Source organism: Zonotrichia leucophrys, chromosome 1 (genome assembly GCF_028769735.1).
Source record: "Zonotrichia leucophrys gambelii isolate GWCS_2022_RI chromosome 1, RI_Zleu_2.0, whole genome shotgun sequence".
In the NCBI taxonomy this organism is placed as follows: domain Eukaryota; kingdom Metazoa; phylum Chordata; class Aves; order Passeriformes; family Passerellidae; genus Zonotrichia; species Zonotrichia leucophrys.
The window spans coordinates 93,499,215-94,049,208 of NC_088169.1; the positions used below are offsets into that span (position 1 = coordinate 93,499,215).

At 42.1% G+C, this 549,994-nt stretch overlaps 14 protein-coding genes and 1 long non-coding RNA gene across 31 annotated transcripts; 6 read left to right on the forward strand and 9 right to left on the reverse strand.

Annotated features, from left to right (window-relative positions):
• Positions 1-33,114: 33,114 nt before the first annotated feature.
• On the forward strand, positions 33,115-218,359 carry STXBP5L (syntaxin binding protein 5L). Of its 10 annotated transcripts, XM_064722666.1 has the most exons (28): positions 33,115-34,372; positions 50,223-50,320; positions 101,238-101,319; positions 103,264-103,364; positions 123,347-123,481; positions 133,754-133,817; positions 140,700-140,783; positions 145,524-145,647; positions 147,175-147,253; positions 147,439-147,593; positions 149,186-149,258; positions 150,496-150,643; positions 152,192-152,259; positions 153,432-153,472; positions 156,742-156,959; positions 160,190-160,362; positions 164,712-164,837; positions 168,654-168,805; positions 170,491-170,562; positions 177,194-177,259; positions 184,756-184,806; positions 196,126-196,296; positions 207,705-207,944; positions 208,841-209,201; positions 210,134-210,299; positions 212,091-212,202; positions 212,582-212,802; positions 213,815-218,359. In XM_064722666.1, exons 1-28 carry the CDS (start codon positions 34,184-34,186, stop codon positions 213,854-213,856), a joined length of 3,612 nt encoding a protein of 1,203 aa, XP_064578736.1. In that variant the 5' UTR covers positions 33,115-34,183; the 3' UTR covers positions 213,857-218,359. The 10 variants fall into 10 exon arrangements, with proteins under 10 accessions (XP_064578736.1, XP_064578746.1, XP_064578764.1 ...); XM_064722676.1 differs by lacking the exon at positions 184,756-184,806 and having other exon boundaries at positions 177,194-177,265; XM_064722694.1 differs by lacking the exon at positions 177,194-177,259.
• A 3,395-nt stretch (positions 218,360-221,754) lies between these two features.
• POLQ (DNA polymerase theta) lies at positions 221,755-274,767 on the reverse strand. Its single transcript, XM_064722751.1, has 30 exons — positions 274,569-274,767; positions 270,854-271,036; positions 269,993-270,123; positions 268,437-268,593; positions 264,407-264,515; positions 261,538-261,757; positions 259,548-259,692; positions 259,300-259,446; positions 257,328-257,540; positions 253,405-253,547; positions 251,959-252,163; positions 251,266-251,408; positions 248,711-248,904; positions 248,266-248,390; positions 246,523-246,766; positions 242,686-245,738; positions 241,578-241,721; positions 240,777-240,973; positions 239,099-239,339; positions 237,803-237,996; positions 235,952-236,089; positions 234,459-234,633; positions 233,890-234,025; positions 231,466-231,581; positions 230,696-230,880; positions 230,241-230,352; positions 228,577-228,701; positions 226,953-227,106; positions 225,078-225,193; positions 221,755-222,287 (listed from the first exon to the last, which is right to left on the reverse strand). Exons 1-30 carry the CDS (start codon positions 274,765-274,767, stop codon positions 222,174-222,176), a joined length of 7,758 nt encoding a protein of 2,585 aa, XP_064578821.1. The 3' UTR covers positions 221,755-222,173.
• A 995-nt stretch (positions 274,768-275,762) lies between these two features.
• Positions 275,763-285,866, reverse strand: METTL16 (methyltransferase 16, RNA N6-adenosine). Its single transcript, XM_064722765.1, has 9 exons — positions 285,651-285,866; positions 285,323-285,522; positions 282,314-282,454; positions 281,169-281,284; positions 280,250-280,392; positions 279,001-279,070; positions 278,100-278,189; positions 277,025-277,198; positions 275,763-276,934 (listed from the first exon to the last, which is right to left on the reverse strand). Exons 1-9 carry the CDS (start codon positions 285,776-285,778, stop codon positions 276,317-276,319), a joined length of 1,680 nt encoding a protein of 559 aa, XP_064578835.1. The 5' UTR covers positions 285,779-285,866; the 3' UTR covers positions 275,763-276,316.
• A 3,343-nt stretch (positions 285,867-289,209) lies between these two features.
• Positions 289,210-308,129, reverse strand: TNFRSF1A (TNF receptor superfamily member 1A). Of its 3 annotated transcripts, none has more exons than XM_064722786.1 (11): positions 307,896-308,129; positions 307,059-307,292; positions 296,162-296,363; positions 295,707-295,835; positions 295,271-295,417; positions 293,306-293,387; positions 292,927-292,994; positions 292,594-292,713; positions 292,222-292,259; positions 291,305-291,452; positions 289,210-290,740 (listed from the first exon to the last, which is right to left on the reverse strand). In XM_064722786.1, exons 1-11 carry the CDS (start codon positions 307,899-307,901, stop codon positions 290,439-290,441), a joined length of 1,476 nt encoding a protein of 491 aa, XP_064578856.1. In that variant the 5' UTR covers positions 307,902-308,129; the 3' UTR covers positions 289,210-290,438. The 3 variants fall into 3 exon arrangements, with proteins under 3 accessions (XP_064578856.1, XP_064578846.1, XP_064578866.1); XM_064722776.1 differs by having other exon boundaries at positions 307,702-308,129; XM_064722796.1 differs by lacking the exons at positions 307,059-307,292; positions 307,896-308,129 and adding an exon at positions 305,463-305,740.
• A 191-nt stretch (positions 308,130-308,320) lies between these two features.
• CTC1 (CST telomere replication complex component 1) lies at positions 308,321-324,893 on the forward strand. 2 transcript variants are annotated; one of them, XM_064722809.1, is made up of 24 exons: positions 308,321-308,345; positions 308,430-308,569; positions 310,614-310,860; positions 312,283-312,479; positions 314,097-314,241; positions 314,617-314,919; positions 315,093-315,221; positions 315,538-315,764; positions 317,231-317,402; positions 317,488-317,688; positions 317,923-318,049; positions 318,250-318,364; positions 318,706-319,168; positions 319,476-319,568; positions 319,851-319,997; positions 320,283-320,353; positions 321,129-321,229; positions 321,561-321,726; positions 321,946-322,026; positions 322,111-322,270; positions 322,739-322,803; positions 323,040-323,202; positions 323,344-323,470; positions 324,408-324,893. In XM_064722809.1, exons 1-24 carry the CDS (start codon positions 308,325-308,327, stop codon positions 324,566-324,568), a joined length of 3,822 nt encoding a protein of 1,273 aa, XP_064578879.1. In that variant the 5' UTR covers positions 308,321-308,324; the 3' UTR covers positions 324,569-324,893. The 2 variants fall into 2 exon arrangements, with proteins under 2 accessions (XP_064578879.1, XP_064578890.1); XM_064722820.1 differs by having other exon boundaries at positions 319,479-319,568.
• A 456-nt stretch (positions 324,894-325,349) lies between these two features.
• VTCN1 (V-set domain containing T cell activation inhibitor 1) lies at positions 325,350-331,072 on the reverse strand. The gene is made up of 5 exons (XM_064702763.1): positions 330,949-331,072; positions 329,663-330,010; positions 327,849-328,127; positions 327,011-327,172; positions 325,350-325,402 (listed from the first exon to the last, which is right to left on the reverse strand). Exons 1-4 carry the CDS (start codon positions 331,070-331,072, stop codon positions 327,051-327,053), a joined length of 873 nt encoding a protein of 290 aa, XP_064558833.1. The 3' UTR covers positions 325,350-325,402; positions 327,011-327,050.
• Positions 331,073-340,496: 9,424 nt separating this feature from the next.
• Positions 340,497-348,091, reverse strand: TRIM45 (tripartite motif containing 45). Its single transcript, XM_064722832.1, has 6 exons — positions 347,766-348,091; positions 344,901-345,634; positions 343,814-343,943; positions 341,919-342,033; positions 341,585-341,711; positions 340,497-340,820 (listed from the first exon to the last, which is right to left on the reverse strand). The coding sequence occupies exons 1-6, from the start codon at positions 348,089-348,091 to the stop codon at positions 340,669-340,671; spliced, it is 1,584 nt and encodes a 527-aa protein (XP_064578902.1). The 3' UTR covers positions 340,497-340,668.
• Positions 348,092-354,703: 6,612 nt separating this feature from the next.
• SPICE1 (spindle and centriole associated protein 1) lies at positions 354,704-377,169 on the reverse strand. Its single transcript, XM_064722839.1, is given in 18 exon segments — positions 354,704-354,832; positions 355,626-355,704; positions 356,034-356,136; positions 357,514-357,685; positions 358,997-359,379; positions 361,344-361,568; positions 362,992-363,139; positions 363,730-363,861; positions 366,964-367,229; positions 367,987-368,067; positions 368,070-368,126; positions 368,359-368,501; positions 368,797-368,885; positions 370,418-370,539; positions 371,271-371,373; positions 375,221-375,367; positions 376,500-376,547; positions 376,979-377,169. Coding segments are annotated over 18 exon segments (2,436 nt in total). The 5' UTR covers positions 377,063-377,169; the 3' UTR covers positions 354,704-354,778.
• A 4,901-nt stretch (positions 377,170-382,070) lies between these two features.
• On the forward strand, positions 382,071-421,999 carry SIDT1 (SID1 transmembrane family member 1). 2 transcript variants are annotated; one of them, XM_064722848.1, is made up of 26 exons: positions 382,071-382,523; positions 395,932-396,053; positions 397,046-397,216; positions 397,417-397,462; positions 399,898-399,999; positions 400,748-400,831; positions 400,962-401,055; positions 402,261-402,332; positions 402,697-402,790; positions 403,917-403,960; positions 407,720-407,791; positions 409,496-409,644; positions 410,232-410,305; positions 410,815-410,881; positions 411,514-411,587; positions 412,137-412,260; positions 413,274-413,391; positions 413,770-413,906; positions 415,549-415,657; positions 415,954-415,968; positions 416,744-416,820; positions 417,918-417,964; positions 418,722-418,827; positions 419,139-419,249; positions 419,991-420,104; positions 420,505-421,999. In XM_064722848.1, the coding sequence occupies exons 1-26, from the start codon at positions 382,329-382,331 to the stop codon at positions 420,565-420,567; spliced, it is 2,481 nt and encodes an 826-aa protein (XP_064578918.1). In that variant the 5' UTR covers positions 382,071-382,328; the 3' UTR covers positions 420,568-421,999. The 2 variants fall into 2 exon arrangements, with proteins under 2 accessions (XP_064578918.1, XP_064578928.1); XM_064722858.1 differs by lacking the exon at positions 415,954-415,968 and having other exon boundaries at positions 382,072-382,523.
• Positions 422,000-424,230: 2,231 nt separating this feature from the next.
• Positions 424,231-459,252, reverse strand: USF3 (upstream transcription factor family member 3). Its single transcript, XM_064722870.1, has 6 exons — positions 459,178-459,252; positions 444,642-444,706; positions 442,636-442,664; positions 440,227-440,309; positions 439,095-439,191; positions 424,231-438,011 (listed from the first exon to the last, which is right to left on the reverse strand). The coding sequence occupies exons 1-6, from the start codon at positions 459,220-459,222 to the stop codon at positions 431,548-431,550; spliced, it is 6,783 nt and encodes a 2,260-aa protein (XP_064578940.1). The 5' UTR covers positions 459,223-459,252; the 3' UTR covers positions 424,231-431,547.
• A 3,664-nt stretch (positions 459,253-462,916) lies between these two features.
• Positions 462,917-483,734, reverse strand: NAA50 (N-alpha-acetyltransferase 50, NatE catalytic subunit). 3 transcript variants are annotated; one of them, XM_064722901.1, is made up of 5 exons: positions 483,524-483,734; positions 471,078-471,211; positions 470,480-470,599; positions 469,466-469,532; positions 462,917-466,912 (listed from the first exon to the last, which is right to left on the reverse strand). In XM_064722901.1, the coding sequence occupies exons 1-5, from the start codon at positions 483,529-483,531 to the stop codon at positions 466,732-466,734; spliced, it is 510 nt and encodes a 169-aa protein (XP_064578971.1). In that variant the 5' UTR covers positions 483,532-483,734; the 3' UTR covers positions 462,917-466,731. The 3 variants fall into 3 exon arrangements, with proteins under 3 accessions (XP_064578971.1, XP_064578963.1, XP_064578953.1); XM_064722893.1 differs by having other exon boundaries at positions 471,078-471,214; XM_064722883.1 differs by lacking the exon at positions 483,524-483,734 and having other exon boundaries at positions 471,078-471,441.
• A 249-nt stretch (positions 483,735-483,983) lies between these two features.
• On the forward strand, positions 483,984-515,884 carry ATP6V1A (ATPase H+ transporting V1 subunit A). Of its 2 annotated transcripts, none has more exons than XM_064722914.1 (15): positions 483,984-484,123; positions 496,413-496,507; positions 497,990-498,118; positions 499,566-499,780; positions 500,463-500,600; positions 501,101-501,252; positions 502,069-502,231; positions 503,421-503,529; positions 505,018-505,140; positions 505,229-505,343; positions 507,004-507,067; positions 507,790-507,993; positions 510,329-510,423; positions 511,573-511,744; positions 513,622-515,884. In XM_064722914.1, the coding sequence occupies exons 2-15, from the start codon at positions 496,426-496,428 to the stop codon at positions 513,712-513,714; spliced, it is 1,854 nt and encodes a 617-aa protein (XP_064578984.1). In that variant the 5' UTR covers positions 483,984-484,123; positions 496,413-496,425; the 3' UTR covers positions 513,715-515,884. The 2 variants fall into 2 exon arrangements, with proteins under 2 accessions (XP_064578984.1, XP_064578993.1); XM_064722923.1 differs by lacking the exon at positions 483,984-484,123 and adding an exon at positions 492,894-493,079.
• Positions 515,885-516,345: 461 nt separating this feature from the next.
• DUSP12 (dual specificity phosphatase 12) lies at positions 516,346-519,474 on the reverse strand. Its single transcript, XM_064722934.1, has 6 exons — positions 519,189-519,474; positions 519,002-519,115; positions 518,801-518,919; positions 517,777-517,873; positions 517,199-517,385; positions 516,346-516,725 (listed from the first exon to the last, which is right to left on the reverse strand). Exons 1-6 carry the CDS (start codon positions 519,455-519,457, stop codon positions 516,564-516,566), a joined length of 948 nt encoding a protein of 315 aa, XP_064579004.1. The 5' UTR covers positions 519,458-519,474; the 3' UTR covers positions 516,346-516,563.
• An 8,275-nt stretch (positions 519,475-527,749) lies between these two features.
• Positions 527,750-536,867, forward strand: TENT5C (terminal nucleotidyltransferase 5C). The gene is made up of 2 exons (XM_064722948.1): positions 527,750-527,794; positions 530,032-536,867. The coding sequence occupies exon 2, from the start codon at positions 530,058-530,060 to the stop codon at positions 531,231-531,233; it is 1,176 nt and encodes a 391-aa protein (XP_064579018.1). The 5' UTR covers positions 527,750-527,794; positions 530,032-530,057; the 3' UTR covers positions 531,234-536,867.
• A 2,549-nt stretch (positions 536,868-539,416) lies between these two features.
• Positions 539,417-544,690, forward strand: LOC135442687 (uncharacterized). The gene is made up of 3 exons (XR_010438706.1): positions 539,417-539,922; positions 541,745-541,818; positions 544,019-544,690. It is a non-coding gene; the product is annotated as an uncharacterized LOC135442687 (long non-coding RNA).
• Positions 544,691-549,994: the final 5,304 nt, after the last annotated feature.

Genomic DNA, 549,994 nt, shown 5'->3' on the forward strand with positions numbered 1-549,994 from the left:
TTCTGTGTCACTGAGCTCTTTTCCCCAGGCAAGATGGTAACACATGATTTGGTAACGCAGATTATGGTTCAATTTTTCCATCAGGACTTGCTGGGATGCCTGCTTTCCTAGGCAGGGTGCTAGCAGGGAGATGGACAGCTCCTCTGCTCTGGCTGAGGCAGTGACGTGTTGGCCATCTCGTCTTTTCTTGGGCTTGTCCTTGGGGACAGTGTTGGCTCTTTTCTTCATCTTAACTTCTTATCATTCCACTAAAACTTTCACCAGTTTCTACTATTTCAGGGAACAGTCTCTAGCTATTAGGAAGCTGCATTAAAGTGATGTTTTACTGGGGATCTGAGAGTTGATACAGTGGGAAAGCTCAAGAAAGGTGTTGAGCCGGAGTCAAGGGGCACTGGGGCTTTGCTCTGAGATGAATTTATTTCCAGAGACTCCGATACTCTGACATGTGAGCTCATGTATGATGGAAAGATCAGCAGCAGGTGCCTCCTGCATGGAGGTGGAGGACCCTGCACATCTTTCCTTGCCCAAATGGCAGGAAAAAAACGGGGAAGGAGAGTGGGGCAACCTTGGGCCTCTTCACAGGAGCTGAGACTCTTCATTGCTGCCATTACCAGATGTGCCACCAAAAGGGGTCTGCTGTTAATTAGAGGTAACCTGAAGCAGTCACCTGTGCAATGTGCAGCACCAGTGGAACCTCTCAGCCCTTCAGCTGCTGCTGGACGCCAGAGACCATCAGCTGCTTCAGGTGGTAGCTGCAGTTACAAGCACTTACATTTTCATGGTTTGGGTTCTTCTGCCTTTCTGCCCTGAAATTCCCAAGCTGGTCTTCAGTTCCTCCCCTCCATCAAAACCAAAAGGACTTGCTGGTAAAATATTCCTTTTTCCATACTTTAAAATGTCTGGTGTAGAAATTGCACAGGCTTCTGACTTGCCCTCCAGGTGTCTTGAGATTTAATTAATCCCAAGTCACATTTGAATATCTTCTGAGAGAGAGGCAAAACACGAATCCACTTGCATAGGAAAAGGCCTGCAGATAATTGCTTCTGTGTCTCTTAGTATGGGGAGGATGTCTGTCAGATGGAGAGTCACTTCCTCACATATTTCTGATGAATTATTTTTTCATTTAAATCCTATAAAAAAAATTATGTAAGTTGGTGTGTTCTTTAGAATGCTGGCCCCAGAGTTATTGCTGGATCAGAGTTATTGCTGAACAGTGTTCAGCCTTCTGCAGGCTACCTGTCTCTGCAGCTGAAAGAGGCCAGGTTTTGATCAGATATTAGGAAGAGATTCTTCACTGTCATGGTGGTGAGGCACTGGCACAGGTTGCCCAGAGAAGCTCTGGATGCCCCATCCCTGGAAGTGTTCAAGACCAGGCTGGATGGGGCTTGGAGCAGCCTGCTCTAGTGGAAGGTGTTCCTGTCCATGGCAGGGGGGTCGGAACCAGATGACCCAAACCATTTTGTTAACATCGGGTGAGATGGACTGGTAAAGATCTCCCATGTGAAGAATGGTGCTCACCTGCCTGGATTTGGCTGTTCTTCTGACCAAAAGTGATAGGAAATGCTTTGCTGGACACAGCCATTCTGAAATCCACAATCAGATAAGGAGCAAGGATGTGCCAGGTTCATCGAGTGACTTCACCTGCTCTGAGACTGAGCCCAGGTTCCCTGTGACTTCTCCATAGCTGTGTGCCCATGGCCACCACTTCCCTGGCTCCTCACCAGACCTTCCAGAGTAACTTTTTCTCATTTGGAGTTGAATGTCCACCTGCCAGGCAGCTCTCACAGGTTAAACCCAAACCTGTGTCTAAATCAGATTCCAGGTTCAAACACAGTCATCACCAAGGACACAGCTGCTGAACAGGCAGAGTAAGAAAGAGAGGCAAACCAGAAGGGTAGGCAAATGCACTCAGACATTGACACCTGAGATGTTTATAACCCAGACTATTTTCAGTGAGATGTCAAACATAATTTGAAGATTAACAAGTAGTCTTGCAATGAAACAAGCAGGAGAAAAAACAGCAGCAAACCCAGGTGTGAGATGCCTCTGAGCCGGTTCACCTGAAGGATGGTTTAGAAAGGATGACACATGGAACTGCAACATCAGACAAACTAAAAATACAGTTTGGTTTCTGGTGCCTGTAAGATTAAATCCATTGGTCTGCCCCATTTTAAATCCATTTGGCTTGCAGGATATCTCAGTCTGCCACAGCTTCTGTTTTTCTTGTAAGTAAACCATGTAGAGAACTTGCCACACAGGAGTCCCTGCTGGGAAATGCAAGATATTGACAGCAAGCACAACCTTGAAAGCTTAATGAGTAACTCTTTCTGTATATCCTACACAAAGAGGATACCTTTGAGTAGGCCAAATTGAAAATACCATATCTCATTTTGTTTGAGCTCACAGCACTATTCTGTAGTGCTGTGTGAATGACAAATCCCTGGAAAAACACTCTCAAGGTGAGGATGTAATACATGGGCCTGTGTTTGCATGAACACACACATTTATTTAGAGAAACTATTGAAGTACCGGAAAGAAATATACGATTTCTCTAAGATGTTCTCCTCTGCACAAGAGGTGAGGTGTGGAACCCTAAGGTGAGGTTGTCTTTTCTCATGTATTTGTGTACAATTAAGTTAACTCAAGGCTTACCTGATTTTAGACCTGGCACCAAGCTGTTGGGCCCAGTGTTCCAGCCTTGTGCCTGTAACTTGATGGCACTGGAATCTGTGTGACATCTTGAGTCTAAGTGATTTTACTGGGATTTGGTGATAAAGTGCATGGGGTTTCTAGTACTTGCTGGCCAAAGGGGTTCACTTATTCTGCATAGAAATATACACATTTTAATTTCTTGTCCTCATTGCTTGATGAATAGGCATCCTCAGAAGGCAGTCAGAGCATCTCTGTGTCACTCCTGGCCTGCAAAGTGTGGAGTTGGAGTAGGGAGCAGAAGTGAGCCTGTGATCATGCTCTTGGCAATATAGCACAGACTCACTGCCCAGGTACCAGAGCAGCAGCAGGAAACAAGTGTGTCCAATTTCTGTACAGGATGTGATTTCCATGCTCATCAGATAGTGGAAACTGGAATAAATAGAATTAATGAATCTCTTGGGACCATTGCAGACAGTGTGAGTGGAAGTTCTTTGGCAGAGAGCTGCACTTCCCCACTCTAAGTGCCCTGAAATGCCCTCACCAGACACACAAAGAAGGAAAATCCTGCTGTTATCTCACACTTTCTCCAACCATCTTCCACATCAAATGCTCACAAATGAATGAAGGATGAGACTGGAAGCAAAGGTGGGAAGAAAAGTTCAGCACTCCCACTGGAGAGAGAATGCTCCAGAGGAATCACTGCTGAGCCTGGTGCTGCTCCTGAAGACTGATCAATATTCAGAGTGGAAAAGAGTCCAGAAATCTGCCAATTACTTAGAGAGGAGCAAGGTGCACGGCAGGACCCTGTAATAGCTTGATATGCCCAAATCTTGGAATAGGTGCTGCTGTGTTCCAAGTTACAGCATCCTTGAAGGGATATATTAGCACTATAGGGTGACAAACTCCAAAAGTCCTGTCACTTCAGTGTCCTGTTTCCCTGATTGTCCATTCACAGTCTCCAAACTCAGGGCAGTCTGGGCAGTGGTGTGTGCTGAGGTCACCCCTCTCCCTTGCTGAGGAGCAGGGATGGAGCTGGGAGGGCTCAGACCTGGGAGCCCAGCAGCACTGCCAGGTCCTGGAATTAGGGAGATGGGGAACAGTCCCTCTAGGAGGACAGACTTAATACATGAAGGCTCGGTCCTTTCCAGTCTTGCCTTCCTGGGAGCTGGGCAGATCCTTCAAGAGGTAGCTTTGAGTGCTGCAGTGCTCCTGGATCATGACTGGTCTGGTTTTCTCTGCTGATTGCAGAGCCTTTGTAATTCTGACACCACCATGCCCCTCTCCTCAAGATCCCACATGTGTATCTCCTCAACAAATTCCAGCCCTGATTTTGAAAGGACCCACTACTGAGGTGGCAGCTACTTATTAAAGGTCCAGTCGTCACAGTAGAAAAGGAACTGGAAAAGAAATGAAAATTTTAATTAATGCTACTGATGGTTTATAGAAGAAAAGCAGTAAGAAACACCTTTGGTGTGAGACTGATATTAAACTATTTTTAAATTACTTTTCCTCCTTTGAAAGCAAAAAATAATTAACTGTGAAGTGCTGGCAATGTAATACCAGCTCTGAATGGTGGTGCATATATTCAGTACTTTAGTTGTCCAGTTCTGAGAGATCCCAGGGGACAGAGTTTATAACAAGTATATTATCTTCTCATCAAAGAGGAATTTTTTTCATTTTAGAGGAAAAGCATAGCTCAATAAATGATGTTCACCAAATCCCAAACTAATTGAAGTCAGGAAGGTGCTCCAGAGGCCATCCAGCCAAAGGCCCCACTACAGCAGGCCCAATTAAAGTAGGTTATTTATGGCTTTGTCCAGCAGAGTCATGAATAGCTCCAAGATTTCCTAATTTTTCTGGACTCTATTTCAATCTTTGAAAACCCTCATAAGGATAAAGGAGCTTTTCCCATACCACAATTTCCCACATTGCTGCCATCCCTCCTCACGCCTGTTGTCTCTGCTACAGTGCATGTCCAATGAGATTCTGGCTCTATCTTCTCTGTGCCTTCCCATTGCAGACAGCAATGAGATCTCCCCATACCTTCTCTTCCATCTCAACAAACCCAGTTCACCCAGCTTCTCCCCTTATATCACACATTGCCCTTCCCTAACCATCTTGGAGACCTGCTGCTGAACTCTACTTTAACCTGTTTCCTCACTGGGGAACCCCAAAATGGAGAAGAATCTCCAGCTACATTGTTAGGTTGGGTGAAACAAATTGATTCTGCAGCTGGAAGTCCCAAATTTAATATTAGCAATAGGCCCCTGGCCTCAGGATAAGAAGTTTCCATCTCTTCTGTTGGCAATACATGCCCATAACCAGACTGGGGATTTTGCAGTGTGGCAGAAGTGCTTTAAGAAAAAAAAAAACAAAAAAAATAGGGTCTCAGCAGATAATGAAAAATAAAAAATAGGTGTAGGTGTCAGATCAGCCATGAGTCCAAACTGTCAGAGATCCAAGCTCTAAATATCCTTTGAAATGCACAGCCCAGCAAAGGAGGCAGCTGGACACACAGTTTGGGTGCATCCTGATGGGAGCACAGCCCACTCCCGTTCTGCAGGGTGAGCAAGGCAGCAGCAGGTCAGGGACCCTGCACTGCACTCAGAGCCGGAGGGGATGTCGAGGTAAAGCTGCTGTGGAAGTCACATCAGCAAGAGCTGCAGGTGCACAGCCCCTGGAGCTGCACACCTCGTGCAGGTAGAGGAGAAAGCCATGGGGATGGATGCACCCAGGCTGCTGGGGATCCTTCTCCAGGCTGGTGTTTTTCTCAGCAATGATGAGAGTTCAGCAGATCCTTCTCTGGCACCGAGTGTGGGTGACAGGGAGGCAATAATGGAGCCAACACAGGGATTTTAAAGAGCATCTGGGCACATGGACTTGGATGTAGGAAGAAGTGCCAAAGGAAAATGAGGGATAGTGGAGTGCTCCCTCCCTGCCACCATGCTGTTGTGTTGCTGCTGCTGCTGGCTGGCAGCAGGGTTAAGTCTTTGTGTGGCTTGAAACAGCTTGTAAAATATTGTTAAATGGCTTGAAATTTTCAAGGTGATTTGGATCAAAGTGCAGACTTCCAGTACTTTTATTATTTATATTTCTGAGCTGATGGGTTTTTCCCCCTCATTTAATCAGTCTGTGACTGCCCATGTATTTCTGTGATAAATCACTCCGTTTAATTATTGTGTCATTTAGAAATAATCAAAGGGTTGGCAGCAAGAGAAGATTTTGCTATATTATGCATGTATATATACATATTCCATTTTATTCAATGGACTGTTCCTGGTATGTGAAAGACCCAGGACACTGAGAGGCAGATGCCAACATAGAGAATGCGTTTTTACAGCAAAACCTGTTGTTAAAACCACGTTGCCATGTTCAGAAGACTAAATTATCAGGAGCAATTTCCATCCCATTGCTCACGACGTGCATGGAGGATGCTTCTCTTCATAGCCATCTCTCATCCTCCAGTATTCACTCACTCAGAGTTATAGCTCTGCCATTTTACAACATCAGAAATCCTCCTGAGAAGCCATTTGCAATGCATATGAGTGGTTTTTAATTTACCATTTGTTTTCAGGAGCAAATAGGCAATTGCCTCGAAAGAGGAGAGCTAACAAACCCCACAAAACTCACATTGGCCTCACATAACTCATCAATGGGAGAAGACGCCCCGCATGGTGCTGACAACATTGTTAAAATGTCACCTGTTATTTATGCCGCTGCAGCCAAACGTGACATTGACGGCTGTAAATGAGCAGCAGGTTTAACAAACAAGTGCAGGGGCTGAGTGCCCCGTGCCTGTCGCTGCCCTTGGGCTGCACTGCCGGCACAGCCGGGCCCAGGGTCACCGGCACCTTCCCCGCTGCTGCTGCCGCAGTCTCACGTCTCATAAAGTTCGTGGCTGATTGAAAAGTGCTTACTCCTCTTCCACTCCAGCCCTTAGTGCTGCCTCTGTGGTTTTTTGGAGGGAGGAGCAGCCAACGACCCCGCTGCTAATGAAGTGTTGAAGCTGGAACATAAAGAGGCAATTCACGGTAGGTCATGTATGGAAAATGCCTCTGCCTGCCCGGAGCTGTTGTGTTTCTTCAGCGCACAGAGTTTTTTTCTGGCACTCCTGAAGCTAAGCTGCCAGCAAGGTGTAAACTGAAAGGGATTCAATTACAGCCTGTCTGTATTCATCATGGGCGCCCAGGTTTCCTTGCCCTCCCAAACAGGCCTGTGCTGCTCTGCACAGAACTGCTGACATCCCTGGGTGCTGTCCCCGGTGAGGAATGACCCATCTGCGTGCCCTGCCTCACCTCCCAGCCCTTCCCTGGACACTCCAGACTTGGAAGTGGCTGTTGGGTCCCCACTCCTCAGGACTGCCAGACCTGGCAGCCCACCCTGGTGGCTGGGACTTGGCAAAACACCGAAGTCCCAGCAAAGGAGTTGGATCCTACAGGTTTGGAGCCAGCACTGTGGAAACAATCTTATACTTACAGGGAATAATGGATACATTTTCTTTCAGGGTGGGTAAAAACAAGTCCCTCAGAGAGCTGGTTCCCTCTGTGGAAGCACCTGGCAAACTCCTCTGGGTGCAGACAGACCACTTCTGAGCCTGCAGGAGTCACTGGGTTCTTCCCAAGGACAATTTCTAGAGGTCAGCTGCAGTCAAACAATTGTTGCAAGGAAAAATTTTAGCATAGAAAGAAGAACATTGTGTTGGAAAAATGCAACTAGATTCCTCCCAAACCCACAACCTGCGATTTTGTGAGAGGTTTTCTGATCTCAAATCCATCTTAGTAAAGACAAGCAGTGAAAGTGACCAGCAACAGTGATTATTGCAAGCCTTATTGTATGTAACGGATGAGAATCACAGAGAGTCTGGTGGCTGTGCAAACAAGTCACCAGCTAGGAAAGAGACAGCTGATGGGAGAAGATAAAACATTAATGAAAAAATCCTGGGTTTAAAGATTAAGGGCAAGAAGGCATTATTTAAGTATACTAAGACCTAACAAAATCCTTGCAATCATACAGGAGGATAGGATTCACAGGGACCTCTTGGACCATCAAATCCTCATGCTATCTGTATCGCCATTTCAAACAATCTTCTGCATGGAAATAGCAATATTAAAGTAGTTCTTTTTGTCCCCAGATCCCAAGGGATGGAGGAGAGTGTGGAAAGCATTTTAGAACCTGGTATTTTGATTGGTTATAACCTCCTTGTGATTTCATACTTCAACGCTTTTGTCGGCATTTCACACCCATTCTCTCTCTGAAAAAATGCCACTCACCAGGTTCAGTAACATCTCTTCCCTTTGTTAGCCTCTGTAGCTACAATGTTAAAGGTGGCAGAATTGCCGATTGTGATCATACAAAAAGAAGAAATTTGCATTGAATATTTATGTTGTGTATTTGGAAAGAAATGGGATGTGCTTATTTCACAGGAAAGAAGAAGTACTTTCTATCTCATCAGTAACAATGGAGGTTGTAAGCAGCCATCACAGCAATGCACAGAAGTGTTACCAGAAAATTGTGACCAAGAATATTGAAAGAAATGTCTGAGGAGCTTCCTGAAACACTGAGAGTATTTATAGAACATACTGAAAGAAAGAGAAGCTACAAAGAGCCAGAGAAGTGACTGCTGATTAAACAGCAGGACCCAGGGTTGTCCCCAGAAATGGGGGGGACATACTGGGCACTGCTCCCCTGCATGTGCACAAGATTTGGCTGCAAACCTGTCTGGTGCCCCTGTAGGCAGCCTGGGCACCTGTGCAGTGGCACTGCATGCCTGGTGTCATGCTGATCATGTGCCAGCCAGCAGCACGCCAGCCCCATCAGACTGTGAGTCCATACCTGGATTTTCCAAGTCCAATCAGTCTGTCACCAGTCCCAGGCAAAATTATTGCTAAGCACACATGGGAGGTGAATAAAGCATTAATGAATGGGAGCATACTCAATGCCAGCAAATGTTGAAACCTATTTTCTTAAAAGCAATCAATGAAACCTCTTATAAAAATGAGATTTTTTTATTTATCTGATTAAAGTTATCTTTATAGATTGCTGGAAGTAAGAGACATCTATTTGACAGTTGCATGTGTCCTTCTCATTAAAAAAAAGACAATTAAAAAATCAGTGTAGCCAGTACTGCATTGGTGAAATTAAAGACTGGCTCATAGATGTCCAAGTAATTGTCAAAAAAAAAGAGCTCAGTCAGTATTTTTCATGACAACTTCAAGTTTGTTCTGGCCAAAGAACTGACTTTGGTTGTGATCTATAAATACTCACAAGGGCAGCATTTTCTGGCAGTCAGTAGATAGATCTGTCATCATCTAGCTAAGCTAGATTTGTAAAATAGTGCAGCTAAGAACAATCATACACAAGTTCCAGGTAGGAAGAAGAAAAGATTTGAACAGGGAACAGTTATTAGCCCAGCTCATTAGGCAAGTAGTGGATTTATTCCTGTTTGAAACTTTGTATTTGCCCAGACAAACTGTGCAGGCAGCCCTGGTGAGTGCTGGTGGCCACCAGGTCTCATTCAGGGCAGCTCCCTGTCCCTTGCCATGTGGGATGGCAGTGTCTGAGAGTGCCTGCACTGCATCAAGCTTTGTCTCTCTCTCTTCCTGGGGGTGTGCAGGGCAGCACCAAACCCAGAGCTGAGAGAGCAGCAGCCATGGGTGGCACCTCTTGCCAGAGCAGCCATCTCTTCACCTCCCATATGTGCTTAGCAATAATTTTGCCTGGGACTAGTGACAGACTGATTGGACTTGGAAAATGCAGATGATTGCTGCCCGTGTGTGCTGTTCCCAAACAGCCTCCTGGGCTGCTTCAGGCAGCTGCTCGCACACACTGCAGACAGACACTTGAATTTCATTATCCTGTGTTGCACAGGAATCACTCAGCTGGATATCTGAGGTCATATCACATTACTCCTGGCACTGCAATGGCTGGGAAGTTACCTTGGGAAGGGAAGATGCTGCATAATCACCTCCCTAAGCATCAGATCTTAGTAAAAAAAAACACTACTGGGGCAACTTGAAAAGCACAAAAGGATGGGTCAGGGATTAATTAACTAAGACAGACTTGGCTGGCCAGTAATGCCCACAGGACTCCCAAATGAGAACAAATGCTTTCCTGGTAGGAAGATCATCTTTGCCCTGGCAGAGGAGTCAATGCCATGTGGGACCTTGCTGTGCCTCATGGTTGCTGCTCAGTGCATAAACAGATCTCTGCTGTTAAAACAGAAAGGTGAACAAAGGGCTAACTAACTTGGAGTAGTTGAGGTAATGGTATCTCAGGCATTTTCATAAGCAAGAGGTGAAGGTGCATCGGAGCAGACCTGTGCAGTGAAACCATTTGGGGTGTGGGGCTGGTTCAGACCAGCTCTGGTTTGGACCTGTGGACTGAATCACCATTAGCAGCTTCAAAGCCAAAGCAGGAGATGGGGCATAACCAGGAAAATCTCATCAAAAGCACTCAGGTAATCCAAATTAAAATGCTGAGTCTGAGATACCAGGTGCTCACAGTGCAGTCTGCAGAGGAATAATGGAGATGGATATTGGCACATCTTTTACTTACAAAGAACTTGCTTAACAGGGAAAGCTTTTTTTTCCCTTCAAGCCATCACAGAGAGTCATCCACCTCTGTGAGGGTGCCAGACTCTCATGTCTGCTGTTCAAGTAATGGCACTTCTGTTCCTAATCACACCGTGGCTCATAATGACATAGAAAGGACAATTTTGGCTATTCTCTTTTTTCCCCTCCTTTAACCACATACCATGAACAAAATGCATATTTGTACCACACAGCATCTGCATGTCATTGGAAGGAAATCTAAATGCCAGGAGTATCTTTCTTGTATAGTTGACCCTCTCTGAAAATGAGGAATCTCAGCATATAGAACTGATAGCTTAATGCAAAATCAGTGTTGATCATATTCTGCAGAATCTGATCCAAAGAAAGCCTAAGGAAGTCTATGGAACCTTTTTTTTATCTATGACAGGGCTCTGAACAGACTCACAGAGCAGTTTCCCACAATGTCAAGCAGACTGGCTTGGATGTACCATGATTGTAGGTTCCTCTACAATGTCCATGGAGCGACACACAGCATGTAGGGGAGATCTGCCTCTTGTCCTAAAGATCTCAGCAAAACAAATCAAAACATCTGTGTGTCAAAACACACAAGATTGAGTCTACAGAGCTCTAAGCACTCTTTGAGGTGGTGCTCTTGCCTCTCATTGAGCCTCTGGTGAACCAAGAAAGTATCAAATCTCAAGGTTTAGTGAGGCAGGAAGTCTTTTTCTCTACTTTTTTCCTCTGGACATCACTGGCTTTGTTGTGCTTCCCCCTAGTCTCCCTTCCTGAGTAGGCAGGGAGGGCAAATGACCAAAGAATGCATGCCCAGACATTTTCAGTTGGTTTATGACACGTCATGAATTTGCTGTAATGGCAGGAGTTTGTATTCATCATCAGAGTTTTGTTTCAATTCTTGTTCTTTCTCTGCCTGTCTTTCGTGATACTCACAAGATACAAGGAAATGACATTGCCATAGCCAATTATATTTTAGGTTGGGGATAGATACTGATGATCAAAGGCTGACACACTTCACATGTATGGAAAAAACATTTTAGTTATTCAGAAGCAGCACTGAAGTATCTACATCCCAATTAATGTGTAAACTGCATTTGCAAGTTATAGAGAAATGGTTGCAAGTCCCCTTGGTGGAGACTGCTTGAGAAATTGCAGGAATGGGCATTGTAAAAGCAAAAGAGAGAGAAAAAAATCACAAATAGGAATGGAATGGGACTGAGTGATACCTCTCCACCCATCTGTGTGCATTTGTCTGTGGCTGTAGGGGTGACAGCGGTAAAACCCTCCTAGATTTTTGCTGCCTGTGAGCAGGGATTGCTGCTAACCACGCAGTGCTAGTGGTGTAGGCAGCCCAGGAAGCGTGACCATGGCCCCTTGCTGTAGCTAGCTCCCCACATGCTGGGGGGTACAAGGAAACGATCCCTTCTTGTCCAGTGGTGAGTCCCTAGTGCTCATCTGCCCCTCCATCTTTTTCTAATATCAGCTGAAAACATCAGTGGTGTTCCTTTCCTGCAGTCTCTCAACATCCTTCATTTGTACACTGCTATTTATTATTTAAAGCACTGCCTGTGTTATTTAACTCACTGAGAATTCTGGGATATGGTTTCCATGAAAGAGGCTGTGCAGCACCCCTGTTGAACTGTGAAACAGCAACATCCTTCTCTGTTGGAACAAACACCACCCATAGTGGTGGCTCAGGTGGCTTTGAAGTCCACAAACATACACAAACATGCATAGCATGCACATTTGTGTTGTGCACATACTTCCATGTGTCTGTGGTATGTGTCAGAAGAATGTGATAACCTGCCAGATAGTCTGGAAAGCCTTTGCTCAGCTGCAGCTTTCTGCACTCTGTGCTGTTTATCCTCCATCTTTGGCTACTCCACCACCACACCAGACTGCTTTCCAAAGAGCTTTTGTTTGTGGTGCTGTGTCTCAGATCCCAGCCATGGATTTTATCCCCTCTGCATCCAAACTGGCCACTTCCTCCTAAGCTGCAGGTTTTTGATAGCAAACATGCCCAAAGGATGAAACAAACTGGCCATCCAATTCACAAACACTGTGTCTCTTCTTCTTCAGCCCCAAGGACATTTGGTTTTCATTGTATTATTTTTATATACAAAAATACCAATACTTCTACTTTGGGCTAAGACTGAGTCTGTTTTTTGCCTACTATTCTTTCTGCTGATCCACCCCAAGACACATTCCAGCTGAATCTTCAGTCTCAGGGATCATGGGCTGCTGTGTGGTTTATTTATTTTTTTGGCTGTGATTTGTCAGTCTCTCTCTGACTTCTCCCCACGCCACTCCTCTTCCTCTCATTCAGCCACAGGCTTGCAGAGCCCTGGGCTGTGCATGCTGTGTGGATCTGTTTTAGTTCCCTGTCAATTATCCCTCCCTGTTTACGGTAACAGCTCAGATCACATTTTATTACTGTGGCTCATGTGCCTTTCACATCATTGCTTTTGAAACACTGAATTTATTCTGAAATGTGTCTGGTTTTCAGTCTAGCTCCTCACTGTTTCCTAATCCCAGGAGGATTTTGTTGTTGGTTTGGCATCTTTTTTGCCAGCTGCAGCTGCATCCATGTTCCAGGATTATTGCTCAGGTTGCTGTGAGAAACATGGAAATATTTTTCCTTCTCTTCTCTGACCTTCCAAGCCCTTCAGCTACTTCTGCCCCAATCTGCTCTCCTTTCTGAGCCTTAAGTGCTGTGCTCCCTTCCCGGCCATTGTGTCGGACACAAAGATGAAATGGCCGGGGCGTGTGAAAGCGCTTGACAACGCTTCAATATTATCTTCTCCTGCAGGATATCACAGTTAACCCTGGGTCTCCACTTCTCTTTACAACTGCCTTATTTTCATTTTGAGGGAACTCAGGCTCGCAGCAGCACGGAATTAATATCTCAGCTGCTGCCATGCTCGGGCAGAGAGCCAGCTCCCTCTCCCAGCGCGTCGCCCAAGTGTCTCGCACTTGAGCACCTGCATCCCTGCGTGAGTAAGGGCAGCCCGGAGCTGATTATCCCTCTTGCTGTTCCCCCACGTCACTGTGCCCTCCTGCCAGGGCCTCATTCCACCTGTGAAGCTGAATTTTCTAGAGGGCAAACACGATCACTTTAGAGAAGATCCTGCTACCCCCGAAGGAGGGGAGCTGATGTTTCTGATGGGCACTTTTCAAAAACCTGTATAGCTGATCTGGAGTGGGAAATGGGAGCAATGTACTCTGTTTATAATGTAAACAGGTCTTAAAACTTCCCCAGACACTTGTACTTTTGCCAGCTCCAAATGATGAAAAAGCACACGTCAGGTCTCAAAACACAAGATTGTCTTTAAAATTCATTACATTTAAGAATATGAGAATATAACTTTTAAATGTTTATTCACTCTTCCCCCTCTGGGCCTGGAATTGTATTTGATAGAACCTTCCTTCTTTGAGAAAGGAAGCTTTTACCTCAGATACTGGAGCATAGAAAATGGGAAATGCACAGAGAGGTTATAGCTCAGGAACAGCTCAATGCTTCAGTGACTTTGGCAAAACTTAATTTTACTACTCTAGGGTTTAGGGTTTTGGGAAAAGGAGAGGGAAAAAAAGATAGGCCTGGGGGGAAGAAGTAGGAGAAACCCCTGGAGAGAGTGATGCTGAGAAAAGAGGTTAGCTACTTCTACCCCCAAGACTTGCTGTCCCCATCAATTCCAAAAACTCAGGCTTCCTCTTTCATTAGCACAATGGAACTTGTCTTGCCACAGCTTGGGCAAAGTAGGCTGAAAAAGTATGGCCTTTCTACCCCAAGAGCCTAATGTCCTGGTTGATAAGACCTTCCCTACCTCTAGAACCCCCTCCTCCTTATATCCTGGCAGAAGTCTCTCTAGGAGAGGGTTTTAGAGTGATCAGGATACAAGCTGCATCCAGCAGGTGGGGGACCAGACCCACATGTTTTTCCCTGTGGGTGGCGAAAACAACCAGGAGAAATTTGGGGAGCATTTCACCCAAAGTGTGTATCTGGCTATTGCAGGAGGAGAGAGCATGCAGGGAAGCGAGATCAGTCTTCCCCAATCTTACAGAGCTGAGGAAGCTGGTTCTGAGCAGCTTTTGTACTGCACTTGCTGCAGGGTAGCTATTTCAGGCAGGCATTAGAGATTTCAATCACAGCTTGTGGCTCTCAATGAACTTGGAGCAATTCACACTTTTTCTGAACCCCAGTTTGCCTTTTCTAAGAGATAGCAAGAGTGAAATCCTTCTACTACAGAGGAGCCATTGAGAATATATAAGTTCATGTTAATAAAGCAGGTGGATATCAATCAGTTGCTACAGAAAAGACATGCAGAACATTTTGGTTTATTGTGGTTGCATGAAGACTGAAACTCTTGCCTATTTTCTACCAAAAAGCATAACACCTTAGTCAGCCTTTCCTGATAGCAGGAAGGAAGCAACAAGCCAAATCACAAAAAAAAAAAAATCTATGCAGTTCAACGTGAAGACACAGAAAACTTAAATACAGGCTATTACTCAGTGTAGCACCACTAAATGTAGACTGGGTAAGCAGCTGAATAATCACAACTGCTGATGATTACTTATGAGCACTCTTGAGAGCAAAGTGTGACCCTAAATGTTATCTGCTGGGAAAGAATATAAGCCAACTTTTCCTCCCAAGAAATGAGATAGCTTCCAATCTGTATATGTGATGGAAGACAGGGAGCTAGAACACAAAGAACACTACATCAATTGCTAAAAAATAGGTAAGGAATTAATAACATAGTTGTTGTGTGAGCAGCTACAGCAAAATAAGGTGATAAATAGCAGACAACTGGGGCTTATAGTGCATCTGAGAAGCCAATTTAATTATATTCTTTGACAGGATAACAAGCCTAGTGGACAAAAAATACTCCACAGTAGCTATGTCTATTGTTCCCTGAGATGAGCTTGTATGTGGATTACAGAAATCTGAGTGGTATTTCTCAAAGCCCAGCTCTTCCAGCGTGTGCCATATGCAGGAAGTGTGCCCCACCACGCAGTGTCTTGCAGCCAACACATCCATTTTAAACTCCATGGCCGTTCTAAGCATGTTTTCTCACCCTGCACATCTATGAAAGCCACTGAATGAAAAGTGGATTCCATCACATTCTTTTTATACAAAGGATCTAAATCCTCAACTTCAATCTACTAGAGGGGCTCAGGAGCAGAGCTATGCAGATGTTTTGCTGTCAGAGCAAGCAGTAGTGGCAATGCACACAATTTTGGTTTATTTTGCCATCAGATGGTAGTCAGCAGTTTGTTGGAGGTGGAAAAATCATTGGAGCTGTGAACAAACACCCTCATCCAAATACATCCTGAAGGCTGCCAAAGGGGCATTCTTCCCTCCTCTCTGCCGCCCACTCGCCTGCCTGGTCTCCCATGGTGGGAGGTGGCATTGTTCAAGCATCCTGACTTGGTTCAGCCAGCATGGGAGGAGCTCATCCTTGGCTCTCTGTCAGGCAACTAGAAAGGGCTCCAGGAGAGGGATAGAAGGGTGTCAATTTAAGAGAGATGCTCTCTGAAGAGGAGCTCCCTTTGGAACACCAGCCATTGTCAGTGTATTGGCATTACTGCAATGAAAGGTTCCCTGTGTCCTGGGTTTGGACCTAGAGATACCATGGGCTCCAGTGGTTAAAAATAGCATAGTTAGCACAAGGACTTTGTTAGTATCAATGCTAGGAGCCTAAAACATGATCCAAGTGTGGAATTAGAAAATTCCCAAACCTCACTGTGGTCTTGCTGCTGGAGGAAGACAGAAGTCCTTCTTCTTGGGAGAGGTCACACAATAACACAGTTTGGTCCATTTCTCCTGAAGTCTGGAGCAAGTATTTTACTTCCCTATCCCCTCCTGGGTTTTGCTGTCAGTTGCATTCTACATGACTTTGTGCTCTGTCAGCCAGGTGGGTGGCACCTGGGCTCTGGTGGGGGAGCTGGAACTAGATGACCTTCAAGGTCCCTTCCAACCAAAACCATTCTGTGATTCTATGATGAGTCCTCTCTTATCTCTATGTTGAATGACAAGGAAACAAGAGAAGCTATTTCTTTGCAGAATTGCAAGCAAGTCTCTGCTGCAGGAGTGTCAACTGATGATACCTCTGCCTTGTACAAAAAACCCCGATGAAGAACAGGCAAACAGCCAGGATAAGTGTTAGTGGTGGGGAGTTAATCAAGGAGGTCTCCTATCATGCCCAAGCAACCCCTCTCAGCTTGAGAGCCTGCTCATACCTGCAGAATAGAAAGAAGGAAGCATGTACAAAGCTCTGGAAGGTGAGAATAGACAAAGTGCAAGCTAGAAGAATGAGCTGAAATCAATTAATTGAAGTTCAAGCCCAACAAATAAAGGAAAGGATGAATAAACATGAGTACAGAGAAATGAAGAGATCACAGAAAAGAGTCCTGGGGTTAATGAGAACATAGTCAAGGGGGAATTGCTAGATGAGGCTGGCACAAATGCACAAAATGTATTATCAGATGGATATTGGGATTAATAGGTGTCATGACTTTAAACAAGTAATGTAGCTGGAGAGTATTGAAGCATGTTTTGATCAGCACAATTCAAAACAAACATAAGCCAAATGGATAGAAATGAGATGAAAGAATGAAAGAATCAGCAACTCTGGGCCTATTTTGTTTGTTTAAAAAACCCTAAGACTCAGTGTAAAGCTTTCTTAATGTTGCTATAAGTCTCCTGACTATAGAACTTAGAAGAACAGGACTTTGGTTCTCCCCTTCATGAGGGAAAATGGAATTGGCCATTTCTAATTAGCCACATTTTCAGGAATTAGAGTTTTGTTTACTCATGCTGAGGTTTCACGTGCTGTGTTTTTCTGCTCTATTCCCAAGCAGAACAACTCCTAACTAATGACATTACTGCTGTGGCTGTGCCCATTGCAGGGCACAGGGAACACACGCTGGCTTTAGAAGGCTGAAGCACAGCTATGCAGAAACTTTTTATACTGGGGACAGGGATGCAAAAGTTTTTAAAAAAGGCAGAGAGCTCTGCTTACCAGCCTCTAAATATTGTCAGGAAGCCCCCAATGTCCAGACTCAGACCAGGCCCTGGATGATCCCTGTGCCTCCCAGGGCTGGCCTGGTGCCTGTAAGGTGACTTCACAGCAAAGAGCAAGTCAGATCCTTTGCAAAGGGGCACAGGTGATGTGTGATACCTGACTGAAGCAGCACCAGTGATGCCAGATTTTAGTCAGGTGTTGCCAAACTCAGAAGGAGGACAAAGCCAAAACTGATGAGCCACACCAGAAGGCACAGATTTAATTGAATTGGAGAAGTAGAGAAAATTCTGTGTCCCCCTGATACCTGTAAGTGGCAACAGCTGTCTGTTCTTCCACTTACAAAGCAGCAGCTGCTACACAATGTCAAGATGCCCACTACAGTTTCAGTTTAGGATGGGGGTGAGCATGGACTACCACCCTGCAAAGGAACAGAGTGCAATGGAAGAGGGAAAAAAACCCCCAAGGAACAAGTAACTTAAATAAATTTAAAGATAAAACACAACCAGGATATCTTACAGGTCAGGACAGACATTGTAAACATCACTGAAAATTTTTCATCTTTATTTTAAAATTAGCTTGTTACATTTGTCACTGCAGAAAAACTGAACACAAACCACTGACTTCTTGTTCTCAATGAAATACAACAGCAACAGGCCAAAGCAAACTTAGCTGTGGAAACAAATTACTGCTGGGCTTTGGTACCTCCGCTCCTGGGAACTTGTTAACTCTTTCATTGATGGTGCTTAGTGTAGAAATATCCAGTTACCACAGCTGCACCTACACTGCTAAAGGCCATCCACCCTAAGAGATGCTTACTCTCTTTTCCAAGCCAAGTCTTGTGGTGGAGCAGTGCCCTGGTTGGTGCTAGGTCCCCCTAGAGAATGTCTTCATGCTCACCCTGGGCATCCTCTCAACTCCCCATGGAGCTCCCAGGGCCTAGGGACAAAACCCTTTCCTTCTTTCCTTTTCTTTCCTTCTTTCTCAGTTCAGTGTGTGTTAAAACAAAAGCCCTGTGCTGCAGGCCCAGCTGTTTTTAAGTTGCCACATGCCATGAAGGCTGGTGGAGGCATTAAATTCTCCAGTCCCAGCTCTGTTTGCCTAGACAGTGACTCACCTCACATGTTTCAGATCAGCTCCTTTTGAGGAGAGGAGGTGTGATACAGGTCCCACAGCCGTGCAGAAGATGAGGCTCTGTTATGCTTCAAGACAGGTCTTAATTACAAAGTGAAAATTGTTATTTCATGTTGAAGTGGTGGGAGAAGATGTATGAAAGCAGAGGAAATATTCAGTAACTGCTGAAAAGGACACACAATACCCAGACACAAGGAGATGTCTCATTAATTACTTGCTTTAGTCCCCTTTGGGCTCAGAACACAGCAGCAATAGAATTACTTCGGTTAGCAGCTGTGGGCTTTGTTTTGACTAAGATATGTGTTTTCTATTTATACATTAATGGTTTTTGACATGTTTCCTTTTGGTGTGGGAATTAATTACCTACAATTTATCTAGAGACTGTACTTAATCCACATGTCAATCATTCATGTTTCGAGGTGTTTCACAGACAGCAGAAATAAGGACTACTGAGAATGGAGCTATCCTGCCAGCATATGTGGAGTCATTCAGGGCTACAGCTGTTAATTACCAGCCCAAGTAGGTTTGTGATATTCAACAACTGAATTTCACACCAAAAAGAAAGCACAATGAAGCAGTAGCTGTCACGGACTGAATTCCAGAGAAAACCTCTCCTCCTAGAGACCAGCTTTGTCATTCCATTTCACTTGTCCAGTATTTTCTACTGCAAGTCTTGAAGAAATCTCAGAGAAAAATAATAGGAGTTAGTGAGGGACTAAGTTACTAAGATGTTGTAAACTGGTGTATTTCCCTCAGATAAAGCATAGCTCACAGCATAACTTCAGATTGGCAAGAGGCCTTAAGCTGTGGTGTCACCTCCTAATCCCAGTCAAGATGTATAAGCAGAGCTGTCAAGTGCGGCCTTATGAGCAGGAAAGCACTGAAGTTTGCACTGAGGTCCGAGTTTCCTGGAATTTGAAAGCGTCTGTGGTCCAAGGGACTTGTTTCAGAACTGCTCCTTGTTAAAAGGAGTTTGTCACTCTCCTGAAAACAGCTTAGTTTTTTAGATCCCTAAGAATCAGGGAGGGAGGGTCAGAAGGGAGCATCAGTAATTGCAGCTGCTCTGGAGCTAGAGCCCAGAATGCAAGTCTGCCTGTGTTATCCACTTGCTCCTTCCCACCTCATTCCCAAAAATAATGGAACACGAGACAGAGTAATTTGGTCACCTCTCCATCGTGCTCTGTCAGCGCTACCCATGATCTTGGCAGTTTATATTTATCCACGGAGAGAGGAGGCGAAACAAAAAAAACAAAGGAAAGATGGAGGAGTGGATGAGAAACTAACAATTTCTAAGACTGTAAAACCTGGCAGGCTTTGGTTTTATAGGATCATGGTGGATGGCTGCACAATGAAGAGCTGGCTTCTGTTGATAGCAACACTATCAGCAATTTCCCATCCAGCTGGGAAAGGGTTTTTTGTTAATACACATCATGATTTTAATAGCATGTGTGTAGGTGGTGAAGAATTGGATTTTTTTTTAAACTTTATAATCAAGGTGAGAGGAGGCAAGCACAGTATGTGAGAGAAAAACATGCAGTGTCAAAATACTCTTATCCATTATCCCCCAGGTCACAGGGTAGATCTGACCCACCTCCCACCTACTGACTGGTCTTACATTTGAGAAATGTACCCTGCTCAGAGCACTTGGACTTTTTAATTTATTTATTCTAAAAACTCAGCTAAAGATGGTGACAAAATACCACTGAGTGTATCTGTTCATCTCAGAGGTTAAACATGATTGCTCACGCTTTGTGTCCAAAAGAGCATCTACATGCAGACCTCAATGTAAAGTCTGCCTATGGAAAGGAATCAGAACAGTGTTTGTTTAGTACAAGATGAAGAGGAATGTGCAAAAAACCAAAACCCAGCAAGACAAGGCAATTAGTAGTTTTACTGTTAATACATATCAATGCAATAGAAAACTCGAGCTTTGCATTCTGGTGACTTGAGTTTAGAGCACAGCCTGCTTCATTTTCACAAGGACATTTTCTCTCTAGCCTAATGGCAGGGACAGCGGCTCCAGTGATGCTTTTTGGTGTGCCTTGCTGGCCCCAGCCATGCGACTCCCCTGCATTAGTTTTAAGCTGTAGAGGTTCTGCAACAGCAGGGTGGGCTGAGTGAACAAGCTGATCTGGCAGAAAACTGACATTGCCAAAGAGCAAATAGTTTCAGCACGTTGATCTGACTTAGACATGTGATCTCACAAGTTCTGGTACAAGGGATGGAGCACAAGACAAGGGAGAGATGGCTGGTGTAAGGGCAGAGGAAGTCAGGCCAAGACTGGCCTGTCACCACCAACACAGAGCCCACCTGAGTGGTCACCCATGACTGCTCTGACACAGAGCAGGAGTCTGGTTGTTTGGGGTTCTTTTCCTCTTTATAAAGAAAAGGGAAGATTGATTGAAAGGCTGTGTAGTTGGCCTGATGCCATTCCCATAAATAATGTCAAACCAGCCCTGTACTAAGCTTGCTGCCCCACAGATGTGCTAAGAACTCCTCTGCACTCACCACTGGGAAGGACAGAGAGCCTGATCCTGCTGACAATCCACTGTACACCTCCAAGAACATGTAAGCATGTGCTGTCTCCAAGGATGGCACAATATCCTGGTTTCTGTGCCACATTTGGCAGAATCGGCCACATTTGGTTAGGATGCCGTAAACTTTCCAACCCTTCAAAGTGGCTTTCATGTCTGACATGTTTTGTGGTGATTCCATATCCTTGGCCCTAAAACTCTTTTTCCCTCTGCACATTCCCTGAGGGTAATTTCATCCACACAGATTCAACAAGCATCTCGATCCTGACAAACACAGTAGTGACTGGTGTCACTCTCCTGTCCAAACTAACATCTCAGCTTTCATTTGACATAATTTTAGGGCTAAATAGTTGTCAACTTCAATTCAGTATGACCAAAACAGAAAGCTGATTTTGATTTTTCCCATTCTCTCCCACCTTATGTTTTTTCCCCTCCTTCTCTATTAGTCTCAACATTCCCCAAAATGTTGAAAACCTATGGCTTTGTCCTAACACCAGTATCTAGTCCGAATCAGCTTTTTCCCAAACCTCTCACCCTGTCTTTTTTTAAGCCTTGCTGCCTTGTGTTGCTTATTCTAAAATCCACCCTGTCCTTTTCATTGACTCAACTACATCTGTCAAATGCAATCAGTTTGTCAGCTCCTGTCTCTACTATGCCAGTGAGAACAGAGATTTTACTACATTATACCTTTCTACTTACAAGCCAGAGCAGGCTGTGTGGCAGAAGAAAATGTGGCCCAAACAAGACATTTCCAAAAACATCTGTGATGCAGTCAGAAAAAAAAGCACAAGAGCTTCTTGCTTAATGAATTCTGTATCTGTGAGGTTACACCAGGCAAAAACTGAGATTCAGTATGTTTTTATACTTGACATTGTCAAAGCTTACTTAAAATTAATGCAAATCTTCATCTCAGCATGATAGCAAGGGGTTGAAAATATGGTGTTTAGTGATTTTAAGGTAGCACCAGAAAGATGGTTTTGGAGGGCCTTCCCTATCTCCAGGTGTAGTTGTGTAATTCCTAGAAACTGGAAAAACTTCAAAATCAAGTTGAGGTCAGCTAAATTTGGCTACCTTTCCTGAGGTAAAAGAGCAACTAAATAAAATATAATGACCCCTTTCTTCCAGGAATGATTTTGTGGGGTAGGATTCTCCCAGAGCTCAAGGAAGAGCCTTTGGGGATTTCCTTGCTGGATGAGTCTAGTGTGGAGGCTGTGTGAGCAAATGCCTTAGAGGAAGTGAGAACAGAATAGCTGTTAAGAAGATTAATGAGTGGATTCCTTAAGCTACTTATGGGAAAGGTGATCTCTTATGTGTGAGCCAAAGACAATTAATTAAAATGGGTCAATTAGCCTGTCAAATACAACATGTATCCAGAGTTCAAGTTCTGTATTCACACCAGAACCAAAGTCAAGGGAAAGGGAAGACCTTCTGAAACTCTACAGGGCAGAAGACGAACATGAGCTGGTGAAGAGAGAGAATACTTCCCAGAGCTCACAGAAGCTCCACACTTGTGAGCAGGTAAATGCTGATGTGCTAAGTCCTGTCACTGGTGTACAGAACAGTGTTTGCCTGCATCTGCAGTGTCCTCCAGTGTAACAGAGCCAGAACAAACTACAGACATAGAAAAATGTGCAATTTAACACTGGATGCCAGTGCCCACGAAAGCTGCTCTTTCATTCCCCTCCCCACCTGGAGAGAGCAGGGGAGAGCAAATATAATGAAAGCTCATGAGTTAAGGATGGGTAGAAATCACTCACTGATTACTGTCGTGGGCAAAACAGGCTCAATTTGGAGAAAATAATTGAATTTATTATAAATCAAGCCAGAGCAGGATAATGAGAAGTAAAACAAATCTTAAAAACACTTTCTTCCCATCCCTTCCCCCTTCCCAGGCTTAACTTTATTCCCAAATCTTTACCTCCTTCCCCCCTAGCAGCACAGGGAGAAGGAAAAGGGTTATTTTTGCTGCTGCTTTCTCCTCAGGGAGAGGAGTCCTTCCCCTTCTCCAGCACTGGGCCCCTCCCACAGGAGATCTCCATAAATTTCTCCAGCAGGACTCCTTCCCATGAGTTACTGTTCTTCACAAACTGCTCCAGTGTGAGTCCCCTGCAGGGACACAAGTCCCACCAGCAAAGGAGTTGCAGTGTGGGCTCTTCTTCCCACAGGGCCACAAGTCCAACCAGGGCTCTGCCCCAGTGTGGGCTTCCTGTGGGGTCACAGCCTCCATCAGGCATCCACCTGCTTCAGTGTGAGGTTCTCCATGGGCTGCAGGTGCATCTCTGCTCCCCCATGGACCTGCATGGGCTGCAGGAGAGTGTCCTGCCTCACATGGTCTGTGCCACAGGCTGCAGGGAATCTGTGTTCTGGCACCTGGAGCACTCCTGCCCTTCCTCCTGCACTGACCTACCTTAGCATCTGCAGAATTGTTTCTCTCACATATCCTCATTCTCACTTGTCTCTTCTCTGGCCACAATTACTTCTGCCCAATAATTCTCTTCCCCTCTTAAATAAGTTATGTGGGCTCAGCCTTGGCCAATGGCAGGCCCATCTTGAAGCCAGCTGGCTTTGGCTCTGTCAGACATTGGGGATGTTTCTCATAGCTTCTCAAAGAAACTGCTCCTGTAGTTCCCACCCTGTTACCAAAATCCTGTCACACAAACCCCAATGCAACACTGAAACAAAACCATTTCTCACGTGGAGGAGTCAAATCCCAGCTATGTGAGCAAAGAGGATGTGAGGAACTATACCCTTTTTTAGTTTCTTTGTAAAAAACTAAAGCCTTTTTTTCTTTCTAAATAAACACAGTGGCATCAGTAGCATCAAAATAGAAAAACCTTAAAACATTGAGCATGCAGAACACATTGGATTTTAGCAGAAATCTTTGGAAAGACAAACCCACCTTGACAGAATGAGTTTTGGTGAGCCTAAACTAAATGCAGTGATCAAAATACTAAGTCAGTGATATATTTTAAAGAGTAGTCTGATGAGAAGTAGAAACATTCTTTGTTCCATCAGTCACTCGAAACACATTTCCTTCCAAATGTGTTTAGAATCTGTCCAAGCATCAGTGTATGCAAATTCAGAGATGAAAGCAGTAATTCATAGTGGTAGGAAAGCACAGGGCATTTCTAGTATGAATGCCAATCATCCTCCATGGGCTATGTTGCTGAGTGAGGAACAGGATGTGAACGTGCACCTGATCAAAACTGAGCATTTCAGAAGGCACACAATCCATAAAATGTCTGGGGATCTTAATACTCAAAATGAGTGAGAACTTTGGTTTTACAGCTTGTCTGTGAGCAAAGCAAGGCCTGGGATGTTGTGTTCATGTTAAGCAAGAATGGAAAGCTTAGACACTCCTCCTCCTGGTTTTTCACAAAATGCTGGGCTTGTAATGAAACAGAGTCTGTGCTGTCTGGAGGACAAGAGGCTTTGATGAATCACCCAAACTCCTACAGCCCAGGCACCACTAAGCAAACTTAAATACCAAATAAATTACTGTTTGTATCCGTTATACCTACTCACCTTCAAACCTGCCAACAGGTGAAACAAATGACTAAAATATGTGACAAATGAGTTAGAGGTACAATACTTCGTTTTGGCTGCATGTTATTTAATAACTGCCAGATTCCTGGTGTTATCCTTTAGACCAGGATTTATAGTCTTATTTATTTTACAGAGATGAGAAAATAATTCTCAAAAATACAGAAAACTGAATTCTATTAGGAAGAAACTATCAAAATGTTCCGTATGATTTATCACTCAGAACACTTCCCTAACGCTGGAGTCAAAGATTAAAAGTGATTTCCTTGTGGATAGAGATGAGCATGATGTGACGTACATGAGTGGGCTATGCAATTATTTGCTAATCACTGAGTAGAACAATAGAGAGAATGTTTTTTTTTAATTCTTTGCCCGGATTTGGGTAATAAAGCATGGCTTGATGGGATAAGCAAGCCCATCAGTCTGGTGCATTCCACCTGGGAGGTGGTGGGTCTGCCTGAGAGAGACCTGAATTTGGGGGTCCATGGTCTCTACCAAGTATTTCAGAAAATCCTCCTGCATTTTTTTGGGAAACTGCTTTGATTCAATGGTCATCACACAGAACTTGAGATGTAGGACAGCTGTGCCTAATTCTCCACTGACAAAAGCATCAAACCTCTACAAAAGATAGAAGTGGAAGTCAGTGACAGCTATTTTGGACTAGGTTGAGTCGATGGCAAGACTGAATGAGTATGTCAGGTTTAGAAGATTATTCTAGTAAAAATAAAAAGCAAGCATGCAAGCCACATTTGTTAAAAATAATTCTCATATTTTCAAAGCAGATATTTCCTTTTTAAATTTACATTTGGATATTTACTTCAATATATTTTAAATATATAAACATTATTTTGAGCTTCTGAATTGGAAAACAAGTAATTCCTGCCATTTTAAATACTGATTATACACTGAGGAATTAAACTCAGATCTGTCCTGAGGTGGATTCTCATTTCCTCCAGGGCTGCACACACACAGATTGCAGAGGGACAGACTTTGTGATCAGCACTGCACTAACTTAGGTGGAAAAGCACTCTGCAAGTACCCACTACCTAAAGGATGCAGATGGGACAGCAAGGATGCCAAGCCCCTGAGACAACTCAATCCAATCCATACAGGCACTACACACCAAATTCCTATTTGATATATCACACTGGCACAAAGAAAATCCCTGACTGGAAGAGAGAACAAGAGCTGAGGAATAATACAGCTGTCATTTCTGGCATGAAGAAGCATTTTTTTAACTTTTAGGACTGATTGGATTTTCACTGCTAACATTTCTGCCAGACTTCCTTTCAACAAAGTATCAGGACTAGGATGGAGTATTTCATAGAATACTTGCAGAGGAGATAGAATGGTCACATCTGCCTTCACTTTGCTCTTAAATTAGGATTAAAGGGGGGAAAAGGAAGGCATAAGAGCCATTTCAGTTATTAGATTCACCCATGGAATAGCTCAACATGACATTAATTCTTAGGCAGCTGATTAGGTGGTTTGCAGTCCTGGGCTGAAGGGCCTGGCTGTGGTCAGGATGTGGTCCAGGTTTGGGGGATGGTTTGGGAGGTGGGATGATTCTATAGAGTAGCAGGAAGGATTGTTTTAATAAACTTCAAAAGAACGCTGGAAGTCAGACTGCAAGTAGCATTTGTTCCCTGGAGTCTTCTGCTCAGGCTGTTTATTATGAAGAATTATTTAGTCAAAAAGAGAAAAGGGTATTGGTCTTGCAGGTCAACAGCAATTTGCAGAATATATCAATTGTTAAAAATGAAAGGTGCAGACATAAAACTGAGCGCTCTTAATAACAAAAGATTGAAATACTGGAATGTGTGGGCTCCATTTTACCTCTGTTTTTCTTTTCTCTCTCTACTTTGATCTTTCCAACTATTTTTTAAATGCAAATATCTACACTATTAATGACCATCCATATGAAATGCAGTCAATGGCTCTTGGAAGATTTTTCTATGAAGGTTTTTCACAAATAGACCAGAAATGTGATATTTGATGTTTTTTGAACTGACACATTATATTTTTGGTTCCTATGATTCATCAAACTAGTTTGAGTGAATGGACATTTTTACCCTACAATTTAAACTGAAGGATATTGAAAGGCAGCTGAAATTTTCCCCAGCTAATAAGAAGTTTCTTTTCTGTGAACACTGGAAGAAACCTGCCCAAAAATGCAAACTGTGCTGATGGCTTTTCTATAGAGCAAGTGCAGACTCATTAAACATATTTTTTTCCTTTCAAACTCCTTATGCTTTTAAATGAATTCAAAGATTATGTTTCAAACTTGCAAGACTGTGTGGGTTTGAAAGCAACCAAGACAAGTAGCCCAGTCCTAACTGAGACCTTTGTTAGGGCAGAATCTAGTAAAGTGAGCTAACAATTTGCAATACACTGGCTGTCACTTCAAATGTCAGTGATAATTTGCAAAACACTCAGAGCAATAATGGAAAAAGGCATAAAATGTCAAATTTGTAGCAAAGCTGACAACAAAAAGAATATTCACTGTGAATTACAGTCTTCCTGACTTGCTAAAGCTCTTACTGATTTTGCTTTAATAAAGGATATTCTCCTCTCTAGGGATTTAAATTCAGTAGATTATCTAACAGGCTTAACTGATGCTTGAAGTTCCCTATCTGAAAGCTTATCCTTGATGACTGGGAAATCTGTGATCTCTTGCAAACATGTTTGGGAGGGTGACTGGTCAGTTTGAAGGATCTGTTATCTAGATAGGTACACATTTGGTCAAGGGCCCCAACATTCCCTGGTATTGAAAAGCTAGTGGCTATTCCATTTTTGTAGATGTCTTTTTTTGGAAAGCTGTTCAGTGAACTATTAACAACTGACTTTGAAAAGGCATCAGCTCCTGCTGTTCTGCAGCTTCTAGAGAAGATGAAAATGTACAGAATGGAAAACATCCACCAAAAAACTCAGAAATGCATATTTTGATCAAAAGTCAGCATATGCTTGATGGAAATGAAAACTTCAGAGTACAAAAATAACAACTCTGCTTTCCAAAAACCTGTGCCAGTTACTAAAAATATTTTAATGAACCAGTACACCTTCAGATACATGGGAGGTGCACAGGCTGGATTGCAAGCCTGGGTCATTAGGAGTTCAAATAGCCTGGCTCACAGCAGGACCTGGAAAAGCCAGACCATTTTATCTAATCCTTACTGAAGGGGTAAGAGGGGAAACAGGGAACTGAACTACGTGACAGACAGGGATCTATAAGATGAAGTGTTAGGCAAAAGGATTAAGAGGAAGCACTAGAAAACTGTGCATGGAATACAATGCAAGTTGGATGCAGAGAGAATACCAAAAAAGTCAGTCTGAGAGCTACAATAAAGGTGGATAAGAAATCTCTGGCAACATGGTACATGGTATATATTAACTGCCCTAGAATTTATCAAGCCTCTCAGACCAGTTATGCCTCCCAGCCATGGCCTGACATTGTCTTGACTAGAACCCAAGTTATCTTAATTTGACATCCCAGATATTTGCAGAATTGCTATAGTAAAAAAGCAAGTTACTGCTGTGCAATCACCTTGGACCCCACAACCTGTTAGAAAAGGGCCCCTGCTCCAGAGCAACCAAATCTAGGTTGAGTCCCAGAGCCTTGGGAGAGCCCTCTGCAAAAAGCCCCATTGCCCTGACACAACAGGGCAGTCCCTTTGCCCCAGCTGCTGTTCAGGTGGCTCGGGACAGCTCTTCACTGAGATGTGCAGCCCTTGCTGAGCAGGGCAGGTATTTGGAATGCAGCTCAATAGGCCCCCCTCACAATGAATTTTTAGTGTACACCAGAGCTGAACCACATGTAACAAAAGTGGGGCTACCCTCATCTTTCTGTCCAGGTCTGCTTTCCTTCGCACTGGCTCTAGAGCTTGTCTGACTCTGTGCAGAGCTAATCCAGCTCATTAACCCAAAATAAAACTATTGACTTCCCTAGCAAATAAATGCATTGCTGAAGGGACAAAACCCTCCCAAGAGTTCAAATGAATGCAGGACCTTCCTTTTCAACAGCAATGAGAACAAATCACCTCAAGCTGAGGTGATTTATCCATGGGGAACTCTACCCATGGGCTAATTTACACCTGTTCTTTGCCTACTGCACAAAATGGAGTCCTTATTACAAAATTACATTCTCAGTTTTGTACAGACACTTTCCACAGCTTCTTCATTAAGAAATCTAGTTTCAGAGCATGCATAAAAGATCTCATTTTTATGGTAAATATTTCCATCCTGTTCTTGTGAAAAGAAAGAAAAATGGTAATGTATTAATATTACATGAGGATGATGAATTATCTTTCTATCCATTGACACCTCTGTAGGATGAGAATGGCACTGCTGTTTTTCAATCAGCAGTCTCTATGGCACCTGAGTATCCAAAGATCCTTAAAGAGTAGGAGACTTCCAGCCTTCTTATGTTAATTTTTAACAGCTCTCTTTACAGCTAATATTCAAAGAGCAAAAGGAAAGCTCATGTTATTCCAAGAGTCAAGCAGAATGACCAAGGTAATAACAGACCTGGCATCCTTGGTAATCCTAGACAAAACAGTGATGTTATGTGAATTAAAGCAGTCATGCTATGCGTGATTCAATCAATAAAGAGTTAAAGGTAGGAATGGAATGAAACAAGTCCACATGGCTTTATGGAAACAAGACTTGACAAGCAGGCCTGACTTCAATTTTTGATGCGATTACAGGTTTGTTTGATCAAGGTAACCACATGGATGTGATAGACTTGGACCTTCCTAATGAATCTGATTTAGTACTGCTTGACATTTTGATTAAAACATTAGCATTATATGGCTTTAATAAAACACATTAAATAGATTAAGATCTAGCTAATTGATAGAGTTCAGCAAGCTGTTCTAACCAGACATTCAGCACTGACTGGGGATATTTTTAGTGGAGCTCTGCAGGCAGAAACACTATGCTTGCTGCCATTCGATGTTCTGGAATTACACAGAAACATGGATAACACTGGCAAATGTCCCACAGTGCAATGAGGAATAGGTAGCTGTGCAAAGTCACAGTTTTGCCTGCACTGGCATAGATGCGCTTCTGGGATTTGATTCCATCTTTTTCCTTAGTTTCTCTAGAGGCACAGAAGTTCCTTGCCAGGGTGTAGTTGCAAGGTCCAGTCCGCTGCTGGTGGGCATACAGTGATTTCTCTCAAGGGTCATTGCTTTTAGCTGCTGACACATGAATTATCAAAGGGACTCACATGAATCACTTAAAAAGTGTCAACCATGAAATCATCACTTATTGCACACTTCTGCATGTATTTTTTTTTAAACTGCCAAAAATATAACCTGAGATTAAAATATGTTTGCAGCTTTAAAAAGTCAGGAAACTCTAGTCCACAGTCCAAAGCAGGATTTGCTATTAAAAAAAAAAATTAAACAAGAAAGCTAGAGAACTGGCCAGAACATTAATGGTCAAAACATATCCAATCTCTAATATTATCACTTTCTGCTCAGCTGATCTAGCACATCTTTCCTGATTCTTCATTTTCTTGGTCAGTTCTTGAATCAGATTGAAAGAACACTGAATTAATATCACTCTCTTTTGCCAGGTTTTATTCTGACTAATCTTTTTATATTACTGCACATAATCACAAGCTTCCTTAAGCAAAAATCAGAATGAAAGCTCATATGAATTTTGATGGTGTGGACTGTTAAAGATCCTCTTTCTCAGCAAATCTTTGTAGTGAACTGTTATCCTTTTAACATTTGGTTTCTGTTTGACCTTGCAGAACAAGATGACTACTAAATGTAAAAGATACTATGAAAAAAAAAAAAAAAACACTGAGGAGAATACCCTCTCATTACAATCTAAAATACAGATCCAGATACATATTTCCCACAATGAACTGGCATGTATTATTTAATTTCGTTTATGTATCAATTTAATGTGTAAAATATTTCCAAATTTTCCTAATTTTATCAACTTTTATTAAAACTGTGAGATTGTGGTGGCAATCTCACAAGTATCCTATGAAACACCAATATCATCTAAACCAATACAAGCCAGCAACAGAATGCCTCATGTCTACTGCTTGTTTCTCCACTGAAAAAAAAAAAAAAAAAGAAGCAATAGGTTTTTTACTGTGTCAAAACCAAATGGTTCTCTTTTTTGTTTTTGTTATACAACAAAACTTCTCAGCAATGTGGTCATTCAATGGGGCTTCTTTCTGTGCCTGTCAAAACTGAGTTTGCCTATGTCCTGCACTGTCCTCTCTCCCTCAGCACCTTCCCACAGCTCTCATTTCCATCACTCCCTCTCTGCTTCTGGATTTGTCCAGCTTAGAGGAAAACTTTCAAAAGGAACACACATGCCTTACATGCACCAGTAGTGAGACCAAGATTTTTTCTCTGTTGTTTATAAACAGGACTGATTGTATTTTATTGGTCAGTTTGTTTTTGTTTTGGTTTTTTTCCCTACAAGTCAGTTTTCCTAACAGCACACTGGCAGTGTAAGGATCCTTGCTTGCCTTTTTGGACACTCTGAGGGAGTATCTAATCATCAATACCCAGTTCTCCATAGTGATTCTCTGGAAGGGAAATGTTGTTGGTATTCAAAAAATGTCTGCACCTTATTCCAACTCCAAAGTTATCATTCATTCTTCTAATTTTCATCCTTTTCTTGACTTAAAACAAACTGTCTTATCTCTGTCCTCCCCAGAACTGTAAAACTATTGTGTTATCAGATTTTCTTCCTCTAGTACCCTCTGACTCCCAGACAGACTTTTTTGCAAGTCTCTCTGATATTTTCTTCATCTTAATTATTTTCATTTTTAACCTTATCTTTCCCTTCCCTATTTACAATTCATGTAGTTATCTTTCTTTTGGGTTTTGTTAGCCTTTCTTTTTTTTTAAAACTTGCATTGCCTCTGGTGAACATAGTATTAGTAGGACATGACATTCTTTAAATAGCTTCAACTGGGTTTTGACTTTTCCTCATTCTTCAAAACTCTGTACTTTTATCTTTACAGATTTGCTTACTCAGTTCCATTCCCTTTTTCATTTCTGTCTGCTTGTTATAGTCCTCATATATTTTGTTTCCCATACAAAGTTTTGTCCCTTTTTTCCTGGCTACAGAAACCTATCAACCTTCCCAGTTTCATCAGCAATTTACCCTTTATTTTTCATGAGGGCATTAAGTGAAGCTACGCTTATTCTTTGAACTTTACTGCAATCTTTTTATCATGCAGATGGGGAGTACCTGTGGACACAAAGGGATGAGCTAAAGCGTAAAAAAAAAAAAAAAGTATAAATCTCAGTGTAAGATGCTGAAATAAAAACTAGGATTCATAGAATCAAATTTGGGGTTAGAGTGGATATTAGAACTACACTAAGCACCCCTAAAACATGTGAAAAGTTAGGTGACCAGTGTGCACTCATTGGTCACCTCAAGTGTGAAGAAAGTACAACACTTTGGTGAGGTGTTAAAGATTAATTCCTATACAGGAGAGGTGCTATGTGCTTATTCCTTACACCACTTTATTCAGTTCTCGGCTTCCAACCACGTTGACAGCACTGTGCCATGAGTCACTTTTAATCGCTGCCTCATTTGTTCCTGACCTGAATAACCTTTTAATAGAAGCTTGTGTGCAGTGTAACACCTCCTGTGCCGGATCGCGCTTCAGAGGCCACAGAGCTGTCCCCAGCCATTTGCACGGCTTCGGAGCGAGCCTCCGAAGGGCAGCCCCGGGTCCTTTGTATTCCTCCCGGGAAGGAAAATGGGATTTGCCCCCGAGGAGGCAAGGTCAGTGTGAGGGCTGAGCACGGACCCGCACAGACCCCTCCGAGCAATGGGGGCTCCTCTCAGGGCCGCTCCTCACACCGCCGAGAGCGTCACGGCCCGTGGCATTTGCACAGAACCACAGAATATCCTGGGATGGCAGCGACCCGCAAGGATCGCAGAGTCCATCTTTTGTCCTTCTTGTCCTGCACAGGACCATGCCCAAGAGTCACACCATGTGCCTGAGGGAATTTCCAAACACTGCCTGAACTCTGTCAGGCTGGGTGCTATGATCACTTCCCTGGGGAGCCCGTTCCAGTGCCCCAACCACCCTCGGGGTGAAAGAACCTTTTCCTAATATCCAACCAAAGTCTCTCCTGACACAACTTTATGCCGAATTTTGGGTCTGTTCGACGTCCCGCACGCAGCTGAAGCTGCGACACCAACTTTCAGTTCCACCCACCGCCATAAACCCTGTTCTCTTCCAGCCCCGCTGCCCCGAGGCCGCTATACCTCAGCAGCTCCGCGGCCGCTGCCGCTCTCGCCGCAGTGGGGCGGGAGCTCCCCTGGCCCCGCCCATCCCGTCGGGCTGGGGGCGGGGCGTCGCGGAACTGCGCTTCTATTGGTGGGAGTGGGTGCCCATCCTCACAGCACTCCAATCAGAGACTGCGGATCGCGAGGGCCGTCAGACATCGCTTGTTCCCTGTCTGGAGCCGCCCCTTCTGCCCTGCCCGCCAGTCACGTTCCAGCGGCCAGCTCGCAGCAGGGTATAGGAAAGCGCGCGTGCCTGTCAATCACTAACGTCTCCCCGCCCTCTCCCCCGCCCACAGCCGAGCAGGCAGCGGGGGCGGGGCGCGGGCTGCGCGCTGCTGCGGCAGGCGGGGCCTGGCGGACGGGGGCGGGAGGCAGGGAAAGAGAGGAGGAGGAGGAAGGGCGAGGAGGAGGAGCTGCGGTTGACGCCGGCGGAGCTTTCAGTACCTCGGAGAACGGCTGCGAGCGCGCCGGGCGGGCGGGAGCCGCCACCGCCACCCTCCGCTGCCCGCTCACCTGCCCCGCTCCTCTCCGCTCCTCACCCGCCCCTCCCCGCCCCGCGTCCCCCCGGCGCCCGAGGGAGCCCGGTCCCGCCGGAGCGGTTCTGGGGGGAGAGCACGGCAGCGACACAGGCTCGGTGATCGGGACGGGCGGGGGTCCGTCAGCGCAGGGACGGGACGGGTGGTCAGCCCGGGACGGCCGGACCGGCTTAGGGGGTCGCTCGCTGCCGTCGCTCCTCACGGAGCGGCGGCCGGGGCGGCGAGGAGAGCGAGGGGGCTCGCTGCCCGCACCTCGCACCCTGCCGTGGAGCCCGAGGGGAGAGACAGGAGCGCCGAGTGCGGCAGCGGCTGCCGGCATTTGCTGGGCTGGGCAGGGAACCAGAGCAGGAGTCGCACCCGCGGCTGGGAGCGGGGAATCGCTCCGCGGAAACCTCGGGGGCAGAGATACCTCTGGCTCCAAGGGGTTCTGAGGGGAAGGGGCAATTGAATGTAGACGCATTTTAGTAGTTTGGCTGAAATAATCAAGTGCCGAAGGCAGATCTTAGGCAGATGAGGTAGAGGGATGGATCCCACTGTTTTGGATGCCAGCTTGAATTTTTTATTTACTTTTCTGTTTTGACCACTGCTAAATGTGGGTTTTGCGAGCGAACCCGATGGCGGTTGTTCCATTGTTCCTTGTTTGAATGTAAATCTTAGTCCTGCTGCTTGTGGATTTTTTATTTATTTATTTATTTATTTTTGGAAAGGACCATTCCAGGTAGCTTTTGCGTCTGGCAAAATGAAGCCTTTGTATTTTTCGATCAATTATACCTAATATTGACATTCTGTTTGGTACAAGAGACTTAAAGTGCTGCCTCACTCAGAGGACCATTAAAGACTTTCTCGGTCGCTACATGTAGCTGAATGTGTTACGACACATCCTTTCTCCCCCCTCAAATCCTCCTAAAGATTTTTCCAAAATGAAGAAATTTAATTTTCGCAAAGTTTTGGATGGTTTAACTGCCGCATCCCCTGTTGGAAGCAGTGGCGGTGGCAGTGGAAGTGGGGCTGGTGGCTCCGTGCACCCAGGAGGGACTGCGGGAGCTGCAGGGACACCCAGAGAGGAGATCCAGGAGACGCTCACTTCAGATTATTTTCAGATCTGTAAGGTAAAGGCTGTATTTTTATTTTCTATGGAAATAATAAAATCTACTCTGGATGGGGGGGTGTGTGTGGGGGGGGGGGGTAGTAATATGATACCAATAAGCGTTTTACTTGAGAACTGCAGTGGTTGTATAAGGACTTTGGAATGAAAAGACAGAGATCCAGTGCATGCTTTTTTCTTCCTGCTGCAGAGTTGGGGTGCTCAGTAAATTAATAGAAATCTTGATTTCAGCACTCAGGGCTGAATTCCAAGTTCACACTTGGACCCCAAACGGCTGACAGGATTGCGGACAGGAAAGCAAATCAAGTGGTGCTCGTACCGATAACATTTACAAGTCATTAGAAATTGAAGATTGTACGCATCTACTTCCCCTCCTCTCTCTTCCCATCCTCCCTGCTTTTCCTTCTCTGTTTTAAGAAAAAGGCAGAAGTTAGAAATACAAAACAGTGCAGTGACTACTGAGCCCAGGACTTCAGTTATTTGTGAGGAGCTGGATGTAGATTCATGGTGGCTGTTTACCATTAGTACTGAAGTTTCTGATTGCATGATAGCAAACTTAGTGGGACAGCATAAATACCAAAAGTTGACAAATCTCTTCTGGTTTTTAATGTGTTGATCACTTCCCTAAGTGGGAATTTTCTGTAAGTAGAAAGTATAAGATATCCCTGTAGGTATTTTGGTTTGTATGCTTTCTGCAACAAAGCTTTTAGTGGTGGTTTTAAATACTTGCACCTGTAAAAAAGAACAAACTGTTTGGTACTTCTGATGAATTTTCTGGAATATGAAAATCATACTTTTGTAATGAAGACAAAATACAAAAGGAGATTATGGTCTTTTACCTGTCAGTTTCATGCGAATTCTGGTGGCTTTACTAGAAATTTTGTTTGCTTATTTGTTTTGATTCGAAGCTTCAAAACTAGAATTTTTAATTAGTGCAATTTGCATTACTAGGAGTAAATGGACTTCACCCATTAAAGTATACTTTGCTTTTATTAATCAGATACAAATCGATCTGAAATTTAGATGACAGTCTACTCCAGCACATCATTATTTCTTTTTTGTGTTTGGAAAGAAAAAAGAAATATAAATAACCAAGATAAACCTATGAGACATTTTGTGTGCAGACCTGGTCCTTGTGAAACACAGAGCTTCCCTGATCTCAGATACCATGTTTCCAATTCTGTTTGGCTTGCAGCTACAGCTGGTGTCAAAACTCTTGCAGAGTTCAAGGGGGAAAGAACGAGCCCCTATGGCTTAAAGACTCAGAGACCTTTAGATAGGTTCTACAAAATACTATTTCTTTTTTTCTTATAGTTCTTTGTCATTCTGAACCACAACAGGTTCCAGCCTTTTGACTCAAATGATTCTGTAGTTTAATAGAGTGTCAGTGATGAGTGCATTAGATTCATACCTGCTTGCCAGGCTTGGATTTGACTACTTTTGCTTAGGTACACAGTAATTTAGCATTTTATGAAACTCCAGGTATTCAGTACAGTGATTTCCGTTTTTTGTCACGTCAGTAAAAAGATAACACGAACAATCAAGGTACATAATTCAGAGATTTCTAGGTAAGGCTAAAAATCAACATGGTTTTTCATGTTTAAGTCATGTGATAAGGACAAAGATCTGTATTTAGTGATATATATATTCTTATTTTGTATGGCATATTTGTGAAAGTAAGCAACATAAGGTGAAATGAATTTTCTTTTCCTCATCTCCATTATTTCCCTTGTTTACTTTGATATTACTTGAAGACAGTTAGTGTTATGTCCTGATAGATGTGTAAAGGACTATGTCATTTGAAGAAGATTTCAGTAGCTAATATTTGCCTGTCTTAGCTCTCAGGTTAAAATGCTCTCAACAAAGTAAATATTTGTGTAGGAAACCTTTTGGTTGCTTGCAGCAGCCCTTGCTTCTGAATGTATGTCACTGCAGAGGTCTGTGGTACACAAAACACCGGATCCCTTTTTCCAAGATACAAAGGTATGCCGAGAGCAAACTTGCAAACCTCCGGGTGCTCGTGTGCTCCCGACGCTCCGCAGTGTTTATGGCACGGGCTGCACCTCAGGAGCTCCGGGAGCTGGCTGAAGGAAGCCCCAGGAGCTGCGAGGGTCCTGGGCTGCTGCAAGGGAGCAGCGGGGCCTGAGGCGGGCACAGCTTCCCCCTGCCTGCTCCAGGGGCCACAGCCCTGCCAGAATTTGTACCTCGGTCCGTCTGCGTCGGATGAAGAGTACACCGCACACACATAACCCAAATTCTGCCCTCCCCGAGCTTCTGCTGTGCAGCACCTCTGGAATTTCAGCTGGGTATTTGCATGTTCAGTTACATAAGTTACACGGGCTGCATATTCCAGGATCTGTGATCCTGCTGCACGCAGAGCTGTGTAAAGCTAATGGCAGTTTTGGTTTGTTACCCTGCAGGGTCGAGGCCTCTGGGCTAACAGCCTAAGTAGCACCTCAGAGTGGTTTTCCTTTCTTTGCTGGTTATAAAAATCCTTATTTAGAAGGGAAGCATAAAAGCTGAATCATACTTAAGCATTAAAGGGCCTTTCCCTGCAGTTTTTTATGTAAATAAGTTGCCTTTCTGAAGTTAGTGGGAGGTCTGCTTGACTGAAAACACAGATGCAGTCCTCTAGCAGAACACTGTTTTGAACAGCAACGCTCCTGATTTCATTTGTAACACACCTGAAAGCCAGCTCTCCATTTTGTGGCATTTTTAGATTGGTTATGACCACAGTGTCTTTTTGAGATACAGATTAGAGTTTAACAGAAGTAAACTGAATATTTTACACTGAGATGCTCTCAATGAGTTACTTTTGGCCTTTATATTTAAATCATTAATGTCATCTTCCATATTGAAATAATGAAATATTCTTGAAGCTATTACGTGTGAAATAGCTACGTCCTGTTTTAAGCATGATAAATTTATGTGTTGGTAACTGTAGTAATGAATCAGTGGCACCAATTTCAAAGTATTCAAGCAGTGTGAAATATTGTCTTACCTATTTTGTGACAGCAGGAAGCTGTACAGTTTAAGCTGCATCTAGGGGCTGCTCTTGGGATTAGGTGTCCAAGTGGAAATCATGAAAATATTGATTATAGTTCACATTAGTTGAATTGAATATGTGAGATGGCAGCATCATCCTAAAACTAGGCATGATCCAGTAGAATAAGCTACTAAAGTCTATGTTAATGTTAATTGGGATAGACCTAATTTCCTTGGGTTTGCTTCTTTGTATTTTCCCTCTGTATTTGTGCTGTTTCTTTTTCTCTGGCAAGCATTTTTAGGCTCACCTGGGTTTGTTCAGACCATCCAGAAACTAAAATATGGCACTGGGGAAAGATCTGCTATTAATAAAGGAAGTGAGAAGCTCACAGTTAGGGTGTTTTAAATCTTTTAGGTAGAACTTTGAGCAGATGGAACATAAAAGGAGAAAACAGTGATTTTATTACTTTTTCAGAAGGTTGCTTGTTAGGGGATGACACATTTGGGAAGAACTGAATAAGAATGAAGATGTACATTTTTTTGGTACGTGAAGTACTTGTTCCTCGTGAAAATAGGTCCCCCATGTAGAACCACTCAAGGTTTTCTTGGAGAACAATCATGGGGTTGAATTGAATTTGCAGAGCATGAGGTTAATAACTTTGAAATCAAGACCTCAGTTAAGAGCACAGTAACAGTTGTACTTTACCAGGTATATAATTAATCTACTCTATCAGAGTTTCTTTTGCTGTGGGCAGCAACTGAGTACCCTTGAAAAGGTCCAGGAACTGGCAATTTAATCTTCTCAAAGAATTGCTTCCCAAATGGTTATGGACTACCTTTAAACCCCAAAGCATGAGATTTCTGTTCTTTTCCAAACTGGTCTTCAGTGTTATTACTGGGTAGCAGTGCAACACAATAAACCTCCTTTAACTCTTGCTGTATTATTTATATTGACAGTATAGTCATAGTTTCAGTATGTTCATTACCCAGGCTTTATGCAAAACCCATGGAGGCCAGAACAGTTTTAGGCTAACAAAAACTGATATGGAATCCCATGGCCAATTGCAATTGTGCTTTCCTAATCCTGCTTATGTTTGGCAAAAACAGGCCTTCCAGATACAGTCAATGAGTTAAATCCCTTAACTATCTGGATTTCCTATCAGGTGGTCTTAAATTTAAATTCTGAGAGTTTATAGATTATAATACTTTATTTTGTCAAGTTATGAAGATAAACATGTAATCCTTCTGACAACAGCCTAGTAGGTATTTTATTTATCATGCAAATGCTACATGACACTGTAGTTCAGTGATGACAGAGAGAAGATGGATTTTGGAATGGCAATTTAAGCACAGTGCTGCAGGAGCACATTTTTGATTATGAAGTATTAAAAACGAAAAGAACCTTGTTATAAGCTATCCACAGTGTTTTAGTCAGTTTGAGCTGTTTGGTTAATCTGTCTTGTTTTCTTGCTGAGGTCATACAGAGAGAGCAAAAAATAAAATGTTTGCAAAGTGGTACATTTTAGTGAAATCCAATTTTAAAATTAGTATGAGCTTTTACTTGAAAGTTCTCAGAGTTCATTTAATATTTAAGTGGTAAATAAAATAATGTGGGGAATTATTTTTTTTCCCTCTATACCAGAGTTTGGATCTAAAGTTAGGTGCCGAACCCTATTCTGTTTAAAACTACAGAGTCATAAATGACACCTCTAAATTAGATTATAGTAATTTCATTAAATTTGTGATGAGCATAATCTATTCTTCTTTTTTAAGTGTTTATATTAATTAGAAATAGGACTTACCCATGGGAAAGAGCATAGCACATAAAAAGCTTCTTTTGAAAGAATTTTGAAGATTTTAAGGTACCTGAAGTAGTATAACTGGATTCACTTGTTTGGGTTTTTTTGTGCAAATGTCTGTATTTTTCTATTTTTAATCCTAAATGAAGTAATGCACACCCTTCATGGCCAGCACATGCAATTACATCTTCAAGATTATTTCCAGACCTTTAAGGTCATTGAATAAAGCACTCAAAAAGTTCCACATTTCTTAAATACCTTTGTTTGCACAGACAACTTTTAATTACATGATCCCATATTTCTTCTATAGGTTTAATTTAGCAGAACAAATAGTATTTGCTCATAGGAAAGTACTTCAATATTTCTTTGCATACTTAAAACTCAGAGCATGCCCGAATATTAAGTTCCCCATGGACTTTTCCAACAGAAGTGCTCACCACTGTAGTTCTGAAAGCTTTATAAACATTAATGAATTGACCTTCATAATATTTCTGTGAGATGGAAATGATATTATCCCTGCAGTATAGATGCCACAGAAAAGCCAAAATGTTCAGGGTCCCCTGTTTTGAGTTTCCAGCTTGACCTGCTTTGCATCTGTTTTTCTTTTTAGCATATTTAACTTAGCCCACATCTTCCCATTGGGCCTCCCATTGTGTTCACATTCTGTTGCACATATTCTGCACAATTGCAGAGTCATCTTAAGGTTAGTTGTTCTTTTTATATGCCCACCTTAGATAGCCAGAATGACTCTGAATTTCCTTTCTGTCTCAAATGACTGCAGATGGATTTCTGGCTCCACTGTACAATGGCAGAAGAAGATAATTAATTCCTACAAGAGGAGAACAAATTCATACGGCATAGATTAACTTATTTCGTGTATTTTTTATTTGTTTTGCTTTTTATGGTTGACCTTGCATTTTTAATAATATAAGAATGAAAGAATTGCAAGTTGAGTAGCAAGGGATCCTTGAGGATCACTGAGTTCCACTCTTGATTTCACAAAGGGAAACCTAAAGGTTAAGATATTTGCTCTAATTTTGTGTCCCATTTCATGTGGGTGTTTTTTTTTTTTTTTTTTTGGTCATTGGTTTGGTAGTTTTTTGGAGTTTTTTTCTTAATCCATGGGATCATAGATGTTGGAAGATCATCTGTCCCAACCCCACTCCATGGGCACAGACACTTTGCACCAACCAGGCTGCTCAAGGCTCCATCCAGCCTGGCCTTGAACACTGTTATGAATGGGGTATTCACAATTTCTCTGGGCAACCTGGGCCACTGCCTCACCACCCTCACAGTAAAGGATTTTTTCCCAATATCTAATCTGAATCTACTCTCCTTTAGGACAATGGGACACAAATTGAAGTTGTTTCCCCTGGTAAAAAGTCCCTCTCCAGCTTTATTTTAGCCCCTTTTAGATACTGGCAGGTGCTCTGAAGTGTCCCTGTACTCTTCTCCAGGCTGAACAACTCCAACTCTAGTGGGAACACTGGCTATATTATTTCTCACCTGAGGGTCACCAGGTAGTTAATGAGAATTTTTCTCACTATTGCAGTGGGAAAAGCAATTTTTAATCTCTTGTAGGAGGGATGGAAGAGATTCAGACTCCTTGACTCACAGTGTTCTGATTGAGGAGCTGTCACATAAAAAGTTGGTTGCATAAGCCACTTTCCCCCCAGCTTACTTCTGGAAGAAAAATACTTACACTTAATTTTTTAAATAAATTACCAAGAAATTACTTAGAGGTTTTTGGCTAAAAATATAAAGATTATATTTTTTCCAGATAGAAATGCATATTCTGTGTAAAACATGCAGCTGTCCTCAGTGGAGCTGGACTAAATCCAAGACAGACCCCATTCTCACTTTGTTTAGATGAATATGCACTCGTGTCTGCTTCCTATTCTGAGACATCTGATACTCCCTGGTGTATGAGTTATGCCCAAAACACTTTTTGAAGTCTCTGTGAAAATGCTATGAAAAGTTAGTGTATTCACTTTATAAACTGAGGAAAGGAAGCAGTAGAGGGTGAACTAAAACACCCCTAAACTACATGAATATAGCAGTCTGTTGGCTATTCTCAGAAAAAGTGCTTATGAAAGTAGCTTGTGGAGTATATTAATTTGTCACAATGTGTGTTAGAGTCATTACAGGGGAAAATTAGAGGACTGTAGGATTAGAAATACAAGTAATGTGCATCTGTGGAGAGCAGAGAAAGCAATATTATTAGGTACAGATGGCTGGCAAGTGTGCTCAAATGTAATAAGATGTTATCTTTGTGCAGTGCTGTGTCCATTCCTAGCAGATCACCAGCAAAGACTATGAATAATAAAAAGTACTAGGCACAATCTGTCACCTGTAGCTAGGGTCAAAGTCTGAGGAGGTGCACTCTTTATGGTTCCTTTGAAGTGAAGTTGCCTGTAGTACTGAAAAAACCCCAACCTCAGTATTCAAGGCTTTGAGTTGATGAATGCATGGAGCCAGAAGGGGCCTTACTGAATTCTGTGGTGTGTATAAGTAGGTGCATGTGTGTATGGTAGCACGTCTTTTTTGCAGGATTCGAATCCAACAAATTAAAAATAACGCTTCTATTTCATTTAAATGTCTGTTATGTAAGAATGCTGTGAGGTCAAACACTCAGAAGTCAGGTCCCTTATTCAGCCAGTACCCAATTATGTCTAGATGTGAGGCAAATCTATTTTTATTTTCTTCAAGTGTTTGCTAATATTTTGTTCCTGTCCTCCCTCACATTTGTTTTGAACATTATACAACATGTGAGGAGGATGAATGCTATTCTGTGTTCTTTGCAACAGTTCTTGTGAGAAGATCTCTGTGTTATCCACTGGACATCACAAAAATAGTAAATAATAATAAATTCATGAATGCTCATCTCTGCTTCATTCATCCTGTTCCATCTATTGTATCCCTTCAGGGTGGAGATGTGCTCTCAGTTACAGCTGCCCATCATCACTTGTGTTACAGATACATTCCATGGAGCTGTGGATGAAACTTGATTTTACTGAGTCCACAGATCCCTGCTTTATTCGTGTTTGTCCCTACATCTATTTTGAAATGCTCCCTGAATGAGGCAAGGGTGGGAGAATTGGCCTGTGGTTATGTAAACAGAGATCTGGTTCTTGGGATCCTTCCTTGGTGCCTGAGCTGTGTCCTTGGTAGCTCCATAGGCAGTGCACAGGGGGACAGTGATGTGCAGGATCTGCTGGATTTCACTGCTGTGAGAGGGTAAAAACCTGCCACAAAATACCTGCATTTCATTTGGAATATACCTTCACCCTGTGTGAGGTGAGATGCTGGCTGTCATTTTCAGATTAAGTTCTCAATTCAACATCCGAAAAAAAAATTCAAATTGAATACAGCATGTACACAGAAAGAAGGTGGGAGAAGATTAATTATGAATTAGTATTAAATAGTGAACAACATTGTAAATGCTAGCAAGGAAATCTGGTAATAGCATTTGTATACAAGAATGGCAAATTACATTGCAAAACAGATTTTCACAGGAATAAACCAATAACACAGATTATCTTTGTATCAAAGTGGTTTTAACACTCTGTTTCTCTAGCTTCCTCCCCTGCCATTCCCCAGACCAAACCCCCCACCCTTCAAGAACTTTATCACAGCAATAACGTTTTTTCAATCCCCCAGTATGGCTGGGGTTTTTTTTTAAACAAAAATATTTTGAAAGCAGCAACCGAAGCATTTGTTTCAGAGCAGAAACCACAATCAGCCATAACAGAACACAATTAGTCTAAAGTAGTGAAGTTTCAGAAAATCCAAAAATGGGAAGTCATGCAAAATTAATTAGTGTTATTGTTATGTTGATCTGATGTAAACTTAATAAAAACAGATTTCTTTTTGTTTAATTTCTTATAAAGTTACAGAATTATCTTATTCCCTATATCCACAGTCACAGTGAAGACAAAATATTTTCCTTTCAGGGCCATCAGATAAGTTGAATGATTTTGCAATTCTTTTGCATGGCCCTGAAGCAGATCTCCATCAGGCAGATGATGTTCTGAAGCAGCCTGTCTCAGGTTCTAGAGTGAGACAGTTAAATGATGCAATGACAAAATCAATGGAGCTGCTGTTGGAATCGCTTTGATTATAAAGGTTTGCCATTTGGTGGACTAAAGTCTTGCTTAAGTAGGTAGGCCAAAATGAACTTTGCAATCAGTAGTTTAGGGTTGGGATTTTTTTATAATTCTCCATTAAAGACAAGGGTAGATATAGTTTTATGAACAATCAAGACATTTCTCCATATGCTGATGCCCTGTTTCTTCTTGCCAGTTTACATGGCAATAGGGGGAAGTATATGATACCATATTTACTTCCCTTTTTGTATATTTGCCTGGGATTTGTTGTGGTGTTTTTATTTTGTTTGTTTGTTTTTGATTGTTTGGGGTTTTTTTGACTTGGGAGAGTTCTTTTAGAGAGAATAGGAAGGAAAGAGGTGCAAGAATTTTGCCTACATCATTCTCCCTTGGACTTGGGATTTCTCCAAAGGGCATAATGCCTCTCTTGGGATGGTTATATTCATGTATTACCCTGTAACTTATTATGCTGTAACTCATTAAGCTGCCAAGCAGTTGCTTGGCCATAGCTGCACTGATTTAAATAAATCCAGAAAGTGATATTAAAATTCAACCCCTTTAGCTTTGGCAGGAGGGGCTGGACCAGACAGTCTACAGAGTTCCCTTCCAACCTCACCTGAGCTGGGGATAACGAAGCTTATGGATCAGTGTAATTTTCTTTATTTGTGGATTTTCCTGTTTAAATGATATTAATTTCGTATTTTTGATGCGCTCCAGTGTATTTCAAAGGACAAGCATGAAGAGAATGCTTTTTGAAATTCAGAAGGCCTTATTTTTCCCCTGTGGTTTGCTTAGCTTGGCTGTTTGTATCTATATGAATCACATCTAAATAGGACCATCCTTATTTAATAGCCTAACATCTAGCTTGCAGAACTGAAAATGACAGTGGAAAAACACATCTCTGAAGTATCTGCAGAGATCTTTGTTACAGAAAAAAAATTTTGTATGTTCATTGTACAAAAATGTATAATAGTGAAGTCAGGTAATTTCATATAGTCTAAAACCTCTCTTATTTTTCATATAATTATCAGTGTGTAATATTTGTGAAACAAAACTTTTAAAATTCAGGCTGTATTTGAAGTCTATTATATCCAGGACAGCTGCTTTCTCAGAATTCTACCATAGCTAATTAAGTGACATTTTATAACAAAGTAAGTTCCATATTATGAAAATTAAACACCAAACCAAATTTGCCTATTACTACAAGTATTATTCTTCTATGCCAGAAGTTTTTGTAGAGGAATATTATGAAATTGTGCTTGTTTCTTAAACATATCTTTTCTTCCTGCCCCAATATTCCTATTTCAGTAACACTTCTCTTTTGTGCCCGCATTTTCCATGTATTTTCTTTACTGTATTTTTCTCCACCAATCCTGATCTCCTTTTTCTTCCTCTCTGTTTCATTGCTGCTGGTGAGGATAATAAGCTCATAAGAAATGGCCTGCTGAGACAAACCCATGGTCCATATCTCCCAGCAGTCAGTCTCTGACAGTGGCAGCAGAATTGTCACTTGGGGAGGGTAATAAATTCCATCACTTTGTGCAGTCCATTCCCTTTCCAATTTCCCATCATTCACCATCACTGGATTTGATAGTCAGAGGGAGTATCTTTAGCTGGTCCTTTTAAAATCCATTTATCAATCATGTCAATGAATTTGTCCCATTTTTTCCCCCCATTTTAAACTAATCTTTAATTTGTTTTGAATTCCTCCATGGCTTTGCCAAATATGTTTAGCTTGCCCACTCACTTGTTTATGAAAGTCTTAGTACAAACACAAACAGCTCTCAAGCAATGGGCTCACACAGGTTTTCTACAGCAGCAGAATGATGCCCTCTGTGTTATTCCTTATGCTCTTCCTCATGATGTCCAATATTACTTGGCTTTTTGAGGTTGCTGTTGAACATTAAACCAAATATTTCAGAGGAATGACAACCGTGCCCAGAAATCACTTTGCTGAGTTATAAATGCTAGTTCCAATTTCAGCATTGTGCAGTTCTAGTTAAGATTTTTTTTGTTCTTCTAGATATCTTACATCTATTCACACTGAAGCTCATTTATCAACTTCTTGCCCAGTTAAGTCACTCTAATGAAGTCTTTCAGGAGCTGGTCACTGGTAGTTCTGAAATTCACTATCCAAAGGAGCATAGTATTAGCTCTGAGATAGAGACTTCAGGGTTCATTACCTTTTATAGGTCATTAAAGACAATGAATAGAATTGGTCCAAGCATGGAGAACTCTACTTGTGAATTTTCTTCATGGTAAGAATCCATAAAACTCTGTCCTTTGTTTTCTGTGATCTAACCAGCTTTCAGTCCACAAAGAAATTTCTTTAGTCCCATGACACTTCTGTTTCTCTAATAACATTGCAGTGGAATATTATTGGAAGGCTTTTGGAAAACTTATGTATATTCATATTCCCTTTATTTACTTGCATGCTGACAGCTTCACAGAATTAGAGAGAACTAGTCAGACATGATTTCCCATTGAAGGAACTCTGCTGACTTCTGCAACAATCTTTATCTGTGTGCTCTGTTAGTCTTTATTTTATCATCTTGTCAGGGACAGCAATCAGCTTTCCCAGTCTACAGGTCCAGAGTCCTTTTTGTAAATGGCTTTTTCCAGATGACTGTTTCCAGCTTTACACCAAGGAAAAGAGCTATCTGTAGGTATATTTATGTAAGAAAAAAAAAACAAACTGAAGTTTTTTAGAAAATTCTGTGAATATGCTCAGAAGCCGTGGTTCCTATTAGAGGTTGGAGAACTAGATGGAATCAATAACTTGGGTTGGAAAATTGCAGCTAAGCTGTGAATTTTTACAAAAAGTATTACTTCAAAAAATGAAAACTTAACTAATAAAAAATTTATCTCTCCTGTGTTGTTTACTTTGGTTGGAAGCCTGCTGATACCTTGTCCTCTTTCCATTTTTAATGAGAAGGGATAAGTCTTACCAATCAGAGATTACAGATACAGTGATCCATAAATGGGGGATGTCATGGTCTTGTAGTGATATAATACATGGCAACTCATTTGTATAAGCACTCATTTTAATCACTACAGTCTTGGAGCACCACAGTACTAAAAATAGTATTGAAGTGGGAAAAATGCTGTAATCATTGTCATTTTTTAATTTCCGACATGGAGACTGGAGAGGTTTCAGTCAACACTTCATCCTCTGTTCTGTAAACCAATCAATTATTCTTCAATGACATTTTTGCATGTGGCATGTTGGTGACAATTTGGAAGTAGACTCTCTATACTGAGCCACATGTTTAGACTATGTAGTTAAATTTTAGCAAATGAACATATTCTCAAAAATTATTTACCTAAGTAGATCACTTTTGCTGTCAGATGTTAAATGAAACAAAGTGTCCATAAAATATTAGTAGAAAAGTTACAAATTTTAAGTTTATGCAAGTTTTCAGAAACATTTTTTGGCTAAAAACTCTATTAGTTGATACAGTTGAAAATTTTATCTGGTTCTGTTTTTTTCTGGAGCGAGAGAATGTTATAATTACTTTTATTAAAAAGGTGTTTTTGAAATCTGATATAAACTACCACAGAAGAAACGTTAAGAAAACTCTTTTGCTGAAGAATTGCATTATGCACCCTGTGAACAATTATACTGGATATTGCATATTAGTGCTAGTGCAATTTTTTTTTCAGCTAATGAAATCTATCATGGTAGTTTAGACTGAAAAAGACCATTATGTTCTGTACAGGATATTAAAATGTTCATTGGTAGATTACTAGGAAGCCCAAATAATCAATTTCCCATATTAATTTAAGTAAATTGTTTGTGTAAAGATTATTTTAATGATATATACATGCAATTCACTGCTTAAAATGATTTAGAAGAGAATTTAGGAGAAAATAACTAAGCTGAACAGAGATTTATGCTGAAATTGTATCTGCATTTGTAATTGTTCTGTTTCAAGTAAATTGTTTTGCATATTGCACAGAAACTGTATGTCCTAGGGAGCAGAGCCTGCCTCTAGAGACAGCGTGCCCAAAAAGGAGACATTAAAGGAAGCTGGGTAATGTGGAGAAAAGCAGTCCTGGCTCCATCTGCTGTCTGGTTTTTCTCTCTCCCTTTTATTTTTTGGCAGCTTCTTTCTTGGGGTATTTGGGACAGGTAGGCCCCTGTATATTTCTTTGATCACAGGCTGATTTTTAGCCATACTTCTACTTTTGCCTGATATTGACCCCAACTACTTTGTTTTGCATTTCTGAGCACCACTGATACTTTTGTTCTCTGTTTTTCCTACTGGACATAACTCAGATAAAGTAGGAATGTACTTTGTTTTTTTTTTTTTTTGTCACCCTAGGATCAAGTTAATTTTGTAGCCTTCTTTTCTTTTTCATATGTATTAGTAAATGCTGTAAGGAAGCCCAGCCACAGTTCTGGAACTCTTACTCATCCTTACACTCAGGTTCACTCGATCTGTATCAAAGCAAAGCTGAAAAGTCTACTCCAAGCACTGGCTTTTCATGTCAATCTTTCTCACAGTCCTTTGAAAAAGAAAGGACCAAAAAGCTTTTGTTGGACCAAAGCTGAGGATAAGAACCTGGGAGTTTGGAGTGTTAAAGATTTTCCATGTTCTTTTGTTTAATTTTCAGAATAATTTCTGAGGCTGCACGAATTTGGGCCAAACCCTCAGTTATAGAGACATCATTTTCTGCCCTAACTCTGTACTGTACTACTTGGCTTTCCTTCCAAAATGGTTTTGTTCTTTTGGAATCTTAATAAATATAAACATTGTACTTGGAAGGTGTAATTTACTTGGATGTTCAATGGATTTCAACAAATTTTAAAAAATATTTTTCAAATGGCAGAATTTTGCAGTCACAGAAACCTCCTAATTTGGATTAGTCTAAATACTCAAATTTGGAAAATGGCTGCAAAATAGAAAGAGCCCTTTTGAGTCAATACTAGAGTTCAAAAATTGTACTGAGCTGTGATCCTGAAAAGATGTACATCACTGTTCTTTTAAAACAGAGTTCTATGTCAAATAAAGGACCCAATTAAAATTTCCAAATGGGAAATCTGACTCTAGATTGCAGAAATACTGAAAATACAATGCAGATCCTAAATATGTAGGCAAGGATGCAAATAGCTCTTTAAAAATATTTATCTTTGCATTCTTAGGTCTTAAAAATAGTACTGAAAACTTCAGTCATGGCTAAACATCAGAGAAGCTTACTGTGACTGGAACTGATAGGAATTCAAACTTTATTATAGACAACGTTTCTAAAATCAATAACTGAAAAAGGATAATTGGTGAAAATAAAGATTTTTCACATAAGGAAGAACATTTATTCACCAGAATACAGAAATTTCAAATATAACAGCAGATTAGTAATGCTACATGTTCAACACACTAGAAAATACTACAATCCATGATTGCTTCTATTTTTGTGACATGAGAGGTAAAACCACTTCTAGGGGTGTAAGTCTGGTCCCAGCTTAGATATCAAAATAAAAAAAACCTTTATATTTGACTAATCCTGATACTTAAGAAAGTTAAAAAACTCCAAAACACAAAGCAAACCAAACCAGATACAGAATTGAGGTCTTTGATAAATGCCTACATTAACATAAAACGTGAGTTACTTTTCTAGAGCTTACTGAAGTAGCATATGCTTCTGGGTTTTTTTCAGCCTAGAAACTAATAATTAGACATTCATTAAACAAGTTCCCTTATCAGCAGTAATTAATATATGAGACAAGTAAGATCTCTTTTAAGGAAGGGGTTATTTGCTGAAAAACATACATTTGGTTGTTCCCAAACTGCTTGTGAATATCATTTCAAGTGTTTCCAGCTGTAACGGAGGAGCTGGAGCGATACAGCTGTGGAATCATCAGCTGCCTTTTACCCAACAGGTCTGCAGTTAAGGAGTCCCTTTTGTTGCCATTGTTCCATAGGGACTGCTGAATGCTTCAGCAGACAGAGTTCTTGAGCTAGATAATTTCAAGGAAGAGGAAGACAGCTTAAAAAGTTAAAATTCATTCAGTTCAAAGTACTTCCTCTCCAATCCCAACCAATTACTAAAAAAAGAGTCAGTCCTAGAGTTCAAGGTTTTATTTTGTTAGATCATATAAACCATTATTAATATTATACTAAAAAACAGCATTTTGTGCCCATTTTTAGGAAAGCAGCCCCACAGAAAAATTTAATTACTGTTCATTTTTATGTGTATTTTTTTATGTGTCTTGGGTTTTTTATGTGTCTTGTTATTTTCACTTTTGTTCTTATGTTAGTGTTCTTCCTCATAAGAATTGGGCAAGTCATGTTGGTCACAATCTCCAGGTTGAGATAACTTGAAGTATTGAGACAGTCTTCAAGGATGTGTTGTATCATGCTCAGTTTATTTATTCCCCAAAGTATCTCTGCAGAAATTAGAATTAAAAGCACAGTATTGTAAATAAAGATTAAGAAAGGGTGAGTGGTTCAGCTGCTCGTTTTGAGAACATCTTCTCTGGCGTCTTTGTTTTTTAAATTGATATTAAGGTTTTTACCTCATAGACTCGATTCAGTTTATTGGTTTATTGGATCTTTTCCCCTGGACATATTCCATTTCTTTCTGCTGGAGCTGTTCTGTTGAGGCTGAGTGTTTTGAAAGCATATTATGTGTCTTTTTTTTCAGTTTACAGTTCAGCTGCCCTGCATATTAAGGTTATCTTTCAGTATACCACTTCAGCAATATATACCAGTTGTATAATAGCATACACTTTGCAATCTACTTTGTTGCAATAAAACTATTTAAAATATTACTCAGTGAAAAGCATAACTAGAAATTCATATGAACCAAATTCACCTCTGTATTTGAAATACTGTGTCTTTTGAAATACTTGTCTAGAAATGTATTGAAAGTGCTAGAACATCCAGAAGAAGATAAGCATGAAGCATCCATGCTGCTCTCAGTGGTTGCAGGTCAGTCACTTTGCTCCTTTGCTCTGTTGCAGACGGTTCGCCATGGCTTTCCTTACCTACCCACTGCCTTAGCGTTTGACCCCGTGCAGAAAATCCTGGCCATCGGAACAAGAACAGGAGCCATACGAATGTATCCTTTCTCACTCACAGTTTGCAGCATTTCTGTGTCTTTGTAATACTGGGATGGGAATTACCTTCCTCCAGCGCTCAGGTAAGGCTACACTTGTTATGTTCTACTTCATTTTGCTCTATGAGACAGACTGGAAAAAGATGTGCTGTTGAGGAATCAACCAGATCCCTAAGGGGTTCAAAGAACAATTTCTGATTGCATTTTTCGCATAGGGTTTTGGCATATATTGGTTAAGATAAAACAGAATTGATCTTTTTCAGCATCCCAAGTTAAAGTGGACAGCAAAGTGGTAATGAGCAAATTGTGAATGTTGTGCTAGCAATAAATAAATTCATTGCTGCAATGCAGTTAGCCAGTGTTAGATTGCAGTTAGATGGCTGTGTATGAAATTATTTAGGTACTTTCAAGTGAATGGTGGGAAATAAGTGATTTTAGGACAGAATTCATCTCTTCCCAGAGGAGAAGGGGAAGCACTATAAAAGTGCCTATTTCTTTTCGGTAATTATAAAGGTACTTCAGTGCCAGCAATTTATGTGCTGTTTTTAATACAGTAGGATTTGGAAGTTAGAAGTCTATTCAAAATAAATTTAATTACAAGGTAATTAAAATTTGAAGACTTAAATTAAAGAAAAAATTAAGAATATGTAAATGTGATGTGTTTCAAAATGTTTCTCTACATAATTTTCTTAGTTTGGCAAGGTTCCAATGTTTTCCACTTCAGTGAAAATACATATAAAACAAGGAAAAAAGGAGAAAGACAGAAAGGTTTAAAAGTTACAGAGTATAGAACTAATAAACCAATTTTTTTTTTCAGACTTTTTGTAGCTAAATAAATTATGGGTTTAAAGTAGGGGACAATGCTGTATGAAACAGCAATATAATATTTTCTGGTTCTTTTGCTATCCCTGTTCCCAAGGTAACTGTAAATGCAATGAACCCAAGGCAGGTTACAAAGTAAAGAAAAATCTCCTTGTGGAAAACAAGCCTGTGTCTCATGTAATATTACTAAAACTTTGGTTCTTCCATTTTTGGGTACTCTTGGTCTGAACAGTTGCATTTTCCTAAGCTTCAATTTCTGTCTGACCCAGAATTTCTCAAAAGACTCAACTAAACCTCAAGTTATATCACAAAGTCTGCTTTGATAGTTCTACTCTTTATTTCTTACCTGTGTGAAGTGGACTGAATGTATTATGTTCAAATGCAAAGAAGAAAATGTCCATGAATTTGTGTACCTTTGAGAAGTACAAGTCTAGTAGTCATGGTTTCTTCTTCTTTTTAGAGGTATGCAAGGTTAAAAATCTGGGGCTTTGTCCTTGGAATCTTCACTGATATCTTCAGATGAGGGTATTGGGAATTTCATGATAGAAGTAGGAGGAAGACCTTGCAGAAGATTGACTCCTGTGCCCACCTCTTCTTTCTATCTCAGCAATGTGGCTTTTCTAGGAGCAGTGCTGTCACTGGCTAGGCATCCTTTATCTCTACAAATCTCTCCTTTGAGGAAAATTCAGCTACAGAGCCTGAATTAAACCAGGTTCATGTAGAATTAATTTAAACCTGCATATCTCCTGACACAGGAAATGGAACATGAATTGGAAAAATTGCTATATCCCTAAGCTTATATAAAATTCTCTATATGTTTTCTATAAAAATAGATTATAAAGAGTTAGCAGAAGGGAAAAGAATGTTTTTCAAAGTGTCCTTCCTTTTAACATTTCTTCTCCTGGTTGCTAGCAAACTCCTGCCTCATTCATGGAAAAATTTCTACCAGTGCTAGTATCTTAATCAAGCAAGAGCAGCAGGATTACCAGGGAATTTGATTTTTTTTTTTGTTTTTTGGAAGATATGTCATAACATAATTGCTTCTCAGCTTAGTCACAGAGAGCCTGGTTTGCTTAATTGAGCCCTGAGTTAATGGAAACTGTGCTTTGAAGACAGAGGGTACCATAAAAAGAATTGCTTATTTATTCATTTTAACTGAGGTTTCTCCACTTGGCTGTAAGTTTTGCAGAACATATTACATAAAAAACCTACTTGTGGACTTATAAATTTGCAGTGAAAGAGGCCCTAAGTCTACCCCCAGAACACCACTCATTTAAGTCAGTCTTGTTGCAGATGTTTGTAGTTGTTGAAATCAGGCAATAAAATTCAAGTAATGATGTAACAGATTAAGTATTACATCTGAAAGTACAATTCGTAATGTGGGTTTTTTTTAGCAAACTAAGGAAAATATAGGTTTTAGTGGCTCTGAGTTTTGCACAGTATCCTGTAAAAATACTTTTTAACAGAACTGCACAATTTCATTCAGCTATGAGTAGGTCATATAAGAAAAAGGGAACTCCTTCTATACATACATTGTGTTTGACTGGTGTTTGTAAACAGTACTGTGGATGGAGTGGAAGGACAGACTACTTGGCTGCCACCAAAGAAATTTACCCCCTTATTTATTTGTTTGTTTACTGGTGGTGCCAAAGGCACCTGGTTTGGATCTAACTATCTTCTTTAGGGAACACAAAAGGATGGGAATACTGAATTTATGTTTAATATTCATGCCATGATGTAGAACAAGTTTTGCTGTGATGAGTCCAAGACACATGATTATATTATTGCCTCCTTGACTTTCTGAAGGATTCACAAGGTATTGGTATTTCTGCTGGTCACAAGTTAACAGGTCTCAATATTAATGTCTAACATCAGGCCTTCAGGTGATCATTTTGAGTGATCCAGCAGCAGTACTGAAGCTGACCATGTTAAATTGTCCTGAAGTAGAGCATATTCATAAGCTGCCATTAGAGTGCAGAGATGGAAGTTCATTTTGGTATGGCAGTCATTTTTTTTTCTCCTAGATTTCTTTTCAAGGTGCTTAGATGCAACTGCTCTCTCTAGCTTCTGTAGCCCTGGGAATTGTTGTTGCTATGCTCTACTGATCCTCACAGTCTCTGTGGGTTTCCCAAGGAAGTTCAAACAACTGCAGGCTACCTCCAGCACTGCAAACCATTGATGGTAGTGTCCCTACTATCAATACAAAGTCTGCAAATAAAGGGTTAAAACCCTGCTCCTGAAACAGTTGCTCTGGTATCTGGTCATTCTTTACCTTTGTCCTAAAGACAGCAAATTTCATTTTTCCTTTGGGGTCTTTTCTTCCTGTTGGAAGCCTGTTCCCAGCTCCCATACTTGTCATCATTGTTCAGATCATTGCTTGACATCACTCTAAGTGGAATATCCTTGCTTCAGGAAAATACATTCAATGAAGAGGGGCTATGAAATGGAATTCCTTTTCTTATTGTCTCCACATCCATCTTCTCTAGTCCCAGTGTGAAGAACCTTCCGACACAATAAAACCAACTGTGCAGTCTCTGCTGCTGTCAGAGAAAGTTCTGTATCACCGTATAAGGAGGTGAGAAATTAAGACACTTGGTCAGACTGAAGTCTCTTCTTGATTTCAGAGGAAAAGGAGAAGTCTGGGGATTTTTTGCATTCTCAGTCTGAATAAATAGATTAAAATCAGTATTGTTAACAGTGATTATTCCAGTAACAGATCTGAAGAAGCAGCATGCCGTGCTCAGATTTTAGGATGCATATTTCTATATTGTCAATTATTCAGCTGACAAATTCTTGTTAATATTCATTCTAAGTACTTCCTGGAGTCACTGAGTCCTTTCCTTTGGAGTTCTTTTATTGCATCAGAGCTGTGTTTAGCCATTGCAGCTCTCTGCTTCAAACATGCAGAATACAATATCTACTCTTTTTTAAATCAAACTGCTGATTATTTAGTGGTCAATTGCAGTGAGAAATTCTGAAAGACACTCTTCTCTAGCTATTACCATTTTTGCTTATCATGAAATGAGAGGAAGTTTGTCTTAAATCCAGTGCAAAGAAAACCTACTGGGTCCAGAATGGCCTCTAGAAAACTGAAAATTCACCATCAAACAGGTTTACATTAGTAATATGGTTTTGTATGTGTTTTAGTGTGGTCTGGTGCTGTTTTGGGTACATATTCTTTAGACTTTCAGGCTCCATATTGTCATGGATGCAGGTTGTGGGGCATGCAGATATTTCCTTTCACTGTTAGTTGCTTGAGCAATGCTGTAAGGCATTTGCAACCCATGCAGGGCTTTTCCAGTAGGCACAGTTGTTTCTTAGCCACATTATCAGAAAATACAGCGGCCATTTTATATCTAGGCAAACAAAACATTATTCTGACTAGCTGACACATGCCAGTGGAAGCATTGCTCTATCCCCACCTTTAGCTTAGCTGCCCAGTCCTGACCCTTCCTTTGCTCCAAATCTGCTGCTTGTCAGATTTATTTCTGTGAGCCATCCAATGCAGTAACCTGAAAAAATACCAGTTCTTCTGCTGTGCTACTTTTTTTGCCAGATTAACAAACTGATTTATCTGGTGCTTGCCTCCAATGTTAGTCAGAATGATGCATAAAGAAAGTGGAAGGAGTGCAGTTGGGACTGGATAGAGAAGGAAATGGGGGAGTAAGAAAATTTTGGCACTAAGGAGCAGGTCATTAAATTGACTTGTCTTAGTGGATGAAATTGCATCTGATAAATTCAAGGATGGCAGATTGCAGCTATCTATGAAATTTGCTACAAAATAGTCTTTCAATTTTGAGTGGTATAGAAGATACCATCTCTTTTACTTATGTTTAAAAAATCTACATGTAAAGCCATTTGCAAATCACAAGAATTCTACAGGTTCTGCTCAAGGGAGCTTCTGCTTTAGAATCGTATTTGGAATAACTTTTTCTGGCCTGTTTTCTGTACTTCTTCCAATGCTTTAATAGGAAGAGTGATTTTTGAATGTCAAATAAGGTGCAGCAACACTTATTTTAACAGGTGTGTTTTGTGAAGAAACAAACATGACTTCAAAAAGGCCAATGGCATCCTGGCCTGTGTCAGCAATAGTGTGGCCAGCAGGACCAGGGCACTGATTGTCCCCTGGTACTCAGCCCTGGTGAGGCCAGACCTCAAATCCTGTGTCCAGTTCTAGGCCCCTTTCTAAAAGAAAGATATTGAGGTGCTGGAATGTGTCCAGAGGAGGGAAACAGAGCTGGGGAAGGATCTGGAGCACAAGTCCTGCAAGGCAGGAGGGTGTTTAGCTCCTGAGGGAGCTGGGGGTGTTTAGCACTGTGAAAAGGAGGCTGTTGGGGGACTTTAACACTCTCTCAAGTACTTGAAAGGAAAAAAGAAAAATGGCCTTGGATTGTGCAGGGGAAGTTTAGATTGGATCTTAGGAAAAATTACTTTGCTGAAAGAGTTGTCCAACCCTGGAAACGGCTGCTCTGGGAAGTGGTGGAGTCACCAGCCCTGGAAGTGTTCAAAAGTCATGCAGAGGTGGCACTGAGGGACATGGTTTAGTGGTGGACTTTTTAGTGCTGGGTTAGTGGTTGGACTCGATGGTCTTGGAAGTCTTTTCCAAGCTAAGTGATTTTATAAGATCATCATCTTCTTTCTGTGAAACAGCCAGTAATCATATCTTCAATTCCAGAGTAACTGTGCCAAGTAAAGGGGAAGGTGAAATCTAAACCCAAGATAGCTCTGTTGAACGTCATGGGTCTTCAGCAGCTGATATACACAGAAAGACTGTATTCCTGGGAGGTAGAACTGAGGCTGTTTGTGCACTCTAAAAAAAAGAAAATCTGGCAAAGAAGATAAATAGCGCTAATTAAATCATTGCTGGCAGAGTTCTGAGTAGGCATGGAATTTTACAGTAGCTAAAGGAAATGTGGTAAAGAATGTTTGACATCAGGTTGGATGTACTTTAAAAGAAAAGAGGAGAATGTAACTTGGGGTTTTAGTCTGTGAGAAGGGTGGCATAAAAGCTAAATATAAATTGTGACAGATTTACTCTCCCTGGAACTGCTGCCTTTTAATCTAAACAAGGTTTCAGTAGTTCTTTATCCTTAAAATAAGCCAACTGTGTTCTCTGCTGTTTACTCTGTGTGATTTATTGGGCAGATGGAATGGGGGTAGCACAGACAAGATCATAAACCCAAAGTTCTATTGTTTGAAATGGAGGAATCATTGATACATTTCATCTTTTGTCTCATTGGACAATGTATTTGAGATTTTTGTAGAGAACTTGAGCTATTCAGGAATGCAAACTTCACTGAGAGTCAGTACTCCTAAGTTCTTTTAAAAATTCCCCTGGAAATCAACATACAAATGTCTATTTTTGTATGTATAGATAGCTAAATAGGTTATTACAGAATTGAATTTATTGTCAATCTACAAGAATAAAAAAATATTGTAAAAGATACCAAAATAATCAAATTTACCTTTATTACTAAATCCAACAGAACCAGAGTTTGGAGATTTTTTTAATGCTAAGACTATGCATCTGGTTATGTGTGCATTCACATATATATACACATAAACATATACAGATATATAAACATATAGGTATAGATATATATTAGGTTTCTGCACACATGCATAAATTTGGGTCCCGGGTTTGTTAGTTTCCCAAGCCTCTTCCATGCTTTTTAAGTAAGGAGACTGAATATGTTACAGTTAAATGTACTGGACTTCCCTCACTTTCAGTTGCTGTTTATCTAGGAGATAAAAATGGAATCTGACATCTGCAAACAAATCTACTGAGAAAATGTAGATTTTCATATATTTGGAGATGCATGTAAAACTGGCATACAGGTGGATGACTCTGGCAGCATTTCAAGTGGAGTTGATGACTGCATTTATGAACAATATCTGAAAAAATGCTTTCTGGATATCTGTTACAAGGGGGTTTTTGAGTATAATAAAAAACCCCTCAACTTACTCTCATAGTGAAATTATGACTACTGGTGATAGTCAACTATTTCAAATAAGTGATGCATCTTAATCAGACCTTGTGTCAGCTTTAGAGCTTTCCCTACCTTCTTTGTTCCAAACTTTGTCATCAACAGAAGTGTTGATGTGCATAGGAAACAAAGTACATCAATTTGCCCTCCTTTCCAGTCTGCTAATTATCTTTTTTAGACAAATATCCATGACCTAAATTTGGTAGACATCCTTAAACCACAGAAATTTGTAGTCATACTACACACTTAGTTATTTTGACACTTTTCTTCTTTTGCTTTTATCTGGCAGATACTTTTGATGGTAGAGGGAATTGCTACTTCTCCAAATAACTTAGGAAAGCTAATATCTAGTAAAAGACAAACCCAAAGTACACAGACACATACAGCGGGAGCATTTTAGTGTTGTGAAAGGAGACCTATTTTTTTTTATCTGCAGGCACTCATTCAATTTAAATTCTTGATGACTTCTTGAAGTTAGGTGCCTTTCTTGCACGTGTAATGGAGGGAGACCAGGGATGAAAGGGAGCTGTGGAGGATTGAATGGCCATTATGAGGTAGAAAGGCTGCAGTGACTCTGAATAATTGTTTCTGCATTGGGAATACCTAAGGGGAAGTTTCTGAAGCCAAAGAGTTTCCCCATGAGGATCTTGCACAGCAAGGAACATGAACCATGTCATGTGATGAGTGGTTCAGTAGGAAGTGGGACAGACACAATCACACACTATTTCAGCCTAGACCTCAAGGAAAGGTGTAGGATAAAAGCACAGTTTTTCCTGAGGTTCAAGAAATGGGGAGATGAGCAAAACAGAGACTATGATCTCATTCAGGAGAGGGGTGAGGGGGGGAAGGTTTTCTTGAAGAAGTTCTCTTCCCTCATTCATGGTCAGCCCTCTTTCCCTAACTGACCTAGTTTCACTCCAGTTCTTACAGTTCTTAGATTTCTATTCCTCACCCCTGACCTGTCTTTTCTTAGTGGCATTAAGCAAGCAATATTCTTTGAATCTCCATCTTGCACCTGATCTGTGCAAAGCAGTCTCTGAATTACATCTTTTTCTAAGGAGACTGTTCAAGTCAAGAACCAAGATGTTTCCCAGGTGCTTCAGATCCACATTCAAAGCCACACTTGAGTACAAAAAGAAGAATTAAAAAAGACTGTCATGGGAGAAGCCAAGTTTGTCCAAAAGAGATTGTGGATCAAGAGCTATCAGAAAATGAATAGCTGAAGTAGCCAAGTCTTAGAGGGCATTAAAGAATGTAAGTGTGGCATCAATCTCTTTGTCCAGAAAGAGCACAGGAAATTTTGTGAGTCTGCTCCTCTTTAGTGCTGTTATGGAGATATTCTGGTGTTTTATCACCACTGTTTTAGTCTTGTACTCAAAACACATCGCCCTGCAGGCCTCCATGAGGAAAATCAGCTCCATTTCACCCAGACACAGCACACTTCTCAAAGATTCGGCAGTACTATTTGTTTGAACTGTTGTTGTTTTCAGACAATGGTGAGTGGAAATTCAGTACTCTTAACATGCTTTAATTGTAAAACTGATAATTTGAGCAGAAAAAGGCTAGATCTCTCTAATTACTGGCAATAACTATTCTTTCCACTAATCAGTTTATGGATTTTTTTCATTTTATTGAATAAATAGTAGCATATATCTATATGGTATAAAATAGATATACCATATATAGTATATTTATATGTTGACATTCAACATTAACCCTAAAAAATGCTCACAGATAGCATAAGAAAAAAATATTGGGATATGGTTCTTTAGTACTATAGTTGATTTCTGGTTGGGTTTTTTGAGTGGCTGCTCCAAAAAGGCCCCAGTCACTGAATACACTACATTTTAAACAGCTACAAGAAGTGCATTTTAAATGCTGTGACTTTTAGAGGAGTTTGACTTTCTGTTTTGTTATTTAGCTGTATTTTCTGCAATGCAGAATTGATAGCTCTGTGACATATTTATGTATTTCAGTTGCTTCAGTAAATAAATAAGGATTGACTGAATTGTGTGGTCTGATCTGACACACACTGATTTCAAAAGCACCATGCTTTTATTATGAGATGAATCAATATGAGATGTGTGGTAGAAGAATACATTTGAGTACGTTCATGTAGTAGGCAAGTGGCTTTAGTCAATATTCTCCTGGAAACCTATGATCAGAACATACCAACTTAGGCTTTTAAAATATTTATCTTAGTATTTTTTCTCTAGTTACTTGCAATACATAAGTTCACATTTGCAAATAATTTCTCCATTTCAGGTGTGGATAGGTGTGTGCCCCAGTTCCCATTAGATTTTAACAACAGGGCTTTCATTTTCACAGCAATTTTATTAATCTTAATTTGTAGATTTTGAGACATTCCACTTTAACTTATATGCTTTGAATAAGGAGAGACTAATATAATGCATCAATACTTTATCTGTTGAAGAACTGGATTTAAAATTTCTGCAAACATCCTGCATTCTATTTAGTAGATTATTTGCATCGTTTTTATACCAATATATTTTATCTAACTGGCAAAATTCATGAGAGTGGCATCATTTTGAAATCCAAGAATACAGTCTCATATATAAAAATCAAGTAAAAAGTTAATATTGTCTTATGATAGAACACTAAAACGATTGATCAGTCTTCTCCAGCAGCCTCTGTTACAGGATTAGGATCTGGCAGACCATCTCAGAGCAAGTGTAGCAGATCAGACTGAATGTGAAATGAAGCAGTGGGTGCTGCTTCTGAGGGTTTGTGCTCATCCTCTGCCTTGTACTGTGGATGTACAGAGTTGAGATGTGGGACTGTCAGTTCAATTTTCATAGCAGAATGTTTAAACCTACACATCCCGTTGCACACAACATTTTTCCTACCAGACCATATATACCTGTGAGGTATTTTTCATCTTAAAGTGTTGCACTTTATAGGAAAAGCAAGTGCAACCCAGTGTTTATAGGATAATGATTTAGTCACATAATTTAAAGGGGGAATCTTGCATTCCAGTCTGTGCTCAAGGACAGATTATAAATTTTCCTTGGAACAGTGACCAGATGCAATAGTTATAACCTGTGAAGTCCTTCTCATTTTTGTAGATCATGTCATCTTAGCAATACAGATGGAATATCTATTTCATAATAGCTTCATGTGTTTGTTTCACAGAAGTTGTTCATAAAATATTAGTTTGTAGTGGAAGATCAAATGGTACCCAGTAGATTTGGTGATTTCAAAGTAACACTTAAATTCAGAGCTGCCTGTCTGAACCCATTGCTCTCATCTTTGGTAAATTCATTTATTTTATATAAGCAGATCATTGGATAGCATCCACAAGTTATAATAGGGCTGGAACTTAAGACCTCCCCATCCTAGGTGAAAACCTGCTAGCTGTGATTTCTTGTTCCATCTCTCTTAATTGAGTATTCCCTCCTGTCTCAAACTCCCACATCCTGCCCTCCTGAGCTGAGCAAGTCAAGAGTTGCTGTGGTTCCAAGTAGGGTGTGGTCAGGACACTGTGCTGCTTATAGCACTTTTATTTTAAGCAGAATAGGTATTCCTTTTTTCTTCCTTATTATTTTGAGACACAAAAAATGTTGCACTGTTAATGGGAAAGCTTTTTCATCCTTTGTCAGTACACCTTTTCATTCATACAATAAAGTGTCTGGTAGATAGAGACACCTGCAAATTTAGAACTGGTCACATGGATTTTTTTGAGATAAAAGTTCTAATCTTCAACAAGAGCCAAGGCTTGCCTTTTCAAGTCCTTTGGCCTTTAATAAAAAGAGCTTTTTACTTGATTCCTGCTGTTTGTGGCTGTAAAATACTGAAGTATCAACCAGTGTCAAGAAGTCATTACATTTAATAAATGTAATGCATGGTTTTAAAAGGCTTTTAAGATGAAAAATACCACGTTTATATTTTCCAGAACAACAGACAGAGAAAATCCATAAATACATTGACATCAGAGTGATGAGCTCTGTTAAAAGCATCTGTGAATTACCAGGTGTGCTTTAATTATGCCTCCACAGTGTGTGCTTGAATAATATGAATGAATAACCATTCTTATGTATTTCTCAACAAAAATAAAATTTTTCAATAAAATTGACCTTAAATTAAAGATAACTTACCTAAATTAACATCATCATCATCCAGACCATAAGCTTTTCAAGCTGCCAACTTCCTCAAGTAGGATGTCCCAGCTAATAAGAAAACAATATGAGAAATCCCAGTCTTTTCTGAAACAAGAGGAGAAGCAAATTCTCCTGTGAAAATCATCCCTAAGAATGTCTTCTCCTGTGCTCCTGAACTTTGTACCTTAGGATCTCTCTAGCATTGCAACTCTCAAATGAAAGGAAATACTAATTAAAAATTGGTTCATTTTATAGGTTCCCTCAGTTTTAATTGATAGATCACTGTTTTGGACTCAAGATTACAAGAATCACTTCATTAGGCTGGCAGTTTTGCTACAGCAAAGAAGCTTTCTGTTTGTAAAGCATAAATTAAATCACTGGGAGATCAATAAATGCAATAAGGAAACAGTGTTGTTTTCATGGCTTCTGAGCAACTTAAAGACAAGATATTTTCCAGTTGTTAAAAAAAAAGTTTAACTCTTTTAAAAGAATTTATATAATGCTACCTGCTACATTTTCCTAGAAGTAAGAGAGGGCAGAAGAACACTGAGTCCTTACTTGTTTCTTTAGAGGAATGGCTCTTTTCTGACTTGAAATTCCTTAATTAGTGTAATTCTGAGCAAGCAGGTAGAATGTTGTACCTTACTTGTCTATTTTAGCTAACCACTGCCAGGGCTTCCCTGTTCTAGCTAGCTATAACCCTTTTTAGGGCTTCACAGAAAGCTACTAAGAGAGATTAGTGAATTCTTTTACTTCTACATTGATACCCTAACCAAAGGAACTCAAACATAGAGTCCTTAGAAATATGCTACAATTAGGTCTGCATGTTCAGTTCATTTTTCATTAGTCCTTTATCAGTTCTGTCCTCGCACTTCTTCAGCTTTGCTACTGTCAGGATTCTTCACCAACCTTTTGCTTTGGGGCTGTGTCAGGGTCCTTGTCTGCTTTGCCATACTGTGAGTTGTAGAGAAAGGAAGAAACACAGACATTACATGTAGAGGAAATGTGTCTGATTTTCGGCTGTTTGAAGGGCCTGGAAAGGCCCGGGGTGGCCTTGGGGCAGCCCGCGTTTCAAAGGACCAGAAGAGGCTTCAGTTGTTTTCTCGGTCTCGGTGTTTATTAATTGTTTATCTAAAAGATTTTCTCTCGGCCCGACAGAGGTCTGCTCAGCAGCCAGCCATGAGCACACTCCTCTCCCCTCTGGGCGGTCACCTATCTTTATACTCAAAGTTACGTATACAATATTTATCATTTTTCCCCAATACCTTTTACCCTTATTAACCAGTGCACTTTTAGTAATAACCAATCCCAAAGTGCCACCATCACCACAGAAGATGGAGGAGAAGAAGAAGGACAGGACACGCCCCAATTCCTCCATCTTACTTCTCTAAACCCTCCTGTACAGAAATCCTAAACCCTGTGTTTCACTCTCTAATTAACTAATCCCTTCACCATTCACTCCGGTGAAACCCTCCTATCCTCATACAAGTGTCGTCTCCTGTGTAGGATCAAAGTCCAGCCACCAGACACTTCTGGCAACATTCCAGGACTCCTGAGCCCCCCAAGGGTGTTCTCGGTGACTCGGCACCTAGGTCCTGAGGTGCTGAGATCCCACAGAAATGAGGATGAAAGAATAAAATACTGCTTTTTTGAACTACTGCATTTCTCCGTTGTTGGTTTCCTGTCTCATCTCCTGTGAGACTGATGTTTTGTCATGAGGAGAAAACTGAGAAAATTTTGGTGGTTTCATGAAACAGTCTGGTTGGTTGACTGCTCCCAAAGTACAGCAATCAAAGTGTCTGATCTGGTTCCCCTGGCACGTTTCAAACTGGCTACAGGGACTGAAAGTTCTTCTGTTCTCCCAAGAGGGGCATCAGGTACAGCCGAATTTATTCATCTGGGCAAAAGCCACCAAAGCTGCTGCCACTGAATAGTTAAAAGATTTCTTCTACTTCCCTAGTTTAGAACAGGATCCTGAGTGTTGGCAACCTAAAAATCCAGCAATTTCTGCTAATGCAGTGCAATTTCTCACAAGACAGGTGGAACTTGTGAATGGTGGAGATGGTCAGGAAGAATGTTCACAATCTGTGTGCTCAGTGTTATCTTTGCTATCCAGAAACAAAAATTCCACTGTGGCCTGATGGTTGTCTGGCTGCTGGTTTGTCTCTTAGCACCACTAGATGAGGCTCCTGCTATCAACCTGTATAAATAGATCTCTGAGTTTGCAAAGATAAGGAACCAGTAGTTAAGTAGGGTTATCTGCCCTTGCATCTGATATTTCCCATATTTAGAACATCACCTGTGTGATCATCAGCTCCTGGTTTTACAAGGTCTGTGCATGGACAAAAAACAGGCAATGGCAGATTGTTACCTTTTATTTTGGGGCTTCATCTCAGGATAAATATGTTGCACTTCTGGACTCTGATATGATGTTGGCAGCAGGATTTTAATTAAGACAGAATGGAATACAAACCAAGGTTTCACATGCAACTTTAACCCTTCCAGGTGATCATATTTCTGAATTCTTGGCTTTAATTTACATTCTTTAGCATTCCTTTATCACTTCATTGTGATCATACAGTAAGCAATTCTTCAAGATTTGGGTCAGTTTTGCGCTAGTGTTGGAATCACAACTTCTTTTCTTGTGAATATATTGAAATGTATTTTAAAACATCAGTGCTAATACTGAGTTAATAATTACATAAATCAGTTGAATTTCAGAAAAAAGACCCCAGATTGTATTAACTATTTCAAAATCTGAATTAGAAATAGCCAAATATATTAAAACCATTGGTTTATTTGCCTTTTAATTAGCAGCTTTCTGTTCCTAATCAAAACTATCATCCTGCTTGCTAGACTTACCTTTAGAATCCAATTTCAATTCAGTATTTCTCATTTTTGCTTTCTCTTTTTCCTTAGTAGAGATTGAAAAGAAGTAATCCTGTCTATAGTTCCAGCAATGATTATAAGGGGAAGTCTGTCACTATTCTGTGAGGCTGTGAGTGGCTTTTATGAATGAAGTTAAGCCTTCAGAGACATAGAAGGTATCAGAGACATAGAAATCAAGTTAAACCTGCCTGTGTTGCTGCTTATGGCATGGTTGAGCACCTTGGATGAGAGCAAAAGAAGCTCCCCCAAACTAGATAGTTTGAGAATTTCATAGGAAGTATTTTCAAACTGCCTGAAAAACCAGCAGAAGCTTTTGGGAGGAGCAGACTCATGCAAGCATCTCTTTCATTAAAAAAAAAAAAAAACAAAAAAACAACAAAAAAAAACCAAAAACAAGGAAAACTAATTTCTCATCAACTTTCTTAAATGTATACTTAGCTTCTTGTTTATCAACCAACGACAAGACCAGTGACAAAATTAGCAAATGTTATTTAAGTGAGAATTTTATACTGTCCATGGAAACAGTGCTTTTTTTTTTTAGTTCTAGTCAGTTAATGGTTATGTAATCATAGTATGTCTGCCCTGGAGCCTTGTTGTCACTGCTCATTGCAGTCATTCTTTAGACATGATTCTGGAAATTTAGGAGGGTATTTTTATCAACAGAATCTTGTAAAGTTATCTTTTAAAGAGAAATTGAGCTGTGGATCTTCCATGTCAGCTTGAAGCTTGTAATCATATAGGATCTTCCATGGGGCTTTTTTTATTGCAACAATTCTATTCATCAACACTGCATATAGAGCTGCTTGTAGAGAATCACACATCCCTTCCTAGAATTCCTGCTGTAAGTTTAGATTCTCCTGATGTGCATAAGCAACTAAACTGATTTTTTTCTTCTAGTGCAAATTATACTGAATTTGTCAATTTTGCACAAAGCCATCATTTTGCTCTTTCATCAAGTTATTTTGGTCTGTTTAAAGATTCTTGCTAACCTTGCAAATCCCAATGGGTTTGTCACACGTTTAACTCTTTAGATCTTTAACAGATTAAGAAATATAGGAAAATTTATCACGTGTACTGTGATACTGTGAATTTATTAAAATGCCATTGTTTTTGGCAACTATCTTCAGAATGTCAAAATCACTACTAAAAGTGGACTGTGCTCCCTTATCTCCCATTCATTTTTTAAATGCTCTTCAATTACTGGAAGATCCTACTGGAAATTTTTGAAGCCCATTAGAATTCAGGTTTTTATTGGCAGTAAGTCATACCCTTGTTTTCTGCCATAACTGTTAATCAATGAAGGTATTTTCTCTTGTTTTGTGTCTTCAGTTAGTTTGTTTTCTGTTTAAGGAGACTTTCTGCAGCCTTTTGATACCAGAGAAAGTTTTTTTCCAATTTCATGACTTTTCAGAGGGCCAAGAAGTATCAAGAGATCAGTATCATATGCATATTTTGGGAGGAATTATTATTAGTTTTTAGAAAATAATGTTTAGACTAATTTTTTTTTTATATTCTTATTTTAATTTAAAGGTGCTTGCAAGATTCCAGTGTAAGATTTCCTGTCTTGTAATTTTCTGGATAATCTCAAGTCTCTTTTAGAAGTATTATCTATGCAGTTTGGGAGTGGGCATTGCTAGCATCCATTCTGCCTCATTCCTATGCTCCTTTCAGAGCATAACATAAATATTTTTAAGACTTACTAGTAGTTTATTTGGGGCTTCAGCTGCTGGTTTCTGAACCTACATTTCTGATACCTACATCTTTAATAATCTTACTTAACAGACACACAAACCCACACACAAATAAGGAGTCTGCAGCAGCATAAAGGAAGCTTTGCCAATATACTCTGTTAAAAGCTGAATCAAAGACATTATTAATTTTTTAAATATTCTTGTTTGATTTTTTAATATTCTTGTTTGATTGCTTCCTGTAGCCCAGGGAAACCAAAAAATTAATCAGATTTTGTTGTGGTTATTATTGCTTTTTAAGTTTCCCATTTGCAATGTGATCCAAACATATCACATTTGAGGGTTTTTTTACCTTTATCTCTCTTAATACTCTGTACAATAGTGTAAATCTAGAGCAACCCTTCTGAGCTGAATGTGGTTATTCCAGATGGATGTTGTACTTTCCACCTCCACATAGCCTGGCAGCACTTTCCCTCAGGTTTTATTCTCCTTATTAAAATAAAATAAAATAAAATGGATGAGCAAGAACATATATTTGCTGATTATGATAATGGGCAACCAGGAGTTGTACTAAAAACTGGTTTTACATAAAGAAGTTTAAACAGTTAGCCCAGCTACTGTTCTTACATTGTAAAATTTCCATTGTAAAAACTTTCTTCTACCTTTCTCAGGAAAAATTACATCAATTTTGGTTCCATTATATTTAATAAGTAACATAGCCTTTACTTGAAGTGCGTTTAGGCTTTGGGGTTTAGTTTCTTAGATTTTCAAGAAAATCCCTCTTATTAGCCAATGCCTATGGGTGTAAAACCAAGAAAACTGCAGGGAATGATATAGTTCTGATGGATCTCAATCAGTTTCTTTAAAAAGGAAGTTTAAACACTCTTGAGAAACATTTAATATGTGGGAAGACAGAATGCATTCAGTTTTAATACTTCCGTTTTACATTTGCATGTTTGAACTGATCTGCAAATAGAACAGTTCTAGATCAGTATTTTAAAAGCCATACCCATATGAATTAAAACTACAAAAAGCAACACTGCAGAATGGGGAAAAAGCAGTATTTTTTAGGGTGACCTTTAATCACCAAGTATCAAAATTATTAAAATGGATATTGTCAGAGCTATCCCAGTTTTTCTGATGTGAGGAAACTGAAGCACTAAAATTATTTAACCCAGTCTTTAATATGAGATGCTTGAAGAGCATAGGCCCTTTGATTTTCAGGCTGGCACTTCAACCACAAGTTGTTCAATTCAATGGCATTTAGCCTAAAAGTTTGTGTGCATGTTTTTGATGGTGCTCTTACTTGTTGTCTTCTAGGTCATAAGGAATTAGAATTTGATTCCCTTACCCTTTTGCATTGTAGTGCTGTAATAGCAACCAAATAATGGAATGTATTAAGAATAAGTTAACTACATCCTTTATCTTATTTTCCCCATTTACTTTACTGTTGCTGTGGCTTGATCAATAGGTTTTAGATTGCCTTTTACAATCATTGAATGGCATATATATCAAACATGGAAATTGTTCTCTCAGTCAGGTTTTGAGCACTGTGATGCATACACAGGCATCTGTTTAATGTATTGCCACATACAGAAATGCCACGTAGAATCATGGAATAAATAGATTCAGTGTGCACATTCCTCAAATGTAAAAAGAAGTAAAAATTTTGTCACCCAAATGTGTGTCTCTATGTGTTATTTTAGTCCCTATCTGAAGTGAGGAAAAATGAAACAGTATACACAAAAAAGAAGAGAAAATAAGATGCTTTTGGCAACTGTGTGCTTCCAGATTGCATTTGTATTTTATGGGGGGGAGCTGGGAAAATGCTGTGTAATGCGGCCACCTGTCAGGAAAATTACCACCTGTCTCTAATCTTGATTTTAGTCCTTCATGAAATTAACAGAACAGATAAATAGTGATACCCCCATAAGTGAAAACAGTTGATGGATTGATCTATTTAACAGGGTTACAAACTATTTATTACCCAGATAATAAAAGGCCAAATAAATTCTTTGTACCGTGTATCAGAATATCAAAGTCTCAGGCAGACAGAACTGGCTCTGGAAATCTGTGTGTATGTTAGGTTTTAGGTTCTGCAAGGCTGCATATTAAAAGCCTCTGTTTACATTTCTCTTCCATCTCACTAACACTGCTTTAATTTCAGTTACAGTGGCAAAATGATAATCAGTCTTGCTTAGGAATTCAAACAACCACCAACTATATCATCCATATATATATATGTGTTATATATGAATATAAATCCATATAGAATTCTATTTTTGGTTTCTCTTACCACCTTTCTCACAAAGAGGGGTTGGGAAACTTCCAGATCCTCCTTTGTCCCTTCTTCCTGGTCTTTTCTCTCTGAAGGATGAGGCAAGGTTAACTATTGAACTGAAACAATGAGTGCATACATGAAAATTTCACATCGCCTCTACTGCCATAGCCAGTCCTCAAGCTCCTTGGTGTGAGTCACATCTTAAAGGAAAAAAATTTAATAGGAAAGTACTATTCCATTTCCTTGTCTCCAACTGTGTTTTGTTACTAATTTCAATCACTTGGACAACATCCCTTGCCACTAAATTGTAAAGCTATGAGGTACTCTACATCTTGCACCAAGAAATACTTTTGTTCTGCTGCAATCCTGTGTTCTGGAAAACTTTGGGGAACCTGGTCTTCATATGTGTTTGTCATAGATCCTGAACTGGAAGCTTATGTGTCGTCATCTGACTATTTCACTAAGATCATAACAAGAGATGGTGAACAGGAGAGAGGGAAACTGAAATCATATCTCAGGGAGAGGACACAGTCTTTTCAAAATCTTCCGCTGTGGAATACTGTCCTGCTATTGCAGAAAACTCCAGTATTCAGTTCCAGCATCTTCAGACTACTTAGTCTTCATATACTGTGGTATTTCTGCTGTTTCAGAAATCTGCAGGCACCTTTCTGCATTCTCTCAGTATCAGCAGATGCCCACATTAAAGCTGCCTTAGCCAACCCAGGAGTCCTTCACTCCAGCCTGCCTAGCACTCCTCTGCACATTTCTCAGGTCTGGCATTTGCCTTTCCCTCTGCAGTGTCTCACAGCCTCTCAGCACACCCAGCACATCTTGCCCCTTTTGTTCATCTGTAAGAGCCTCCAGGTTTTGCAGAGCTCTGGTCTTCTGTTGCTATTGTTTGCTGCAGGATATATTGACCATATATACTAATATTTGTAACTGAACGGAAAGAACTTACGAGTTTCTTCTCCTGCTTGCAGTTGAAGTCTATTCTAGTGATAGCAATTGCTAAAAATGGAACATACAACAAACACCCTAAAACCCAAAAAAAATTTAAAAAAATTCAAAATACCAAACAAAGAAACAAAACCTAAAAACCAGTATGGTTTTTAACTTCTTTCAATGCAATTGGATCAGTTGAAAGGAAAGGGAGAATAAATATCATCTGACTTGAACAATTCTCTGAATTCATCAGCAAATCTGCAGAGATTGTTCAAATACTCTTGCATTTTGAAGAATATTTTTTTCCAGTCTTTGTTAAAGCTTAAAGCTTCTAGGGGTGTCGCATCACAGCAGGCTTTGCCAGCTGTGGGCAGGCCTAAGCTGAGTGACTGGATTACAGTTGTGGTAGGAAAGAAGTCAGGTGGTGAGCTCACATTGTGCCTGGGAATGTGCATAAATGCTGGGAGGTCAGCCCACAATGACCTTTTTGCTGCTGCACATTATTACAGTATTGGGGCTTTGTGAGCTCATTGGGAATTACCTTCCTGAACTGTAGTCACATCTTTGCTGGCTGTATGGTTGTCTTTTTGTAACTAGAGGCTGTACTCTTTTCATATTTTACAGTAACTCATAAATGTTTAAGACAGCTTTTGAGCAATTAGTGCTGTTTCTGCTCTAGAAGTTATGAATTTGTTATGTGCAATGATTTTCATAATGTGTCACCTTAATTTATTTCAGTCAGTTTGGCAAAGAAAAGCAGCAAAACTGAAAACATGTAAGATTGCAGTTTTCTAGTTGCATGAATAATGTGCAATATGAATTCCAATCTATTTTCATGGAAAAAATAACGAATGACTTATTCTACTCTATTCTTAGCCTGGAAATATGCTGACACATGTAAAGCATCATGAAAAGTACTTTACACGTGAGTTACCTTGGTTAGCGGCTCACTGGGTCCCCACACTAGTGCTTCCTATTTATGAAGAGACTTTACACTTGAATGCCATTTGTTTCGTAATGCTTAAAGACAAATTAGTCTTTACAGCTATAAAAATGTGGAAAAATCTGGTGGACTAAAAATCTGGTTTTTTACAAGCAGTTTAGGGGCTTTTCCTCCTCAGAGATGTCACCACTGTGTGTTTCTTTCTCTTCCTTTGTGCGTGACCTATCAGATTGAAGTGGTTTGAGGAGAGGAAAAGCATTCCCAAGATAAAATACTAGGAGCAACACTACAAGGATTTTGATGCAGTTTTATTTTTAGAAATCCACATCAGAAAGCCATTTAAGCAATGATTTTTTGACTTGTGACCATGGACAAATGTCACATTTTTTCACATCAAGTTGAAAAGTACATCTACATGTTTATCTGTAATCATTCCCCTCTCAGAATGGGATCATATGGGCTTGATATCCTTCCTAGAAATCTTGTGGGTTTGTGTCTTTATGAATTCTTGGGTTGCAGGTGAGGCTGATTGTTTGACCTTCCTTCAGGATGTCTCCTGCTCAGGCTAGGAACAACCTGGACATCTGGAAATGGTGGATTTGTGCTATGCCCTTGAACTGGTTAAGGAAGAGCAGTGCTGCAAGTCCTGGACCTTTTCACTGCCACTTTATCTCTTTAAATTTCTCTATTTGCTTATTCTTATCCTTTTTTTTACCCCTTTGCTTTGAGGGGAAGGTTAGGAACAATGTCTTTCTAGCAGCTCTACAGGGAAGGTCAGAAAAAAGTATAAAAATCATGAAATTGTTTCACTTTAGTAGGTTCCTAAGTAGGCAGATCCACTTCTTTTGTCCTGTAATTGGATTCCCCTTACCATGCCTATTTTGTAATCCAGGATCAAAATAATTTCAGCAATTTTGAAATGTAATCCAGCACATACTATGCTACAGATGGTTATTAAAATTCTAAACTGTTCTTCTAGATATCTACTTGATAAAACTGATACAAATTTGGAATTCCAGTTGTTTCTGTTTACTTAAATTGAAACTTGTGGAAGAAACCAAAACCTTGCAGCAAAAAATGTGTTCTCCTCTTTGCTACTTTAATGTGTTCAGAGCCAACTCTCATGTTAAATAAAATTGGGTTTGAACGGAACACTTCAAGATATGTTTTGCTTTTAAGGTTATTCACCCAATAAAACTCATACAAGTGGTTACAAATTTTCCTAGAGCTTCAGATTCTTCCTCATCTTCCATGAGCCCAGTGAAAGCTTTGCTTGAAGTTTTACTCTCTTGGTGGGGTGAATGACTGGAAGTCCTTTTGTTGAAACACCAAAAACTCTTTCTTTCTGTGCTGATGCAAACAATGCAATAAGAAAAAATAAAAGGCTATTTTCCCTGTCTGCATGTACTTCCTTTAGACAAGGTATTAATTTACAGTATTTTCTTTTGTAAAATGACACTAGAAATAGGAAGTAAAATTAAGATAGAATCATTTGCTGGTTGCTTTTGCTTGCTGACATTTTGGTTTTAGTATACGCTGAGATTTGCATGACAGTTTCACTTCCCATTGTCAGAAAGTAATTTAATCTTATGGTAGTTTCAAGAACTCCAGAAACAAAGTTAAATTAGAAACAAAACTGCCAAAGGGATGTTAAACATAGGAAAGAAAGTAGTGAGGAAAGCCACTGAAATATTGTAGACATTAGCAATGCTTTAGAGGCTGGATACCTTGTGTTTCTGGGTTTCTGATCTATTTAGGCACATAAGAATGGGTTGATATGTTTTTCTGAATTAACAAACTCAAGGTAATTTAACTTTTTTTTTTTTTTAATAATGAGCACCCAGAGAAAATTGCCGTTTTCTCTTTCTCTCTTTTTTCTTAAATCCATTCCTTTATTTGAGGAGTTAAGGACTAAAAATTGTAAAACGTTTGAATACTTATTTGAGGAAGATGAGACTGCTCGGCCAAAGGCAGCAGTGAGAAAGGCCAGAGATCACTTTGGTCAGTGCCATGGGCTTCAATTTGTTTAGACCAATCATGGAACCACACCCCAGCATTTCCCCCTTTGCTGTTTAACAGTTGATGCTATGGGTGATCTGAAGGTATTAACTAGATTGATTTTCAATTTGTCAGTCATCTTTGCAAACATCAAAAAGATGGATGAGGCAGAGCAGAAAGATCAGTTGAGCAAACTGGACTGAGTGAGGTCACAGAGCTCCAGGTACAATGACATGTTTCAAAAGTTATTGTAGAGTGCAATTACATGCATACAATTATACCAGGTTTTACCAACATGTCTGTTCATCACTGAAAACTGTAGAATGGCTATTTTTAATCAAAATTTCCACATATAGGGCTTTGTCTCAACAATTTTTTTTCTAGTTTCAGAAGGCTATCTGTACAAGTAGCACAGAATTCCAAATGGCTTTTTGCCATCATCTTCAAAAGGGTGATGTCTGCATGAGTTAATGAGTTGATTCATTTCAAATTATACTATAGTTGTAAGGTTTCACTTCCCCATTCACATGTTTTGGGAAAATGTGCATTTCCTATCTTTGAAAGTTATTTATATAAATACTTGCAATCACATTTTTGCTTTATAATACTGTCAGGTAATACAGGTAGTCCAAAAATTCCCAAGTAACTTTTAATCCATAATTTTAATATTTGCCTGATCTTCTGATTTTCATTCTTTACCTCTTCACCCCTTCATCTTCCAGTGCTTTGAGGAGTTGGTGTTGAATCATGAACATTTTGCAGTCTGCTACCAGAAGTGAAGTGCTGTTGACATCATTTCTGAATCCATTAAAAGCAGGTTCCCACAGGGCAAATATTGCATGTGTACAAATTGTTTACAGCTTCTGTGTGGTCAGTGATGATAATAATCATAGAAAAAATGGTCCTGGGAATTAAGCCATGCAGAGATTTGCTGTTTAATTTTGACAGTGCATTGGTTTTTGGCTGCTGCATGATCTTTATGCTCGCTAGAAATATAAAGGGTAGTTCTTCTAAAAAATGACCATGAGTGGCTGAGACAGATGCTCTTTAAAATGAAATATAATGATATATAGCATTCAAGCAAACTGGTTTTTTGCAGGTCAACCTTTTCCTTATTCTGTTTAGCTCATTTTGTCAGATCTTACTGTGTTACTGATAGCTTGTCATGGAAGAGCTCAGTGTTATGACTCTGACTTTGCTCTGTTTCCCTTTTCTTTCACTATACTCCATCTCTAAGTGAACTCTTTCCTTTTCTGAGTATGATGTTATAACTGTTGCTGAGTGGCTGAGTTTAAAAATGTTTTAGAATATGTCCTTTGACTGTGTGTTCCTTTCTTTTCCATGTTGCAGTCATTGTTGGTAATGGAAATATTTTACATATATGTATGTCTGTATTTCAATCAAAGTACTTTTTTGAATTTATATAAAAGCATGTTTGATCAATCAGACCTAATTTTAGTTTAACAAAGATTAGAAATAAATTTGCATCTAACAGCTGTATAATATTCAGGTACATTAAGCAAAACAATATACATGGGAAAATACACATGGAATGGAGCAAGTACTATGAGTCTTTTAACTTCAGAATTGGCCTAAATTCAAAAATGCTATATCTTGAAGCAATATTCAAGTTTTGTTTCATAAGCACTAAAAGGTTCCTGAACTCAAATAGTCAAAAGGGATTACATTACCTAAGTTATGCATATGTTTTATGCTTCAAGTGACAGTGCCAGGGAACTCACTGAGTACATGCCCTTGCGTCCTCAGAACGAGGGATGTGTGTAGCTAAGGGAGAACTTCTGTGTTGCACAAGCAGAAGGGACCTCAGCCCATTTGTTTGGTGTGTGTTGCCCTCTGGTCTGTAAAGATAAAAGAGATATATGGGGGTGAATCAGGACTTGTTCAGGATAGACATCTGTCATACTTCAGAATTTTCCTGGAGCCAGTGCAAATTTTGGCAGTCTATACTTCTATTTAAAACCTTGAGCAAACTCCATAGTTCCCCCACTAACCTTTTGCAGACAGAAGAGGATTCCACATCCTCAGGTTCTTAAACAATTCTTTTTAACATTCATAGAAGTAAATCATTCAGATTTTTTTCTAACCTCTAGAGGCAGAGCATTCTTATCTTGCCATTTTTTATAGTTCATCTTGCTTTTCATCATTCTACAGGATTTAAGTAAAGCAAAAATTTTAGTTAGCTGAACTAACTAAAACTCTAATTAAATTCTGGCTCAGGATTTTATGAACAAGATCGTATTTTGCACCTGATTATTTCTTGTCCTTTTTTTTCCCCCTGGTCACTCCTTATTACAGAGTCTCTTCACCTGTTTAAATTTTCTTTAACTAATTTTTTCACCTTTAGGTGTGAGTAGAGTAACTCAGAGGATGTATAGGCAAATGAAAATGGTGTCCATCTGAGGAAATGCTTGTTGAACTCCCAGGGATGGCATATCTTGCTTCAAAACTACTCATGTCTCTGTTTTCTGAGATCTCACCCAGCATAGCACATGATTGGAGTCCATTAAGGGACTCTGATCCTTTTCTTTCCTTTTCCTTTGTTGCTTCAAAACCTCTTAAATATGTAAGATCTGTGTCTCATCCCTACAGCACAGTATTTTTGTAACACATGACAAAGGATGTGTCTTTCAAGCTCCAATGTGTGATAGGAATGTATGCAGTGATATTTGAGGATAAAAAGCCTTTGGGGATAGAACTGGAAGACTGTATAGGGAAGAAGAACCCAAACCAGGCACAACATTTTCACATTGTATATGGAGAGTGCTGCATGGAATATTCCTCCTTCTGCACAACTCCCTGGCTAGGTCTCAGAGTGAGCTAAATGCATCTCTTCAAAGCAGTCTGGAAGCTGAGTAACAGTTCCATCACATGGATAATCATGGAATCTGCTCTGCTTTGCTCCTGGGGATTATTTTACTTAGCAAAGTAGATGCAGTAGTCTGCCTTCCAACTGCTCCTTACAGTCTGGACTAGTTCCACATTCATCTGTTGCATTTCTATTCCCTTGGATTTAAACACCAGACAGAAATGCATTTGATGACAGTTGTCAAATGAGGCAGTCTGGCTGCTTAAAGGTACCTACTGAATTAACCAGGAGCTGTGGCAACTGTGGCAAAGCCACTGAGGTCTTTTTCTGGAACCAGGCACCTTAGTCATAAACTGTGTTCATCGCTTGTTAGCCAGCTGCTGTTGTCCAGCATGAATTAAAGCATTAAATCACTAAAGACACCAATACAGTAACATGAAATATTATGCAAGATATCTGTTACGCATATATTTAATGATCTTTGATACTCTTCCTGTCTTCCCACATTGTCAGTGAAGTATCATAATAATAAATGAATATGTGATATTTATTAATTTCTTCTTACCTTGTAAGTAAGACATAAATCTTGATGTGAAGACATAAAGTGTACAATTCACCCTTTTTTACTTATTTCTTAAATCTGTAAAAAAAGTTGCTCCTTTTTTTGAGTTCAACTTTCAAGTATTGCCTATTATTATGGCTTTCTCAGATTACAAGAACTCTTTGATAGGCTTTTTTTGTTTGTTTGGGCTCTTTTTTGTTTGGCTTTGGTTTTGGTTTGGTTTTTGGGTTTTTTTGTTTGTTAGTTTGTTTGGTTTGGTTTGGTTTGGTTTGATTTTTTAAATTTTTATAGACAATAAGCAAATCATGCCCTCCATGTCAGTGTTTTGTGTGACCATGGAATTTTGGGGACTGGAATGAGGCAGTAGAAAGCCTCGTAGGAATGTTTTTCTCTGAACCAAGGAAGGGCATCCATCATCATGGTTACATCATCATGCAAGACTCTTGTGTGAATGTAGCATCAGAAGTGTTTTGTGGCTCAGTGCACGAAGGGAGGATGTACAGTCTGCACTGTTGAACAGTGCTTAGTGTTGACATCTTTAAAGCAGCATTCATCCCTTTCCAACAAATGCCTGTTGGAACAGAAACACAATAATGCAAGAACCACATAACAAAAACCTGTAACCTGTGTTATGTGAAAGATAAAATTATCCCCTTTTGCCTTAATAGCTTGATATGAATCAGTTTCATCTTAATGTAATCATTAACAAATCATCACACACAAAGTTAGGAAGGCCATTGCATTTTCCAGTAATTTGTTCATATGGCTTTTGAAGATGCTCCAGAGGTCCTACTAGCAAGTAATTTAATTAGGTGAAACTATTTCCTTTGCTGTTTCCGAGCAAGATATTATCAAATTTAATAGCACCAAAAATATGCTCCATAACTTGTTATATAAAAATTACCATGCTTTAAACTGAAGCTGGATTATTTTTGCTCCTGGTTTCAGAGTGTCTTTTTGAGATTCTGTTTAGACCTTTTGTTTTTCTGTAGCTCAGAGTTTAAAACTAGTATCATTCCTTGAGGTTCTTAGATTCTAAGAGTGAAAGCTATCACACAATTGCTGAGTGCAAACTTGTAGGCATGCTGCAATAAATCAGGGCATTGCTTAGAATTATCCTGACTCAAGGGAACATTTAAAGGTTCTCTCAATGAGTTTATGTACAATGAATTGACCATTGTTCATATACCTGTTACCTAATGGCCATATTATATCCAGTAAAGGATTTAAGTTAGAGAGACTGGCAGGATAGTTTTTATTCTTATAGGAAGAACAGAACATAATTCAGGAAGCAATGTATTTAAAATAAAACATTGTCATGCTTGTCTCTGCCACTGTAATTTTAACCCTTTTATTTGAAAATACTCTAGAGGTGGTCTTTAATTGCCTGAATGCACAGTATTTTTCTGCAGGATCCTTAATGCCATTAAACTTAGCTAATGGATTTGTTTGGGATAAGCTATCCATTCAGTGGTTCTACAAACATCATTTGTGTTCTTGCCTCTATCATAGTTACTGTCCTGTGCTCAGTTGTGAAGAATACACTCGTAGGGTTTTTTTTCACATTTCTTTTTAAACAGTTTGTTGCTGTCAGAACAAGCTTGCTGCTACTGTAGTGCTGCCAAATGGACTCCAAGGTATGGATCCAGCATCCATATTGTCCTGCAGCCCAAAATATCTTGGAGGAGTTACTGCTGTTTTCTGTTTGAATAGTCTTAACTAGCAATAGGTTCTGGATGAGTTTTGAACATATCAAAAGAGGAGATAAGAGGGGCATTGCTGATATCTGTTGAGAAATAAAGAGTGCAGCAATCAGCTGTGTTCAAACCAGCATGTTCTGGCCAGTAGCCTCCTACCCACCTAGGAGCAAGGGAAGCTGCTCACTTCACTTGCATACCATTCATGACCCAGTTTGATCTCCCAAGCAATTATACTCCATGGTGCCTGGAGAGAAAATGAGGAGAGGGTTTATGCAGGGAAGCACAGCAGCAGTAATTTAGACTAGTAGCCAAGCACAGCTATAAAAGAAACCCTGACCCAGACTTTTGGCAGAGTGGTAATCTTAATTACTCAGGTATCTCTGAGTTCTTATTCTGTTCTATTTGTCTTTTTTAATTCAATAGATTTTGTTTGCTTAAATATCTTTGATTGCCTCTTCACCACCCTGACGCCTCCAGTGAGTAGTGAATGTTGCTCCCATTCATAAGAAGTTTCTGGCCAGGACATTACACTGATGTTCTAATGTAAAAAGATAAAAGGAAAAAAAAAAGTTGATTACTGTGTATTTGTTTGAGGCATATTCTTAGAAGCCCTGGTAGCACAACTCCTTCCTCACTGCCTTGTCCAGGAGCTAAGAGGAAGGCACTATCAAGATTTGTACATAAATTAATATTCTTGACTCAAGCATCCTCAAAGATCAGCGTTTGTAAGGATATGATATGTGTCATCATGTGCTGTGTATCCTCCAATCTGTTCCATGCAGAAACACCATAAATTCAAACTTCTGCAATTTGAATTTCTAAGTGTACAGTTACATGTGCAAAAGGCACCCTGGTATAATATTGTGTAAGGGTGACATTAACATTTAGATACTTATTTATTGAAAGTGCTATCCTAAAAGAATGAGAAGGTAAAAAAATTTATTCAAGTGGAAAGAGTAGCAGAATAGAACTAGCAAAGCTATTTAGAAATATCTTCACATTGCTGGAATGTGAGGATAAATCATCATTTTGGAAAGGTATATGGATGAAATTTAAAGTGGATATTTACAGTTTTACAAATAATAGCATTTCATGTTTCCTTTTAAAGCAGGAAATTGTTATCCCCAATCTTTCTCCTCAAATAAGTGAAATAAGAAAGGACAATGATGGTTCCAAAGATAGGCAGGATGATTAAAACCCACTGACTTATGCTTTATATAAATGCAGAAATGGCAAATGGGCATTTTTGGACTGCAATAAACTGCCTGAATTATTAAATAGCTGAGGAATGAAAATGAGCAGTATTTTGGCAGGCGTCTTAAAAATCGCATGCAGAGTTTGCCTTTTCCTTAATTGCTGCTCTTTCTAAGGGAAAAATGCATAGATTGTAACAATTTGTTTCATCTTTTTAGGTTATCTCATTGTTATTATTAAAATGAGCTCTCAAAATGCAACATTCCAAGAATCCAAAAATCTGTGGATTGGTCTGCCCTTTTCTGCTTTCATAAATACACTAGAAAATCAAGAAGGCACAAATTCTCATTTCTCTTCTTCCTTTGATTTGTTATTACCATTTTCCTACACTCCACAGTCAATCCTAGGCTTGCTGTTCATATTTAATTACCCTCTCTCAAAGGTAGAATTATTGGGGCTTAAAATGTCCGCCCACAGTTGTGTTGGAATGTTGAATCCTTTTGCACACCAGCAACAGAGAAGGGTTTACAAATGATGTTTCACCTTTTGTTCACATCACCATGGTGAGTACACAGCAGGTACTCTCCCCAACACAAATGAGATTCTGCAGTGCCGTGGGACAGAACAGGTATTTGGTAGTGTTGGAGAAAAGCATGGAAAAGCAGCCTTGAAAGTCTAGAAAATTAAGATGCTACTTTTGAATAGTTTTATTTTTTTACTGCTTCAAAATGAGAGATAATGAAATGTGAACAAATCCTCTCTCCTACGTGCATGGCATATGCAATTAGACATTATAGATTTATTCTAGCATCAGTGTAGTCAGCTTTGTTCATGATATCTTTGCTTTCCAACTTAAAAAAAACCCAACAACATTCTGTTTGCTAACCTGTGGACATTTTACCTGAATAAGAATTTTATGCCCTTTTTCTGTGTACTTTTCCTGGTACAAAAATTACCAATAAGAAATATGGATTAGGATTAAATTCAGTGAACTTGGATTCCTCTTACCATACATGCTTTTTGCAAACTGACTTATATCAGTATGTCATTTAGAGGTATTTGGTGTATAAACCATTATCACTGCAAACACTGAGTTTACACTGTTTCTGACTACAGAAATTCTTGGATCAGTAGACAAAGGAAACTGAACTTGCTTAATTATAAAAAATCAGATTGCATTTTAAATTGTCTAGGAACATAACTTGAAGTGTACCATTTTAGGCTTATAATTTGAGAGTTGGGGCAATTCTTGCTTTTTCTGGTCTTAAAAAGGACAAAAAAGACATAAATGCTTCCACAAGGATTAGTTTGTGTTGATGCTATTGATCTGGTTCCTCTTGTGACCAAAGGTCATGCTGACTGCTAAAAAGAGAAAGTGGCTGAGCAAAAGACCACTGACTTAGAGGGAGGTTGTTAGTAGAGGTGGTTCAGTAAATATTGTCCTTTTAGCTGCAAGCTGAGCTGCCATTTCTGCAGAAATTGTTGTTTCTATTTTATTTCACTGAGTTCAAAAGGCTAATTCTGAGTGCTGAACCAAACAATGGGAATAATGTAAGGTTTAGGAGAAGTCCAGAATTCCAGTATAGAAGGGATATTCTGTCAATTGAAGGGATGCCATCCCAGCAGACCTGGGCAAGCTTGAGAAGTGGGCCCATGAGATCCCTGTGAAGTTCTAAAAGGTCCAAGTGCAATGTGCTCCACCTCAGTGAGGGCAAGCCTGGAGCTGAGCACAGACTGGGACGTGAACTCATTGAGAGCAGCACTGCTGAGAAGGACCTGGGGGTTCTGGTGGAGGTTAAAACGGGTCCAGAGGAAGTCACAAAGATGATCAGGTGACTGGAGTATCTCTCTCATCAGGAGAGGCTGAGATAGCTGGGGTTGTTCAACCTAGAAGAGAGAAGGCTCTGGAGCCTTCTTTATATCAACTTTCCAGTACGTAAAGGGGCTTATAAAATAGAGGCAGAGTGAGTTTGTACACAGACCGGCTGTGGTAGAATAAGGAAGAATAATTTTCAACTAAACCAGAAGAGATTCAGATTAGATACTAGGAAGAAGTCCTTTACTGTGAGGGTGGTGAGGCAATGGAACAGGTTGCCCAGAGATGTTGTGGATGCCCCATCCCTGGAAGTGTTCAAGGCTAGGTTGGGCATGGCTTTGAGCAACTTTTCTAGTGAAAGATGTCCCTGTCCATGACAGGGGTCTTGGAAGTAGATAACCTTTAAGGTCTCTTTCAACCCAAGGCATTTTTGAATTGACTCTGTGGTTTATATGCAAGTCTAAGTGCAAGTGTGGAGATATAGGTATATATATCTACATACACACACACACATATATATATATATATATGTATGTAATCCAAAGGCTGGCCTTTAATTCTAAGGGTTTGGCACCATTTGAAAAGGAATTAAGAAGGTATAAAGTGAGATAAGCTTCATTCAAACCTTGTGTTAGTTTATGGGGTGGGATCTGAAAACAAGAACAGGGACAATGAATCTGACATTGTCCGTTTTCTTGAGGGTGTCTACGCAGTTCAGTTTTTCATTATTTTCACATGTTACAAGGGGGAAAAAAAACCACTAGGCAACTCTTGCTATATTTTAATAAATAAACTACAATGTATTCTTGGATTTCTTAGAAGTCTTTTAACTTACTTTGTCCTCCTTTAGAATTTTCTGATGTCTTGTCTTTGTAATTTCATGTTATTTCCAAGGTCTCAAGCATGTAAATGGAAGAGTTTTCACTGTAAAATTCTTCTTTATGCTAGCAACATATATGTAAATATCAGTCTGACATAGGGAGTCAGTAGTTCAGAAACATAATTTCATAGACCAGATATTGTTTATTTCTTACTGGGTTTCTTTTCATTTTTGATCATCATTCTGGTTACTCTGCTTTTAGCTGGTTCAGGAGAACACACACACTGACTATATAGTTAGTTACTTTCATGTTACCCCCATCCTTTCAGATTTTTGGCTTGCCTTTTTTTAAAAAAAAGTTCATTGAATTTTTTTTCAGTATTTTCTAAGGTCCACCTTTTGCCAGAATTTGTATTATTGGTTTTCCCTCACGTTTATGAGATCTTTGTTCATTGTGGGTGAGAGGTGACCATATCAGCACTGTAGAGCCAGTTTAATAGTATCAGTTCTGGTAAAAGCTGAGTCTCCAGAGCTGTGAAAGTGGTCTCTGAAAAATCCAATGACTGCTGCATCTGCAGAGAAGCAGCACTGAAAACTTACTGCAGGGTGAGTCAGATGAAACACAATGAAAGAACATTTTAGCGATTTCTAGAGTTTTGCAGTTATTGAGAGTGACATTGACATTTTTCGGAGTAAACGTTGTGTCTCTGGAGATTGCCTATACAAGCATTATGCATTGTGCAGCCTCACTTAAGCTATCTGGAAGCTTTAAATGTTCCATGGTCTTCATTTGTCGTCTGTAAAAGAATAAATGTGACTGAGGCTGTTTCTTCACTCGCTGAGCAGACATTGACTATGTGCCAAATGTAGCAGTGAACAAGTTTGCTTACCTGGAGACTTTTTTCCAAGCTGTGTGGCATTTAATTTTATTTTCTAGAACTTATAAATAACATCTTCCTAACAGCAATCTGTAAGAAACCGAAATGGGGAGATGGAGGGTCTAGGATGCTCCTCCTGTTTTGGAGGAGCAAGTTCTGTGGGATCCCAACAGCTCTGCTTACACTTGGCTCCTAGAGAGAGTCACAGTGCGTGACTGACAAAGCAGGATGAGAAAGTGGGAGTGTGCAGGAAGGGCTCTGATTCTGGCAGAAGTGCATGGGCTTTTGGTTGAAGGATGGAGATGCAGGTGCTGAGGCTCATAAATTGGCCAGGAGAAAGGAAAGGCTGTCAGGATGGGGTATCTTTCACTGTTAAATGGGGAATTTTGGAATGCCTCATAAAGAATAAAAGTATTACATATTTATGTTATCAATGCAGCATTCTTCAGCTTGGAGGCAGATGTACAGACCCTAATGGACATGAATGGCCTTAAACAGTGTGAAGTGAAAGACATTTTTCATTAAAAGCTCAGATATATGTGTAGTTCGTTGATTTAAAATATATGAAAAAATCAGTTTATGTTTATATATATAGTACTGTTGTAACACTACTGAAAAGAGAACCCCCTTCACAAACATTAGTACATGACTTTTAGATCTGGGTTAGGTAAGGATCACAATCACCAATATTCCCTCAGACTTCAGCCTAGAGCTGCAGAAAAATACTACAGCTTGACATATGCGTAGTTAGTCAGGCTTATGTTTTTAGGAAGGCCAGGCCTAAAGTGAAACTAGAATATTTTCTGTAGCTTCTCAGAAAGAACACATAAGTATGTTACCTTGCTTTGCCCTATGAAGTGCAAATGTCTGAATATTCCTGTTTTCCAATTCTCTCTCCTACATTATTCCCACTTCCCTTTTAGGAATCCATGGAAGTTTTCACATAGTGTCAGAATAGCTTGTGTTTAATGATCTCTTTTTCATTCTGAAGAAATAAGCACAGTGAGGTATTTTACCAAAAGTGAAATAAAGAGAAACTGCATGTTGATAGTGAAAGATAAATTGCACCCTTTGCTATTTAAATAAGAAGTATTTATTCAGTTACAGAACCACATTAAGATTTTCTGATTATATAAATTACAAGATATTCCACATTTTAAAGTACAAATAGCAATAGTAGCAACCATTTAAAATTTGCAGCTAATTAACTTATAAATTATTACTGTAGACCAAACTATAAAAGATTACAGCTCTTATGCAGCAATAAACAACCACTGTATTTTCCTTTTATATATTTACATATCTTCTATTAAAATGGCCTTGAATTTTCATGATATTACTGGTTTTACTGCCTTATTGATGTAGCATATTGTGTATGCTATGTATATTGTAAATAATTTTCATATGTCAGACATTGTTCTTCTGATGTTGGTACCTTCCAGATAGCTCAAAGGGAATATGCCTTTCCTGGGAATCTGGCCACAAAACAATTGTCACTGAAAACTGGAGTTTCTAACATGCATGTTTGGTACATACACATTAGTATGTAATTGTATTTTGTTTATACATATGTATTGTATTTATATTTGTGTGTGTAGCTATATGTATATATAAAAGCTGTAATGACCAAGAGCATTCTACATATTGAGTAAGACAGATGGCTTGATAGATTGAAAGCTATATGTATATAAAGAAAATTCAAAATAAATAGTTATCTGTAGAATCTGATGAAATCTCTTGGTTTACCTCCAGATACATAATCTGTGAAGAATGGAAGATAATTTTCTGTAAAAAATTCAGCCAGTTGAAAAAAAAACCTCAAAACATGGAGGTCAGGAAAAAAATTCCTAGTTTTTACTAATATAAAATAAGTATCTGGGGTGCTCTTTGAGGACGAGTATATTTATTTAAACTAAGTCTTTCTGAGTCTAGGAAATAAAGATATCAAAATAGTATAGTGATTATGTATAGCATGCTTTAAAGTATATTTTTGCATGCCAGATATTGTAGTTTTATAATTATATCAAGCTGTCTGCAGAACTTTACTTCATCACTTTTTGTTAAAGCCAAGGAAAAGAATAAATCACTATATATCTGTATATTTTTAAAAACAGCTTATTAATCATGGGAATAACACCATAAAAATATCATGTGACAACAGAATAACTGTTGGAAAGATTTATTGCAAGACATAAGTGAAAATATAAAAAATATCCCATATGCTTCCCCAAGTCCTTTTCAGATGCCAAATCACAAAATCATGAATTATCTGGGTCAGTTGAAAGAGAGGTCTTCCATTTGCCTTATGGTGGCTCCATCTCCGCTCCTTGCTGGCTGGCTGGAGCTCTAGGGCAAAGCTGACATCCCTGCTTTGCTGTCAAATCCTCTCAGCCATGGGAAGTTTCCAGGTGTGGAGGAGGGAAGAGTAAGGAGTAGAAAACAACATTCCTGGGAGCTTAGTGTGCAGGCAGCTCTGGTGGAAGACAAAAATGAGACCTTTTGTAGGTGCCAAAGAGGAACCATCCAGGGGTGATGTGCCCCTTTGCAGGTGTGCGGCGTGGAGGTTTCTTGTAAACTTGGTTTTGAAGCAGCCTCACTCCCAACGTGTCCGAGGTTTTATCCTTCCCCGTGTTTTGGTTTGTGCCCTGGCAAGAGCTCATGTCAGTGATCCCGAGCCCTTGGGGAACTCTGGAGGTTGCCCACTTGGGGGAAAAGAAGGAGGTAGCTCTTCTGAAATGTGTGATCATGGCAGGGCCAAGGGGCAGTGTTTCTTCTGTGATCGGGATGGGAAATGTGCAGCAAGCTCGGGGGCAAGGCTGTGTTGTGTTCTCTCCCTCCTCTCTGGCGAAATGTCTGGAGCAGTGCTTTGTGCTTTCCACAAATGTGAGCCTCTCTTTACTGCTGTCTTAGAGTAGCTATGCATAATTCAATAGATCTTCTCTTCCCACTCAGTGGCCACCTCCTTTTGCTTCCTTATCTTCTTGCTTTAGGCAGATGTGGCCTGAAGGATTGGAAGAACTCCTGCTCTTCCTTATCTTTTATGATTACAAAATTCTCTGCAGGCTTGCCCTGAGTTCCCTACAGTTTCAGGCTTTTAAACAAATTAGTCTTAGTCTCCCAGTCTTTGTCACCAAGCAGTCTTCACAGATTGTGTCAATTTTTGCTTCAGTGACCTTTTTATTATGCACTTGTGGAGCAGATTCTGGATCAGACTCTGTATCAGACATCAGAACTTGGGAGACTAATTTAAGTATGAGATGACAAGCTTTCCTATCTGTGTCATTTCAAATGTACTTTTTCATAAGTTATTAAATAGACTAGTTATTGGGTTAAGAGTGTTTTAGTCTGAAAAAAGTGATTTTTCCTCATTACACAGTCTTTTCTGCATAAAAAACAAACACAACAGCCAGTGTTGTGGAATGTATGCTCTGAAAAATGTCTTTCAGTCTCTTCTAAGTATTTGTGCTGATCAACAGCCAAATGACATTAACCTGCAGAATACTAATATGCTTTCCTGCTATATGAGGTGATCATAATTCATATTACAAAAAAATACCAGGAAATCTTGCATGCTGTTGCCTACCTGACATGGTCTGTGTGGGGTTTTGCCCACCTGAATCTTCCTCCATTCTTCCTTTTTTTTTTTTTTTCCAATGCAGTTTATATAGTTAGATTTATAGTTTAAATATAGTTTGTTTATTTAGATTTTTATGTAGAGAATCAAAAGCATTTTGTCTAAAGCACAAGAAATTATTTCTCTTTTATTTTATAATTTATCTTAAATTGTTAGTGAAAGCCAGGGAATTAGCAGCACTATGTGAGAATTCCATATCTAATGAAAAATTGATTACAGTTGTTACTGGTAACTAATGCCTCACTTTTTTAAAAATTACACTATTGTGCTTGGGTGATGTTTTGGGTTCTTTTAGTGTATAGTCAAAATGTTTATTTTTAAAATTTCTAGCTGCTTTCTTTGAAACAAATAAATTAGGCAATTTTGTAATGATAAAATAATAGTTGTGTGTTTCATCGATTTATTTCCCAGTAATCAGGAAAAACAAGGGAATTACTAAACTCAAATCACATTCTTATTTCCATTCAGTTAAATCCTCCAAATAGGAGGTTCTATTAGAGTTGAGAAAAACATTCCTCAATGTCTTCTTAATGCTTTACTTTATAGTCAATGTTAAACATATTATTTTAGAAACCAGGGCTGGGGAGAGGTGGAGGAGACAGCAAAATAATGAACATTGAAAAATCCATTGCTTGGACAGGTTTTTGTCTCCAAAATCTCCTAAAAATGTATCTGTCAGTCTCTCTCTCCCTGCTGCAATAACAAAGACTTTGACCATACCAACTGGCTACAGATCGCTGTTGTTCTGGCAGCCTTCCTAGCTAGGAAGTGCACAAGTGTGGAGGTAGGTGGCAGCCCAAATAATCCCAAAGCTCCATTATTTCTGTGAGTAGCATCAGCTAGACTTCATTGCTGCCATACAACTCCATGGCTCAGACTAATCTTTACCAGAAAAGAAGGTGCAAGGAATATTTACTTTTTTATTTACTTTTTCCTATCTGAGGCACATCCCTGCCCCAGGACTTAATGATGTTAATATTTGGGAGACGGGGAAACTGCTTTGTCTTCAGAGGCAAAGTATCTTCTCATGAAGCAGGTAGCAATTTAGATAAAGAGAAAATTAATGAAATTATCTCCCATGAAGAATCAGAATGCATTTTACAGTCTCATTTTCTGGAGATGTGATTACATGTTATGCTTCTCTATTTTTGATTCTGTACCTTAATGTGAGAGTTATTAAGTGAAATTGGTTAATTGCCTTACAAACAGGAGTGTGTGTTAGTGGTACTGAAGTTTAACAGTTGACTGCTACATTACTAGTTTAATTCTGCACTGGTGGTTATTTTGTAGCAGAGATATAAATTCCCAGTGTGTGAAATTTAGATAAGGTCTGAATAACCAGAATGCAGTGCTTTTTTGGGAAGCTTTCACTTTTTTCTCTCTTTTTTGCTTGCCTTGTCTTTTTGTTTTTGTGAATGTAAAAGACAACTTTAAAAATCTTGATAGATTTACAGGAGAGAAACAAGAATTACTTGGCTGGAAGAAGTGTGTTATAATGAGAGACTTGAGGATCTCAGTCTGACTTAGTTTATGAAAAAGGAGAGGGAATGATGATTTAACTGCTTTCTACGTGCCCTTCCACAGGAATAAAGTAGCTATGGAAGAGATTTTCTAAAGTAACAGAGAAATATATTAGTGGCTTGAAATTAAAGTCTGACAAACTGCCTTAATATTTTTAGCAATATATGTTTTAGTCTTCGAAATGAATTACAAAGGAAAGTCATAGGGTCTTCTTTTCTTGAAATTTTAAACTTTACTGTCTTTCTGGAAGACAGGTTTTTATTAAAGAGCGTTCTGTTCCTTGAGGTAATACAAGAGGTTCGAGTAGACATTTTCATGCTCCAAAAACCAAGAAAATTTGCTTTCTTTCCATAAACTATCAGAGAATTCTAGTTCTAAAAATTTAATTTCAGACAGAAGAATCTTCTTTTATAGTATTTTGTCTACTGAGTTTTTTATTCTTATGATTTGTTTCAATGCTAATCCAGAAATTCTGGCATATTTGTAAAATTGGAGCTGGCAATAGAAGAGGACTAATTCTGAAAGGATGTTCTAGTAAGAGTTTTGGTTAGACCATCAATAATTGACTTCTTGTACATTGAAGATACCATGATAAGCAAGACAGGGATCTGAAATAGATTCAGCACCAGAAAAAATGAGAGTCTTGGAAAATTAAGAATGAATCTGGTTCAGGTTTCATAATCTGTCATGCAAAGATGTCAAAACATACTTAAATTAATGCAGGACGCTTTGATATGCAAAGTGCCTTAGTGCAGATCTTGGAATTTGTGGTATTTGACTCAAATAAGGCTTAAAACAAAGAAGGAGCTGCCCTGATTTAGGATTCTCCACCTGCTTTTCTATCAGGCCTTTGCTAAGTAAACAATTGCTGTCACTTTGCTCTTCACTATTTCCTTCATTTGAAGAATTTCCACTCTTCAGCAGAGCATTAAAACCAGGATCCATCTGTGGCATTTGCATTGTTCTCAAGGAACAGTATTCTTGGGGATATCACTGCAGAAGAAATATGGCCAGAATCTGAGTATTCTGTATCAGAAGATAATGTTTGTCACGGGAATCAGGGTTTTAAAAACATTGGAATAGAGTGCACTAAAGCTGTTATTGGTCTGGATTCTGTTAGGTAAAGCAAAATGCATAATGCATTGGTCATCCACAAGTATGAATGGCTTGAAGTTCAAAGAAATTTAGGGCATTACTTGTATTACTTAAAAACAATCTCCTCCCAAACTCACAAAATATGCCAACATCAAAAAAAACCCTCTTTTCCCAGAATATCTAAGTATCAAAGAAGTTATTTTGCTCTTTCAGCCAGAGACTATAGTAATAATGGGGCAGAGTAGCCAGAATAGAGGAAATATGAAATTTAGAATTTTAAATTAATTTCTTATCACATTTTATTTCTGGATTAACAAATATAGCAGGGAAATAATGTGTAATGTGCATATTCAGTGAACAAAAGAAGATCTTGTACTTTCCAGATGAAATAAAATCAGTGCAGTAGCTGGAGCAGCAGACAGATTGTCTCTACCCTTGTTGCAGAGATGTAACTTAGAAGAAATGAATGAAAATTACAAGTATTTACTGTCATGAGGTAGTAAAAGAAAAGAATATTTTCACGTGTAACCCTTGATTTTAAAATGTTGTGGGATCGTCAGTGCAAAAGTTAATCTTCCTTACACTGGGACACAACCTCTTTTATTGCCTTTAATGTATTGACTTAGATGTGTTACTGATTTTTAAAATAAAAATATATGAAATTTAAAGTATATAGTTGAGTTATTGGGTAGATAAAGAATTCTCATAGTTGAATTGCTTTTTGATAAATATTGTTGAATCTATTATTTTTTTAATGTCGGGGGACCACTTAAGTTTGGCACTATCACTATCATTTTATAGTACCATTAATAATAAATCTGACCAATGACTAGTGTGCAATGAATATGAATGCTAAATATTAGAATAGGCTGTGGGAAATATAAATGCCTGGGTGATCTGGATTAAAAATTGCTTAATTTTAAATAAGCCAACAAAAAAATTGTAGTTTTGTTATGGGATCATAGAAATCCTATTGAGCAACCAATGCCATCTTAGCAGTCAGGAAAATGCAGGTCTTAGTCCCTGAAAAATCTTTGGTGTGTTGAATTTGCAGTTCTCTTATTCCTGGTAAGATCAGTATGGAAAATGTTTGTTGATAAGGGAGCTAGAGCTCCCTCTCAAAAGTGATTGCTTGAAACTAGACAAAACTGAAAGTAAACCACAAGAAAAAGAAACACTAAATTGAATATCAAAAGTCAGTTTAGGAATCAACCTCTTGAGTATATAGAGCTGAACTTCTTGGCAAAGCCAAACCTGGCAAGAAAGCTTCACTGTGGGCTGCAACAGCAGAGGACTTCTAGTGAGATTTTCATGTTCTTGTGGAAAAATAACAAGATATTCAAGATCTTCTTCTACATAATGTTAGCTTAGGTTGCACACAAACAGCTGTGGTAGGTACCTATCAGTTTCAAGTTCTGATGTCTGTCTTTGGCAGAGAGGAGCTGGTACACTCAGCAAGAATAAATATTTGTCTCTAAACATGGCTAATTTGACATCATCCCTTTCACAGGCATTTCTTCTCTTTCCATTTACTTACTAATCAGTTCAGTTTTCAAGTTACAAATGAGTGCTAAGATGTAAAACATGTAAACTGTGTAACTGTACCCAAGCTACAGCCTTATATTTTTATCACATATTAGGATGCAAGTATATCTCATATTTAAGATAAATCCATCAGTAAATTTGGACAAGAAAGCCTCCAAGCATTGTCAGTAGCTGTGAGTATGTCTTGTCAATGCTTGTTCTAATAAATCAGTATTCTCAGAAGACCTTGTGCAGCTCCTGCTTTATCTGTACGGATACTGGCATTTCCTTGGGCAAACCTAAATTCTAAATCTGTTTACCTACTCTTTGAAAATCCTGAATCCTTCTAAAGTATTAAAATTACAACATCAGAAGTCTCTGTTGAAGAAAAATTGGGAGGTTGTTTAAGGTTTTTTGGTGTCCCCCTTCCCCCTCACTTTGTCTGGAGAATGTCAAAAAGTAAACTCTGTTTCTCTGCCATTCCTTATGACTTTCTGGTAAGAATGATCTCATTTTTCTGCCTTTTGCAAGCATTAATCAATTACATCCTTCTTGCCTTGTTATCTTCACATTTCCCCCCTTTTTTAGACATTTCTCTCCACCCCAGTATTTTTGTGTGTGTGCATGCATTTGTCTTTTCCAGTCTGATTTTTTTGGGCTTATTTAGCAAATAAATTGTGGTCACAAAAAGCATGCCTTAATAAATATATATTCATTTGGGGAGTTGATAGACTCTTGAGCCTTCAAGCTTGGAAAACTCCTGCTCGTTTTGGTAAATTAAGTCAAAAGGAAATCTGCAACAACAGAAAATAGGCCGTCTAGTTTTCAAATTCAGAATTACTCCACTGTTTTCCTAGACTGCCATCCCAAGAAATCTGATGTTTATGTGCACTGAAGTCATATGGAGATAACGCTCTTCTCCTGTTGATCCATATCAACCTTTTGAATTTATATTCTTTTATCTATCTTAAAATAATTCTGGGTGATAGTTTCTGTGCTGAACTTGGAAGAACACTGCTTGGAAAAGGGAAACTTTTTCCCCCATTTAGATTAGTAAATTTTCTTTAGTAAAAAGGCAAATCAGGAATATAGAAGTGCAGGAACAGTGGCCATGCAAAGGTGACCTTTATATATCAAGTCTTGCAGACAATATAGGATAACTGAAATGTGATTTTTGTCATTATTGTTTGTGGAATGAAAAGAATAGATAAAGCTTTTATGTTACTGAATAGTCAGTTATGTTTGTTAGGGATTCACAATATCAAAGCTAACTACATCTCCATGTTTAGCTTCCCAAATATTTCTGCTTTTACCTTCACATTAGTGAGAGTCAAAGGCTTTAACTAATTGGTGGTCTCCCTTTCTTATCCTACCTACAGTTTAAATACTTAAACTTCAATATGGCCATATGAGTAATGTCTCCAACCGCTGAAAATCAATGTGGGAGAAGCTCATGCAATTGATGTGTGTGTATACTGTGAATCTGGATTTCTCCCTGTTTTGCTCCAGGTTTCTCCTCTCTTTTGCTCATCCTACATGTATGATAGCTTGCTCTGCAAGAGCTGTCTGTCCCTAGATGAAGCCTATCTTAATAATTAAAATTATAATGGGGACTTCTCCAGGAGGCAGAATGGATTGCCTACCCTTATCTTGCTTCTCCTGCCCGGTTTGTTTCCCTGCAGGCTTCCTGCCTCACATCACACTGCAGAAACACAAATCAGATGGAGCTTAAGGCATTTTTCTCATTGTCTTGAGCATAGAGCAGGGCCCTGGTGGTGTGTCCTGTCTTGCTGGGCTGGATCTGCAGCTGTTGCTGCAGGCTTGCTTCCTGACGTGAGATAACAAACCCAGCAGATCTTGCCAAAGATCATGGCAGTGGGAAAACTGAGGTGAGAACCATCCAGCCTCTACTGTCTCTGCCAGATCTCCTCATTCTGTAGAGAGGGATTTGGGTTTTTTGGGAGCCAGCATCCCCAGCAGCACCACCATGCTGTCAGTTACCTGGGGGAGCCAGATCTGCTTCAGCTGCAGCAGTGCTTCAGTTCTCTCCAAATCTGCAAAGAATAATCCCTCCAAGGGAGGCAGAGATTTCAGTCTTTTTAATTAAAATTGCCAAGGAAATGTGGAAGTAGTTTTGATCCTTCTTGATTCTTGTCCAACAAGAATTGGGTTATTCTGAAATAATGCTGTATTAGTATGGTAAGTTCTGAAACAGTGTCCTGCTTCACTGAAACATGCAGATTTTCAGTAATTGGCATGAAAAAACTGGGATCCTGGGAGATTTGTGGTATGTCCTATTTTATTCCCAGCAGTAGTCAGTCTATTCTTAAAATGCAAATGCTCTTTGGAACTTATTCAGTATTCACTAACTATGATTTTAAACCTTTACTGATATTTTAACCCATATTGACTAATGTGATTATAAATTTTAATTCAAATAAAACATAAATGCTTTGTACAGCTATGTTCATCAAACATGAACATAGTTTGTATAACACAATCTGCAAGTGTCTGTTTAAAGTGGAAAAGCGGTAGTTCATACTCGTTTACACCAAAAAGACTTCCTGAAATACATTTTAGCCAGCTGCTGGTTATTTGTATCATGTATATTGAATGGAAGGGCTGATTAACTGTGGTCTATATTGTACTTTATTTCAATATCAGATGGAATAATTATGTGGCTCAGGAGGGTTATAAAAGTGATGAATGTAGATATTATTTAACCTGTATCTTGGACTAGAAAAAAGAGCACCTCTTCCATGTAGCTATTGCTGAAATATTTTCTTTAAAATGATATGAGTTTTATGATAGTAGAAAATAAAACTTTTTAAGGTTGACTGATACTTGAAATGCCTTTCAACACAGGCATATTTATAGTATCAGTTATATGGAACTAAACCTAAGAATAAAGCTTGCCAGATGATTCATTGAAATTTTGTCAAATGCTAAATTTACTTCAATTAAATTCTTACATTTTTCTAATTTTAGTAATTCAAATTTGAATAGCTTCATTGTCAGTTTTGGCTTTTATTGATAGCACGTGTTCCTGTGTGCTTTACATGACCATTCTTGCTTAACAAATGAAATTCTAGATTAACATCTTCCTTTATTAAGAGCCAAAATAAATATATTGAGTGGCAAAAGAGCTGAATATTAATATAGCCTAAATGAAATTTATAGCAATATCATTTTTCTGTTTTTCTGGGACAGGAATGAAATTATTGCCTAGTAACGTATTGAACTTCCTTTTAATAAGTTTTTGAATGTGAAGTACTTTTCTGTGTTGTACCAGAGACCTCCTGGAATCATTCAATACTAAACAGATGATAATAGAGCTGAAGCAGTGGATGAATTTAAGGAATTGCTCATCAGCTGACTAACAAGCTGTGAGCAGTTTCCTGTGGAGTAATGGAATTATTTAATATTTTAGGCAGCACTGCTCTGCCTAAAAAGAACACGGCGTATGACCTCAGCATCTGTATTATCTTGTGGTTGGATAAACACTGAAATAAAATTATTTCTATAGGCATATTGATGTTAAAGGGCACATTCCTTGGAACAGTGGAAATGTTCAAACACTCAGACAAATCTCTTTACCGCTTACCACTTCCAAAGCTTGAGTCAAGATCGGGTGCTGTCTTTCCCAATTGGTACATGTGTGTTGGTGCCCTTTTTTTTGACTGAAATTCCCTTGCATAATGTATCTCTCTAAGTATACTTAGATCTCTCAGTTTACAAAAGTGATCTGTGATGTTATGCATGGAAATTTGCTTACATATTACTGAATAAGACAAAAAAATGTATCCTCAAACCATGCACTTTTACTTTAGAACCTCAGAGTTATATTTGCACAGTATTCCTTACTCATATTCCAGCATAATCAGAAAATTTAACAGAATGCTTATTTAATTTTATTTGAAAAGTTGAGGTCAGACAAGAAATATGTCAATCAATATACAAGCTTTGCTCATCATCTATTATTGGACAATCAGGTCACTTTCATAACCCATTTACTGTCTTAATAGCTAGTAGTCTGGAGATTTTCAGGGAATAAATTTCCTAAAAGTAATTCTGGGATTATTTTGTTGTTACTTTAGCAGGTAATTGTAAATTTAACTTTGAAGAAAATAAGTTGCCTATAGAAAGCATTTATTTTGTACCGACTTTTTTGAATACCTTATAAAGATGCTTGTAATTTTTCAGTGAAGTATAGGATTCTCTCACCTTTCCAGTAGAAGCTTTTCACTATTTCACTTCAGTGTTGATTGGTTGATAAAAGCAGTTTTGGCAGGGTCTTGGCACCTGATAAGAGTAAACTGTCGGAGGTTCTTATTGCAGGACAGAGCAAAAATTTTCCCATGAAAACCAGTCATACATGTGCTCCTGATTGCTTCTGCTTTGCCTTAGGAGTAACACAACAGAGTGCAAGGCAGTGTTAGCCTTAAAATTCCTTAATTGCTCCTGAAGCACAGAACTAGAGTTGTGTGGGACTCATTGCTGTGATGTACCTGGCACAGAGAATTAGCCAGAAGTAATTGCAACAACTGTTAATTATTCCATCACCTTTGAACAATGGAGTTCTTCTTTCCCCTGTGTGTACCAGCCAAAACAGTGGAATAATTTCATGTAAGAGGGAACATTATCTCATCATTTGCTCCCATCTCCTGTAGACTGCATAATTTGCCATAGGACCTTCATCACCTTGTTCCTAGTCTGGTTGTTGGGGCTGGAAGTAGCATTTGGGAAAACAAGCAGTCTTGCTTTTAAGATTTCCAGTAATGGCTGAGTGCTGTCTCTGTTTAACAGAGAAAATACAGTGTGTATCTCTAACTCTGTCACTATATGGATGAAGACTTAATGTATTATTTTACTTGTCTAACTTTTCCATAGCAACTCTGGGAGGAATTAATATTTGGGAAAATATATTTTTATTTTTAGTTACATTTACTTTAACAGATCTTTTGACCTTTTTACAAAAGACTGGTTATGAGATCACTTTTCATTCTATCCTCTGTTGACACCAGTTGTTCTTCATAACTGGCAGCTATGAAGACAATCTGTGCCTTGTAATCACTGTTACTAATCACTAAAAATTCAACAAACATTAGAAAAAATCTGTTGAAGAACAATATGAGAAATACTAATTTTGACCTTATGCAGAGTTTATATAGTCTTTCATTTTTGCTTGAAGAGCACATAAAAAATTCCTTAACTTTCTCTAAATCTGTTTTCAGCAAATCCAGTGGCAGAGTGTACAAAACAAGGGAAAACAAATACTAACATAGCATTGGTGCTTAAGTTTTAAATTCAGCTGGGTTTAGTGTGAAACCATTGCAGATGGATGCATTTGTCATCAGTGACTGCACATGTGATAACCTGCATCTGTAATGTGTGTTCTGGCTGTGAGACCCACATGAAGCAAATACTGTGTTAAATATTAATGCCTGAAGGCTGAGAAGGAAAGCAAATCAAAATGGCTGAGTTACTGCTACCTGCTTGGTGTCTTTGGTAAGACAGAGTGTGTTAGACTACCATCTGTGCCCACTGCAAACAGATGGGCAGCAAATGGTATGATTTGCATAGTCCTCTTAAAAGGCAGTAAACTGAATCAAATACTGTGGTCTTATCAATTTTTTTTTTTTTTTTTTTTTTTTTTTTGGGGGGGGGATCTATATCTCTGCAGGTTGTTGCTCAGAATCTTGGTTATGTTCAAGTAACTTTCTGGCTTTGGAACACACAGCCCTCTCATTTATGTCTGTTTAGTTTTCCATAACCTCCAGTGTGCATTAGGGCAAGAGTATTATTCTGTCCCAGCTTATTCTCTCTGCAGCTTTTTACCAGATGGGTTTGTAAACAGATACATTCCTGCTATCCCCATATTTGTAATGCTTTTGACTGAACTGGTATCTGCACTGGCTCTGCAACACTGGCACCTGTGAATATAATTAATTATACTCTGCACTTACTTCCATGGATTCCAGCTTTCATTCAGTTTTGCCTTTATTGGTGTTATCTGTATGTGTCAGTTAACTTGCTGAGGTTTATAACTGCCTAGGAAAAAAGAGGAAGCCCACTGTGAATGCAACCTTTTAATTTTTTTTTTACTACTGCATGAATTACAGCCTCAAAATACAGATCCTTTAGTGTAGATGCCTGGCAATATGGAGCTTTTACAGATTAATAATTAAATTGCTTCTCTTTGGTGGTGAATTTAACACTAGGTAGTTAAACTGTGTTAATCATTGTGTGTGTGTGTGTGTATGCATAGGCAAAAGGACATTTAAAATTATTCATATTCCACAAATGAAATATAAAATTCTTCCCCTACATGTGAACTAGATAATCTTGAAGGTCCCTTCCAACCCAAGCCATGCTATGATTTTGTGTTATTTGTGAAATGTTGCTAGAGTCAGTACTTCTGAGTAAGTGCTTTTCACAATATACAGCTTCAGGTTTAGGGGATTGAGTTCAGTCCCATGTTGACTGTATTTGTATTCTGTTTCTGGAACAGATAATTCTCAGAATGACAAAGACTTTGAAAGGCAGTCTTATCCAGAAGAGATCAAAATATGTAGCCTTATGAGTTTTGCTAATTCTCATGGTGCCTGCATATACTTTGGGAAATAAAATGGCTTCTAGTGTATAGAGTTGCCATTAAATACAAGCTATCTATAAGCTTTAACATGGAAGAAATCAAAGGTTTGCCAAAAGCAAAATTTTCAGCCAGTAAAGATAATAATGAATATTTAGCTGTTCCTGAGATTAACTCTTACATAATTTGTATGCATGAACAGAGAAATCTATGTCAAGAAAAATAAACAAGATAAAGGTCATTGTAGACCAAAATCTCATGTTTATTGGTGCCAAAAAGTTTGCATTTATGAAAGATTGCACATGTAGCATCCTAAGATAGCAGCCAAGTGCAGCAGTATTTCACTTGTCATAGTGGAGAGGAAAAAAAGAGCTATTTATTTAACCAGCTGAATGAACTCCAGACATAATGAAGCTCATTGTAAAACTGAATCCTTCTGTGTTCAAAACAAAACCCAGAAAGATATTGTTTAATGAAGCACTCCCCAGTGAATTTACAGCCAATAGAAGGCCATAAAGGTAGGAAGGGGCTGTGTGTCTTTGTAAGGGATTCAGTGAGCTCAGCTACAGGCAGTTGACAGAATGGAACTTCTTCGGGACTGCTTATTTTTTGAAGAGCAATGGAAAAGTCTCAAAAACCAAAACCAATATGATTTCCCAATTTGTTATTGTAATAAATAGGTGGTACACAGATGCATTAAAAATTATATTGAAAATAAGAAATTACAAAATGCAGTCTATGTTTTCACATTGTATTAAAGAAACCATTACCAAGATGATGTGTGAGGCTTTGGTTTTGAGACTTGAAAGAAGTTGAGTGCACATTCTAGACTATGTATGAAAACAGACAAGAAGTATTCAAAGCTAAGAAAATTGCTGGTGACATGAAAGTAAAGGAGCTCAGAGTTTTTTCTTTTATTTATGAAGAAGATAGATAAGATACAGCTTTCAAAGCAGGAAATTCCTGCTAATATGAAGGTATTTAATTTAGCATAAAAAGATGTAATGATATGTAAAAGCTTGAAACTAAAGCTAAATGTATTGATTCCACGTATAGCATGACATTCTTAATAGTGAGAATAACAAAACACTGGAGCAATACACTTCAGAAATCAAAATATAGAATGTTTCATGTAAAGAGAGAAAAAATCAGTTTGAACCGCAGTTTTGTACTCAGGACTTAGGCATTTATTTAGGGCTTAGGAATGTGGCATTTATTTGTACCAGAATATGCACTGTCTTTAGTAGAAAATAATTGTGTATGAGACATGGAGAAACTTCATGAGGGAACTGTAAAAATATGTATTCCAAGAACTGCAAGTAGCTAATTTCAGAACTGCAAATCTAGGTGCTAAAGGTGCTGTTTCCATAATTATCTTTTTACAAGATCTACCCCCTGAAACAAATACAACTGAGAAACATTCTGGTTGGTTTAGATGGTCAGAGGTGTGGTTGAATTCTTTGATCATTCTTGTACTTGACTATTTAGATAAATCCATTGGTGCTTTTTAAACTGATAAATCGCTCAGTTCAGTGGCATAAGTCTTCTGCAAGAAAAAGGTGTCCTATATTCAAGTTACACCCCAAGTCAGTTCTGCAGTTGGTTTATGTAATGGAGTAACACCAGCCCACAAGCATCTGCTCTTAGGGTGCTGCATAGTCCTACTCAAACATGTACCAGTCAGTGCAGATCAGATGACAAGGACTCAGAGCAGCAATGCTACTTTTGCAGCACCCCACAATTCCCAAATGTTTTAAAAGAGGAGCTTTAAATGGATATTTCCCATTTCTGTATGCATCATTTTAATAAAATAGTAGATGTGAGATCATGGTTTCTGCTCTAATGTTCATTTCTGTACACAGATTGTTCTTAGTCATGGAAAAAGTTGGTTAAGTACCCAAAAAAAGTTAGAGGTGCTTATTTACATAGCTTGGTGTCATTTTCTTCTGTGGAAGAGTTTTGGTTTTGAAAAAGTTGCCGTATGTGATTTAGGAGTTTTTACTTGAGATATCCACTATCTGCCTTGGAAGGAGGTTCTTTATGACACCACATATTCACTTCCTTGCCCCTGCAAAGAGGAATGAATCACACTGCAGGCCTTGTTATTGCTAAAAGATTTCATCTCACACTACTGAAGAGTCACTGTCTTAATGAAGGAACACATGTCCTACCTCATCCCTTTCTGATCCTAAGAAGCTAAATACCTGTTGCAAGGGACACTGGCCTCAACTTTATGAGTCAGTTCTGAAGTATGTGCGCTTTTGGTTCTCAGTGAACACCAAGGACTTGCAAGTCCTTGTATTCCATTAGTACTAACCTCTGAGAAGAATGAGACACATCAGATCTGTGTGTATCACATAGTAAAAATGAGTCATGGAATAAAAAAGCTGTGGGGTACTGTGGAAAGTGGTCATAGATCATGCTATGAAAAGATTTGGTCATTGTTACCTCTCATCATGAATGTAATCATTCACTGACAACTTTAATTTCCAAGATGTGAGAGTGTAAATTCTTGGTTACTAATGTATTATGCTGTCATGGGAGTCTGCATCTTGGAAGATGAATCCAAGTATTTAAAATTAGTCATCTTAGCAACTGATTTTTTCCCAAGTAATTACAAGCTTTGGAATATCGGGATGTTGAAATACTCAGTGAAAAAGTGTTGCATACAAGTGAATGAAGAGCAAAAAATCCTGTTTCACTCTCACAGATATTAAAGCCAGGATTAAATATAGTTTTCAGAAAGAACACTTTTCTTTTAGAGTGTTATTGCTGTCACACTTTCACTGCTTGATGCGCATAATTCTAATTCTACTTGTTTCACTCTAGATCCCAAAAGACATCCAGACTTAGTTTTCATCTTTTTCCCTTTTATGTATAAATTAGGATAATCTGGCATGGCTTTGAAGGCCCCGGGGAGATCCAACATACTGATAAGAGAGAAGATAGTGACTAGCTTTTATTCTTGAAACCCATGGTGTCTACTTTGCAGTATTTAGATGTATTGGTCCCCCCTTTTAATATCCTCAGAGATACTCCATTCTCCCTGATAGCAGAGTCATCATTTAATGAAAAGGCAAAAGTAAAAAGAATAAAGTCAGTCCAGAGCCTGAACTATAGGTACTTCTGCTGTATGTCCTGTTGTAATACACTGCTATGAAAAGATTTGATGAGGTAAGGTTGTACTTGTCCATGCTTGGCAGCAAAACACAGAATTTGCAGAAGATGGGCTCAAGTGCCAAGAACATGTGCCAAGTCATCATATCTCTTCAGTTCCTTCTGCTGGAAGGACCTCACTGCAGCTCCCAGAATGTTTGAAAACCACCAGCAGTCAGTGCTAATGCTGCTATTTAAGCATCAGTTCTCACTTCAGGGCAACTGGCCAAAATGAAGCAGACAGCACAATTTCTCTCTTATTTTAGTAATTTGTGAGTACTTTAGTAATTTGTTTTTCAGGGTGAACACTGCTGCATATAAATGTGAATTTTTGGAGAGTGCTTTGTTTGTTTGGGATATGCTGGGTGAAATCTACTTTGTTAGGATGTTTCCTAGAAAACTGACTTAGCGTGATACTGAACTGATGCTGAAGGGTGACAGATGCTTAATCAGGGCAATGCAGCTGTAATTTTCATTAAAGACAATCATTAAGTAGTGCCATGTATCTGTACTGAGTATTAAACTCAGGTTAAAAGGAAAGCACTTATCTCTTAAAAACTGCAGTTAGCTTGAAATCCCAGGTGGGTTGGTGACTTGCTGGGTTGGTTTTGGTGCTTTCTCTCATGTTACAAGAAGTGGTTGTTAAATGTTAAAAAAGAGTGCCACAGAACAGTCATTCAGAATGGACCAGAAGATTACCATCAACAATTAGAAAGTGCCTTAGACTACAATACATGTTTATTGTCCATTTTGAATAGGTTGTTTAAAAGATGCAGGTTTTTATTATTTTATCAATTATGATTGTATCCATGACTACAGCTTGGGAGCAAGCAGCAGAGTTACTTCTTTTTCTCTGCCTTAGTGTTCTGTAATGTAGTTATGGTGTTTTATACACAACTTTTCATCTATAAACACCAGTTTTGTGAAACTCTATCTCTAGAGAAATGAAGGCTCAGGTAAGAAAAAATACTTCTTTCCCCCAGAGGTTATCCACTAGACCAGGTGACAAAATCAAGAGTAGATTTCAGGTCTCAAGGTAAGTGGCATCCATTAAGCTGCTTGTTTAAAAGTTGGAAGAGCAATTGCTTCATACATGGAGCATCTAAACCTCAAATTTGCTAATTAATGGATTGTACTTTCTGGAGGCCAATATTAGAATGGTTTACTGTACATCTTTCTCCTATGAAAAGGGAAGTAAAGATTCTGACATTTACCTTCAGCTAAAATAAGTGGACAGTTGGCTTTTTTTGGTCAGGGTTTTACAGTATGCTAATATGATTGTATATTACGAGTGGATCAAGCTCTGTGTTGCAAAATATTGTTTCTAATCATAACACTGGTATTTTTAAAATATGGCATTTCATATGTTTCACACAATATGGTTTCTAATAATATATTTCATATTTCTCCTTTGGCCTTACTTTTGATCTTCAGTCATTTTCAGGAACAGCAGTTTCTTGCTGAAGTCTCTGACTCAGATGAGAAAGGCATCATCCTCTAAGTTAGGGAGATGACAATTTAGCATGCACAGGAAAAGACCTGAAGAGAACAGATAAAATCCTACATTCATTATATGTCTAGTCTTGATAAGTACAAAAATATGATACATTCATGTGTTATGTAAACCAATAATGTATAAAAATAAATTTAAGATGCATCCTGCTGAATTTATCTGTTAATTCATGTACTTTGTCTCACAGGAAAAAAAAATAAGCTAGAACAGATCATTCACAATTGCACATTTTTCAGGCTGCTGATGTTGGTACTTTAATTAGAATAGTGGAATGTCAGCATGAATTCTTTTGTTTTACAGAAAGCAAGAAGAATTGAGGTTAATTAAAGGTTAATTAGAGTTTAATTGGTAGTTCTTTCTTTCCCTCTTTACTTCTGGTGATAACAGGAATGTTAGAATCCTTGACTTTGATGACAACAGATTGGGCAGGCCTGGTGTTGATTGCTACTGCCAACATGAAAGTGGTGCTGCAGTTCTGCAGCTCCAGTTCCTAATCAATGAGGTAAGGACATATTTACTCAGATTCTTCTGCATAAATTTAGTTTAATAAGTCAATTCATGTTATTGTAATTGAGTGATATAACTTCTCCCATTGACAAACTGTGCCAACAAATAAGTGGTGTACATCCAGAGAACATTCAACATACAGCCTGTTAGAAGAATATTTATGGAGCTGCACTCAGAGAAAAGTATTGCCTTCCTATACATCAGTTTAAAGTACTGAACAAAAGGCAGTCGATGCATGAATGTGTGTAAAATGATGTAAAATCCATTAAGTTTCTAAATATGCTGCACAGTTCTGGTTCAAATAGAAATTAATAAATGAGCTAAATTTTTCTATCAAAATATATTGATGTTTATTGGCTGAAAACTCAATAGTTGGAGATATGCTATTACGTGAAGCAATGAAAAGCAATTGCAGGGATCATCAATTAAACCATCATGCTTAGTCTTTGTAAATGGTTTGTCAAAATCAAATTTAGACAATATGAAGAAACAGTGCCGGATTATAGCTTGCTCTTTGCAGAAGGTTCTGAAGATAGGAATAGGCGAGAAGACTTTCTGGTGAATACAAATCAGAGGGTTTTTTCTGAGGACCTTAGAAGTTGGTCAAATCTTCAGTTTTGATTAATTTCCTCCCATGACATAAGGAAACACTTTTGGCAGGTGCAAGTCCTCTTTGTAAATGGGGAGATCTTAGAACTTCTCAGGGGAAGAGTTTTAGTTTTATGACTTTTTAAAACTTGAAAAATATTTAATTTTTTCTTACACTTATTTGGAGAAAGTAACTGAACCACAGATACTGAGGAGGTGAAACAGTCTAGTGAAATTCTTAAGAGTAATGCAGGGATGAGAACAGGAAGGACAAAGTTTGAATTAATATTCTTTCTTTTCAGTGGGTGACCAGCAAACCCCCTGATGAGAATTAAAGCATGGATTGCACTGTATTAGAGAAGTCTCACCTCCATATATTTTATTTGCATAGGTCAATGTTGAAAAGAACATTTACTAGGATAAGAGAAGTTTATTAGCCAGTCATAGATTGTAGGAATTAATCTTTCCAGTTACATGCTTGCCCTTCCTCAATATAAAGCATTGCCTTGGTTTTGGGCAATCTGTTCCCCTCTGTGATGGTAATACACAAGGGTAGATCTGTGTCTGGCCTGATCTGAGGTGTAAATGGAACAAACCAGTGCAGAGCAGTAGGGAGCTTCCCCAGTAGGTAAGTTGCACAAGTGATCAATATTCTGTGGTGACGAGAAAGGCAGTTAAAAGCAGGTAGAATAAGTTCACTCCACATTTCTCAGTCAGGTAGAGGCCTGGGCTTTGCAAGATGACCATTTTGGGACACCACAAGCAGAACCAGTCTTCATAGTATTTCTAATCTGTGATAAAGACCCTGTCCTTCTATCTGCATCTCTTAGTTCTTCCTGTGTCCTGTCCTCTTGCTACCTGTCCCCACTTTCTTATCTGCCTCCTCTTTCCATAGTTCCAGTTTTGAATTTTCATCTTACCTTGATATGACTCCTAAGCTGTGCTTGGCACTGTCATATGTGTGCCCATGCATGCACTAATTCCTTTATTCTTCAGTTACATTTTTCACACTCACCTTTTTAAGTATTGTCTCTTTCCATTTTGTTAGTCTTTCTGTGTATGTGGAAACAGTGGAGAGTTGGCTTGTGTAAGCTTGGTTACACAATTTGAGTGTTAAATTGATGGAGGTTTAGTTTTTTTGGCTGATCTTGTACTAATTTAAAATGTTTACATTTACCAGATCGATTCAATTGTGTATTATTTGTGGTAGATCATTTTTGTTGTAGAAGAAAGCAATGATTTTTCATAAACTATCAGTTTGACAGGTAGATCTTTAGCAGTGAGGATCATGTAAGAATAATACAAAGGCTGCAGAAAAATAATGTGTTGATGTATTTTGTGTCTTCTCTAGGGTGCTTTGGTCAGTGCATGTGCAGATGATGCGCTTCATTTGTGGAACCTCCGGCAGAAACGACCAGCTATTCTACATTCTCTGAAATTTAATAGAGAAAGGTAAGGCTATGTGACACAAAATAGAGATCTCGTTACAAAAACAACACTTTCTGGATTTCTTATAATGCATTTTGCCTTTCTACAGGTGGATATAGTTTTGCCTTGAATATTTTTCTTTCAGGTTTGTACCTATGGAACAAAAAGTTCACTTTCTCTTTCTGCAGCTTTCTCAGAACTAGAAAAACTTGGTCTTCTTTATGCCAAAATATTCTTCATTTTACTTCTATTTGTATGAACTGCTGTGAACAGTAATTCATTTTTTCTTGAGACTGGACACAAGCATTCACTTTTGGCTGAACTGTTGTTCAGTACTAGACAAAGAGTACTTCAACTGGCTATATGAGGGTAATAATTATTCTCTTTACCTTGATATAATTTTATTTTTGTAAAATACTGGAAGTTTAGTAGGAATATATTGTGAATTTGGAAAACTCTGGTAAGTGTAAAGTGAGTCAGTTTGTCTTAATTTTATTTTATCAGTACCTAATTGTAGGAAACCCTACTGAAAATAGATTAAATGAGTGGTTGTAATTTTCAAACTCAAACAGGAGCTGAGCGCTTCAATCTGTATTTAGTCACTCAAGTAAAACCTGATAAGATGTTAGGGAACTTCAGTGCTGCACATCTATTAAGAGTGAGAAAAAGTTCCAAGTTTCTCTTAAGGAATTAGGGCAGTAGTCAGGAGACCAAGATGCAGTACATAAATGCAGCAGTTGTTTTTAACTGGAAATTTAACTCATATTTTCATTTTCTTACCGTGTGCATTCAGTGTTTATTAAGGTGCAGCAACTTTTTTTGATATTTATATATTTGCTTGTGCAGTGGGAAAAGATCCCAGTACTTCACCAGAGCAACAGACTCATCAAATCTTTAGCTGCAGCTAGTCTGAAAATTATTATGGAAATACATTTTTCTTTGTTGTTTATTATCCAGATACAAATCATGTTTGCTCTAAAATGTCACTGAGGTGCATGATTTGTAGTGGGAAGTACTGTGTAATAATTTAGGAAATATATAGCCTGATTCCAATGAGTTTATAACCTATAGCAGACTTGTATCAAGGGGTTTGGGACTGCGTGAGAGAAGATGAAAATGAAAAATTAGGTGTGCATTTCTAGCTGCTTCTGGGCAGTAAGTATCCTTTTACTCATGGTGAAATGTTTGAATCTTGGTATTCTCATCAGGTAGGTGCATTATTCACAATTTGTCATTGATAAATCTAAATATCAGAGAAGTTATTCCAGTACATCTTGACTGAGCTCTCCCAGCCAGCAATCTGACACACAACATAACCAATCATTGCTTATAAGAATGCAGCCTCTGTTCATCTCTTTAGAGATATTAACCTGTTATCTTGGTCAATATTTTATCAGCATTTCTTGCTAAGAGAAACTCACACACACATTTGTGCTTTGCTAAGAGCAAAACACCTGTCATCACACTTGCCTAATTTTCTTTTTTGCCTGACGCCCTAAAACATTGAGCAAAATATTTGCAAGCAAGTTTTTTAGAATACTGGAAAATTTGCTTAAAACCAAATTTTCTTTAGTGACATTTCTAATTCAGGTGCAAGTAGGATCTGAGAATGTAAGTTATTTGTAACAAATGCATAGCTAACTGTACTGCCTTCTATCAAAATCTAGTAAGTTGTGAACAAAAAAATACTGTTAGTTCTTTTATGTATATTTTTTGTAACTGGTTCAATTGCTGCCATTTAAATAATTTTTATTAGGACATCAGAGTCTGTGAGGCAAATATCCTGCAATATAATATTGTCAAAGAAGTAAGTCCAGTCTTAAATTTAAAAAGAGTTTTCCATAAATATGAAGAAATAACATTGTAGGCAGTTCATTCCATCTCAGGGTTCTCTAGCACTGCTCTAAGTTTCTGGTTGGTTTTTTTTAAAATTATTATTCAAGCACTTAGCTTCAGAATGAAATCTCTTGATTTTTATTATATTTTCTTTTTACATCCATATAAATTTGTTTTAAATCATCTAACTTTCAATTTTCTAAGCTCAATTACACATTTAGTATGGAAAATTCAACATAATCCTCTGGGCAAGTAGCAAAAAAGTAAGGCTAAAGCTCTAATTAACCCTCTCAATTTGGAACATTTATATACCTAATAGAGCTAAGTCTAAAAGAGAACTTTCATTTTTTTCTGAATATATTTTTGGCGTTTGAGAGCAGAAGCTCTAAATTATGGAATGATCAGAGAAATAGTGAATAAAATAATGGTTGCTGTAGCTATGTGAAATCTATGACTAAATGCATGTAAGGGGAACTTGAGAAGCTGATAAAGTCATAAGATCAGAATTTATTTTCTTCAATAAATTCAAAGGTCTGGCTTTCAAAAAGTAATGTTTTCCTCACTGTAGGAACAGTTAAAAATACTTTATTTTTATCCTCCCCTCTCCTCTTGTGGGAGGGGGGTTAAGAGAAAGCAAGGTTCATATTTAATAGAGAGAGATTCGTTTGTCTTAAGTTTGTGAACCAGGGAACAAGCTGGGTTTTAACTGTTTCTTAAATGGGGAGAAATGCTTGTTGACAAAAAATACTTTTAAAATATTGATGCATGTCTTAAAAAAATAGTAAGGTATTGAAAGGTGCCAAAAAGGGAAGTGTTTAGAAAGTCAAAGACTAGTTTTGTAAGATTATTTATAATGTAATTTAATTTTAGATTTAGGGAGCTTTCACAGAACCAAACACATGATTGTTCAGGTGCATTTTATCAATGAAAATGGAACATGTGAATCCTTCAAATTTTTCTATTTGCATGTCTCTCTTCAGGATTTAAAAAAAAATTAGTTTTATTCATCCAGTATATTTGTCTCTTTGTTGCACTGTTTGGTTAGTTGTTTTTTTTTTAAAAAATGGCAGATTTACTTCATGAGATGATGCAGTATAATGCACTTAAAATTCTAATATTTTATCTGCTTGTGATGATGATGATTTTATTATTCCAAATGCTTGTTTTATTTGACATTGATTAATTAATTTCATGTAGAATCAGTTTATTCTGAGGTTTTATGGTCTTTGGTGCATGAACCATAGAGCTGGTAGTTTCTGTTAGACAGATGAATGTTACTTAAATCTTTGGCTATTACTCACAATGCATCAGTCATATGTAGTTGAATTGTTTAAATTGAAATTTGCTTCTGCTTCTTGACATTTAAGATTTCAGGATAATGGACTAAAAGCTGCTCTTTAACAGTGTTTGTGTATAGGTTTCTGTAATTACTTGAGTAAAATTTCCCCAAGTGCATATGTACATATATCCCCTCTCTCCCTCCCACAAAAGTGAAAATGTTTTTTTCTTTGGATGTTGGTAAAGATATCGTTGTAAAGAGCAAAGAACACTTAAAAGCAGTAGTCTTTGACTTAATGGTTTATGAATAATAATTCACTAACAAAGTGCACCTTTATAGCCGTTAAATCAGTTTGCAGCTTCTCCAGATTTAGTTTTTTCTTCTTCTGACTTACTGTTAAACTGATGATGATGCATTACTAGGCATAATAATTCATAATTCACTGTTCCTTTACTAAGTGTCTCTTTGGAGTAAGTGTAGAAGGAGCACTAAAGAGACTTAATGGCAAACAGATATTTTCTGTTTTATGGTGTAATGCTCTGGACTTTTTTGGACTTAAGAAAATTATACATTTTTGCCAAAAAGTATACATTTCTTTTCTATGAAGTAATCATCTTAGATTACCATTGCTATATTTGGAATGTAATACAATGCATTGAGAACTTTCAAGAAAATACAACTGTAAGCAAAGTGTCTCAGTGCTTGGCTCCATACCAAGAGCTGTAATGATAAGACAGTTACTCAAAGACATGTTTGACAGTAGCATATGGTTGGTAATACATGATTTATGGTTTCTTTTACAAATAGGGTAGACAGGTAAAACATTTTAAACTCTGTAAACATTTTATAAGAATTGCCTCCGTGTTTTTGAAGGTCAAAATTGTGGACACCTTCCATATGTTAGTACCTCTTTTTTCTTCCTTGATGTCATAGGAGATGCCAGATTGATCTTCAGTAGGCATTTTAGGCCAAGTAAATAACTCAGCTGATGCCTCTGGTTTTAGCTTTTATATTTTTTCAGATTCTATTCTGCTTTACTATGTAAGTTTAGGCTTCATCTTAGGGGATAGTAAGCTCTCTCCACAGAACAGGTAGACAAAACAATTCCTTCTCTAGCTGGGGACCCAAGGACAGGTGATCAAGATCTCAGGCCCAAGAGCATAAACAATGGTGGACCAAAGAGAGAAAACAAAGATGGGACTTCATGGGCTAAAGCTGCAATTGGACAATTAGCTCCAATATGCTAATGGCCCAAAACTTATAAAAATGGGAGACCCTGGGACCTGTCGTCCATTTTTTGGCCATTTTGGTTGTGCTGCCCAAGGTGGATCTATTGAAGCCTCTTAATAAATATCTACTTTATTCTTTAAGTCTGATCTCTGTTTTAGGTCAGCCTTCACAAGGTATCAGTTTTTGGCATCAAGCTACTGGAACTAGACACTGTCTCTATCTGCTGCAAAGAACATTAGGATTAAGCAAAACCACTGGAAACTATTATAGGTCTTCATTATTTTTAATATAATCAGAGCAGACTTCAGCAGGTACAGGTTTAAATATACAACAGCTTACAGATTCCCATTTAATATAAGTGCAGCTGGGGTAGGAAAACCAGCAAGGATTGCAGGGTGAAATCCAGGTCCTATAAGCTATCTCAGGTGCTTGTTTCACTTAGGAGCACAGTTCATCTCCTCTGAGCTGGTTCAGGTGTGTTGGCTGACACAGGAGACAGCCCTCCCCTCTTTCTTCTTTCAGCCATTGCTGACTGGTGTGTGACAAAAGAGCCAACAGTGCTGCAGCAGCTTAGCCAGTGACTTAGAGCAGCCCACATGAGCACAGTGTGACACGGATTGTTGCATCTTTAAATCCATCTGCTTTCACTCCATACCAAGGCCCTTCTGAGGGGAGACACAATCTCTATAACTGGCTTTATAGAGACTCTTAGCACGTTCTTCAGTGTTAAGGTATTCTGGCACAGAGCAAGAGGAGCCTCTTAAGTGGGTGACTTTTAGAGCAGTTCTGTTAACTGTAATTCACTATTAATTAGAAATTTAAGATCTCAACTCCCACATTTGAGATCTTGCAGTATTTGAACAAGATGATTGAGAGTATTACTCCAAATGCTTGGAACAGATAAAAACAAACCAAACCCAAAACAACAACCAAAAAAAGAGTGTTTTTAAATAAGGTAACTTCTTGAGTCTATATTCTTTCCTGACAGTAGGAATCTTATTTGCCTTACTGTATCTTTGCAGGGTTTTGTGTCCTGTGTTAAGAGCACTTTAGATACTTTCTCTCTCCTTTTCAGATAAACCTCATCAAAATGACAGCAAGAGGCTATTGAGTGAACACTGGTGACTGGCTGTGCAGTCACAGCAGTACCCGTGTCTGTTCATTTCTCTTAGGGAACTTGTGGGCTAGTTAAAGTAGATTCTCTATCTCACTGCCTGTTCAAGGAACTGGATTCCTGTGATAGCTTGCCTGCTCATAAATGAACCTCCTGGTTAAAAGTGTATAGCTGGAAACTCTATTTATGCAATTTCAAATGAGTCACAGGCTGTCATCAAGCAATGTTCTGTACAGTTGCATGGTCGTGCTATACAATACAGATTCTGATTACATGGTGTGGTCTAGCATTCAACTATTGCAAAGAACCATAGAACCCAAATATAAAGCAATATTTCACCATAAAGACATGCCAGTTTCTGGAAAGGACGTAAATTTTCTCAGATTGATGATGGAAAAAAATAAGGAAACCAAAAGAAGCCATGCGATTGGCATTCGCTTCCACATCTTGATGAAGATTTTACAAAACATACTTCTGGGGGTTTTTGTTTGGGTTCTTTTTGTTGTTGTGGTTGGTTTTGGCAGTGATTGGTTGGTTTTATATGTGTAGTGTGGTCTTGCATCAGCATTTGTCACTTTTGAAAGAGTAGTGCTCAAGGGTTTGAAACCCAATGTGTTCATGCAATTATTGAGCTTGAAAAGATTCCTGAAAGACAAAAGGCTTTAAAGATTCTTCAGTGAGACTGACCCTAATCTTGTTAATGTAATTATTTACCACATGCCTCTGTTCCTCTGTTAAAAAAAAACCAAGCAACCAAACAAAAAACCAAAACAAACAAAGCCCCAAACAAACAAACAAAACCCCCAAAAAAGAGAAAAAACCCCAACAATAACAACAAAAACCAATAAATCAAACAAAAAACCCCATTCTTTTTTCACATCTTATATCATGTTATAGAAAATTTCATAGTGCACTTGACCTGTAGAATCAATGCGAGCCATAAGCTCATCCTGGAAAATGTCATGCAGCCCAGCTGAAATGAAGACTGTCTTGGTTATAAAAAAAAATCAAGTAAAAACATTTTGGGGTTTTTTGTCTTCAACACAGGTTAGCTGAACAATCAGCAAAGAGCAAAAATGCAAAAATTAGATTTGCTTATTGATACCAAGAATCAAGAGGTTTGAGTTGATAGATTTTTGAGACTGTGCAATCTACTGAAATAGAATGAAAATTCAATTGATCCTTAAAATTTTCTTTTTGATAGATATGTGAGCCTTCTAATGGAATGAAGCTGAAGGGACCTCCTCAGTCTGGTTCCCTCAGTTGCATTCCAGAGAACTCAAATACCTTCCTTTCTTAAATGAGCAAGCTGATGATGTTTCACATTAAGGTTTGCTGATCCTTTATGATCCCAGGAAGAAAGGCACTCAAGGCCCTAGAAGTTAGCTATTCAAAATGCTATTTTTTAAAACTAGCACTACAAGGAATGGCAGAAGATCACAGGGAATCTTGCATCCCTGTAGATGCTGGGAGCCCTGAGCTGGGCATCATCACACAGGGCTTCAGTGAGCAGGTAACCCATTCGTAGAAAGTGGCACCCCATTTTTGTCATCCAAGTTATTGCAGGATTTTCTTGTAAGGAGACAGCTGTGTGCATTATTCCTACTATCAAACAGAAAGGACATAAACACTAAAACTTCCTTCTGCACTGTTGGTGCAACCACCACTTGGGAGCTGCCTGCAGGCTTCCCAGGGACAGCAAGCTGGCTGTGTCTGTGCAGCTTGGAGGGTGAGTGCAGCCCCACACAGGCTGGAGACCGCGCTGCTCGTGCGGCCCCTGGTGCCTGCCTGGGGTCACCTGTGTGTGGATCCCCAGCTCCTTCACATGCAGCAGTCCCCAGCCAGGGCCTTGCACTCTTATGTAACTACTCAAGCTGAAATCCACTGTTTGCTCTGCAGGAAAAATGTTCCATGTTGGTTTGGTTTTTGGGGTTTATTTTCACTACAAAAATCAAGATTCTGTGTTTTCCTTTATATTTTTTTTGTCTTCATTATCTTTTCTTTTCTTTGGGCCTTTTTCCTCATATCAGTTCTCTTTGAGCTGATGATTCATCAATTAAGCACATTCTAGATAGGGTCCCATCTGTGCTGTGGCCATTGACAGTACCATTTTCATTTGTAATCTCTGCAGGAATATGTTTACTGATGCATTCAAAAATGGCATCTTCCTTTCATGTGGCTTCATCTTACCAGTGTTTGTGGTCTTGCTGTGATTGACTAATACACCCATTACACTTCTTCCCTGATGTATATCTAGCTGGCAGGGAATGTGTTGCTTTTCAGTGCAATTCTTTAATAGTGGAAGCAAAGCAAGACAAGCAGAATTGAAATTATCTTTTTCCATCAATTCTGTATCATGAGCTCTAACCCTAAAGTGGAAGTTCTTTGAAGTTTGAGGCTGTGCCCTTTGCATTTTAAATTTAATTCAATTTCTTGTACTTTACTTATGCAGATTGTCATTAATATTAGTACCAAGATCACTTGTGAAATTACGACAGCTGTAAAACTAATTCTTACGAATCTCTCAAATATCCAATCAAAAAATTTCCTTTTGCAGTAAAACCAAGTGTAAATTAGACATTAAAAATAGAATTCTATAGTGATTTTTTTACAAGTGCTATATTGAAATTTTTCCTTTTGAAGGATAAACATTTTGAAGGACTTCAAACCTTGGTTAGTCTGTATTTTTAAGTATAGGTGAGCAAGTAGTAATAACATTACAGTCAGAACATCAGAGATAACATCATGGCTTAATTTCATCAGATTTAGTTTTTTGTGCTTACCATTTTGGGTGGGATTTGTAATGCAGCTGAGTCTCGGTGCCACTGCACAAAAAGTGCTGCAAGAGCTTAAGATGGCTATTCTAAAATCAGTTTGATTTCTTTATGCTTAAATTACGCAAGGGTAAATGAATGATCTACTCTAAATGAAGATCACTGAAGTCCTGGTCATATTTTTCATTCTAGAATATTAGAAAGATCTCTGTTTATATCCAGATCCAAACTTGAATTTAAGAATCTCTTTTCTTTCTAAATGGTGGCTTTTAAAATCTTTCCCCAAAGTAACTTTTAGTCCATCAGGATTCCACCAATATTATTATCATCAGTTTAATTTCAATTTAAAAAGTCCTTAAATGCATTATGCCACAGTATCTGCTTTTGTATGTGTTTGTTAAACAAATTCTCTGAGGGCAAAATGCCTAATATGCTATGTCTGAATAACTCTTAGAGCTAGCAGCTGTCTTAAATAGCAGAAGGGCAAAATACCCCTGAAAGATGACTTAAACCAATCACTTAACACATGCACACATGAAACCATCATGGCCCATAAAGCTGCTGGAGAAAAATGTGTAGCTGGCACAATTACCTGAGGACTTAACAGCACAGGCCCTCTGACCTGACAAACCCCACTTTTCCAATCTACATCTTTCTTTGGGTCTCTCTGGCTGTAGTTTCTTCTATTATTTCTCTTAGAAAAAACCAATCTCTTCAAAATTAATTTTAAAAAAATGAATTTAAAAAAAACATTCTTGTGAAGTTTTACTTTTCCTCCAATAAGGAAGAAAAACATGTCCTGGTTTATTTAAATTTTGTCACCTGCCTACATGTGATTGTTTGCCTGGGTTTCTTCCTTCTGGAAAAGGTTCCTTAGCAGGAGACATAATGTTGCTATATGCTGTCAAACCTTACATCATATACTGAGCAGTGTGCTAGTTGTTTCTAATGCTTTGTAAAAAATAAAGCATTTTTGTCAGTGGATTTATGCTTTTTTGAGAAAACACAGGGTAACATGTTCTGTTGTTTTCACATAGCAGCTATGTTGCCAAATTGCTCTGAGGCCAGGTTTGGATAGCAAAATTTAAAATACATGCTCTCAGCTATGCATTGAACAGCTGTTTCATGGTTTCAGTCATAACAAATGAGAGGCCCAATACTGTAATACAAAAATGCATCATATTAGACAACAGAAAAAAAAGTATTTTAAAATGTATGCAAGTTCAAGCAGCATAAACAGTCTACGCTGTCAATCGGAATTTTCTTGTTACACTTATAATGTAGATCTGGGAATTACATGGTTTTCTCTTTTGAAGTTTTCAAATTAGAGTTTTGAGACATCTTTCAGAGTTCTGTTCAGATCTTTCCTTTGACCTTTGTTAGATTAGATTTCCAGTCATTTCTTAGAGCAGTGAAGAGCAGTCACCCATTCAGTTGCAGTAAGTAATTTGGTTCTTGGAAATCTCACCACCTCTTTCCTGCCCAGACACATGTCAGCTTTGAGCAAGAACCCAATGCGATGATTTAGGATACTTTTCCTTCTGTCACAATAAACTCTGGCATTATTCCAGTAAATCAGAAATAGAGCTAGTAATGTCAGTGTTGAGATTATATCATTAAACAGTACATGAGCAGGAAGAGAAGAGAGACTGCAGATTGCAGAAAAACAAGGACCATTAATCACAGAGTCCCTGTCTACTGAAGCGCAACAAATGAGAACAGCTGGTCTCCAATAAGTCTACATGATTTTAATTGATGGAAGCTGTTAAGGAAAAAAGCATGCATACAAAGAAAAAGCATACACATGTAAAATTATTTTTTCTTTGAAGTCAATTTCAGTATCTCAGTCTTATCCTGATTTTAGCGTTCATTCAAAATAACTTGATTGATATTGATATAAAATTGAGTTTAAACTTATTTTAGTAAGAATGGATGATAAACACAGATTTGTGTATGCTGCAGCTAGCAGAGGGTGAAATACTAACATATCTTTGGTTTACTTTTCTAACAGCTCTGTGAAGTCAAGCTGTTAAACAAAAGACAAGTTTCAACCTTTCATCTTTAAGCTAGGTCACAGTTTACTTTTTTGTAACTATGAGATTAGAAACCAAAAACTGCATTTTTGATTTATGTATTCAGTGTTGGATGAAGGGATGAGAGAAACTCTACCCTTAGGTGTTTGGGGTTTTTTAATGCAGATACTACAAAATCAATGAAATAAATACATCAAAAACTTTCTCTTTTGAGAACATCATCCTCCTGTTCCAGCCTTTGTTATTTGGCTTTCTTTCATTTTGCTAAGTAACTTACTGTGGCTCTTACTGTGCTCTGTATTGCCCATCACTGTCACTGTGTTTGGTATTACCACCTCATTTTTACTTAACCTTCAAAGAAATTTATGAAGGACAAGTGAAGTATTACAAATATGAAATAGTGATTTCACAAGCCAGTAGACAAGAGAAAAATCATGTACGTTGTCTTTCCCCTGAAGATGAGAGCAAGAGTCTGTTTTTCAACCCTGTTTCATTAATTTGCTCACCTCACTGATTTTGTGGAACTTTTATTCTCATTTTTGTTGTGTAATGACCTTGAGTCAGCATCAGAAACAAATTAGAAGTCAGTGAAAAGTATGCTGGTTTCTTCCAGCCTCTTTTTCTATTTAAGGAAATGTGTTTCCATGTAATTTCCTTATCTCTTTCTTTTGGGACCAAGTGTTCATGTTACACCTGTTTGATCCACGGCATTACTGTTGTGTAATACTAAAGATCTAGGCGGGGAGGAAGTGTCACTGTCAGTGATCCGTCTCCTACAGGTAAGACCTCCAATGAATTTGCAGTCAAAACCATAAAAGGGAGTTGACAAAAGAGCACGTCTCTTGGCTGTGCATTTGCCCAAGAGGAAGGAAAGTAATTTTCTGTCATTCTGAAAATGAAACAAATTATCTGTAGCACAGGCTACCAAAGCTGTACATCCCATTGCGCACCAGGATTTCAAGAGTGACTTCTAAGTTGTTCTTGAGCTCCAATAATGCCCATAACTTGCTGCAGTGCTACTGCAGATGGCTTTGGAGTTATTGAGGGTGGGAATTTCAGTACCTGTATCTCATAGGAAGTTATAGTGCAGCTGTCTTTCTGTGTGTGTTATGGCATGTTGGACAGACCAGGGCGACCTTTTGTGGAGTTGTAAATAAAAGAAAGAAAGAAATGAAACTGGGGAAAACCAAAGGTCCTGTGGCATGCTGTAGACTTTGACTGTCCTTGTAAAGAGTTCATAATGACCTCATAAGATTTTATCTAAATACATAGATTAACTCTTCACTCAAGGGAAATCTCTGGGTTTACTAATTAATCAAATGCAATCTAATGTACTTCTGAACATGCTTTTTCTGATTTGTTCTAGGTTCTTTTAAGTTAACTGCTTGTAAATAATTTATGTTGACACCCATTGCAAATGTTCATATAGTTGCTACACTGATGTCCTTTGACATGAGCATTTCCTAAAACAAGTGTTTTTAAATGCTGTAAGCTATTAACTACAGTTGTGATTGCAAAGTCATTTTAAATACTAAGTGCACAAGTCAAGAATGGGCCTAAATTCAGGCTTTTAGGGTTATTTCCCCGGTCCAGAATGTTTACACAGAAAGTTCTGGCTTTTGCAGAAACAAAGGAACAGCCTACTTTTATTCTCAATTTTTTTAACAGAAAAGAAGGGGACAAAGAAACACAATGTACTATTAATAGTGCTTTACCTTGAATTTTGTATTTTCATTTTTAACACTTTAAAGGATCAGTCCCAATTTCTAAAAAACAGAATGCTTCAGAATGTGCCAATAGATCCAATGAAAAAAGGATACAAAACCAAAATATCTTGACAAAGAAATTGTATTCCAGCTGCATTTCTTAAAACTTTATAGGTGTTTCTTTGGGGTTTTTTTGTGCTTCTTGTATTCCTGTTTCTTGTTCCTGTTAGTTTCTTATGTGTACCATTTCAGGTAAGGAACACCATGAAAAATACTTGTATCTTAAACATTTTGAAAGGCAGCAGTGGACCACCAGCCAGATGACATATCTAAATAATTGGATGGAAAATAGCTGCATAAGCTTTTTTGTTTTGTCAAAATAAATGTGTTAGATATCTCAGCACTATTTAAGCCTATTGGCCTTAAATGAAACTCTAAAGTGAAAATGTTTTCTTAACATTTCTTCTACATAGAATTTGCAGAAATTGAAGTGGGGGTGGGGGAGAGGAGAGGAGGATGTCTTAATTATATGTAAGATGTTCACAAATAGCTAGAAGTATACTTTGCTTAGGATAATTTGTATTGAAATTACAGTTTAGAGGTGGAATCCTGATTTGTTGTACTCAGCATTTGTAGAGAATCTCCCATCACTGAAATTCTTTAAATCAAGAGATGTCTTACAGTAATTTGTTCTAGCTCACGTAGTAGTTAATTTGAAGAAATCAGATGAAATCAGTATTAAACAGAAGAGAGGAATCTTAGAGGTTCATTTCCTACATTCCAATCCACAAATTAAATTTTTGCTGTTGTACAAGCAGCAGTGACTGTGATGAATACTTGTATCTAAACCAGTATAAAACAAAGACAAATAAAATGCTCTCTGGACTGATTGGGTAAGATGAATAGTCTGAGATACCAAACTTAAAAGGAACATTGAGAAGCAGAAGCCTAGAAAGTAACTGCTACCACTGCCTTGACTCCATTTTTCATTCATGTTTCTTTTTAAGGAACATGTATTAGATTGCCTCATGTAAAGCGTTTTATTTTACTGTCTTACTTTAAAACATTGATCTCTACAGATAAGAGGTGATGTCTTCAGATGATCCCACTGTCTGCAGGTATTGGTTGTTCAGTCAGGAAATAGGCACAGTGGTATGTGAGCTAAATGATGACTTGTTTCACAGTTTTCAATTGTAAATAGTTTGTGACTTTCATTATTAAGTTAAAATTTATTGGTAAAGATGACTCATGGAGTATTTATAAACAGAATAGTCACATTCAGCTCTGAATTTGGTGGAAAAATGCAATTAAGTTTTAGTTCTTACCTTTCTCATTAGATAGATACTCTTCATCTACCCAGTCCTGTCATCACCTTTATTTGCAGTGGATGCACTATAACCTTAAAACCACAAATATTTGTGCAGTCTGTATAACACTCTGGAAAAGATCCGGAGACAGAATTGCTAGTGCAGTATTTTGAGAATATAATTTGGCTTAATATTCCTTTTATGTCCAGATATTCCTAAATAACAATGGGGTTTATCCCATGTTATGCTCTCACCAGGATGCAGTGCAGTTTGTGTTCAGGGTGTTTTTATCTCTACTTCACTTTCTTCTATGTAAGTAATTAAAACATAAAATAAGACAGATCAACTGATTTTAATTCAAATTAAAAGGTTGGCTGTTGCTAGCAGAAAATATATGTGAAAGAGATTTTTCTTATTTTAAATTTAAACTAAACCACATTATTTAAAAAACAGGTTGACCACATGTATCAATCTCAAAGGCATGTTTGGTTCATTCATTTTCCACTAGGATCTGTGTGTTCAGGACTGGTAGAAATTTTTGAAATTATCTTATATGGTATTTTGGGAATATAGTGTGAATAGGAGAAATACTCATGTTGTGATTAGTATCACCAAGACCGTGAAAGGAAGGAACTCTCCAGATATGTTGAACTGCTCTCTATTTCATTTGGCTCTTAGTCAGCCAGTTAGTAATTTAAAGTATTTCCTCTGCTCTTACATTGGCCCCACAGACTGCATACTCTGCAAGTAAGTTAAAATGAGAGTTGAAGTTAAACATTGGAACTCATAATAATGGAATTCATCATGGGTTTCTGCCTTCCTAGGGCTTCCTGGTATATAACAACACCCCCTGTAGCAGAGGAAATGTTGTTATTACTATGCACAGACCCAGTTCACATCTATCTGGGGAACTGCACAACCATCTGCTGAAAACACATCACATCATGTGGATGGCAGACTGCATGAATTGCTGCTGTTGTTTATTGTTACATGTCTTACAGTGCTGATGAGCTCCAAATTTATATATAGACCAGGAAGAAGATTAAATATCTCCAGAGGCCAAATAGCTCATCATTTACTTTCTTTGCTAGATCTGCTGGAAACTACTCCTTTCTTTCATTGTCAGTAGCTTTAACCTGTGCTTCTGTTTAGGCACTTCAGGTCAGCTACAAATTACTTTGCCTGAATATCTTGCCAAATCTTCCTGTGTCCATTTGGTGACTTAAAGCAATAATCTCAGTTTGACTATCCTCTACTAAACTGATGGAGAAGTAACCTTACACTTCCTGAGAGCAGTGGGTAGCCAGAAGCTACCTCAGTCCATTTTCAACCCCTGGAGCAGGTGTGCTTTGTTTTGTAGTAATTTTCAACAAAAAATTACCAAAATATTAAGGGAGTGTGAGGGAAGAAAATAAATCATGTGAAAATAATTTGTGCTTGTTGCTGGAGGGAGAAGAGGACTGATACAAAGTCATGAACCCCCCTCAGCAGCTGTAGTTTTTTTGTTGGAGTGAAAAAATCCTGCAGAAGTCAGGAAGGGAAGGGCTTATGCAATCATTTTCCCCTGTTGTGAATATTCACTGAAGGCTGCACAGGCCACAGAGATTCTTCCTCTCTAGAAGAATCCTTTCAAAGAGCTGCTTTCAAAGAGGACCTGACATAACATTGGCAAGTACCAGGGATGCTGCCCAGTCTATCAGGTGGCAGTGCCAAGAGAACAGCTCTTGGGAATGCCCAGCTGAAGGAAATAGCATGAATCAGTGGGCAGTACTGGAAGCACCTGAGGATGCTGCAGAAAATCCCTGGAGTCAGGAAAAAAACCATAATCACTGCAGTGAAAAGGTAGACTTCTGATAGCCGTAACCTTCTTCAGAATGTGATCAACTTTCTCAGCAGCTGAATTCATCCATGCTGGGGCAACTCACTGTAAATTGGGTGTAAGACAATGGCAGTCCCTTAGGAGTCCCTGAGAGCAGAAGGCTGGGCCAGGACCATGATTGACGTGTCCTGCGGCTACTGGGCTTGCTTCCTGTCGGCTACTCATGTTCCCAAGGTACTGCTCCTGCATGTTTTATCTCCCTCTTTTCCTGTAAATTTGTGAGATTTCCATGTTTCCTGAGAACCTGGACTCTGTAGATTATTTTGGTAGGATTCTGAAAGGGAGCTCAAGCTAATGTTTTTTTTCTGTAGGAACATACAGAACCAGAACTCTGAGAGTCAGTGCTGGGCTTAAGGAATACACAGTCTCTATGCTTGTTCATATTTAGGATTATCTGTATAAAGGGAAAAGCCATAGTGTAAATTTAATTGCATTTTTGATGTCTATGAATGCACGACTGAATAATTAAATTGGAATAACTGTTTCTCATTTTGACAAAAATGCAATTTACTTTCCACCCTTCAGCAGGTCTTCCCACTCACCACCAGCAATAGTGTTCCAGGAAACTTTTCATGCTAAAAATAGAAAAAACAAAAATAACATAGCAGAGGCAGAATGAAGTGCTCTCAAAATTATATTTTCTTTTTCCTAGAGGAATACAATTAACACAATAAAGATTATTTTAAGTAATCTGAGAGTTTTTACTAATACTTTAGAGGCTATAGCATTCTAAATTATTTTAACATTATAGTATTCTACTAATATGCAGTGAATTTTTGGCCATGGTTGTTAGACTTTAGAGTTCTTAAATTTTCTGAAAAACATACCTTTTCAAGATTTGCTAGTCAGAATATATTCCGTTCTAAAATAAAGTTCAGTGTTTTGACAATGCCTCTTTCTGTTATTCTATTATACCTCTTTTTTACTTATATAATTTATGTAAATAATATGGGGTTTTTTTTAGGACCGTAGCAAAATAGTTTTCCTTACTAAATTCCAATTTAAGCATTTTAGTTAGTACGTCTGATTTTTTAAAAATTACTATATCCTACAGAATATTCTATATCCTGGTTTTTCATTTGGAAAAAAATATGATGTTTCAGACTCTTCTGGCAGAGTAGAAACACCTTTTTTTGTATCAATTCATCAATTTTTCACTATTCCTTGTAATGATCCACAAGATTTATGTTGTCGTTTGCTGCTAAGAATGTACAATATCCACATTTCTGGCTGACTTTCTGTAAAGTGAGCAACAATGCGAAAATCCTCAAGTTTTCATTTAATTTTGTTGCATATTATCTGAATCAGATTGACAATCTGATTAAACTTTGTCAGAAGCACTTCATACTGACATAATTCAGTACAACCCCTAACTTCTTAAAAAGAAAAATAGCTTTCTTTCTTTCTGGCTTATTGACTCGTTTTTGTAATGGCATCAAAAGACATCTTAATTTGCTTGTGGGATATATGACTAATAGAGTCATATAATAGAATACCTTTCATCCCCAATGAAAACTGCAGTATGAGACTTCATTGTTTTCTCTTGAAGAAAACATTATGTAATTTCAGTACTTACTGAGATGGAAGATGTTCATTAAAAATCTGAGTCTTGCTTCAAAGCTTCCAAGCCTCAAGTCAAGTTAATATTTTCTGTAGAAGTGAAAAGACTATAATATATAAAGCAGTTTGAATTTCATTTACATAATGTAAAATAAAACTACTTTAGAGAAGTGCAGAGTTTTAGGAGAATATGAAAATCGTATGGGTTTGTTTGGCAAAGCCTAACAATATATTGTATTAAAATGCCTAGTAATCCCCGTGCTCTAATAGGTTTGTTACATACCTGGATTGCCTTTAAGGGAGTGCTATTTCCTTATAAGCTCACATATTCTAAAAGGTTTCATAATGACATTCATGCATTTCATAATGTTTAATAACAGTTTGGGTAAACAATAAAGATTCATAGGGTAGTTTTCATTGTGAAAGAAAGAGCATGCAGGATACTTTCTTACCTGGCTGTCCTATACATTTGGCAGAGCAAAATTATATCATTTAAGAGGAAATAGTTAGGCTTAAGAAAACAGACATGGCTGTGGTGCTTTACTTTCTATCCTTTAGCAATACCTAAATCTCTTTTGGTCCTTCATATTGTGCATCCAGGCTTAGTAGTGACTGGTGTCTGGGATTTCAGATAGGTCAGCAAGATATTAAGTCTAGTAACTTATGGCCTAACTACGTTTTGGTAGTTACTACATTAGTCTGATTTTTCTCTTGCTATAGGACCTTGTTTTTAAAGCATTATGCTCTTGAAATTTTAAACCTAAGGCAGGCAAACTGAGGACATGCAACATCTGGGAATGCAGACCCCCACTTTTTCTGTTGGTTGCTGTGGCAGTGGGTCCTAGAAATTATAACATGGAAGCAAATCTCAAAAAGGATGAAAAGCAGCCCAAAGCAGCCTCAAACAGTGTGTGAGGTGATGTTGAAACTTTATTCATAATCAAAATGTTGAATTCATTCTTGCACATGGGAGATCAAGTTTTCTGCAGTACCCTGTAGTGGCTTGTGCTTGGGTTTAACAGAGGACTGAAAAATTGCTTTGTCCTAGGTGGACTTGCACCTGCTTAGTCTGATGACACTACTGCAAGAATTTGGAGTAGTAGCATTCAAGTCAAGTCGGGCTCACTTTGGAATTTAGGATTCTTTTGTTAGTGACTAGACAGCTACATTTTCAACACTTTCAAGCCACGATTATCTCCTCTTCCTGTAATTTAACAGTTTACTGCAAACAAGTGTTGGGTGATCTTCAACATGAAGTGATTAAGAGGGTTTATTAGCCAGAGAAGTTTTTTATGGGACCTAGCAAAGCATCCATATGCTTTGCAGTACAAGAAAGGCGAGTAGAGGTAGCACAGAAATGCAAGAAATGAAACAACAGCAACCAAAAAAATGGACTAAACAAGAATTTAACCAGAAGTGAAGGAAATGGTGCACCGGAAGAGAAAGCAAAAGAAAGAGAGTTGTTTAAAGGAAAAGGATCAGGAAGGATCCTGGAAAAGGAACAAAAGTCCCATTTGAAACTCTAAAGTCAAAAGGGCAAATGGTTCCTGGCACCTGTTATGAGCAGAGGAATAAAGCTCATAGCTTGAGTTCCATCAAGAATTATGTAGGTGGCATATACCTACTGCAGTTGTTTCTGTTGGATCTTTGTTGGTCTGACTGTATCCACAATATCAGTATTATGTTGCTGCTTGAAGGCATATTCAGTTATGCCTTCTAAATTATAGCTCCCATTCGCAAAGCAATTCTCTTGAAAATGCTGGTGCTCTTTCCACTGAAAGCTCTGGAATTATTGCCAAAATTATACAACTGATGGCAAAATTTAGCCCTGTACAGCAAAGGCTATCTCATATTTAGGTCTCACTTTAATCAACAAAACAAGATTTCTGAGAAGGGTAAGCCTTATTCCATGATTCCACAATAATTTTCTCCATAAATAACAAATGTGATGACTCCATATTTTAACTGTATTCAATCCAGTGTGATTCATAAGTACAAAAAAAGTAATTTTCCTCACTTGAATGAATCTAGCATTAAATGTACTGACAGTTTTTAGATACTTGTAAAACTATGAACTATGCAAATACTGAGTATAATCTGTTTGGAACCTTTCTGTTTGCTGAGAGTACTTTACAGGGAATCGTTACATAAAGTATATTTAATTGGTATAATTATTGATCAATTCCTTAAAGAGTGGCAAATGCTCTACGCAGAGGACTTTACTTGACTGAGAGAGCCAAATTACTGAAAGATTGCCAACAACCCCTCACTCCTTAATAATAATAAACTCAAAAAATTACTATACTGTAAGAATTAATTTTTTATAATATGCATACTTTCAAATACTGTATGTACTTTTGTGGTGGTTGAAGGTGCTAAGGAAAAAAAAAATTGAGTTTGTATATAATAGCCAGAAATAGCCTGTTTGTGGAACTGAGTGATAAATATAATAATGTGTGACATACCAAGCAAAATACCTGTTTTTTTGTCAACATTTACAAGTGTGTACCGTAAGGTTGGATTAAGTTTCAGTCTCTGTAGGTAGCATGCATTCACTTACATTTTAGTAGCAAATGTTTTCTCATCTCATAGATTTAGTTTTGTTTTAGTGTGTGTAATATCTATATGATATAAAAGTAACCTGAACCTACTCATTTGTCATCTGTGGAAACTTTTATGTATTATCGTGAGAAATTGTCATGACATCTTTCCAAGCTAATGTAGCACTTTTTCATCACCTTGTAATGAGTGTAGGGTTCAATGTGTCCGTGGTAGTTCAGTTTTGATAAATGCTCTTATCTAAGGCCCTGCTCTTCCAGATGCCAAACAAATGAATGTTTTCTTGTGTGAATTATGGTATTATTCTTCTGTTGTGTAAAACATGAATTCCACTGATGTCCACAAAACTCTGTTTGACTGGATACTCTGCTTATTCTGAGAAAGGATATAAGAAAGCCTTCCTTCAGAGTCTTGAATACTATAAAGTACAATTTACATACTCATGGAGATAGATAGACTTAATTCAGTGCTCAGGTGATGCTTCTCTTTTGTCCTGGCCTTAATATCAGCAGGCAGGATGGCCCTGTTTTGTTTCATGTTCTCTTTTATCATTTTCCTGGAGGTGACTCCCAGAACCTGCACATTCCTCAGATTGCCTTCTGGGTACGTTTTTCTCAAGTTATAAAATGGAAAGAATAATTCTTTCAGCTGCAAAAGTGTTAGAAAATATTGTTAATGTGGTATTCAGTCACTTTTATTTTGTTGTTTTGTGGTTTTTTTCTTTTCTAGGATTACTTACTGCCATCTACCTTTCCAGAGTAAATGGCTTTATGTTGGAACAGAGAGAGGAAATACACACATTGTAAATATTGAGTCCTTCATTCTTTCTGGATATGTTATCATGTGGAACAAGGCAATAGAACTGTAAGTGCAGATTTATTTTTTTTTCATTTGTATGTGTGGTCACTTTCATAGCTGTCTTAAATTTAATTTTTAAGAATTATTTGGTTTTTCAAATATGACCGGATCTTTTGAAGCCTTTAATTTCAGTGAATGCATTTGTAGTATTAAGTGGTTCTTTTACAGGACATTAGGAATCAGATTTATGTTGGAGACCTTAAATTATATTTCATATAAAAGAAAAAAAAATAATGGTGTACTGTTTAACTATGAAGTTCCATGAAATACAGAAAGTCTTTAATCACTAAAATTCATATTTTGCTATTTTTATGAGGAAAGCTTGATCTCCATCTCCTCCATCCTGTGAAGAGAATAATGGAGGATATTTGCCCTAAGATTCTACTGGGAACTTTTCTTCGTTGAGCTGTGAAATCATTTAGATGAGAAGGGACAGGAGGAGGTCTCTAGACCAAGCCTCCTGCTCAACACAGTGAGAATTTGAAGGTTAATTCAAACAGATCAAAACCTGATTAAGTGATAGGAAATATAATGAGTGCCTATTAAATGATAGTTCTCTAACAAGCTAAGCAAGGTGCCTGTGTTTTGGGTATGAAATGGAAAGAGACATACAAAAATCTGGGATGCATTTATGCTTCCTGCAAGTAAAAGCCTTGACAGAAATGAAAAATTCTTTCTCTGCTGGTCCCTCTGTGAAGTTCCAGCAAGAGGAACTTCTGTGGGAAAGCTCAAAGTACTTCTTGGAGTTTCTGAGACATTTGCTTCAGTTGTGAGGGACCTGTAACCTCTGATAGTAAACTGAAATACACTGATCTCAGTGAACCAAGAGAACAGTCAGTAAGAACAGAGTTACAGGCCTGCAGTGTAACCCCAGTTCTCAAAAATTCCTTCCTTTCTTTTCTCTCTGTTATTATTATTATACTAATCACTCTGTCCCCCAGGTTGAGCTGATGCCTCATTTTCTTTCTCCCTCTCTGCCCTTACCAGACTTCATAGGCACAGTTGTAAAAATCTAAGTTTACCTTCAAAGGGCATAAAACCAAGGATTCAAATAGTAATCAGGATTCAGTCTGCTGGTAAATCTTTCATCCAGATCTCAATTTTGGAATGTTTGCGTGTTCTGCCCCTGTGGGACTGCTTGGCTCTGGTTAGTAGTTTTGGCTGCAAAAAAGTACTGCAGGAAAACATGGTTTCCACCAGAGTATGATAATTTTGATGAGTTATGCAGGTGGAAAGTATCCTATTTTTTTTCTATTTCTCACTTTGTTTTGGTGACATTGACATATTGGAGGGCTTTTTAAGTCCTCTATTTCAGAATGTCTGCATTTACTGCATTGAGTAGATAATGTCTTTAAGTTTTTGGGAACAAAATGTTTTCATTTTGTGTGCACTTGTAATTTTCTTTCCTCCAGAAATTATGATGTTTCAATTCTATAGGGAAATAGATCCAAAAGTTTTTTTATGGACTGGAAGCCTTCCACCAAGTTTCCCTTTCTAATTATTTTTAAATTCTTCTGGATAAATGTTTTAAAATTATTTTAGTGGCCACAACAAGCATTTTTCATGAAAGTAGAGTAGAATGATGCCCCCCTTTCTATGTAGAAAATAAGGGTTGCTTTCTTACAAGCTTCACAACTGATTTTTTTGACATAGGCTAGATGCTGTGCCATATGCTCCCTCTCTAGAACCTTCAAGGAAGCAAGCAACCCCTCCTAACTATCTTCTTTGTATTTTCTATGCAGGAAAATATCTAGAATTTCAAAATTTTCTCTTTCCATAAGTTGTAAGAGGTAATGACAACATAATAAACATAGACTTTGTTTAGTACTTGGAGGTGCTGCATGGTTACCAAAATGGGTTCTTCTTCTAAACAGCAAGTTTGCCATGTACTGTTTTGTTGAAAGGTGAACACAGAGGTATTGAATGAGGTATTCATTCATTACTGCTTCTAGTTCTGCCAGTCTTACAAGGATAAATTGATCCATGTAAGCCGTGTGCTTCTCTAAAGCTCCATCCTTTCCATCCAATCTTACCGTGTACTCCTTGATATGGAGTGGAAGAAGTTGTCCTTGTCAATCTTTTGCAGGTGGACAGGGGATCCCATGTGTCTCCAGATTAGTTTCTCTGTATTAGAGGAGGAGGCTGGTGGGAATAATTGTGATGTTTGCCACAGCAGCCACTTTTATAAATGCTACAGTCCCTCTGAAGTTGAAATTGGGTGACTCAGTAAAGTAATTTGAATGCTGTCTGGTAATAAATTCTGATGTCTCTTCCAGTACTGTTGCTTTCCTGCATGTAAAATGGAATGTAGATTAGCTTTTAGAGGAAATGTTATTACCTTTAAATGTACTTCATGGGGATGAACTTATGACTGTAGACTTTCCTTTAGAATAGTACTGAGAAAAATGTTTGAAAGAACACTTTTATTTTGGGCCGTGGGTTTGTTCTGATTTGATTATATTTTTAATCTCCACATTATTTTCATATAATTTTTGCATATTTTTCACATTTTAGTATTATAGAATCATAAAATAATGTGGCTTCTCTAGAATTTCCAAGACCAACTTCCTGCTTACAGTAAAATCAGGTTGTTCTGGGCTGTATGAGTTCACAGGGTCTGTTGGTGTTAGGTGCTTTCAAAGACAAAAGAAAACAGGAAAATATATGTATGTAAAATTCAGGAAAATCTTCAACCTTACCAAGAACAATGTAAAGGGCAATGATGCTCAGAACATTATGTTAAATTCTGAGTCAATGATAACATTTCAGAGTCTGAGGTTAGCTTGAAGATGTTACAATTCTCTATAAAGCTTGGAAGGAAAGGGATTACCTTTGGTGCAATCATATGTCTTTCAAGCTTATTGGCAAGGAAAGACCACAGTAAAAGCCATTCCTCTGCAGCTGTATTCAAGTCCTCAGCTTAGATTGAGGGTTTATAATTAAAATTTTAAGCGTGTCAAGCTTGTGTTTCATCTGCTCTAACAAGCCTTAAGGAGTTCATTCCTCTTCATGCAATTCTCATCCAGTTTCTAAAACTGAAGGTCTACCAACATAACTTCTCTTCCTTTTAATTACCCCCTCTTACTTTTCACTAATTTGTATGTACTTCTCATGAAGCCTCCATGTAACCCTCACCCTCAGAAACAACCAAATCGTTTGTCAGTGAGTCCTATCAAATGCCTGCAAGATTTTTTTTTTTTGTAACAATGATTCTGTTGCAGGGAAAGACTAAGGTGAAAAGGCTTGGTAGTTTGAAGACTTGAAAGGGAAACTGGTTTAGATGCAACATTTTTAGACTTTGCATATGATGCAAGAAATCTGATCATCTTGTCCTGCGCAGCTACTTTTACTTACAAAGTTGACATTTGGTGCAGAGGGCTTTTTTGTGATTTTCTTGTCTACTTTTGTATCTGAAAGATCTCTGGAGCACTATTTTTTTGAGTGATAGTGGTTTTATGCCATATTCAGAAGCATCTAGTGGAGATACATGTGAAAAAGATGATTGCAATATATTTCATCATAAGTGACTATCGCCTTCTCTTAGGAGAGAACATTCAGTGAGTTTAAACAGAACCTAGTGTTAGTTAGAAATTAAGGCCTGAACAGAAAATAACGCAAAGAAAAGAGATTTTTTTTCTTTTATTTTTTCATTCTTTTCTTTTTTAGATTGTTTTCAGAACTGGGTTGTAACCAATTCTGGAAGTTACAGGAGAAATTTCCTTCTTAAATTATCTGCACTGTCTGTGTCTCAGTGGACCTGTCCTTGAACAGAGCTAAGAAAAAACACAAGCGTATGGGTAGCAATTCTTGTCTCAGCCATTTCTATCATCTCATGCATCATCAATACTTCAGGCCACAATAAAGCAATCTTCTCAGCTAAGAATGAATAAATCAAAACTTTTTCACTTGTCATTTCTCTGTCATATGGCAGAGATAGTCCTTTGCCAGAGGGGTTTGAGGCTCATGATACTGTTTGGTTTTCTACTCTCTAATAAGCAAACAGTTTATCTCTTTTCCTTCCAAATGTTTGGAAACAGCTTTGGAAGAGAAAAATAGTCAATGAACCCAGCATGTCTCCATTTACTCCAACTACAATGAGATCAATTTTCACAGCATGATTATACATTTGGGAAAGTCATCTAGTGTTGGAAAGGAAAAGAAGATCTTTATATGTCTCCTCTGAACTCCAAAAATGAAAAATATGCATTATGAGCCCCCAGTAAGATTCCAGTGTTTTAACACCCCACTATCTAATGAATGAAACTTGCCAAAATTTACGGGATTTGAGAGGTCAAAGAATTGGGCAGACTGGAACCGAACTATGACAGAGCCATAACTTGGTATCTCCTTTCTTAGCCCTTTGTTTGCCCATCCCCATTTCCTAAAATGGAAACTCAGTAGATCCACAGCAGTGAGGGAAAGCAGTGGATGTTTTCTTTCTTTTCCCCCTCTCCTAACTGCTTCTATCACTTTATAACACCAGATTTTTATCCTTCTCAGAAATCATTACAGTACCCCAATTGTGCAGGCTATTTTTTCTTTCAAAAGGAAAATGGTTTTAATTTGATTCTATTTTGTCATAGCATACTTTTACCTGTTTTAAAGATTGTCTTGGTATTTGAAGTTCTTATGACAGTATTTAAGTCACTTAATTTCTTAGAGTGCATAAAACATTCCAGGATGATTGAGGAATACATCATCTGTGGGTTTTCACATTTTGCTGCGTTCAGATTCTACCATTGCTGAAGTCTTCTTTTTGAGCTTTCTAACTGTAGGATAAAATAATCAAATAAAAGCTTCCATCCTTACAAGTCTTTTGAAAACTGTTTTATGGTGACTGCTGTCTTAATTTCAGTGGTGTTCTGAGTAAGAGTCATGTCTAACATCATAACCACTCTTTCATTTCCCCAAATGAATACACACCAAGTAAATTAATACCTGCTGCTGTCAGGAACAACTTCTGATGAAGTGCAAAACAACTCAAAAGTATCAGTATCTTCTTAGCAAATGCCTAGTTTTAGTTCTGTACAGCTGTCATGGGAATCTTTGGTTCCATTTTTCAATTCTGCAGTCTGTTTATTTGTGCTTAAAGGTCAACGAAGACTATGAAACATTGAAAGTTTTGTATCATTAGCTCATACTTTTTTCTTGCTCTGTTGAAGTTAGCTTTCATTTCAGAAATTTTTTACTGCAAATCATTGCTGATAGTTTTCAGACTTGACCTTCTTTTTTTTCTTTTTTCTTTCTACTGAGTATTGACTTGGATTTGTGTTTTATCCTTTTTGTGCTTTTATTTTCTCAGTCATTCTCAGCTGTACCCTGACTGCTATTTGGAAATGAAAAATGCCCTGCTCAACTATTTCACTTATGCCTTATTTTCACCTGCTGATTCTTCTTTATTTTTCCCTTTCTCAAGGAATAGGATCTAGTTAGTTTTTATGCAGCTGCCCAAGGCCAGCTTGAAGGAATGCCTGTACACAAGTATCTGTCATCAACAGTAGAGTGCTTTATTCACAATAGCTTCAAATCTGGTTGGTTTTCCAGCACCTCTTCGTCCTTTCCAGGAGCTGTCAGATCTCTGCTTTTGCATTTAATATAATTCAATGGCAGGTTTTTTTTTTCTTTGTAAGCAGTTCCACAATGACAGTGTCCAACTCTCCAACCTTCTTGGCAACTTTACTGTAATAGCAGTGAGGGGAAACAGAACATTTTATGTACATGAAAACAACTTGAGGCAAAATGGAGTTTGTGTGCAGACATTTCCCCATGCAGTATAATTTACTGTATGAAAGCAGTAATTACTGTTATCTGTAGCTCTGATTGTTTTTCATGGGTTCTATAAAATAATGTTATTGATATAATATAGTTAACTAAATAATTGCTTTGTTTAATCCTGCATGTAGTGCAGTCATGATGTCTATCCTCAAGAGAAATTGACTGTATAGCCTAATGCCTTGCTCTCCTTTTACAAGCAGCACTTCCCCAGGGCTCCAAAAGATATTGTTGTTCTTTCTATTTATACATACCTTCCTTGAGGAGACAAGGAGATGCAAGAAGTGAGGCACTGATCTGCCTTTGGCAGATAGTTCCTGGTCTTAGTGTGGCACAAAGGACAAGGTTTGGGTTCCTTGCCACAGTCCTGTATCCAGAGGGAGATAACATCACTTCAGGAGAAGCAAACCAGAGAAGATTTACTGTGTCTCTCCTTCTGTATTGAGCCATCAGGCAGGCTCAGATCAATGAGAAAAAGGTCTTGCAGAACTGAGGAAGTTGCAATGCTTTCACACACAGCAATGCTTTCTTTCTTGCTTCACCTGCACTGGGATTATTTTGTTTGCTTTATCCTCCCTCAAACATCTCCCCCAAGATAGGACTGTGCATGTTCATCCAAAACCAAACTTTATGCTTGCTGCATCTTGTGAATATTTCTCGTTATGTAGTCCAAAGAGGAATCAGTTTTGATGCAAATACTTTACTTGCTGTGTATAGAAAAAAATCAATGTTTCTTGGAGCCCTGGAAAGGCAGTGCAGGAGGACTGCCAGGGAATAGGCTCTACAATCAAAAAAGCTTCAGGAGCATCTGTTGTCACCTGTATGTGATCTTATCTGTGATGGCACATTAAATACATACAACCATTTGAAAAGGATCCTTTCTGCTTTTCTGACAGAAGCCATGGTATGACTGCCAAACTTAATAGGCTCTCTACTTACTCTTACCTATGTATAAACAAAGCTGGCCTCTGTTCAGCAATCAAGGAAGTTGTAGAGGTTGGATCCTGGCTGGTTGGGAAACCTCCTCCCAGCTGCTCTCTCACTTTCCATCCTCAACAGGACAGCGAAAAAAAATAAGATGGAAAAGTTCACTAATAAAGGAAAAATCAGGAAGATCACTTACCAGCTACTGTCAATGGAGAAACCAGACTTGACTTGGAAAAAAATAATTTAATTTATTGTCAGTTAAAATAGAATAGAATGGTGAGAAACAAAGACAAAAACTAAAGGCCCCTTGCCCTGAATCCTTATTTTTCCGAAACCAATGATGTATGTATGAAAACTAAAGAATGGTTTGTTGAGTCTTTTGATGGAGTGGCATACCTGACAGTCTTATATGTAGTAGAAGTGAAAGAAAAAGGAAGAAGCCAGAGCAAGCCAGGTGTTATACAAAACAACTAAATTATTAAAATAACAAGAAGTAAGGTATTGTGAATACTAAGAACATACTTATATCAAATATAGAGGAAAAACAATGGGGAAAAATAAAATCTCATACATTCAGTGCACAGACTGCTGTGTTTGGTATCAACTTTGCTGATAGTGTATATAAAGCTGTTATTCAACAAACTAAAGAAGTAACTAGGTGCATAATTATTCAAATTACAATATTCCTAAAAGAAACAAAAAGTGCCTAAGAAAAAAATACCCAAACCCTACAATGTTAATACAGTGCAGTAAATCCCAGGATCCCCCAACTACAATGAATTCAAGAGGAAAATGGAGGAGATTGGAAAATGTATTGTATTTAGTGAAGGTTTCCCCTTTCAGCTGAGCTTTTAGTATGGAAATTTGAGGCTAAACCTTGCAGGAATATAAGATAAAAACAAGACTGGTTGTAAAAGACAGGGGTTTTTATACCATTTACAGAGGAACAACAAGCTTTTATATACTATGAAAGTATACTTAGCCTAAAGAGTAGAGGACAACTCATGTAAGAGTTTGCTTCTACCCAAAGAGAAATTGATGCCTTCTTTGGTAAGCAATGTTATATGTATCCTTCAAAGAAACTGGTTGCACAGATTTATCTAAACTGTTCCTGACTTTTAAAATTAATAGGTACAAATAGCTGACTAAATGGAATCAATCTTTACCTTAGAAAGACACTATGCTTTTTTCCTTTCTCCCTCCATTTGTCATGATTTTGCCAATATTCCTGGTCATGTACCAAGAGTGGAATGGCCAAGCATCCAACCGTGTATCCTGGTTGGTTCAATGGCCTGGGATAGCTGCCCAACCCATTGTGCTTTGTCAGCCTCCATGTGCTTCTGCTGCCATTCTGTTTGTCCCCAGCCTTCTGGGGAAACATATCTGATGTTTGCTTGCCTCTGCTCTCTCTTATGTCATCTTTCTGTGATCTGGCTAAAAAGTGAAAATTCTTATACTTTGTCTTCTCATCTTGTTTTTTCCTCTTGTTCCTACCCTTCCTCCTTTGCGCATCACTGCATAGGCAGCATATACTCCAAGCAGACCTAGTTCTTTCCATCAAAATACTCTGACCAGTTCAGACAGGTGAATCTACGTCAGAAACAGCACTTGAAACTGTCCCAAACTGTCACATGTACTCCCTCAGGACAGATGTACAAGATATGTGTAGGTCTAAGCACTGCTTGCCAACAACCTCATCTGGCCCCCCAGTTCCCTGCCACTGCCTACCTGCCCTGCCTGCTCCAAGGCCTGGTGTTGTGCAAATTATATTTTTATTTCAGTACAGGTTACTCAGAAACAGAAGCTCACCCAGAGGGGTCCCCTCTGGTAAGTTGGCTTGTATAGGAATGACAGCCAAATCTCCTGCTATCTGTATCTCTGTAAAAATGGTTTTGCTCCATGTCTCAGGAGAAATGGGTGCTTGTTGCTGGCACCATCAAAGACAGTCTGTATAGAATGTCAGTGTATAAACTGTCTGTCCACTGCTTGCCTGCTGATCTCATTTCTGTGATGGGATATGCTGCAAAATACTCTTGCAGAATCCTTGCTGGTGGAGACCTCATGTAGGAGAATAATATGCTGCATGTTCAGGATGTCTGGAGTAATTTTTCATTGTTCTCAGCTCAGATCTTTGCCTCTCTGCTTTGACTCAGCTTTGGTGCATTGACTAAATAGTTAAAATATTTAAAACATAATGTGGACAAAGTATAGAGGCCAGAGAAGAGTGTGCATGCTTTTAAGAGAGTTGGAGCATACTCTTCTGGGAAGGAGAAGCTTATGAGGCTATGCATCAGTCCACAGTGTTTTAATACTTGAGTTGTCTGAGAATTTTTGTGACCACTCTCAGTCTTGATTTGGAGTCTGACCTGTAGAAGAGAGGCCAGTTTTGCTACAGTGCAGCATTCAGCCAAAGGAAGAGGCCATTATTTTAGAAAAATCCTTTGAGTAGTTCAGCTGGAGAAGCTTGTTTTGGTTTGTTTCTGTAATTCTCTTGCAAATTGTTTTAAAACTTGGAGCCTAGGTCATTTTACGGATGCTTTCCAGATAAACGCTTCACTTTATGAGCTCTGCCATTCTCTGCCATATTTTTTTCCTGATGACCTTTGGTGAACCAAGACCATTCATGCAAGTTCAGATCCTAAGCTGAACTCCAAGGGACATGTACTCTGACCCCAGAAGGTAGATGGGAGAAAGGTCTTCCTCTGTGCAGGCATTCAGTGTGGACTGGTGCTTGTCTTCTTGCTTTTTATAGCTGCCAGGGCCTGCAGGTCAGGTTAGAAAAGAAGAAAAATCTCCATCTGTCCAATCAGTTTCCTATGATTTGCATTTTCTGTCAGGTGCTGGACATTAACAACTCAATACTAAGTTGCATATGATGTGGTTGATACATGTTGCAAAAAGGGAGGGGATGCCAAGGCTAGTAATTAATTTCTCTGTAGGTTTACAAAGACTCATAGGATGGGTGTTGTGGCTGAGGAGCCCCACTGAACATGCATTGTGGGTGTAACTGTGTTAGTTGGTCTGAAGATGAGGTAAGGCTTTACAGACCAGACAGAGGCAAGTTGCTCCATTTCTGAAACTCTGCTGAAGTAATGCTAAAACACTTCCTGACAGGGCAGTGTAGGTGAGGTTACTGAAACCCTTTCTTTAGTGACATTGGAACTTGGTGAGTCATGCTATCAGTATCTGAAATTAATCCAGTGCACCCTTTGTAAATCCTTGGCAAATTAGCCTTCAAATGGAGCAAGTAAGGAGAGAGGGTCAGAAAGAGATGGAATAGAGAACAGAAAAGGCAAAAAAGCTGTAAGAATGAGAGAGGAGGAAAATTACTTAATAGGAAGAATACTGAGATTTGGAAAAAAATGAAGGAAGGATTCATAAAGAAAAGAGAATCTTTGCCTTTAATGGCAAAAAGGAAATAGAGGAGAACGTTAAAAGATACCTATGACTACCCTGTCAGGCTTTTTACAATTATTTTTAAACCATTGGAGATACATGTTAGCACACCTAGAAGCTGAGGTATCTAGCTCTTCTTACAAAAAAAACATTCAGAGATTTTAATTGATTTTTGTATTGCAGATCCACCAAGACTCACCCTGGCCCAGTTGTACATTTAAGCGACAGCCCAAGAGATGAGGGAAAAGTGAGTACAACCAATGGTATAAAATTTTGCAGCATTTCATAGCCTTTATTTGCCTTGCTACTCTTTCCTTTTGCTTACTCACTGATTTTATCATCTGCTTTCTGTGTATGTTTGCAAGGAATTTTAACTATCTTACTGTTCTTAAGAAAAAAATTATCTTTGTACAAATTAAATGAGTAAAGATTTGTGATGCAGACAACATCCTGTACTTTGAAATGTATGCCAAAGACAATGTACCTTGAAATGTATAACTATCTAAATGGTTCTGTTTAAAAAAGCTTGACTAATTAAGGTTTGACTAAAAGCTGTATCATGACTTTGGTACTTGGATAAACATGCACTTATGAGGCATTATAATGAGTTTTTATAAGATAGGAAATCTTTTCTTATAGAAGAATTATCATGATAATAACCCAAGTTTGGAACTTGCTGCTTTTTGCAATTCTCAACTCTGTTCACTGTGCACAAGTGGAAACCAAACATACAGTCAGAGCATTAGGGTTGTTACTGATACCACCAGGAGGCAAAATCAGAGCTGGCTTCCTTTGTATGGCAGCTTTTCAAAGATGAAATATGATTGACAGAATTCTGGTTCTATTACAGCTTTTTTTCTTTTTTTTTTTTTTTTAATGTGTTGCTACTGATATTTGAGCATTTTGCCTGCATGGAAAGGGTATTTAATTCTCTCATTGGTTTTGATCATTTTTATTGACTGCATTTCAGTGTGTATTTATAAAGTACTGCATCTTCCAAATGGCGTATCTGTTTGACAGTGTGCCTCACATAACAGCGAATAGCTGTTAGAAACTGGCAGCAGTTTGAATTTCTGATACTGATATGGGGGATAATATGCTGGAATTATGTGTACCTAGAAAAGCACTGATGACTGCATCTGATTTTCATTTGCATCACTTGTCCTTGGACTTACCCATATTGTGAAGGGAACTGTGAACCAACCCGCCAACAACTTCCATGGCCTCTGTGAGCCTTTCTGGAAGAATCAGAATAGGTCAAGCAATTTAGAATACTGTCAAATGAAGTAATTAAGCATATTGAAGTGTAGTGTTGCAGCCTCAAACAAGAAGCCATCAAGAAATCCAGTTTAATTATCTCTGACAAAATACCTGGTGAGAATAAAGGTTTATTGATGAGACATCATTCTTGTTTGCTGGCCACAACAGAACCTGCTGCTGAGCTACCTAAGGCACATAGTGTAGGAAAAAAGGCTACTAAAAAATGGTCTTGTCAGTGAAGATTTTTTACAGGAATGCCATGCACTGTGTCCAAACAGAAACCTAAAAATATTTTTCAGCAGAGAGGGAGAAGACAAAAAGGACCCAGGCAAGAGAGTTAAAAGAGAACTGGCTTGGGAATACAAGTGCTTGTTGCTCAGAGGGCACATGGGAGACATCCGGGCACTGATGAAGTACTAGCATTCAAAGAACAATAGCATATTCAGACAAGGGCCTATGAAAAACAAACATTGAATATTTATGGGGAGCAGTAGTAGAAAATGTAAGGTATACTAAAACCATCTCAATGCAGCTCTTTATATCGATAGGTTGAGAGTGGTGTAAAGAATGAATTGGTACTAACAAAATACTTGCAGTTTTGCAGAATGTAGAAATGATTGTGTTTACAGGAAGATATCAGTAAAAGGTACACAGGTGTAGGAGAAGATCCAAGCATTAAATCAGTAGACAATTCTAAGTTTAAAAAAATTCAACAGTGGAGAAATAAATTAAACTACATTTTTCAACCTAGTCTCATTAAACTTTAGTTAAGAATGCAGAATAAATCAATCATTATTCAGAATGAGGAAAAAATCGGGGGAAAAGCAGCTCCTGGGACTTGTACTGTTTAACATGGTCATATGTAGCCTAGAAGATAGACTAAGTACTGATGTCACCTGGTTTGCTGGACTTTAGGAGGCTGGGAAACTCAGCAGTAAAATGGCAGGTTAAATACTATCTTTTTAAGTATTTCAGTGTAAATTATGGCAAGTGGTACATGTAGGGCAAAATATTTCTGGCTTTACATATAAAACAATGGCTGTGAGCTGATGATTCCTGTTTGGTATCAAGAGCTTTGAGTGATGGTTGATAGTTCAATGGAAATGTCAATCAGCTCAATGCTCAGTAGTGAACAATAAAGAAAATCAAAATTAGGCATTGTGCAGAGAAGAATAGAAAACAAAACAAAGCTATTAAAGAAATGCATTGTTGACCTGCCTGCTGATTACTGAGTATCATGCTTGTCCTTCTATGTCTAAAATGAACATAATGCTAAAAGAAATTCAGAGAAGGGACTGCATTTTCTATATGAGAGACAACTTAGTGAGACAGGGAGATTCTCTATGGAAAACACCTGATTGTGATTCCAAGTTTGAAAAAATCACAGTTGATATTAAGAGGATGGAAACAGCTCATAGTCTCTTTCAATACAAAAACTAAAAGGATACCAAATTAAGCTGACAGGTCAGATTCCAAACAAGACAATTAAGTACTTTTTCAAATGTGCAATGGGTAGAACCTATGAAACTTTTTCCAAATGCTATTGTGGGTGCTGAAAATGTACTGATCACAAGGAAGACTTGAAAAGTTAACACAGAAGAAATCCATGGGAAGGTAACTGATGAGATTTGCTGAATTCTCCTAAAAGGTTCTTAAAGATGAGGTTAAACAGGACCATGTATAGTTGAGGAGATGGCTATACTTGAATGAGAAAATTACTTAGACTGAGAGAATATGCGAGAATGTTGCAAACACTTGTCTTCTTCCCATATGATTTAGTATTTGCTCTTGGCCATTTCAGTACAAGATACTGTCAGAGGTAGACTTTTATCTAGTTTAGCAGAGGTGTTCTTAGATTAAATAGCTGTTTGATAGTAGTCCCACATACTTTGCTAATCTCCACAGCACCAAGCTAACCAAAGACCACCAAAATGTATTGGAGGCAGAAGTCAGACTCTGCACATCACATCATGATAGGCAGCAGATAGAAGTGTTCTTTGCATGTGTTTCAGGAATTTTTTAATAGTAGGTACAAATCAGTCGTAATCATTACTCAAAATGCAGATGTTCTTGTACTCTACAAGGCTACTACTCTACAAGTGCTTTTCCAAGAGTCCAGTGGTATAGCCTTCCCTGGGGTATTACAAAGTTGGTTATAGACCTGGGAATGTTTTGCTAAAGTAAATAAGTATTTCTTCTATGAATGCTGAGTGGTTCAGAGTCCTGAAACATAGTCAGACCTTTCAAAGTCTAGAACAATCATAAGAGATCTACTTGAAAGCCAGGGAGGTTTGTTCTCTGGCAGTATCTTCACCTTTTTCATTAAGATCCTTTGAATTCCTAAAAGTTCCAGTTTTTTTCATTGACTGGTGATAGGGTTCCTTGTGCCAAAAGAGTGAATGCAATTCAGGATGACTTCTGCCATTCAAAACTTCTCCAGAGTGGCTTCTAGGTAGGCTTTGGAGACAAGTCTCTTTTATGAATCTAACAAGCTATGGCTGGAAGACAAACATCAAAGAGAATTTAGGCATTTAGTGTGTCACTGAAGAACAATTCGGGGACCAAGTGATTAAGTTCATGAAATAAAACTGTGTCTGCCAAATCAATTAATAAGTGTACATTAGGGATAGACTGGAGTGCACAGACATTTATAAGTGGCAGATCTGTAGCAAACATGATTTTTCTTGCTGACAAAGGAAAAGACATTAACTGCAATGATCTGCAGTTTCCCAGCAAATGGAGAAAGCTTAATAGGAAAAGGTTTAATGTTATTTACAATTAGCTGGTGGGCTAAACTTCCTATCTCTGAGTCTGAGTTCTGAGATCTAATAATACCTAAAACAACAAGCCTGTTTGGCAGGCTTGCTTGTTTCGGATTTTTTCTCCAGCTGTTTTGTGTAACCAGGACAAGGAAGGGGCTTGCTGTCATGTACTAGAATGTAATTAGCTGACTGTGAAAAAGAAATTTCCTCCCATCATCAAAAGCACTTGATGAAGAATGATTTAAGTCAAAATGTGAAACAACTCCTCTAAACAAGGAAGATCTTGCCAGGACTTCTCTCTCCAAATTCTGTCCTATGTTCTGCCTTTTTTGTAACCTAATTAAGCATGAGTAATTAAATGAAATGCCATGAAAGGCAAGATAAATCTTTGGAGTTTTCTCCATCCTTGACTCCTTTTAGAGATACTGTTTTTCTTTCTCTAGGTTTTCCTCTCCAACTTCATTTATGGATGGTTTGCTTTTTACTTCTATTACAGAAATAGAGCCTGTCTTATAGATCTCCCAAGTGATCACTATGACCAAGAGGAGTGGGAATGTTTGAGTTTCCTATGGTTCAGACAGATCAGAATCCAGACCATCACAAATATCCTGGCAATGAGACTAATCCCATTCATCCAAGCTGGAGTTGTGGCTTTAGTGCTGTACCACAGTGTTAGTACTAAAGCAGCATGACTACTGTCTGAACAAAAAGAGAGATTCCTGACTATGCAGCAAATCTCTTTGCCTTTATTTCTTCCCTGAAATTATACTTTGTAACTTGCAATTCTTTAGTGCAGTTGTGCATTAAGCATTTCAGCAATAGTGCAGGTGAAATGCGGCCTCTGATAAAAGGAATTTAACCTTTTAGTAATTACCTGGAGCATGATATCTTTGCAAAAGAGAGGGATAAAAATCAAAAGGCAAGCCTGCTTCCCCAGGGAAGAAAGGCATATTAAGAAACAGGGCCACATACTAAATGCTTTTCAATTTCTTCCCTTTTCTGAATATATTTGTACAAAAGCTGAGGTGAAAAGAATATTGGTAGATATAAACTGAATGTAACTGGTTTGGTACCCAGTGTAATGCCCAGGTGCAAGTGCTTGTTGTGATGACAGTAAGGAGGGCACTCATACTCCATAACTTACTAAAATACTATTTATTGGAGTGAATACAAAAAGGAGGGTGGGAACCCCAAGCTGTGTAGCATGGGATGAACCTCCAGTAAGGGCATGGCACCATCCTCTGTGAAGAGGCTCTTGCCAACATTTTGGTCTTTGGAGATCCCAAAATATATTTTTTTTAAAGCGCCATATCCATTTCTACTGTCAAGCAAAAGGATGTTCACATGAGACATGCTGCCTTACATTAAGATGAGGGCACAAAGGTGCTGCCCTTGCCTTTATCAAGTGGGAGAGGCCTACAAGGTCCTTTAGAAATAGCAGCTAAGTTTTTACCCTGTGGCCAAGAGATATGAGCAGGCCTGAAAGCCAAGTGCTGTGTGCAGCACAGCCCAGACCTGCACCTACTCCAGTGAACTGCTATGAGCATCACTAACTCCTGGATATACAGATAGCTTCCATTGGGGATTGCTGTACCAACAGAGCAAGCAGCTGCAGTGAGACCCTCCTTGTTCACTGTGTCAATGGCAGCCCATTATCCCAGAATACCATATGGCAGCCTGACACAAGAGCTATCCAGTTAGCTGCATGCTTTCTGACTCTGACACAGAATCCCAGATGGAGCCATCCAGAGCAAAAATATTAAATATTCTGGAATTTTTCCAGGGCAGTTTGAATTTTTTTCAGGAGAATAATTATTCAGGAGCATAAGTAATTATTGTTTGTGTTCAGGTATTAAATATATTAACTATAAATAATTTCCAGATTAGCTAGGAGATTCCACAAAAGGAATACTCTCCTGTCAATGAAAAGAGCCATATCCAGTAGAACTGAGAGTACTCCCAGGCTCTTTTGTAGCAGTATTGATGTATCAGTTATACTTGGAAAGAAAGTGATGTTTTGTTTAGCAGCCCAGCCAAATTTCATTTTTAGGACTCATGCAAGCTAAAGTGAGTGATAGCAAAGATGCTGTTAAGGTTTCTCCAGCTAAGAGATTGTCTTGTCATTATTCTTCACAAATTCTTTATATAGAAACTATAAATCCTTGCCTGCATTTTGTGATGTATCTGTTTACAGATGATGAATAACTGCAACTATCATTGCCAGTTTTATAAAATATTCTATCACAGAAATGTGAGTCTGCCAGTTTAGCCATTTCCAGTCTTCATGTCCAGAACACGTTCTTAAGAAGACAGATTCTATGGGAAACAGTTTCCAGGACACCTAAATAAGCTAGACGAGATCTTGTCCATAAGATCTGAAATTAATTCTGTTCAAATGAAGAGTAACTCTACAGTACCAGATCAATATTTCACTTCTTCTCAGTGGAGACAAGGAGATATGATTGTGTTCATTCTTATTTTTCTCCTGACTATTGTTTCTATTCTCTTTCATATTTTCAGAAATCTTTGCTGGTATTTCTCTGGTGTGCATGATGATATGAAGTCCCAGTTCTATAAGAAGTAAAAATTGACATATCAGTTAATTTATTTTAATTATTGGAATGCAAGCAATTTATTCTCTGCTGTAGGAGTCCTTGAGACTGTTTTGAAGCAATAGCAAACATAAATAAAAGGAATATAAGTAGCTGAATGAAAGTTTAGTCTGATGATTCTCTTGATTTGAAGTTATTTAGGTGGTGTCTTAGGTGTCAAACATTTTTTTCTCCAACAAGGGGAGGGAAAGTAAGACCTGGTAGGAGCATGCTACCATCTTTGGTTTTCAGCAGATATGCTATTGAGAAGACTGTCCAGGTGCATAATCATCCAGGGGAAAAAAAGGTGTATAAAGCCCTTTTTTTTTCCATCAGATCTTAAATTGTCAGCAATGTGAAGTAATTTATACTGAAAGATAATTTGAAAGCAAGGTATTATGTTTAGGGCAAATTACAATCTTGGCCATCACTTTGCTATTTCTTTTTATATTATTCAATATTTATATGTACCTTTTGAATCAGGAAATGTAATTGTGGTTTTTTTCCCTCGTGCAGCTGTTGATAGGTTATGAAAATGGGACCATCGTGTTCTGGGACTTACGATCTAAAAGAGCCGATCTGAGGGCTTATTATGATGAGGTAAGCAATTTCCATTAATTCAGCAAAGCCATTATTCAGCAGTTTGCCATATGTCTTACCAAGCAGATGGATGTTTATCTAAAGGCATTGCTGGTTCTGGAAATACTGTTTGTGCTATGCTTTTTGGGAAAATTACTGACAATGGAAATCAAAGTCTGAAATCTCTAGTTCTGATTCTTTAAGCTCTCATGAGTGTACTGTGACACAGAATGTCCTCCCCTTGATCCTGACAAGTTCATCAACTTCTCTGTGGGGATCCTCAGTTGAACAGAGTCTAGCAATGAGCTGACCTGCGATATAGCTACAATAGGAATTACATAATAATCTCTACTGGGTATATCTAGAACATTCATTATATTGGAAGATGAATTGCCTTGTACAGTTGTTGATATTGCCTAGTACTTAAGATCTGATTAAACAGTTTTCAAAATTATGTTGTCATAGTTATCACACAATTGTCTCTTTTCATTTGCAAGCAGCCTGTGTTAACCACAGATGCAGTTTTTTATCAATAATCAAGCTGCTTGAGAAATAGATATATTCCTAGTTACTATAATTTTAGCACTAACCCTAGGAAAGAATATTCTTTGTTCTGCCAGTCCTCTAAAGTTCACCATGGATGAACATGAATGCTACTACAGCTGAAGGTAGAAAAGGGCATTTTCTTTAAAGTGATCCTGGCAGTAATTGGTTTCCTGTAGTTCTGTTTCCTTCTTCATCTTGTCACCTTGCTATGTATAAGGAGTGTATACCCATTTATTTCCCCTCTAAAAAGCAATCTAAATATATATGGATCCTGTACTCTTTCAGACCTGCTGTCAGAGACACATTAAAGCTACTCTGAGCTTCAAGGTTAAGTTTCTGACCATCAACATAGCAAATGTTTCAAAGGACAAGTTTGAATAGGCCAGCACTTAAGCCTCAAGACATGCCCACTGAATTGTCTCCCAGTGATAGTCTGCTTTTGCAAACACTTGTGAAATTACACCCCTTCTATTACTTAAGGCTGAACAACTTCTTCCTTTTACAGGTCTCTTCAGGAAGGGTGGGGATGGGGATGTGTGTTTGCTACTGTCCTCTCTTGTACTCAGAATGAGACTACATGAAGCAGGATCTTCTTAATGCTGGTTCCTCTTTTTTCTTCATTTTGAGACAGAGTGGGTGGATGTTGAAAATTCCGCATACAATTCAGATTTAGTTGTTCCACATTTTTCAATACTGTTCTCAGGAACTTTTTTTGCCTTCTTATCAGTCCCATGCTTTCTTCCTCAGTGGTTATTTGCTATGTCAGTACTCCACTTTGTGCAACTTGTTCTAGCTTCTAACATACTGAAATAATTGCAAGATTCTTATTTTGTTTTTAAAAGGATTGTGTGACTAGGCATTTTACTTTACTCCAGACTTTCAGGCTCCATGTTCATAATGTTCCAGACCTGCTAGAATTCCCTCAGGGAAGCCACTACCCTTAGGGAGCCACTAAAAAGGGATCTTTTTGAAATCCTGGGTTACATGTGCCACTTGGTATTTTGCAGCAGTCCAAATTCTCAAGCCTAAGCCTCATGTTATGGGTTGGCCACCAAAGATCACAGTCCAGAAGTCATTGTTCCTGCTCCCCTTCACCATGCTCTCTGGACTGATGGGAGGCCTCTGTGCCCCATCGTGTCTGACCAATCTCTCAGTATTGTTCTGGCACTGAGCCAGAACAGTTCCAGTTGCAGGCTATCTGTTAAGTTTGAGATAAATTCCTGTAAGTGTTCTGTATCTTCATTGAGTACAAAAGTGCGTCTTTGCATGAGTTCTGAATTAAATTAATTCACCCTCACTTTTCTTACTATCAATATGATTTTCATCTTCTCAGTGGTGATATGCATGAGATATTGAGGCCCTTCCAATCAATGCTCCTACACAATGCCTTCTATAAAAGGCTTTCCTTCCAAGTTCTTTTATAATTTCCTGCAAAAGTTTTTTTTCCATAAAGTGGTATAAAAAGACAGCATATAAACAAGACAGATCTTTCAAATGGATCTCAAGTTGTTACTGATAGTTAGCAAACCCACAATCCAGCCATCTTCCTCTGCAGGCTTCAGAAGTTTGCATCAACCCCCATTCAGAGCTGTCTGAAGCAGTTGTCATTTTCACTGGAGCTCATCCCAAAATGAAGATGCAGAGTTCTTAGAGGCATTTGCCAAATGACAACTCCCTACCTTTGTCTAGCACTGTGCCACTATGGAAGTATCAAATTGGATGTGGCTCTTGCTGTAATGGTCCTGCAGTACTACGAACACAAAGGACTTTTAGCATTCAAATAGTAAGATGAGACAAGCCTTGCTCATTCCAAAATATGGTTAAAAGTGGTACTGAAGACCCTCAGTGGTGAAGGTTTGTGGCTGGGAAGGAACTGAAATGGTGTTAGGAATGCTTAATTTTAGTACATGCTGAGTATGAGAGAAGATGGAATGTGTATGCAACCGCTGTGGGTATTGCAGAAGGAGAAACATACCTAATCTGGAATGAGATGCTTTGTGTGCTTACACTGTGTGAACATTCACATGAGCCACCCACCATGAGGAACTCCTGTTCTAAGGAAATAACTGCTCCTTTTGCGTGTGGATGCTAAAGTGGATCTGAATGCTAGACATAATCTAGCAGAGAGAAAATTTGGGACTTGTTCAGGACCATCTTTCAGAATTACTTGTGACTTGCAGCAGAGACCTCCAAAAACATTTCTGTTTTTCTTGCCCATTTTGTGGCTAAGTCTAACAGGTCAGTTTGAGTTGCTGCTATGCCAGCTGGCTGTGCCAGGAATCATCCCATCTCAACTGCCCTCCACGAGAGGTTTAGGCTGGCAGGTGGTACCTGGTCACAGAGAGGCAGTTTAACAAGCAGCTCAATACAGTTTTTAGGTAGTCTGAGCTTCTGCTCAGACACAGTCAGTGACTGTAACCATGTGAAATGTTCTGAGTGTGACAACACATCAAAACCAGATTCAAATCTGGCATGATAGCAAGCAGGAATGAGCTCATGTCAGAATTAATTTGCATGAGGATAGACATGCCTTCAGTGTAAGTGAAGCAGTGCTCCCCACAGAACTAAGGTTATTCTACCTGAGGGCAACAACACTGGACTCTGCATGAACTATCTTTCTGAGTTGTCTTTTGTTACTTCAGTCATAGTTCGGTTTCTTCTGGTTATTTAAGAGGTATTGTATACCAGCTCCCTTTCTGGAAGGTAGAAGTTTGGGTGATACCCATTTGTCACCAAAAATAAATACCTAGAGTTCAATTTTCTTCAGCTCCATTTTTTGCTTCTTTTTTGTCACTACTATTTTAGTAGTTTAGTGTTAATCAAGCATTCGTATACAAGGGTGTCAGATTCCTGTTAAAACGTCTGGGTCATCTTAATGCAAACTCATTTGTGGCTCTGCTGTCCAGACCCAGGAGCTGAGTAAAGCTTTGGTAAAGGGTCGTGGCTCTTTGGTTGATTTCTTCTGATACTGTCTCCAGACCATGAGCTGTAACCAACATAACAATCAATATAGTGATTAAAAGAGCAAAACCAACAGGGAGTTTTAAATACTGACCAGTAGCACTTAAGCAAAATTAATATGAACAGCTGCAATGCTGACTTATGAATACCCAGGCATGATGCTAAGTCATTTGAATAAATCAGGTAAATGTCTATATGCAATTTTAAGTGCATGCAAGGCCTTAGCGTTTCCTAGGTAGAAAGAAACCCTGGAAATTTATTAAGTTGCATTCAAAAATAGATCTCTTTTATTTACATTTACATAAAATTATATTGTGGTTTTTGCTATTTAGCAGTGAACATTTCTGGAAGGGATATGGATTCAAGGGAGAATTCTGTGAGTTTGTGCTTCCGTGAGGAGTGTGTGAGGAACTGTGGTACAGAATGAATGTTTTGTCACAATATGGCTTTTGTTAGTTTCTAGGACATATCAGGGAAATTGAAGGACTTACCCCATTATCCTTTCCAATAGTTTGATGTAACAATGGATATTTTCTACTAATTAGTTCCATTAATTATGTACAAAATACTAAGAATGGTGTAAGTAACATTCATCATGTGGTTCTTGTAGCATGCACAAAAGAGTGTGATATTCCTCTCCTCTGACTCACTGTCTCTTCCAAAACTATCTTGCATCATTGTTTTGGTAATTTTCTATACCAGTGAAACAGCCCTGGATTTTTTAGTGTTTTGGTTTTGACATTAAACATCCCAGATTTCTGTGGACTTGCTCTGCAGCTGAAGTATGTGAGAATGCATGTGGAAATTATCCAAGAACAGTGTTTTACTTCCTCTGGGGAAGAAGATACTGTGTGTGGTACCTGTAAAGATTTTTACACAGAATTTACCTGTAAATTTACACAGATTTACCTGTAAATTTACCAGATTAAATACTTCTAAGGAGAGCTATCAGACATATTACAACTGCATTGTATGGCCCTTGTTCTTACATTTTTACCTTAATACCCTTTTCCTTCCATTTTGGCCTGATTCAGTACAGGCTTTCTTATATTACCATGTTACATTAGCCTTTATGATGAAATATGGATTACAGCCATCTGTTGCTAAAAAGTGATGGCAGTGGACTTCAGACAAACAGGAACTGTCCAACTCTTGATATACCATTAGAACAATATAACCTGAAGTCATACATGAAAATACCATTGGTGTAAACACTGTATTCCATTCCAGTCTCAACTTCTTTCTTTTCTGTAGGCTATTCATTCTGTTGCTTGGCATCATGAAGGGAAGCAGTTCATGTGTAGTCATTCTGATGGCAGCTTGACCCTATGGAATCTGAAAAGCCCTAACAGACCATTCCAGACCACAATTCCACATGGTAATTCTAATAGTTAAAATGTGTAACTAAGAAGCAAAACGGTGTTCTCAATGCTGCTTGCTAATATGTATGTTTATTTAATTTTTCCTTGTAGCCCAGATGTTGCTTCTTGCATAAATATTTTGATCTGAAAAGTAGCTGCAAATTATTGTAAAATCAGTAACTTTGATCAAACTTTTTATTGTAATACCTCTTTCTGATTTATATTACTCTAATGTCTTACCCAATTCCTTTTAAGAGTCTACTGATGGTCTGTGAGACCCTCAGGCTCTTTTTTCTTTCATGGTTTGTACTTACAGGCTTTTATGAGCAATTTTCACAACAGATTAAAATGTTTTGTAAAAGGTACTGTGGTGTTTTTCATGGGGATGGTACAAGGCATCCCAAAGAACTGCAATGAAGAATTTAAAGGAGCCATAGTAAGAGATGGCTTTATCTTTACGTGTGGGACTTTATATGAAATTGCTTCCTAAAAATTTGGTTCAAAAGTATTGACACCATTGTAAATGAGTACATTCCTTTACCGAGAAAACTGACTGGGTAGAGAGGGAGGAAGAAATCAAGATCTAAGTAGGCCCAAAAGGATTTAGCATTTTCCTAATTTACCTCTGTTTTATAATTTTTAGTCATAGAATTCTATAATATCACAAGGGAACTCTTAGCCAGTGAGATGACCAGATCAAAACAGAGGTAAATTAGGAAATTTACCTATTGATTTGATGAGTAAACTCTGGACATTGGGCACTTGAACACTTCCAGCAAAAAAATGCACAACCTCTTTGGGCAATATCTTTTGGTATTTAATGACCCGTGTGGCACAATTTTTTGGTTAATATCTAACCAGAATTTTCCATGACACAGCTTATGTCCTTTATCTCCCATGATAGCACTGTGCACCTCTGAGAAAAGTCTGGATCCATCTACATTGTGTCCTCCAGTCAGGCTGTTGTCAAAAGCAAGCATAGACTTTCCAAAGCAACAAACTCAAAATGGCTTTTTTTTTAATTGCAAGTGACTCTTCTCTGATTGGAAGAAAGTACTGAGCCATAATTAACTAAGAACTAATGAGTTTCAGTTGTTCAGTTGTTCATTTAATTTTATCACTCAACTAGGTACACTCCAAAGCATGTAATGTTTTGTCAACAACAGGAATTAAGTCAATCTAAGAACGTCTTAGGAAAAAATGAAGCTGTTTATGGTCATTATGTGTTCAGAAAAAAAGGCTTATAATTAGTCTGATTCATTCATTATTAGTTAAGTTTCATACTCAGAAATCTGCATGGTTTATAGATGTCTTTGAAGTGTGTTCTGTGGTTCTTTAGATGTGGCAGTAAAAACACAAAGACATAGTAAATGTAATTAATTTAGAAAAATGCGTATTTCGTGGAAATAGGAGCTAATACTTCTAATCTTTCGTAGCTTTAAAGTTCCTTCTTTTGTTTCTTACACTGTTGTTTCAATATATATGTTTCAGTTTGATCATTCAATTCCATGTTTTAACAGTTTCCATGTTCTTTCTTTCCTTAGGAAAAGTTCAAAGAGATGGAAAAAAACCTGAATCTTGTAAACCAATTCTTAAAGTAGAGTACAAGACCTGTAAAAACAGGTTTGTTTTTAATTCTGTAATTAACTCAATATTACATTCTGGAGTATAAGTCCTTTTAGAATCTTTTCCTGCTTTCTTTTAACAAACCTATTTGTTAATATTTGCAGATACTAATACCTATAGTATTAGTATAGTGTAAGGTTGTATGTACTATGTGGACTTACATATATATTTTTTTAATACAGTGAACCATTTGTTGTATTTTCTGGTGGACTGTCATATGATAAGCCTTGTCGAAGACCAAGTTTAACAATCATGCATGGGAAAGCAATTACAGTTCTTGAAATGGATCATCCTATAGTTGATTTTTTAACTCTTTGTGAAACCCCATATCCAAATGGTGAGTTTATTGGGAAGAATACAATTATGGAAAATATAAACGAAGGGATCTTTCCTCATACATTAATCCCATCCCAGGGACTTCCATCCTAATACTTGTTTTCATCTCAAGAAAACTACATAACTGAAAATACCTGGAAGTTGTTTGCATTCTCAGTGTAGGAAGTGAGTAGTGAATGGACAATAAAGCGTGCATAAATCTCCAAGTATAGGATTTAAACCCATGGGCTACTGTGAGAAAATATTGCTATTAATCAAAGATAGGTGCTTATATTTCTGAAAATTTTCATCATTTACAGCTCACTAAATTATGAAAAATTAACTATCACTTACCTGCAAAAAAGTTCTTACACTTCAGCATGAAATTAACTGTTTAAAAGTATTATGTTTGCTCTACAGTGTGGGGCTGCCAAGTTCTGAAATATGTTGTCAGAAAGTTCCAGAAAATAAATTAAGAAAAGCTGTAAGTCAAAAAGAAACTAACTTTAGCATTTTAAGCCCTCAAGCAGAAAAGTAAAATAAATCTTATATACATAGCTAAACCAAGTATACATTAAAAACATTTAGTAAAGTGTATATGTGCTTCAATATAATGCAGAAATTTAATTTTCCATAATCAGAGTTGCTTTGGGCCTTCATTTAACTGTGTCAGATACTTCCCAGTACTTAGGTTTTGTAGCATCTTCCCCTGCTCACAGACTAATATTTATACATTTTGGTTTAACTTGTGTTATTCATAGCCAAGTATAAAAACAGGCAAAAAATAATGTGCATTCATAGCAGGACTGAAAGGAAGATGAATCAGTTGCTCTCATTTACTCGTCCTTTTGGCATCACCCATCTGAACAGTTTATTCTGAGCTTGCACGTGCTGGAATGATTTGCTGCTGTTGAAAAGAAAGTCATCATTTCACATTTATATTTTTTTATAAAAAATGTAGATTATAAAAAGTATGTAAATGAATATATTCTATGCATCAGGGGAAGCGTTTATTTGTCATCTTAATTTTTTAGTTTTGATAAATAAAGAGAATTGTATAAAAAACCAAACCATATAATCCCCTAAAGAGTGTGCAGGAGGAAGGGGCATGTTATTACCTGAATTGAAAACAGCAGACTAACAGGATTCCTAGGGAATATTCTCCTAGAGTCACCCCAGAAATGGGGGCATTGTGTATCAGGAAGTGTCCTGCACAATCTGTTTGTGAAGAGCAGTTGTACATAGTAGAAGTATTACTTTTGGACCGCAAAAATACTTTTTCTGTGTAACAATTGGATTCAATAATGCAATGATACACACAACTTATTCATATTCTACTTCTTTACTTTCAACATAGCATCATGCTGGCAGGCTATAATACTCCAATTCTTCTGCTTTGTATGTTTGCCAGCAGTACTATCCAAAAGTAATTTCCTACTTCCTCTCTGGCCCTAGTTTCCAGCTCTGGCTGGTTTGTGCATATGTCAGGGGTTTATACCTCAAAGCCTCTAATATACTGTGAAAATTTAAAGAACATAAATATTGCTGGCTTGCTTGCTTCAAATGGCTGATAGGAGAACTCCATGTCTTTTATACTTGATTCCTTGCTTACAGAATTTCAAGAGCCCTATGCTGTAGTTGTGCTTTTGGAAAAAGATCTCATTGTCGTTGACCTGACACAAACAAAGTAAGTATAAATGTTTAGATTAAGTTATTTGTGTGTTTAATGGTCCAGTAAACTACCATAAAATTCAAAATCATTTAACTATCCAAAAGCATTCACTCTTGGAAATAACTCTTGCTAAGTATTTACTTCCACTTTAAGAGCTAAGTTCATCTAATGAACAGGAACTTATGATAATAGTTGTTCATGAAGTTTGGAATAAATTTAAATCTGCAGTCCTTTCAGCACAGCCCTCAAACATTCATTCAATACCAAAGTTAAATGATATTTGAACACATATGTGATTTGGAAATAAGATTCAATAACTACTTTTATGCATGTCTAGCCTCAGTATCTTAATAAATAATGGCATTGTTTTATATGGATCTACATAATTACTTCATGATCCAGTTGCTGCTTTAAATGACAAATAGTTCTTTCATATCAGAATCAATGTTCCTATCAAAGAGGAACTCTACATCATCTAAAGCATAATCCAATTATTTATTTTGTTCTGCCTCTAACACAACCAGTAAAGGCCATCCACATTCACACTGGTGTAACAAGGAACAGATTTTGCTGTCAATGTATTGGAAAATGTTAAGTGAATCATATTCAGATCTCATTTACTTTAAAGAATAATTCAGATCATCTCAGCAGTGTAAAATGGACATAACTGAAATCAGTACCCAATTTCCTATGTTTTTCAATTGTGAATAGCATTGTATAATGTATGAAAAGTGAGGATTTCCTCCTTATCAGGCTGTTCAAACTGATGGAAGTGAGAAATAAACTGAGACCTACTCATCTGTTATTGCAATTTTTCATTGTATAATCAGAAGTCTACCAACCCAATAAGCTAAGATCTTCAGTGTAAAATCCATGCTTGTAAAAGTAATTTGTAGTTCATAGCACATATCATATCCATGAACCTGAAACTTCCGGAAAATTTGCCACTTCTATATAATAAGATTTTGGCATGTCAGAAAAAATTCTTGTTCATTCATAAAGGTAGCCCTTTTAGCCTTAGCGATTATTTATGTAGGATTCTTGTCTTGTTAAATTTTTATGTCTTTATTTTAGTAACTACACATTATTATTGATATTAAAAACAATACATAAGTTTGAATAAATAAGGGAAAATATATTTAATGAGTAGTGATTTTACTTAGATTATGTTATATATTTTAATATAAGAATATGTTTTATTCTATGGCTCAGTGTGTCACAGTGCTTCTAATAAATTGTCTTCCTTAACTAGTTTTCCAATCTTTGAAAATCCATATCCTATTGACATTCATGAGTCACCTGTTACCTGCACAGAATATTTTGCGGACTGTCCTCCAGATTTGATCCCTGTACTCTATTCTGTAGGAGCAAAACATAAAAAGCAAGGATACAGCAATAAGGTAAACAAAACCAATATTCTTGTTTTTAAGCAAAGGAAGTAGATGTGTAACCTATGTTTTTATAACCTCTTACCATATTATTTTTGTTTTATTCCTTTAATAATCACTTTAAGGTTAGTCCAACCAGCAGCCCAGCAGCCTGATTACAGTCCCTCAGAAACATGACCACTCAGAAACATGACTCCCCCCAGTATTTGTCCCTCAGAAACATGACCACTTAAGCAGAACCATTAATTATCATTAGATAGGACTTAATCATTAAGATGCTGGAGTTATTCTAGATCAGATTGTGTTAAAGGCGAGCCAGCAGTGTACAATTCAAATTTGTATGGATAGGTTCTCTCTATCAAAGAAAAAAGTGTAAGCATTATAACTGAAAGACTTGAGCAGATGTTCAGTGAGAGCTGACAACATCTGTGAGATTTGTTATTAAATAGGGATAATAATAATAATAACAATTTTACTGAGCTGCCAAATTCTTACCATAATGCTGTAGAAATAGGACAAGCTTCAGGATGTAAAAGAAGAAATGCAATTAATTTCTAAATTTCAAGCTTTTAACTGGTTTGTATTTTGGCTAGAACGAATGCATTTTAATAAATAAACTAGAAAAAATACTGGATAAACAAGTCGACATTATCAATTTTCTATTCAAATCAACGGAAGTATTCTCCTCGGAGCTGGGTTGTTTTCCATTAACTCAAGGAATGAGCCCTCTCTACTTCTTTTACATCTTGGTTCACAAAAGTACTTCAGAAAATATTTTTATTTCTCCTGTTTGGATCTACCCTTACCTCATACACTTTGCACACCTGCCTGTATTTCCTGCAACCTCTCTGGCCCCCTTGCTTTCTTTGTGCATGTACAAAGGCACTCTGAAGGCAGGGGATCACTCATGTGCCAGACATCCATTTCTGTAGCCACAAGCATCCACTCCATGTATCCACACAAACAGTTTGTGCTCCTGGTTTTTCTCCACCCACTCATACTCTGCACACATCCTGACCCACTCTGCACATGTGTCACCCTCTGCATCCTCTATCCATACATGTCAGGGCTTTAGGCACAGGGCAGCATTCTAGACCATTAGGAAGCAAAAGGCAAGGAAGAGATGGTGATCTCATATGTTGTATTAAAGTTACATTCTCTTATCTCATGGCATCATGCTCTAATACTTGTTTCTGGGCCAGCTTCTTCAGTGGTCTTTGTATTCAAAATAAATTCTCGGTCTATTCAGTGTTTCATAGAACCTCTAAGAGAAAAGCCATCCCAAAAGACCAGCAGAATTGTTTGTTACTCCTCATTCCTGCTTTAGGTTGTTGAATGTTAGCTGTGTGGAAATATTTTTAAAGCACAAAACATTAGTTGATAATATAAAAGGGTCCAGAAATGTTAATAAACTGTAAAAGCCTTGAATTTTACATATTTTTGTTCTTTTACAAGTTTTGTTGCTTTTTTGGGGAAGATGTTGCCTACTCCTGAATTTAAAAATTAGCCAAGCAAGGTTCTTCAGAATAAGTTGTGATCTCTGCACTTTTGTTTGTTTAGGAGTGGCCTATCAGTGGTGGAGCATGGAACCTTGGAGCTCAGACCTATCCTGAAATCATTATTACAGGGTGAGAATGAAACTGGGGATTGGTGCTTATAAACTATTGTGTCTACTTCTTTTGATTGTGGGTTACCTATAGGTAAGAGTTGAGACTTCACCACATATGCATTTCCTGGCTCTTCGCTTGAGTAGTGTCACCACAGAAATTCTCTTTTGCTCTAGAAAGCAGAGCTTGGTACCCAGGGTTGAGTACAATTAAGAATGACCATTTGAGGCCCCAGTGTTAGATAGCAATGCTTGTGAAGGAGGGGTCTTTGGAAAACAAAAATCTATTGCAAGAGAATATTTTGGCCTTGAAGGTCACAGAGAATAGCTTCAAAAAGGAGTGCAGCTGTTTCCCCCTGGCCTTCTGGACTCTCTGTCTAGGGGCAGTTACGAAATTCATTTTAATACTCAGCATAAGTGAGGGTGTGGTGCACTGGGATGAATTTTACTTTGTGGGCACAGAAACAGAGCAAAAAGGCCTAGAAAGGCTCAGACTGCAGTAGGGGCCTCATGAGCAGTGATTGGTGGATTCCCAAGGGATCATCCTGTAAAACAGAGACTATTCATTGAGCTAAGATGCACAATGAGTTTTTCTCTAGTCTCAGTCATGTATTTGATGAATTGTTGCTATCAATGAAACTAAAGGCCTGATTTTAAAAATAAAGTTATGATGTATGCAGTAGTACAAGAACATGATGAAGGGATCATTCTCATTATAAACAGAAGTCTCTCCTTTTTCCAGCTTTGCTTCAGCAATTGTATATTAATAAAAGGAGCACAGTTGTGAAGTATCAAGCAGAATGAAGTTCCCTTCTGTCCTTTCAAAGCTCACTGTACATCCCAATTTTAGAGTGCATAGGTTTGATGCTGGCCCACTGCAAAGCCAAAAGTACTGTGACTTAAACTTGTTATTAGTATGGGAATTAATTTCTTCTTGTTGCAATCTTAAAATTTATTGGGGGCTTAGTTCTCTGCAGAAAACGAATAAAAATATTTTGTTAACTAAATTAAACCAAATAACAAAATATTTTCTTCTAGTTTGTATGTATGTCTTTAATATGTTGTCAGTAAGTTATAGACAGTTACAGAAACAAAATTATTTTTTTCTGATTGTATTTATTACTCACTGAAAGTAGATAATGTTTTAGAATTGCATCTTGTTTTAACACATTTAATTTTTATATTTTTTTTAAGCCATGCAGATGGATCAGTAAAATTTTGGGATGCTTCTGCCAGTAAGTTTCTAATGTTCACTTTTACATAATGCTGATAAATCACACAAACACACATTTATATATAAAACAGGAAATTTAACAGGTTGAGTACTAATGGCTGGGCTGATATAATTAATACAAAGGGGTGAAATTCAGAAAATGTTTTATAAGTTAAGAGAAAAAATGCTGCTAATGAGATATGTTAGGCAGAAAAGAGTGAGGAATAATAACTCAAGATCCAGCATACCAAAATATATGAAGGATGAAGTGTTGGTAAAAAATCCCTAGAGCACATTCTTCTGTGTGTATAGAGGAGAGGGCTCAGTTAGATCTTACATTCAGTTCCAGTTGTTGTGTCACTTCTGTACTGAGTACAGCAAAGTCTTCTTTATAGCTAAGTAAAAATAAAATATTAAAATACATTCATATATTTCAAAACATTTAGTCTGGTGAGGGTGGAAAATACCATAATCTTTTCTTGTCCAGTCTCAAATCCCAGGATATAATTGGGAAGCATTTCCATTCATCCTAGCAGGAAAAAGCTTCAGAAAATACTTGGTGCATATAATCTAGCTATAACTGCACATATCAGCAACCAGTATTTTCCCCTACAGAAAATACAAACTATATTCATTAGTAAAATATATTTATTAAAATACACATACATTTTGATGGAAATTGAAAATATTTTGCTTCAAATAATTGACGGTGCTTCACCAAAGTTTCTATAGAGTTGCCTTGTATTCTTGTCTCTTTGATGGTACAGGGATGTCTGGGTAATATCTCTCTTTTATGAGGTATTAGTGTGTTAAAGAAGAAAGAGTCTGAGAGAAAATTCTGGATGAAATGTTAGGCATAGAGAGATTTAATATGACCCTTATAACCAGTCTGTAATGAGTGCCAAGATCATGGAGTATGGAGTGCTTAAAATACCTGCTAGTTCCATGTGGTGCCACGGAATTGAAATTATTATTTTGCTACCATTACCAGCCAAGCATGGGAAATGCTGACAAGTTTTTAATGTCAGCTAAACCTGATGACTTTGTGAGGTAGTTGCCTTTTTGCATAATACCAAATATTTTCACTCAGGATAGACAAGGAGAAAATGAGGATTTCCAAAGCCTCATGTTGCAAAATCTATTTCATGTATTAAGTAGGCACAGGAACTGAACATGGCCATGGGTTGGTTTTTTATTATTTAATTTGTCTGTTTGGAAATGGTGGGAGAACAGAAATATTGTGCGCAGAGTTTACATCTTCCTCTGTCTTGAATTATGGTGAACACCAATCATCAGATGAGGTCAACAGTTTACTTGCTGAAACAGAAGTTTTTGAGAGCTTTGATATGCACAGAAGTAGTATAATTAGTTTTATTTAGAGAAGTATGGTGAGACATTAGACTTTGTCTTATTCAAATATGAAATATGTGAATATTTCAATTTTAAGAATTTCAAATACAGGTTCTAAAGTTAGGATGAAACAATACAGACTGTGGGAAGACCCTAAGGCATTTAGTGTGTGTACTGCACAGGAAGCAGTGTGCTAGTGCCTTCTAGAGCTCTGGCAGAAATGGGGAAAGAAAGAAACCTCTCATAGGGAATATAAGCATAACCTAATCATAACCAATACATGCTGCAGTAGGAATTTTTCTTAACATTAAAAGCTTAGATGATCATGAATATTCACAGTCTCTTCAACAGTGCTGATATTTTCAGTGCATCTCTGATGTCCTGGTCCTAGTCCTGATTTTCAGGGCATGCACAATGTTACTCCTATCATACTTGGTACTCTTTATTTACAAGGTTTTGATAATTACAAAGTTTTGTTATTTATTTTATTTACAAGGTGTTAAGCTTTTTAATAGAGTTCAGACTTCATTTGAGATTCCCTAGCAAACATAATATCCTACCAGTATTTGAAGGCACAAAATGCTTTGCTTTTAAACATATTTTAATTGTGTGGTCTTGTGTCTGAAAGCACAGATCTGTGAGAGATAGGGACTTTGTCCAGCTCCATTGGAGCTGTTTCCAAAATGCATCTTTATTCAAAAGATATTGCTGGTTTTTAATTTACTTGTGCAGATGGTGCCCAGTAATAGAGCATAGAGAGTTTTGTCTTGTACTCTGTACCCTATGATTCTGTAATTCTTCCAGTCATAATGTGCATGGACCCATGATGCCTGATTTGAAGTGCCACTCTAGATTTGCTACTGGCACTAACTGGCAACCTGAATCCTCTTTATTTGCCACTGAGGGCAGGAAGAATTATGTATTTATTACAGAAGCACTTGCTGTAATTTGTGAAATTCGGAAGTGCTTTATGTGCTAAAACTTTTTAAAACATTAAAAACTGTATATGCTAAACCTCCTGGAATATATCTGCACTGCCAAACAAAAATGTAATTTTGCTGTGTTCATCATCTGGTTACATAACTAAAACACTGTCCTTTCATCTTCCTGTTGCTCTTGTTACACAAGCTGGCCAGGCTGAGCTACCACAATTACATTGACGTAGGCAGCAGCTTTGCCTTTGTGGATGTGCACACTTTTATAGGTGCTGAGCCTGACTGGCTTTTTCTGATATTATGCAGTTACTGATTAATGCCACTGAGAAACCAATGTAAAAGCAGTAAAATTAGGGAAGAATGTAAAACATAATGGGGTGAATCGTCACCCCTCCTTTACTTCTGGAATTTGCTGCACTAGATTTCTAAACTCGACAAAAGCTTCTGGATACTAGGATTTTATATACAGGTGTAAATAGAGATCTACATATTAGTCAAGAAATTCAAAACACTTTTGAACTCCCATTAATTCTGAATAATTTTGTCTTGATCAGGCCACCAGCATGCTTTCCTGATGTTTTTTTCTTGAATTGCCATACACTCTTTACATTCTATCAAGACCATAACCTCAGACAAATGAAATCTTAGTTTCACATCTCTTTAGAATGTATCAATATGATCAGAGCCTCTCTATAGCACTGATTATAAGCCTAATTATGGACACAATGATTTACACCTTTGACACCCTTCCCCAGAAAGTACTAAGAAGTATTTCACAGACAAACACCCTTCTGAGAAGTATTAAATACATATCCTGCCAGTAAGTGTACCAGAACAGTATCTGTAGTGTTGTCCTGGTTTGGACAATTGTATAATACACATCTTCTCCTCTTAGGCTTTCCTAAGATTCCTTGTTATGCCACAACTGAGAAGAAAGTGGGAACTGAGGAATTTTATAACTGATTTGCTTCATGTTAGTATTTTTATATGTTTTAATATATTCCAGTTACTCTACAGATGTTGTACAAACTAAAAACATCAAAGGTCTTTGAAAAACAGAAAGTGGGAGAAGGAAAAGCAACAGCTGAGATTGTGGAAGAAGATCCTTTTGCTGTTCAGATGATGTACTGGTGTCCTGAAAGCCGAATTTTCTGTGTGGCAGGAGTTTCTGCCTATGTGATTGTTTACAGGTTCAGCAAACATGAAGTAAATACTGAAATTGCAGTAAGTACTCATTTCACTCTCTAATAAGACAACAATTTCTAAATCAATTTGCCTTTCTTCATCTGTGCTAAGTACTTAAATAAAAATAGCAACCAGAATAAATACAGGTTTAGGGACATTCCATTTTAAACCTTTCCAGGGAAATCTTGATCCTACTTCAGTTGCTGACAAAATCTGAGGGTTTGGGAACCTACTCTCCACTTTCTTTTTGCTTTAGTAAAATACATACTGCACATACAGTGCAGCTTTCAGACACGGTTTGCTTTTAAGACTTTATGATACAGAAATCTCTATTGTATTTACCTGGTCTAAAATTACTGTCTGCTCTGTATTTTTATCAGTTAATGTACATTGTGTATGTGCACAATGCTCTTTTTAACTCAAGTAGTTAATCTCATTAATTTCTGTTCATAAGGAGACTGAAAATTATCAGTGGGTTTAACAAAACAAAGAGTTGATCTTTTTCTGGCTTATGCTGACGTTGTTTCCCTAAAGATGGAAACTATATGAAATGCCAGATTATTTGTCACCTTCCCTGATTATAGTTCTTTTCCTTTTCACACTATTTTAATGCTCTTTAGAAAGTTCTACTGTGGCAAAAAACCTGTTACTGTGTTATTTTTGGCCTCTAACCATGTGCCACTCTGTATGGCATATTCATAACTGTAGTTATGATATTCATTAACTGTAGTTCTTCTCTTGTTTTCCACTCTTTTCTCCTCTCCCCCCCCACCAAGGCAATTATTAAGCTGCCTGAATGTATCATTTCAGGAAAGGTTTAAAACTGATGAACAGTAATTTCACATTACTGACCAGCTCATGTATAATGCTGCTAAAATTACTCCATTTCAGTATTTTTACATTGTTCTACAGAAAAAGCACCTTATCTTTTATTATCTATAATTTAATGTCTTTTTTTCCCTGTTCTTCACTTCTCTGGCTGAATTGCATCATTACTGGTATTTTCCAAAGTGTTATAATAGGTGCAGTTTAACAATTTCTTAGATTTCTTCTGTAATTAATAAGCATTTTTCCCTGAATATTAAATTATGCAGTCTTGGTGGCATACTCACAGGATTCCCCTGGGTTTTGTGCATCTCTGAAATGGCCTTCTCTTTTCTTTCTGCATTTTTGCTGCTTGCATTCAAGTCTTCACTCTAAATGACGGGAGGGATTTTTAATCAAAAGTATGGAATTCTTTATACAGGAATCTGTACCTGACTTTAGGCTGTGTGGTTTTGTCTGTATTGAGACTGAGCTGGCCAATCTCGGGATTTCTTTGCTGCCTGAGGCACAAAGCACTTTTTTGTTCTCCCTTCCTTATCAGTCAGGCTGAATTTACCTTGAGTTCAGTCTCCAAATTCAGCATTTTAAGGTCCCCACATAGGTTGGACTGCCCTGATGTCAGTGTTGTAATGTTTTTGCTGTGGCAAATGGGAAGTGTGAGGGCTACTCAAAGGTTGCTCTGTGTAGTAGGGAAGTCTGCAGCTGAATATGCCTCAGGGGCATAGACTATGCCTGGAATTTCCTCAACACAAGTATTATTTGCATCATTTCATACCAGATTCTGGAGGCAAGGAGTGTGCATGTGACAAATTCTGCTTCATATCCAACCTTGGAGTCATTGCCATGCAGTTATATAAAGAATATTTACTGCTGTAATTTTTATTTTCTTATCTGAATCCACTCCATCCTGTCTCAAAAGGATCTATTAATTAAACATGATCACTTTCTCAGTGAGCAGTCTTTTCTCAGTAAAGCTCCTCTTCAAATCTCTTGAGAAGAAGCACAGGAAAAAAGTTTACACTCATTTGAATGTGGAAAGGGGAATCAATAAGCCCAGTGATGAGATCCCCCAAAAATATCTTTACTCTGTGTCAAAATAAATCAGTTCATGATTTCTATAATCCTCCTAAGGTCCAGCCAAAGCAGGGACAAAAACAGAAGACAAATTTACAGTCATGTTTTTGGCCTGAATTTTTCCTTCTCTCTTCAAATGCACAACAGCTAGAATTTCGCAAAATTTACTTTAGTAGAAAAAGGAATACACGCAGAAAAACATTCAAAGAAGAGTGATGCACTTCTGACATGGTAAGCAGAAGAACATACTCTTCAAGAGTTACTCCAGTCCTGCATAAAGATTAAACAGCATTATAAATTGTTTCAGTCAGCTGCAATTACTTCCAGATTAGATTTTCCTGAACTCAATATTTCACTCATTTGTCTTTGAAGGCAAATGTTGTTTGTAGGTTTCTTTAACTGATTCAGGCACAAAATATCCATGGATTTTTAAAGGAGAAAACAAAAGGGAAATTTTGAGAAAGGACTCTCTCTCCTGGTTTAATAGAGTCTCTTCTTTCTGAAATCTTGTGTGTTTTAGCACAATGGTTGAGAAACACGTGACCCTTCAGTACTACTCACCTTTATCTCCCAATTCTCATGAAATTTAGCTATTTTGTTAATCTTCATTCTGGTACAGATGATGTCTCAGTGAAATATCACTAAGATTGAGCTTGCGGTGTCTACCTCTGCAATTACTTCTATTCCTTTGAAGGTAGAAGCACTGAAATTACTGCTCAGCTAGTAACCCCCAGACCTTGTCTCTTTGAGAGCTGTACCTTGGTTTTTATTCTTTCAAAATGCAGATTTCCTTGCACAACTCATGAGATAAAAAGAATTGTTCAGTATTTACTTACCTAGATTTGAACTTCCTGCCCAGTTCCTCCCCAGAGTCCTCAGTTATCATTTCCTAAATTAGGGGAGAAAATTGTAGGGTGGTTTGGACTCTTTTTCCCTTTCTAGACAGGCCAGAAGGAGAGCAAAAAGTAACTAGTTTGAATTTTTCTTTCTAAAATCTACCAAACTCATGTTCATTCTAAGGAGCACAGAGCTATCTGTGCTGTAATCTCTGATTTCCTGGCCCCACCTATGGATAAATGAAGTTTATGTACTATTCACACTGTAAGGCTTATCCATCCTGGATAAAACTTGTCTCTTAGAGACTCTGCTGTACAAGTAATCAGGAGGCAGAGTTGGTGATCCTTCTAGTCCTATCTGATGCTCTTACTCTGTATAAATAACAAATGACAGTATACTTTGACTGCAAATTATAATGATAAATGGGGGTTATTTAAAGGAAAAAAAAAGGCATATTGGTATTTATTTGAAAGTAACAGAACTTTCAGCAGCTTTCCTTATAAGATGATAACTTAGCTTTTTATTTATTTAAGTCATTAGAGGTACGACTTCAGTCTGAAGTAGAAGACATCATCACTCCTGAACCAGAAACAAATCCTCCATTCCCAGATGCCTCCTCCCAGCTTCCTTCTTTAAAGAGCCTTTCAGGCAGTACCAACACTGTAGCATGTGAAGGAACAATGAAGGACAGTATCCCATGTCTTAGGTAAGTTTATGCCATTGTTTAAATACTGATGTTTCTAAAAAGCATTCTTATTATCTGTTAGTCAATCCATCAACTCCCAAGAAAAAGAGATTTATTGTATGTATGTGGCACAAAATAAGAAGAAACAACAAACAAAATAACAAACAAAATAATTAAGGCAAAATTATCAACAAAGAATTTTTAAAAGGATAGAAGTAATTGTGAAGAATATAAACTGTTATAGTGAAGGTTTGACTGTCATTTTCCAGTGTGATCTAGGAGTACATCTTCAAGGAATTTCTGAGGGTAGTTCATGAAGAAACTTCTGTAAAAGCCAGCATGTGCAAAGCTTTCTCTCCTTGATTAATTAATATACTACTGGATTTTTTTTTAATTAAAGAACTGTATGCATTTTATGGTGCATAAAGCATGGAAACTGTGTTCATACTTATGAAACATTCTTTAAAATGTATAATCATAAAACAATCACATTGTATGGAAGTGTATATTTGTTTAATCTTTGGGAAAAAAGCAAATTGTTTTCTGCTAGAATACATTGTCACTGTTTTGGAGTAGATTAATATGTTCTTGTTATTAAGGCAGATAATTATGGATTTGAATAGCTTAAAACAGTAATTCTGTACAAAACTCTATAAAAACTGTAATTTTCCAGCAATTAGAGTGCATTGCTGACAAGGATTGCTTTCGTTTTGGTGAATTCATTATTATTTTGGTCCAATTATTATTAAATCTTTTAAATGCCTCAGTTATTTCAGAAGCAGTTAAAATGAACATTTCCTGATTTGCTACTTTGGGCTGCTTGCCTCCTGAAAATGTCATTAGCATTTAAAAGCAATATTGTGATATTGTCCTTGTAAAATTAACAGTATTTTTTGGCATTCTGTTCATTTGTCCATCTCATTCAGTCAGGCAGTTGAACTTCAGATCTCAGTTTAATCATTAATTTGAAGTATGAAAATCAACAGAAGAGGCAGAGATTAGTTATTTTAAAAATCCAAATGTGAACTCTATTTATGACATTGATATCAGGAAGAATGCAATCATTTAATCATTTCACTGGCTAAGAGTTTTGCTTAAGAGATTCTTGATTTTGTCTGTGAAAGAGAGGAATTGTTGATGTTGGAGGCAGAAAAGTTGTAATGAACCTACAGAGGTTCAGCCTGTTACTTTTTAGAAGTTTTCTTATCTTAATAATCTCAGATTAAGCTGGCCAATAGATTTTTGTCAAATTTCAGACAAGGGAACTGTAGTCTTATTTTGACTGAGAAGTGATTTTTCAAAGTCAGAGTAATTATACCGCTAGAACTGCTGGCATACTCCTACATTTAGATAAAAATATACTTATGAATGCTATTATCCTTCTCAGGAAAGACATACAAATATCTTCACTTTTCCCCCAGACCTTAGCTGGGTCCACAGGCCTTGTCTGTCTAAGAGCTTGTGATCTAAACAGAATTATGGTGGTAAAATGAAAGTAGGGCTGAAAACACTGGCAAAAGCCAGAAAAGACCAGGGTGTTGCTGTTGACTTTATATGCAAGTCATTCAGGTGGGCAGCAGGATAGAATCTAAAATAGAACAACATTAATGTAAAGCTGTAACCAGCTGCACATGGAGGGTGAGTGCACAGCTTGAGCTTTATTGATAATGCACATAAAATCTTGCACGTATACCTAACTGGCTCCATTATGTTTATTTTCATATCAGCTTCTCAACGTTTTTACAGCAAATGAATGGCAGTCCACACTACACAATTTTTTGTAGCCAGAAGTCAGAATGACTGAATGTGTTTGTCTGTGAATAGCTACTAGGAAGAAAGTAATTGAAGGGACTGAAGTAATGAAAACTTGGCACTTTTCTCAAATCAAAAGTAACTGTTACCAAGAGAGGCAGGCAGCAGTATGGAATAAATATTGGTTTTGCTTCTTTCAGAAGATTTTGCAGTGAAATAGGCAGCTGTAATAACCTAAGAAATCAATGGATTTGTGATTATGCAGATAAATACTTTTGATGTAAATGCTGTTATCATAAAGCTGAACCCAGAATGTCAGTCTTTGTTCCCAGACTTCTAGTATCATCCCAAAATTAGGTCAATCAAGGGTTTTGACAGTAGCTTCAAGTAACTCCAAAGTGATAAGGAACTGTGAATATCTTGTGAAAACAACTAAAAACCAAAACTTTGCAACAATGAAATTCAGTGTAGCATAGCAAGAACGTGTCAAGGAAATCACTGAAATGTCTACATTCCTTCTGCTCGTACTCCTGCAGTCTCTTTAGGCTTTTATTATAAACACTTCAGATAAAAAGCCATCCAAAACAAGGTGCAGAACTGAATATCTGCATTACTGTTTAAGCGGGATGGTTGGGGAGACAAGAGAAACAGCTCAAAGATTCTTAAGGAGGATGTCACAGAAACATGGGAATGACAACCTGAATCATTAAATCTGAAATTATTTTACTCCATTATTATAGTCTTTCACCACCTACAGTTTATTATATGCTTAGAGAAAATCCTTGTGAAATAATATCCATTTTTATCAAAGCTGATCCTCAAATTTATAGTGAAAAATATTTAGAGGGAAATGTGTTTGCTTTTTCTCCTAAAGTGACAGCAATCCAAAAGAAAACTTAGAAGGTACTTGCAGTTCTCGAATTTTTTCAGGATGCCATTAAAAACACATTGGAAAAGTAGTACCACATTAAAAAACATATTTTAGAAGATCAGAATTACTTCTGCAGCCATTGTCAGTCTCATGGTAGCCTGTTTAGAGGAAGGAAATGGATTCTTGCTTTGACAGATGCTTTTCGGAGCAGCATGCTTGCCTCTTGTGTTCTGCCACATCATCAGTTATCCATTAGAAAATATGGATGGAAAGCTCAACTGAAAGGCCATTAGACTAAGTCCTGGTTTTTGGATTTCATTTACCTGGTCTATGTTTTTCTAACATTTTTAAGGGCAGGAGCTGAAAGCTGCAAATGAGGTACAAGATGGAAAGACCACCACTATTATGCCTCTTAAAGGCTTATCCACAGACGTTAGGGGTTGAAGGGCTCCATCACAAAGATACTCTGAAAGATTGTTTGTAAAATATTCAGCTTCTGCTTGCTGTGAAGTTTCTTTGAAAATGATACATCTTTACTGTATACGACTCCTATCTGTAGTTTCAGTTTATCCTGGTCTCCAAGGACCCCTCTCCCTTGGCAGCTTGAGTTCACAGATGTTCACACCTTTGTTCTCAGCACGAATACTCCTGGGTAATCCAGGGCTTGCTTCTTTAAGGTTATAAATAGCATCACTTCAAAAATGCTCGTGGCTATGTATCATATGAACAAAGAAAATGGCAAAGCTTTAGTGCCAGCAGAACAGGTCAGAAATTGCAAAACTCTGAGCAGAGCTTTGCTGTTGATAGAAAACAACAATACAAAACTATTGCCAACTGTAGTGGGTTGAGCACTTGCTGAACTGCACTGTCATGTCTTTCCTACAACAATATCCAAGCCAAGTGCCTGATTACTGCTCCAGACAAATACACATGTAAGGTCTGAAGAGTACTACAGGGAAAAGAAATAGAACAGTGAGTGGGCCAAGCTGCTGTTAAGGAAATGCATTTAGAGGATAGATGAGGAATGACTTTCTCATAAAGTATACTGCCCTATTTTATGCCTATGTGCCAAGGAATGCCATACAAACACTCTCACCAGTAACAGGTACAGTGAAAATGCACTGACCAGTGGGTTTTTCCTGCAAATTACTACTACAGCGTGAATGTACTAATGACTAACATGAATACCTCAAAGTATTGCTATTATTGCATAATGATTTCTTCCAGCGTATCCCACATGGTTGTACCACTCAAAAAAGCACATAAAGCAGTCATACAGAGGTGTTCAGCTCTTAGATTTCCCCTTAAAATGTACACCTTCACTACCTGCCTTGTAAGTCACTGAACTTGCCATAATGCAGTAGGAACAGGTGTTAATAGTTACATCAGATTTGGTGTAGGAACCATTCATTCACATAACAGGTTATTATGCTCCTAGAAGTAAAGCAGGACTTGTTTGCACTACATGGACAAATAGATTTGTCAAGTCCGTAAGTTTCTATATGCTCTGGTGGGGACCACTGCAGAAAGGTCTATCTTCTCATCTTCACTTGCCTCTTTACATTTTTCTGTCATGCTTTGCTTCATAAGCCGAAAGTTCCAAATACACAGAAATGTCCTTTTTCAAAGTCTCAAAATAACCCATTTTAGGTTTTCTGTTCAAGTTTACAATTCATAATGAAAAGCAGTTGTTTTTCATGGCCCAGTGTTTGTTTGTTTGTTCTTATTTTGTACCTCTCCTTCTTAGTGTTAAGGCTCGACCTGTGCGGATGCCTCCTGGCTACCAGGCAGATCTGGTTATCCAGTTGGTGTGGGTGGATGGTGAGCCTCCACAACAGATTACCAGTCTTGCTGTAAACTCTGCTTATGGACTGTAAGTAACTCAGAATTAAGGTTGCATTGATTTATTGTTTATTGCCCTAAATCACATGTTTTCCAACTATACTTTGAAATTTCCCGCTGACAATTAAGGTCAAAGCAAAGTATTCAAAAGATGCTGTAAATCAGATTCTTGGGGGAAAGTTATTTGAACTGACACAGAGATTGTAATATGGGATGTTAAACTGCCATTCTTGCCAATATTTTTACTAATCCTATTTAAAAGACTGAATCTTTTCACATAATTCTTTCCATCCTTTCAAATAAGATCTAATTGCATTTCAAATCTGTAATTTTCAAAGTTATTTTGAAAGGTTCACCAAGGTGAAATGCATTTAATGGAAAATGGTGAAGTGATTAACTGTTAAATACCATTTTTCATTACATCATATTTTAGTTGGAAATTGTCTTCTGAGAGCAGCATTTTTATGTCTGTGCTAATGTCTGCTTGCACAAGAATTGGTGACCTGAAATTGAGAATTGAAAAAGGAGCATTTAAATGCTGTATTCTGGATGGCGATGCAAATGAGTGTGTGTAATTGTTTCCTCAGGTTCAGTTTATTTGCAAATTTTTAATGTTTTCCCTTACTGAGAGTCACCCTGATACATTAAAATGGTTTTCCCTGTAGGTGTTACTCCAGTAAAACTATTGGTGTAATTGGTGTTAGGTGCTGACTCCTGCTGATTTTCAGTAAGTCACTGGACGCTTTTCAGAAACTTAGGCCGTTTAATGCAGAGTTTTTATATTTCTGCAAAAATACTGTCTTCTGGGGCCTGTTTTTTTCAAGTTTTCAGCCTGAATTTCTAGACCATTTCCTATTAATGAATTCTAGGAGTTTCTTTTCTTTACCATATCCTGATACATTTGTCACTTGTGCAAATTGTTAGGTTCTTCTCCCTTCCAGGTCTCAGACCTCAAGGCAGCATCTGAATGATCACACCATTCTATCACTTGTAAACTACTCTGATAAGTTGTGGTTCTCCTAATGGTCATTGTGGTTTGCTAAACCACTGATTGATTCAATCAAGAGCTTTAAATTGTTTAATTTGCTAGGAGCAATAATAGATTATGGGACAGCCTCCTTTAAAACACCATAAGTTAAGTACAAGAGTGTTTCAGAAATAAACGCATGTATGAATAAAGTAGGCTGATAACCTGAATTTAACTTTCCTACAAAATCTACCCAAGAAAGATCTTTTTCCTTACATTTTTTTCTGCAGACTCTCTTCTCTCTTTCTTTGTCTTGTCACTCTTAACTTTTTGCTCAGGCCTATGACAAGGCCTTTCTTTCATCAGAATTTTTGTTTACTACTTTGTCACCTGCTATCTGTCTTCACCATGTGGAGAAACCTATTCCACTTCAGCATGAAGCCTGAGAGCATGTAGTTTTTGCCATGCTAATGGCAGAATTATTTAGGTCATCTTTTGCCTAATTTTTCTTCACCAATCAGTTTAACTAGGTCAAAGACATAAAATGGTGTGTGTTCTGGAGAGTCTGTTTCCAGTATTCTTTTAATTAAATTACTATGATTTCTGGAACTGTTATACTGCAGCCATGAAACAGGAATAAAGTATGATGCAAAAACACCTTTATTCCCAGTAAAGATGAAAGATTTCAGACATTGCAAAATTTTATTTAACGTAATTGGTTTACTTATAACAGTACCAAGGCTACAAATTAAAAGTATTAACACCTGTTTTATTTATGTTGAAATGAATCATCAAAAACTTCTTCCTGTTGTCTTGCAAAATGCTTCAATTACAATTGAAGAATTAGGTTAACCTTGAGGAACAAGGTTAAATACAAATAATAAATTTGTTTTGAAGTAGGTCCTGTTGTACTGAAAGCGGTGACTGAAAATTTATTACTGGCTCATGGGGTAACACTTTTCAGCTAATCTGCATATTAATGTCCAGAAATGTCTGATGAGGGTTTTATGACATTTCTGTGAAAGATACCAACAGAATAGGATATCACCTAGCAACTAATTCTGTTCATTGCTCAAAACTGAGAAATTAATTTTGTTTTTGATTTCATAAGGACTTGGTTGTTAGCAATTTATCTTAAGCCTTGCTAATAGTAATGGCTGTCTAGAATTTTTTTATCCATCCTCAGAAGTGTTATTAATGAGCAACTTCAGATTCTTTTTTAAACTTATTTGTTTGGGTATAAGAAATATTAGATCAATGCTTGTGTGTGAAATTAGAGGAGTTTAGAAAAATACAGACCAGGAAATCATACATTTTGTTAATTTGCTGACCAGGGGTGTGAATGATCACTAGCTCTTCTTGTGACTCATGTTTTTCGAAAATGATTTAATCTCAGGTTAATAATTTTCAAAGTGCAAATGACCTTTTTTTCCCTAAACTATTAATAGATGAGATTGACACTTGTCTTTTTTTTTCTCCTCCCAGAATGCAGTAACTTATGAACACATAGAATCAATCCTCTCTTAGTCTAAAACCATTGCCACCATTCACATGAGCCATTTTCTCAAGTTTGTCCAGGTCTTTCTGGATGGTTCTTGTCCCTCAGGCACATCTCAGCTTGGTGCTGTCTGCAGACTTACTGAAGGTGCCCTCCACTCCATTGTCTCTGTCACTAGCAAAGACATTAAGCTGTACTGGTCCCAGTATGGGCCCCTGAGGGACACAAATCAGGGAAAAAACACCAATGGAGAAAAGTCAAAGTGCATCCATAGTATTTCCACAGATGCTGTACTGCAGTCAGTGTTGAGACTAAACACAGTGTAGTAACAACCAATAGAATTCAAGCCACTGTGGCACATGGTGCCTTAATTTGCTAGTTTGACAATTGAGGGAAAATAATTTCATTTTTCTTTATGTATTACTTTTTTATTTGCTATATGGAACCCTCTTTTTTATAATAGAAGCAGTGTAAGAAAAGGTAGGACAGAAGAAAATTTTCTAGCTATCCTGCTTTCCCTCCACCTCATTACTTTCCATTTGCATTGTTGTTTTTCCACACACAAATTCCTTTCAGATATTTTGGAGATACATTAAGAAGAGTCAGGTGGAGGTGAGTGCACAGCTCACTTTTAGTGTGAATTAAGTGCTTTTATGCTTCTGTGCAGAAAATTACAGAACCTGATAGCAAGTGATTCTGAATATGATTGAACATAGTTTGGGTTTTTGAGTTTCTTTGTGGCTGTACCTGCAATCCTTTCTGTCTGGAATTTAAAACTGCAGTCTGATACAGACGGAGAGAGATCTTGCCCATAAATCAAACCACCATCAAAATGCATTTGCAGAAGTATTTCAGTGGGGTGTGGAGACTGTTTTAACAGAAATCTCTGCTGTAGATAAGCTGACAGAGTTGGAAGGAAATTTTATAAATGCTTTTCAGATTTGGGTATCTCCACAGTACAGCCTAACATATTTCATTTTTCATTAACATTTAGCTTCAAAAGAATTTTTTTACATGTATTTGTATTTATATTTTAATTTGTATTTTATATACATGCATAACCACTTTTTAATATTTACGTCCCAATTTTTAGTCTTAATTGATATCATTATCATTAGAATTATATTGTTCAATAAAGCAACATTTAGACATTACTGCAATGTGTTTGATACAGAAAGATGGTAGAAGTTGTAACTGCTTTCTGGAAAATTAATTCAGAAAACAGTTTTTAAAATTCAGGATTACAAATCTGTAAGAAATAAAAAACGTGAGCTTGAGTAGTTCCTGAAGAAAAGGTTTGTGCACTATTCATAATAATTATTATTGTTGTCAGGATTTAATTACATATTGCTAAGACTTTTGAGGGACATTTCTCTTTGCAGAGTGGCTTTTGGGAACTGCAATGGTCTGGCAGTTGTGGATTTCATGCAGAAGACAGTCCTGCTGAGCATGGGCACCCTCGACCTCTATGGCTCCAGTGATCCGTACCAGCGGCAGCCCCGCTCTCCCCGCAAGAGCAGGCAGTTTGCTGCAGGTAGGAAATAAATCATTGTGCTTATGAGCCTGATATGTTTCTTTGGTTTTTTTGCCTGTGGCTTTTTCTAGTGCTTTTGGAATGCATGACTATTTGCCGGCCAATGGAGTTTCTATAACTTGGCAAAAGAAACTTGACATGCTCTAGGTGCGGGCATTTTCTCAGAAATAAAATGTTTTGTGAGGTTGTTTTTTTTCCTTTTGGGATGGAGGTCAGCAAGTAATTCCTTTAGCTGAGTCTGTAAAAAATCAAAATGAGCAGAGCAATAAATTGTTTTTCTGGCAGTCACTTGATGTGTAGTTTGTATGCTATTTTCTTTCTGGTTTCAATAAGTTCATACCAATAAGTAAGACTTCAATTTAAGCTTAAATGTATTTTCTGCCAGGAGCTATTCATTTGAATAGTCAGCTGTGTTTAGAGATGTGTAACACCTGGGAGGCATGTTATGTAGGTAACACAAGGAGCTCAAATTAAGCACTTCATTAGTGCTTCATTAGTGAAGTTCTTAATATAAACCTAACAACCCGTTTTAAAATTTGATGCTAAGAGGATCGAGTAAGTCATAACTGTTGTTATGTGTTGTGTACTAGAAATATTAATACTTCAATAGAGCTAAATTTTACCATACTTTGTTGGTTATCTAAACATTTCCTTGTATAAACATTTATTTGTATGAGAAAAAGTCAGATCATCTGTTTCAAGTCTTTCCACTTGACATATTCCATAGTAACATCCAAGAGTTAGACACAATTATGAAATGTGTTCTTCATAGCTGTGAAGTTTTAGAATTCAATTTTAAAATATCTTTGAAAATGTGGAGTTTTAAATCTAACCCTAAAATTATAGAAGCAACAGATTATAGTGGGTTTATGCCATCAGCATTTTCATCAGCAGGCCCTGCACTGAATCAAGTCCTAGTTCTCCATAGAATTATAGGAATTTTTTTTTTAATTGGGAATGTGTTTACACTCCAAAAAGGAAGTAAAATCTAGAGGAAAATTTTTAGAATAAAATACAAGTCTTCAGGCCTACTTCTGCTCCTGAAAGACCATTTATCTCACTTTCTATGCATTTAATCATGGCAAGCTTAGTTCCCATCTGTGCCAAGTGTTAAATATGTAAATTTGGCACAGCTGAGGAGAGAAGAGACGAGCAGCTTCAAGTTACCTTCAGCTTCTCTGTCTGGTTTCAGCCAGCCTCACAGCAGCTCCCTAAGAAATGTGAGCAGCTAGCCACAAACAACATGCTGCAGAACTCTGTACAAAAGGTGGAGGATTGCTCATGTGGAAAAAGCTGTTATAAGCACTGTATCACAGAGGGCTTTTCTCTGTCAGTGGCAGTCTGGGCCAATCCTTTAAGGCATCATTCCAGCTATCCAGTGCTGCCAGAATGGAGCCCACTGCGGATAAATGACCGCTGAGAAGGATTGCAACTTCTAGATTGCTCATAGAAACTATGCATCTAAAAAAAGCCTCAGCTGCTTTCTCACCATCCATCCCACATCCTTTACTTTTTAAATTATTTTTCTTGTTATATCTCCCAATTGGAAGGTAAGCATCTGCTGAAATTTCTTCACCTTGGCTGTTCTAGATGCTGGTTATGATATCACTTCCTTTCACTTTAGACTGTTTTTTCTCTCTTTCCTCTGCCTGCTGCTGATGCTGGTGTACTGGCATGTTCCAAAGACAACTTTTGCATGCGTGGCCTGTCTAACTTTTATCCAGATTTAACGAAACGGATCCGTACTTCCTATCAGAGTAAGTTCTATAAAGGTTAGGCAAAAAGCTTTATCATGATTGGACTATGCCTGACTTAAACCCATGTGTTTGTGCTTTGTAATGTGTTTTTTAAACACATTCAGCATGCATGCAAACTTATTACATTTTGTGATGTCAACCATGCTTATTTTTGACAATTACCTTTAATGTACAGAAATTCTTTTCTTTAAAAAGAAAGTCAAAGAGAAAACCTAAGCGTTATATGGGACAGATTCAGCCTTAGAAATTACTTTTCAACAATGTTATGTTCTTGGTGACAGTATCTTTCTTTGATTTTATATTCGTTTCCATGTACATTTACTAATATGAAGCATTTCTTGTTTTGCAATGGCACTATCTGTAGTTACCAATTAATTCTTCCCTTTTTTCAGAAGAACAAGGTGGCTTAAAAGAGTACCCATTGAATTGGATGCTGTAAAATTTAAAATTTTAATCTTGGTTTGGTACTTAAATATTTGACTTTGGGGAACCATCCCATGCCTCTGTTCTTTGATGGGGAATGTAAAGTGGGCATAAAAATACATACATCAAAGAGGGTTATGAAAATTCATGTTCTTAATATCTTTAAATTTTGAGTTATACTGATATGAAATTTAAATATTGGTATTCATCAGTGCAGAATACAGTGAACAAAGCTGTAATTAATTTTGCAAAAATGACTGTTCAACAGATGAGCCATACATATCTTAATTAACTGCAGTGCTTATATGTAATTAGGTCTCTAGGATGCCTCTTCTTAAAGTATTTTTCACAGAACAGGATAGCCAATTTTATATTAAATATTCAGTATGAGCAGGATAAAAGAGTGGCAGTTGTTTTATCATCTCTCATAAATATAAAGTTATGTAGCTATTGAAATACATTTGTACACTTGCACATTACATTCTGTTCCATCCCTCTAGGCTGATTTCTATGACTTTATTTTATAATAGTTCATAAAAGGGGGTCTGTTTAGTTAAAAGTCCAGTTACCAATTCAGCAGTCCATTAAAAGGTTTGGTGTATGGTATCTTAAAGTCTATTAGTCTGATCTTGCTAATTTCAAGTCTGTAATAGAGAACCTGAGTGACAGACAGCAGCCAAATGTTTGGGGGGTTTTTTGCCCCCTCTAAAAATTATTAAATTCTAAGGGCAAAAATTACTAGTGTTCTCATTCAGAATTACAAACATAGACCACAGAATCTTTCATAGCTGAAAATGTAATATCTTGTTTCTGTCTTCATCCCCATAGTCAGAAAAGTCTGCAAAATCTTCCTGTGAAGTATTAGTCTGAGTTCTAGGCAAGATAATTTCTTAACTTCTTTCCTCAAAAATAGTTTGGTTCTTGCTTTTGTCATTTGATACTTATACAGGAGTATATATTGTATAATCTGAAAGATGCAGTAAGATCAAAAACAGGACTAGAATCTGTCATAGACTGAAATATCTTTCAAAGTCATTCTCAAGTTGTGCTTTGTTATATCTCTTATCTGAGATTAATTTTAAAACGGGTATAAAAGTGAATTTTGGATTTTGCTCACAAGTTTATCTTCTCTCATAAGGCATGATGATGGGAAAAGTAAATTATTTTTGGGAATCATGCAGTCAAAGCCAATATTATTATGACAAAAGCAGGAGCAGTCACGTGATAACAGAAGCATTAAGTCTAAACTTTTAAGGGTTATATCAATGAAAATGGAAGTTAATGGAAAGATATATGAGTAGTTGATTCAATTAAGTAGTGAAGCAGGAAGATAATTTCATGTGGATCTGTATGAGAAAATAAGACTTACAGGTATTGAAGCCAAAGAAAAGATTATGGATGAGCAAGATACTTACATTTTTGTTGGTCATTTTAGAGGTGATTTGCAGGAAAAGAAAATGTAATCTAGTGTCCAGCCTAATTATGAGGTTAAAGTGTGACATTCAAAGATGTAAGCAATATTATGTATTAGAGTATAAGAGAAGACAGTGATGATGATAGCTCTGTTCATGTAGTAAAGAGGAGATTTCAGCACAAAAATATTTTGAGTTGATCTTGGCAATGTTAAATTCCTATTTGGAACTATTTCCTATTTGGAAAATCCTGAATAGATTTTAGAAAGACAGGATTACTACTCTAACTTGGATGGAAGAAATCCAAGTTGAAGATGTGTATTTATGAATCGCTAGGGATATATATATATATATATATATATATATAAACATTATTGCCATGTTTATACAAAATAATCTCTTCAAATACTGAGTCAGAGAAAGAAAATGTTGATATTTCAGTCTGAGATATCCTGCAACTGAACAGGGAAAGGGGAAAAGAGAATGAACATGTAAGAGGAAAGAAGCAATATGTTGGAGAAGTGGAAAGACATAAAAGATAATGTCAAGGACATCCAATATGCAAAGCACTGTGGTGGAATAAATGTTCTCAATTTTAGCCAATAAATCTATAGATAGCTTGATGCTGGTTACATATGTAAAGTGGACTCAAATGCACCCAGAGTGGACTTAGAGCATTAAGGCAGCACATTCTCTGGTTTGAGAGGTGAAAGTGGGAAAGGGAAGCAAGGAGGGGAGAAATGTCACCAGTTCTAGGAGTACACAGTGGAAAGACTGGAACGTAATTGTCCAATCAGGGAAATAATCAGAGGAAAAGAAGAAGCTAAGATGAGCATAAGTGCAGAGCTGGGGATAACTGCCAGGTGTTGATGACTGGTTCCATTTGCTGTAACATCTGTAGCCACCTCCCTTTGTAGCAAGACTATATGGCAAGCTAAACAAAATAAACTCTCTGTGCTGTACTGCAGAATTATGAGATTGCTTGGTTGTTGTTTGGTTGGTTTGCTTCTTCAATTCAAATCAAGTTGTGCGTGTTATTACCTGGTTTTTGAGTAACATGCATTCAAATATTAAACAAGTACATTTATTGCAGCTAGAGGGATAATGTCTGCAGTAGAACATTAAAATACCAAAATGATGCAAATGAATTTGCATCTCCTACTAGAAATTCATACCATCTGTTGGTAGAACAAGAAAATAGTCTTTATGAAGCATCCAAAGTGTTGTCAAATCCAGGGGATGTTGATACATTGCAAAAAAATTTTCATAATGAAGACTTTCCAGTGAGAAGTTCTTGTTCCTCCCTCAGGCCAGTCCCTTGAGAGGGGGTGAGCAGAAGTATGGTTGGTCTGACAGGAGGATACAGAAAACTGTGTGCTATGAGTCATTGTATATCAGTAATTGGCACTTTAATTCACACCTAAGAAGGTAATATAGGTCGAGCTTAAGTCAATAGCTATATTCTGAGCTAACTAATTTCCAAAGAATGCATGCATATATATAGGTATATAAACATAAAGAAAATATGGTATGATATTTCAGTGTGAAGATGAGAGATTAAGATAACACTGAGCTTACGTATTTTATTGGCTTGTGAATATTTATGACAATTTCTTTATAATCCATTTATTTATAAGCAAAAATGTGATGGCTTTGGGGCTTTAGAGTAAATGATTGGTCTGAATCATTCAAACATACAGATAGAAATTTCAAATTTCAAACATAATTTTAAATTATGGGTTCATTAAAGTTGTTACCTCATACTAGTTTTGATCCATGAATAAAAAGGAAATTAAAATCACACTAAACTTAGAAAAGTATCCATAGGACAAGTCTTTAAAAGTATTTTAATGTCTTATGTGATGCATACTCCTTTTTGCACTATTTACACATTTATAATTTGCTCAGACTAAAACCAATAAGTATATCTTGGGTATATCTTCTCTCGGGTGGTTGTTCACATTGCCAGTCTTGGGTTTTTGCCTTTATTTTTACTGCTATATTCCTCTTGCTCTAGGTGGGCTAAAAATTTGCTGGGGTGGTGGTTTGGGGGGACTAAAAATAGCTAAAATGTCTTGGGGCACAAACTGCCTATAGAATTCAAAATGGAAAGTGAAAATAGGTTTTAATTGAATTTCAATAGCTGTTGTAGTCTCTCAGACATTTGAGGGAAGCTGAGGTTCATGGAAATATTTATACATGGTTAATTATTGAGAATATTTAGTTTCCTTAAAAAGGAAATGAGAGTAAAAAATGAGCAGTAGTACAAGGAAAAGCTTGAGAGCTCACTTTCTTATCTCAAAGGGAAACATTTAGTGGAATTAAAGGTAACACAAAAAATTTGACGAATATGTGTTTATCCTTTTCCGTGAATGATGATTGAGCAATTCATTGCCTTACAACATCTTCAGAATTTAGAATTTAGCAAGATTAAAAGAGACTTTGGATAAATGGGAGTGTAATGAGCAGAACTCATTAAAATATTTCAAAGGAATAACGATTTATGGCAGGAGAAAATCTGCAAGTGGGAGTGCTTACACAAATCTAAGTGAGATTAGGCCAATGCTCTTGTGCAGGGCACATGGTACCACTTACACTTCACATGGGGATATATTGCACTTCTTCTTTAAAGGCATCTGTAGGTGGTCATTGCTAGAGGTGACCGTGGCTTGACAGCATGTCAAGGTTTGTGGAGAAGTTTACGTGTTCAATATTCTTAAATACCATAACATTAAATGTATCTTTAATGTTTCATGTTGCAAATTGTGCCAAACATGAAGAAGCCATGGTTTTCTTACTGTGGTTGCCCTTGGGTGGTGCAGTTCGGTGATTTTCTTGTTTAAGTCTATAGAAGCATAATTTATATTGAGATGAAATATTGTTTTTATGAACTCCATAGTAAAAAAAGAAAAACCCAAACTATTTAGAAGCAAAGTCTGACCTGGGATTTAGTATTGTATCCAGCACCAGTGCTAATTATAGAATCTTTAGAAGATCTTGGGCAAGGTGTTAAAACTTACCTATCTCAAAGAATACATTTACAAAAGAAACCGTATCAGTTTTATTTATTCAAGGCCTCTGATGCTATGCAAAATTGCTCCCGCTGCACCTTGCAGACAGTTCTGCAGCAAAAAATCAATTTGGTCCCAAACCTCTGGGTACATACAGAAATCTTGGGTTCAAGTGGAAGTAAGATCTGCTGTACTTGAGAGGCTTCCCAAATTATTACAGTTTCTGAATATTCTCAGAACATCAGAAGTGACTGAACTTGCAATTGATTGAAATACATTTTTTTACTCACAAATACTAAGTGAAATGAAAGAAAGACTCAAGTACATTTTTCAAAATAAAAAATATTTGTTTTTCAACAATAATATCTAGTTTGGCAGATCTTGTTTCTTAAATCAGGAACAAGTATATTATTAATACTGACTTAATAGAGTAAATCAATACTGCTGGTTTTCCAAAGGGCTCTCATCATTATTCTTGCACTCCTGCAGCTTCATTAATGGTAGGAGGTTTTTTTTGTTTTGCTGGCTGGGGCACTGGTTCCTATCCAGTTCTTATAGCAGTTCAGAAATACATTGTAATAAAGTGTCACTACCTTCATTAAGATTCCACTGGATTTAATTCTAAGAAAGCAGGACTGGTGACTGAGTGGCAGAATTTTCCAAAACAAGAGTATATATGAATTTTAGTGGTGAGGGTCTCTGGGCCTCACCTCTGAGGGTCCAGAAGCAATAAAAAGTATAACATGTTCTCTTACAGAAGCCATGGTACCCATTTAAAGCATACTGAAAGGTTCTTGTAGGATGCTTGATTCTCAGGATGCAGCACAAGCAGTGTGCGTGTCAATCCAGTATCAGGATGTCAGTAATGTACCCCCGACCTGAGTGCTGTGGGTCCACCTAGCTGGCCTGGCAGCCAATGGTATGGAGTGCCAGAGCTCCTGTAACAAGGGTGAGCCGCAGGGCATTACAGACACATACAAAGGGTGCATTTGAATAGCTGTGGCCATGCCCAGTTAGCCCATGGTAAAAGACAGAGTGAGCTCAGACTTTCCCTCCCCACCATGCCAAAGGCATATTTGAGCCCGGAACATTCAACCTGTGGCAAAGATGGGTCTTGGTTTGCTGGCAGAAACAAGCTCGAGTTTTTGCAGTACAGGCTAGGATTGCTTTCCTGGGTGCTGTCTTCCATGTAGGTGGAGTTCTGACAAATATGTGTGTGTATATATCTATATATACACCATATATAAAGTATTTTGTCAGAAAATTCAGTGTCAAAGCCAGCATTATCAATGCTTCTGTGTCCTTTAAAATGACCTGTCTTGTGTGAATTCATGAAAATTCTGATATTGCACAGTAGCGGTAATCTTACTTTTTTTCTTCCCCTCTTTTAAGATTTCCTCCCTGCATTATGCAGCAGTTGAGAGCACAGAGTTGATTCCACATCAGATTGACAGGGATGAATGAGTTTGAGTCATATCACAGACTTTTAAACTATACTTACTTGTTTTCTTTTGTTAGGTACAGTCACTCTTTTCTATCCCGAGGCACTCGGAAAACAAATCTGAGTTAACAAGAGGTGTGATTTTTTTATTTTTTTTTTTAACCAAGCCTAAATTGCTGCAGTGACAGCCTGATAACTGCACTTATCTGAAATAGATTATTTCCCTCTCATTTCACGCCATTCCTTTCTCCAAATTGACTTTAAAGTGCAGAATATCATCAACCAAGAAAGTTGAAGCATGCCCTGTTAGATTGTAACTTAACTCTTTAACTCCATTTTTTCAGGCCTGACTGAACTCAGTGACAGTCCAGTTTCCCTGGAGCTTGAGCGTTGCAAGTCTCCCACTTCAGGTAAAGGTGATTGGCTTCTCTTCCTGCAGTCTGTATAAGCCATTCATGTCATGCATCACTGTGTTTCATTAATCCCTAAGTAGTGAAGTGCTTAGTTCCAAAGAGAAGAAATTCCTGAAGGAGCGCTTTTTTTGTAGCACAGTAAAATCCTAAGTCTGTTTGCTTAAGGAAAACTTAAATGTACGTGGTGCATCTTGAGGTGAACAGTGTGAAAACATTTGAAGTAACAGGATCATGCAGGTATATTCCTATAACCTCCTATAAGAAGCTTGTTTCTCTGTTTTCTTAAAAGGCTTTCTAGGTTATTTTACAGTAGGGAGTCCTTGTAATTCTATATGTATATATTATGCGTATGTGTACATGAAGAAATTATTTGAAATCAGCAATATGGAGATGGTAAATTTTAGCCATTAGAACCCCAGTGCCTGATTTACATAATTTGTAATGAAAGCAAAACCTCAGATAAAAATATTTGCTTATGGGCCAGAGCAGGGAAATCTTGGCCACACAAAAATGTATAAATGTTTCCCATTTTACCCATAGTCCTTCAGAAGGTGGAATTTGTCCATTGCTAGAGACCTTTTCAGCAAGTGCCTAGTCTACATTGATCTCTCTAATGTGAGTTCACTGTCTTAAAGGTGGTTGCTAAGAGCTGTTTTCTAGTAGCTGGCTTTTAAATGTTATGGAAAATAAGGAGGTGTAGCTGTGATACATTCGTTTTGCTTGTGGTATGCATATCACAATTCTTTTCCTTGTAGTTTGGTAAGTATTGATAGATTTTTTCCCCCCTTAGTTATGGTAACAAATACCCATAGTATGAATAATATGCTATTCAAATTCTCTGTTACTGTTTCACATATTTTATGTCATAATAACAGGATACATTAATCTTGAATGAAAGCCACTAATTAGTAATTATAAAAAGCTGAAACTAATAAAAATGTTTCCCTGACATAGTAAGAGCTGAAATGAAACAGCTGCTTTGAAATATGTATTTCCTTGTACTATTTGCAACCCAAAATCTCTAGATATGGAGATATTCAAGTGAAATGGGCTATAATAATATTGGTATAAAACTAGGAGCTCAAACTCTTCAGCAGGGCCTCAGAAACTCATGATATAGGCTTTAAAATAAAACTTTTGATAGTTCAGTTATAATTAGATTATTTATTGTGAGGCTCACTGGGATTCAACTTTTCACTTTTCTCTTCAGAAATGAGCTAAAACCTTTTCTTTTCACTGAAATCTAAGAGATGACTGACTTGGTAACCATATGTGCATATTCTTAGTTTTATAATGATGAGTGTCTCCTATAACACTTTACTTTTGCTGCAGTTAACTTCAATTTTTCATTCTGCTAGTGCTCAAAAATAGCTTTCTTAGATAAATCTGAGATAATTTGCTCCAAAATTCTGCTTTTTTCTGTTTTGGAGATATACAGCAGGGAAAACATGGCATATTTATGGGTGTTTCCTATTTTAGCACTTTCATGTTGTTTTCCAAGCTATATTTATATTTTTAAAATGTGAAATCTGCTGCAGTTTTGTAGGAAGTAACTATTATTAGAACTACTTTTTAAAACATGTTTCTTTTACTGTGACTGATACTAATTATTTTTATTTAATTATTGCAAAATTTAATTAATATTGCTTCTGCATACTTGCTGTAAAACAGGGCAGAATCCAACCTAGTCACTTGGAATAAGTGACCTCAAAAACTTGGGAGAGGAACTAATCCTGTGCTTAAGCAGCACAGCCTCACACCCACACCAGCCTTCTCACTGACTAATGTTTCTTGCTCATAGAGCACAGCTCCATACTTATGGATGTGTCAGGCAGGATCCTTCCACTTCCAGCCTTGCCTGTATCTGTTTAAAGTCCATGGCACACGAGCTCTGCAGTGGAAGTGTGCTGTGTTCCCTAAGAGCCCCGTGATCTTTGTGTTTGTAAAACCACTGACTGCATTCCTCTGCTGAAAACAGACCAAGACTCGCTCTTCAGAAATTTAGCAAAACCAGAAAGAACACTTGAACTGCTCTGTGGAGTGGTTCAAGTTGCTGCCCGGTGGAGGAGGGCCTGCTGGGTATGACTTCGTGAGGTTGCAAAGACAGACAGAAGATAGTTTGTTTTGTAGCTGTTCATTCTGGTTGCCAGAGCACATCAACATCAGTTCTTCACCCAGCAGGGAAGGCCATCCCAGGTGCTGGCCCTGAGTGTGCTCAACACATACACAAAGTGCAAACTGCTGGGGGGCATGAGTCTAGATGGCAAACACTGCACACGTGATGGATGGCACAGTGGTGAGCATCTTCATCCTTAGCTCCATCAGAAGGGCAACGATTTGAGGAACAGCATTGCTGTGCTCACTTGTGTACTTTGAGACTCCCAAGGCAATGCCTAGGAAGAATCCCCATGGCACACTAATTGCCAGTGTAGACATGAGTAGTTCTAGATCTGAGTGAGCCATTAGGAGTTTAGTCAGATTTCCATTCCAGTCAGGCCATAAGAACTGTGCTGGTAAAGGCTGCTTGGAGAACTTGAAAAATCTCCTGCCTCCTCATCTCTTGGTCTGATGTTGAACATTGCTTAGACTGCCTGAACTGTATGTTTCCATGAAAAATTGATTATGCCTGTAACAGTCTAGTGCTTGGCAATGTTTTAACCTATGACGAAATTTCTGCAGACAGCCTAGGTCAACTCAGTAATTTGGCTGTGTTGTTTTTCTTCTCCCTGCCTCGAAGCAGAATTAGGCATTTGTGTGTTCTATCATTGATATGAGTGATGGAGCACTGAGCAGGAGATTCAGGGCTGAGGAGTACTCTTTATTTCACATGCAGGGCTAGTATATAATTCAGTACAAATCCTACTTTTTCATTAAGTAATATTTAACTTGGTTCACAAGACTGTCTTCTCAGATGTTCCTCCTGTGCTACTTACTAAAACATGACTTTGCAGATGATATAATTGAAAAATCAGATTCCCGTTCTGAACACTGTTCAGAATAGAACATAAAATTAAACCATTTGATTAAAAGTTTTCTGAAATGCACAGTACCACACAGAGGTTAGCAGCAAGTGAAGAAAATAGCAACCTTGCTTTTTAAGAGTGGTAGGCAGAGGACAGGAATCTTCCCTAATCTTCCCTAATCACTGGTATCTTGTTTATTAAACTAGTATTTAAATGCTATAGTGATGCATTTGCAACACTATAAAGGAAAAGAAGAAGTTAGTAAAACCATTTGAAAGACTCTGCTTATTTTTGAATATCTGAGAGGTGGAAATTTCCACTGTAAATGTATTCTGGATGTAGTAATATGTATGGAATAACACTGGTAAAAATTGTGGAACAAAAGAACTTTAAAACCCCCCAAACTCTTACCTATCTTAGGCATGTTTCATGAATGTAAAAATGCAGCAAGGTGTGCCATATCATGGTATCTGGTGGCTTAAAATCAAAAGCCTCAGAACATCCTATTCTTATTCCTACATGCCTTGTTCTTTCAAACTGCATTTTCATTTTTGTTTGTGATTTGGGGGTCAGAAGGGTTCTGTACTACTTCCATTCTGCAGTGGCACACGAGAGCTCAGTGTGCCTCATCATGTAAGTCATGCTGTATCAAATGCTTGAGTTAATTACTGTGTAATGTATTACAGAACAGTACCCATTCCAGTAAATTTTGTCTTTATCATCTCATTAGATAAACTTATTCAGAGGCTCTTAGGAATATAATGTATAATATATAATTATGTGTGTCCATTACTGTTTTAAACATTGATATGGAGCTTCATATTGAAGTGTATTAATGGGAATACACTGTGAGCATAGGAAAATGCAACTTTGGATAGGTCATTTGTTGTGTGAGATGCAATTGGACACTTCAGACTTCTTTCAAAGACCAGAAGGAAAGAATTTCTTCAGTCTCTGTATAGAAGAGTTACTTCTCAAATGTTTGTTCTAAAATGAAAAAGGATTTGTGTTTTTTCTTAAGAAATACCTTCATGTTGGGGGCTTACATCCCAAATGCTTTTAAGATTTTGAAGATTAGAGAAGGCTGTGTAAAGATTCCCACAACTAATTCCCATGGGCTCTGAGACAGGTCCCTAATGGCAAGACCACACATTTTTATACATACTATGATTTCCAAGCATTGCTATCCTTATTCATTTCACCTATTAAATCTGCTGGGATTAGGCCTTTGCCATGCCAGTCTCCCACTTTCCTATGTGAAGTTTTTTTTTTTAATAGCTTTCTTTCAAGAAGAAGAATAAGTTTCTTAACAATCATTCTCTTTCTTAATATGTGGGTGACTTCAGAGTAGCTGAAGAGATTTGCCTCAATTTGAAAATTGTATTCTCCTGGAAAACAAGCTAGAAAGTAAACATTTCAAAACATTTAATGTGTCTGTAAAACATGGAATGTAATTTATTTTGAAACTTAGTTACTGATAACACTGCAAAACCATTTCTGCTTATCCATGTTAAATTAAGAGGAATGTTAACTAGTCAGAGGACAGTAATTAGAGATTAGCTTCAGCAATGTGGATGCAAGGTGCATTTTATCACTATTTCCCATAAGCAAGGGAGTTTCTGAACAGGTAAATTAATGCTTAAGTTTTTGAGAAGGGACTTGTGTGTAGGGATTGGCAAGGAACAGGGAGCAGTGTGAGCTGGGGAGCTGGGTTTGGGCCCTTGTGCAGCCCCTGGTGCGTGGCTCAGGGTTCAAGGGAGCTTTAGCAGTAACTGGGACTGGTATTTCTGAGTGTTAGCCAGGTAGAAGCTCTTTAGTAGAAAAAATCCTGCATGAAGTCACCTTCATTTTGAATAATATGAAAATCTGTGACCACAGTGCTGCTGTAATAGCTGAGGTAAACTCAGCATTGAGTGCCAGAGCTGTGAGCACACGTTTGTTGGTTGTGCCTTGATGTTTTCCTTGAAAGACTGAGAGGAACCATATGGCTGCAGAGCAGGATGTTGTCAGGTCAGGAGACCTGCGTGCTCAGCTTAGCTGCCTGCTAGACTGTACCTAGGAACTCTTCCTCATCCCACAGCTGAATAATTTGACTCTTAACACTTGAAGCTCTTTTGGGTAGGGGCTGTCTTGCCTTATGCTGTAGCATCACAATTTCTGCTGGCTGCCTCCAGCACGAATGTAAACAAATGATGATAGCAGACAACTCTGCTGGCCTCTCGAGCCTTTATACTCCATTCTCAAATAAAACTGGATTTCAAAGCTCTCTGTCAGCAAGATAGGCTCATGTGCATGATCCTTCTTTATAATAATGTAAAGATAGTAAAACATGCATGATTTAGGTACTAAAAATGGGTTACATAAACTGATCAGAATGTGGATTTTATTAATAGTTAAAAGTTAGTTTAAAAAAGTTAATATAAACAGCTTTAATCACAGTAAAGCATGAAAACAACCAGCTTCTTCTGTTGTTTTTACCCTCAGATATGGGGTCTATCATCAGTGATCTGTGCTGTGTCCTAGTGCATCAACGTCCAGCTGTGTGATAGCCACATGAAGGGTGTGCAAGTGTCACGTGGCAGCTTCCAAACCAAGCCTGTGCAGACTCCTTCAGAGGAATCAGAAAGTCCAAACTTTGCATGTCCTCTATGAGCCTGCACACAAACAGCTGGGAGCTATTGGGTTCAGGCATGTATAACCATTTGGGACACAGCTGTGGCACAAGACACATAATTCCTGCTGTACACAAACACCTGTAACCTAGAAATAGAAGAGGTTAGACTACCAATTTTCAAAGCTCAAAGCTGCATGATAACAGCACTAATTTAGCTACTCTAAGTCCTAATCTTTTAGTGAAGAGTCCTACAGTTTTTCTTATGAATTGCTTATCCTTTTTCAGAGGGCTGGTTAAGCCAGATGTTGTCCTTCCCCTAAAAGGAGATTATATCACAAGTGATGCTTCTTTATAGCACAGCACTGATTTTCTGGAGCAGTAGCCACCCATTCACAGTCTGAAAGAGTATTTGACAGCTGCTCAGATAAATGGAATGGGTTTTTACAGGCTGTTCTGAAAATCAAACTACCCTTTGTGTGAGTACCTTAAATGGACATTGGTGCCTAACACTTGGTATCCAAATTAGAAGATTGTTATGTAGTGGTGTTAGGGATGTGTATTTTTGATGTCAGGCTGATGTGGAGAGACCTCTTCACCATGTCCTGATTTAAAGTTAAGGCTACAGATGGGTTACTGGGAGGGCTGTTCTGGTTCTACTGATAACAAAATATTGCTCAAGAGCCTCATGGGTTCCCCTACTCATCCCTGAAGAGAAAAAGAAAACCATCTAACACAGGTGCTGGCTGATATTTAATTCTGCCACATTGCAGGCTTTGCAAAATAATATGACATAAATTTTTTATTTCAGGGATTTTGTGACTTAAAAGAGTGAGTGTCTGTTCTGGGCATCCTTCTGACCTAAAAGCTTACTAAATCCAAATAGCAAAGAATTTGTTTCTTATATTCATATGTTCCTGTCACTGTGGTACTTATCATGTGGGACTTTCTTTTGAAGTAAAATAAAAGTAATATAACAATTAGTTGACAAATATTTGATTGTTCCCTTCTAGTAACAGACAGCATGGGTAAGGGGGTAAAAAGCCATAAAACCATGTGAAAACAATAATGAATACAAAATGAAATAACCAAATTGGAAATCAAATCTTCTGAATAATTAATAAAAGATTTCTTAAGGCATTCTTCTGATAAATTTAATGCCATTTTGACCGCTACAAGACATGCTTTATTTCAGTTCTCTGGTGTTCATTGTTTGAAAATGTGCTCGTGCGTGAGGAAATGAAAACATTTTTGAACAGAAGCAAAATTACCAGTTTCTTGCATAATTGGAACACAACAAATAATTAAACCTTCACTAAATTGAGTGCAAATTTTGATGACTAGATAACACCACGTTATGTCCTGAAGCTGCTGTATTTCGTTTCTGTGCAATCTGTCTTCATTTCCATAATATTACAACAGTATGTTCTGTGCCCATAACCTCTACAATATGCCCTCTCTTTTTCAAATGCTATCTTGAGGTATGATTTCATCAGATCTCATAATTTCATTGCACCCTCTTATTAAATTGGTTTGCAGGTGTTTAAATATTTGTGATATGCTGCATAGCCAGCATTTGCAATATTTGCCTTAATCTCATTTGTGGTTTCTTTTTTTATCATTCCTGTCACCACAAGGTAAGATATTGCAGCCCACAGCCAAAGCTGTGTAAAACATCATTCACTCCTTGACAGCTGGAGTAATTTTTTTTCCAGTGCTTTTGTTCAGTTGCATTTATTTTGCTGAATGGTGTAAATGAAAATATTTAAACCATTATTCTGCCTTTATATGCTGATTAAAAGAAAAGTGCTACAAACTTGCAACATGGTTTTAACAAGAAGATGGCATGTTGTCTTCCCTCGCTCCTTTTTCTTTCTTACTTATTAACAACTGCCTTTCTCCTTTTTCTGTTGTTTCAGTTAAAGGATCAAGAAAGTTAAGTCTGCCAACAGATCTTAAGACTGATCTTGGTACGGTAGGCGAAAGCCAACAGCTTTAAACTTCCTTACATTCATTGGCAAAACATTTTACCAACTGATTCATGAGATAACACAATAACCTCAGAGGCTTTGTCTGAAAAGGCTTTCTAAAAACCACCTATTAACCCATACAGTTCTGTTGGCAGCTCTCAGCATTTTGCTTGTTTAATATTCATTTATTTCATGTAGACATATATTGCCAATCATTACACACTGTGTGTGTAATACTTTATTCTGAAAAAACTCCAGAAGTTTTCCAAGCTGGTTGTTGGTGAACTCTGCCTATAATACCCAATGCATGCGCTGGTCTATTTTCTTTATTTGGTGTATGAGTTGTGCCACCACAGTGATAAGACAATTGAACATCTGTATGTTATGGTGTCTTTGAATGTCTGAGAAGTCAGGTTGGAAATCAGTCATTTGTCTCAGTCCTTTCCTTGAGACTTACTTCAGCCAGCTGTTAAATACATAGTTTGCTCTAATCTTTTTCTCAATTCGCTTTAATATTTCAGTGGAAGAGCATAATGAGAGTACAAATTTCACCTCAAAAAAGCTAAAATGAAAATTTCTATATCTTGAATTAGCTAAAACTGCTGGGAGCAGATCATGCAACACCATATCCACATAAAGGGTACTGCTCCTGGTATTTGGATTGGAATGTACAGTTCACACAAAAAATTCTTATAAGTGGTCTTTAAATATTCTCAGTCTCAAGGAGTTCTTTCTAGTTTTGCTCTCTTGGGAAGTTTCCCTTATAAGATGACTGGAAAAGCCAAGTAGCCATGCCTCATTACTTAGCGTCCTTTAAGAGATAAAAATTAAAGTTGGATCATGTCCTTGGATAAGACAGCTGTATTCCATTTCTGTCACTGGGAATCATGTGCGCCTGTTAACCAAGGTAGCACTTGTTCCACAAGGCAAAAGTCAGGGATATACATATGTCTTTCACCTTATAAATGACTGAGAAACTTGGAAAACTGTCAATTGCTCCTGGTAAAGATTAAGTAAGTAAACATTGAAAAATCGCTGGGAAAATTCAATCCAAACTGTGCAGGCTTCAGAGTACGAAGTGATTCAGTTGAAATAAGTTTGAGAAAATAGGAATGGAGGAATACACCCAAATAAAATTTGGAGTGCAAAATTGTAATATTCCTAATACTAAAAAAAGGTGAAAGAAGTAGGCACCTATAAACCTAAAAAATTAATATTTATCACTAAAATAATGGGTAGCTATTAAGAGGGACGGTGAATACTTAGAGTATCAAAATAGCCATAGGATAGGACTTAACACTAAGCCATATTCTACAAATCAACTTCTTTTTGTTAGTATTATTAAAGGTACATTGTCCTGAAGGACACACAGCATTAAATAACTTTAAACCCTGAAGCATAAGACAAGCAAAAGATAAACTTAATGGGCAGAAGACTGTATTAGAGGATTTTGAAAAAGAAAGTATACCATTGTAATTAGAATTGGTGAGAGCTTTATTGTGTAATATAAAATGTTGAGTATCAGAGAAAAAGCTACCCTATCATATTCCTGTAATCGTGTTGGGAGCAGGACATTGTAAGCCTTTCCTAGAATATATAAAAAAATTGCAGGTAGATTCATATTTTAACTACTCCAAGCAAACACAAAAAAAAAAAATCCCCAGGAAACCCCAAGGACAGGGGAGCAGGGTAAAAAGCTCCAGAAGTTAAACAAATTGAACATGAAAGGGTTGGAAGCATAATGATCTATTTTAAATGTATGACATATGTAAGGAACTTGGAAGATTAATGGAATGCATAATGTTGCCTGTAGTTTTGATTTCAGAGTAGTCATGTTTCTACCATTCCTTTATTTGCTTGTATTCATTCTTTTTTTAATAGTATAGAACAAGCTAAGTATAAACTAGAATAAGCCTAAGAAGGTCCAGTTCAATGTCTTGCAGAAAACAGTGGAATGCCATTGGTTCCAAAAGGTTCATAAGCACTGAAAGGAGTGATCAAATTGTCACTAAAGCATCCTGTTTGTTGTTAGGGCTGCAGCAGTCAGGTATCCTGTACTCAGATTACCCAGAACCTAAGGATGAAGCACGTGGAAGAAGCATTCAATGTGTAAACTGGCAGATACTCATGGATAATCAATCAAAAGAGAGGTTTAGAAAAGGAAAATAAAATGGACGGAAAATCCCCCAGACTTTCAGCTCTCATTCATGACTGTCTTGGAAGATCAAAATATTCCTGTTAATTATTCTAGCCATTAAAACTGTGCTGAATTATAGATTGCTCAGCTTACAACAGGCTGGGAAGTGTCTCTTTCTCGGTATAAGGAGCTACATTTAAATGAGAGTTCCTGGAAAAGGTGATGACCACATTTCAGTTACTTCTGCTCCAAAATGTCCTGGCCACACTGTCAGAGATTATTTATCCACTGTTTGGCTCTTGCCTGAGATTGTCCCCATATTCTGAATATTCAAGGGCTAACAATAGTTTTTGGCCCACTCTTCTTGTAAAGATATTCAGGTCACCACTTTGAGATGATAAAATATTGTCCATGCATCCCCTTGGCTCTGGCTCGTGGCTCTTTAGAGAGTGCTGATGCATCGCCCACTCTCAGCAGAGGCTGCAGCTAATTGGGACATACATTAGCATTTGGCAGCTTACAGTTCTGCTCCCTTCTTGTGATCTGCCTCGTGGAATGTCCTTGCTTTCACTTTGCTTTGAATTGTAAATAGTTGAGGTTAAGTAGAAGTTAAATCTATTTCAGGTGGAGGTGTTGCCTGTACTGGAAATTGTCTGGGGAGTAGTTTGCTATCATTTAGGGGAATAATGTGTGATCTGATGACTCAGGGTGTTCTTGTTAAACTTCAATAGGATTTTCATGACCTAAAGGTGCTCTGGGACTCCACTTTGACCTTTATATGACTGATGAAGTTGATCTCAGCTTCTTTTTATTTTGATGTGGTGATTATTATCTCTCCTTGCTGAAGTACTTGTCACCTGTGGATGTTGTATCTCCACATGGAAATGAGTGATGTGGCACATGAAAGGATACATTGAAGCTTCTTGATTGTTTTAGCTACTGCAGGTCACAGCAACCCAATGTTTATTTGAGTTAACCAGAAGGGAGATGTGACAATGCTGCTGCATGGACTGTACAGCTTCTCTATTACCCTTCAGAGGCAGCTTTATATGATAGTCTTTATTTTTAAACCTAATAATGTTTCCCAAAGTCTTCTGAACAGATCATCTTCGTTTCCTTGTAGTGTTCACAGAGATGAATTATGGGGATAATCCTAACTTTATTGAATCAAGTGGAGAGTCTGAGATATATCCAGACACATAGAACTGCTTTGGTATGAGAGCTTTCTAATGTTGCTTCACCAGCCACTTCAAGCATCACCTTGTATTTTCCTTTTAGAAAATATTTCTGCTCATTTCACTAAAAGCTTTTAAAGGTTCCAGCTGATCACAGGGAGCCAGACAGAAGCCGTAGCTAAAGATGGGGGAGAGTCAGTAATTGCTGACTTTTCTAGAATTACTATGAACAGATGGTTTGACTGTAAGGAATTATGCCATCACCTAGACTTTATTAGTGAAAGAACAAAAGGAAATGCAAATATAAATAGATGCCTTTTTTTCTTCTTGCTAAGCTGTGATCTTCAAAATGGTAATATGTTTTCCTATGTTTCTGCAGATATTTACAAACAGTAAGATCACAGCCCAAAAACTTTAATTCTGAAAGTTGGGTTCATAAAACATAATTGTAAGGATCCAATTAAGGACCTGGGTTTATGGGTTTGTACTTCATTTTGTCCATTTTGGATGAGGTTTGTGGAACCTGTTTGATTTATGTATATGGTAATAGAGTTATAATATGAAAATATCCAGCATTTGATGCCTTTGCATTTCATTGACAGGGAAGTAGCACTTCCTGGATGCTCCCAAGCCTATAAAACAGTACCTGAATAAATGAAAACTCATTTCCATTTTAAGAATGAGCAGTGGGGTTATAGCAGTTCTTGCTTTAATTTTTTAAGTATTTACAGCAGACACTAGACACTCACACAATTTTGAAGCTTTAAATCTGTTTTTGCTTACTACTGCATTGGACAAACTGGTAGATTTTAGATGGAACATTCTGTATTGATTCATCTGGATCTATAGTTCTGTTTACAAGGCTAAAGAACATTTCAGAAATTTTGAAACTTTATGAGTTGCTTTCCTCCTTGGTATGACATTGTAGAAAAGGCAGCCCAGACATCCAGCTGTACCAATGATTTTCTTTAAATGCTTGGCAGTATACATTGGAAATTATTTGTATTTTTGCATGATAAGGATTTTAGGGACTGTCCAGCGTATGTGTCCTTCCAGAAGGGTAGAGGAACTTTTTGTTCCCTTCTCAATCTGAAAGTACCACCTGAATTGAGGAATCATCTCAACTCTGCTTCTAGGTAGAATCAGCATAATCAAGTTTGAGGGGACCTCTAGACCCCACAGGTCTAGGTTGTCTAGACCCTCATCCTGCTCACAGCAGGTCAGGCTAGACCAGGTAGGTCAGGACAGTGTCCAGTGAAGTCTCACAGCACTTGATCTGCAGTCTGGAAAATGCCAAATACAGGGGAAGGATTTCAGCCCTCAAACAGCTGAGTCTATGGAGGATGAGCTTTGCCTTTTCTGCTTCAAGTTTGATCACTATGAAGGTGCAAAACATCGTGGAGGGGACTAAAGTCTTTCACTTTTATAGAAATGGTTTAAAAACTTTAGTCTTTTGGCTACTTCACATCTTGAGGCTTGAATTTTGATATTCTGTATTGATGACCTTACTAGACAAAAGTGTCTTAATCTTCTGCAGGTCAGGAGTATGACTGCACCAGTTTTTCCCTTACTTAAGTAGGAGAATGTTTATAGTCAAACCTTTTTAAAAGAGAACCTATATATCTAATGGATATATTAGCACTCTGCCAGTCCAAATGACCAGAATTTTGAAAAAGCAACAAGATAATTCAGTTACTATAGCAGAATACACATATACTCTGTGGTTATATTTCACAGCAGAAAGGGGCTGTGTTCTAACTTCTAATGTTTCCAGATGAGAAAAAAAAACACAACAAGCTGATCTACTTGGGAATTTTACAAGCAAGTAGTTAAAAGGAAAGGTAAGTGCCTTAAACTATACAAAAATGCCCTAATTAAAATGATTATAAGTAATACAGTTACATTTCATCACAAAGGAACGGCAGTGAAATTTGGTAGCTGGAAAAACAAAATAAGCAGTGAAGATCATCATACATTTAGGAGTTGGTAATAACAAAATGACATGCAACTGGCTAGGCTCCAGTGTCACAGGTACTCACTGTTCCCAAGTTCTTTGGTTTAAATAAAGAAGAGGTCCTTACTGAGACCTTCAAAGGTAAGTCATTTTCCACTCCTTTCAAGCACTGCAAACACATACAGGGTATTCTTCTGTTCTGGGGTCTCTGTTCACCTCTCAGGTTGTAACATTTTTCACTTTTAAAACCAGAGAACGAATACCAGCTTTTTCCATGGTGAAAATGCAGGTGCAATGCTGCACTAAGGGGTGCTCAGGACAAGCTGTTGATATCCAGGTGGTCTTGTGGTCTATCCACTCTGATTGCATGTTCCAGTGTTGTCTTCTGTGCAGCCCAGGATTTATCATGTTTTGTGCTTATGCTTCAGAATTAAGTCAAGTTTTCTGTCTTATGTTTTCCTGTTTATTGCACAAAGCATAGCAGCCATTTATGTTGGATTATTCTGTGGAGGCACACAGAGTGCTGTGTACTTTTTGAGACAGTCCAGCAGTGTGGTGTGATCACTAGAAATTCAGCAGATGAATCTGAGGAGCAGAGTTAGGTCAAAGTAGTCCAAAATTTTTCCACTATTCTGTGGGAGGAAAGGTAGATTTGTTTTTAGGTTTGCACGGCAAAGTTTTGATTTTTCAGATATGATAACGTAGAGGTGATGTTATGACATACGATAATGTATTCTCAATGTTTTTCATTTGGAGAGTGTTTATCTTTTATTTTCATTTCATTTTTTTCAGAATTTCAGGCAAAAATTAATAGTTTTAAAAGAGATTCTGTCAGTGATCTGACAATGCACTTAATGTTTTCAGCCACTTCACAGTAATTTGTTTCTCTGAAAAATACATCTGTTGATCCTGCTTTCAAAAAGCCTAGTGGATTTAGAAACAAGTGTATGATAGGATTTTGTTACCATAGGCAGAATACCATTACATTATACAGGCAGAATGTTACAATGACAGCATATTATAGTATTAGAATGGACCTAGATATTCTACCAGCATGTCATTAGGGCAACTCTTCCTTCTTCTGCAAACTGATGAAGACATGATGTTAAATGTACATTTTTGTTGGCAATGCATCTGCAGTAACCTCTTCTGCCAGGGCTTTCACCTTCTCTCCTGCCTGGCTGACAGAACTGCACCAAGGGAAATTTGTGTTTCTGACTTTTTAAGGAAATTTCTTTTTAATAAATTCCTTTAAATTCTTATATGTTGTGGTATCAGCTTGTGTTCTCACTAATGAATATTCACACTATTACACTAATTTTGATTATTTACAGACAAATCTGAGACAGCTCTTAGGGCTATTTGTTTGGTTTTAAGATTACACTTTTTTCTTAATTCAAATGTTTATCTCTTTGCTGTGTAAAAATAAAGGTTAGTCACCAGCATAATCATTACTCAAAATCTAATTTATTGGTAATACACAGAAAATCCCCCAGTGGAAACAGATGGATTTTTCTTCACTTTAACAGTAAAGATTGTATTCTACAACAGTTGTTGAGAAGATTCTCTGAGACTTATTTCTCAGGTTCTTTCTCCTCCATATTAAGGCATTTCTCTGATTCTCTCCTTCTCTGGTTCTCATCTTCTCTTTTATTGATTACTTCCATACAACTTAAAATGATATTATAATGCTTCTAATTATGGATATTTTATAATGTTTCTAATTATGGATTTTTTATGCATATTTTTAGAATGAGCAGCAGGGTTATAGTAATTCTTGCTTTAGTTTTTCAAAGTATTTACAGCAGACATTAGGCATTCACACAATTTTGAAGCTTTTAATCTGTTTTTGCTTACTACTGCATTTATATTTTTTTGTCTCTGCCTCTCTCAAATCGTTAGTAAGAAGGTTTTCAGCTAGTTTTTCTGTTTGAATTTATCCTGTTGTTAGAACTGAAAGAATTGGTTGCTCATTTTCTTTCCTGATTTTTTTGTGTCAAGTATAAAAAATTGCTAGGTACTAACTGCAAATGAGTGCTTCTTTCTTTATGATATTTTCATTACATTTCCCTTTAACAAGTATTCATCTTTTTACTGCTAAATTGATGGTCTCTTTTGCTTTTTTGCAGAGGTCTCCAAGTTGTTTAGAAATTTTATGTTTGTAATCAGGCAGGTTGTGTAGGATATACATGTTACTGTGTGTAAACTTAAATCCACATGTGTAAATAGAATAATCTCCCTGCACAACATGCCTCAAAAAAACCTGGCTTAATTTGAGGCTGCCCTGTGGGTTTGCTACTGTCATGTTGCACATCACATCTCTCAGTAGTTCCATCAGGTTCACAGAAACTGTTGTTACTTCTTCAGTTGCTCTTGATCTCATCATCCTGCTGGTATTTTGTGTGCCACTCTTGCCTCACATCTAGCACAGTTTTCTTTCTTTTTTAAAGCAGTTTTGGGGTGCACAGGGCACTGAATGATGCTAGTATGTGGTAGCAGGGACAAATAAAGCATTTTTAATTCATATGGGTAAGCAATTTTAATTCCATGGGCCCAGACAAAGGCATACAACCATGGACTGCATTGTACAAGCAGCACGTGGAGAGCATTACAGAATTTTATGTCATGAACTGTTATGTATTTTAATACATCATATATACATCCCATGATTTACTGCTTTGTTAAACCAATACAGTTAAATTAGTATAAATGGACTAAAGGGGTAATTACCTCTGATTACTTCCAATGGCTTGCATGAGCCCTAAATTTTTAAATTAATGCTCAGAATAGCTGTAAACTGAGCCCTGGCCATTTAGTTCTATATCCACAGAGTGCAGACAAGGCTGTTCTCCTGGCATAGTGGGATGGTTCTTACACAGTTTGGAGACTGCTTCAAGGATAAGCTCCACTAAGCCCTGGTGCCCAAATATATTGCATTAGTGTGGGACTGGCTGAAGGGATCCAGGAGCACTGGAGAGGATCATTCTAATTCCCTTCACCTCACAGGCAGCAGCCACCATGGGTGTAGGAGGTGTAGAGCCACCCAAGGGGTAGGAGGTGATGGCAAATGCAGTGGTAGAAAAGGGATATTTTGTGCAGTGTATTCTTCAGCAACAACTTTTTGCCTCCTCCAGAAGAGAGAGTGAGGAGCTGCTGCACTATTGTGTCAATAGCACAGAGCAATCTGTGCATTGCTGTTTAAGTGCAACATTAATGTCCCTGATGTCAACAATGCTCCATATCAATTAATATTTCTGAGCCAAAAAGAGCCCCAGTGGCCATGTGACAAAAGCAGTAATTCAGCAAGGACAAAAGTGAAACTGTTGCTTTTCCTAACAAATCAAACAAAGCTGGAAAAAAAGCCATGTTTTTACAAGCCTCCTGTACGTGTTCTTTGGGGTGATTGGGAGACATCTGTCATGGCAAAGGAGAATCAGGTGACTCAGGCCTCAGAGGGGTAGTAAATCATTGCAGTCATTCTGAAAGGCTGAGAGCTTGAACATTCTCATCCTCCCTTAGAACGTACACTGTAGAAAGTAGTACATTTCTTTTTCTTGTCACTTTTCTTGGGCACTTCATCTTTCTTGAGACAATGCAGCAAGAAACCTTTTCTTAAACAGTACATATCCTTTCTTTAGAATTGTTTTGTATCACAGGCCTTAGAGCATTAAAAAATTGTGAGAATTTTTAAATACACACATAGAATTTTCTCATAGATTTGAGTGATCTTTATCCACTGTCTTCTTTTCAGTTTCTCCACAAAAAAAAAAAAAAGATTGCAGTCATGTTTCCTATAATTATCTTACTCTTTGTACAATACCTGTGTTTTTATTAAGGCTTGAAGACCTGCATTTCTTCTTGTATACATTTTTAAAAGTTGTATCTGATCAGAAGAACAGAACAGTGTTAAAATACAGACAAGTTTGTAGCTGATCACTAAAATCCCTCTTCTGGTCATTGTTATAGCATCCACTAATATTTCATCAATTTCAGTACTTGAAGGGATATCCCTACAGCTTCCAGGATGAGGCCTGATTTTTGTTTTTCTTCCCAGGAACTGTCTTTGCTTATTCAAAAAAGCATTGTCAAAACAGGTAAAGGGATTTAGGTGCCCAGATCCTAATGATGATTTCATGTGGGCCTCTGAAGGTAACTGAGATAAGCCAGCATACTTAGAGAAACACAGCAGCATTTCTCTTATGCTGAGGCATAGTGAGCCGGGCTTTGGATGTGTTGTGGCAATTCTGTACAATGCTCAGGGGAGAGGACTCACAAATGTTGTTAATTTTTCTATAGAATATGGTTTTTTTCACTCTCTTATGTTGTCACCACTTCCTAGGATTCTCCCTGGAGATAATTAGATATCATGCTGAAACACCTTCCCACAAACTGAATTTTGAAGAAAGGAAGCAGCTGGATGAGGATGTGTCTGTTGCTGAGATTGAACACTCAGCCTGTGTCCTTGAACAAAGTCCCCGATCCCAAAGGACTTTCTGCTGAAATATACAAACAGTTCCAGCAAATTTTGGAAAATTTCCTAACTAAAAATTGAATGAGTCATCCACATCAGTTTTATATGTGCTGTTAGCTCAGTTAATAGCCATGTATTAAGGAAAAATGACAAGAATCATGGAAGTTGTCTCCTACAGAGCTATTTTGTTACACAGTACAGATACTAAATTGCTTTCTAATCTATAATTCTGAACATTTTTTCCACTTTTATTCATTAAGAGTGAACTTTTTTCACGTGGAAAGGACGTGACTTGCACATTCAAAGGCCACATGTACCACTCTGTACACTGTGTTCAGTATAGGACCAGAATATTGAGTGAATATAGAAATAGCTTTTCATAATGTACCCTAGTGTTATTGTGGCATGGTAACCAAGAAATAAATTTATCTTGGCATGTGAACATTCATCTTTTCCTTGGATACAATACAAATCAAACAGAGTTGACTGAATATGATACTTAAATGCAGACTCTTGAAGACTAAGATAATTCTCAGATATAAATAACCCAACATTTAAAATTAAGGCAGAAACCCCAATATTGTCCCTACCTATAGTGTTGAAGTTTTACAGTTTTGAACAAAATCCTCAGTGTGCTTGCATGAACCTGAACTTTTGTTTTGCTTATTACCTGCTGTTTACTTAAAATAACCTGCTGACCAAAAATAATTCATTAATACCTGGGTGTGTATCCTTTCACATGTTGAAGGGGAAATTGTGCTCAGTAATTCTCCTTATGTTGTCTTGCCCGGCATGAGAGGAAGAAAAATACCACATGAATATTTTACAGTCCAGTCCAGTTCTGAACTCTGATCCAAACCCTGATCAATGGATGTTGTGTTTTAAAGACCTGTTGACCAAGAACAGATGAATACAGTAAGAGTTGGAAGCAGGCATGTTTTGTTTCCCACCCCATGAGACAGCAACATGGGCTGTGCTGATTGACCATGGCCTCAATTCTATAGAGTTGTTGCAGACAAATCAATTGTTCAGCGGTCAGTTTCCTTAGAAGTGAAATAAATCTATGTGATATATAAAGAATAAAATACTTAGCAATATTATGGCTATTTTTGTAATTATCTCAAATAGTGGCCTGTTTCCTGCAGCTTTGAGTCAGGTAGGGAAGATGTCTAGCTCTGAATTCTACCCTGGAGTAAATTATACTTGCAGTTCTTATGAGAGCAAAAAGGAAAGAAAATACTCAAATTGACTTGGTATCTCTTAGGAGACACAACAGCAGGGTGCCATTGTTACCTGCAGTACCTTGGTAAATGCCTGTGTGCATAGGTCAGCAAAGTGCTGTGGGATCTGCAGCTCTAAGAACACGTACCAGTTCTGTGGCCCTTGGGTTTTTTCAAACTGTACCTTAAAGAGATGGTGAGTTATTTTCTACATACATGTGATGAGTTGATAAAACAAATCAGCAGTTCCTCACAGAAGATTTGGTTTAACCCATTCCCAAGTATCAGAACACACATCTCTCCTCCATTCTGAACCTTGGGAGCTGCCACTTTACCTAGCATTTGTTGCATTCACTTTCCAGATCACGTGAATGGTCACTGTACCAGCCCAACCTCCCAGAGCTGCAGCTCAGGCAAACGCCTTTCCAGTGCAGATGTGTCGCGAGCAAACCGCCGAGGGCCCGGCAGGCCCCCCTTCAGGAAAGCCCAGTCTGCAGCCTGCATGGAGATTTCTCTCCCAGTCACCACGGAAGGTGGGTGGCAATGACTCTCTTGCCAGCTATTTGTGAATTTCTCACCAGGTGTGAAAGGGAAAAGTTCAGCAGGATTCATGTCTGGGTTATTGCCTTGAGCTAACTAACGCTTTAAACTATGATAGGCTGTCAGCAACACCATGATCCTAATCCTCTTCTTGTGAGAAGCATTTGTATCCTAAGCCACCCACCTGCAGGGCTATCTGCATCACAGTTACAGCTGGAACCAGTGCTCCCTGATTTCCACACCTGATAATGAAAACAGAGCAAGGGGAATTGTATCACTCAGATTGTCTACCTTTGTATTTTTAAATGCAAATTGTTTCAATACCTGTTATTAGGGGCACATGGCTAGAAGATTTGATTTTTTAATTGTTATGGTAACATAAAATAACAAAATTTTTCCTCCACATTAATGACTGATTATCAACATAACATAACCCTTTCATATAGCTCTCTTTATTTGCCACACAAACATGGTAAGTTACACTGTCTTATAACAGCTCCTGATGGAAAATACACCACTGCCACAGTAGTTTCTATTGCTGAGTGTTTTTCTTCATCCTATGTAGTACCAAACTTTTCTAGAATTCTTGTATGCTGATATTGCTGCAATAACAGCACTACCTGTACCTGCCAAGGCCACAGTATTATCTAATTTTTTTATGCTTCTTTGTTTCTTCCATGCTCCCACAGTAAATAGGGTCACTGGCAGGCAGAGCCCACCGCCCCCTAAGGTCCCACTGACTCTTGTGTAGAAAACATTTAGCAATACAGTGATACTTTCAATGGCATCATGTTGCTTTCTGCATACCTGTGTCATGAAAGATTCACTTCATGTCATAATATAAAAATGTACCTCTTTTAGGGATAATATTCTCACTTGCTTTCAGGCTTGAGAAGTAAATTGCATTAATTGACATTAAAAATTCCTATTTGAAGGTATCACTTAAATAGTGTTACAACTTTCAGTAAAGTCAGTGAAACGACTGTTGCAGGAGCGAGCCAGACAATCTCCAGAGTCATTTATACCAGCATGTAATGTGATGGGCCATGGTTGCAGTTTGTCCTTGGCTGTGTGGATTTGTGTACAAGTCACCTTTTAGCAGGTTCGTTGACTAAAATAGTTTTCTGATTACCTGTAGTCTCTCAGTAAAGCAAAGCTTTCTGTCCAGCTAAATTATTTTTCAATTGCTGGTATTACTTTTTTGAGTTCTAGCTCTACTGCCTGGAATGACTGACGTTCCACTGTTCTTCATGTATCTTGAATTTCTAGACACACTGTTTTGTCAAGTGGTTTGATGTGTTTCTAAAGGTTTTTCTACTCAATAATATGGTGGAAGGTGGTATGATGCTTGAAAGATTCTTAGTCTGGTTGAGGGAAAAGGAAGAAGAGAAGTTAAAAGATTTGAGAAAGAATATGCTGAGAATAAGAATTTCTCTCTAATGTGAAAGTGGTTTTGATCAAAACCTTCTGGTTGAGCTATTCCAAAATAAAATGAAAAAATTATCCTCTTTGCTAAGAATTTATTGACTACTTAGGAGCATATGGTGCAACAAAAAATAGATGTATTTCCAAGAAATTATTTCCTTCATTTTTATACTCTCATGAGGTGAGTCAAGATACATGTTTTATATCCTTTCTAGAAAGGTAGCATTTCAGGTTAGAATTTGGTAGGATTTTATTATTCTACCAGAGTAGAATTTTGATTAGTTTGCTATCTCAGAAGGACTTCTCAGACATTAAAAAAAAAAGCCTTTGTGTGTGGGTAAATGGTTCTTACCTTTTTTAAGCCTGTCTCCAAGGCACCGATAATACTTGGAGATGTTTTTTAATAAGGCTTCGAGTTCCTGTTCTTTACAACCTCTTCTATATGATTTGATTAAAAAGATAATACATTTTGGTAAGTAATCATAAGACATATATTAGAATAAAAGATGAATCTTCTCCCTTTGCATTGGATTTCAAACTCTACTTACTTAAATCTGACCTCCTGGTACAATAGGAACTGTATTTCCAGCATTTTCATCAAGTCTATTTTCAACAAACTTTCGCACAATAAATTCTTCTGACTTTGTTCCAGTGAGCTGATTGTCAAGATTTCGCTGACTCTCACCTCTTTACTTCTGCACAAGGATTCCTAATAGAGACAAACATTTTTGAAGAATGTCTTTGCAATGATGAATCATAGGAAGGAAATGGAGGGGGGGAGGGAAGGGCAGGGTAGTTGTCTTGTTGTCTGCTGGTTGAAATATTGCAAACTGCTCAGATTCATACAGTGCTGATATTTCTCCCACTTTAATAGCAGAATAATTCAAAAGCCAAGTAGCAGTGGCAGAGGAGTGGTGCATCATTAGTGCTGCTGCCTAAACCTATGTTTTTCCCAGTCTCTTCATCATTTTCTTTTATGCTTTTTGAAATGTTGTATGTTGTCTCAGTATCTTCTGCTTTCAGAAATGCACTACTCTCATGGCTGTAGTAAAAAAATCTGTAGTTCCTCAGTATTCTATATCTAATCTTAGCAGAAAATCAGAACCTTGTAAATTCTCAATAGCATATTATTATTTATAAGGAAGAGATTTTTTTAATGTGAAACACTGGAACAGCTTGCCCACAGAGGTGATCCCTGGAAACACGAAACATTGAAGGTCAGATTGTTCAGGGCTCAGAGCAACCTGACCTAGTGGAAGTTGTCCCTGTTTGTTGCAGGTGGGTTGGAACCAGATGACCTCTAAAGGTTCCTTCCAGCCCAAACTACTCTATGATCCCATGATCACTGATTCTAAACAATTTTGTTTTCACATACTTTTGATTAAGCGGTATATTTCTTGAGATATAAGAATTTATAGGCATTGTAAACAAATCCACAAATACAGGAAATTCCATTGTTGAGCTTCAAGCCCCTTTTGAAAAGAAGTTTTTGAGATTTCAGGAATTAGTGATTACATTTCTTTGATAAGGCTTTCTTTCACAGAGTATAAACTACATTTTTTTATTATCAATTTAACATTGTGCTCTTAAACAGTAATAAAAAATATCCATGAATGCAAATTATTCTTAGCCAATAAAATCCTTACAGGGATTCTGACCCATGATAACATTCTGTAGAATGGGAATGTGTTTTGTCTCCAAGCTTAGTGGATTTCTTTGAGGGCTGTAGCCATTTGCACTGCTCATGTTCCAGTCTGTTCCAGCTCTGGGTTCTAACTAGCGCCCCTTTTATTTCTGCAGGTCTTCAGAGAAACACTGAAATAGGGATTAAATTTTTGTTTAGCTTCCTGGGGAAAATGTGTGGCTCGACTGGTTTACCTTCTGTACTGTGGCACAGACCCAAAATTGTTCATCTCAGCCTAAGAGCTAACATCACAGTTTTTAAACCTGCAGAAATCCCAACCTGATAAAGAATTGCAGTGTAGATTAATAGATCCCAAACATCTGCTTCTTTTCTGCACAGGAAAACAAAAAAATTGGGTTTTAAAAAATTTTTAATTGCAAATTTAGATTAAAGAAAACCCTGAATTAAACAAAACAGTGGCATTAAAGAATAAAACTAAAATTGCTGTGGGAGGGAGCTCATTGTGGTTGTACTTGTGTAGCTGGTGGGTACATGGATGTGTGCACAGATCCACATGCTGGCACATATTTCTCTTTTGTGTGTTAGGAGAAGCCTTTCAGATTTAATTCTTCTTGGTTGTTGGTTTGGGTTTTTTTCAAACACTGCTTTTTAAAGCTATTTTGCATTCTCCAAATGTTTCTCTCTGGGTTGTGCTGGCTGAGTCTGCAATTTTTTTCCTCCTTGTCTGCATCCATACAGAAATGTGGGCATTCTGCACACATATGTCCACCTGTGGTTCCATCATACATCACGGGAAGAAAGTAAAGACAGAGTGGAGTTTTCCCTTTGAAGTGTTGTGTTTGGAAAGTCATTTACTTCCAGCAGCAGTGATAGAAAACTGTCCTCCTTTTTTTACTATTATTTGTATTCCCCATTACGTAGTTTTTAATTAGTCCAGCCTAATCACCTTGTTCTGTAAAGGCCAGTTACATATTGGTGTTACAAAATTGCCTCTGAATAAGGAATCCCAGCAAGGTTTTGTTGTGCATTGTAATTTTATAGGAATGCTAAGAAGAAAGACTTGGAATTTGCTTTCACTTTCCTTTAAAACAATTCAGTTTCAGCACTTAGCTTTTGGATTAACTCTTTTGATTATATGTAGTTAAAATTTGATACAGAGCACTTGAATTGAAATGTCACTGTGAGCTGGCAAAGCAAACCATTCAAGTAGTTATTATTTTTAATAACCTTATCAAAATTCTATGGCAAGTACAACACAATTTCCATTTTAACTGAACCAGGGTACTTTTCTACCTGAAGTTTTTCCTTTGTGTCTGACTATGCATAGGATGACTACAGTTATTCAGGGATAAGTTGTTCTCTCATCTACACGATTCTGCCCAATGTGTTTTGGAAAATACACAGTATTTGGTATATACTATATAATTTAGACTTTTTTTATTCATCAAAAGTATTTGTGAAAATTACCATTAAAAAAAAGCCTTTAGGTAGCCTGATGGAGACTTCCAGGTAAGTTCAGTGTGCTATAGTTGGGATCTAGAAACATCATATTGAGTAGTTATCTTAGGAAAAAGGCCACTGCCTGAGGAAGCAAATTCACCTGGTGTCGTGCTGAGCATTTCAGTGTTTGCTGTGTAATTTATATAAAATTTATATAATTTTTCTCCTGTCAGTTATGACTGTGCTGTTAAGCTGTCTCCAGCAGTGCTGGATCCATAACACATTGGATTTTTTTGCACAGGATGAGTAAATGTGGCCATGAGGTTTCCCTCCCATGTGGCAAGGTGAGGGTAGAAGAGGGGGGGTTTCTATTTTTATCACTGGCTCTTCTTTCTCTTGGGTCTCTGAAGCCCACATGTGCATGTGAGGTAGGTAATGATGGATGGTTGGTGTAGTTTTTAAGGCACTGCTCCCTAGGCCTCCAAGGAAACTGAAAAAGAAACTGGTTGCTAGAGCTAGAAAACTATTGGGGAAAAAAGCACAAAATTATTCAAATGCATGGCTGGGTACTGCAGGGAAAGGGAACAGTCAGCTGTCTGTGTCTCTTGAGAAAAGGACAGGACATAAATTACCAAGGCAGAAGCCTGACTTAAGGAAGACGGTTGGGGATTCATTTTGATCACAAGGGTAGTTAACTGCAGAAATTAATTCTCTGAGGAGGTTATTGCTTCTCTGGCAGGTTTTCAGAGCAGCTCATGTTCTCCAGCACATTCCCTTTGCCAATGCAGAGTGGATCATTGCTGGTAAACCTTGTTGCCCAAGCAGCCAAGCCAGACTGACACTCACCTGATCCCCTGGCACAGCAATCCTGGGGCCATGCTCCACCAGGCCCCTGAGTGCCATGGCTTCTCACAGCTGGACTTTCACAGCATGTGGAAAAGCCCTTAGCTTGATTAATTAATTAATTAGTTAATTTCTCAGGGAGGGGCTGATGGTGTTGATTCTTCCTATAAATCATTTGAATTCTGCTAGTGTTTGAAGTTACTTTGCTATCAGTTTAATTGGTAAGACTTGTATAACAGGAAAAAAACTTAGAGACACTATGGTAAACCACAGTCCCCACTAACATTTCTGTTTGTCACCATATTTCTTGTCTGTGCAGAGAAGCAGATGAAAATGTTGCAGAGAAGACCTGTTCTAGATCTAGAAAGTGTGTTTCTTACTTTCCTTGGAGTGTGTTTTCTGTTAGGTTCTGCTAGGATGGACTTGATTTCTTATGAGAATCTGCAAATTTTCCTTGTTTTTAAAACAACCAACTCAATGAAAATATTGTTGTTCTTACAGTCACTGAATATCTAGTCAGTTTAGTCAGTTTTAATTTAAATAATGGTTTGATTCCTGGTAAAGCTAATTTCGCACTGTACTCTAGCCATATTGAATTTGAGGGTGGGTTATGCCCTGAGTACTCAAATTTAGGGTTTTTTCCTTGCTAGTCCTCACATTCAGAGCAACACAAAGTGTTTTGCTATATCCATGGTCACTTCCCTTGGCCTGCCTCTTCCATTTCCAGTGCCCCTGGAGGTTCAGGTATTTTGGATCTCTGAACTTTCACCCCAGTGACAGCCTGGAGATGAGGCTGATGCCCCCAGCACCATGGGTGGCCCAGGTGAGAAAGGTTTGGAGGCAGGGGTGTCGCCATGCCATGGCTTCATCACCTTCCATGATGCCGTTGGTGTCCACCTTAGCCTTCGGTACTTCCATGTATAAAAGGTATACAAGTTATTTATCCCTGAACCATCAGTGCTATGAAAGATGCTTCAGCAGAATGGATAGTTCAGGTTGGGGTTTCAGTTCTAGAGAATTGTGATGTCTTTAATTAAAGAACATATGTCCAAGCTCATAAACTGAGTCCAAATTGAGCTTTTAGTGATGTTAATGTAAAGACAGTTTGCTTGTGTAAGTCAAGGGAAGTGATTCATACAATTAAATATGGAAGTTTGATAGATTCTCACTGCAAAGATCTTTTGCATTTTTGTAGAAATTATTTCTACTTTTTCAACATGAAGAATAATCTTGCCCTGACAGTTCCCTTCTGTTTTTAAAACTTGCTGAACTAAAACATAAGCTCAAGTTTACTATATTCTGGAAATACCAAAGATCCAGGTCTACTGTCTTGAATCTGTTTTCTGTTTCAAGCCTTTATTTGCCATCCATTCCATTGGTGTTGTGTCAGTGGGAATTCCATGAAACCTTTCAGGTTACACTGCCTTAACTGTAGCAACTTCAGGGCAATACATTTCAGAAGGTTCTCCAGGGAGGGTCAAGCATCCCACAGCTGTGAGCTCCATGAGAGCACAGCCACATTCCAGTGGTTGGAACACTCTGCAAGCTGCACATCCACAGCATAGTTTTAGGATAACTTATATAAATTGATCTGGTTGGAAATCATTGGCAGTAAAATTCCAGTACATTATTTGTGCTTAGGACAACTTCTGCTGCTTTCTAGCGAGTTGTGTTATGTGGAATGCAGCTTTGGAGTGGTGCTGTTAAAATGCTGGTTTTATAGCCACGCAAATGTTCCTCAATGTGTGTTCTGTCCTGCCCCTTTCTCCTCGGTGTTGCTGAAGCATTCCCATCAGCACCATGTTTGGTCTCTGTGTCTCTGTGATGTTACTGTGCACAAATTCATGCTGCAAGTATATTTCCTTTACCATATATTTCCCCTTCACATTCAGGGCTTTCCTGACTACATAATTTTGAACAGATTTGTCTTAAAATGTAAGATGATGGGCTTAAACTGGAAAATGTTTTAAATAGTTCCATTGTCCTCTGTTAGGTTTGGTGTTTGAGGTTAAAACTTTTAGAATTCTCCAAGTGAGGAGAATATAAACCATTCCACTTTCTTTTTTTCCAGAATATATTGATTTCCATGTCAAAAAGGTCAACTTTTGTATGTATTTCATAAACAGATCAATTACTCATTACTTCAAAATCAGCAAAGGACCTATAAATAGCATCCAAGACACTGGCAATCAATTGCAAAACTCTTCAGTAATGAATGTAAATATTTGCTATGAAAATGTTGGTCTTTGTTACTGGTAGGTTGATTTTTTTTTTCATTCCTCTTAACAAGTGATGCTTCTGTTTTCCTGATTCCTAACTTCATAAAGAAAATCACTGCTCAGGGCTGCTTTTGTATAAATGTCATGATGATGTTTGGCTCAGTCATTCCTGTCCTTTTGCAATGCATGTGCCTTTGTGGCAGTGGGTGGCATTCCCAGTGTTCCAGCACTTCCATGGAATCAGGACATCCTCACACTGCACTGCACAGATGATGAACAGAGGACTCGAAAGCACCATCTTCCTTTTTAACCTGCCTGTGCATTGAAGTGTCCTGTGTGTTTTTCCATGAGGTGGGAAGCAACTTAGAGAGGTTTTGGTTGCATTTAAGTAATAAAGCTTCTGTTTGTATGCTGCTGGCTCATCGCCCAAATTTAACAACCAGTCCAGTGTCACAAAGAAAGTTGGTTCCTGAGTTTCTATCTGCAGCTCATTAACCCAAACTGTGCATAGGATGGGGCTGAATGAAAACATTTTGAAGTAAGCAAGGCTAGTCTTAGGACAGCAGTGGTGTTTACCCTGTGTGGCCTTGACCCTTGGAATGCAGCTTTTTGCTGCAGGTAGTGGTGCTTTAGCTCGGAGCTGTTCATCATCCAACAGCAGCATCTCCCAAATTCCAGTCACTGCTAGGCACTCAGGGGCCACTGGGGTCCCTCTGATGGTGCTCTCTGGAGCCTGGAGACCTATACAGGAGAAAAGCCAAGAAATCTGGGTGTGCAAGAGGAGGAGGAGCAAGGATGTGGTGATCTGATGGGCTGTGTGGGACCTAATGGATCCTGGGAGCTGGATATGTGCCTCTCAGAGGAAAGGGAATGCTGGGCTTCCTCAAAGCAGGAAGCAATCTAGAGACAGGAGCATTTTATGTGACAGTGCTATGTAGCAGGATGTTCTCCACAGGAGGAGAAAACAGAAAGTTCTGAGGGGCTTTTCACAGGTCAATGTCCTGTCCCCTCAGTGAAGCACAGAGTCCAAATCAACTCTGACCTCTGTCACAAGGAAGTGGTCCTAGCTCAGACTCCTGCAGAAAAATGCAGCTGACATTCTGGCTAAACCCATCATGCAGAGCAAGAAAAGGGAAATAGAACAGAAAACCTGGAATATGGTGGTTGGGTTAAGGATTGCTGCAGACTGGGAAGTCAACTTTGAGATGACAGGATGTCATTTTAAGACATAGAAAACATACTAGCAAATAATTTGGCAAATTTTTAAAACTTCCCAAGGAAAGTGCTTTTGTGTTTCTCCAGGATACAACTGAATGCTTTCTAGATGAAGAATTTGGGGTAGAATCTCTTTGAGAAAAGAGTCCCAGGGAACAAGACTTAATTTAATCCTGAAATCTAGAAAAAGCAGAGATTTCTACCTTGCTTTAGAGCCAGCCAGTAAAGTCACATAGCAGTTGCAGACTTTGCTGTTCAGATATGTTTAATGACATCAAATTTTGGCATATGTCTTGCTGATCTTTAGAATTTCAGTTTGAGTAGTGTATTTAATAGAAAATGGCACAGTATGTTCCCAAAAGTGTCCTAAAGATTATATCTGTTAGTGTCAGTTTTGCAGAGATGTATTAGTTAACTGTACTGCACAGGAGTGAGGAACATTTCTTGTTAATTTAGGGAGGGAGAAAGCTTGATGACACATGCAAATGGCACATCATATATTTAAAGTAATGTGTATGTCGCCTACACGAACTGCATTTGTCCTTTCAACATCTTTCTTAGCTTGAGCACCACCGGGTTTGAATTTTATGTGACTGTGATATTAATACACCTGTTAAAGAGAAGATTAATTATATAATGGCATTTTTATTAAGGATTAGGTACCCTTTGGGAGAAAATATATACATATATATATATATATATATACATATATATATATAGCCCTGATGATTTCTGCCATGAAATTACTGTCTTCCTTTCTTTACCTGGCAGTGCTCAGGAAGGAGCTGGGCCAACTCGTTCCCTGCAGGAGCAGCACAAAGTTCTTGGGGTTATGGGAGACACTAATTCTCAAGGTATTAGCAGCTGTGTCAGTAGATGTGCCAACAATCCCAGTTTATGCAGCTGCATGGAGCAGTGCTGAGACACAGCTGGAGGGCTACAACAGTGCCCAGATGAATGTGGAAATGGGGGGAGGGCAGTGCTTGGAAGTTCAAGTAGGCATAAGATTTCTCTTCCATGAGAGTGGAACTGAGGTGCCAGGAACAGCTGTCCTGTAAAACTCCTCTTTGACATGCTACAGATGCCCTCAAAGGACAGGAGGTGGCCCAAGTGTGAAAGAGTGCAGGAGAATCTGCCCCAAGCCTGTGTGCCAGCACTTAAAGCAGAAGCACATGCAGAAATACTTGGTGTGGTTCCAGCAGTGCTTCACCCTGGTTCTCTCCAGCCTTCCCCAGGGAGCTGCAGTGTAGGGATGGCTTTGCACTGAGGCAGCTGGGCAGGGGAACACAGTGCTGCAGTTTGTTGTCTGAGGAAGAGATTCACTGGCAAAGCTGCTGCTCTGGTGGAGCACAGGAACCATGTATAGTGTGGGGATTAGCTCAGTTTCAAGGTGGAATATGTGAGAAAGTAATTTTCTAATTTTATTCTTCAACCATGGCAGAAACTATTCCTCTTTTTAGACACTTCTATTGGCTCTGAGGAGGTGACTCTTCTGAGCTATAAAAAGGACAATTTTGTACCAGATACAGAGCTGCTTCATAATGATAGGTTCAGGAGCAAGACCTTTATCTCAGATCCAGTACCTTCAACTATTTCTCCACCTCCAGTCATTATGTTGCAAAAGAGCATGTGGGATTTCCAGGGATCTGATCCCATGTTTAACTACAGGCTGGTAAACAGCAGCACTGGACTATGCAGCAGCCAGCCCTACTCCCATCTTCCCTCTGGCTCCTTGGCTCTTCAGGAACTTTTTAGCTCTCTGTGCTTTATAGCCTCTGATGTTCCTGTTAATGCCAGGAGCCACCTCACACAGCTTTGTGCTTCCTGCCTGGCACTAGACAAAGCAAAGCAGAGCTCCTCAGCCAGTTCATGGTCACCTCTCTCTGAAAAGCTCAGAGGGAATCTCTGTACCTGGGCACTTGCAGTGGGCAGAGCACAGCTCTGTCTCCAGCTGGCTGTTGATGCTGCCTGCTAAGGCTCAGGCAGTGCCAGCTCACCCGGCAGTTGCTGCCAAGGGCACAGAGCAGGTTTCTCACTTCACTCCCTGGGAAGCCAGAATGGATGTGTACCCTGAGATGTTTTGGAGACTGGGCTCAGTTCAGCAATGGGTATCTTTTCCCCAGGGAGCAGTTATTAATGCCTTCACAATAAATGATGGTTGTGAACGCAGTGCTTGAATGTCCTAGTGATGGCAACAGGATCAGAGCAGGTGACACATGCTCTGAAGCTGGTAATGGCATCTCCCTTCATGTCCTGCAGCAATGGGATACATTGATTAATTCTAAATGCATTGGTAACATATGGGTCCAAAATTGTTTTGTGCTATTTAGAACAAGTCCTTTGAGCTAAGGCTGTTGTAAATTCTAATTAGTTCATGCTAATCTCCATAATAGGCAGTTATTTCTAATGCAGATCTAGCTGATGATGTCTGACAGCATTTTCCACACTTGTTTATACACTGGCAGCAAGCTGGTATCATGCTAGCGTCACAATGTTTGCTCAGGTTAAGAAAACTTTATTTTCTGTACTCTGCAGGGAGTTTGTATTTGCTGCAGGCTTGTGCCTGTTCCAGGAGCACTGATTTATGCCTGTTTGCTTGTATCTGTTTGTGCAGAAAATAGGGAAAACTCCTTCAGCCGTTCCCGAAGCTCCAGCGTGTCCAGCATCGACAGGGACTCCAAGGAGGCAATCACAGCTTTGTTCTTCATGGAGTCCTTCGCTCGAAAGAACGACTCTGCTGTTTCCTCCTGCCTCTGGGTCGGGACAGGCCTCGGGATGGTCATAATCCTGTCCCTCAATCTGCCTGCCAGCGACGACTTGCGGCACTCAGAGCCAGTCGTGGTGTCTCCAAGTGGTGAGAGTGCAGCTCTTTTCCTGCTTTTATCTGTCTTGGTACAGTGGGGCAGTAAGTGCATGATTTTGTAGGGCCTTCTGGGCAGAGGTGTCTCAAAAAATCAAGCAGTGGTCATTCATTGAGTGGAGGGCACACAGGTAAAGATGCTCATGAGGGACCAACAGCTTCATGGACTGAGACACTTTGGTTGTGTTAGCTCCAAATACTGCCTTGTGTAGCAGGCAAAGTTACATGCTTCTTGTGAGAACCAGAGCTCCTTCATATTGTGAAATTACAGTCCTGTTTACAATTCTGTCTGGGATTCTGCAAGCAGTTTGGCTGTCTCAGTATCAGAAAGCTGCAGAGAAGCAGAAGGGAGTTCAGGAAAGGAAATAAAAATGTTGGCAGGTTGCTGTACCAGGAGAGATCCTTGGCTGAGTGAGTGACAGATGGTGTAGCAGAGAGAACAGAGGGCTGAGAGGTCAGGTCTGAGGAGAGGCAGCATGTGCTTTAAAAATGGACAAAAAATGGAGAATGCACAGAAGCAGAGGTTTCCCACCCCCAGTTTGTTTAGAAAAACAATGCTGGAAGGTCACCAGACTTGGAGCAATTTTACTGCTGGGGAATACATATTCTGCTAGTATAATGTAGAGATAAACAACAGGCCATCTTTAACAGCATATATTCCATCCATCATTATAGATATCAGCTGCCTGAGACCTTTGCAGTACTGGCAGGCTGTTTGTTCACCTTCTCATGTGCTCAGAAAGAACTGAGCAAGCACCCCTTGTCACCTTGGCTGGATTAATGTGTGTGCTGTGTTTACCAAAGCTGGTGTCAGCTGTGCTGTGCTGACAGGCAGCCTGGCTGTGGTGGCAGTGCCAGTGAGAGGAAATTCAGGGAATTGTGTTCTGCAGGCACCGTGCTGACCCTGAAGGGAGCCGTGCTGACCTTCGCGTGCTTGGACTGCATGGGGACACTGACACACCAGCCCTATGAAGTATGGAGGGACCCACACAGTGCTGATGACGGTGACAAAACAAGGAAAAGGAAACTTGTCATGCATTCCCCTTCCTCCTCCCAGGATATGGGTGATCATCAATTTGCAGTCATTTGTTCAGAAAAACAAGCCAAAGTCTTCTCATTGCCTTCCCAAACATGTCTTTATGTCCACAACATCACCGAAACGTCCTTTTTATTGCGAGCAGATGTGGTCACCCTCTGTAACAGCGTCTGTCTGGCGTGCTTTTGTGCTAATGGGCACATCATGACACTGAGGTACTTATCTAACTAATCTTGTGGCAAAACTAAGCAAAGAGGTGGCATAGTGCTGTCATATTCCACTTGTGTTTGTTCCAGAGTGCCTGGTGCTCTGCATTAACTCCCTGGTGGGTGTGTTGAATTCCCTGCCTTGATGCAGCCATACCTGATCCTTGGGCTGTCTCCACCTGGGGAGTTAAGGCAGACAGGTGCACAGTAAAGCAAGCTCCTGGTGTTTTCCAGTAGTCCCCTACCTGTGACAGTTGATGGCTGGTGATTTTTAACTGTGATAAAAGAAAGCCCTGATAATTTTGCCCAGTTATGGTGGGTCAGGTATAGAGAAGTATAAAACAGCCATAGAAAGGGATCTGTTTATCCTTTGTGAAGTACCAGATCCCACTCTTGGCACTTCTGTAGCTTTTCTGTTCAGAGCACTTGGTTCCCATTCCTTGTCCCTTCCCCCCAGGAGCTCACTGTGCAGTAGCCCTGTGGTTGTACCTTCACCTTGCTGCTCCCTGTTTCCCTGGCCAGGCCATTTAAATTTGGAAAAAAATACTGCTCAGAAACCATGGGAAGCTGGAGGACAGCAAAGGTGATGCTGGAGCCTCTGTGCACAGGGTGGGAGCAGGGCCCTGCCAGGCCCTTTCCTACAGATGTCCCTGCAGGCCTTGCCCTGCAAACGACCCGGCCATGTGGCACAAGCCGTGCCATGCACATCCCATGTCCAGACAGAAGCAGAAGCCTTAGGGCCATGGAGGCAAGGCAGCTGAAACCCCTCCATGCAAGCAAACAAAATCCGATGGGAATGAAGCATTTTTATGGCAGGATTTTTCAGCTTAGAGCTGTACTTTAACTGTTGCAGTTGTGAAGAGCATAAAGTGAAGTGTTGGTTGAAAATGCAGGCAGAGAGCAGGTGTTCCATGCTAACCTGGGAATGTGCTTCTCCTCAGCTTGCCCAGCCTCCGCCCTCTGCTGGACATGAACTATTTGCCTGTGACAGACATGAGGATAGCACGGACCTTCTGTTTCACTAACGAGGGGCAGGCTTTGTACCTGAGCTCTCCCACAGAGATCCAGCGCCTGACCTACAGCCAGGAGATGTGTGACAACCTGCAGGTAGGGCTCACCCCTCACCCTGTGCCCCTGTGTGGCAGAGACAGTGCCCTTACTCCTCAGGGCCAAACTGGCCCTGATAAGCGCAGGGCTGCAGGGGCAGGACAGATCTGTTCCTCTCTATTTGCCCTGACTGAATGATGCCAAGGCAACAGGGAGAGGTCAGCAGCTCTGTTGTTCCTTGGGCTTTTTCATGCACTCTCACCTGCACCTGTGCAAAAAGTCTTTACAATGTCAGAGATGGGCTGGTTTGGTTTGGTTATTTTACAATGAAAATGCAAATAAAAATGTCATTTACTGAAGAGAAGGAATTGTGAGAAGTAACAGGGAGAAACATGAGTAATAAAAGAAAAAAAAAAAAAGAGGGGGAATAAGTTCTGGGTTATATAATTAGCAGTGAACCAGAATGGAAGTATAAAAGAAATGGTCCTGCCAGCACTCATTATGCCCTAAGGAATAACATGTGCTGAGCTGCTCAACTCCCATCACAGCACTGTCTGTCTCAAGTCTGAAAAGGCACTTTGAGGAGCAAGCTCTGCACACCAGCTTTTGTGCACCAGAGAGGAGATTATTTTGCAAGGAGCCAATTTTAAAATAATCTAAAGGTTTGACCAATGCATCTTAGACTGTGGACCAACAACAAGAAGCTGTTTCAAGCTAAATTGGGTTTTTTACCAGCCTTAACAGCACCCTGTAACTACCAAGAAAAGGGAAATACAGCCCTTGCTTCTCTGTACTGCTGGACTATGGCTGCTTTCATCTTGGCTTTTAGGCAAAAAAGGTTTGCATGGTCATTATGTGTGTACAGAAAGCAGATGACCCAGTGTCACCTGCTACTTGGGAAAACAAAGCTGGGCTGCATGAGAGCTCCACTTGGGCTCCAAGGGCTGCAGTAATTTTTCTCCCCAGAGCAGGTGACAGTGCAGAGCAGCAGTGGCTGTGAGTCACAGCGCTGCCCTCGCCCCCAGGATCTGCCTGCTGTGTGCAGCACAGCAGCTGGCTCTGCCTGCTGAGGCTTGGCTGAGCAAACACAGAGCTGAGCAACAGGGCAGGAGCTGCTCTCAGCACACACAGCCCCCTGGTTTCAAACACTAATGGCACTGCACACTTTTCCCATCAGTTTTCCAGAGAGCCTGCATTTCCTAATACTGCTGCAGATAAATCTGAGCCTGACATTTGTTGGGAGTGACTGTTCCAAGATGTGGCACCAGAGCAGTGCCTTCAGCAGATGTGCTTATTTAGCAATGCTGATGGCACACTAATGGGGTGGGGGAAGGTTGTAGGAAGGTAATGAATTTTGTTTAAAAAGGAAAAAACCAACTAAACTACAAACCACCAAACTCTGAATTGCTGGCAAGCGTTGAACTCAGGTGTGCTATAAAAGGAAAGCAGAGCGACTGCCCAGCCTGGCTGGGCAATCACTAAAGCAAAATAGATAATACACAACAAATTGTTTATTCAATTATAGTGTCATCTCTGCTGTTTCTAAGCAAAATGCGACCTTATCACTGGTATTTTTATTCTGTATTAGCTGCAGGTTTTATTCTCTGGTAACAAATATGGGCTGAGCAGTGACAAACCAAGTCCCTTTGAAAGCATAAGTGAGTCTAGTTTGCCCAAGCATTTGTCAGAATACACAAATATCACCTGCAGCATACTGGTCACACAACAGACTCTTTTAAAACTAGTTGATTAGGTCCAGTGCATGTGGCTTGTTAATGAAAAGCAAGAAAACACCTAGAATCACTTTCACCCCACTAACCTTTTACATGGATGTTTTTCTGGCTTTACTAGGACATGCTTGGGGATTTGTTTACTCCTGTGGAAACACCAGAAGCCCAAAACAGAGGCTTCCTCAAAGGACTTTTTGGAGGAAGCGGACAAGCTTTTGACAGAGAGGAGCTTTGTGAGTAATTTATTGCTTGGGGTTTTTTGGGCAGAAATTTATTCTTGAGATCTCCTGCCCTTGTCATCTAGGAATGGAGCAGTGCACATGATTTAGATGACTGATGAAAAGAGAAAGTTGACCTGGTGGAGGAAGGGGAGGGTCCTTGTCTGCCATTCCATAACTCCTTCACCTTGGCAGCTTCTTTTGGATCAGCTGAGTGTGGAGCACACAACCGCCCTGCAGATGTGGTGGTGGCAGAGCAAAACCTTCCAGATGTGCCACCTACCCCTGGAATGGCGCCACTGCTGCAAGGAGGCAGCTGGGGACTGGGCAGCACTGACAGAGGCAGGCCAGGCGCTCATCCCTGTCTCTCTGTCTGTCCGTGTCTCCTGTGCAGTCGGCGAGGCCACAGCAGGAAAAGCCTCCCGCAGCCTGGCGCAGCACATCCCCGGCTCGGGCGGCATCGAGGGCGTGCGAGGAGCGGCGGGCGGGGTCATTGGGGACCTGACCCGGGCGCGCATCGCCCTGGACGAGAGGGGGCAGAAGCTGGGCGAGCTGGATGAAAGGACTGCCAGCATGATGGCCAGCGCAGAGGCCTTTTCCAAACATGCACACGAGGTAGGAGCCCTGGCACCCACACCCTGCAATGGGAACTGCCCACCCTGTGTGCTTCCCTTAGGGAAAGCCAAGTGCCCTTCTGTCCCTTCACCCACTCGTGGTGTTGGAGGTGCGCTCATGTCAGCATGGCATTGTTCCTGCTCCCAAACTATCAGCATGCCAAAAATAAACACAGCCCTTCCTTTCACGTTTCCAGAAATGAGCATCCATTGTTAGCCTCTGAATTTAGAACATGGCACTTCTCATCTTGCCTTTCTCACTAATTCGTTATGGTTTGTTTTTGTAAGCTGCTTAATGCAGCACATCCATGCAGCAGGGCAGAAAAGAGGTAGGTGGATGAGTGCAGAGGAACCTTTACAGATCTTACTGGGAAAAGGAGAACATTACTAGTACAGCCCTGTGGTACTGTTATGTAGAATAGGCCTTGCCAGGAATAGGAATAGCTTCTGTGCTTGGAGCTGGAAATGGAAAGCTTTTCCATCCCACGCTGTTAAGACTGGGAAAACTAAAATGATTTTTCTTGAAGATAAAACAACATCAAAGCATGCTTCCCAAAATGCACGTTTTTCATTTCATGTGCATCACATCTCCAGACAAGACCTTTACATTTTTATTGGCTTTTGTTAGTGTGAGGCAGAAAGAATGTGCCCTGAATTGCAAGAAGTTTATATAGTCAGGGCATATCTGCTATGCTCCATAGAAAAGTGTCTTTTTATTCCTATAGAAAGCAAGTTCCTTTAATTTTTGAAGAAGAAAAGTAGTTAAAGTTCCTCAGGGAAAATCTTCTAAAACCAGCAATAGCAGGTAACACTTTTTAAATGTAATAACTATGAAATTAAATATGAGATCTCAGTGGACCCAAGACCTGCTGACATTGTTAGTGAAGTATTGCATTGTTCTGCATTTATTAATTCTGAAGTTTGACAGTTAATGGGCCTGGGTCGTGTGTGGTCTCTCACATGCAGGGTGGTGTTTGATTGCCATTTGTTTGGTTTTCTCCCCATCTCTGTAGGTGATGCTCAAATACAAGGACAAAAAGTGGTACCAGTTTTAGACTTTCAAAGAAGCTGCTTGTGGCTTTATTAAGAACACTGTTCAGGGAAGCAGCCTTTATTCCCAGACACTGGCCAGAGACAGTTTTTTCTCCTAGAAGATGTTTTCCTGTTACTGCTATTGGATCATCACAGTGGACGTCAAGGAGAAATTTACAAACCGTGGGATGGAAGCTGGAATCATGAGGGTCTTTCCAAAAGCTGACTCTTGGGGGGCCAATTTTTTCCCAAAAGGAACTCAACCATCACTGTGGCATGTAGTTTTTCAGGAGCTGTAGGTATGAACTGTGGGGAGTGCGTCTGGTTAAAAATATTCTGTACAAACTCGAATGTTAATGCACTTATAAAACTTTGCATGACTAATTGCCAACTTAAAAAAAAAAAAAAGAGAAAAAGGAAGCATGTTGTGACCGAAGAAAAATGGGATTTATTTCTATTCTGAGCAAAAAAAAAAAAAAAGAAAAAAAAAAAAGAAAAAACACCTAAATGACAAAAATCTTTATTTTTTAAAAGTTACATTATGAAAAGCCAGGACATTTCAAGCATGTTTGCTACTGGTCTCCACATAAAAATGAGTTGAGCTGCGTTTTCTTATCTGCTATTTATTACCCTTGAAAAGCCTTGCTTGAGGCAGTGCTCTTTAACTCCTACCAGAAAAATAAATAAATTTAAAATCCTATCCCCAAAATCTAACGATTTTGCAGGTAGCTGGACAGGCACTATCTAAAATGTTCATTAAGAAATGTGCATAGATGGTTTATTTGCAATGCAGAGCACATGAAACATCATCCTAATCTATATTCTTTAAAATGTGCTCTAGATTCATCTCTTGTCCTTGAAGGGGGCCCATGGCACTTTTCATCCCCGTGGAGTCTGTATCACTTGGTTGCCTTATTTCCCAGTAACAGGAATAGAAAACCAGCTTTGGAAAGCATTTCTTCAAGTTTGGAAAGGCAAGATGGGAACCCAGAGTCCCATCAAACACTGCTCAGAGGCTGCTTAGCAGCTTGCAGAGCAGCCTAAGAGCTCAGCTGAAATTATGAGAGGAGGCCTGCACAGAAACCACCCAAAACCTGTGACAGAAAGAGAGATTAGAGCAGGAGCACTACACAGTGGGCCAGGGAGGAGCATGGAAAACCATTGCCAACATCTATATGGAACACAGATATAGAGTGACACCATGGGTGAGTGGCAATTTGTACTCTGCTCACACTGCTAAAAGTAATTTGCTTCTGCTCCAGAGTGGCTTGTTTGGTTTTTGCAGTGAATGCTGCAGGAAACTCTGCAGCCAGATGAGAACAGTATGGATTTATTGCCTATCCTGGTGGAGTGCTCCACCCTGTCCTACAAGACTCACTGCCACACTGGTCAACTCTTAGGTTAGAAATGTTTCCAAGATTGGCTTGGAAACAAGGCACTGAAGGCTTGTTCTCATGTGTCTGGACATAATTGCAAATTAGAAAAAAGAAAGTGAGGAAAAGCTGGAAAAACAGCCTTTAAAATGTTTCTTTTGAAGAAATGTAACATCTTCTGTCTCTTCAAGGAATCCTGATGGACACTGATGGAGACAGGCACCATCCCACTCCCACCTAGACCTTAATTTCACTGGTGTTTGTATCATCACAGTGTCCAGATGATCCCTCTCAAAGACATCTTTTCCTTCTTCTTCCTTTGCCTACTATAAAATACAGCCCAGGAAGCTGTACCATCCACAAGTCTGGCCTCACAACTGGCCCACTGCACAAGTTAAAGGGTTGGGAGATATTTGAGATGTTAAGTTTTAAATTCCCATTGTAGCAGAACAGAATTTCATGATTTACAGGATTTTTACATTTTGCTGTAGTCGAAACCAAAATGATGGCCCTGACAGGTCCAGCTCAACTGGGAATGAGACTCCACAAGTTTCCCTGGCACAGGGGACTCTGCTCTATGTTGTCAGAACTGTAGAAACTTGCAGGGAAAAAGGACAAAACCTGAGCAATGCCTGGGCTTGTGCTGAGAGCTCAGGAATTGGAGTTGTCCATGACCCCGGAGGATTTCTCTGTGTGTAAGGAAAAGCCAAATTTGCCAATCTGATGCCAGTAGGAACTGGGCTGGGGAATTCGTTCCAGGGGCTGGGTCACAGAAGTAACCACTTGTGCCTGTGAGGAAGCACTGCTCTGAGCAGGCATTGAGAATGAGAAATAAAGGAGAACATTGTGGCAATTTGATCTTCAGTCCAAACCTGCCTTCACTGGGGCTCTGCTCCGGCCTGGAATCCAAACCCACTGTCTCTGGGCAACAAAATCATTTGGGACAGCATTCAAAATGTCCAGCAGCCAGCTTATTTTCCATTCTGCCCTGCTGTGTGGCAGTCAGAAGCAGCTCCAGAGGCTGATTGGAATCATGGGATCCTTGAAGAAAATTTAAGAGCAACTTCTGACTGCTGATCACTGCAGCTCACCCAGAGAGAAAAGTGTCCTCAACAAGTCTTTACACAAGGCCCAACTGTCTCTGGCTGCCAACAGTCTTTAACACCAGGGTGAAAAAAAAAACCTGCCAGTAGATTTCCATTTGCATTTTTATGCAACAGAGAAATGAGAATTTAGCAGCCCTCAAACTTAAAGTTTTTAATGCTAAACTTTTAAGCAACTTTTCTTTAGTATTCTCCATCAGGTCACAGCTTTCCACTCTTACATATTTTACATATTTCCAGACAGTCACCAATTACAATTTCTGTTAAGTTCACCACTTGTGACTATAATTATCAATTTTCTTGTAGTCTGTAGAGATCTAAAAAGTTGTATATGTTTGTATATAGAACATTCTATATATATAATATATATATGTAATGTATATGTTGTATAAGTTTGTTAGTGCACACTGTTAAATGCTTTCTATCAAGATTTACCATGTATGTGGAAAAAACCCATCACTTAAAAAGTTCAATGAGGGAGGAAAACTTGCCTGGGTGATTTATTGTGAAATGAGGGGGAGTGTGGGATTTTTGCCAGGCTTGCCCTGCACGCTGCTCAAGGCTGTCAGTGACAGGCACAAGGGAGCTGCAGCATTCCCAGCGAGGAGAACAGCAGCTGACTGCAGGACTGGCACTGGCTGCAGGAAAATCAAGGACATTGGCTGTCACTGGATGTTGAAATCTTTCTGTGCTTTCACCTTTCCCACTCAGACAGCAGCACCTCAAGCAAAATCCCAAGCTTAGATGTCTCTTCAGCCTCGCACTCCTCAGCTACGCCAGGCCAGACTGGCTGGAAGTATTAGTTCAGTTTAAAATGCTGTTTGTTCATTTAGATACTTTGTTCTCTCACGTTCTTCTCTCCAGGAGCTCTGTCACAATCAGATCCAAAACCAGTTACACAGAACTTCCAACAGCACACACACCTTTGGGTTTGACCAGATGTTTGTAATCTTATGTCTAGTGCTGTAGATAGAGAGAAAAAATGCATTAAATTAGATTATTTATAAGTCTGCAGAGTTGGCAAGTCTTCAATGAAGTACAAGCTACTTTATTTATTAATAAAAAAATTAAATCTATTCCTAGAGCTTTAACTTCAGTTGCAAACCTTGAATTAAAAGACATGACAATTGAAATGTTGAGAATCAGGTTTTGTTTTCTGTAATTACCTGGGGGGAGGGGGTTTAAGTTTTTTTACAGTTCTACAGTTCAACTGTCTGCATCAATTAGTCATTCCCCACAGCACCAGGATTGTTACAAAAATGTGTAACGAAAATACTCTATTTACTACATGTATTGTATAAAATTATCACATAAATCCGTCTCTAAAACAGTTTCTACTCCTTTTCCAGAATGCCTTTCACACCACAGTGCGTGCATAATGCAGGTGGGCATAGAAAGCTGTTTCTTTTTCAATAGAAATCACTTCAGAGCTGCATCCAGCCTCAGCCCTCCTTCATACACAAACTGTGTGTGCTGCAGCACAGGCAATGCCACAGCTTTTGGTTAATTATGCCCCTCAAAAAGCTCCATGCACCTTTTCCCATAGCCCAAAGGTGAGTCCAAGCACAGCATATTTCAGTCTTGGATGTTTCTCTGCCTTGGCAGGCTCTGGTAGGAGCAGACTCTCTCTCTCTCATGCAGGAACTGCTGCGGACATTCGTAGCCAACTCTTCCTCTTAGGTGTATAAGCAATAGTCACGTAAATGAGTGTTTCCATTCATGTGTTTTGTTTTGTGATTAAATCAACAAATCAAACATTGTACTTTTTTAAATAGCAGCAAATATTCAGATTCAGTGTCAAGGAAATGTGGGCTGAGTATGTGTGTGGTTTGTTGACGAGTCATTACCTGTCTCAGAACGAAGGCTGATCTGGAGTAAGCCACACACTCCTGTGCTAACCATGTCCTGTTTCCACAGGTATCCTAAATCAGTATCACAAAGCTAAGGCATCTGAAAGTGAGGCTGTCTCAAGCCCCCATTAACAACCAAAAAATAAATTTAAAAAAAAAACAAACAGGGGGAAAGAAAATAAAGGAAAGAATTGATACTAGTTGGTGTAATCTCTTTTTTTTTTCAACTTCTACATTGTTTATAGTATTTCAAAGGTGTATGGTTTGTGTAAAGCCTTTTGGTTGGAGTTTTCACTTCTCATTCAGGAATACAAGGATTGCAGTCGTGGTTGTTGCTGGGGTGGGGATGGCCACCTCCCTTCCTCCAGCAGCTCCTGCCAGGACAGAACCCTTGCCCAGCTGATGTTCCCGTGTTCCATGGCAGGGAGCTCACACGGAGCTCCTGACTGCTGTGCAGGGAATGTCACCAGCCAGGACCAGGGCCCTCCCTGTCCCTCCCACTTCAGGGTGAGCTCTGGGAAGGGCAGGACAGGCTCAGTGTAAGGGCTCCTCCCAGCAGCACCTCGGAATTCCTGTGCCAGGAGAAGCTCCAAGTGCCAGCCACAGGTGCTGAGCTCCCCTCTCCCTCTTGTCAGCCAAGTACAGCTCTCTCCATCAAACGCAGGCAGCACGGGAGAAAGCCAAAAGGACCCAATCCGATCAGATTACCAGTGCCATTTTGTGTCACCTGCCCGTCACTGCTTCCAGTAGCCAGGGTTTAGGAAAGGAAAGCTGCAGCAGAAAGCCAAGGCGAGACAAGCTTGTGGTCTGCATGTGAGGAAAAGGACCGAGAGGCTGCAGCAAACACCAAAGGTGTGAGTTCCTGCTACCAAGGCCGGGCGAGTCCTGCCCCGGACCAGTAGCCATTAATGCACATTTGAGTCATTCTGAGCAGAAAGGAGATGGGAACCCATCAGACCAGGCTGTCCCTGTGAGGAGCTGGGTCCTGCAGGTTCCCATCACATGAACACAAGGCACTCCCAGTGACAAGAGCTGTTTGCCAGGACTGCATCCCAGCTGGATTTCTTTTGCCAGGCAAGCACAGCCCTGCTGGTGCAGCAGCCAGGCAAGGGCACCAGTAGGAATTCTGTGTGCACCAGGAGACAAGGCTGTGAACAAGTTGTAACAAACAGAACTCTCACCCCTCCTGCAGCATCCATCTGTCCTTGTGCCAGGCTGTGCCAGCTGACAGGAGGCTGGCATGGGCTGTGAAGGGACAAACACACAAACAAGCTGAGGAACAAACACTACCAGATGCATCCCATCCTGACTACACACAGACTGAGACTCACCTGCACCCTGGTTATCAGGTCCTGAATTAACAAAATGCCCTCAGCCAATCAGAGGTGGGGGGAAAGAAGCCCACAGACAAAACCAGGTAAGTAATGTGAGCAGCCAGGCTCCTTCTTACCACCTTCAGCAAACAACATAAACCCTTTTCTGCAGTTCTGGACAGTGCCTCTGCTTACCTGACTTTGCCCTCTTCTGCATCCACTGTTCAGTCTTGCTAAGAGTTAAAGTCTAATCAGAATTGAGGAATGCAAATAGCAGCAATCAGAAAACAGTTCAGAGCCAGTTCCTGTAACAACACAAATGCCACAGTGGCTACCTCTTATCTTCTCATTTGCTCCCAATTATTGCTTAATTAAAATGAGCCCATCGAGTTTGTTAGTCAAAATAAGTTTGGGTACATGTTAATCCCCTTACTGATTAGCATCACCCCCTTCTAGAGAGCTTGCTGAGAAATCCGTGTGAGATCCATCCTTGGGAAGCTCTGAAGGCAGCGTGTGGGAGGGAAATACTGTAATGTGCCAAGGAACAAGCAGCCCAAATGACAGCAGCCCCAGCGAGGCCTGGAATGCAGCACAGGTGTGTCACTGCAGGACACCCAGGACAGGAAATCTTTAGGCCATGAGAATTGATAACGAGCCCAAGGCAGCATCTTCACAGGCAGAGCACACAAATGGTCAGGCACCAGGGGGCTGAGGCTTGGATCTGTTAGTAACAAAGGCTTTAATACAGTAAGAAAAAAGACAATGCTGTGGATAAAGAGCTCAGCCATCAGGTGACAGGTGTAGAAAGCCATGGCATAGAGCAGGCAGGAAGAAAACAAAAAATCTCGATGTAAGGTGGAATAGAGAACAGCAAAGAAGGCCAAGGCAGCGCTGAGAGGGGCAGCCAAGGCAGCCTCACCTGGGGCTCTGGCTCAGCGTCTGCTTTGCTGCACAAGAGGCAGGAGGTGGATCAGAGCCTGGGATGCAGCCTTTGTGAGGAGGAGGCTCCATGAACATCTCAGAGCTCTCCCTGTGCTCTCCAGCCCTCGGAGATGCCGGGATAAGGGCCCTGCCAAAGCGCCCTTTGAAGTTAACGATGCCCGGCCCCTCTCCGGCTGCTGAAAGCCGAGTGTGCATCCTCTCAGATCAGGCTGAAACAGCAACTTCAAAAGTATACGGCTTAAAAAGGACCCAGCAGAAGTTCAGAAATGAAAGGATAATTAGGGGCTTGAAAACTTCTCACAGGAGGCAAGAATGGAAAGACGGAGATTGATTGCATTAGGGAGGAACTGCAGAAAAAGACAGGATACAATAATTAGAGGCATAAGGAAGATGAGGGGAGGCACTTGTCCTCCCTTTCTTGTGAGATACAAGGGCTAGACGATGAAAATTACAGAATTCAAGGTCAGGCATTGTGTGAAGTTAACAAAAGCAGCTCAACTTGTGTAACCATCACAGCTGTCTGGAAGGGAAATGAAAACCTGTGATGTGAGATTTAGCCAGACCAGAAGGTATTAGTGGGGAGAGTGATGCCAAACAGTGGCACATTAATTCCCTGCAAGCTCCTTCCTTGCCCCTTCTTTTGAAGGATCTGATCCCAGCTCAGCTGGACAAGGCCAAAGTCCCAGGAAACCTTTCTGCCTCATCATAGGGTCGGAGCCAAGGACACTGAGGCAGAGTGGGGGAAATCTGAGCTGGTTTTAGGGGGGCTCCAACAGGCAGGTGTGAGGCTTCCTGAGGAGAATGGTCTCTGAAGGAAGAGCCACAGTCACCACCACAGTGTAACAACTCCCCTCAAGCACCAGCAAGGCTGCCATGTCAGCTGGCCAGACTGAGATAGTTTTCTTCTTCAGAAAAATATGCGTTGCCATGAAGTTTTTAACCAATTTGTTGAGCTTCATTCTTTAAAATGTTTCTACTGGTGATTTTGTATTAAGTCTAAGAGATTCCAAACAATATTCCTCTTGAGGCCACTTTGCAAGGTAGCAGTAGGATGAATTACAGCAGTCAGTCACCAAAATGCTTCCTTAAAAGTCAGAGGCCAACCAAGCACAGGTTCCACTCACTGTGAAGGCTGCACAGCTGCTCAGTGAGAAATCCAGCCAACTGTGAAGCCACTTCAGCACATGAGTGTCATCAGCAGAATCCAGCACAAGATAATCCTGGCAAAGGCCTGCAAAATTCTACATCAAGTGCAATCACAATGACTCCTTTTGCCCTAGACAATTATACACATGCACTGCCAAATTATGTTTGCACCTTGTTTTAATAAGGTGATCCAGCTCATTTCATATGTAATAAATTCATTAGGCTTTGGGGGTTTATACAAAATCAAGCACCCTTGACAGAATTCATTTAAATATCCTTCTTTTAACAATTAATAATTTCCCAGTTTAAACACGCTTCAGTGCTCTGATTGAGCTCTGGATGGTTTGGCATGGTGAGTTCATGCCAGCTCCCCCCCAGGTTTCAGAGGGCAGCTGGGTGTCCTGCCAGCAGGAGCCCAGCCCGGGGGATCCCACCGCCCGCAGTGACCCCAGGCTGCACCTGCCCAGTGCCTGCACTGCCCTTGGCTGCGTGGCACAGGCACACAGCACTGTCACTGTCCCATGGCACAGGCACACAGCACTGTCCCAGCCCCATGGCACAGGCACACAGCACTGTCACTGTCCCAGCCCCATGGCACAGGCACACAGCACTGTCACAGCTCCAGCTCCTGCAGGTCTCCCCAGCTTGGGCCAATCTTCACTTTAACATTCAGCTTCACTGAGAGTTTGATGGCGTTTTCCATCTCATGTTTCACGATCTGAGCAACCTGGAAGAAAACGTCAGGCATCAGACACAGACACAGCCTCAGTGCTCTGGGCTTCTGTCAATAGCTGGGGCAGACAAGCACCTGGAATCCTATCCTGCATTTATTTGCACTGACTTACCACCAGTGAGAATGCAACCAAATCCTGATTAGTGCTTATGAATGGAGAAACTGTATAAAGCCAGTGAGATTTTATGCAGCACAGAGCTGTGACTGGTTCTGCAGTGTTTGGGATTACACAAAAAAGGGGCAAGATTAACTTTCTGTTAAACACCTGAGAGTCCTGAAGAGTCTCATCTTTCACTCAGCTGCACAGCTCTGAAGTGTTTCATGGAGTCTGTTCTGAAAACTTCAAGCTACTGAAAGCAAGACACAAAACAAATTTGCCAGAAGCAAAGACTGGTGGCTCCTCCGTGTTGTGCCAGCTTGAAAAGCACTCTGTGAAACACAAATTATAAACCTCTGGGAAAGCAGGTCACATTCCATGTGGGTGCTACAAATGCTGCCCAGCTTCCCCCTCACTATTTAGTTTAGGCAACTCCTGCCCTCTAGTAAACAGATGAGGTAACTGTTCTCTGCTCTCCAAAGGTATTCCTAAGAAAACACTCATTTCAACACACAGTTAGGAGACCAGAAATTATTTCTTTCTGCAGCAGTTTGGAATAGAAGAGACTGGATTTTTTCCTCCTGACTGTAAAAACCTATCCTGGACAAAGGTACCCCCTTTCCTGCCCCTGTGCAGAATCCAGCCTGTCCTGGATTGCTTATTTGAATGAATCTCTCAATCCACACCCATCCCATGAACCTTTCCACAGCAGAGTGAAAAGAGGCTTTGAAGTTATGGTGATTCCTCACCCTGGCAGCAGAGGAACTATTCAAGCTGTGTGACCCTTCCATGTGTTTTCATAATTTGCTGACAGGTAGCCCCACCACCATAGAAATTCCTCCATCGTTTTTGCTGGGGAATGGAGGAGGGGATTTGAGGAGATCAGAGCACAAGACTTCACATCAGCATGAAGAACTAGGGGAAGATTTTCTTCCAAACCCCTATGCCCCTACATACTGCATTTCAAAATAATCTTGATAACCTAGAAAAGTGCTTTGAAATAAGATGTAATTCAGCACAGACAAGTACAGAGTGGAAAGAAGCAGGGTAGAGAATTAGGACAGAAATAATCTACTGCTCAAAAATAGGATGAAAAATAACTGCCTGGGCAGGAAAAAAATGGGGTTATCAGAGATTAAAAACTGAACAGGGCCTAAGCAAGGCACACTGCTGTGAGAAAACAAGGAAATGAAATTCTGGAACATAGAACATGTTGCTTGCATGACACACAAATCAATTTTCCACTCTATTCAAACCACTCCAGCTTTGATCAAGTTTGGGGCCCAGCAGATCAAAAGAAACATGAACCATACAGGAGATTCTCTGAAAATGGTCACAAGTCCAGCACATGGCACCAGCAAAGAATGTTTTATTTGGGCTGCTGCACCCAGAACCAGGGACAGCAGCTGTGCCGCAGGGCAGGCAGGAAAACCTGCTGGTTTAAGCAACTGCCCAGAAAAATCTATGGAGAAATACATCTGAAGGGAGTTAGAAAAGCTGGTAATAATTGCTCTTGAGGCTGAGGTAGTTAATGAAATAAAATACAATAAATAATAAGCAAATCCATTCACTTGTCTCCAGTTCTCCTGGGAACCCCATGATAAACTGGAGTCAGTATCTAAAGATGTTAAAGCCTGTACTCAGGGGATTTCAGTCTTCTACAGGAAGAATATTAGGAGCCTTTCAGTCTCAAAAGCAGCCTGCCTAGACTGAGGCAGCAGATGTCTGAACAAAGCTGGCAAAATGAGAAAAAGCTCAAGCTGAGATTCAAGACAAAAACAGCAAACCTTTTGTTTTTATTTACATGAACGTATCGATATTATTAATAAATATAGTCACTTATATCCTTCACATATTTATTAATATATACATGCATGCTCAGGCCAGTCAGCCCTGCTGAAAGCTCTGTCAGACCAGGAGTTGCTGCTTGCCATCAGGAGATGACCTTTTGTCATCAGCAAAGTGCCTGTGCAGAAGGGGAATAAAGGAACCCCAAGGTATGGAAGCACAGCCACCCTGTGTCCATGCTCAGGACTTGGGAAGCACTGAGCCGCCAACATCCAGCTCCAACACCTGCCCCTGGGAGCTGGCACACAGACTCCCTGTGTCCAGGAGTGCCCTCAGGGAGGAGCACACACACACAGACATTTTAAGGGCACTTAAAAACCACAGAGCACATTCCTGGTACCTACCCCACTGCCAAGCAGCACCACAGTGCTCCTACCAGGAGGACAAGCAGGTAGGGAATGAGGAAATAGCACTAAAAGGATAAAATCCTCCTTTCCCTGCACAAACCACAGCTGCTATAATGCATGTTCTGAGTTAGGCACCAGAGCTTTAATAGGAAGGCAAAAATACCTCCAGATGAGGAAACACTTCCCCCCACACCAGTCAACAACACTAAGCCATTTCACTCATCAAGCCTCACAGAGAGGTTGCATGAGCTGCTGTTACAAGCAACAAAGCACAAACTGAAAATGAACTTCAGCCATGGGGATGGCTTGAATCCAAAAATCAAGGGATCAAGCATGCAAACATGCTTTTTTCATCCAGCTGAACCTTGTTTTCACAGCCCTTTCAGCACCCATGGAGGGGGGATGAGGGAAGACAATGTGGGCTCCTAGAAGGAAGGCTTGTTTGAAATACAGCAACACAGCAGAGCTGAAAGAGGAGCTGCAGGGCTGTACCTGGATGACATCGTCCTCTGCCACTTCATAGAGGAGCTCATCGTGCAGCTGGAGGATGAAGAAGCCTCCTCTGATGGGATGTAGCATCCCTGTGTTCCTCCTCCTCAGCAGCCTTCCTACACAGGCGAAGAGCAGAGTGTGTTAGGCACCATCACACAAAACTGTGTTTCTTGTATCAGAAACCTTTGCACATTCCTAATGCTGAGAAAAAGAACGTGAGCACCTTGAAAATGGAAAAGCCCAAGCCTAGAGACAGAACCACAAATCATGGGTATTCTATCAATATTTGTACAGCTATTGAGGGAAAATATGTTAATGAAAAGTATTTTAGATATACACATTTCAGCCTTACATTATAAAGACATGAATCAGAACAGAAGCAAGAGACAGTTGTGTCTCCTGAACCATCTGTTCTGAAAGTAAATTTTAAACAAAATCGCGCAAAGTTTAATCAGAAGCTGGTTTACAACATTCTTTCTGGCAATGAATTGGGATTCTGCTTTTCTTCCACAACCATTTTAATGGTTAGTTTAAGAAAGCAGTGAGCCTCCTGCAAAATGCAGTTTCTGAAACTGTAGCTCCTGAGTAGAACTGAGGAAGGAAGAAAAGAGCAGTTATTGAATAAACAAGTAAGCAGCTGACAAAACCAAGATCCTGGTGGGCCTTCCCTGACAAAAAAAAATGAAACACACCTTCCATGGTAAAAGCTGTTGGTGTTTTAAAATAAACAAACACCACCTCACACTCAGAGACTCAAAAGTTATTTATTTCTCAGGTTAGCTAACAGGAGGACTTCAGTTCACAAGAGGGTTTCAAGCCATCATCAGCTGCTCACACAAGCCTCACACTGAAGCAGCAATGTTGAAGCAGCCACATGATGCAGGATGCTCCTCTGATGGCATCTCTAATTTGCTGAAAAATAATTCCTTCCAGTTCTTGAAACACTCAGTATCAGAGCAGGGGAAAACTGTCACAAATGCATCTGCTCACCTCCCTACAGTTACACTGGCCAAAGGTCAGGAGCTTCTGCTGCTCCTAGGAGTGGTGGGAAGCTCTGCCAAGCTCATGTCTCCTACTCCTACCTGACCTCTGAACCTGGTTTCTCCAAAATAAACCCCCTGACACATTTTTAGATGTTTGGCCATTAATTATTTAGTTTCCAAATCAGACTCTTCATATTAAGACAGCTTCACATTTCAATTGAAGCATACGAACTATCAAAGAAATACAGCTCTCCATCTCTTCAGTAGTCTTTCTAAAATACACCTGATGAACAAAACACCATCTACAATAACCTAAAAAAAGTCTTTGTGGCATTCCTCTGGGAATGAGCACCCCAGCACAGCTTTGCTATCTGCAGAAAAAACTTATGCTGAAAGAACTTATGGTGATAAGTGCTTCACATAATACTATTGGGAAGTCTCCATATATCCAATTCCAGCCAACAAATTCCAAGCTTAATTCTAACCAAAAAATGTATTTTTGGAACCAGAAGTGATCCCACTCAATTTTTTCACTGCCTCTGAAGCCAGAGTGTCTGCTCAGCTCCTCCTTCCTCCTGAACAATTCTGTGGTGGCATCGCAGACACATCACACATGAACTCTCACTGCCAACCTTTGCACGACCTGCTCTGAGGTAACCAGAGTCTCTGTTCTGCTCACATTTGCTTCAGTTTGTTGAGCAGACATTTTTCCTCCTTACTGATAACTTTTTTGCTCATTATACACACACTTACCACAGTCAGGAAATAAAACTTCTCCCACCTCTAGGCCCAAAAGCACTCATTTTTTTTTCAGTTTGGTTTTTGGTTTTTTTAATGAACATTAGTGACACTGAAAATCTTGCTCCAGTGTGCAAAGAAGAGGCAACCATACCAGTTTTATCCCTCTGGAAGGAGCTCTCCAGATGTCCATGGGACTTGAACACAGAGGAGAAGGCTTCCAGGCGTCTCTGAATATTCACTGTGGCAGTTTTGACAATATCTGCAGCAGATCCCTGGACAGTTGTATTCACAGCCTGGCGCTCTGCCTGAACACACAGAGTTGTTCTCAAAACTCACCCCCAAAAAATCAAATCCAACATGTCACATCTAGTTAATTAAAAATAATAAATACATGGCCAAATATACACAGAGTAAAAATTCCAAATAAAGAGTTTGTCCTATCTGCCTGAGAGAAAGAAACATTATAGACTAGCTTCAGACACAAAATTTCTACAGGCACCTGACAAAATTCCACAAGTTTAAAATTAATGAATATCAAGAGTGATAACCTGCAAGAGTCACCACCCACAAGAAGGTGAAGCCTATACCCATGGTAACAGTTTCAAGGGGAGAGGAAAAATCTCAGTTAATGCAAGCACCACAAGACACTTCTGCCTATCTGCAAAGCCATAAGGGATGGACAAACAAAGGCAAGAAACTGGACTTCATGGACTGACAATGTGGTCTGCCACACTAAATCCCGACTGCCAGAGCATTACAGCTGTGCAAAAACACAGCAGACCACAATTTTTTTTTACACAAGCAACTTCTCTACTAATCCTCTCCTCAGACAAGAAAACTGTATTCAAAGTTTCTTCTTTCTCTGTTTAGAGCTGAAACATGTGCAAAGAATTATGAGGATGCTGAAATGAAAGTGAAGATAATTCATTAACTGGTCTTTAATATTATTTTAAAGACTAAATCAAATTTGGACAGAAGATACATGTAGAAAGCTTCCTGCTGAAGTGTTTTTCAGATCAAATTGTCCATTATTTTCAAAAGTTTTTTGAAAGCCTCCTTGTTTCCCTGTCAACTCCTTGGAGTACAAACTCCCCCACTTCCTCCCTCTTCTACTCTAGTCTTTAATTCCATAGCTTCCTACTGAGAAGTATAATGCTTTCTCCCCACAGAAACACCCTCCTAGGGAGTCAATTGACTCTTTCTGAAGTAAATCTATGGCAGAAGTGTCCAAAATTACCTGGAAAAAAAAATTAAGCTAGTGCAAAGGTGTATACTAAGTAAATATTTATCTAAGAAGTTAGAGCAATTTTCCTTTCAGGGAAAATAAGAAAAGGAACAAATACCCAAAAATACAGGTCTTACATGCCCTTTCTTGTTCAAGTGCTGACAGCATGTAACATACAAAGACTACTGAGTGGGAGCAGCTCAGCCTGAAGAGTTAAAGTGCACCTCTGTGTGGAGGCTTTTTAAAACCATGTCCATCGATTTCAATAAATTACTCACTGCAGCTCCAGCGTGGGAGTTCTGAAGTGAGGTGAGCACAGCGATGACAGCTGCACACCCAGCCACACAAGGCTGACGTCAAACAGGCCATGACAAAAGCTCTGTTGTTCACAGAGTGACTGAGGGAACAATGAGCTAAGCAAGAAGTGGAAGGTCATGACTAAGATGGCTCACAAACCTTGTTAAACTGCAGACATGGCTACACAAAGAAATCTGGCATTTTAAAAATAAAACTAAAAGAGAGTTTAAGAAAGGCACAGCATTCAACATACATGAGCTTTGCTGTAGGGGTTTGGGTCTTTGATAGCTGGCAGGTAGCGGCGTCTCCCCAGGATGGTCTGCACAAACCCATCCCTCCTGCAGCTCCGCACCGTCTCCCTCAGGAACTTCTGAACCCCTGGGAAAGGAGAGGGAAAGTTTTCTGTCACACAGCTGATGCTCTGTACTGACCTCTCACTGAAAGCAGCACAGGGGAAATCCTTTCAGTTTCCCAGACCCCATCAGTGGACAAAGGCACGCCATCACTCATTCAGCTCTGCTGCAAAACCGGTTCAGACTTTTGAGGTGGAAGAGAGTGCACGGTGTCAGGATATCTGGCTGTGCACAAGGAGGTGGGAAGTCCATCCTGCCCAGTGCCCGGGCACAGAGGGTCACACATTATTATTGGTAATGGAGAGGTCAGAACCTGGACCAGCACCAGAAACACAAGTAGCAGGGAGGGAGTAAACTGAAAGCAGAAGCCAGAGCCCTTGATGCCTCAGGCTGCCTGACTTCAGGCTGCGTCCCTTCAGATTCTAGGATGAAAGAAAATCACCCCCCTGCACTTTGCAAGGGAAGGAGCAAATCCACCAAGAGTGTTGAAAAGAAACTTAGGTCAAAGTAAGGTGAGACAGGGAAGAGTGAACTTGCACTGCAAGTTCAGGCAACAACTGTACTAAAATGGGAAAAGTTAACTTCAGACAGTTTCCATGTTTACAAAATATAAAATGTAAAAGGAGATATTCAAAATCAGGACTGACAGCCTAAGTCAATTCATTAGGTATGTAATTTAGCAGTCAGCCTGGCAACACCTAGCAAGTGAAAACCCACAAGAAGTGAACTTTAAAAATAAGGTACACTGCAGTTTGTAAGCACACACACATACCAAGAGAGAAGAAGCAGGAAGTCATTCCTAATGGTCATGAAGGGGATACTATTCAGAAATTAATGGAGACTAAACAGAATTTTAACAGAAAACCATTTTTCTGCATCTGTTTCCTAAAGAAACAAACTCTAAATCTTCAGAAAACAATTTTCCAGCTCATTTTCAAGTCCTATGATCAGAGCTAGCTGCCTCTTGTCCCATTTGCCCTCCATTCTTTTTCTGATTGCAGCTTTATTGTCTACATCTTTCCTAAAAATTAACATGCTTCTTAGAAAAACAACCATGTCCTGTTACAAAACAGAGGAGAGCTACTCTGAACAGCTGGATAAAAATTAAAGGGTAATATGTAAAATAGTTTAAACTCCATGAAAGCAGAAGACAAAAGCAGAAGAAAGAAATGGTTATATTTAAAAATTATAAGAAGCATGGTTCTAAAGTTTTCACAGCATATCATTTGAAGCTGTGTGTTTTAATAAGGAAAAGCATGTTTCTCATTCAGAAACCAAAGAGCTTTAAAATGACTCCTCAGGGCTTATTAATTAATTAAAATAACAAAAAAAATTATTGTAATAAGTAAAGAACAAAGTCCTAAAGGTAAATAAAACCAGAGAGAGTAAAACATTACAGAGTATCAAACTGCTGCATTCATGACTGGACATTTTCAAAATAAAAAGCATTTTCAAGAGATACGAGTAGTAGGTTGAGACAAATTTAGGATTTGAAGAGCCATGGAGAGAAGGGATTAAAAACAACAACTACCACTACCCAGCTCCCAAACAGACATAGCCAAACCTGTGTATCTTGATTTGAAGGATTCAATGTAACTGGCAGCTTCATTTTCATCAATCCCCATCTGCTCTCCTAAAGATTTTGCTCCTATTCCATAGATGATTCCATAGCAGATCTGCCAGAGGAATGGGTGAAGAATCACAACTGTTTGGTCAGCCATGCAGAGAAAGCAGAGCCAAAACAAAATGTGATCCACTGGAAGGCAAGTGTATGGAAACAAGGGCAAGTATTCAAGAAGAGAGACCCCTTCTGAGTCCAAGCCATTCATGCTGCTTTTCTCCACCCTCATCCCCCAAAAAAACCCCAACAGCTCCAGTTAGAACGTACTTAGAGTGGGAGGACGGACAAAGCAACTGCTGAACAATCATGGCCAAACTCAAACAGAGAAGCATCTACAATGTGGAACACTGAACCTTCCTGCCCAGAAAGCTGCTGTTGAATTTTTTTCCTAAAATTACCTGCTTAGCTTGTTGCCTGGTCCTGTCTCCCACAGCTTCAGGATCGATCATTTTCCATTCTGCTGCGACGCTCTTAAAGACGTCGGTACCGCCATTCAGGGCTTGAATGAGGCGGCAGTCGCCAGACAAGTGAGCCAGGATCCTCAGCTCCAGCTGAGAGTAATCAGCAGCCAAAATTACACCACCTGAAGTCAAGAAGTTATCAGAAAGCATTATTTCATAAATTACTCCAATATTCCATCCAACTTGCCAGCAAGAGGGACTGAACCCGTCCTTTGTCTTCTGCTCTGGGAGTTTTTCACAGCAAATTTCTACCAAGACAAATTCTTGCCTGTTTCCCCAATGCTCAGGCCTGCATGCTTTACATCTAGTCACATTTAGAATCCATCAAAACCATATAAACAAGTATCTGTCCAGGTGTCTGAGACAGAGCAGGCAATGTGAAAACTGACATTTGGATAGAAAGAACACTAGGTAGAGTGCACTTTGTGTATTCAGAGCTGCCTTAGCTACCTCTTTAAAAAACAGGTATTCTTTAAGAAGAAATGAGTGTGAACATGTGAATGGTACAATTTTAATACTTTGCCCAACTGAAACTCTCTCTTTTATAGTCCTGTGAATAATTTTGAAGGCACACTAGCTACTGCACTAGTTTTCCAAGTAGACTGCTCAGACCATATATACTGTTGTCAATCCTTAACCCTTCAATATATCTAGTATTTTTTGCTAACCATATATTTTACAATTACAGAACAGGATCTGGGCATTACCTGGGAAAGGAACAAAAGCATGCCTCATGCTAACAGAAAATGGTATTCCTCTTTCTTCTGATCTGTTTGCAGCTTGAACCTTTAGCCCATTAAGCAAAATGGAACGCTTTCTGCATCTGTGGAGAAAAAAAATTAATGCCCCTTCACCAATTTCTAAAATACTAAGAGATGCATAATCATTTTTACCAGAAAGGATCACTGAAAACAAGTGAGACACTGGCATCTATTCCATTTTTCTGGACAATCCATAACCAAATTTGACCATGGAGGAACTGGACAGAGACCACATAAACATCTGAAAGGGATTTATAGATTCCAAAAATATTTCGGGATAAATCTTCCTAGTACATTCAGGATTCAGTTCAGAAATTGGATCATTCTGCTCTAAAACATCATTCTCCTGTGCAGAATGCATACACCAGCCCAGAGGCAGAAAAATCCCCCCTCAACATCACCCTCATTACTGCACATGCACACACATCCACAAGTAAGCCTGTAAAAACAGAGCAGAAGTTGCAGAAAAGGTGCTCATAACCCACTGCAGGTTTCCTTCCTAAAGACTGAGGGAAAGAGTGCCCCAAAGCTGCTCGATTTTCTTTTGTGAGAGGCCAAAAGTTTACAGTGTCACCCACATGCTCTGCATCCTCCCAGGGCTGCTCAGGTCTCCCGTCCCACCAAGCCATTTGCAGCTGCAGATGGAATTGTATCCATGAGCACATCCACTGAACAGTGCACAGCTCTGACACCATTCACATCACAGCCTCCCATCAGCACCAGTCTACCAGACAGTCCAATGGGCTCTTCACTGGAAGGCAAAAAGCCTTTTGAAATCCTTGATGTCTGGATCAGGGATCTGAGGAAATTCTTTATCAAAATGAAAAGCTTTCTCTGAGATCAAAACTACTTTCAGCAGAGCACAGAAAAAAACCATCATGCTGTCTCTCCCTTGCGCACTTTCTTTTCTTCTTAAATATTGGCTTTTCAGGCATGGTAGGGATCAATGAGATGATTCACAAAAATCACAGAAATAAATGTTCAAGAGAGATAAAGGTGAGGAACAATTGCATGTCTGGCTACTGCAGAAAATCACACTGTTCAGCATAAGTTCTCAGTTTAGTGTAAGGGCTTTATACCATGACCTAATTTAGCTACACTCCTTTGGTCAGAAGCTTCTTACAACGGGAGGAAAGAGTAGCAATAGTGGTTAGTAAGATAATAGACAGTTTGGACCAAAGTCTGGAAGGCTGATCAGACTTGGTTGGATGGCAATTTCTTTTGTGCCAGCAGTCATTTCCGTGCCTTTAGGATTGCCCACCTTCCTAACACAGTGGCTGCTTAACTAAGGAATGTAGGAAAATGTAGGGAAAGTCAGTCTGAGAGACCTCTCAGAGTCTGGCAGGCACTCCAGTTCTTTGATGGGCTCTTCTCTACAGGGAAGACTCAAGAAACCAGCATACTCCCCAGCCATCCTGAAAAGCTGCTGCAAGCCTGAGCACTGCCACAGCTTCATCTCAGAATGGCATTCCTGCCTCCATGGCTATGCCTGGTTCTGCTGAGATGAACAAGATTTTTCTACTCCTGGGTTCTTTTGTCATCACTTTCCCAAGGCAGTTAAATGCATGGTGGTAGGAGGCACCAGACAGAAGAAGCAAAAACCTTCTCAAATTTCTCACATCTTGCTGTGGGGAAAAAAGCTTAGAAAAGTCACTCAGGTGACACAACTGGGACAAGAACCTGAATGCAAAGAGAAACTGAAAGGGCAGAAAAGCACCACCAAGTAGGAAGCCCCAAAGCTCACAAGGTAGATGCTAAAAGATTGGTGTTTCACTAGACTTCCATACAACTGTTAAGGCATTGGCATGTAATGCTGTCAAAGTAGAATTGTAGAATCACAGAAAACAGAGTATTTGGTTAAGAGAAACCAAATTTAGAAATCTTCCTGTGCTACTTGGTAGTTACTGCAGGTCACTATCACAAATGAAATTATTAACAAAGAATGGAAAATATGTTCACCCCTGTTCCCTTAAAAAGGAACAGCACAAAACAAATAAATTTTCTTCTGCTTCTTCCACAATATTCAATGCTCTTTCAGAGTAGTTCTTAGCAAGTCAAACCAGATCCTAACTTCAGTTTGGTTATTTTCAGCCTCAGGCTTTCCATCCAACAGCTGGGAACGTAACGCTAATCTCACTGAAGGGTTTCATAAAGAACGTCAAAAAGAAAGCAAATAGCTACATGAAACCACATGCTGTTAGTATCATTATGTCTTTCATGTATCACTGATTTTTAGGTATTTATTTCCCTGTAAGAGAAACACTGAAGAACAAGTCACACTGACATGACAGCAGCCACAGGTGAAGGCAGAAAAAAGAAATTTGACAACCCAACCACATTTAGACAGGAGCTTTGTCAAGATCCTCCTACCTGCCCCCCAGTGCAGCACGAGAATTAACATTTCCATGGGCTTGGGAGGGGGGGCTTTCTTCAACCACAGTTGGCATTTCAATCTCAAAATCTCTTGGCACATTCTGGATATTTGGCTCTGTGAAGCTCACTCGACCTGAAAGGAAGATAGGGCAGAAATAAGGAAGAGTCCAACAGGAGTCTCTAACTCAGTACAGCTGCACACACTGCATCTCCAAAATACAATGGCCAGGAGAGTGAGAGGACACAAACCACTGAAAAAATATTCAAAAAAGGAAAAGTAATTTATGTTTAATGGGCTTGTGATGGCTCCCCATTTCTGTATCACTAATAACCTGTTCTGGAGTCAGAGATTTACATGGTAATATGTGCAAGAAATGAATAATACTGCTCAGTGAACACAAAAGCTATTTTAAATACATCTGGTGTCAAATAGATGTACCAGTATCTTTGCTTGGTTGAAGCAGAGCACAGGCTTGATTTCCTATCTTTTCCTCTTAGAAAAGCTGCACACATACAAAAAGACAAAAAGCCAGTAAGAACTGAGGTACTTGCACACATTTGTTCACCTGTAGCTGTGTGAGTCTGTGAAATTGGATATATCCTTTCCATTCCCAGTGCAGAATTCAATCGCTTTTCCCTCTGTAGTGGAAACACCACTTTAGTAATGGCATTGTTGATCCTCCTCCATTCCAATATCAGCCCTGGCAATGGGTGAAGTGTCTTTAACTTCTCCAAAACATCCTTGTGGGAAGAAAAGGGCACAACTAATCAACGGCCTTTAAAACTTTATTTATAAAGTTTTTGCTGCTCTGCAGGAAAAAGTGACTCCTTCACCCACAATGGGTTCCAGTATCACTGCCTTAAAATTAAATCCATATCCTCTCCATTTACACCACCTACACCTGGGTAATCAAAGCACCACCTGACACAGCTGCAGTTTTATTACCCACGAGAAGACAATCACTTCTCTCTGGACTTCTGCACCCTCATCATCACTCTTAATCTGCACCAACCAATAAACCACCTGAAATGAAATAAAGCATCACTTGCCATAGGTCCCCTACGTTGTCTCCTCTTGTCCAGCGTTAATGCTTCTCCTCCATCTTCTTGCATATTTTTCTCCCTGCTCTCTCCTATCTGTACACTAGGAACACCAAGTGAAGCCCTTGACCATGCTGCTCCTGGTAGACAAAGCTGATCACTAGCAATCAAATCCTTTCAGTTTAATCAGAAATGTGAAGGGAGCAACAAGAATTTCTAAAGACAGTGGCATGCAAACATTTCTTAAAATAACTTTTTTTTGTGTGTGCTGCAGGCAGCTGCAGCCTCATCCCTCCACATCACAAAAGGAGGAAATCCTCCCTTTGCTTCTTGCTCCCTGCTCTGCCACCACCGCTGCACCCAATGTCTTCACTGCCACTTGAGTTCCAGAAATCAATACTTGTCTTCCGAGTACAGACTACACTGAACAAGGGGAAAGTAAGAAAACAACACAGATTAATGAGTCCTGAAAACAGGAACATATATATCTGCTAATTCCACTTGTCTGGCAAGAGCACCCATTAGCCTGCAGCAGCTGGTATTAATGCAGGTCCACAATATTTATCAACTGGCAAGAATGTCAATAGCCTTCACATTACACAAGCTTCTGATATACTAAATTTGATAAGCCATCAGATTAGCCATTCTGAAGACAAATTCTCTGAAGCAAAAAATACAGATTTGATTGTAGCAGGAAGAGAAAATATTGTATTTAGTCGACATGGTATTTAAGTATCTTTCAAGCTGATGTGGAAAAATTCTTCTGCTATTGGCTTTACAAAATTATTGTGCTATTTTGGTCTTACACGTGATTTGGGAAATCAGATTCTGCCTGATTTACTCTTACTGAAGCCTGCTATTTACAGGCATGTCCTCACTGCACTCAAGCTTTAGGAGAGTAGGAGTCACTAATTCTGCAAACAGAGAAGGTAGAATCCAGTTTGAATTTGCAGTGGTAACTGGAGGAGCAAAAGGCAATTAAAATTTCTTTTCAGACTAGAAAGAGATTTTACTGTACCTTTGTTGTACTGAACTGCTTGCTTAGCCTGACCCTGTTTCCTTTAGCAGTTGCTCTTCTGGTGTAACCCAGGGTTTTCTTGTTCCCTTGGACTTTCACATCTCCATTTTGTGGCAACTTCAGCTCCAGGAATAACACCTGAAAGAGGCCAGCATTTCAAATCAGTTTCTGCATGCTGCTCCCAGGAGAAAACAAAAGCAACTGAGCACTTAAACAGCTTGTTCCAGCCAAAGGATAGTACAAATGCTTCAGGTAATTAAAAAGCTGATTAAAGATCCCAGCTATCAAAGTCATTCCTCCTCATTTTAATTAACTACGAAATGCAATTTAAAATCTCATTTTCTGAACACTCTAAGTTTAAGTTCAGAGGTATGTTTTTAGAAAAGGTAATTAACTCCATCCAATAAGTGAGGTTATTACTGACAGTCAGCTGTAATAAAATGTAATGTTCAGATGACTGAAAGTGGGAAGAACATTGGTGAAAAAAGGAAGTGTTAGCAGGGAGCAGGCTTCAGAACAATATGAATGGCACAGAAAGAGGTGGTCACAAATACTTTTAGAGAACAGCCAGAATATTAGTTTTTCAAACAAATTGCCAAAAAGCAGAAAATTAAATACATGCTCATTTGGTGACAGACAGAATACAGCTCCTAATTTTTCACTTTATGTTTCCATGCAGCATGATATACTACTTAGCAGCTATTGTCTTTGATTTCACAGCTGGCAGACGGGAACAGAAAGCTTTTCTCCTGCCCATTTACAGCACAGAAGTTTTACTGACACAAAACTAGAAGGGTAAAGTTCCATTAACTTATACAAGGTACTTTGCATGACTGGCAATGAATTTCCACATGAGGTACAAGCTTCTGTAGTTCAGAAAACAGCATTTCAGACAAAACTTTACTTCCCCTTTTCCATGAAGCAGAGTGAAACTGAAGTCAAGCATTATTTCAGGAGTTCTAACTTAGACTACTGTTACTGAGCAAGACTTCTACATTTGCAACAAAGGAGTATTTCAATGGAATTTCTTTTACTGATAGCTGCTTGCAGATTTTGACTACTTTCATATAAAGTACAGCCCCTCAGCGAGAAAATAGTATATGGAGAAAAAAAAAAGAGAAGGAGGAGAAAACCATGCACAGCAATTTTAATAGATTTCAATTATTCCATGTAATGTGCATTAAAAAATAAAAGTGAAATTCTTCAGAATGAAAGCTTTGCTGTTTTACATAGAAATTTGTTTCTTAGACTTTAAAAAATATCGGTTCTTAAAAGGTTCTTAAAAGCAGACAGCAGTTGGTTCAAAACTTTTAAAGCAGTTTTTCCTCCTCCTTCATGCCTGTACAGGGGCAAGGGTAGCAATGCAACTTTTTCAGTACAATTCTACTTAGACTCAAGACTACATGACACCAAATCACATCTCGTGTGTGGGACACTGGCATTGCAAAACAGCTTCTCCAGTCCTGTACCACTCATCCAGAGCACTCTAAAAGCCATTTAACTGGCAGACCTTCTCATGCATCCTGAGAGGCCACAGTCCTATACAAACCACATCCTTATTTTCACTTGGTTTTTATTTCCATCATACATATTTCCACTTCTACCTTCTTTATCTCTGCTAAAGTTGGCAGAAACGAGAATGATCAGTAACAAGCAGGAGACACCCAGCCTCTTGCAGGCAGCAAGCTCATAATGAGTGTAAGGATAAATGAACTCTCAGCAGAGCTGGGTTTGCACCTTGGATTTTCTTCACGCTGTTTTCCCATGAAGAATTTTTTTTTCTTGTTTTAGCCAAAGGCTCTTGATGATAACTTCTGGGGAAGTTCCCCTCCCACCCCAACCCTCATGTACCTCTGCAATGTCATCAGGGCTGGTCAAGGAGAAGCTGTGCCCTGCCAGCTGATATGCCTTGGTCTCAATCTGGCTCAGTTTAGCCTGCATGACCTGTTTCTGGGTTTCGTAGGCTGTCGTGCTGAAACCAATGCCATTCAGCTCCAGCAGAGCCAAGCAATAGTGGGTGGGCATCTCCACTTTAGAAAATACATCTGTAGTAAGTACAAACCAAAGAAAATCTTTTATAAAACAGATAAACTGCAGATAAACACATTAATTTAAAAAATAAAAAAAGAATCCTCAGTTTTGAAAATAGTGAAATGTTCTGACACACTGAAATCTTTTACTGTAGATTTCATTTAAATACTTTTGTTTCTAGAATAAGAAATACTTCATAATGTGCAGTGTTCCAGAACACCCTATCACAAAGGTATTAAAGAAAGCAGCTTCTGTCAATTTTTTTTCTAAAAAATACATCTCTCCATATATCAACATTTTATAAACTGCAGACATTTAAGCCTTACTTAACGTAAGGCTTTCTAACTTGATACACATTAATTCCACCACCCACATCTTTTTAAAATGTTCTAAGGTTCAACTGTAACAATCATAAATTATGTGGTAAACTTGCAATAAAATGCTTCAGCAGGATGGGACCATAATCCTCAATTCTGGATACAGTTTAGGGGAAACTATTATAATGACCACCAGCAGTATATTTTTGGGGGTTTTTGATGGCTTGAGCAATTGGCTAAAGCACTGAGCAATTATCAGTGCAAACACACAGGATCATTCACTATGGAACCACAAGAGTTTCATGGACACAATGCATACATGACAAATCATGCTATATGGGCAGGCCAAAGAGCAAGAAATCTCCTTCAGAAAACATTTGAAGATTTTAGGAATTACTTCTGACAAGAAAACCCAAAAACTTTTGAAAATGCACATGAGAAATCACAGACAGACCCACAAGTTCCTCAGAATGGCCAAGGCACTCACCTGGGAGGTACAAATCTGCTTGATTTAGAGACTTAGAATAGACTCTGCTACAGCCTTAACCACTGGAACTGGTGGAGATTGAGGATATAAGAATTATATTTTAATTTTTCTTTCAGAATATATATACTTCCAAGGGAATTTCCCTCTTTTCTTTTAACAAATTAAAGCATTTAACAAATGAAGCATTTTGACAGAACACATTTAAATAAGATCTTCCAAAGCACCTCTCTTCTGCACGGATCATTCAGCCTGTTGGCAGCACAGCTGTATTTACCCTCCATCTTTGCCCCCAAGTGGAGGATGTCTCCTTACCTGTCAGATTTTCCTTGTGGAGCTCCTTGTGGAGCTGGTCCATGACATTGAAGACAAGCACAGACTCTATGGCTGCTCTGTACCGCCCAGACTGGTCAGTGCTGGCACTCAGCCCCAGGCTCTGCACCCCTTGGCCCGTGCCCACTCCTTCCAGGAGGGGCAGCTCACTGGGGAGAAAGTTGGTCACCATGCTGTGAAGGGTGTGCTCCTTGGAGCCAGAATCCAGCAGCCAACATGCAACCTTAAAAAGGGAGACCTCCATGAGACTTTTTTTTTACCTTTTAGTCATAATAAAATGTAAATATTTAGCCAGGAATTAATTCAAGGTTATAGTGGATGTTTTCTTTCTTCATTTGGCAGGTAAACTGCAATAACTTGTTGGGTCATTTCAGTAAAATCCTTCAGGAGAGCCTAAGTCACTGAAGAGCTTAATTCTTGAGTAAGAATGAAAAGTTATTTCTTTCTAAAAGAAAAGTTATTTCTGTACTTTTGAAAACTATATCCTGTGTCAAATAAACACATCTTGAAATGTCTTTTCACTTATTAACGCTTAAAGGGAATAAATATGAAAATCAGGATCAAAACATGTTTAATCTGAAAAATTACTTTCTGGAGATCAGAACTTGCTATTGATCTAGAATATTAGCCAAGCTGAGCTCTCCTATCTTTTGCAGAACAGGACTAATGCCAAGAATTCTGCATGGGATATTTTACTCCTCGTAGAGCTTAAACCCCTGTCTTCAAAGCAAATTAATTTATATGTACATTTCAATTTCTTGTGTCAAAACAGGATGAAGCACAGATTTCTACATTGCCTCTGCCATGCAAGCAGAAGTAAAAAATCATATGTATATACATGGGGTTGGGGAGGTATGCATATATTCATTGTGTCACTAAAATGAACCAACATGAGTATGACTATCACATGGAACAGTGAAGGGAAAGATGCTTTTACTGCTCTTCAATTTCATCCTAAAACTATGTCTTGGTATGAAAAAATCTATGTTTGTCCTTGTGTTGAACACCTTAGCTACTTTCCTGCAGAGCTGAGTATTGCAATGAAGCTGTTCAGCCCATATGCAAAGCCAGCTTTAAAAAATAACAGCATTTTCTGTGCACCCAGAGCTTTTTGTAACATGAGCAACAAGGTGCTTTTACCTCAAGCCAATGTTTCATGTGAGTTACAACTGGTACCCAAACCTTTTGAAATTCCATGTAAACTTTGTTTTGTTTTGAGAAAAAAGGAGTAGCAAAGTGGTCTGTATTCTTAGTGGGTAAATCTTTTGCTTATAGAGTCCTCTGCTCTCAGAAGGAATAACCTGACCAGAAGCACCTGTGACATTACAGTCCCAGGCTTCTTACTGCAAAAACAGAAGTTAAGTCTTGTCCACTGGGACTGGGGAAAGATTTATCTTCAATTCCCCTGCCAAGTAAGGCATGAAATAATAATGTCCTAACCTCTGAAACTCTTTGTTTCTCTTGCAGGCACCAAGAACAACCATAGCAAAGTAAATGTCCTCAAAATATTCTTCTAGATTGCCCACTGAAAGAAAATTTCACTAAACTTCCGGACAGATTCATACTGAATTAACAGAAGTACCAGAAGGCACTCCTGTCTTTCCACTGTTGTTTTTAAACTAGTAGCTTCATCCGAGAGAAATTTCTTAATCCTGCAAACCTTTGGGTCCTCAAAACTTCCTTCCAAGGAGATGCCACAAGCCATCAGCAGAGTTTTGTAGTGCTGGATGAAGTCATACATGATAAGTGAGCGCTCCTTCTTGGTCTTCTTCTGCAGGTACAGCTGCAGATGGTTCAGTCTCTCTGTCACAGGTAGGCTTGGATCCAAAGGTGGGGGTGCCAAACTCAGACTGATTTCTAAGGCAGGAAATACAAGCAAAAATCATCTTTTATCCCACTACATGATAAAAACAGCAAGAGAAACATTTTGAACGCAACCACCTAGAGCACAAAAGCTTCAGTTGAAGTGAACAAACAATACATCTGTAGCACTATTACATGTTTTATCAAACCAGACTAGGCTCCCAAAAGCAATATGCTGTGTCTGTACTAACAAACAAAGGATAGCCACAAATCAAACCCTAGTCACAAGGTCACTTAGCACAGATTGGGCTTTCTTCATCATATGAGTGCTAGATATGTTCTGGAGAGCACAAATTGGAAGAGATCTAAAGGAAAAAGCAAGTTAGATAAAGAGAACTTGGGAGTGAGCAAATGTTTTAGCCACATGCATGCTCACACTCCAGTGTCCGAGCCAATTAGCTGCCCTTATTACACAGTGCTATAGATGTATCCACAGCAACCTGTCCAAGGGTGTTTAACGCCCAAGACTGCTCAATTACTCCACCACACAAGTGAGCTGGGGTCGGGACAATCAGCACTTCCAAGAACCCTCTCTGCTGAAGGAACTTTCTTCAGATGCAGTGTCAAATAACCCAGCAGAGCCAGTCTGCTCACTTACCACTCTGGTCTTGGATCTGCTGCAAAGAGATATAGTAGGCATCTTTGCCACCCCAACACACTGCCAGTCCAACTACCAAGATGTCTTCGCATCCTTGGACAGGAAATCCTTCATCTTTAACTTGTGTCTGCTGAGGAGAACTCACTAAAGAAATAATTTGAAGTTACTATTATAAAATGGCATCCATAAATACAGAGGATTTGGGATCCTGAAAATGCAAATATGTACACTTGAGCCTAAGGTTGAATATTATCATGTCTTAGTAAAGCAAAGGAGCAGCATGTTAGTAGAGGATGGAGAGTTAGTGTCAAGCATTTCCTTGATAGGCCTCTGGTGATAGTAATGAAGTGTTAGCAGCTAGCTGGTATGTGAGAGCATCTGAATATTCTTCTGTGACTGCCTCTGAACCAAGGTTACATATTTTCAAATATTTTCAAAATGTAAATTTGGTTCAATATAAGCACGTGTGAAATTCAGATCAGTCTCTGGGTTGTTGCAATTTTGCTTCTTTTTTTCCCCCACAGAAGTATTCATATGCTGCAGTTTGCTGCTGCTTTTAAAACATATTCTTCCTTTAAAATGACAAGACTAAGCAGTTAGATTCTTTGCTGTCACATCACCATAACAACAACAGCAACATTTCTTAACTATCAAAATAGATTTTTGACAGGCAAATATGAAATGCTTTTTAGAGTGGAAGGAAGGAACACACTTCTATCTCAACTCTTGAAGAGGTTGCTAGAAAATGCCAGAATTTGGAAAGGATGCTTTATGGGTGGCTTAATCTGAACAGGAGGAAAACCTTATTTACTTTGAGGGTGACAGAACACTGGAGATTGCCCAGAGAGGTTGCGGAATCTCCTTCCCTAGAGACATTCAAAAGCTGCCTGCACATGATCCTGTGCACCCTGCTCTATGAGATCCAGCTATAGCAGGGGGGTTGGACTGGATAATCTCCCGAGGACCCTTCCAACCCCAAACACTCCATGATTCTGTTATATCAGCGATTCTCCTCCTTTTTTTGCATATCCTTTCCTTCTCTAGGCTTCTTTAAGCTGAAGATATCACATGCTGTTCACAAAATAATGCAATGGAACAGGAAACTGACCTTTTTTGAATTTGCCACCAATCGTTGATTTGGGAGACAAAAAGCACTTTGTTCTTTCACATGCCACTGAGATGGAGAATCTGCTTTTCTCCTTCCATTCTGCAACAAAAGTCTGGAAAAGTGCTCTGTCGCTTGCTACATCAATAATAGTGAAACTTTCAGCACTTAAGGGAACAAATGGAAAAACATCCTGAGATAGCTGCAGTGAAAAGCCTTGGTCTACAATGGAATTATCTTTTATCTCATCTGCCTCAGCTGGGTCTAGACACTCAAGATTGTCCTGGAATGTTTTTAGCTGCTGCTGTGCATTGCCCTCACTATTCTGCTGTAGCTGAATTGTCCGCCCTTCCTTCTTACAGGTGACTTGTCCCTTTCTTGCAGATGGGAGAGAAACAGAACATTGTGGAAAAAGCTCTTTGGGAGGTGTTGGAGGAATAAACCCATTATTACTGTCTGCTGCAGGACAGGATGTTCTGTTGCTTCCCTCAAGCTGAAGTGGTATGCCATGTGTTTTCTGAAGATCCAAGTTTTCCATTTTGTTTTCTTTAACCTTGAAAGAGCTTTTTAAATCCTGGCAAGTGGGCAAAGGCTTTTGCTCAGAACAGTCAGATTCAAAACCTGGATCTGGCTCTTGACTAACAATAGGAGCAACTAACTCTCCTTTCAAACTGGAACTTGCTGAAGCTGTTTCAATGCCTGAGAGGCTAGGCCATTTGTCCAACACATCCTGCAATCCTGGGCTTAGTTCAAACGAGCATTCAGTCCACGCCACTGGATGGGGGTTCTTCTCAAAAGCTTGGTGGCTTCTCTGGAGCTTTTCACCTTGATCTCCTACCAAATCCTTTGGTCTGGGGACACTGTTACAAATGGCCGAGTTTCTTAATCTTGACTGACCTTGAAATGTAGAAGGAATGTCTTTCAGAAAAGACGGGGAATTTCCATGGTCTAAAACTTCTGCTATTACATCTGAGGAAGCTAGAGACACATTGTTACACTGTGCAGGATTCTCATGTTCTTTCTGATTGTCACCGACATCAAATTTATTCTCAACAGGCCCTGGATTCTGCAAAACACCATCTGGAGGAAGCAAAGCCACAGGGTCCTTTCCATCAGCTTCCATGATGTGAACAGCTGAAAGGTCACTGACATTACTGAAGCTCTCATCAAACAGCAAGTTATCGCTGATATTTAGGCTTGTTTCAGGGACAGGATGGCATTCTACTTGTACAATGTGTTCCCTACCAAAATGGGAGCATGCTTTATTCAGGTCTTTAGACACACTCTCCCCCTCCACTGAATTTTGGGTCTGGTAATCTTGTAGAAAACTGTGTAGCTGTGAGTCAGTCATTGAGAAATCGCTCTCTTTAAGGCAAGGTGCAGGTTCTATTTTCTTCACAGGCTGTAAATTAAGGCCTCCAGATTCCAAAACTTTATTACTACAGTGCTGAGTTGTGTTTTTTGTAATGTCATTTGTTGTGATAAGATTTGGGAAGCTCAGTGTCCTAACTGTTGCAGCCAGGTTTTTACCAGTATCATTCTCAGTCCATAAACTGCTTCGTTTTTCTGATATTTCCTGCTGTGGTATTGCTGCCAGCTCTGAACCTTGTATCCCCTGCTGTCCTGTGATTCCAGCTGCTCCCTCCTGTTTTATTATCATCTCAGTTTGAGTATCCAACTGGATGCTGTCTTCAAAGTCTCTGGAGTCAGAAAACAGATGAGAGGCTGGATCATTCTGAACACCATCTGCATTGCAAACACCTCTGGATTTTACTAAAGACCCTTTCAGAAAATCTTTAGGATGACTGTTGCCATTCTGCATGGTTCCAGCTTGCAACAATATTCCATTGGGCCTTTCATTCCCATTTTTGCCAGCATTCTGAATGTGAATATTGCAGGTTTTCTCTTCACCAGGACAAAAATTCTTATCAATCCTCGCCTCAGCACAGCTCCCATCTGTTTGAGTTTTATTCCTTTTATTCTGCTTAACATCAGTTTTGTCAGTTCTCTGTGTCCTAGCACTACCAGGCATCCCTCTACTTCCTACAATACTGTGTGTCTCCACACTGGTGTGTGGAGTACCCTTCAGCATACCAGGTGCCTGAAAACCTGCTCTCCCCTTAGGCATGCCTTCAGTAGTGGTGCTAGGCTCTGTAAATAATCCTTCCATTTTATCTTTCTTCCCAATATTAACACTCCCCATCTGTACAGAACTTGAGACTTTATGAGTTACAGAATCTGCTTCCATAAATTCCTTATTATTTTGGTTTGAAACAGAATTATCTGTAGAGATGGTGGTGTGGGAAACAGGCAGCTTTTGTATATCTGTGCTAAGCTTATTTGAATCTTCAAGAAGTGACCTCTGCAGTTTTGAAGAGGTATTTTTGTTCCTAGTCCGATTTAAATGTGTATCTGTGCTTTTAATCAATCTAGAAGCTGAAGAATCTTGCCTCAATGTTGGCGTTTTTCCGTGTTCAGTAAGGTGCTCTGGGACTGCTGTTCTGGAATTCATCTTGGTTTTGACCAGAGAAATATCTTCTATGTTTTCATTTCCTCTGCACACATTTGGCCGTTTTCTAGCACTGTACACAAGATCACCCTTGCCTTCCCCTGCTCGAGCCTGTTTCCTGCCCAGGACTTCACTCTCAAATACAGAGCTTTCTGTGCTACTGCTCAGGCGCCTTTTACATCCCTTTTTAATATTTGATAACTTTCCACTCTGAGAAGCAAGGCCATTACAGTGTTGAACTCTGCAGCCTTTTTTGTTTAACACCCTTGAAGACTCAGCAGACTCCTCTCCATCTGATCTATGCAGTCTGTCTTCCAGTTCTGACTCACTGCCGATCACAGAGGATGTATCAGTCTCCAGAAAAGACTCTGGGTTCCACTGCACCCCCAGCAGTGCCAAATCCTGCTGCAGAAGTCTCCTGGCTTCCTCCACAATGACAGAGGCTGCTTCTCTTTCAGTGAAGCCCTTCATTCCAGCCATCCAGATGCTGCGCACAGCCCGGCGCTCCTCTGCTGCCTCTTCATCCTCATCCACAGCCCTGCGAACACTGTGGGGAAGGGAACAGGCACATGTAAACATCCATGCAGAATGCAACAAACACAAGGAGCTGGAACTCTTCTGCTCCCATGTCAACTCTCTTCACAGCTTCCTTTACAGAAGCACTCTATCTAAAACATAATGCACTTGATGGGAAATAACTCAATTGGAAATAACTATTTCTAAATATGAATAGATGTTGATGAAAGATATTGCTGGCTGCATACCCCAAAAGCATTTCCAGATTTCTGTGTTCTAACATACCCCAGATAAGGCCCAATTCCCTGCCAGAGCAGGTCTCAATGAATCACCCTCTATGTACTGTTTTCTAAATTAAGAAAACTTCAAAAGCATGAACCAGACAAGTATCATGGTACAGTCCAACAAGTACTTGATCAAGGAAACTTGTTACTGCACTAACATATAAATCACAAGAAAATCCCAAAAGATAATCAGTAATAAATCGTTGAACATATGGTGAAGTTGCCTTTTAGAGGCAGCAAAAACTCCCCAGAAAGCACTGACAATTTACCCAGGACTAAACAGTGCATTGAAAAGAAGAATAAGAAGAAAATTTCAGTGACAAAAACTTATTCTGTAAATACAAGGTTCTTCTATTAATTTCAGAAAAATCATGGAATGACTGTGATCACTTGGAGAGACTTACAAGTTATTTCTAACTTAATATTTGACACAAAGTTCCAAAGGGTTGCCACATTTTATTTCAGGTTTCATCTTGTAACCCTTCACCTTACAAAGTCCTTTACTTGACTTCAGACTTAGTGATTTCTCACCTTTTAAATGGTACTGAGCTCTGCAGAGCAGCTGCCACCTCATCAGGACTGGCTTTAGCGAGGTCGGCCACGGTGACAAAGCCAGCGCTGTAAAGTGCCCGGGCACGCTGGGCATTGAGCAGAGACACCCGCACCAGGTCACACAGCTCCCTCTGCACCCCAAAAGTGAGCCTGCTCTGGAACTGAGACAGCAACATCTCCATGTTGTGCCAGCCCAGTCGATTGCAGAAAACTGTTATCATTCCTGGAACACAAAAGCTACATTAATGTCTGAACTCCAGCTCCAGTTCTACTAAGCTGGATTCACACCCCACCTCCCAATCTGATTCAGCACTCACTTTACATTTCACACCTTCCATTATTTACAAAAACTAACTCGTGTTTATCACAACTATGAGTAGGAGCTAGTCTTGCAGAACACAATCTGCAATTAAGTAGTTAATCAGTGAGGCAGAAATTCTGAATGACACTGCTTTTTTCAAAGATGCTAATATTTGAAGCACATGCATATCCTGATACAGGAGTCCTATGAAAGAACCATACTGGGAAAAAAAAGGCGAAGGAAAAAGTAGTGATGAGAGTCATTAAGGGAAGCCATAGATCTTTGAAGAAACCCAGCAGTGACATCCATAAAAGCAGACCTTGGTCTACAGGATTTCAGTTACTGAGAGCATCATAGGAGGTAGCAAATCCCATGCTTCAGGTTATAACTGCAGTCCCCAGTGCATGGGAGAAGGAAAAGAGCACAGAAAAGACAGTTTCTTATTCACAGATTGCATCTACAGACAATGAAAACCACAGAAAGACATGGCATTCCTCACTAAATTTACAGTGATTATAGAATACAACTTTTATCATATCTCAACTCTATGTCATATCAATGGTTCATTTTACTTCCCAGATTACTCCTGTGAAAACTATTAACACTGGAAATACAGAATTATGAAACTGCTACAAAGTTATTTATACTAAAAAGTTAAAAAAAAAGAAGTTATTTATACTACCAGAATTAAATTAAACTACTCTGCATCAGTTGGCGTGACCTTTTCATTTTGGGGCTTTGACTCATGCTGCAGCCCACACAGAGGGTTTCGCAAGTCGAGCTAAAACTGTCTTAAAAACTGAAAACCCACTTATGGAGTAATGAAGGTTTAGGCAACAGAAAAAAAATATCTTGGTCACTGGTGGGCTGTTACTTCCACACCCACACAGCCTTCTTAGGGAAGTTAAAGGTAGCAGCTCTTTGACCTCCTGTGATCTGCTGATAAACGACCCAGAAGCCACTCACTCTGTTCTGACAACTGTAACCTTATACCTCCTGGCCAATTAATTTTGCATTCAGAAGAAAGCCATGTCCCATCTTGGAGGTTCCAAACTTTACTCAATGCTGAAAGGTATTCTTTCCTCATAGAGCAAATCTTTAGAAGGGACTTGCACTAATTTCCATACTTAGTATTGAACCAGCTACATTCCTGCACAGCACACAGCTGATTTCCACAGAGCTCAGCATGCTGCACACTGCTTGATTCCCCTCAGCTGGCCCCTTTCCCACTGCACAGTGTGGTTCCACAGCAGGGAAAACACGGGTTAAGCTATAAATCCATAAGTGGTTTCATAAGGCTGTTTGCTGTCAGTACCACACTGTGGCTATCTTTGCCCCAAATCTGGAAGGACAAAAAAAAAAACAGACTAGCCTAAGACTAGCCTAATAGCAGACTGGGGTATTTTGCTCAGACAACTTGCCTGCGTAAGTGGCAGCAGATTGCTGCAAGGATTGAAGCTGGCCACGACTACAGCCATATTTCTTGGTCATATCTTGTAAAGGAACCTCGCTGATTAAATCCAGAAGGGCAAGGCTGGTGAAAAACCTGTTGACAAAGTAAAAGAAGAAATAAAATTGTCATCTGGGGCACAATACTGTACATGCCAAAATGTGCTGTGATACATAGGACAGAACAGTACTACAGTACAGCACACAAAAGAAACAGAGAGGACGGCTTCCAAACACATCAGCACAAACATCTTGTGCCACCAGTGTTCTCAGACCACAGCAGACCAGGTCCAGGTTCTCTGACCTATCAGCTCACTCAGAAAAAGAGCAAGTTCCTGAAAACAGTCACAGAGCCTGTGCATTACAAATGTTGTAGCCCCTGATCTCTGCACTTTCACACCCACATTCTGTGGCTACCTTTTGTGGATGGCCATTTGTCTGTGCTGTTTCTCTGTTTTAGCGGTGATTTTGCCGTTAACAGAGCGAGCTAGAAAGCCTTCTTCAATCCCCACCAGCTCAGCCACACGTTTCATTGAGGCAGGCAGCTTCTCCCATAGGCAGAAGAACTGGTACCAATCAATGGTGGTCCACTCCTCATACACTGGGGTGACCTAAAGAAAATAACACAATGCAAAAACTGTTTCAGAGAAATAAACAGAACTAAACAGAGTTTTGGGTAAACAAAACTACAGCCTAGGGAATGTGGTTAGAGCATCCTACGCACGACGTAAAGGCACTGAGTCACAGGCGTGGACCATGAAGAAAGTAAAAGCTCTTCTAATCCAGTTTCTGTAATACTTGTACTGATGAGATCTGACTCATATGGGTACTCCAATGATTAAACAATTTAAAATCTTTGTCAGATTATTTTTTAAATCCAAGCCACTAAACTATTTTTAAGCTGAGTCTTCAATGTCCTTTAAGAAAACAAAATTTTATTCTTTTTTCAACATAATTTACAGACATTTATCAACTTTTTTAAACCACGAGTAATCACACTAACCACTCCCACAGCATCTGATATAGCAGGAAGGACACAGAACTTGCCAGAACTTGCTGAAGCTTTCATTTATCTGGGGTACAAAAAAATCTCCACTTTTGTCAACACTAACAAAAAGCCCTCCAGAACTTTTTTTTTAATGTTTTTAAGACATAAAACCAATTCTGTTAATGTTTAGTCAGCACAGAGTCAGTTCCTCTATGAGGAGACAAAATGTCTTCATACCTTTATCGATATAAAGCAAGATTAATTATTTTGAAAGAACTAAGAGTTGCTTGGCACAAATGTTAAATGGCACAGAATACTGATGCCTATGTGGTTGTAAATCATCCATGCTTCTTCATCTGCTCAGAAGAACAAAAGTTATTAAGATGGGGGTTTATCTTTTGTTGTTTATTGGAATTCTGTTGTGATTTGTTTTTTGTCTTTAAAGAAAACTATTTTCCTGTCTAGCAAATACTTATTTGTTTTAATCAACTTTCCTAAAATACAAGGACTTGGAATTCAGTCTCATATTTGTACATGTAAAAGATGCAAGCGTAAAAGAATTTAAAAGTATTTTAGCAGATAAACTCCCTGCAGCTCATAAGGAACACATGAAGAACAATACTTAAAAAACTAAAAAAGCAATAAAATGAAATAAACCTTTGGCCTTGAAAATGAACAGACTTGCAAGAAAGTGTTTTAGAGTAGCTTAACAGAAGAGAATCTCAAGAACATTTTGTTCAACAGTGTGTGATTTAAAATAACCTTAGACAAGCTGCTGCAATTAAAAAGTACAGCATAAAAACATTATGCCATTGCTGCCTCTACCCCAGAGCAGGAACAAATTTCACCCTTTTTTTCTGCTTTGGACATGCAAACAGGGAAAAAATTCACTGGTGCATAACACAAAGGAGTTCATTTTATCTGGCAGAAATAGAACAAAATATAATGTGGTCCTCTAAAACAGAGATATGAGTACATATGGGACAGCAGTAGATGCAAAAAAAAAATCTGTTTTAGCCCTTAAGTGGGTTATTGAATTCACCAAGCAGAGACAGGTACCCTCAGATTCCTGCCTGCCCCTGCCTCCCAGCCCAACAAGTTTTGTAACTGCAAGCACATTCCTCTTGAAGTGAACTTTCTTACCAGACAAGACTCCCAAGCTCTGCCTTTGATTTATCATCCAGGTAAAAAGAATAAACCTTACTCTTAAAGAAGGCTAAAGCTGACTGACAGATATCAGCTGATGATTGCATGATGGGCCTCTGGCAGCCACGAATCCCAAGTAGCTCAGTGCAAATCCATCTGGTTTCTTCAATAATCTTCACAAGTTCATGGCTTCCTCTCCCAGAGTCTTAAATAGCAGTGCTTAGCTTTTCAGGTCTATGTGTTCATAAATCTTGACCCACTCTGGGACACTTTTCCCTTACAAGATTTATCACACTCATTCCTTTAGCTCTGGCAGCATCACCAGGCAAGTAAACTAAATCAGGGATGAATTTCACTGTAACTGAATCAAAGAAAGGCTCACCCATAGAAAGGAAGTGGTCTGGCTCTCTGAGGCTTTTTGGAAACAAAACAGATACTAAAAGCCCAACATTTTTCTGTGCCTCCAAAAGTAATATGAAATTAAGCCTGCTGATTCCAAACATACATAAAAAAACCAATTTGTTTCATGAATTTCAAGTGCCTCAGAAAATCTACAATTATTTTATGCTCAAAAGTTATTAAGTTCTGAAATCTTAGGAAGTCAAGGGTGACAAGAAGGGGTTAAATGGCACCCAGCACCTGTCTGCACAACAGACACTATGGTAACACACTCATTTTGAAGAACTTTCCATTTAGAAACTTTTTTTCATGAAGGATAAGCTAAGCAAAGCACAGAAAAACCCAAACCTGTGTTCATGGAGCTGCCAAGAGCTTTGCACTGTGCTGTCTCCCCTTAGTTTTGGTAGTAGAAAATACAAGACATAGAATAGGAACCTACCAGATAGACAATATGCAGATCATTCTCCAGAACAAAGCTTTTCATAGCTCGCTGCAGGTCAGCAAAGATTTCCATGGCTTCAATTGGTGAAAGAGAAGAGGAAAGAGTAGCTGAACCAAGATGTGTTGGGTGATAAACCTTTGCTGTTAAAAAAAAAATATATATATTACATAGAGAAACATTTAGGTGCAAGTTTATAATCATTTTCAGGTTGTGCTGCATTTTAGAGATTTTTAACTTTTCACAGCTTGCTTTTTCAATAAGAAATGGTGTATGTCTCCATTCTGAAGACAGAAAAATGGAAACAATAACAGGTTTAGCCTTGCCTATGTCTAAACTAGCCTTTTTCTCTTTAGAAAGACAAAAATCACAGTCTGCAGCTAATATGCACCAATCCTGTGGTAAAAGTTTGCTTTCTTTAAATATTTTGGGAATTTTTAGACTAAGATGCATCAGTCTTAGAGGTGATGTGCAAGTGATATGCAGGTGATGTGATGTGCCTTCCAAGAACATGTACATGCAAAATATTATAAAAGAGGTGTAAATATACCTTCCAGAAAGATAGAAAATTCTTGATACATAAGTCTTTAAAATACAATAAAAATGCAGAGAAGTCCTTACTGTAATTTACACTGAACATCTACTCAGTTAGCAAATCAAAACTGCAGTCACTGGGAGGAACACCAGCTTTACCTTTCACATCGTTGCCAGAGTCCACAACCTGAATGAATTCATTTTCCAGCAGCCATGCCACACAAGCCTCGATAGGTCCAGCCTGTGCTTTGTCTTGCTCTTTCCCATTTTCCCACTCTCTTTCCTTCAAGCTGGATGCAAGCAGAGTGCAAGAGGCATAGGTCTGCACATCCTCTGGAGTGGTGGCTATTCCCCCCACGATGATCTGTTGAAGAAAAATACCTATTCATATTGCCAGAGATGGAGCAGGACAGAACATCAGATCAGAGAATCAAAGAGTGATTCATCATCTCAGTTTTAAAGAACCATTTTCCTAGAGATGGGAATATGAGGCAAAGCAACAGGTAACTTTTAAAGATGTTCTTAGCAAGAAGTCAGTCATCTTGGGCAGAAATAAGAGGACTGAGCTATGGAAAAGAATGATTAACAAAATCTTATTTTGAAAGTGAACGTAGACATAGCAGCAATTCAGATTTCAGACTAGCCTGAGGCATTTTTCTTAGCCAACACTGTGAAATATTAAAGTATGTTAGAATACAAACTGCAATTTTGTGAATACAAAAAGCCAACCATGAAAGTGAAGTTCTTGTAAGGCTATTCAGCATACTGAAGGTTTCTCTTAATAAATATGAATGCTATACACCACCACTGTTTTCCTGATTGAGAGTGATTTTGTTCGCCTTGGATTTTGGTTTTGCCTTAAAGGAACCCCCATCTTTTAGATAGCTCTTATGCAGAAAAATACATTTAGAAATTCCATTGGTCTGCTAAAATTCAAAATCTATGGAAGTACAACTCAGTTCTAAGCCTCACAAAAGCTTTCAAAAGACAGTAAAAGCATAGCAAACAGATTATATTTAAAGAATCTTGTATCTAATCCAAGTTCAAACCCAAAAGCAGCTTTGGAAAAGGACATAAGCTCACCTACGTGAAATGAAACCCTTTTAGTCCTTTTTACTCCTATAGGAACCCTACAGAGGAGGGAGCAAATTGGGTACCATCCCTGTTTGCTCACCCAAAATGTATCCCCAAAATTTCAATCATACCTGTGCAGAAGAGGTAGGTAAATTGAGGGGGTAAATAAGACACCCTATAAGGTTCCCAAATGTCATTACGGCCCCATTCAGCCTACAAAGCCTCTAGGATCAGTAATTTACAAACACCCTCCAGTTAACAGTGTCGGGTCACACTGAAGTTTAAGAATCACACTTAGCTCTGCCTGCTGCTTGAGTACATCAAGACACAATAGCAAAGCTTCTTTGAGTGTCCCAATCTGCAGCAAGCAGAGAAACATCCTAGACAAAATGCTGAATACTGAAGCAAGCTGGCAGAGCCAAATAAATGACTGGCTTGACAAAGGAGGAAACACATGAAAAAGAAGTGCACAGAAAACATTTGGTGGTGTCAAGGGTCCAAGCACAATTCTAATCTCTGAGTGTCCCATACCTCAAGTATTGCTCTTTTCATGCTAGAAGCAACACCTTCCCCTTCTCTTCTAAGCAAACAGCTGCAAACAGGCTTGAGAGATCCCTGAAGCAGAGCAGCACCTTTTGATCTCTCTGAGGGCTTGCAGACTAAAATGCTCTCACCTATTGGAGAAGAAAAACAAAACAAATACAAAACCAATTACTTTAGTACCGCATCTTAGCACTATAACAGCTGCACACAGCTCACCAAGGACATATTATTGGAATGGAAAACTGTATTTTCAAAAAAGTTGAGCAACAAAAGAAGAGAAAAAATGTGCACAGTGCATATGAATTGCTATGTAAGAACAGCTAGTACATCAGAACTAAGGCAGAGCCAGCTTCAAAGTTACATTAGGCTAGTCTAGGTCTTGCCAAGTTATCCACAGCCTCTCTGTTCATCTGCTTTGCTGCTGAATCACTCTTGCTTCTTGTTCTGCAGTTGACTGGAACTATAATATACAGTGGCATTAATTTGACTTTTTCATTACATTAATCAACTGAAAAAATTTTCAAAAGTAATAAGAAAACATAAAAGCTGCACAGTATTTTGACAGTTTGTATCAAGTCAACCAGCTTTCATTCCAGAAATAACTAATTCAGAAATCTAAAATTACCAATCTAAGTAACTATGCATCCTCTAAACTTTCATATATGCTTTTATAAACACTTAAGTATCCTGCATGGTTTCCTCTGAAAGTACATCTCAATATATCCTACCTTAAAATTCTCTGTCATTGTTCAGTTAATCTCCAACTACTGAAACTCTGTGGGAGACAAAAACCATCCCAGAGCCACAAAAGAAAAATGAAAATAATGGGTAAATTCCTTTAATGAGATCATAATACTGAGGCAAGGGGGTTAGAAACTAAAAGGTGATTGATTAAGGACAGCTGTTTAATCATGTGTATTGTTTAACTTTTGCTGTGCTTGCAAAGACAAAATGAGAAAATGCAAGGATATTTTGATAAGGAACTGCTTCCCAAAGCAGGAGGGAAAGAGCACCAGACTTGCAAGGCTGTTGAGATAAGCAAGGCTCCTCGGACCCCCAGAAAAGCCTAGACCAGCCTTGTGGGTTGAACTGCCACCAAGAGAGCGGGGAGCACGCACAAGGAGTCAAGGTGACAAGTCCACCCTGAGGAAGACATTGGAAAGTTTGTTTGCTTCCTCCCATGCAACCACCAGATGACCACCAGAGCACTACACTTATTATTAACCATAATGCCAAGCAGGGCTGGGCAGGGCTAGGAAATGAATATGCACGGTGAACTGCAAAACCTGATGCACATGGAACCTCTCAGGGAATAAAGAGAGGGTGAAGTTCTTCAGAAAGCACGTGCATCTTTGGAGGAGTTATCCCTGCTGAATAAATACAAATACACACCTACTTCACAACTTTTACAGGTTGTGGAGTTTTTCCATGTATCAGTACAGCTTAACCACGGAAAACACAGTGGTCACATAAAGGATATTTTTTCCACAAAGCTATTAGGGAGAAACTGGATCACTGAAGACCTTAGGTAGTTGCAAGCTTTGTCAACTGGTACAGGATAAATGAAGTATGGGTCGGGCACATTTGCCTTTGATTAAGAGAAGAACACTAGTTTTGGATTAGCTGTACATTAAATATCATGGCAGATTTATGATAACTTGTTAAGATTTAAAGGCATGTAGTCTGGACACAAGGTAATTTTGGCAGTGAGTATCTGAGTATGACCCTAGGAATGTTAACTTAGGATAAAACTGTAGCTGTGGAAATGCTATAGTAATTAGCAAATCCAGAGGTAATGAAAACACAGCTGCACTTAAATTTAATGAACAGAATAAATAAATGCAGTGTAGGCAAGTAACGAAATACAGCTTAAACATAATTACATAAATTAACTACAGAATGAAATGATGTTCAGAGGATGTGTCTTTGATTTTTTTAACCCTGCCAGGTGAAAATGTTGATATCAGTTGATCATGTACTTTTGACAGAACTGGAGAGTAGGTAAGATAAACTGCCTGTAAAGCATTGTTTGCTGAAAGAAAAGCTTATTTTTATTTTAGCAATAAAGAACATCTATTAATTTTGTATTTGGGTTCTGATGTGACCTGAAATTTCCTCTGACAACTTCCCTTTGACTCTTTCAGAGTGATGTACCTAAAAGAAAATGTAACAGAAGATGAGTATCCACTTAGCTCTACAGTATCTGACAGTTTTACAAGACTTGGGGGATATTCTTTCCCAAGATGCCACTGATAATTCAAAGCTACTAACTGCAATCTAGTAAACAATAAATTTTTAAAAAAGGAACTGAACTGTTCCAATATCCATTATTGAACATTTCAAGTACTAGGGAAAGTCCAGGTTAGCATCAGACTAGACAAACTCTGGATATCCAGGCATAAAACTCCATTAAAACCTACAAAGACCTTAATAAATTCTAGATTTTGTTCAGCTTTACCTATTTCTCTTGGTAAAACCATAGTTTTGATGAATACTAAAAGAAACACATTTCACTCTCCAAAATTATATTTTTAAGTTTCTATCAAATCAAGAAAAATAAATTTAAAAACCAAAATGTAAGACAATCCAAAACTATAATGCTGGGAGAGGAGGAGGAATTCAACCCAACAGCATTTATCTTTTGTCTGTCAGCTAAATTTCATATCCACATAAGGCACTTTTTCCAGCTGAAGTTGCTGTCCTCCAGTCTCCCTACTCCGTGACAGAGTAGCAGCTGGCAACACAGCTTTATGTTCTCATCCAAAAGACTCTGTGGAGTGGAAAAAAATGGTACATTCATGAAGCTCATCAGCATAAAATCAACTGCTTACACATCAGAACTGTCACATCAGAACTGTCAAAAAGGGTACTAATTATTGTAACTTGAAGGAGAAAAAGAAGAAACTTCAAGGAATAATGTAATTTTACACCTGCCTGCTACAGTCAAATGAGAAAGTCTGGAAAATTTCAAAATCCAGCCTGCAGCTGCCCTTTCCTTGAACGCACAGGGAGAGCTCGCAGAGATATAGGTCGCAAAATGCTCTGTTGCTATGCTACTCAGGCAAAAATAGAAAGCTAAATGTAAGAACAGTCTGCTTACATAGGGCTCCAGCAAGCACCAATCAAACAATCAGGAGGGCAAATCCCACTTCCCGCATCTGTTGAACAACTTCTTTTCTACTGTGTTTATACCTGCATTATGTGGCTTTTTGCAATCATCCACAAAGATAAATTTTCATTGCAAACTAAAATAACAGGCAGGACTTTTTTGTTGAACATCAATCAGTGCCACTGTATGCAAGAAGGTGCCATATTACCTGTGAACTACTGACCATATTTCCTTGTCTGTCTCATTACTACTTTCAAGATCCATAACATTGATGGTTAAGTTTAATAAATCTAAATCATAATTTCAGACAACACAAGTTTGTCAAATTAGGGTTGCACATTTGACTTTGTAGACACGCATTTCTTACATTTTAGGGCCATGCAATGAGAGCTTACTGCAAATTTTCTCACTAAAACTCTAAACACTTTAGTCAACTGACCATGGATCACAGAATTAAGGCAAATGAACAACAGAGCATTAGAAGCTAACAAGAATTCAAACAGGCTATTCAAAGAATTCAAACAAGAATTCAAACAGGCTATTCAAAAACAGCCTGTTCCTTAAGTAACCGACATATAAATACCAAAGTCAGTCTCAGGCAGTAAAAACAATCCCCTGGGAATTACAACTTTTACTCCATTAATACCAAACAAATTAATACCGAACAAACTCATCTTGATTAACCTAATCATACAGCACACCGAAGGAATTCATCATGATCAGTCCCTAATTGCGAAGCACCGCCCTGGATTTAATCAGGTTAACACCGCTCCGACAGAATGCCAATAAAGGCTCTGCTCACCCTCTGTGTCCACCCCTTTCCTGCCAGCCCTTCCAGCCATCTGCTTGTAGGTGAGGATGTCCAGCAGCCTGCCCCCGAAGGTGGGCGTGCGGATGATGACGCGGCGCGCGGGCAGGTTCACTCCCGACGACAGCGTGGAGGTGGCGGCCAGCACCCGGACCAGGCCCTGCCGGAACGCTCCCTCAATGATGTCCCGCTCCTCAAAAGTCAGCCCTGCGGAGAAGGGGCTTTTAGTGACCCTTGTGATGGTGAGGCTGCATGTTAGGGCTGAAAATACTGCTGTCCAGCAAGGGAAGAGCAGACTTAATGAATGTTCACCAGGCAGCGTTAGGAACCAGACTTGCAGCACTACTTTAGTTAACTTCTGACCGGTAAGTGAAGTGAAATTTCACCATTATGTTTTTATTATTCAACTGACAGTGATATACCAGCTTTTCTAAGGTGGCAAGATAAACTACTTACTCCTTAGTAGTACTTATTTACTACTTACTATATTTACAAGCACTGCAAGTAAATATATAAAGAAATAAAATTTAAAAATGAGAAAGCAGTAGGGAAATTGGATTTACTCATCTGCCATCCTGACCCTGGATTCTGTCTTCATTATTTCCATTACACGTCTAGTATGTATCTTTTTACATTGCCTTCAGGGCTTCAGGTCAATTTTATAAGAAATACGGATTCTACAAGCATTTGGAATTATTCCTCCTACATAATCAATGCCATAGCTACTGTTTTCTCTCCCAATCTTTTCTCTCAGTGAATCAACAGGTGACATGCTGTATTACCTACCTAAGTAAGAAATAAAAAATTCAAGCCGAAGTGTTCACAACACATGCTCCTTTCATTTTTATGTTTATTGTTATACTGCCTCTATTCACTCATTTATTTCAATATTAAGCTGAGGAAAACTGTTCTGAAATACTCTGGTAGCTTTAGGAACAACTAGAAAATCCTGGAGCTGCAAATCAGTTAAGTTTTCAGCCATTTCACAAAGAAAGGACCAGGCAAGTTGTATTCCAGAAGTTGCTGTTATCCAACTGTCCTGGTTTATGGCAAATTTAGGAGAAAACCTCCAAAAGGCAGCCCCTCCAGAAAGCAAACCCACACGGCCCCTCCACCCAACTGGTTTGGGAAGGACTCCTCAAAGAAAAGTGGAAAGAACTGTTTGTTTAACAGGCACAGCACCCCCAGCACACAAAATGAACAATACCAGATGACGAAACTCTTTCACCGCTCTGAAAAAGATGACAAATTCAGAAAGTCTCTCCTGTTGTCAGTCCCTTCGGTGCTGGGAATGGCTGCTGCAGGCCACAAAGTGAAAATTCTCAATGTTTCCCAGGTCCCAGTCCGGAGCAGGCTCGAGTAGTTCCAAGAAAAGGGAAAGAAAGACAGTCCAGGGAAAAATTCAGACTGCCTAGCTAAACTAACTAACAAGCAAAAGCAAAAGCAAGAGCAAGAGCAAAAGCAAAAGCAAAGCAGGAGCAAGAGCAAAAAGTGAAAGCAAGAGCAAAAAGTGAAAGACAAAGCAAAAAGTGAAAGCAACAGAAAAAGGTGAAAGCAAGAGCAAAAAGTGAAAGCTGCACTATGGACTTCCCTGTCTGCATCCTGTCAGCTGTGGGGGAGCAAGCAGGCTGAAAACAAAACTTCACTTTTCAGAGCCAGTCTTGAAGGCACAGAACATAACATCCAGCATAAATAGAACAGAGGACTGGGGATACAAGCATCATAACATCACCCTAAGACACCAACACAACACAGAGAAGATGCAGCAAAACAATTTGTGAATTAAAATTTTCAGCCACAAAAAAAAAAAATCAAATTTGCTTGTAATTGTGGGATTCTTAAAGATTGTGTAATCATAAGCTACAAAAGGCTTAAAAAAGCAACTGGTAAACTGCTGATACCTGCAAGAAAAAGAACCCATATGGCTTAACCACTACTAATTCAAGACCAAGATATTCAGGAATACCTGCATGATGAAATGCCACTCCCCATGGCAAAGTACGCTGGAGCACAGAGTCCAGGCCTGAAATCGAACGCTTTAAATGATCCAGGACCTCATCAATCCCTTCTCTGTCCACAACAACTGGGGCAAGGCCTGAGTTTTTTGCAGAACCTTGAGAAAGAAAGTATTTTTATAGTTCCTACTAAAATTAATTTTCATTAAAGGCACTGTGCACACATACTGTAGTCTTCTATTAAGTACTTTTCTCTTACTCTCAGTTTGTTGCAAACCGTAGAACTCCTTGGCAATGATGTCTGCCAGCTTCTCACACCAGTTCTTGGATGGACAGAAGAGCAGGACTGAATGGCCACCACAAACAGTCTCATAACACAGGCTCACAATATGGTCTTCATCTCCCTGGATTGAGATAAAATATTTTCAGTGCACTCTCAGATTGAATGAGTTCTGTAAATGCTGTCCTTCTGTATCCCAGTAGGAACCTTCTACTTCCAGTAAGAAAGAGAAGCAATCAGAACATGAAGGACTGTTATCTCAGTTTCTGCCTTGCTTTATGAAGTCCAAGCACTAGTATGACCACGTTGTTGAGGGCAGTTCTAGACCTACCCATGAATACATGTAATATTTTACATCTTGCTTTCAGAAATCTTTTTCTGAATGAAGGCCACACTGTGCAGAAATAAATCACTGCAACCTCCACATCATGGCTAACAGCAGTGGGGAAGAGCCCCAGAGGAAACCCCCTCTACTTAAACTAGGGAACATTTGTTAACTTGGATGTCTGAACTAAAAGCCTGGCATGCAGCAGTCTAAGCATCCCCAGTAAGAGGCACTCAGCAAGCCCTGCTAACCAAAGACTGCAGGTGTTCAGAGCACACTGGAAGCCTTTTAGGGATACTTCTAGAGATGTTCATGCAAAAACCTGCTGTTTACAGCTTGCTTCTTTGGTTTTAAGATCTTAAGAGAGTCCCTGCAATTGATCTGTTATGCTTGGCTATGCCAGATTCTCTTGTAGCAAGGAGGCCAAAGGAGGAAGAGAAAAATCTAGGCGTACAACAAGAAATAAAAAGCACTAAAATGCAAATGAAAACAGGGGAGCAATGGCAGGAACTTTTCCACAAGGAATCAGCCAGATTCAGCTGAAGTGGTGAAGTACCAAGTTCCCTTTTATTGGTTCAGTCTGAGGCACAGAAGTCAGAAGGTCCAGTGATAGATTTCAAGCCCAAGATCCCCCACTCTTATTTTATAAGTCAACTCCTTTAAACCATTGAGTCATAAGCCTAGTTTAGTTCTTTCTCTTGCTTAATTTAGTAACTATCCAAAGCAACTGCCTCAAAAACATCCAAATGCAACATCACCTTTTCAATATGACCACATAAAAACTAACTTCCAAATGCTCTAGTGAAAAACATTTCCTTTTGTTTTCAGGATAATTATTCTTTGCTGTACCACCATGCTACTGACAAGAGAATGTCAGTGCAAGAATGGAGTGCAAAACTTTCCAAAATATTGCTGCCATTCAGCCCGTACTGCCCAACTACTACACTAGTATTATACAGAGCAGTTAAACCAACTGGAGAGAGAATTTACCCTTCAAAGACTCCACAGGAAAGGACCTACAAGTAGAGAGCTCAAATTTCCCACTTGTATCCATCTGGTTCTTTGAAATCATCATAGTATCTTACCCCTAACTTTCCATATCCTTTTCAAGTGTGCAAAAGGACTGACTACTGAAAACAAATTCAGAAGAATTGGAATGGGCATCTGCCTTCTAATCAGTGTCAAAATTAGATAATTTAGCAGTTTAACACAAGCAGGTTCAATACCAGATTTTAATACAAATATTTTCTCCCAATTATGAGTGCAAATTCCTTGGCCTAAGCAAGAATTATTTACCTGCATTTATGAAAGGGAAGTAGATTTCCAGACATAAGATAGAGTGGTTGGTAAAGGGAGAATCAAACTCTTTATATCTGTCATGTACTCAGAAACAACATAACTGCAAAGTCAACTATGTCTTCAAGTCAGAGTCAAAAATCTTGAATACCTTCATGAGTCTGTATTTTGGGTTTTTTTTTTGTTTAAGGCAGGAGAAGATAAAAATACCAATTTTATTCTCACTTTGAGCATGAAGTAAACAACAAAGTTGTGAATGTCATCTATTTAAAAATAAATAAAAAACATACCAGGAGCTGTCTTTTTAACTTTAGCACTACCAAAGGCACTATCCCAAGGTTTTGTTACCTTCAGTTGCAGCTTGGGCTGGAATTCTCGCACTAAATTCATGGAGGAGTCATATATGTTGCTGCCAATTTTCACCCACTCCTTGAGGGGCACAGGGCGGAAATCTGTACAGTAGAGCTCTGCATCTAACCATGAGGCCAGGAGCCCCAGGTTGGGGAGGGTAGCACTCATGCCTACTATCTGTATCCCACCAAAACCAGGACTGGTGCTCTTTGTGTGTCTGGAAGTGGTAAAAAGAAAACAGAAGTTAGTGACAACACAGGTTACTGTTCTGGAAAATGGAATTCAGAAAAAACAGTTCAATCTAATTCCTTCCAGCCTCTCAAGTGCAAAGCTAATTTTTTCACTTCTTGACAAAGAAATAAGCCGTTCGCTACTCTTAGAAAACAGGTCAGGTTATGCACTGAAAACAAGATAATTCAGCTTTTAATCAATTTGAACCTAAACCTTTACCTTCTTTAGGTAGCCAACAGCTATGAATTGACTGCATATTTGGAGAGACTGAAAACAAAGATCAACTAGTTCCTTGCCACTAACAAAAACATGGAAATAAACATGGAAAACATGGAAATAAAGGAATGGCTCAATCTCCACCGCAATCTTTCTAAGCTTAAATACCTTAATTAAAACACTTCTATTTGCTTCCATTTCAGGACAAATAATATTAGACTAATGTCTTCCTAGATATGGGAACCAAAGCTCTAAGAACAGTAAAGAAGCAAGTAGCTTCTGTTCCTAAAATGCTGAACAGCAGCTTTCATTAAAGACAGTGAGAAGTAATGGACTCCTAACAAACCTGACAACACAAACTGTTTATTTAGATACCCAAATTTAGATTCTAATTCAGGCTTTTACATCCACACAATAGGGTTTTTTATGCTTCTAAGCTTGTGTTTGAAAAGTACTCATTTGCATTGCACCGAGCCACAAATCAAGACTGTAAAAAATAAAAAGATCTGACAAATCACTGTGAGCTCAGAAATAACCTGAATCTTCTTAGAAGACCCTGGTAATCCTGGCAAAGACAAGACAGAGAAAACAAGATTGTCCAGAAGCTGAGTATAAAAGGCCAGTCACTGATGAGACAGAAACAAGGAATTTGAAGAGAGGCAGACTCTCTGTTATCCAAGCTCTTTAAGCATTTACTGGTACAGCTTCACCATCAAGGTTACAGATTTTTGTCCCTACAGGAACTCTGGACTTTTTCCTCCCTAAGGCAATTATTGACCTCCAAGGCTTAAAAAAGTTCTAGCTCTACAGCATATTATGTGACTAAGGGGGAGAAAAATCTGCAGCAGAATTTTGGCTGAGTCTGGAAAAGCCTTCTGGAGAAGCATGGACACCCACACAGGCAGTGGCCATCTGAGAACATTTTCTTGCTGTGAAGACACAGCTTGTACTTCAATGGGATAGGCACTGATCCTTCTGATAACTGGCCAGACTGGACAGTATTTAAAGACTTTATATAAGTTCATTAAATAACAGAGGAAAAAAAAAAACACCAGAACACAGACTTAGAAGGACATTTGAGAGAAAATGTGGTCTTCAGCTGCAGGAATCCAGTGGATTCCAAAATAAAATTAGCTGCCACTTCCTTCATGTCAGGAAGTGGTACAGGGTAGCACTGTCACCTTGATCCTGACAGAGAGACAGAGAACCTGGGTCCCAACATGCCTGCATGGTGAGGGATGAAAAAGTGTCTTCCCAGGAATATTCCTTGATGCACCTGTACTTTTTTCCTCCTGGCAAGTGTTTTCTCCTTCCTGCTTCCTCAATGCAAGGGAGTAAAGCAGAGGGTGAGCCTGCACCTGTGCTGCAGCTACCTGATAAACCAAGAGAAAAGGAGTGGCAAAGTCACTCACACTGCTCCAAAGTGTAATAACTTCCAGGATTTATGGGGAGAATGTGAGAAGTCAGATGTGATTAGACTGCTGGCTCCTGGAAATCATGATGGGCAATACTGGGTGCAATGTCCAGTGGAGAGACAGTGTAGAAATGGCAGCTCCCCAGAATTAAATAGATGGTCTCTGCTTAGCCAGCACTGGTACAACACACAAGACAAGAAGCAGCAGAAAAAAACTGACAAAATTTGACTTTTTGTGCTAAAGAAACAGTTGATTTTGACTCTTCTCTCAGCACCACCAATAAAGATTAAGAAGGTTACACCACCTCTTCCATTTCCTTTTTTCTGTGTTTGGGCACTATGGAGCAGCTGGACAGCTTGGTGCTGAGGATCTAGATACTGAATTCTTAAAAGTTTCTAGAGGTCTTCTCAAACATCTTATCTATTCCCCTAAAGAGTCAAATCAATTCTGCTAAAGGCAAGAAAACATGCAACCACTAGGCTATCACATGTTATAAGCAAAAGCAGAGCTCACCCTGAGCAGTGCTAACCAAGCAGACTGCTGACATTTCCTCTAAGCCTTCTGATCAATTCACCGTGCACAAGTTAACAGCCTGCCCACTCTTCCATCACACCAGAGCATTCCAGTAGGATAATTACACCACTCCATGAAGCACTGAAAAATTAAGCAGGGCAAATCTGCTAGCAAAACTGTTTTAAAAAAAATCCAAAGTTAAAAAAAAAAAAAAGGCCAAAGAAGTAAACGAAAGTTTCAGCCTTACTTCTTTTCCTGAGAGGATAAACCCCATGGTAGCACACAAATTGAAAACCACATGGAAAAGAGGGTTTAACTACAATGGCAGGTTCCTGAAAAGTGCTGTGATGAGATCTTAATAAATAAAATAGTCTAGGTCATCGCTGTCATAAAAACGTTGGAGCTAACCCAAGTTTCCATTCACACAGACAATAAATATTTAGAGTCATCAATTATTTAGCAATAAAAGACAAATATCTCAGTCTACTCACCTTTTTGCTACCCTCTCTGTAACATATCTCACTTTGGTCAGGAGAAGTTCCAGCAGATATCCTCGATGAGAGTCTCCCAGCATGTGCAACTCGTCCACAACAACCACTCCTGATAAAGAAGAGCACTCAGGTCATATCTGAAAAACCTCCAAACTAAGAGCAAATAGCCTCAATCCTTTCCCATTCCACATGATGAACAGAAATTTAAATTCACAAATCCATCTACGCTTACCAACACCACGATGGCTTCCTTCTGTCACTGAGAGAGACAGATCATGACTGATGTCATGAGGTTTTATACCCACCACAACCACACATAGACACAATCAGCTTTTAAAAAATAAAAATAAATCGGTTGAGTTGTTAGTCTAGACACCACACAAAACAGTATTGCAGCATCTGTACTGTAACCTCCTTGCAAGTAAAAACCCTGAGGCTTCAGAGTATCTGGAAAGGAAAGTTCCAGCACTCAAATGAGCCAGGAAAAAATTTTTGTTGACATCACTGTCTTAGTTAAAAACATCATTTTTTACTAATGCAGTTGTGTCAGAAAAAAAACAAGAGCAGATGTAGTTACACTGGCAGAGTTTCTTCCTATTAAATTGCTCTTCATTAACCAAACCTGAATGAGCTCTGCTACTTAGCTTTGGCTTTCTAATGAAAAAAAATCCTATGTGACAGCTTTGTTGCCCTCCTACCTCCTGCAAATGACATTTTAATCTATTAACCACCTCCATCAAATTTTTAAGGTGTGTAGAAATATCTAAAAGACTAATGTCTAAAAAGGCTTCTCAATGTCAGCAGCTGGAGACAACAGACCAGACTAGAGTGTTCCCTGAGGAGAAAGCACAGAGCCACAACCACTCAGGCACCCAGTGCACCTCCTGCACACATCCCAGCAGCAGCATGTACCTTTTCTGGCCAGCTGACAGGGTCCCAGGGAGATGGAGTAGGATAAAGGAAGGTTAAACCAAAAAAAAGCAGGGCACAGAGGACAGCACACTTCATTAGCTCTGCTGCTGTGGAATTTTTTTTCCTCCCTGGTGCAGCTATGTAATATCTTTCTGGTACGGCTAAAATAGCAGGAGCTTAAGGGCAAATGTGACCTTACATTATCTGTCTCAATGCTATTTTTCCTTCTCTTTTTTTTCTCTCCTTCCTACATATGTTCCTTCTCTCTCCGTCTGTTTTCTCCCTCCTTCTCTTTCAAGCCACTTAAGTTAGAAAAGAGTGCTGCACTGCTTCATCAGCCTCTTTTACAAACTCCCACCCATCCAGCTCCTCTGTCTTCCTCTACTTCCTCTACTCTGTGCTTGCTTGTAAATAATTCATTGGCAATTCATTGGTCACCAAATTCATGTTTGTTCAGCTACCAGAAAAGGCTTCTTCCTGTTTCCCCATACAACAATCTGCCTGAACTCTCCCAGAGCTGAGACAAGACAGTTTAATCAGATACCTACCAAAGTAAAATCCAAGCAAGTCACTTCAAACCATCATCATACCACAGAGGTACTGAAATGAGGCTACACTCAGTCTGCTATTTCTGTCTGCAAATTAGATGTATCCCTAGAAGACAGCTGAAAAAAAACTATTAAAAAGTACCTGAGAGCTACCAGACATGCTTACAGTACAATAACTAGGTTGTTTTAATTCTCCATCCTGTATAAAACTAAAAAGTTTTGAATGAAAAGCAGGAAGGACTTGATTTTTTTTTAATGTAATTCAACTAGTAACATTTTAATTTCAAGTTTAAATTAAGAAACAAATATCACAACAGCACATTACAAATCCATTCCCAGCTGACACGCTGAGAAAGCAGCAGATTCTTCTCTAATCATTTTCCTAGAGATTTCTTTTAGCAGCAGTGTCAAGAGGCTGAACAAGAGGAATATCATCACCCATGTACCCGGATGTTCTAAACTGACCTTATATAATAATTAGCAACACAACATTGCTTTTAACTGCTTCATACAGCAAAGAGAGCTCTGGCAGGCAGAGGATTTGAGTTTCTCTCAACAATTTCCAAAGGCAACGTGAGCTATCAGCATGGGGTTGACATCAGTAAAAGGAACAGCTCGAGCTTGAGATGGAATCCAGCCAGGATTGCAGTCATCTCCCAATAACTCATCTCAAAAGATAAAACACCCTTGTTACAAACTGGTCTAAATTTAGAATTAATTAGAAGACAAGGTACAATCTTGCAGTTTCAGACAAGCTTCCTTTGGGTGACAGCTAAACTGGCATTTTCAGTTCATACCCATATTTTACAGCTTCTATGAAAATTTGCCTCCAAACAGAAAACTTGTCCATTTCCTACATAATGATAACTTTTTAAAATCAAATTTAATTTTTAAATTAATGTTAGAGAAGTATATTAAAAAAAAAATAAGCATTTTACCTTTACTTCTATTACATGGCCATAATGGGCCATAAGGGAAATGGAGGTTTGCAGCAGAGATATTTTCAAATGGTGAAAGAAAAACATGGTGCTTTAAGGAGGAATTGGTATTGAGAACACATCTTCAAACTCAAATCTGGTAGTCACTTGGCTGCTTATATTTAAAAGACTCCTCTCAAGTACATTAATCTTTGAAAGTGCAACAACATGTAGGGATGAAATGGAGGCTCCAGCCAGAGGGATTTGGTGTATCTCTAGCTTCTGAAAGATGATATCATTAAACAATATATTTTAATATTCTGAGTATGCTTCCAAGGCATACAAGCCAACAGAAAGCTGCTTATCCTGACCCCACTGTCTGCCTTGTGGTGGCAGTACAGCTTGCACAGTGTGGTGACATAGGATCACACTAACCCTAGCTTAAACAAGCAAAAAAACCTTCAACCAAGTATCCATATATTGAAATAAATAACAGGTTTTCTTCCAAGTGAAGGGATGAAGATATACATTCAAGAATTGAGCTGGTCTGCAGGATCCTTCATTTGAATGAGTTTAAAATGCTGCACAACAGTCACGCACTCATCTTCCAGCCCACTGGCAGTCTCTAAAGCATCCATGGTGATTCAGCCCCTATGGATCCAGGTGTGAATGTGTTATCCCATGATCTCACACTCTGAAAAAACCTACAAGGTTTTATTTCCCATTTTCTCTCTAAAAAGCTCCTCTGATACACAATGCAGCAGAATATGATGATACCAGATGCACACAGAACAGCAGTTTCAAAGGTGGAGGTCTCAGAGCAGTTCGATCCTCATCTATTTTTATATTCTTAAAATATCACCCAGCTATGTTACAGGACTGAGTGAAGATGGGAAGGATTACTGTGTAAAACATAACCTGGTACAGCTTTCTGGAGCAGAGAAAAAATGAGAATAACAAACTTCTGATTAGAACAGGAAAGTACATCTCTCTTGAGTGCACATGGAAACACTGGGCTTCTTCAGCTTTTATCTTATCCCCAATACTTAATGAATACTTTCATTATCTAGTGGCCATCAGGGCCACAGTGACCCAGGAGCCAATGTTACAAGGACAGAGGGGTTTGGAGCAAACAAGACAGAAATGAATGGCACAGCCCTCCCAGTCAAAATGCCTACCCAGAGGAGTACTGTGTATTCATTCTGCTTATCTGGATCCAGATGAGCACAGAATGTAATTCCTTCTCTTCCTCGAGCTAAATGAAGACAGATCTCAGATTCCCCAATCTCTGTCTAAAACAAACGAACATAACAAATTCCTGAACTCAAACATATCTCAGAACTTTGATTCAGTTTTATTAATTAGAGAACAGTTCCCAGCAATGGGAATCATTGTTAAGTGCAGCTTGCCATCCATTTGAGACAAACTAAAGCCTGCAGATTCTACTTACTCATCCCAGCTGCTGAGCTACATGGAACAGTGCTGCCTGTCCTCCTAAATCCAAATAAAAGGTTTTCTGGAAGAAGAAAATCGCTGCATATTCCTATATAGTATGTCTGTCACCTACAGAACTCAGAAAATTTGAAGCATCCCATGATTTCACATGCACTCAGAATATGTAAACCCCACAATGGCCAAGCTGTAGTATTTTACCCAGTGAGTCCATTTTGTTTTCTTCTATGAGCCTATTGATTAGTCCATTGGCTTTCTCAATGGTGCAGACAGCAACATCCAGAGCAGAGAAACGTCCAGCAGGAGCCATGCTTCCCATGTAGCCTTCAACTCTCACATCCACCTCCTGAAACAGGGCCTGTTTTCCAAGGAAAAAGAACATCATGCCGAGGTTACAACTCTGAACTTCTGACCATTGCCTGCTGGAATCACATAAAACCAGCACTCTACAGCTACAATTTCTGGTACTTTTAATGCCAACTAATCGGATTAAAGCCATATCCCAGCCAGTTAGTGACACTTCTCCCCACTGTCATTTTTTAATTCCAAAGCAGAAGCCACAGAGCACACATTGCAAGACAGTGTACATAACCGAGTAAAAGATGAGGACCTCTGCTATGTATAAGAAGATCTAATATCAAAAATGTTAGGGAACACACAGTGCAACAGTTTATGATATCAGTGGCTTATGTAAAAAGACACCTTCGTCTTGAGAGATCCTGGGCAAAAGCCAAAATGGAACTCCAAACACAGTGATGACACATCTCACACTGAAAGCCAAGAAACAGTAAATTCTTCTCTTCCAGGTCTCCTTACTGCAGTGCCAAAGCTTTGACATATCCCACATGGCATTAACAAAAGATGCAAATATTTGCACCTCACAAGTAGGTCACCCTTTGAGTTCAAGCATGTGCAGCTGTGGCCAAACCTCATGCCAGGAGTAGCAGAACAGAGCACTGATAGTCCTCCAGTTTTACAAGATTAAAGCAAAAATGCGTCTCCATTATCAAGCACTTCAAAGTAGCTTTTGCACTTTGTTTGTAGGATTTCCTAGCAATTTGTAAAGTTAAGATACCATCTCAGTTAATGAACAACCAAACTGTCTCAACTGCTACAAACTATAACAAAAATGCAAAAATGTCTGCTGGGTTTGGATTTGGTTTTAGTCATTGTCATTAGCTAATGACAACAATGTTTGATATGGAAATCTTTCAAGAAAAAAATATTTATGTCTTGAAGAGTGTTATCACTGTAATTTTATTTGTTAAATAGCTGGGATGAGGAAGCCAAGACATAACCATATTCTGGCAGGAAAAAAAAAAAAAAAAAGCAAAGTCAAAGTGAAATCAAATGCACAAAATTGTGGTGAAATACCCCAAGGAAAGCTAGAATATACTTTTATCCTTAAGATAGCATTTACACCTTCCCTTTGTACTTTTCCTAACATGATCTTTCATCAGAGACTTCATTTAAATTTTGTTTATTATCAAATTGGTGAATAAATGCAAGTAACAATGCTTTAAGAGTCAAAGCTGAAATAAAATGTTTGAATTGACCCCATAAAATTTTTCTAAGTTTATCTTTTTGGCTAAAGATTTCATTTCTTTATCTCCAGCAAATTTTAAATTATCTACAACTTCTTTTTGAAGAAACTCAGCAATTTTTTCCCCCCAAAATCCATGCTTTTGCATTTCTGCTTAAAAAACGTGACCCAACAACTACTACCCATAAATTCACCCTCCTTGAATGCTACCTACCTGCAGGTAACATTTCTTCTCCTTGGCCACAGAGACAAAGGGAAGGATGAGAAGAGCTTTCTTACGAGTCTCCAGGACTCGCTTCAAAATCAGCAATTCTGCGACCAGAGTCTTTCCAGCACTGGTAGGAGCTTGAAAAGAAAAGGGGGAGGGGGATTAATTAATTTTAAAAGTATAAATAATAAATCCAAAAGCATCACAACTCTAGCATAGAAAGCAGTTACTGGAGAACTTGGGGTGGGACTCTTCAGTTGATGTCTCTCACCCACAACCACATTTGCAGTCACCCCTATAAAGAGTCAGGAAGACTAAAATCACCCACCTCTCCTCCAAGTTTTTCATCCTCTCAGTGCTGCTCTAGAACCTTTTTCCCATGAAGGGGGGACAACCAACTGTCATTTCCTACAGATTTCTCGTCCATCATTCCTCCTTCTCCTTTTGCATTACTTCCCCTCCTGCACACACACCCCACACACAATATGTGATGAAAAATGACAAATGGACTGAAAAAAAGCTAATAGCAAATAACATTCTCAGAAGTATGTATATCTTCAATTGTTGGTATCATTCAGCTCCTAGCTGACAGTCTGTAATAAAAGAGAGTCACCATTAGCTGACTCCTAATTATCAATTTCTAAAGGAGCTTTAAGAGAAAATGAGGCAAAAAGTCTCTCTCCACATCTGGAAAGGAGATCATTAAGTCAAGTTTGAGGTACAGAAACAGGACAGATCTTAAGATGTCTCCAGAAGATAATCTTGACCTTTCTACCTGTCAGATCCAAATGTCTCAGCACCAATAAGTCCTTGTAAATGGCAGTGGAAAAGTTAGGGGGGCACTGGTTTTGTCAGGTGTTTGCATACCTGAGTAAACGAGGTTCTTTCCCTCCAGAACTTGTCCAAGCATCAGGCATTCTGCTTGCCACTCAAACATCTGCACTACTCCCAGGCTGTGGTATTTCTCCAAAACTGCTTTGGGAAGATCCCAGCTTGCAAGGAGCAGCTTGTCTGCTTGGTCTTCAGGAACATTTACCTGCTGATATTGCCCTTTGGAAGGAGAAAATAAAAATAAAATTTAAAAAGTCAAGTATCATCATTGCATCTGAGGTCATTTAGGTTATACACCCAAATGTCAAACTTCTCTACAAACTCCTGTATTACAAGAAAAGGCAATAAACTTTTCAATAAAAAGGCCCTATACTTTTCAATATTTTGTGTGGATGGTTCACCATTTTTCTTATCTTCTGACATCTTTTTTTCAATTTTTCCTCCTGTAAGATTTTCCACATTTAATTAATTTCTTCACCAAACTCTTGCCCTGGTATTTGCTTTTGAGACAGAGCAGCCATTACCAAATACATAGTCAGTGAGAGTTTCAGCACTGATTGATGTAACAGCACTGCAATGTATTTGCCATCTTGTCTTCACCCACAGCATTTCCCTCTTAAGAAGTTACTGCTATTGAAATTTCATTAATTCTCACTGATTACAGAACTGCCCAGTGTTTTTTGTTTTACAGATGAATGAAAACCACAACCTAAAGCAAACAAGCAGCCCAAGATACTCTGTACAGTGTGTCATATTTCAGTTTATTAACACTGATAGCATCTTCACAATACTGCCAGTTCCTCTGGCTTAATTAAGTTCCTTGCTGATTATTTCTTGTCTTAGTAACCCTAAACAACTTTGTGCTGACTACAGACACTGCCTCCTCCCTCTCCTTCTCCTCTGTTTTTCCAAACTATTAAGAAAACTCAAGGTTTTTGTCCCACCCAGGTTTCTGAGGCACAGGAATGCCTCCCCTATCACCCATAAATGTATATAATTCCAGCAAAAACATTTTGTGAAAGACCTTGTCAAATTGAGATGAAAACCAAGTAATTGTGTGTACTGCCTCTACTGCACCCATTCTTCTATTGGTACATTCAAAATTCTAAAAGAAACTTCCCACCATTGTTGACAGCATAAGGGCAGGCTAGATGAATAATACCAGCCTGCATAAGCAGCCAGCATTTCTTCTCTCATCACACCAAAAATTTTAACTGCTGCCTTGAGGTTAACCCCAATCTAGGCTGTCACTGCTGCATGATCAGTCTCCTCTACACAGCTTTGCTTCACTTTGTGTAATCAAAGTACCATAAAATACTAAGCAAAAATTTATGCACCATTGTGAGAGAACAGAAATATGCTACAAAGCAGGGCAGACTTCCCAAGGGGAATTCAGAGGAGACCAGCATTGTCCATCCTAAACTGTGACTGTGGTGGGTTGAACCTGGCAGGACACCAGGTGCTACCCAAAGCTACCCAAAGTCATTCCCCTCCTCAACAGGACAGGAGAGACAAAATACAGTGAAAGGTTCATGAGTGAAGAAAAGGACAGGGAAAGACCACCCATCAACTACCATCACAGGCAAAACACTTGACTTGGGGAGAATTAATTTATTACTAATCAAACCAGAGTAGGATAATGAAAAATAAAGCAAAACCTTAAAACCACCTACCCCCTACTCTTCCCTTATTTTCAGGCTCAACTGTACTCACAATTTTTTCTACCTCCTTTCCCACAGCAGCACAAGGGGACGGGGAATGGGAGTTGCAGTCACTTCATCACACATTGGCTCTGCTGCTTCTTCCTCCTCAAAGAGGAGCTCCTCACACTCCTCCACACTCCTGCCCCAGTGTGGGCTCCCTCTCACAGGAGACAGTCTCCATGAACTTCTCCAACATGAGTCCTTCCCACAGTTCTTCATGAACTGTTCCAGTTCATGTCCCCCAGGGGGTCACAAGTCCTGCCAGCAAACCTGCTCCAGCATGGGCTCCTCTCTCCACAGGTCCTGCCAGGAACCTGCTTTAATGTTGGCTTCCCACAGGGCCACAGCCTCCTTTGGGCATCCACTCACTCCAGCACGGGATTCTCCACGAGCTGCAGGCGGATCTCTGCTCCACCATGGGCTGCAGGTGGTGACAGCCTGCCTCACCATGGTCTTCACCACAGGCTGCAGGCAAATGTCTGCTCTGGCACCTCAAGGGCCTCCTCCCACTCTGTCCTCACTGACCTTGGTGTCTGCAGGCTGCTTCCACCCCATATTCTCACTCCTCCAGCTGCAGGTGCCATTGCACAGGCTTTTTTCCCCCTTCTTAAATAAATTATCCTAGAGATGCTACTGCCATTGCTGATGGCCCTGGCCAGTGGCAGCATTGGCTCTGTCCAACATAGGGGAAATTTCTGGTGGTTTCTCAGAGAAAGCTACGCAAATCAAATACAGTGACTAATAAGGCAAGAGTTAAGATTCAGAAACATAAAAAACCCCATGTGATGGGACCTCAAGCTTTTTCCCTAGTGTTCAAACCAACAAATTTTATGTAAAAGACGGAATGAGTAATGGATCAGGTGATTCGGCTGTTTGGAGAATATCTTTAGATTAGAACTGAAGATGTGTTTGGAAACTTGTGGCTTAGAGATCTATGTACAGAAATAAACCTGTGAAATTAACTTTTTTTTATTTACTAAAACAATGCTAAGAAACAATCAAATTAGGAAGATACAAATTGTTGGTTAAAAGCATGAGGTATTAGATTTCTCAGAAGGAAAATCGTTCCAGAGTGTGGGGCCAGTTAAACACAAGAGTGCTGCTTACTGAATTGTCTTTGGGGAGCTGACTGTGGAAATGTGTAAATTTCCTTGCTCTGTTCCATTTGCAGAAATTGACAAAATTGTATATTTCAGAGTATAATCAGTGAGAAGATGTGACATGACTGGAGAAGAGACCGAGAGATGTAAATGCTTTAAAAAGTTACAGAAAAATCACAAAAGAGATGAAACTGCAAGACGCTTTGTAAATATCTTGATTTAAGATCTTGTATACAATCTCGATGCTGTATACATCTTGATTTCTCTCTTGATTCAAGAGCACAATAAGCTGGTAAAATATATGTATGGCATCTAGAAGCATCACTTTAAGCGGCTCTGTCTGGCAGCAGGAGCACTTGATACGACACCTTGCCACAAGATGTTTATACAAAATCTTGTATATTGCATACAGAAATATACTTCTTCTGTATTCTCTACGTGTTCTTTGATCGATTTCTCAACGTAGGTAAACAAATCTAGCCTGGTATACCAAGGAGAAACGACGATACCGATTGCTGTATTATGGCAGCACCTAGAGGCCAAGCCAAGAATAAGGCGCGCTGTTACACCAACACACAGCATGCCCCCATCTCAGACCTGTGCACAGGACACACATTTTCTTATTTTCTTCCTCGACTGCACCGCGAGGGGTGCAGGAAATGCTTCCACCACCACCCCGCAAACACAAGCCGGTCCCTCGGCTGAGCCGCTGCCCTCCGTGAGGAAAGCAAGGGCCGAAGCGCGGCCCGAGCAGCATCGCCCTCAGGGCCGGGGCCACGCGCCCGCGCCGGGAGAGGCTCGGAGGGTCCCGGGCCGCTTCCAGCAGCGCCCCGCAGCCCCGCTCCCCTTGCCCAGCACCGCCCGAGCCGCCGCGCTGCACCACCGAGGGGAGGCGGAGAGGGAACGAAGGGGAACGGGAGAGAAAGGCAGCGCTCTCCGCGCAGGTACCTGCCGAGCCGCTGCGGCGCAGGGAGAGGTCGAGGCCGGGCGGGGGGCTCAGCACAGCGCGGCGGGGAGCGGCGGGGCCGGGCGGCACGGCCCGCCCCGGTGTGCGGGAGCTGCGGCCGCCGAGCGCCGCGGCCGAGGCTGCGGCGGCACCGCTCGGGGGGAGGATAACGGTGCTGCCGCCATCTTCCCGCCGCGCCATTCAAACCCGGCCCCGCCCCGGCCGGCGGGAGGGCGGCCTCGGGAGCCGGGAACGGACGGAGCAGGGAACCGAGCAGCCCGGCAGGCCCGAGGCGTGCGGCCCCCGCAGAGTAGGGGCTGTCTGTGCAAAAACACCGGCGTTTGCGAGGCAGCGCTCCGAGTGTAGCGAGGCGTGCGGTAACGTGCGCTGTACCGGTGAAAGGCTGAGATAATTCAATGAAGGGTCTGCTTCAACCAAACAAGGCTTACCTTGCACAGGAGAGGGCCCAGAGGACAAACAGCCTCGTTTGCTGTTTCTAACGTCTCTGACGCCAAAATATTTCAGATTCTAAAAGACTAGGACTGGTTTTACCTCTCCTCAGCAAAGTGAATCTGAGGAGCAGTTCTACGAAAATTCTGCAGTACCCAAAGAATGCATGTCTTTGTCCATCACCCACAGAAGTGTTAAGAAGCATTATATAAAAAAAATCAAAGTTTTTCTAAGTCTTTTCATTTCAACTGAGCATACTGATCTTTCCAAAAATACGGACAGCAAAGGATGAACACTGCAAGCAGGAATATGAACACACACAATAATTTCCTTCCGGACACTGCTGCTTTGTTTTGGGTAACACACACACACACACTCTCCTCTCAGAAAAGCTCTTCATGTTCTGTATCTCTTCAGAGAAATGGACCACAGCTTAGGAGGCTGACTTCACATGAAGCAGGACCAGTGGTCATCATCTAAAACACACATGCAGAAATTTCTGGCCCTTGAAGAAGAGCATATGCTCTCATTTCCATCATTAAAGCTTAAAATTAAATGGAAGGAAAATTCTTTAAGAATACTGCTGTCATTTCAGACATTTATATCTGACTAAGTGTAAAGGATGATCCAATGGAAGAGTCAACGTATTTTAATCGTCTTTAAATCAAGCAGCTCAAAAAATTTCTTTCATTGTTCAAGTTCTGTGTTTCAGAGCCCAAGCACCAGATAAACACAACACACACTTTTCCCCAAAAGCAATTATTTTAATGAATTGACACTAGGAGAATGTATCTATGCTGCTACTCTGTTGACCAAAAGTTAGATACATTAAAGGGAGGAGAGGCATACACAAATCCTCTGCTACAGGCTCTCACTGCAGGAAACAATTCCCACTGCAGACTAACCATTTCCTGTATTAGTACTGAAAAAATATTGAAGAAAATAACTCGGTAAAGACTTCCACTTAGTAACAATATATATTTCTATTCTGCCAGAAAAAGACCAGAATAAGCATTGCTGATATTTAAAATGTTCACAGCATAAACAGGTTTCACTTCAACATGTAGTTTTACAGCTGCAGTATGAAATCTATTACTGCCTCATCACTTCACATCCTCCCTACCTTTTTGAAAAAGCTATTTAAAATATTAAAGGAGACATCTATCTTCATTCTACTCTTCTTTCTTTCTTTTTTTTTTAAGGGGGAAAAGACAGGTTTTGCTATCTGAAATTTTTAATTCATTAAAAATAGTTTACAAAATCTGAGGACACACCTACTTTACCAAAGTAGGAAAAAGAGCTAACTAGCAACCAATCGAAGAATTTGGTTCCGCAAGTACGTGCACAGCTGGTTCATCAAGTCTCTGTTCTGTCCTTCAACCCAGTGCATTTCTACTACTACATCATTTCCTTCTTTCTTCACATTCATTAAACACTTGAAGAGAAACCCCCCACTAGTTTCTTTAGGGCCTGGCTCTTTTTCCACTGTCAGATTGCCAGCTTCCTCTGCAGGGCAAGGTTCCTCCTTCACAACACCAGGACCTTTCCCAAGCGATGTTTCTCCCTGCTTTGCTTCCACCTCCTCTTCCTTCACAGGATCACTGTGCTCTTCTTTGGCAGCAGATTCCTCTGGTTGCTCATCACCTGCTGTCATCTGGACATCCTCATCAGGTGCCATAAATCCCATTTCAGAGTCTTCAGCCTTGGGGTTTTCACAGTCTGAGTTGTTGCTCACGCTCTTCTGGCTGTTCTTTTCCTCCTCCATTGCTTGCAGAACATCCTCAGAAGCTCGAGGAAGTTCTCGTAATTGCCTTACTCTCTCTCGTTTCTTTCTCCTCAAATGAATCCAGGAGTTTTCAATGGCAGTCACAAAGAGGCTAATTTCCTCTTTTCCACATGGAACGCGTTTATGCTGAACCTATTGCAGAAAACAGAATTTCATACAATCCTCTCAATGCTATGCTTTCAATTAGGACGTTGTTTTAACATCTAATACTTCATACTGTACCTTCAGATCAGTGAGAATCTTCTCCACCCAGGCTCTAACCACAGCAATAGCTTCTACAGCATCCCAGCCCATAGCTGCAGCTTTGACAGACAACTCTTTGACTGTAGAAGCCAAAACCATAAATGTAATTGGTTTTCGTGGTTTTTCTAGTTTTCTTCTTTTAGAGGGAGGTGACTAGAAGAAGAAAGAAAGAAAAGAATTACAAGGCTATGCACTATTAGTGGGGTGACTTGTATTCAGAAGACTGTGATTCCTTAAGACATGAGGATTAAGAGTGTAACATAAGGCACTAAGCAGTCATTCATTTGGCACGTGCTCCATTTCATCCCCAGGAGTTTCAGACTCAAACCAGCTAACAGGATCATGCACTTTATGCTAGCCTGATGGACAGAAGGAGTTTATCTTCAGGTATCAGGCAAAAAGCTTCATTTGTTCCTTTAAACTATGACCTCTCCATGAGCTGAGAAAGTGTGGCTGCTCTTGGGAATAGAGGCAAACTGCCAATATCCACTTTTGATCCAACTGCACTGAAGGTTTACTTGCATCTTCCTTAAGATTTGTTATTGTCTATACCTATATTCAAATATACAAATATCCAGATCCAAAAAAGCAACGGGCTCACATTTAAGGTGAACAAGCTCCACTTACATTCATGTAGGCAAGTCTGAGTTAGACGTGGTCATACCTATTTGGTAACAGAATCCACATGTTAAATTAAAACTGAGTTCTCGGAGGGAAGTTTAAATTCAAATCCAGCCCCAAACTTAGCATATTTTTATTACTACTAAACAATCTGAGGTATGTTACAAATGATCCTTATTTTCACTGAAACCCACAGGAAGTTCCTACAACAGCTTCCTTTTTCCACCCTCAGCAGGGGTCACTCATGAATCACTTGTCACAACTGCTAACAGACTGGCAGCCATCTAAGAAATTCCACTGTCCATACAGCCCAGCACATCCAATATTCCAGTCTGAAGAAGAACAGTTTGTATCACAGTAGTTATAGCTCATTAGCCCTTCCTCAAGTAAGAGGCAGAGAAAATCACAAGCAAACCAGAATTAAGCTACTTACAGGTACTTGCACATCATCATAGAAACTCCAGGCCAGAGCCCATCTCATGGTGCGTCCCTGGCAGAATTCCGTGTGAGTGACTTTAGGGACCTATGCAAAGAAGCAATACATTATTTCAGATTAATAAACAACATTGTTTTACTCATTGTTTTACTACACGTATTTCCAAACAAGGCTTATTTTCTCATTATACAAATGGAGATTCTTTCTGACGTGGCTCAGAGGTGTCAGGGCCCTCACTCATTTCTCTCCTTTTACTAAGACTGAGGTGCAACAGTTCAAGGACACAGAAGGAAAATCAGGTATTTTGTATCTAGCTCAGCATCTGCTTTTGGTAATTCACCTTTCTGGGAATTTATTTCACCATGCATTCTCTTTCGTTCCACTGTACACACGGACAGATCTCACAATTATTCTCTTTGTATGGGAATTCGTGAAGAGAATGCTTCCTCCAGAGAGCCATCCAAAAGTCCTTTGCACAGCCCTCTTAAATGAGAATTTTAGTTGGTGCCAGAATTGAACACAAAACAACACTGCCACTTAAATCATGTTACTATTTCTTTTATCAACCAAATTGCTAGAAAGCTAGAATTTTTGGGGTTTTTTTTTTACTATAGCCTTGTTAAGCTATTTTAAAGCAGAAACCCTGAATCTTCTAGACTGAAGACATACTCCAACATGTGCTAAAGACAAAACTTTGGAGATAATATTTACCAAATATCTGTCAGTTTTGAATCTACAACAGTTAAACCTCAGTTGTTTCCCTAACATGGAACTGCAGTTCCTTTCTGTCATAAAAACTCCATGAAATAATTCAACAATAATTACCCACATACATTGAGGCATACTATATTCTGTATAGAACATAGGCAGGATATATAGGGACTCCAGGCAAACTCACCCCCTGGATTCGAAGTTCTTCTTTCAGCGGTGCCAAACTGCATTTCTTACCCAACATGCAACTGTACCATCTGCAAAGCACATTACAAAATTAAATACCAAAACAACAACAACAAAAAATCACACTTAATCAGAGTGACTAGGACACAGTACAACAAAATTCAGAACAGAAGGTCCAAAGACAGACTGGAAAGGGAAATCTTTTTGAGCTTTTAAGAAATGCATTAGGAGTATTTAAGAAACAACACATGAACTAAAAGCAATCTTGTTTCAAAGAGTGACTTCAGTCGTGGGAAGATGTTATACCTTGGAAGAATTTGTTTCAGCTTCTCCACTTTCTTTGAAATAATGAATCAGAACAAAAAGAATAACCAACTATTGGCAAGTAATCATGCTCAAAAGCAGACATACTGACTATCATTTGTGCTCCCTCACATCTTATCCAGGTTTCCATCATGTAACCCATATTTTATGAGGAAAATATCAGGAAAAAAAAAGGAAAAAGTTATTCTCCCACTTCTAGTGAAGCTTATCTTTCCACCCAGCTCCACATCTTCAGAATCTCCCAAACATTACTGCAGATGAAACTCTGTTCTCCATCTAAATTATTCAATTTTACAACCCCATCTTTCACATTTTTTGATGACTGGATCAAAAAAAGTTTATTCATAAATATAATGTATTGAAATACAAAACTTAAGATTTCCCAGTTACCAACACTGGGAGAGTGAAAGCCTGATGATAGAGTCAGGAAACTGAAGACATGCCATCCATTTCAAAATAAGGTCAAAAGAAAGTCTCATTATGGGTTTTTTTGCAGCTTCTGCTCACCCAAGACAGCATTCAGTACAACAGTGTCCTTTAGCAGGCAAAGCTGCAAGTTACCAAAATGCAGCCACGAAAAGATAGAAACTTTTAGGTAATCAACAGATAACTAAGCAGTATCATAAAGTCTCTTCCATCCCAAAAATCCTCAAGGATGAACCCTGATCTGTCTCTTATCAGGTACACATGCTAATTTGGCTGCAAGCTACAAATGTCACTTGTACAGGCTATTTTTTGTCTTCTGTCTTTAAGCAATAACTTCTAATTGCTGCTCAGGAACAATTGGGTGTGGAAGTATCATCAAACAAACTGAGCAATTACCACTGGACCATAGGTACTAGAAATAACATTGTTACATGACTTCTGCCAAAGATGAAGATAAAAGGTGTTAGTTTGGGGTTTTTTGACTGGAACAGAACACTTACCGTAACCTCTTTTTAAGTTGGAGACTATCATGAATAATTCTTTTGACAAATTCTAGTTCTCCTCCCTCAGCCATGATTTCTGTGATCCCTCCTGTATTTACAGAGCTGGGAGGGGGACGCCGTGGATTTCGAGAATTAACTCCCTGGATTAAAAACCAAAAACATTTGACATGAACATTTAATGAAATGTTATGCTGCTTTGTACACTGCTTCCTATCCTAATCTTTAGGGGAAGCAAGCACCACCACCTCTACTTATCCTCCCCCCATCAGAACTATGGATAACAAAGATCCACTCAAAATAAACATACCTGAGTGAATTGCCCACAATCTCAAACCTAGGTAAGCGACTTGTCACACCAGGATTCTGCTAATATGAAATATGTGGTTCCAATACATGTCAGACATGCTAAGTGCATCTATGCAATTACAATCTATAGTGCATAATTAAATCTTAAACTTTCCCTTCTACTGCCCTACATTATACATTTCTGACTATATTCAGTGGGTATTGCATGACCTGCATGATACCATCTACATGACTAAGGAAATGAAAAATACAGTTAAGCAAAATTCCAGGAACTGATTCCTCTGCACTACAGAGGTGCCTGTTATGCAGCAGGCATGATTTCAGATTTACCAGCTGTCTACTTTCCAAACTCATTTTCTAAGACAGCAAGAACTTGTGAAAGAATGCTACAGCTCATCCTCCATTTTAGGACGGGCAACAGTTTAAGTTTTTAGGAGTTTTCCTTAAGTTTCCTTTAGGGGCTAGCTAGGTGATGAGGAGGGAAAGACTTAAAAACTATTCACTATGATTTGGGATTTTCCACTCAACCTTGCCCAAGCCAAGAGGTTAAACTGATGCTATCTTGTCACTGACTACTGAAGTACCTGTAACATGCAGTTTGTTACCTCACCTTAGCTTCCAACTGGTTGGCAAAAAAGGGGGGGTTGCACATGCAGAAATCATAAATGATCTCAGATTCTTCTTTCAGTGCATCCATTAAAAGAGTCTTCTGTGGTACCTTAACCACTATTAGAAAAAGTGAATTTGGTCAGTAAGGAACTTCATATTTTATTTAACATGCTATATACATTATACATTGCATAAAACCTGTACTTTCTAAACAATGCTTTCTACAAAAGAGATGTAGCAAATATCACCATGCAAATAAAGACTTCAGGTCAAGGATTAGCATACAAACAGCCTGTATGTTTATACACAGCAGCAGAACCACATGAATCTGTCTAAAACAACGACTACCTGAGTTATGCCAAGTTCTCCAACACAACCACAAATGTGCTTTAAGCCTGTCCAACTGCAAGCACTAAAACTCCACATGAGGCCTGTTCCTTTGCCAGCTGCTTTTCCAGGGTATTGAAACACCATCACACCACTAAAAATCAGTGGCAGCAGGGACAGAAAACTCTCATTGTTCTCCACATCAAGTTCCAGAGCTTCAAGACTGACATGGACAACAGATTAAGACATGTTGTTCAAATGGATGCTTCTGAAAGTTTTTATTCAGAGCTCATAAATGGACCCGATTTTTACTACACTGTGTTCCTTCAGAAAATTCTCCAAGTTCATTCCCAGACCAAGCCTGGCATACTGCCTCTGCTACCACAGGCAGTGTCAGGACTTCATTCAAGAAGTGAGGACGAGGAACTCTCTGTACAAGATACACCTTTGTGGCAGCATCATGCAATTATCCAAGGGGAGCATTCCAGGTCTCCTACCAGCAGAAATAGCCCAAACACTGTGAAATTCTTCAGTAAGAGACAAGGAATGCAGAGAGAAAAACACCCCAGAGTGAAGTTTAGCTTTCAGATTTTTGTAAGGAAGAGTATTTCTCTATCCACACATCCCAAGCTAGACAAGGCAGCTTTTTGGCTTAAGCATGCACTGACTTCAGTAAATATTTTGCTCCAGTAAAAGTAATTGAGTAAATAATTGAGTAAAAAACATACTTGGAAGGAATACACATTCTGATATTCCACTGAACACGGCAAAAATATGCCAGAACATTCATATGCTACTAAATACTTCCTTACATTGTACCTTTTATAAGATCAGACAAGTTATTCTGTTCCACATTCTTCTTGGCATAATTGAAGCACATGTCATCCACTTCTGTTGCAAGGAAATACCAGCCATTCAAAGTTGCTCCAAGCAATGGGTATATACAGGATGCCCCTGTCCCTGCAGAAGTGAAAATCCATGAGAAGGCAAAATAAGTACTGGTGTTATACACAGTGTGGCTGTTAACTATGTACTTATTACACCTAAAAGAACTAACTTCAAGAAAATTTATTATAATAATCTGTTGATTATTATCTGATTATTGATTATCTACTACTCAATTCTTTAATGAACTTAATTTTTATAACTTGAAAAATACCATTGTCCAATATGCACTTTTAATAAAAGAAAAAATTTAATAATCTGTAATAAACTTCTAGTAAACTATCAGCTTTGGTTTAAGCTATTTTTCTTCTATATGATATTGGTTAATTTATATAAAGAAAGCCAAATACATTCTGGCTTTATTAAAACAAAAACCCTACCACAAATAAATCTCTCTTCTGCATTTTTCTATCATCTATCACAAATAATCTACTTTGATGCATACAATAACCACAAAAAAAAATCTGTTCCATCAGACTACCTTTCTCTAATGTCCAAAACTATCAAAGAAACCTAAGTGTCAATTAAGATATTCAAAAAGAGAGAGAGAGAGAGAGAGAGAGATAGATAAAAACTTGCTAAAAAAGTGAGGGATGCTAGCACAAAATAATCATGGCATACCTAGGTGATCAATGACAATCAAATTTAGGATTAAGGGGAATGGAAACAAGAAAAGGGAAGGATATCCCACAAACACTGACTTATTGAATCATGAATAACTTCATCTGTCAGTACACAACAGCAAGGGGTTACTTCTAGCACTTCTGTCAAGTCCCTCTTGGATGACTTCCTACTTTTCCAAAGCTGAAACATCAAACCTCATGCAAACTCAAACTGAAGATTTTGCAGTATGTGGAGGACTTAGAGGATCTGTCTCTATCCAGCCACCTACCATGATGAAATTCATAGAAATCATTTTCAAAAATGAAAACTAATATCAAATGCACAAAAGCTGTCTAAGATATTTCAAAATTACTAGAAGAAAGCTGCTGTGGACACACATGTGATGATGCACACCTGGTATCCAGCACAACTCCAGCTAAAAATACAAGTCAGTAAATTTCAGGAGAACAAAAAATCCCATTACAAAAAGTCATGCTAGCAGATGCCAAGAAACATAAAATCTGACACAGTAACAGATTACTGAACCTCAGCTTTGAGGAATTCACTAACTTTAAAGTTTTAATGTCAAGCATTAAAACAGTTTACAAAGGAAATTCCAGCTTCTCTCAGTTTCATTCTAAGTTTTCTTCAGCACAAAACAGTCTTTGAAACCAAGCCTCTGGAACTGTAAAGGAAGATTCTATTGACAAAATAAAAGATGTGGACTAAATTCAAATGTATCATCACTAATGCCTTTTAAATAATTCATACAGAATAACCAAAGATTGGGAATCCAAATGCCAATTTTATTATTTGTGTGTGGAAGCTCTTATGGAGCCTTTCTTTTATTTCCAATGAAAACCAAAATATGGCCATCAGTTTATATCTCACACATTCACACCTCTACTGTTTCTATTTATCTGCTGCCTAATCTAGACATCATCCTGATATAACCCAATAATCCAGACTGAAAGTGGACAGTATCATCCATCTGCTGATGCTTGGTCCAATTTAAAAGACATTTTGTTCTCAACAATAAATAAGAAATCTTTGACCATCTACAACCAAAACACAGCTTAGCTAGCATTTGCCCTGGTTTCTAATTTGGCCTCTTTTACAATGCAGCTCACATACATAACTGCATTGAAATAAATTAAAATAAAAATTAGTATTTAAAAAGGACATATCATTCACTTGTCAAATACACCTATAACAGGAAAAAATGTCATGTGAAAAACACCAATCACTTGTTTTTAAAATTTTAGAAGTTTAATAGTAATAAAATGGTTATAAAATTAGTAATACAATTTGAGTAATAATAATTTGGACAATTTGAATTAGGACAATATGAGACAATAGAAGCAAAGAGTTACGGACGACTGGGTACCTTTTCCTGGGCAGCACGAGCCCCAAAAAGGACACACATTAACAGAGGATTAACCCTTAAAAACAATAGCCTGTTGCATATTCATACACTTCATACATGATGCATAAATTCCATCCAAACACAGGATTCTGTCTGGTCAGTGTCAACTTCTTCCTCTTAATCCTAACAGCACCTTCGAGGTGGGAAGAAGTTAATTTCTTCTCGTAAGAGGGCAATAAATTCTTTTTCTCTAAAAGATTTAGGTGTCCTGTGGCTGCTATCTGGTGTGAGTGCCTCATTCCTTTCTTAATAAAAATATCCCACTTACATAGTTCTAATTTTAACTACAAAAGGTACCTTTTAACTACAAGACTATATTTATCATATAATTAAAATGTTAATACAGCACTACTAATCAATACATCAAAATACATACAGTAAATATCTGCATAGAGCCATATAATATGCACTTTGCACATGTCACTAACTGGAGCACTAAAAAATATTGCTATGCAACTCACAAACTCTCTGGTACAGACATCCAAAAACAAAATTAATAAACTAGCAGCAAAACACAAATGGCAAGTTAGAACACTGAGGAGAAACACTCTTTCTAGATCCTTTAGAATGAAATTTTTGCCTGCATTTCTAGAAGCACAGCACACAAAGCTGCACTCAGGTGAGGTCGAGGCCCTGAAGAGCCACATAACTGCGTGCCACGGTGTTCCTGTGTTTGTGCAGGGCAACGCTGCCCACCCAGCAGGCACATGAAACACCTGTGGAGCTCAGAGTGCTCCCACCACAGCCGGCACACCTCAGGCCTCTCTGTTCCTCAAACCTGACGTTTCCCCGTGCAACAAACTGTACCTGCTACTGTCGCTGATGGTAATAAGGATTTAAACACTTAGCTTTACCTATGTCAATGCCTCGTCTCAGGGTTTGCTTGTCAGCATCCCGGTGGCCGATGAGATCCTCCACCCAGTGGATGTAGTTCAGCCTCAAGGGGACGGTGGGAATGAGCCTTTCCACGGGGATGTCGATGGTCAGCCCGAAATCCTCCTTCAGCAGGGTGCACGTCAGAGCCCTCACGGCCTCGGGATCCTTGAAGTTCAGGCTGAAAGGCACACGCGGAGCTCTCAGGGCTGCCCGGGGCCGGACACACCGGGGGAACAAACCAGGGACACACCGGGGACACACACACAGCGGGGGTACACCCGCCCGCCCCATCCCGCCCGGCCGTACCTCACCCTGCCCGCCAGGGTGGTCTGCACGTGCTGCTGGAACTCGGGGTACTTGCCAGCCAGGTAGGCGAAGTCGGGGGGCTTGTCCTTGTAGCGGTTGCGGGCGTGCATGGACTTGTTGAGGGCCATGTCGGGCCGGGAAGTGCCGGGATGTGCCGGGAAGTGCCGGCAGCGGCGGGAGAGCGGGATCACGGCCGCACCCCCGCCCCCCGGCCGGGCCCGCTCCCGGCGCGCACCGCGGCCCCGCGGGCCGTACCAAGGCTCGGCTGCCGCGGGGGGGGCAGGTGGGCGCCGCCACGATCGGAGCAGCGCCCGCCGCCGCAGCGAGGGAGGTGCCATTGCTGAGGCGGAGAAGTGACCAGCGCGGTTCCATAGGATCCCGGAATGTTATGGGTTACAGGGGATTTTGACGACTATCTAGTCCCAACCCCAGGGATACCTCCCAGTTGACCGGGTTGCTCAAAGCCCCGTCCAGCCCGGCCTTGAACGTGGCCATGGTTACCCCCTAGCCGCCAGTGCCTGACCGCCCTCACGGTAAAGAATTGCTCCCAAATATCCAGCCTGAATTTCCCCTCTTTCAGTTTACTTCTTGCCCTGTCAAAACAGTGATGAAGAGTCCCTCTCCAGCTTCCCTTCAGATCCTTAAAGTTTGCTGGGAGGTCTCCACAGGCGCTTCTCCAGGATGAACAGAGCCCATTTCCTCAGCCTGTGCTCTCACGGGAGGTGCCCCGGTTCTCTCATCAACATCTTGGCCTCCTCTGGACTTGCTCCAACTGTTCCATGTCCTCCTCATGCTGCGGGACCAGAGCTGGACCCCGTGCAGTTAAAATGTAAATGTTCTATATACAGGTATCATTGCTTCAGCGTTAGATGCTCAATGAGTAATGGAGACAAATAAATGAAATTACATAAACAGTTGCGTTTCTCTGGGGGCTGCTCTGTCCATGCAGCAGCATGAAGAGCCTCCACTCCCACCTTCACATGTATTACCTACCCAAGTCACCTTTGTTACCTTGAAGGAATCTTCAGCACTCTCTGAAACACCTCATAGCCATGGATTTCTGCAAAATTCCTGCATTTAGCTGTTAGTACAGGGTTAAATGTTCCTGAAAATCACGTATAACTAGGCCGAAAGAATGCTTGGTAATTGGGATAGTTTAGCAAGTGTGAAATGCAAAGCTGTGTTTTGTGTCAGGTACATACAGGCAACTTGTGTATTTGTGATTGTTATATGTGTAGAAACTGACCATGGGGCAGTTATAAAGACAAATTCTAATAATAACTGAGGAAAGTAAAGCATGGAAGAAGGCCTTTGAACCTATCTTTTGTTCGCAATTAACCTTAGTTGATTTAGGAGCATTTGAATTAAAATGTTAAGGATGTTGCTCTTTCCTTGTAGATAAGCCTTAAAGAGTTTTGCGATAATAACCTTTTAAAGTAAATTTTAGAATATTGCTTGTATCCTTGAAACTATAGCTTTGGAATATATATAAAGGAAACATGCTTATCTCACACCTTAACAAAACAGAGAAAAGCAGCTTGAGAAAGGAAGAGGAACATCAACTCAAGGATTTATAGTTTCAACCAAAGGAAGCTGGATATCACTGTTATGAGATTTATAGTCTCTGCAATTAAAGGTGGACACACATCTGGGGAGCTGGACTTCACCAGATGGGATTCGTCTTCCTTTTTTCGGAAACCAGACCCCCACCATCAGGGGATACTCCTTTGAGATACATCCTGAGAAAAACTAAATCACAATAGTGTGTAGAGTTGTGACGTAAAAATTGGGAATAGAAACTGCTGATGAGTAAAAATTGGGAATGGAAACTGCTGAGAAAGCTTATGAGTACCCCTATAAATACCTGTAAGCTTCAGCTATTGGTGTTGGAGGGAAAACTTCCCCCACTGTACCCAGCGCTGTATTGCTCCTACTTTACCATATTAATTAATAAATTGATTGCTGCTTGAATATTGGCCTAGTCAAGCTTCTTATTTATAACAGAAGTTAGAATGTTTACAGTAACAGGGATCAGTATTTAGAGTTTCTAAGATACCTCCTGTAGGTGAGATTCATACATGTTCATACAAGCTCAGGCTAAGCTCTAGAGAAGCAATATGGATAATGCTGTTATAGTGATTAGTGCTGTAGGTGAGATTGTACAAATATGTGCACTTTGAACAGAACCATGGAGTTAGATTTGGGTTGCTAATACCCCTAGTTCCTGTGTGCCTCAATAAAGCACCTGCATATAGTCTGTGATTATGTGTTCTCCCAAACACCAACAAAGCCACTGGCAACCCAGCAGTGCCCTGGGGCTTGCTGCTTGTGGCCTATCTTGTGCCAAAAGATTTGCCACATATGGATTTTAAGTGATGTACTGAACAGTTTGAGATGGGGAAAAAAACCCATGGCTTAGACATCACACCTGGAAAAGATTTCCAAGAATTTCCCCACTTCAAGCACTTTGAACGTATAGCATGTACTTCTAATAATTATCATCCTGTTGTGCTTGGTGAACATAAATTATGAAAGGAAAAGTGTATGACAGTGTGTCGCAGACATCCTTTCACTAAAAATCCTCTCTTTTTCTCCTTCTGAGAAGCTGAGGCCTCAGAAACAAAATGTAAACAATGGTTATCTGCTGCTGTGGAATGCATCAGGTGGATTTTTGATTGGGCCATCTTGAATGTTTACAATTAATGGCCAACCGCAGACCAGATAGCTTGGACTCTCTGTCCGAGCCAGAGATCTTTGTTATTCATTCTTTTCTATTCTTAGCTAGCCTTAAGATGAAACCTTTCCTTCTATTCTTTTTAGTATAGTTATAATGTAATATATATATACATCATAAAATAATAAATCAAGCCTTCTGAACAAAAAGTCAACACTCTTGTCTCTTCCCTCATCCAAGAACCCTTGTGACCACTGTCACAACAGTGAGCTTTGTGCTGCCTCTGATTAAAAATAAAAAAAGCAACAATATCATCCTCAATTAAAATAGGATGTAGGCACAGCAAAACAAAGCCTCAAACTGGGAATTAAAACTGATGTCAGTTCCTGGCTTTGTCACTGACGGTCGGGAACTTCCATGTTTCAAGTAGGAAACTTTCAAGTAGAATAGGAGTAGTCCTTCCTTATTTAACATGGTGCTCTCGTTCCTCAGACAAAAACATGTAAGATTAACATTAAAGTATAACCTATTATTATTCTTTTATTTAAAGATCTTTTCCAGTTTAAAAAGCCAGATACAAATCCAAATGACTCACTGTATATTGTTTAAAAAGTCACTCTAAATGTGCTGGCATTCATATTCTGGAATATCTGAGAAGACCTGAAACTGGAGTCCATTTAAATCCTGCCCTCAGCGAGCTTCTTGTAATGTGAGGTCAGCTAAGTTTAACATACCAAAGTACATAAAACTTGAGTTTGTTTTTTTTTTTAATGTACAAGACCACCAAACCATCTACTCTTGATGCCTCTGTGAGTTATTCCCCTTCGTCTCCCCCTAGCCACAGTCACAGAAAAGAAGCTGATATGAGCAAAACCAGAACAGAGGTAAAAATATTCACTTTAATTCAGAACATTTAGTGTATTTACAATAGAAAGTTCCTCTCTGATCAAGGGATTAGAGACTGAAAAAAAACATGTTACAAACATGTGGACAACCTGCACCTGGTGCAGGCTAGTTGATTTTTTTCTCTATCTGGTTCTCCCAGGGTAATTCTGGTGAGAAGCGCTGGGGAGAGCCTGGAGATGGTAGCGGATGGCTCCCACAGCCAAGCAGCAATCCCAGTCCAGGAAGTAGTGTGCAGTTATTCAACAGTTGCTAGAACATCTATACAGACACGTGCACAGTCCCATGTGCAGTTAGATTCACGGAATCATCCAATGTAGGTAAGCAGGTAGACACAAGCCTACCAGCCTGTGTGCAGGCACAGACTTGCAGAGGTGCTCTGCCACCTCACCCAGGCAGGTGCACACACTCCTTGCCACCCTGCACCTGGACAAACACGCAGGCAGGTGTTTTGTTAATGCTAACTTACATGATTTCTAGATACAGAAAAAAAAAACTTGAGGAAAAAAGCACCAACCCTCTCATCTGACTCACTGGCTTGGAATTCTTACTCCTCTGGAACCTGAGGGACATGGTGTGGAAAGGATGAGGTCCTCCTGTTTCTCACAGAGAGAGCCAGCTCTGAATCTCCAGGAGACTTTTGCTACAGCAATACCAACCAGTTGCTACTGGTTGACACCGAGAGGGGGCAATCCTCTCCTGCTCCCAGAAATAGGCACATCCTCCTACCACTTCCTCTGAGTCAGATTTAGCAATCAAAAGGCTGCAATATGAGCCACTTCAACTGGTTGACCTCGCAGAAAAATAGATCTGCAAGAAGTGAGTGAGTACTCAGCTTAACCAAAGCACCCTACAAGTTTACCCACCACACAACGTGTGGAGCACCTGTTTCAGCAACAACTTGTCCATAGGAGCTGATCTATGATCAAGTCACTCAGAGCTCCTATTTGCATCTTGCTCAGACTCCACACACCACTTCCTTGATGAGGTGCTTCCCCTCCTTGGGAGAGGAGGTGTTGCAGAGGTATGCCGTGGCTTAAAAGCTGAACTATGTGGTGGTTAAGAAGCAAACCTCAGCCTTCCTCCAACATAACCTGCTGCTGTCTCCAACAAAACCAGCTGACAAGTGTTACAAAGATGGGGAGATATGAGGAAAGAAAGAGAGCTATGATCCCCTCTTAAAGGTCAAAGGCAGCCTAAGCTGAAATAGATTAAAGATGGTTGCGGAGGCTGCAAGGCTGAGGAGAGTTCTGGTTGAGCAAAGCTTCTTGAACTGCCTCACTGCAGCCACTGAGCTCCATGTGGTTGAGAACACGGCTGATGTGCTCCACGGTGGCAGCACGGCCCATCTGCAGTCTCCAGAGGCGGAGCATTTCGTACTGGGCGTCCCGCAGGCGCCGGTGCTCCAGCTCAATCCGCTCCAGGTCGCAGTCGCTCAGCCCCAGGCGCCGCACAAACTCCTTCCACCGCGACGGCGGCACGTGGTCCACCACCGCGTACAGAACAGCAGGGGCTGTGGACACACAGGGAAACCCTGAGAAGCAGGATTCTTCCACCCCAAGGACAATGGGGATAACCCAGGGCTGGAGGCTGCCCTGGCATCTTGCATTGCCCCCTCTTATTCAAGCCTTCTCCAGTTCTCCAGAGTAATCACACAGACTCCAGACTTGCTCTTGTCCCTCAAAGTATAATGGGAATGTTTCCATATGCTCTTGTATAAGGCTATGAGCAGAGTCAAGCACATTTTCTTAGGGCCTTTCTGCCATACATTCTTGAAAAAGAGCGAATTATTAAAATTATTCTGGGTCACTGCCCATATTGACAGCATGTCAATACATATGGCAATCCATTTTGCTGGTAAGGAAAAGGGACAACAGAAAGGCCTTGCACAGATATTTGGCATATACAGACTCACAGGCTCTGGGCACGCTTCTGCCTCTCTACTGTGCCGTGCACGGGTACACATCCAGGTCACATACACTGGGTAAGGTCTCTCCAGCATACTCCTAGCTGCATCTGCATAATTAAGTTCCCATTTGACTGGGGAAGGAGAGAAGGATGAAGGAGTTTCACTTACTGTCAGGAAGCTGTGTCTTCCTGGCAGATCTGACACAGTCTGGTGAACTCTGTGGCAGAGGTGCAGATGTCTGGGTTTCATTTAATGGCAATTCTTTTTCCTTCTGGGACTCAGGACAAAGGGTGGAAATTTCATTTTTTTCCTCAACCTGAAAGACACATTACATAGTCCAGAATTACCCATGGCAGCACAATACACCTGTCTCCTGGAAGCAGCCACTAGCTTGATATGCTAACATTTATCCAAGATAGATGGGGAGTGGGTGCTGAGATTTTAATCCTTCCTACATGCCTTGTTTCAGCAGAGGACACCAAACATTTCTTTCCAGCAGAACCCAAAGAGTTTAACTTTCTTTTGGCACCATAAAACAGTAGTCCAGGAAAAAGTATTTCTTTACAAAATCAAGTAAGGCTGGTACCCAAAATCACCACCATTCTAGAAGCTTCACATGCCATCTTTCCCATCAGCCTCCTCTGTAAGGCTGTGGAAACCCCATCTCAGATGCTGCCTGGGCCCTCTTATTTGCAGAGTTACCTTGGACCTCAAAGAATACTGTGAAGCAGCACTGAGAGGCTTGTGGAGTCAAGATCTGAAGTGAAATAAAATTAATTAAATCCTCCAAGCTTGGGGTACACAGAGAGAAAAAAGGATTAAGGATCAACTATCTGAACAAAATGCATCCAGGAAAAAAAAAAAGCCAGGAGTTTGAAAAGCATCCTCTAGAAGAGGGGAAGTAAAGTGTTACTGGCTCCACCCTCTACAGGAAAAGACTTCTGAGTTAGACAGCCCTATTACTCAGCTCACTTGAAAACACAAGGCCTGAAAACAGCCCATGGGGAAAAATATTACTCCAGATTCCAGGCTAACATATTTAAAAGTGGAAGATAAGCTATATATATATCCATCATCTTGCTCACCTCTGATACTGGCTCCTTGGTTGTCAGTGGCAAAGAAACTTCAAAGAAAGAAAAAAAAAAAAAAGAAAGTAGAAATTATTTTCACTTCCTCTTGTCCCAGAGAAAACAGGAAAGCAGCTACTCACAATCCTGCTCTCAAAAATGTTTTACAGCAAAATAAACATCCCAGAAATAAGCTCAGGTGCACTTCAAGTCATAGATACAGGCCTGGATGCAGAACTGCAATCAGAGCCTTGGCTATTTAGTTCTTATGCTACTCTGGCCTTGCAGCAGAGCAGAGTCAGGGGATCCCACTTTGTCCCTCACACACAAAAGCCCACAGAAATCAGTGTCTATCCCAGCCAATATCACTGCACATGCCACTGTACTCACCACAGGAGAAGAAAGGCCCTGTCTTACGTTTCTGGACCAGCTTCCCTACTTTACATGCAATGCAGAGGACGAAGATAACTCCAAATATTGCAACAAGGGTGCCAAGTACAAGGTTTCCATCTGGACAAAAGGAAGAGAGCAAATGCATGAGTGACTAAGAAAAGAGGAGGTAAGTGCTAGAGGAAGAACAGCAAGTGGAGATTTGCAAATGGTAGGGAGAAAAAGGATAAGGGTTTGACAAAGTGGAAAATAGAACCCTTTACAAAAGGCATTAAGAGAACAACACCCCACAATGAAAAGATTCCAGTGCCCTTCAGTCCCCTGAGCACTCACTCAGCCCAGATGAGGTCGGTGAGGTAGTGACAGGGCTGGGACACAGCAAGCAGTCTTCTCCAGTGCAGCTGAAAGGGCAAATCAGAGAGGTGAGCACATGTGCAATGAAACTCTGGCCATTTCCAACCTCCCTAATTAACAGACAAGCCAAGATGAGCCTGCAAAGCAGAGCAACACAGTGTGACTAGTGACTTTGGGCCCTTAGTGGGCTAATGCCCACATGGCGGAGACTGGGGGTGAAGACCTACTTGCCCCAGAAAGGCACTTAGAATACTGTTATGCCTAGATAGAAAGTGTCATGAGAAGAATTTCCTCCCCCCATGGAGCTCCTGCTGTCCCTCCTACTCAGTGGTGGGGCATACAGAGTAAAAAAGCTCACCTGTTGCAAGGCTTGCAAATATTACTACGTGACAGGAAGAATTGAGGCTTACACCTGCAAATTGCATCTTTGTTCTTTGAACCTGTAGAGGGAAAAAAAAATCAGAAACTGTTGCCATAATATGGACAAAGAAGAAAACAAAGGGGAAAAAATCAACTTCAAAATGGATGAAGGATTATCCTTTTTTTAAGCCTGCTACTGAAAACTGCTACTGAAGAAGAGATAAAGGATTTGATCTATATATAAAAACAGAGTTGAGGGAGGATAAAAGTAATAAAAATAAGAGTGCCACTGTCCTGAAGGTGGGTACCTCTGTAGAGGCTTGGAAAGGGACTATAATTACAGAGCAGCTGGAATTAGTGTAATGCGCAAAAAGCAGTAAAAGTCACCCAAGTTCAAGCATGACAGGAAGGGGAAACCACATTAGTCAGGCCAAGATGAGGGAGAAGTGGTCCCTGAGCAGCTGGGACTGGTGAGGAAGTCAGCTCAGGGCAGGGAGAAATCATTACAAGTCATGGGACACATAAGCATTCTTCTGATGTTGTGAGTGGAGGGGGTAAGAAATGAAAGAACTCTCACTTCTAAGCAAGGCACAGGAGAGAGCCTGAATAAACAGGTGTGGGGAGGAGCAGGCAAGAGCAGTGATGGAAGGACATCAAATTGCACGAGAGAAGGGGAAAATGTACTAGAACAAGGAGTATGCATTGTTATGAATGAGGGAGGGGAATAAAACAGCTCTACATCAGCCAAGAGGGAAGGAAGCTGCTCAAGGACAGTGTGCAATCACGACCCTTGAGGAGAAGCTTAAACATGGAAAGTGTGACAAGATTATTGAACACTAGAGGGAACACATTCACCAGTGAAACAGCAAGCCTCACACTGGGCAGGGTAAGAGATGGGAAAGGGATCAGGAGCAGCACAGTTTGCAAACACAGGATAGCTTTAAGACAAGGTAGGATGTGGCAGCAGCTGCACTGGAAGCATGGGCCTGCTAGACAATTAAAGAACAATGACTAAATTAATTATAATTGTATCTTTGGTACAGATCATGAGCAGCTGAATAAGATGTTGAGAGGGGAGTGTGTGTCCTTGGGCTGGAAGACAGCCCCTAAGGAATGTATGTACGTGCAGATTTGGAAGACCAGTCGGGGTGTGAATGGGCATGGATGTGTGATGTCTTGTTTGGCTGCACAGTCAGATCCACTGGTGCAACCTTATAAAAGAGCTAATCAAGGAAATAAAGTCAGTTCACGTTGCATCCAATAGTGACTCATGCTTTCTCAATCCTCACATCAAAAGAAGACATTTAAGGGACATGGAAAGAATTAGACTCCAGACAGCAGTGTTTGTTAAGATCTTTGATTCCTGACTTTGGGACAGCTAACACAAGTACTTCTCCCAGACACTGGCATCATCCTAAGGTAATGCCCAGATCCACTGGGTATAGTTCAGCATTACTAGCAGCTCTTTACTTTAGAACACTGTGGTTGCTCAGCAATTAGTTCAGTTCATTCAAGCAGTTCAGCTGGGCACCAGGGCCAGAGGTATTGTCATCCATCGTACTCAAAGTGCTTCCAGCAGTTGGTAGGGAAAATGCAGTGAGCATCAGGAGAAAAACAAACAAGGAAGGCAAAAACATAAAGAACATAAAGATCTTGCTTCTAGAACATAAAGATCTTGCTTCAGGACAGACAAGGCAGAGGCACCAAAATTAAGTAGAAAGTAGCTCCTCACAACAGCCAAAACCAAGAAACAGTTCAAGGACAAAAGAAAGCAGCTATGATAGGAAACAGGGATTGATGCCAGAGCAGGCAAAAAATAGCAGTCTTTCTGGGGAAAAGGGGCAGACAAACCCCAGAGTTGTTCCTAAACCACCATCCTTTCAGTGCAAGGCACTGCAGCATATCAGAAATTCTACTCTACTACAGTACATCTGCGCTGGAGCCATATCCATGCCATACTCACAGCTGGCAATAATCCCATCGGCACACGAGCTGCAGTTCCTGCACTGGAAGTATTCAGACTCAGAATCAACCTGGTACTGATTCTTCTGACAGCCACAGACAGTATCTTGCTTTGGGGTGCAGGGTGTCTCTACTATCTGCTGGAGTGCTGAGGAAAGAAAGGAGAAATTATTACTCCAGCCTCTTCCTTCACCTTCAACTGAGAGCACTGTCATGATCATAGGTATTGTTATCCCCTAATTTTCACAGAAAAAGGCCAGAAAGGCCTGCAAACTGTATCTCAGACTGTTCCAATTTGGTGTCCCCAATCCATCCCCATAACTGTTTTACCCATTCAACTGCTTACTTTTCCAAGCTCCCTTGCCCACCTTGCCATCCCCTCCAGCCCTCATCTGCCCCCATTTTCCTCAGATCCTGCAGCTCTGGCAGTGCCTCACCTTTACGGCAGCGTTTGCACTGGAAGCACTTAGACATGGTGTTATCAACAGCTGTGAATGTGCCATTGGCACATGGGAGACAGACAGTTGCCTGGTCAGGCCCTTCACAGTCTTTTGCCTTGTAGGTACCTGCAAGAAAATCACTTAGCAGAGCTCTGAGGAAGGCAAATGCGTTGTCTTAGGGAGGACAGGAGTCACTGGCTCCTCAAAGAAACCCTGGAGTTGATGCCGTAAGGACCAAGTATGCTTCCCCTCACCAGTGTGAATGACACTGATAGCCCATAAGAGGAAAAAAGGAATAAGAATAAATAAAAGAAATAAGAATTTATCAGGGTAGGGATAGGTACCAAGTGAAGGGAGAGCTGATTTGCTGTAGGAAAGAGACAGTTTGAGAGTGCAGGACCAGGAAATGCCTCCCAGGTGAAAGTCACTACTACTGTATTTATTTAGTGTACCTGCATGACACCTCATGCAGCAGTGGGTCTTTCTGGGGTGTAGGTATTGTCCCAGTTGACAGTGCATCTGTTTCTTTTCTCTCCTCAAAGGGTTAGAGGGCTCTCTTCCATCCAGACCTACACGACGGACTTGCACTCTATATGGCACTGGAGTAATTTCTACAGATTCCTTAGTCAGCACACAGACAAATATTAGAATAACCTGTAAATAGAGAGGGAGGGAGGGAGGGAGAGAGAAGAGAGAAACAAGGTGAGAAAACATTATATCCTCCTGCACACTGCAACTCTGATTTCAGCACTTAGATTTACATCATGAGTTCAGTTTACTCGGCTAATTCTGGTAATGGGACCCTCCACTGGCAAATATATGTGGGGAGATGATTTACAAAAATAAACCCCAACAAACCAATGCCTGCCATCTATGATATTAATATACCATTCAATGGCCTCTATGGTAAACTGGTTGTATGTAAAACAAATATTTTTCATGATGTGCATTTTATACATGGAATGCCTTGAAAATGCTGCAGCTTGCATAGAAGTTACACAAGAGCAAAGAAATGTTTTTATTAAGGAAGGCAGTAAAACTGTGCATGTAGAAACAGTTCCACAAAGAATGCATCCAGTACTTGCAGTTCCACTGAATAAATACAAAAGATGGGAAGTTTGGAATAAGATGGCAAAAGACGATCTCACTGCCTACTAAGTACAGGAAATCTTACAAAGCCAGACCTCGTAACATGGGAAAATTAGGTTTTTGATTTCTCCCCGTGTCAAATGTTCATTCTTCCTCTTAAACTGCAGCTGTTAACAATCAGCCTGTACAATTCAACACAAAAATGAGCAGTTTCTTCTTTTTTTAACTCTGTTAAGATTTGATTTCTATTTTTCCACTTGAAAATTACTGTTATCATGCCAATCTTAACAGAAAACTTAGGATTGGCATGACTGCCACATGACTGTAAGAGAGGGTGACTGTACACCCACACACATGAACCAGGGGTTACAAGCACAGCTGCACCAATAATGAAGGATGCTGTTCCCTGGACACTGTTTGCAGGACACTGTTCCCAGCACTGAAATTGAGAAATATGCTGTTTATGTAATGGCCAAAAGGTCTCCCCTCTGGTAGGAGGACAGCATAAATGACTCATCAGCAAAAGATCTTCTACCAGAAGGATGGTAATGAGATTGCAGTGTATCACAGACACAACCCCTTTGCTTCTTGGCCCAATAAAAAAACAGACCTCAGGCATGCATTTCAAACATTCAGATAGACAAAAAACATACAACAACAAAAAGGTTAAAAAAACCCAACAAAACAAAACCAGGTCAAAACCTGGTCCAAGATTTATGAAACCTGAAGTCAGCAAGTTTCTACAGCAAGGACGTATCCCATACCAACCAATGGTATGACTCCTGAAGAATATGAAAGATTTGTTGAAAAACTATTTTATGGTACCATGAAGAAGTCCAGCAGCATGATGAAGACTTGACAACTTGCATCCCTTGTCATCCTCTTTGCACACAAGTGGCCACACTGTCTGGACATCCATGTGTTGATGCTTCTGAGTATGGTACAGATGTACCAATGAACTCTGTGCATCAGATCAAGTGAATGATGAAAATCAACTAATGACTTTTGCAAATAAACACCGCCCTGCCAATATAATCTCACACAAAGTTTTGCTACACTACCTTCCCTGCAATTGTAATGTTTTCCCAGCTTGTTTTTTTTTGAAACTGTTTTTTTGAAGATGTCCAGCAGTACAAGCACATCTTCAGAATTCTTTTTTTTTTCCTTTTTTTCTTTTTCAGTTAGGAGACAGAGCAAAAGCAAAGTAAACCAATAAGGGTAAACCACAGTCATGATACCAATTCTGTGGTAGCAAGCTTACCAAAAGATACATAGAATGAAATGGTTATGACAGCCCTACACTGTTCTCTTTCTCTTTCAGAATTAAAGCCTTGGGGGAGAAAGGTACACACCCAAAAGCAACTTAAAACCTCAAGAACGATGGAGTTTGCAACTCTGACAAAACTAAAACATTGTTTTTTGGAGAGCTCTGACACATTCAATAGACCAGATGCTAAAATGGTGAACAGGAAAAAAGAGAACCACATATTTAAATAGATATCATTTCAGACTTCATTAGCTGACCACAGAATAATTGTAAGCGCTCCAACAACTCCTCAGCAGAACTAAAAATTGTTTCAGCAGCTGACATTACAAGATTTATTGCTTGCAGGAAAACAGATAGAAGATACTTCACACAGATGGTCTGACACAGAGTAACAATAAAATCATTCTGATTCTCTGGCTAGTGATTAATCCCCTGATACGAGAACATACAACTTGTGGACTTATCACTCCATAAGTCACACAAGTTAGCAATAGAAAGAAGATAAAAGCATCAAAGATTAGGCCAAAAATACAGAGAAAATTGGTCAGATACCCCTTCAAAGCCAAAAGAAAACAGAAGTGGTTTTAATTTTTCAGATTAAGTGAAAGCATGTCTGTAAGTGTCATCAAAGCAGAGTTAACATGGTACTGAACACAATTTGAAGAACAGAATGTCACAGGCCAGGAATGATTCACACCCCAATGACTCGGCCATCCAGCAAAATCATTCACATGATGGAAAAAAAACACCAAAATACCTCCATCTTAAGCAGCTACCCATGCCATTCAGCAATGCACTGATTTATACCAATGAACAGCTTCATCAAATTCAGGTAATACATGAAATTAGAACAGTCTGTTCTGTTTCAGTTGGAAGGCACATAACTCATGGTATATGAACTGTAACAACCATATTACAGAACTGATGGACTACAGAACTGATCAAAACCCTCAGCAAAACCAGTCTAAGAGGATATGAACATGACCACACAGCAACCACTTGGTAGTGAAAGAGTGACCCAATGAAGAGCAAGAAGACCCCATATAATAATGCTTTTGATCCAGACTGTTGCTTGAGGGATAGGAAGTTTAGATCATAAGGGTGATATTGCCCAAAAATTTCTTTGTTGGGGATCCCTCTTTTGAGGCACCTGGCTTAAGCTACCATGTGACACAGTTGATTTGTACCAACAAATCTATCTGATGGAAATGAGAGCCTGATTTTAAAAAATTATTTTGCAGTTCTCTTCCTCTGGACACATTAAAGGAAATGTGTCAAAATCCTTAAATTGTGAGGCTCCCAGCTGCTCCCAGCACTGCGGGTGAGGCCGCAGCAGCGCTGAGCACGGAGGGTGATGGATGATCCCCCTGTGCCCGGCTGTGCTCTGTGTTTGATGCCCCCAGGACACGGTTCCTGCCCTCTGGGCTATACCCTGCTGCCTCTCACTGAGCTGCTGCTGCCCCAGCACCCCCAGGGCCCTCCCTGCAGGGCGCTCTTCAGACTCTCCTGTCACAGTTTGTACTTGTGCCCAGAAGTAATTCTGTCCCCATATTCAGGATCCAGCATCTGGACTTGCTCAATTTCATTCCAATAATCATTGCTCAATGCTCCAATTTATCTAGAATAAATACATTGAACAGAACTGGCCCTAGAATTGAGCCCTGAGAAACACTGCTGGTGATCAGTCGCCAGCCAGATTTAGCTCTGAAGCCTCAAGTCATTGATAAGAGTTTGCCAAGGCAAAGTTTAGAGGTCTTCTGCAAGTGAAATAAGCTGAATATCCATTGTTAGGTGTACAACACACTCCACTTGCCAGGATCAAAAAAAACCAGCACCCACTAAGCAATTTCACAGAGATAATGTGTATTACCTAAGCCAAGTGGTAATTCAAACCACGTGTGATGCACACCACTGATTCATACCTACTCCGCCTTTTCAGTCAGCAGGGACTACCAGGAAAAACAGAGTCAGCAGAAACTCTGGGGTTTACTTCTGAAACTGCTGCAGGAATAACCAAAATATGGCAGAAAACTGCTTCCTTAAAACATTCCACCCCTCTGGATGACAGCTACACACTTCCTCACACACAAGGCAACCCCAGTTCCTTCCCATGCCCTCACACCAGCACTTACTGCCCAGCACTTCACCTACAAGGAAAAAGACACAGCACAAGCCTAAAAGCTCTTCTACGCAACATTTTGACAGCTGAGACAGGAGTTAGGAGCCTTTCCACAATTTTCACACTCAAATATTCTTGAATTACTGCCACCACTACAATTTACACTCTTGCTCCTTCTTCTGCCTCACTAGGCCATACACAGAGAACTGCAAGTGAGGTGATATCCCACCAGAGTAAGGCAAAGGAAGAAAGGAAGGGGAAAAATGAAGGTGAGGAACAGAGCAAGATGCCAGAAAGACAGATGAGAGGATGGAAATAAGGGGCATTTGAGAGCAGTGTTCTCAGGACAAGGGGACATAAAGCACAGTACCTGAAACAGAGGGACTGCATAGGGAGTACAGCATGTCAGGGCTGCCCCATATTATCACCTCAGGAGGCTGGGAAATACCAAATTACTCAGCATGAACACAGGTTATTTTGCTATCTTTAATACTGTTGCTTCAATATTTCTTGAGAAAACAGTACACCATACTACTAGTTATAACTATCTGTACTGTGTTGTAAATAATTATGAATTAAGTCTTTTAGTCTCAGCATTATCATCATCAATGAAATCAGTATTTTATTCATATGAATATATTTAATTTGTCATCCTTAATCCTCATGGACCAAGTTGCATGAAGATTCCATTGTAATAACTCAATCAACCGCTCCTCTCAAAAAAGGCTTCCAGTTTGCAAATTCCATTTTTAAACTAATTAATTATCAATTACGTGCAAATAAGAGGCATTATGAGTTATTAGAGTGTCTCAAAATATTTTGTAACAGCAAGTTACCTTGGCTTAAGAATCCAGCATGATACACACCCCATGCACAAGTATTCTACACATAAATCATCTTTAATCATCATCATAAATCATCTGTCAGCCTTTTTAATGAGTCATAAAAATTAGTCAGCTTGGAGGCTTGGTTAAAAAACAGTACTTGCTCAGACTAATAAGCTACCAAAGAAATCAGAGTACAGGATTTACTCTTATGTTCTTTGTCTGGTTCAGCCATTTCCAAAAGCTCTTTGAGGTTTGCATTTGTTTTAGTTTGCTATACAAAGATGAAAGGGAAACCAGAACTTCTGCTTTACACATTGAGAAATGTGCATTAAAGCAGCATTTACAGGAAGCTTTCGTCATTGCTCTCTAAAAACTGGAAAGGACAAAAGAAGGCTACAAGAACTACTATTATAAATAATCCTCATTTTATGAAGATCAGATGAAAGAATGCTGTATTTCAGGCCTTGTCTAAATTCAGGAGACTAGTAATAGCTTTGATACAATGAAGAAAGGCCTTAGAAATCTTAACTTAAAAACCCAAAGAAAACTGTGTTTATCTATAGATTGTGGACTTCACATCATAAAACATCATAAAGTATATAAAGTTAGAAGGCTTTATTTCATGCTAGTAAAGATTAAGAAAATAATGGAGAAGTCAGAAGGTGATAAAAGCCATAAGAAAATTTCTTTGGAAGCTTTCCCTCCGAGGACACTGTGGTGGACACTGTGTCAGTGCCACATTCACTGACCCTCAACACCCAGCACTTGGCCTGAGTTCCACTGGGCTGCTGTACGGCCTCACATCAGAGCACTGATGGAGCAGGAGCCAGGGGAAGGCTCAGGGGATCCTTACTTTCCATCCTGAAATGACTTTCAGCTGGGCATGAGCCCTGGGCCCCTGCCCACGCTGTGCCACAGACCTGCTCATGCCCCTTGCCAGTGACTCACTAGGTGAACTTCTAAGTCAGGTGATTGTCAAATGCTGAGTCTTACTCACTGGAACAGATATATTCCTGTTTGTTTTAATAGGAAAATGTTGTGACATTGTTTGAGATGTGCTTTCCAGTGTCAGGTTCCTAAGAGCACAACACAAGGATGTGTGTTAGCAAAGGAAGCACTCAGCTATCCAGGGATTACTGAAGAGAACACGAGGCATCTGCCCCAAATACAAACAAAGCCTCTTTGTGATGACTAAAGAAAATGGGCAAGAAGGAGCAAAGTGACAACACTGGGTTTACCACAAATAATACTGCTAATGCAGAAAATTGATTACTTAATGAAAAGGGAAAGGCATCCAGACTGACAGTCCTGGTTACTTGTGAGAACAAAAACTGCCACGTAAGTGTATCTAGCACAGACCCTAATATAAACATTTCATTTGGCTAGAAACAGTTAGTCCTAAAAATAGAAATTGAAACTAGATTAATATGCAGTAAAAGTTTAATTAATGTTGCTGGAGAAAACAATCAGAAATGCAATCAAATGCTATGAATTATTAGGAAAGGACGTGAGAGCAAAACCAAGAATGTTGTTATGACAATATATAAAGGATTGAATCTTGACTGTAGTTCTGGTCTTAAGAATACAAATTAACTTAGATATAATACAAAAAAAGTAAAAAGGGCCATCATTGGTACAGACTGACTGCAGGCTCAAAGCCATGAATGCCAAAGAGAAAATGAACTGGGATGAGTGTTCTCTGTCTCCTCCAATACAAGAACTAAGAGGCATCACATAAGACAAGCAGCAGAGAGGTTCAAAGCAAACACAGGGAGGTACTTTTACAGCCAACATGTAGCTGATGTGTGGGCCTCCATGCGAGAGTGCTGGCTCTGCCAGAAACCTGTCCTGATTCCAAAATTTATCACCACACCCACAGGAGAAGGGAAAAAAACAGCCACAGTCAAGGATGCAAAATATGAAGACGCCATTTCAGCTTGGAAATTCCTACAGTCCCAGCCCCCTGGAAGCCAGGAAAGTATTCTTATTTTTCATTGCTGTACACTTGCCCTGCTCCAAATCCCTTGGCAGACACCTGTGACTGGTCACTACTGGAAACAGGCTGGTGGCCCAACAGTTCTTTCTTACAATGCGCTTGGTGGCCTGGTTTTCAATTTTTATATAATGTAGCTTCTAACTTCAAAATGGCAGTTTCTCCCTTTACTTTGAAAATAAATCAGTGCCAGAAGTACCCTTATGGCTATTTTGTCTTTTTTCTTCATAAAACAGAATTTTCTTTAATAAATGAAACTTCAATTATATTTTTTTTTTCTTTTAATGAGACAGAAAACACCCTGGCCTCAGTGAAGACAGATGCGATTCTGTCCACTGTAAAAGTTAGGAGTACATAGGGAAAACACAGAGCACCTGAAAATGAATTTAAGGACAGGCAGAAAGAGTGAATGCATGGAAACAGGCTACAGGAAATTTTGAAGAATCACAGGAAACATACAAGAATCAGAAGAGTAGAAGGGAGGTATCAGGGGACCAAGAAAGGCCATGAGGGCAAACAGGATGATATGCAATGTAAATGACAGTGGATGGGCATGCAACAGAGTGAGAGTGAGACCTGTAACTCTGGGGAGAAAAAAAAGAGAATATGATTTAATTAAGATAAACGTTATCTGTAGGGAGTAGAGGGCTATTGCCAACTTGAAATGGCATGCAAATAGGAAGGGAGAAACATGTTCAAAAAGAAATCCCACTGAAAGATACTTCTTCCAGTGCCTTATTTAACTGAAGATAATATAATGATTTTGGGGAATCCAACAGATCTTTCTCTTTTTGCCAACTGAATGAATAATATCACATATAGTACCAATTTGCACCAAAACATGTGCACCTCTATTCTTAAGCCAGAAATGCACTTTTCAGGTTTGCTATCTGCTTTGAAATCTGTCCATAAGTCAACATAAGTCCGTAAGTTTATGTGTTCTACCAAGGTCCCAAGATGGTAAGTGATGCACAGCTAGAGTCAAGGTATTCCTTCTCTCCAGTTTTAGCTGTGTTGTCCTGCCACTGCTAGCTTTAAGCCTACTACCAACTTCCCAAACCTTTCAAGCAGTAAAAACCCTGCAAGACCAAATCCAAACCCTTCTGGAAGGTAACTTTGCCCATATTGCAACTTTCTGACCACAAATTAACAACTAAGCCAACATTACAAGTCCGGTGCAGCCAAGTGCAAGCATGCATTTAAATAAATACCTGCAGGATGCTCAGGTATTTAAGGAGAAACAGTTTGACCCCGTAACCACTACAGCAGAATTTATAGCCATGTCATGACGCCGAGTGACACCACTCCACTGTCCCAGCTTTAGCACACATCTGCTGATACTCGATAGCCATTCACGTCTACTCATCAGGCAATCAGGCTACTCATAAAACTCTCCGATATCTTTTAAAACTTTTTCGCCCGCAAAATCACAGCTTACGAAGGCAGCTTACGAAGCCCGGGCAGGCTAAAGAAGATCTATCGGCTGAAGAGCTGAACTTGCTCTTATACAAATCCCGTGGTTTGGGGCGTAGCTACAACCCTCTAATCTTTGTTCAGGCGCCCGCAGAGTGGCATTTGTGTGCGCCCGGCTGCGCAGCAAAGCGGGGGCGGCTCATCGCCGGTCCCCGCACAGCGGCGGAGGGAGCGGAGCAGCTCCGATCCCGGCCCGGCGCTCGGTGTCCCGGCTCGGGCGGCTCCGATCCCGGCCCGGCGCTCGGTGTCCCGGAGCGGAGCGGCTCCGATCCCAGCCCGGCTGGTCGGTGTCCCGGCTCGGGCGGCTCCGATCCCGGCCCGGCTGGTCGGTGTCCCGGCTCGGGCGGCTCCGATCCCGGCCCGGCGCTCCGTGTCCCGGCGAGCTCCGCCGCCCGGACCCCCCGCGCGTTAACGGCCGCGCCGCGGGCTTCGGGGAATCCGCCGCCGTTCCTGTAAGCCCAGACGCCTTCTCCCTGAGTCAGGGATAAATCCCGGGAACGGCGCCAGAGAACTCGGTGCCCAGCGGAGGAGGGGAGGCGGCGATCCCGGCGGTGCCGCTGCCCCGCGGGCACCCGGCGGATGGCGCGGCTGCGCTCCCGGTCCCGCTACCGCCGCTCCTGCCGCTCTAGCGCCGGCACCAGCCTCCCCCGCGACGACGACCGCCCGCCTCGCCCAGCCGCAGACTCCCCGAGCCTTCTCCCGCCGCCGGCCGCCCCGCCATGGGGCTGCCCAGAGGAGAGCCCCAGCACCCCGGAGAGGGCGAGCAGAAAGCGGGCTGGGCGCAGAGCGGCAGCGATCGGGAGCCCGACGGCGGCCGGGAGGGTGGAAGAGAGCCCGGGCCCGAAGGCTCGACGGCGGACACCGCTCAGCGGACCCGCGGCGAGCTGCAGATCGCCGGGACCGGAGGAGTCGCCGGGCGAGGCGGTGTCCCGCCGGCGCTCGGCCCCGCTGCGTCGGGAGGGGCGAAGCCCCCGCCGTGCCTTACCGTCCCCAGCGAGGAGCGGGGCAGCGCCGGGCCGCGCATGGCTCCGCGGGCCGCTACATCCCCGAGGCAGGGTGCCCTGCGCGCAGAGAAAGCCGGCCCAGCCGTACCCAGCGCCGGCCGGAGCAGCGCGCAGGCTGACTACCCCGTCTCCAACTTCCTGGCAGCGGCAGCAGGAAAGAGAGCGGCGGGCGGGAGGCGGCCCGGAGTCCCGGCGAGCCCCGCCCGCCCGCCGCCGGGCCAGGACCGGCGTCGGCAATGTTCCCTAGAAACCCCGATGGACGAGCTGAAGGAAAGCGACGGATGGGGCATCGAGTGGCTAAAGCTGCTAGAAAACACAAGGGAAAGGAGTCAGAGGAGGTCTGCTGAAATCTTAAAGTTCTTGACGCAGGCGTGTTTCACTCTTCAGCTGTACTTTCCACGTGAAAATTTACCGTGTACTTAGAAGACTTTTTGCATCTTAACTGCCTTAATTTTAAAGAAAGGCATTGTGCAGCCACGATCAGCATTTTTAGAGTCTATATGACCATCCTGCAGTTTTCAATCTAAAACACACCTTCTCTTGCATGCTCCAATGAACCAACTGTACAGATAGTGCAAATATAAGCAAAACCCATATGATATTCTGTGTAAGCCCTGCTTCATTTAATATATCCTCTTAGCATGTTTGAAAAACAAAAATACACCTAGGAATGAGTGGCTAAATGATAAAGAACCCCCCTTGATTTGTTGCCCATTAAGACTTCCCCTTGCTTTCTGGAATTGTCTCTATACTCCAGTAAAAGACATTAGATCAAGTTACTAAACATTGTTTTGGAAGAATTTGCCCATTTCAGTACAAAATGGGTACAATTCACTCCATGGACTGCCTGAATTACTGCGGAGAAATCCAAACCCCTCCTCAGACTGATCCTACAATGGAGTTGCTTATCTGCTGTGTGGAAGCCAACGACAGCACGTGCACAGGAGAAAACAAGGAGGGCACTTTTCCACACTTTGGCTTGGAACAGCTGTGACTTCCCAGCTGCAAGTCTCAGGAGGGAAGGAAATAGCAGAATAACCTGTTATCAGATTGCAGCCATCTCTAGGGATAGAGGTGGAAAAGATTTTTTCCTGTTCTTTTCCTAGCCTCGAATGAGGACAATACAAAATTAGCCCCTAAAGGGAAAATTCTGGCACGCATTCTGTGAAGAAGGAAATCATGGTTTTAATTAATAATGCTGTTTCAGGTTTAGCACTTGCTGGCATGAGTGGATGAGACACATCCTTCAATCTTCCTGAAGCTTCAGCCTTCAAAAAAATAAAAAAGGCAAAAACCAGCTTCACTTCTCTAGAACTACATAAATGTCAGAAAAACCCCTGTGAATCTTCACATTTGACTCCTCCCAAGTTCGGGGAGGGACGTCTCACTGCACGTTTGACATTTACACCAATGTCAAATACATCACTGCACTTCCCAGCTTTCACCAGAACTCCGGGTCCAGGCCTCCCTCCATCCCTGCCACCTCCCTGCAGCCTGCCAGGTCTCCAGCGCTTCCTGAGGTCCTGTGGCTACGGGCCAAGGCCCAGAGGGACTGAGCCCACCCTCCTGTCACAAACCAGCGGCTTGCAGCTCGTCTGACAGCCCAGTTGCTTCACACCCAGCCTGCAAAGCTGTGTTGGGCTTGCACAATCAGGTTCTGGTAGCAGGGGGACGACAGGGGTGGCTTCTGTGAGGAGCTGCCAGAAACTTCTGCGGTGTCTGGCAGAGCCACAGCCAGCTGGCGCCGAGGTGGATGCACTGCCGGTCAAGGCCGAGCCCGTGAGAAATGGTGGCAACGCCTCCGTGATAACCTATTTAAGAAGGAAGAAAAAGTTACTGCGGTGATGTAATTGTGGCTGGAGAAGAGCAGAGTGAGAACATGTGAGAGGAACAACCTCGCAGACACCGAGGTCAGTGGAGATGGAGGGGGTGAAGGTGCTCTGGGCATGAGAGCTGAGATTCCCCTGCAGTCATGATGAAGATGTGGTGAGGCAGGTTATCGTCCTGCAGCCCATGGAGGCCCATGGGGATGCAGAGATCCACTTGTAACCCACGGAGGAGCCCCATGCTGGAGCAGGTGGATGCCTGAAAGAAGGCTTTGACTCCGTGGGAAGCCTGTGCTGGAGCAGGCTCCTGCCAGGGACCTGCAGCGCCCTGGAAAGAGAAGCCCACGCTGGAGCAGGTTCCCTGGTGGGACTTGTGATCCTGTGGGGGACTCACGCTGGAGCAGGCTGCTCCTGAAGGAGTGTACCCCGTGGAAGAGTGGGTCATGTCGCGTCGGAGCAGCTCTGCTGTCCGTGGTAAAGGTTCACATTGGCGAAGTGCGTGAGAGGGACGTGCCGGACGAGCAGGGGAAGGATCCCTCTATCTCCCTGAGCAGCGGCAGGAACGACGCGTGACGAACTGACCCTAACCTCCATTCGCTCTCTCCCTGCGCCGCTGAGGGGCGGGAGGGGCAAGGTGTTTTAACTTCTCATTATGCTCCTCTCATTTTGTTTGTAGTAAATTCAGTTATTATCCCCAAGTTCAGCCTGCTTTGCCGGTGACGGCAATCGGTTTGTAACCTCCTCTGGTCCCTGTCTCAATCCGTGAACCTTTCGTTTTACTCTCCCTGCCCTGCCCACTTGCGGCGCCGGTCAGCGAGCCGAGCCGAGCCGAACCCAAGCCCGTCCCACACGCTCCGGTTCTTCGCCATCCCGCGCGGAAGGGGCGGGAACAGCCGGGGAGCGGCGGCGGTGATTGGACGGAGGGCGGGGAGGGGGCGGAGCCCGGCGCTAGCTCTCGGTGCTTCCCGCCACCGCCGCCGCGTCGCCACGGCAACGGCGCGGCCCGCGCGGGCTGTCATGGCGGCGCCCAGCGCGGCGGTGAGTGAGGGGCCCGGGCGGCTCCGCGTCCTCCCCTCCGCCTGCCCGGCGCTGAGACCCCGCTTCCCTCCTTTCCCCCCGCAGGAGCAGCGCTGGCTACGGGCGGCGCAGGACTTCGTTGGCCGGGCGCTGGCGGGGCCGGACGGGCAGGAGGCAGCGGCGCTGGAGGCGGTGCTGCGGTGCCTGCGGAGCGCGGGCGGCGGTGCGCTGCCGCTCGGCTACAGGTGACAGCGGGGCGGGGGCGGCGGGGGCTCCGGTGCCCACACGCGGCTCTCCGGTGAGCTCGGCATGCCCGGATGCCATGCCCGCCCCGGATGCCGCTGTGGGAAGGGTGATGCCGAACGCGGTAACCGCAGGCGTTCCTTCGGCCTCGGCGGGCCCGCCGCCCTTGCGGGGCGATTGAGCGCCGTCTCCGCCTGTCTGCGGCTGGCACGGCCTGTGACCGAAGCGGGCAGCGCTGCCGCACCGTACAGCCTTTGCACGGTGTGCAAAACGCCAGTCACTTGTTTTTAAAATTATAAAAGTTTAATAGTAATAAAATGGTTATAAAAACAGTAATGCAATTAGAGTAGTAATAATTTGGACAATTTGAATTAGGATAATATGTGACAACAGAGACAAAGAGTTACAGATGTCCAGGTATCTTTTTCTGGGCAGCACGAGCCCAAAAAAGGACACACATTAATTAACAGAGGATTAACCCTTAAAAACAATAGCCTGTTGCATATTCATACACTTCATACATGATGCATAAATTCCATCCAAACACAGGATTCTGTCTGGTCATCCTCAACTTCTTCCTCATAATCCTAACAGCGCCTTCGAGGTGGGAAGAAGTTCGTTTCTTCTGATAAGAGGGCAATAAATGCTTTTTCTCTGAAAGATTTAGGTGTCCTGTGGCTGCTATCTCAGTGCGAGTCCTTTCTTTACAAAAAAACATCCTACATAGCATAGTTTCTATTTTAACATTTTTTATAACCTAAAACTATATTTAACACACTACTTAAGAGAATTGATACAGCATTACTTTCTAACACAACACATATAATATTCATTTTAATATGTGCAAAAAGCCAATCATAAAATGCATGCATTTTTCACACATGGCAGCTTCCCAGCTGGATCCTGTGGGCCCAAATGGGAGCACGTTCCTGGTCTCTCAACCTGTTGGCCAGCTGAGCTCAGCGTTCAAGCATGTTCTCCTAAAAAAGGGGAATCTAGGATAACGTGGTCCGTATTTTAGTTGCTAAAAGGCTTTTGGGTGCTCACCATCATGAAAAACATGCAGCTGATTGAGAGATATCCGTATTGGAAAGTTTGGCTTGTCTGGATCTGTTTCTTGCTCCAACTTGTGAGAGAATTAAAATCTCTGGCACGACCGGTTTTGGGAGAAAAGGTCAACTGGAATTGATTAGGGATTTGTGACCTTTAACTAATAGTTAATAAATGCAGGTGGTTCATCTTTCACACCAGCTAAACTTACCTCATTTAAGCCATATTTTTTCCTATGTATTTTATGATATTTAAACCAGACTTCGGTTCATATTCAGAAGAATCTATAAAGAGCTGAAGATACTTGGTATTTCTCTTCTGTGAGGCCAGTGGTCTGCTTGTGTGCTACATCCAACCTAACCACTCAGCTTTAAAGCATGAGGAGAGAGTCTTTGCTTTTGTATGTGATAACCATGAGCCAGTGTTCTGGTGTATTTCTGGTTTCTCCCCAAAAGCACTCAGCACATTTGACAAAAACACAAGCAGCACTGTGCTTTTGTGGATCATAGGTACCAGTATTATTCCTGGTGGTGCTCTGTCTCTGAAGATAGAGCAGTTTCAGCCTGTGGAATTTTCAACTAATCCCCTGTTCATTTTCCTGCAAAATGCACAGCCTAACTACCTGTGTAAATTTATGTCTTTTGATTAATTTTTCTATACCTAATTACTGTTTACTGCTGATTCAGACCCATCACTCATCTGGACTAGTTTCTTGCTTTGAACTTTTGATCCCCGATTAATCCAGTGAAACTCTTCAAATTCACACCCTTTGAATGTGATTATGTCCTGCTACTGAGCAAGTGGGTATTGTGACGAGAGCTCCAGTTTCACAACCTAAAATTGTCAGTGAAGCTCACTGGAAACCAGTACCAAAATCACTGTCTGGAGAGCAGTTTGTGCTGGCTCTTTCAGTGTTGATATTAGGGTGCTTTGTAAACTGATTTCTTCACACATCCTGCTATATTCTTGCTTTTTTCTTTCTTTCTTTTGTTCCAGTTTCATCTCCATCTCTGACCTGCGGCATCAGCAGCGCATACCGTGCTGCAGCCACCTGAGCTGGAGCACCAAGGAATTTAAGGAATGGTCTCATCAAGGACAAGGGGCTTTACCCACGAAGCACACTTTGCCAAGGACTTACCTGATCCTGGTTGGCTATTTAACAGATGGAGGGCAAGACAACAAAGAAAAGCTGGTAGAAGGTTGCCTGTATGTGAAGGACAATACTGGGATAATTCCATGTGAGGTATGTCCTCTTTCTGAGGGGTTCTGTGTTTATTCCCACTTCTGGGCCAGTGTCACAAACCACCAGGGGCTTCAGGTGTTCTGCCAGAGTCTAGTGAAGTAACTAGAGTTCTTCACTCACTCTAGTGAGTGAAGGAAGTAACAGGTCTCTGTAACAGGCAGGAAAACAGCAAGCTCACACCCTGGGCAGAGGATAGAATATGTGGAATGTGCCTTTGCTAGGAGAAATGCTAAATTACTGGCATGGAAAGAGAGAGACAGCCAGTACAGTTCTGTTCTATTCACCACAGTACAAGGTGGCCTGGGAGACTATTGTGTTTGTGGCAGGAAGGAATGATGAATCTGACTCCATGTTCTCAGAAGGCTAATTTATTATTTTATGATACTATATTATATTAAAGAGTACTAAACTATACTAAAGAATAAGATATATATACTAAAGAATACAAGGATACAAGAATACTAAAGAATATACTAAAGAATAAGATATATATACTAAAGAATACAAGATACAAAAGGATACTTACAGAAGGCTAAAAAGATAATAATGAAAACTCATGACTCTTTCCAGAGCCCCAACACAGCTTGACCCTGATTGGCCATTGAGTCAAAACAGTTCACAGAAAACCAATGAAACAATCACCGGTTGGATAATCAAACTCCAAACACATTCCAAAGCAGCAAGACACAGGAGAAGCAAATCAGATAATTATTGTTTTCCTTTTTCTCTGAGGCTTCTAAGCTTCCCAGGAGAAGAATCCTGAGCAAAGGGATTTTTCCAGAAAATATGACTGTGACAGGAGACCTTTCCACTCTTTGCTGAATTCCAACTAGTGGAGCAGAAATAACTTTCAGGAGAGCTGTACTACATGTTCAGTGATGCATTGATGACATACTTTCAGGAAATAATAGCTTGCATGACAGTTGACTTAAAAGCCTCCTGAAGGTAATTGCAAGTGGAGTTGAGGTAACAAATAACCCCTACAGTGGTGGTTCACAGAGCACTGAAGTTGTGCTTTCCAATGAGACAAAGCCTAGGAGAAAGTTGTGTTGGTAAGAACTTCTAATTGAAAACACAGGCAAAAGAAAGCAGGCAAGAATTTTAGAAAAATAGTTTGAAAATAACTAAGCCTTACATTGAATTAATTATCACCTTTCTGTGAGGTTGTGGCTACAAACAGGAAGTGCTAGCTGTAGAGTTCAGCAAGTCTGTTGCAGATTTGCGTCTGGAAGGACAGAACTTCTCTGTGCAAGGTAAGAGTGTGGGCAGAAAACCCTGCTCTCATTTAGTGATGAAGCTGGCAGTAGGAGAAGAGTTTGTGATGCACATGCAGGGGTGTCTTGGTAATGAACACTGTAAGTAGTGTTGAGAAAACAAACTGAAACTCATCTCAAGCTTCAATCTCATTATCTTTTGGTTTAGCTCTTGCACTTTGAACTGGACTGGCTGGACTCACTGTTTGTCTTCCCAAGCTGGTCATATATCCCACAGACAGACCAGAGTGCAGCAGGGTACTTGGAAATCCTGGTGGATCCAGTGCCTGTAAATGCCCCCAAGGAAGTACTTCACAGCATTCCTGTCACCTCCCCAGTGCCAGCTGAGCCACTGCTTACCTCCAGGTAAACACCTGCCCTGCCCAGCTCCTCATGGCCCTCTTGCTCTGGCTTGGCAGGTAACACGAAGAGCACTTGGCTTAGAAACAGACAAATTCTATTTCTGCCAAACGTGGAGGCATAGCAGCAAGTGGTGGATGTAAAAGTTATACAACAAAGTTATACAACTTTTCTTTAGTCTTATGTTTGCCAGAAGTTTATTGGAAGTTTCTGTTCTGTAATTTGAAAAAATAGGATGAATTTTAAGTATTTATAGATGTAATTTCAAATTATAGAAAGAATATTAGAACAGTGTTGATTCAACTGCCTTTGAGGCTAAAATTCACTCTTTTTATTAGCATAACTTTTTTTTTTTTTTTTTTATCCTCCAGTGAACTAAAAGTATACCTGAAAGTAATCCTGTATTTTATTATGATTTAATATGTGCCACTGGTCAAATTCTTAACAGATTACTGAGATAAAAGTGCCAGTGAATTGTCAGCTGGTAGAAGTAACTGTGCTTTAGTTTACAGTATGCAAAAATGAGCATATGGAATTGCAAATCTTATTGGAGTTGATAATTTTGAGTTGTGCTAGTTCATGTTTTATCTTCTTGAGTAGAGAATTCCTAGTGTAATTTAATTACAATAAAATGTCGCTAATTGTGCTGCTTTCATTTCTTTATAGTTATCATTTGTTTTTATTTGGTTTATGTGCTTCAAAGAAAGTAATTTTAAGCTTAAGTGTTTGATTTAGCTCAAGGGACCTTTCTGAACAAGAAGACTCCATATTTCAGTATATGTTCTCAGACTTTTAACACAAAGCTCCTTTGTTATTGACTGATATCTGACCAATTTTCCATGTTACAACTAAAATGTTACAGTGAGGTGCTGGTACTGCTATGTGTCTACTACTGGTCTGGTTTTTTTTAAAGTCATAAGGTTAGATAATTGTTTAGATGTTTCAGAATCAAGAATGGTTTTGTTCTTGTGTGAGTGAGCAGGATGGTTATATTCAAGTCCAGTAAGAGGTGAAATGAAAATGACAAACATAAATTTTTTTGAAAAAAAATTTTTTTGATCTTTTGAAATGTAGGTTGGAAACAGCAAACAGAATTGATTTAATAAATATCATCTCTCTCACCTCTCATCTGCTTTTAGTTTTGCTGCTCTTTCCCTCTGTGTCAAGTTTGTTAGAAAGACTCCATTGTTGCCTTCAGGCCTCTTGTTCATAGGCTTGCAGCTTCCACAGTGTCATGTTCCATGGACATAGGAATCCAAGTTCTGTTTTCTGCAGAAGAATTGCTTGTGACTTTTTTCTTCTCCTTTAGACCAACAATTAGTTGCTTGTTTGTGGTAATGCGTTTTATAACATGGCTGTTACCATGGAGTGTGTGAATTTGTTCTTCTGTTCCTTCTGTCTTCAAATACTAAGATGTCAGAAGGATTTAGCATAGAAAAGTTAAAGTACAAATTTTGTAGTCAAATATTGTTTTGAAAACCCCTCTGAGAGATTGACCATATTGCTTCGTTGGATCTGTTATTCCCAGAATGTAAATGCTGCATATTTGTTTATTTTGCTTTTGGGATACTTTGAAGCTTTCTTTCATCTCTGATTTCTGTTGTCTCTTCAATTGCCCTCTAGGACTCCACATAAGAAAAGATCAAAGCTTACTGTAGCAGGGGAATTGACCAGACTCGGGCCTCTCCTTTGTGTTCACCACAAGACATTCTTCTTTCTGTTTCTGAAGTGCTTTGCATCTGCTGTTTGTATCCCTGTGCTGGTGCAAGTAAGTCCTTGGAATTTTGCTCACAAATTCACTATCTGGATCTGTGTATGTGCTAGCTGATTAATTCTTTGAAGCTTGCCATTGATTTCCCAGTTTAATTTATTTTTTCTTTTACTAGTGATATCTTTTTAATTGCACCCAGTGTACAATAGTTTTGGTATGTAAGAAGTCTAGTTCTGTGCCCTGCCGAAATACAGTCTTTCTCCCTCATGCAGTTGCAGTGTCCCTGGAAGTCTTGCAGATACAGTCCTTTTGCTAAGAGTGTGAGGCAATCCTCTAGGTGGAAAAGGGTTTTTTGGGTGGGATTATTTAGGTCAAGAAAAATTTTTTTCACTGGAGTTGATGCTGGTGTTGCTTTCTGTTTCTCTGCTCTAGAAACCCTGCCAGCTGCTGTGGCATCGTGTCTTCCAGCTGGGTCACAGGTACACAATCACAGGCCTGAGTATGTCCAGCCTGAAGAAATCTGGACAAACAATGTTCATCACCAGTTCTTCTTCCTGCCTTCTGCCCTACTGTGCAGAGCAGGTGAGGGAGCAGCCACTGGACAATGCTTCACAAGGAGAATCCACTCAGTCTTCTTCCCTGGAGGCTGCTGAGCAGCTCAGTTGCTCCTTGCAGCTGGAGGCTGAAGAGGAGAGGCCAAGACCTACCAAAGAGTCCAAGATCATCTCCTATGTGGTAAGGGTTCATAGGCTTGGCCTTCACCCTCTCATGCACTGGGGTTTCAGCTCCTGGCCTGCAAGGACCATTATTTTCATCATGAGTTTAGTTTCTTACTGCTCAGGCCTGTGAGTCTCTTATATTTTGTAACTCCCTACAGTCCTCTTGCTTTTTGTTTGCTTTCTGTTTAGGGATTTGTCACCAAAGTACTCAATGTCCAAGCTGGTCTCTTTTTACTGGATAACCAAGTCTGCTTGTGCCTTGCTTACCAGCCCCTGCTGAACTCTGTACGGGGCCTCCGACCGGGAGCCTGTGTGCAGGTAAGCTGAGGTTTGCCAGGAAAAGACTCAGGCCCTGGGGATGGCTTGTGAGTGTGTGGGTCAAAGAAGGCTGCAGGAACATGGGAATTATTTCAGCAAGTATCTGGTACAAAACTGGAGATCTTGCTGCCTGGACTCAGTCATGAGAGTTGATATGATTATTATCTGATTCCTCCCTAAACTGTGCTCGGTGCCTCAGGCCTGACTATAGACAATCCAGTGGAGTGAGAAAGGATTTAAGGTGTGGTGACAGTTTTGGGGAGTGGTGGCAGACTGGCCATCTCTTCTCTTACCCTCTGTGTCTTGTGTCTCCCAGCTCATCGACGTCCACCTCCTGCAGAAGCCTCTGGCCTCCTTCCCCTTCACTGTACTGGGTGCCTGCCTGAACAGCATGGTTGTGCTGAAGAGTTTCTCAAGGCTCAGCACCCCCTACGAGCCCCTGGCCTCCTCGGGAAATCTCTGCTTACAACTGCTCTTCCGCTTCAATCTGGGAATGCCGCTGTACCTCTGGCTGGTGAGCCTCCTGGAGACCTTTGAGCAGAGGTGAGGACAATTCTTCTGAGGCCAGCACATGCCTCAATGTGCTTTGTAGATTATCTGGGTGTCTTCTAGACCAAAGGATCACAAAATTACTGTGCTTGGATAGTACAAGCAGCAATTGCTTCTGGTTTCTTGGCCTAAGTAAGCCATTTATCCAGACTTCACATCCTGTCCAGTTGCTTGTTACCTTGCAGTTGCTCCTACAAGAAAAGCTGGTGCATTTTTCAAGTGCAGGTGAGGTAAAGGTCTTGGGAAGCTGCAGTGCTTCTGAGCATTGTGCTCACATAATCCTGCCTGGAATGCTTTGTCCTGAAATACAGAAACACCATAGGGTGTCTGCTTCCCTATGTGGTTTGTTTGGCAGATCAAGGTGGGCACTGAGGCTGAAGCTGGAAATTGGTGTTACAACTAGATCATAACTGATATAAAGGCTCTTGTGTTCTGACTGTGCACAGAAGCAGCAGCAGCTGTTCAGCATATCACTTGGAGATACTCTGAGTGTTCCCAGGAGTGTGATAATTTGTTTTAGAGTCTCTGTCTTGGCAGATTTTCCATCCCATGCTTACCTCCAAGTCTTCCAGATGGCTTCCTGCTCTCCCTGACACTGCAGGATGCTGTGAGCCAGTTTCTGGATTTACTTCTGGCTTCTGTTAGTGAAAATATTCGTGTTTGTTCTGAAGCACTTACGGTTGATCACTGTGACTGCTGCCTTGGACTTTAAAGTATATACGTTTTACTGTCAGTCAAATAGCATTTTATAGAATGCTCAGTGTTCCTGTGCTTTACTGGCACTGTGGAATTTTGACAAGCTACCAATAAAACAGCTTCAGTTTTGCCTTGGGAATTATGCTAACTATAAATTTCAGTTTTTATTATCTTTTCCACTTTCTTTAAATGTGATTGCTCAGTCCTGGTACTGCTTAAAAATTGTTCCAGTGAGTGCTATTTCTTTTCATTTGAGTTCATTTTCTGTCATATTTTCGCTGACAGTGTGATCACTTCCAACCATTCAAAAGCAGTAAGCTAAACTTATGAAATTAATTTTTCATTAGGGAAATGGAATAAGAATAGTCTGTGGTTGTTTCTGACTTGTGTTTTTGCATTCTGTGAAAGAAAGCCAAGTGTACCTAGCATGAGTAATCATATCATGCCCAGCCAAAAGGCATGGAGATCTATTTGTGTGGCTTAGAGGGAGATTATCTTTATGTCATTTGTTTCTCTGGCCATTTGAGTTTTGAGATTTTGCCAGTCTTTTAGTTCTGTGGATTTTCCTGTTTCTTGTCTGCCCAACATTATTTGCATTTGCCTTAAATGTTCTGTTTTTTAATAATTTCATGTTTTTTTGATCTCTTTAGTTCTTGTCCTATACAGTATATTCACTAAAAACAAGCAGGAGGAGTCCCTGACTTAGATGCAACACTCACTAAAATGCAAGGATTGTGCTTTTAATGGTCATGACTTTTTTTCAGGTTTTCTTCTTTCTTTGGGCACCGTCGACTGCTTAGCTCTATGCACCAAAACCCTGGAGCTGCTGAAAAGTTCCTTGTCCCCCTTCTGCAAGCTATGGTGCCAGACAGAGAAGAAACAAGAGATATTTATAATGAAATTCTATCAGAAATACACCAGTGTCCCCTGCAGAAAGTGAGTAAATGTTCTTTGAGCTGTTTCCTGTTTGCCTGATGGGAAGAAACTCAGGTGATTTGTTTTTTCTCTCTTTTGTTCACAGTACTTGCCTCTGAACCCTCCATGCCAGGCCCCATCTCTGTCTGCAGTTTGCTGTGTGGCAGAACAGAAGAGCTGGGAGGGCTTCAGTCCATCCCAGTTGCTTTCCCCCTTGGAGGCACAGCATATGGGCACCCAGGAGCTGAATCGCAGACTGGCCTGGTCCTACTGCACACTCTCAGCTGAAAGTTTCCAGCCCCAACTGGTATGTGCTTCCTTCTCTTTCCTGTCTGTGCCTTGAGAGCTCCTGCTTCTCACCGTGCCTTCCAGCACCCTGTCCAACGCATCCCTCTTCTTCCTGTTAGGAAGTGACTCTGCTTTTCTCTCTGTGGCATGTGGAAAACAGACTGAATTTTAGCTGCTGCTACAGACACTTTCATTTCCAGCTTTCAAGGACAGGAATTGTTTGATGCTCTTTGCAGCTTCCTTTCTGTTGTAGATACTCCTGGGTGTGCTGAGGGTCTCCTCCAGGAGCAGTTTCCTGCAGCTGCAGGACAAGAGCAGCGCACTTGGCTGTGTGATCTCCCGTAAGGATGGCAGCCCCTTTGCCCAGACTGCTCTCATAGGTATGTCCCACTAAACTGCATTTGAGGGCTGAGCTTTTGCTCTTCTGCCTTCCAGCTCCAAAACAAGGAAGAAGAGACGTTGTGTGGAGATGCTGAACTGTCACTGCCTGACCTCGTGACTTTAAAATGAGGATCTTGACCTTACTGGTTTTATGTTCTGTTTTTACTTAGCTCAGCTATTTTCTCTGATATGTTTGCAGGATCACTTGTGCGGGTGGAAAACTACCAGCTTGTAGTGGAGAGATTCCTTAAGACTGATTTTCCCTCCTGGGAACACCTGGAAAATCTGGAGCATGTGAGAGAGAAAAAAACTAGGTGAGTCCCTTCATTCAGTGTGCAAGTAAAATCATCACTTTCCAGCTCCTTGAGTATTTTGGACTATGGTAAGCCTTCTTACCAACATAGCATTTCAGTGCCAAAGCACCCATTCCTTGCTATTTGCATAAAATGAGCTGTTTCTCAGCAACAAAGCCACCATCTCCCTTTTGTTCAGAGTACTTGCAGCCTGGGAGCGACCCTCCGCTTCACTCTTTCCCTCTGCTCCTGCTGAGTACCTGTGGGGCACTCACCAGATGCGTTTTTCCCAGATAAGTGTTTGTTTAGGACAGCCACGTGTCAGGAATAGGGAGTTTCACGGTTACCATTTGTCATTTCAGTGTCTATGTGCAGTTCTACTTGGAGGATGTTCAGGTTCTCCATGCTGCTGAAGGACAAATCCAGAAAGGCCTTAGGAGTGGAAGCAGCTCCTCTTTGAGGAATAAGAAAGATGGCAGCACAGCATCTGAGCTGGAAACCCCAGAGGCAAAAATGCTGAAATTGGAGGATCCCAAGGCAGATACTGGCAGAGATGAGAACTGTCAGGGGGGTGAGAGCGGCCCCAGAACAACGAGCTGTGTATCTCAGCTGTTCCTGGTCACCCAGAAGGAGGGTCTCATGTCACGCAATTACCAGCTGCCCACAGAAGGAGATAAAGAAGCACACGAGCTGCAGCGCTGTTTCCAGGCCACAGTGCTGTGGCTGGGCAGACCACAGCTCTGGAGCCATCCCAGAGAAACTGGGAACCTGTCAGAGCTGGAGGACACTGGCTGTGATGGAGAAGAGGGTGTGACGCAGCAAGAAGTGAGGCAGCTTTGGGGTGTGGTTGATTTGTCTGGGAGCTGGTTCCTCTCAAGGGAGCCTGGGGGGTGATTTAGTATCAGTGGGAAAGTGATTTTTGTGTTGGGTGCCTTTGTGTGTTTGTGCCAGCAAATTCCTTCTTGCACCCCAAGCAAGTTCCATCGTCTCTCTGTCACCTTCCTGTAAACGAATCTGCCTTCTCTTGTCAATCAAGACGTCCTCTGGGCTGGGCTTGCTCTCTTTTGACTGTATTTTTCATTCCATACCTAACAGTTCTCATCCTCTTCTCTCTCTCTCTCCCTTCCCCCAGCAGGCGCTGCTGCTGTTTCTGGGGAGGTCTCTGCGATGGTTTCCATTGCTGCACGTGGATGGACTGTATCGCTTCACAGTGCCCTGCTGCTCGGTAAGAGACAACTTGTTGTGCTGTTCTCTCTTGGAGACTTCTGCTGAGCTGCATGTGGGAGTTGAGGAGTCAGAGGGTGACTAAGCTGTTTTCAAGGTTTGGAATTTCCTTCTGTCGTTCCAAGAAACTGCTTTCGTTCTGTGTTTGATTAAAATTCTCAGAGCTCTGAGTTCAGTGGATTTTTTTTTCTTTTGTAACCACTGTTCTTCACTATTTCCCTATTGAACTTTAATCTCCTTTTTTCTAATAGTCTTCTGCCTTGCCTTATCACTCTTATCTCAGGACCTGGAAGTGTTTTACAAGCTCTGTTCTCCACCTGTGCCAGCAACATTCCTGAGCAGGCCATCATGCCCCCCGTCGTGCCTGCTTGTCCAAGATAGCTGGCACTTAGAGCATGAGACCTGGATCTCCTGTCTGCCTGAGCACCAGGTATGCAGTGCCTTATTGCACAGGGCTTTCACAGGCTACCTGTAGGCCTCTCCAGAACCAGCTAGAAATTATCAATATACAGTGTCTTGTTGGTGAGACTGTTCTGCTCTAAGTTCCATCAGAGCCTGCTGCTGGGCTTCACATTTTCCTGCTTCAGAATTCATCTAGAGAGGAAGCATGAGTTGCTTGACCTAGCTCTGAGCACACAGAGCTTGTCTTTTCTGCTCTGGCTGGGGATGCGTGTAAACTGCAACCCATCTGAGGCTGTGTCTCCCTCACTTGTAGCTCACAGCCCTGTCAGTGCTGACAGGCATGGACCAGAGAACTGCCTCCATCCCAGAAGTGCTTAGCAGCAGGTATGCTGGTCTGCCCCAAATTAATGACTGTGTCTTAGGGAATGGCTCTGTGGTAATTTTTATTGGGAAGTGCTATATTAAACTGCAATGAAATATCCACCCTAGGAATATGGTTTGGAAAATCTGTGTGCAAGTAGTTCAGACTTCTCCCATCCTGGTTATTTAAGGTAAAGGGATTGTAGGTGACAAAACTGAAAAATGGTGTCCAGAAAATGGTTTGGCTACTGCTGGTATGGACTAAGCCCCAAAGGTGTCTCCCAAATTCCTGTCAGAAGTGGAAACAAGCACAGCAGGGAAAATCAGACTGAATATATATTTTTGGGGTTTTTTTGTTTTAGATTTTTTAGCATACCTTGCTCAAACACATAATAAACTTAGAACTTTTCCTTTCAAAGCATGTTTAATCTGGGGTGATGTGTATGTACACTGGATTTTTCACCAGTGCTATATGGAAAACTGTGGGTTTTTTGCTTGGCTTCTTCATCTAATTCAGAAAAACAATTAGGGGTTTAGCAGAGAGGAAGGCTGTAGTGCCTTACTCTTCATCTTCACTGCTGAGCCTGAAGCAGCAGAAAGCAAGGTAAAGGGGCCTCGTGTCCCTGGGAGGGGTAGGCTGCAGCAAGCTGCCCTCAGTCCAGTAGCTCAGGTGCTCAAGGGCAGGTTCCCCAGAAACTGGGCTTAACCAACAGCGCTCCACTTTGTTGCAATCTTGAAGTCAGGCCTTCTTCCACTCCCTTTGTCTTCAGGTGAGACAAAAATCCTGGTCTGCTCTCAGTTTCTCAGGTTCCCTTGTTTCTTTCTGTGGAGAGATCGTGGAGAGGACCTTGTGTGCCTCTCCCAAGAATGAGAAGCCACCTGGCCATCCGAAGCAGACAGGTAAGATTGTGGCAGCCTGTTGAGAGGCAATAGATTAGTTCTTCTTTCTGTTACAGAAAGCCAGTGCACTTGGCTGAGTGTGCTGCTGCATCTGGGAATAGTGGAAGTATGCCAGGATGTTGTATCCTGTTGCACGTCAAAGGGCTTGGAAACTGCACACTGTGAATGTGGAGATGGGAATGGGAATGCAGTATCCAGAAAACTGGGAGGTGGAACAATTATAACCTCATCAGGATGGGAGGAAGAGCCCCTCTAGCAGGCCCAGCTCAGAGACAGGCCATGCTGCCTGTGTGAGTGAGCTCACGGTCTGTGTCGTTCTGTGCCTCCTCAGAGACTCTGCTGTCCAGGGATCACAGTGTGAAGCTCAGTGTCTCAGCTGCTCCGGGCTCCCCTGTTGTGATGGACATTTACATTACTGCCACCTACCTGCAACACCTCAGGGGCTTGCTACCTGGAGCCAAGATCCTCTTCCAGAACTTGGAACGCAAGATCTCAAGGTGCTCCTGTCTTTAGACCCCTGACCTCTTTTACTGTCTTTGAAACCATCTCTTAATCTGACTTCCCACCTGGACTTGTTCAAACCTTCATCTCTCCCAATCCCTTAGCATAAATTATTTTCCTAGCATGTTGCAAATGAAGATCAGCCCAGCCATCCCAAGAAAACTTGTGTTTGGTTTCTGTGAGCTCTTTCTGACGTCTGCTCTTTGATATTGCAGATTCCGTAATGTTTATTGCACATACATTGCCTCCAGCTGTGTGAGCATCCTATCTCTGCCAGCTTCTCACCTGCCTTCTAAGTAAGTGTTGGGTCTGTTCTCATGGTAGAGTGCCCAAAGAAAGGCTTCTATGTTCCAAGCTTCTCAAATTGCCGTTTCTTCTAGTCCTGCAGGAGAAGCCTCATCCCCCTCACTAGTGTTTCTATCCAGCTTGAGACCTCAGCTGCAAAATGTGACCCAGGCCCGGATTTTATGCCACTTGTGCTGTGTACTGACTGTGCGCCTGCAATGGATTTGCTCACTTTGCAGCTGCATCTTCAAAGAGGTATTCAAGCTTCCACAAACATAATTTGTGAGAGGTCTTGCAGATTTTTTATTCTCACACATCCTTTGCTACAATGTTGAAGAAATGAGAGTTCCTGTCTCGATTGCAAACCCTTTTTCCACTGTCAGAGAAGGACTTGCATATTAGAAAGGGACCTAAGTGATTAGAAGTGTGTATCTGATGTCAGGCAGGCTGGCAGCTAGGACTGGGGAGGAAATGAGGGCACTGAAGAGGACAATCCTACTCTGTCAATGCTCTGCTCTTCCCATGTTCACTGCTATTTGGGATCAGCACCTTGCAGCAAGGTGATTTTTCTCCCCATATAAATTTTTCCTAGGGCACTCACTGGAAATGCAGTGAAATTCTTTACACTTTTGCCTACTTAATTAGAGAAGGATTAAAATAAGCAGTGGCCCTTCTCCTTGTCACTTGCACCCATACACAGCTGTGGCTTTGTTCTTCCTTCAGGGGAGGTGCACCCGACACAATCCTCCATGTCCATCACAAACAGGAGTGAGGCAAGCCAGTGCACGGTAACTGCTCTAGGGATTGGATGTGGGGAGAGGGGGGAGGAGGGAGCAAATTACAGCACAAACAGGAGGGGGAAAATCATATCAAGGATGGGATGTGGACACAACAGCAAAGATGGAGTTATCACATCTTCTGAGAGGTGAACTCTCTACTGAGGTGTGTTTTCTGGGGTGTGGCCCTTGTGAGGGAGCAGGTATTGTCTGCCCTCCTGATCCCAGCCTGCCTGCTCTCTGCACAGGGTGCTGGTGGAGGATGGAACAGGCGAAGCTGTGGTGGTGTGCAGGAATGAACATGTGGCAGCAGTGCTGGGCCTGAGCCTTCTCGAGTGGGAAGCTGTGCAGAACTGTGTGCAGAGCAGGGGCAGCGTGTGCATTCAGCACGGGGAAGCTCCTGGAGCAGGGGTGAGTGGGCTATTCCAGCAGCAATTGCAGCCTGCTGGGCTCAAGTCTCGGCTGGACAGGATTTCCCTTTGCTCTGGGTGTTGCAGAGCCTCCCTGCCTCCCACTGAACACTCCCTGGCAACACACTCTTTCCTTCCTCAGTGTCTAGAGGAACCTGAGGATCTTGTTGCTCATTACCTAAGGAGTCTGTGCAGAAGTCCTCTCATATGTCGCCCCATCCTGTTGGATTTCAGCCTAGACAGGAAGCCCTCCAAGATCCTGCAGCCTGGTAAGCAAGTACTACTGGCTTTTCTAATATTTAGTGTGAGAAGGAAGGGAGGAGGCATTTCACCAGGCTGGGGAAGGAGAGGTGCCTTCACTGTCCATCATAGCAAGACCTTTGAAGGATTTTCCTGGAATTTTGTATTCTGTAGTGTAGAACTAAGTTGACTAAGTTGTGTCTTAGTAGATCCATGGCTATAAAAATAGAGAAATAATATTATGGAAATTCCTAAAACAACATAGGATAAATTTTTCTACTTCACACAGAAACATTAAACTGTTCTTGAGAAAGATTCCCAATCCTTGTCTGGGACAGGAATCTGATCAGCGAGAGTTACTGTACAGGCTTCTCAAATCAAGTGGGTTTTGACTGTATATAGGACAACGTGTAGGATTGATAGCAGGCCTGGAAATCCTCTCCTGGAAATCAGCACTGAAGTGTTTTGAATTCATGAGTGCTGAGGTGTGAGCTCATGCTGCCACAACTGTGCAGTTGCTGTGTTAAGGGGACATTCTTCACACCAATTCTTCACACTGTTTGCACACACACCTAGAGCTTAAGTTTGAGTGCAGGTGCTGCAGGGGTTGATTTGCTAAGCTCACCAGAGGATGCTCTGCAGTGGAGACTTTCTGGCTGTCATGTGCACTGTCTGTAAAGGCAGGTTGCTCATATTGACAGAGGATACAAAGCTCAGAGCATCAGCTCTGTGAGCACACAGTTCACAGCATTCACTTCACAGTGTAGAATGTCTGTTTCCTGCAGGTTGGAGGGATGCTGGCAAAATGCATTCCTCTGCCTACATCCTGGAGTCATTCATTGTGCTGTCCTTTGAGGTTTGGCAGATGCCAGGCAGCTGCTGCAAGGCCTTCCCTTCCCCAGCTGTGGGCTAGAACAGAGCCAGAGCCCTGTCCTGAGTTGTTCCCGTTGTATCCTTCCCCTGCAGCTCCCCTGCAGCTGCGGAATTTTCGCTCGGGTGAAGTGGAGTTCGTGTCACGAGTGGGGCCTCGTCCAAGCCTGCTGTGCCTGAAGGTGGAGGAAGTGGGACAAGATGCCTTAAACTACCTGAACAGCCAGAGGATGAGCAGGACATCCAGTTCCTGCTGAGTGGGAGCCACTGCTTAATATCTCTCCCAGTGGGAGAGGAATTATGGAAATACCTACTGCGATCGCGAGCTTTTTAAAGCTCCTTTCAGGGGAAGCACAAGCCTGTGAGCACAGGGTGAAGGGTGCAGTCAAGCAGCTGCTGTGACTTGTGGAATTCCTGAATGGTCACTCTGGGCCATTGTCAACCAGTGACTCTGGGCTACTTTTTGGAAGAGAGATGTTCAGTGCTTCCTGTGTGACAGCTCTTGCCTTGGGCCTAGGGCACGCAGTGTGGGCATTTGGTGTGGTAGTATCTACTAAATAAAGCTATGAAAATATTACTTAAAGAACACTGTATCTGTTTTAGTATCTATTTTAGTATTCAGTTTTCCTTGCTGTATGTGACCATTAACAAAACTATACAGTTCCCACAGGGTATAGTATTCTTAACCTAATTGAAATAATTAAAATTACACTTTTGAAGCATCTCCTTCAAGAAAAGAAGGGAAGTGAGTCAGCTGCTGTTTGGAGACTAAATCACAGTGCTAAATGACAAGATTATTTGGGCATTGTTTTGCAGTTTATCAGCAGCAGCCTGGACATGAGGTGGGGCTGGTAAGAAGAGGCAGACACTGAGCTGTGATACAGGCAGTGGTTTTACTGAACACGAGTGAAGTGTCTTCCCTCTCAAGGCTGCTGTCCACTTCTGAGACCAAAGTGTGAGTGGCACAAGACCTGATAGATGCCACCATTCAGTAACATTGCGAGACTCCATCCTAAAAGGTTGCCAAAATAGCTTAAAGCTGAAGTCTTTGCAAATGTTGCTGTGACAGCCTTACTTTTTGTGAGTGCTTTCTGCAGAACAGAAAAGATTTTACTAAAGCTTCTCTCCACCCTCCAGAAAGAAAGCAAAACAAAACCAAAAAAAACCCAAAATAAACTATCTCAGTCTGAGGAAAATGTTGACTGTAAGTGATAAGACAAAGATTAAAATCTGGTTAAAAAGTGCAACTGAAAGTAGTCCTGTAATATGAATAACACAGTAGCAGAGAGAAATAGATAGGAAGTACCTGGTAACACTTATTTAAAAAACAAAAAAGAAAAATTCAGCTCTATTGTTATATCTGGGTTTAATAACTTTAATAACTTGAAGCTTCCAGTAGTATCTTACTAGTCTCCTTTTCCTCCTCGTGCTGTATGTTAGTTTTCTGTCTGCTGTCTGCTTATCTGTTCCTCTTTCATTTCACATTACAACTGCAATCATCATTCCTCATACAGCACTTCAGATGTGGTTTGTCTTTGCTAGGATATTCCAAACCTGCTGGCAGTTTTCTAACCCATTGCTGTTCTGCCATTCACATCTTTTTCAGCAGAGGAGTTTGATTTAAGCACTTCAAGAAGATGAAGGAGGTTAAGTGCCTCTCTTATTTACAGTTTTATTGGTACAGTCAGAGAATCACAAGACAAGGGATGGGTTAATCAAATCTGTTTGGGGGGAATTAAGATCTGCTTGCTTTTAGTACTCTGAAGGAGCTATTCTCAGCTCTATTGCGGGAAACCCTTTTCCTGTTTTTGTCTGAACTTCTGCCCATGATCAAAGCTCTGGTCACTGTGTTAGATCAGACAAGGGAACATACTGATTGTCCTACAATCAGAACTTTTCCTTTATGCAATTCTCCTTATCACATTCCTTGCTCTCTTTGTGAAGCCAAACAAAGTATCCTGTTGTTGGTGTGGGTAAGAAATGATAACACAGGAAAAATGAGCTAATTTCATGTTTGTACTACAGTGTCCTCTGGAACCAGCAGGAACTCCTAAAGCCCTCAGCCCCATAGGGAGGAAAGCCTGAAGTGAGTCCAGCCATCAACGTAGCTGTAATACCTGTGTGGAAGGACAGACGTGCTCCTTTCAGATGATTTTCTTTAGCTCACCCTTTCACCAGTTCACCTCCACGTCCTACCAGCCAAAGCCAATAAATACTGAAGGCAGCTGTCCTGTGCTTTTGCTGTGGTAAGCCCTCCTTATTCCAGGTCTGCAGGGAATTGCTCAGGCTGGCAGCTCCCTCTAGCCATGTTCAAGGTGTCTGTAGTATTTACTGGAGAGGCTTGTACCTGTAGCAGGTCTTGTGAGCAGGGAGGGAGAGGAACAAGCCTGTGCTGCCTTGCAGCCATGAACTGCAGCCCAGGTCCAGAGGGTACCCAGGAAAGAAAATGACGGGACAAGTAAGAGCTGACAGGTGATGGTACAAGAGAAGGATCTCTGTGGTTGCAGAAAGTGATGGGAGAAGCCTGTGGGAGGGACAAGCCATGTGTCCCACCTAAAGGTGGGGATGGGGAAAGGATGGGTAGAGGGGAAAGACATGCTCTCCCGTTCTGGCAGGTTTGAGATAGGTTTGCTCTAGCCAAACTCCCTAAGAGGGCCTCTGTATATTGTATGTATATGAGTTTCTCTTCCCAAGCTTACCTGCAGGTCCAGCAGCGTTCCCAATTGCTTTACAGAGGCTTTATGTTGACAGCAGGTACAAGGGAAGCAGAAGCATCCAGTGACAGGCTGGAAAGGAGGATGACACTGACTCTGCATTCAGGTTCACCAGTTGCAAGTTGGTCACCTTCATAGTGCTGAAATCTGTAGCAGAAGAATTATGAGAGGCTGCCAGAACAGGAACACAGCAGGGAAGGCAAATAAAGTGTGTATTTATTCCTTCCCATTTTTCTGAACATGGATGGAGGTAGACCCTGCCTCTTGTACTGGAGACCAATTGCAATGAAGTCACAGCTGTAGAAGCATTATGGCCCTTCTCTTGTAGAACAGGAGAAGATACTCAGAACCTTTGTAAAGCTTGGTTTTCTATGAGTAAAATGGCTTTTAAAATAAAGGGATTGGGCCGGAGTCAGAGGTATTGTCACCAATAGCTGCTAAAGGGGCCTGTTGGTTTGGTACACGAATGGGATCTAAGATGAACTGGCTAAAGAAAGTGTCAAAAGATGTGAGGCTTGGTTGGTTGGTTTGGTTTTGGTTAATATTCCAAGCAATACACTCTTGAAGTGTGTCCCTCTTTCTGATCCCCTGGCAGTCTGTCCCCTAGCCAAGGTGACAATACCACAAGAAGCATATGAGACAGCAGGAGCAAACACAGACCCTTTCATTCATCCCAGGGACAGAGAAGTGGTTGGATTAGCCATGCTTTCAGTCCCTTCCTTGCCTGACACAGCTGCTGCAAGAGTCCCTTGGTGCACCAGGAACACTGCTGAAACTCTCCTCTCCCCTATGCCTGTGGTCTCGGGGTGCTGTCGAGCCCTACCTGTCACTCTGATGTTGGCCACAGCCTTGGCAATGCTGTTTTCAATCACGCAGGTGTAGGTGGCATTAGCAGTGATGTTGTGCAGGAGGGAAACCACCTTCACAGTGATGTTTTTGGGGTTCAGTTGGTAGCTGGTATGGGCAGGGAGGGGCAGGTGCTCCCCAGTGTCACCACAGGCCATCCAGTGCACGGCAGGGCGAGGGAACCAGCGCGGGGCTTCGCACTGCAGCGCGTCCTCGTGGCTTCCGTGCTCCACCTGCACCATGGGCATGCTGAAGGCTTTGGGAAGGAGGGAAAACAGGGAGACACTCAAAACCAGGCAAGTGATAAGAACTGGGCATGAAATATCCAACTGCATCTACCAGTCCCAGGTATTTCTAGGCTGCTCACTGCTTGGCAGCACAGCACTGCCTGGAGCCAAGAGCTCTGTACAGGTTGAGCTGTGGGAGGATGAGTACAAGGGATCCAAGGACTCCTAGGACATAGCAGTCCAGCTTGACAGGATCTGCTGAGGTTGTGACACAGCTTTAGTGTCTTTTAGTTATTCTTAATGGGAGAAAGATGATTTACCCTCTCCACTCACTGAGAAGGGGGCCTGACCTACCACCTACAGCTTCACAGAATCATTAAGGTTGGAAGAGACCTTTAAGATCAACTGTTAACCAAGCATAAAGTCCACAACTATACCATAAACATAAATGCATGTATTTTTATTTTAAATCTCTAGGGATAGTAGGTGACTCCACTACCTCCCTGGGCAGCCTGTTCTAGGGCTTGATAACCCTTTCCATGAGCAAATTTTTCTTAAATCTAAACTTCCCCTGGGGCAACTTGAAGCCATTTTCTCTCCTGAGCAATCCCTTGCAGACCTGGAATAAGGAAGGTTTACACAGCCAAACCACAGGAGAGCTGACTTCAGTATTTGTCCACTTTTGTTTTGGGTGATAGGATCTGGAGGTGAACTGGTGAAAGGGTGAGCTAAAGAAAATCAGCTGAAAGGAACATGTCCATCTTTCCACACAGAACAGGTATTACAGCTGTGCTGGAAATAAAACCCATTACAACATTTCACATGTTCTTTCTAATGCCTTTTCTGTGTAGATTACTTTAAACATCCAATCAAGCAACACAAAAGTAGGCAGAGCCACAAGGTTTGAAGGAGGGATAGGGGACCAAGTCCCAGTGGAACATTTGCAACCCTCAGGCTTGAGCCAGAACCCTCTTTCACTTGAGGAGGTCTGAGGGCTTTTCCTCACCCAATCTGCACTGTAGGACAGGAATTCTGGCCACAGGGATGAGAGGGAAGGGTGCAATCTGGAGGAGACCTGCAAGGGGTTCATCCCTCAGTCTCAACATGAGGTCACCACTTGGGAGGTGACTTGTTATTACAGCTAAATTCATCTCACTGGAAGAGGCCAAAGACCTGGTGGTTTCCAGATCTCTCCTGGAGGACTGACTCTTGTAAATATGTAATGCTTCAGGTAACTATGACATCAGAGGTTTGTTGCATTGGTAGTAATTTTAAAGAACTGAATACTTCAGAAAAATTTATTAAGTACACTACCATTTTTTCTATGCAGAACTTCTGGCTGGACATACATCCTAATTCTAGAGAGAAAAAGCTACCATGTTATCAAGAGCATAACCTTTTCTGGAACAATGGTGTCAAAAGAGGGGCTAAGGCCATTAATATCCTGTAAAAGCCAGAAATACACCCTCCTCAGGGGTGTAGCAGCATCACAAGCACAGGTAGGTTCAACCAAGCCACACTAGCACAAGTTTTGCAGCAGGATTTTGCTCCTTGTAGCCCTCACCTCCTGTCCTGTAGCGCAGCACTGCTGCCCCGCTCCCTCTGGCTGTGGTGACAGAGCACTGGTAGGTGCCAGCATCGGAGAGCTGCACATCCCTCAGCTCCAGGGAGGCATTCCCGCCGATCACCTGGTCCGCAAACACGGCCGTGCGGCCCTGAAACGATGGATCCTGCCCTTGCAGGTGGTCCTTCCCTCCCTTAAACTCGTGAACCAGCCCAGCTACCCCCTCCTTGGCCCACTGGATTGCAATGCTGTCCATCCGGATGTCGGGCTCAAAAGAGCAGCCCAGGACGCTGCGCTGGCCAATGTTCCCCGGAGACGTCAGCGCCGTCACACTGATGGAGTGTTTTCCTGCAAGGAGAGAGCAAGGAGGCTGGAGAAAGGTGAGGCAGCACACCTGGAGAAAGGCCAGACTGCCCTGTGGCTGTCATGGACCAAGCCCAAGGCTGAACAGTCACTGGCACACAGCAAGGCCTCCAGTGGCTGCCACCAGTGCTGCTGGTAGAGGCCAGCTCCCATGGATTGTATGCCATGATAAAGCACAGGAGTATTTCTGTAGCAAAAGAGTGCTTCAAAAAGTAGCTCTTCTTACTTGTTTAAGAAGAGTTCACATGGTATTTTCTTGTTTACTTATATATATATCAGGGATTTTTCTCTTTGCAGCTGCCAGAAAAGCGTGAATTTTATGTCTTTTCTTAGTCAGGACTTCCCTTTATGCAATATAAATGTGATTGGAAGGCATAATGCTGGCAGAGAAATAGCAGCTCTTTCCCCCTTACTGAAATCAAAATATTTTTCTTTCATTTAAGAAAAGTGAGCATCTGAAATCCTAAACTGCAAGCCTGAGAATTTCCAGAGCCAGGCCCTCTTCCCCATGCAGCTCTTCCCTACCCATCCTCACTCAGCACATTCCAAGGAAGCTGCATTTTGGCCAACACCAAAACAACACATTTTGTTGTCTCTGAGGGTCCTGAGAAAGGCGCCCCATCTTGGCAGATGCTCTCTGATTTCACAATAAATCATCTCCTATCCAGGAGAAGGAGCAGAGAATGTGCAGGATTTTCTGTGTAGGTTTGGGGCTCCAAGCCCAAGGGAATTTCAGCTGCCACACTACACCTCCAGCAGCACAGGCTGCACTACCCCTGCCTATCCTTGTTAAAGGATGGTGGGCGACACTTCCACACATGATCACACCTCAGCCTGTGCACAGGATGGACACACAGAGGTAGAGGCAGGGCAGAAGTTCATCATTCCACCAGTAACTGCAGGAAATCTGAGCTGTCACACACCTGAGACACCAAAACCAATGATCAGGGCGATCGCTGCAGCCAGGATGACAATGACTGTAGTCATGCTGTTGGGGAAAAAGGAAAGGACAGCATTAGCACAGAGCCCACCTCCTTCACAGCCCATGCCCTACCGCCCATCTGCAGAGCTGCCTGCAGGAAGGAGGGGGAGGCAGGAGAGCCACAGACCCACAGTGAGGTGGATGAGTAAAGCACATCACCACAATAGGGATGAACATTCAGCTGAGCAGCTCTTGCCACCAACAGTGGGGGACCATATGGCAGGAGACCCAGGCCTTTGAGAGCAGGCAGCTGGCCCCAGGACAGGATGCTTCTCTCTGCCCTCCCAGGCGCATAAGCAAGTCAGGCAGTCCCTGCTGGTGCTTGTGAGTGACCAGGGAGTGAGCAAAGCCCCTGAGCCCAGGAGACACCAGGTGCAAGGCAGGGAATGTGCAGGAGGGATCAGGAAACAGGGCCATTTTTTGAAGCTGGTTGGATTTGGGATGCTCCATGTGGGGATGGGCAATGGGCTGTTGAATGAGAGACTGAAGAGGAGAGGACCACTTGCCAAGCCACACAGGTGAAGCAGCCATGCCAGAAGAGAAGAAAGGCATCATGTCATGGATCAGCACAGCTCCAGCCTTGCCAAGCACAGCCTCTCTGGCACAGCCCAGCTTGGCTGACCCAGAAGCACGGCTGGCTGTGGACTCCCACCACAGCCAGTGGAGCTGTCATGTGGTCACGGGCACATTTCCCTGTGGAGTGAAGGGTTGTGGCAGCAAACTCAGCTCCCAGCCAGAGCAAGCCCTGAAGCAGCTCCCCACAAATCCCACAGGTACATCCTGGAGTTTGTGCCCAGCAGTCTCACAGAGACTCCTCACAGAGGAGAAGCCCAGAGAGCTGCAGGCTGTGAGAGGTCACAGCCCTTCTGCCCACACAAACCCAGCTGCTCTGCTTCAGCAGCATTTACTGGTTTGCAGCACACTTTGCCAACACAAAGCTGATGGGGAGCCTCCTGCAGGACAGTCCATCTAGGACAGGACATGTTCCTACATCCATGGACTCCTCCCACCACTGATGTGTGCCTGCATCTGTGACTTGCTCAGTGTCCATAGATGCCACGATCACAGGGCTGATATGGAACTCCAGAGAATCATACCATGTGAACAAGCCTCCCCCACAGGGAGCAGCACAGAAGGGAGAAAGGCAAGAGGGAACAGAGAAAAAGGGAGATGTTGCAGACTTGTTTGACCTCCCACTGTCTCCCTTGCATCCTCATCCTTAAAGACAGTGGGAAGTTGTCTGAAGAAGCCCAGTTTGCACATGCTCAGAAGGGATCAGAACTCTGTATTTCACCAAAATATGTGGTACCTCCAGATAAGGGCTCACACAAATCCATTTACACATCCACATCCATACCAAGCTCTGCCTAGATGCCCTCGGAGCTGGGAGTTGTCATGTTTGGCTTTTTCCCCTTTGTCACCAGCTTTCAGCCATAGCTGGGATGAACAGCAGTTCCCCTCCTAATCCCTCAAGGTGGATCACAGCTGACCCTACTGGGAGAAAAGCCATGGATATCATCCAGCCATGGGCACCAGGCAGCTGGGGACCCAGGCACTGCCTCCCCCAGGGGCCTGCAGGATTGGGACTTTGATGGCTGCTGTGGATGCTGACATGTGACAGTTTTCAGCAAAGCCTCGCCATGTCCCACGGGGCTCAATCCTGAGTCACTCAAGGTCCCAGCCAGGCTCACCGTGGGACATTCTGTGGCTTCATGTTCTGGGGAAGATGCCAATTGTTTCATGTACAATGAATAACACCCATCTTCTTGAGGAGCTCTACCAATTTCCACTCTGGGAGTTGATCCCAGAGTGAGATAGCTGCTATAAACTCAGCCAAGGTTGTCATGACAAGCCTCAGTTCTCACACCTGGGAATCACAAAGCAAGCAGCAGCCACACTGCGCTGACTCACAACAGTTGTGATTCATCTTTATCCCCTTATCTTACAATCCTTCTTCCCAAGGACAGGCAGAGAAGAAATTGCTCCGTGTTGAGGGATGCTGCCAGAGGGTTACAGTAATTGCTAGGAGGCGTGGCAGAGGGTTGAGTAGCCAGGATGTCCTCCTGTGCAGTCCCTGAATGCTTCAAGTGCCACCACACTTGCCTCTGGTCCTTGACAGGACCCTCTGGCCTGAACACCACCTCTGCCCTCCCACTCATCTGTCCGAAACTATCCTCAGCTTACTCACAGACCAACACAAACAAGCACAAACAGGCCACACCAATGCCTTTGTCCTGTGCAGGTGCCACCTGCCCCCATGGCTGCAAAGCATTGCTGGCTTTGCACCCAGAGAGCAGCTACCCACCCTGCTCCAGAGCACCAGCAGGGCTGATTGGAAAACTGCACAGAGGGAATGGCAATTTTGGGTATATGGAGGCCACTGCCCATTTCAACATCCCTTGTGAGGGACAAGGAGAAATTAGTCCCTCTGGAGTTTCCTCTGCAGAAAGTGCAAGATGCAGGAATCACAGGATCCTTACAAACATTTGCTGTGTGCCCACCATGTGTAATGAGTAGATCTGGCATGCAGAGTGAATGAGAGGAACTTGGCATCCTGGCCACAGGCTGGTGGTAGCTGTGTCTTGCAGCAGTTCAAGCACTCCAAGCGAGATGCAATTTTCTGTGCATCAGCACCCCTGGTACCTCCAGTGTTTTAAAGGCATAGAAACAGACTGATGTGGGTGGCTGAGGCTGCACCAGTCGGAGCCCTGACACCTCCCTCAGTTCCCAGTGCCCATTTGTCAGCCTGTGGGATGCTGCTCTGTGCCTCCTACCCTATTTTCCATAGTCATGTGCCTCACCAGTCAAACTTGGAATCAAATTTGGCATTAAATGGATCCATTCATTCCCTGCCTGAATGCTGCTGATCACAGCCCAGGGACAGGGAGAGGCTCACAGCCTGGCTGTGATAGGAACAGTCCTAATTCTCCAGTTTTCTAGCTCCACTTGGACTAAGCTTTCCCTCAGGAATGGGCTTAGAGGGTCAAAAGAACTGGAAGATTAGGATATTGAGGGTCCCTTGCCTTCCTCATTATAGCAAAGTTTACTGTGGAAAAGAAATGGCAGTGGTAACCCAAAACAAAAGGGTTTCTATTCCAATATGCAGCTGATGACTGCAGAACCCAACTTTCTTCAGCACTTCAGGGAGTTTTGGTGTTGTTTTCGTTGGAGATTTTTGGTTTTGGTTCTGATTCCTTGGTTGGTTTTGTTTTTGTTTTTCCTGAAATCAGCAGAAATCTCCCACTGCTTCTCTGAAACTTCCTGGAAAATTCACCCCTTTCTGTGGTCTGTTTCTGCATTTCAGGATCAGCCTGAGGAGCAAATGTCCCTAAAGGAACCTTCTTCTCCCAGTAAACTGCTGCTGCTTGGCAGGGCAGGCAGAGGCTCTGGCAGAGCAGCAGGAAGGTTTTCACAGCAGCAAGGTACAGATGAGCATTTTTTCACACCCATCAATTATTTCATTTCCCTGAAGGCTGGCTGGGCTGCCTCTTGAAAATAACAGAGCTGGTTATTGCGTGCATTCCAGACATATGAGGAAAGCAGTGCCCAGGGAATATTTACACTCTGTGTCTACAGGCAACCTCACTTCTGCCAGTGAAAAGGCGCAGATCATATTGCTATTCAGTGCTTCCTTGATGCTCCATGTGGCAAGGCTCATGTGTGAGGTCTCTTCTGTTCACACATGGCCTGTCCTTCTCCCCACTGCTGTTCCACTCCAGTGGGACAGGTACTGGTAACAGCTGAAAGCTTTTTCACAGAATAACTACCAGCAGGACTGTCTCTCACTGGAACCTCTGTCTCCAACCAGCCTGGAAAGTTCACACCTGGCATGGAAAGACACAGCTTGTTGCTGTCTCTGTTCAAGCAGTGAGGTTTAGATGAAAGCTCATTCCACGTTCACTAGAGGATGAAAAATTTGCCCTTTCATCCATCTGGTGGGGGTTATTTTCAGCTAATCAGGAGATAAGGATATGCGGTAGATATTTTAATGACTTCTTTTTCCAACTTTAGTTCACCAGCACTCAGTCAGTAGCTCCAAAGGAAATGGGGTAATTGAAATGAGAGCCACAAAACACTTTGAGAATGTCTTCCCAGCTCTTAATCCTGCAAGGAAACTTCTGGACAGTTTCTTTCTCCCCACAGCAAGCTGATGTGATGGAAACACAAGCAACTGTCTGAGGACCAGCAGAAGAAGGGTGCCTTCCTCAAGCCATTGAACCCCCAAAATACAACAGCAGGAATACACCCTTCCTCAAGCATTGCCACCCCAATCTACCACAGGATTCAACCCTGGGATAGCAACTTCTAGCAAGTGCAGAGTTCTAGGACATGCATCTCCATCTTGACTACAGCTGATGACTGCACATGGATGTCTGATACATACATGGCCTTACAAACTGTATAAAACAAGCTGTACTGGTATTTAAGTAGCTTGAGTGAGTGCAATACAGTCAAGCTGCAAAGAACTGCACTCTTGAGAGCTCCTGGCAGCAGGGTGATACATCCCAAGAGTCTGAAAAGTGCAATTCCCTCCTTTCCCTCTACCAAAGGAAGTGCAGATAGTACCATACCTCCAGAAAATGGCCTGGCCTTGGGACGCCATGGTGACAGCATCTACGGAGACAAGTCAAACAGCAGGAGCCTGAAGGTCCCACACTGTTCAGCACAGCCCCTGCCTGTTCCATGATATATCCTCCCAAGCTGTCCTGCTTAAATAACTGCACGCAGCTAAGGAGGGGTGAACCCAGGCACGGAACCCTCAGGAATGAGGAAACTCTGAGCATCTCAACTGCCCCCACCCACAGGGCAGTCATAAGCAGGGAGGCCTGGTTAGACACTGGGGCAACAGGAGAGACCTCCTACACACCCATTTGAGAAACGTGTCTTATTTAAGACAAAAAGTATTACAGCTTGTGGTTGGTAGCCAGCTAACCCTGGGGTTAGAGTGCACAAGTGTCCCAGGAGATCTGCAGCTTGGGGCTGTGTCATAACCAGGACTAGCTCAGGTCTCCCTACAAAAATGTCCAACCACTTTCCTGGCACTGGGCAGAGAGGTCCCACCAGAGGGTGCCCCTCCTGGCCCCATTCACACTGTGAGTCTCCCCTGCCTCTCTGTGCTGTGCTAAGAGGCTCCTACGAGCTCAGCAATGCTCTCAGAGCCACGCAGGTTTGGGAGCAGCCCCTTTTCTGACTGCTGTTTAATCCCACTGAACTCCCTCTGGCCAAACCACCTCTCACCCTCCCCCAAGGCAAGCTCCTGCTGCTCTTAAGTCTGCAGGGTGGTGCATTTTGGGGCATGTAAAGGAAAGAAACTGGCACCTGCAAGGCCCTGCAGGTCTTTATTTCTGGGCTTGGTCTCAGATGAGGCTGGGGGCAGGATGAGCAGCTCTTGGGCTGAGAAGGGCAGAGAGGTTGTGAAAGAGAAGGGAAGGCAGCTTGCACCACCATGTTCAGTTTCCCGAAAGGGAACCTGCGTATCCTGACATCTACATCTGGACTGTGTTCCGGGGAGGATGGGAAAAAGGGGATTTTTTACAGTCTGTAGCTATCTCCAGCAAATTTGGATGGTTAGTGGGAGTGAACAGCTCTCCCATGCAGAGCTGAGGATGCCCACAGGAACTGGGAACAGTCCAGCACCTAAAAAAACCAAACTACTTTCTCTGTAATAACCAGAGGTTATAATCAAGACCAATTAATACTGGCCAGTGGTGATAATCAGAAAAAAAAATCATCATTATTTGTCAGCATCCTGCTGATTATTAAGCCTCTCATAATTTAGCAGTACAGTATAAGAAGCTAAGAATAGCTCTAGGCCACAGTGGCTCGGTGGGAAATGCACATTGAGAAATATCCTGTTGCCCTCTGTGACACTTGATTAATGGCTGTGGTGACACCTGACAGCTGCGTGTGCAGTGGGCAGACAAGGTGTCCCCTTTCCACTCCAGTTGACTCCAGGTCAGCCACAGCACACCCCATTGCACAGTCAACAATCAGGTTACTTCCACATTGGAAAAACATGTCTGCTTCTCAGGCACAGGCAGCTCCAGCAGGACCAGGGCCAGTCCCATTCCCCAGGGCAACACTGCATTCATTTCTGAGCAGCTCATGCTGGAGCCTACTCCTGTCTGTTTATACTACAAAAAAAGCCCGAGAGGTGGTCAGGATACTTCCCAAAGAAACCAAGGGACTGTGATTACATGACCTGCCCAGCTCTTACCAATCTTGAATTTGTTAGCAAATCCAGCCAAATGTGACAGCAGGATCTGGTCCCACATGGTCTGTGAGAGCTGGTGAACACCTGGGACACATCAGCTGCCTTCACTGAGGAGAAGGCAACAGCAGGCACAAAGTGCTACCAGCTTTGCTGGGCCCAGCAGCTGCTGGTACCCTACAGAAGTGTTCCCCTGCTTATGGGAAATTCACACCTCATTTCAGCATCACTGGAATGCTGCAGGAGCTATTGGTGAAGGAGAAGATGGAGTTGTGGCAAGCCCACCATTAGCCAGGTTTGACAGAGCATTCCACAGAGTTGTAGGCAACCAGTAAGCTGAAAGGGATGAAAGCTTTTCTTGGGGTTTGACCCAAAATGTAGGACATCTTTTCAGCCTTATGATCCCACATCTGTAACAATGATATCAAGAGGTGCTTGAGAAGTACCACAAATGAGAACACTAGTGATCTGGAAGGAGGAGAACTTGACACTTCCTTATTGGCAATACCTGTCCTCAGTCTCACCCGCCTGTGAAGGGAAGCTGGTAGCACTCAGAACAAGCCCTCACTTCTCAAAAGAGAGGTGCTGAGCCACCTGGGCTGCAAACACACAAAGTCCTCCACACTGCATGTGGATTTGTCCTGACATGGCATTCCCATCAGGTGGTGCATCCCTATGAAGCACCTTCTGCTGTGGGAAAAAGCAGCAGCCCATCTAAGCCAGAATCTGCTCGGCTCCTGAGATCTGCTGGGACAAAATGGACACTGGTGGCACAGGTGCAGTCGAGTCATCAGCCTGCTTTGCCTCTCAAAGGAAAGATACCTCAGCCTGACCCTGACTCTGCAAGCACCCTACCTACATGGAGGTTTCAGGTTCCAGGCATCCTTCCAGGTATGCCATAGTGTCCTGTTCTTCGTGGTTTTTCTTCCAGCTACACTGTTTTACCTGTTGAGGGAGTAAATTCACTTCTCTTGACTCTGAAAGCCCTTCCTCATGTTCATTTTTTTTCCCAAACTTTGGAGACAGGCAATTTTATCAAGAGCTTTTGTCCTGGGAAAAGAAAAATATCAGTATCTATCAGTGCAGTCCTGTCAGCACTGCATTCATGTTTGTCTTGAAAACACCTTTATTATCTCAAGGACCAGCTGGACAGAAATAACATCATATAGCCCAGCAGACTAACTACACTTCCTAATGCACCTCCTGACCCAGATGTTTACCAACACAGCACTGGAAGCCTATCTTGGGAATGAATGTTGGGGTCCAATGTCAGACTCCAGCAGATCATTTGCAAAGTGCTCTGAACTATAAAGACTGAGGCTGCTGTCAAATAATGGGAGGACAATCCGACCTAGCCCTCCCCACAAAATGACAAAGGTCATTAAATGTCTTTTATCAAGATTGGTTCAAGATATCCTCATGCACAACCAACACCAAGCTCACAGTGGTAGCTGGCCAATGCTTCCTAATCCCTGGGACCAACTGGGCCTTCAAGTCTAGCAAGAAGAAAAAAATTAATACCAGGGCCTGACCCAAGCTGTCCAAAAACTGCTCTGCCCATATCAGATGGAGAGCTGCAGTTCCATGAAGGGTTTAAATTTCATTGGTGTAATTCTGACAAACAGCTTCTTGGAAAACATCAGTGACAGGGTGTGTAAGGGATACCTAACACAAAGAGAAAACACATTCCTCTGTCTGAGAGGACTAAGATGTTTTCAGTCAGAAATTATGTGCCTAGGAGGTAGTGCTGTCCTTATGTGTTCCCTCTGCAAGTCAGCATGGAGGCTCTGACAAAAAACAACACACCTAGGGGGTGGGGGGAAAGAATTATAAAGACACAAAAAATTAGGCATTTTGGTTTACATCACATTCTGCACTGAGCATTGACTCTGTACATAGCAAGGATGAGAAGGAGTTACTATTTGTTCCATTAATGGCTAACTCAAACTAAACTTTTTCTTTGAAATTTCAGACTCAGCAACCTTAAATTGCCTAACTTGGAGATTTAAACTGTCTAGCCTTCCCTGACTGTTTGACAGGGAAGCTTTCTGGATGATTTATGGAAAGCCATAAACAGCATTTGCATAAGGATATCTATCTCCTTGGCTGGGAAGAAGTTCCAAAACTGGCTTTGTAAGAGGAACAAACAATAAATGGGAGACTTCTAAGGCTGAGCAAACAAACACAGTGCAGGTTTCTACTATTTACAAGCCAGCTGTCCTAACGCAGAGTGCAAGACTTGGTCCTTGCTGTTGACAGCATTCCTCTCCCTCCCTGAGCTCCCAGCAGTGGGACCTTTGTGCCAGCTCCTCAGGCAGAATTAGGAGCCCCTAGCAACACACACCTACTGGCAAGGTTACCCTCAGGGCAGTGGTGATCCCAGCCTCAGTGACAGAAATGTATTTTGCAAAGGAGGTTATCCGGGGTGTCTGCTTCACCCAGGCAAGCAGATGGCAGCAGGGTGGCAATTGCCCTTCCAGGGAAGTGCCTCTTCTTCCTCATCACAGATGCATTTCCCCAGCTATGGGTTGGTAAATGCCTTGCCAAGGCTGCACAAGCCAAATCCAGGAGTTTTGCTGTGCTCCATCTCCTGTGCTCCAGCTCTGGACAGACAATTGGACCTTGTGTCTGTGAGTCCTGCTGACACTCAGGCTGCCCCCAGATGTTCCCTTGGTGAGCTGGCACTGCCCTGGCTCCCCCACCACGCCCAGCAGCACCGTGTCCCACACCATCTCCATGGAGAACAAACAGGCCAGGTGAATGATACTCTGATTCCTGCTCCTATCAGTGCCAGGAGGTTTTCTGGGCCCTCCTGCAGATACATTACTAACTCACCTTGCCTGTACTTTGCAGGCAGGGCATAATGAGACTACAGTATACCCAGAGGAAGGGTAGGAGTTGCAAACAAAGAGCAGCTCCCAGAAGCTTGACTGTGCAATGTGCACACATCCAAGGCTAGAATCCAGATGCATATCCAACGGGGAGGCAGAAGCCATATTCAGGTTGCCAAGCCCTTCCAAGGCATGATGACAAACCCTTTGGAATGGGCCCCAATGAGCAGCTTTAACCTCATCAAGAAGGACAGCAGAGGCTGTTGACCCTGCAGAATAGGACACATCTTAACCCTCCTGTGAGGTTACTGCTCAGAATGAGTTTCCCCTCAGAGCATGTCCTCACAGGCCACAAGTCCTCAGAAGTGAAGGCAGCAGTACATTTCCCAGAATTTGCTCCTATTTGAACACAAAAATAACTTTGCATACACACCCCTTGGTGGAACATAAGGCACAGTTTTTATTTTCCCTCATTCCCCCTCTCTCAACTCACACCCATCCCGCTGTTTGCTGGCAGCAAGGCTGTGCAGGGATCGATCATATGGATCCTCATGGATCATCTGTGCTCCTGGAGCAGCCAGCAGCAGTGCCCTGGACTCCCAGGAGCTCACCTGGCTGCTCAGAGTGCCACTGTCCTGAGCAAACTCCTCTGTGAGGTGTCACTGGGGGGCCCACTCAAACACTCTGAGCTCTCCTTCACTTGTCCACAGCACGACCAGTGGTGGCAGCCAGGGTGACCTTTGTGTCCGTGGCCACAGCCTTGGTACCCACCTGCAAGAGAAGAGGCACCAAAGTGGGCCAGAAAATCCCAGTGTGGTATAGGCTTTGGACCCAGGACTTCTCTAAAGTGTGCTGATGAGAATGCAGCATATTCAAAGCCAAAATTGCCAGGACTCCATAAATAAAGAACAACTCAATAGCTGGGGAAAGCTGATGATTTCCATTCCCTTGTTTTTTGAATACAGCAAGACATGGGCATCCAGAACCCCATGCCAGCTGCTTGTGGCTATGGCCAAAGATACAGATCAAGCACAGAAAAAGGAAGAGGCCAGTTCTATCCTAAAAACACACAAAACACATGATGACACATGCAGGTGAAGCACAGGGAAGATGGTTGGGATTAAACAAGCAAGGGAGTTGAACTCTTGTCCAAAACATGAAGTGAGGCTTCTCCAGAGCTGGTCACTGTGACACAGCCAACAAGCCCCCAACATGCCAGCACTGGATCAGGAACACTGTAGGTGCAATGCTGCTCAGCCTCACTCAGAAGAGCTGAAAGGCTGAGGTGCCCTGCCCCACCTCCTGCACAGCTGGCTCAGGTCCCTGACTATGGGATGTGCCATAAAGCCCCTCTGTGTGTCCTGCTGCATCTCTCCCTGCTGCAGTCACCCCACCAGAACAGGTGCACACACAGTCTACCACATTCCTGGTGCATGTCCAAGGTGGGAGTTGGGTGAGAGGATCTCCTCACACCCCCATGCACTAGGGAGGAGAAGTGCAGCAAATCCTCCTGGTGCCAGCAGCTGAGCACCCACCTGGCATGGTGCCACCACAGGCACAGCGAGCGGCTTTGTGGCCTCCGCTGGAGCAGAAGGTGCAGCAGTGAAACACCCCCTGGTGCTCACGGAACTTGGGCTTCACCATCACAGTGAAGGGAGAGCCCTGCAGGGGACAAGCAAACAGAGAGATGCTGTCAGATGTGTCTGCATTCCCAGACACCATCTGGGTGACCCTGTCAGTCACAGATCACTAAGCCCAGCCTTGAACTGCTACGTGGTAGAAATAATCCTTAGACAGATTTGAAACAAATGCCTAAGAAAAGAAAAGTAGGTACAGAAGAAGCAGTGCAAGAGAAACAAGAAATGCTACCTGCACGTGTTGCCCTTTCACACAGACGCAGACAGCATACAAGCCTGGCTCCTCAGGGCTGTAGGAAATATAGTAGGTCCCATCACCATTATCACACACTGTTGGCTTGACTGCACTGTGAACAGTGGAGAGAAACCCAAGAGGTCAGTGACTGGCAGAAAATTGCTTTAAATGTAAACCAGGGTTTGGCCTAGAGTGGCCTTCACACACCCCTGCTGCTGGAAGCTGCAATTACCATACAAAGGAAGTCACACAAAGCCAGTTGCACTGCAAGGATTTGTAGCAACCTGCACACCAAAAGGCAGAAGATGACACATAGCACACTTACAACTCTGATAGTCCCATCAGATAAGAGCCCACAGAAATGGGGTAAATCCACAGCTTCAGCAAGCAGCTACCTACAGAAAAACCTATTAGGAAGTCAGGATATAATAGGGTAGGTTTGAACAACTTAAAACACTCTCCCAACTGCACTGACCCCAACTCTTCCCTTCAATGCTGAGGAGTTCTAGGTCCCTGCTGGTAAACTCTCCCTTTTCCTAGTGAAGCTCCTTGTGTTTCACAGGGAATTCTGGTGAACAGAGTGCTAGAGAGAAAGCCTCAGCTGGTTACTCGAGGATAAATTTCCTGCTCCACAGGAAGATGGAAAACTTTTCACAGACAATTATCAGGCAGCTCTGCACAGAGGAAGGTGTTCTTGCTAATCCCTGCTAATTAGTCTCCCGGGCTCCATGACATGACAGCTTATAACCTGTATTCCCCACCCCCAACACTTCACATCAATACAGCTGCCTACATAATTTCCTGCCATGAACTGTGTGGTGATACTTCATGCTCTTCTGCAGCTGTTGTGCATCAAAGCAAAGCCAGACAGCTTTCAGCAACCCATGCAGCAAGTGCATGCAGCCAAGAGCAAGAAACAGAGTTAATGTGGCCACAGCGACCTCTACCCCATCAAGAGAAATCCAGAAATCCCTGGGGCATGCACCTTCCTACATTATGGGTGCACTTATGGAAAGAAGGTACATTGGAACAATACTCTTGGACAATGATGCTCTTTTGATAAGCATCTGTGCAGCCAGCACTGCCTCTGTGTGCTTTGTCAACACAGCAAAGGGTTTTAGCATCCTGTCCCTTTTTTTCATCAGGTCATCCCATCATGAGTGTTCCTGGAACAAATTAATGCTGGCATCTGGTTCCAGCTACTATAAAACAATAGATGTTTTTCTTAAGAACTAACCGCCAACTGGGTCTGCTTTTATGCCTGGCTACTCTTTAGTGACAAATGTTTGGAAAGAGTTATAATTTTTTTCTGGTTGGTCATTTTCCTTGTGGAAACACTGAGGAGCTCAAGTGCAGCCTTTCCTGGTTTTGCTAGAAAACCTTCAAACATGTTACAGTATTCAATGCTTGCAACTACAGGAAAAAGAATATGTGTTGTGCTTTTGTTCTTTCTCCAGAACATGAAGAAGGAACTTCCATCAGCTGTCAGAGGTTCATGGTGCTGGTGAACTGTCTGACTTGTGACTGCCATACAGGGGTTGCAATGACTTACACTGATTAGGCTTTAACAAAAGCAGGAGCCCCAGGTGTCTGCTGGGAGCAGTGAGAAGGAACAACAGCTCCCTCTGCCTAGCAACACACACAAGGACTTGAATCCTTTAAGAAGCTCAAATCACTCAAAGACTTAGTACAAATCTCTGTCAGCAAATCTCAGCAATCACTGTCCAGCCAAATACAACCACTAGGAAGCAGCGTGGGAAAGAGTAGTGCCTTTTCCTTTACAAATTCTGTCCCACATGCTGAAGCACATCCTCCCACCCCCTAAGCAAGCAGGGAGCCAGGACAAGGGAGCAGAAGGGCTAAGCCAGGGATTTCCTGTGTGAGATACCCACCAGTGGCTCTTGTCCCTGTGGGTGATGGTGACGCGCACAGCCTCTCCTCCCCGCCCCAAGCGCTCGCCCGCAGCATCCCTGCACAGCAGGGTAAAGCCACTCAGCTGGCTCTGACGGGCACTGTGGAGATCTGGGGAAACAAACACCAAAGCAGAAAGAAACAGAACTACAAAGGACTCAAGTCAAGCCATCACTGCCACCTCCCACCTATTTTGCAGAGTTGCAGCTCCATCAGAGCACAGCCAGGACTTTGCTTCCAGGTTTTACAGCTCCTTCCACTCACAGGGAAAAGTCAACATAACTCTGGGTATCAGGAGAGAGTGGGAGCTATGAGTTCTGAGAGATGTCTGGCAGGTTTAGCCCAGAGATCTGCACAGACCATTGGGGTGGTTTTGTCTGTCACGCTAAGCCCAGCTGGCACCTTTCCAGAAGGCCTCAAGATGCTCCATGCAACCCAGAGGAAAAAGGACCAGCCCCACTGTGCCCCGAGAACTCAACACCCACAGTTTGGCATGGAAGGGATTGAACAAGCTCTGGGTCTGTCTCATCTGCCCTGCACAGACCATTACTGACCACAGCTGGCTGTGCTCTGTGGGATGGGCTGAACATTATCTGTTGGCTGGCCCAGCTCCAAGTCCTTAGTGAGCAATTATCCATAAAACCATCAATGTATTGCCAGGTATTCCTATAGCCATCTCAGCAGAAGCTGTAATGTAAAAACTTAATCGGCCACAAAGGGGATCTGCCTGGGCTCATGCTGCAGAACAGCCTGGAGCACCAGCAAAGCATCACCTCCTGCTATTGCAGGTGCCATTCCCACCCCCTGAGAGAGCCCTCCTCATGCCTCAGCCCCATGCTGAGGCTGCTGATGTTGTGGAGGGCAGTGCCATGTGCTCTGCACACCTGGATGAGAAAAGCTGCATGGTTCCCTGCCCAGCACAGCTCCCGTAGGCAGTCACTGCAACCTCTGCCCTGGTCAGTGTCTGGACAGCAGGAAGCCAGAACCTGCACACCATGTGGCTACAGAGAGCAGAGGGGTGACTTCAACAATGCACTCCCACTCAGCTGCTGTACAGCACCCCATTACCTTCCCCATGCAGGGTACATCTGGCTGGATCGACCACTTTATTGAGAATGGCCCCAAAAACTTCATAGCCACAGCACTGCCCTGCCCTCTCATGGGGGGAGAAGTGGATCCTGTCATCCACGCTGGGGTGGGTGCTGTAAGCAACGCTGTTGAGCTGTGTCAGACGGCTGGACACCACCCCTTTGGAGACCAGGATCTCCACATCTGAGCCGCTCATCAGGAGGTGCTCCGTGAACTCCACGCCTGTCCTCATGTCCAGCAGCAGCTGCTGCAGCTGCGCCTTCTGCAAGTGCAGCAGGTTTTCCTTCTGCACCTTCAAGTCCTCCAGCTGCTTCAGCAGCCGGTCCCGGTGCTCCTCAATGGCTTTCACGTAGCCCCTGGCAAAGAGGCAGATCTCCGCGGCCACAGCCTCTGCGCGGCTGCGGACAGCGCCGCCCATCTCATCGACCTGGCTCAGCACATCCTCCAGGGTGTCCAAGTGCCGCTGGCTGCTCTGCAGCAGCTCCCGCAAGGCGTCCCCGTGCCGGTGGATGACATTGCTGGCGAGGTCACAGGGGTGCTGGCGGTGCCTGCCCAGCGCGCAGTCCCGGCACACGGGCTGCTCACACTGCTCGCAGAACAGCTGCAGCTCCTCCGTGGGATGGGACGGGCACAGGAGAGGTTTCCCGGCCTGGCTGCAATCCTTGGTGCTCTCCAGCTCTGTCACAGCATGGGAGGCCGTTTTCTTCTGTCTCCTAGGCAGGAGCAAACACCAAGCACTTTATGCATGTTGGACACAAAACACAACAACTGAGACCTTTAGCAAATGCCTATTTGCAACGGGCTGCGAGTCACAGTGCGCACTGCTCCCTCCTGTCTCCACTGAAATTTCCTGAAAGGACTTGCACTCTCCCAAGAGCCAGGCTCCACACAAAGGAGGAGCTTGTTAGGGGCTGCTCCCGGAGCCTCCCTGACTGCATGGTCAGCCCGGATTTCAGACACAAGGCAAGTGAGCTCTGATACTGCCAGAAGACAGTCAAACAGTCAAACATTTAATGTTCCAAAAGTCAAACCTGGCTTCCTTCTGCTTGCCAGGTTAGGTCCTGCTCAGAAAAGACCAAAGATGGGACACAAAGAACCTGTTATACCCCAGACATCTACCATGTCACAGGGCAGCACTAGAATATTTCCATTCTCTGCTATTTTGGACACTGGGAGTTAGTTTTTGAGAAGGATGTAAAACCCCCCTCTCCTAATTTGTCTCCTGCACTAATGACTTGTTGCAATGGGAGCTCCAAGCCATAACCAAAGACACTCCAAGGACCAAGCTCTGCAGAGTTGCTCTGGTAACACAAAGCAACCTCACCACAGGCTCTTATGCTTCTCCTTTTGCTTCCCACTAACCTCCCTTAGATGCAGCACATTTTCAAAGCCTTCCAGTGTTGTGTGACTTCAGCCTAAGATCTCTCTCACTTGTTCCCAGGAGCACAACCATGGCACTCAGAACCACAGAAACCTTCCCTACACACCAGGAAATCCTTTCAAAATGGCTTTCCTTAGCCCTCTGACATCAACTAAAACAAGTGAGTCTGTAGATGCCAGTGGGATGAAAAAATGATAGCAGTAAATACTTTAGGAAGAGGGTCACAGGGACAAATTTTCTGCTGCTTTCTCTCTTCTGAAGTTATCTCTGGCAGAGCAGCAGGCTGCTATTCAAGGTCTCTTATCACTCTTCAGCAGCTCCACGGGGTATGAGGCATTAGCTAATCAGAATGGTATGCTGAAAATTACACCCGGAGTAGAAAGGTAACTAAGAGCCTAAACTATTTTCCCCACAGGCACCACTATGTGCAGGGGGGCAGGGCAGGAGGAATATGTCTCAGTTCCTTCTAGGGAAAGAATTTGCTAATCAAGCAGAAAGGAGCAGCAAACATGGAGGGAATAGGCTGAGTTGCTTAACCCAGGCTGAGGCTTCCCTGGCTTGTGCTGTTGGGTGTTTTTCTGACCCTGTCTGTCACCTCCTTGCCTTGAAGGCCGTTCAGGCTTTACATCACTTTTCATCTTTAGTGCCTTTTGTCCTCTGAGAGATTGCCTGGCTTACAGGCTTCTGCACCCCTCTCCTCTTCAGCTCCTCTTCTCCTCTGCTGCAGTTACCTCTTGTTTCTGCAATAATTCTATAACATGTGTCAGGCAAGCACACGGGTTGATCATCAGCAGGTAGCAACCACGCAGGACTTCCACAGGACTTCCAGTTTGCCCAAGGGTGCATTTACACACACACACACACACACACACACACACACACAGAGAGTAAATGGTCCTGCAGGTGGAGAGAGGCAGAGCAGCAATTTAACGTTCCCCTTTTCCTTTGGGAGATGTGTCTTTTCCAAGGCAGGACAGTACAGCATGTGAGGCTCTTGTCCTGCTGGCTCTTGTCCTGCCCATACCCCTGCCTGTTGCCCAGTGACACAAAACTGAGGTGCTATCCAGCATATGGACACCACTACAGGCAAAGGGTGGCTTGATTTTGGACTCAATGGCCAATAACATGGCTGATGGACCTATTCCCGGGAAGTTCAAGAAGTGTTTGGACAACACTCACAGGCTCATGAGATCCCTGGGGCTGTCTTGGGCCAGGACTTGGATTCCATGATCCTTGTGGGTCCCTTCCAACTCCAGACATTCTATGATTCCATGCTAGCAGCTTGCTTGTCCCCACCCTGTACAGAGCATCCCTGCGGACATCCTCAGGCCAGGGGCTGTGAGCAGTGGGCAAAAACCGGGAGACACGCCAATTCTTGCTCCGGCTCGCCCTGAGCGGGCCCCTGCCCGCTGCGCCCTCCCTCAGCCGCGGTGTCGCGGGGTCCCCGTCCCGCCGCCGCTCACCTGTGCGCCCGGCAGCAGAAGCGGCACAGGCGGAGGCCGCAGGTCAGGCACCGCCCGGCCGCCGCCCCGTCGGCGCAGAGGTCGCACCCGGCGGCGGCCCGGCCGCGGCTCCGGGCCAGGCAGTCGGGGGGGAGCTGCCCCACGCCGCCGGCCGGCAGCGACAGCTCGGCGTCGCACACCGGGCACAGGACGGGGCGGGCGGCGCCCGGCGGCCCCTCCGGCGGCCCGAGCCGGCGCAGGCAGGGCTCGCACAGCGAGTGCAGGCAGGGCAGCAGCCGCGGCGACGCGCAGGGCTGGGCGCACTGCGGGCAGCGCGGCCCCGACATGCCGGCAGCCCGCGCGGCCCCTCACGGCCGCTCCGCCGAGCATTCCCGTCGGGAACGCCTCGCGCCGCCCCATCCCACACCGCGGGTCCTTCCCCGCCCCGGCGCCGCCCGCCCCGTGAGGAGCGCGGGGGCCGCGCTGTGAGGGGCGGGGGCTGCCCGGGGACCCTGGTGCTGCTCCTGCCTGCCCCGCCGCTTCTCCTCCGGGCAAGGCGGCCGGAGGGATCCGGCAGCGCCCTTTGTCCTCGTCCCCCTCACCGAGGGGCGCAGGGACGGAGCCGCTGCTCCCCTCCGCTGGCACCTGCGGGGCTGTCTCCGTGGTTGTGTGGGAAACGGCCCCTTCCCACCCCACCGCCGGCAGATCTTGTTTCCACTTCTAGTTCCAAACTTCCAGGTTTACCGCCTGACAGGCCACTGCAGCCTCTTTGTCGGTCTGCTGGATGCCTTCAGGCCTTGGGAGTTTTTCCTTCGGATCGCTGGAGAGCTGAGCGACAGCCGTGAAACTTTACCTGAGACGGTGCAAGGCGGCCGGGCTTCCCTGCGACTGCCCACCACGACGGGCTGGTGGCTGTCCTCAGTCACTGCCCCGGGAATTGGGAATGCTGCACAAGGCAGGCTTGGAAAGCCCACCGTCAGTGAAGCCCTGCATGATGCCCCGTGGACTTTGATGGCATCTACACGGTTGTCTTTATCAGTCTGATGTGTAAGCTCTTCAAAGGCTGAAACCAATTCTTCTTGTTTTGAAAAACGCTCTTTTCTATAAAGCGTCCTCTAGAGTACTGCATTCAGCCCTCAATAATTGAACTTTTTACCAGCCTCTCCATTAGCTTGCCCAGGACATTCAGTAATTTACCTGTCCCATCCTGCTGGCTGTTGTGAATACAATGTAATGTGAGGAACATTTGAGACTTCTGGAGTTTCAGTTCCCTAAGTCAAAAATCAACAGCCAGGAAGATTTCCAGCCAGGTTTTTGTTTTTACAACCAAATGGACCTCTCTGTCCCTTTACAGAGCAGTAGATAAATACTTAATATCTGTATATAACACCAGGAAATATTTCCTCTGTAACAGATGTTAATGCCACTCTGATGCCCAATGGCTTAACACAAAAATCATCTTCTTCTTCTTCTGATACACTCAAAACATTTCTGTGTCTTTTGTGTTGTAATACAAGATCAAAGTTTTAGGTCATGATGAAGTGTTTTCAACCTCAAAGCCAATCAAAAGAAGAAAGATGTTCCAACAGCCTTCTTCATATTAACTATTAGCAAGTGCAGTGGTTACAGAGGTTAGAGAGGATAAAAGCTGCAGTAATTGTGACAGAAGATTACTTGATAACAATATTCAATATTGTCACAAAGAAAGACTGGTTCTTCTAATCATGCTGGAGGAAAGAATAGTAAATGGCCCTGTAAACGTGGGTGTGGGAAGAAAACTGGGGAAGAGTCATAATGTCACCTTTGTGCAGAGAAGGTCAGCTACCTAGAGAACAGCAGCATCTTCCATCACTGCAGAGATGGTGGAATAAGCCACGACTGGCAGTGGCAGAGGAAATCTGAGGATCCAGCCCAGCTGATCTGATCACCTGCCCTGCCACTGATCAGGTTGGAGCACAGATTCCTGCTGAGTAATGCATTTATGAGTTACCAGTACAAAGCAGGAGCACTCTCGGGGTGATTAGAAGAAATTGTAGTGAAATGGGCTGGAGAGAATCAAGGGAGCCCTGTGAGACTTGGGGAAAGAAAGGAAAGGCAGATATCCAGAAAAAAAAAAAAACCCAACAAACCAAAAACTGAACCCTCAAAACAGGAGCTGCATTAGTACAAACTCATGATTCCCTTTGGTTACCTTCTCCATAATATTGCTTTCTTGGGTACTGTCAGCCAGTGGAGGAAGCCCCTGCACCACTACATCCTAAATTGGGGAGGGACAAGAAAACTGGGGCTCTGTGAATATCTCCAATTAAGCACATTGGTCTGCAAAGCACTGCAAGAACTTGACTGAGAGACCCTCTCCCGTCTTGGATTATTCAGAGTTTGCTTTGTAACTGATCAAAATTTACAGATGAAGAATCCAATGTGTTAATTTCTATACACTGGAGGGCAATAAAGGAGCATAGTTACATAAATAAAGCAATGAAAATGTCATTTAAATTAAGCCAGTGTTTTCCTTTTTCCACAAGAGTTGATGGATAGCTAATTATTCTCATTTGACCCAAGATCTACTTGAAATTAAGTCCTCTTTAAAGTTGTTTTCCTGCCCCTATTGTTAATGATGCCTATCAGAGCCTCCCAGAGTAGTTGCTCTGAGTGATCTGGTCTTTCCCCACTTGACTTTCACTGCCAGCTCCTTCCTCTTTTTCCTGTTTATCTGCTTCTCATTTCCTATGATTAAGCACTAGATCATTACACTGAGATACGGAATATTTGTTTTCTTCTCCCTTCTTGTCAAGGATTTCTGACTAATATTTCCATTGTATTTCCTAATTAGCCTCTTCTGGGGGAAGCTTTATGCTGCTTTCCCATTAATATTTTTATGAAGGAATATTGGTAAAACTTTTTATAGCATGTTCAAAAAAAGCTTTAAAGCATGATTTCCCTCCTAGACTCTGTGAGTGGTGTTGGTATAGTCCATTTATTAAATTTTGAATTGGATGCCTCATGCTTTCCTGAACTTATTTACTCTGATAATTTTAGGGAGTTGTTTCTGGATATCCTGTCATAAGAAACAAACTGAAAAAGTGGTGAAATGGAAGTCATTAGTGAACAGGACTGAAGAAAAGTCCAAGATGACTTGTTGACAGAAACCTGAGAACTTGTCCAAGTAGCAGAGCTTAGCTAAATGGCAGCCAGAGGAGTGTGGAAAATGACTTATTTGGGGAATTTACAAAGAAAGGACAAGTAGAACATACTGTTGGCTTCTTCCCTGCTGACCAACAAGAGCAGTTTTGCTGTGAAATTTGTCAGCCCTGGGAACTACTGTGTTTCAGAGACTTCTCTGAAAGTGGCAGAGCTGCCAGGCTTGGTCTGGGAGTACTTGATGCACCATAACCCAGCTGGCAGCTCTTCCCCTGTATATAAACCTCAAGAAAATCCAACAAAGGATTTACAAACATCTCCCAGTTTAGGCAGAACCTCTCCCTCAGTCAGCTAAAGATGCATTTGAAATTATGTGGCAATTGAATCGTGAGAGGAGCATTTCTGTGAGGCACAGAGGTGGTGTCATTCCCAGCCCTCACTTTCTGCATCCAGCCTGATGCCCATGGTCTCACCACACTATGGGTAAAAAATTTCTTCCTAACATCTAACCTAACTCTCTCCTTTTTTACTTTAAAACCATGGATGTTTTAAAAGGAGGTGCAATTTGATCTTTACTTGTGCTGGGCCTCAAACACACACAAGCAAATTGCCCCAAGCCCAAGTCTCACATGACAAAATTTCTGCAAGCTGATGGCACATGGGGGAATGTGACAGCTGCAGCAGAAGGACAACACTGATCTCCTGCTTGGGAACACCACTTGGGACAGAGAGAGAGGACTTCTGTCTTGAGATGTCTCACATTTTCTACAAAGCATTCCTGGGGCAACTCACTCTTCAGAGAAACACCTTCACTACCAAGTGTAGTATCTCCCTTTGCACGTATACACTATCTCTTTTAAATTTGCCAGTAGCTTTTAGTCTTCAGGCTTGTGTTGAGCTTTGGAGACAAAACTAAACTGAATCTCAAGTTACCTCATTTAACATAAGCCCATGTATCTTCATTTCCATGCTGGACCCCAAAGTACATTTGTGTGAGCTGCTGCTGTCACACATCAAACCTGTGCTCCAGCAGGACTTCAGCCACGGCAGTGTGACCTGGGAGAGGTGAAGGAGGAAGGCAGCCAAACAGCACACCTGGCACCTAAACCTCTGCCCCTCACTGAGTAATGGAAGGCTCACCATCATCACACACAGACTTGGCTTAACCCTGAAACAGCAAACAGAAGGGGATAGGGCATGGAGAGGGGCTAACACTTGAAGCATAGAAAGAAAGCAGCAAAAGATGTGTGGATCTCTCTCATCCTCCAGAGAGAGAGGAGGATGTTGTGGCAGGAAACACACTCTGAAGTGGTCAGGCATTATCCCTTTCAGTTGGCAGCAGCAGCTCTTTGAAGACCAAAGCAGCTGCAGCCAAACCACCCAGCAACACAGGATTTGTGCAGACTTGCCCTTGCTGTGGCTTCTGACCAGACATTCCTGCTTTCCCCTCCTGCCTGCAGCTTTCCAGCCACCTGCTGCCACTTTCAGCTTTCTGCTGCTATATATATTCTTTTTAATCTCTCCTGAATCCTGCCTACATTTTCTGAAGGGAAGATGAAACCGGATATTTTCCAAGGAGGCTTTTCTAAGGATGCAAGTTCTTTGTGATGTCAGCCCATTAATCTTTTTTAGCTTCCCTTCAGCCATATTTGAGAGAGGGAAGTGATCTGAAAGGCTGTAAGTTTCTACATGCAAAAGATCACAGAATCATTGAATACTCAGAATTGGAAAGGACCCACAAGGATCATTGAATTCCAACTCCCAGCCCTGCACAGGACAGCCCTAAGAACCACACCATGCACCCAAGAATACTGTCCCATCACTTTTTGAACTCCATCAGGCTTGGTGCTGTGCCCACTTAATACTGATGCTAAGACAAATGGAGTTGGTTTTTTTCTTTCCCTTCACTGCTGGGACCATGAGCCAGAAGGATATTACAGTAGGGTATTTCACTGAGATGGAGCTAAGAACAAAAACCTGCCTTGCTGCAGGGCAGCGAGAGCAGGGAATTCCTTTTGATGAGGCTTGAGGTCAGTATGAGGCCTCACCAAGCATACTTTTATGCATACATGTACACCCAAAGAAATACAAAATCTGATTGCCTGCAACAGATGTGTAGGAAGACTAGTTCCCTGCAGGGGCAGATGTCAGTCTCATGAGAGTCAGCACTTTGTTTAGAACAGACAAAAAACCAACCCTCCCATAAAACTCTCTGCACTAGCAGTTTCTCAGACACTGCCTCAAGCTGCACTAGCCTTCAGCATTCCAGCAAACGCACTTCCATGAAATCCCAGGGGCAGCTCATTTCTAACTACAAGAACACTGTGTGACCCCAGCCTGAACCACAGCAAGTCACAGGCTGTGGAGGAGATGGTGGGAGGTGATTGGAGACATCTGGAGTGGAAGTGTCCCTCCCATCTAGAGACTTCCAAGATAAAGAAAATAGATGACTCAAAGGTTTAATTCCAATCCTGCATTCTAAAAGGAATTCTCATTAATTCCAGAGCATTTGTAGCAAACATTAGCAGAGGCACCAGCATTAACCTGTGGCACTATGGTTATTGCTAGCAGTCCCATCCCAACTGGGGCACTGCTGTCTCTTCATGAGTTGAGGGATTTCTTCCAAGCAATTTTAACTGTTATTTCACAAAATACAGAAATATAAACTTTCTTCACTTCCCACTGGAAAAATAAATCATGGAAGCATCAATGAATATTTCAACAGATCCTCTTCTGAATCCTGCCTTTTTTTTTTTTTTTTAATTTTCTAGATCTGTTTAGAAGAACCCTTCCTTTACAAAAAACAAAACAGAAAAAAAAAAGCAGCAGCAGCATGTTTTCTTCATTCTCCTATAACCGAACTGACTGACAGGACAGAGGCTGGCTCCACCCTATAACTACCTTTTGGAGGAAATTTCACAGTTAAAAAAAAAAGTCTGTTTTTGCTACTTGCAGCTATTTTCTTTCCCAGACTTGCAAATTTTTAGAGATCTCCATCATACATGTTTTTGGCAAGGTTAACTACAAGGTAAGGAACAGCTATCAAAACATTTCCTCAAAGTCTTAAATTTTATAGGTAATCATTGCTAACAAAATAATGACTACTTTAAAAAGTCAAATAAAACCAATATAAGGACCATGGCCATTAGAATATTACATAAATACACAGCAAACCAGCTTAATACGATTATATGTATCAGTTTTCTGTTATATCAAAGACAACATACCTTAGTACACAACAAATAGAGATTCTGATTTTAATTTCAAATAGTTACATTATATTTACTATAAAAATATTAAATGAGATTTTAAAAAAACAATCCTCCAGTCCAGATGCAATCCCTAACATGCTAACTGTACAGAAAACACAATTTTTGGGAGCAACTGTAAACCACAGAAGGAATAAATTCTTTCTGATGCAAATACTTATCCACCAGAAACAGACTGGCTTCCTAATCTCCAGGTTCCTTTTCAATGCAGGTACCTTCCCTCATCTCAGCTCTTCCTGACATTTTATTCCCACATCTTGTGCAAACAAACGCTCCAGAAATTTTCACAGGCAATTTCTAAAACCTCCTGCCTTCAGCACACCTAACAGAGGAATCAAGGTGCTCACTTGTAAAGCTGCAGCAGCCTGAGTTTACAAGCTCATGAAAGATTTTTTTGGTGAAAAGGTGTAAGGTCACAGCAGTGTCACAGCTCAGAAACTCATTCCCAGGGCTTCCTAGAGTGCTCTGCAGGGCACAAATACAGTAAGCACACAGACCTTTCTATACCAATGGCACTGACATGAAAACACTTCAGAGTTAAACTGCACATCTGTAGAGAGATTGTGATTTATTTGTAGTTAATAAAAAATATTTAAAAAATACAGGACTTGAGCTCAGCTTCCTTTACATAACGTGCATTGACAATGCAAACCATCCTTCTTCTTTTTGCTTTTCTACCTGTAAAAGAAGAAACCAGTTGAGATTCATGTACAGTAAATTTCCCATAGACCTGTGTGTTAGAACTGTTGTCTGCCATTGGCACCATGGAGGGAGTCACACCACCTACTTCAAGCCACATCTACCTTAATAATTTCAAATTTCCCTTCTAGGGATGTATAGTTTGCTGTCAGGATAGCAAGTCCTGGACCCTAGCTCTGTTCTCCTTATCAAGCCTAATTTAGGTTATTGGTATGTCCTGATGGTTGCTTTCAAGCCTATAAACAGCTCTTATGACTGGTTTATCTGGTGTACCACTGCAGATCTCCCTGTAAAAGCATCTCACCACAGGCTATGCTTTTCTTTGCACACCAGGGGTCAGAAATATAGATTGTGGCTCTTTTTACATTTGGATTTACTCATCCTTCAGCAAGGGACTTTTGCAACAGCTAGGGAAGAGCTTGCTTGCCTCTTGACTGTGGCTCTACCACTACATCATAATCATGGCTTGAGATTCTCTGGAGCCACCAGGGAAAGACTTCCCAAGGTTTCCAGTTCTAACACACAAAGATGCCACAGCAGGAAAGGGTTACTTATAAACAACTCTATGGCAGAAAATATTGAATGTCACTAGTTCTCAGGTCTCTTCTTACCAATAATGGTCTGTAATCCAATCTGCCACTAACTGGCTGATAATAGCCTTGTGATATTTACAACAGGACAGAGCTCGCCTCCCTTCATCCATCTTACGATTATCTTTTCCCTTTTATGACAACATATTCAAATTTTCTGGCTGAAGATTTTTCAGTCTCACCTTTGGTCTTTGGCTGACAGAAGTTAATTTGGCACTTTCTGATGTTGCACTTAAAGGTTTGCTGGAGTCTCCTACAGTCCTGAAAATATTCAAAATAAGATTTAAAAAGTGAAAAATGGAAGTGACTACTAGAATATTATCTCTGATCCTGAGATAGGACTCCTCATCAGCAGTCTTCAACAACACATGTCATCTGTCCTGTGTCAGATTGCACATATTTTAAATACAAACATAGGAAGTTGTGGAAAAGCTATTAGACCTCTGTCCCACTTGCAGAATTTAATATGAAAAAGTAAGGGAAAATCCACAAAGCCAAAAACCAATGGCAATTTCTCCATTGTGTTCAATTTCTGCCACATTGGTAATTAAGATACTAAAAATATGAAATAGTAAAGGCTGAACTTTTACCTTCTTATACTGGTCATACTGGCATGGGGAACACTGTCCTCCTTGGAGCTGTCCACAGCCACTGCCATGGGAACAGACACTTCAACTGTCCTCCTTGCATTTTCTAGGTGATAAATAATTGATTCTGGTGAGAACACAGCAACATTACACAACATTAATTTTGTTTTACTCTTTTTTCCAGAGGCATTACAACCTCTTCCCAATTGCACAGACACACAGACTAGAATTAAAGCAACAGGTTAAACATCAGTCTCATACTCACTTTCTGAAAATGACTGACAATGGAAGCAGAGACTCAGAGCAACTACAGACAATGCTCACATATATAGAATGATTCTTCCATGGTTAAATTTTCTGTGTTTTTTGGCAATTACAGGCTTACAGACTTCTGATCTCTCACCTTTGCTGCTTTAAGATTTTACTTATTGTGCTGAATTTACATTAAAACAGCCAAACAAGCATTGAAAGTGTTATGAACCAACCCAGGAGTCACTGCAAAGGCACCTGCATTCAAATGCTCACATGCTGCTCCCTCCTCCCCCTTCTTCCTCTCTCCAAGTCCTTCCCCCTCTATACATCCTCTGTGGTTTCTAAGGGGAAAGGACAGGTGTCTCACACAGAGCATGTGTACATGGCCAGATGCAGTTCTGCTTGCAATGACAATAACTCCATGAAAAGATAAAGCAGCCCTGACCTCCTGCAAAGTAATCTTTTTTTACAGTTACATATGGCAGCTAATCTATGAATCTTGAACCAGCAAGTATATTCTCTAAGCTAAACTACCTCGTTACATGACTGGGAGCTCCTTTCTATTAGCACAGGCAGTAACTCAGCAAGACAGTCTGATGGAAAGACTACCCAAATGACAAAAACTGAAATGAGGTTGAGAATAGGATGACCACTCTACCATAAGTTTTAGAAGCCTGATGTGAATACTTAAGTCTTTTTCACCCAAGATTCTGCACAACAGAGGACTGATTAAAAAACCCAGTGCTGACCACCAGAGATTACCACAGAATCAATTAAGGTGAAAAATACATCAGAGATCATCAACTCCAAGCTTTGAACACCACCTTGTCAAATAGACCAAGGCACTGTCTGTGTGTCACATCCAGTCTGTCTTTAAGCACTTCCAGGGATGATGACTCTACTATCTCCCTGTGCAGTCCATTGCAATGCCTGACAACCCTTTCTGTGAAGAAGTTCCTACTACTGTCTAAATGTAGCACCTGTTCTTCAGACACAGCAAAGATCAGGTTTAACATGAAGCACAGTACTTGCAGCAGACTAATCACTAAGCTAACTTCAGCAGAGGTTTAGCTGATATGTTTTTAGCTCTCTAAAGTAAGAGGTGTTTGTACCACAAGGCATTAACAGCAAGTGTAATTCTGACCACAACCACTGATCCAGTAAGATAAGGACTCACCAAAGGAGAAAAACAGCCTGACTAGTTTTGTTCCTCCTGAAGCTGGGTACTCACCAGTGTAATTCAGGGATGGGGGTGGAACAGGAGACAGCATGGGAGGGACCATGTCAGCAGCAGCTGATTTCTGCTGGTCTATCAACTGCAACAGCTTATCCCGTGCTTCTGTACTCTGGCGATTCAGCTCCGCTATCCTTTCCTCCAAGCTCCTTGATACCATGAGATGACTCTACTTGGATAATGGGATAATTACTTCCAATGAAATATTTACAATTTTCACCCTAAAGGAGGGCATACAATGTATTTCAAGTACTTCTATGCATTTTGTTTTCAAACTGAAAGTGAATATAATTATGTAGCACTTCTGTGAAAAACCTGATTTTGGCCCTTTTACTGTCCTGTATCTAAGTCCTCAACTGATTAAACATTACAATATTTTATACTGGTCTTCCCTCAAGTAGGAAAATACAGCTATTGTCCATATAATTTGAGAAAGAAAAAATTTGGACAAGCCCCCACCCAAAAAACCTCCCCTAAACCACAAGAAAACCCCCCAAAACACCAAACCAAAACAAACCACCAAACCAAACCCAATAAACACTCAGCAATTAACTACAATTAAGAATATACATAACCACAGACACATTCAGGAGGGTGTAGGGGAACAAAAGCAGGTTTCTAGCAGCAGTGTCCTGGAACTCATCTTTAAGCCAGGTTTTGATTTCTTTGACCTCTTCCCCTCCCTGTCACTAATTACTTCCACAAAACAACACTTACTAAGAATTTGCATCACCTTGTACTACCAAATGACTAAATACTACACAGCATAACCCAAAGTGAAAGTGACAACACTCTCAGCCTACATTTAAATGAAGAAATTAAAAATCTTCAGGATCCTTAATTTAGCAGTCAACCAGCCACTGTGATAGAACAAAAGACAACAGCAAGGCAGGGATGTTTTTGTGATGTGAACTTCACTCACTGGGATCCTACTGAGTAACTGCTTAGTTGCAGGTTAATTTTTTCCACTTAAACTGAAGCCTTCAAGGTCTCTTTCCCAAAATCTTTGGCATTCTCACAGAAGAGAACTGACAGGACTGACCCAACAAGCACATACACCATGATCAAACATTTGCAAAAATGTACTTGCACTAACTTGAATCTCATCTGCCTTTGGGTCAGAGTAGCAGAGGAGAGATGACATGGTTTTAAACATGCATTTTACAAGCCTGACAAGAAGCTGTGGGCTGGTGCAGTGCTTTCACTGCTAACAGTATCCAAACTGCAAGAGCCTGGATCACATTGCAACACCACCTCTTGTTGCAGCATAACCTTACAACCTTCTTCAGAACCCATGTATAACATAGGCCCAGTATGAGAAACTGCTGCTGATCTGCTCATGGAATAATAATAAAAATAACAAATCTCCAAGCAAACAAGTAGTAAGTGACAACATGAAAGACAAAAAAGCACCAGTAAACTATGGGAAAGCAGATCATCAGAAAGGAGATCCAGCCTTCCTTTCCTGCTAAATTCTGACCTGTCCTTGTGAAGAGCCTGGACTAGGATCTGCATTTTGTGTCAGGCCTGGATGCAGACAATCACTTTTGTCTCCAGGGACACCTCTGAATTTGCTCAGCTGAGCTTTAATTAGAGCATTCTGCCGTGAGAGCTCAGCTATCTGTCCCAGAAGATCACCATTTCGAAGGAACTCTTCAGCTGTGCTGTTTTTTCCAGGGTCACCTGGGCAGGACAGATTGGTTTTCTCATGGGAACTCTCCAAGTTTTTGTCTGCAGGAGGAAGTGGTTGCCTTTGAGAGATGGGGCAGCTCTCCTCAGCTGTGCTCTGTGTCCTCAGGGAGGAAGGCAAGCTCCTTTCCTTGCACAGCTCTCTTTCAGCACACTGGGAAATGGCTGCCAGTACTACAAACACAAAATAAAGGAACAGTGAGGACAGTGACACAAGATCCTCACTGAGGAAACTAACAGTGACTTTACTTCATCAAGTTACTAATAATCAAGCAGGAATTTGAATTGTAGCATCTGGCCTGAATGGTTTTATGGTAGTGATCAAAACCACTCTATGCAATATCTTGCTGTAAGAACTCACTAGGTATTTCGTATTGCAAACAGTCTTACATTGAAATGATTTAATTCGAGATTGACAGAGTAGTCACTAAGAAGATACATTGTTTCAAATTTCTTAGCTGACAGATTAAATACTACTTCTTAGTTAGTCCTCTATTTTCCAAAATGCAGTTACCTTACCTGATAAACTAAGTTTTTGTTTCAGTTCTGATATTGGGTTATTAACAAAACTTTCAGGATACTGAAACAAAAAAATACAAGAATTTGGCATGATAATAAACTAACTACTCAGCCCCTAAAGAGGAAGCAGAGTGGCCAACAAAGCAGCCAGGTATTGTTTTGTGGTCATCATCAGCAAAGAGATAACACACCACAGAGACTCAACTACAGTTACAGCACTGCCTGCTGTACATGCTAAGCCCATCTTGATTTTTGTGACCAAAACCAGATTTTCCATGCTTCATACACCAAACAGCCCATTCCTTCACAAGCTTTAGTTTTTGCCTCTTGAGCAGAGATGAACACTTAAAAAATTACACTCAAGTGTGTTTTATGAAGCTATGAGCATAAAGAAACATTCATTAAGTTTAACATTTGTTGGGCCACTTAGCATCAGTCTTAAGAGAAGAACAATATATTTTAGAGAAATCTTGGAATACAGTTCTGCATTGCTGTTTCAAATGACAGAAGACATCTGACAGTTCTCAATAGGACTGAAACCAGACATTGCTTTTTGTAGTTCATTTCCTCCAGACTGTTTATGTACCTCCTCACAGCACAGCAGCCCACTAAGTGGCTGAACTAGATATAAACTTCCAATTGCCCAGCCAACTCCTTAAAAATCAAAACTTTTGGTTATTTTTATGACTTGGAAAAGGCTTCCAAAACAACAGCTGAAAGGGAGGAAAAAGGAGAAAAACACCAAAACCCATTCTTTACCCTCCTTCTTGCCAGCCACCATGATTCTGGCCATGGATGTAGTTATCTGCCTCTCAACAAGGGTGCTGTCCAGGGCCTGGCATGTCCAGTGGGATGCATGTGCTTTTTGTGACAACTGTAGCAGGAAACAGCTCAGTTTTCCAACCAGAGTGCTTCCTCCTGCTCACTTCAGTGAGGATAAATGAGAAACACCTTCCCTAACCACCCTGATGAACTTTCTTCCTCCCATGAACCAAAACTGAGCTATGGATACTGAGACAAGACTGAGCTACCTGGTTATCCGGCAACACAATTTCACCCAAAATTTGCTCAACCCTTTGCTGTGTATGGAATGAAACCCAATGGGAACCTGGCTCCCATAGCATCCAAAAACCCCTTTGCTGGGGGGATTGGCTCAAAGCAGGAGCACACAGCCTACAGACATCCTGTTGTGTCTGCAACATTGCAGAACCAGAGTTCCAGGCTTCAGTGGTCTCATCATTGAAGGTGATGGAGGCTGGATTACACCATCAGCAGGTGGAAATCTGAAATGATGTGCTGCAGGTCATTGACAAAGAGCTTCAGCAATCACAGATATGATAATCAAAGTGAGTACAGAATAAAATGTCTGGATTGCCACTGGCAGGAGTGCTGCCAGCAGATGGAAAACAGGAAGTGTAAAGGCTGTCCAGCAACAGGCATAGCAACAAAGGAAATGCATATCTGGGTGCAGCAGTAGGATATTCCAGCTATTGGGTCATTTGCCTAGGCATACAGATAAAAAATTTTCCATGGAAAATGCATCTTCAGAGGTAGTGTGAGATTGAAACAGTAACACACAACACAGACTCCTAAATCTACTGCAGTCAGAGAAATCTCACCATTCTGGAAATGAAACAATTCCTCACTGCTTTTCTGCTGTGGTGGGGACAACAGCACAGCTGGCTGGAAGATGTGAGCTGGGAAGCTTCCACCAGGTCTCATATCACTTGAGGCACCTGGCCCTGGGTGAAATGTGAAAGGATGTTCTTCCTGTGGAAATTTCAGCATATTTTCCCTATTGCCTACTTCAGTCCTGAGCTCAGGGTAGGTCATATCAGGTTTTGCTAAAGAAAAAGACAAAGCAGGGATAAAAGTTAAAGAAATGAACAAAACAAACCAACCAAAAATTACTTATAGTGAAATGGCAGTGTAGGAAAATATCAGTAACAACTCCTATGTTCAGACGCTGAAAAGACAGACAAGAATAGAGTATGTTCTACACCTTTCTGCTGGTGTCCAGGTGCAGAAGTCTTTCACTCAAGCAAATGATAAATCTTGACTGGCAATAAGAGCAAGAAGAACTCTTACACAAAGCCTCACAATTTCAGGACAGTGGCATGAGATCTGTTTGTAGCTCATGCATGAGACTTACAGATACATGTCTTGAACTATCTGAGCTGCATTTGGCAACATTCTCTTGAGAAATTCAACTTATGCACTTGTCCTAAACCCCCATATTATAAATTTGATGGCAACAATGCTGTTAGAAAACCATCCAAGGCTTTTTTGAGCTCTGCTGATCTTACTATCATTTAATTCAAATGAGAGGTCTCTTCAGTAAAAAAAAAAAATATTCTTCCTTTAACTAAGGAAAATAAGGAAAAGATTTGAAAATTTAGTGCTGCAGAATTGATGAATGTGAAGGTTTAGGTGTTAGGTTGGGAGTTTTTTGAGGGGTGCTTTTCTGACTGTTTGGATTTTATATTTTGGGGGTGGGTTCCTTTGGTTTGCTTTTACAAGACTTGGGTCAATCACATGAAAAGGATCTGGTATGTGACTTCTTCTGAAGAAGATAATCTTTCCAAGAAGAAAGCTTTTAGCTACAGAAAGATTCACAAAACCAACATTTAACTGTGGAATACAAGTAACTGTGAGAACTCTTGGGATTCACAAGAAGTTACTGACTTTGGGAGCAAAAGCAATACATTTAAACAACTGACCAGGAAAGACAGCTGGCAGGGAACTCAGTGTGAAAGGTGGATAACAGTCCAAGGTGAATCCTGTTTGTTTAGTTTGGCCACCCATGTGAGCTGGCTCAGCTCAGCCTGTCTCTGTGTCACACAGCACTCAGCTGGTCACTCTGCCCTCAGAGAGCCACAAACACCAAGGACACCTGACTGGCTGGCTCCCGGCCTCAGCTGCTGCTGCTCTGGCCAGCAGCGACCCCCAGCGTCTCATGGAAGAACCAACCTCAGACTGCCAGGCTGCCCAGCAACAGGGAGCTGAGATCCTGATTCTGTGGGGTTTTACTTCTTTGGGTTTCTGGGGTTCTTTTAGGAGCCTCAGAAAGAAACTGACTTTGGAATGCTACTCTCCTCCTTTGCCTGTGCTCACAGCAGAACCTATGGCCTGTGAATTTACAGAAGTGACATTCATGCTTCTGCAAGAGGAACTTGTGCAAGGAGGCATCTATCAAATACCAGATTTTCCACTACAGGGATAAACTACCCACTCCTCTTTCATCCTTCACACATTCATTGTACATACCTTGGCTGTTTGCTGGGCCTCTGCTTGCAATTCCCAAATGTTTTGAACTTTGTTCTCTTTCAGGTTCTACCAAAGGGAGGCCCTTAAATGCTTGTGTGAGACACATCAGCTTTTCATCTGTTACTGCCATGTATTGCTGAAGCTTCTTCTAAAGGAGGAAAAACAAACCATACACAGAATTACAGAAATTTGTGTTTTACCAACATAAATTAGAAAACTATATATTACAAGAAGTAGAGAGAAGAAATTTGGCCCCTTAATACTACTGCATGATCTTGCAGGATTCCAGTGAGAATTAAATATTATTGTCTCCATGTTTCTCATTTACAAATAATTTGTTTTGCCTTTCTTACTCATGACATTACTTCCTCTCTAAGGTTTCTTAATTGCATAATTCCCAAATGTAGCCATTGATCAAATCCACCTCCACTAGAACCTAAAAAAAGGAAAATGTATTATTACATCTACTCATTGCTCCAACAGTGTTAACAGTATAGAAATGTGAAGGAAGATGCCTAAACTTTTAGATGGATAAAGTAAAGGTCAGTTTCACAGAACCAGCACTTTCTCAGGCTTTGAAGTTAAATAAACAAATGACTTTCCAAATATTTCATACCCATACCTGCTACTGTAATTCTTGGGCTCCTTGCTCAATTTTATCACTTTCTTTCTGTTTATGGTTAAAAATCTCCAGAACAGAGCTCAGAATTCTAATACAACCCAATTCTAATACAGTACCTGCATAGTCATGTTTTCTTCCCTTACTTGAAGAACCTCAGCAGTCAGAGCATCAATCAGTTCTCTGTGTTCATCCAACATCTCCTTCTGCTGCTGCCTAATCATCTCTTTCTCATGCAGCTGCATTTCAGCCTAAAGATAGAGAAAAAAATTGAAAACTTACTATAAACCAATACAGACTCATTTGAAAACAGAAATGAGTCATGATGACATCATAATGTAAGAGCTCTTCCCACTATTGCTAAACTTCATTACTTTTATGACAAAATCAAATTGTCCAGCCTTGAGAACTGTCAGAGTTTGTCTTTGATCCTCCAGGACACTGTAGGGAATCCCAGACATCCTTGCTCTTCTGCCTTTACAGCTTTTACAGGATGTAACTAAAAGCATTTTCTCCTTGCACAGATACAGCTTCTTAAGTCACTGTATCTTCATGCAGGAATCAAATAATTCCAGGTGTGCTGATGCTTGTCAGGTTCCCATGCTACTTGTGCCTAATCTTTAGTTTCCCTAATTCATTAATGAAGACAAATTTGACTAAGAAAAGGAAAAGATACTTGCTTTCTAATGTTTTCCATCAGAGAGAAAAAGTTCTAGAAGGTTTCAAAAGTATGATAACCAAACAGCTCTGCATCCACATAATGTGAATGAATTAATATTTTTGAGAATAAATCACAGATACTCCACTGGAAAAAGACAAGCAGATACATCTCCCTTAAGTACATGAAAGGCAAACCATCCATTTTCTGTTTCCCTTCCAGCTGGAGAGAACAGGGATTTTTGTATTGATCCAAGTGAAGCATGCTGGCTCAGAAAATGGATAAAAAATCCTGTATCTGGCCTCTTTTGTGCTGTCTGATTTCTGAAAAGAGAAGCACTTTTACCCTGGTAGCAGTGATGGAGCTTCTGGTGCCTTAGATCATCTGGATGAGCTACTGTATCTACTAATCCTTCACAGCACTAACCTAGTCTTGGAGGAAAAGCTTGCAAGCAGCTCTGTCCTATTTATGCATAGGGAAACCATCAGGGTAACATCTATTCCTACCCCAGGCAGGATTTAGGTCTGGTATACCCTGAAAGAAGTATTTTCATCCCAGCCCACTGGCAGGTGTGGCTCTGATCATGGGAGCTTTAAGACTGCACCAGAACATGGAGCAGACAGGGAGAACAGAGCAGCAGATTCAGGGAGTATGCCCATACTCTTTGTGGGTCTGGCAAAGAAACAGCTTTCTCAGCAGAACGAGGGTGAGGAGGGAATGATTCATTCTAACACTTGGAAGGTGATCTAAAAATTAGTTTAGAAAACAAGTCAGACTTATCCATTTCCCTTTAAGAATTTCATATAGTTTTGCAAAGATTTCTTTTTCTCTAGCCTCTCCCATAGTCACTATTTCCTTCTTATAGGTGTTGGTTTGTTAATCACATAATAAAAACACTTTCATAGAAGATTCGTAATTCAAGTTTCTCCTCCTGCTTCTTAGATACAATTTTGAGAATAAATTAGGCAGCATCCTTTATTGCAATCCTTCTGATTTTCCGCAGCAAAACTGGAAGGAGAGGAAGGGAATCTCTAAAAGCTTTGAAACCTCATGGAGACTGAGTGTCTAACTGTCTAACTAAAATCAGGGCCTTTCTAAATATTCTCTGCAAAGTCATGTTCTTCAAAAGCACGGCCAGTTACAATTCAGGCACTGGAATTCTGCTAACTCTGTTGGCTAAGCAAGACAGATGGTGCAAACAAGTGCTTGATCTATGTCTGGCATCACAGGGACCAGGTTTTATGAAACACTCAAGACAAGCTGGGCTTCTTCCCAGCAAATTCTCAAATTATAATTGTAATTAAACCTCCCTGAAAAGGAGAAAAGTCATTTTAGAATATGAATGCAGTATCTATCTCAAGCAAACCTGAATACAATTAACCACATTATGCAGCTTGAGTGACTTTGTAATATTGCTTACTTAAGAATTTAAGTGGTAAATTTGTGTGTGTGACAGACAACTATGCAAACAATCAACTTCTGGAAGGATGGAATGGTAAAAAGAAAAATTATGAGAGTAGCTTTGGAAGATGTCTGAGGCTCAGGAATAACTCATTTCTGTAGAAAATTTAAAGACAATCTAAATAGGATTATAACTGCAATTACATTTATAACACAAACTAGATGCTATTAAATTGATGCATTCCTAATAAACAGAAAACATTCTACTGAAATTCTAAGATCCTTCCTTATAACTGCCAAAGAACCAAATTTGATTCTCTGCTTTGGTATTACAATTTTAACAAAAACCAAGCATTATTAACATTTTTTTAAAACATAAGACTTTCTCAGCTGAAGTCCATCTTCTGATGGCAGCTGCTTTTCTCTCTTGGATTGATTATTTACTATTTGCTTCCAGGACTTAATCAAAGTAAATTCCTCCATACAGATTAAATACAAAGTAACACAAGGATTAAGTTATTATACATCTGGAAAGAGAAAAAAATGTAGAATTTTAAAATAAGATGGGTTTCCCCCTTTCAATTATTATACACTCCAAAAAGGAACCAAAATAAGAGAGTTCCACATGTCACATAGACCAAATCATCTGTGAGGCACTACAGCCTCTTGATAGCTCTGGGATACAGATGGATTGGAACACACTTTTTCCCCCCCTTTTCTCTTTTAAAAAAAGCTTCTATATGGCACACAGGTGATCTTCTGTATGAAATTCCATTAATTCCCAGCTGTGCATTGTTATAGTGAGCACTTCAGGTCATTCTTGCTTAAGGTAAAGTTTCTGTTCTGGATAGTAAAAGAGGACTAAGGAATCCCTCAAGGAAAATAGGGGATTTGCCACTGCTCTGGTGACAACAGCATCATCTTTGGCAAAGAAGGCAAAGGAAGAAAATAAATTTGCAAACAATGCTGTAGTTACTACCCTGCTACAACTCTGAGTATATGTAAATAACAAATTTTAAATTATTTCAATTGGTATTTTCTGTCCTTCGACACTGAGAGACTTTCACTGCAGTCAACTCCTCCATTTTCACTAGGGATACCAATTCCTAACCAACCAGTGCCTGACAAACCAAAACTCTTAAACTCCCAATTGCATGCAAACCTAGTAATAAGCAATGATAATCAGAGTTCAATGTAAAATGCTTGGTAGCCAGAAAAGACCAAAGTTCCCATCTGTGAAATAACTTCACACCCTTCTTCATTCACTCTCCAGGAGCAGTTCTGAGTCTCTCACCTCTTTGAGGTAGCGCATCAAGCGACAGAGAGCGTTCACCAGGGACAGAGTAAACCCAGACAGGCCCTCACTTCTCTCTTTCTTTGGCACCTCACGACCTGTACATCGCTCATATTCCTCCAGTTCATGCTCTACTTCCTGGATCATGTGGCTGAGAACATCTAGGCTGGATTTGCTGTCCCTCTGAAGGTCAGTCTGCATTAAATTAGCTGGAGAATCACCCCTCTTTTGTCTTGCAGAGTTCTGTTCAGCTTGCTTTCTTTTCACTGAAGGGGAAGAAAAAGGGGTCACTGGAATTTCAATTTGTATAGAGATCTTCACAGTACCAATGAAATTGCATTGTTTATTGAAGTAAATCAAAGGAAACGCCCTCTCTTGCCATAAGATGAAACAGACCATCAAAGAATGTCCCCTAGTTATTCCAGCTATTTTCAGATCCTAAAAACCACATTTTTTGCTGCCACAGTAGTATCTCTCAAGGACAACTGATTGTTGCTTTTATCTTGGATACACCTGTTTGTACTTTTCTCCTTTCCAGCTAAATGCATGGAAATAGTTTGCTAATGAAAAACATCAGCTGCTTTCTCATACTCAATAAGCAACTCTCCTTTTATGCTACAGCTTGCAACTGATGCCAGTCCCCTCATACAAACACACAGGATATGGGGACTGAAATGGATCCTTAACCTGTGCAGCACACAACACAAATCTGGATCAAAATTAGATAAGTCCTGCACAGGAGAGGGCTCCATGGGCAGCAAGGTGATGGGCAGCCTCCAAGGGCTGTTTTTATGGTTCCCAACTTCCCTGGACTCGGTTTTGCCAATGAACGTGCAGAACACAGGGAAATACACCAGACAAGGAGCTGTGGAACACCCAGCTCAGATATGCTCAGGCCTCAAGGACCCCCTCACCAAACTTTGGTATTAGCCCTGCAATGACTTCCAAAAATCCCTTCCAACCCACATTTTCTGACATTAAGGATCTTGGAAAAAGGGTGTTTCATTTTTAGAAGTACTTAACTCTTTGCTGCAATTTGCTTTTGTTTCCTTGAGTTTGGGTTCAGCACTTGTCTCACAGTGTCAATGGAGTCTACAGACTCTTTTCATCTTCATTCTGAAGTCTTGAATGAGTTCTCTTGATTACACTGGTAGCATTGAGGGCTGATTTAAACACAAAACAAAGAAAAAAAAAAGTACATGTGAAATATTTCAGGCATGTCCTTAACAGCAGTATGTTCTAGAGTAATTTTATGATAAGAGCTGGCTTTTTAGTCTGAAAATACATCTGAGCCAAATTAGCATACATTTCTGTCTCAGACCCCACCCAGGAAAGGAACTCCAGACAGGATCTGTGAACAGCTCAGCAACCTTGCTGTGATTTGGCAAACCCAACCTGACTGGTCCAATGAAGGGGAAACAGTTGCTGGAGTCCGAGGCACATTTGATTCCTGTGATAAGGTGGTTTTTCTCACACCCTTTTCAGCCCACAATGGAGAATTCACCAAGGAATTTTCTTTTCTCAACAACCGAAGCAGCCTACATTCAAAACAAGAATAACAGTGAATTGTAACAGGACAATGGCATGATTCCACATTATCTGTCTTGACAGAGCTCCTAAAATTATCTGCAATTGCTCAGGTGAGTTCTCTGCTCACTTTCATTCCCAGTCTCAATGTTACAACAAAGTCTTTCCCTGGAATTCTGAGATCAGGAAAAGAGGGCAAAGGGAAACAGAAGAACTAACTGAACTCTACCCATTCACCACCCTTTTAACTTCATCTGTTTCCAGTGTCAAGCAGGCAGAAACATGAATGAATGTATTTGTACTGACCTGTCAGAACTGATCCTGGATTTGAAACCCAAAACATCATGGTGTCCATCTTCTGATAATGCTTCTTCCTCCTCCTCTTCATTAAGAGCCTTCTCAAGAGACAACAAAGAAAACAAAACAGAATTCAGAAGAAGTTAAAGACCAATGTAAAGAAATTGTTTCAAGAAAAAACCCAAGAACATTTGTTTTAGTCTTCCCCTCCCAAACATGCTTAAAATAAAAATATCACACAGAAAAAAAAAAAAACCAACCAAATCCACACCCATTTGTAGGAAGTTCTGGGGGATTTTAGTTCCTAAGAAACACTGATACTGACAATTGCCTCTGAAAATAACACAGCAAGTGACCAATTCAATAACCAATATTTTCTTTGTATGATTTATATTAAATATGAAAATCCATGCAAACTAGAGGATAAACTAAAAGCTGTTAAGGCTGTTAACAGAGACACAACAGGCAAAATACAGAAAAGCAACCTGAATCCATACAGTTTGTAACATTTCAGTCATTTGACATTACAAGCTAAATAACTTCATAATGAGATCTGCAAAATTACATTTATAGTCTGTGTGTAAAATGCAACCAGAACAAAATACAATCCTATGTACTACATCTATAGCTAAATGCAAAAAACCAAATTTGGAATTAGGGTTCCTCAAACTACCAAGTTCCTGAGCTGCTGGGTAGGTTTCACCAGATAGCCTTTAACTGTGATTTTCATAGGCACGTAAGAAGTCACAGAAGCTTGGCACACAATCAGTACATGCTCCTTTTAAAAATTTCAGCTTATCTTGCAGCATGCATCCAGTGACACAGCTTACAAAGACGCTGTAGTTAACTCCTCACATTAAAAAAATGGCAAAAGAAACGCCACACCAAAATACCTAACACAGAAGTACCACAACTCAAATTACAGATATTTTTGCAAGATAGTAGGAAATGGAAGTAGAGAACCGTGGGAACATGACACCATCACTTTTGCTCCCAACAGCCTGTTTGGTCTCCATCAGAGGGAAGTTTTCTGGGAGCACCACATGCCTGTTATCAAACACCAGTGAGCATTCCTGCTACAATATGTTATTAAAAGAAAACAGAGCCCAAAGGCAAACTAAATTAAATTTGAAACAATTTAAAAATTGTTTACAACAAATCTGAATAAATGCAAAATAATGCAAAGTATTAAAAGTAAAACTTGTAGGAGTCATCAAGGCTGTGGAGTGAACTGGGATGCAAATAGCTGTGTCCCCATATATGCAGACATAATTGGTAAATCAGAGACATATTCTGAAATATGGCAATTAGTTAAGTGACACCAAAAGTTCTTCTCTTAGACTGTAACCACATTGTACTCGTTCTGAGAATTCCAAAATATAAAAGGGAGGGCATGCTTATGTGAGGAGACATAATGGTATTTGTTTCTCATATCTGAGAGTTAAATCAAAAAATCACAATTCCCAGAGTCTTACAAAAGAAACTCACCTCTGTTTGATCTGGTCTTCTATGAATGTTATCAACAAAAACCAATTTAGTTCTGCTTGGAAATTCTTATCTTTGCATAATCTTATTTTGTGCAAACAAAAGAGCCACAGGATGTGTATGCATGGAACAAAATATACATTACCTGGGAATCCATGACAGATTCATTGAGGATGGAAAGCTGACTGGGAGGATGACTTTTTTGTACAATGGGTCCTTGAGATGATTCTAGGTCACAGTTAGGAGCCATTGTTACATTAGGAAAACCTAGAGGAATTAACACAGGGAAGAACACAGAGGACTTGGTCTGTACTTATGTTGCAGGATTATGTACTGAAAATCAAGCTCCTGTACTTCACAAAAAAGGGATCACAGGGATGTCACTTTAAATAACCACCAAGGACTGACAATAGGGTTAATTTAATACACTGGGCCACATACTCAGCTTTTGTCCTTCCCACCTGCAGAAGCAGCTTGCAGGATCAAAGTCCCAGCAACAAAAGAGAATGGCAGCCTAAAGAGAAAACCCCCTAGGTTTAAGATTTGCTAAACAGACAATCCTGCCTTCAGCAGCACAAGGATCCAAAGGCCAAATTAAGAAAAGGAAAAGCTGATATTGCTGATAAATCTTCAGCCATATCCCAGAGCAAAGAGTCAGCTCAGGCAGCAATGAAAATCAGAACCATTGCAGCAGCTCAAACTGCTGCTCTGCACAGGCCAGTAGCTTGGCTGTGCAATGGTGAGCAGGGAGGTGTTTCAGAGCACATGTGAAACTCCACAGTGGACCAACACAGTGGAATAACCAGCCATCAGTCACTCTCCCCTGCCATGGGAGGTGATAGCCTCACCTGTGTTTCATCCAACAGGAACAGGATCAATCACACCACGTTAGACAATGAGATGAAAGCAGTTAAAAAGAGCACTTTGCAAAGCAAGACTACTCACAGAAAGCAAGGAGATCTCTTAAATGTGCTGCCAATAGAGATGAGATGTGCTACCTGTTCGTGTGCGAGGAGCATCCTCAAGCAAGTCCTTTGCCCCAGCCACAGCCTGACCAGATCGCTCCAATACATCTTGCAAATGGTACTGATCAGACAGGATCTGAAAGTACAGTGCAAAAGGAAACTTTACATTGAGCAGACTGATCCTTTCCTTTTTTTTCCCCTGGTATTGTTTCTCTAAACAGTTACCAAGACAACAGCCAACAAAAGAACATTTGCAAAGTTGGTATTGCACAATTAGACCCTAAATAAGATATATCAGAACACCATACTTCATTCAGACTAACTAGAATTCATACTGTTTTTCTGCAAAATTAAACAGTTATTGCTTCTCAGGCCCCCATCAGCACTGACTCTCTTTAGAACAAATCCTTTGACTCCCTCTTCTCCTTCCAGCCTGACACAAGAAGCTGGGTATTTACAACATGCTCATCAAAAAAAAAAAAAAAGACATTTACAGCAATTTAAAAAAAAAGAAAGCATTCCTCAAATAATTTGATCTCAATGTTAAGTCATAGAACACTTACCTACATCTGACACCCAAAACATGTACTATTTGATGATATTCAAACCAATTCAAGCAGACTTGCTTCACTCAGTCTTGCCTCCTGAAAATCCTACCTAAAAGTTAAGCCACATACCACCCAAAGTTCCAACAGAGGTAAACACAGCTGACAACACCTGGCATCAGAAGACATTTTGGGAATCTCCAGAAGATACAGCTTCTGTATTCAAATTTTCTTTCCCAAAGTCTGTCCCTAGTATATGAAGTCCATCACAACAGGTTCCTCCTAAGGAAGGACGTTTTGGAGTGCAAAGCAAGAGGCATCCATTTACCATGAGCCAAATGGAGCTGCCTGGGGATGGGGATTTGTGAGCAGAACACAATTTAGAGCTCCTCACTGATGCCTGGCTTCATTCAAAAGCTGGAAATTGAAAACCAGTAAAATTATATCCCACAACCTGGGGAGAAAGCAGATATTCTTAAACACCTGAGAGGAGATATGCAAGTGACCTCCTTCACCAAACTGATCCAGAGACTGTGAGCACTTCAGAAGACCTCACACAAAAGGCTCATGTATGCTCTCCTACTCAAAATTTGAAAACTGACCGACAATTTTTGCTCCTCCAGGAATCATGAGAAACTGTTTTTAAATTGTTTCACAGTACTCTATGCTGTCATTTCCACAGAGTTCTGTTCAATGTCCATTGGTAATTTTGCTGGCTTACATTTAGCCTCATACAAAAAATTCTAGGCAATGGCATTTTGCTTGTTTCTCCTCAACCCCCTCTTTTACTGCATGCTTTGTTATGTCACAAAGCATCCCTATGTATCTGAGTTTCCATGTTTTCTAGTCTTTTGAGCTTGCATTGCACTGCAGTAAATTAGACTTCTCATAATAATTTAGCAAGTCAGTGAATATTCACCTTTCAAGCACTTCACATATCTCCTTTTCCAGACACCTGTTCAATTTTCACATCTGATACAAACTAAATCTAGTGTTTTCCATTAAGCCATTTGACATATAAACAATGCAGGTTCTTAGATAAAGTTATTATACCAGACCGGCAGAAGAAAAAAAAAATAGAACAGAAAAAGTTTATAGGATTCATTTTCTGAAGGTAATTTAAATTAGAGTGGTGTGTATAATCAGACAAAAATTATCCTGATTAGCTTGTTTTTACCCTCCTCACTAGGAGTTTTTTTGGCATCAGCAGGTTCCTAAGCTCTTCCCTCCTGCTGAACACGTTATGAACATTTTTAGAGCATTGCTCCCAAGGCAGATTAGCTCACATTTGCTTGTGATGAGAAGAAAAGGTGGTATCATCTTATAACCCCTTTAGGCCCATTTACATGGACAAATTCACTGAGCAGTGTGCTTTGTCCCAGTTTAGTATCACCTACAAATTTCATTAAAAATCACCCTCCCTCCTGGCTTCAGCTTGTTATCAAAGCAAATAAACAGGACTCATCCTAAAATCTCTCCACTACAGTAATTCATTTACCTCTACTTTTTGGTGCAATGCACTAACATTATTTCAAAAATAAGTTGCTACAAGACCAATCTGTGTGATACCTACAAATTCAGAGTCCTAAGTTTCAGAGTAAACTCATTATCTTTTCATTCACATTTTTATGCAGATGATTCCCCAGAATATTAAAATTTTGCTTATCTATTTTGTAACTCTTTAGTGGGATCTGTCTGTTCAACACACAGCTATATGAGAAACAACACTAATAGCAGCACCTTCCTAGCTTTTGTCTTTTGCAGTTGAGCAGGATTCCAGAGGCTTAGAAAGTTACACTCACAGAACTAAAAGATCACCAAGGTAACAGAGACAAGGAAACAATTCTCAGTGGTTGTGCTCTGCTGGAAGACACAGTGTCTCCACAGTAACTCTGAACAACAGGACCTGGCAAATAACAAGATTTAAGTTAGGGAGAAGTGAAAATGGTAACTCTATCTATTTTGTTATTCTGCTTTGGTTTTGTTTCTGTGTTTCTATCTGTTTCATCGTGCTTGGCATAATTTCCTTTTGTCTTCCTTTTCACTGATTCAGAAGTAAACACAGAGTAAACTGAATAAAGTAATCTCTTAACTATAAAGGGGAAAACCACTCAGGAGGATGTGAGATTTGTAGTACATTTTCATTAGAAACAGTAACAAATATAGAAGACTATTTCCTTAACATGAGTTTCACATCTGCAAAAGAATGAACTCACATAATAGGTAGCCCAGCCAAATATTATAAAATATGGTCTAATTTACCTTTTCTGACACATAACTTATTTCTGCATGGAAGTATTATTGAAACTAGGCTGCATTAGGGAAAGTCATGTAGAAATTCACAGTGTTTTTTGAATATTTTGCTGAAATATGCTTGGCAGAAAAGTACCAAAGTAACAAAAGCCCAAGTCTGAGGCTTAATTAGCAAAACAGCCATAATACAAAAAATTCTACTGTGATTGCAGAGAAATGGGTCAAGTAGAAAACTAGGTGGTGATCTTCAATTCTAAGTACTTCCATTTGTTTGTCTATGCTTGAATGTTCTCAGAGATCAGAAAGAGACCTCTGAAAAATTACAAAAGACAAAACAATGAAGATTGTGATGGTTAGTCCGCTGCACATTTACAGAACTAGCAGATCATGCTTATTTTGACTGCTAAGTGAACACTTCATCATCATTCTTTACCAGCATGAACAATTCTCAGTGAGTACAGAGGTCTGAAAGCCAATTTTCAGATAAGTTTTTGTAACACACAGCAAGAAGTGACCTGCCATGTGAAAAAGGAGATCTACCACCACTTTTCAGTGACAGCCACTCTCTGTTAACTAGGCTTAGGTTTACTGCTACAGTTCAATATTCAAAAGCAAATTCCATAACATATTTACAGTCAGAGTGCTTTAGAATGCTGAGAACAAACTTCTCAATCCTCTCATGACAAGCTTGGCAGCCATAGCTCACCAATCTTTGTCATGTCAATTTTCCTTCCTTAACAACTTCTTGCCTCACCTTTTCAGCCCCCTTGGCACTGCACTTTCTCTGTTTAAATAAACAATGTCCCTCCCTGATAGAGAAATGTTCATGTTTGCATCAAAGAAAAATGCCAGACATGAGGAAGAAAAGGCAAGCTGGCAATAAGAATACACATACTTTTTACAACAGTTGAACTCTGCAAACAGTTCCTGTTCAGATGAAAAGAGGCCTGCAGAGTTACAGAGGGCACAGCCAAGCAACCTGGGTCAAATGTGCAATTCCATGTAACAGCTGGATTGTCAGAGTCTACTCCAACCACTGCATGTGTGCAGCACACACAGCCTGTGCACCTATGAAATCAAGTTACCCAACAAGAGGAGCAATTTTGGCTTCCATGTGCACAAGCAGATTTCCAGGAGTGCTGCAGATCACCTGCAGCAGGCTGCAAGTGCAAATTCAGCTCTCACCTCACGCATCAGAGCCAATTTCCTTTTCTCAAAGGAATCCACATCCAGTTGCCTTTGCTTCTTCCATTTTCTGTTCAGTGCTTTCTCTTGGAGTTCCAGATGTGCCAATGCTTTGTTTTTTGATTTGTGTATTTCACGGCGACGGAGCTACAGAAACATAAATCATTTCAAAAACCAATCTTAAGCAAAATTTGCTAATGAGTTCTTCTTGATTTTATCATTCATGCACTGGACATTATTTATGTTAACTTCACACTAGTGCCAATGACAACCTCATAAACATCTACAAGTGCAAAATGCCATCAGTATTGCCATCCCAATCCCACCCAAATTTAAAGCAGTTCCAAATGTGAATGGGAAAAGGCTCAATTTCTGTCTGCCCTACACCACTGACTTGGCAAGAGTTTCCTCAGCTGTAAAGGGAGGCAAAACCCAAATACTAGCACCTCTAAAGTGCATTAAAAGACAAAATGCATTTTCCTGATTTAACATTGTCAGTCACGAGACATAGTGTCTCCCTTCTTCTAAAATTAGATTATATATAAATTATATAGTTTAAATACAAATTAAAGAAATTACATGTGTGAGGTGCTTGCTAAAGTCTCAAGAAGCTATCAAGGCAAATAGTTGTGGAATGAAGTCTTTGCTACTGTGACCACCTGTCCTGACAAACCTGTCAAAACTTACAATAATAGTTCATACTGCCTCTTCCATCCTGGTAATCAGTGCTATCAAGAAAATGCAAATACACATCTAAATTCATGTAAATACAATGTAACTGAATAAATGTAAATACACATGATCTGTTTATTGCAAAAAACTCACATACTTTGCAATCAGCAGGTCACTCAGTATAAAGAAATTGTGTTAAATTGTTTCAATGAAAATTGAGTATTTTCAGAATTAGAGAGACTCCTCGGACAAAGCACATCTTTCAGCCCTTCTCAGCAGAGGTAAGACCTTCAACTAATCCACTAACCCCTCATGTATTTATGCTTTTAATGCTTTTATGATGGCACACAATTTACTGAAATAAAAATTGCAGCTATTGCTTCCCAGTGGGAACAGGAAACTGAAGAACACCAACTGCTGGACCTGGGGATGCTCAGTATCATAAACAAAAAACGAGCACTAAAGAGACATCATGTTCAGAAGCTTGAAAAAGAGATTAAACATTGGCAGAAAACATTCCCATAAGCATGGTAAGCACTTCTCATGTCAGACAACCAGCTAAACGTCCTTGCCACAGGGACAGAGCAGTGAGTGCTATTAAACTTACAATATCCTCAGGAGTTGCACGGTGCACTGTCAAATCATGGACGGTACTCTGCGAACAGGAACCAGGGAACACGTCAAAAGTCGTAACTGAGGGCAAACTCTTTTTTTTAAGTTTTATTTACCCCATAAACAACTTTTAAACTGCAGTATAACTAGACTAACACTATACTACTGTGCACTTTCATGGCGCTGCAGAGCGTTCTACCCTCGGCGAGGCGGCCGCCAGAAGCGAGACCTGCACCAAAGCTGAGGGCGTTCTTTCCCCAGGAGACGCAGCAGGCCTGGTCTCCGCCAGGGCCAAGGAAGCCCGAGGGGCCGTGTCCCCGGGCACACGCCGTGTCTGCCCGCCCCAACCCGCACACAGCCCGGGCGTTTCCACGGCGCAGCCCCTCCTGAGGGCGGCGGCTCCCCCAGCCGTGGGCACGGAGGCTCCGGGGCCTTTTTGCCAGCGGAAGCCGCCCGGCAGCGGGGAGCACTTACATCCCAGTCCCGCCGGGCTGCTGCCGCCTTTCTGGGGCCCTTCCTGCCGGCGGTGCGGGGCCGCGGCCCGCGGAGCAGCGACATCGCGGCCGCGGGAAGGGGCGGGAGAGACGCCGCCGACGGCACCGGCTTTACTCGGCCCGCCCTGAGGGGAGGGGCGGAGCGCGGCCTCCTCCGCCCGCCTCTTCCTCCTCCTCCTCCCTGCTTTTCCAACCCCGGGCCGCGGTCCTGCTGCAGGAATAGCAACTCAGCTCCTGCGCCCCTCGGGCTTTCCGTGAGGAAGCAGCCTCTGCCCCCGCCCTCCCTCAGGGCTGCAGGGGACACCCCCGCCCCCGCCATCTCCCTTAAGTGGAGCCTTGGCCGCTCCAGCCCACTCGGCGGGAGCTGCTCCTGGCGTTGTCACTCACCTTCTGTCTCGCCTCACCTTAATTTTTCTACTCGTTCACTTCTCTGATTGTCTCTCCTCGCTGCAAATACCCTCCAAAGATATCTCTCAGTGTCCCTCTGAGGAAGTCTTGGAATTTTCCCCGTGTGAAAATGTATTTCAGATGCTGTGACAGGTGGTTCAGAGCAGAATGTCACACGAGCCGTGAAATTAAGGTGATACGAAATTAAAGAATGGCCCTTGTTTAAATTTAACAAACAGATTTCATTAGCTGTGCCACTGAAGAAGGGTGTACCTCGGTAGCCACAAGGAATTTGTGGTTTCTGTAAAGCAACTGGTGGTTCTGAAATGAGTCATTGAGCTTACAGATGGGTGCAACATATTCCCTACAGATTTACCCCAGAATGTGCCACAGATCCTCCACTTCCCTCCACACAGGTGAAGATATGATGTAATTACTCCAAAAGGCTACACTTAACATTTTGTATTACAGTATGAACATAATATTTTGTTTGTGGGAGCTGGATAGTGAAGGCATAAGGTTTATCAGCTTTTCATTCAAAACTTTTGCCATTTCACCAAGATTTCCTGGTGCTTAGGGTGCCCATCAATGCAATTCTGCCTTTACCAGCATCACTGTAAAAAGATTCATGTGAAGGGGCAGATAGTAGTGGTTAGTGTATTGAGGGAAAGAATTGTATTGCATGTGATACAAAAAGAAGGTGGAAATCACAAGGGGAGTAAAAAGCATTTGAGAAATACTTTCAGCAATTGCCTATTATGAAGTGTGACAAATGTGGAGGTTGCACCTCGAAACCTTCAGTTTCCATCTAGAACTCAACATAGGTACCACATGCACCTGCAAGTGATCAGAGTACAGCCTGTGGGAAGAGAAATCCATGTGAAGCAATTCATTAATCTGTGTTGGTCTGAAAATTTGGAAGCCAAAAGCATAAATCAAGGGAACATTTGGATTTCTCTCTTCACATGGCTTTAAATTGTCTGGAAGAACAAGGCCTACTGAATAAAAAAAGCAATAAAGGCGTAATTACATCATCACATCATCTATTTTGAAACCTCTTGAACCTCTCTGCTATTATTAATTACAATCAAATACAAAAGTTGAATACCTAATACAAGCAAATATGATACAAGCCAGAGACAACTCTCATTCGAGCAGCGTATTCTCAGACACTTTGCCCACGTATAAGAAATCTTTAAAGCCTGTCTACATTTCACTTCTCATTATTCTTCACACTACATTTTCAGCAGAGTCTGAAAATGTGGCATTATCTCTGCAGAAGCTAGCTGAGCATCTACAGCATCTAACTTGCAGAGGAGCTTACATAAGACAGAGACTACATATGCAAACAGTAATTTTAAATCATCAGGTTTCCAAACAATTTGGTTTGTTATACATTTTTGCTATTTCCCTTTCTTAGTTAGTATGATTTAGGGAATTCCTTTGTAATATACTCTATCCTGGATATTTTTGCAGCCATGGTTACCAGGGGAAATGTAGTTTCTTTACTGGTTTGGGGGTGGGGTTTTTTTTGTTATTTTGTTCCCAACAGCAATGAGATTTTCTGCTTTTGCACTATTGAGGGAAAAAAAAAAACAACAAAAAACTCAAAACCACACTGTTGTGAGCCTCTCATCCAGCACAGTTCCTTCTTCCCTTGAGACACTCACAACCCTAGGCTTTATTTATACTGGAAAATAGGTCCTTTTACGAGATACATGCCCTCCTCACAGCCAGAGACAAGGGCCCCAAGATCATCATCCCCTTTTTTGGAGATTTGGCACCCTGAGCTCATAGGCAGCCTAGAAACAGCCCAGCTGAGAGCTGCCCCTCTTCCCTCCGGTGACTTTGGCATCAGGGCTGTGGGGAGGCTTCAGTGAGAGCTCTTTTCCCCCTCACAAGGCAGCTGCATTTCAGGTGAGGCTGTGGTCCTTGACTCTGCTGGAGCTACAGCTGTGTGGCAGCCCTGTCTGTATCCCTTTGTCCCTGCTGTCCCTGTTCCTGGCCAGTCCTCAGGTCTGCTGGGGATGTGCCTGCTGCTGATGGGACTGTGTCTGTCCCTGACTGCCATCACCAGACCTGAGTCACTAACTGCATTGACCTCAGACCTGTCCCATTGCTATTGACTTGTCCACCAGTCTGGACTCTGTTGATTCCATACCCAGGCCTGTCCTGCTTGTTTTGCTCAGGGATGGAGCCCTGGCTGGTGAGCTCCCTGCTCTGCCCCTCTCTCCCCTCTCTGTGTTGTGGCACTTGGATTCCTGTCCCATAGGGAGCATCTGCCCCTTGCTGGATCCTGACGCCAGAGAACTTTGGCATACACAAGAAAAGATCACTTCCACTGCCTCAGCCCCATGGTGTATCTGGATGAGAATGCTGCCTCTTAGAGGGATTGGTTCTTTCTTCCAAAGTACATGCTGCCCTTCAAGAGCAACATCCAGGTGTAATGAAAAGGGAAAATGGGCTACTCATCTTTATCAAAGGGTCTGAGTGAAGTGTTGTATGTCAGCCAGCCTCCATTTGTTATCTGGAAAAGTAATGAAACGAGCTGTTTGGCAATCAGTGTGTGAGCAACTAAATAACAGTAAAGTGATGAGCAGCAGGCACTCTGCATTTGTCCAGAACAAATCATGTCAAACAAACCTAATTTATTTCTTTCTCGAGATAGCTGATTATTAAGTGCTGAAAGGAATAGGTGAAATATGTTTTGACTCCGTAGGGCTTTTGACATTGTCTCAAATACCACTCTCATAAAGGCAAATTTGCCTCAGATGGTATTAACATGAGAAGAGTGTGTGATTAAAAAGCAATTCCCAAACTGGTGCAGTGGATATTTTCCCATCAGTGGGAAGGTATATCATACAAAGAGATCTGATCTGTCTGCTAGGGTTGTTTACTTTCATTAGCAACTTGAATGATGACGAGTTGACCTTTGACTTCAAACTTCTGCAAATAACACCAAGTCAAGCTGTATCATACCTTGGAGGCAAAGATTTGAACAAAGGTTTACCACTGCTAAATCACAGAAAGAGCCTCAAAATAGTGAGATGAAGTTAAGATAAGAACAATGTATGACACTTAGAAAACTTGAATTCTCCAATTAAAAATGAGGGAAAATGTGTAGTTTTTGGTAAGATACCATAATGTACATCTAATCAGGGAAATTGAAGAGTAACATAACTCTGCATTGGAAAATGTGGACTATATGAGGAGCCACTTTTTTGCCACGAAACCAACACAACTAGAGAGGGACAATGAATTGATATCCCAATCTGGAATATGCATCACACCAAATGACACAAAAACTATTTGCAGCTGCCACAGCTTCCTTGGCTGGCAGAACACCATCTTTGGCCCATCAGTCACATTGCTCTGAGGAACCAGGCCTGCCTTTACCTCCTCCTGTTGCCTGAAGTCTCCTCTCTGGAAGAAGATGAGTTTCCTGGTGTGCTCCCTCTATGTACATGCTAGAGGGCTGCTGGCCCTGGCAGAGGGAGCTGTGCATCAGCAGAGAGCAGTGGTGAGGGAAGAGCTGTAGGCTCAGGAGCCTTGGACTCTGCAGGGTGGGGAGGGGAGGCCACAAGCCTCCCAGTGCCACCACAGTTTGAAGTCTCCCAGGACAGGTCATGTCACCTCCTGTTAAGAGGCAAGATAGAGTCATAAACTCTCTTTGTCTGCAGAGCATGATGTTCCAGGCTGAAAGACAAAATCTTTGTGTTGGGTTCTCCATCTTCCAGCAGGCCGCAAGTGGTTTATTTTACTCCTAATGATACTTCTTGGGACTCTGACAAAAGGCAGGGTGACTTGAACCCTGCTTCAAGACGAACAGAACTGACACAATTGTTTCCTTTTTTTCTCTTGGCAGAAATCACACAAGGGCCCGGAGATCAAAATGGCAGCACAAGGCATGCTGGCTCGTTTTGCTGAGCTTTGCAACTTTTCCTCCAAAGACAACAAGTGATCCCCCAGGAAATCTCTCAGCCTTGAAAACAAAATCTGCAACTTGTGTAAAGCTTCTGGGGCTAGAGTCGCTGCAGTTGGAGACTGCAGGCTGACTTTATAAAACTGTGGCTCCTGAAAGTTTATCCTTAGGCTGAAAAACCCTTCCAATTGCTTTATAAGCAACACTCCATTTTCTCTGACTTTAAAGTGCATCCCTATACCATGGGATCTGACACATTTCCTAGGTGTGTTTTCAACAGAAGACCATAGGAGCATTAAGCCACGAGAGAGAGACCCCTTGCTTTTTCACAGCCCAACAGTACCGCTCTCATCTTGCTGAAAAGGTTAAGAGCATTGCAGTGTGGTTTGTAGCCAGATCCATGGATTACGCAAAGAAAAGATGCACCAAGTCATTTTCAGATTAATGAAATTACATTTTCTGCTGCTTTCCACACCTTTAGGCTTTGAGATGAGAAGCCAAAACTAAAGGTTAGGGAGCGCCCCATACAGGATTTCAGGTACGACCGGCAGCTCCAGCAAGCCGGCAGAATATGGAGCGAGGACGCCCCTAAAGCGGTGGGCAGGGAGTGTTGAAGCCCTGCAGATGCTGATCCCCACGTGCCTGACGATGCCAGCGTGTCCCTGCGCTCACGGCACGGCTCCCCACGGGGAAAAGCTCGCAGACAATCGGGCCGCTAAGCCGGACTCAGAATTTGGGGCCGGTCACAGAGAGGAGAGACCCTCCTCCCCTGGGCTGGCCAGCCCGCCGGCCGGCCTCCCTTCCCCTCCCGTCCCCGCCCCGCCGGCCGGCGGAGGGTCCTTCCCCGGGGAAAGTTGCTCGGCGTCCCCCGGGCGAGGGGCGGGGGTGTGCGGCGCTGCCCCCGCCGCCTCTCGCCCGTGTCACCGAGCTATTTATTTGAACGGCAGATAAAGCGCCTCGCCGCCCGCCCTGCCGGGGACACGCAGTCCGGGCGCCCGGCGGGGTGGGCAGGAAGGAGCCCATGGCCGGGAGGGCAGCCCCGGCCCCCGGGGCTCTGCTCTGCGCCCTGCTCTGCGCGACAGCGGCGGCGGCAGCGGCGGGGGGCGGCCCCGGGGACAACCCCGCTCCCGGCGCCTTCGGCCACGTCTACCGGGGCGCCGTGAACATCAGCTCGGAGCACGTCTACGCCTTCGCCTACCGCAGCGAGCCCGGGCAGGTAGGAGCGACCCCCGGCGGGGCGAGCACCGCGTCCCGCTGTCCCTCTCGGGTGTGGGGTGTGTGCCGGGGAGCGACCGGCTCCGCTGTGCGGGAGCGGGCCGGGCTCCCCCTCTGTCCTGCCCGCATCCTCCCGCCGCCGCGCTGCTCGGCAGCCGCAGTGCACCTGCGGGCTCCTTTCCTCCTTCCTTCCCGGTGTCCCCGGGGCTGCGGGGGACAGCGCAGGTGGATTGGTGCCCCCCACCGCCAGAGGGGGGTTTGGGATCCAGCAGTTCTAGGAGCAGAATGCGATTGAAGTCTAGAAGACAGTTGTGAGGGTAATAGTACTACATTAAAAATAATTTTTAAAAAACAACACAAAACCCACAAAAAAGCCAAACTACAAACTACAAAAAAAAAAAAAAGAAAAATAGAAAAAAAAAAAAAGATTGTATTTGCGTGTGCACTTAATAAGCCTTCTTAATGCCGTTTTCCCCGCTATGCATTTTCTTAGGATCAGAGTGCTCTCCCCTGGTAGCTTGGGAGGTGAGGCAGGGCTGTGCACTTGAGGTGTGTCATGAAGAGGATGCAGGGCAGGGTGGCCAGGGCCATCCGTGGCTGGTTGATGGTGAAAACAAACCTGTCCTCTATGTATACCCAGTTATTGTGGGTTCCCCCTACCCCACTTTTTGTGCCGTGTTTATCTCAAGTAGCTAAGTGGTACCTTGGAAACCCTGCCTGCCTCCCCCCCACCCCTGTTTTTTTGGATTTGGTGTTAATTGATGAGTAAGATGATCTGATGTACTAAAAGATGGTGAACTAGGTAGATGAGTCTTCCCTCCTGTCCTCAATTGCACAGAGCAATAGAAGATGGAAGCAGTGGCTTTTTCCCACACTGTATACTATACAATAAAATGCACCTGGTATTTATGGGCCAGCAGTTGGGTGTCTGGGCTATGATGCAACTGAGCCCAGCCTTACTTAACTGTTGGGTGTCATCAGTGATCTCAGGAGGTCTCACCCAAAAGCACACTTTGGGCTTGAGCTCCTTTTGGAACGAGGGCTAAGTTAGGATTCTTCAGGTGTTACAAGTGTTGCGTATCACCGTGAGGGCCTGTTGGCAGTCCAGGTGTTGTGTGTAGCTTGTTAGCAGAGGCAGCATGAATACTGACTTCAGTTAAAATTAATCTGGTTCCTTCAATTTAGGGGGCTCTTTCAAGCCATGTGTGTTTTTGCTGGACACCTCTGGAAAGAAAGCTTTCCCTCCTGGACAGGTACAGTGGGAGGAAGCACAGGGCTGCTCAGGGGTGTTTGCAGGTACCTAAATGCAACTTCTAGGCTTCTTCTAGACACTGAGCCCTTCCTGTAGCTGTGAAGTACAGACTGCTCAGTACAGACTGCTGCCTTTCTTAAGCAGGAGCTCTAATGGACTAATCAACATGGTCCTGTGTGCTGGAACATGAAGTCTCTGCAGAGATAGGGTCAAGAGCATATCTAGGAAGGGAAAATTTGCGTTTGAGATTTAATATTTTTTTCAATGCAGAACTCACCAAGCACTGCCATGAATATGCTCAGAGGGCCATGCAACCAGCTCCTGCTAGAAAAAGTGTTTGGAAGATAAAAACTCTTTAAATAAAGATGAAATTTCATAGGAAGTTTTCTAATGAGGGATGCCTAGAATCAGGTTCTGATTATAGAGGAGGCTCCAGAGAGACTTTATTATGGCTTTTCAGTATAAAAAAATTATCAAATGATCGAGAAGAACCTTCTTCATCATAGTGACAGGATAAGGAGCAACAGTTTTGTACTGAAAGAGTATCAATTTGGGTAGGACATAAGGAAGAATTTATTTTGTGGTGAGGCACTGGAACAGGTTGTCCAGAGAAGTTGTGGATACACATAATTGGGAGTGTTCATAGGTTGGATAGGGCTTTGAGCAACCTGATCTAGTGAAGATATCTCCCTGCCCATGGCAGGATGTTTGCACTAGATGATCTCTGAAGATGATCTTCTAATTCTGTGACTCCTCACTGAGCTCTGCAGGTGCCATTTCTGAGATCAACCAGTGGCAGCTGGGAAGAAGGTGGCTGACCTAGCTGGGGATGGCTGTGGCTGTGTGCAGCCCCTTTCCCAGCTGCAACCCTGAACCCATGAGAGGCAAACATGACTGGGTCTCCTCTTGCTGGCATGGTCAAAGGCTGAGCTGTCTTGGTGTTCCTGTGTCTCCCTGTTGTTGAGAATTGCTCAAGACTTAGAAGCTTGGTAGTGGAAACCTTGGCTTGGCTTTAATGACCAAGTTCTTGTGGGCAGGGTTTTCTTATGCAAAAGTTGGGAAGGTGTTTAGTGACATGCTGTCTTCTTGGTGTTGAGTCTTGTGAAGCAATGCAAGTCCTGCAAAAATTCATTATATTAGTCACTGTCTTTTGCTACAGTCTTAAGCCTTGAACTCCTAGTGAGGGAATACCAGCCAGTGTTTGCCAGTTGCCTGCCACTTGTGAGCTCTCTGCTCTTCCTGGTCTTTTTGTCTCTTCCTGTCTCTGTGCTGATGGCAGTTTAGCCAGAAGCCTCTGATAACTCAAGGCAGATACCACATGGGTAATTAACCTTAGTTACAGAGAAGTTAATTGAATAAAAAGAGCATTCCCCATGTGGAAGGGCTGCAGTGGATGAGTTTAATTGCTTTCCCCTCTGAAACAAAGTCAGGTCTGGAGCGATCTGGTTCTGAAAACAGGAATTTGTTTTCATGATGCTGTAAATTCTGCTGTTTTCCTCTGTACTTCTCTCTCTAATGAGACCAGACCTACAAAGCAAGGGAAAACTTGCAAACAAGGGCAAAATGTGAAGGTTGGCTTGTGATCCATCAACCCTCTGTAAATTTTCTGGTTACTGATGTGCTATGGGTGCACAGGCACATCTGAGAATGCATCTGAATAGAGAATAGAGCAGTGCTTGGATGTTGGATGAGAGAAAGGAGGGAACAAGACCTTTCCTCCTGTTTGGTGCTTTAGAGACTTGCTGCTTTCTGAAAAGTGATGTGCTTGCCTGATCTCAGAGGATGTTCTTCATCCACATCATCATCTTTACTCCTTGGAATATGGAAATGCATGCAAGACAGGAGGGAAAAAAACGAGTGCCATGAGAGTATTCACAAGCAGATAGATACAAGGTGAAGAAACCACAGCTCAGAGCTCTGCAGCAGAGCTGCTTTAAAACATGTGGCTTCCTCTCTGTACAACTTGTCAGTAAAATGAAACTGATGATACATGTAACATGTATGTGAACCAAACCACCTAGCTGAAATTTCTGTGTGTAAAACATCTCTGTCTGTGGAGGGGGAAAAGCCTTCCTATGTGCTGTGCAGAAACACTTGTCTTGAGGCAGGAGAGCTGGCAGTCTTTTATGTACTAGGATTTAGGCCTTAATTGCTGAGGTGGAAATGTGAAGCTAAATCTGTGCTGAGAAGTGCAGACGCCTCTGCTTAGTCTTACTGCTAAGACTAAGGGGGTAGTCTTACTGCTTTTTGAATTCCCTTTTTTCTCTTCTAGCTGCTCTTTGAAATTTCCCCCCTGTACAGCTGTTTGTTTAGTTTTTAACTCCAAGAGTAAAAAAATATAGTAATAAACCAAACTGTGTCACTTGTTGCTAAGCCCTCATGCTCTAACAGCAAAGGCAGATGTGCACTGTTAGAAGTTTGGTGAGCAATTAGTTGAGCAAACAGGGTTATTTTATTTTAGAATTGTTTACACTGGAGACATCCAGGATGAGGGTAGAAAACAAGCACACTCATTCCACATGTTCAACATGTTTCTCCTTGGGAGGGAGAAAGGAAGGAGACCTTTGCTGATTTGCTGGAGCTGCATGTGCAGTGTGTTCCTGCTCAGAAGACTGAAAAAGTGCTGTAGAATGTTTCTGCTGGATTTACCACTGACTGGAGAAGGCTTTATGTGACAAATAAGAGAGCCTGCTTACTTCTGTGTTTGCAGTAATACCAGGGTTTTCAGAAAGAATAGTGTGTGTGTGAGTACTGATGGAAATCAAAGTGAATGAGACTTTCCACCACTGTAGGATCTGGCAGTTGTAATGGTTAATTTGCTGAAAACACAAATTGTACTAATATTGTGCAGGTTGGTATGTCCTGTACCAAAGTGTATGTAAGTAGTCCAGGAGAATATCATGAGAAAGAAGACAACCAAAGTTCTTTTTCCTCATTGGAGCTCACGTCAGCTGAATGTATGATTTGGGAAATACTTGCACTATATTTGGAAAACCAAGTATCTCTGAAGAGAACAAGTTTCCAACTTCCCATTTGTAGGCAAAGCTGCTGCAATCCAGACACAGTTCTTGGACATTCATGCAGTACATGTTGGTTGCGATGAGCTCGGAAGCTGAGCAGTGGGCTGTGACTATTTTAAGAGAAAGAGTGGGTGCTATTTCCCTCCTCCTCCCTTGCCAGGACTAGGAACAGAGCCCCAGCCCCAGTTCCCATATGGCTCAATTTACCATAAATTGTGATTGACAGTTGATTAATCTGTGGCTTCTCTGCTGAGCGGTTGTGCAGTGTGAGGATGTGTAGCCCTGGAGTGTGTTGAATGTCTTGTCTGTGAAGTCTGTCTGAGGAGTGATGGGTAAAAAATTACCTTCAGTCTATGAGAGGCTGTGTGCTACCAGGGAGGGTTGCTACTATCATTACTCTTAGTTTTTTCAGAGTTGCAGATAGGAAAAAGTTGATTGCCCTAAAGGAAGAGTAGTTTCAACACTAGCAAGAAGATCAGAAGTCCTCCAATTACATGCCTTAAGTTTTGTGACCGAGTGCCTTTTCCAGCCAAAGAGCACAATGCATTAGTGTTCCTCTGACCTCTAGTGAATGGGTCTCGTTTCCGAGGTGTGGATGGTAGTTGCACTTGCTTTCCTTTAGGCAAGAAGCCAGAACCTGTATGTTCCTCTGGAATTGTGTGATGACTCACACAATTGCTCAGACTGAAGCCATATATCCTAGCTGCAGGAAAACTCCCTGATCTGCTACACAGGGCAGCCTGGTTTAATAAGTAGCAGTGATCAAATCTGTGTTTGCTGTTCTCTGCTGTTTGACATACTAGTGTAGGTCTCACTCCAGCAGGACCAATGTCTATAACAACTCTAAGAGCAATTTTTTCACCTCTTGCTTCTGAGCTGGCTTTGGATTTCACATGTAGGAACCTTCAGGCTAAACTACCTTGAAGTATTCCCATGGTGTCCTGCACACGTTCTCCATAATGTTAGTCTTGGCTCCAGCCCAGCTTTCAGTCCACAGCTACACCATGCATGCAATAAAACGCTAGTCTGCTGTTTGGAGAAGGCTGAGCCTGAGCTATAGTGAGGACAACAGTCTGAGTTCTGTCTTTCCTTAATGCTAAGTGGAAGCCCACCAGTTTAGCCACAAAGATGCAGGTAAAAATCAAAGAAACTGTCAAGGTTACAAATAGTTGCATTAGATCTCCTGATGTTGGTAGAGCTGCTGTTATTACAGGATCTCCAGGGCCTGAACACTATTGCTCTTTAGTTGCTGGCTCTAGTCTGTTCACCACAGGACCCTGGAAGAGCTTCAGCACACCATTTCTGGAACCTAATAGTAAATGTCTTATGTGACAGGAATGTAGGCACCATGTCAAGTCCAAAAAAAATCAAAGCAAATTATAGTATATGGTATCTGAAGCCAAGCAAGGTTCAACAGAATCCCTTTGGAGTAACTTTTGTGTATATAATTTATATTTCTTAAAGAAAACAGGCAACCCTAGGAGGTGACAGCGTAGGCAGTGTAGAGCTCACAGCACTTGGAATGTGCTTGCTGCTTCTCAGTGGGTTCTCTTGCACACTCCTCACCCTGCCTAGGGTCACACAAAAAGCTTTTGCTTACAGGGGAAAACAAAAGTAAAGTATGAGAGAAATTGCATGGGGATCTGCTAAAAACTCAAACTTGACTGTTGTTTTTTGCATCAGAAAATAGTCTTGAAAACTCTGACAAAAGTGGAATATCTTAGTTGAAAGAGCAGTGTGGGATGTGGCTTCACTTTCGTCTGGGGATAGAAGCAACTGAGATCCCCTCAAACTTGAACTATTCTTTATCTTTCTAGGATTTTGCACTTTGTGGGTTTTCTTACCTAGGAGGCAAAAAGAGAGTGCATCTTGACAGAGGCTATCAGTTTGCAGGCTTTAGGGGAAAAAACTGAAAGCTGCTCTGGTTTCTCACAGGGTAGCCAGCAGACCTTCAGATGGCGACTGCGGTGCTGGCAGGATTTTTATTTTTGTTTCTAATATGTAAGCTAATGCTGTCAAGCTCGATAACTTGTCCTTGAACTAAAGGATCTCTTTTGAATTCGAATGGTTTTCTAAATCTTAGTCATTCTCTTCTTGTTGGGCTGTCATGTTTAAAATCAAAGCTGATCAGGTTCTGTTGTTCCCTTCCTGATCAGGTTTTGTTGTTCCCTTCCCGTCCCCAAGATGTTTAGATTAAAAAAGAAAACAAATTCTGAATTGAGGAACTTCATCAAAATGCCTCTCCTCAGTTTGAACTCTTTCCAAGAACAGTGCAGCAATTTATTATACATTTGCATTGTAAGTAGAGGCTGAAATGTCCTCAAATAACTTGTGCAGAAGTTGTTGGTAGGGAGGTAAGCTTTTTCTGTATGGACCTCATCTGCTATTTCAGGGGATATTTAAGGAATTGAAGTGCAGACTGTAAAAGGTATATTGCAAGGGTGTGCCATCTGCTCCGTTTGAAAATATAGTTTAGTACATTTGCATAAGCAAACATGATTTTGTGCTGTGTACACTTGGAGAACCACAGAGGATTTCAGAAACAGCCTTCCTTATTTTTTACACTGATGTTTTTCTTTGAGCATAGAAATAGCTACTTCAGGGTAGTTTAAAATAAATGGAAAATGGTTTAAAAAAAAGACATCATGCATTACAAGACATAATTCAATCCAAAGTGCTGAACTTCTTCACATACTGAAGTGAAGAACTTGGGAGCCAAGAAAGAACCAGGGATCTAAGTTCTGACAGCAAACCCTGGAGTTAGTGCCAGGAGCTTGGAGTTACACGGTTATGATTTGGAAAGGTTATATACCATTTTGTTTCAAGGGTTGGCCTGGCCCAGAGTTCCAGCTGCTGTGGTTTAGGAAGATGCAATTATTGCAGAGTAGTTTGTTCCTTAACTTACTGTTCAAAATAGGATTTTTTATTTTTAACATCTTTCTGAAGTCAGAGGGTGTTCAGAAACAGGTACCTATTTCAGCCAGCATAGCAACTCCCACTTTATCCTTCTGGCTGTCCTGGAGACTCCCGGGCGACATTGGTTAGAGGACAAAACTTCAATAATGGAAAAAGATAAATATTATCATGTTTTATATTTGTCTTACTTCCATTTCTGCTTCACAGATACTGTTGCAAACAAGTGAACTCATGGGAAAGTCCAAGCAGACTGTAAATCCACACAGCACATTTGCACAGAGTGAAACATTTAAATGAAAAATACTAATCCTGGAGCAGTTATGTTAATGTGTCCAAGGGTGTGCTTGACGTACCCAGAGTCTGTCTCTTCATTTATGCTGCTTCAGGTGTTTAATACTCCTGGCAGAAATGCTGGAAGAAAACTCTGGGCCAAGGTTATTTGACAGATTGCTTTTGGCAATTAAGTCTTATTGACATTGGAGCTCAGAGACTGAGAAAGGCTGAAAGGGAATGATCCCCTGAGCTCCACTTGTTCTGTTGTCAGCCAGGAGCTGACATCTCCTGGGACTGCAGAAAAGAGATTCTCTAAATCCTGTCACTGTCTCAACTATTTTCCTTCCGGGTCTCAGCTTCCCCCATTGCCTCACCAATGGGAAGATCAGCAGTGCTGGGTGCTGGTGGGGTATTCATTCACTGCCTCGATTGCTCCAGTCCATCTGGCTCAATCCTACCTCACCTAATTTCAGGGTCTGTATAAAAATGAAGCACCTCTTTCTCATGCAGCAGCCAGCATTAGCAGTTCAGTGCCTTTTGCACACGTATCCAGTGCTGAGGCCTTTCCTTGGAGCAGCAGTGAGTGTTTGCCTGCCGGATGTTCCCTGCCCACGGGCCTGGCCCCGTGCCTGGCAGGCCCATGAGCGCTGTCGCAACGCGGGCTGGTAATCCCAACAGGCTGCCAGGGAGCGCCTGGCGTGTGGGTGCAGCCCTGCTGTGACTCAAAGGCTTTGCTTAGCAAGAGCTTTTGGAAAGGAGTCCATGGTAAAGCCCTTGAAAACCTTTGCTTACAGCACAAGGTGTTGTTGCAACCTCCTGCCTTGCCCTTAAATTCACAGCCCCACAGTCTTAAGATGATGTGTGATCTCTGTGGCAAATGCAGATTTAATTATCAGTCCAAAGATTCTTTCATGTCAACAAGAGCCTGGTTTATTTTGCTTAATGTTTGCAGCCATGTTGGTTCTGTTCAGCTGTGCAAATCTGGGGCTGGCTCCTTCTGCCTATTCCCATCTAGAGAATGGAGTTCAGTTATACTTTTTTTCCTTTCTTTTCTTCCCTCCCCCTATCTCCGTGGTGGTGGAACTGAAGTACAAATATTTGTCTTTCCTGGTCTAACACGTTTTTATGCAGAGCTGAGAGCTCTCTCTTTATTCAGCTGTCTTGTTGCTCTGTCCACCTTGAAACACAAGAGAAACTTCAAGGTCAGTCATCTGAGAAACAAAACTATCATGAGCCTGCTGGTGAATCGCCCCTGCACATGGCAGAGCCTTGGCACTGGGAAGGAATGTGAGGAGCAGAAGTCTCTGAAGCACTCCTGACCCAGCCTCAGCCCCACAGCACAAAAGGCAGCCGTGTTTATTGCTGACAAATATTTGTGCAGGGCCTGCCTTGTCCCAGGGAGCATTTGGTACACAAGTTTGTTTCCCAAGATGATGGTTTCAGCTTGGAGGCTGCAGATGAAGTCTAGCACTATAATACCAATAGACCCAGCCTCCTGCTGAGAGTGTACAAGGAAGGGGAAGGTGGAACTAGTTTTCTGTGGGGCTGGCAATGATCTGCTCCAAAATAAAGTCCCTCAGCAGTGCTGGCAATGCAGGAGTGATAGCAGCCTAGTTGAACCTGTTTCTGTCGAGGCAAAACTTCCTCCTCATCTCACCAGTGCTAAGTGAGTGGGGATAGATGCAGAGAAGGCTCATAGTCTTTGTGATGATTATAATTTTAAATTAAAACACTGCTTTTTCACTGGAGTTCCTCTTGTCTCCCCATCAAGTTTTGTGTTGGAAGGGGGAGGTATGTGTGATAGGAGCCATGGTTCTTTAGCAGGAAGGATTCTTGAGTTAGAACTGCTTGTTTTTAAAATGAAACAACCTTTGGAAAGGTGTGGAGGGGGAAGCATGTTTGAAATAAATAAATCACTTCTTTTTCTTCACCTCCTACTTTTTTTCACTCTTGTAAAAATATTTTGCTGAAGGCAAATGCCAAATGACTTTCAAAGGGGAAGATGGGATTAGTAGCATTGACTCAATAGTGAATTCATTAAATCTGTAGCATGAGACTGTGTATGTTGTCTATGTAAAGGCAAGAGAATCCAGGAGCAAAGCATGGATTACAAGTTTAAGGTAGGTCAAAGAGAAGGCCTAAAAAATCATAAACATCCATTCATAGGTGTTATATTTTTATCCCTGTCCCTTCTCATGCTCCTGCTAGACAGTTCATCCTGCCAGGGAAAATGCCTTTCTCCAAGACACTAATTAAGATTCCTTCTAATCTGTAGCACGAAATTGGAGAGTGAGTGACAGGAGATGAAGAGAAGCCCTGGTTGCAGTTAAATGGTAATTCTTCCTGGACTTTCTCAAGCTTCCTCATAATTGCAGCTACATTTTTCTGGACTTATCCCCAAGCTTATTTCCAAGTCATCAACCATTAATTGGGAACTTCTTGTGCAGGTTTGGCCAGAAGGCAAATCCCACCTGTTTTGTTGCAGTGTTTGGCAGAAATAGCTGTTGTGTAAGAAAGATGCCCATCAACCAAAGCTGTTGGGAGCTGCTGCTGTATCCCTGAGATCCTGTGAGGGGAGAGCAGAGCTGTACCCTGGGATGGGGATCTGCCCACAAGAGGCCCTGTGTTGCTGTGGGGATGGCAGCAGGATACATAACTAGATGGGCTGGAACCTCAGTTGCCATCTGTCCAGCTTCTTAATCACCCTGTTTGTTTCCTGGACTTTATTAAAAGATATTGATGGGGTTACGCTCAGTGTGATGCTCCAGATTGATCTGGGTATGTGCAAATGTAGTAGGAGCAGAGGTATTCATTGCAAGTGAATTGCTGGTATATTGAGGTGAAATTTAAATTACATTGGGATCTTAATGAGCTGCTCTGAAAGTGTTGCTTTTGATTTCTGATGTTTCTCTCTGTTTGAGGCACCCTGTTTGAATGTGGCCTGGGAAGAAGCTTTGCTTGTGTAGAGTGCAGAGAGGAAGGTTAGAGGGGGAAAAAAGTGGGATCCCATCTGTGAGCCCATACTTAGGCCACAGTTGGTCCTGCCTTGATGCAGCTTGGTGTTGCCCCAAATATCAGACCAAAAAGAGCTCAGGGCACCTGAATATGGACTTTTAGGGAAGCAGGGCAAAGAAGCTATAACCAGCTGTAAAGAGAGCAAATACAGAGTGCTGAGTGCAGTAAGGATGTAGAGAAGTCATTATGGTAATATATGGCATATACCAGTTTTCTTGTGGGTAAATGCTTAGATTTAAAAGAGTATTGAGTCTTGAGACTCTTACCTCCCTCTCCTGATATTCCTATTTCCTACACATATTATAAGATAATGGAATCAGCAGCAAAGCTGAATAAATGTTGTAGGTGGTGTATAATCAGCTTAGCTTTGTGGAGAGAGGGGAACCAAATGAGGGGGTCTGGCTGCTGGATCACAGCAGAGGGAAGGGTCTGCCTTCCACTTCACTTTTCTTTGACAGAGCATTAATCACCAATGCTTTTATTTCCCTTCCCTTGCCCTTCTCTAGGATAGATGGGAAACTTTCTTTTCTTACTGAGGATAATCAATCACCATAACAGGTCTCCCAGAGAGGTTATGGAGTCTCCATCCATGCTCACCTGGCTCTAGGTGATCCTGCTTGTGCCAGTTCTGGTGGCCCCAGTATAAGGAAGTTATGGACTTTCTGGAGTGAGTCCAGTGCAGAGCCACAAAGCTGATGAAGGCACTGGATGGAATACCTCTCCCATCAGGAGAGGGCTAGGAGGGAGCTGTACTCCTTTAATGTACACGTACTCATGTACAATTAAGAAAACCTGACTATCTGCAAATGCATAACTCATGTCCTGGGTTATGTTCTGTATTTGTGCAGTCAATGGAGAGGAGAATTTCCCAATCTCTGGCTTGTATTTATGGATAGTTGAGGATGCAGAAGCCAGTAGTGATATTTGCTGTGAGTTTGATGTGAGCTCCCCATTGCATTGAGCTGATGTGCTGAGCCCTGGAGGGTTCACACAGCCATGTCCAGCCTGAGGCAAGCGAGAATCACTTCACCTGTGGAGGTGGGCTTGCTTGAACTGTTTCATGGGCAAAAAGCTGCTGGACAGGCAGCTGAAATGTGTCCTTTCTGCAGTGATAGTTGTTTTCCCCATGGGTGGAGAATTGTTCCATGTCCTTGCAGGAGACTAGCTTGACCATTTTGTCTTCATGCTCCTTAGATTTGTTTTCTTGTTCAGTTCCAGTCGCTTCCTTCATGCCCTCACTCCCTGTCACAGCAAACACCAAGAAACAAGCAGGAGCTTGTTCAGCCCAGTCCCTGTGTGTCCAAGTCACACCAGTGTGTGCTGGCTTGGCTCCCTTGGGGCAGCTGCAGGGAGTAAGCAAGCTACTGAGTTATCTTCCAGTGCTGCTGTGGTGACACCCTTCATGTGTTCCTTGTGTGTTTTGCTTTGTGCTGCTGTTTTTCTTAGTTTTGTTTTAGCGCTTTATAGTGAAATATACTTGGAAACAAAATTGCATATATAGTTCTTGTGACTGGAAGGAAAAACTGGAAAGTGGAAAGCAGACCAGAAGAGCTTTGCAAAGGTTTAGAAGCCAGAAGGCAATGAGAAAGGATTCTAATGTCTGCCCTCCTATTTCAAGGGATTTTTAATTAAATTATTTGGTTATTTTGTTGTTGAAGACCTAATTTTTTAGGAGCTGGTGGCTGTTGCCTCTGTATTATGGTAATAATGTCAGGAAAACTGATTATTATGGCTTTCAGGAAGGTGTTTTGTTCTACTAGATTCAACTCTCATGTGAGTCAAGAATCACCAAACAAGAATAAATAGGAAATTTTCTTTTACTTGGAATTGCAGAGGTAAGTAATTTCTCTGAAACTGGTGTCCCCAGGGAAAGAATGAGTTGCTGTCTCTGATAACTCTCCTTCTTCTAGCTTCCTAATTCTGTATGCTCTTTTCAAAATCTGCTACCTCCTTGACCCTTTACTCTTCTTGGAGGGAATAAAATCAGAATATCTGTGAGAAGCATTTTACTGATCCAGTGAGAGTCCATTATAATCTTTCAGGATGTGGCAGGTTTAAAATGTGTATGTATTATCTACTTAATATGTTTTCATTATTTCAAGGCCTCTAGTTGAGATGGACTGTTTCTTATCATATGATGAGTTATGAACTCTTGTATTTTGTATTCTTCATCAGTGTCTACAGTTCTGGAAAGGGAGCTGAAGGGATGCTGTTTTCAAATGGAAATGGTATTTGGAAATGGTATTTCCATGTGGTACAGACAAACTTCTTGCTTCTCAAATAGTGAACTGAGGGTGCGTTACACCACAGCTGTCCTACTTCTGCAACCACATGGTGGCCAGTGATAAAGTAAGGAGAAATTTCAATTGCTGGTGCAGCGGGCTGCATTAAAACAGTTCTCACAAGCAGCCTTTGGTGGGATTATGGTCATATTGCAATTGTTTACACGAGAGCCTACTGCTAATCTGCTTTTTCATCCTTGGCTCTTGATGTCATCTTTGTGACTTTCCCAGTAATGTTGTTTGAGTTGGGCAATAAGAGTCTTGGCAAGAAAATTCTTAGTTGTAGCTTTGGGTCTTTGTCTTGCGTGTCCACATCTGCTTGCTTAATTTTTGTAAGGTAAGTTATATAGGTTGCTCCCAACAGAAGCTGCTGAACTCTCTTATGTATTCTGCATTTGTCCACTGTGTCTTGTCTGACAGTCACCTCTGACCTGGGCACAGGGCTGTGATTCTGGACTGCAGCATCAGCAGAGAGGCCCTTCTGTAAAGGACTTCTGGATCTGAATAGTTAGTCTGGTGATAAACACTGCAGATCTCCCTGTGCATATTGTCAGCACCTAGGTCAGACTGAGGAAGGAGGAAAGGCTTTTCCCACCTAGATTTGGAGCTGCCTTGCTCTGTACCCTCAGTTTATGCTCTGTTTCCCCACAGGTGGATGCAGTGCGGGTGTACGTGAACAGCAGCTCCGAGAACCTGCAGTACCCCGTCCTGTTTGTGGTCCGCCAGCAGAAGGGAGTGCTCTCCTGGCAGGTGCCACTGATCTTCCGAGGCCTGTAAGTACTGGAGGCTCTTCTGTGTGACACTCTCCTCTCTCTGCACACTCCTCTACCAGCTGTGTTCATCAGCAGCCTCCCTCAATGCTGCATCTTGTAACCTGTGCACACTGCAGGGCTTGGTTGGTCCTTGCTCGCTGCCAGCTGGGTGTAGGGAGAGCAGGATTTCATAGGTCACCTCTCACTTGGCAGCCTGCTCTTGGCTCTTAGCTTCTCTGATATGTGCACAGAGCACCAGGAGGCTTGTCTGCAGGGGATCTGCCTGTGGCACCAGTCACTGAGTCTACCACACATCCATCCTTGCTGTCATTCCACAGTAGCTGCCATGTGTGCAGGTGGTTCCTGGGCTCTGGTTTGGGACAGGGATTGAACAGGCTCTTGAAAGAGCACTGTAGCTTCTGTGTAACAGTGTATTTCTGGAAAAAGAGCTTCTGTTTCTCACCTCAGGAACATTTAAGTTAAATTTATTCTAAGGAGTGGTTGTTTTGGGGCTGCTTCTTTATGAAAGCAATGCTGCTTTGTATCTTCATTAACCCCAGGGCCCGGTGGGCTGCAAATAGAGAATTTTCAGGCACCTTAGTCCATTTCAGAGGTGAAGCTTTGTCCTCTGACTGAATCCTGGTGCCAGCAGTAGATATCCTGCAGTGTTTTGCCTGATTCAGGTGATGGGTACAGCAGTGGCTGTCAGTGCTCTCTTTGCCTCCACTAAATGGCAGATGTTAGAAATCCACAGCTGTTGTGGGCATCCCCGAGGGAAGTGAATTATGTTGAGGATGACCAGTCCCTTGGGCAGATTGCAAGAGGCAACAGAGGTGGAGCTTGAAGGCTGAATAAAAGAGTGAATGCTCCTGGCCTTTTAGATGAGAATTTCAGTTATGCAAACAGAGGCAAAATGATGCCATTCTTGATAGTGCTGAAAAACTTCTTAACTGCTCTCTCTCTCTCTCTTTGCTATCCAACTTTCTCTTCCCTCCTTTCCCTGGCTGTTGTAGCTATCAGAGGACCTACAATTACCAGGAAGTGAGTCGGACCCTGTGTCCCTCTGAGCCAACACCTGAAACAAGACCCTCTGAGCAGATCATATTTGTGGATGTGGCTTCCATGGCACCATTCAATATTGCATATGAGCTGCTTGTCACCAGGCTGGAGAACTTCCAACTTGAGTAAGCTGGGATGTGAGAATACAAATGCAATTTCTTCATGTACCACTTGAACATCACTTAAGGGACTTGGTCCATCTGCCTACTCTTCCCTTATTTTTCCTTCCTGGGGGGAAAAAATTATTTTGTTTAATCTGGGGGTACTTTGGGTATGTTCCAGCTCTTAAGTTTCAGACTACAACATTCTGGCATTTGTTTTCTAGGACCAACAAAGCCTTTAACTTCACTGCCAGCCCTTCCCAGCCCCAGGTAAGGAGGGATCCTGTGTAGATTGTTTGTATGTCTTACCACATCGAAGTGGTTGATGTGATCTTTGATCTTTCTATATGAAGTTCAGAGTTAGATACTAATACAGTACAGAACCTAGAAAACATGAAAGCTAAAACATAAGGCATCAGTATGTGTGTTAGTTCAGAAGGAGGCATGTATGAGCAGCCCCTCCAGCTGAGCAGCTTTGCTTAGAGCCCTGCAGATACAAATCCCCTCTTGAATGAAAATGCTGTTCTCCCTAACTGTAGAGCTATAGGAACTTGTAGAGCTAGGAGGGTGTGTGATTTACCCAGGCTTCTGGGACTCTGTTGTTGTTGTTGCTTTCACTGTTAATAACACCATTTAATTCTAGGTTTTGTATTACCAGGCATCCTAGCTAATCCTTTTTGCTGACAAATGTCTTAATCTGCTTTGCAGATCCATGCAGTGTTTTATACTATAAAAGCATAGGGAATGATGGTGACTCTTTGTAAGCACTCATTACTTAGGATTTTGTGATTTGAATATTTTGTGATTTGAATGTTTAGGATATGAAATTAACTTTGTGACTGTGGTTTGATTTTTTTGTCACAATTAATAATGAGATTTATGACTTTAAATTAATAACCAAATGTGTGGAGTAGAAGACTGCTTCTTAAATGGTATAATGCTGAGGTTTTTGTAAATCCAAGTATTAAGCAGTCTGTAGGGAGAAGGATAAAAAGATGATTTAAAACCTAGATGGGTGCTGTAAAAAAACCGTAACAACTGAAGGAGATGTTGTCTGGAGCCCAGCTTGTGCCTGAGGGCAGAAGCAGAAATTGGATATGCTGGTATAGGTGAGAAGTGTTGGCTGGATGTGTTTTTAACACTTGCAGTGTGTGCAGCAGGGAACTGCTGGCCTCAATGCCCTTGTGTTAATTCTGTACCTTGGTGCAAGCGTGGCTCAGAGGAAATTATAGAAGAGCCCTTGTGAACTAAAAAACCTGATCCTCATGCCCCTCAAACTTTCCAAGGGGAAAAAGTGCCCCTGGGATACCAAGGAGCTCAGTCTGCTTGTGTCCTTGCTTGGTGCAGACAAAACTTGCTCTGCTGAGGAAACTGGCTTGGTGAGTTTGCACTTTGTAGGGGCTTGTGGTTGGAGCCAGCACTCCTTCAGCAGGGAAGGGACCCTGCTTGGGGAGGGGTGCTGGGAATAAATGCTTTAGTAGAAATGGGCAGCTTGGAAAAGGCTCGGGTGATTTCCTACTTGTGCCTGCCCTCCCACTTTGGGGCTGTAATTCCTGGGATTGGCATGGGGGAAGAGAAACAGGAAACAGCTGGCCCTTGCTCAGCACTAAAATTTATGTGCCATAAAGGGAGCTCTACAGCTGGGACAGTCTCAGGTGATGGTTTTGGAGCAGAGGTGGTGGTTGTGGTAGCTCCCAGAGCGGCAGCAGTGGCTGCCTGGTGACCATATGGAAGGGAGGGAGGTGGCTGGGGGCACTCCTCAGCCTGTGTCCCTCTGAGGGGCTGTGAGGTGCCCATCAGCCCCTCGGGGTAGCTGTGCCTTGGAGCCTGAGCTCTCAGGGTCTGGCCTCCAAGTGGGATAATGGAAGCCCTTGCAAGAAACAGCCTGCTGGGGCAGGCACAGGAGCCCCACTTCTCCTGCAGTGCATCAAACTTTTTACTGAACAAATGTACAAATAATGATATTGCCTGGGACATCTTTTGCCCAGCTCTGAAAAAACAGCTTTTTCTAACCCCACAAACTGTCCTGTGGGCCTGATCAATGAAGGAGATGCCATTCCTTCCCCCCACCCAGGAAAAGTAGGAATATTGCCAGATACTAGTGTATCACAAATTTTTTTAGAGTTACAGCTGAATTATTTTCAAAGCTGAAGTGCAAAGAGAAACCCCCATTATGCTTTGCCATCAAAGCAAACAAGCAACCCCAAATCCCTTAACTAATATCAATCATTTATTTATGAAACTCTTGACAGAGTTTCAGCCATTTGACGTAATACTGTTCATGGTCTGTCTTTGAGGCAACCCATTTGAGAAAGCTCCATGATGTTTTCCATATATAAAAGTACAGCCAGCAGTATGGAAACATCTGGAAATTGCTCATATCAATGTAAAATGGAATGGGCTGTAAAATGAAGTCAGTTTAGCTTCATCAGGTGGGAAAAAGGTTAAGGGATCAATGCTGTATTTTGCACATTGAAGATGTTTTTGTCTAATAGCATAGTGTACAAGGGGGACAGTTGCCTGTATATATTCAATCTGCTCTTCTGTAGTGTAAGGTCTTTATATTTAAAACTGATTTTTATGAAAGCCATTCACATGCAACCCCAAAGCCCACCTAGGGCTGTTGAGGTAGCTTAGGATGGTGTTGAAGATACTGCCAAGGGTGATTTCTGGATCATGTCTCTTGTACTCTGCTTTCTCCACAGTATTTTCTGTACAAATTTCCTCAGGATGTCGATTCAGTCATTATCAATGTGGTGTCTGATGCAGCCTACCCATGCTCAGTTGTCTCTGTGCAGGATATTGTGGTAAGTCAGAGCAGAGAAGGGTGAGGAGCTGCCTGCTGGAGCTGTGTCCAGCTCTGAGGGGTCTTGGGCCCTGCACAGGGAAAAGCCCAAGGCAGGGCTTTGCCCTGGTGGTGGTGGTGGTGAAGGGAGCCCCTGAAAGAGGAATGAAAATTCTGTGGGAAGGAGGCCAAGACAGAGATGCTGAGTTCAAGCAGCTCATACAGAGACTTTTGTTGTAAATAGGTGAACAAGCTGTTCCTTTCTAGCCTATCCATAGGGAACACATTCCACAGAGGGACTTCATGTCTCCCTTGTGAGGTTCCCTGCTGCCCTGAGACATGGGTCTGTCTCCCATGGAGGGTGTTGGGTGGAATGTTGGTGCCTCAGGGAGGGAACAGTGCTGTTCCCTTGACTCTCCCCTGGCTCAGGGCGGCTTGGGGAACTTCTGATTTTCAGACACACGATATCTTTCTTCCTTGAGTTTTGCTCCTTTCTGCATATTTCACCCCCTTTCCTGGGTTGTTCCTGTCATGGAGGTTGGCTGTTGCTTGCAGCTGGGAAATAGCCCCATACTTATTCTCTTTTCCCACCTCCCTGAATAATGCAGGGGGCTGCAGTATGGGAGCAGACAGAGATGCAAGAGGTTCTATTCCCTTGGACACCATAACTGGGGCCTTTTTTTGCTGTTCTGTGCTGTGTTTTCCAGCTGGCTTCCTTAGAAAAGGGTTTGGATGTTGTCCCTGGTTTAATTCTTAGCTGTCTGTTTTAGTGCCCAGTGTATGACCTGGACCATAACGTGGAGTTCAATGGAGTTTATCAGTCTATGACAAAGCAGGCAGCCATAACTGTGCAGGTGAGATGCTGATTTGTGTCCCAGTGTTTTCTGCTGCCTGTGTAGCAATTAAAACCTGATCTCTGGCCTGTTGGAGGGGAGAGGCTTTGTGTCTCATGGATTTTCTGTCTTCTTCCATCCTTCTGTGCAGAGAAAAGATTTCCCAGGTGAGCAGTTCTTCGTTGTGTTCGTCATCAAGCCAGAGGATTACGCCTGTGGGGGTTCTGTGCCTTCTTCAATTCATGGTGAGTTGTTCTGGGAGGTGGATTTGATTGCTGCATCTGAGTGATGGAGCAGTGGGTGTCTTTTGGGACCTTCCTGTGGGATGCCACCAGGTGATGGTGTAGGTCTGTCTTACCCAGGTAGTTGTGAGGAAGAGTGAAGTATCAATTTGATGTTGTTGGGCAGGTTAAAAGTCCTGATAAATGCAGGAGGTGGCTGGCTAGTGCAGTGCCTGGCATGCTGGGGTTATGTGCTTTTCAGCAGCACCACTGGGCCCTTGGGAGACAATGGAGTCATCCAGGCAATGCTGCTTACAGCCTTTTGTTTGGTTCTCACCTCTGCTCCCTGCTGCTGTGTTATCCTCCTGGCTCCATGGAGTCTCAGTTCCTGCAGAGAGCATCTTCTCCAACTGCTATCTTGGGATCTGTGACAGCTCTGAACTTGGGGGAACAGGAAAATTGGTAATTCTGGGGGAATAATTTTACAAAAGACTTGTTCTAGTGTCTTTTCCAACCAGAAAACACTGTGTCCACTTGCTGGGCAGTGGTAAAAGCAAAATCTCCACCACTCATGTAGTGACTGTAACTGGAGTGGGAACATTCCTAATCTCAAAACCTTAAAGCTTCCTGCCTGTAGAAGCAGCAAGGCTGCAATCAGCAGATATATTGGTCTCCCTCAACAGCTTTTTACTACTCCCCTGCCACCTTTCTGCCCCAGTTTTCCCACAAAAAAAGAACTGTGCCCTTTGGAGTGTCATTCTCTCATCCTAATGCTGTCAGCAGAGCTGTACTGGCCAGGTGTGCTAAGCCCTGCAGAAACAGAGAGTTTCTGGAGTGGCATCTTGCACAGAAATGTTTTACTCACAGGGATTTGGCCTAAGGCAAAAATGGACTCCCACTGCCTGTAATAAGAGAACCTCTCCTTTGGGGATTAAATGAATAGGAGATGAGATGCCTTTGGGATTCAGACATCCAGAGTTAAGCAATATATGGAAGGCTGAAGCAGGGATTTCTTGTCTGAAAAAAGTTTGTGAACAGGGAGGATGGGGGAAAGATTTGGGAAGAGCTGTATATTGATAGATCAGAGAACATTTTTAAGCAAAACCACCTAGACATTTTAGTGAAAAGCCAGACCCTGTTGGTTTTGCAAGTTCAGAGAACCAAGATCAGTGCTAGAAATCATTAATGTTGATTGTTTTTATATTTTCTGTACACTGTACATCTCACAGGGAATGTCAACCGTACCTGGAACCTGCAGAGGACAAAGAACCTTCAAGTGACGATTGTGCCCTCCATTAAAAGTCAGTGTCTTTGGGCAGAGCAATGCAACTTTGCAGGGGAACTTGGCACTTCTGAATACAGGGGTGTGACTGGGCCAGCAGCCTCTGAAGGAATGGTGCACACAGCCCCAGCTAAGGAGACAAAACCACCTGGAGCCTGCTCCCTTCCAGGAAGGGCTGTGTGGCACACCATTTAGCACTGGGGGTGAAGAAATGGGGACAGATCGTGCTGAGCAGGTTCTGTGAATTCCTTTTGAAGAAAGCAGATGGGTTTGGAAGGGCTGTTGGGGCTGGGCATTTTTACAAGGTGGTATTGGGAAGAGTGCTGACCCTGAGAGGTGCTATTGCTGCTCTGTGAGCTGACTGATCCCTTCTCTTTCCTCAGAGTCTGTTTATGTCCAGGCCATGTTCTTCAGCTTCCTGGGTTTCCTCTCCTTTTACCTGGGCTCAGTGGTTGTTGCTTTTGTGCACTACATTAGGTGAGTCAAGGGGTTATAAAAGAACAGCCTTTCTGTTTCTTGTCATCAGGGACACTGCACCCTGCAGAAAATTTGGGATGAGTGGGGTGGCAAGCAGATCAGCTTGGGATCTAAGCAGATCAGCTGAAGAAGTCCTTGACTGCTCAGTGGGCTCCTGCTGACCATCAGCCAGAAAATACTTCTTCCTCTGCTATGGGGACCATGGGAAGGATGATAATCTAAGGGTCTGCCCTCTCAATCTTGTAGTGCACCAGCCCTGTGTTTTCTTATGTAAGGACACTGGGCAGCAGGTGGGAATTGTGAAGGGATCAGTCTGTGGTATGGAGTGTGAGAGCATGCTGCACTGAGAGCTGCAGTCAGTGGCAGTGACACAATTTGGGCCTTGGAGCCCAAGAATGCTGGTTTCCTTCCTTACCTGCTTCCCCTGTCCCAAACTTTGGTGTCTGGGCTTGTGTTGAGAAGAATGTCTGCATGGGCATGGCTTAACTTCATGACACATCAGTGAAAATACATTTCATTGGAACAACTCAATGAAATTACTCAAGTGTGTGCTCTTATTTGCTGATATTTTTCTGTGTTGTGGGAATATTATGGTAGGGGCTTTTTTGTTGTTTTGTTTTGGTTTTTTACCATCTTCTTTCTGCTTGACATCTGCATTGACAGAGGTGATATGGGCTTCTTGAGCATTGTGCTAGTGAGTGCCTCTAAATCCTGCTGTCACTTCAGGAGATTCATATGTGCTTGTTCCCCTGAGCAAGGGGAAGATGGGTTTGGAAGGATGGTGTGAAGGTCTCTCCCAACATACTGAGCAGTGTAGGATGGGATAAGTCATGGAAATGGTTGTCCTGCCTCAGGTGGATAGCTGAGGGGGTGAAAAAGCCCTCTGTTGCTTTGGAAGTTACAGAGACAAACAGCAAGCAGTCATGGCTGAATTGTGTCTAGTCCAAGCAGTATTCTTTTTTTTTGTTATGTGCATTTGTTTCTTTTGTGCTTATTTTTGTTGGTTTTGTTTGTTTTTTTAGAGCTTGCACCATATTTACCTGTTGGTGTCCTAGATAATCCTGCCATGGCTGGCAGGTGCTGAGGTTTGTTGGCTGTCTCATGAGTGCTGTCTGTTGCTTTGCAGGGTTCAGAGGAAGGCTTCAGCTGGGAGATTGAGCCCTGAGCATGGTAAGGTCTCTTCTCTGTCGTGTGACAGCTTTGAGTGAGCAGCACAGGCACAGGACAGGCTGTCAGTCTGTCCTGGAGCTATCTTCCCTGGTAGCTCACACAGTCTCTGGTGCTGAGGAAAGATGTTAGAGCTTCCTCTGTGCCCTCACAAGAGAGTCCCTTAAAGCCAGCTGCCCTGAACCTGGTGCTGATTCCTACCCCTAGGAGCTGCCTTTAAAGGGGTGAAGGAAGGCCAGTGTTCCTGATGCCAGGTCTGCTGATATTTAAACAAGTCACTTTTGAGTATGTCAGCTCTTATGCTTTAAGAGTTCTTCTACCTGGTTTAAGCATGCGGTCTTTTAATTGAATTTAAATGTTAAATTGTTTTCCACTGGACATTGCAGGCAGCCAGCTGAATGAATGACTAACAGAGTTAGGTAGTTGTGTTTATGATATTTGTGTTGGCATTGGATTCAGTTTACTTTGTGCTGCACCCACATTTCCACAAGCTGCTGCCTTCTGCCTTATAAAAACAGGGCTGCATCTAAGAAGCTGCCAGTGAAAGATGGAAGTTTTTGTCATGTGGATGGGGGCACTGGGAGTTCTTGCTTTCTGGTGAGGCATGGGAGTCTTTTCATTTTGATTAAATATTTAGTGCCTGCGGAGTAGTTCAAAGCATGGGTGCTGAGGTCATTTGTACCTCTCTCCTGCAGGAAGGGAGGACATAGTCTTGGCAGCATTGAGAGGTTCTTGATGTTATTCCTTTTTTGATGTGAGCATTTTCAGTCTCTCTGGTCTGCTGCATCCCATCAGATAAGCAGGGTAGTATAACTGAGCTGTGTTTAAAGGATCAGCAGTGGAACTTCACTCTGACTGGCATTAATTGGCTTAACATTTCTGCTGAGGACCTGGGGACATTTGAATTCTTAGACTTATTTTGTCAGCCACTAAGAACCACATGTATCCCTGTATTTGGAATACATGTGAAAGGTTTTTTTTTTTTTTCACAGCATGTACAGGGAATTGTAAAAGTGTCCATAAATATGATCTAATTTTATATCATTTGGGATGGATCCTGCTGCAGAACAAGAGCAGGTCTTAGGGCAGTGGAGCAATGGGAAAGGCCTGTGTGTTGGGAAGCTTGAGTAAGCTGAAGGGACCTGTCCAAGGCTGTGGAAGAGCTCCAGGGTGCTGACAAGGAGTCAGTGTCTAAGACAAGGAGGCACAGTCTCAGCCAGGTGAGACCAGAAGTGCCAGGGAGTGCTGCTGGTGCTGCAGCTGAGGTTTAATATGCTGAAGCCAACTTAGAAGCTGCCTTCTAAACTGCCCTGCTGAGAGGTGGAAGTTAAATTCTGGTGTTTGGAAAGTTCCCAAAGATCTGCAGGCCACAGATGCTGGACTTAGTAGGGACCTGGAGAGTAGAGAACTGGGTTGGTGAGCAGGGAGGACTGCTGAACAGCATCCCTGTGGCAGGAGAGAGGAGCACAGTTCCTTCATAGTTTACAGCTTTCCTCCCAGAGGCACCTGCTGCTTCTGTGACCTGTCCTCTGCCTTGTAATGCACTGCCACTTTCACATACTGCACTGAATGTGCAGCCATGTCCTTTTCTCTGGGGAGGAATCATGTCCTACCCACACGCTGTTTCTTCATCTATTGTCTCTTCAGGGTGTGTCTGACTGATGCTTATAAAATGGTAATTAGCAGCTTCCCTGTCTTCCAGATCAGTGGACACACTGGCTTTCTCTGTTTTTTTTTTTTTTTAATCCTCTTCCCACCCTTTGGAATTTCTTTCCCTCCCAAGTACCCCTGGATCTTGCCTTCTTCATTACTCCCTTTTCCTTTTCCCCACCAAGGGAATGGAAGTGCTCAGCAGTGTGTCTTTGCCATTGGTCTTGGAATGTTCTGCCACTCCATGTGCCTCCTTGCTCTTGTTATCCATCTTATATCTGGCCTCTGTGGTTCACTCTTTTTTCTTTTTTTTAATCCCATGGCACACCTGCCCTTCCACATCCTCACTGTTTGGTGGAGGCAATAGCTGGAGGAACCACGCCTGGTGTGGTACATTTACTTTGCTGACTCACTCTCCCAGTGGGAAGTGGGATGGAAATTAGTGGGTGAGCTGGGTCCAAAGTAGCTGTTAGAGTCAGGGCAGAGTGCTTTTTCTCCTTGGCTTGCCTGCTTTGTCCAGATTGAAATCTTTGGTAACTTGGGAGAGAAGGTTGACAGGTCACTTGAGAGAATAAAGCCTGGTCTAAAATTAAGAGGGAGTATCCTCGTGGAACAGGACTGACAGGCCTAGGAATTGTGCTAGTACCTTGCTGATGTGGACATAAGGAAATGCTTTTGCCCTCTTCCCAGTGATCTGGATTTCCAAATCGGGAAAAGCTTCCATGAGAGAGGGAGATTGGATTGGAGGTGATGAGTAGAAGCTGCATCCTGCTCATGCCTCAACCTACAACAACATCCTGCCAATCTCAGCCCAGAGCTCAAGGGCTGTCACCTGGAGCTGCAGTGTGCCAGAGCCCTCCCTCTGGTGCTCAGTCCATGCCATGTTCCCTTCTGAAGCTCCTCTGAGCTGTTTGTTTTCTCTGATAGAGGGGTTGGGGCAGGAGCCTAAAGGAGCCAAAATTTGAGACCAAGTCTTAGCCCCCAGCCCAACAAGCACAGCAGACATGCAAAAAAAAAAAAGCAGTAATTGGGAATTGGAACATCAAATATCATTGCTGGATGGGTGCTTTCCTGTTGTGGGGTCAGTCAGGGACAAGTTTTAGATCTCTCTACATTTGTGGCTGATGAAAACGGTATAAAAATCTATGCAAGGTGTAACAGAGATGCCCAGAATTTCCAGTTGGAAAGAGCACTCTGTGCCTGTCACTTTGAGACCAGTCAGGTACTGGGAAGCCAGGCCATTGCCAGGCTGCAGTAAGGCTTTAAATACTGTGCCATGTTCTGCATTGCTGTGCTGCTGACTGACCACATGAGATTGTTGCAGGGATGACATTTTAAAGCAACTTAACCTGTCTCACTGTTTGTCACTACTGGAAAACATGGTCCTGTCCTGCTACCTTGCTTCCCTCCCTTTGTGGTTGACCTCTCAGTGAAGGGATTCAGCTGGCTTTGTTTCCTGCCATGTAGGTCAGCTGCTGAGCTCCACCATTGGAAGCAAAAAGAGGGAATGTGGAGGCAGGAGAGCACTCCTCCTTGCTTCATATATGTGGGCAGGAGGCAAGATGTTCCTAGCCCTCAAAGGCTTGCCCGTCTTGTCATCAGCACGAGATCATTACCACTTTTAGCATAAAGCATTTTTTTCTTTCTCCTTGATTGGTTAAAATTATGTAGAGCTGTCCTGCCAAAGTCTGTGACTCTTTTAGAGATAGCTGAAGGCGGCAGGATTTGAAGAGGTTTGAAGAGTTGCATGAGATGGGGAAAGAGAAGAACTAGAAATTCAGAAGGCTGTTAAGGACATCATGAGACTTGCTCTAAAATTTACCAAGTTTTGCATCCCCACAGTGTGATCTGTGCAGGGTGCTGGAGGGGGCTCCTGCTGCCAGTCTCACTGGCACCCTGTGTGGGGAGGCTGAAGGGAATGGGTTTCCTTCACACTGCAAAACGAGGGTTTCCCTTTTGCACAGTATGCTCTAGAGGGAGGCTGCCATCTGTTTAGAGAAATGTTCCTTTTCCAAGCCCCTCCAGCTCTTCAGGCTGTTTGCGTTCACCTCAGAGATGTTTTGAAGCACTGACATGAAGCTAACAGTCCCTCCTGGGTCTGTTTCATTGCAGGATCTGGGATGATGACTTCTTCACACCCCATCTCAGCCAGCACTCCTGAGGGAAGCAGCTACGGTGCTATTGGTACAGTATATTCCAGAACTGGGGCACGGGGAGGCTTCTCCCTGGGGTGGAGGAAGGCACTTTTAGGGTCATTTAACACTAGAGGAAAATAAAGCTGCAAGCTACTTTAGGAGCATCTTGCAACTATTAAAAAACAAAACAAAATCCAAACAACCAAATTGCAGTTAGTGAGGTTCAGGTTGCACTTTAGGGAAAAGCATCTACATAATGAAAGTGGCAAATCTGAAAGAGGTGCCCTAAGAGGCTGTCATTGGAAATGTCTTAGGCAAAGCTACAGTCACCTGAGAGCTGTGGGTGACAATGCTGCTTCAGACAGGACATTTACTAGTGATTGAAAAAGGTCCCTCTCAAGCAAGCCTCTAGGAGCCTGTTATTAGCTCACAGCCTGCCTTTAAACCAAAGCATGCTTGTCCCTGGGAGGCTGAAGGGTTGTGTGCCATAAAGCAAGACACAATCAGAGTTTCTTGCCCCCAGGGGTTTCACTAGGGAAGAAATAATGTCCTACTGGCAACAGGTGAATCACGCCCTAGAGGCAGAGGAGAAAGAACCTTCCTGAGGGCTTTATGACCATTTTACCCCTCCTTCCCCTTTTTCCAAAGAAATCTTTTAAAAGCATTTGGGAAGTGAGGAAGAAACCTGTGTTCTGCCCATGTCTGTGTGGGCAATGAGGTGGGAGTTGCCCAGCCTGTGGGAAGTGCAGGCAGGTCCTGCTAACCTGTATGTGCCCATTACCAGGGATGCATTGGGAATAAAGCTGGTACTCTGCTTGCTTTGAAAAATCGACTTTTCTTCTTTGTCTTATGTTCTACAGTATTTTTAGAAGAGCTTAGATATATATATAAAGCTTACATAAAATCTGAAGGTTAACTAGGTGAGTGTGGTTTTGACCCTTAACAGTCTGCTTCTTTCTCTAGAGGTATTTGTCTTGTCTCAGAATTCCAGATTTCAGAGCCTGGGCTAGTAGAGAGTCGAAAATGTTAAGAGATGAAAAGTAATAGAATAAAAGCAGAGTAAAAACTAAAATGCTGCAGAGAGGGGAAGATAATGGTTCTTCAGACTGCTCTTAGCTGAGCACCTAAAACTTCTGGAAGGTTTGGGATCATGTGTGGCAGTGTTCTCACTCGGAGTTTGCCCAATGTGGAATTTTTCTTCACTCAGGGTCACCAAAGGTGGTGGTGTTCACAGGGGTCCCAGGATGAGGGAAGAGATGAGAATCTGACTCCATGTTTCAGAAGGCTGATTTATTATTTTATGATATATTATATTAAAAGAAAATGATATGTTAAAACTATACTAAAAGAATAGAAGAAAGGATTTAATCACAAGGCTTGCAAGGAAAGGAAGGGAATGGAATGATAATAAAATCTTGTGACTGACCAGAGTCTGAGACAGCTGGACTGTGATTGGCCATTAATTAAAAACAACCACATGAGACCAATCAAAGATCCACCTGTTGCATTCCACAGCAGTAGATAATTATTGTTTACGTTTTGTTTCTGAGGCCCCTCAGCTTCTCAGGAGAAAAGATCCTAATGAAAGGATTTTACATCAAATATGTCTATGACGATCATGGAAAAAAATTTCCCCTGAACTGACCCTGTCAACTTGTCAAAGCATCAAAGCATGTGGGCCAGCTGGATTTTGCTGTGCACAGAGGGATTTAGCCCTGACCCTGTGTGTCTCCTTGTCCCTGCTGTGGCCCAGACGAGTCCAGCTCCAGCGGTGCCCGGCAGCTGTCCTCCCCGGAGCGCAGGGCCCCGGCCGGCTCGGACACCGACAGCTCCGTGGAGGAGGAGAGCGACTTCGACACCATGCCGGAGATTGAGAGTGACAAGAACATCATCCGCACTAAGGTACGGCTGGTGCTCGCCCCGGGCACTTCTGGGCCATGACCAGGACTGGTCACGTCAGTGAAATCTCAAAAGTCCTGTTCCCTTTCAGGGTGGATATCATCCAATACAGCTGAGTGTGCTTCTTAGTCTTTTTTCAGTTACTGGAAGTTTCCCCTCTGTGATAAGTGTGCTGGTGAATTGAGTCCTTTAATGTGGAAAATCAAAATATATTGGGGACTATTGAGAAAGGAGGAAAATGCCCAGAGAAGTTCAAGGAGATGGGAAGATAGGGAGAAAATAATCTGCAACAGTAAGTGGCTATTAGTACAAGTAGTGTGACTACAGTGGATGTACAGAGGGGCTTTAAGCTAGTAGCTCTCAAACTGCCTCCTTTTGTCATCCTGCACTGCTCTTTGTGGTTGGAGCCATTCCTGGAGGTTGGAGAATTTTGCAGAACTCACCCCCATAGAATCAAGGGACACAGTGAGTTCACTGTGTAAAACCAGTTCAAATATCACCAAGCTGCAAATATGTCAAGATCTCCTACTGGCATCTGTAATCTACTTTGGTTCTTGTCTTCCCTCTTTCCCCACCTGATAATGTTTTAGGTGTTCCTCTATCTCTCAGATTTGTCCAGGAAAGACCGAAGAATTGTCAGCAAAAAATACAAAATCTATTTCTGGTAAGGAGAAAGCAAACTGGTAAGACCCAAACTCTGGATCCAGAGTCTCTGGTTGTGGAGTCTGTCCGCATGCCTTTCTTCTGAACCACTTCTGAACTACCCTGTTGCCCATTCTGACCCTGTTCCAATCAGTAACTGCAGATCCCACATACCTCAAGTAAGGATATTTGTGGGCCAGTGCACACATGATCCTGGCAGTGGATTCTGTTTTGCATCATTTGCTTTTAAGCATGGTAACAACCAGTGCACTGAAACCTAATGGGAATGGGGAGAAACTGGCACTCAAACCCATGAGCTTGTGGCCAGCATCTTGGCTTTTCCTGTGCCCTTAGCATTTGCCTCTGCTTTGCCTCCTGTGTGCTCCTCTTCTTCAGGGGCTCGCAATGAGATGGTAACCCCAGAGCAGACAGGTGTGCACATTCCTCCACGAGCGCTCTGGGGCTTTCTTCTGGGTGTGCCCCCCTGGTTTTGGTGTGTGTGTAAGTGCTGCTGCTGTCTCCCCTCTGCAGGAACATCATCACCATCGCGGTGTTCTATGCCCTGCCGGTCATCCAGCTGGTCATCACCTACCAGACGGTGCGTTTGGCCCCATGGCTGCCCCCTCTTGCTTTAAACTTGCCCTGTGGCTGTGTTGGGCAAGGGTGAGAGTCATAGAGGAACTGGGATCACCCAGCAGTTCTGCTCTGTGTGAGGAGCACTTCACCTTGGCCGCTCCTGCTGCACTGTGTTGATGTTACAGTGAGCTTGGCTCATTGGGCTTGCACTTCTGCTATTTCTGCTTGGGAAGTGGGAGTGCTGCTGTTTTCCTGATCAACTGATGGCTCATTTGAGTCCTGTTTCATTTTAGAGACAGGAGGAATTTGATGTTATCTCTAAGGGACAGCTGAAAGCAAGTAGTGTTTGCTGTGATTTCTCCTGCCTTCTCCCAGCTTTTGCTACCCTGCTGTTATGCAGATATCTGCAAGCAGGTCTGTTGGTGGGGGGGTTGAGAGCACACAATGTTTCCTCTGAAGACTGTTATCAGATCTGTGGCCCTTGACAACATCTTGTCCCACCCTCAAAGCTTTGCTTGCAGATGTCAGTACTCCCTGTGCTGGGGCTAGAGCTAGGCTGTGTCCTGGTACATCTTGTGTTTGTGCTGTGTTTGCATGGGGCAAACCCCCCAGAGCAGGGAGGATTTGCTAATGGCAGGCCTCCCATCTGTCCAGGTGGTGAATGTGACTGGCAATCAGGACATCTGCTATTACAACTTCCTGTGTGCTCATCCACTTGGGGTGCTGAGGTGAGTGACCCTTTCCTCACTGCATATTTGTCTCATGCCTCCTGAGTGTTTGTGCTGTGCCCAGGTTGGGATTTTATGCTTGCCAGGCTCACAGTAGCAATGTTGATAAAACCACTGGGAGTTTAGGACTCTGATCTTTGTGTTTTGCTCAGCAGTGCTGCTCTGCTGCAGTGAGACACACTCACCCTAGAACTTGTGGCACGTGGGTGCCCCTTACAAATCCTTGGCACAGCAATGAGGTGCTCTTGTGCTCTGTTGGACACTCCAAGGAGCAGCAGCTCTGCAAAGAAGTTCAGATCAGTCCTTCCAGTGTAGCATTTCTCTAAATTAATGTGTGAATGCAAAGAAAGCCCAGAGTTGGGAATCTCTCAGAAGTGTTAAATGAACTGGGACAGGTGAACTATTCAAATTAAAATTGTCATTAGGAATGTTAGATTGCAGTTTGGCAGGTGTGGAGGCGGGAGCAAAATGGATGCAGCTTATCACAACCCAGGGTTCAGCTTCCTGCTGCTGTGCTGCCTTTGTCTTAAACCTTCTTCTTTCCTGCAGTGCCTTCAACAACATCCTCAGCAACGTGGGCCACATGATGCTGGGCTTTCTCTTCCTCCTCATCGTGTTGCGCAGGGACATCCTCCACCGCCGGGCCATGGACATGAAGGATATCTACACCCTGGTAGGAGGCATGGCTGCCTGGGGCTCAGTGGAGGCAAGGAACATGGAGTGAACTCAAAAACCAGAGTGGTACACAATGGGTTTCCACTTATCTTCCTTGCTGGAGGGTTGAATCCTCCTCTTTTTTCCCTCCTGTGCAGAAGGTCTAGGTGGGATGGTTGTGTTCCTGCACGCCCCAGTGCTTTTCTGCTTGCAGTATGTCCATACTGTTGTGGTTGGTGACCCAGCCTGGGCTTGTGAAGACAAGGGGATTTATAGAGGAAGGATTCCCATGGCTCTGGATTTTCCCACAGTTCTTGCTGTGGAGGAACTGAGGCAGCAGGAGTGTCCCAAGATGCTTCTCTTTATAGTGAAGTTTGATTTGTCTTACACAAGAGCTGCTTGTGATAACTCAGAGGAATTTGGCTGCCACAGTCTCTGAAGCAGAGATTCTTGTAGCCAGAGCTTCTGTAGTCTCTCATGGGAGAGGATGGAGAAATCTGCAGCCCTGTGGGCATAGAGAGGTGCTGGTGGTTTCTGGAGACAAACAGCTCTGTTCTCATGGGCTTGGTAGCAAGTAGAGGCAATAGGAGTTGTAAGGGTCTGCTGCTTGTGGTTTTCAGGTGAAATCGTGGCCAAATTGTGATGGAAATGCCTTCTCACATTGCTGATAGGCTCTGCTCAAGAGCTTCTAAGACCCTACTGACCCCAAGAGCAATTCTCGTCAGTCCTCTCTGTTTTGGACAGGATGTAGCATGGCATGAGGTACAGGACAGAGATTTTCAGTTTCTTGATGTCAGTACCAAGACATTGAGGTCTTCAGATGAGAACTTCCAGGGTGATTAGCTTAGATTTGCTGTCTGTGGATTCACCTGGCTGTGCCATGTTTCTAAATCCAGAGCCTGTGGTTGCACCCAGGACTCTGTGCTGCACTGGTGACTGGAGGAGTTAGGAGGGATGAGGTGATGGAGAGTGGAAGCTTGCCTGTGATCAGGACACTGAGGGCACTCACTATACAGCTCTGCTCTCTTCCAGGACTATGGGATCCCAAAGCATTTTGGTCTCTTCTATGCTATGGGCATTGCTCTGATGATGGAAGGGGTGCTCAGTGCCTGTTACCACGTCTGCCCTAATTACTCCAATTTCCAGTTTGGTAAGCTGAGTTTCCTTTCTCCTTTTGAGCTGGAGCTAGGATTTGCCATGTTCTGTCTCTTGCTGAGTTGCTGACGTTTCCCATCTCTCTCTACCCTTGCAAGTCTCCCTGGACCCTGCCTGTTCCAAAGCTGAGTCAAGAGGTTGTGATGCCCTGTGGGCACTTATTTTCTGATCCTGTTTAGTTTTTGTTGCCCCAGAGCACGGAAGATGTGCTGCTGCAAGGTGGCAAAGCACAAAGTGCTGTACAGTGTGGTGCCGCAGCAGGGCCAAACCCGAGGCTGGCAGGCACAGATCCCTGATGCTTTGTGTGCCCTTGGAGCAGCTTTCTGAGCCACTGGCAGTAGGTGCTCACACTGTTTCTGTTGTCCCTCCACAGACACCTCCTTCATGTACATGATTGCAGGGCTGTGCATGCTCAAGCTCTACCAGACCCGGCACCCAGACATCAATGCCAGCGCCTACTCTGCCTACGCCTCGTTTGCTGTGGTGATCTCCCTGGCTGTCCTTGGAGTGGTAGGGCTCCCTCTTACTCCACTGCTTCTCTGGGAGGGAGGTGGCATGGCTGGGAACGTGGCTGAGGTGTGAAAATGGCTGGGGAAAGCAGTAGAGTAGGATAAGCATGTGTTAAGCAGCTGTCAGCATTTGAATTCTCAGTTCTGCTGGGCTTTCCTCCTTCATTCCCCTGAGCTTTCAGGCAGGAGAAGAGCAGAACAGTTTCCTCTAGGTGGGCTCTTGTTTTGGGCTTTGCCCACCACATGCCATCCTTCTCAAGCGGAGAAATTCAGATGTTCATGTCCAAGTGCACAGATGGTCTTCCTAGGGCATGATTCGCATTGGAGGAAAGAGGGGTGAGGCTGGCTGGTCTTCAAGACAGGTATCTTATGCCTAGTTGCTTGTGCCTGTTTCTCCCCTTTGGAGTATTCCATGTTGTTTGTCACAGCTCCTGCAGTTGATTTTTGTATTTCTGGAGAGGAGCAGGATTGGGATGATACATGGGGGGCACCCAGGCAAATTCCTGGAGTACCTGCCTATGGAAGGGCACTGGAGCAGAAGCTATGAGACTTTGCCTGTTTGCTACTTTGCCTGTAGCACTGCGAGTACTGAGCTGGGCTCACCAGGATCCTCAAGCTGTGCTTTTCCTTGGAAGTCTCTGCTTCTCTTGTTTTGAAAGACTCATTTTCATTCATCACTAACCAAGCAAAATCCATGGAATTCTTGCTCTGAACTAGCAGCTAGATCCCAGTGGGCTGTTAGCTCCTCGCTACCAAATAATGCCAAGGTCTCTGTTTACAAGACTGCCTGTGGGATAAGGCATGCAGGAGGAGCTAGTGACCTGGGGACTACCCAAGAATCTCTTGATAGGTGTGGTAGATCTTGACAAGGTTCAAAACACTGAGACTTTATTATGAATTGCTCTATCTTTTGTGGGATGCTTTGAAGCTGTTCAGTGGAGCTTGAAAGCAGCATGTCTCCTTTGTTCCATTCATGGACAGGTGTCTTTTCTGCTTGCTTTTTAGTGTGTGGGTTTTTATCTCTGCCCACACAAAGTGAAATTTCAGGAGAATGCTTTGCCCCAGGGTGGGGAAGTGGTCACAGCCTGATGGCAGATCAGAGTTTCTGGACTTCTTATTGTATGAATGAGAAATTAGGATTTTAATGTAGCATTAACCTGTGCTTGCAGTCATTCCAGTCCTTGCAGGACTTCCAGTCCTTAAATAAAATGAAAATACACTGTAGGAGCAATTGCCTGCAGAGCAGTTCTGTCCATTTTGGTCTACTTCAGTACAGTTGTTAAAGTAATGGTTGGTTCCCTGTCTGCCTTTGTAAAAATCCACCTCCTGGCTGGAGAGCTGCTGCCCAGCTCAGCAGAGAGAGCTTACTTGGCCTTGTATTTCTGCTCCCTGGGCCAGTGCTGTCCATCCAGCCTTGTCTAAAGGGGCATTCAGAAAGAATGGCCTCCTCTTCAAATGCTGCGCTAATCTTGCTTCTCTGGACTTCATTTTGAATTTATAGATCTGTTTTCTGGTGGGAAGATTTAGGGGTTTTTTTTCTGTATTCAGTGAGGTTGTTTAATGTCCCATGGTGACACAGCCCAGGAAAGGATTGTCTTGCTGAAAGAGGGCTCAGTTTACTTTTAAAATGTTTTTGCTTTCAGGTGTTTGGAAAAAATGACATGTGGTTCTGGGTTATTTTCTCACTGATCCACATTTTGGGCTCACTGGCTCTCAGCACCCAGATCTACTACATGGGACGCTTCAAGATCGGTGAGTGCTGTGACTGAACCATCTCCTCCTGGGTGTGTGGTGCCTCCTGTCCTCACCTGCCTGTCCTGTGGCCCCTCTTCTGGGCTACCCTGTGCTCTCATCCATCTGATGCTTTCCTGGCCTGTGAAGTCCTGGTGCTCCTGATTCCCAGTGGGAGTGAGCAGGAGCTGTGTGCTCTGAGGGAGCTGCAGTTCTCCCTGTCATGGGGTGGGGGGGAGAGGGTCTGCTGGGGAGCCTGGCTCTTGTGCTCTGCTTAAACCTATTTCTTCTTCCTCTTCTGCCCCTGTCTGCCTCAGATGACCCTGACTCAGGTAACCACAGCTTTCCTTTTTCCCTCTTGGGCTGATTGTGCTGAGCTGCAGCAGCCAGGGATTGCATGGATGAGTGTGGGGAGGCAGGATCATGTGCCACCTGGGGTCAGCTCTTGGGAAGTGAAAGCAGTTTGCCAGCAGCACTGCCAGTCCTGTTCCTTGGCAGGAGGGGAGTGATCAGCACAGGAGAGCTCAGATCTTGGTGCAGGAGCCTTTTCAAGCTCTGTGTTGTGGCTAAAGGGGAACATGTGCACTCATGCATGTTTGTCCATCCCTGCTGCCACTGATGGCTCTGCAGGGAGGAAGCTTCTGCAAAGATTTTGAGAGCAGGAGTGTCTTGAGTGTGCTCTGCCTCTCTAGGACCCTCTAAACCCTGTTGGGACTTGTTTCTACTGTTTCCCTGCTTTGGCAGCTTATTCCATGGAAGGACCTTTTCCCCCTTCCTACATACACACACCCGCCTCTTCCAGAGATGGGGTTGCAAAGCCAGCCTCTTTACATGTACAGGCAGGGCCTGTGTGACTTCTGGGCAGTGTTAGTATAGAGGGGGGTTTCAAATTTATTTTTGTTGTAACCTGTTGTTCTGGCCAACTGCCACCTACATCCTCTGCTGGATACCCTCCTGCTCAGCACAGAGTGCTTCCAAAGGGCAAGGCATGAATCTGCTGACACCTTGGCTCTCTGTTGTCAGCTGGTGGGTGTCAGCTTCTTCCTCACAGGCATTTTAGAGCTCAGTGTGCTGGCTGTCCTGGCTTTCTACCCTTTCCTTTGACAGACATGGGCATATTTCGGCGAGCAGTGATGGTGCTGTACACGGACTGTATCCAGCAGTGCAGCCGACCAATGTACATGGTAGGTACTTCTCATCTGCAATTCCTCACTTCTTTAGGCAAAGTGCAGAGGAAAGAGGAGGGGCTGTGTGAAAAAGTGATGGTCCTTGCTCCCCTTGTTATCCTTCCCCCAAAATGCCTGGTTAAGTGTAGGTCTCTGGTCTCTGCTGGAGTGTTTACCCCCAGCCTCCCCTGATCTCAGGCTTGGTGAATAAAACATCAGAGCAAAGGTGATACAAGTGTGGCAGGATTTGCCTTTGCACTTGCTCTCTGGGAGCATCCATTCAGAGGAGCAGGTAGGAGGCTCTGTGCAGTGCAGCCTCTCTGGGGAAGGCTGCAGCTATTTTGGGTCTGTGGCTTAACCAAAGCAATTGCCATTTCTGCAGCACCTCAGGGCAAATAGCAAAAAGTTAAGAAAAGGTGGCTGTTACCTTGTGTCCCACTGATTGCTTTCTCCCTTAGCAAAGAGTGCTAATTAGGGCTTGAAGCCACATGGAGTTGTTATCCATAAGCCTTCTCAATTTTTTATTTATTCTCCCATCTCTGAATAAGCAAACCTGGTCCACTCAGGCATGAAGTAAGCCTGGCCAGCCTGAAACAGCCACATCATGAAAGCAGCTGTAAGCATAAATGCACATGCCCCACAGATATAACCCTTCTGCCTGCTGTTGTTACAGTGCTTCCCCAGCTAATGGTGAGATGGCAAGGAAGAAAAGGCTCCCTGAATATGTGCAGGATGCTGTCCAGAGCTTCCCCTGCCACCTCTTTCAAGCAGATCTTTGCTCTCTGCAGTAATTCCTTTGTAAAATGGTGGGAGGGAAGGAATCTAGCTAGAAAAACAGTAGAAGCAGTCAAAGGATTCACAGAACATCCTGAGGCTGATCCCTTAAGTGCTGAGCTTGTCCTTTTTTAGATGTTTAGTCTCCTTACAACACTTCCTTAAAATTTTTGAGGGTCAGAGCAGTTTCCATCTGATAAAAGCTCCCACAGAGGCAGGTGCATGTGTGTTTGCAAGAACTGAACTGCAAATCCTCACATAATGCTCTCCTGAATTTCTGAGGCAAAGGCCTTTTTGCATACTCTTTTCACTTTATATGCTCATCAGTGTCTTTTCTCCAGGACAGGATGGTGCTGCTCATTGTTGGGAACCTGGTGAACTGGTCCTTGTAAGTACTGGGGTGTTGGTGCTTTGTGTATTTGTGCATGGGGGCAGCAGGATTTGGGACATGGTGGCCTAGAGTGATGGGGAGATGCAGCAATGTCTGTGCAACAATCCTGGCATGTTTGGGCAGGCAGGCTGCTCTGAGGGTGGCTGGCAGATCCATGGATGCAGTGCAGCTCTAGAGCTACATGGAGCATCCCCTGAGCGTTTCAGCTGGGGCTGTCTCATGGCTCGTGTTTCAGGGAGCTTGTGCAGGGACTGTGCTGCTGAGTTGTGCTTCCCACAGAGCTGGGAGATCTCTGGCACAGCCAAGGTGCAGGAGACCTGGCAGACAGTCACAGAACCTGGCTGAGCAGTAACTGCATGGAGGGATCAGCTCTCGGATGAGACCTAAAATCATTGCCCCAGGCTCTTGCTTTTCACTGAAGCTGCTTCTCAGGGACATGCCTTCTACCAAATGGACAGGCCTAGGGCCAGATCCTACTGAGGGAGATGTGTTTGGCCATGGGTTGGAAGCAATCCAGGGCCCTTGCCTGTCCTCTGGGGTCTCCAGTCACTTCAGCAGCTGACCATGGCTACATTTTCTTGGCTGGGAGCAGAGGCAAGCAGTGCACTTCCCCCAGGGAATTGTGAAGCTGTGGCACTGGTGCTGTGTCCTGCAGTCCTGGTGGGGGGTAGAGCAGTGTGTGGCTGTCACTTTGGGGATGTACCCTGTCCCCAGTGAAAGAAGCTGCCTGATGTCCCTCTGTCCTCTCTCTCAGTGCTATCTTTGGGCTGGTGTATCGGCCCAGAGACTTTGCCTCCTACATACTGGGAATCTTCATCTGCAACCTGCTGCTCTATCTGGCATTCTACATCATCATGAAGGTAATGGGAGGCAGCTGTAGCTGTCCCTGGAGCTCCTGGCTCCAAAGGGGAAGGGATGGGCTGCATCCCTTTTTTTCTGGCTGCAGTTTGGGTTCCTGTGGTGCTGCAGGGGGATGTGGAAGGACCTTAGTGGGGCTCTGGCTGGGACAGGGTGTTGGGGAGGGATGGTGTGGAACCATTTCAGGGGTGGCTGGGCTGTGTCTTTGTAGGGTGGGCAGCCCTTCCCAGATGCAGGCAGTATAGGCTGGTGTGTGAGCCCTGTGCTTGGCTCTGTGCCCTGGACAGAACTCAGGGTGTGTCCCTGTCTGCAGCTCCGCAGCTCTGAGAGGCTCCTGCCCATCCCCATGTTCTGCATCGTGGCTACAGCAGTGGTGTGGGCAGCTGCCCTCTACTTCTTCTTCCAGACCCTCAGCAGCTGGGAGGTAAATTTCCCTTTTTACTGTTCTTCTGTCCATCTTTTTCTCATCATCTTTCCTTCCTGGTGCTTGTTTTGCACAAAAATGACTCTGGAGAAGAGTCTTGGGCTGCTGATGGGGAGCTGAAAGGGTTCAACTCATGTAGCAGACTTGTGAATGGAGCATGGGAAGCTGTGCTGAGCCAGAAATCACTGTAGCTGTATGGAGGCTGTTTATAACCAGGTGATCTGGAGGTGACTGGTCCTTCCTAAGGGACAAAGGAAGAGCTGGGGATCTGGAAGGAAAACTGGGAAAATCCTAATCCTTGGACATCCCTGGAGCAGATGGCCACCTGGAGTCAACCAGATCAACCTGCCTGGGGTTGTTAGGGCTCTTGGTGGTCTGGGAGCCATTAAATCCTGGCTGGGTGCCTTCTAACAGGATGTCACATCCATCTCCATGGAAATGAGGGGCTTGTTACAGGGTGGTCTGGTGGAGGCTGTGCAACCTGTGCTATGCAGAACCTCAGAGGTGGAGACCAGAGGGTTCCCCTTGCTTGTGGGTTGTGGTCCCAGATCCATTTTGAGGCCCAGTTATAACATTGTGTTGTTTCTGGCCTGCCCGTGCCACATTTCTGGCCAGCACAGCAACTTTTCCTGGATCCTGCTTGGAGGGTTAAGACAGGGTGATCCCTACAGGGTCTGATGTGGTCAGCAAGGGCCCAGTAGGGGTGGATATCAGGTCCTGACCCTCTGCCTGCCCTCCTAGGAGACTCCAGCAGAGTCCCGGGAAAAGAACCGTCCATGCATCCTGCTGGGATTCTTTGATGACCACGATGTCTGGCACTTCCTCTCCGCAGCTGCCTTGTTCTTCTCCTTTCTGGTGAGTCCTGCTGAGCCTCCCACTCTGCTGGATGGCCTCTCCCTCTCCTTTCACCTTGCTCCCCTCTCTCCACATGGAGCTGTGCCTGCTCCAGAACTCCACAGAAGTGCCTCAACTCCTCTGCTTGGCTCTACCTCCTGACATCCTTCACAGTGGGATGCTCCTTGTCAGTGGGATCAGGCTTTCTCCTTTATCTTATTTCTCTGCCAGTGCCTTCTGGCCTCAGACTCCCTCTGGGGCTGTGGGTCACACAGCTGTTGTGGGGAAGCTGAGGGGGTGCTGCTGTGACCAATGACTCATGGATTTGTGAATACCTCCCAAATAGGCAAGGCCTGAAGATCTGAAAGGAAGACCTCCCTGGGCAGCAAGACCTGACTCTGGCTTTCACTTTCTTCCTCAGGTCCTGCTGACTCTGGACGATGACCTGGATACGGTGCGCAGGGACAAGATCCCAGTGTTCTGAGTCCCCAGGGACAGGGGCACAGAGGTGTCCCAAACACTCAGGCAAAGGCACTGGGCCACTGTGTCTGTGCAGAATGAGCCTGCTTCCATGGCCAGCAGCCCAGTGGGAGCAGGGAACTGGATCCCCAGCAGGCATGGAGGGTGCTGTGGCAGTGAGGTGGGACCAGGAGGGAAGACGATGTCACTCCTTTCCCGCCACATCCTGTGGGGCAGGCTTGATCCAGAGGCCAAGGCCTGTGCACAGCCCTCTGGCCTGTGGGTGCAGTGGGTGCTGGGGCCAGTGAGGGGGGAGGAAACAGGAGGGAGGCACATCAGAGACCTTTGCTTCCCTTCCTCCCTGCTGATGTGCTCCTCTTCCTCTCTGGTGAGTAGGCTCGGGAAGTGCCATGCCAGCCTTCCTGCACAGGGAGCTCATGGCTGCACCCCGCAGTCTGCTGCCCTCAGAGCTCCCTTCAGCAGCACTGGGGGAGCGTTTGGTTCCTGTACTGCAGCAGCCGAGGGAGAAAAGGACTCCAAGCTGAGGTGGCAGTGGGGGGAATGGACTGTGTTTTCTTTCTTTCCTCTTTTTGTTGGAGAGACTCCTTCTGTAGCTGGTGGGGAGCCGTGGTACCAGGGCTGCAGCGTCGGTCGGAGGTGGTGAGCTAGAGCTGCCCGTGAGGGCTCTGCCAGGCTCAGAGCCTCCTGCCTTGCAGCCTCTCTGTCTCTCCTGCTGAACAGCCACTCCTCTGGCAGCTCCTGCTGGCGCTTGGCAGTGCTCTGCTCCCTCTCAGGGCACCACAAGTGCTCTCCTGGAGCGACCCTGCCGGAGAGCGCACGGCAAAGCCGCAGCCTCGTGTGGCAGCCCTTGGCTCCTGCTGGTGCCTTCCCAAAGGGACAGGCTGGCACAGGGAGCCTTGCCAGCAGCTCACACTCTCTCCTCTCATGAGCTTGCCTTGGACAGCCTTGGCAAAGTCTCTTTGGGCTGGGAGGATGAAGGAGATATTGGGGCAATTGGTGTTGAGCTCTTTACCGAAAGATGTGGACCAAATTTTCTTCTCCAACTTGTCCAAATGGGAAATGAGTTTTTTAATGGCTTCTGCATTCTTTCCAGTTTCTTTAGTTATTTAAAAAACAAGAAGGTGTTAATTATTTCAGGCCTTGCATCTAAAATGGGACCTGTTTTGCTAATTTGCAATTAAAAAGTGTTCTTTGAGGCCTGCTATCCTTATTCTTGTCTGCCTGAGCATTTTTACTTTGGTGTATGTGCATGTAGCCAGTGATGCAAAGGTTTCATTCCACTTCTGCTTACTAAAGCAGGTGACTCTGGTGATGTTTTACTCCAAGAGTCTGTACCTCCTTGAAGAGTTTTGCACCAGCTGGTTTTTATTTTTTCCTACGTTGGAGTTTGCTGAAATGGTCAATAAAATGGATGTTCCTGGTTCCCTGCTCTGCAGGTTGATCTGAATTCTTCTTGCTCCTGCTCTCAGCAGCAGCAGAGACAGCAGTCAGGGCAGAGGGGTGCCCAGTGGTGTCACACAGCTGCTGTCACCCTTGGGACTGTCACAGGTGTTTCTGGAGCCATAGGTGTGGATGACCTGCTTGTTCTCTTAACCAAATTGCCTTTGTAAGGCTACATAAAGAACAGACACTCTTGCTTGTCACCGCAGTCCCTTGGGCAGGGTGAGGAGAGGGCTGGAGGAGGAATGACTCAAGAGGCTGCCAGCCTTTATCTTCCCAAGCAGAGCTGTGCTGCTCTGGAGTGTGCCGGGGTAGCTGTGCCAGACTGAAGGAGGACCTCTGTGCCCTCAAATTTGTCCAGTTCTGGGGACACATTCTTATAAAATATACTTTCTCCCTGTTTTTTCATAATCTGTAGTCTCAGACCATGTTTCAAGGTTGTATTTGTTTCTAGACAGGAAGCTGGTTATCTTCTCTAAATTGAAATGTGAGGAAAAAATAATGTTGAGCAGCAGTTGGAAGGCTCGACGTAGGAGGTAGAACAACATATGGGCTCGCTGTGCTGAGCAGAGATGAGCACAGCATGGAATGGTAAGGTGGTAGCAGGGAGGGAGAGGGAGGCTGGGGAACAGCACAGAACAAACAGAAAACCATGACAGGATTCAGTTAAATACAAGGAGAGGCACCTCAAGCCTGAGAGATGGGAGGAAGGGTTGGAATCGTCTCCCTGCTGCTTCTGTGCTTCCCGTTTTCCAGTTTCAATTTTTAACATTTCCTCTTAGCTTTGCCCTGCCTGCTGGGCTCTGTTGGTGCTTCAGCTCTCTCACCTGGTGGCTACTGACCCCTCCATGGCTGTGGCTGCTGGGGGGCCTGGCTGGGCACTTGGGCACTCTTTGCTCCCTGCTGTGCTAGGCACACTTGGCTCTGCAGCCCCCCTCAGAAATGCAGCTTTTCTTGGCTGCTGCTGTCCTTCTTGGGCAGGAGGAGCAGTTTGCTGGGTACATTTGCAGAGGTCATGCTGTTGTTTCCTCACCTTGCTCTGCTCACAGAGGGAGACAGACGTGAAGGGGTGAAAGCAGAGCAGCACCGTGGAATTGCGTTCGGAGGTGAGGAGGCTTTTTTGCTGCCCATGGGCTGATAGTGGAGTTCCCCCTGCCGTGTCCCTGCTTGGGATAAGCTGCTGTCACAACTCCTGAAAGGGAAATAGCAGTGCCATGGGCGGGCACACCTCCCACTTAGAACAAGTTGCTCAAGCACCCATCCAACCAGGCCTTTCTAAAGATGGTGCACCCACCACCTCTCTGGAAAATCTGTTCTCGTGTTTTACCACTCTCATTGTAAAAAACTTCTTCCTTACATTCCATATATTCCCTGTTTTCTCAGGAAATGTAGGTAAAATCGTTCAGCCCAGTACAAGTGAAAGGAGAAGGAAACAGCTTCTGTACAATACTGACATCCCCTCACAGGGTAGGAAAACCACCAGGGTTGTGTGAGCTGTTACAGCTTCCCCTCGAGCCTCTGCAGTGGCACAAGAGCAGCCAAGGCAGGGGGAATGCACTGAGCATGAAAAAAGAAGGCAGCTCCCTTGGGTCCTGTTTCCCTTCTCCTCTATGACTGAACCTGGCTGTCACTGAAGGAGCAAAAGCCCCTCTGTCTTAATATTAAACTTTAGCCTTTTTAAAATTAAGACCTTCCCTAAAGGCAACATCCACACCTGCAAGAATTTTGAGGTTTACAAGCCAGGTTTTCTGGAGCCCCTGAAAAGAATTGTTTCCTAGGAATTCTGTCAACTTCAGGATTGTGCAATCTCCCAAAAAGCCTTTACTTACCTTGCAGGGTCTCTGTACTGCTCTCATCCAAACTGCATCCTTTAGCTTTAAACTGTGACAGAACAACTGTCTTAGACCACTTCCAAAGCAATGCAAGGGGCCTGTGATGAGAAGCATTTTGTAAAATGAAGTTCTGTCTCAAAAGTGATCACTGTCACTGGGGCAGGGACAGCACCTGCCATGTATTTTTTAGATACTACACAAATAGTATTTATTTATTCTGAATTACATAATTTTATATCTCCAACTAATATGGTGCATTACTCTGGTGTATGCAGAGAATGTACATCAGTAGAAAACTCTGATTTTAAATTCCCAGTCTCAAAGCAAAGCTTTATTTTTACCTCTACTTAAGAGTGAATGGTATAGCTTTATATGAGGAAAGAAAGAACACAATATTCAGAGTGATTTTCTCTTTTTTTAATAAAATACTATCATGTTCATATCTATACAAATAATTATTACAACTATTAAACAAAGTATTACATTTAACAATAGAAATCTCAGAACTCTGAACAAGATCATGGTTTGGGATATTTACACCTGAATGCAACACATTTGTAAAAAGATGTCAAAATAAACAGAGCAAGATCTTATTTACAATTGGAAGATGATGTTCCTGTTCATTCATTATAGATTTCTACTGCAGAGTTCCTATTTTCCATTACAAAATAGTAAGGACTTTCCACTGGGACTGTATCCAAGTCCTGTACAGCTGTATAAAACAGAAGCACAGCAGAAAACTCTGGACTGAATATAAATAATTTACATTGTGGAGGGCAACAGCATCTTTGATTAATCTCCTGTGGCAAAATCCATACTTGCTTCCCTTCTCACAGTGAGCAGGCAGGAACAGGGTCCAACCCCCCACAAGCTCTATTGTTTCACACTTGTGATTGCCAGAACATATTGCAAACTTGGAAACCTTCTAATAAAGATACTTATGGTGAGGCAGAAACAAAAGCCTTTTTAAAAAAGTTATCTCAGAAAAACTGGTATCAGCAAATAATAAATGGTGTCTGTGTAACTGAGCAGGGCTTGCTCACAGAGAGTATGAATTTGTATGGTCAGGTCCAAAAACCTCTGCTAGATCTTTCACCAGTTCACAGAGGAACCTTGTCTCAGTGGGAATAAAGCCTTGTGCTCTGAGGTTTCCAATTTATGGATTGCACAGGCAGTAGGAAATTGCAAACACCCTCACACAAACCTGTGTCTGCTTCCCATGCTGGGTGATGGCAGTGGGAGAAGGGAAGAGTGGGAGGTGGTAACAGGTCAGGTGACAGCAAGGAATGGATCTCCTTATAGAATTGTATCAGCAAACAAAACAAATTTGACTGGTCTGGCACAAACAGAGCCAGTGCTACTCTGTCTTGCCAGGGGAAGTAGGATCATTATTGAAGTGATGAGCATGAAACTTCCCAGGGGAACAGCAAGAGATGACAGCTCTTAGCCCACTCAGCATCCAGGAACAGTGGGAGTCTGACTGAGCCCTTGAGCCAGGACTGCACAAGTACCTCAGAAAAGGTGAAAAGACAACAGGAGACCAGAAATAATTAAATGGCCCCTCTTCTCCAGCCATGGCCTCTGCAAGTTGCCCTGCCACATGACTTGTTTCCTGCAGCAGCACTACAGACACCAACCACAGCAGCAGCAGCACAGCTTTAAAGTGCAGTAGGAAATCTGTGCAAACTTCTGGAGGCTCAGGACTAGCACCTGCTTTTACTTTGTTTCAGAGAGGTGCTCTTCCACCTGGGCAGCAGAACAGTGACAAGCTGGAAGTCTGAGCTGGAAAACCCATTCCAGCCCCCAGCTCAAATCACTCCAGCTCTCTTTAACTGTTCCTAAATTAGGTCTTTTCTCTCAAGAAAAAGGTATATAAATATGAACACATTACTATTTTATTGCCTGCTTTCAAATTAGTCTATCTCTGCTCTTACTCTCCTAGGCTGTTTAAGGGATTGATATGGACATACGTGCAATCCAGCCCAATATTATTTACTGTTGTTTGTTGAAGTCATATAGGCCAAGCTGAAACCCAGAGCCATGCAATGCCTGTCAGCTGTGGCACTCCCAGCCCAGAGTTAGTGCCCAGCCTTTCCCTTCCACTGCTGATTTTTCTAAATTAAGCAGTACTGGGTATTTTTCCTTCCTTCAAAGCCAAAACAAACCCTGTGTAAGTAACCTTGAAAGAAGTACTATGGAGGAGAAAATGCCATTCTCATGCTAACAAATCACAGTTAAACTCACAAAATCTCTTCCAAGTATATATTGAAAAACAAAGGAACCGTTAATTGCTGGGTAGTCCTCAGGAGAATAAGAAAATTGATGTCATTGATGCTTGCTGAAGAAAATGTGTTAGCTTGTCAAATGGTTTTCACAACAAGTAAACCAGAATCATTCCATTTGCAGAAGCTCCTTTTTCAAGCTGCCCTCTCCAAGCACAGATCAAGGTAAGGTGATCCTTATCAACCTGGCAGCTAAGCACAGCAGGTTCAATGGGAGGGGAAGGGAAAACTGAAGAAAAGGACTCATAAGATGTTGCATTTGCTTCTCTTCCTGAGAGCAGAGCCTGAGGCCCTGGGCAAGGAGTGAGACACCAACCTGTCAGTGCCACAAACTGACCTACAAAACTGAGTGCAAGAGGCCTGGTAGATGTGGAATGGCAGGGGGGATTCGTTTACAGTGACAAGGAAAACACCAAACAATTTAATAATTAAAAACTAACAGAAATTTAACATCTAATTTCCTCTCTTTTGATATGAAATATCCAGTCCCCCCCTGTCCCTCGTAAAGACAAAAGAGCATGAACATGAGAGAAGCTGAAACCCACAAGATGCTCTCAAACCAGAGGACCAGGCCAGATTCAACATTCAAAGCCCATCTTGAACAGCCAATTATGCCAAAAGGCTACACAACAGATCCAATTTTTCTTTAATTAAAGTTATCTAGAGGCCAGTCAGCAGTGTAAATATCAGAATTTGGATGAATGTGTTGATATAAGGCCCTCACAGAAAGGTCTGCCTGCATTTCTTGTCACAGAAGTCTCCTGATCCCACATTGATGCCAAGGGACCTTTTAGTGTCACTTACAGAATGAAAAGAGACTCACAGAACTTCAACAGAGATTCTTATGTTCAGGGAGGGGAATGAAATGATATTTCTCCATCCTATCTCATCAGGTTCAGAAAAAGGCCCGAGGAGGACGACAAAGTGCCCTGTCACAACAAAATACAATCCTCCAGAGAAGACCAAGGGTCACACAGTAAGTACTACTCAGCCACTCACTGCAAAATTGTGCAGTTCCTGCAAAATCCCAACACTGATTCCCTGCACTGCAGGCCTCCTGTGAGCAAGCAGGAGCTGGTTTAGGTTGTCTTTGTAAACAGAAAGTTTACAAAGTTTACTGACAGTTCCTCTTCAGAAAATAATGTGCAGCATGGAAAAAAACCAAACAAAATCACAGGTGATGTATTCTATCATGAATACTCAGGGCTGCATTAACCTTGAGAAAATAGCAGTAAATATGAGGAATAAGAAAATAAAACATATTTTAGTTGAAAGGAACCTATAGTGATCATCCACTCCAACTACCTGGAGTGCCTCCATCCACTTCAGGACTGAGCATGTTGTCCAAATGCCTCTTAAACATGCTTGAGGCCTCAACCACCTTTCTAACAAGCCTGTTCAGTGTCTGACCACCCTCCTGGTAAAGAAATGCTTCCCAATGTCCAATCTGAACTTCCCTTAGTGCCCCTTTGAGCCATTTCCATGTTTTATCAGTGGATCCCAGAGAGAAGGGATCAGCACCTCCCTCTGCACTTCCCCTGTCAGGGAGCTGCAAGAGCAAGGAGGTTCACTGTCTATCCAGATCCCTTTCCAGAGCATCTGCCAACAGCATCTCTGAGTTTGGTATCATCAGCAAACTTGCCAATGGTGTGTTCAGCTCCTGTATCCAGATCAGTGATAAATACATGGGATAGAACTGGCCCTGGAACTGAGCCTCAGACAACACTGCTGGTGACCAGGTGCCAGCCAGACATGGCCCCATTCACTGTAAGACCTTTGAGCTCTACCCTTCAGCCAGCTCTTCACCCAGCACACCATCAACCTGTCAATCCCACAGCTGAACAGCCTGTCCAGATGGATGTTGTGAGGGACAGTATCCATAGCATTACTAAAATGGAGAAAAACTACACCCACTGCCTTCCTTTCACCCACTAGGTGGGTGACCTTATCACAGAAAAGTCAAATTAGCTAGACAGGACTTCAACTTTGTGAACTCAGGTTGCCTGTGCCTGATGGCTGCATTATTCCTTAAAACTCCTTTCAACAGTACCCAGGATAATATTCACAATTTTTATTCCTTAATTTATAATATTCACAATTTTTCCAGGTGCCCAGACTCTCACAGTCTGTAGGTGCCTGTGTTCTTCCCTCCTGCCCTTTCTGTAGATTGGAATAACACTGGCTACCTTCCTGTCGGCAGGGACCTCCCAGATCTTCTGTAGATGATCAAGTGGGGTCCTGCTGTATGTCCTGCTTGCTGCTTCAGTACTCTGGGATGAATCCTGTCTGGCCAAGTGGATCTGTGGACATTCAAGCATTACAACAGGTTTAAGTTTCTAGGCTCTCTCCAGTTTTGATAGACATGATAAAGTAGTGTAGTTTTCCCAGCAGAGAAAACAAATATGGTTTTCTGTGAATGTCTGGAATGATGAACAGGATTAGAATCTTTATATGAAGTCCTAGAAGCCAGGGCTTGATTTTTCACTAGTTTGTCTTGAAAGCCAAACCCATTGCTGCACACACAATTCCATTTACAGAGAACCAGAATGGGCACGTCTGCTTTTCTCCTCACAGACAAGTGTGTGTGACCACAGGGTGGCTGCTGCTCCAATCCCCATCCCTACCATCCAGAACCCATGGGACAGCCACTGTGAGAGCTCACCTCACCTCTGAGGCAGAGCCTTTGAGACCTCCTGCACTACAGACACCCCTTTGGTCAAGAGTCTCACCAGGGACACCCAGACCTGCAGCTGGCTGGGCTGCTTGGAGGCTGAGAACTGACTCATTCCTAACCCCTGCACAGGCCAGTGGCTGCCACTTGGTGACTGCACTGTGGCACAGAGAAACTGCCTTGCTGTGAACTGAAATACTCAATTACTTATGAGAAACAGAGAACTCATGCACCACTTAGATTTAGTGTCTTAAGATAAGCTCAACCTGAATTAAATAATGATTCCAGGCAGAAAGGGTGCTGGTTGACAGCTGGCTGAACATGAGCCAGCAGTGTGCTCTCTCTGGTGGCCAAGAAGGCCATCCTGGCCTGTGTCAGGAATGGTGTGGCCAGCAGGAGCAGGGAGGTCATCCTTTCCCTGTACTCAGCACTGGTGAGGCCACACCTCGAGTGCTGTGTCCAGTTCTGGCCCCTCAGTTTGGGAAGGACCTTGAGAGGCTTGAACACATCCAGAGGAGGGCAAACAAGGCTGGTGAGGGGCTGGGAACACAAACCCTGTGAAGAATGACTGAGGGAGCTGGGGGTATTTAGCCTGAAGAAAAGGAGACTCAGGGGTGACCTTATCACTCTCTACAACTCCCTGAAAGGTGGGTGTAGTCAGGTGGGGTTGATTCTTTGTCCAGGCAGCAGCTGACAGAATAAAAGGACAGGCTTAAGCTGTGCCAGGGGAAGTTCAGGTTAGACATCAGAAAAAAACTATTCACTGAAAGATTGATGGGGCAATGGAATAATTGTCTGGCAGGGAGGTGGTGGAGTCACCATCCCTGGACATGTTTAAGAAAGACTGGATGTGGCACTTGGTGCCATGGTTTAGTTGATGAGGAGGTGTTAGGTTAGGTCATAGGTTGGCCTTGATGATCTGAAAGGTTTTTTCCAACCTAGCTAATTCTGTGATTCCTACCCAGGATCAGAACTGTTTTACTTTACCTTGCAGGAAAACAGCAGACTGTAGGTTACAAGAGCAGAGATGTTGTCAGGACATGCTACAGACACAGCCCAATTATTTTTCATGGTAAAGCTTCCCTACTTTCCTGGATCAGTGTAAAAGGGCTTAGCAAAACCAAAGTCTGGACAGTCAAGCTGTGGAAAACTGTTCTAGGACCCTCTTTGTGGTCCTGTTCTTTCACATGGAGGAATATCTTCCTTTCCTCCTTTCACAGGAAAATAAACAAAACAAAGAATCCCAGGGAGCCTGCTCCTGCCCATGCCCTCACCATGAGCTTTGTCACGTCCCAGGAGCAGCAAGATGATGCACTGGTGAGCAACACATAAGCAGAGGATGACTGCATGCCAGGGAACCTCAAGTTACTATGTTGTTTGAAGAATCAAACCCAGAATGGTACTTACAAACACATAAAAGACAAGTATTTCTGCCTTGTTAGAAGAAAAAGCACACTGCAGAGACATTAAATAAATAAAATTTACCTAATTCTTCCCTTTCCTTTAAAAGAATTAGGACCAAAATTTGTGAAAGTGCTGGAGACTCAGCCAGCACACACATTCACTCCATCTCTCATGCATCTACAAACACATCACCCTTCCTCAAATCCCAATGTCTTCCTGTGTGTTTCACTCTCAACACATCCATGTTCCTCCTTCAGCCACAATCACACAGGTTTAGATAAAAGGTGCATTCAAGTGCAGAGTACTGATATTAACTCAGGCTCAATCCTATCAGCAATATCAAGTAAAAACCGTGCCCCCAGGAATCTCCACTCATTTTGTGGGATGTGACAGGCTCAGTCCTCCTCCCATGTGCTGCCTGCTACAACAAAGGGCTGTCAGAAAGCAGAAAGCTGGTGTTAGAGCATGGGCCAAAGAAAAGTAGAGAGGGAAAAAAAAAGACATTAAGAAGGTGCTAAACAAGGTACAAAACCCACCCTGAGGTAACTTGCAGCAGTCAACAACGAAATGGCAACAAAACAAGGATGCTGTCTCTGCTGACTGCACCAGGAGTTGTGAGCTACAATGAAACAGGGACTGAGTTCAGCAGTAGCTGAAGCCACTGCTGAAACAGATATAAACAAGATTCTTAGAAACAGAAAGTCATGGGTTAAAGAAATCTAAATTTTCTACAACAGTATTTTTAATTGCTGACCATGGGAGCACACAGTCATTTTCACCAGGTAAAGCCAGCCTTAAGTTAAATGTAGGTGACACGCTTGAGACGGACAAAAGCTGCACAACAAATGCCTCTTCCAATTAGCACTGGGTTAACACAGACTTAACTTGTGTTGAAGCTCCTGAAGATATTTTACAAAGGAAAAAGAGAAACCCAAACCATTCCTAGCTCCTCTGCAGTTTCAGGTAAACACATCAGTAACAAACTGACACCTGTAGCACTTGTTTCCTATCTCCATACGGATGCTCTCACTCCATGTATTACTGAGGGTGGCCCTTACCTTGGGACAACCAGACATCAAACCTGATTGTTGGAAAATCAACAACCAGCATTTGCACAGCTCTCAATGCTGCATCCTTACCATTTCCTAGTAAGTAAGCATTGCTATAGGCACTGGTGCTTTAGAGTCAGTGAGGTGGGTGGAAACACAACGGAATATAGAAAGTACCAGAGACATACATTGAGGCAAATAAACAGTGATGCTATGAATGGTCTCTCCAGGGGTAACACTAAGATCCGCTTCCTTCTTCTTAAATATATAAACAACAAATCAGACCAGAAGTCAGTCTGCCAGTTTTCATACAGCTGAGCTGCAGTCATGACCTAAAATATGGCTTATATTGTGGGCAGGGCGGTTTGAGGGCTGCTTGGAAGAATCTGAAGCAGATGTGTTTGTAATGGAAAGCAAAGGTGACATCGCTGAGCCATCTGGAGGAAGAGCTGTGGCTATTTCTGGAAACAAAGAAGTCAAGTTAAAATTGGATAAGTGCGATGTGTTGGTCATGTGCATTGGTGGCATATCTGGAAGCAAAGGAAAACTTGGCTGAGCAAAACCAACAGGCCTGGGAGGAGACAAAATGGATCCAAATCGATTGTTTAAACCTCCACTGCTCGGCTTCTCCGTGCTTGGGTTGGGAAACATTTGATTGGGAAAGTAAGGGATGGAAATGTCATTGGAGAGGGTGGGGTGGGCAGGAGAGTAGGGTGGATAGAAGGAGGGCAGTGTGTTCTGAGGATCTACTGGGATTAGAGCTGGTGTCCGAGTGGCACTAGGCTGGGTGACCGGTGGGATGAAAGAAGCGTTAGCGTTTATTGGTGGATTCATGCCACCCTCCGGAATAAAAGGGAATCCAAAATTCTGGGAGAGCGTATGTTGGTCAGGGGCTGCGTTATCGTTGGACACTTGAGGGCCATCAGACATAAATCGGACAATGCTTCCCCTTTTTTCTATTGTGGACTGTTGGCGCCCGAGGATCATGCTGCCACTGGTGGACAGAGGAAGATGGGGAAGACTGGGGTCAAAGACATTTCCATGTCTCTGATTTCCGGATCGATTCCTTTCGGGCTGACGTATTTTAGACCCCCCATTGTCTTGCAGAGGATGCCGGGAGCGCTGAGTGACCGAAGAATTTGGCTGACGAACAGAAGGCTGCCCTTGCTCGCCATTTCCATGAGAAACTGCAGGGTGAGGGTGAGCTGGCCTCACAACTCCATGCATGTTGCTGGACACGGGTGTATTCATGTGGTTCTTAGTTCCATGACTGTCCGTCATCCTCATGGGGTTGGACTTCTGCACAGAGATGTTCGGGCTGGTATTGCGGCCCTGAATGTCCCCTGAGGAAGAAGAACTTGAAAAGGGAATAGTCAATGAACTGTTCCTTGTGTTAAGTGCCCCAATGGACATGTCACAGCTTTCCCTGCTCTGGCCATCACCATCCCTTCGGATGTGGACGCTCTCCCGTGCTGGGGGACAGTTGTACTCGATTGTGGAGGAGGCACCGCACTGCGTGTTCCTTTGATGTTCTGGGATTGATCTTTGGCTTCCACTGACTTGATCTCCAAGGTGGGGGGCGAGCAAACTCTGCATGAAACTTTGGTGGCACGTGTTTTCGTTTTCCCTCGATGGCAGGGTATTCCCTGTTGGAATACCCTGCACTGGTGGGTAGGGCAGTCTCTTCTGCCTCTCTATGGATGGCGCAGCATTCTGACCAATTCGGAACGCTTGTGACTGCATGCCCCGGAGGGAGGACACAGAATTGCCAATTTCACTGTTCCTTGAAGCCTGTACATCAAAATTGCCCGTTGGTTGTTGATTGGGTGCAGAGGGCTTAAATGTCTGGCAGTCAGAAAGACGCTGCACATCCGAGCCAACTGTGTGATCGACGGACAAGCGGCCCTGCATATTGTGAATTGCCAACCCTTTACTTCTAGAAACATCCAGATAGCTTCTCATTTCAAGCTGGTCAGAAACCCTAGGGCCTTGAAGAGATATTCCTATTCTCTGCTCGGAATTAGAAGGCGTCTTCCCAATGAGAGCCTCAGCAGAGTAGCTGGAAACTCTGTTTCTTTCCTGCCTGTGAGGGGTGCATGTCATATCTGATGGTCTGGAAACGATACTGGCCTGGGACACCATCTGCTGCTCCAAGCCCCTCGAGGTCATAAGTCTTTGCATCTGATTGTGCCCTGACACGTGTTCTGAAGTGGAACCTTGCTGTCTGCTGCCAACATCCTGTTGCTGTTGATGCATAATATCCTGATTGATATGGCTCTGAGGGTGGTTATGGTGGTTTCTGCTTGTTGCAGGATTTTCACAGTTCTTTTCAGGCTGGGACGCTCCAAAGTGCTGCTGCATCTGCTGCTGCATTTGTTGGTGGTGAGGATGGGGCTGACCACCTTTCTGCCGTGTTTGATCACTTCCATGGTGTTTTTGCTGTAGAGAAAGCTGTGTGGCTTGTGTTCCCTGGATGAGATTCCGTTTCTTTTGCATCTGCACCTCCTGCTGTATCGTCCGCTGCTGGTGGACGCCGTGGGGCTGAGTGTGGACTGCGTTTTCCCCGTGAGTGACGTGGTGCTGCAGCTGGTACAAGTGGTGCCTCTCTCTTAACTGCCCAGCCTGCTGCTGCTTCAAGTAGGGGTGATTGCTGTGAAGGTGAGAGATGCCTTGGGCAGGGACATGTTGGATGGGCTGCAAGTGCTGCCCTGCCTGGCCTGGCTGCTCTGAGAGCGGTGGCTGAGAACCACACTGAACTTCAGTTTGTCTCAAAGCCGGCGTTACGAAATTGCTGTTGGGTGGGAATAACCTATTGAGGCCATCAGCGTGCCCTTGATTGCTCACTGGAGCCACTGAGTTGGATGAATTAGGAGGAATCTGACTAACCAGCATCTGTGTTTGATCAGCAATACCCTCTGGGGTCCGGTTCATCAGTGCCATCCCCTCCAGCCTTATGGGTGCTGTCTGGCACTGCTTCTGCCTCTTGGCTGTAGAGAGCAGCAGGTCATCCTGAACGGCCCTCTTGGCAGAGTCTTTGCGACCTTCATGGGTTTGCTGCTTCAAGTGGGATTCCTGCAGCTGGGGAGCCTGCATGCTGCTTGCCCTGATAGCATTCAGCTGTTCCTGAGCATATTCACTCATCAGAGCAGGTCCTGGAGACGGATTGATGTATGTGCTAGATGGAAGGGAGAGGCTCACGGTTGCAGGGATGCTTGCAGGCTCTGAAGACTGGGATAAACCTGAGCAACTCACCAGGGGATGGACAATGCGGCTCTGGTGAATCAGATTATTCACGCTTAGACTGGTTATGCTGGGTGTCTGGGAAGTGGAAATCTGCAAAGGAGTGTTTGATGTTTCCACACCTCCTACAGAGCAGCTTGGCTTCTCAACCTGCCTATCAACATTTGTCTGTACTGTATCATGAGCACTGAATTTGTTCGGTGCCGCTTCCAGCGGCCCTGCATTGTTTTCTTTCACTGACTGAGGTTTAAAAGGCTGTTGCTCTCTCTCCAAAGGTGCAACCTCATTCTTAGAGATGACATCCCTAGTGTTAACCTGTATTCCCCCTCCACCTTTCTCAAGGCTTTCCTGGTCAAAAATAGCTCTCGCTGCAAGAGCTACAATGTCAGTCTGTTCTGAAAATGTGCAGCTGTTACAGGTACTGGTAGAGGTGCTGCTGGTGACATCTTCTCTGGTGGTATCTGGCAACATAGATGCAACTGAGAAGCCCCGACTGCTGCCAGAGCTGGTTGACATGGGGGAGTCTGCCTGCCTGCTAGTAATAAGGGAAGCACTGACTACTTCCTGATCAGAGATGCAGGAGTGAGGCTGGGAGAGAGTGTCACTTTCTGTGTTCATCAGCAAGAGTTCCTGCTTCTCAGGCAAATCAGCATTTGATTCTGTTGATTTAGAGCTTTCCATAGGAAAATTAGAATGCTCCCCCTGAACAGTAAATGAAGAGGTTTTTTCCACAGCTGTTCTTTCTTTTGTGAGATCAGACAGCATTTTGCTTAGACCCTGTCCTTCTAACAAGTCCGCATCTTGCATTACCACTGAGGAATCCTGCGCAACGTTGCAGGACTCCGAAATAATTCCTGCCTTGGAAGTATGACCTGCTGTGCTGCTCTGTGCTGCTGAAGTCCCATTTGCAACCTGCAAGTGTGTAACCTGTGCTTCTTTACCAGAGGATGTTAAGGTGCTGGGGGGTGTGCAGGGTTTGGGGGACTCTGATGGGACAGAGGCAGGTGGTGGGTGGCTCTGAGATCCCTGTGCCTGCTGGCGAGGAGCAGCATCTTTGGCAGGCGGGGGAGCGAGCAGCAGCTGCTCTGACACTACAGACTCCAGTGGTGAGGAAGCAGGCACCTCTGCTGAGCTTGGCTCTGGGGCACAGGGGGTTTTCACTGCCTGCTCAGAGCTTGCAGCCTCTTTGGAAGGAGAGTCAGAGATGCTGATGCTGCTCGCTGCAGCCGCGCCGCCCGCCTGCGCTGTGGTTACAGCCTGTGACGCTGCCGGGGCGCTTTCTGCCGGCCCTTTGCCACTTGAGGGCTTTGCCGCCGTTTCCACAGGAGCACAGTCCACCTTCCCTGCGTCTTTGCAAGGAGCTGCTGGGCAAGACACTTTATTATTGACTGTTAGGTGTTTCTTTGTGCTTGGCTTTTTGTTTGTCCTTTTTGATTTTGCACTGGATGGCAAGCCAGCAGCCGCTTTTTGTGGGGAAGCGTTTATGGAATTAGATACACTGGTTAATACTGAAACCTCTGCAGGCACTGAAGATGCCACAGAAGTTGGCAGCGACACACAGTTGACTGTGGCAATCTGATTATTGACAGTTGCAGCATTGGTGGGGTGGCTGAGAGACAAGTGCAAGCAGCTCTGCCCAGCCATTTGCGATATGCTTTGATTGAGGTTAGCTAAAGCACCAAATGTGTTGAGGGCAACATTGGTATTTGGATCTTCGCTGGTGGTGGGCTGAATAATTTGCATAGGGGCTTGGTTTGAAGCTCCAGATGAAGACATCACAGGCTGCAATGCAAAAAGCTGCCCATTTAATGAGATAGTCTGAGGGTGCTGTTGGTTGGACATTGTCACTGAGAATGTCTGCGTAGAGCTAGAAGATGGCAAAGAAGATGGCCTTGGTAATATATGGACAAGGTGTTTCCCTCCAAAAGTCTGTGGAAGAGAGGCATTTTGCATGGTGCCACTGGAGTTGGCGACTGCAGTTGGCCCATTCACGGGAACTCTTACAGAAGCAGAAGGCTGAGCTGAGAGGAGGGGAAGAGGATTCTGATTTGCAGCTTGTATAATTACAATTTGCTGACTAACATTTTGGCTGGGAACTTCCGCTCTCACAATGGGCGGGCACGGAGCAGGGTTTGGAGGCTGGAGAATGATGACATTCTGGTTAGCTGGTGCTCCTGTCACAGCTGAGGCGACTGGCTGAGCCATCTGAATCACCTGCATAGCTGAGTTTAATGGAAGGATGTTTCCTGCAGCCTGAGCTTTAACCTGTGGCTGGCTGATTAAAGGCTGTATAGGTACGGGGGGGCACGAGGGCAAGGTAACTACAATCTGTTCAGCTGCCTGGACATCCCCAGGCACAGAAGCATGCAAACTGATGCTTGTAGTCAAAGGCCTGCTGTGGGCAGAAGACACGGTGCCAGCAGCATTGACTGGCTCGCTGAGGAGGGCAGTCATGATCCCGGATGGCGTCTGGCTCAGCGGCTGAACCGTGTTTCCTGCCAGCTGCAAGGTTGTCCACGTGGTCTGTGTGTTCCCAGCTGAAGGCATCCGGGTAAGGCTACTCATGTTTTTCAAGTCTGAAGTGCCAACACCTGAAGAGCCTGAGAAAGACCAGCAGTTCTCCAGGGGACTGGCAGCCAGAGTGCTTATTGCTGTCACAGCCTTAACTCCTTCTGCCGCAGACGTCGCCGGTGCGCCAGCACTGCTGACCACGTCCGTACTTTTGGGGACATTTGCAGAAGAGCAGCTCTCTGCAGGTCTCACAGGTGGCACACGAGCTGCATCCGTGGTTGAAGCGGTGCAGCTCTCCTGGAGGTCACTCCTGGAATTGTGTGTGTTTGAGCAAGCTGCATTCACCTGCTGACCTTGGGAGGCTTCCATGGAGGCACTGGAAGGAAGGCTGGTTCCCTGCGGGAGCGTTTTCTTTGTTGACTTAGTGCCCTCCTCATCACTTTTACTTTTGGGGGGATTTTGCTCATTCTGTGGTGCGTTATTTGAAGAACACTGTAGTTCCTGCTCTGCTGCAGGCCGAGGTGTGCCCTGTGAGCTGGCAGGAGCAGCGCTGGGCACACCTCGCTCGTTCTCCGGGGTGGAGAGCTCAAGAACATTCCCTGTTGGAGCTGTCTGGGCAGACGCCAGTGGAGCAACTGTAGGTTGTGACCATGGTTTATTTTCTGTGGGATAAATACCAGCAATTGTCACAGGAGTCACTAGGTTGCAAGTTCTCTGAACTGGCACAACGTTGGCTGTTTGCTTTTGTAAATTATGACCGACATTAAACGTTATTCCCTGCACAGATGCTCCCTGGTTATTTCCATTGGGCTGAGTCCCATTTGAGTAAACAATGATGTTCTTTTGAACCTGATCACTGGGAATAACAACTGAGACCTTGGCATTTTTGAGGTTTCCTTTCCAGTGGATTGTAGGGTCATCATACAAGCAAATATCATTTGCTTTCAGTAGCTCGATGTATCTCCCGTTTTCCTTTTGCAGTTCATCCAACTGTTTCCGGAGTTTTTTTATCTCTTCAGCTACAAAACAGTGAAAGAGCACTCCATTACATCAGCACCAGAGCAAATAATGAAATAATGTTACCACATGATTTAGAGAGTAAACACTGTGTGGTATTGAAATAATTTGTAGAAATAAATTGAATAAATTGTTAATAATGTATGTTCTTTTCAAATGGTTAGCACAACCTATGTGCTCTTATCCTGATAAGTCTCTCTACTGAATGGGAAAGTGAATGAATTTCACAGATTATTTCATTACCACTAACAGGATATATCCAATTACTTAGGAAAAAGCACTAGGACTAACCCAGATGAAATTGAATGCTAATCAAAATAGTTTAATTCCTGAAGGAAAAACAAGACGTTAATCTTTTTTTTTCCCCTGTTCTTTTGCAAACACCAAAATTGTTTTAATTTATAAGCTTACAGCTTTCCAGAAGAATTAAGTTTCATTACATCTAAAAATTACAGAAAAATTAAATACAAAGCACTCATATAAAGCCACAAAAGCTGGCAATGCACTTGGGAGATGGCTCACCAAACTGCGAAAATCACAATAAAGCAGAAATAAAAATCACAAACCACAACATTAGTCCTGAGACTATTTCTGTCACACCTCCATCACTGTACTTTTACACATCTATTCAAGGAAATTTTATATGATGCATTATATTTTTATAAAATGAGCTGTTGTAACTTTTACAGCTTTTCAAATTAAAAGAAAAAAACGTTATGAATGAAGAAAACTTCATCTTTTCAATGAAAAAAAATCTAACTGAAGTTTGTCAGAAATCATTCTGATCACTACAGTAGAATAAACTGGGGCAGAATTTACCAGATGATGGCACACCATCTATAAGCTCTGTAATTACTTTACATCACAATGCAATTGCTTCATTATCTGATAGCTATGAGCCAGAACAGTCGGGCATTCTGTCAGCTTTTTGTTTCAAGATATTCTAAGCAGCTGTATTTTTCCTTTATGTGCATAATTTCTTGGGATTCCCATGTGTGGTTCCAGGCTTTGCTGTCAGTCAGCACAGAGACACAGCAGAAGTGAGGGACAGAAATTCTAGAGCCCCCAGCAGCACCTGTACTTACCCTGCTCATTGTTCCCTCCATTTAACAGAAGTTCATCATTCTGTCTTTTCATTTCTGTTATGTACTTAAAGGCCTGATCCAGGATCATGTTCTTGCTCTGTAAAAGAAAACACACATATAAAATTAGGAGAAATGTCTAGAATTTGTAAATTCATTAGTGATGAGGCTGCACTTACTCCAAGAGGTTTTTGCTTTAAAAATATGCTCTGAATATCACTGGCTAGAGCTGGTTTTCTACTGGTTTGGGTTGGGTTTTTTAGATGTTGTTTTTTGGTTTGGTTGCTTTTGTAAGATGAAACTACAGGCTTTTCTGAGTGATGCTGACCCTAAAATGCCTTGAGATTTTACAGAACAACATTTTCAATGCTGGAGCTGACACCTTCTGATGCCCAGAGGAAGATACTAAGGCCACAGATCCTGAACAGGCAGCATCCTTTCTCACTGATCAGCCTAAAATTCATGTTCACTAATAAACATACACATCACATGAGATTTCCAGGATACTGCCTTGTAAATATTTTATTAGAAAGGCAAGAAACATGGAACAACTATCCAGGGAGATATATGCATAATTTTGAAAATAGTATACAAGGGAATATGGGAAGGGAAAATGACCCATCCACAATCATCTTTTTATGAAGCTATGCTTATTCTGTCTGCAAAACCTTTGTTCACTTCTTAATTTCTTCTACTGTTCAGTAAGAACAATCTCTGCTAGGGATTCCTCTATCTTGAAAAAGATGCTTCTGTGCATCAACCTCAAAGCATTTGTCTTGCTTCATCTTTTGCAAGGAGAGTGTCTTAAATCACCATTATTATAATTTCAGTTTCTGAATTGCTTTCAAGCCATTATATGAAGGATGACAAAAATAAGCAGTCATATGCAACACTTTCAGATAAAATGCTCAAAATCTGTGTAACTACATTCATGTGACCCTGCACTTCCAAGTAGGACTTCTATTACAAGTAGTTTTTAAAATACTAATAACTAGTAATATTTTTGAGTATATTAATTCAGACAGTTTGCCTTTTGCTAATACAAGTACTAAAATAGGTATTTAGACTTCTACAGACAAAGAAACATTGGGACATTCGACAGGAAACTTGTGTGCACCTCTGGATGGACACTCACCTGTTTAAGTGCTGGGGAGCAGGGAATGAGTTCTCCAATTCTGTTTATCCCAGCATTAATCTTCTTCTTTCGATGTCTCTCCACTAAGCAAAAACAATATGTATTGTGTCATCTGGTTGGGCAAGGCAGCATAACTAGGATAATGTAAGGGCTCAGAAATACATTATTTCATTATACATTGGAACCTGTGTAACATTTTTCCTTGAGTGAGGAAAAGTGTTCTTCTAAATTAAACCTCAAAGTTATCAAATTAATACTCACTAGAATCAAAGAGCCATAACTTAAATAGCCTTTAAAAGGTGGGGATATATTGGACCCCTTCATGAAAAAGTAAAGTACCTACAACTCAAAATTTAGGTTTTGAAACTTCTTTCTAACACAGTTTTATGCCACTCTCTTCATAAGGCAGATTAAATTTGAAATTTATTAAATTTATGCATACAGAAAGCAAATGAACAAAGATTATGGAAAAAATCAGTTTCAGATTTGGGAAGCAAATCAATGCCTCTTAAATTCTAATCTCAAATTTAGCACCAAAAGAGAAATAATGTAGATTTTACCAGTCTTCAGGCTAAATTTTAAATTTATATTAACAGAGTAGCCAGCCAACACTGAACGTAGGTGAAGCTCCAGGTATATGGACTATCAGATACTCTTTTCTATGTCCAAAAGTTTAACTGTTCCATAAGGTCTAACTGGTTGGGAGAAAGAAAATACTGAATGGAGAGTAGTTCCAGTGAACTACCTATTTTGGAGCAGGTCAGAAAATGTCAGAAAATGCTTCATTTATAATCTTCTAGTGATACCATTTACCTCTTCAACAGGTCTGAATATTGGCAGAAAGGGTCTACACTCTAAGTCTAGGAGTGGTTTTTACAGACAGTATCTCTGTTTTCCATTCACCACAGCCTCTTTCAAATATAGTTAACTCTCATGTAGCTATTTTTTTTACTGAAATATTTTCATGTTCTATGCAAACGTAAAACTATTAGATGTCTTTAAAAAAGAAAAAAAGGAAAAAGTTCTCTCATGGCTTTGTTAGGACTCAAACCATTGTGTTGTTCATGATGCTGAACGAACCTTTTGGTTTGTGCAGTTGCTCTGCTTTTGGTGGCACACAGAAACAAACTGTGACCTTCAGGTGAGTGTATTTCATTTGGCTCAGTTACAAAAGACTCATTAATTTAATTTAAATAGTCTTATTTCAGTAGCCTGTCACTTCAATTTACCTTTCTCAAACAATTTTTTTTTGTATTTCAGGAGAGACTGCTGGCATTGACAGAAATATGCCTAAATACACTAAACACAGCAAGACAAAGTTTCTTATGCAAGAAATTTACCATATAAATTAGAGGACCTCTGTAAAAATTAAAACACAGGACACTTGGATTTAATCGTTATCTAGCTTACTAATACATACAGATATCACAGTGTTTGTCAGTGTTTGTGAAGTGCTACTCTTTTGTTTTGGTAATATTTGCAACACTCTCCTCAGCTTTTCCATATATTAATGACTAAGAAAGTATAGGTTTGGAAGGAGCTGGTCCCCATATACTGCAGAGTTCAGCCCAGGTGATAAAGATTTTGGAAAGCTATCAACAAGCGAAACAGGAACTGGGAATTCCAATGAGGCCAACCATTTTAGAAGTAAACCTGATAAGACAGTTTCCTGATTCTTCTTAATTCTTAAGAAACTGGCCACACCCTGAGCACACTCAGCAAGCACAGCCCTGCACAGGTTTCACATTGAAACTGCTCAGTGCTTTTTCCAGCTGAGTTTGTGAAGATCACACGATACTGCTGTTCAGAAAAAAACCCTGCAACCAATTTCTTTGGATAAACCAGCTCAAAGCCTGCCAGACTCCTCCCCAGTCCATCTTTCTGTTCCTACTTGTAGAAGATGCCATTGGCACTAGAACTGACTGGGTGCTGCCCAAGGGATGTGACTCCTGAAATGTACAGCCAACATTTGCACAGAATTTCTGGGGTCTCCACATCCAAGTGGGTGCCTTAGGAGTAGGTTGGAGGAATGCTTCCAATACAGGGAGCCTAAAGCTCTCAGGTAGGACACCTGTCTCTGTTTTGACAGAGGTGGACATTGGTTGCATGTGAATGCCTGTGCAGTTGTTTTCCTTTGGAAACACAGCTGAAATTGTTTACTTCTTAATTTACTAGCCTTGGAAAGGCAGGTGCTCCTTCATGCTTTAACTTTGTACTGTGGAAACCAGCAAACCAGAAACAATCTGCAAAGTTATTTTATGCAAGGACACAGAAAGGTGTTTGGTAGGGTGAGGCTTTTTCAATATACTAAACTCCTGTGTGGGAACCTTCTCCATGCAAAGTATGTTTTACTGCTCCAAAGTGTCTGTGCTTATTTCCAGACCAAACAGCAAAGCATGATGTTCCCACCTGCATTATGTGTCTCCCGGTTTTTCTTTCTGTGAAACATAAAGGGAAAAGATTCATGTGAAACTCAAAGTTAAAGATCTGCATACAAACAAATATTTCTTATATTATTTCTACTACAGCTAAAATTACTAATTATCATAGTCTTCTCTGTGAACTAGAACAGCAGAAGTCACAATCAGATGTTCTTAGACGTTGGTATTAAACAGTTTCTAATAAAAATTTGTTCATGTTCAGCCTTAAATCAATTGGAGTACAACAAGTCACAGTGCAATACTCACTTGACTATTGGTATATATTTATAGTGGAGAGCTGGGTTTTTATGTTCCTGTTACACTATGCAGTGTTCAAAAAAAGCCAAAGATTTTTTAAAAATAGTTTTGTTTGTGAGGAACAAGACAGTTAAGTATTTGCCTGAAATGTTGCTTTTACATTTACTGGATCACTGAAATAGGAGAAAATTTTACCATGCAAGTTGATTTTCCAGCCACATTGCCTTCAAACATCATAACTTCTGGTATCAAAGAGGCTTCCTTTGTGAGAGAAACCAAAAATACTGTTCCTCTGCAGCTGCTGTTCTTTAATGTCTCAAAATTCTGAATAGGTTTGATTTCAGCATGTGAGGGTTGTGTTTGGTTTCATACGTTCACCTGGACTATTGGACTGATGACAACAATCAATGTGCAATGCCCCAAATTGCTTTACTGGCAGTCAATAAATTTCAAAAATATGTATTTAAAATCTTCAAAGCCTACATATATAAATAAGATGTACTATACACATGCACTAAGACAAATACTTCCAGGATGTACAGTAAAGAAAAGCACATGTTTTTTGGAAAAAGCAAAATTCCAGAAAAAAACAATTTCAGAAAGCTCCTGCCCAGCAGCACATTCTCAGTTTAGATGTTTCCTAGGGCATGCAAAAAGCAGAGTAGCATCTTCTGCTGTCCTTTTTGACTGTTACAGAACAGTCCAGATGTGACAAAGAATCTGAGGTAAGAATGCATGATACATGTGGCAGTTATGTGTGATTACCATGAGGCACAGTACATCTATCCTTTGTGCTTTGAGTTGATTCTGATTTCTGGTAGCTCACTAAAGATAGCGTGCACCTATAGTAACTTAGACAAGGACTATGAGACTGTAAAGTTACTGCTACAGGTCAGACCCAGAGACATCTGCTAAGAAACAATGCTTAAAGATGATCATTAATACTAAATATGCACAAGAACATAAGGACTGGACAGACCCAGCTGTCCTTTGGTTGACATTACCATTACAGAACACAAAATACTCTGTTAGTCAGGTAAGAAAGAGTCGCGAAATCTGACTGAAATCAGACTGAAAAACCTTCTGCAGGACAAATCAGTGTTCTCTCTGAGCTTTTCCTGATCATAAATCATATCCTACATGCTTAGCTAGTGTAAGATGAATGCTGCATTTAACTAAGGACTGAAGAACCCCCTTACCAATCAGGTATTAGATGACCCATGTTAAAACAAAGGAACAAAATCCTGGAACAGTTCTAATGAGCGCTGAGAGGACTTTGTTGCAAAGTTTGGTCATAGTGTTGCTGTACAACCTCAAGGCATAGTTTGTGCTCCTGCAGAGATTTAAGATGTAAGATCCAGATTCCACTGGGAGTTGAGGAAGAGCTCTAAATGACCCTGTCAAAATTAGTATAGTTACTCCCTGATATCTACAAGGAGCCTCCACAAAAATACAGACTGTGCTCTAACCAAGGCAGCAACACAGTTTTACACAGGTCAGAATAGTCAGTGAAATAATTAAAGAATCTCTTTTGCCTAAGTGACCCAGGTAGATATATCTTTAACAAACAGTTTGGCATAGACAGGGCAAGAGAGAAAGTTTTGGATCAACCCTGACGAGCACACAGAACTTCCTGTCCATACCCTTATTGCCAAACTTTTAGCTAGAAACTTTGTAACTGCAACATGACTGCAGACTACAGGCCTAGGAAATAGTCCCCTTCCCACAGGAACTCACCGATGCTGCTTCTTAGTAGGTGTCTCATTCTCTGTCATCTCTGGCATGGTTTCGGAGAAGAGAGCCTGAGGAAACATCATGGAAGGAATTAGCAACTCCTGCACTTTCCTGGATCCTCAGCCCATGACATTTACATGGCTTTGCAAGGACCACAAGGACAGGGCCCTGTTACAGTGTAGGCACAAGTGCATGCCCTTGACTCAGAGCAGCTGATTTTGTGACATTAAAAATTAAGCACGTTACCTATCGAGGTGTTTCGCAAAAGCTGTCTGTGATGAACTGGTTTCCATTTCCTCAATTACTTTAAATATAAAAACTATTATAATCCCAACCACTTTCAGCAAACAAGAAGGATAGTTAAGAATATGACTGCTTTTCAAATGGGAGGAGGAATAGCTGAACTCTCTCTTATCAGCCCTTTCTCATTGAATATGTATTCAATTCCCAGTTCAAAATAGGGTATGAATGCCAAGCAAAAAACAAGCTACAATGAGGACATTTCATTAACTACAAATTTAGAGTGCTCTTAATGTAGCAGATTACAAAACTTACTTGCTATTAAATTACTGTACACCTTAAAACAACCAAAAATGACACCTCTAGGCTCTCAGATATGTATAATTCAGCTAAAATTAAAATTATGTATACCAGCCTAATGAATTGCATCTAACTTGTCCTCACCTTGAACAGACTGGTAGCCTGTATTTAGACAAACAAAAACATTTAAAAAATACACAAAAGATGAGATTAAGTTAATGATGGTTGAACAGATATCTACCACAGAAATGAATTTTAGAGAGCAAGTAACGTAAGTATACTGTAGATGACAACAGGAAAAAATAGATCTTGTTTTTGATGTGTCTGAGCTCTGTATTCACTTTCACAGCTCCTTTCAGTCTCTCACCAACCAACCTGTTATTGCAACTCTTCCCATGGGCCCTCAAACTCCTTGTGGCTTCCCCTTTCTCTGGCTCCTCCTGAAAAGCTCACTGGCTTCTTTTAACAGCCTTCATATCTTTGGGGTATTTTTTGTCTGTTTGTTTGAACTGCAGGAAGTGGAGGTGGTTTTTAATATAACTTTAAACACACAGCAGTTCTTAATGTAAACTGAGCCTACCACTACTGGCACTGACATCAAAAACAAACCCCCAAAATAATATCCTTGCAAACCAGAACGCCAGACACCTATGGAGCTCCCAAAGCACTGAAGCATACACTCCACTAAGTGCTCTGTGCACACACCTGTGTGTGTCAAACTAACAGAAATCATCTGTATTGCACCAGAACTGAATTCAGATACTGCTTTCCAGCCTTTATACTCTAGAAGTTAATTGAATGTTGTGCATTCAGTAAAAATTAGAGGAGGATAAACATTAGGGCTGATGCTGGTTACCACTCTAATCTTGAAGTACTTCCTTTCTGTGTTCCAGGGAAGACTTGGGAGATATTGGCAAACCATAAAATAAAGCAAACAGGAAACAACCTATGAATAGATCCAACTCGGGGAACTCAAAGTGCCTGAAGATTTCAGGAACATAATTCAACTCCACCTACACGAGTGTTCACACTATCACAAAACTGGACACAATCCTCTCTGAGATGAGTTACAGCATTCCATTGCCCCACTGGGTGTTACACACAGCCTACCTAAACACAGACCTCTCCAGCCCAGCAATGGGAATACATCACTTTCTGTTTATATCCCTCCATGGACTTTGCTTTCTCCGTGCTCACCTGACCACCCCCTGCATAAATTATGAAAACACCTGACAGAGTTAACAGTCTTTTATTGTGGGAGAAAGCGGTGCAACTTCAGCACACTCTTATAAATTGTGTTACCTCATCTTAAAAACAAGATTTCTTCTCCTTTAAATCCAATTATCTTACTTTACTAACAAATTTATTTGAGTTTATATGTAGTAAGAGCAATCCAGTTGTTGTGCCAGGTTGTCCAAGTCAGTAAACACAATTCTGAATGCCAGGAGAGGCAGTTTCCCACCCAAGGCATCTCTAACTTATCCCTCCTGGGTACAGCTGGTGATGGTCAGTAGTACGCACTGATTCTACCTGCATTCACTGGTGAGGAAAGGATTAACTGGGAGACCTTAGCAGGTGAGTGATTTTGATTATAACAAAAAACCAAAACCTGGTTAGAGCCCAGCCATCTTGGATGCTGTTGGCAACCAGAGAGATGTTCAGGTGTACAGGGAGTGACTGGGGCCAGCACACCTTTCCCAGCTCCAGTGAGCCAAGGCAGCCCAGCAGAACCTGAATCCATCAAGGCAGCCCAGCAGAACCTTTATCCATCAAGGCAGCCCAGCAGAACCTGAATCCATCAAGGCAGCCCAGCAGAACCTTTATCCATCAAGGCAGCCCAGCTGAACCTTTATCCATCAAGGCTTCCAGCAGGGACAGGAGAAGCAGAGCAGCTGCCTGGTGACACTGCACTCATGTATCCATCACTGAGGCAGCACCTTGTGCAGCAGGTGAAATGACTACTCAAGGAGCAAAGGGGTAATTTAATTTACTGTGTCCAGTACGGTTTCTGTTTAGTGAGGATGTGAGCACATGGACACAGCTCTGGTAAAGCAAAGCTCTAAAACAAGTTGAGGAAAAGGATTGTATCATGTGGCAGTCACATACCCTGTTTCTTGATTTCTGCACCACCTATAAAGCCAGAGCTGATGTGTCTGTTGTTGGGCATTATGAGACCATAGCAAATATGCTGGAAATCACAGCAAACAGATAAAAGAGGCCTTAGTTTTGGTGGACTTAGCATTTTTGAAAGACTAATGTATTCACCAAGCAATGGTATTGTTTTTTAATTTTGTAGATTTATACAGCTTGAGAAGCAAAGGACTATTTCTGTATTGCAGTGTATTTAACACAGAAAGCATCAGTGTGGATTTAGATGGCCAGCTACCACACAGGGCTACAGATGAAGCACAACTGTGTGAAGGTAAGGGCATAAAGAAGCACTCAGCCACAAATACCCTTCCCCAGAACAGATATGGCTGTTCTGACCGCAGCTGCACAGTCTGGAACACATTCACAACCCCGTCCTCCCCCCGCCCTAAGTCACAGCACCCTTTCTCCCTCCTGACATGAGTTCTCCTTACTCCTACATTGTGGCTTCTTCTGTGTCCACTCAGCAAAGTTCTTCTTAACAGCAGCCATCCCTACCTCCTAAAGCCATGATACACACAATATTCCAATTGCCTTATTTCTTCATGCTAAGCATATGCCAAAATGATTCAGCAATTCATTGTATGTAGCATTCTGGAAGATAGACAAGGCCTTAGTGAAAATTTGTGCTATTATTTATTAGTACAGTTTCTAACAATTTTTTGATCCTGAAAAAGAATAGAAAATCTTTATTATATGTCAAAGACCTTCTTTCTTTCTCCTCTGCCCTTTTTTTAAATTATATCAGTAAACTTCTTCCAAGTGATGCTGTTCCCTGCATATTTCAAGCCATTTGCTGCCACACTGAGTGTATAAGCCTCACAAATGTAAACTTAAAGTCTGCATTTTATATGTTTCATTTCCACTGGGATCTGCAGCTCATTTCGTATAGAAAACATGGCACAGGAATGCCATGACTGTTACACTAATTTCACCTTATTGTGGATTTACTGAAGTTTTTCAGTTCACCACTCAATCAATGCTCTCACTTTTGTGGTCCTGATAGCAAAAGCAAGGCTGTACACATTATCTAATGAACAAATTAGTTTATTGTGAGCTCCTCTGAAAAGAGGTGGTTAAATTTGTTAAACAACACTTGTATAAAACTCTGGGCTTTCTACTGATAGGTTGTACCTAAGAGAAATTATTGTACCTATGAGAAATATCTAAACTGAAGCTGTATTCTTATTCTGTAAGGACAGAAACCTTTGCATTTTATTTGGTATTCCACAGAACAGCCGAAGCTGGCAATACCAGGGAGGAGGTTTTCTTAAGGGCTGCTGAAAATATGGGCTTTGTGAATTAAAAAGAAATTAAAAATAGTGCCTAGGTGGAGATTTCTGAGGGCTGATGAATGTTTACATGGTCTCAATTTCTGTTGTAAGACCAGAGCTTTGACAGAGGGTTTTCCTTTACTTGTTCCACATCAAGTATTGCTTCTTCATCAAGATCCCTTCATGGATTCTCTAAGAAGTTCACTCATGAAATATGCTCACTTAACTCAGCTGAATGCCATCTGCAGAGAAAACGTAGCAAAATCCAAATTCTTAAAACAGATGAAGAAGCAGCAACTCATCATTTATATTTATTTAGTACCAAGCTTCCCTTAAGCTTTATGTAGTTAACAGCTTTCACAACATCAACCTAAAATATTGATTTTAATTTAAATGCAATGTCATCCTCAGAAATTAAAGGATGCTTTGTGTTCTGAAGATTTAAATTTAACATAATTTAATCTCTTCTATAGTTCTGAAACATAGGGTATAAAACCTGAAAACCAATTTATTTAAACATCTTCTTGTATACCACCCATCTTTCCAGGTAGTATTTAGCAAATTTTATGAAATCTCTTCTTCAAAACATGCATTCAGCAAATACAAGAAAAAGTTATTAGATATTTTTTGGCATTATTTTTTCACTCCTTATTTAGGAATTGTTTCCAAACTTAATATTAATTTTTAAAAAGAAAATAATTATTCCAATCTGTTATCTTTGGCTGTACAAAACAATCTCCCTCAAATTAGTAAAGCCATTCCATTCTTCTGCATCAGGCAGAAAGAATCATTTTTATATGCAACTTCACATATTCTGCAAACCTACCAGCAGTCCAAACCTTTCTTCCTCTGAATCTCCTTCAGCAAGCTCGTGCTGTGACACTGCTTCAGTCTCAGTTCTTACAGGTTTTGTATACCTCGTGTAGTTAGTAATGCAATGTAATGTAATGTAATGTACACCTCTTAATGTAAAGCTAAGATCAATTCCAAGGCACAGACAAGAACCACTCAAATGCTTTTTTCCTGACACAGTGTCTTCTTCATCCAAGCAACTGCTGGAGCTCACTTCTCCAATCCTCCATGCATGTTTTAGAACAAGGCTAGCTTTAATCAGGGACTTAGTCCCAGCTTTTAATGACAAGCAAGGTGCCCTTGAGATCAAGAGACAAAATTTACTGCCCCTTCTTTATTCCCCCTTGGAATGGATCTATTCTAATGTTGTATTTACCTAATAAAATGACTGCAGGAAAGGTAACTCAAAGGCAACCTTTGTGATTGTTACCTGTGTGTATTAACTACTGTGGCCTATCAAAGCAACCTGGGAAGACTATCAGAGAGGAAAATGAAAAGGGCTATTTTTCCTGACAGGAAGAAATCAGGATTTCCCTGTTACTGTGACCCTTAATGCACTCCCTCACCACAGCTGGGCCCACCGACTGATTTGACTGCAAGCCCTCAAAGAGATGAATTTCCCAGATGTTTACAAAAGCCTGGGGTGAGCAGAGGAGGAGGATGGGGTCAGGTGAGGCACGGGCACAGCTGGGGCAGCGAGCAGCTCTGCAGCGCGGGTGTGCAGGCTGACCAGCTCAGGGGCACTGCCACCTTGTGCTGAGGAAGATATTCCTGATGCAAACCAGCTGAGAGCTCCCCAGGCCAACCAAACTGCTCCCAGAGCCTCTGCAAAAGCTGAGAAAAGAAAACTAAAGCCAAGAAGCTCAAACTTGTTACATGGAGCAACTTTTTTTTTTTTTTTTAAGGTGCTTGCAAATAATAATACATTGAAAGAAAACTTCACTGCTTTTAGATATTTTTTATTCTGTCTCTTTTGTTTGTATTGTCTAAACTCAAATACATTAGTATCTTTCCTCCTGCTGACTTAAAGCAATTAAGTTTCAGTAAGGCTCTTACATAAGAACATGCAAGAGAACTAGAAAGAAAATGTTTAGGGGTTTTTTTTGTAATACCATTGGAGGAAAAGAAAGGGTAATTACTCAAGTGATACTCCCTCATATTTACATTGGTTTTGCTTTCATTTGTAATTTTCAAAATATCAATGGCAATTGCACTGGCCATTCAGTAACAAGCAGTTTTGGGACAGCATTGGTGTAGGGTCATTCTGACAAATCCTGACCAGATCTGCTTAAGAAAACTTAAGAAGAAGAAAACAAAAAAACAAAAAACAAACAAAAAAAAAAAAAAAGAAACTTCCTGATCTAATCACCTGAAGATCCACCTCGCATATTTATTCTTCTTCATCTACTGTTGTTCCCTCCCAAGTCTTCCTAAGTAAAACATCATTTCTTTTTAAACCTTAGAGGAGGGGCAGAGAGGGAGCTCAATGTCCCCAGAATTAAGTATCTCACTCACTGTTTATGGTCTGGAAAATATTTAAGGAGAAGTATCTCTGCACATTTTGCACCCAGATGAGAGCTGCTGCCACTCTCACATTGTGCAGATGATCTTGGCACTGCAGACAAACACAGTGCAAGTAAAGGAAGATGCCCACAGGAACCATCTCCTGTGGGCTGGAGCAATTGTTATAGGGAAGCAGGAATTTGGGAGCTGAAAAGCTGTAATTATGGAACCAGTGCACAAGCCACAATCACACAGACCAAAGCTCTCACCTAAAGCCTTCAGCTACTTTAGATCAAAATAAGGGGAACATCACTCTTTTCTTTAGGAAATCAAGGAATGACCAGGGAAATCCTCCTGATCCCATGTCTTGTGCTGAAATTCACAAGTTACCACATACCAATTCCACTAAGGAAGTGAGAAAGTGTGAGCAATATCTCTATGTTGCAAGGCAGTGCTCATCCCCCTGGCTTCCAATGATCCGTGGTACACCTCAAAACCAAACCACTTTCAAAGAGAAGACAGACATCTAATTATGCTGCGCTTGACAAAGGAGCCACGAGTGTGTTTTGATGGTGGGTACAAAGGGAATTAATTGCAGGCAAGTTCCTCCCAACAGAGGTCATCACCTCTGTGTGGGTTAGGGTGAGGTTACCTGCATCAGATGGCAAGGGCTGCCTGCACCAGGCTGAGCTGAGAGCGCTCTGCCACTCGCTCCTGAGCAAAAGCAGCTGCTGCTGAGCCCCACCTTGCTGCCTAAAGAACAAGGAATTCTTTTCCTGAAAACAGCTGAAACATACAACTCATCCTGGTCTCCAAATACTGTAACCAAGATGGTTTTTATAACTCAAGAATCCATCCATACATGAAAATTGTACTTGAAACGTTGAAGACTTTTCCAGACTTGATTGGAAAAATGTAGAAACTGTAAGTCATAGAATCACAAAATGGTATGGGTTGGAAGGAACTGTTATAGATGGAAAATGAGATGATTGACTCTTGCAATCAAAAGATAACTATTGTGTGAATATTAAGAAAAGCCTCAGGGATGTATAGTTATGTTACTGTGGTTTAGATGTCCTCTGTTCTCCCCATAGTCCCCTTTCCCCCTGTATTGTTGCCACCAGACAGCTGGGGTTGTCTAGGACAGAAGCTGGGCCATGTGCCCCTTGCATGGAGCAGTTGGGAATGGAAAAGTTTGGTGCTTAGGGGGTGCAGCATGATCTCCAATCAAGTCACAAGAAAGCAGTCTCCACTGAAAAATGGCAAAGAAGAGCTGACTGAGACTTAGGCAGGGGCCAGGGCTGGCTGATGCAACCCCCAGGGGTATAAAAGACTGAGCATCCATCCTGAAGATGAACTGGCCACGTGGTATACACAAGGGCAGTTCCCAGTGCTGCAGCTTTTACCTTATGTAGTCCTTTTGCTGTATTTCTGTTGTATTTTAAATTTTCGAAGTGAGCAGTTGTCTCTCACAGAACCTTAAAAATTGTCTCACTCCAACCCCCCTGCTATGGGCAGGACACCTCCCACCAGACCAGGTTGCTGAGAACCTCATCCAGGCTGGCCTTGAACACTTCCAGGGATGGGGCATCTGCAGCTTCCCTGGGCAACCTGCTCCTGTGAGAGCCACTCCAATTCTGCCTTCTCATGTGACCTTGTCTCCAAATGAAACCTCCATCCAAAGAGCAGGACCTCGTCACAGAGCCTGACAACCAATTTAGAATTACAACACAAAAACATTCATTTTGGCTACAATGATTTAGCCAGAGCAGTATTCTTTGCTTCGCTGCTTTGGTTTTAAGTTGAGCTCTTTTTGTTCTGCAGCTACAAAGGATCCTCACAGAGTCTGTTTATAAAGCACACATGGTCCCGAGGAGGTATCAAGGCATTTTCTGACATGTGCCAAACTGCCTTGCTGCTCTCTCCTGAGGACCCTGACTAACAAGCAGTGCAAAACATCCTGGAACTGAAATGTTCAGGGCATCCAGAGAGTTTATGTGTCAAATTTCTTAATTCATCTTTTCAGATATGAGTCATTCAGTACAAAGGATTATACAGTCAAGTTCTTAAATATTTTATAGGCTTGGGGTTTGAGAAATCTGACACAAACTAAGAACACATCAAGGCTTCATGATACAGGAAGCAATATTCTATGGGCCTGCACTACAAAGTTCCTCTACAATATGCAGAAGAGATCAGTCCTGAGATTCTGCTACAAACACTGCCCTTCCAGAGTTAAGGGATTTCCCTATGAATCTTAATGAGGCCAAAGGCAAAAATGGCTGAGGGAGAAGGTACCAAAACCCAGAATTTCAATTTTTATGTATAAGCTTTCGAAAGAAGCTCACTACTTACACTTCAATGAGCTTTCAAAAACAAGCACACACACATTCTGCCCCAAACCCAAAAGAACCAAACTAAATCTCCACAACTTTGCAATATACATTTTATAGGCAAACTACTCACAAGAGGTTTTAGTGGACTGAAGTCTCACTCTCCTTTACAACCTCAATGCAATCACACCTTTGTTTTTCAGAGGTTTTTTCCTTGGACTCATGAAGTGGGTGTACTGGGCAATTACTTCAGTTCCAGGAATAAAGGACTCATCTTGCAATCTGGATGTTTGACAGTTTTGAATAATATTGGCAGGGATAAAGCTGCACATTATTTTAATTATATTTAACAGAGAGGTCCAAACTAAAGTTATCTGAGATGAGCAGAGAAAACAAGCACACTTTCATAACAATGTCAAAGAGGAAATTTGAAATAAAAATCATTGCATGTTAGACACAAGAAAATGCAACTACTAGGTGCATATCCATAGAAAACCTGAATTCAATAATTCCACCACTTTAGGAACTACTTATTTAGCTTAGGAGAATTACTGTACCTGAACTATCTGGGGTGAATAAGCAGTTCTGAAAGCACTAGGAAAAGCAAATAAGACTACAATAGAAATTTAGCACTGACAAAGGAGAAGAAACTAAAACCTGATTTCCAAGTTACTACTTTACACAGGTCTGAAAGGAATGGATAAAGGGGACAGACCATGATCCTGCAAGTTTTACTTCATTAAAAAACCATTCCATAAAATGAAAATGCCTTACCTCTACTCTGTCTTCTTCTATAACTGCATGAAATCACCTCCCTGTTGCCACCTAAGACTGACTTGGCAAAAGTTCCTTAAAGTGAAACTAGGAGTGAGAGAACTCCATTGCATTCCTTAGCAAGGGATAGCTCACACACTTAATATTTCCAAGCTGGGAAACACAAGGTCTTCCCATTCTGCCCAGAATAAAACAGAAAAACCACAAAGTGAGATGGGCTGTAAATCCTCCTGAGACAATCCACAGGTGGGATTCTCCTTCAGCCTTCTCTGCTCCAGAGTGAACAATCACAGCTCCCTTGGCCTCCCAAGACAAGAGATGCTCCTGTACCTTAATTGTCCTTGTGGCCTCTCAGTGGACTCTCCGTGGTACATCCATCTCTTTCCTGTACTGGGGAACCTAAAACTCAACACCAGATGCCAGGTGTGGCCCCACCAGTGCCAAGTGCAGAGGAAGGATCACCTCCCTAAGCTGACACTCCTGTACCAAATTCAGCACCCATGCCACAAGGACACACACTGTTGGGTCAGGTTCAGCTTGGTGTCCACCAGGTCCTTCCCTGCCAAAGTGATTTCCAGCTGCATGGCCCCCACCGTCTATTGGTGGACTGATTTGTCCTTCCCCAAGTGCAGGGTTTTGCTCTTGTTGAGCTGCATGAAATTCCCATCAGCCCATTTCTCCAAGCAATAATAGGAAAGTACCTGTGATGATTACCTTCCCCTGCTGCCCCAACTCCCTCAAAGTAATGCTGAGAGATGCAGCCTCTCCCCTGGCTCACTGGCACCCCTCACCCAGCAGGCCAGATGAGAACACCACTGCAGCTTAAAACTGACTTTGCACAAGGATCACAGAGACACCCCACACTCCCCAATAAGTACACTGAAACAACAAGATTGCTTCTCATGGTGACAGTGCTGGCTTAATACTTGTGAAACTATGACCCAAGATGATGCCAAAACTAGGTAAGCTTCTCCAATTACACAAGAAGTCCCAGAATTTCCAGCAGGTGAGAGACTTACATGGAAGAAGGAGGGATTTAAGCTATAGATGCATAATATTTAAACATTCCTGAATTAAAGCATCTCTGAATATTAGGGATGCTCCAATAGTGGAAAAATTATGCTCCTGATTTGGAGCTCCATTTTACTACTGGAGTAGATGAGCAAGAAGAGCTGCAGCATGAAGCTTTGTACAAGAACTCTGTTCAGTTTCTAGCCAACAGCTTCACTGATGCATGAAAGCAAAGCAGAGTCCAACTTCAAAGGTGGAAGGCTGGCATGAATTAAGTGTCCCTGGAGCCAACCACATTACAGACTACAGATGCAGACAGACACCCCAAATGGACAGTATTATTTTCACTTGAGCTTCAGTTACTTGAAGAATAAACAAATCTTTAAGGTCTCCTCTCCCCATAAAACCCTTACACTTCTATTAACTGTGTCAGCAGGCTAATAGGCAATGTTTTCTGTAATATTTTCATGGCATTGCCCACCATACCAGAAGCTGGAAAAATGGATCATAGGTTCTGAGGAACCTGCATTTAGACCTAAAAGCTAACAGCTCCATACTTGGATCATTCCAGCCTCACTAGAGATGGACCCAAAGAACCCATTCAGGTACCAGAATACCAGCATGACTGAGATGTGCTCTCAGAGGGAGCTGATTTCAATTCATGGTTTTCACACTGGTCAGTTAACCTGAGAGAAGTTCAGGGAACTGAGTGGGAAAGGCACTGGTTACCAGGAAGCATGAAACATTTTCAGCAGTCCAGTGCTTTCTTCTTATCTGAGCCACAATGGCACCCAGCGTGGCTGATGTAAGAGATTGCTATCGCAGGTCATGGCTGCAAAAGGAACTCATTCACCTTGGAGGCCAAAGCCATGGCTTTTCACACAGGAAACAAGCCCAGTTTACACACAATTTGTCAATCTTGTGCACACAGCAGAACCTCTTTTGTGCTTACTCCAAGCATGACAACGGCACTACACTGGTAAGGTGGCAAACCAAAGTACGCCTTGGACACATTATATCCACCCATAAAAGCTGGAATTGCATTTTAAACAGCAAGTTAGGTCAGCATTACATAAACTGCACAACATTTCCTAATCAAGAAGTTGAGATCTTTACGTGTTTTCCTGTAATCTGAAATAACTCAAACACTGCTTGAGTTATTAAAATTGAATACACATCACGGTGCAGAGTTCCAGATGAGACAGTTTTCAATTAAATAACACTACTGAGCCATGTCCCTGATGGAAATGTCGGTGAAGCTGTGCATACAACCCAGGGTTTTAAATGAAAATGGATGTGTAAATGTGTGCATGCATACAATCTAACAGCTTTAGTGTTCCTAATCTTTTTGTAACAACTCCAGTTATAAATCTCAGGGCTCTGAAGAAGTGTACTTGCCTCCAGCCTGATGGACTGCCCATCCACAGTATTGCCAGTCATTTTATAATTCTTCATCTCAGTTGTGTCTGTGATTCCTTTAATCAAATTAAATCCTTCAGGAACATGTTTTTCTATTTTGAAAGGTGTCACTGTCCTTCAAAGTGGCACAGACTTTGTGGCACTTTTCACAAGTTCTTGTGACACAAGCGACCATGATTCATTGGGAAACCCTTTGTATCAAATGCTATGCTTCTTATACCTCCCCCCAGCCAGGTGTCACTTACAAAGTTATTTTCAAGACCTTAAGAAGCACTACTGTACCAAAATTAAACCACAGAATGGCTCCTGTCAAATCCAGCATGTCCCAGCCCCTGACATCCTCACACGTCTGTTTCTTTCTGCAGCACCCAGCTTCAACTCATACATTGTATTAATTCAGATCCAAGTGTGACATGCTTGGTTACAGTGTCACACACTTTGCATCAAGGCACTTTGCAAATTAAAAGTGTGCTTAAACACTTGGAATGCACCACCCTGAATCTCTCTGCAGCCTAATTCATTATACTTCAATATGTGGAAGCCTGAGGTGTTCTTACAACTTCAGCACATGGAGAGAAACCATCAACAACCAAACACTGCTCAAAAAAGCTCCTCTGTAACTCCTGTGCCTAAAAAGAGTCAGGAGCATCCCCCACATTCACCGAAGAAGAGCAGAGGTGAAGAACAGCTGGAGTAGCTCAGCCAGCAGAACACATTCACAGAATCTTTGCCCTCTTGCTCCCAAGGTGTCTCTGACATTTCAGAGCACAGCTGAACTTGAGCTACCAACAGGAGCCCACCATGCACACAGCAGCTGGGCCAGCCGTGTCACAGGGCCACTCCAGGGACAGTCCCTTGGTGTGTCCCTGGCCAGCTCCTCAGAACGCTGCTTCAAACACCAGCCATCAAAGCAGCTGAGCCACTGCCAAAAACTTACATCCTAATTATCTCTGTGCAGCTGCCAGACTCCTCCAGGATCCACCACCTTTTTTCATCTACTCCGTTAAAATCCTCCCATGTATCCACAACCTAAGGGAATAAGTAAGTCTCTAAGGGAATAAGTCATTTCCAAACACTTCAAGATTTCCAATGTTCTTGCACTGTTTCACATACCTGACGTGTTATTTTGAATACAAGCACCTTAAAAATCACGCTGACAACACAAGCATTTCTCTAAGCTTATTTCCCATTCAGCGGCAAACACATTTTCAGTTGTCATATGTATTTCATCCTAAAATGTACCCATGAGTTATTGTTATGACACTAATTGAAAATCAAAAATTAAAGGTTCTAAATCTTTCTAATAAAAAGGAAGTTTCTTCCTTCCCATTTGTCTGATTACTGCACACAATTCATGAGCAATGAACAAGGCTCTGCAGTTGTTTGAAGTGCTACATAACACAGTCACATAAATAAGATGGTCCCAATGACTTGTATATTAAAAGTAAAGCTCAAATCATGCCTCTAAAACAAGCTGCTACATCACCTGACTTCTGGATGCTTAACTGTGCCATCACTATCACTGCTAGAAGTGCTTAATAATTGCATGTCTAAGTGAAGTCTAATAGAAGTCCAAGCTATTATGAGAAAAGCAAAAACACAGTTTTGTGATTTTTGTACTTATGGGCAGAAACTCAACACATCACTGCTCTCTTTTTCTTTGCCTTACTTCCAATTTTTCCCTACAGACTCCCCTGGACTATGGGCACCATGTGCCACAGCTGTATCCAGCTACAGCTATGTCAATGGACTCAGCTCATTTGAGCTGTCACAGGGAACTGCATTTGAGCTGTCCTGTCCTTAATGCGAGCAGTACCTGTGAGTTACAAACACTTCTGTGCCTGTGAATGTTGATCCCCATGAAATTGAAGCCTTCCAACTCTTTAAAGCCCCTGCTGCTGGTAAATTGGAGCGAAATCGGCTGGAGAGCTACAATTAGCAGACAGAGAAGGAATATACAGACACGTCCATCAGACTTCCTTACTTCGGAGATCAAGCTTACTACACGGGAAACGTTAGCCACGAGTGACCGAATTCTAAGCAAGAAAGCTGTCCCTGGAGGCACAGCATCCCCTGAGCCCGTGGGGATCCCATCCCGTGGGGGTGGCACTCGACACGAGCACCCCGCCGCCATGCACGGAGCGGGAAGGGGCCGGGATGCGGGAAGGTGCCCGGGCTAAGAGAAGGTGCCCGGGCGAAGTGAAGGTGCCCGGCTGCGGCGCAGCGCCCGCCTCTCGCTGCCTGCCGAGCGAACTCCCCGATCGGCGGCTCACGCTCGATTGTCTCGCAGCGCGCAGACCGCAAAGCGATGGAACCACGCCGCTCCCCAAGCCCTCGCCGCTCTCCAAGCCCCCGCCGCTGTTCCCCCGACTTTCCCCCAGCCCAGCCCCGGCCCGCAGCCGCTCCACTCCGGGCAGCGGAGCCCGGGCACCGCCACCGCGCCGCGCCCGCACCGCCACGGGCCGCCCGCGCTCTGCAGCTGCGCCCCGGCCCGTCCCGACCCCGCAGCCGCTGCCCGGGCCGGGCCGGGCACACCGGGGCCGGACAAAGGGGCACCGGCCCCACCGGCATCCCGGGCGAGCGCGGCCCCGGCCCAGCGCGACGCCCCGGCCCCGCTGCCGCGGCCGCTCCGGGTCCCTCTCCTCCCGCTGCCGCTCCCGTCCCCGGTCCCCGGCCGGCACTCACGGTCGGGCCGGGCGCGCTGCGCGGCGGCCCCAGCGCCGGGACCATCCTCCGGCGGGCGGACACCCCGCGCCAGCCCCGCCGCCGCCTCCGCGCCGCTGCCCGCCCGCGCAGCCCACCCTGCTGCTCGCGCCGCAGCCAATCACCGCGCGCGGGGCCAGCCCTCGCGGCCAATCAACAAGCGCCGAGCCGGAGGGGGCGTCGCTCGCCCTCAACTGGGCGGGGCGAAGCGGGCGCGGGCCAATGGGCGCCACAAACATTGGCGGCGCGGGCCAATCAGAGGGCAGGGAGGCAGAGACTGGCGTCAACAAGGTAAGGTGGCCGAAACAGGAACCGGCGGGGAGCGGCGTCCCGGGCGGCCAATGAGCGCAGCGGGAAGAGGCGCGCGGAGGGGCGGGCGGCAGCGCTTAAAGGGGCCGCGCCCGCGCCGGGACAGGAAAGGTTGCGGCGTTGGGTCGGTGATGAGCGGCACCGCCGGCAGCGGGAAAGGAAAAGGACCGCGTGTGAGAAAGCGCCGTGCGTTATTTTGTGCGTGTTGCTGTCAGATGAACAATCCCGTCCTGCCAGGGTGAGTGACCCGAGCGCTGCCCTTGGCCGAGCGCAGCCGCGGGCTGTGAGAGCCCTGAGCAGCGCAGAGCAGCGTTCGTGCCCCGAGCTGCTGCCCCGCGCCGTCGGCACTCAGCGATCCGCGACGGAGCGGCGAGCGGAGATAATGGCTGGCTAAAGGTTTGCTACATGGAGCTGTCCACGAGGAGCCAACCACGTCCTGTGACTGTTCTGTGTCATGAGTGATGCTTTAATGGACACTTTTTCTTAACTTTGTCACATGCACTGCTCATGTTTAGCTCCGGGAAGAAGGCACTCCATCCATCTTCCTCATGAGTTAAATCAGAGTTTAGGAAATGAGGGACTGTGGGTCATTAACAACGCCCCACGACCTCACATTTTGCATCCTGCCAATGCCTAATTCAGCTATCATCCATGATAAGGCAGATTCCCAGTTCCAGCTCAACTGCTTCCCTGAGAAAGCGTCTTGTATCCATATGCCTTCGTACAACATAATAGAGCAGGGACAAGTTTCTGAAGCGGTGTCCAAGAACTCTGCTGCTGCTGAAATGAGTCATAGCAGCAATCAGATGTTCAATAACCCAAAGCATTTTGTTTTGAATAGCTGCCACTTGCAAAATAACCTCGCAGCTGACATTAAGCATAAAGCCCGTTTGTGAGCTGTGAAGAAAATTGAGGCCCAAGCTGTTTTTGCAGAGGAATTCTAACATTACTATAAATACCAGCCTGAAAGTGTAAAGCCGAAATGTAAATGCACTTTTTTGCTTTTCATCATCTTTGGTTCTGATATGACACAACCAAACTGGAAGACGAGTGAAATCTGAAATGCCACTGCTCCATCAATTTATTCCAATATAAACTGAGGGGGGAGGTTTCTCTTCTAAAGGGTAGTGTGCTTTTTTTTGGTGAAGATTTTCACTAAATAGGCACCCCCACCCAAAGCAGCAAAACCAAGTTTACCTTCTGACACAAGAAGGTTGTGATGTAGTGCTTGAGTTCACAAGCGGTCAATACCAGTACAGGGTTAAATATCTGAAATACTGCAGCAAGAATCCAGCAGCAGGCAAAAATCTGCAGCTGAATATCACACACAACAGGAACGTACCTGTTTCTCTTGGAGAATATAAATTTACAATTATATGGCAAGATGGTTAAAAAAAATGAAGAGCTTGCAAGGAAAGCTTTACTTTGGATAGATGATTTGATATTCTTTTGACAAGTCAAGAAGTTTTTGCAGCTTTATTTAAGATAGTCTTAATCAAGAACTTTGCAGGTTTTTTGAACTTTTTTTTATTATTTAAATTCTTGGCTGTAGTGCAAGTTTGGGTTCAATAATTAGTAAGCAGTACTGGCCTAAGTCTGTACGATGTGATCCAGCAGCTGAGAGGCAATCAGAACACAGGTCAGTGCATCTTTCCCAGTGCAGGAGTTTCTTGGACTATGGGTCATGTACATTCAAGGGAGTGAAAGAAAGCTGGCAACTCAGCAGTTTAGAGAGCTTCAGCTGGTGGTGCCACAATGCCTTCGGGCAGAATGGCAGCAAAGCTGAATGCTTTTACAGTGTTAAAGCACTGAGGAGGAGGGAAGGAGGCAGAATGAAAAGAGAGGGTTAGAGTAACCATTCCATTATCTGTTTGAATTGATGCCTCTTTAGGGGCAAGAGAAAAGAACACAAGGCAGGACATTTGTCTCTGACAAAGCATCTGGATTAGATGGGCTGAATAGATTTAGAAAACCCCTATGGAAAGGAAAGTAACACTGCCAGAAACAGATGACAATGCTCATCTGACAAGATTGGTTCGGTAGATTCTCAAAAAGACTTCACATAAGAGGTTTTGGACAGGGATTTTTTAAAGTAATCCAAGATACTGCAGGATTAGAAGATAATGTCCTCACAGGAACAGAGAACTGATGAAAAGACAGAACAATCCCAGTGTTCCACGCGAAGTGAATGACTGACCACTCACTCGATCCTGGTGTGGTAACTGTTCTTGAAGTAGTTGTACCAGTAACAAATCAGAGACAACAGCACATCTGAGTGATTACAGAGGTGCCATAAATACCCAAGTTCTGAATGCAGTGAGGGGAATGGGAGTGCCTGTAGAACCAGCACAGCTTTGGGAAAGCACAACACAAATGATCAGGAGTACCTGTTAGTTTCCCTGTAAAGGGCAACTCAGTTATCTGGTGTTGAACAGATGGATGAGGAAGGAGAAGAAACACAAAACAATAAAAGCCGGATGGTTTGGAGAACAGCTGCAGCAGTTTAAGTACAGCAAAGGTTTTCCAGCCTCTACAGCTGCTGGTGAGGCTGGAGTGATGAAGGTTGCACTTCTGGTAGCAGTTCACTTCCAGCTGTGCCTTCCAGGCCCTCCAGCAGAGGTCGGGGAAGACAGCTGGAAGCAGCCACTCAAGATTACAGACAAGTTTCAGAGCCTGAGCTTTGCTTTTGCACTGTTATTCTTATGAATGCAGCAACTCCATCTATTGATAAAGCAGTTTCCAGAGGAACTTATTTAAGTGAATACAATACAATGTACAAATTTAGGGAAACTCTTATTTTCCTCCAGAACCTGGGCCAGAGTGCAACTTCATCACTTCAAAAATGGCACTTCAAAGCAGAAGAGGAGCCTGGTGAAATTACAGACAAAAAATGGCTTTAACAGAAGAGACTGGAGTTGTTAAGAAGAGAGATGAGTTTTACTTAAATACCTTTCTGAGAAAAGTCAGTGCTGGATGTTAAGACCAGTCACTTTTACAAATATGGATCATAGTTTTTCAAAGGCTGTGGTCAAGATTTGCAATGACTAGCAGCTAATTTGAATACTTTAAACTTTTTAACCTATAAAGCCCAAACCAGAGTTCTTGACATCTGGTCTGTTTGTTTCCAAACTGCTCAATCAAAAATATTCCAGAACAGTTCTTCTTGCTCTCCTCCCTCCTACCCCACAAGACAGGACTTCTGAGGAAAGGCTCGTAACTTCAGGGAAAACAAACAGACCTCACTCTGCACAGTTGTCAGACACCCTAGGCATTCATCCCAGCAGCCCAACACACAGTTCATGTTAGAAATCTTCTGAGTTACACAGTTTATGAAACATCTGAGGAATAGTCTATATCTGATTTCTGAAGGAAACAGCTGGACAGCAAAAAAATGCACACGACAAGTTGTAAATGACATAACTCAAATAGTGCACGTTTATTCTGAACGGTATTTCTAAAGAGTTTGAGAAAAACAAAAACATGCTCCTGATGTACAACAAGGGCAATGATATAGATTAAAAATGGACCATCTTATTGTAAAGAATTTGCTCCCCCTGCAACTTAACTTGTAACATTGAGAATGCATCTGTAAACTGCATACAGCATACCTTTCACTAAATCCTAACTCAAGAGAGCAGGGGTGGTCTTAGTCAAATTAATCAGGAAGCAGTTGCAGATTCAAAAGAAACATCCAAGTCAGCAAACACTTTACAAAACACAGACATTGTGCATAGCAGCTGACCCTGGATTACAACATGGGGGAGAATAAAACAATTTGGAGGATCAAATTTTTACTAGACACAGGGCACCATCAAGATTTAACTAAATAGCATGTAAGTTTGTTTCAATTGTAACAGTATGTCATATTTAGTTGGCAGGTTTAACCATTAGCTGCATCATGTAAACTCAGCCAGTTTCTGTATACACTAAATACATTCTTCCCCCTTACCCCTCCCAAAAATGAGGGATCTCTCTTCTGGATGATTCTTTTTCTCCTGTACCATGGTTTCCTCAAGTAGGAGTCTTTTTGTAGGTAATATCTTCATACTTGAACCGATGTGTGACAAAGCCAGTTGCAGAGATTCAGGAGTAATTTGTATGTACACAATTTACACTCTAAAGCTCTTAGTTGCATACTTTTTCTTGCTAGATCTTCATCCAGAACAGGAGGTGCTGGTGGTTTTTTTTCCCCCCACTGAAACTCCCAACTTCGCAAAAATTGAGTTGTTCACAAGCTGTTATTTTCAAACTAGAAGGATGTCCTCCTGCAGCAACAACCAAAGTAACTGAAGTTCTCTGCAGTAAGCCCATACTTCACACAATTTCAGTGTCTCCAGGTAACAGCACTAAAATACAGCACTCTCCTCCCTCACTCAACACAACTGGTAGACTAATAAAATACAACTGTTTGTCATCCAGAACTACTGACCTTCACTTGCCCTTACCCATGTACAGGGAACACAGTTTCCTTAAGATTCAGATTAAACCTTGTATTCAAGATTCAACAACTGTTTTCCAGGATTAATAGCCTGGGAAAAAGGAGTCTTAGATTTATTCTCTCTTCCGCCTCCTACAAAACATTTTGTTAGAAGTTACAATGAGGCAGGTCTGCTGTGGAATAGGAGCTTTAAGAATTGTTCTCATGGATACATTCATAGAATGATGGCAGCCCAAAGCAAAAAGAGACAGAAACAAAGGTTAATCCAAGTAAGTTCAGACATCAGACTTGTACTTTGAAACCTGAAGAATAACTGTCTGTGAAACACACTGATTTGTGGAAGCCTACGACAACAGCAAATCCTAAGAGTTCATATCCCCACACCCATCTACCCAACCCAAACACTTACCACTTAGTTCTAGAAGAATGAAGAGCACTTTGCTTGGCACCAGAGGCAGCTATGGTCTGAGTTACAGCTGTGCTGCACCAACACCTTCAAATACAATACTATCTCTCTCTCCCTCCACATACTTCTCTTGGTTTGGTCTACAGATGGCCAGGGAAACTATGTTGGCATATGACAAGACAATTGTGCTTCGATACATCCCCTTCTAGAAAGATGCCGGGCTGCCGACATAACCACCACGAGCAGGCCCTAGCTGTACTGAAAATGAGCTTTTGTCAGAACTAGGCTGCCTCTGGCCACGGGAACCGTTTGCATCTCTCCAGCCAGAGTCTGCCACCACGTGTTGCGAACGCAGGTGCTCGGGCCATGCAGATGGGCTGGCGTTGGCCACCTGCCCATCTCCAGGACTCCATTAGTGCAAACTCAGCAAAATAAGCAGCCGTTTTCCAGCACAGGTCTGTCAAGATGCACTCACACAAATGCTACACCCCTCTGTCAAAGAAGGAGTAACTGTGTAGCAGCTGGTATAGTCATCCCTGGGGTATCAAAGACCACCGGATGTGCAGCGAGGGGTGCCATCCCTTGCCTCACCACAATTCCCATTTTGGAATCCTTGGTTTCCAAGTCACCCTCTAAGGACTGGACAGCACCTACTAACCAGATGTATGCTGCAATGCACACTACAGGTTGGAGGCTTTCAGAGCGGAAGAATTCAAGATGCAGATCTAAACTTGAAAAAACAAACAGGAAAAGAATACAGTTCAGCATCTACATGGGGGATGGGGCAGGTTGGTGTTGTCTCAGCTCAGTGCACTTTCCCAGATGCTTGGAGAAGAGTCCAAGCTCAAGCTGGTATTTATATTGGCATACATAAAATTGCTGGCAACAGTGCCTAGAAAGGAGCACTGGTATTCACGCAAACAAAGCATGAAAGGATGCAAAGCAGAGCTTAGTACAGTTTACTGTAGCCTCAAAGTTACAGTACTAGGAAGAAGCCAGCCAGCCTATTTTCCAAACCCATAAAATGCTCTAATATACGCTGCTTTCTCCGGTGCTCCACCAACACCCTCTCACCAGAGGAGAACTGCATTATTACTACTCAACAGGGGAAGGGGAAAATAATCTTCAAAGGAGCAAAACCACGCAGTTCTTCACCACCTCCTCCCAAAGGAGCTCATAAACACAGCAAGTCAAGCCAATCCCAAGCAAATCCAGGAGACCCTGCAAAGCTATGTGATTAAGGTCAGATTCATGTCTGCCTTCTTAGCCTTGCTGCCTGGTTTCCTCAACCCTTACATGTGTCACCACAGATTCAGTAGCTGTAACAAAGTCATCTGGAGACAGGTGCTTGCTTTATGTCATCAAAGCTGGTAAGGTGGTCACAGTCACTTTTTCCATCCCAACAACACAGATAAACTAACTCTCAATGAGCCCTGCAGAATTTCACCCATTTTAAAAGCAAGGGTGTTGCCTCAGGATCTGTATTTTTACAAGGTTATTCTTGCCAACACCAGATCTAGCTCTTGCTCTGGCAAAAGTCTGCTGGGAGTTGGGTAAATGAAAATAAGAAAAAACAAAGACCACTCTAAATCCTCCTCTCAGTCAGTTAAGAAGTGTAGCACCAGCTTGGGTGAGGAGTATTTTAAAAAAAGCATCCAAAAAGATCAGCCCAGGCAGAGTGAAAAGGTATGGAAAAGAAGCCCACCCTTCTCAGCAAAAGATGGAGGAAAAAGCCATACTCAAAAATATTGGGAAGAACTAAATATACTTTTTTGAGGTGGGGGAATTAAAGGAAAAATGGGAAGTACTGAAGTAACATTCAAAGGTTGGGGGACAGTAAAGTACCCTGTAGGTTATAAAAAACACAATAATGTAGGAGTTCAAAGGACAAGATATTGCTTTGCCTTTTCCCCCCCATTGGGTTTACATTCTGCTTACTGAAAGAATAATTCTGAAGGAAACTTGTCATCAGGATAACCTGCTCAAGCCCTCCACACCTCAAACTTAAAAGAGATCTGCACACCTTTTCCCACCCCAACAAAAAAAAAAAAAAAACAAACCAAAAAATCAGCCCCCCTGCCCTCAAAAAAACAAAAAACACCAGAAAGGAGAGCTCAAAAAAAAAAAATCCAAAACCAACCAAAACCCAACCCCAAACATGATTGGACAATCCTTGGAAGAAGCATTACATTTTGCTGGAGAGAGGTCAAGGAAAAAAAAAATAAGATGAAGGGGTGGAGTTAAAACAAAAATCCATAACAAAACAAAAATCCAACCAACCAACCAAAAAAAAAAAAAAAAAAAAAGAAAAGAAAAAAAAAGAGGCCTCTCTTTCCTTATTTGGCGACAAGCAAGTGCAAGAAAGTGTCCGCTGGGGTTTTGTTCAGTTGTCGTTCTTTTGCACATCTGCGTTCTGGCCAAGACAAGGGGCTTTGAGGTTTTTCTGCAGCACGTGCGCGTCTGCCGGCTCTATCCTCTTGTAGTAGTTCTTCTTCGTCTCAATGATCTCAAAGCCAAACTTTCTGTAGAAGTCAATTGCAGACTCGTTGCTGATCTGCACATGCCTGGGACAGAACATAGAGAGATGGGGGTCAGTAATCTGCCTCTAGACTCAGAATGGTCAAAGACAAGAAAAGCAGCTAGATAGATAGAGACAGGAACAGCGGTGTAAATCCAAGACTGGAAATGTTCATCTTCCCAATTCAATTCTGGGCTAACACTCAGCTCCTGGATGGCCCATGGTTGTCAGCAGTAGTAAAGGTTTCCCCTCAGTAAAACTCTTTCAAGGAACACAAAATAGCAGAGAGACTCTGAAGCATTATTACTTCAGTAATTTCAATTTTTCTTCATCTTATTAAAGCAATATGGCAGATATTCAGTGGAAATATTTAACAGTTTCACTATAAAGCCAACTTTAACCTGCTGTGGTAACCCTTTGCAGATGACCAGAGGAGTTGTCTCAGGGATGACCAACACACTGTAACATACAACTGGCAATAGTGTTTGATATTCTTTTAACACCTTGCTCTACTCTAAACACTCCTCTCTCCTCACAAAAAGCTGTAATACAAAGAAGTCCTATGGATTTACAAAGTCCTTTTCTCTTGTATTTACTTCCCCTAGAGTTTTACATATTTTGCTAGTGTGTTTCAAGGCCTCCAAAACAAACAGCCATCAGCTCTTTATCCTGAGTGATTAGGACATTTATTTGCACAAGTTTCATTTAAAAAAAAAACAAAAAAAACCCCAACCAAACAAAAAAAAAAAAAAAAAAAAAAAAAAAAAAAAAAAAAAAACCCAAAAAAACCAAAAACCAAAAAACCTGAAAAAACCAAAAAGAAAAAAAAAAGAAAAAAAAAGAGAAAAAAAAAATAAAAATGTTTCTATCAATAAAAGGCATTCATTAAACACTTCCAAAATTCAGTGGACACTGCACAACTTAATTAATCACTTTGTCATGACAACACACTGCATAACCATAGAACCAAAGTAACTGTGGAAGCAACAGCAGAATAAAACAAAAGATCTTAGTGTTAAGCCCAATAAGTACCAAAAAGCTATAAGGGAACGTTATTGTAATGACAAATTTAGGCAGTGATATCAAATTTGATGCTAAACTGCATAATATGTTCAAATAGAAAATGTACAAGCAATAGGCATAGTAATAAAATCAATGGGCCACTAAAAGAACTTTAGTCCAATTTTGGGGGCTATTTATTGTCATGCCATAATCCTTGGCCTTGGAACTATAAAGAAGGATTATGAAGGATTTGGGGTTTTTTTCGTATTAAAACCAGCAAACAGTTCCTTCACTGTGCACACAGTAAGATGCAAAAGCAAAAAGGACAGCCCCTGTCCCATTACACAGGCATCTCAGAGAGTTTTACCACTTCTCCTGAGGCAGGAGAGCAGGAGGGAATATGAGCCAAAGGCAACTTTACTCAGACACCTCTTTGAAGCACGTTCCTCTTACAAAGGTGGCACAAAGCAACAGCAGCAGAGGATGTGCAAGAGTCCACACCTCCATGGCAGAAGTGGACTGAGTTTGAGGAGAAAGTCACTCCATTTACAGCAATATCAGTGTATGAAACACTCCTCACACAGCATCTTCCACAGGCCTGGCAAGTATCCAGGGTGCAGTTCTGTGGCAGTGTAAGTCCATCCAGGCTGTACCTGCTGTGGGGCTGTCCCCAGCAGTGCATTGTGCTTGCACTGGTGTGATGGCCAAGGCAGTGACAGACAAGGAGGAGTTGGCTCAGAGAAGCATCAGGCCAAGAACTGCCATCAAACCAAACTCACTTGCTCACCGCACAGACACCAATGCACACCAAAAAGCACAACTGTGAAACCAGCAGCAAAGGACAAGCACAGTTTTGGCATGTATGGATTTCAGACTCTTTCCACGGGGACTGCTGGTACTGCCCTCTACTCCAGTGCTTGTTCTCTTGCCTGCATCATGCCAAGTGCTTACACAGATTTTAAAAATAACCAAAACTAAGCACAAGAAAACCACCCCCAAAACCACACTAGAAGAAAAAAAACCAACACCCAGAAAACAGTTTCCCCAGTTGGGTCAGGGCACTGATCTAGTTTATTGTGTTGCTGCACAAAGAGCTGACTGGCAGTGTGCAAGAATGGGAACAGCAGTTGGGCCTTACTACTGAATGGAGTAAACTTTCAGTGCTTGCAAACATCTCTAATATTCCAGAGTGCTGCACCACAGAGTGCTGTCATAAAAGACAGAAAGCAAATGCATCAAAACTGTATTTAAGACTTGCAGTATTTTCCATTCTGAAGATGACCTTATATAATAAAAATAAAATCTTTTTTAAAAAAATTTTTTTTTGGTCTTACAGTGTAATTTTGCTCTAGAACATAATTCTGTAACTAAACTACTTTCAAATTCAGCAAATCTGCAGAACCCTTTCTAAATCAAGCAGCTTTTGGTTTTCTCAGCATTACACAACAAACCCAGAACATGACCCCTGGCTTTCCTGCTATGTTCCATAACCCCACAAAAATACACACTAAACCCACACTTGGATCTCCATCCCTTTGCTCCCATATCTATCTTTGTCGTCTCTCAAAAAACACATGAGTATAACTCATTTACTTACAGATAGATGTTGTCAAAAGTGCCATCTTTTTCACAGATGTTTAAGACATGATTCAACATTTTAGTTCCTGCCAAAAGATAAAGAGATACTTAAGAAAACTAGAAGGGCATAATTTGGTCTGTACTTAGCTAGGTGCTTCCTTGAGGAGAGACAGGTTGACTGTAGGTAGACTAAAATGATAAAGTGTGAAAACTAGGAAAGGCAAATAAAACATGATGTGTAAATATTTCATTCTGTCTCTTATTGCTCATAAACCTTAATTCATTATTTCTTTGAAGAGGAAATAAAAATCACAACAAACCAGAAGCATATGTAAAAATCAGCTTATTTTAATACTAGTTTCAAGGTCTCAAACTCAGCTCAAAATACAGCCAAAATATTGTATAAAGCAGTGAGGGCACTGGTAAGCTTTTCTACTAAACACCTAGTAAAACAATTTAAAATAAAGTTACCTTTTTATTCCAGTTTGTCAAGGCAAAGAGGTTACTATAGGTCTTGATTAAGCTGTCCTATGGGTTTGCAATGTGGAACAAAGAACTAAATGCAATATAGACAAAAAGTAGGTGCTACCCCTGAGCAGAAATAATCAGTAGTGATAAAGACAAAATAAATATAAAGCTCCTATATTTAGAAGAGTGAATTTAGAAGAGAGAAGCCAATGAAGGAATGTTGTGTTCTACTTACATATGACTTGCATACTGGCCACATATCTCTGACATATTTCATCTCTCTCTGCAACAATTTTCCCATCCATAGAAGCAGAGTATTTACATCACAGTATGATAATATGATTAAGATTAAAGTAACCTGAAATCCTGAATTAAAAATTTCTACAAAAGGTTCATTTCTGAAAGGCAGGGAAGAATGAACACATGATAAATCATACTCTTTCCCCCAAGACCCTTCCAAAGAAATCAGCAGTAACTTGGTGAAAGGTCTGAAAGAGCATTTACAAAGCTGGACAGCAACGTGGTTTCTTTGATGCCTCAGACACAAAAGAAGACCCCTCTTTACCTATTCCTAGCCTTCGGTAGGGTGCCAGGCATCCAAGTGTCATGATGTACAGTCTCTTCTGGTTCTGGGAGTGATCCACCCTACAGCACACTGCTCCCACTGCAATATCATTGAAATAGGCTGCCAGGGAGGGAAACAAAGGATTAGCAGAAACAAGGCTCAAACTATACATACAGCTCCTTCATATGCACCCTGGATCTTTCTCCCTCCCCTCTTGTTAATTCTCCTACCCAGATAAAATAACATACATTGTGGATTCACACTTGGAATGAAGTAACTAGTGCTGTTTTGACACACTAGTTGTGTCAACACTTTTGATGAGTGGTTGCTCATCACTGTTCACACCAACCAGCAATGGCATCAGGGTAAGCTGCAATGCAAAACTGCTGTCCTCTGGAACAGAAAACATGCCTATTCCCAGTGGATGTAATCTAGTCAGAACACAGACCCTCTGTGGCTTCTCTGAGGCTCTTAAACAGTTATTTTTCATGATGTAAAACAACTAAATAGAAGGAGCTGCTATTTAAAACCATTATGGATAGCAATGCTGACCACTTCTGCCACCACAGCCCACAATTACTGGCAAGAACATTTGTACCTAGTTTGGCAAGTTCGCCAACCTCCAGTACATCCTTGTAGAACTTGTCATTGTAGCTGACAGGAAAAATGACCTGGTTTAGCCTCTTCAGCTGCTTAATGTTGTGTGGCGTCACATCTCCCAGCTCGATCCGGCTACTGGAACAAATCAAAACATGCTTAACATCTGACATACTGCAACATTTTTAACGACACCAAGATCAATCACTTTGCTTATCCTTAGAGAATTGTTCCATCTAACAGTCAGCTCAATACATATTTGAACTGCCACATCCAACCCATGCACTCAAGTCTTATGCTGGTGGCTGATTTAAGTCCCAAATCTAGTGTCAGTTCTGTACAGTCAGAAGTTTCTCAGGCCATACTAAACACCAATGTACCATAGTATATGTGTGGTTTTACTGAGTGGGAGACAGGAGAACATGGATCTCTACAGAAGTATTAGCTTTAACATTATCCCACTCATTTGCCTTCTGATCATCAAGGTCACAAAAAAAAAAAAAAATTAAAACCCCAGTGAAAATATGGGAGGAACAGGAAGCTAGAACAGAGACCAAGGAAATGAAGTCCTTATCCATGCTTCAAAGACAACCTCAATTTTACCACCTCTCAATATAAAGCCTGTGCTTAGACAAAGTCATTACTAGACATCTTTCTCTAAAAACCAACAGTATTGTGTGCAACAAATATATGAAGCCTGCTAATATGCAACTGTGCTCTTCTCAAGGTGATATCTGCATCTACTTTGATCATCACTGAAATCTTTCTTCCTACTGAGAGCAGAACCACAACCTTAAAATACACTGAATTATACTGAGAAGAAACAGACCAAGCTTCTCTCTTTTCTAAGACTAACTTCCTGACAGAAAAACTTGCACACAGAAGAAAATAACATTCAAAAAAAGAAAAAATAAATTTAAAAAGAAAGAGATTAGTTACCCTTGGGTGAGGGCAAGCAGTTTTAACAATGATTGCAAGAATGAAAAATAAAAACACCAAGATAATAAAAATCTTTTCCCAAATGATCACCAGAATATACAGAAAGCCATTGCACATGGAATTAGAAAAGCACACAATTCCAGGTTCATATCAGCCCTGTTTTACTGAATAGATATGGGCAGCCAGATTGTTTTCTGCCCAAATAGCTGTAAAGACACTGCTTGCTCTCAAGATTCCTTTCTTCATGTATGGCCAGTTGCACAAGTCCCTTTGAGAATTATATTCCAACACAGTGCAAGTGCCAGGCTAATAAGGATGATGTTCTCACACTACAGAAGCACTCCCAGGGTAAACAAGCACGCAATCAAAGTTATGAGATGGTGGAGAAACTGTAGCACTTGTTTTATGCCCAGCTTGGCACAACTGCCCAGCCTAGCACAGCAGGGATTCTTCAGGCTCACAGGAGGCAAGTTCTGACCCCAGCCAGCAGGGCTGCTGCCTTTTCCTCACAAAGAGTGGGAGTAAAACTGTGGCATGTGGGATCTTGGGTATCTTTGTGTCCGTGAGAGAGTTTTGCTGGAGTAAGAGTAATCTCCTACTAGGAGGGGAAAGAAGCCTGAAGAGTCCCTTTTGCTGCAGTCTGCATGAGAGCAGAAACCAAAGGGAGCAGGTCTCAACTACCCAGCTAGGTCAGATGAGCTGCAGGAGGTCAGCAAGGGAGGAGACAAACCTCACATTCACACTCAGCTACTGAAAGCCTAGACTGCTGCTCCAAATAACACAATATTAACCTTGGTGATACAAAAAGTAGTTCCAAGCTTCAGTAGATGAGCAATGCTAGCATGATAAACCCACAACAAAGCTGCTATACACCAGGTCTCCTTTAGAGCAAAAATCCCTGACACAGACCATCATAAAGTAGTGTTTTCTAATATTATTGAAAGATTAATTAGTTACTAATCAAACAAGCCAGGCATTAAAAGACAGCCACTATGAAATATTTATGACAACAATGCAACAAGACAAAAATATATTACCACAGGCAGCCAGGACAAGATGGCTAAGAAAGGAAACATGGCCAGAAAATGGATCTTCACCAAGAAGGTTTTAGACAGAGAACAAATAAATAAATAAATGCAGAAGCAGAGTCTAAGGCTGGCAGCTGCTGAGCCAAGACATCACCTCTGAGGCTGGCAACAGGCCAGAGAAATGAGCTCTGTTAGTAGATGGCTAAAAGGCACTTGCTGACACATTTCCTCAAGCCCCTGGACTCCCCCCTCTATCTCTCACCACTTGCCACATTCCATGCTGCCTCCTGCCATCTCCCACTGCTTGTCTCCTATGCTCTGTCACTATCTGGTTTGTCCTTGCAAGAACTGCACCAGGGACAGTATCTTACCCTGGAGAATAATATGAAAGAGGTTTGAGAAACACTGCAGGAAGCATAAATCAATACCCTAAACATATCTATGTACTCAAACTATAAATTACTTTCATGTATAACACTAGCTGATAAAATCAGCAGCACATCTATTATGCACAAAACCATTTAATACGTAAATTAAGTAAGACCATGGAAAGGAAGACCCACATTATGAGAATTCATCATTTTGCCTGAGGATGGTGTGGCCAAAGTGCCACTGGGGCCTTGAGTAAAATAATGGGAAAGCTGACACTGCTGCCAAAAGCAGCAGTCCCCAAGCCACTCATTTCCATCCTCTTGCTGGCACAAATGTTTGTGCATCAATGTAGTGAACCAACACCAATTAAAACTAACCTGGACAAAAAAAGGAAAGTTTGATTTTAACCCACATCAGTCCCCTGACTGTGTTCATCACACAAGTCCTCTGCCAGAATAAAGAAGAGAAAAAAAAGTTTCCATAGGCAGAACTAATTGGTTCGTGAGCGGAAGTGCCAGCCCACCTCAGTTTAAACTGGAAGTACTGTGCAAGAGGAGCACAGGGATGCAGATTATCCAGTACCTCTGTGAAACAGTTTACAGATATTGTGCTACACTTCATCATCCATAGAACAACATGTACTTTGAAAAACTACTCCAAGTACTTGTACAGAGCACTCAAAATTATCATTCCCTTATTTTCACCAAAGCAAAGCAAGTATCTTTGTGGGCTCTTTTTTGTTGTTGCTTGTTTTGAACAGCAGTTTACAACTACACCTGGTTCTTCATGTGCAGTCTCAGCCAAATCAGGAACTTAAGCAAGTTTACTGTGTCAGCTAAGGTCTGACTAGGCCAGTCCTGTGATGCCACCTTAGGAAAAGGTGTACCTTCTTGTCCTCTGCTGTTGCAAAGAAAAAAATTAAATTAATCAGGTCAAATTATCATATGAGAGAACAAAGATGTGTAAAGAACCTGATGTGCCCAGAAGAGACATGCCCTCCCATAACAAATTATTCAACTCTATAATGCCACTAATATTCCTAAGAAGATCCACACTTACTACTGGTATCCCATGGAAGATGCAATAGCCAACTGTACTCCATCTTAGATGTCAAAGCCCCTGGGACAAGCCAGTCACCCCATTCCAAGCAATTGTTTTTACCACAGAGGAATGAGGGACTCCTGGCTTATCAGGTCAGGCCTCTTACTACTGCAGTGTTCTACAAATCCATACTGTCCTCAATGAAACACCAGCCTTCTGAAGCCACTTAAACATCTTCCACTGTAAGGCTGCTCCCATGCTAGCATTATTCTCAGTTATTCCAGTACCTCTCTGCTGCCTAGAGATTATGAGGACCATTGTACAGGCCTTTTCAGAGAATTATCATGATCTCTTCATACCTTTCTTCTAACTAAAGCCAAGCTCCTGGAATTCTCCTGTAAAGCTGGCTCTTAATTCCTAGTATTGTCATACTAGCTCTTCCTTACATTCCTTCTGATTAAAGTTGGTTTTCCTTAAACATGGCTAACCAAAACCAATTACAGCAGCCCAAACAATATTGTCCTGTCCAATAGCACCAAGTTTTTCCTGCCACTACTGGAAGCATTCTCCTGACATATCCTAGGACTACATTTTCATGAGAAACATTCAGTGCTTTTCACGGCTGCTACACTCCATGACTTGGTCACTGGGGGAAAAACCACGTGGAGAATTCACTAGTGAAGGGAATGAGCTGCTGGTGCATAGGCTGCTGTCTGTTCAAAGTGCACAGCAACACTGCCCAGCGATGTGAGAGCGGAAGTGAAGAGGGATCCACCAAATCTGAACACAAGTGTGACTTCAGAGAGGTGACAGGCACCACTTCCTGAAACTGGATGCATGCCCAGAACATTGGCATTATCACTCCTGCTCTTGCATGCCAGTGTCCTAAGATCCTCCAGGCTCTGGCCAGAAAAAGCCTCACACATTTTGTAGGACCAAATGCAATCCAGTTAGTCCAGCTGCAGTTGCATTGCTCTGCCTGCAGCTTACAGTGCTGTGATTTGAACAGTCTATTTTTCCTACAATGCCTTACATTGATACTGCTGGAAATAACACAGGCTACATGAGACATTAGTGTTATTCACGTTCAGACTGCCTTTTGCTGCTCAACATATACCAAAGGAGAACTGCTATACAGAATGACAGCTCAAGAGGCAGCCAATTTCCAGCTCAACAGGAAACACAAATTCACTCCCTGGGAATAACAAGTGCCCAACACTAGTTTAGAACCAACATCAGGGAGAAAAAGCGAATTTCAAGTTTCTTAATGCTGTAAGAATCTCAGTCTCATTCAACTTTAAATAGTGCAAGTCTCTCCCCAGAGGGCTGTGCCTGACTGAAACAGATCTCCGTGTAACTGATAGCTGGGCTCGAGCTTATTGAAGGCATCTGGCAGGCTAAATTTAGCAGAGCTGTATCTGAAACTTGCAAAACTTACTGAGGAGTAAGTCAGGAGAGGCAGCACTGAGAAATGGGCCCTAACAAATTAAGAGGACTTCAGAAAAGGTTTGTCACCTGCTAAGAGGCCAGCTAGCTTTATTGCTTCTATTTTGGCATCCAAGTCAAAGCAGGAGTCTAGACAGGATAATCCGCTCATAAAATCAAAGCAAACCAGAACTATGAAGGCTATAGACCTGAAGGCTCTCCTCAGATTCTACTCCAAGGCCAAATGAACCTCTTCTAGTGTTCTGAGGTCGTTGGGAATTTTATGGGGTTTTTTTGTTTGCTTTGTTTTTGCTGAGGATTTTTTTTTTAATGGATGAGCTGTCTCGCTACACACACACAAGTTAGTGTAGTTCTTGTGGGCAGACCAGTATGTTTTCAATTATCCCAAAGATCTGTGGGCTGCATATCTACTCTGCTTTGCTTGTCAGAAAACCAGAAGGATAAGAACAAACCTAGCATGCAGAAAGCCTGACCAATTTGCTCTGAGACCCCTGATCTTCTTTAGTCCTGCTCACTACTGTTGCATGACACCTGATACCCTGCTGGACGTTACCCCCAGTTCTGGCCTGCAGAAGAGCACAATGATGTACAATAGAACACAAAGCAATTTTAGAATCAGAATTAACAGAAGACTTCATTCAAGACTTGCAAGAATACTAGATGTCACTGTGAACAGGCTTCATGCATCACAATTCCCCGAGACATACATCAGACCCTTGCTGATTCTCCCTTCAGCATTAAGGAAAAAAAATACAAAGCACATTACAGTCAAGTTTCTTCATTATATCTGGATATTGTATAATTGACTCTGCTTCAACCTAGAAAACCTGACCACGTACAAAAGACTGGCCAGTCTTCACATGTAAGAAGCAAAGTTATGCTATAATAGCCTCACAGTTTTTCCAGCTGAAACATGTCCTACCTAGGTCTCAAATCTTCAAGTGAAAAATAAACTGTCCCAAGAAAATGAAAAGCTATCCTATTCTGTAGATGGATACAAAGAGCATGAATCACTATGCCCAGCTCACAGAATTTTCAAACTCTAAAATGGACAAAAATAAATGTAGCTGGTCTAGAACAGAAAAGCAGACACACATACATCACTTACCTGTCCATAAAATTCTGCATCTCACAAGGTTAAGGCCAAAATATTGATTCAGCCTATCCCAGCTACATCAGTACCAGGTGAAAGAGGAAACAACTTGTCTGCCATCATACAGCAGATAAAGGGCTGCCACAAACCCCAACTCTTCGCTGCTGCTCTAAAGCAAGCTCACAAGAACATTGATTTTTATCCATGACTGCTAAACAGAAGTACTTCACTATTTTGAAATAGCTTCCCTCAAAATTAGTTTTGTGCCTCCACTGACTATATCCTGAGACACCTTACAGATTACTGCCCCTTTCCACACCCTCAATGTCCCCAGATCTAATAATTATAACCTTACTTGCCTCCCAGAAGATCATGAGCCTTTGCTAATTAGTGTTCATGAAGTACCTGATGATCATCAGGTAAGAACAGAGGCTTACCTTCAAATTCAAAATAGAAGTGATGCTTACAAAGCACCTTATTTACATAAATTCATCTTGAGGGCACTTCTTGTACATACACACGTAACAAACTACCTAACTGACACACCAGGACAAAATTTTTCTGCTTCACACAAACTATTTCTATAGGTCACTGAAAATGCATTTCTTTACAAATGCCTTTGTCCATTAGAACAGCGGGGGGGAAAAAAAGTCAGTTCATTATTGGTTTCCTACCTATACTTTGGATTTCAGTCCCAGAGTTGGGTTTTGCAAGGTGCTCAAATCACACATTGTATTAATAACATACTGTGAAAAATTAACTGAAAGTGCTCTCAATTTCATGTGTCTACCTTAAAAACACTTCTAAGGCAACAATCATTTCCCTCCCCCCATCCTTTTCCTAATTTTCACTAAGAATTAATTGTTCTCAAATAAAATTTTGTGCCAAAGATCAAAAAACAAATAAATCTCCTTTAACTGCAATCTTCAACTTAATTTGTGATTTTTGCCAACAGCTCCAAGTGCCACGTAGAGAAAACTTTCACAAGCCTTCAGCTGCTGCCCGGGTCTCATCCCATACTCTCAACAGAACATAAATACAATGTTCAGATGGTGGAAATCAATTTTTTTCAGGGTTAGAGATTCTAGTCTGCTATGAGCCAAAAATCACATGGAGCCTGGAAAGGAACAGGGAGAAGGAAGGCCAAGTGAGCTCAGGAAGTACTTAATGCATGAAGATCTTACTATGAAGTACAGTATTTTCAATAAATTAAAGATAGAAATACTCTGCCCCCAGGAAAATTCAAATATCTTAATCTTAGTCGCCTGGTGACAGTGTTGTGGAAATGGTTTTGGCTCTATTTTCAATAAAGCCTAAGGCATAATTTCCTTTTTATAATGAATTCATTCAATATGCTTTGACACAAATACACAATTACCCCATTTCAGTGCTGTGCTTCTCTGCTCTCAGGTCCTCAAGGCCAAGAGTCCCCATATAACCAGGTTCTCTTCTGTGCACAGACTCTCTCTTACCCTGGCTTCCCTGCCTCAAACTCCCTCCTGACCAACTTCTGCTGCCTTACAACAACTCCCACATGGGTCACTTCTTCCCTTTCTCTTTTCCAGACAGCAGCAGAAAGTAATCCTGGCATTGCTGCCTCACTTAGAGCAGGAGTGATGCAAGGAAGTACTGCACTTCTCTCTTATCAATTCCCAAACAAATATAAAGCTCCAACTTTTCATGTTCTTTCCTCTTCTGGATAAAAATATCTACAGCCTTCTCAGATTGTTGGTCTGAACATGTGTAATGCTTGCCAAATGGGCAGGCTCTTCAAGTTCTGAACGATTTCCACTTGGATTTAAGTATTTTTCTGGCTCAACCACCACCCATTATTCCCCATTTTAAAAGAGATTTAGTACAGCAAAGGAGGATGCATAATTTCTTGTCCTCAGGAGATGGCAGCAGAGTCTGAGGCATTTGGTGATTAACTAATGTTACCACATTTTTCATAGAACTGTCCCAAACTACCAAGCTACATCTACATGCAGAAAGAACCAAATGGTCCAACAGTACTCAAAACACAAGACTGGGCTCTAAAGTGCTTCAGTAAAATGGCTACAACTCTGCTACCTTCCTACCCTCCCAATCCTTCCTACTTCGTGGAATGTCTTAATCTGGTTAAGGAATTAAACTCAGAGTGGTCAGAGTTATAAATCAGGTTAAAGTACCTATAATAAACTGCACTGAGTTTTTTATAAACTCATTTAGAAGCTGTTAAGCCATTTGTAAGCTTGCATATAAGCAAGGCTTTTACTTTCATTTCCATGAAAATAAATGCAGACTTTAGCTCATACTTGGACATTTCTAGGTTCAGCAAAAGCCTAAAAATAAAGTGATTTTCAAGCTCAATTACCTTTTTTTGTCCTGACTCCAGTGCATATGACCATTCAGCAGTTTTCTCATAAACTTGGAACTTCCTCCCATATATGTTAAGCTTAGCACTGTGCCGAGCAAACGGAAACAATTCAGCAGCTCTGCAGACTCTGTCATACTAACTCAGGAGAGAAAAATCCCTCCCTGTTCTCCTCAGAAACATGATCATCCTCAGGACCTTGAAAGGTTTGCTCCTTGAATCCAGGCAAAACAAGCAGAGGTATCAGAGCTTACCAAAATGGCTCCCCACACTCCAGACACAATATAGTTATTTTTCTGTTATGTTTAGCACTCCCCAGCTGTGATGTCCTCCAAAGGCAGCCGGAGCAGCACAAGCTGCAGAGTCTCAGGGTTAGAAGTTCTCTGAGGCAGCAGGTCCCTGTTGTGTAGGATGCAGCCTGCAGGACTCTTCCACAGCAAGTCAGGAGGATCCTGAGGAACTCCAAAACCTGACACTTAGCTGCAAACACAACAAAACTGAGAGGCAATCTCCTAGGAGCGTTTCACCCAAAAGCAGTTAGTGCACACCTCTTTCTAAGGCTGGTTTAACACACAGCACTCTACTTACTCCCTGTTTCAGTTTTCCACCACATGACTCAAGATGTGCTGCTGCATGACAATCTCCCAGATGTTTCCCATCAAAACTGGAGAGGGATTTGGTCAATGTGAAACAATAACACATGCACAGGATCACAGGCACTGGGCCCTGCTTGTAACACGCCCTACTGGCCCCTTGTATGTGACAATGCTGTCACAGAGCAGGTACATGCACGCAATGGAGCACGCAGCTCCTGCAATAGCTTCATGCAACGTGATTTTTAGGGAAGGCCATCAGGGAAAGGCTGCATGCCTTACTTTCATAGGTTTCATCTGAAATGAAACAAGTCAGAAATGCACCCTGACTTTAAGACATCAAATGTCACAAACGGCAATCAGCATATGCTCAAGAATCAATGCAAGACTTTCAGTTTTCTCTCCTGAAAACCAGCAGCATAGCAACTGCAATGAAAACACAAAACCACTGAGCAACAATTGAATCAACACCATGAAAACAGCAAAATGCAGGGAGTATTATTTACATCTGCTCTATACAAACAGCCAGATTACTACAGACAGTGGAACCTAAGTCTCTTCCTCTGGTATTTTTCCTCATGCAAACACAGTTCTAAAATAAATTTTCAAATTCAAAAACTAACAATAATTACATATAATAAATATAAACATACATTAATCTCTAGAGAATTACAAGGTTCACTAACAAAACAATGAATTACCTAAGTTTTTCAAGTCACATTTAAGGAAAAAAGGGAAACATAATAAGATTCTATTAAAATCATTCAGAAGGTGAGAATAGAGTGAACACAAAGCCAAGTCTCACAAAACCAAGTGAAAGCCAATAGCAGTTCCCAGTTGAGAAGATGATGTTTAAGTCATCAAATTAGAGAAAATCCACAAAATTGTAAGCAGCAAGAAAGCACAAAAATCTTCTGCTACATCTGAAACCAGAGGGCCCAGGTAGGTCACCCAACCTCAAACACCCTGATGACATAGACACTACAACCTGCTATGCATTATTAACACACATCTATGTGCTATTTCAAATTCAGAGAGCTAAGAAAGAAGGCTGCAACACATACATTGACTACACAGACTTTTAGATGTGAAATTTCATGCCAATGAACTGGATAGTTTCTTTTTTAATTCTTTCTCTGCCAAAGTAGACTCTTCATAATGACAGCTGATTAAACATCAGCTGCTCCAAGCGCTTCCAAAATCATCTCTGCATTTTGTGGTGTGGGTTACAATGCAGTGCATACATTCCCAGAAAAAACAGTCAGATGGAGTCAGTTTGTTCAGAAGGACTTGTCCACAATTTTGGATTCAATACTGAAGACAGACCAGATCCCTTCAAGCTTATCAGTTTCTGTATGCTGAGAGCTGAAGCTTTAGATCTATTTTTAGACCTATCCTTTGACAGTACTTGTACTTTAGGGATCTTCACCGATCTTTGTAACTTAAAAAACAATTTGGATTTGTTCCCAAGTACCCCTGTGTAATTTATACATTCCTTTTGAACTATTCTCTAGTCCTTTGAGTCTCATTGTATTTAAATTGGGTTATTTTTCAATTTGAGCTCTGCTGGCATATTTGCCTCCATCTGAATTTTGAGAGAACACCTGGATTCAATATGAGAATCTGCACAGGAATATGAATTTATTCTGCACCAGAACTTGCTGTGTGGTGCTAACAGTGTTTTGGCAAGACAGGAATATGCTGCTCTTCAAAGAGATGAAAGAGTACCAGAAGAGCAGAAATACCAAGTACAGAACCCAAAGCAGTAAGCCCTGAAGTTGAACCAGAAATAAAGCTGCCTGTAAGTAAAAGTAAAGTGACAGAAATAAAGTTTGGTGCTCTGGAAGCAGAACAGTGGTATGCAGGTTTTTTATCCATAGCCTTTTAGTCTAAAAAAAAGTTAAAAGAAGTAAAAAAGCCCATGAAATGAGAACTCCTGCTCAGTGCAAGCAGAGCCAGGCTCAGTTTCCCGGGAGCACCGAGCAGGGCAGAGAGCTCTGGCCGTGCCCTGCCAAGCCCTCCCCACAGCCGGGCACGCCTGGGCCGCTCTCCCCCTCACTCACCCAGGTCCCAGTAACCCATCCCACCACTGACACACCACCAAAGCACGGCTGAGCTGCAGCAAACAGCACAGCGGTCAACAGAGGATAAAAGGAAACCCAGTTCTGTCGGAGCGCTGCGGAACAGCGATCCTGCCACCTCATCCCGGCTGATCCGTGCTGCGGCTCCTCCCGCACGCCCCGCCGTCCTCGGTACACCGGGACCAAGAGTGGCGGTGTCCCATTGCATGTAGGGTGCTGCAGGTGGATAAAGGGTTGTCCAATATCCCAAACACACCTATCTCACGTCAGCTGAGAGTTTGTTTATTTGCAATCGTCCCTGAACCTCTTTCTACAGACACCTGCCAGCCCCTCAGGATGCCTGAAGCTGCTTACAAGCCGTAAGAACCAGCTAAGAGTGTGTTATCAAGCAGTCTTGTATGACCTCACCCCTCTTGCTAATAATCTAAACCCCTTACCATTTCTTAGTAAAAGCTTAAGTGATTCAGCTTCCATTCACCCTGCCTTAAGCCGCCAAACTGGAATAATAATACCCATCATTGCATAACACCAGTTCCAAGGGGACTGGTTTAATGCTCTTTTGAGAATCAGCTGGGGAAAGCTTCCCCTGTGACTGTGAAGAAACTGAGGCACAGAACTGGAACAAGCACGTTTTGTGGAGCACAAGTGATGCTGAAATTAATAAACATTAGGTGGTTTAGCCAACATTGAAAAACCTGTCCCAAAGTGACCTGGACAAGGTCAGGCAGGTCATCTGACAGCAAAGCACGACTGAGAGTGTAAAGGCCTCCAGTCTCCTGTACAAAAACGGCACCTCTGTGCCCCCACTGAGAGGGAAATCAGTGTTTTCAGCCACACAGATTTGAAATCTCTAGTTTTCAAATCTGGGAGGGAAAAGCGACGCCAGACCCAGAGCAGCGGGCGTGCTACAGAAACATGGCACAGAGCACAGTTCATTTGTCATCCATCCACGCTGTACAGGCTCCACGTAGCAATTAAAGACTTAAAAAACCAACAAAACTGCTAAGAGGATGTTGCACACAATAGCCCTGCAAAACCACACATATCCGCGGCGGGCAGCTTTTTCGCACACAGTGAGCGGCGCTTCTTCGCTGCCGCCAGACGAGGACTAGGCAGGGCCGGCAGCATCCCCACCCGCCGTGCAGCCCGCCGGACCCGGCAGGGCGGGATCCCCCGAGCACGAGGAGCCGCCGCGTCCCGCCCGCTCCAGCGCGGGGCTCCGTGCGGAGACTCCGCGCTCCGGCGGCGCCGCGGTGGTGACGGCGCGGGAGCTCCGCGGGCAGCTCCGGCTCAGCCCGAAGGGCGCCAGCGGCGGCAGCGCCGGCTGCTCTCGCCCATAGGGGCTCCCCGCCGCGGGCCCCGTCCCAGCAACACCGCCCGAGCTCAGAGGCGGCGGCGCCGCTCGGCCCCCTCCGCCTCCCGCCCGCCGCGCCGCCCGGGCCCGCCCCGCTCGCAGCTCCCCTCCCGGGAGGGCCCGGCCCGGCCCGAGCCCCGCACTCACCCCTTCATGGCGCGTCCGCGGCCTGCCCGCCGTCCGCACTGCCTGCGTCCGGGGCCCGGCGGTGCGGGTGTGGCTCCGGCCTCCCCGTGCTCAGCGCGGGCAGCTCAGTCTCCTCCTGATCCCGCTCCTGGTCCCGATCTTAATCCCGCTCCCGCTCCCGCTCCACATGGGCCTCCTCCGCCCCGCCCCGCCCCGTGACCCCTCACCTCACGCCGCGCGCGCGCCCCCGCCCCGCCCGCCATGACCCGCCCGCCCCGCCCCGCCCCTCCCGCGCGCCCCCGCCGCGCACGCGCCGCGCCCCGCGGGGCGGGGGAGGACGGGGAGGCCCCGAGCATCTCGGGGGCGGGCCGTGGGTGCCATCACGTGACGCAGACCGACCAATCAGCGCGCCCCACTGGGCTCGGCGCACCCCTGCGCGGAAGCGGCCCGGGCTGGGCGGGCGAAGCTCCGCCCGGAGTCGGGCACGGATCGCGCCCGGCGCTTCCGGTGAGCGGCGCGGCGCATGCGCGCGGGACCCGGCGTCAGCTGATCCAGCGCCTCCTTTGCCGCCGCCGCCGCCGGAGCGACTCGGGCGGATTCGGGCGCGCCGGGCCGGCCCAGGTGAGACGCTCTGGCCTTTCGGTCCCTGCCCCGCACCGCTGCCTCCGCCGCTCCCCAGCTGCGCCCGGGGCTTGCCCTCCGCTGCAGTGAAGGCGGGGGGGGTCGGCTCTCGCTCTCGCCGCTCCCCGCCGCGCTCGGACCCTGCCCGGGAAGGACGCGGTCTCCCCGCGGAGCCGCTCGCAGGGGGAGCGCGGCCCCGGCTGTGCGGAGCGGGTGTCGCCGGGGCCCGGGCCGCCGACCTTCAGGGAGCCGTGTCCGGCAGCACAGCCCGCGGGAGGCGGCCATGCGCTTCCACCGCCCCGCTGCACCGGGAGCGGAGAGCTGGACAGCCAAGCGGCCCTGAATGAAAAACCTCAGAAGGCGCCCAGTGAGGTGCTTTAGGGTTGTGCCAGAATTCCCTACAGAAAAGGAACGCGGTGGTAGCGGCTGGCTTCCAGTGCCAGGTCATCCCACCATCTTGAGTGGGTGGATCTGAGTCCCTGGGTGCCTGAGCAGCCCGGCAGAGAGCGAGCAGCGTGGCTATGGATGGGAATGGTGCTGCGGGCCTCCCGCTGCAGCCCGACCGCGGCACAACAGCCCCCCTGTCGTTCTGCATTTAAATATCCTGGTGGCACATCAAATGTGCCTCCTATTCCTGCGGCCAGTGACAAAACTCTGCCTTAGATGATGTGTTCCAAGCATCACCCTTGGCATTCACTTAGAGGCAGGAGAGAAATCTTGCATGACTCGATTCTGGATGATTCTCCAATGTCACAGGTAGCTGTGACATCGGAATATGTGGCACATGTGTGTCAAGATCCATCCATTCCATGCAGCTGCCCAAAGTGATTTGCTTTCTTAGGAAGAAAGTAAAGTCTTTCTTCCTAAGATTTTACTGTCTTCCCTCAGAGGATTTGCACTCCTGTTGGGCATTAAAGCAATTTGGTGATAGTTTTATTCATTGTAATGCAATACTTCAAGAAAGTACACTGGCTATTTGATCTAGCATGGTATTTCAAATGCTAATTCTGCTTGCTGAAGTGGAGAGGGGGTGGGAAAATAGGAAAACCTGCTGACAGACTGCACGAAGTGATTTATTAGGAAGAACATGTCAAATACAAACTGGCATTTGCAAGTGGAAGTTTGAGTAACTGAGGCAGATCTGCGAGTTGTGGTGTATTTGTGCTGATTTCTGCACTGTGCAGATCTTCAGCAGCTGGATGTTTGGCTTCTCTGTGTGGTACTTTCAAAGGCCTTTTCAATGACCAGCAAATATAAATATAGATAATATCTACAAATACAAATACAGATAATAATATCTACATTTTATTCTTTTCTATGTAAGAATATGTGAAGTGGGATCACAATCTACAGGTCTTTGTATTACCAAAAATACTGCAGATTATTTTTGCTGTGCCTGTCAGTCTGTAATGCAAAGTCCTCTGGGAAAGCTTTATTCTTTTATGTGGGGAAAAAATTAGTCTTAATTTTGTGATCAGGTGGTGAAGTCTGACGTTCAGAAATACTAAATCACCATGGACATCAGCTTGAGAGAACAGGGAAGGAGAAATTAAGGCAACAGTGGAAAATGGCTGCTGGCATCAGCTGACTGTTCAAAGGGGGGTTGCAGTCTTGTGTTGCAATAGTAACACAAGATCTCTGTTTCCTGTAAATGCTGCCTTGTCATTTTCCAAATCAAGAATTCTTTTCTGCAGGTACTGGTAATAGAGTTGAGCCATGAGTGATTAGTATTGCTTCATTTTTATAGAGCATTAGCTTAAATTTATCTTTTATTTTCATCTAAGTATATATGAACAGTTGTATTCCTCATTGGCCCTCATTTGCAAAGGCTGTGGGCCTTAAGTGTCCCTCTCTTATCTAATTTTTTTTTCCCCAGGATGACTTCATGCATTTATCTTCCAGACTTGCCTGGGTGCTGCTGTTACACGTTGTCATCCAAAACTGCTGTAATCCAGCAGGTTACCAGAGATTCCCCTGCATGATACCCCTTTTAGAGGCACTGTGCATTCCCCTTGTGATTTGATGCCATAATGGTTTGTCTTTGGGTTCTCAAGCCCTGAAAATTCCTACTGGTGGGTTTCCCTCGTGCTTTTAAATTGCATATTTGTGAGCTATGGCTTCATTCCTAATTACTCCTTTAGAAAAAGGATTACAGGATAACCTAGTTGGGGTCTTTGGTTATTTTGATGTTGGCCATAAAATGTTGACTGCTACTGCTGACCAAGTAGTAATTCCTGTTTTGTTTTTTTTTTCCTGTCTTTTTAAGAAAACCCTACAAAACACAAACCATGCAACAACCCAATGCTACATTGCCTGAAATATATTCTTTTCTCCATGCTTGTTTCATTGGTTAAAAAGTGGGGGATTTCAGACTTGGAAATATTGAGGCATTGTTGAACAAGGGTATCCATGTGACTTTTTTTTTTTAGGCTGGAATTTTGCCAATGAAAACAGACCATGTAGTCAACTGGAATGTCATGCTCATTCATTCTTACTCGGCATCTTAAAACATGTGACTCCTTTAGTTTTCCAGCTGGGCAGAGAGAAACAGGGTCCTTCTCCAGCAGAAGAAGCAGAATGAATTTAAACTTTTCAGCCCGTTTTTTCCTGCACAGAATAAGCCAATAATCACCTAAATGTCCAACATGCAGAACTGGTTTTGACTGGATCTTCTTTTATGGTATAAAAAGCTTTTTGCTTATCTTTGATGTGCTCACTCCATTCTTCCCTTTGGGAGTGGACAGCTAAGCTTATACCAAATTCTTGGGTTTGGTTATCTCTCATGGCATTAAGTTCTGCACTCGTAAATTTTTTTGTTTGGTTGCTTTATTTCATCCAAGCGTTTACTTCTCCTGTGTTTGTCAAGCTCTCAAGTTCAGCACTCCCATGTCTCAGAAACATTGACCATTTGCTGCCAGCTTTTTGGATGTCCATACATGATATGGCTGTTCTGACAGACTTTGCCTTCCAAGGCCTGGCTTTAGTGAAATGATACACTTGCTGTGAAAACCAGTAAGGTGTATATGGATAAATCCTGAAAGTCTAACAGACCTTGCTTCTACCACTTAATGAAATGGCAGATGAGGACCTGTTTCAGCTGCTGAATTTATTTGCTTGCTGCATCAGCTTGACTACTTCTCTGAGCTTGTGTAATGGTAAAATCCAGTGTCACTTCTCACTCTGTTCAGAAATAATTTGTCTGACAGTAGCCTCTCTTTTAATTTTGCCATAGTTTACATTTTGGGGAGTCTGTTATGTTCAAATCAAAAGTAATCAGCAAGGACCAAAACTAGCAGGGGAAGCTGCCCCACTTAACCCAGACTCATTGTGCTGAACAGGTAAATGAGCTAAAAGCCTGCTGGAAATAGACCCATTGCAGGTACAAATGCTTGAGAGATGTGGTGTTCCAGAGGGTCTCTGGAATATAAAAGCCTTATCTTTGTCCTTCCTAAACAATTGAAAAATGCTCATTTTGTAAGGGTTCTCATAGCCAAGTTGAAATGTTGGTGCTTTGGTGAGTTTCAGCTGACCAGTCTGCCCAGCTGTGTTTCTGCCAGACAGCATCCCCTGAAAAAGGCCAGAATGTGTGCTGTGAAGGTGCTATTCCCATCTTTAGGCTGCTGTAAGCTGTGCTTGCTTACTGAAGTGGTTTGTGGTGGTTCATGTAAAAGAGAGGTGGTGTGGATGTCTGTGGTGCTGATCTGTGTTCTGTGCCCTAAGCATGGAGAGCAGTCCTGTTGTGGTTGGGATGGTTGGGCGTCAGGAGATACAGAAAGGATGTGGGAAAAGCCATGGACTTCATAGAGAGACAGCTGTGCCTTTTTGGGAATAACTTATTCTAGCTGGACAAAAGCTTTTCAGCTGTGCAAGTTTTATGTAAGGGCCTGAATAATGACTTGAAAATTTTTTTATATCCAAGCAAAGAAACTGAATCTTCCCAGAATTTCAGTTGGTGGTGCAAATGTTTGGCCCTGTTCTTGCTACACTGTATCATTACTTTATTTCCCACTCTGAAGGCAAGACCTTAAAAAGCAGCTCTTCAGAAATGGTATTTCAGACTAACTGCAGACTATATTGGTAAAGATGGCTAAATAAGCAATTCTGTTATGTGAACTGCCTATAGATCCTTAAAATTGTGAGGGTTTGGTTATCATGGGATAGTTTTGCATGAGGCTGGTAGATATTCAGACAACCACCACAATAAGTAGTTTAAACAATGGTAAAATCTAATATGTTGGAAAGCCTCTGGCTGTTCTAAAAAAGCTGTAAATACTTCAGGTATTATTTTATTTGAACATAAGATTTCCAAACATAGCTTAGCTTGCTTTAAAACATAAAGATGCAGTTTTTCATTGCAGGAAAAGTCAACCTCAACTTAATTTCCTTTTAGTGGAATCCAGTGCCAATAGGTGTGCTGTGATTCCAACCAGGTGTTTCATTATACCAAAGGTGCTATAAAAGAGTACTTCTGTCTGCTAGGGATGTTGGATCTTTCTCAAAGACTTTCATGCAGACTCACTCCTGGTTCAGCTCTTCAAACTAGCTATCAAATACCTTGCATAATAAACTCAAGATTCCATAATATCCTTACTTTAAAGGTAATCTGAAACTTAGGTGCAATGATGAAATGCTTATTTCAAACTCATGCTCAGTATTTTAGCCATTACACCTGGGGAAAAGGGCTAGGCAGTAGTGAGGCTTATAGAGGAGACAATGTATTTCAGTGAGCCCAAACAACTCATGTGATTCTGTGTGTAAAACTGAGCCTGGCTTAAAAATCTAGCTACAGTGGTTTTGTCAAATTGCACACCTTTTGTCTGTTGATGAAAGATCATCAACTCTTCAGAAGTCGCTCTGCTGAACTGTAGTAAAGTTTACTCTTATAGTTGCTTACAGCCACATATTAATTTCATTTTAATATTTGTCATCTTAAAGGTTAGAGCAACAGAAAGTATTTCAAGTAACAGTGCCAAATACACCTGAAAATCAAGTGACTTTTACTTAATTAAAGCTGGGGTAGATTTTAGTTTAGCAGTAATGTTAGGGAGGTTAATGAAAACTGTTCATCTAGAGGAAATGACTGAGCATTGCACTGAGCAGATGGCTGCAGAACTTTTCAGCCCTAGCAGCTAGATGACAGGATCAGGATAAGAAAAGAAGGTCACTGTAGAACGCAGAGATGAATTTTGTATTAGTGTTCTGTAGTATGGTTTGGATTTCAGTTGCATTAGATCTTTTGTGTGAAAGTCTATCAAGCCAAAGGGCAGAATGTGTAGCAGGCTGAAAGGAATGTCAAATTTTTCACAGTAATAAAATTGCGAAGCAGTGTAGCAAGAACTAAGGAGAGGCTCATCAATTTCCTTCTCTGGAGAAGCCTCAGCTGAGAGGAAAAAATTGGTATAGAAAACCCTATTATGGAAAACTGTAGCATGTGAGTCAGCTGATGAACATTTTTTCACATGGACAATGTGGTTTTCTCTAGTAACAGGAGTTTAGCCAGGGTCTTTATCAATTCTAGATATAGCATGATAGCTGTGTTTGATGTTTGAAGGCAGCTTATCTACTGAGCTGATCAGATCTTCAGTGGGTCAAAGTACTTATGCAATTAAAACCTTGCCAGCCTTTCTGTCTAGTTTTATTTTAGCTGCTGACTTCTTAGTCATGTTCAAACAGCTTTGTTCTAGTATTGTTCTGGGCTAGCTGAAGGAATTTCCCAAGCTGCTGAATAAAAGCTTGGGTGCTTGAGTTACAGCTTGTAGTGGTGGTACATCTTGCATGGACAGACTTCACACCCTTGCTTTAGGAATATATACTTCATGTTGTATGTATGTATCAAATATAAATATATTGTTAAATCTTTAGCTTGTTTGCAAGGCATGATGTTTATTTCAAGTATCAAACTTATATGTATTGACATGCCCATAGCTAAGTCCCCATGTGTTTTTAGGAAGAGGACAGTAGGAGCTTGTGGTGAACATCATGAATTCAGTGTTGCATGGTCTCACTTTGTAGCCATCATGTGCTGCAATGACAGAGGCAGCATAATTCTCTTTCACATGGATTTATGTGGAGCAAAACAAGCCTCATGTGAGAGGAGGGGGCTTATAAGAACCCAAGGAACAAGTTTATGTAAAAGGTAAACAGTCTTGTAGGGTTGCAGATTGGTCCACAGTATGTAGCTGAGCATCACTCAAGCAGGTTCTGGATTTATCTAGAGCAGAGGTGGCCTCAAAGTGCTCTGTGACAACTGAAATTGTATGAATAACTAAGTGGGAAAATGTCCATATTGTTGAGTATAAGAGATATTCTTTCTGGCTTATAGCTTGTGGCAGGAAGGTTGGTGCTGTTCACTTGACAATGTCTGTGTCATGAGAAGACTGAGCCTCGTGGTTGTGTTGGGCACAGGACGCCACTCCTGCCTGGTTTCATTGGAGTGCAGGTGACAGGTTGGAAGGAGTTTGGTGTAGCAGAGGCTTGTGCTGCCATACAGAGGAATCTGGACTGGAAAGGTTGGCTGACAGGAATCCCATGAAGTTTGACAAAGAGACGTGTCAAGTCCTGCACCTGAGGCAGAGTAACCACATATCCTGCCACAGGCTGAGGACTGAGTACTGAAAAGAACTGGGGGTCCCCAAGCTGGACATCAGCTGGCAGTGTGCCCTTGTGGCAAAGGCAGCCAGCACTATCCTGGGCTCTGTTTGGAAGAATCCCACCAAGAGGTTCAGGGAGGTGGTTTTTCACCTTGGTTAAACTTGATGGAAAGCACATACAGAGTGCTGTGTCTGGTTCTGGGTTCTCTGGTAGAAGAAAGACATGGTGTAGAGGTGTGCATCCAGAACGGGGCCACAGAGACTCTTAGGCATTTGGAAGTAGGAAAAGCAGATGAGAGAGCTGGAATTATGTAGCCTCAGGAGAGAAGGTTCTGAGAATCTTATTGTAAAGTATATAAACACCTGATGGGAGGGAGCAAAGAGGATGGAGCCAGACTCTTCTCAGTGGTACCTGCTGAAGTAATGTGACACAATGGACACAAACTGAAATACAGGGAATTCCCGTTAAACATAGGAAAACACTTTACTGCAGGGGTGTCTAAACACTGGAACAGGTTGCCCAGAGAGTTGCGGTGGCTTCATCCCTGCAGGTAATCAAAACACATTTGAATGTGGCCCTGAGCAGCCCACATCAGCTTGCTTGGAGCTGGGGGTTGGAAGTACATGATTGCCAGAGGTGCCCCTGAACCTCAGTAATTCAGTTGTTTGGTGACTGAGAAATCTGGAGTAATTTCCCCTGCTGTTTTACAGTAAAATTACAACTCTGCATACTGTGAAGGAGCAGGTTTCCTGAGAATACTCTTGGGCTTCCTTTCCCAGTGACCTGTGTTAGAGCTCTGGGCGTGTTGTTTCTTGTGGCACAATATCCCAAATTCTAGATATGAAAATGCTGCCAGACTTCTGCATTTGTCTAGTAATTCAAGCACTGTATTTTTTTTTTTAGTACTTCCTCTTAAAGATATCATCTGTTAGAAGGGGAAGTTTAAACTGTCCTGTTACAGGAAATCTGTGGCAGTGATTATCCGGTTATTTATGAGGCCCTTGCTCAGATCTTCATGCAGCTGGACAATGGGATTTATGCACTGTGCCAGAGTCTGCTCAGGTGAACACAGTGAATGGCAGCTGCCTTGGACCTGAAGCATCTCTGGTGTGACACTAAGCTGATTGTCCAGTGTGGGTGGTGATCTTTACTGTCCTGTAATGTCTAGGTTTTTACTAAGAAGAGGAGGAGGTATTATTTTCTTTGGAAAACTCTTTGGCTATATTTTACTGTTTCGGCCTATTAAGCTTTCCTGGATATCAAATGTAAGTGCTTATATTCTGACTCTATTTTTCTACCCATGGAAATCAAACCACATTAGTCTGTTTCAGATGTACTAAAATACATGACCTTCAAGTTCAAAGTTATTTCAGCAGAATGATTCCTACCATTGATGACATACTGATGTAATGCTGCTGCTTCCAAATTACTGATGAGTTGTGGTTAGTGTCTAGGCTTTTGTGGCAATTCGAAGTGTTGGTAATCCTAGACTTGCAAAGATAGACTTGAGAAGTTGTGAAGACTGCAGGGAACTCTTTGGCTTCATGCAGGTTCTTAGGGAGGGATGACACAGCTGCCCCTGTTCTGTTCAGTGTGCAGGGCAGTGCCTGTCGATCTCTGAGGACAGGTTCCGGCAGCTGTCGCTCAGGGTGGCACAGCTCTCTGCTTTGTTGGGGTGCTGGATATTGTGTAATTGCCTTGGTGCTTCTGCTGGCCAGGGGAAGGGCTTCTGGGCGTGAGGAAGCCCCACCAGGCTCCTGGAGGCAATCAATACTGTTCAGCGTGCTCAAGCAATTAGTATTGCAGTGTGCTCAGCACCTCCCTGTTAAGGCAGCCTGTTGTTAAACAGTTGTTCTGTTCAGCTCTTCCAGAGCTCAGCACACACTGACATGGCTGCGTTACAGCGGAGGGCTGGCAGGTGAGCAGATCCCAGCAGAAAACATGCACCTCTTTCAAGGATATTGGTATGGTTGTATGCATTATTCAGGATATTGGAATTCCCAGCTTTATAGGAGGCCTTAATGCAAACACTGAAGCCTTTGAATTTCTCCTGCTGGGCCCTGTGCAGTCGGGAGAGCACAGATGGGAGTTCAGCTGGGCTCGAGGTGGCTGGAATTGCTATTGCGGCATTCCTCGGTGCTGGTGGGAGAGAGAGGCAGAGAGAGACTGATGACTCATCAAGTCAGGTGGTTGTGCCTCTGCTGTGTGTCAGAAATTTCGTTCCCCTCTGCAGCAGCTTTCTCATCCCTCTGTGGAGGGGCACTGGAAGGACGATTATTTCGCAAGCGGTGATGCTTCACTGCTGAATTCTAGCTTTTGAATTGGGCCTCTGGGTTTTTGGTGCTCCCTGCTTCTGCAAAATAAGGTAAGGAGCTGGGTTTATGTGATAAAATTGTTGTAGATTTTCTTCCTTGCTGCAAGAAGGCTCCTAAAAATCTCGCTGGAGTCTGAATTCTGATAATAATCTTTGTATTAAGGCAGTTTGTAATGTAAATTCTGTGTCTAATCAAATGTTAGATGCAAAACCCAGGAACAGTGAAGCAAGATGGGTTTCTCCAACATTGAGAGCAAGGCAGTTACATTTTTTAGGCTACTGTGTAACCAGATTACTGTGCTGGGGAGGAACCGAGATAGAAAGCTCAGGTTATGGGCTCTTTCATGTTTAATTAGGACTTTAAAATCAGTGTAATAAATCACCTTTTAGTCAGAGAAGGTTCTGCTGCAAGCAATACTTTGATTTCTGGTACTATTGATCAGAATATGACTGCTAGAGCTTAAGAGCATGTTTGAAATCAATTGATGCACTGTTTTAGATAAGGAAGATATAAATTGTAAAGGATGCAAGATGCATCTTTACTCATAAGAGAATTAAAATTAAGCTGATATCCTATGTGCTAGTGGACTTTTGTAGGAGGGAATTGCATATAGTGCCTAATATCTTGTGTTGGCAAGAGGCCTTTCCAAGGCCTCAGGGCTCTGTAGATTTCTAAAATGGTCAGCTGCCATGGCTTCTAGGGTACATATATGCTTCATGGAATTTCATTTTCTTTTGGTACTGGCAATGAAAACATCTAACAAGATAGGAAGGTAAAGCAGTATTTTGGTCCTCAATGACTTTTCCATATAAATTGAAAATCTCTAGTGCTTGTACACAAGCACAGGAAAATGATGCAGAGATAAACAACAGCTTTTTTTTCCTCCTAACTTGCATTCAGTGTTAACAGATGTGTAGCCCCTTAAGAAAGAGGTCAGCCTGGCTGGGTGGGCACTGTACTTTGGAGGTGTAGCAGAGGTAAAACAGAGGTGAGAAGGAATTCATGTCTTTTACACTTGAAATAGTTAATAGGTATGTGTTTCAAAGCTGTTGGTGCAGATGCTAGAGATCATGGTGAAGACAGGGTTTATTAGTGTGTTGCTAGGTGGTCTAGTGGAGGAATCCCCTGCTCTTCTTGGCTTGGCCAGTAATTTGGAAAGGTGGCTGTAGGAAGAGAGAGGGAGCAGGAGAGGCAGGTGCTGGCTGTCAGGATGTTGCCATTTAACTGCAGAATGGCTCTTCTGAGGTTCTCTCTTGCCTCCCTAAAAGGTAAACAGTCACTTCAAGCAGGTTTTGATTATGAAGAAAAGTTAATTTAAATTGAAACTGGCCCGGTGTTCCTGCTTTTCCTTGCCTTTGTAATTTGACTCTTTCATATGGGACATTGTCTAATTGCCAAGCTGTGTCACTAATTCAGTTATGAGAATGTGGTTTGACTCTCACTTTGCTTTTAGAGGTGTTGGTAGTACGACACTGGACATTGTTCTGTATTGTTATATTGAAGTAAATGTTTAATTTGAATTTATAAGAACAACTGCTTCTTTCAGTATGAACGGCAATTGTCCTTGAGTTTTAGTTGTTAAAAGCAAACATGTTTTAGTTGTTAAAAGCAAAAAAGATGAGATGGTTGTGTTAGTCAGATCAGAGCCAGCTCATACCAGCTGCTCAGGAACTGCAGATTGCTTTGTGAGGACCTCCCCGCTGCCATTTGTCAGAGGAGGCATTTTAGAAAAAAGCAGTGAAATTAAAATTGTCTCCTGGTCTAAACACCAGGAAGTGTGAAAGATACCCATTAGATCTCTCTACCCTCCAAGGCATAGGTTATCTGGCTTAGCCTTTGGGCTCAAGACCCATTAGCAGGTCTGGTGGTGACTGAGCCATGATCAGCTGCTGTGGAATAAATCAGTGGCAGCCATGATAGACAGTACACTCCACACATGGGGCCTGGGAAAAGCTATTCCTTCAGGATGAACAGGGGCTTGGAATCGTGGGAGATCTTTTTCTTAAAGAGCAGTGCCACCAATTTGAAATGTATAGATCAGTAAAGAGGCTGAGGGGCAGACAACTTGTATTGTATTAAAAAGCTGGAAAGCAGTTGTAGGGTTTCAAGAATAGCACCAAGTCAGCTACTGCTCCCAAAGAATAGGCAAAAAGGTATCCTATAATTGTGCTGGAAAGGGTGGCAATGGAATTGTTGTCTTGGTTATTATACACAAGGCAGGTTTTTAAGCCTGAGTATGCCTTTGTATTTACTGCCTTGTGGAAGATGCTGGGTTAGATTAAGCTGCTCTCAAAGACTTGAGTGTGAGTGTCAGCAGATGGCTCCCAGTTCATGTCACCAACCCAGGGCCTTGCTGCTGGTTAGCGCAGGGACGCTCTGTGCTGGGGCTGCACCTTGCACCAGTGCTGTGTCCTAAGGGTGTCTGTACAGGGGAAATGGGAAGAGTGTGGCCTTGCAGTTCTCCAACACCCATCAGTTTCCAAGGTAACACACAGCATGGTAAGGGCTCATAAAGCAAAACCACTAAATCCTCTGATCCGCACTGGAAGCAGGACAGCCCAGCTGGCAGCCACAGGACAAACATGCATGGAGGAGGTCTCTTGATAAAACAGCTTTTCCAGTGCCAGTTGTTTAGATTTGTTAAACAGTTACTGGCTTGAGATGACAGCCTGTTGTTTAACTGTTGCAGATTGGGGGGTTTGCCTGTTATTCAGCACAATTCTTCTGTGATGCTCCGTGGGTTTCACTGAGAGCAAAGACTGCATAGTTTGTAGCTGTGACACATATAGAAAGGATTCACTTGTTTGTGTGCTGGTGCTTCTGAGAGTCTGTGTTTCTTCCTCTAAATACTGTGATTCACCACCTTAAGATAGCAAAAATTAAATTTTCACAATTAATAATTGTAGTATTGCATTTTAGAGACTGGTGGCAGTAAAGCAGACCCAGAACATTCTCTTGCTCACTCAGAATCATGGAAAACTCCATATTTTGAAGGAGGGTAATGAGATGTGGAATACAAAAGAGATTTTCTGTCATCTAAATATCCTATTACCAAGCTTAAAAACCAGTGAAACTGTGTTAGGGCATTGCTGCACTGCATCTTTTTCATTCAGTAGCATTCTGTAGAGCATATTATGAGGTGATGTTCTACCCCTGTGTTTCTGCAGTAAGGAATCTCAGATATTTTGTTTGTTTAAATCAGTTACTTTTTAACTTTTTACAGCTTTAAAATGAGTTAGAAGTGCTTAAGGCTAAGGTGCTTCTGGCTATGAGTTCAGAGTTCTTTTTAACTGAAAATAAGAAGAGAGCAGGGGGAAGAGGAGGAAGTTACTATGTGTGTGTGTGTTCTTCAGGACTGACTCTTATTTTTTTCTTTTGTTCAGTTGAACAGGCAAAATGGACTTCTCCAAGCTCCCCAAAATACGTGATGAGGACAGAGAGGCTTTTGTTGGCTATGTTTATGGAGTCTCAGGACCTGGTAGGTATTATTTTGTAAAGGAAGTAATAAATTTTGTTTTATCTAGGATCTTGTTAATCTTCACTTGAAAGCAGAGAAGTATAAAAGAGCTCTGGGTGGTGCTTTTCATCTTTTTTTTTTTTTGAGTAGGGGACTTGAAGAAGAATTACTGGCTTATTGACAAACTATTAAAAAAACTGCTAACAAGATGTTACTATTAATTAACCTTTTTTAAAAAATATAATGAGCAGAAGCAGGCAGTTGAATAAAGATAACAATAATAATAACAAAAGGTAAGCTTTCTGTATGAGAAAAAGCCCCTTGCTTGGAAATCTGCAGGGCCCAGTGTGCTAAGCTTCACTAAAAGGATATGAAATAAATAGTCAGTTCTTCATCTTTATCAGCTGAAATAGCTTAGGCTCTGCTAGGAACAGCTTTTGAATACATGCAGACTCTACTGGCTTTTCTGCTCCCTCCTGCATTCTCTTCAAGACCTGAAGGGAAGGATGGGAACAGAAGATTAGCAAGTTTTTTTGTTAATGCAACGTATTTGATGAATAAGAAATTCCCTACCTAAATAGGCACAAGTTTTTTAACTGCAAATTCTGTAACTGCAGAGGTAGTACCTAGAAACAGTTTTAAAGTGGCACAGCTTTCTTTCCCAAGAGGTGGAAAATGTATTTTTGTGTAAATATGTGACTCTTGGGTGCATTACTGTGATCATAATATGCAAGACATAATAAATTTTGTTCTAAAGCAGCCAGGACTCCGTATATGACCTGCTGAAATTTCAACTCAAAGCAGTAGGAAGTTTCAGGCCCAAAAAATGCTGCACAACAATCTTCATGTGTTGAAAGTTAATTGAAGTGCTGTAAGATAGACATTGATTTTCTATAAAAACCAGTATTTTCTTAAAAGCTTTCTAGGCATCACTTTAGATGCAAGGGTATTTAGCAGGTGCCTTGGCTGGATCTCTCCATGTTTATGCCAGCATCCAGATGCTACCAAGGTAAACAGAAGTTTAATGACTTGAAAATGTTGGCCCCCAACCACAGGTTTATGTAACTACCAGGCATCGAGTGAGTTTTGCCGTTTTCTTGTGTGTTTTAATTTAGTCAGATGAGAATGTGGCCCAGCTCACTGCAAGGGAGAAGTTCCTATAGAACTTGTTTGTCAAAGTTCACAGCATCTCACACCCTCAACGTTTGCAATCTGTCAGGACAGATAAGAGAAATTATGGCCTGAATTGTCCTGTGAATTACTGCATTCTCATAGTGTCCTCTTCTTCTGGATAAAGGACAGAATGCAAACTGTAGGAAAACTTATTCTTTTGACTTTTAAAGTAGAAATACCAGGAGTTGTGGCATCCTTTTGTGAAGTCAGGAGTGTGTGTCTGATATGGGTGAATACCAGGTTGGTGCTGTGCAGTCCTTACAGACTTGTGAAGGGTAGATTTCCTGAGCTGCAGGGAAAATACCTCACCTCTGTGCTTGTCTTTTGCAGTGGTCACGGCCTGCAACATGGCAGGTGCTGCCATGTACGAGCTGGTGCGAGTGGGACACAGTGAGCTGGTGGGGGAGATCATCCGGCTGGAAGGGGATCTGGCAACTGTCCAGGTGTATGAGGAAACTTGTATCCTTTTCACTGCTCCCTCTCTGCTGCCAGATACGCTGGGGTCTGGCAGGACATCTGTTCTGCAGGTGTTTTGTAAATTTTGATGGGTTTGAGGTGAATCTTACCTTGTGTGGCTGTGTAGCAAGCAGACATTTTTTGACTGGGAATCAAAGTGTACCTTAGAATTCAAGTGCATTTTAATGCCTCTTTGGTAGGCAGTTGACAAGTGTCAACCATAAATGGCAAACCTAAGCAATATTTGTTGCATCTTTGTCTTTCCTTTTGATAACTGTGCTTGTATAATGCTTAAATAAGAAATGTGAAGTGGGCAGGATGCCTTCTTCTGGACAGAGTATTTTGCCAAGCATAACAGATTACACTTTTTCTGCTGCAGTAGGCTTACAGTATCTTGGTCCAGCTATGATGCAGCATTTATTCTAAAAGCTAGGCAACATAAAATGTATTTTTTATTACATATATATATGAGAAAACGTCAGAAAAGAAGTCATAAAACTTGAAGGCAGGCCTCTTTCCCTATCCCAAGGGGACTGTGTGTGTCTGTAGAGCCTAGGAAAAAGGCTGTGCTGGCTCCCAAAACTTGGTTCTGAGGAGCTTGCTGGCAAACTGCTGACTAGATCCTGTCTCTGCCTAATAATTTATCATTTTAGATGGCATCATTGTTGCAGTATTGAATAGCTTCCCATCAGTACATGGAACAAGTTTGAGTATAGTTTACTTTCAATCTCCTGTTGAGAGCAAACTTGGTCATAGGCCTCACTGAAGTCAACTTGTATTAAATTTATTGAGTTTGTTTGAGTTTTGGAGGTTTCTGTTGTATTCTAGCAGGCCCTTCTGCCAAGGTGCTGGCCCTTTGCAGAGAAAAGTCCATTGTGTATCTTTGGAGCTTATGTAGTGCACAGACCTGACAATTTGATACAGGATAGGAGGGCAATAGTGCTGGTCATAGACAAACTCTTTTTAAAATTAGGCTGCTATTGAAAAAAGCTGTGCAAGGCCCAAGATCAAAGCAGTTGTCATCTCTAAACAAATTCTGAAGTGAAAAATTCCTTATGTCATAACATTATCTGACTTAAACAGCCTAATCTGTTTTCTAGGTTTGAAGATGTAAGAAATGTGTGATGTTTTGTCATCCCACTGCCTGCACTCCAGTGAACTCATCCATACTGGTTGACATTAGTTGCCAACAGCAGTTGACTTGAGCAAATGATTGCAAAGCAGAATATTTGCCACTACTCTGCCTCTCTAGAGGATGGTTAACTTGGCTATTTGAGCAAATTCAGAATTTACTGTAAGGCGTACATGCTTCTCAAATGCTGATGTGTAACATAGGAATAGTATTACCTTAATGTCAGAAAAGGAGTTTTAGAGTATGATGTGAACCTGATGACTTCTGCCTGGTTTCTTTCCCTTGTTCTGGATGAACTTTTCCTCAGCAAATCTGTAGCTGGTGTCTCTGTAGGAGATCCTGTGCTCCGTACTGGGAAGCCCCTGTCAGTGGAGCTGGGGCCTGGCATTATGGGAGCTATTTTTGATGGTATCCAGAGACCTCTCTCGGACATCAGCACCCTGACCAAAAGTATCTATATCCCCAGAGGTGTCAACGTGTCAGCTTTGAGCCGAGATGTCAAATGGGACTTCACACCTTCCAAAAATCTGCGGGTAGGTTCTGACAATCCTGTGTTCTCTCTTGCTCCTCTGCCCCAGAGCTTGGGCCTGGAGCAGTGTGCTAAGGCTGTGACTGCTGGGGCCTGTGGTTAATGCTGCAGTTATTGAAGTCTGCAAAAAGGAGTGCTAGGAAGTGGTAGTGGTGTATGAGACTGGATGGGGATCACCAAAACTTACTTGATATGACTTAATTTTGATGTATTTACCAAACCACAGAGAAACTCGTGCAATTGCAGTAAGCATTAGCAGGAGCAGGTGCTCCCTGAGCAAAAAGAATGACTGCAGCACACATTTTGCAAATGGTGAAGGTAGCCTTAGAGCTGGAAGATGTCATGGCTTTAGCCCTTTGCAGCATCTTTTTACCAGCCCTGCAGGTTAACATATGCTATCCTTTCTCTTCTTAGCACACTAGATTGAGAGGTGGAAAAGAAACGTGGAAAATTTCTTTTGTCTGTTAGTAATTGCTCCTGTCTGAGCCTTGAAGGGCACTTGAGCACAGGTAGCGTTGCTAGCAATGCTATTGGAGTAATGAGTTATGTAAATGAGCTACTGTGCTGTAACAAGGAATTTTTAAAAGGGGTAATCACAGTGCTAGACTTAATAGCTGTAGTATTTTTTACAGTTTGTCAAGGTTCTTTTTTAAAAATTATGACTAATAGACCTGTTCTGATTTTAGGTTGGCAGCCACATCACTGGTGGAGATATTTATGGTGTGGTGAATGAAAACTCCCTCATCAAACACAAAATCATGCTGCCCCCACGAAACAGGGGTACAGTTACATACATTGCTCCTCCAGGAAACTATGACACTTCAGTAAGTCTCCCAAACAGCAGCTGCTGGTGTATTCCATGTCTCTTTTATAAGTTTGATGTACTCTTTCTGTTCTGCATGAAGCCAGCTAAAGTGTTTCATGCAACAAGGTGTCTGAGTTAATGATCACTTCTGCTACCCTGCCTGCAGGGGTTGCATTATTATTTTGTGCAGCTGTTTTCTATGTTTATGGCTTCCCAATGGCATTTCACATTTCAGTGCCATGTTTGATGACCTCTGTGGGGATCTACAATATCTTATGAATATGTAAAATTCACTTGCTCTTCAAAAGCCTGTTTTTAATGTATGGTGTATCTTGCTCTGTTTTCCCCCAGAGACCTTGTAAATATGGGAAGAGCCTTCCCTCAGGAGGTGATGATTGCATGTTAAGGTTCTGAGAGCTCTGTGGTGTTACCAAAGACCTGTGCAGAGTAGTTAAAATGAGAATTTATGTGCTGCTCCAGCGTGCAGCTGTTTGCTTACTTCCCATGTGTTTGTGTTAGGACGTTGTGTTAGAGCTGGAGTTTGAAGGTGTGAAAGAGAAGTTCACCATGGTGCAGGTGTGGCCTGTACGCCAGGTCCGTCCTGTCACCGAGAAGTTACCAGCCAACCATCCTTTGTTAACTGGCCAACGAGTCCTGGATGCCCTCTTCCCGTAAGTGCTTCCTTCTATTTCTGCTGTGTAACAAATCTCTCCCTCAGGGGGAGGCAGAAGCAAGAGGCCTTAGAGCATTAGGTTTTTTTAAGGGTAAGCTTTCACCATGTGTCACAGCATAATCTTAAAAAATATTTAGCTGAACTTCTCATATTTATTTGGCAGGTGAACCCACTGATGGAAAAAGGAAGTTTAACAAAACTGTTCTAGTGCATTAATCCAGAAAAAACTGGACATGCATAAACTTTACATAACCATGTCACATCTGCAGAAAGGCTAGAACTCTCAAGCTTGCAATCTTAATTTGAATGCATGAGTAGGATATCTTTCCATGGTCTTGAGGATGCGTAGTTTCCAATGATTTTGAGGTTGCCACTTAAAAAAACTGTTGCACTTAACTGTAACACAAACTACTCATTTAAGCAGCTAACTTCTAAGACACTGAATTCAGTTATTTTGGTCCTGAAATATTGTGCTCCTTATTCTATAAGGCACAGCTAAGTACAGTTATTCTTTTCATAGAATTTCCATTCCATCGCTGCTTCCAGCTGTGAAAATTGCTATGTCTCAAGCCCAAAAGTCATGCTGTTGTATCAGCATAAGTCATATACTTCAAGGACAGGAGAAGAAAAGGATGGTTTAATCCCTCAATTTTTTGGTTTAATGAAATTACCTCTGTGTTTCTCACCCAGAACATTGAATGTGACTCCTGCCATTCCGCTTTTGATGAGGGAGTTGTAGTGAAAAATATATTCTAAGATGGGAAAGAGCTGTTTTTTAGTTCCTTGCAAATCAGAGTCCTTTTTCTTTATTCAGGTGTGTACAAGGGGGGACAACAGCGATTCCTGGGGCGTTTGGTTGTGGAAAGACTGTGATCTCACAGTCTCTTTCAAAGTACTCCAACAGTGATGTCATCATTTATGTAGGCTGTGGAGAACGAGGAAATGAAATGTCTGAAGTACTGAGAGATTTCCCTGAGGTTAGTATGGAGATTTCATGGAGAGTAAACCTTCCTGGGAAGCCTTGATATCATACTGGTATTGTAATCGAGTAAAATATCATGTTGGTAGAGTGACTTGAAAAGATCATCTTGCCTGTCTTGAAGCTCTGGCAAAAATCCCTTTTGGCTTGTTAAAGAATTATTTCAGTGGCCCCTCAATAAACATCTGGACTTGTTTTTGGGTGTACCTTCTCAGTTGTTATAACAAGTAAATAAAGCCAGAATGAATGCCAGAGAAGAATTTAGCACAGTTGTAAGCATCTCACCTGTCGCTGGTCATATCTCTAACTTCACCATGCATAGAAAATGCAGCATCCATTTATAAGTTGCAGGGTGGTGATACAGTTCCCAGGTATTAGTTTGACATGTTAAGCTTTGAAATACCTTTTGAATGAAGTAGAAAATACCTTGTTAATAAAAAACCCACAAAACAACCAAGCAACAGATTTAGCAATCCTTGTACCTGTTACTATGTTTTGTTGAGGTTGTTGCGACAGGGTCAGCTAGTATGAATTGTCAGGTAGAAACTTTAATGTCAGAAATAGGGGCTAAAAGGCTTGGGTGTGTTGATTGGTGACAAAGTGGGAAAGTCAAGCTGAGGTAGCCCTGAGGAAGGCAAATCTCAGTGTACTCATAAATGGAATTCTACACAAATGTCAGGGTGTGCTTTCTGTTATTCAGGTGCTTGTAAGGCTCCACTGAGGTTAAAAAAGTGGTTTTATGTCCAGTTGTCAAATACTAACTTGGCTTCTTGTAGATGGAGGGAAAAAGCTCTCTAATTCCTAATGGACTTATGACAGCAGGCTAAGAATTTTTAGTTCTTTCAGCTTGGAAATCTGAGAGAGGACCATGTGCTTCCTAATGCAGTGGGTTTGTTGTTACTTACTTGAATGGAATCAATGGGGATTTGGCAGTTGCAGAAGATGAGGTGAGGCTGAAGCATGTACATTAAAATATTAAGCTTTGTGCAGTCTGAAAGACAAACGAACATATCCTAAAATTTTGAATCTCATCTCTGCTCTTGGTAGAGTTGCTGAGGGGAGTATCCTGATACAAGGCAAGTAAAACAGTAAAAAAAAAAAACAAAAAAAAACAAGCAGCAAAAAATTAACAAAAAAAATCTTGCTACTGTTACAGTTTGGGTGTTTTTCCTTTTCTTGCATTTTAGTTAACAATGGAAGTTGATGGCAAGGTAGAAAGCATCATGAAGAGAACAGCTCTAGTAGCAAATACTTCCAACATGCCTGTGGCTGCCAGAGAAGCCTCCATCTATACTGGTAAGATTTGCAGGAAGATAGAGAAAGTTGTGTGTATAAAGCAAGCCATCATGCTCTAGTATATTCAGCTCCTGAGATGACCATATCAAGAAGCCAGTTTAGTTTCAGAAGTAAACCTTTTCAGGCTTTGCCTGCACCAAGTCTTAATATCTTAATTGAATCTGGCTTGCTTGCATATAATTGCCATTTCTGAATATTGAGTAAATTTTGTTTATAAGGTGAATTTACTGTGCCAGGACTTGTGTGGGCTTTCTGCATGTGTTAATTCTGTAAGCTTTAGGTTTTGACTTGCTTTTTGCTGGCAAGTACAGCTGCTTAATGGAAAGCAATAGTATTCTCTGAGCTGGTTGACTACTATTTCCTTTGCACCCTCTTAAAGACTTCTTTAAAGTTCTTTGTTATGAACAGTTGTCAGATAATTCAGATAAAACATGACCTTTTCTTACTCTTGTATTCTGGTAGTTTGAAAGGGAAGGAGATATTTTACAGTTAGAAGAGTATTTGTTCATAGTTTCAGTGAGGAAAAGTGTCAGAACCCAGGAAATTCCTCTGGCTGCCCTGGAGGACTTGAGCCCCTGCCCGGGGGACTCAGAGACCTTGGCACAGAGTCCAAGACCCCTGTGCCTTTGATTTAGCCCTTGGAAAAAATAATTACCAACTTTATATGAATTACAAGCCACGAAAGTTTTAAGTAGAATGGTAGTGAATTTATCACAGGGTGAAAAATACATTTTTGGAGTTTTTAGAATGGAGGTTCAGGGGCAAGATGGAGGAATCTGGGCATGTCCAGCCTTTCTCCTTCTTCTTCTTGGTCTCAATCTTCTGCTGTGATGTTGGCACTTTTAGGTTGGTTTAGAGTAGAAGCACGCTGTCTAACATAGGTGATAGGTATTGGAAAGTTATTGTAAATATTGTAGTTTTTAGTATAAAAAGATAACACCACCTCTGAGGGGGCAAAGTGCCACTGACTGTCCTGCTGAGCTGACCTCGGCAGGTCATGAGAAAGAATTTTATAGATAAGATACAATAAACAACCTTGAGGCCGAGAACTGAAGAGCAGAATTTTATAGATGAGATACAATAAACAACCTTGAGACTGAGAACTGAAGAGCTCTGACTCCTTCCTTGACCCCTGGCCTGGGAAAAGAGACTTTCTAACCCATCTCAGGGTCACTCTGACCAGCTAGAGACCCTGAGAGGGAAGAGTAGCATCAGTGACATTGCAGTGTCTCTTCAAAGAAATACACGTGAATCAAGTTGAATCTGAGTGGTTCATAAACAAAAATGAGGAGAGTGAGAAGAAATGAACAGCAACAGCAAAAAAAAAGATAGCAGGGACATAAGCGGGAAGAAAGAGTAACTTCCATTGTCTGTTTCCATCAAAATGTAAATCAAATACTTTGGTTTATTGACATATTTATGATGACATATAAGCATAGAATTCCTTTCTGCACTGTATCCTGCAGCAGGCTGTTGTCTTTGTCACAGGAATCACCCTGTCCGAGTATTTCCGTGATATGGGCTACCATGTCAGTATGATGGCAGACTCCACTTCCCGATGGGCTGAGGCCCTCAGGGAGATCTCAGGGCGACTGGCTGAAATGCCAGCTGGTGAGTAGTCTTCCTCAGTCTAGGCTTGTACGTGCAGCCCTTCAAACTGGGAGCCTCTGACTGAATCTCTGTGTGCTGCTGTTTGCAGACAGTGGTTATCCAGCCTACCTCGGTGCCCGGCTGGCCTCTTTCTACGAGCGAGCCGGGAGGGTGAAGTGTCTGGGGAACCCTGAGAGGGAAGGCAGCGTCAGCATTGTCGGAGCGTGAGTGTTGCTTTGCTTTGCCTCTGCACCTGTTTTGTATGACACTATTGGAATGAAATACCAATATAGCCGGATGGAACGTGCCTGGGCTTGTCCTGGCCCGTGCTGCTTGACCAAAGGCAGCAGCTGTGGTGGTTTCACCTCACAGACACCTTTGGCTGGCTGTGTGCTGCGGCTGGGTGCTTGGGACAGGTCCAGGCATGCAGGAGCTCAGGTTTACCTTGGTGGAGAAGTTTTAAGGAAAAGAGTTGGGTTCTGCTAGAGGGTCTGATCCAGAGCTTTATTCCTGGCCCTCAAGCCTCTGAATCCAGCAACAGCCCTAACAGAACTTGAACCACGTGGTTGCTGTGTCTTTTAACCTCGGGGAGAGGGGGAGGGAAGGGGTAGGGATTCCACCGATCCAGGTAAGTGGGGGAGTCTCAGGAGACAAATTACATGGATGGCCCAATGTCCCCCAGGGCTGAGAGGCATCTTTTGAACTCTGCCAATCACTCTGCTGGAATGCCAGGATTGACAGACAGCACTCAGCAGGGGGCAAGGGAGAGTGAAAGGAGTGGTGATTGGCACCTGGGGAAGGACCGGGAAACTGAGGCATACCATGACATCACACTGCAACATGACACAGTACCTTTTTTTTCAGACAAAAAGGTCTCGTTGCTCTGTGCAGCTGCAGAAGTTAAAAATATAGGAGTGAGTAGGTAGATGCTTAGTCTCTGTTCACCCAGAACTGCTGCTAAATTGTGAGTGGGGGCAGAAGGAATGAATGCTGACAGGTAGCTCTGTGGGATCACAGGCACAGCAAACGGATCAAGTGGCTCAGGGAAGAATGTCATTAGGGCTCTCTGAAAAGTATGTCAAACCATGCTCAGAGCAGGAGAGAAGGGGCAGTTAGAGCAGCAGTGTGTGCACTTGGGGGCATAATGAATCACAACTCTCATGCTCAAAAAGAGTAGAATTCCACGGAGCAGTGTATCTCAGGCTGTGATGTGCTGTGAGAAGCATGTTGTCCGCAGGCATTCTTCTAGGTGATACTGGTTTGTGTATCATACCCTGGGCAAAGTGGATTCCCTGTGTTTTCAGGAGGGCCCCTGGCATCTGCAAGAACACCCAGAGCTGATTTTTTGCTCTGCTTAGTTCCGTTCACAACAAATATACGTAAGGGCTTTCTGCTTTTGAGATTGGAAGACAATTTTTTTTTTAATCTCTGGGAATGCATGTATTGGAGTGTCAAGCACAAATTAAGTAGTTACTGTATAGGTGAATATCAAAAATAATTTCAAATTGGCATACTGTTTTCTGTAAAATCACTGCACTATGTATTCATTATGTTCTATCAGCACTCTTGCTGAATCTGTTCTAGTTGAGACAGGTTTGATGATCCAAGCTGGAGTTACTACCTGCAGCTAACATGACTGAAATTACACCTTAATACTGTCAATCTGCCCCTGATGTAACTATTTCATGGTATGCTTGATATTACCCCTGTGTGGGTATGCATCAAGCACTTTGTGCAAACACGTTGCAATCTGTTATTTACTTGAAATCATGTTGAGTTTTCTGGTTTCTCTGCACTGAGCTGTGCAGTCAGTCATATGTTCAGTACTTCAGTTTGAACTGTGAAAGCCACTCTGATAACCTTTCCCTATCTCTTCCTGCTCAGTGTCTCTCCCCCAGGTGGTGACTTCTCTGATCCTGTCACATCTGCTACCCTGGGCATTGTTCAGGTACGTCTCACCATGTTGCAGCTCTTCTGTCCACTTTGTTACACTCCAAATGGTTGTACTTCAGCACATTAGTGCCAGTGGCTGGGGTGAGCTTTGATTTGACACAGGCAGCATTGTAGGGAAAAATGTTTTGGAAAATGTTCTAACGCTGTGAAAGGTGACCTTGTGAGATGGTCTCAAACTGATGTGTTTGAGATCCCTTTGGAAGGAGTGAAGGCAGCAATTCCTTCCAACACTGCCTGCTCAGGGATGTCTGTGTGCTTTCTAAGTGCTACCCATTGAGCTGCACTGCAAATGTATCTGTTCCAGCTGAGATGGAAAGCAGACCACTCTTAATATAGGTGCTTTGAAACCACAAAAAATCCTCAGAGGAGCTGACTGGGTGTGTCTTGCAACCGTTTGCAGTTTTGGGAAAAGCAGTTACATCTATTCGGTCTCCACACTTTATGTAGACTTCAATATTGACATTGCTGTGGCTAACTGCTCCCTCATGAACAATCTCAAGCTGAAGAAATCTGAACTCAGCTTAGAAGTTGTCATTTTCTAAGAAGTGTTATTTGAATGTCACTGCTATAGTTACCAGGCTTCCATTTGTGAAGCCTTTGCTCTGCTGCATTAACTCCAACTTGCTTGACTTCCTCTCTATTTTTTTTTAATTGCCTTTAATTATTTTAGTTCACTTTTGATTTGGAGAGCTGATTGACCTTTGTGGCTCCTGGCAGGTTTTCTGGGGCCTGGATAAGAAGCTGGCCCAGCGCAAGCACTTCCCATCTGTGAACTGGCTGATCAGCTACAGCAAATACACGCGAGCCCTGGACGAGTACTACGACAAACATTTCACAGAATTTGTCCCTCTCAGGACAAAGGCCAAAGAGATCTTGCAGGAGGAAGAGGACCTTGCAGAGATTGTGCAGCTTGTTGGCAAGGTGAGTGACCAGATGTGGTGCCATTGAGCCATCCTCCATTTCCTTATGGTTAGTGCAGGCTTTTGACCATGTCTTAGAGCAGACCTGATGGATACTGCATTGCACACTAAAGATCACTGGGAGATGGCGGACTCTTTCACCTCAAACTGTGTTTTATTCCAACTTTCCTACATATTGTTTGACTTCTCGTGACAAATAATTTTTCAGATTTGCTAAACCTTGGCTTGGCGCTGTTTTTCTCATGTTAATGATATTGGGACATCTACTGCTTGCTTTAAAGTTCACTTGCTGTAGTGTTCTATTCTGTTCTAGTCAGTTCTATTGCTGAAATGCCCTTTGCTGCAACTTAAAGTACTATGCCATTGGAAGCAGTGTTTGTAGAGAAATTATGCAAACCCATCTTTACTGTTGAAGTCATCTGAAGGGTTACAGTTTATTAGAAACCATGTTGCCAGCTGCAGGACAGAGGTGTTGGCGTTTACAAGTTGGCCTGTAGAAGCAATGTGAAGTCTGCTTTTTAAAGAACTTGGGATTATCTGTTTTTTCTTTTGGAAACCTGTGACATAAAGCTTTGCAGGCAAGCTTTAATTTCCTTTTTTCACTTCAGTGTTTTGAAGAGAAAGCTAAACTTGGATAGGAAAATTTCCATTGAAAGCTCTCAGAAAGGACCCAGTGAAAACTGTGTTTCAGCTTAGCACTGTAAATATGATAATTGGCAGGTTCCTGGCACATACTTGACAGTACTTTAATTCTGTGATGTTCAGATGAACTATTATGATTTACAGAGCTGTAGCAGTGTGTAGTAACATGTATTAAATACAGTTACATGGAGGAAGTTTGCTCATGGTGCTCTGTCTCTTCACTGATGTTCTAGAGTCCCACCAAGATGAGACCTTTCATCACATCTTGCCTAGTAGAGCTCTCTTCCCTTGATGTGTCTTTGAAGAAAGGAAGTGGGGTCATAGGACTTTCTGCAGTTCTCTATTTACAAAACCGTCTTCTAGAAGAGTGGTTTGCAAAGCAGGGTAGGATGAGGTCCTTGGTGTGGAAGGGATATTCATAAGCCACTACTTGTGACTAGGCATTGTTCTCACGATAGAATTACTGGAACTGGCAATTTTTTTCTCAGAGATGTTATCTTTGACAGTTCCTTTCTGTCAGGGCTTGGCTAACAACTGCAACAAACCTTTAAAAAGGGGGAATTGTGGAAGTACAGTCAGTGTAGTTTTTTCTTTTTAGAAATGAATTCTGAATTCTGTTAGTCTTCTCCTCATGAAAGAAGGTCCAAACTTCATGTCTAGAAAGCAAGTTGAGCTACTTAAAGCTTAATCAGGCCCCCTTAAGCAAAAGGATGATGAAGGTGGAGAAGAGCAACCAAGAGCCAAGTGGTGCCAAGAGCAGCAGTGTGCAGCAGTTGTGCCTTTCCTATGGAGTATGAGAGGAATTTTCATAAAATCCTTTTCTTTTCTTGAATGCCAAGTGGGAAAAGGACATTGGTAATGTTGCAGACTAGTACCAAATCCTTTAGCTTGCTTCTTGATCTAGCATGCTGAGATCTAGTCTTTCTTCCATAAGGGTTGAGGAAGGTAAAAATTAATTTCTTTTTATGTAAGAGGATGATGTTTCAATGTATCTCATAACAAAGCCATGTGTGTTTTCAGTGTCTGGTGGCTTTTCCATGGTCTTAAACAGTGGGAAGTGTCGCAGACATTTTTTCATAGAAATCTTTTCTTTCACATTTGTCTATCTTCTGGGAAGCAGAGCCCCAGAAGAAGAATGTAAACAATTGTTATCAGCTGCTGTGAAATGTACCAGGTGCCCCTGTGATTGGCTCATCTTCCATGTGTACCATTAAAGGCCAATCACAGGAGCAGCTCAGAGACAGATTCCCTAGACACAGAACTTTGTTATTCATTCCTTCTATTCTATTCTTAGCTGAGCAGCTCTCTGCAACTTCTCTCTTTATTCTTTTTAGTATAGTTATAATGTATTATATATCTTATATCAATAAATCAAGCCTTCTGATCAAGAAACAAAATTCTCATCCTTCTCTTACCACAGTGACCGTCTAAAGTCGCTGTAATAGGGAAGGAAGTTCCCTTTATCATCAGATAGACCTAAAGCAGATTTACTATTTGGCCCATCTTAATGTGGCAATCAGTTTAATTGGCTGTTCTACAGCAGGGAGTGAGAAATACCCAAAAGACAGAGTTCTGCTTAATCCTGTCTTAGGAGGGTGGGAAGACAGGTACTGAAAGACAGCTGTTCTTGGCCATGACATTCTGTGTCTTCATGAACTTGAGTACTGAACTAATTGTTTACCTTACTTTTCTAGGCTTCCTTGGCAGAAACAGATAAAATTACCTTGGAGGTTGCCAAGCTGATCAAAGATGACTTCTTGCAGCAGAATGGTTACACACCTTATGACAGGTGAGATCTGACTGGCCACTCTGCCCTCTTAGTCCTGTGCAGTCTGGATTGATACAGTTATTTCACATGGAAGCTGACCAGTGCAGAAATTCATGTTACTGTCTGTAAAGAAGAGGAAGAACTGTGCTTAGGTAGCTCGTTCAGCAGTGCATTCACATTGTCTTACCCAAGGCATGCAGACCCCTTCTGAAAGCAGATCCCTTTGGGGTTCCCAGGTCCTCCTCTATTGTTCTGTTAGCCAATGTTTCTGCAGTACAACATGTGAGGAGAAGGACAGGACTGCTTTATTTTCATAGACAACATCCAAAGTCTTCCTGTTTATTCCATCAATACACAGGGGACTGCAGGAATCTGCTTTCAGTTACTGTTGCATAATTCTTGAGTAAGTTTGATCCATCAAAAAAAACCCTTACTCTCTCCCTAGTGAACTTTTCTTCTTTCCATGCTATCCTTGTGTTTTAACAGCCTGACAAGGGACCTTTTTGTTCTTCATCTCACTCCCCAGCCCAGGTAGATCAGGAAGTCTTGAGTAGTTCATCACTAGAAATGTCAACATCCATCATTTTGTAAGAGTTTGTGCCTTTGATCAGGTTACCAGGACAGCTATGTGTGTATGCTATAGAAAGCACAGGAAGTAGCACATAAATAATAATGAGGTGCCTTTTATGGCACTCACCTACCCATTAAAAATGGAACTGCATGAAGTGCTCCTGTCATAGACAAACTCCTTTTCCTGTGAGCAAAGAAACTTGCAGCGCTGTCATCCCAGCCTGTTAGGAGGAAGCCTGCTCCCTTGATGGACAAAACAGGAAGGAGGAATTCTGTTGGCTGTTCATTGTTTTCCTTTACTTGTTAGCATTGGCACAGATTGAAATGTGAGACTTGTAGAGCAGCAGTTCCTGTTCACTCCTGTTTTGCCTGAATGTTTGGGTACTGTTTCACAAGCCTCAACTTCAGTCAGCTTCAGGATGATTATCTTGGCCTGCAATTTGACCATTTAAAAATGTGGGATGTATTTGAGGCAGCCCCTCTCCTTTGGCAGTATCCATTAAAAATCCCTGGAGTAAAGGAGGTTGGCACTCTTTCTGTCAGGGGAGGATGCTGAAAACTGTTCCAAGATGCCTGACAGGTCCCCTTCTATTCCATCAGGTTCTGCCCTTTCTATAAAACAGTGGGAATGCTTTCCAACATGATTGCATTCTATGACATGGCACGCCGTGCTGTAGAAACCACAGCTCAGAGTGACAATAAGATCACGTGGTCCATCATCCGAGAGAACATGAGCGAAATCCTCTACAGACTTACCTCCATGAAGTTCAAGGTATGCTTGTAAGGAACTGGGTTGTCCTGCTTCCTGTCAGCTTCCAGGACCTCTGGAAGACTGACTAAGTGGTAAACACACCAAAGAGCTTTGGTAAAGGTCTGAGACTCTTTGCCATCATTTTGAAGACAGTAAAGAATTGTTTTGTGAGCAAAGGTCAATGCAGAAATCCAGTCAGCTGATGCTGACTGCACAGCCTTGGCAACCCCACCTTCAGCACTCTCTTTTGTGTTACATATAGTCATGGTAACAGTACAAGCATCTTTTCCAGTTTGCTTTGGAGGTTTTGTGATAATATTCTGTAAAAATATTATAACATGTTCTAAGGAGACTATTATCAGAGAGAAGCAGCCTGAAGGCAAACATAGGACATGTCATATATTATTACAGGAGCGTTTCTTTCTTTAACTTCTATTTACAGTAGCTCAGTTAACATTTCTATCATTCAGTTTCTCCTGGATTTAAACTTAAGGCTGCTTATATCTGTCTTTAATATAAAAGAGATTGCTCAAAGTAGGGAGAGAAAGGGAGGAGGAACTTTAGCACAGGCTTAAGACAAAACAAGTGAATTGGAGCACCTGCTCTGGGTAACTTCTGTAGCTGTCATTTTAGGGTACTGCTTTACTAAAACTCCTCCAGAGCATGCTGGTGTAGCAGTTACTGGTAGGACAGTGGTAACCTGTGATACTGACTGATCTCCTCTATGAAATGAAATGCTTACTCTGTTAAAACTCATGTAAGTCAATACTGCAAATCTTTGGAGGATAAGTAGCAGGGGATTAAATACGTGTAGAATTAAATATTCTGCCACGCCAATGTATTCTGTTCCTGCAGGGTACTGGCTTGTTTCTGCAGTACATGAGTTCCTGGTATATATTCTCAAAGCATCAAGAAAATAACAAGATGCCCTTGGAGACATGAGCATCTTTAAGAGCTGCTGATATAGATAGAATAATTAAAACACTCCCTACAAACCCTGGCCCACCAACAGGCACCCATAGTACAGCAGAGCAGTGGACAGCATGGCTGAAAACGGGAATCCAGAGAGTGAATATATGTTAAGTGGAGCTGGACCTCTAATAGTTATTGAAGGAAAATTGTATTCCCCAGGTCACAGTCTGATAGATGTGAGGATTCAGATGTCCTGCATCCTGTGGTTTGGGTACTTTGGAGAGACAATGTAAGCATCCACATGTGTAAGGCCTCTGTGTTTACCAAGAGTTGCACTGATCCAGAGGATCTTAGCACTCAGAGGAGCATGGTGAAGACATTGAACAGATTTCACAGCCCGACAGTTAATGCTTCTTGCAGAGAAAGCCTTGCAGCCTCAGAGCAAAGTTGATAATTTTTTTGCCTTTTTCTTTCATGAAAAATATTCTGAGAAAATGAAGCCGTACAAAGATATTTTTGGGATTTCCATGATTACACAATACATTTTAATTTGAACCAAACAAGTAATTTGAACCAAATAAGTAATTGCAGAGTAATTTTTCCACTTACTGGGGATGCACTGCATTTGGTGTGGGGATAGGAGCTGGTATTAATCACTGCAGCTCTTAAATCACACAGCATTAACCAAGACCCTCAGTGGTTTTGATAGCTTTCCAAATCAGTTGCTTTACAGTGCAGTAACCACTGCTCATGAGAAAAAAAATCTCTTTCCAGTACCCATTCTGCCTGCTCACTAATGTGGGAAGAGATTAAACCCTGTGGCTGTTGGTGAGAAAGACAGGATGCAAAGACAGAGCTACAGTGCCTGCTCTGCAGTTGGCAAGTGTTGATCCCGAGTCAAGAGGTTGCAGCAGTGGCAAACCAGAGCTGACTTAATTACCATGGGCTTTTCCTGATGGATCTGTTTACTTGCTGTGTTCTTTCAGGACCCTGTCAAAGATGGTGAAACAAAAATCAAGGCGGACTATGCTCAGCTGTTTGAGGATATGCAGAATGCGTTTCGAAATCTGGAAGAGTAGACTCAACCTCTGTGACCACTCCAGTTTGTCCTCTCAGTTCCTCATCTCAGCTCCTCTGCTTCCCTACCTTACAAGAATGATGCAACAGTACTTGAGTTGATAAATAACCCTGTGTTTCCCCTGTTCATACTCAGAGAGTGTCTTTACAAGAAACATTCCTCTTAGTTTGTATTTGGCATTGCTTTGTGTGTCTGGTGAGTGATGTGTGAATGGGCCTGGCTGAGTGAGGAAATGCTGTTGTACACTTCTAGGGTGGGAAAAATGTCACCTTTCCTCTCCCAGCTCTCCTGGTAACCAGTGTTTCACCTCGGGGTGTAACCAGTTGAGCTGCACTGGCAGAGGAGGTGTAGGTCTTCATGCAGTCATGCAGTACATTGCGAGCTGGCAGTGGGAAGGGCATTTACACCTGCCACTTTGCTAAGTGACTATCAGACATAGAACTCCCTGTTCTCAAACAGAATATTTGACCATATTCTGATGACATGTTGACACAACCAAAAATTCTTCACTACTCTATCATTTCTGAGTCTCACAGCTGAGTCTTTTGGTACTGAAATGTGGTAGTTCTGGTCCTTTTCAAGAAGGGACTAACTAGAAGATAAGCATATGCAAGCGACTGGTATAATTTTGTACACTGGAGAAATACAATTTTATCTTCCTGCTTAATACAGATAGGACTGTTGGACTCGGCATCAGCTAAAATCATAGCCACAGGTGCTCAGCTTCCAGCAGAATTTTACCTTCTTGGCTCCCGTTCATCCTGTAAAATTTCCTGACACTCAGCTGCTTTACTTTGTGAAGCTTGTGAAGCTGCCATGTACTGCAGGGCATGGTTGGCAAGGTACAGTGATGCCACACGTGCTGACCACAGCGTGGTCCTTCCTTGGTGGTGCTCTGCCAGTGCAGTTGCCCCCAGTGCAATGCCCAGGTTATGCCAAGGAAAGGAAAGCACGTGCTTAGCCTTCTTCCTCCACCTGTGCTCACCTGGCCTGTTGGGTGGTGGCACAGAAGGTCCCCAGCTCTTGTGTAAGAGGAATGTATGATGCTCAGCTGGGGGCAGGGGATGAACGGGGGAAGGTTGACAAGTACAAAATGTATTTACTCCTGCCTTGTTGATTACGATGCAAGAGAAACCAGTGGCTCTGGTCTTCTGCTCTGTGCTCTGGAAGCACTCTGTCAAGCAGCTGAAACTGCTGTCTCTTGGGCTTTTTTTATTGGTAAAACTAGACTGAGATGAGGAATGAGCAGAGCGCAGCCTTTCTGTCAAACTCCCCGAGCCCAGCACTCATCCCATTGCTCCAGAGTGCGAGAGAGAGAGATGCTGGCATCCTCTCCAGTCTCTCCCTCTCGATTGTGTCAGGTGGCATCCCATGCCCAGCTGGGCTCCAGCTGCCACCTACTGCTTTGTTAGTCCTGAGACAGCACCTGCTGTTGGTGACACCGTGCCTGCGTGAGCATTAACTCTGCACTGAAGTATTTCCACCGGCGCCAGCTTTGAACAGTAGTGGTGCAAAGGGATCTTGTGCTACGGACCAAATGCTGCCACTTCCATTATGGTATCAACCCACTGTTTGTCAGGGGAGAGCCCATCTGAAACTTAAAGGGATTGACTATTTTTGGTTCTCCCGAAAAGAAACTGCTCCTGCAGCTGATATTCTGGTAGTGAACGCTTAAGTTTACAGCTCACTAAACTTTTGGTGTATGCTGCTTATTTTATCAACGAGCATGTGTGAATGAGTAGTCACCATCCAAGCCCTTGCTGGGCTCATCGTTTGTACCCTTCACCACTGTACAATGTAGCATTTCATGCTAGAAACCAGATGTTCTTATCTCTTTAAATAGAGGATGTTATAAACTTTACAGAAGATGTCTAAGATAATGCAGTTCTAATATTTATTGTGCTGTACCTGGCCCTGAAGTGTGACCAGTTCAAAGTTTCATATATATTTTTGTCCTTTTTGTTTTGTGTCTGTTTTCAGTGTTGAGATTCTGATGTTCACTGTGTCCTGCAAGTCTTCCTTCCACAGCTGTGGGAGGAATTACAACATGGGCAGAACCCCACCACCTACTTTATCTTGTATATTTCATAATGTACGTTGCTGGAAATTGTGTAAAAAAATAAATTAAAAAATTGTTCAAGTCAATGAAAATAAAATTGATTTAAATTAGGTTTTATCTGTCCTATTTTTTTTAATGTCAAACCAAACCTATGCTAAACAGTGGTGTACACAGCAGCCCATCACAAAAGGTGACAGCTTGCTTAGAAAAAATTACTTCATCGCTTTAGGGATTTCTTCAAAACTGCAAGCAGTTATTTGGCATGGACTCTTTCCTTCAGTTCTCCCATTCCATTACAGCTTGCACAATCTCCTCACATGTTACACGAAAGAGTTACAAGTAGTAAATACTCTAGGGGCAGGTATTTTTAGCATTACTTTAATAGAATAAAAGTGTAAGTAAGCTTGCCTTTTGCTGCCACGCATGCAAACAAATGTAATTGTACCATTTGAGGGCACTTGGCACTTAGGATCAGAAGCTGAGCAGCACTACTGGCCACAGCAACTCCTTTTGAATAAGGAGTTGAGACCTTCTGTGAACAGCAACACATAAATGAAGAATACACTAAAAACATCACACTTGGCCCAGTTTTTAGATTTGACCACTCTGTAACACCTCTTTGAAGAAAGGTTCTGGTATTTCATAGAATATATTAAGAGACACATCAAGCTGAAGGTGTTCAAGTAATTCTGCCACCTCACAAAGCTGGAAGTCATAAACTCATTTCCTGGCAACGATGGACTAGTAGTTCTCAGCAGATGTTAAGAAATCCATGAAGTGAAGTGATGAGTTCAGGTTTTGGCAGTCTGGAAGTTACCAACAGGCAATGTCCTCACTTCATCCACTCGACTTTTGTGGATCTGGAAGGCTGGTGTCACCCAGCGGCCACAGGAACACTGATCTCCCCTCCAGCTGAAGGAGCCCAGCTTTGACGAGCATTTGGGACACAGAAGCTGCAACAAAAACCCAGGACTCAGTCTAAGAGTGTGTTGATGTGGACTTAGTTAGAAACAGGCCAAAAAGCCAAACTGGAAGGGCTCTTTAGCCCTGGGGTGTAGCAGGCAGCTGTGTTGGGACCTGGTGGGATTCCGAGACAGTTTTACCAGGGTCAAAAGGACTTGGTCAGCCTGAGACCAGAACAGGCTTCTGAAGTGCCACAAATCTTTCTCATAATAGAAACAAACAGCAGATAAACCCTCTCCAAGATCCTGGCTGGTATTGTCAGCTCAAGCAGAGCAGTTTTCTTGTGAAAGAGTATTTTACATTTAAGCATCTGCCCGTAAACTGCAAAATTTACATCAAAAAGGCTGGGGAGGCCTAGGACCTTGTGTGGGGGTTCTCCTTTTGGGGGAAAAAAAAAAATTCTGCCTTTGCAAAAAAAAACCTCCAAAAATGCAAAGACTAAAAAGCACATGCTCCATTTCACCTGTCCTTCCATTACTCCGAGCAATGCCGGCTCCATCCACTGCACAGGCTCGATGAAGTAGGAGGTGCACTTTTCCTGGCCGTTCCCAGAAAGCCGTGCAGACTCTGTTATCCTCTTGTGGGCAAAGGCTGTCGGTCCCACTCCTTCCGTGTGGGACAAAATGCTGGAGCTACGGAACAGAGCGCGTCTGCCCTCCGGCACATGGGAAAAAAGAAGTAAAACAAACAGGTTTCTTAACTGGGCAAATCTACAGACAACAGAAAATAAGGATATGGGCCTCCTGACTCTGAATATTTAAACAGGAGTACAAATCCTACATTTTTTTTATTAGTTGGAAGGTTCACAAGCATCAGTCCAGGGAACAAAAATTTTGTACTTTCGATTTTTTTTTTTTTTTGCAAACACAGTATGGAAACAGGCAACAGCTCTTGTCAGCCCCGACCTGACAAGAATGACATGCCTATTGATTCACACTGGTTATTCTACTCGTGGGTAGATTTCACAGCAACATTTTAAGGAGAAATAGAAAGTATTTTATAAATATATAAAAATACGGGTTTTTTCATTATATAAAGTACCTGCATTTCCTGCATCTGTAGAGAACCTCTGTGTTCAATGTTTGACATGTAGTGGTAGGATCAACTGCAAAGACTTCTCGGGGCAAGTCTTGAGGTTCTGCAGAGGGGTCAGGACCATGTTGTGAATCAGGCCAGCTCAGCCATGCTGCATTCCTGGGAATGCGACAGGAGTGTGCCTCTGCCCCAGTCACAGCCTGCAGGAGCCACCTTCTTCCCTTTCATTTGCTCTCTCACCAATTCCAACAGGTTAAGCTAAAAAAAAAAAGAACCTCATCCCGCCATGCCTAAGACTGGGCTTTGCTTAATGCAAGGAACTGGGATCTAGACTATGGCCTCAACAATGGTAAAATAATGATATTTTGCTTTATGTTCTTACTTCAGCAGAAAGTAAAGGTAGAGGAGGTTTCTGAGCAGTTGTGGCAATGCTTGAGTGCCCAAAATACAGAAAGTCAGCTTGGAAATGGGACAATTTGACAAAGTCAGCTTGCAAACTGCTAAAGACAATGATACATAAAGGGCAACAGTACTGTGATGCAACACTCAGATCTTGCAAGAAAAGCTACAGATTATTATTTTATTATAAAATTACACTGATACACATGTATCTCTTGCAAATTAAAGTATGAAAATTTACTTCATTACCTGCATTTCACCTTTATCTCAAGTTTTGCATGTTATTTTTTTTCATCACATTGACATATTTTCTGAGGATGCTGTTTGCCTTGCCAGGGATGTAAAAATCACGAAAAATATCAAACTGACCTTTACCATTTTTTGCATTTTGCTCCTTACAGATCTCATTTCCCACGCATCTCCCAAAGGCACATTTTTCCCCCACTGATGAGCTGGGATTCTCTAGGGCTGGTGTAACGCGAATGCTTGGCCTGGCCAAGTGCAGGCTCGGCTCCTTTGAGGGCCACACTCGAAGTCCAGCCCCTCTGACAGGGCTCACTCCGGGACAGCCTGTTCCAGCCCGTTCCCCTGCTGGGACTCTGCTCCGCGCACCCGCGCTGCTCGCACTCACCGGAGAGCCTCTGGCTGAGCATCTCCAGCCGGTACCGCTTGTAGAGCGCGCTGCTGGTGTCCACGGCGCAGCCCATGGCCTCGTAGAGCTTCAGCTGCGCCTGGAAGCCCGGGTTCACCCTGCGGCGGGGCCGAGAGCAGAGCGCCGTGAGGGGGGCGCCGGCCGGGCCGAGCGGGCCGAGGGGCGCGGGCGGGCACTCACTGCGCGTCCGGCTTGGCGGCCCTCACGGCGGCGAGCGCCTCCTGCCAGCCCAGCCCCTGCGTCTTCATCAGGTAGGCGGCGACCACGGCCACGCTGCGGCTCACCCCGGCGTGGCTGCAAGACAAGGGCGGCCCGTCAGCGGCAGCGCCGCGGGCAGCGCCGGGCCCCGCCGCGGCCCCGGGCTCACCAGCGGACGAGCGCGGCGCCGCCGCCCGCCCGGGCCGCGCCCAGGAACGCGGCGCACTCGTCCAGGCGGCTCAGCAGGTCCGCGCCGGGCTCGTCCCGCGCCCGGACGTGCATGGCCCGCAGCCCCGGCACGGCCGGGGGCTCCTCCGCGTCCACCGTCAGCACCGCCACCACCCCCGCCGCCGACAGCGCCGCCGGGGACGAGCAGGAGTCCGCGCCGCCCACGTAGAGCCCCGGCAGCACCGCCACCATCCCGCCGGGAGCCGCCATGGCTGCGGGAGCCGCGAGGGAAGCGCCGCCCCCGGCGCGGCACCGCTTTCCGCTTCCCTTGCAGTGTGGAAATAGTAATTTCCGTAGCAATCGTCGTGCAGCTATCGGTGCCTACCGATTCTCTCCTCGCCGCGTGTATGTGTCTGTCTTAACTCGTCTTTCCCTCCCCCCCGCCCCCACCCCTCTGTCTCCTTACAAATGCTCAGAAGACAAATATGTATCACAGGAGCGGTCAGGTTGCAAGGGACCACTCCCTGCTCAAGCAGGATCGTGCAAGAGCACATGGTAGAGGATTGTCCAGGCGGTTCTGGAGTATCTCCAGTGAGGGAGACTCCTGACAGACAACACAGAGAATAGAAATATCCACTTCCCCTTGAGGCTGTTAAATAGAACTTAAATACTAACTAGCAAAATAGATAAAAGAGTATGAAAGTAGACACACAGGATGCTAAATATAACTGGAACCAATGGATGAAGAGATAATTAGGAATATAGTGGCTTTTGTGGCAAAGCCATGTGTGAAAAACGCCAATCACTTGTTTTTAAAATTTTAAAAGTTTAATAGTAACAAAATTGTTATAAAAATAGCAATATAATTAGAGTAATAATAATTTGGACAATTTAAATTAGGACAATATGAGACAATACAAAGAGTTACGGATGTCCAGGTACCTTTTTCTGGGCAGCATAAGCCCGAAAAGGACCCCCGTTAACAGAGGATTAACTCTTAAAAACAATAACCTGTTGCGTATTCAGACATCTCAGACATGATGCATAAATTCCATTCAAATACAGGATTCTGTCTGGTCATCGTCAACTTCTTCCTCATAATCCTAATGGCGTGATCCTGCCTGAATGAGGCGGGAAGAAGTTCATTTCTGACAATGGACCAAAAAATTCTCTTTCTCTGAAAGATTCAGGTGTCCTGTGGCTGCTATCTCAGTGCGAGTCCTTTCTTTAGGAAAAAAGTATCCTACATAGCATAGTTTCTATTTAAACATTTTGTTATAACCTAAAACTATATTTAACACACTACTTAAGAGAATTAATACAGCATAACTTTCTAAAACAACACATATAATATTCATTTTAATATTTGTGAAAAGCCAATCATAAAATACGCATTTTTCACACCATGTAACAAGAAGCAACAGCACATGCCCTAAAAGAAGTTCCAGCGAAGGTCATCTACATCATTGGGGGTGTCAGGAAAATCCACAAATGCCAGAGGTTTATGTCCAAAAAGGAGACAGAGGTGTCCTGCAACTTTATTTGAATAAAGGGAAAAGGGAGAGTTCACAGGGGCACACACCCTCAGGGTTTTCTCTCTCAAGGTTTCAGAGGGCACAGCTGCCTTTTATCCTAAACTTCCGGCCGTGTGTTGCCCTCTTCCTTTCCCCATTGCTGAGGTACTTGGCAGGTACAGCCTTCCTGAACTGCCTGCCACACATTCCTGCCTTGAACCTACTGTTTTACCCCAAAATTCAGAAGTTCAGGCTTGTGCACACCCTTGTTTGTTTCAGGAACCAAGCTCTTTGGGCTCTGCAATAAACTTGCTGCCCAAAGTTGGCAGAAACATTAAGACCCATTTCAAAGACTTTAACACCCATACCTTCCCCCATCAAACTGTTTGTGAAGACATTAGCTTTCCTCTCAGGGGCACTCAGTGAGTATAACCACCAGAGACCCCTTTAGATGACCCTCTAGGACCATAAAGGACTTCCGAGGTGAATCCATGCAAATTAGTTCTAGGAAAAGTGATGTTTCTGAATAGGAAGTACACTGCAATGAGCATGTATGGTTATGATGGAATTTTACTCTGGACGCAGCTATATTAGGGAAGATACCTTGTGGGAATCCAGCACACTCATAATAAAGAATCCCTGCTTTCTAGTACTTTAAATTGTGTTAGAAAGTTTGTTTGCCAGCTGTTTTCTGTCTCACTCCACACCTCTCTGGACAACTTGTTCCAGTGCATGATCACACACAGAGTAAAGTTCTTCCTCATGGTCAGGAGGAACCTCCTGTGCATCACCTTCTGCCTGTGTCCTGGTGGCTGGCACCAGTGAGAAGAGCCTGGCTCCATCCACTTTTTATCATGGCAAAAGGCCAAATTTTGTTATAAAGACCTGTGCTACGCTCTCTCCATGGCTGGGACACAGAACCTTACCCTGTCTCCACTATATGGGATAGAAGAGCCTATAGTCCCTAATTCCCGTCACTGGGGGATTGATTGTTCTAGTGTGGCTCCATGCGAGACAGCTGGAGGCAAAACTTGCAAAAGCATCTGCCAGGGCCTCTGGGATCCTTGCAGGATGCTGACCAGCCATGGAGGAGGTGACACTGGCAGTCACCTCAGACCTGATAAGGTGAGGCAGAAACCAGAGAAGGGAGATTGTTATCCCTTTCCCTCAGGAGAGGCAGATGCAGCTGGGGTACCACGGAGCAGCTGCCGTGCTGCAGGAGGGATGGGCCACCACAGGGATGCTGTGAGGATGCTGCCCACGAGACATTTCCTCACCACTGCCAGCAGAGAGCATGCACCAGTTGTCAGTCTTGCTGGGAGAGGGGCAGTGGGACAGCAGCTTCCAGAGCTGTGGAGTTTCCATGTGCTGCTGGTGGCCCTCTGAGCAGACTGAGACAACTCTTTGTAGTTGAGATTGGCCCCAAAGTTTCCCAGGGTGCAAGGACACTGCTTGAAGTTTGCTGCCATCCTGCCTCACCTCCCATGCCTGCCCTAGTGCCTGTGGGATTGTGGGATTGTGCAGCAGTCCAGCTGGCAAGCTGCTCCAGGGAAAGGCAGATCCCCTCTTTGGATGGATCGGTTCTAAATCACAGAAATGTGACCCAGAGGGTGTGCCTGTGTCTCTGAGTAAGGGGAGTCTCTGACAGCTCTCATTTACATTATTGTAAGCTACAAAAATGTCCTCTTCCAGTTGCCATTGCCACCAGTGAGAAATGAAAGGTTTACTAAAAAAAAGAAACATTTAAAAAGGCAGGCAACTTTCCAGTAACAGCAGGGGGAAAAAAGCATACATACTGAAAAGGAAGGCAGGTGGAAATTAAAACCAGATAAACTGTGTATGGACCTTTACTTGTGAAAGCAGATAACAGTTGTAGAAAACTACCATGGGGAAAAACAGATTATTCATTTCTTGAGTGATCTGAAAAAAGTCTGTAGACAACTGCAAGTTACTGAAGGGGCTATGAGTTTTACAGCAGAGTTATATTATCCAGGTATTATGTGACTACTAAGGGGTGGTTAATAATCTCTGTTAACTTTCAAATCTGTGAATGTGCAGGGGCAAACAGTACTGTCTGCAACTAAGACCAGGCAGGGCTTGATGCAGGATCCCAAGAGATTGGCCCAATGGTATTGTTAGCGCTGCAGTCCTCCACGCTGCTTTCTAAAGCCATGGATAATGAGGGAATGTGAAAAAGATGTGATTTCAAACAGAAAAGCTGTAGTGGAGGTAAGTACAAAGTCCTTGGGGCAGAGCCCACAGACAGCTCAGTACCTAATGCCTTCACAGGACCAAAACTGCACTCCCTAACCTCACTGTTTCTCTGCACACCCCCTTTGCTGTGTTTGTCACCTGCAGCCTGAGGCGACGTGTCCTGAATTTGCTCATGACTCCCAAATTAGAGTAAATATTTCTTTTCAGTCTGATTTGCAAACGCTTGTTCTCCCCCCACCTCCGCCTCCCCCCACCATCTTCTCCTCTACCACCGAAAATTGTGATGCTCTCCCCCAGGTTCCAGGAAACCGTGTGACTGATTAAGCAGTTGGGGGCAGCTCAGGTGCAAAGAAAAAGCCGGTCAGATGATGGGCTGCTGCCCACTCGCTCCAGCAAGCGCATTCCATCTCTGCGTGTGTCTGCCCTGCTGCTTCCTAAGGGAGAGCAAAATGCCAGCCTTCTCTGGGCTGCCCACTCTGGATCCTCACAGCACTACCAGCATCCAGCAAAACCGATTTTCCTGCTGTGGGAGCAAAAGTGCCGCAGCCAGGGCAGAGGCATAACACCCTCTTCCCTCCTAGAGGAATTTGTCTGCATCTTTCATTGCACTCTGTTCCTTCTGGCTTTTGGGTAGTTTGGGATCTGTACATCAGAGGATTTGTGAGAAGAGTCTGCAGCCCACAGCCCAGGGTGGCACACAGCAAAGTAGTGGGGATATCTTCAAAAAGCCATACGTAAGAGACAGCAGCTCTGGATTTCTGTGTCTTCCTCACATCTAAATGCAACAGGAATTTACTTTGCCTGGGTTCTGCTAGTGAAGGGGCCTGGTACCATTTCTTGCCTCGTGGAGAAAGGGTGTTTTGCTGAGCTCAGAACTCTGTGGAAGCTGGGAAGTTCTCCATGGCAGCATCACATCCCTTAGGGCAGGGACTTTCCAGCAGTCACAGTGCTTCTAGCAGCAAATTTATCTTCTGATTTTTGAAAGGCTGCTGCTAGAGGAACACCAGAGAAAGAGGCTCACTCTCGATGCTCTGCAGGAGGATTTCATCACAGCCTGCGTGGGTGGGATGTTCCTACCTGTCTCCACTCTCTCTGCATCTGCAGATATGCAGTTACTCCACATGTCAGACAAAAAAGAAGAGTTTTCCAACTGCAGATCTGATGCTCAATTACAGAATGGAGCCTGACAGCTACTACTACTGGGTATTAATAACTCTGCTTCACTTTATGGCTTTAACAGCTGTAGCGACCAAGATTTATGATGACACATTACATTCAGCAATGCATCACATAAGGAAACTAATCTGACAGTGCCAGGTCACTGAGCTCACTTACAGGCTTTTAAGTGAGTTTCTTCTGCCAGATTTGCTGCCCTATTTACTGGATAAAAATGAACAACTTGCACTGTTTTAATATAACTCTGTACTTGCCTCTGTTTTGGCAGCTCACAGACTCTTTTCCTTTTGTCACGCTGCCTCCCCATGAGCCAGTTGATCCTTCTTCATTCCCCATCCTCTGTCTGAAAACCCTTTGAAACACATCCAGTGCTGTGTATCCTGAAGAAGGGTACACCCCAGGAAAGGGGAGGAGGGAGGAAGCTGGGAGGAAATAGTGGAGCAACAGGCAGAGATGAGGGATGGAGCAGCTACGGGAGAAGGGAGAGATGACAATTTTCCAAGAGGAGAGGAGCATGGTGACTGCCAGCACTCACTGTCTTGTGGCAGAATTTTATCTGTATCCCAGTCACTCTTGAAGAAAGTATGTATTGCAAAGTTTGGGATCACCCATTACTTCTCCCTAGACTTAGAATTAGAGCTGGCAGCAGCAAAGTCCTAAATAACTGGTAAGCATTAAGGTGGTACCCTGGAGCTGTGTCTGGGCCTGTGTCAGCCCCCTCAGCAGCCACAGCACCTGAGCAGTAGCTCACAATTTGGAATCTCTTGTCTCAGCAGTGGGCTGCATATTTCCATATTTTCTATCCTCATGGCACCATAATCCACTGCACAGACACAGGTGGATGGGTAGCAGAAGGCAGCTTCTCCTCAGGGGTAAATGGGCTTGTTCATTCCTCAGATGCATTCCTTATTATTCCTGCAATTTGCTTAGGAGCCTGGTCCAGCCAGCTTTCGTGGCATTTCCATGAATTTCCAATTCCCATCCCAAGGACCCTTTGTGTGGCACCTGTAAAAAGCAATTAAAAAGAATAAGTTTATTGTCAGGAGGTCTAAGTTCACTGCAGACAGTACTGTGCAGTGTACTGTTCCCCTGACAAACACTCAAGCTCTGCTAGTCAGAGGATAAAGAAAACACCCTGAAATAGAGTTGAGAAACCTCTTTGTGTTTACAAATGTTTCTGTGAAACAAGAACTTTTAAACAAATAATGTAAAGTATGAACTTTGAAGTATGGTGTTCACATTTCTTCCTTTGATTAATACTTTAACATCCGTAATACTTTAATGTAGCAGTATGTGCTGCAGTTTGTCTTTCTCTATATTGGTATCTAATAAATATTCCCAATACAAAATATTTCTTAATAAGTATTTTAATTGTTCCTCCTATGGCAACAGAAAATTTGCTGCTCAAAATCATCAGTTATTGCCAAAAGGCAATATTATTTGAGGCAGAAATCTTGTTGGAGAAATATGCTTAAGAGGTGAGATCATTCACTGTTTTAAACTCCAAGTGAGACATTTCCTTAGAAGTGGTTATGCTTCTCTCATGTGTGCTACTACTTCTCTTTGAGTTCCCTATTCTTCTTTCTAATTTTAGAAACATAGGGGAAAAGTGTTGAGAGACATCTGGATCCTCATGTCCAGCTCCATACCATCACAGGCAATCATCTTACATATTTTCTTTTCTAGCTTCACCTTAAATCTAGTTTTATTCCCTTCCCTCCTGCAAGGCTCTGAAATCTCATGATTTATCTCATTGGACAACAAGATGGCAGCTTGCCTCAAATCTGATTCTTGTGCCAATGTTATCCTTTAATTTAAATAAGTAATTTTGTTTCCTGTTATTTATCCCAGTGGGGCAATATTGGAGTAAAATAAATAATTATCTAACCCATCCCTATTCCTGCTCAGTTCTGGCTTTGTTGGTGAAACAAGGCAGGTCTGTTGTGTTTGCTAGGCAAAAAGGAGCTTTCCAGTTTCCTCATTCAAGGCCAGCTCTACTTCATATGTGTGCAGGTTTTAATTCATCTTTCTTGACTGTGTATGGCCAAACAGTATAACAGATGGAGTGGTGATTTTTCTTTTCCAATGCTTTGTAAGTACTTTCTTTACTTCTACTAGGATTATGTCAGCTGGCCTGCCCTAGGTTTTGTTGATTTTTTTCCCCTGCTTCTATTGAGTCCTGATTATCCTAACAGAATGCAGATACCCCTGTATTTAATGAAACATTGTGTTCTCAGCAGAAATTGTGACTTTTGCCCCCAGAACGCACGAGCTCGGACCCAGCACTCTTAACAATCGGCTGATTTTTATGACACTGCATCTCCAAGTTGATTCCTGTCCAGTGATTCCATCATCCCCATCCATGTGCGCAGAGCCTCCCACAGCCCATCAGCCACAGTTTCCAGTAGCTGCTGTTTCAGCCCTGCTCAAACATCCTTGTGAGCCCATCCTTGTAGGCTCTGGATGAGTGCCTGCGTTGGCTGCTCCAAATCGAGCACCACTGAGAACTCCTTGGCAGAGCTGGATGTCTGGGATCTCTGCTGACAGCTGCTCTGTCTGGGACAAGGTGCCTTCGGGGAAGCCCTGTTTTATTTCAGCAAGCCCACAGATTCACAGAATCACAGAACCAGTTAGGTTGGAAAAGACCTCTGAGCTCATCGAGTCCAACCTGTGACCCAACACCACCATGTCAACTAGATAATGGCACTGAGTGCCACATCCAGTCTTCCTTTAAAGAGCTCCAGAGATGGTGACTCCATCATCTCCCTAGATAGTCCATTCCAATGTCTAATCTCCCTTTCAGTGAAGAATTTCTTCCTAATGTCCAACCTGAACCTGCCACAGCTTAAGACTGTCTCCAGTGCTGTCCCCTGTCACTTGTTGCCTGGTAAAGAGACTGATCACCAAGCGGCTACATCCTTCTTTCAGGCAGTTGTAGAGAGCAGTAAGGTCTCCCCTGAACCTCCTTTTCTCCAGGCTAAGCAACCTCACCTCCTTCAGCCTTTCATCATGGGACTTGTGCTCCAGATCCTTCACCAATTTCGTTGCTCTTCTTTGGAGGCGCTCCAGCCCCGCAATGTCCTTCCTGAACGGAGGGGCCCTTTGACAAGTTTGTATTTTTATACAAACTTTATATACAAGTTTGTATTTACGTGGGAGAGGGTAGCTGGGCGCTGTGAGCGGAGTTGGCGGGGCGAGCCCCCCGAGGTGGGGCCGAGGGTTCGGGGCTCGGGGGCCGCCCCCGGCCCGAGCGCGGCGGGGCTGCCCGGGCGGAGCGCCGGGAGCGGGGCCGGAGCGGGGCCAGAGCCGCCCCCGCTGCGGCGGGAGGGCGGGCCGGGCGGGGCCGGGCGGGGCGGGGCGGCCGTGCGGGGCCATAAAGGCGGTGCGGGCGGCGGCGGGGCTGGCGTGTTTGCTCGGGGTGAGCGGCGGGGCCGGGGTGAGCGGCGGGGCCGGGGCTCCTCTCCCCTCTCCGGGCGGGGCGGGCGGGCGGGCTGTGCCGGGAGCGGGAGCTCGGCAGCGCTCCTGCCGTGGCTGTGGGCGCTGGAGGCGGCGTGAGGCGCAGGGAGCCGGACCTGCCGTCCCCAGCGCCGCTGGGCTCTGCGGGACAGGCCCGCGGACTCTTTGGGTGTTGTGTCAAATTGTATCTCTTATAGGAGAAAGTTGCTGCTGCAGGGTAACGCACCTCGTCGTGACCAAGGTGAAGGTGTGTAGTCCTCGCTCTTTTTTGCTTCTGGTTTGAGTGTTGTGTTCAATAGTCTTTACACTCGTTATTAGCTATGTATTAAAGATTGTTAGTGTCTCCTGCCTCCGTGGTGGTTTTCTTCCCAAGGAGTGCGTATCTGCACTGTCAGATCTTGCGAAGGGAATGGCTGGCAGTGAAGCAAGGGGCTTGGGAGGTGTTAGCATCCCAAATGCACTGGAGTCGCTAGGAATCTGTTGCCAGTAACATAAAGCTTGCCGAGTAAGCAAACACTAGTGATTTGGGGGTGTGAGGCTTTGGAGGTTGATAGCCTGAGAATTAGACCCTCCACTGATCTGGAAATGAAATACTTTGTCTTTCTCCCCCCAGGGGCAGCAATGTGCATTATTCTCCTAGGTGAGGGTCACCAAGCAGAACCAAGTGTGTGCGGTGGGGTTGGAAGCACTGGTCCAGATCCTTTCTGGTCACTGGTGAATGAGCTGTGTGTGTTGTCTTGGCTGCAGAGATGGCTACAAATGAGAAGAAGGAGAGGGAATAGTTTCAGAGGCCATAGCTGAAAGCACTTGCAGCTTCAGTTAGAAGTCATGGGAAGACTCCTGTGTTCTTTAGTGATATGAAGGATTTAATGGGAATACAGTGAGTTTACTGAGAAAATGTACTTTAATGTGCTTGAACTGCATGAGAGCGACTGCTGGCAGGCTTGATGCTTTTGTGCTTATCCTGTGTTGGAGCATTAAAGATCGAGCTTGAAGAACCTCTTGATTTGTCCTAGATTAATCATCTTGCAAATCAAAGGTGTGTTTTGTGCCTGCTGGTGCTGATGTGTTCCATGGCAGCACAGTTTGTAATGCAGCAGCTCATTCTCAAGGACAGAAGCATTTTAACCTTGCTGTGTGCTTGCTCTAGGTTTGACTCTCTTCATCCAAACAGGTGGCTGGTCAAATGAGTTGCTCGAAAATGAAAAGCTGAAAAAGGGGAGGTCTGAGATGACAATAGCTGTTCTGTGAAACTTGCTTAAAAATGATCCATGCACTGTGGTATTGCATGCTGTGAAACTATAGGGTTTGGGTTTTCCTTCTTGGTAGGCAAGAGTTAATTAGGTTCAATTTGACTAGTCTGACCTTGGCAGCTGCAGTCTTCAGGAGTACTTGGGGCAGAAGAAGGTGAGGCCTGAATTAGTCTGTAGCTGTCAGGAAGCACCTGGCTACACAGAAACCTGGAACACTTAAAAAAAAGAAAAGGGTATTAACACCAGTTTGAGTTGCATGACTGTAGAACATCTGAAAGTATCTCCATGCTACAAAAGGCAAGTGACTTATCACTTGTCACAGATAATCACATCATTCTCTTATGCTTAAAATGTTCAGACAAGGCTGTGACCAAGTCTGGTTGGTGAGATTCTGGGTGTTAAAGGAGTAATATGAGCTTGGTATGCATCATCTGAATTTGTCCCAGATCTTACAAGCTTGTTTGGCATTCACAAATGAGCAGAACTTGGGGCAAGTATGAACATTTCCAGAAAGGTACTTTGGTTCAGCAGTGTCTCTGAAGAAGGGCAAAGAGTTGCTTACAAAGACTGGAGTGCCCATTGAATGCTGTCACCTGAGTTTGCAGCTGGAATTCTGTCCAGGATGTTGAAGAGCTGTAGCTTTTTGCAGGAGCAAGATGTACTTGGCCTTTATCCTGTGGGTGATAGATGCTGGATCATTTAGAAAGGAAAGCATTCTATGTAGAGGAAGAAATCTTGTATCTCTGACATAATTTAGGAGTTGTCAGTGGACTGGATGTCTAAGCCCTGAAACTAACACCTGAGGCTGTTCTACAGTTGTGTTAGTTGGAGATGGCAGTTTGAGCTTTATATGCATCATGAAACAACTTCAGAGCCTGACTCTCAGGACTCTCAGAAGTCCTTTGCAGCTCATCTCACTTCTGCTGGTGCTGCTGATGACTTTAGCCTTAGCTTGTGTCATCTTTGGTAATTTCTATTTGACACAAACTACTTTCCTGAAGTAACTGTACCTCACAAAGAAAAAATATCCAGTGGCAACTAATATATTTTTGCCTGCACCAATAGAAAATCTGTGTCTCATTTCAGGTGAAAGGATTGCAGATAATCATTACTACATAGTTATTTCTGTCTAGTTTGCGTCTGTGTGAATGAACAGAAAAACAGAGCCTAGGAATAGATCTAGGAAGCAGAAGCTCTGACTTGTCTTTTCCTTTTCATATCCTACCTCCAGTTTCTTTGGAGAAGAAAAGCCCTAAGATGGCAGGCAAAGGAAGCAGCGGAGCAGACTCCATGTCCTGCAGTGTCCTGAACTGGGAGCAGGTCAGCCGTCTGCACGAGGTTCTCACCGAGGTGGTTCCCATCCACGGCCGGGGGAACTTCCCGACGCTGCAGATAACGCTGAAGGACATAGTCCAGACGGTTCGGAGCCGCCTGAGCGAGGCGGGCATCGTGGTCCACGATGTCCGACTGAACGGCTCTGCGGCTGGTCACGTCCTGGTCAAGGATAATGGGCTGGGATGCAAAGACCTGGATCTCATCTTTCAGGTTTCTCTTCCAAGTGAGGCAGAGTTTCAGTTAGTCCGAGATGTGGTCTTGCGATCCCTGTTGAATTTCCTGCCGGAAGGGGTGAGCAAGCTGAAAATCAGTCCCGTGACGCTGAAGGAAGCCTACATCCAGAAGCTGGTCAAAGTGTGCACGGAGACTGACCGCTGGAGCTTGATATCGCTTTCCAACAAGCATGGCAAAAACGTGGAGCTTAAGTTTGTGGACTGCATTCGGCGGCAGTTTGAGTTCAGTGTGGACTCGTTCCAGATCATTCTGGACTCCCTGCTCTTTTACTATAACTACTCAGAAACCCCCATGTCGGAGCACTTCCACCCGACTGTGATTGGGGAGAGCATGTATGGAGACTTTGAAGCAGCTTTTGATCACCTGCAGAACAAGCTGATAGCTACCAAAAACCCCGAGGAGATCCGAGGCGGCGGGCTGCTGAAGTACAGCAACCTCTTGGTACGAGACTTCAGGCCCATGGATAAGGACGAGATCAAAACGCTGGAGCGCTACATGTGCTCCCGCTTCTTCATAGACTTCCCAGACATCCTGGATCAGCAGCGCAAGCTGGAGACCTACCTCCAGAACCACTTCTCCAAAGAAGAGAGGAGCAAGTACGACTACCTCATGATTCTGCGCCGGGTGGTGAATGAGAGCACCGTCTGCCTCATGGGGCATGAGCGCAGGCAGACTCTCAATTTGATTTCTCTGCTGGCACTCAAGGTGCTGGCAGAACAGAATGTCATCCCTAATGCCACTAATGTGACCTGCTACTACCAGCCAGCACCTTATGTCAGCGACGCAAACTTCAGCAACTACTACCTGGCGAGTGCCCCTGTGCTGTACAGCCAGTCCTACCCCACCTGGTTACCTTGCAATTGATCGCTCCCCTCGAGTGCTCCTGGCTGGAGACTGCTGAAAGCCAGGAGTGTAAATATAGGCAAGTACTAAGTGTCAGTTGGATGTTCTCTAATGGAAACGTGACTGTATCAGACTGTCCATTTCCTGGTGTGCAGTGGGATTATGCAGCCAGGTGACCTGCTATGAATCTTTAAGAGTATCTCTACAAATGCCAAAAAGCCTTATTACCTCTTCGTGGGGAGAAGAGAACCAGCAGCCAGACATTAAGAGGAGCAGTTAAGAAACTTTGTACTAGCTCTGGAAGTGGCTGTTAACATGAGATATAAGTGGACTATACAGTAAACTGGGTTGGTTAATTGACTGTAAAATGCCTTAAGCAGAAGCTGCTCCTGGAGTAGCAGCAGAACTCTGCTTTCTATTTCCTAACCTCATTACTCTTCCTCAGTCCAAGTTCTGGCCAAATTTCTCTTGAACTAATTGTGCCAAGACTGGGCTCATGTTATGCTTGGGTCGCGTTCACTTTGTGTCTGTGTGAGCTGGTAGCAGTATGGATCATGTCTGTCTTGTAGAGGACATGAATGTTGTTTCCTGTAGTGCCTATGGCTATGTGGTCCTGCCTTGAGTTCAAGATTAATTTCTTGGAAGTTGAAGATAGTTTAGTAAGTCTATTCACAAAACATAAGCTGGTTGAATTTTTCTTGACTACAAAAACTTGGAAGGTGGCATTTCTAAAAACACACCAAAACATAATCTAAAACTTGGTAATGTAAAAAGTCCTTGAAATGAGTAATTTAAGCTTTAAATAGAATTGGAGCCGCAGTTTGAACATTAACTTGGAAAAATATTCTTGAGTCCAGCACGAAGCTAAAGCTTTTCTGACTATCTTTCAAAACAATTTTGGCACAGTAGGAAAGTAGCACAGCTCTTACTTTGGGGGTTCGACCAGATTTTCTTCCTCACAGGTCTGCAGCAAAACCAACAAAAACCCTAAAGAAAAATCCCAAGTCACTATAAGTTGCAGGATTATGTGCACTCCTGCCACAGCATGAATTCTGAAAGTGCCTCCTAAAATGATTTTCGTATTGTATGACTTCAGGCCGGTCCTGGAGGTTTGCCTTTCTGTCACCACTGAGTTATCACTGTCACCTGGTCACTGCATGAAGACAGCATGTCGAGTGGTTAGGGTAAAATTCTTCCTTTTTACTGCTCTTAACCCTCGCTTGAGGAGGTGTACAAACCCTGAGCAGAGCTCTCCACAGAAGTTCTGTTTGTTGAAAGTCTGGGCCTGAGTTCAGAATAGTCTCTGGAAGAGTATGCTCTCCCTTGGAGGTACAGAGGGCTGATCTTCCTGAAGGATGTGTGCTGAATTTGCTGCTTTGAGACTCCTGGGCTTTATAAGGAAGGTTAAAAACTCCTCAGTTATTTATGTAGTGGTGTTATTAACAGGATGATTTTCACTGAATTACAATAGTAAAATACATACAGCAATGATCTTGAGTTTCTTTTGTTTAACCAGAGATGTAGACTAGAAAGGCAAATCTTAGAGCTATTTATTATGTGCTGGTGCAATGTTCAAGAATGCTTGTTCACTGAATCTTTTTTATTACTTCTGTAACTATTTATTACTGTTTCTGCAAGCTTGTAAGACCAAAGTGCCTGATCCAACAAATGATTAAGGCTTAGAAGGTAGAGCAGAAAGCAGATGGAACACCAATGTTTGGTTGCCATTCAAGGGGGAAAACAGCAGCAGTGCTGTACTTAAATGATGGTAAAAATGGCCTGCTCCTCATCAGACCAAAAAGTTCTTTCCACTTTTCATAACTACTTCATAAAGACTGTCTCAACAGAGTAATGAGGCTGCTTCTCTGTTCAGACTTCATTTAGCTTAGGAAGGCAGGGAGGGATGCAATCTACCAAGTGGACTGTATGTAGCTAAGCAGGCTTGAGCTTAATTTCCTGAACAGTTTTGATAGCAACTTTGGTAGCAAAAAGACAAATAATTTGGTGGATTATATTGTATGGTTTTTTCATTAAAGGCTTCCTGATTAGTCAGCCAAAGTAGCTAAACTGGAAAGCAAACCCAGCCTTTTTCATTAACTGTGGCTTGGACTTGGTGTGCTTTACAGGCAAGACATCTGTCATCCAAGACTTTGACTTTTTACAAACTAACATGATGCCAGTGTTGTCATGTGTGTTAAACTTAGTGCAAGCTTACTGCTGGAATGCAATCCTAGGCAAGAATAACTCCTGCATGGAAAGCAATACTTGGCCTAGTATAGAGTGTCACCATAAAGAAGACTAGAGGGTTTGTAATTGCTGTCCTCTCTTGCATGGATGTTTTTGAAGCCAGCCTGTGCTATAGCCATTGCAGAAGTGAACAGGTGCCTAGAAGGGCTCAGACTCAGCTATCTGCCTTCTCTGTGATGTCATGGCTGATCTTTAGGAACTGGTTTTGTGCATTGGCTTGTGTGGAAGAAGTGGTGAGATGCTTGGGAGGAGTCCTCACAAGCTGAAAACACAGACTTGTTTTATTAGTCTTGAAATGCCTTGGCTGCTGGTGCATCAGGCCAGGTGCATCTCCTGGAAAAGGAAATGCTAGAGAATGAAAAAAGGCTGAATTGGATTCCTAGTGAGGTAGAGCTATGGAGAAGTTAAGTTTCATGCCATAACTATTGTGCTTTTGCTGATGTAACTTGATGCTGAGGCCTCTGAGGAAGCTCCACATTGAAATGCTGCTCTCTGAACTGCTGAGTGGGTGCCTGGGTTTGAGCTTTGCAGGGCTCTTGTGTTCCCTGTCTGGTTGTTAGGATGCTCTGGCATGTGGGAAATACTGATGCTTTGTAACCTGGCTCTTAGATACTAAACCCTCGAGTGGTTAAATTGTATCCTGAAGCTGCACACTGCCTGCTGCATTGACCCTGGAGTGCCAGGGATTGCTGGGACACTGCTCATCCCATTGCCTTCCAAATAATCCAGGCTTGGCAGGAAAAGCTGGTGTACTTGGTAGCTTCTCACCACTGTGCTGCAGGTGCTCCCCTTTCTGTTCTGGTGGTGCTGGCAGCTTGATGGTGTAACGGCAGTGGCTCAGTTTGCTGTGGGTTGGCTGGTTTGAGGTCAGGTTTATTGGGAGCCCTCTTGCAAGGGGTGATTTGAGAATGAGCACTAAAAGGTAAAAGTGATGATCCTGGGCCAAGTCTAGGATGCCTGCCTCGTTCAGTCACCCCTCGGCACTAGTGATGCCTCTGCTCTATAAATCTCTTCTAACCTCTTGTGTGTCATGTGGAGCTTAGAGAGAGACTGCTGTGCCTCAAACTGTTACCTGATACATTCCCTCTGAGAGTGGCATTAAAGTAAAGCTGCAGTGACACTCAGTGCATCATTCCTCAGGATCAAGCTTCTACTAACTAGGCTGTGGTGTAAAATAGCTGGGTTTTCTTGTATAGCTTGTAAGCACTGCTGGACAAAGCCAGTCTGGGGTTAAGCACCTGTTGACAACGTTTATTGCCAAGTTCCCTTTGACTTGCAGTTTATTGCTGTGACTTCCTCACTGTAAGATAGACTTTTTTATTTGATGGAGATGCTGCCAAAGAGACCTGGTGGAAAACTGTGTTTTAGTCACTTTGCTAAAAAAAATCCCTGTGCTGATCCATGGTCACTGTGGCAAGTTGTAAGCTGAAGCATAGTTTGTGCTTACTCTGCTAAAGATTTAATTATTGCTGTGTTTGTCCTCAGCTCAGTCAGTCAATCACTAAGTTGGGAGTTTAAGACTACTGCTTGCTTCTGAACAACCATTTTTCAAAAGATCCTCATGCTTTCACTTAATCATCTCCTCTACAAAGCAGTAGGTAGTATTTAAATCTAGTCCAAATACCTAAAGCTTTGTACCTGAAACTTAAATATCCATATTTTGGACTCAAGTTCTGGGGTTAAGCACTTGGTATGTGCCTAGGCTTTGTGGTTCCCAATTCCTAGAACAACCACTGATGTTAGTAGTGACCTCCCCTTGTCACTATATGAGTAGTTGGGAAAAGGCCTCTTAGAAGAGAACCTGGACAAATTTCCTTAATCCTAAACTGTCAGTGTACTGATGGTACTTGTTTCCCATTCCTCTCACTCAGCTCAGTCAGGATTCTGTAGCTGTTAGGCACAGGAATGAGCAGTAATTGACCACAGCCACCAGCAGCTTGGTCTAATTTGGGCATTGGGAGAGCCAAATGAATAATAAAACTTCCAGCCCTCACATCTAAGTCTTGCTCAACTGTTTCTTGAATACAGTTAAATGTATTTCATAAATGTTCTTTATTTTCAGTGAAGCCAGATACAGAGTGGGATGTTGGTCTGTAGTAGAAACTTTGGAGGAAAAGGTTGGAGCACTCTGGTTTTTCTCACTTACATGTCTGGATTGGGCTTGTCTCTCTGAATAAAACTGCACTTCCTTTTTTTTCTATGTTTCTTATTATTTTTTACTATTAAAAGAAGTCAGCTCTTGGAAAACCTGTCTCTCATCTCTTTGGAAGAAGTGATTTTTATTTTTTTTCTTTCTCCCTCTCCCTCTTTTAGCTGGCAAAACAGGGTACTAGAAATATTTGGATTTGTGATGAGCCCAAATGTGAGATCGGTCACAGTAACTTTGTCTACTGTTCTGCACTGTGGTCTTCACTTGTCATCCTTGGAAACTGGGGTTTGGACCTTAATGATGCTGAAATTCTTGTGCAAATAAACATATGCTAAACCACTCTCGCCTCAAGCTATTTTTGCATCTAAATAATGCTGACAAAGTATCTGTAGAGTTCATTGACCAGTGGGTGTGCAGGTGCACTTGTGAGGTGAGTAACAGTGCACAGCAATGCTTGCTTTAGATGTTATTTGAGGTACATGTTTTATATCTGCCTCAACTTATTGGAGATTAGTCAGTCAAGTGAGACATGATTAATCTTGCACTTTCATTACAGAGACAGCTTCTAGAGAACCATTTTTCCCTGTCTGGTCTCAACTTTAAGACATGGTGAGACACAGCCCCAGAGCTGTTAGGCAGGGTCTGGTCTGAGCTGGAGCCTGCCAGTCTGTTCAGTGACACACTCCACTTTATGGAGCAGCACTCTGCTACTGCTAACTTCAGCTCATGACCCAGGGGGGCGAGAAACAAAGTCAGCAATTGTTTCCCAGGTTATTTACAGGTTGAAAGCCTTTGCTTTCATGCTGTCCTAAGCACTGATGGCACTATTAACCAATGGTCAGTGGGAGTTGAGCAGGTCAAAGCTAAGTACAAGCTAGGGTTGTTTGGCAGTCCTGCTGCTCTTTCTCTAGAATAAAGAATAAATGCTCTTAAAAAGTGTGCTTGCTTCGAATTCCCTCCAGAGCTCAGACAAACTCCCGCCTCAGCTAAGTATTGCTGGAGAAATTCCAGCCTCCAGGACCTTGTAACACGTGCAGTGGAAAGGTCTGTGGAATTTAGAGGCGGTGTGATCCCATGGAAGCAATCATGAACCTCGTGTAGTCCCTTTTTCAGATCTAATTGCTTCCCTATGAACTTAAATAAAGAACTAATAAAGCAGCTGGGCAACACAAACCATCTGCTGTCACCTAAAACTCTCTCACCTGAACTCCTGCTTGTCACACCACAAAAGCTTTGGAGTTATTTTGGGCACCACCCTTATGGTTCTGGAAAACCAAGCTCAGCTTTGCAGGGTCAGATAGTGAAACAACAAAATAGCTGTGCTTAGGCAAGTGCTGCCAGAGTACTCTGTGTGTTCCATATAGAGCTTATATAATGGTAGACATTCAGAGGCACTAAAGAAAGATGGTTTTGCTCTACTGCAGTTGTACTGTTAGTGAAAATAAGTATCCTGTTCTGGGGTATCTGCTAGAACTCCGACTTCTCTGTGCTGTGCAAGATGAGCTCAGGTATTAGACACATGGTAATTTATATTATTGTCATTATTCTGTCAGGTGTACTTATTCTCTCCTTCCTTCTGAGATGGAATACTTAATATTTTTGAAATCAGAGTGCTCAAAGTGCCCTTACAGAGACAGAGTAGTTGATCCTATGAAAGAGAGAGAAAAAAATCTGTGCATTACTGCTTATCTAATATTACTTATTACACATTAATATATTTAGTTCATCAATACATGAAATACTTATAGCTGGTATTTTCAGCAATAAAATAACTTTTATTTATTCAGCACATACCACTTGAATATGGGTATAAAACATGGCAGTTGTGTTTTGCTGCAGTAGCAGTGCTGTGATCTGTTCTGCTTCATCTCAATGAGTTCCACATCCTACAGGCAAGACTGCCCAGCCAAGGGACTATTCAGCCTGCCAAACCTTCATGATTTTCCTCCTAGGAAAGGGTTGAGTCATCATGCTGGAAAAAAAGTGAGTCTTGACAAAAACTGTGTGCAAAGCAGCTGCTAGGGCCTATGCTGGTAGTTTGTGTATAGGATCAGGAATCCTATACATTTGCTAGTGTTATCCCTTTGACCCTTAAGTGGTTTAATTAACCAGCAGGAATGAGTTCCCTAGGCTGTGCTGCAAAATGCTGGGCTGTTTCTGTCACTGGTGAGTAGATTAGAGGACAATCCATATCACCAATGCTTGGAGAATGGAGTAGTGCAAACTCTGGGAGAAGCCTGGCCAACACAGAGGAGTGGCTGGTCTAGTCTGTGCCAGTAACCTTTTGTCACTGAAAAACCTCTCTAGAAACTCCTGCATACTTCAGGAGACTCCCAAGGCTTGACTGCACCTCAAGCAAAGGGAAAATTGTCCTCCCTTGCAAGAGAAGGGTTAAAGTGTGAGAATTCTAATTTAGTCACTGCCCCCATGCAGCAAGGCAAATCTAAGAGTGCTAGATATGTGGAATGTGAATTACAGTCCCACAGACTGCTCCCTTTGTGGGTGCCCTTCTTGCTTCAGAGCTGACCGTCCACCTGCAACAGTTCCCTTCCCCACCCCCTCTCTGTGGCTTATCTGAGAAACTTACTCTGGAAGCTATATCTGAATGTTCCTCCCTGGAGATTAGTGCCCTGAGCTTACCCTAAAGATAGTGGCAATACGTTCTGTGCTGGGAGAACCTGTTCTAATATTTGACTGTGGTCATAACTGAGAATTTCAATTGCATTTTCACACTGGGCTTTGGACTTCATCTTCAGCCTGTGGATTGCTGCATCCTTAGCAAAAAGACTGAGAAGTCCCAGACAGCCTCCTGCTATCCAGTAATCTCTTCAGTTCTTGGATGAACTGCAGAAAATGGGCATTTTATGTTGTATACATTTGATTCAGAAGCTGGAAACGTTTTTTTCTGTAACTTCCTTGTTCCTGTTTCTTGCTACCCAGCACCAGCTGTTAGCCCAGTGCTCTACGTGCTCCCAAAAAATGGTGCTCAGATTTTGAGCAGCAAGTTCTTGATGTTTGTGTCCACCAACTCTGCCTGGCACTGCTACCATGGCATGCCGAGTGCTTGTGCAGAGTTGGTTATCCACAGTGATTTCAAATTCTATCTGATGCTTTCTGAGGCAGCCTCTACCATCTGCTATCAACATCTGTGCTCCTGGTTTCCAGATGTGGTATTTTGCACTTGAGGGTATTAGAAAAGCATTTTGTCTGAATTCTGTGGGCGAATACTCACGAGGTGGATGGACAGAGTAACTCATCTTCATTGTTTTTCTACCATGCTGTCTTCAGTGTTGCATAGTGCTCTCAGTTTTGCATTGTTCTTGCACACTGAAGGGTATGTGACGTGGCTGTGGGCATTTTGAAACCTGCAGGTGGCTTAAAACCAGTGTCAGCACAAAGTCCACAGAGGTACTGGACGCAGGTTATTTTGGGAGTTTTTATTTGCTCTGCAAATACAGAGCAGAGACAGCAAAGAAACCTTATATTCTGTCAGTGCTTAGCAGCAACTCCCCAGTCCTTTTCTCTGCACCTCCACATTTATAACTCTGCAGTTAAAAATGTCCTTGGGGCTTACTGATTTTACTTGCTGTTAATAAGGAATAGATGAGTGGTCAAAGGATCTTTGGTTTGGCACAACTGAAGTGGAGATCTCCATGTTTCTGCTCTTGCCATCACACCTGTAACTCATCACAGTCAGCTGCCTGTCTTGCTGCTCCTGTGGGGCTCCCCAAATGCTGCACAGCCCTGGCTAATTTAAACTTAAATCAGCCAGGACTTGTTTAAATCTCTAGATCCACATGGGTTCCCTTCCACTTTGTCCTCCTGGGCAGCTTTTCCTGAGGCTGGGACAAAGGGAGTTATTTTGGGGATGAGAGCCTGCCATGGGCACAGTCCAAGCTCCCTGTGACAGCAGTGGGAGTGTGTGCTGTGCTGGGAGGGATTTGCTGGCAGCCTGGCAGACCTGAGTGCCGTGGGCTCCTGTGCTACAGCTGTCCTGCTGCCCAGCTCTCCTGGAATGTGTTTCCCCAGCCCTGTTTGATCAGTGGGAGCGAAATGTGCAGATGGAGCTCAGCCTCTGGCATCAAATTCATGGAGTTACTCCAGAGAAATGCTGCTCACAGGAAAAATACCCCCAGCATCTGTTTTGGAGCAGAGGAAAATTTGAATGTGGAGTAATATTCCAGCTAAAGATGTGCATGCCTCAGATTGGTGGTTAGCCTCCCTCCTTGCAGCACTTCTCTGGTAGAAGGAGGATTCCTGTTTGTTACCATTTCCCAGCCCATGGGCCCTGAAGAGAGGAAAAAGCACATTTTGGTAACAGAGGGACTTGCCAGCAGGGCCAGGAGGGGATATTTTGGAAGCCCTGCCTGTTGATGGAGTGGGAAGGGAAAGGGAGGCTGGATGGGATTGGGGCATTTCGGAAATCAGATAGAAGGCTTCAGGTTTTTAAAAAATCCACACAGATGACCCAGAAAACTGACAGAGAGATGTTTCATCTTCTTACAAGCAGGTCTGACTTCAAAGTGAGGCAGCATGCCAGCAGAAATTGCTGTGGGGCTGTGTTATGCCCAGGCTTAGGACGCTCTACAAGTAGAATTTGTAAATTTTGCAACAGTCAATTGCAATATGAATTGTGGCTAATGTGCTCTACTGTTATCAAGTGCTCCACGTGGCTCTCCTCGGCACTTATGGTGTGAACTGTGGCCTTCAGAATGCTCAGCCAGATTTTTGTCGACTGGTTAAAATAAATAAAAGATTTCTGTATGGGTAGAATTGCAACTACAGTTATGAGTTTCAGTTGACCAGGACTTGAATTTTTGTTTTAATTGAAGTACTCAGTGAGAACATCTAGTTTAAAGTTCATTTACTAGCAATGTGATACTTGACTAAAGTGTCTTACTGTAAAACTGCTTGTGAAGTTATGACTTTTAATTCCGAAACAGTAGGTTTTGCTTTGAAGGTGCTTGCTGCCTGATTGCTGGTTTGACTTACTGCTAATAAGGAGTAGATGAATACTGAAAGGGTCTCTAGCTCACCTCAGGGATCGTTTGACTGATTTGCAGTATTACAATACCAGATCATCATCAGAGAGTTTATGTCCACTGCAGCCAAAAGGTCCAGATCCCAAACCTCATGGAAAAGTACTGTTACAGGGCACTGCTGTGGTCTAGACTTGGATAAGAGAAAAACTGAAGAAAAAAACCAGTTTAAACATGTTTTGGTTTGGGGATTTTTGTTTGTTTGCTTTTGGTTTTGTTGATGTTTTTTTGATGATGACTGTTCTTCGGGCTGTTGCAGGCATGCTTGATGGATTGCAAGCCATGTTCCTGTGTGAGAGGGACCATCCATCTCAGAGAAGGAGGAGGTTCATTTCTGTACATATTGCAGTGTAATACATGACAAACAGGCTGCAGTGTCCTAGCACTGGCTCCTGGCACTACTTGAACCAGTCTGACAGCCTAAGTGGCTGAATTGTACATCCATTGAAATGACACTACTTTTAAGAATTGTATCAGAGGACTGAGAAACTGCATAAAGGTGTAAGGTTCATGTGGCCAGAGCTGTCTGAGAAGCAGTGGTGCCCATTCTGCCTCTGGAGGAGAGGATTTCTGTGCATAGGTCATTTTAGAGAGGGCCTGGGATGCTGCTGAGCACTGAGCAGCAGCACAGGGCCCTTCAGTGCCTGCCATAGTCACTGCATATTGATGTGAAGGAAGTATCAATTAAACATGACCTCCAAGTGGTGTGAGTTAAGCGGCAAGTTAAACCTTGCCCCCAAATTTGATCAGGCTCCATAGAAACCTAACATACTTTTTTAATTTTTCCAGTGGTTTAATTTCCTTTTTATTTCCGTAGCAGTGGATTCTTGAGAATCCAGACATGCCAGAGTGCTGGCAGTTTACCTAGACTTTAACCAAATCTTTATTCTCGCAGTACTGAGCAAGCAGAGAACACAAGAACTGAGTAAACAAGGCATAACTGATCTATAAATGTTGTAAACAAATATTTAAAGAGTGAGTTTTAATGTATGGAGGACCTTTATTACTTATTTTATTTTTTGTTATACACTCATTATATCTTTAAAGAGATAAAATCTTACTTTAATTAAATAGTTGCCATTTTCATTTTTCTTCAGGTAGGTGCTGGTTGCAACCTGAGTCCCAGATATCACCTGGAGATTCCTGTCACAGATGATAAGTACAGCAAAATGTAGGTATGACTGTTGTTCAGGCTAATATTCTACCTCCTATGCTCCAAAGGGAAGGTAATTTAAAAAAAAAGAAAAAAAATCTTGTGAAATATTGCACAGACTCACAACAATATTTTTCTTTCACAAAAGAGTATTTATATAAATTCTTTTCTTTAAAAAGATGCATTGAAGCAGGCCAAGGGGTTTATTTTGGCTGAGGGTTCCTGACATACAGCCACCCAAAATAAGCTGCTTATGCATTTCAGAGAGTGCTGTGTCCTGTGCCCAGGGTTACTGGGAGTTGAGGCAGCCCCTGGTGTCAGTGCCTGGCTGCAAAACCTGTCTGGGCCTTTTCTGCTCCTTGGCACTTTGGCTTCGGGTTATCTGGGACCTCAGCTCAGCCTCTGGTTAACCTTTACAGCATTGCTTCTTATCCCAAACTGCTAGAAATATGACAAAAATACCAGGAATTTTCTTTAAGGCCTGGAGGAGATATGCCCCCCTTTCTGGTGGCTCTGTGATAACAGCATGGGTCTGTTCTTGCAGGCTGCTGTGTTTCTTGCAGGCTGTTCTTGCAGGCTGCTGGAGCCCTCTCTGCTCCGTGTCAGGCTGGGTGTCAGCGACTCTTCCAGCCAAGGTCTGCAGGGGTCAGGGTGGAGACATCTCCTGCAGGGATAAGGAGTCTTTGAGTCTCCTTTCTTGCCCTCTCACGTGAAGGTGTGACCTGCTTGTCCTGGCTTTTGCTTTTCTCAGTGCCTGAATGTGGTAGGAGGTGCTGCTGCCACACAGGAGCAGAGGCTCAGGGAAGAGTCTGACTCAGAGGCCAGAGCTTTATCACAGAACAATTCACATCTTTAAAGCACATCCAGTCCACGCTCTCAACCATTTTTCTCCAGTTATCTTTAGTTGGGTAAAGTCACTGTCAGCCCCATAAACTTCAAGGATTCTCCCTCATTTCCAGATGGAAATGACTCCAAACCATTTGGGAGCCAGAATTAGAAAACCAGTTAGTACTGAGTCTGTGCTGGTGACCACACACCTGAGACTGGTTCAGTCAGGGGGCATGCAGGGGTCTGGAAACTGGTTTTGGAGTATCCAAATGAGAACCTTTAGGATATGAAACAGAATATTCCTGCCAGTGGTTTGGTATATTGTGATGTGTCTCTAAAAACCTAATGTCTCAACAAGGAATTTACAAAGAAGATGGACAGGAAAAAAGTTTGTGGAGAAAAAAATATATTTTCAAACAGAGAAATTTCTTTAGAAGGGCTATATTAGACAGACAAAGAGCTGTGTATGCAAGAGAGATGGCAGCTTCAGCTGAAAGCCACTGCAATGAGCTCAATGAGATTGGAAGATGTTGACACCCCTGAGCTGGCAGGGGGTGGAAAAAGACACGCATCAAACTCATTTAACTCATTTTCCAATGTTTAAGTCCAGTTCAGATTTTTAGGTGGTTTACTTTTGATTGAGATTTTTTTTTTTTTTGACGTTTTTGGGTTTTTTTTTGTTTTTTTTGGTTTTTTTTTTCTTTGTGGTTTGTTTTGGTTTTTTGTGGGTTTTTTTGGTGTTTCCCTCCCCCCTCCTTCTTGTTGGGTGTTTGGATTTTCTCCCTGGAGCATCGGGCAGTCCCTGCGGAGCGCTCAGCACCGCGGACAGCGCCCGCAGCCGCCGGGCTGGGAGGTGCGCTCGGGGGTGTGTGCGTGTGTAGGACGTTTGGGTGTTGCACACATCCTTTAATCCAGAGGGCTAATTAACTCTTTTAAGACCTCTCTCTCATTTGGTGGAGGAATTTCCAAAAAATGAGGCGGAGGCGCTGCGGGCGGGGTTAAGCAGCAGGGAAATGGGGAGGGATGTTCCGTGTGATCCCGCTCGGAATGGAAGGCTCTAGAGGGAGAGCCTGTTTTCCAGGAGCTGTTCCCACCGGCCTCTCTCTTCAGCTCCAAATGAAGCCTCATGCCCAGCCTTCTCAGGGCTTTTCTGGTACCTGTCACCTGTCCAAATACTGTGCATCCAACTATCAATGGTCCTGGTGGCTTCCCAACAACTCGAGATATTCTGTGATGCTCACAGCTGTGGCACGTGTGTAGCAGTTCCATAGCCACAAATGGTTAATACCATTTTATTTAATCCTTTCACTCTGAGAGTCTCATAAGGACCAGTTAATTTGCCTTTCAGAAAGAGAGGAGAAAGTATTTTAACCCCAGTTTTATTTCACAGAGACCTGAAAAGAGAAGGAAAGAGAAGAAAATGGAAATCATCACACCAGAAAGTCCCTTTTTTTTTGGATCTTGCTGTTCTGTGTCCATTCAGGGTCACCTCTACATTTCCCATGAAGCAGTTTTTCTTGCAGGCTGGGCTCACAAGGGTTTCTTTGCTTCTTCCTCAAAAAGCCACCGACAAGCAGTCTCCAGGCAAATCCTCTTTAGTAGGCAGCTGCACAGAAGAGATAATTCAGGTCTAGGACTGTAATAGAACAAATGTCAGAAGAGCTTTCCCACCTCAGCTCCCACCTTACACTCAGTGGATACTGATCAAAACCCATGAGGGATTTGTTTCCAGCCAGCTGAGACCCCTCAAAAGGCAGAGTTTACCTGGATGTTGGTTTTGAACTGCAGATTCCCCCTTCTTCTTCTGAGATAGTGTGAGCTCCTCACCTTGTTTCAGACTGTTTGCTCTGGGGCCTGAGGCCACATCATGAATCTTGCAGCACAGTTTGGGCAGTATTTTAACTTGGAACTCTAAGCCCTTTGACATGTGGCAGAAAATAAATGGGAAGGCCATGCTGTGTGGATTTCTCTGTAGATGTTTGCATGGAGGAGTGTGATGCCAGTGTGTGAAACAAAATACCAGGAAGAGAGTGTGTAACTAAGAACAGGGAGGTCATGACTGGATCAGCCTGACCAGGGAAATGCCAGTGGAAGAAAGGAGCTGGAATACACAGGTGACTTCTGGGTGTGCCTGTGAAAGCTCTGGCTGGGGTATGTGCTGTGCTGGTGCCCCCAGTCACAGGGGACTCAGCTCCCTCCTTCCAGTGCAGCCCCTCTGGCTGGGGAGAAGAAGTGTGAAGAGTTTTGGGGGTTGACTTACAAGCCTGAGTTGTTTGGAGTGGGTTTTGACTCTCAGGAGAATGAAAGGTCCCTTCAGCAATAGAAAGAGATGGAGAGGAAAATCTGGGATGGGATTGAAGGGAAGAGGGGTCATGCTGTGGAACAATGTGACCCAGGCTGGCAGCTCTCCTAGAGTGGAAGAATCATTATGCTCACCCTCAGGAATAAAAAGGTGCTGTTGATGGTGGGCAACTGGGAGACCAGGACCCCACCCACTCAGGATGGCCTGGAGCTTAGGAGCCATCCTTTATTCTCCATCCTCTCCCACAGACCCCAACCCTCACATCCCCTGCTTGCTCTCCTCTCCACTTGCCCCCTGATAGCCTTCCTTTCCCATCCCTCTGCCAGGGCTGCTCTGCAGCTGTGCTGGTTTCATCCCCATCCTCTCCCTCTTTAAAGGCAGACCCCAGTGTCCCTGGCAGCTCTCCTGGCTTTCCCAGAGGACAAGGGCTGGTACCCTCCATCTCTGGGCACTCTTGCCATGGGGGCTCAAGTTCCAGGCTCCAGCCAGCCTGGGCTTTCAGCAGCTCCTCTCTGGTCTCCTGTGTGCTCTGGGCTGCTGGGGTGCAGAATGCCTGGGGACAGCATTTCCATCCTCCCAGGAAGCATTTCCATCCTCCCCAGGAGCCTGTGTCCCTGTGGTGGAGGGGGAGCCCAGGCAGCTGTGAGCGCTCCTTGGCAGCCAGAGGGTGGCACGTTGTGTACACAAGAGTGTGTGAACTCAGTCAAACTCCACAAACAAGGATAAGAGCAGAGCTAGGACGTAATCAGTGCTCAAATATAGCAACTCAAGGTCTCCTGGGAGTGACACAAGTGAAACAGAGAGGCAGAGCAGGTGCCTGTGGCTTTCACTTCCCCTTACCTTGGCTTCTCAGCAGTGAGACTGGTGCTGGCCCCAGGGCCAAATTTAGACTTGAGGCAGCAAAGCAGCCTGTCACAGGCAGCCTTGTTGCTGTGCAGGGCAGGAGCCTTACTGTGCCCTGTGTGCTCACATGTCCAGTGCCATGCAGGTCCCTCACCTCTGGCAGGGCCCCCACCTCCTCCCCATCTCCATTGCTGCCTCTGCTGCTGCTGCAAGAGCAGCCAAGCCTGATCCCAGCTGGCAGCTTGGAGCAGCCTTGTAGCTGGCTCAGGAACCAAGAGATGGGGGCTGTAGCCCCTTTCTTGGCCTCTCTGACAGCTCTGGGCACAGCTTACACGTGGAGGAAACACTGGGCTGGTGAGGCATGACATGGGCCAGGGTGGCTGCAGTCTCTCTGAGTCCCTGCAAGATGTTATGGGGAAGGTTGCCACTGCCCAGCAGTGTGTGCTTCTTCTCCCCTCCCGGGGGAGAAAACCTACACTATGGAAAAATGGAAAATTCATCCCCTCCCAGGTGGGGTTTGGCTTTCTGAGCTAACATGGGGCTAATGGGGGTTATGCTTGTGTTTCCCACTGATAAATTGTTGTTTTTCTGAGCCCCAGGGACCTGCTGGAAGAGATGGGTTCATGGTCTTGGACTGTCCCAGACATAGCTCTGAGCCACCTGTAGCTCTCTGTAGGCTTGGGCATGGCTTGGGATGAGTTATCTGTGTGTCAGACATGGCCTGAGAGAAAGGAAAGGGAAAACCCAGGGCCAGGCTTGGAGCTCTCCTAGGGCTGGATCTAGGCAGAAGCTGGCTTGTGCCTCAAGTAGGGACCACCAGAACCTCAGCAGTCCCAGGAGAAGACCCTTTCTGTTGAAGACAACAGCAGTGTGGGTGGCAGGTCCCGTGGCCATTGGGACCATCCTGTTGCCCTGAATGAGAGGCCAGGCTTCCTGAGGAGTTGGAGACACAAGGGAAAACGTTTGGGAAGAGGAGCCTCCAGGTCACAGCAAAGCCAGGACACCTGCGGGCTGTCAGCATCCCGTGCAGCACATCCCTCTGCCTGCATCCATCAGCTGGCCTGGCTGCTTCCACCCCGGGGGAGGCACAGCAGGACTTGTGGCTGCAAACAGCTGCTCTCTCAACAGCCTTTTCTGACTCAAAACAGCCGCTTTGTGAGAGGACAGCAGCTAAAATGGGATGAGGCTGGAGGCCAGGTGCAGCATGAAACATTTCACAGTGGCCCAGGTGCTGATAGTGATAACAAAAGGAGAGATAAGCCTACTGCATCCTCCTGCCCATGCACTTGGACTTCCAGGCAAGCACCTAAAGCAGGTTTTTCCTGGGTGCGTGAGTGAGTGAGCCCTGTGGATACCCCCTTTCTGCAAGGTGCTTTGGTCCCCATCTTCCTCCTCTTCTCCCCTCATGCCAGTAGACAACATGGCAACTGAAGCTTCCTCTCTGCACCTGAGAACAGGAATTTTTCCCCTTGCTTTCCAGCACTCCTACACCCCACAGAAACTCTCCTGCCCTGCTTTTGTGCTCTGGCCTGAGCACCAGCAGGTAGGGGTAGGTAGGTGGCTCCCTCTGCCAGCATGGAGCCCATGGCAGAGGGCTCTGCTCCAGCTCCATCCATCCCTGTAAGGGTGGTGACCTGCAGGGTTTGACACAGACACACCAGGCAGCCTGGCTGGGCTGGGTGAGGGTCTCTGAACAGAGCTGTTGTATGGTGCCTTCAAACCCCCAGCTCTTGGGGAAGCTGGGGGTGACTTGCAAGCCAAATGCCACACACCAACAAAATCCTGTGTGTGCTGCTGTTTCCCTGGCCCAGCCCAGTGATGGATCCCAGCACCAGCTGAGCACCTGCCACTGGAGTGCTGTCCTGCAATGGGGTCTGTGGCTCACCTGCTCCATGCACAGCCCTCCAGTGCTGTTTCCCAGGCCTGTGAGTGCCCAGTGCCACCCACAGCACGAGCTGCTTGTGCTCGTCCCCATCCCATCCTGGGCAGCCTGGGGCTGCTGGATGTCAGGGTGGGGATGTGCCCATCCACCCTGGAGGAGCAATTTGTAGGTGAACCTGCTTAAGAAGGTTCTGAGCTGTTCACAGAGCATCTCAGTAACTGATCTGAAAATGTGTGGTCCCCAGAGGGGCTTGATCCTTTGGGAAAGTGGAATAGCCCAATGGGTGATCCTACCAAAATGTCTCTGTGATGCCAGGAGGGTTTGTACCCCCATGTCTGAGTGACAGAGCACAAGGGATGGAATGAATTACTTGTTCCTTGGCCAACACCTGTGTTTCGCAAGAGGAAAGGACTCTTTGAAGGGAAGTCAGAGCTTTTCATGGAGTTTGGCAGCTGTGGATGTCAGACATGGTGCATCTGATGGAGCTCACAGTGCTGGCTGAGCCTCTTGACTGCTTTGTCCCATCTTGGGTGCCAGTACCCCGGTGTTTCTGGCTGCACCAGCCCTTGGGACTCCAGGAGCTGCCTCTCAGCTGTGCAGGGGAGCCAGCCCTGGTGCTGAGGAGCAGCTCAGTTGTTCTCTGAGAGCTCTGCAGTGCAAAATTCCTGAGAGCCAGCGATCCCTGTGAGGCAGCAGCACACTGGAGACACCACAGCGAGGTCAGACTAAACATCAGCTCTGTGCCAGCTTGTTGACATCTTGTCCTGGAGGAAAAGATCCTGAAAAGGCCTTGAGGAAGCAGTGAGGTGAGGCTCCATGCCAGGATGGGATCCTTGCCCCAGCCCTTCTGGAGAGGCCCTGGCTGGGAGCTCCCAGCTGCTTGCAGTGCTCGCTCTCCCAATGTGCATCCCCAGGCTTGTGGGACTTGGGCATTTATCCCAGAAAAGGGAAAAATCCCTAAGGTTCTGCTGCAGCTCCAGAGGCACATCATGTTTTGGGGTGCTGCAGAGGCTGTGTCCCAAGGAGGCAGGGATGGCTCTGACCCCTCTCCTGGGCTGGCATCCCAAGCTGTGCCTGCCCTTCTCGGGATGGGGCCTGGCCCTGCCGGAACTGTGGGCATCGCTCCTGTGGCAGGGCCTGCTAGGGCAGCTGCTGCTCACCCTCACATTTGGGGACATCAGTAAAGTGGGCCAAAGATAATGAAGGATGGTGTTTGCTGAGCTGCTGTTTGCTGTTCCCAGGCAGGAAGGGGTTAGTCCGGTTGTGAAAGCACAGGACACTGTGGTGTCCGAGAGAAACTGCATGTGGTGCTTTCACAGAAGTGTCCCTCCTGCCACACTCATTGCCAAATCAACCCTAATTAACCTCATCTTTTAGGCTCACTAATCTCAGTCACTGCCCTGGAAACCTGATCAAATATTCCTGTCCATTTCTACCCCTTTGCCTGGTTTCCATGGCAGAACTTCTCCCCTTTTACCACAGCAGGCACAACTCTCCAGTCTTTACTCCTCCTTACAGCACAGGAACCAACAAGTCCATATGGCCTGGCACTAGCAAGGAAGGTTCTAATAGCTCTTTTAATAATCTTTAAGCTAAATACCACAAGGCAGAATGGATAGAAAGAAAAAAAAATCAGCCTACAAGCCTATAGCCATACCCTGTGTCTGCAGATTACCTTAGAAAATACTTTGTTAAAAGCCTCCAAAAGTTCAAATCAATTTTTTTGGGTTTTTTTAGTCACTTTTTGGCTGACTCAGCTGACCATTCTGTTGAGTTTGTGAGATGATGGCATTTGCTCTGCAGCAGGTGTTCCAGGCTGCAGTCAGTGGGTTTATGAATTTTCTAAATGTGTCTTTGCTTATCCTTTATTTTTGCCTTTGGAGATTTGCCAGGTAGGGGTTTATGGTTCTACAGTTCTGTAAGTTGGTGGGCAAGCTTTTGGAAGTCTCAGCACAAATTGCTGGCATAAACTGGCCCATTTCATTCTGTCTCCAACTTGAAAACATTTTTTCTCTTGGAAAAGTGGCATTAAACCAGAAAAGAGGGTTGAAGTTCTAGCCCATCCTGCGAGAGGAAGGAGGATGGACAGTTGCTGCGTTTGGGGCATGGTTTGGCTGTTTGTTTCTTCAAAAGCAGACACAAATACCTGCGACTTTGGCAGAGCTGAGGTTCTTTTTTTTAAAATGTTATTCTATTTAGGAAATTAGATCTTGATTGTTCTCATTTTCCTGGAAGACTTTTGGCACCATTCAAGCAAGGGGAAAAAAACCAAGAGCAACCAAGAACTACCAAGAGGCTCAAAAATATTTTAGTCAAACAAGCAATTTAAAACATCTATG

Coding starts and splice junctions, on each gene's coding strand:
- VTCN1 (XM_064702763.1), bottom strand. CDS start 331,072: ATGGGCTGTGAAGGAGGTGGGCTCTGTGCTAATGCTGTCCTTTCCTTT. Junction 330,011..330,948: donor CATTGGTTTTGGTGTCTCAG/GTGTGTGACAGC, acceptor CTCTCCTTGCAG/GAAAACACTCCATCAGTGTG. Junction 328,128..329,662: donor GCTGCGCTACAGGACAGGAG/GTGAGGGCTACA, acceptor TCCTTCCCAAAG/CCTTCAGCATGCCCATGGTG.
- USF3 (XM_064722870.1), bottom strand. CDS start 459,222: ATGGTCCCGGCGCTGGGGCCGCCGCGCAGCGCGCCCGGCCCGACC. Junction 442,665..444,641: donor CCTACTAAGAAGCAGCATCG/GTGAGTTCCTGT, acceptor TATGTTTCACAG/AAAGAAAAACCGGGAGACAC. Junction 438,012..439,094: donor TGGAGGGAACAATGAGCAGG/GTAAGTACAGGT, acceptor ACTGTTTTGTAG/CTGAAGAGATAAAAAAACTC.
- NAA50 (XM_064722883.1), bottom strand. CDS start 471,249: ATGTCAGATGTTAAGCATGTTTTGATTTGTTCCAGTAGCCGGATCGAG. Junction 469,533..470,479: donor CTACCGAAGGCTAGGAATAG/GTAAAGAGGGGT, acceptor ATCTTTTGGCAG/GAACTAAAATGTTGAATCAT. Junction 466,913..469,465: donor ACTTTTGACAACATCTATCT/GTAAGTAAATGA, acceptor GTTCTGTCCCAG/GCATGTGCAGATCAGCAACG.
- SIDT1 (XM_064722848.1), top strand. CDS start 382,329: ATGGCCGGGAGGGCAGCCCCGGCCCCCGGGGCTCTGCTCTGCGCCCTG. Junction 407,792..409,495: donor AAGCAGCTACGGTGCTATTG/GTACAGTATATT, acceptor GCTGTGGCCCAG/ACGAGTCCAGCTCCAGCGGT. Junction 410,882..411,513: donor TGGTCATCACCTACCAGACG/GTGCGTTTGGCC, acceptor CCATCTGTCCAG/GTGGTGAATGTGACTGGCAA.
- TNFRSF1A (XM_064722776.1), bottom strand. CDS start 307,752: ATGACCCACTCTTCCACGGGGTACACTCCTTCAGGAGCAGCCTGCTCC. Junction 293,388..295,270: donor CGATGGGATTATTGCCAGCT/GTGAGTATGGCA, acceptor TTCCCTCTACAG/GTTCAAAGAACAAAGATGCA. Junction 292,260..292,593: donor AGGGCCTTTCTTCTCCTGTG/GTGAGTACAGTG, acceptor CTTTCTTTGAAG/TTTCTTTGCCACTGACAACC.
- STXBP5L (XM_064722666.1), top strand. CDS start 34,184: ATGAAGAAATTTAATTTTCGCAAAGTTTTGGATGGTTTAACTGCCGCA. Junction 150,644..152,191: donor AGCAAGGATACAGCAATAAG/GTAAACAAAACC, acceptor TTGTTTGTTTAG/GAGTGGCCTATCAGTGGTGG. Junction 152,260..153,431: donor CCTGAAATCATTATTACAGG/GTGAGAATGAAA, acceptor ATTTTTTTTAAG/CCATGCAGATGGATCAGTAA.
- TRIM45 (XM_064722832.1), bottom strand. CDS start 348,091: ATGTCGGGGCCGCGCTGCCCGCAGTGCGCCCAGCCCTGCGCGTCGCCG. Junction 343,944..344,900: donor ATGTACCCTGCATGGGGAAG/GTAATGGGGTGC, acceptor TTGTTTCCCCAG/ATCTCCACAGTGCCCGTCAG. Junction 340,821..341,584: donor CTGTGGTGGCACCATGCCAG/GTGGGTGCTCAG, acceptor CTTCTCTTGCAG/GTGGGTACCAAGGCTGTGGC.
- DUSP12 (XM_064722934.1), bottom strand. CDS start 519,457: ATGGCGGCTCCCGGCGGGATGGTGGCGGTGCTGCCGGGGCTCTACGTG. Junction 518,920..519,001: donor GCCGCCAAGCCGGACGCGCA/GTGAGTGCCCGC, acceptor GCCCCGCCGCAG/GGTGAACCCGGGCTTCCAGG. Junction 517,874..518,800: donor GCTCAGCCAGAGGCTCTCCG/GTGAGTGCGAGC, acceptor ACCCCTCTGCAG/AACCTCAAGACTTGCCCCGA.
- TENT5C (XM_064722948.1), top strand. CDS start 530,058: ATGGCAGGCAAAGGAAGCAGCGGAGCAGACTCCATGTCCTGCAGTGTC.
- POLQ (XM_064722751.1), bottom strand. CDS start 274,767: ATGGCGCGGCGGGAAGATGGCGGCAGCACCGTTATCCTCCCCCCGAGC. Junction 271,037..274,568: donor GCGCCGCAGCGGCTCGGCAG/GTACCTGCGCGG, acceptor CTCCTTCCAAAG/GGCAATATCAGCAGGTAAAT. Junction 245,739..246,522: donor AGCTCAGTACCATTTAAAAG/GTGAGAAATCAC, acceptor CCTTCCCCACAG/TGTTCGCAGGGCTGTGGATG.
- METTL16 (XM_064722765.1), bottom strand. CDS start 285,778: ATGGCCCTCAACAAGTCCATGCACGCCCGCAACCGCTACAAGGACAAG. Junction 282,455..285,322: donor GAGACGAGGCATTGACATAG/GTAAAGCTAAGT, acceptor TCACTTCTGCAG/GGACAGGGGCATCCTGTATA. Junction 281,285..282,313: donor CTTGTCTGATCTTATAAAAG/GTACAATGTAAG, acceptor TTTTTCTAATAG/TGGTTAAGGTACCACAGAAG.
- ATP6V1A (XM_064722914.1), top strand. CDS start 496,426: ATGGACTTCTCCAAGCTCCCCAAAATACGTGATGAGGACAGAGAGGCT. Junction 498,119..499,565: donor CCAGGTGTATGAGGAAACTT/GTATCCTTTTCA, acceptor GCAAATCTGTAG/CTGGTGTCTCTGTAGGAGAT. Junction 502,232..503,420: donor TACTGAGAGATTTCCCTGAG/GTTAGTATGGAG, acceptor CTTGCATTTTAG/TTAACAATGGAAGTTGATGG.
- CTC1 (XM_064722809.1), top strand. CDS start 308,325: ATGGCGGCGCCCAGCGCGGCG. Junction 322,271..322,738: donor GCAGCTGCATCTTCAAAGAG/GTATTCAAGCTT, acceptor TTCTTCCTTCAG/GGGAGGTGCACCCGACACAA. Junction 323,471..324,407: donor CTCCAAGATCCTGCAGCCTG/GTAAGCAAGTAC, acceptor CTTCCCCTGCAG/CTCCCCTGCAGCTGCGGAAT.